The sequence below is a fragment of the Erpetoichthys calabaricus genome, chromosome 18 (genome assembly GCF_900747795.2).
Source record: "Erpetoichthys calabaricus chromosome 18, fErpCal1.3, whole genome shotgun sequence".
Lineage (NCBI taxonomy): Eukaryota > Metazoa > Chordata > Cladistia > Polypteriformes > Polypteridae > Erpetoichthys > Erpetoichthys calabaricus.
The window spans coordinates 28,750,955-29,327,670 of NC_041411.2; the positions used below are offsets into that span (position 1 = coordinate 28,750,955).

At 40.9% G+C, this 576,716-nt stretch overlaps 4 protein-coding genes and 1 long non-coding RNA gene across 7 annotated transcripts; 4 read left to right on the forward strand and 1 right to left on the reverse strand.

Annotated features, from left to right (window-relative positions):
- The first annotated feature begins 26,178 nt into the window (after positions 1–26,178).
- bsna (bassoon presynaptic cytomatrix protein a) lies at positions 26,179–371,086 on the forward strand. 2 transcript variants are annotated; one of them, XR_007933881.1, is made up of 13 exons: positions 26,179–26,511; positions 78,252–78,684; positions 143,250–144,104; positions 295,520–295,918; positions 306,309–313,268; positions 339,285–341,457; positions 341,920–342,860; positions 344,386–344,482; positions 344,836–344,961; positions 345,831–345,886; positions 346,546–346,659; positions 347,093–347,175; positions 370,577–371,086. XR_007933881.1 is itself a non-coding variant. In XM_051921173.1 (11 exons), the coding sequence occupies exons 1-10, from the start codon at positions 26,330–26,332 to the stop codon at positions 345,869–345,871; spliced, it is 12,207 nt and encodes a 4,068-aa protein (XP_051777133.1). In that variant the 5' UTR covers positions 26,179–26,329; the 3' UTR covers positions 345,872–345,886; positions 370,577–371,086. The 2 variants fall into 2 exon arrangements, 1 of the variants encoding a protein (XP_051777133.1); XM_051921173.1 differs by lacking the exons at positions 346,546–346,659; positions 347,093–347,175.
- On the reverse strand, positions 356,491–398,099 carry LOC114668922 (uncharacterized). Its single transcript, XR_003718939.2, has 3 exons — positions 397,959–398,099; positions 392,361–392,431; positions 356,491–357,051 (listed from the first exon to the last, which is right to left on the reverse strand). It is a non-coding gene; the product is annotated as an uncharacterized LOC114668922 (long non-coding RNA).
- apeh (acylaminoacyl-peptide hydrolase) lies at positions 397,960–454,649 on the forward strand. 2 transcript variants are annotated; one of them, XM_028824948.2, is made up of 22 exons: positions 397,960–398,021; positions 408,152–408,281; positions 408,677–408,803; positions 411,175–411,262; positions 412,690–412,765; positions 419,599–419,753; positions 421,643–421,780; positions 421,858–421,949; positions 438,522–438,562; positions 438,666–438,787; positions 439,911–439,971; positions 440,693–440,790; positions 441,039–441,090; positions 441,497–441,585; positions 443,022–443,160; positions 443,635–443,718; positions 448,956–449,036; positions 449,398–449,486; positions 450,709–450,899; positions 451,050–451,152; positions 451,238–451,344; positions 454,019–454,649. In XM_028824948.2, the coding sequence occupies exons 1-22, from the start codon at positions 398,010–398,012 to the stop codon at positions 454,122–454,124; spliced, it is 2,181 nt and encodes a 726-aa protein (XP_028680781.1). In that variant the 5' UTR covers positions 397,960–398,009; the 3' UTR covers positions 454,125–454,649. The 2 variants fall into 2 exon arrangements, with proteins under 2 accessions (XP_028680781.1, XP_028680780.2); XM_028824947.2 differs by lacking the exon at positions 397,960–398,021 and adding an exon at positions 398,037–398,273.
- Positions 454,650–464,342: 9,693 nt separating this feature from the next.
- On the forward strand, positions 464,343–493,138 carry LOC127526274 (cadherin-related family member 4-like). Its single transcript, XM_051921372.1, has 17 exons — positions 464,343–464,660; positions 472,145–472,171; positions 472,383–472,567; positions 472,986–473,139; positions 474,727–474,821; positions 475,954–476,052; positions 476,597–476,694; positions 479,806–479,936; positions 480,196–480,376; positions 483,358–483,511; positions 485,526–485,628; positions 489,345–489,560; positions 491,619–491,758; positions 492,022–492,166; positions 492,435–492,649; positions 492,826–492,965; positions 493,078–493,138. Exons 1-17 carry the CDS (start codon positions 464,618–464,620, stop codon positions 493,136–493,138), a joined length of 2,187 nt encoding a protein of 728 aa, XP_051777332.1. The 5' UTR covers positions 464,343–464,617.
- Positions 493,139–521,699: 28,561 nt separating this feature from the next.
- On the forward strand, positions 521,700–542,611 carry tlr9 (toll-like receptor 9). Its single transcript, XM_028824602.2, has 2 exons — positions 521,700–521,994; positions 539,309–542,611. The coding sequence occupies exons 1-2, from the start codon at positions 521,989–521,991 to the stop codon at positions 542,420–542,422; spliced, it is 3,120 nt and encodes a 1,039-aa protein (XP_028680435.1). The 5' UTR covers positions 521,700–521,988; the 3' UTR covers positions 542,423–542,611.
- Positions 542,612–576,716: the final 34,105 nt, after the last annotated feature.

Sequence of the window (576,716 nt, forward strand, 5' to 3'; positions counted from 1 at the left end):
GTCTCGTATCAAGTAGAAGTGTGTTAGCAAGTGATCAACAATGTGAAACAACAACAAATTAGGGCATTCTGTCGTGTTTATTTGATATCTTAAAGGCCTTTCATGGAGTACCAAATGCGAGGTTAGGGATCGACATACAGGATGTGAGAATTCTAAGAGCAGAGGGTGTGGAAATCGGCTTAAGCACGGGAAGAGGAGAGCTTTGGTGCAAGGAACGGCTTCTGAATTAAGGGATCGGGACTCACTACTAGTTTGAAGCGTCTTTTTAATTTCTGTAAATAAAATGATACAAGCTGATTACGTTTTAAATTGACAGCGAGTTGGGTTCTGCACATTATGTACATTAATGGGCGGAATTCAGACTTGATTTGGTATATGTACATGAAGCTTAGCTACTGTAATTAACGGTAAACGTTTTATGTCCTCTCTCTCTCTCTCTCTCTCTCTCTCTCTCTCTCTATATATATATATATATATATATATATATTCTAAACCTAAAAGTGCAACGATTTTATGTCACGTTTTTTGTCACGCTTTAAATCGGGCTTATTTTAAAACCTACATGTACAGTATATGTTTGGTATCATTCGTTTCAGAATTTATCCAACTTTAATGTAGAGAAAAGCCAAGCAAAATGACACCTTTTATTGGCTAACTAGAAAGATTACAATATGCAAGCTTTCGAGGCAACTCAGGCCCCTTCTTCAGGCAAGATCTGAGTTGCCTCGAAAGCTTGCATATTGTAATCTTTCTAGTTAGCCAATAAAAGGTGTCATTTTGCTTGGCTTTTCTCTACATTCATAATGGCTAACACGGTACAACACCCTAGTACTCCAACTTTAATGTGATGTTGTTAGACTTTCAGATTCTTATTCCGTTTTTAAATGATAAACTAAAAAATATCGAGAAAGTTGTGGTTTTTATTTTTGATCGAGTAAACTTTGTTTCACAGGAACAAACTATTTAAAAAAAATCTGTTCATAACACCAATGTTTGTATTTAGGTGATTTAGTTAGCTGAAGGTCGAGGCGCCAGGGGGGCGTGCACCCCCAACCAGTGTATAAGAAATAAAAGTATTAGATGTGACTACACAATCGGAGGTGTTACAAATTTAAAGTAAACCATACTGGGGTGGGCAGTACGGCCAGTGGGTCACATTGGCTCTGTGACATCGGATGCAAGCAGGCTGCAGAGCTTCTCCTAGAGAACAATAATATTCTGGCATTTTTAAGATGACAGTGCCACAGTTGCCTGGTTATTAGGGCAATAAGCTGCCAGGTGCCATCCAAAAATAATTCAGGACATTTTACCTATGAGTAGAGACCGTCTATAACGCTGACGTTTGTATGTATTTTTAGCTGCATGCTTGCCTTCGTCATTTGTGTGAATTCATGAAGGATGAGAGTCAGTGTGTGGCAACTCCGAGTCTGCGCACACATCAGTAGTAAATGGGAAAAGGAGGCTAGAGAAGGAGGTGTAGGACGGTTTTCCTGTAGCAGATGGACCAAAATGGATTATTCCTGATGTGTGTTGGGCACGACAAGGAGTACCATGCACTCTGTGCTGTTGGGTTGTTTGTGTGTTTGTTTCAAAAGGTTCATCAGCATGTCAGTCAAGAAGAAGTTATTTACAGCTTTCCATGTGAGCGCCTTTCAATTTTGGTATAGTGCTGTTAATTTATCTCTTACTTCGTGTTTTGTGGTGTAAATTTGTCCATGAAATGCATTTTATAACCTCCGAGGTTCTTTTTATTTTGGTGGACAAGTTAATGCTGCAAATGCTGCAAATGCCGAAACCGTTAACCTGGATTTGCCTACCTATGTAACATTCACTCGGCTCAGGTAAACGCAAATACGATACCTTATGTCAGAATCGATCCAACTGAGAGAGCCAGGGACCACTACTCTTGGTGAGCATTTGTGTCCTAAGGGCTACCCACTGCCTCGGACAGTACGTACCCTAAACGGACAAAGTGTGTGTCGTTAACAATCATCAGTCATTGCTGAATGGCAATAAACAACAGGGCGACTTCACTTTTTTCTATCCCCAAATATGACACCCTTGGAAAACTAAATCATGAATATTAAGGACATAACGAACTCGTTTGTAGCTGCTAATCGTCACAATAACTTTTAAAATGTCGTGATTTTTGTTTATTTTACTTACACAAGCACTTGGTACGAGTAGTAATGCAATATTTCAATGCATACTAAAATAATATAAATACGAATATACGGTAAACATTTCGCGCCGTTTTGAATATAAACTCACTTTATTTCTTTTTCATTTAACATTTGGGTACTGATATGTTTGATATAATTTATAACATGTTTAATGTTTCATATAATGCGATAGGATATGTGTAAACAGAATGCAGATACGACCTACCTTGTTAGTCGAAAAGTCCTCATCGGTTTACCACTTCACTTTCAAAACGAATTAGACGCGAGCACGAGCAGCGCGCGACGAGCACGAGCACACACGAGTCAACTCGCATTCTGCTGACAGTTACAAATTTTATTCATAAAAGGTTGTACGCCAGGCTGTCTACTGTACAAAGATTTGGCGAGCACCTTTAACTAGATATGCAATAAAAAAATTTTTTTTCTTACATACAGTTTTTGCTCAGCGTGATTTGTCTGTTGAATTCGGGACAGTCCGGCACTGTGATGGGGTGGGGGGGCTTCTTATCTTGACTGAGCTAACTAATTATTTACAAGATGTATTAGGATGAATAGCTCATCCTCTGCTACAACATGAATTTGAAGGCTGGTGATCAGGTCGTACATCTGGGGAGGAAGCTCTGAGCTCCACCTCGGAGAGAATGGTTAACAGTTTGTGACAACGGCTGTTATGCTAACGAAATGAAAACCGAAATCTTCGGCTTTACAAAGATGGCACGAGCCTTGGTAGCAACAACAGCGTGACTGCCAGCAGGGGGCAGCCAATGTCTGTCGAAAAGCGCCTGAGCGTTTATAAAATCGCTCATCTTGCTGGAGAAGAGTCTGTTATGTAAGTCTTCGGCTTTCAGATGACCAGGGGGCTCCGGCTTCTTACACTTGCTCCTTTCAATCTGGTTATGTTTTCATAAATTTAAATTTAAAAACTTAATACTTGATCTCTGGTAAGTTGACTGTGTATCATATTTTCAATAACCTGCCATCTCTATCACATAGAAAAGTGACATCTCTAGACAGTTCAGATATAGAGTCAAGAAGAAGACATAAAATGCCTTAATAACTGTAATAATAACTTAACTGGATCACCTGCTCCGAGTTGACGGCTACTTGGAAGGTTGGGGTCTGGGGAGGGTTGTAGCAGGAGCCGAGGTGGTCTGCACTTATACGGTTCCCCAAGACGACAGCCAGCTCAGTTTCAGATATGCTGAAAAGTCCCGATGACTACAACTCACCTTCCTAAAGTTTAAGAAGGATGGGCTAACATCACCCCCCTCCTTTACAAATAATCAGCTCTAAACAGTCAAATGAATATATACAGGATATGAAAAAAGCAGTCTTAAGACGATTTCACCAAAGCTGGGAAAAAATACACACTTAGAAAAAATGACACGCAGATGAAAACAGCAATGACCTTTTTTCCCCACTCCAGCACACCCTTGTGAATAAAACTATATACAGCGGAATACACCCTCGGCCCCTTTCGAAGATCACACAATAGTCCAGACTTCAAGCTGTCTGATTATAATGAGTCAATAAATTATAGAAGCCACAGAATCTGAACATCTCAATGTAAAATGTTTTCACAGTCAGTACTGAGCCATTATAAAAAAAAAATGACTTCAATGAGCTCACCGAGTCCGCTAGTTGTAATTAAATGCAAGATTGTCATCCTGGGGACGGTCGCTGACATTCCCCTATCTAGACAGGTCTTCGAAGCCATAGAACTACAGACTCCAAAGGATACAAGCAAGCTGAGGTATCTTATGTTGCACTAATGAAGTAATGGGACACACCGGAGGATTACCAAACTCCTGTGACACCAAACAGTAGGGTGCCCTGAAATGGGGGGACATGTAGAAAAAATGTTGTCATTTCTACACGGTGTGACCAAAATGTATGCAAATCCCCTTAAATGAAAGTCTGCAGTGTGCACTTTAATCCCATTGGAATTGTTTGATTTGTTATTTGAAACTGGGAGCAGAGGTCTAAGTCAAGGAAAAATGTGTCTTTGTCCTTAACATTATGGAGGGCACTGTTTAAGGTATGCAGAGAGGGAACGCCTGGAATGGCAAACACATTAAGTGACATCTTCATGAAACCTCCAAGGTGCCACTGTCCAGTCCACATTAGAGTAGCGAACTGCGTCTAGTTTGCAAATGCCCAGCGTCCACAAAACTTGGATGTGATCTTCTCGATGTACTCACGTGGCCCCTTTTTCTTTGTTTATGCCAGTGTTGTCTCATCGGCGTGTCATTGTCTATGCTGATATACTATGGCGGATGAATCAAAAGTTTGTTTGTCCTCATTGCAGTTGCCCACCTATGCAAAGTAGTAGACAACAAGTCCCCTAACTTTCCTGCCATTTGGACACACAGTTGAGTCACAGGGGCCACCATTCAAACAAAGTAACCTGCTCATGCTTAGATCAGTTTCCACCAACAACACCCCAAGGGGCAAAAGAATAGCAAGAGGGTGGGCTCTGGCAAAGTATGTTATGCAGGATCACCCCTAAAAGTGGAAGACTCCCACCATGCAGGATTAAGCAAGAATGAAGGCTGAAAAACAGTAAGTGGGCCTTGACAGAAAATCGTTTGCAGTGATTTACACTGCCTTTGGAATAGGAGAAATTGTGAAGAAATTGACTGGGGAGGATGGATCTGAAGAGGAAGTGTTCCAAGAAAACCAACTATTTATATGTGAGGGCACAGTGTGGAGGGAACTTGCAGAGGACTTCAGCTAACAGGCATGAGGAAGTGAGGATAATATGGTGGTGGATCTTGCTAAATGTGTAACACTCTGGAGCCACCGACAGTGACGCCTGGATCAGATGTGCCAAACTCAAGGCCCTTTTTAAAATGGCCCACCAATCATAAATATTCAAAACATGTTACATACTCCCCTGGTATTAAAATGCGCCTCCAGCATCCATTTGTGTTTTATCTGCACAACAAAGCGCATCAAACTTTCTAAGCCTGTAGTTAAAATGGAAACTGGTTGCTCACAATAACCCAACACAAAAAAGTGTAAAGAAGAAGGTGACATGCCACACTGCCGCAAAGTACTTCAGTATTTTAACAAGAAGCCAAACATGTGGCAGCTTCATGAAGGAGATGGTAGCTCAACTTCACACATGCCACTGTGTTCACTTTATAAAGCTGCACAGGAGTCAGGAATGGCTGCCCCCTTCATGGCTTACCTGACTGCTGCTACCGTCCTACGTGATGCTTTGAAAATGCATTTGGATTTGTACTCAAGTTAAATGCGATCACTGTGCATTTCCGACCAAATTGGAATGGGGTCTGTATGCTCCAATAACAGGACGTTTACCCCCACCCGGTTCCTGTAATGTTGTGTCATGAGACAAGAAAACAATGGGGATCTGCTCCGAATTCTTGAGAAAATATCGAGAGGTTTCAGCAACAAGCTACGGAACCAGAGTAGTCTTTTGGGACTGAGCCCAACACAAGACTGAGTTGCTACAGAGGGAATGGCGGCTTTATAGATGGCAGGGAGGAAGAGGCATGTCTTGTGAGTTCAGGAGTGGGACTGGACGGGAGGTCCAGTGAGCTGAGTGGAGTCTGTTGAGTTGTAACCAGAGGTGAGGTTAGCACGTTTTCCTTCTGAGGATCTGTAGAGGAAGGAGAAAAGGTGTTAGTGTGCACTGCCAACCCTTGGTCTGGCGTTAAAACACATTTACTGTATATAGTCATGTATAAGTCGGGTCTTGAAACCCAAAAAATTGATAGTAAAATCAGACCCTGACTTGTACGCCTGTTCAAAAATACGACACTTACATTTTATTCCAATCTCGCACCAGTTTCTCAGACGCATCGAATTTTGCTGCAGCAGCGCAGTTACCAATTTCTTTCGCCACTTCAACGATGTTTAATGTAAAACCAGCTTCATATTTTCTTCTGATCGAACGCTCCATCGTAGATAAGGGGTGCTCTTACGATAAAGGTGTATGAGGGTGTGAGATACACAAAATGGTGCAAACGTTGCTTTGGAATAGTTTGGGTATTACCGTGTGGTCACGTAGGCACAATACATAGAAAAAAAAGGCTGTGTGATCCGTGGTTACTCTCTCAGGTGAGTGTTAGCATATAATAATCTCTTGGACCAATAGCGTGAGTTTTCCGCATTCGACTTATACGACCGACATTATGAAATACAAGAAATTATACGGTAAAATCAATCTTATCCACAGGAGAACTTAAAAATCGAGTATATACAGTACGTTAAAATTATAAAAAGCCTTACCACATGCTGGCATTTGAGAACACCACCATCAATGAGCCCCTGGTAAGCCGGAGCCCCACAACCACCGACCTGCTCAGCCCTGGGGTTTTTGAACTGCAGCCATTAATTAATTTTCAGCCCCAAACATCTGCACACATTGATGGCACCAGGAGAAGATGAACACAAAGAAAGAGTGAGATGGTGGCTGCATTCACTCTTTTGAATTCTAAGTGGAGTGTTCCTGGCAGAACTTGACGTGGATTGTACTCTTAATGATCATTTGGCACAAGGAGGAGGGCAAGGTTGGGAGCATGCGGTGATGGTGTGTTTGCTGCGCCCACCATAAGCTAAGCATAAAATTATTTGTGTCGTCATTTTTTTTTTTTGGCCACTAATTTGCTGATGAAGTGGACTGACATTACCACATTGTGAAGCCTGCTGGACACAGAAATGTAACCCAAACCGCTCCCCCAATTTGCAATTATAGTGCCAAACAATTACAAGGTTTAATTTAGTGGCCACAAGTCTCTGAAATATCCATCCATCCATCCATTTTCCAACCCGCTGAATCTGAACACAGGGTCACGGGGGTCTGCTGGAGCCAATCCCAGCCAACACAGGGTACAAGGCAGGAACCAATCCCGGGCAGGGTGCCAACCCACCGCAGTCTCTGAAATATGCTGCAGCAAACCTAGCACTGTTCAAGCGCGTGACTTGACATCGATATCACTCAAGTTAAGTTTATTGTCGTGTGTACTCAGTACAATGAAAATTCTCCTTCTGGGTCTCCTCAGAACAGCTGACAAAAATTCAATCAATCAGTACAATATTTGAAGTCTTACGATTGGCTGTTCAGTAACCTCACAACTTGGGGTTAGAAACCGTCCCTGAATCTACTGGTGTGAGTGCCAATGGGCCAGAAGGGAGGAGGGAGAAAAAGCGCAGTATGGCTGATGTCTTTACTTATCCTAAGACGGTGAGTCTTCTATATGACATGAAGAGAAGGTAGCTGGATGCCAGTAATACTCTGTGCCGTCTTCACCATCCTCTACAGTGCTTTACGTTCTTGAGCCAAGCAGGTCCTGTACCAGGATGGGACTCCACTGTGCACCTCTAGAAATTTCTGAGAACAGACGGAGTGTCATGGTCAGGGCTGAATTTTAAGGTCCTATTGCTTTTTCTGCTGTAGATGACTTTTTGTGTAAAAGTCATTAGGATCACATCCTGTCTTTCTAGGGGTGAGGTCTCTGAGGTTGTGATCTCGAGTTCATTGGCCTGATGGGATAATCAGTCAGAATTTGATCTATGGATAAATCCATTAAATACAGAAAACTCTATTTTTACTAATTGATCTTTGTGTCTTGCCTGGTTTTGACTTCTTGCCAGATTCTTACCTCTCGTTTGGCTTCAGTCACTTTGTTTATATTTTGTTTTGCCTTTTGCACGCATCCCAAAAAAATGAGTCATCTGTTTCCTGCCGATCCTGAACATGGAGAAATGTGAACTGTGCTCGAACGTCTGAGGAAGTAGAAGTGCCAAGAGATAAATTGTGTACACTTCAGTTCATCAGTTGTGGTCGCTCTTAGAAATGTCACACACGGCTGAGGATCACCATCCAAGCTCTTCCCAGGTATGTAGTACCACCCCAGGCCGAGAGGGGGGCACTGCTGTTAACAGCCTTGTCATATTCTTCTGCCACAGCCCCGAGGAAAATGTCCGGTGAGGGCAAGTGATCCTGCCCCTTCCAGTCATGGGGCTGTTAAAGGACAACCACCTGAATGGAGGCATTTTTGACCAAGGAGACGATCCAGAGAGAGAATCTCCTTACGAAATTGTGTGATACTGATAGAAGCCCAAGGATTGAGGCCACTTTGGTACATGGCAACTGCTTTGTTGTTGTTGTCACTCCATTGTGCATTATTTTGTTTAAAAAGAACTGTTACTAAACGGGGAGGGCCGTGTTGGCACCCCAAACTACTCTTGGTTTATCAACCCTTCTTCCCTCAACCACTACGCCAGTCACTCTTTTATTGTTAATCTATAAACAGGACTAATAAAATTTAAATTAACCTGGAAGGTGTTATTAGGTCCTCATGTTGTCTATAATACAGAAAGAGTGAATGGATTAGCCATGTTTGATGAAGATCATAATGTTTATAGTTGTTTTTGGTGATGAACCATGGAAAACAGATGGACGCTAATTATTTCAATGGCCCAATAGGACCTTCAACCATAAATTGGTGATGGGAGCAGTTTCTATAAGAAAGGACTGGAAGGTGGTGTTGTAGTCATCCCATCAGGACTGTTGTTTGAATGTCAGCATTCCCAGTGTGCAATATCATGGAGTGACAACCTAGAACTCTGCTGGTAACCTGGAAGCAGCCAAAATATTAATGTTAAACAAGCCAAAATGCAGGCCATCAAAGAACATTACACGTCTGCACCGAGTATAAATTCAAGTATTAAAGGTCATAATGTGTAGCTGGTGACACCCAAAGAGAAATCTTTCCCATTTAAAACAATGCTCTCGGCAGCCTTTGGCATAGCACATGATGTAATGCTGGCAGTGGAAATGTTAATGCAAACTGGGTCATTACTCATCTGTCGGAGCTGCTGGCTACTGCCTGCCTTCTTGCGTCTTCTGCTTAAATCAAGATCTGCTACACTCGGTACGAGCACGTGAGCGCCACGGAGGCCGATCCTTAAATGTAATGCTGAAGGGGAGACTCGTATTGTGATTGGGATTCACTTCAGCAAGTCAAACCCCATGAGTCCATTCTAGCACAAGGGAGCAGCTTATTCAGAAAGGCACTGATGTTCTTACAACATGATGTCCAGACAGTGGTGGGCTCTAGCTGAGGAGGTGGAGAAACAGACCTCTAGAGCAAAAAAAAAAAAAAAAACCCCAAATCATAAGAAGAGGGAAGATCCTAGCAGATGTGCCTTCATGGGAAAGAGAAAGGCAAGATTTCTGGTTGGGAACATTTTCAAACCCCACCATAATTGATAAGCTTCAGCAAGAGAAGATGAATAATCTGCCACCAGTCTACAAAAGTATTGAAAATCTCTTAATCCAATTCAGGGTCAGACAGAACCAACCTAAAACATGGAGTTGACTGCACAAACCAAATTCAGAAAATGGAAGGCTGGAAGGCCTTGGGTACCGCTGGTTTGACTTTGTGTTGCTCACAGACTCCTGAATGAGGCACATTACCTGCATTGTGAGGGAGCGTCAGTTACAGCACTACGGCCATGTGGCACGATTCCCCAAAGGTAATCTGGCTCACAGGATCCTCACTGTTGAGGACAGGCCAAGGGGACATCCACGTAACACCTGGCTGCGGCAGATAGATGGGTGGGACTTGACTGCGTGTCTGCCTGGAGGGATGCCAACCAGGATCTCGAGCTGTTTTGTCATGTGGTGGGTGCGGCAACATGCTGTATCAAGTGCATGCTCCCTAACCTGGCCTGATGGGGCAAATTTAACATGTTGGACCTTTCAGGATGAAGATACTGCCTATCTTTCTCTTCTATCCTCTCAGCCACTCGTGCTAGTTTGTATTCAGTATTGGTGGTTTGGTGTGTTTGTTACATGAACAATATGGCATTTAGAGTATGATCGAGTAGTGCACAAGGCATAGAAGTGAAAGTGCCCTGGGAGGAATACATGGAATTGAACTGAGGATGGTGCGCTCCTTCGGGAGACGGGGTTAAAAACCCTGTGTGTCGAGGTGTGTGTGAGAATGCCCTGTGTTGGACTGGCTTTGTACCCGATGCCGATAGTCTCCACCTCCCACAACCATGAATAGGACAGAGCGTGGATGGATGAATGAGTTCTGCATAACATCAACTGCATTTACTGTAAATGGCCTCTTCCCAAAGTGCTACATAACACCAAGATATGCAAGGCCAGTGACAAGCCGTGAGTCAGAAGTGTCAGTTCAGTGTGTAAACCTCACGATTTCAAGGTCACCTGATTAGCCACTGGGCCCGTTATTGCCAGTGTTTTCTCTTTTCCGTGTAGTCATTTCACCCTTCATGTAGCTCTTCTGTGTCCCTCTTCTCCTAAACTATTATAATTTTCTGCTAGTATTTCATCTGGTCCTGTTGCCTTTCTATTGTTAATTCCAGTTCCTCCTTTACTTCCTCCCTCCTTATTCATGTCATTAGCCATTCATTTGAGACTCCATCCCCCAATTTTACCCTTGGATTTTCTTCATTCGACAGCTTTGCAAAGTACCTCTCCCATCTATTCTTGATCCTATCATGCTCAATCAAAAACACACCTTGGTTCTTGCCACTGTCCTATCTGCCTCCTTGTTTGTCTGTCTACTCATTTGTCTATCCTTCCCCTTCCCTGATTTGTACAATCTCTTCTTTGCCTCCCTTAGCCTTTGTCACCTCCTACACCCCTCTGTTCCACCACCGTGCCACTTAGTCCACAGCCGGGCTCCTTTCTGTCATCCTACCCAACACCTCTTCACCTGTTCTTAATACAACTTTATTCTTCTCCTACCATTTCTCCACACTCTCAAATAACTGCACTTCATTTAAAACTTTCTTCCTAAGCCCTTCCTAATTTCATCTCCATCATTGTATCCTTGGTGCGGCTTGCTCTGGTTTTATTCTCCTGCTGATTCTGATCCCCTAGTCCCTCACTACCACTGTAAGTAAGGGTGGGAACTCTACAGAAAAGGGTGAAGGAAAAAGAAAATCTCAAAGGAAACTATAATCTTGGCAAAAGCAAATTCATTAATTTTCTACCACTTATCCGAGACCAAGTTGTGGGGACAATGGTTGTAGCAGTAACCCATATGTCCCTTTCCCTAGCCAGATTTGCCAATTCATACTGTGAGATTGGGATCACAAGGTGTTCCCAAGCCATCTTAGATATGTAATCCTCCCAGCAAGCCCTGGGTCTTCGTTGGGATCTTCTCCCAGCTGGTTGTGTCTGTAAAGATCCCGGTGGCATCTTTATGAGATGCCTGAACCCCCACAGTTGGCTCCTCTCAACACAGAGGGTCAGCGGCTCTACTCTGAACCTCTCCTGGATGTCTACACTTCTCAGACTATCTCTAAGGGAATTGCCATCTTATCATGGTGGAGAGGTTTGTGTGCTGCTGTGACCCCGGGAGCCATGTTGTCCAGAGCTGAAGCTCCTGGTAGGGCCTGCCAATGCAATGCAAACTGGTTCCAGGTGAGGGGTCAGACCAAGAGCAATTTATAGCCCTTAATTACACAGAATCATAAATATAAAGTGTTCCCCATCCAATATGAGGTTACTGGGACCTCTGCCTGGAGCTGGGTCTGGGGGGAGTACTCAATGGAGACAGCCTGGTGGCCAGGCCTGCCACAGAGCTGGGTTATGCACAACCAGAAATCACAATGTAGGACTGCCGTTCTGTGGGCTCACCACTTACAGGAGGAATAGGGTAAGGGGCCGGGTAAGATTTGTTCTGGGCAGCAGTCGAAGGCGGAGGTCTTGGCTGACTGGAACCCAGACACATAAACAGACTCTTAGAGTAAGACAATAAAAGGGACAAATCACTAAACGAGGACTGATGCACTAATTGTCAAACCTCTCAGAATAAAAACCACCATTGCCACGGGGGTCGCTCACGACTGAACTTGAGACCACTGCACCGGCTAATCAGCATACAGCACTGTCACGTATGCCAAAGTTAAATTCGCCTCAAAGTACATGAGTCATGGGTTGACCCAGGCCACTGAGTCACAACATTTAGCTGTCACATCTTGGCATCACATGTGACTATTTATGGTTGACCAAAGCAGCTTCATTCTCGCTGGGTGCCCTTATTTCAATATAAGCACAGTGAAGTGCTCCGATCATGTCACAAGAAGTGAACACTGTGGTAGATTGCCTTTTAATGTTACCAGAAACATGTTGAGTTTTATGTTTATGCACCCACACCTTATGAAAACTGGCTTGTTTCCAGCACTGTGGGTGTGACTGAACGAAGCTTGGCTGAGATATTCCTGACCTTTCGGCCATTTTCCTGAGAAGTGACAACAGGTAACCTATATAAACTCATGAAAAACCAAAGTTCTTCAGTTGAAATACATAGCACTGTCACTCTTAAATGGGAACTAAAATAGAGTCTGTACATCAAATTCATCATTTTTGAGAATTGATTTATTTGTCATGTTAACAAAATGCGATGCGGAGTCATGCAGAATTTAGCCTCATCTAGAAAAGTTCCCAAATTGCAAGTATGCTCTGAGTCTCGATATGCAGGATGTTATAGTCATAACTCACGTTGATGTCATGTCAGCCGGTTATCATGTTTTTGTGCATTCATATTCGGACATGTTTATGGCCTACAAATAAAATGTGACTTTCAGTGTTTCGACAGGAAGCGTGAAATTAACGTAGCGGTATCATCATGAAATCTCTTACCGGTTTCCAGGTTCAGAGATGAAAATCTACTTTTCTGGCCTTCCGATTGGAAAAGTCGTTGATGACATCTTCGTAGTCTAATCCGGATACAATGTCTTTTTCTATAGATTGGAGAAGCCAACCCAGCAACTAATGGGCTATACCTATTTTAGGAAGGGATTATACTGGCAACCCTTTTCAGGCGATGAATGTGGACTATGGAATGTTTTCAAAGACATACAGTACATGTCTTGAGCTTGAAGAGGGATTTTTAAAGGGTTCCTCTTGGAAGCATATCATATATATATATATATATATACTGGAGAATATTACCTGACAAATCCGCTCGAACAGGACACGCGGACCTCAAAATTGGGCCCCTCTTAGGCACTGGGCCTGAGGCGGTTGCCCCACTTGTCGCCCCCAAACACCACTGTTGTATACACGTGAGTTGTCATTTAGCTGGTTTGGCTGCTTTTCTCTACTTGATCAAAGGTGTCGTCGTTTTCCACTTTCTCCGAAATTCTGCATACAGATGGGTCAGAGTTGCCGTAAATGTGCACATGTTGTCCTGTCAAGTTTTCTTTTATAAATCCGGATGTCTCCATGGAAAGCTATGTACGCACATTTTGTGTCTCTTTTTGTGCATACACAAGTTTTATAAACCTGACCCCAGGTGAGGAAAAAGCTAAGATAAGAAGAGTAGGGGTAGAGAGGACATATATGTGGGTATGTGTAACAAAGAATCTGAGCATAGGGATAAAGGAATCTGTTTTGGGACACTTATAAAACACACACTGATAAACTTTTAAAACATTGTATAAACTAAGAAAGAAACTAGATAAGTTCAAACGTATTTGATTAATTTTAATCGTAATCTGATATTTAAAATATGGTGCAGGGGACTCTGACCATGGAATTAGTGGGCAATCAGAATTCTGATGATCAGTAAGAACTATGATTCTTTTGCCTTCATTTTTTTTTTGCATTTAAAGCACAAGAGTGTTGTGAATTTTCGTCTGTGCTGTTATGTTTTATTCCGTAGGTCTCAGGACTGCGTTTTCTCAGTCCACTATTGGCCCCCTCATTTGCTAAAACTGCTCATTTGTGATTGACTGCTATTGATTAAAACTCCGCATTGGCATGGCGGTCTGCTCATCCAACTTTCTTGGCTCAGACTACAGATGCCAGGCTCACTTGAACAAAGGAGCCAATCCTGCTGCATGCTGAGACAAAATCCACAAACCCGCACTGCATGTGCGCCAGGTAAGAAAATCCTGCCTCTTCTTTGGTATTTCACAAACTCACCAGGTCAACCTGTGACCACAAATGATCATAATAATCTGTTTTGTTGTTTTCATCAACTGTCGTCAAGTCATGAAATATCATTAGCAATTACAAAGCAATTTGTAAGTGGGGTCTTTTTCTTCTAATGAGCTGCAGGCTGTCAAATATTGATTGGGGTCAGCAGCTAACATCAGGTAACCAACTACTAGCCAACGTCTTTACATTGGGGTTAGAAGGCCTATCCACTGTTCACCCCTGCGATTAGGAATTATTGTTTGAATTGGGTTTGCTTGACATATTGGTCATGAATGAGAAAAATCCCAAACTGTGTTGGAGATGTGCATTAGGCCAGTGAACTGTCCTGGATACGTTTTACAAAGCAAGGGCATGAAGAGAACTAAAAGCAGAATAGAAGCAAAGCTTCAGAACGTGACAGAAAACACAGGAGACATGGAATCCAAGCTCAAGTTGGAGGATGAAGTGAATCAGCAACCTTGATGAAGGAACACCATCTCCAGCTCAACGTGGCAAAACCTATCCTTGTTATTATCCCATCTTGTTTGTCTATTCAGCACCACATCTCTGTTCAACTTGGTTCATTATCAATAAAAAACGCCAAGTCTGTTCAAAACCTTGGGGTTGTGACTGACGACCAGCTGTCCTTCATTGACCATGTTTCTATGGTCTCTCAGCCTTGCAGATTCACTCCATACAACTTCCACAAGATCAGACCATATCTAACAGAGTAGGCAGCACAAACTCCTCGTCCAGGCTTTGGTCTCATCACGTCTGGACTACTGCAGCTCTCGGTCACCAAACTGCTGCAGATGATTCAAAATGTAGCAGCATATCTGGTGATCAAGCAGCCAAGGCAGGCATATGTTACTCCTGGTTTTAGGGCACTCCACCGGCTTCTTGTAGCAGCATTTTCTAAGTTCAAATTCTTGTTGCTTGCCTACAGAGTAGACAACAGGTCAGCACCTAGATACATGGAGACACTCGTGAGGTTCTCTGTTCCTTCTCGACCAGTCAGGCTTGCTGATGAACAGTGTCTTGTGACACCACCAACTGGCAGGAAATCTCATTCCTGACTCTCCTCATGTGTAGCTCCTAGCTTGGGGAACAAACTGCCCACTTCCATTCATACTAAAGGTAGAAAATGAGATTTATCAGAAAATGGAGCGAACCTTAACAAAACTGATAATGCCCTTTCTCCATGTAGTCTCCACCCTTCTCAAGGCACTTGCACCACCTGCCTGGCAGTGCCTGGATTCCAGCAGAATAAAAGGTTTTGTCTTGTTCTTGCAACCTCTTGTGCACCTGAATTCTTGTCGAACACTACATGCCGAGGGGTACTCCAGTCACTAGTGCAAGTTACTCTGACTTGCTGGAGACCAATGTGAAGCCTGCTATTCGATCCAAGCGGCGGGGACTGCTTTCTCAAGGAGTCCATTTACTTCAAGACAATGACACCAAGGTGTGTCTGAAGAAACTGAAGCTTGAGGTATCGCCACATCCTCCTTATTCACCAGATTTGGCATCATGTGATTTCCACCTTTTTGGACTACCAAAAAAACATCTGGGTGGTCATCGATTCAAGACAAATGACGGCGTGAAGAAAGTGGTGCACGAGAGGTGGCAAGAACAAGACAAAACCTTTAATTTTGCTGGAATCCAGGCAAGTGAGAAGGGTGGAGACTACATGGAGAAATGACATTATGAGTTTTGTTAAGGTTCATTCCATTTTCTGATAAATCCCATTTTCTAACTTTAGCTTGACCCTTGTAATTCTGGCTCCCTCAATATATTTAAGAAGCGTTTGAAGACTCTCTTGTTCGGTGAATTCCTACCTAATTGATATTATCTGTTAGGTTTTGTAACCTAGGGACTGTAACTTGTTTATATTTTTGTTCTGAGCTCCTTACTTGTGGTGATCAATTTTGGACGCTCGTCTTGTACCAATCCCTCATTCTGATGTTTACTAGATTATGTTGTCCTCTTTTGTAAGTCGCTTTGGATAAAAGCATCTGCAAAGCAAATAAATGTAAAAGCACATAAATATCTGCCAGAAGCAACTTTTGTGGGGGCGATGATGACATCTGCAAATGGATATGGCTTACCATTCCAAACAGATATGGAAGCCTCCAAAGAACATCTGGTAATGCAAGGCAAAAACAAAAGAAACCCATCAAAGTGGTACCATGGCTGCCGGAGATCTTTTCAAATGTAGGATTATATTGCACACTGAGGGATTGTTTTCCTTAAAACCGATTAAAAAAAAAAATTAAATAAATAACAGAAACGTTAAATTTGAAGGTAATTACCAGCCTGAATGATCACCCTCCACTCCAGACGATAGCTTTGATCATGACTGCAAGATGTAGAATGCAACCTAAAATAAATAAGCTCACAAGTGAGGAAGTAATTGCTCGTTATCACCTTGGTGTCTTAATCAGCACATCATTCTGCTCTATTTAAAGCAACTTTAGAAGCGGTTTTGTTTATTAGAAACACTTTGGTGAAGTATAATCTCTGAGGTTAACACCAATGCTGCATGTCAAGCTTGATTCTTTTTTGTTAATAACCAGCCTCGTGTCCCACTGATGTGAATAAAGTAAAATGATGTAGCTCAACTCTTTAGCTGGTATCTATAACAGGAGGGATTAGCCAGGGCCTCACTGCCCTGAGAGATGAGATCATCGCAGGTCACTCTCCACAAACAGAACACGGCCAGCTTAAAAAGATAAGATCAATGGTGGCTCCCTAGTAAGGAGGTTGACAGAGGTGGCCTCTTCGCATATGAGGATACTGTCAAGCTGTTATCTGACCTGTGACCAGGTGCCAAAAGGTCTGCTGATCTTGTACAACAACAGCAACAACTTATTTTTTGTATTGCACTCTTCACTGAGTGCAGGTGCAGAGGGCTGTGAAATAGATTATATGAATTATAAAATACAGAACTACACAGCTTTGAAATTGCAAAATGTATAAGGTGATAGTTTACTTGAAATGTCTTGAAATTTGACCAAGTTGAACTGAATGCTTTGGGAATGCCGGAACAATCAGGGTTTACACATGGAAATTTCCTAGCAACCGATGTATAAGCTAATCTTCCAATTGTTCATATTTTCCTGGAATGCTGGTGACTGTGATGATGCTTGGCACTCAAAAGTGAAAAATTTCTCACTAAATGGGGAACAAAGCTCATCAGGAATCAGTGATGAAGCAAAGAGATGTGGGGACACAGAGTCGGATTTCCACTGAACGCCACCCTACTCGGAAGAGCAGAGCGCTAAATAAAACACGATAGCAGGTGTTTAACAGCTCCTTCTTTACAGAACGGATTTCTGGTTTTAGTCTCACACTTTCCACAAAGGGGTGGTAGGGAGACACATTTGCTTCTTCGGATCCTTCAGTCACAAGACATAATGCAGCTTCGCTCTTTAGTCTCTTTATGTAAGGGTAAGAGCCATGTTTCGTGTTGTGCACGGCACTACCTCTTGCCCTTGATGTTAATGGAAAGTGCTTTCACTACATATAGGTCAGTAAGAGCGAAGCTGTGATGCAATGCTGACTTAAGCCTAGATAAAATTCTTCACTGTCTTGACTATCTTTTCAGTATTGGTTAGACACGGAATCAAGTCAAAGATCTGCTGTGCAAGTGAATGAGAAGCAGAAACTGCAGCGTTCTGAAGCAGGTGTGAAATGACAGCCATGACGCTACACGGCATTGTCCCATGTGTGCCTGGGCCCAATAACACCCACAAGAAGCTGGTAAATAATTTCAGAAATAGCAATCATCTTATCCTTGGGCTTCATTAATAGTGCCTAAACCTCTAGGATGAATTCCGCCAAGTCTCAGAAAAACTCAAACGAACTGATCTGAAGATAAAGAATTAAACACAGTAAAACCTCGATTATCTGTCAGGGGTCGGGACAGAGGCTGTGATGGATAAGAGAGAAGATGGATAACAGAACAGCTACTCTCAAAAGATATACAGTAGATTAGTTTAGCGAATTGTCATATTTATTTACAAAACAAAAAACTATATTTACAAAATATAATATAGTTTTAACAAAATTAATCAATTCATATAATATTGTAATGAACCAGTATAATAAGCAAATACAGCTCGGAAGTACTGGAGTTTTCTACATTTTACTTGGAGTCTTTGTTCCGTGTCTTTTACCTAGTCTTATACGCCGTTATCTGGGTTACGGAGCACATCTCTAAAACAATATAAAACAAAGCTTTCCCTACCAATCAGTTTTTCTCCTGCCACTTATGTTCTTTATTCTTTATTTTTCTCTATATCGCAAACACTGCCACTTATTGTCTCCTGACTCTCTACTCAAAACTTCCTTCCGCCGCACCTTTCTATTTCTCCTGCCATTCATGTCCACCTCTTACAGAACAGAAGCCCTTCACCCAATCCCATCACTTACAGCTGCCTGCATGTCACAATATATTAACAAATTACAATATAACAGAATTTCAATACAGAAGAACATTAACATTAATACAGAATAACATTACCGTCAGTGCTTTCGATTTTCAACACATTTTTCAATTTTGTCAGCATGATGCTTTATATCATTTGCTGTTCTTCCTACTATGTACATTGAAGCAATACTTGAAACTGTTTTGCCATTTCATAAATGTTTAATAATTTAAATTTCTGTGACAATTCAGACACCACACACATATCTTTATCGGCCATAACAATGTATAGAAAGAAGAGAAAAGTTACGAAATGATATTCAAACTGAAGGTACATGACTGACACTGTGGTGCTCAGAAAGAACACTACACACTAGCACAAGGGAAAGTTGATCCAATGTGTAAAACTCGCAGCATACTGCATGGCAGTAGTGGTACAGTAATAGGTAGGTGCTGATGTGTGCAATTTTTTTTTTTGGCCCTGATGGTTAATGGAGACTGACGATTAATCGAGTGATGGATAATCGCAGTTTTACTGTAATATGAAATCACAAAAGTTGAGGGTTCATTTCTACTTCATTTACTTACTTGTGTAAATGTGTTCATAGTTTAATAACATTGAATTTAAAATTAGAACAAACTTACATGAAACTCCAGTGGTTAACATCCAGACATTTTCAGATTCTGACCCACTAATTCCACCCACATCTTGGCTAACTAACAACTCTAAATTAGCCCTGTGGGTGTGCGTATGTAGGGGCCGTGTGATGGACTATCCTGATTTTCTCAATATGTTTACTCTGATATTCTTGACTTAGGCTCCACCCCAGCAAACCACTGCCCACGACATTGAATTTAAGTAAGCAGGTTTGACAACGTTATGTTATTCAGTTCAGGCTCATGGGGGCCAACAGGTGCTAGTTAAGAAGCAGTCCCGGAGGTATTTTTCGTACGTGGATTACTTGTTTAGCCGGATGTAATTGTTGATGATTTGGCCTGATCCTGGATCTGTCGGTTTTTCGAAACTCTTGCTGGATGTGTTGTCATAGCAACACATCCAAATCCTCAAACGTACTCGGAGCAGGTTTGTTCGATGTAAACAAGGATTAGGTCACACACTCAATCAGTGTCCGTGCATGGAATTCATTCAGTCATGGCTTCACTGTTCATGAATGAGCGACCAATTGATATCGGTACGCAAATTATAAGAAGAGAATTTCATATAGAGAGGGTTTTGTGCGATAAGCAAGATCCTTTATTGCTCCCGGAGGAAATTCTTTTTGAAAGATACTGCTTTAGTCAAGGGGGAATATTGTACCTCAAAAATTTATTAGGACCTTATATTCGAAGTCGGGCTCTCACAACCACACCGACAGTATGCATTGCTTTGAGGTTTTTTGCAAGCGGCACTTTTCTTATATACTGTAGGCGATGTGGAAAATCTATCTAAAAGTGCAGTTTGCCAGGCAATTCGTAAAGTCTGTTTGGCTCTGAAATATTTCCTTCAGGTTTTCATAGTGTTTCCTGGACACCTGCATGTGCAGACAATAAAAGAGGCGTTCATGCCATTGCAGGTAGGTAATACACAGGTAAAAACACCCACAGTTCCATAAAGAATCTCACAATCAGCCTAACATTCTCATTACCCAGGGTTTCCAAATGTGATTGGGGCACATGGGACTGATCAGAGTGGAGTTTGATCAAACATTATTTGGAAAATGTACCTCTCCTCCTGATGAATAATCAGACACAGTGTCTTCATCAAATATTTGACCTTCGTCAATATCTCGTTGGTCAGACACAGGTTCTAGGGATATGACATTCCCTGCAACTGACCCAACAAAAAAAGAAAGCTATATGGAACATACCTATGGCACACATTGAGGACCAATATATGCAATGACCATCCTTTACCTGAAATGAAGTGATCACTGCATCCTGCCACTGGTTCTGAGGAGGAGCATCCCCCTGAAATGCCCTCAGAAACAGGGCAATGGACATTTTGCTGGAGAGCCAACTCTTCTGCAGGGGTTAGGTCTGGACCGCATGGGCCTCCACCTGTTTTTTGCTTGTCTGCCTTCTTATTAGCTTTAAAATTAATGTTCTTTACATTATATATGATTCTTTATGTCAACAATTCTTTAAATAGTTATGTACCAATATTTACCAGTTTGAAGTATATTCTTGTACTTCACTTTAACCTGTTCCCATGTTCTCCTTGTGCTCACGTTTGATCTGGAATTATGACATATTAAATAATAATTAATCTGATACATAGGAAATGAAACGCTGCATTCAGTAAGTACAATGCACACGCGTTTAATTTGTCGGCCACATTTTGCCAGCCGTCTTTTCTGGTTTGGGCTGCTTTGGCAGTGTTACCCCTTGTGCATATTAAATCTTGAAATTCTTCATGTCCTTCGAATAAAAGGTCTTGCTCCGCTTGTGTGAAAAAAAAAATGCACCTGTTCTTTCATCATTTTGTTACAGCCTATCAAAGACTTGCTGATCATGTTTTCTAGACTCAATTTATATGGGCTTATATGGCACAAGATCATGCGTGTCATTGAAGCACATCTCCTTTGTGTTCTGGTGGTCCGGAAAAGGCATAAGGTGCCAACGTCTGAGCGGGTGACCACTATCACCCGGCACATATAATGACGTATTTGCTTTGACAATGAATAGTACAGTCCATATAAAACACTGAGTCACTTACCTTACCAACAAGCCATTCACCACATACAATTCATGTCAAGCCTGTCAAAACCACTTTGCCTCAAAATAATTGAATCACAGGCTGACCCAGGCCATTGAGATGCAACGTTTGCCAGCCACATCATGGCATTACAGATGACCTGTGCATTAATTGAATGTAACTACTTATTGTTAACAAAAGCAGTTTTGTTCTCATTAGGTGGCCTTATTGCAATACGAATGGAGTCAATTGCTCCGATTACATTAGAAACACCAGACGCCGCTGCAGATGTCTTTTTGTAAGTTGGTAAAAGCATGTTATGTGTTATGTATGTGCACCCACAACGTATGAAAGCTGGATGTAGCGCTTCCCAGGTTGGTTAAAGGCTTCCAGCACAGTGGGCATCATAGAGTGAAACTTAGTTAAGATATTGCTGACCTGTTGGACAGCTCCCCAAGAAGTGACAACATGTAGTCGATATAAACTGAAGAATAACCAGAAATAGTTCTTCAGTGCAAATACGCAGTATTGGCCCTCTTGAAAGGGTACTAAAAATGTTAGTATCATATTTATCATTTTTGAGGTGTAATATATTTATCACGTCAATGCACATCATAATAATGGCTTGGTGAAATTAATTATTATAAGTGAGAGTTGTTCTTTAGCTGGTTTGGCTGTATTTCCCTACTTGATCAGGGGTGTCATCATTTCCTAGTTTTCTCCAAAATGTTACATATGCATGGCTCAGAATTGCTGTGAATATATGCACGTTTCCCCGTCCAACATCTGCCTGGAAAGTTGCATGTGCACATTTCAAGCCTGTTTTTTTTTTATGTTCTTTATTTTGCTTTATACAATTTCTTATATTAGGAATTTGTTAGTTTTCAGAGCGCAGGGTCAGCCATTGTACAGCACCCCTGGAGCAATTACAGGTTAAGGGTCTTGCTCAAGGGCCCAGCAGAGTAGGATCTCTTTTGGCAGTGACGGGGATTCAAACCGGCAACCTTCTGGATACCAGCACAGATCCTTAGCCTCAGAGCCACCACTCCGCCCCATTTTTGTGTGTATGCAAGCTTTACTAGTGTGTTAACTTAAGCATAAGTTCCTTTGACTTGTACGCCTACACCTCATGACGTATAACCTAACGGGTTTACGTAAATTTCGCCTCTTACATTTCTCCCCCAGCACTTTTTACCCCCACTACATTTTGCCTCAATGATATTTCCCCCCACCCCAGTAACTTCTAATACCCACACCCAGATATTTTGAGTGTTGGAAGTTTCTAGAAACAAATAAAGTGTATAACTGTTCTCAGCGTTCAAAACTGACTTTCCTAATTTAAACATTTTTGTCGCAAAAATGATAAAAAAGTTAGCAATAGTGCATCACTTAAATGAAATGCTCTGTAAACATATATAAATTTTTATTTCCATTAAGAGAATCCAAACGATTTTACAAAAATTAATATCACATGCCGTTGTGAAAAAACATACGTGAAATACAATTATATACTTAATATCTTCCATCCATCCATCCATTTTCCAACCCGCTGAATCCGAACACAGGGTCACGGGGATATCTTTGTAATTTTAATGTTCACAAAAAAATAATTTCTGCTAGTTACCTGGGGTGAAATGTGGGGGGCAACTTATCCGGACGCTAACCTGACGTGCTATTACTCAGTCATTGTCTGGATGTGGACAGTAATTAGTCCACTTTGGCTTCTAGGATCTTCTCATTAGAAGTACTTTCAAGTTTCAGACCTCCCATTTTGTATTCAAATCTACCATTTTTAGTTACTACATGTAATACTTCACATTCACTTACATTAAATGTAACCTGCTAGAGATTTGCCCAAGCCTGTATGCTGTCCAAGTCCCCCTGATTCTTCATTATCTGACTTCCACCTACTTTAGCAACATCTGCAGATTTTATCCAGATGATTAATTATTCAATTGTCTAGACCATTTATGTGAAAATGAAAAAATAACAGCAGCCCCAGCATGGACCCCTTTTGACATCACCTAATTCTGAAAACGTTCTTCTCACCATTACCTTGCGCTTCCTGTGTTTGAGCCAATTTTATACCCAGCTACAGACGGTGCTCTGAATGGAATGGAATGCTGCATCAAGGTGCTGTCCAAAATAAGGTTTTAATATAAATCCCATTGAGTATTATAATATATGTCTCTCCGGAGAATCCTTGGGTACTGCTGGTTTGACTTTGTGTTGCTCATGGAGTCCCAAATGAGGCACATTACCTGCATTGTGAAGGAGTGTCAGTTATGGCACTACGGCAATGTGGCACGATTCCCTGGCTCACAAGATCCTCACTGTTGAGGACCTGAGCGGCAGGACCAGGCCAAGGGGATGCCCACGTAACACCTGGAGGTGGCAGAGAGATAGTCCTTTCCAAAGGGTGGGATTGGGCTGCGTGTCTGCTTGTGGGGTTGCCAACCAGAAGCCCAGGCTGTTTTGTTGTGCGGTGGGTGTGGCAATTTGCTGTACATGTAAGCATGCTCCCCAACGTGACCCGAGTATAATATAAACTTTACTAGAAATCCAGCTTACTCTTTATGAATATATTATTGGTAATTTTTAAATGAAATCTATTCACAAAAAAATTGATAAAATTCAAATATTTTTATGAAAATGTAACTGCCATTGTGACCACTTCTTCCAGGAGCACATTAAGACTTGCTTCTATACTTAGTGATGCCTACAACTAAATGAGTGTTAGACTGACATGGCAAGCAGTGACCTGCACCTGAGTCTCTACTTTTAAAGCAGGTGGGGTCCCAGCAGAGTATGGAAATTGTAGCTGAATAAACTGGTAGCAGAATTCCTTACCTATAAATAGATGGCAGAAATCTTATTTGATTCTGAAATGTCAGTCATCTGAACCCTTTGCCATTTTACATCAGAGGTGCCCTGCCTGGCTACACGTTACATATCTATTATACCTTAATATCTGGTACTGTATATCAAGGGTAATGCAGCCTAGTAATTGAGTGGTTGGACTGTAAACCACATTGCTGCCACTGACTGACCATGTGTCCTGCAGAAACCCAGCCACCCAACCAGCATGTTGTCTAAATCTGGAAACAATGGCACTAGTGTTTTAAGTTACACCAGCAAAACATACTGATACAATACCTGGAATGCTCACTTATGCATGCATTCCTTCTGCTAATGAAAATCTGGCACTTCTGTTTATTTCTGTCCATTAGCTCTTTCCCTTACAGACCATAACCACATCCCCCTGTGGTCTGTGTGTCCAGTGCAGTGACAGGGCCACTGTGCTGTAAAAACTGGTGCCATCCTTCAGAAAAGACATAAAACTACAGTCCTGACTCCCTGAGGTCGTAAAAGATCCCTGGGCATTTTGAAAAAAGTAGGGTTATTTCCTGGTATCCTGACTAAATTACCCACCATGGCTTTGTCCAATTTTGGCCCCTAATCATCATTATCATTGTCATCTCTCTCATTCCTTCACCATTTAATAGCAAATGTGTGGCGAGTGTCCTGACATAAAAATGGCTGCTGTCACTTCATCCAGGCAGATGGCTTAAGTGGCTGCCTACTGTCTATGTAAAGCATTTTGAGTAGGTTAGAAAAGCTCTATATAAATGTAATTAATTATTATATTTATCCCCAAGTTCAGGGTTCTGTGGCTAGAATATTTGGCTTCTGTTTCTAAATCCCTCAAGACTGAATTGGAACCTCTTTCTTCATAAATGTCCCAATTGAAGGGCCAAGTAGTCAGGCTCTGTGCTTTGTAAGGCAATATGCCAGTATCTTGGCTTTTATTTCTACGACACACCTATCCTGTCCTTACTAATCATCTAATTTTTATGACTGTTTAAGTCGAAGTAGGAAATTATCTAAAGCATACCTAAACTTGTGAATCACTGCAAACTTCACGAAAAGTAATGCATCGTCAGCGCTCTTAATATAAAATTTGAAACACACACACACAACTCGTGCAAAGCAATAGTTTACAGGGTTAATGTGGTGAACGCCTGACTCGCCTTCGGCGCACCTTTGTGCCTCTTTACTTTCACAGCTGCAGCTGTTAATAACAAGCGATTTGCAACCATAACCGATTGGGCACTTGTTCTCAAGCGTCTCCAGGACGTGCATCTCCAGCTGCATTTGCAAAGGCACTATATTCCGCATCGACTAGGTGAATGCAGCGGCAAAAACCGCTCGCTATCGCCAGCCTCAGAATGCCGCGGAGGGAATGATTGGGGCGGTCGATTCTAATCAATGAGGGGTGTAGCTGCGCGCGCTCGTGCACGCTCTGCGCACACGCACACTCACACTCACGTGCTCCCTCTCGCTCAATTCAGTTCAATTCAAACCAAACGTGCTTTATTGTCATTGAGGATGGTGTGCAGTGCAATGCTACGAATACGCTCCAGAAGAGATTGTGACATAAAAAATCAACAGGACGTTGAAATAACAAATGCCAGTTGACAAAAATGTAACACATCACTCGTGCATTTATTGGCAAAAGCATCATTCACATTCAGGTAATTCCTATATTTAGGGAAGTATTTCTTTACATTGACAAATAGCCAGAAGAAACCAGAAAGTAAAGGGGAGCGTTTACTGATTATACTGATAAAAGTACACAGATAAGTGCAACTTTGACAGTAAACTAATAGTCACGTACGTACACTCGTCGCCTTGTTTCCTTTCCTATATACCACCGCTGCCGAGAGGTTAGCATGTAGCAAAAGGCTGATCGTAGAGACGTGCTGCTCGCCGTTTCTCACTACTCCACTTTACTCTACTCTCCCAGGGCATCGCCCCCTCCCTCCTCCTTTCTCGTCAGTGAGGTCCGCCTCCTCGCGCTCGCGAGCCGTTCCCAGTGCGCGCGTGCTCCGTTGCCCCGCCGTCAACGCGCGTGCTCACTCCCAGCCGATCGCTGGTTTGTAGGTGATGATGGCGGAAGAAGAGCTATGTTGAGTTATCCATTCGTTATTCTATACATATATATGTAGTAAATCTGTACATTTTATTACATATCTGTTACGTGTACGCCGACTAGGCCTCTTCTGCTCATCTTCCGCACAGCCGAGAGCATGGGGAACGAAGCCAGCCTGGAGGGAGGAGGGCAACCTGGGGAGCCCGGCTCCGCGGTGTCTGCGGCAGGACTTTCAGCACCAGCGGGCTCTGGACAGCTCCTGAAGCCGAGCAATGGGGCGGCCGCCGGGGGAGGAGCGGCGGCCGGAGCCGGATCTGGAGCTGGAGGCGGGATTAGCAGGTACCCTTTCGTTTGCATAGCCTCTAGTTACTACGAGAGAGCAGCGGCTGTTTTTTATTTTTTGTTTAATGTTATGTGGCTTTTTCAACGTTCTAAATATAAGCTTGGATTAATAACGCTTATTTGAGTTTGTGTATTTTATGTAGTGCATTATGGAGTTCAAGGCAGCGAAGAGTGGTAGTTACTGGGGGGCTTCAGTTGACAGTCATCCAATATAATTATAGACCGAAAGTGCAAGAGTACATAGATCAATATAGGTATTTTATTTTTATTCCATTTAAAGAGTTGTTAATACGGTCTTTTCTACTCGAGTTTTTTTTTTTTTTACATTTGTGATTTATATTTAACATGTATGCACTATTTAATTCCTGTGGCCTTTTTCCTGCAATATTAGTTCCCATACCAGCTAATACTTTATAAACGTGTTCATCTGTCGTTGCCAACACACAGTGGACAGACGTGCAGGTGTCATATGCAGCTGCGAGAGAAGTGAAGAGCTAAGTCGTGCAATGCCCATCTTATTTCACAGACCTGATTTCGTCTTTGGCAGCTAAGGTTTAGGCTTGCCTCACACAAAGAGTGTCCGTTGCACTTGAATGTTTTCTTTTATGAAAAGCTGCAAAACCCGGATTTCGTGTGAAAGGACGCGGAGCTTTTTTTGCATTCCAAGGAAAATACAAACGTAGTTTGCAGATGGACGTGTTACACTGAGCCAATATAAAGCTGTGCTTGGGGAATGATAAATGACGTAGGAAACACTACAATGACCATTGATAAAATAAAACTGTGCTTATGTATGTGCATTGCATGTGCACAGTGCGAGTAAATCGGAATATTTTATATTAATACTGAATACAAGTACTCTATGTGTGCTATATACAGTATATAAAAATATAATCGCTTATATCTGCGTTCGTCAAAATTACGCAGATGTGTCACTTTCCGTGAGATCAACGTATCTGACTGAAGTACTCATAATTCGGGCTGTTGTAGCTCAGGTTGTAAAAGTATGTACAGTAATTCATTGAAAAAAACAGACTTAATACGAAGGTGCAGGCATGCCGTCAGATTCTAGCTGTACTGTAACCACCATCCTGTGCGTATATTTATAGGTAAGTGGATGGCTGTGCAGATGTGTATTTTAATATATGATGCAATAATCTCCAAAGTACCAGCTAGAAATTAAATAAACAACAGTTTATCAGCAGCTATAGGCAAGTTAAAATTCATGGCAAGAGACATGTTAGTACACGACTGGGCAGCACCAGAGACCCCCCCCCCCCAGTTGAGATTGCTCCCTCATGTCTTCAGCAGTGGGTTTACTGGATTTGTATTACAGGTAGAAAAATACTGAGGTTTCTGCATTAAAATATATTCTTGTTATTATACATGTCATTGTATTTTCCATAATTGCCCATATTTGTTATTTTTAATTAGATCTTATACTGCACAATATGCATGATTTCCATCTTGACTTTTAAAAAGCTTTTTTTGTCAGATTTGTGTTTAGTTTTTCTTTTTTTCATTCCAAAGAACTGACATTTTCAATTTGGATACTCACTGCAGATTGTTCCCATTCTTTTATGGCATATTGATATATTTCCGAGTGTGGCTGCCCCTAGATGAGTGGTCAAAGGCTTCACGCAGCAGTTTATTATTCATAAGATGATCCAAAATTCACTACCCATCTTTGAGGCAGTGGCAAACATCTCCTGTCTCTTTATGTTCTGAAAATGATAGAAGTGACAATTCGGGAAAAGTAAACGTTTAAGACGTTGTGATTTATTAGGCTTCCAGCGCATCAGGTTTAGTGTGCAGGAAAACATCAAAGTGATTTTAGTGAAGGCTTGGAGGATTTTACAGCAAGCTCTGTCTGTATCGTTATCGCTGCCAGAGAATGGCTCAGGCAAACACGTTTTTGTTTTTTTCTTTTTTCATTATTTTGCTTCGCTGTACATCAGGCAGTAAGTGGCTTCAACTCAGCTTGTAAAAATTGGGTATCAGTTTGTGCATTCATGAAGGATAGAGAGGGACAAGTCTCATTAATTCATTCCTCTATTTGTTTCCTTAGGCTGTTTATCACATTGATAATCAACTCAAAAGCAAACCAGGCTTTCACATCAGATCACTGATCTCTTTCCTGACTGCAGCAAAACACAAGAGGCATGTAAACAGAAATTTATATATTAGGGATCTGGAGGGGTGTGACACGGTGCGATGCTCCTGTGGTCATCCACTCCTTAAGCCCCATTTTATAAAGTGCCGGACATTTCCTCTTTTTGTTACTGAGACACATCTCAAGTCTCACATTGACATACTTATTGAAATAATAATCTTGTTACTGTATATGTAATGTTGGAGCTTCCAGGGAGATTACATTTGAATGGCCTCTGTTTGGAAAATTCAACTCTTTTAAGTGTGCCATTAGGGAAACAGCTACTCTGCTTCTTGGATCCAGGTGTTCATACAGTGTTTTAGATTTCAGCTGTGTGTGGCAGCCATGGGGCATTTTGTGCATGTGATTCTGCTGGCATCAGTCACACCCCAAACCTCTTACAGTATGTTAGAGTCCCATTCGGCATTTTTTAATAAGAATAAGAATCTGAAGTGTGGTTGGGGTGTACTGAAGGTTGAATTTAGAGTGACAGAGAAAAATAACCCAGAGCAAAGACTAGGACTGCAGGGTGCCAACCGAAGCAATGGTGGTTATGAACGAAATCAGCTGTGATATAATCCACATCATGTAATGACGTGGATGAGAAAAAATCATGATATAGTGCATTTGTGACTCTGAAATGGATTAAGTAGGTTTGAGAATATTGTTATGTGTAATATACTGTAATACAATATGAACAGGCACCTTGGCCAGGAGTTGTTCCTGTCTCACCCCATGATTGCTGGAATAGGCTCCAGCTTCTCATGTGAGTCTGCTCAGGACAGAGCAGGTTTGGAAGATGGAAGAATAAAATAATATAATACATTAATCTCTTTCTTAACCCCCTTATTTCACTTCTAGGATTACAGGAGCTGGGTGGCACAGTGGCGCAGTGGGTAGCACTGCTGCCTCACAGTAAGGAGACCTGGGTTTGCTACCCAGGTCCTCCCTGTGTGGAGTTTGCATGTTCTCCCCGTGTCTGCATGGGTTTCCTCCCACAGTCCAAAGACATGCAGGTTAGGTGGATTGTCCCTAGTGTGTATTTTATTTCTGCGGTGGGCTGGCACCCTGCCCGAGGTTTGTTTCCTGCCTTATGCCCTGTGTTGGCTGGGATTGGCTCCAGCAGACCCCTGTGACCCTGTAGTTAAGATATAGCGGGTTGGATAATGGATGGTTGGATGGATGGATTACAGGAGCTAGTGCTTATCCCTGCAACATCAGGGCCAAAGTGGGATCCATTTCTTAATGGGGTACCAGTACATTGCAGGACACTCATGCTCTAATCCACATTCACTCATACTGGGTCCATTTAAGACCATCAATTAACTTAATCTGTAAGTCTTTTGAATTGGGATGGAGGACTGAAGAACATGGAATACCCAGAAGAACATGCAGTTGACTGTCTATAAATTACAGTATATAACATAGGGTAATATATATATATATATATATATATATATATATATATATATATATACATTATCAATGCCTGCTTTGTCTAATTCAGCATCACAGGCTCCCAAGCCTATTCTAGCTGTTTAAAGCAACAGCCCATCACAGGGCACACTCGTGCTCACACCAACACTCACCTCACCAGGGTAATTAAGAGTCATTATTTTGCCTAATACACATACATATGGGAAGTAATCAGTAGTAATGGCTCCCAGTCACCATCTGTATGTTTATTTTCTGGGTACTCTGGTTTTCCTCCCACATCCCAAAAGTTTGTATAAGTTAGGTTCATCGATAACTCTAAAGTTAGGCCCATGTATGTTTGTGCATTTAATGACATGTGTTAGTGCCCTGTCCAGGGCTGCTTCCTGCTGTGTACCCCATGGTGCCACAAGAGAGGTTGGGAGACCTTTCAACACTGAATTGGATTAAAGAGGTTTGGGGAGGTAATGTTAATAATAATAATAATTCTTTGCATTTAATGTTACTATAATATAATATAATATAAAATCCAACGTCTGTCTGCTTTTCACGAGAGAACTACTTAACGGATTTAGATTGGGTTTTTCTTTCTATCATTTGCTTGAACATTCCGGTTGATTTTGCGACTTCTGTCATCGTGCTAAGAATCACAGTTCGCTTGCAGGAGCGATATATTTGTGCTAATCTGAGAGAGAGGCTGCGGGCCGAGGGGAGGGAGAAGCATGCGGTCAGGAGTGGGGAGCCGGGCAGGGTCCTCCTCACTGTCCTTTTTCACGAATACACGGGCGGAGCCGCTTCGCATGGCTAATATAATATAATATAATAACTAGAAGTGTGAGCCCTTGCTGTAAAAAGCCCGGGGTCCTAGAAACTATTGAAATCATCAGAAAAAAAAATTGAAATGTAGAGATGTCAGGTAATGGAAAGGAACTGCTCTGAGCATCTCTCTCCTAGGAAGATTTGTTTTGCCGACGTGCTCACATCACTTGTGTATTAGCGGTGGGAGGAAAAGTAAAAGGGATACCGTTTTGTTGATGTGCTCATCTCGCTTCTGTAATAGCGGATAAACAAGTGACTCTCTCCTAGGAGGTTTCGTTTGCCGATGTACTTGCATCGCTTGTGAATGAGTCTCTAAGCGACTGTCTTTCTTCTGAGGTTTTGTTTTGCTCACCTCGCTTGTGTATAGGCGGCTATATGACTTTGTATTTCTTGAGAGGTTTCGTTTTGCCGATGTGTTCGCCACGCTTCTGTATTAGATGCTAAGTGAGCGACTCTCTCTTCGGATGTTACGTTTTGCCGATGTGCTGGCCTCGCTTGTGTATCCTCAGAGGTGGAGCCCTTACCCAGACTCCACCTCTCACTACCGGGCTGGACAGACACCGACACACTTCCACGCATAGATGTTTATATGTAAGATGTAATATAATGTGGGCAGAGTGGCACAGTAGTAAACTGGTTGATGCTGCTGTGTTACAGCTCTGGGAACCAGTATTGATTAGCACTGGAATTTGCTTCTGGATGGGCTAACATCCCTGATGCTGACTTGTGCTTTAAGATGCTAGAATAGACTCCATCTCCTGAATGTCCCAAAATTAAATATTAACGCTTGGATTATTGATAAAAGGATGATGTGAGGCAGCATGGTGGTAGAGTGGTAGGTATTGCTGCCCATTGCTGTGTGGACTTAGATTTGAATTTCATCCCGAGTGATGTCTGTGTGGAGTCTGGATGTTCTATCCATGTCTAAGCTGCTTTTCCCCACCTAGTTACTCCATTTTCTCTCTGATATCCCAGAGTCACACTGGTTAAATCAACTGGCAGCTCTTAATTAGTTTAAAGAGAATAACTTGGAGATACTACATGAGCACACACTGCAGTGAACATACATCACATCCAAGGTTGGTACCTGCTGCCAGGACAAGCACTGGTTCTTGTGTTTGAAAGGCTGATGGCTAACGTAGAGTATTATAATGTAATCAGTAGACATTCTCTGGGCAGATGTCTCTGTATGTTTCAGTGGTGATTCTAAATTGTTCCTGTGTGTCTCCTACTTTTTTACCGAGTGCTGTTTGGGTAGCCACCATCCTCCTGGCCTAAGTGAGCTCAGTGTGACAATGGGATGTCCTCTATAATATAATATAGCACAGGGTGGCACAGTAGTGCAGTGGGTAGAGCTGCTGCTGCCGCCACCCATCGTCCTTGGGTGTGCTCGTGGCAGTTTGGAGTTTGAATGTTCTCTCTGTGCCTGCGTTGCTTTTTCTCTCACATCCCTAGAGATGTGCAGGTTAGCTGGACTGGAAATTCGAAAATGTTCAGATGTACAGAACTGGCACCATGTACATAGCTCTTTCCTGCCTTGCACCCAGTTGAGCCCTGAATTTCAGCAAGCAGGTTTGAGTAAGTTATGTAATAATAAAATATAATGAAGCATGCATTTTCAGTACTTGCTGTATACATTTTGGGCTCGATGGAGTTTATCCAATATAATATTTCTTTTATTATTTTTTTTTCTTAACTGAAAAATGTGTTTAGTCTGAGAGCTTACTTTATATTTATTTTTTGCTGACAGATGGAAGTCTTTTGATACCAATCGCCACTTGTCTCCATCCTTTGGTATTGTTTTATGTGTTTGACGTGCTGTAATTGCAAGGCACTGAAATGGTGATTTTTTTGTTTAGGCTGTGGTCATATTATGCAGAGTCTCATTGTGCTGCGCAGAATGTTTATTGATTTTTAATGTTATGGTTCTAAATAAAAAGACAAAAGGGCACGAATGGCAGGGCAAATGCTGGAGATGGGACTGAATGTGGTTATTTGCTTTCTGAGTATTTGTGCTCCTCACGTGTTTTTGTCTCTGGTTATTTTTCATTGTATTTATGAAAGGAAACGCTAAGCATTTTAATTTAAGCTTCTCCCCCAAAACTTCCGTGCAGGACCCCAAGATTTCAAAAGTCAAGCATTTCTTTGCTTTTTCTGCACAGCAGACAGTGTTCTGCGTGGTAAGCCCTCGCCATCGTTCACTCTCCTTTTGGAGCTCACAAGCCAGTATCTCTCTTTTGCTGTTGGGCTACACCTTCAAACACACTGGAAACCAGTAACAGTATAGACATGACTCAGTGTGACGGGATCAATCTCCAAGGTGGTGAAGTTTCAGGTTTGTGAAATATGAGAAGGAGAAAGCTCCCAGATGGCAACGTTTCAGGTTTGTCACATTTCAGAGGATCAGGCTTCAGCGAGTGAAGTGTGGGAAGTCTGAGAGGCTCAGCACACCATGTTTTCCACTTAGTAGATTTGGTGGAGTTAACATCTGAAAAAATCACAGAAGACGACAGGGCCTGAAAATGTTTGGCGATTGAGAGAAAGCCTTGCCCTGACAGCTCTGCTTTGTCTTGTGGCTTAAACAACATGGCAGGCACTGAACTTGACATGACCTGACCAAACCTAACATGACATAACAATTTCATACCTATTGAATCTAATTCTGCATCCTAAGGTTCCCAAGCCTTTCCCGGGATCAGTGGATGCATTGGGTGGACATGACAGCACACCACTACGGGCCCCTCTCATTCCCACACCCTCACAGGGCCAATTTAGAAGCCCTTGAGTATATGGAGCCGCACACGGCCATCACTCGCCCCGTTCACCCAGCATGTGAGTACTGGCTCTTGACCAGGAGTGACACAACATGATATGGCATCGCACACAATTTCTGAACGATGCACCTGACTGATTAAAACGCCGGCTAATGTTTCAAACATTGCATATACTGTACAGTATATTCTATCCACCAGATGCCTTCACCTCCATTTTGTAACAGTCTGCTCTGATTTCTCCTCCATGTGGCATCAAGCTGCCCTGAGGTGTGCAGTTCAAGACGTCACTCCCAGTGGACCCTGGTCAGGAGAACGAGCACATTTCCTGGGGTTGTGCAGATGGGAAAGTCATTGTCAGCTGAGTCCATCTCAGGAGTTAATCATGGTTATTTATTTTAAGGCATTATCCCGTGAGTTAAAGGACTGTTGCAAGCCGTACAGCATGGACAAGAATGAAGGGCATACAACGTCAGCTGGGTGATGGACGCGTCAGCTTTGCTGAAGTGGCTCAGTATTGGCAAATCAGACAACAGCTTATGGAGAAATGTTTCTTTAAAGGAAGCTTCAGTGGTTTCCATACATCTTTACCTTTTCACAATGCTTTAGCTCTCCTTCATTTTACCGAGCAATGTTCTAAGAGCAGTCCCACTGTGTTTTCATATTCCTTCAGAAGTGCATATGCTGTTACCAGAGACACCAAAAAAGAAGAGTGACAGATTAGCAGGATATTTGAATGAAAATAATGGAGGTGATTTAGAGCTTGACGTTGGCTTTGAAACTTCGTTCTTCCAACCACACTATGTAGCTTCCCAGATGCGGAGTCTGGGTGTCTGCAGAGATGATGTGCTGAGCAAACAAACTTAGTGCTCACTGATGTCCTCATGTTGGGTGTCAATCATGGGGCGAATCCACAGTGCCGGAGCGGTGACAATCAATGCCATCACACACGTATGCCGGAAATCAGAACTTGTCAAATGAGAGGAGCCACCTGCACATACAGTCAGGCTCTCCGTCTCCTCCTGGATCTGACTGATGTCGCTTAGCCAAAGTGACTGATCTCAGGTTGCACAATTTGGTCAGGTCACTGAACAGAGTTTTGGGCTTTTATTTTACCAATCAGGTTTTTAGATATGGTTTTGCTAATGTGAGAGCAAAAAAGAATGTTAGCAGGTTAGAAAATTTTTTATTGGGCCAGGCTAAGCTTTCCATTTCTATCACTAGGAAGGAAAAAATGAAGAGTGGCAGGGAGTCTGGGACTTGGTGGGTTTCTTTAAGGCACAATTAAAAATAAGAATTTTGTTAGATTTCAAGTTTTGTAGGATGATCCGCAATTTGCAAACATTTATAGAACAGTGGTGTGGAATGAGTGCAATTTGTAAAATTGTTAATGAGGAGTGTGTTTTTGTTTTGTGAACTAATTATTGTGAAACTACAGTAAAATACTCATTCATAGCTGATTTTTGTAATGATTGTTGAATGTTTAATATTGGTATATTTAAAACTCAAAAAACTTTTTCTTTCTTTCTTTCTTTCTTTCTTTCTTTCTTTCTTTCTTTCTTTCTTTCTTTCTTTCTTTCAATTCAAATCAGTTCATAATTTGTAATGGAGTGAGCCATCCCACATGTGCCTGCTTTGCGTCTCCCATATGATGGTGGTATATTTGTTCTTTGGTTTCTGTGGCATTCCTGTTCATTCTGATGATTTTTATTCTTCTCTTTGCCTGGGGCTCTGCTTTAATGGGTTTATACTACTTGTTCACAGCTTCGGTATGATTATATTTCTCTTTCGGATTGAGCGATTTCCTCTCTATTACATGCTGATTTCTCTTTTAGATTTTGAAATTATTCTGCACAATAGTTACATTTTTTTCATTCAGTTTTTTAGTTTTCTGCCCATTATACAGTGTTTACAACTAAGCAACATTTATTTATTATAGCATATTTTCCTACGTGAACGTAGCTCAAAGTGCTTTACAATAATAATGGCTAAACAGAGTTACAACAGAAAGTACGAACTAATAACTTATTATTTATTAACAGGCATTATATATAACATATTATTTATACCAGGTTCACATAAAACAGTAGAGAATCAGAATATCCAGCTTAATATCAAAACTTATGGTCAGATGGCCAGGGAGGAGAAGAAAATCAAAACTTCAGCCAATGTGAGACGAAAGAAAATAAACCTCTAGAGGATCCTAGTCCAAAAGAGCACCCAGCTACACCCCAGGCCACGAATGGGTCACCATTAACAGGACACTCTTGTGGAGCTTAGACCAGGGGGCAGCGGCGCTCAGCGCCATCACAGAGTAGCGAAAAAAATGAAGAGATGAGTGACCGGACTATAAAACAGCAGAGTATAGTATGAAAAGAACAAATGTCCACCAAAATTATGAATATATCGTCCCCAGGGGAGAAATTGGGCTTTTTACAGAAGCTCTTTAAATTAAAAAACCCTACATAGATAGATGAATAAATATATAATATAATTAAGATATCAAGAAAATGACAAATTAAGTAAGTGTTTTTTTTTATTTTAGTAGTTTTTCAGATTTAGATTCATCTTTATATGTGCAGGATTCCCCTTAATATATTGCAGTTTCTCCCTCATTTTATGGAGCTCTGTCTTGCTATATTTAAATTCATTCTTTTTTAAAATTCTCTTCATTATAGTTCAAATTAATATTAACATTAATTAGCATTTACATTTTGCCTTAAGTCTTTGAGGCTCCCCTTAATTATACTGAGAATTATCCTTTGCTTTTGGAGGTCCTCCTAGAAAGTATTTAGATATCTCCTTTGATTTTTTTGGGTTTCCTTCATTATTTTTAAAATCCTTAATTATTCTGAGGCATTCTAGAATATTATATTGTAATGTATGCTTCAGGTTGAGAGATTCCCCTTCATTAAATGAAAATATCTAGTACAGTATTGTAATATTTGCATTTTACGTTCATTCGTTTTTTTTCTACAGTATTACTTAGATCACTCCCCATTTTGTTGTAGTTATTTTGGTTTATTTGATTGTGTTTAGATTTTAGTTTAATTTTTTACTTCGGTTCCCCTTCATTACATTTCCATTTTGGTTTTAGGATTTTCCATGTCATTTTCTAACCCGCCCAATCCAGAGCAGGGGTGGGGCTGCTGGAACCAGTCCCGGCTAGCATAGGGCACCAGGCAGGAACAAGCCCTGGGTAGGGTGCAAACACACCCACACCTATGCCCATCCACAAGGGTCAATTTAGCTTTGCCAGTTCACCTGTCTTTGAGCAGTGAGAAGCACGGCTGTGGAGATGGTACACAAAAATTTCGACCCCAACTCTGACTTCTTAATTTATAGTACCAACGACTTGGACTCTTATCTGCGCTTCTCTATTTATGGTACCACCGACTCAGACTGAGACCCACACTTCTCTGTTTATGGTACCACCGACTCGGACTGACACTCATACTTCTCTATTTATGGTACCACCGGCTCAGATTGAGACCCACACTTCTCTATTTATGGTACCACCGACTCAGACTGACACTCATACTTCTCTATTTATGGTACCACCGACTCAGATTGAGACCCACACTTCTCTATTTATGGTACCACCGACTCGGACTGACACTCATACTTCTCTATTTATGGTACCACCGGCTCAGATTGACACTCATACTTCTCTATTTATGGTACCACCGACTCGGACTGACACTCATACTTCTCTATTTATGGTACCACCGGCTCAGATTGAGACCCACACTTCTCTATTTATGGTACCACCGACTCAGACTGACACTCATACTTCTCTATTTATGGTACCACCGACTCAGATTAAGACCCACACTTCTCTATTTATGGTACCACCGACTCAGACTGACACTCATACTTCTCTATTTATGGTACCACCGACTTGGACTGAGACCCACACTTCTCTATTTATGGTACCACCGACTCAGACTGAGACCCACACTTTTCGATTTATGGTGCCACCGTCTCGGACTCCAATTCAGACTCCTCTGTTTGTAATTAAACTAATATATTTACTATGACAATCGAAAGACTGGGCGGCAGCAGTGCTGCCACTGGGCTGCCCTGTTTTAGGATTTCCCTAGAATAAATAAATTTTTTTTGTGGATTTCTCTTCATTACATACTCACAGAGCAAGTTTTTACTAACTTTGTACTAATAATGGGTAGGACCTTCAAGGCAGGGATTCCACAAGATGTTGGAAACATTGCATTGAGATTCTGGTCCATGTTCACACGATCACATCACACAATTTCTACAGATTTGACAGCTGCACCTTCATGCTGCCCATCTTCAGGTCTACGACACCCCAAAGGTGTTCTGTTGGATTCAGATCCAGGGACTGAGAAGGCCACTGAAGAACACTATCATATTCTTTAAACCAGTTTGCTTTATGATCGTCATGCTGGATGTAGCCTTAAAAAAAGTCCAGTAAGTTGTGGCCATGAAGAGATGCATGTGGTCAGCAGCAATACTAAGGTAGGCAATGGCATTTGAGCAATGATTGATTGGTGTTAACGACTCCAAAGGGTGTCACGAAAACATCCCAACACTATTACACCACCATCACTGGCCTGGACTTCTGACACAAGGCAGTTTGTGTGCTGTTTCTGCTGTTGACGCCAAGCTCTGACCATACATACCCTTGGTGTGCCTCGAGATTCATCAGACCACGTTACATTTTGCCAGTCTTCAGCTGTCCACTTTTGGTGAGCCTGTGTCCCCTGCAGCCTCAGCTAGATGTGAACATTAACTGAAGCTCCTAAGTTGTATCCGTATGATTTTTTGCACTGTGCTGCCGCCACATGATTGGCTGATTAGATACAGTAATTGTGTAGGTAAGCAGGTGTACAGACATTCCTAATAATTTACTCATTAACATTTTGTTCATCTCCTTTATATGTAGTTTTTCCTCCTCTCTCTTTCTTCGCTTATTTTAGGCTTTTGAAATTATTGGGAAGTAGTGTCAAAAGTGGGTAAACGAGTTGATGGATGTAAATATTCCAGGAGCTCTGGCTTTAATCTTCTAGCACGCCCAGTTTATGGTGCTGCACACAGATTTTATGAGTCCCTGACGTGAGTTGTTTTGTTCAGTTTCTCATTCATACTGCAAGCAAGTGGCATTTTGCTAAGTGCCTGCACAGTTTATGACCAGCCTTCTGCCTCGGTGCCACAGGCAGCCCTGACTTCTTGAACTTTGTGTGTGGTGTCATAGTCTGGCTCCAGCTCGTGTCCAGGATTAAATAAGAATTAAATAAATACAAGCTGCATGCACCAGATGCACACAGGCATTACTTGCTCAGTTCACCCAGCATGTGAGCACTGGCTCTTGACCAGGAGTGACTCTTCAGAGCTCTACAGATGTGTTCTGTGTCACTGCTGTGAAGCTAGGCCGCCCCCTTGCCCTTAACATGACTGATCAGCTGAGTTCTAATCCTCTTCAGCAGCTCACAGATCCAGTCCCTCAGCAGCTCCACTTGTGTCGGGAGGATGAAGTACGTGTTTGGTCATGATGTAAGATCTCAGTAGATGGACAGAGGAGACCAAACTGAGCTGTCGGAATGCAGTAGAAAGAGAAGCCTGGCTGTCTTCCATGCGAAATGATGAAAAGCCTTTATGCTGTAGTAGGTATCACCATTGTCTGCTGCCTCCTGTATCTTTTAATTCTGCTCCTCATTCCCATGCCACTAGGGGATCAGTGCTGTGGCGTCTGGCCGTCCCTAAAGACCTCATTAAGGTTGCTTCCTATGTGCTGACTATTGGAAGAAACCAGATCAGCTGTTTGAACGCTGGCTGTGGCTTTTCTGACTAAAATGCTGGACCAGAATATACATGTCAGTGCAAAGAGGGCAATGTGTGTAGATAAAAAGTGAGAAATTGATAGGTTTGCTGAGAGATAGATCTTTATTTGACCCCACGGGGAAATTTGGCTTTTTATAGAAGCTCTTTCAATAAATAAATTCATAAATAGGTAGATAAGTAAGAAAATAAATAAATATAGACACACACATTGGTCTGAACACATGAATGACGAAGAAACAATAAAATTAAAAAGAAAGGAAGCTTCTGACTTGGCTATCACATACACAGTGAGGCATTATACAAGCGTAGGTAGTGGGTATGACCATTTTGGGAGCCATCCATCCACCTTCTTCTTCTTAACTCCCTTATCCAGGACTGTATTGCAGGGAAGTTGGAGCCTATCCCAACAAGCATAAGGCAAGAATAATGCCTGGGCAGGACGCCACTCCATTATAGGGTGAACACACACACACACACACACACACACACACACACACACTCGAACACAAACTAGGACCAATAGAAATAAGCTTCAGTACTATTGTGAATGGATGGAAAGGATCTTGTTCCACACAAAGAGTTTGACTGGGAAATGAAGCATAAGGGGGATAAAAAAGGGCAGTTAATGAAACTGGGAAGGCAGAAATACTGAATGTCAATGCACAAAATATAAACCAAAAATTCCTGACCGCCAAAATTTCTTTCTTCTGGATAACTCAGAAGTTTTTATCCAGAATCTTGGATGCTCATGTCTCTATTGAGTTATCTTAAATAGTCAAGGCTTAAATGACATCATAAGCCACGCCCACTCCAACAAGTTTTGCGAGAAGACAACAAATACAAACTAGCAGGGGGATGACATCATGAAAGAAACGATAAAAAAAAAAAAATTTGTCTCGGTTGTAAAAATGCGAAATCATGCCCTAAACTTAATCCCTAAAATACAAATCTTGTATTCATAACAAGTACGACACAGATGACACTTGGAGGTGTCAGAGTCTGTACAGTACATATTTCAAGTCAGTTTTACATGTTTGGAATATTTTTTCATGTTATGTTTCCTTGTATTTATTTTTGTTTATGTTTAACATTTTTGTTGCATTTGTATCACTCTGGTGCCACAGCACATGAGCTGATCAATAACACGTGGTTAACATCTAATTGAAAAGTGAAGAGTTGAAGAGGAACCATGTTTGAATTTTGAATTTAATTCTAGAAAAGTCTCATCTTTATTTAAGATATTCACAGTAACTCCTAAGAATTTCAGGTGCACAACTTAACTGTCTCACAATTTTCTTTTTTGCCCCTGTCATGGATGGCTGGGGCTCTTGCCCGGTCGGGATGCCTCTTCCTTGGAAGGACTGGGGGAGCAAGTGCAGCCAGAGCATTACCTACCCTGGAACGTTAGACGACGACCCTCCCCCGGGTGGCAGCCATGCCTGGGACTCCTACAGGGATTCATGGGAGACGGAGTTGGATACCATGGGGCTCTGCAGCTGTTCCTGAGCCCGTGTGGGCGATTCTTCCTCCACAGCCGGAAGTGGGGCAATGAGCACCTGAAGCACTTCCAGGGTGCCTTGTAAAAGATCAGCAGACAGTACTCCGTGAGCCAGAGTCGGGAGGTAGTAGACAATGCTTGCTGGGTGGTGTGCAGGAGATAGAGAGAGAATTGTGTGTGATCATTATTGTATTTACTTGCCTGTGTATAGTGGCTGTGGTGCTTAGGGGCACTTTTTATAAAAGAAAAAAAGAATTAAAATACTTCTTAGTACTTTTACCTGGTGTCCTGAGCGTCTGTCTGTTGGGTTAGAGGAGCGACAGTGCCCTTTAGTGTCACACCCCTTTCAAAAATGACTGCAGCATACCACCATCGATCAACATTTGTCTCTTATGTTTTTTTTTAATTTATTGTAGTGTTTCCACCCTTTTCCATTTGTTCTAAAAAAATAACACCATATATATTTTTATAATGATATGTGCTTGTTCATTATTGTAAGTGATTGGTTAAAAACTGCTCTATTTCCCAGACTGTGTAGTATGTGTGATCGTAATAGTATTATTAATAATACTAATACATTTTATTTGTATAGAACCGTTCCCGTGTTTAAAATGCTTCATCTTGGGTACCAGTGTGATAGAAATTTATTTTATCTTATTTAAAAACAGAAACTTATCCTCTACTAGGACAAGTCTGATAAAGCCTTTTTGAGCCAATAATCAGGCAGGAGAAAAGCTGTTCATTGTGTGCTTTACTCTTCAGTAAATACTGAACAGGGAGCATGCTTCACAGCAGTCTGTTACAGAATAATCAAAGACACAAAGGGTAGAGGTTCACTTTATAAACTGTTGAATTTACATCCAGTGTCGATAAATGCCTAATTTTGTTTTGCTGGTACCGTTGACTTATTGACTTATTAAAAATAAAAATCTTTTTTTATTGCCTTCTTATTTTTCTCCAATTCTTTGGATTTAGTCATCACCCATAAAATCTCTTTATATATAACGACTGTCCAAGCTTATTTTTTACAGTACATCTGCTGATCTCTTAGTCATTTTCCTGGTACATTTAGTGTGTTATATCAACTTTCTTCTGATGCATCCCTTGTTTACTTGATCATCTCAGTAGTTTTCCAAAACCAATTCTTATATACAGTGGAACCTCGGTTCACGACCATAATTCGTTCCAAAACTCTGGTCGTAAACCGATTTGGTCGTGAACCGAAGCAATTTCCCCCATAGGATTGTATGTAAATACAATTAATCCGTTCCAGACCGTACGAACTGTATGTAAATATATATTTTTTTAAATTTTTAAGCACAAATATAGTTAATGATACCATAGAATGTACAGCGTAATAGTAAACTAAATGTAAAAACATTGAATAACACTGAGAAAACCTTGAACAACAGAGAAAACCAACACTGCAATAGTTCATGCTATAGTGCTAGGAACTGCTCGCTAAAAACACTTTTTTTTTTAATGAGTTTTAAGCACAGGGGGAAAAAAAATGAACATTTGAAAAATCCGTAATTTAATAAACCACCAAGAAAAGTAACATTGCAACAATGCAGGCTACGAACCTATCACTGTAAACAGAACTGAAAACAAAAACAAGCCTTCTCTACCTTATGCATCCCTCCCTCTCTCGCTCTCTCTCTTTTGCAAGCCTGGAGTGCCTGTGTGTGTGTCTCTCTACCCAGCTCCTGTGTGTGTGCGCGTCTGTCTCTCTCTGGCGCTGCCTGTGTGTGTGTGTGCGTCTGTCTCTCTCTGGCGCTGCCTGTGTGTGTGCGCGTCTGTCTCTCTCTGGCGCTGCCTGTGTGTATGTGCGGCTCTCTCTCTGGCACTGCCTCTGTGTGTGTGCGGCTCTATCTCTCTCTCTCACTGCCTGTGTGTATGTGCGGCTCTCTCTCGCTGCCTGTGTGTGTGCTGCCTCTGTGTGTGTGCGTGTGTGTGTCGCGCGCTCTCGCTCTCTCTCTCTTGCTCGCTGCACAGGAAATGCACAGGGAGAGACTGAACATGTACAAACCGAAAGGGAACCCGGCTTGTTCGTATACTGAGTGTGTGGTCGTGAACCGAGGCAAATGTTTGGCGAACTTTTTGGTCGTAAACCGATTTGTACGTGTAACGAGACGTTCGTGAACCGAGGTTCCACTGTATTTCAATGTACAACTATTGGTACCTCTAAATTATTCTCTCACACCCGACAGTGTCAGTGCAACTCTGAGAATGCTTGTTGGTATCATGAGTCTAGTTTGAAATGACATTTTTCTTGCAAAGTATATATAATATATCAATGTTTAATATTGTAAGCTGGATGGCTGATCGCACCCTCAGAGGACACAGACGCCCCTTGGAAAACCCCTGAAACAGATGACAGTCTACCTTCACATTGCTCCTTACCCTTCTTACTTGTGCTATAGCGTGCGATAAACTTCTCGCGTGGTACTCCGCTTACTTAAAAGCCTTGTACAGCGCCTGTCAGTTTTGGAATTGATTGTTTTGCTTCTCTTTCTCTTGACATTCTCTGCTCCTGGCAGAACTGTTTAAACTTTTGAAAAGAGACAAATGTGTGTTTGTAGTGCTTTGAATAAAGTTCCCTTTTTTTTCTACAACCTCCTGTGTCTCTGTGCAAATCTGTGACCCAAGCGTGACAATGTGGAGAATTTAATGGTTAATGTCCGTAAGTAGGCTGTGGTTATGTTTACCCCGAAAAAACAAGCTAAAATTTTGAATTTCTTTCAACAAGAAAGAAACTGTTATTGTGTGTAACAGAAAGAAGCAAATAACAAAACATCAACATAAATGCAGTAGGACAGGTGTGTCCACTGCTGTACTGTGGCAGATTTAGTACACGTACTTCTGGTGATAATTTGAGACAGTCACCTACACACAGCACAGTGTCACACTCAGAACAGTAGAAGTTTTTTCTTTGCACACTTTCCTTATAAAACATTTTCTGTTGCTTGCACATGAGAGGGTGAAATGTCAGTGTCTTACCTGCACAAACAACCTGCCTGTTTTATTGTGGGTTACGACAGCACGAAGGCTCAGTTACCCCCATATTTCCCCTGATGTCTGCTGTGTTGTGAACACTGCTAGGGGTTGGGGGTGAGTGGTAATGTTTTTCTTGTCCTCCCTCTTCATCACAAACATTTTACCTTCTTCCCATGCCGAGATTCATGTGACCGAGTTCACCTGGCATATCATGGTAGTTCAGTTTGATTGTCCGTGTCAATCTCTGATGACCGATTCACATTGTCAACAATATGGCTTGGTTCAACTTATCCTCCAGTTTTAGTAAAAATGTCTTTACAGTTTATCATTTACATGCCATTGTATGTTTTGGTTGAAAGTTCTGCCTCACTTATGAATATTAGTGAGTCAATATGAAATGGCAAAACACATTGAAATGCTCATAATGATGTTATTCTGCCCACTAGATGACGGAAGAATACTGTCTTGAGTGCTATTCTGTGTGTGAACAATACAGAGAGACACTCAGGCTTAACCGTTTCTACATAGAATTGCTATCCCAAGAGACACTCAAGGTTTATTGCCAAGAAGGCTAAAAATATTAATATTTTAACATTTTGTTGTATAACCGTGACACCGTTTTGTTTAGCAATGAGCTTCAGCACTTTGTGGCTTTGTTGTTACATGCTATATGGGTTACCATGAACGTGACTCCGGAAGATCTAATTGCCATTTTCATCCTCGTGATGGTATAAAGGATCACCGTTTTGGATATAGCACTGTCCAACCTTGTTGATGTTCTAAAGAAAGTTAGCGTGTATTTCTTTTTGAATTTATCAGCTTTGAATAGTGTTATGACTACAATTCATCTCCTCCATTTGGTTTTGTTGCTTTTGGCTTTCCTGCAGTTTGCTGTGGGTATGCCTTTTGGCTTTACTTCTCGGTCCACTTCTATTCTTCTCTGCACCTCTTTCGGTGCCTTAATTGGATGATATTCCAGTGTCTCCTGACCTCAAGTCAACATCTGGTCCACTATTGTGTAGTCAGGGTATTTGAACTAACGCCATGCAGATACTGTTCTCCTGAAGTTTTGCCATTATTTTTCAAAATAGAATTTCAGTTACATTCATAGGAGTAAATTTGAAATGACCATTTTAACAATGATTACATTTGGTGCATAATAACTGATAATTATGCATCTTATCATAAGCAGTGATCATTTTTGGTGACATACCCAGCAATACTGTCTCATTATAGCTGATCTCGACATTACAGCCGATGTAAGACCTAGAGAGCTGAAGGGTATGTTATGATATTAAGGGTGAATCACGTACTCCAGGATACCAGTGCAAATTAAGGGGGAGAGCATTTAGAACTGAAGCCAAGAAGAACTTCTTTACTCAAAGAGTTCTGGGAATTTAAAAACAAACAACTGAGACATGTAGTTACAGCAGCAACCTTGATGACCTTTAAGAAGTATCAGCATGAGATACTGGGACAGCTTAGCTATTAGCTAAACAAATGAGCTTGATGGTCAGAATCATCTCCTCTTATTTGTCAAATTTCTTATGTTCTGCTGTCCCAACATGTTAAACATTGTTAATTTTTTATAAGCTTAAAGGAATCAAAAAACTGATATTTTCTCATGTTACTTACTCAAACGTCTTTTCAAATTGAAGGTAGAACTCTTGGCCAATGAATGCAGGGGAGAGGCGGATCATCAATCCAGAAAGGCAGTCCCAGGAGGCTCTATTGTTAATTGTTTATGATGTGCGCTGATTATTCTGGAAGTAACAATATTTTAGCAGAATAATTTGCACATTTTGAGCATACGACTGGATTACTGACGTGTTGATTATGCAACACGAGTAACGTGAGAATTATTTACTTTTCATTTGCTGTTGTGTGCCATTGGTCATTATTGGCTTGTATTATATCAAAAAAAAGGATGAGATTATAATTTTTTTTGGTCACCTGTACAAAGAACATGGGGCAAGTAACATCCATCCATCCATTTTCCAACCCACTGAATCCGAACACAGGGTCACGGGGGTCTGCTGGAGCCAATCCCAGCCAACACAGGGCACAAGGCAGGGAACCAATCCTGGGCAGGGTGCCAACCCACCGCAGGGCAAGTAACATATAAAAATATAATTTTTGTGTGGCACATTCTTTTAATAATTTTTTTTCCTGGGATTCAGAAACATTTTTATGGATATTTGGAATGTTAGGAATTTCAAATTTATGACTGCGTTCCTTGTATTTTTTACTGTCTTGTATACGAAGTATAAGGAAAGTATTGTAATCGTCCAAAGATTCGATGTCGAGATTTTGATGAATCTCTGCGTTTTAAACCTCCCTTGACTTTCTCGTATATGAAATATTGGGAAAGTATTGAAATCTTCCAAAAATTCCATTTCAAGGTTTTCGTGAATCTAGACTTTTAGACCCCCCTGAGTCCAAAAATACCATTTCTGGAATTATGTCTGTGTGTGTGTGTGTGTATTGTGGGAACCAGCCCGGACACAAACAGGCAGACACCGGTGGTTTCAAATCACACACACGTTTATTTTACATTACTCAACTATTTACAATTACCACGCACAACCCAGTGCCCCTGCACCAAACACCCTCAGACTAGGCTTCTCACAATGCTTTCCTTCACCGTCTCCACTCCCCTCCTCCGAGCTCTCTCCTCTTCCACCTGACTCCAGCTAACGAATGGAGGGAGGCGGCCTCTTTTATGTGCACCCTGACGTGCTCCAGGTCCCTCCAGATGAGCTTCCTGCGGTACTTCCTGGTGTGGTGGAAGTGCCTCGTGAGCACCTGGAAACACTTCGGGTGTCCCTGGTAATCCTGACGTGTTACCAGTGCTGACGTCCAGGGCTTTTCAGGCATCTGGGCGCCCCCTGGCGGTGACCACGGGCCCCTATAGGGTTGAGCTTCCATGCACTGTTCCCGTGGTCTGGAGGAGGCGTAGTCCCTCTTCTGGTCCTTCCAGGTGTCCCGGCTGGGTATCGCCCCCAGCCGCTCGCCACAGTATGTAAACATGATAACTTGAGTACGCTTTCACTTAGGTCAACCAAATTTTGCATACAAGTGTTCGGTACAAAACGTAGATTTATATCAACTTTTCGTCTAGTTCCGTTAACTGTAAGTGGTACTTTACCTTTTATTCATGCAGCTGCAGAGTCCGATTTATTCAGCTTTACTTTTATAATAATTGTTTAGTATATTATTAATTTGATTTGATTTGTTGTTGATGGTTCTTTAATGTGCATAATATAAAAATATAATCATTGTCTTGCGGTTTGCACCTCAAATATCCATTTCCATATCTGTGTATACGAGAAAGTCTAGGGGAGACCACTCCCAATTTTTTGTTATTTTATTATAGCTATGTTTCTGAAAATTTTCATGTCACCATTTTGTTTTTTGTGGTCTCTGCCATTTTGTGGCACCGTTGCCTCAACGCAACGATCCATTTCTAGGAGTCACAATCCCAGAAGTTGTGCTGCTTGGCGTCATTGGTCCTCACATTTTATCTTGTGTCTAAAGTTGTGGATATTTTCTTAAAAAGTTAAAGTCCATGCCTTCCACGTTCTGAATCCTGACTAAGGGTTTTTGACTTTGTGCTTCTCTTTTTGATGTTGCCTTTTTATATATTTAGGTTTTTGGTACTTTTGATTTGAAGATCTTTTGTTTTTGACACTGTGTGTTTATTGGTGAAGTGATATCACAGTAAGGAGAGCAGGGTTCACGTCCCAGGTTCTCCCTGTGTGGAGTCTGCATATTCTCTCTGTCTGAGAGTGGGTTTCCTCCAGGTGGTTCTGGTTTCCTTCCACAGTCCAAAGACTTGAAGATTAGGTGAATTGGGAATTCTGAATTAGCCCTGGCGTATGTGTGTGTGTGTGTGTGTGTGTACTTACCCTGTAATGGACAGGTTTAGAAAACGGGTGGATGTTTACTGGCTTAAGAACTTATCACCTGGTGTTTTCTACTCGCCCTTGTAGCCTGACACATTCTCCATCTTTTGGCAGAACACTAGGTCAACTCTTGCACAAAGAGTAAAGGAATAATTTGCATCAGGCCTGAGGAGCCTAATGCATGTAGAATGACCAAATGATGCAGGAGAGAAGACAGCTTAGCCGAGACTCTGCACTGACCATACATTGTTGTCGCTTTGCTTGTCAACACAAATTGGACGTACAAAATTTCATACAAGCGTGTTGCGCCTTTCTCTTACGTGTAATATGAAAGGGTTCCAGTCTGCCATGGCCTAACCAGAAGTGGATAGTTTAGCTGGATATATTACACAATGGTAGTGAATGTATATTTCTAAGGACATGCTTTCTTGAATCCCAGTTATGGTAACTATCATACTTCAAACATGGCAGGCATAAGTTTGGAGTTGATTATTGAGCATTTAATACAATTATCACAGTGTTTGCAACCAAAGAGATTTTTAACTTTTAATATTATTATTATCCATATTACTAACCGAGAATAAACCGGATATGGAAGCAGGTACACGGCGATGGGACCATGAGACGTACTGCGCAGGCACGCGTCTCATAAACCGCAAGCGAAGTCTTATCCACCGCGAACGAAGGAGTCACGGCCCAAGAACGAAAGAGCTCAACTAACGTGAATGAGAAATGAAGCAACAACGCGCCCATAGCTAACGACTAACGACACAGCCACACACAAAAGAGGATTCTGCGCTGCACCCCAGAGTCAAACGTGAGAGGCTACGGAGGCCCCACAGGTCCACAAAGATAGTACGGAAGGCGCAGGCGTCACCGCCATAATGTGAGTGGCACTACTGCGGAGTGAAGGCGCAGGCGTCACTGCCATATTGTGAGTGGCACTACTGCGGAGTGAAGTTAATAATAATGTGCTGCTTGGGATTGTACAAACCGCTGAACGCTTTACACCAAATTCAAACACAATACAGCTCAACGATACAAACATGAGCCCACCTGGATAAGATCAATGAACGCAGGCGCCTACAACGCGCGTCTGAAACTGCGGAAGCAAAGCAGGCACGGGTTCAAAACGAACGACCTCAACTGACGGATATACAAACACGAGCCTGCCTGGATAAAATCAATGAACGCAGGTGCCTACAATGCGCGTCTGAAATGCCGCGGGCAAAGCGGGCATGGCTCCAAAATGAACGAGCTCGACTAATGTATTTCAGGATACCCAACGCCGGGGGTAGGCGAGCGAAGCGAGCAGGGGGCGGAGCCCCCTTGTTAAAAGATAACAGAGGTAATGCTAGTTGTCATCATTATCATCAATCACAGGAATACATTTAATGCAATAAGCAAGTGTGGAATGTTCTTTATGATTCATAATGTGATCTACCAAAAATGGCTGACCTAGTTAGACTCATAGAAGCCATATCTGTTAGTAGGCACTGGTCTCACATACACATTTGTACATTTTTCCTAAGTTTTTTATTTTCCGTAACTTGTTTTGTGAGAATTTATCATTCAGCTATTATGGGGAAGAGGGTTTAGGTGATGTTGTAAACATCTACAGGATGTTCACGTATCCCAGTCCAACCTATGCTGAAAAATCTAGAGAGGTAGAACATCTTGCGTCAGCTGAGGAATCTCTGTGATAAAAGTAATAATAATTATCGTGATAATCTGCTACCTTGTGACTAGTAATATTGTAGAAGGTGACTGAAGGAAGGTGGTGTTGAGAAGGGCATCAAGCCCTAAAACCTTCCATTGCAACAAGTGCGACACTTGGAAGGTAATTGGCCAACATTGGTGGTCCCGCTACACGGAAAAGTAAACTGCCCATGGCTTTGAACTGGATAAGTGGAATAGAAAGCGAATAGTAAATCCGAGTGATTATGCTGGTCGTTGGATATGAGACAGCCACTGCTTGTGACTTTTCACCTGACGTCCACTGAGCTTCTCAGATTTGAGATGTCAGAATGATAGCATGTGCAGTGCGCGCGCTGTATGTTATTCAAAGTGTGTGATTTTCTACACATGACTGAGCCTTGTTTGGCAGCTTGCCGAGATATTTTTGGAATTGTGACCTAATTGTGAGGGATACAATGGCTACGCCTGCTGCCTCACATCTCCAGACTCCGGCCCAGGCACTGTGTGTGTGTGTGTGTGTGTGTTTATTTGTGGAGTTTGTATGCTCTTCCATATTGACAAAGACGTGTAAGGAAGGTGGATTAGTGACTTCAAGTGGGCTGAAATGAGTGAGCTTGTCAAGTGTGTGTGTGAGTGAGTGAGTGAGTGAGTGAGTGTGTTTTTGAAGGAGCAGAATGCTTCCAGGAGATGCTTTGGTCCACTGTTACTCTGCATTGAAGTAAGTGGCTTTGGAAGATGAATGAATGATCTAATTGTTCTAGGAGCGCAGAAAACAACCAGAATCTCACTGATCTTTGTGTTCAGCATCTTTAGGTCTTACTAAGGCTTTTGCTGTCCTTATCAGAAACATTCACATCATTTAACAGATTTGTCAGCAGTTATCATTTTTTCCAGCTGACTTCATTTCATCTTAACTGCCCAGTACAAATTGATTACATTCAACCGGTGGGACTTAGCTGGATTTGCCTGACGAGGTACTCAGTATGATCATCTTCAGAGCCTGCTCTAAAATCCAGTGTTAGTTTTACACACAGATTGGCTTTCTTGTTTGATTTACACGTGCAGATCATTTCTCATTTTCTTCTTCTTATGCACATTTTCTCGTTAATCTTTGTTGTAATAATAGCAATGAACCCATCAGTGTGTTAATAGTGCCCTCATAAAAAGCATAGCCTTTAAGCAATGGCAAGAGAAATACTGCATTAGCATCAGCAAAAATAACAATTGTGAATGTCAACAACAAATATTATCACTGTGACTGTAACAGCAGCAATAATAATAACAATAAGAGTGGTCTTAAAAGAATTTATGAGTAAAGGAAGCAGAGGAGCTGGCTTGGGCAGAAGTAATTAATTCTGAGGTGAAGCTATTTTTAGCTTTTGGCATCAATGGATTGCCAGCGCTCGGCGTACAGTTTGCAACGAGCCGCTCATTAATCCCGTTATTAAACCTACCATGAAGTAACTGGTACACTTAAGCTACAGGCTTCACCAAGGAGTTCAAACGGTGCCCTCTTGTGCCATTTTCATTCATTTTACATGGTGGCTGCTTATTAGTGTAACGTTTGATGCATTCTGTCTAAGTTCAGAGGGGAGAGCAGCTAGTTATGGTGCACGGTGTCTATGAGCTGCTTTATTTGTGTGACTGGGGAAGAGCAAATCCCTTTGAGAACACGTAACCCCTGAGCTCTGGGGGGAAATGTCAAACAACACCTTCAAATGTTAATTAGATTGATCTGGTTTGTTGTAGGTCATCGAGAAATCTCAGAAAGGCTACATTTTTTAGGAATGTAATAATACTGACATACCTTACCATGCCATACCATACCATAACCCTCTTACTCTAATTCACGGTTACAGGGAGCTGGAGCCGATTGTGGCAGCCCTGGACAGGACATCTTTCCATCACAGGGTGCACTCATGCGCACAAACACATACGAGGTCTGACTATTAAATAACAAGACTGACACAATAACTCCCTTTTATTTATATAACAATTCTAATGCTTGTCCTCTTCATTATACTCCCCATTCGTAATAACGCACCGATGCAGTCATGGTTTCCACTGGTCACCTGTTTCAAGACATCTGATGTTTCCTTCATTACTTCTTTACTGCATCCATTGACTCAAAACGTGTTCCTTTAAGCACTGGTTGGGTAATTTTTCTCAAATTTCATATCTGTGTGCTTTTTATCATTATAAATATCTATACAAAATTTGAATCTTCTATCTGTAATTATAACCATAATTTACTTGAAAATTCTTAAAAGTATTCAGTATTGCTTAATCTTGTCGAAAGTGGCCCAAAAGTTGATAGGATTCCTTATTTTTCATATAAAGCAGGTGTACAAAATCTCATTGACCAAAGTCGAAGTGTTTTTGAGTTATCGTGTTTACACACAAGCAGACATAATTTCAAAAATGGTATTTTCGGACCGAGGAAGGTCTAAAATGTCAAGATTCATCACAATCTCGAGGTTGAATTTTTTCGCTATTCCTATACTATGTATACGAGAAGCAACTGAGCCAAAAATGTTCTTTTTGAGAGCACCCATGTAAAGACGTCCTAAACTTCAGTGCAAGTGCAGCCCCACACTCAAGTGCTATAACTCTGACCCTTGAAGATGCACACAGAAAAAGATGGCAATGAAAAAGAAACCATGAGTGGTGTTCCTCAACCCCTCCTTTAACCATCACCTTATCGTGGTGGAGGGGTTTGCGTGTCCCAATGATCCTAGGAGCTCTGTTGTCCGGGGCTTTATGCCCCTGGTAGGGCCACCCAAGGCAAACTGATCCTAGGTGAGGGATGAGACAAAGAGCGGTTAAACAAACCTCCTATGACGAAAAACAATTTTGGACGGCGTTTTCCCTTGCCCGGACGCGGGTCACCGGGGCCCCACTCTGGAGCCAGGCCTGGAGGTGGGGCTCGATGGCGAGCGCCTGGTGGCCGGGCCTGTACCCATGGGGCTCGGCCGGGCACAGCCCGAAGAGGCAACGTGGGTCCCCCTTCCCATGGGCTCACCACCTATGGGAGGGGCCAAGGAGGTCGGGTGCAGTGTGAGTTGGGTGGTGGCCGAAGGCGGGGACCTTGGCGGTCCGATCCTCGGCTACAGAAACTGGCTCTTGGGACGTGGAATGTCACCTCTCTGAAGGGGAAGGAGCCTGAGCTAGTGCGCGAAGTTGAGAGGTTCCGGCTAGATATAGTCGGACTCACCTCGACGCACAGCTTGGACTCTGGAACCAATCTCCTTGAGAGGGGCTGGACTCTCTACCACTCTGGAGTTGCCCCCGGTGAGAGGCGCCGAGCAGGTGTGGGTATACTTATTGCCCCCCAACTTGGAGCCTGTACATTGGGGTTTACCCCGGTGGACGAGAGGGTAGCCTCCCTTCGCCTTCGGGTGGGGGGACGGGTCCTAACTGTTGTTTGTGCGTATGCACCGAACAGCAGTTCGGAGTACCCACCCTTTTTGGAGTCCCTGGAGGGGGTGCTAGAGGGCATACCTTCTGGGGACTCCCTCGTTCTGCTGGGAGACTTCAATGCTCACGTGGGCAATGACAGTGAGACCTGGAAGGGCGTGATTGGGAGGAATGGCCCCCCTGATCTGAACCCGAGCGGTGTTTTGTTATTGGACTTCTGTGCTCGTCACGGATTGTCCATAACGAACACCATGTTCAAGCATAGGGGTGTTCATATGTGCACTTGGCACCAGGACACCCTAGGCCTCAGTTCGATGATCGACTTTGTGGTCGTGTCGTCGGACTTGCGGCCACATGTCTTGGACACTCGGGTGAAGAGAGGGGCGGAGCTGTCAACTGATCACCACCTGGTGGTGAGTTGGCTTCGATGGTGGGGGAGGATGCCGGTCAGGCGTGGTAGGCCCAAACGTGTTGTGAGGGTCTGCTGGGAACGTCTGGCAGAGCCCCCTGTCAGAAGTAGCTTCAACTCCCACCTCCGGCAGAACTTCGACCACATCCCGAGGGAGGTGGGGGACATTGAGTCCGAATGGGCCATGTTCCGTGCCTCTATTGTTGAGGCAGCTGACCGGAGCTGTGGCCGTAAGGTGGTCGGTGCCTGTCGTGGCGGCAATCCCCGAACCCGCTGGTGGACACCGGCGGTGAAGGATGCCGTCAAGCTGAAGAAGGAGTCCTACAGGACCCTTTTGTCCTGTGGGACCCCGGAGGCAGCTGATAGGTACCGGCAGGCCAAGCGGAATGCGGCTTTGGTGGTTGCTGAGGCAAAAACTCGGGCGTGGGAGGAGTTTGGGGAGGCCATGGAGAATGACTTTCGGACGGCTTCGAGGAGATTCTGGTCCACCATCCGGCGTCTCAGGAAGGGGAAGCAGTGCAGTGTCAACACTGTATATGGTGGGGATGGTGCGCTGCTGACCTCGACTCGGGACGTTGTGGGTCGGTGGGGGGAATACTTCGAAGACCTCCTCAATCCCATTAACATGCCTTCCAATGAGGAAGCAGAGCCTGGGGACTCAGAGGTGGGCTCCCCCATCTCTGGGACTGAGGTCACCGAGGTGGTCAAAAAACTCCTTGGTGGCAGGGCCCCGGGGGTGGATGAGATACGCCCGGAGTTCCTCAAGGCTCTGGATGTTGTAGGACTGTCTTGGCTGACACGCCTCTGCAACATCGCATGGACATCAGGGACAGTACCTCTGGATTGGCAGACCGGGGTGGTGGTCCCCCTCTTTAAGAAGGGGGATCGGAGGGTGTGTTCCAACTACAGAGGGATCACACTCCTCAGCCTCCCTGGAAAAGTCTATTCAGGGGTCCTGGAGAGGAGGGTCCGTCGGATAGTCGAGCCTCGGATTCAGGAGGAACAGTGTGGTTTTCGTCCTGGTCGCGGAACAGTGGACCAGCTCTATACCCTTAGCAGGGTCCTGGAGGGTGCATGGGAGTTTGCCCAACCAGTCTACATGTGTTTTGTGGACTTGGAAAAGGCATTCGACCGTGTCCCTCGGGGAATCCTGTGGGGGGTACTCCGAGAGTATGGGGTACCGGCCCCCCTGATAAGGGCTGTTCAGTCCCTGTACGATTGGTGCCAGAGCTTGGTCCGCATTGCCGGCAGTAAGTCGAACCCGTTTCCAGTGAGAGTTGGACTCCGCCAGGGCTGCCCTTTGTCACCGATTCTGTTCATAACTTTTATGGACATAATTTCTAGGCGCAGCCAGGGTGTTGAGGGGGTCCGGTTTGGTGGGCTCAGGATTGGGTCACTGCTTTTTGCAGATGATGTTGTCCTGTTTGCTTCATCAGGCCGTGATCTTCAGCTCTCTCTGGATCGGTTCGCAGCCGAGTGTGAAGCGACTGGGATGAGAATCAGCACCTCCAAATCCGAGACCATGGTCCTCAGCCGGAAAAGGGTGGAGTGCCCTCTCAGGGTTGGTAGCGAGATCCTGCCCCAAGTGGAGGAGTTCAAGTATCTCGGGGTCTTGTTCACGAGTGAGGGAAGAATGGAGCGTGAGATCGACAGGCGGATCGGTGCGGCATCCGCAGTAATGCGGGCATTGCATCGGTCTGTCGTGGTGAAAAAGGAGCTGAGCCGCAAGGCGAAGCTCTCAATTTACCAGTCGATCTATGTTCCTACCCTCACCTATGGTCATGAGCTATGGGTAGTGACCGAAAGAACGAGATCGCGAATACAAGCGGCTGAAATGAGTTTCCTCCGCAGGGTGTCTGGGCTTTCCCTTAAAGATAGGGTGAGAAGCTCAGTCATCCGTGAGGGGCTCAGAGTAGAGCCGCTGCTCCTCCGCATCGAGAGGAGTCAGATGAGGTGGCTCGGGCATCTGATCAGGATGCCTCCTGGACGCCTCCCTGGTGAGGTGTTCCGGGCATGTCCAACCGGGAGAAGGCCCCGGGGAAGACCCAGGACACGCTGGAGGGACTATGTCTCTCGACTGGCCTGGGAACGCCTTGGGATTCTCCCGGAAGAGCTAGAAGAAGTGGCCGGGGAGAGGGAAGTCTGGGCATCTCTGCTCAAGCTGCTGCCCCCGCGACCCGACCTCGGATAAGCGGGAGACAATGGATGGATGGATGGATGGTGTTCCTCAAATGTCAGTCTTCTCTCAGTCCAGCAGCATGGGGCCCATGTTGATAATGACTCCAAAGAACAACGGGTTGAGCCATCCTATCATTTAATTTAAGTGAGACCGGTGGCCCTTCATCTTGTAGATGTATTCACCAGTTATGGAGAGGTGTAGCTGGGAGTTGCCTCCTCTCCTCATCTGTCCTTCTTTCAGAATAAAAGATCAGTTCCACGCAGAACATCTGCATTCATTTGTTAGCTGCTGAAGGAGACCACCCTAGGGCCCCATTACAGTGTTTAAATCCAAACTGCTAAATAACTTTGAAGAACATAATTAATTGGAGGCCTTCGAGGCCGAGAGAGCTCCAGTGACGTCAGTTCTCTCATAACAGTCTCTGTACTGCTTTAGAAAATCTCCATCAAGGTAGTTCCTTGTTAGGTTGAGTTTGGAGGGGGGGGGGGGGGGGGGGGCAGAATGGCTGCACGGATGTTAAATGAGCAGAAAACTGCCAACTAACATGAATCCTCATGTTAAGAGAACCGCTTAGCATGCAGGCTTTCAGAGACTCCAGGGTCAAAACCGAATATGCCACTGGAACTGCCTGAGCAACGTGCTGAAGAATTGAGTTGGATCCTGTGGGCATAAGTAAAGCATTTTGTTCTCGCTCAGGAGCCCATCAAGTGCGTGTGAGCTCTGTAGTAAGCAGCAAACACAGGACTACCCTTCTTTCACATCATAGGGACGCACAACACAGATTGATGGGAAAATAGCATTTGTTAAGCAGGAGCTGTTTTCTCAGTCAGTAAGTGCTCTGCTGTTATTTGAAACGAATCAGTGCTGCCCTAAATACTACCCATTGTTTCCACGTCTTTTGTATCTTTTGTTCCGTATTGCACTCATTTTCATTTTTTTTGTTGTTTTTGTAATGCTGCACCTTAATGTTAATGCAAGAACTGAGAAATGCACAGAAATCAAACCATTTGTACCATAATTACTGTTTCTAATTTCCTCTCGTCTATGGCATCTACACTGAGTCATTCACTTTCGCCGTACTCTGTGTTTTAGGCCCTGTGTGTTAATGGAAATTTCAGGATATGGATGACAGAAATTGTTAAAATTTGGAAGCATTAAATAGTAAAGGAAACAAAAATAAAAATGGCATTTGGAGTATTCAATGGAAAAAGTTCATTGTAGTGTTAAAATAAGACAGAATAAGTATTAAAGAAAGGTGTCTCAATTAAACACTAATAAATAAAAGGGGTTCTTTTCTCTCCCATTCCTAAGATGTATGTGTGTGTGTGGAACCTGTGATGCTGTGGCACCCCATCCAGGGCTGGTTGTTGCGTTACGCCTGAGGCTGCTGGGATGAACTTTATCCTGTGACCCTGCAGTGCTGTAGATAGATTTGTTCCAGATTCCCACAAGTCTTGGCATAAGGAAGTGCTTTCTGGCCTCAGTCCTAAATTCACTCCTCCTTATTTTCCACTGATGTCCTCAAGTACGTGAATCACCTTTAAGTTGAAAGAATTCTGCTGGATCTTCTCTATCAGTGCCTTTGAGGATTTTAAATACCTGGATTAGGTCCACATGCAGTCTCCTCAAGCTGACACAGTATGACATGTCCTTAAGTCCTGGGTGCTCTTCCATCCATCCATCCATTATCCAACTCGCTATATCCTAACTACAGGGTCACGGGGGTCTGCTGGAGCCAATCCCAGCCAACACAGGGTGCAAGGCAGGAAACAAATCTTGGGCAGGGCGCCACCCCACTGCAGGGCACACACACACACACACACACACCAAGCACACACTAGGGACAATTTAGAATCGCCAATGCACCTAACCTGCATGTCTTTGGACTGTGGGAGGAAACCGGAGCACCTGGGTGCTCTTGGTTGCTCTAATCTGCCCAACTTCAAGTGCTGATATTTTCTTTCTTGTAGTGTTGTGACCAGAACTGCACATGATACTCCAGATGCGGTCTTACTAGTGCGTTAAACAGTCTAAGCATAACTCCACCGATTTATGTTAAACCAGTAATGGCATTCTTAGTTTTCATCCTCTTTCTCTGTACGTTTACCATTCGTTTGCTCAGAGGTTGATGCGTTTGCTGCTTCCTGAGCAGCTCTTCTTTTCTCCACCCTAGCTGCCCGCTTCTTCTCTTCTTTCATGGGCATCTTTTCGTGTTAAATCTGATTAAGTCAGTGTTTGTGTTGCAATTACTTAGTACGTTTTCTTTAATGTTTCACTTAAGCTGGCACTTAAGTCTTCAATCTGCCTCAAGAATGATTTAAGATATGAAGAGGTAGGAGAAGTGACGGCGAAGGTGGTAGCGATGAGAATGGCACCTGTATGCATGCGCTGCATAGCCGCCCTGCTGCGCGCTGCCGAGAGTTGATTCTACAATAAAATAACATAAAAAGAAGAATAACCTTGGAGGTGAATCATCACCCCAAAAGCGGATAGTAGACGTCACGTAGTATATGCATACCAAATTTCAGGTCAATCGGTCAAATGGTTTGCGAGCTACAGGTGATTTAAAATCCTGGACAGACAAACGGACAGCCACGGTAGCTTATTATGTATAAAGATAACAGGTTTTACAATATAACGTTTTATTTGACTTTTTAATTACTTCTGCACATTGCTTAGACAATGATGATGTTGTGTCAATGTAACCCCATACATTCTTTTCAGATGTTGCTTCCTTTATGACAGTAAAGTATTTATCACTGATGTTTCTTTTGCCCAAATGTAGTACTTTGCACTTTTCGCCCAGTCTTAAAACTTGTCCAGGTCTTCTTGAATTGTTTTCGCTGACTATTTAGTGTCTGCCATTCCTCCAATTTTAGTGTCATCTGTGAATTTCAAAAGTTTATTAACTACACCAAAATTAAGGCAATGGATATGAATCAGAAAAGGTAAGGATCACATGAAAGACCCCTGAGGGACTCTACTGAGGACCTCACTCCATGTGGAGCCTTCACTTCTTATCTGCACCCTTTGTTTCTTGGTTTCCTGCAAGTTAACCAACTTGAAATCTAGTTTTGTATGATAGATAGATAGATAGATAGATAGATAGATAATGAAAGGCACTACACTAGAAAGAAAGAGAAAGAAAGAAAGAACGATTAATCTATTGTAATGAGAGAAGGCGATTCAGCCCAACAAGCTTGTCCATTATTTTCTCCTAGACTGTCCAAATTAACTTCAAGTTGAGATTAGACAATCCCCAAAATCCTTCTCTGTACCACAGTACTTGGTAATTTACTGTATTCCATGTATCCATAGTTCTTTGCATAAAAAAAAGACTATCCAACATTTGTGCGAAACCTGCTCTTAACAAATTTCCACTTGCATATAAGTCGGGTCTTGAAACCCGAAAAATCGATCATAAAAGCAGACCCTGACTTATACGCCCATTCAAAAATGCGACACTTAAATTTTTTTTTTTTTACGTCTTCTTGCCTCCTCGAATCTCGCACCAGTTTCTCAGACACATCGAATTTTGTTGCAGCAGCGCACTTACCAATTTCTTTCGCCACTTTAACGACGTTTAATTTAAAACCACCTTCATATTTTCTTCTGATCTAACGTTCCATCATAAATAAGGGATGCTTTTACAATAAAGGTGTATGAGGGTGTGAGATACAAAAAACATAAATCAGTGTAAACGTTGTTTCGGGAGTAGTTTGGGTATTACCATGTGGTCACATAGGCACAATACATAGAAAAAAAAGGCAGTGTGCTCCATGGTTACTCTTTCAGGTTGGCGTTAGCATATCATAATCTCTTGGACCAATACCGTGACATTTCCACTTTCGACTTATACGACCGACATTATAAAATACTGGAAATTATACAATAAAATCAAACCCTGATTTTTCCACAGGAGAACTTAAACGTGAGTATATGCGGTATGTCTGTGTTCTTGTTGCAGAATTTATTTTAAAGTAACAGCTTGGATCCACTGTACTAATTACTTTCATAATTTTTCAAACTTAAGTCATGTTACATCCTCATTTGCTTAAACTGAAAAGCTTGCACTCCTTCAGTCTCTCCTCATAGTGCATACCACTTATTCCTGGAATCAGCCTAAACATTCGCTCAGGACTTTTTCTTAGCACTGCTATGTACATTTTTTAATATGGAGACTAAAACTGAACACAGTACTCTAGGCAAGGCCTCCCTAGTGCGTTACATAACTTAAAAATAACCCTCCCGTGACTTGTAGATAGATAGATAGAAAATTTAGCGTAGTTGGCAGGATTACTTAGATAGATAGATAGATTGATAGATAGATAGATATATACAGTGGTGTGAAAAACTATTTGCCCCCTTCCTGATTTCTTATTCTTTTGCATGTTTGTCACACAAAATGTTTCTGATCATCAAACACATTTAACCATTAGTCAAATATAACACAAGTAAACACAAAATGCAGTTTTTAAATGATGGTTTTTATTATTTAGGGAGAAAAAAAATCCAAACCTACATGGCCCTGTGTGAAAAAGTAATTGCCCCCTTGTTAAAAAATAACCTAACTGTGGTGTATCACACCTGAGTTCAATTTCCGTAGCCACCCCCAGGCCTGATTACTGCCACACCTGTTTCAATCAAGAAATCACTTAAATAGGAGCTGCCTGACACAGAGAAGTAGACCAAAAGCACCTCAAAAGCTAGACATCATGCCAAGATCCAAAGAAATTCAGGAACAAATGAGAACAGAAGTAATTGAGATCTATCAGTCTGGTAAAGGTTATAAAGCCATTTCTAAAGCTTTGGGACTCCAGCGAACCACAGTGAGAGCCATTATCCACAAATGGCAAAAACATGGAACAGTGGTGAACCTTCCCAGGAGTGGCCGGCCGACCAAAATTACCCCAAGAGCGCAGAGACGACTCATCCGAGAGGTCACAAAAGACCCCAGGACAACGTCTAAAGAACTGCAGGCCTCACTTGCCTCAATTAAGGTCAGTGTTCACGACTCCACCATAAGAAAGAGACTGGGCAAAAATAGCCTGCATGGCAGATTTCCAAGACGCAAACCACTGTTAAGCAAAAAGAACATTAGGGCTCGTCTCAATTTTGCTAAGAAACATCTCAATGATTGCCAAGACTTTTGGGAAAATACCTTGTGGACTGATGAGACAAAAGTTGAACTTTTTGGAAGGCAAATGTCCCGTTACATCTGGCGTAAAAGGAACACAGCATTTCAGAAAAAGAACATCATACCAACAGTAAAATATGGTGGTGGTAGTGTGATGGTCTGGGGTTGTTTTGCTGCTTCAGGACCTGGAAGGCTTGCTGTGATAGATGGAACCATGAATTCTACTGTCTACCAAAAAATCCTGAAGGAGAATGTCCGGCCATCTGTTCGTCAACTCAAGCTGAAGCGATCTTGGGTGCTGCAACAGGACAATGACCCAAAACACACCAGCAAATCCACCTCTGAATGGCTGAAGAAAAACAAAATGAAGACTTTGGAGTGGCCTAGTCAAAGTCCTGACCTGAATCCAATTGAGATGCTATGGCATGACCTTAAAAAGGTGGTTCATGCTAGAAAACCCTCAAATAAAGCTGAATTACAACAATTTTGCAAAGATGAGTGGGCCAAAATTCCTCCAGAGCGCTGTAAAAGACTCATTGCAAGTTATCGCAAACGCTTGATTGCAGTTATTGCTGCTAAGGGTGGCCCAACCAGTTATTAGGTTCAGGGGGCAATTACTTTTTCACACAGGGCCATGTAGGTTTGGATTTTTTTTTCTCCCTAAATAATAAAAACCACCATTTACAAACTGCATTTTGTGTTTACTTGTGTTATATTTGACTAATGGTTAAATGTGTTTGATGATCAGAAACATTTTGTGTGACAAACATGCAAAAGAATAAGAAATCAGGAAGGGGGCAAATAGTTTTTCACACCACTGTAGATAGATTGATAGTAAGTAGTTAATTTTTCCCAAGAGGGAAATTTATCTTTGTGCATGTTATATGTAAATTAGTGCAATCACTTCAATTCATAACCAGATGCAAAATAACATTCCAGGCTTTTCCTTTTCTGATGAAGTTTTTAGAGTCTAGGAACTTCATATTAGACTTTGCATTAAAATACAGTATGTACACATTAGCAACTGTACTTTACTCATGTCATTAGTTTCAGTGCTCTTTGGGCATCTCATCATTTTATTGGGTACCTTCCAATCTGATAGGATCTGATTATTATGCCATGAGAAGGGTGGATGCTGTCCAGCAGGTTTGGTTCATCTACATCCTTAGAATTTCTAGCTTATTATTAAGATCTATCATTACCTCTGGTTGCTAATATGATACAATTAAAAAATACAGTAGTTCTATCCATAACCATATGTAAGGAAAATTATATGCAGATTAACAGAGAGTGAAACATCCCCCACAGGCTTGGGGTCTTTAATTTGTGTTTGATACCACAAGAGGCTTTTTGGATTTTCAAATTAACTACAGTTGCTCCAATGACCTTTATGAGGTTAATGATGTGCTCTGTTCTGAATTGAATAGATACAATATGGTTAAAGCCTGGTTTCCAAATCAATGAATTTTTCATTTCTGTATAAGATTGGTGGGAAGGTTTTCTTAAATTGGGTTGGCTTGATATTCATATACAGTGCCATGAAATAATATTTTCCCCTCCCTGATGTCCTATATTATTGAAAAATGTTCACATTGAATTGTTTCAGGTCTTCAACCTAAATTTATTGTTAGATAAAGTGCACCTTGGTGAACAAATAACACATATTTTTTAAAACTCAATTAGCTCACCTAACCTAACTCAGCTCAATTGAAGGAATAATTCAAGTCTGCTGAATGAACCCAACTAGAGATGACTACAGTCAGCCTTGCTTAATATAAACCTGGCTTATTTTAACACTAACCATCAGCATCAATGTGCCAGCACAAAGACTCATCAAGCACATAATGCCACATAATGCCAAGACAGGCCTGTAAAATTGTGTTGATACCTGTCAGTCTGGAAACGGCTACAAAGCTATTTTTGAGGCTCTGGGAGAGCTATAACCTCCGAATGGAAAGTACTTGGAACAGAAGTGAATCTTCCCAGGAGTGGCTTGGCTGCCAAAACGACTCCAAGGTTACAGTGTAAATCATCTAGAAAGTCACAGAGGATCCTAAAAAGCATCCAAAGAACTGAAGGATTATCATGCCTCTGCAAAAGTAGGTTAACAATAATATGGACCTTTAAAATTTTTATTACTGAATTGACCCAACACATTCTGGTAAGCACTTCTTTGAGTTACTTAACTTTAATATTGTAGAAAAATAAAAACACTAGCTTAAACCTTGTCTTGTCAATTTCAAAGCAGTAACAGAGATAGAAAACCATAACCCACTATTTATTATGATTATATGTCAGCTTCACAGAAGTATTCACTTGCTAAGGGTTTTCATTACAGTCTTTCCTCTGTATTCATCTATTTTCAAGACGCCAGGTAAGGTGGGCTTTAGTGGAGAGTAGTAAGGCAGGAACCACTGCTAACCAAGAACATACAGTAGATGCCTACATGTTCCCTAAGCCTTTTGGGCAACTTTGATGAGACACTTTGGACACAATGGGTGCAGTTATGTTTGGCATTAAACTGACAAATAATTCCATGGCAAGAACATCATACCAGCAGTCAAACATGGTGGTTCTAGTGTGATCGTGTGGGGTTGATTCCCTGAATCAGAACATAAATGACCAGCCGTAATTGAAAGAATTAAAAATTCCAGTTCTGAAAATTCTATAGGAATGAATCCATGAACTGAAGCCGAAGTGCAGTTAAGTAATGAGCAAGACAGCGACCCAAAGCACAAAAGCTACTCCACACCTGATTGGCTGAAAAGAAGCAAAAGTAATTTTTACGGATAAACCAAGCAAAAGTGCAGACGCAAACCCAGAAGAGTCACCGTGGCAAGAGCTGAAATGAGCAGTTACTGTTCAAAGAGCAATTATTTAACGTAAGGGGGGTTCTTCAGAAGTGCCAGTTGGTGTTGGATAACTTTGTTTATTAAATAAATGACATATGTAAAAAAAGGAAATCTTGTTTGTTCAGTCAGGTGCCCTTTAACTAATATTAGCTTCTGAGCTTCCGTTTATTTGGATGAGGTCTACTGGAATGACTTTAGATGTCGACAGCTGGAGTGATTTCACAGGTCTTTAGTGTTTATCATTGTTTGTCTTCATTTAGTAGACACTATTAGTGTTTTTTTTTTACTTGGTTAGTACTGTAACTTTAAATGAAATTTTGGAAATGTGTTTATTATGAGTTAAATGTAATTCAGTTTTATGTCTATGATTCTGTTTATCTGATCCTATACAACACTCTTGTAAATCTGCATGTTGTCACTAATATAATTCTTTTAATATAATTCAATCATTTTTTTTTATTGCAGATTTATAATACTGTTAACATTACTTGGAATTCTGCCATGCAGTTCCAGTTTGTAGTGCCCTGACCATCTATTAACCTTGAAAATCTGTGTAATCTAAAATGTAATTAATAAGAATGCTGATCAGTGACTTAAATTTCGTTTTTTTTCCAATGATGAAAAATTTGTAGCCTTTGAAATTCAAAATAACGACAATAATGTCATTGCTGTGAGAATGAGGAGGACAAATAAGTACTAAAATCCACTGCTCCATGTGCGTCCAGAGAATACAAAACACCAGTTGGGCGTCTTTTAGTTCCCGCGGATGTGTTACGCCGTGAGCCGTCAAATGTATTGTTTAATGAGTTCTGTTTTAGTCCTGGATGACAGGCAATTAAATAATCATGCTCTTATTCTATGACTGATGCATAAGCTGACCTGAATACAGACACAAGACTAGAATAAAAATCCTCAACAAGTAAATATGCCAGCAAGAGAATTACTGGAGATGAAATGTGAGATCATAAGGCATAATGGGTTATTGTTTGCTATCTCTATTATTGTTTTGAAATTGACAGCAGAAAGGATTTAGTCAATGTCTTTAGTCTCATACCTGTAAGAAATTAAATATTAAAATTAAATTAAATAACTCAATGAAGTGCTTACCTACTCATTGTGGAGTCAATTATTATAGAGGTTTGCTAAAGATTTTGAAGGGCCGTGAAAGTTATAAATGTATGTCTAGCTCTGTGTTTCTCAACCTTTAAGTATTTGCGACTCGAGTTTTCATAATAGTTTCAATTAATCCTGCCCCCCCTAACATTTTTTTGAAACCCTAATAAAATTTATTCCTATATTTTTTTGCTGCAGATACACCGCTACACGTTTATAATTTCCCTACGAATAACGAAATCATATGGCAACATTCGTACCCCCGCTGGGCTAGCTCATTCCTGCTAATTTCACTTCTCCTATTAATATAATTGATTACTGATTACTAATAATTCTTAACTACCGTATATACTCGTGTTTAACCTCTCCTACGGATAAGTCGGGGCTTGATTTTACCATATTATTTCCGGTATTTTATAATGTCTGTCGTTTAAGTCTAGTGCGGAAAACTCACGCTATTGGTCCAAGAGATTATGATATGCATACTGCCCACCTGAGAGAGTAACCACGGAGCACACTGCCCTTATCTTCTATGTATTGTGCCTACATGACCACACGGTAATACCCAAACTATTCTGAAGCGACGTTTGCACTGTTTTCTGTTTTTTGTATCTCACACCCTCATACACCTTTATCGTAAAAGCATCCCTTATCTACGATGGAGCATTCAATCAAATAATAAATAAATTAAATAAATGAAAAGTCGTTGAAGTGGAGAAAGAAATTGGTAACTGTGCTGCTGCAATAAAATTCGATGTGTCTGAAGAACTGGTGCAAGATTTTAGGAAGCAAGAAGATGTAAAACAAAAATTTAAGTATCGCAATTTTGAACGGGCGTATAAGTCGGGGTGTGATTTTATGATCGATTTTTTGGGTTTCAAGACCCCGGCTTATATGTGATTATATACAGTATAAGTGTGCTCAGCTGGTTATTTATTGTTTTTGTGAGAAAAAGGCACATATCAAGTGACCTTTGACACGATACAGCTCCTTCACCAATATCAGGTGTATTAACCTCCATAATAAAGGAGCATAAGTGAAATGCTCTTTATATGTTTTAAATAATCTTTAAGTCTCAGAAGTCCAACAAACATTGGGTGCTATAGGTAGATTCATTTTTAAAACACCTTCTACAACAGAAGTAAAATCCTATGATTCTTGTAATATGTTTCATAGAAATCATTTAAACCTCATGTCCTAAACTGAAATAAGGTGATTTGATAATTGATGGGTGGATGAAACAGTAAGATGAAAGCTGATAAAAGCCTTCCTTTTAATAGCCACAAACTGTTTAATGTTAACCAATCAATCAATCAATCAATCAAATTAAGGATCTCAAAAATATTTACCAGTTACAAAAGGATACATTTAAGCAGGGAAAAAAGAAACAAGGAATTAATGACCAAAAAGCAGGAATCATACACTCACTAATGAATATATCAGGGAATGAACAAAATGTTTATAAAAGAACTGTTATCATGACCAAAGGTCAATTCAAAAGCGTTAAGACAAAATCCAAGCCAAAATCCAAATAAAGATCATAATCCTCCACAATACGTCTCATCTGATAAATGGAAGAAAGCACAAAACACAGCAGCTAAGTTTGCTAATTCCTCAGCAAATTGACAAAGCAAATGAGGGTCTTATATGGTCCTCTCGGGTAGTTATGGTCTAAGTATCGGCAGCACCTGAGAATTCTAATCAAAAATGAGGCATAGAACACAATTGAAGGTTAGGATATGAGGGAAAATCAAAAACACCAAATAAGAAACAGAAAAACACAGGTAAAGGAGACAGAGAGGAAAAAAGATAACGTAAATGGGAACAACACTCTGCTGTACTTAGCAATTAATGTGCAGAATTCACTAGGAAAGACGATAACAGGCCCTTCAGATTTCCAGAACTTGAATTAGAAAAACAGAAAGTCTGCGATTCTCAAGGAATAGAAGAACTGACAATCATACACTGCTGTGGGCATCCTTTATATATAAAGTGACAATGGCCCCGCGACAGTACACACAGACCATGTGACTAGGCTATCATGATGTAGCTGCCACCTTGAATGCCTGGAGAAAAGGAAAATGCTCAGGCAAATGATGCAAAATAAAAAATAATAAAAATAAAAAAAGTCAGTGAACTGACTGACATATCATAAAAATGCAAGAGGGTTAATAATACCCCAAAATATTACACAGTTTAATCGCTGTCTCTTAGAGATCAGATGTTTCTCTTGATCATGTTTTATGGAAGTCTCTTCTTTTTTATTTTTGTGATACTTTATATGTTGCTTACCCCGTGTTGTTTGGGGGGATGGCTGTGGAAAAACATTTAATCCCACTCGCCCCATTCGTTGGTTAATTCAAAAAGCTCTGATTCAGCTGAACACACCTCAATTCTGTGCATTAGTCTCGTTTTCAAGTATTTATTTAATAATACCTTAGCAAAAAAATACACATTTTGGATGCTTTGAGAATACGACTGGACAAGTGAATTATGCAACACAAATAACCTGAGATTGTTTCATGGACGTTTTAGTATTGTTTGCTGTTGTTTAGTGTTCTCCCCACTGGGTCCTATTGAAACCCATTATATCGGAAAGTTTGTTATCTCTGAAAAAAAATGCCATTAAAAATTCCTCTGTAATTACTACAAAGAACAGAATGGGTGGAGTATTCCTTTAAAGTGTACTGTCCATGGCAAGTACTCGATCCAGTGAATGAAGACCACCGAGTACCTCTGTCTTGAGATATGCCAATATGGAGTGCTCTGCCTGGGCACACTTCTCGATTCAGGCCTTTAACTGGGGCTCAGCCTTACTTGTCTTGATATTCCTGGCTTCCCCCAGCTAGTTGTCAGCACAGGCTCTGAACACCTTTGCTTTTACTACAGTAAATACATCTAAATACTGTATAATAAACGCATTTAAGTATAATATGAGTTTCAATGAACAAATCATGTCCTAATGCTTAGGCTGTGATTCAGTTCTCCACCTAATGGCAAACTGAAGTGTCAGGGGGGCGGTTGGAATGCAGACTGACTCTTTTACTCGCTGACTGCTACCAAATCACCCCACCGCGCCCACCAGTACGTCAAAGAAACCAAATGGTAGTTGGACTGGTTAAATTAGCAAGTGTACTGTGATCCAACGTCGATACATTTACATGCCCGGTGACTGAGTACTCAGAAGTGATCCCTTTTTCCCCGGACACCCATCCCAGCCTCCCTACCCCCAGCGGGCAAATCTTAATCCCTGGTTTGAACCACACATAAAGGAAAAAGGATCTCAAAAAGAGGAAGATTAAACGTAGTCCATAAAACAACGAAGAATCCTGTAGTACAATTTTTACTGCATGATGGAGGGAAAAAATAAACAGTCCTCAGCCAAATACGGCTTCCTGGCTGGCTATCCCAAAGTCTGACTCACAACGGGAGCACCCGGAGAGAACCTCAAGTCCATATACCACAACCCCTTGCCTCTTCTCGGGGATTTGCCTCACTGTTTGAACTTTGGGGTGCCACATCCCTGGGTGAAGTCTGATCACGAAATATTCTTAAGTATAGATAGCCAAGCTCCTTGCCTTCTGCTTCTCTCTCTCCTTTTGCTTGGTTCGCCATTCCCCATAAAAAGAAAAGTTTCCCGCAGAAACACCCATTTCCCCCTTAGATGTCATAGCAACATGATGCCAGCAACAGGCAGCTGGAATCCTTACCGGCCGGGGTCCTCAAAGGAAACTTGGTCGTCCACAATCACGCCTGAAGGGATCTTTCTTAATAATAATAATAATAATAATTCATTACATTTATATAGCGCTTTTCTCAGTACTCAAAGCGCTATCCACACAGGGAGGAACCAGGAAGCGAACCCACAATCTTCCACAGTCTCCTTACTGCACTACCACTACTCCACCTGTGAGGACAACCTCCAGGCCATATAATACAGTGATGGCCAATCCAGAAAGCCAACCCGCTTGTAGTGTTATGTAGTCTTGCTACAAAGTTGCTCACTAAAAAATCAACATAATATTTTACTTCTTATCTTTGTATTATTCATAATTTGAAATAAGAGTTGGGTTTTGAGTCCTGCCTGCATGGAGTTTGCATGTTCTCCCCATGGGGGTCTCCGGTTTCCTCCCACAGTCCAAAGACTTGCAGGTTAGGTGGACAGGTGACGTTAAATTGGCCCGTGTGTGTGTGTGTTCATCCTGTAATGGGATTGTTTCTGCCTTGCACACCACGCTTGCCCTGATAGGCTTCTGCTTATCAAGATGACGTGGATTATAAAATGGATGGATGGATGATTTGAAATATGCATTTTTTTTTAAAGTGATTTCAAATGTTATGGCTTTTATTGGGTAGCACAGTAGTGCAGTTATTAGTACTTAGGTGCAAATCCTGCCCTGATTGTTGTTCCCATGTCTGTGTTGGTTTCCTTCCAGCTACTCTATTTTTCCTCCAGCATCCCCAAAGACGTCCAAGTTAGGTTACTGGGTAACTCTAAGTTTACCCCTATGAGTGTGGATGTGTGATGGCCCAGGTGTCCCACCCAGGGACTGCGCAAGTTTGAGAAAGTTACTCTAGATAGATAGATAGATAGATACTTTATTAATCCCAAGGGGAAATTCACATACTCCAGCAGCAGCATACTGATAGAAACAATATTAAATTAAAGAGTGATAACAATGCAGGTATACAGACAGTAACTTTGTATAATGTTAACGTTTGCCCCCCCGGGTGGATTTGAACAGTTGTATAGTGTGGGGGAAGAACGATCTCCTCAGTCTGTCAGTGGAGCAGGACAGTGACAGCAGTCTGTCGCTGAAGCTGCTCCTCTGTCTGGAGATGATCCTGTTTAGTGGATGCAGTGGATTCTCCATAATTGATAGGAGCCTGCTGAGCGCCCGTCGCTCTGCGCCGGATGTCAAACTGTCCAGCTCCGTGCCTACAATAGAGCCTGCCTTCCTCACCAGTTTGTCCAGGCGTGAAACGTCCCTCTTCTTTATGGTGCCTCCCCAGTACAGCACTGCGTAGAAGAGGGCACTCGCCACAACCGTCTGATAGAACATCTGCAGCATCTTATTTCAGATGTTGAAGGACGCCAGCCTTCTAAGGAAGTATAGTCGGCTCTGTCCTCTCTTGTACAGAGAATCAGTATTGGCAGTCCAGTCCAGTTTATCATCCAGCTGCACTCCCAGGTATTTATAGGTCTGCACCCTCTGCACACAGTCACCTCTGATGATCACGGGGTCCATGAGGTGCCTGGGGTCCTAAATTCCACCACCAGCTCTTTGGTTTTGCTGGTGTTCAGTTGTAGGTGGTTTGAGTCGCACCATTTAACAAAGTCATTGATTAGGTTCCTATACTCCTCCTCCTGCCCTCTCCTGATGCAGCCCACGATAGCAGTGTCGTCAGCGAACTTTTGCATGTGGCAAGACTCCGAGTTGTATGGGAAATCTGATGTATATAGGCTGAACAGGACTGGAGAAAGCACAATCCCCTGTGGCGCTCCTGTGTTGCTGACCACAATATCAGACCTGCAGTTCCCGAGACGCACATACTGAGGTCTGTCTGTAAGATAGTCCACGATCCATGCCACCAGGTATGAATCTACTCCCATGTCTGTCAGCTTGTCCCTAAGGAGCACAGGTTGGATGGTGTTGAAGGTGCTAGAGAAGTCCAGAAACATAATTCTTACAGCACTACTGCCTCTGTCCAAGTGGGAGAGGGATCGGTGTAACATATAGATGATGGCATCCTCCACTTCCACCTTCTCCTGGTATGTGAACTACAGAGGGTCGAGGGCGTGGCGGACCTGTGGCCTCAGGTGGTGAAGCAGCAACCGCTCCATGGTCTTCATCACATGTGACATCAGAGCGACAGGCCAGAAGTCATTCAGCTCACTAGGACATGATACCTTTGGGACTGGGGTGATGCATGATGTTTTCCAAAGCTTCGGGACTCTCCCCTGTTCCAGGCTCAGGTTGAAGATGCGCTGTAGAGGACTCCCCAGCTCCAGCGCACAGGCCTTCAGCAGTATTGCCGATACTCCATCTGGACCCACTGCTTTGCTGGCATGAAGTCTCCTCAGCTCTTTGCTTACCTGGGCTGCTGTAATTGTGGGTTGGGGTAGACTCTCTCCTATGCTGGTATCAGCAGAAGGATGGGTGGAGGGTGCAGTACTCCATGGTGAGAGTGGGTTAGGGTGGTCAAACCTGTTAAAGAAGTTGTTCATCTGGTTTGCTCTCTCTATGTCTTATTTTACATATACTTATCGTAGTCTTCCTGATCTTCCTGGTATAAGATAAGCCCCTAAAAAGAGAATTAAGCTATACAGTTCTAACACCTGGTGACATTTAGGGTCTAATTTTCATGTAAAGGTTACAAAGGGAGATGTGGACTTGATAAGAAAAGTCATCATTAGCGGACTGTGAGACACACTTTTTTAGCACCTGTGAGGAGCAGAGTGATAATGGAAGTAGAGATCAAGCTGACTTTAAATGTAACAAATGTAAAAACCGCAAAGGGTAAAAGCCTGTAAATTAATGTAGATTGTCAGAATAAAATAGTCCAGACATGCAGCTATCTGTTCGGTGGATTTTCTTACTCTTTGCAATGCAGGAACTGGAATTTTTTTTTTTGCTTCTCTCTAAGGGCTCAAGATTGTGATTCTTCTGACTGAGATGATATTAAGTGGGCCGCAAAATTTACAAAATTAATTAATTGGGAAGACCGATATCACAGTAGATTCAGTAGCACGACATAACATGATGTGACGTTAAGTTTCTCAAACCTGCTTTACAGGGAGCCAGAGCCCATCCTGGCAGGACTGGGTGCAAAGCAGGATAAAGCTGTGTGCCAGTCCATCGCATGGCCTGGCAGATTCATTGTCCTTGGCAATGGGGTACTACTCTAAACTAAACTAAACTTTGAGAAGGGGGCATAATGTTGATAATCCAAATATCACAGAGTGACTTGTGACGGCTGCTTGTTTCTTTCCACATGTAGAGTGCTTTGTATTTTGTGTTGTGTCGTCGTCTTTATCTGCAGGTTTCGTCTGCTCCAGATGTTGGCCTTCTGTGTGCCTGCCATTCCTGCTCTGCATGTCCACCTCAGTTTGCCGTATGAAATGCCACCTCTGTCTTCTCTAAAACCTGTCACCTCTTCTAATGACAGACACTGTTTGGTTTTGGGTCATTGCCAGTGGCCCCCGTTCAGGTGGGCTTCTGTGATGAGGACTGACTTTCTAGGTCAGCATTTCAGACAGAATGGGTGGCCTCTGGCCAGCAGCTAAAAGTGAACTGTTGGTTTGCTTGTCTTTCGAGCCCCACAGTCCACCAAAATATTTTACCCTCAGAGGCATGGAATGTAATTTTTTTTTGTTAGCTGAGATTGGGCATGTTTCCATGGAAACAGAGCATGATTTAATTTAGCAGTGTCCCAAACTGTATGGTCTACCTGCTTAAAAAGGGAGACGTTTATCTGCTGGAAACAGTGACAGAGCATCACAGCTTTCTCTGAGTGAAACGGTAAGCTGCTTGTCTTTTTCAATAAAGTGGGAAAAGGACACGTCTGGAAGTGTGACGTCTGAGCGGTGACTGATTTTATTGTGGTGAAGCAGCTTGTGCACGTTAGGTGCCAGTTCACCCATTATAAAATCGGATGGTTCCTTGTGATTGGAGATTGCTGGCTTACCCAATCTTGGCTACACGTGGTCAGGTGCAGGCTAGTTTCTGTGCCCTCCAATATGGCATATACTGTAATTAAGTGCAGTTTTTATGTCTGTAGGGTGGCATGGTGGCGCAATGGCATCAGAGATCCTGTATTCTGTGTTCAATTCTAAATTGTCTCTGTCTAGTTATGCACATTTTCCCTGTGTCTGTGTGAGGCTTTCGTGGCAGGTTGGGCTGATCGATGATTCCAAGGTTTAGCTGAGTGGGCCCTGCGATGGGCTGGTTACTCCCTTCCACTCAGTGCTACTGTGGTAGGCTCAAGCACCCCACCTCACTTTCTTAGATGAAGCAGGTTTGAGAATTTCACATGTCGACGTTTTTTATCAGACTTATTTCTATGAAGAGAAATCTCGGGTGGACAGGTGGAGTGTAATAGCGATGCCTCACAGGGAATGTCTGGGCTCACAGAGAGAAAGCGAGAGAACATAAGCTAGTATTTTGAGAAAGACACACTGGAAACGGACATGGCAAATCCAAGCTGTATTGAAATGCATGATTTTAACATGACATAGCACCCTCAAGCAAGCTTAATCAAACTAGAGGCAGGAACCAATCCAGAATGGGGTACTACACTAAACTAATCTTTGATCAACAGCATAATGTTGACCATCTAAGAAACGGAAACAAAGTAAACTGGTAATTTGGGAGGCGGGCATGGCTACTATAGATGCTGCTTCCTGTCTCATTGGTGGGTGGCTTGCCCACTTTCTCACCCAGAGGCAACCTTTGAGGTGTGCGGGGCTTAGGGCTGACCAACCCCACGCGGAGCCGGTTACATCAAACGCTGTTACTGATATGTGTGGACTGTATAAAGTTGCGTATGAATTTAATAAAAATAATGTTAACATATACTGGATTTTCTCATTACAGTATTCAGCTACATTTTTGCAAGATAGCACATGGACTTTATCAAAATATAATGATATAATTAAAAAAGTGCAATTCATAATTCATGACAATACCACGACAGTACGAAATGCGATGAGGTGTCATGCGGAAATTAGCAGAGCCTCTTCTAGAAAAGCACCCAAACTGAATCTCGATATGCAGGATGTCATAGTCATAAAAGATGTTGATATCATGTCAGCCGGTTATCATGTTTTTGTGCATTCATATTTGGACATGTTTACAAATAAAATGTGACTTTCAGTGTTTCGACAGGAAGTGTGAAATTAACGTAGCGGTATCATCATGAAATCTCTTACCGGTTTCCAGGTTCAGAGACGAAAATCCACTTTTCTGGCCTTCCGATTGGAAAAGTCGTTGATTACATCTTCGTAGACTAATCTGGATCTGCAATGTCTTTTTCTATAGATTGGAGAAGCCAACCCAGCAACTAATGGGCTCTACCTATTTTAGGAAGGGATTATACTGGTGAACCTTTTTCGGGCGATGAAGGTGGACTATGGAATGTTTTCAAAGACGTACGTGTACGGAATTTGAGCTGGAAGAGGGATTTTAAAAGGGTTCCTCTTAGAAGCATCTCAGATATATACTGTATATACTGGAGAATATAACTTGACAAATCAGCTCGAACAGGACACACGGACCTCTTAAGTGGGGGCAGTCGCCTCACTTGCCACCCCCAAATGCCGCTCTTGTTCTCACCTGTGAGCACCATGCTGCCTTGAGCTCACTGTTATAACACTCTTTCCTTACCTCATATTCCCTCTCTTTTTCCCCCCTTTGTCCTCATTAACACCCTGCATGTCAAGCTTTTTTTCCTAACCTTTGCTGGCAACATTTAGTTGGGCTGGTTTCCCATGCCCTCTCTGCCCTCATTCACTCTGATGTGAGTATTTTTGGGTATAACTCGAGTCCACCATTCAACTTCCCTGTCACCTAGACCAGTTGCTGGCACAGAGCGGCCATTTCGGCTCCAACTAAACGTTACTTATTAGGCCCTTCATGGAATCGTTTAAAATGTCAGGGGCTCCCTGGGAAACCTAAAGACTAACAGCCCAGAGTGCCTTATAGCAACCCATCAAACCATGGAATCCATGCGTTCCCTCTTTTATTTTAATGAACTGGGCACTGCAAGGGGTTTTGGGCCCAACTGCAGTGGAATCTGCTGTCGTCTGTCGACTTTGGGGGACGGTGTCGGCTTTCTCCCTACTCCCTGTTATGCTCTGCTCTGCTCCTGGGACATCATGTACTGAAACAGGGGTCACTGACCAGAGGGTCACACTACATTCTATCCTTAGACAGACCCTCATGCACACTTTCCCTGTGTGGTGCCATGCCAGCATCACTCCTCTTCCTGACACTCCCTTGAAAGCCAGACAACTCATTCCACAGCAAATTAAATGAACTAATCAATGAGTTGGTTAACTGAGATATCTGGAACAGAACGAATTGATTCAATGACAAGAATAAAAATGACCGTCATTATTACTTTTAATGAATTACGCACCTGAGCCAACAAATGAAGAGAACAGATGATCTGGCGGCATTGGACTGTAAAGTTTAAACGTGCAGGTCGTCTCTTTGTGTGTGATGGGATTGAGCCGCTGTGCCAGCCTTTGCTCTGGTCATAAACATTTGCAAATTGGCTTGACTATATGTGTATGATTTGAGCCATTTTAGGTGAACGTCAGCAAATAAATGAATAAGGCTGGCACAGTGGTTGGCACTACTGCCTGACAGCTCCAGAGTTCTGGGTTCAGTAATATCTTAATCATGGCCTGGTACAACCAGTCACTTCACATTTTCTGTTTGGGAGTTCCTTTCACTTCCCAAGGAGGTGCCTGTTGGTTTTAACAGACGACACTACATTAGCCACGAGTGCCCTACTTTTGGCTGATGACTTGTCAAGGGTTGGTTCTTGCCTTATGCCCATTGCTGCTGGGGTACATTGAACTGGAAAACAAAAAATTGATGGGTGACTGTGGGATGCATCTGACCATCTCTTATAGGGTACGGTGACTAGATCCTTGATGTTGTGAGCACTATAAATTACACAAATAATGAGTTTTTGTTCTGCCTTCCCAGAATGCTCTTGGAGAAATAGGAATATTTCCAAGCATGAGACTGTTTATATATTCTCATTTAGTCATCTCCTCAGATGGCAAATCCCACAATGCAATTTATAACTGCCTAGCATGTTTTAGATGGAGACACTTTTAGAATGGCATAAACTTTAGTTTTATTCAATAATAAATTAATGATTGCCCTCTTGAACTATTTAATGTAGTGATGGGTAGTGGAAGAAGGGTGAGGTTTGGCTGAGGGTGGTGTGTTGGGAAGTTCAGAGGCAATGTGAGTCCCTGGATGAAGAGCAGGTTTGTGAGGTTTGGAGTGTTGCCCCCATTCCAGCTTAGTTTCTTTTACCTTCTGTAGTGTCATGGAGGGTTGCAAAGATAGAATATTGCCAGCAGCTGCCCCTCAATCCCGGAGCAATGCTATAGAAAAATTGTGACTGTAAAAAATGAATGGAAAAGTCCAAAATGGCCACATATAAGTTGATATTTTGCTATTAAGACAACATTCAGACTGTAGTTACAAGTGTCTCAATTCCAATTTTTGGCTCATATCCTACTTATTTTGTTTGACTGTTCAAATTAATTTTGCAAGCAATTTAAAATACAGTAAACCCTCCTCCATCGTGGGGGTTGCGTTCCAGAGCCACCCGCGAAATAAGAAAATCCGCGAAGTAGAAACCATATGTTCATGTGGTTATTTTTATATATTTTAAGCCCTTATAAACTCTCCCACACTATTATAAACATTTCACGCACAATTATACAGCATAAACCCTTTGTATTCTCTTAGATATTATGTAAGATTCGTTGAAATTATGTATGTAAACACAGTAAAACCTAAATATTATTTTAAAGATATCACATATGTTACAGCCATTACGACAGACAGGCCACCATCAATAAATACGTACAATGCAAGAAAAATTGTATACAATAAAATGTTTGTACAGTGACACTAAACTATGTACGTGTAATAAGTACTGTACGTAAATAATTAATTATTGTTACTCACCAACAATGACACGACGACTTGTCCGATAACGATGAGTTTAATTTTACTGCACAACAAAGGATAGCGTTACATCTCTTCTAAAGGAGCCTCTTCAGGCGACTGTTTAGCACCGCCGTTGTTCTTCTTCCAGCACTCTTCAATCCAAATCCCTAAAGCAGATTCCATCCAGACTACTGCCTTACAACGTCCACTTGCAACTCATTTTGCGCCCTGGTTAAAGGACACTGCGGCCGTAGATCTTATATGCTTTTCCTCCTTTTTAAATAAAAAGAATCGTGGACTCATTTATGCTGTAATGGTGTCCTGCAGCAGTGTAGCTGTTTCCTTCCTTCAACATATCCAAAACTTTTACCTTTTCTGCAATCATTTGCATCTTCTGTTGGCACTTGTGCACGTTAATTCTGAATGAGTGAGATTAGTACTTCCTGGTTAATGCAGCACTCCGTCGCTGAGCCAATCAGCAGCACACAGGAACTTAACCGCATGCTCTGATTGGGTAGCTTCTCAGCCATCCACCAATAGAGCCCCTTGTTTCAATTCAAATGCGTCCCTTGTTTGAATTCAAATGGGCAAATCAACTGAGGAAGCACACGTACTGTAGACCGCAGACATCCGCGAAGCAGTGAAAAATCCGCGATATATATTCACATATGCTTACATTTAAAATCCGCGATGGAGTGAAGCCGCGAAAGACGATGCGCGATATAGCGAAAGATCACTGTATGATATGACTGTGTACTAGTATCTATCCTGAAATGGCAAATTTCAAATTAATTAATCCAATAGTTGTGACCTGATAGACTACCATGAAAAATAGCTACATGTTGAATGCAGAGTGTACCACATCTGCAAATTCATCAGCTTACACTGGCAAGTTCTTAAAGATGCTTTGAGTGGAATCATCACTGCCTGATCTGCATGTAGAAACCTGTGGACATACGCGTGTTTCAGAAAACACATAGCAGTTGGGCTTTATTGACGGACATTTTTACATTTCACACTTCTCTAAAAAGATTGATTCTTTATCAGTGGAGTGAATAAGCCGTATAAATGAGTATTTTAAAAGGGTAGATTTTAATTTAAACCTGCCAGACTAGCAGGTAGATTACAGTGATGGTGACAACATAATCATTATCTTACCATAAACTAATACGTTACATTTAGGTCCCCTAATTAAACTGACTAGCTTAATAAAATTGCAAAACTCAATTAAATCAAAACACAAATGATTATCCATGAACATTTACCCATGACTCCTGTTTACTGTATCCTGGTCAATGTTTGCAAAGAATGCAATGTCATCATCCAATCAATGTATAATGTCAGATTTTTATCCAGTAACAGTTTGACTATTAGAGAACTTTTTTTACCGTACTAAAGTGAATGTAAAGAGTGGAATCAGTCAAGACTTAAAATAAATGGTGCTGAACAGCGGAGTTTTAATGCAAGTTTTATTGGAAGTTCAGTTTGGTGGTGCTTATATGTCGAATTAAATCATTTTTTAGCAATCCATTCTAATTCTAGATTTGCAGAACACTTGCTGTGTTGATCATTTCATTTTGTGTTTGTGTCTCCTATGCTATGCCAGTTTAAGGATTATTATTATTATTGATGTTGCTTTTGGATTAGTATTTATATTGTAGTCTATACAGTCATTTTTGTCCCTAATGTTTATGACAAGTTGACATTCATGATTGCTAGTCTGATCGACCAAGATTGATGGTGGTCTGCTTGGTGGGTCTGCTCCCTATTATTGCTTATCTTCAGCACTGTTAATAATGATTTTTTTCTCTTACATCTTTTTGCCTTGCTACAGCGTCTCAAGAAAACCAAGCCAGATGGACCACACCACAAGCCCAAAGCCACCCTCCAAATCTGATTATACGGACAGCAGAGTTGGAGGGCCAGGTCGGACTGAACTTCATCGACCGGGTGCCCAAGAGAGCCCGAGAGAACAGCCTAGCCAAGGTCATCAACAGGCACAGAAACCACGGCGGGCACTGCAAGTGGACAGCACCAGTATGAGGTCCGGAAGGTCACCCTCTGCTTCCCCAGACCGTGGCAGCACCCCCACCTCTCCCTACTCTGTTCCCCAAATTGCACCATTACCCAGCAGCAAGCTGTGTCCGGTATGCAACACAACTGACCTGACAGCCTCACATAACCAGCCAAATTTCAACACTTGTACGCAGTGCCGTTCCACAGTGTGCAACCAGTGCGGGTTCAACCCTAATCCCCACCTCACAGAGGTAGGTGCCCATCTTTACCTCATTAAACTTATGTAATGTTTTACATTGGGGTCACTTGGTGGGAGATGTGTACCTTGTGATGTTTCACTGTGACGTGGATTAAATAGTTGGTTGGAAAATGCCGCTCACCCCAGTGTTAATAATGGAGCTCTCACAGGGGTTAAACTTTGAGGCGAGCCTCTGTTGCTGTGGGTTGGTTTACCACTAAAGCCAGGCATGGCTCAGAAACAGAGGGATTGGCTTACTGGGGAGGCCATGTTGGCTTGTGCTTGGATGGGGTGCTCAGAATAGATGGGGTCAGCTAGTGGACTGGGGGCCATGATGGCTTGGATGAGTGGTGAATGTGGCATGGAGATGGGATGCAGAATTGGCTACTTCTTCATAGCAGGCAGAGAATTGTGGTGTCTTGTTTATATTAAGTGGTATGGCTTGCATATCACCTTCAATATTTGATCCTCTTGAAATTCATACTTGTTTTGTCATTGAAGGAACTTGGCAGACTGAAATGCAAGGTAAAAAGATCAGGAGATAAAAACATAAATAGAAAGGTAACAGGAGTCAAAACCAGAAAGGCAAAATAAACTAACATCCAATGCATAAAGCAAGAATCTCAGTCGAAGAAACAAAGCATGTTAACCAGAAAACTAAGTACAGTATATTCACATGCAAGGACTTTCTTTCGTTTTTCAGAGCATTTCCACAACCTCAGATATTGTTCCTTAACTTACATAGCGCCACATTAATGATATCGCAATAAGCTGGAATCAAAGTCATGCCCTGTGCAGTAACCCACTGCGGCATGGCAACAAAACACAAAATTGCGACACCTGCAGGAAAAAAAGGTTGGTGGTGCGGTAAATAAAGAAAAAAACATAATGGATAATTCCAACTTTTTTCCCTAAAGTATAAAATGAGAAGCTAATAACACATTTGAGTTATTCTCAGTAACTCACAAAATAATGCCAGAAAAAAATTTACATAGTGTGGAAAAATTTAACGAATAATGAAAATATCAGGACACTCCATATGCACGCCAATTTAGGGGACACCTCACCTCAAAACATATACCTTCCTGTATAGATTCCTTTGAATGCGGACCCACAGAATAATGTCTAATTTTCCTTTATTCTGACCTCTGACAGCAATATTAACTGAGAGGAGAGGCCTCCAAAATAGCCCACAAAACAAATCTCACCACAAAGCAAGTATGACCCCAGGAAAATAGGAGGCTTCAGGACTAACTAGGCCACAGAAGGGAGGCCAGGCGTTTAAATTCACAACAATAGCAAAAGAGTCGTAAAAACCTTGAAATATTTCTCTCCAGGTGGAGAACTGTATAAAATGTATAAAATTTATTAACAGCACAAAGATCAAAATGCACAAAAGGCTCTAATAAGCAAAAAAAAAAAAAAGCTGCCAAAGTAAACAAAATCCAAAGAAAAACACAAAGAAGTCAAAAAACGCAAAAAAAACATATATCATAAATGGCAAAATTCTTACAATTCCGTCAAACTCGAAATAAAATGCCCTGGACTTGAATTCCCAGCAGCCTTGATAGAGCTGGGGGGGGACGGTCCTTTAATCATGAATGGGGCGGGCCATCTTTTGGAGATCCACCCACAAAATATAATTAATTCTACCTAATATAAATGAAATAGTCCTCTTTGTATTTAAGGTTCTCACGGAAGGACTTGATGATGATGGTCATGCAGACTTCTGGCTTTTAATCCATCAATGTTGGAACATCACGGTGCTTTGAGTAGATGCGCCACCACAAAGAAACCGGAAAAAGAAACAGAAGAGAGAGTAGGGGTTAGTACTGATTTTAGAGCCACCATGAATAGTTATTACAATTAATTGGATATACAGAGTATCAGGATAATGATTAAAACATAACAGGCTTCTGTAGCATAGAAAAGGAAAACGTGTTTGTAAGTCCTTAAGTTGCAGTATAAGTCACACATTTCAACTTTGTAAGAAACATTCTGCTCTGTATATTGGGAGAAGGGTGCTAAGGATAGAGCTGCCAGGGAAGAGAAAAAGAGGAAGGCCTAAGAGAAGGTTTATGGATGTGGTGAGAGAGGACATGCAGGTAATGGGGGTAACAGAGCAAGACAGGAAGATATGGAAGAAGATGATCCGCTGCGGCAACCCTTAACAGGAACAGCCGAAAGAAGAAGAAGAAATGTTCTGCTCTTCTTCTTCCTCCCACACATACACACAGTGAAATACACCACTAGAAAAACATAATCTAACGAGTCTCTACAGGGCACAAGCCGCAGCCTAGGGTTCAGTTGCACCATTCGGCTGTAGGCAGGGAGACAGTTTATTGTATATTTCTGGGATTCTTCTATTCCCACATATGGATGCTATTCTTTTTTTTCTTTTTGCTTTGATTGTGAAAGTAATTCAAGGGGAAATGGCACTATTCACCTGGTCATGCCAACATTAGAGGGCAGTCCACTGAACCTTGCCGTGGTAAAACCGTATGGAGAGAATTAATGAGCCCCTGCTTAGACCTCATTAACATGTGGGAGTAAAGATCACGCTCAAATGTCAGACCACTAGACAAAGCTAATGGGCTGTAAATATGGAAGATAGAAGCGAGGACTATCAGCTCTTCTCAGTCTTCGTGCTCCAAGTCAGTCTGGTCTTTAGATCTACTGTCATTTGTGCCATTAATGGCTCTGCCCGAGTCTCAAGTATTCTTCAGGTCACTTATACTGTATTGGAGGGTCCTAGGTACACAATATCTTCCTTCTTGTCTTAAGCCTTCTATTTTTTCTTTTTCATTTTTTGAGGTGATGGGTTTACAGGCTAAGGGTCATTAGGAGACTCAAGAGGGTTAACAACACTTTATGCCATTGATGTCAATGTAGGTATGGATGGGCTTTTTTGTCGATATGGCATCATTCATGGTGGTCAACTGTCTTTACTTGTGCATTGCAGCTGAGAGGCTTTCTGATTTATGTGTTTTTACAGACATGAAATTTGACCCAAGAAGCTGTACCTTAAAGTTCAATTTTATTAATCATTCACTTAACCATCTATAGATTATTTCCATGTGTAGTATAACTTGTGATATGCATAAATAATCATCATCATCAGCAGCAGTACCATTGTCACTATTTTAATAGTTTTAGCGCCTTTCATCCAGCATGCCTAACATGTATATTATATTCTGTGGGAGTGCAAATTGAATGTGATGTAACACCTTCAGCTGACATGGCTCTCTCATGGTCATGGGGGGCGACTTAACAATGTCATGGGGGCAGAGTCCATCCCATTAGCATCATGCCAGTCAGTCTTATTGGTACTGGGTAAGTCGATTCATAAAATGAATGGATGGATGGACATTAGGAGTCAGTCTTGAGACCTGAACTTGTCAGTAAATATTTTGAGATTGTGAACACCTTCTCTCAGTCACACTCCATGGACTGTGATGCACAGTTATATAATTAGATGCTTGGCATCTTCATCACCAGTACTGTGTCAGTTATGGTCATTACTGCCTCTAAGTGAGTAACATAGCAGGATGTGCTAAAGCGGCGCCAGGTCACATGACTTCCTTAGGATCACACAGGCAGCCATCAGCCCGGCTCTTTAGGCTCTGCACTGCACTACTAGCTGAAAGGCCATGCTTGTGCTTTTGGGCACTGGGGTCACCCTGCCCTGTCTAGCCGTTTCCCTGTCCCTTTTCAGGAGAATGCAGATGTCAAGAGGGTGCAGTGGCAGCAGGCAGCAACAGGACATTTGTAGAGAATGAGTGTAGGGAGCCCTCTTGTATAAGTTTTAAAGCCGACCTTGACAAAGATGAAAAGTTTCAATATATGGAATATCTTGGAGCCTCTAGGATGCTCATCATCTCTATATGTCCCATAAGTTCATTATGAGATTGCTTTGAGGTTTTCTTATTTATTTGTGCTAATCAGACTCTTCGAAGGTAGCATAGTTGCAGATGTATGAATCCCACGTTCAGTTATTGTCCCGGTGGGTTTTGCATGCTCTTCCTGATGTTCAAAATGAAAAACTGACCTTAAAAGCCATGTGTTAGCCACTCTGAGTAGTCTAGTTTTCCTCCCACCTCCTTAAAGATGGGGTTTTCTAAGATTAATTGACAAATTCAAATTGGCCGCTGTCAGGGTGTGTAGGTCCTGTGATGGCTTAGTGTCCCATCCATGGTCAATTCCTGTCTTGCTGAGATAGGCTGCAGCCCTCTGTGGTCCTGAATTTGGTCAAGAAGGTTTGAAAACGTTGTGTTATGTTAATATTCTTTTAGCCTTGAGCTGAAGGGAGAAGAGGCGACAGCTTGAAAATGACTGCCGAGTGAGCAGATCAGAAGCATCCAGTTTGAGTTTGCTAGCAGATGGAGGCGTAGGAGCAAAGAAATTAATTCTGGTAGCCTGAGCTTGGCGTTTCTGTGATCAGTTATCACTCAAAAAAAAAAATGATGGCACATTCTGCATTCTAGCAATGACTGCCACAGGTTCATACCTGCTGGCCATACTGGTTTCTGTTGCAAATGAATTAATCATATTATTTCTTCAGAAAAGTTTTTCAGCGCCTGTCCAGCATCTAACTTGTAACATATGAGGCGCTTACAGGAGACTCAGGAGTGGCACTCAGGTGATGGAATCTGAGAGGCTTTTGGCTCAGGGTGGGATGTGAGGCAAAAACAAAAGTAAAGAAAGAGGCAGGGGGCTCACAGACATGGGGCAGGACTCAGTGTCTACCTGTGGAATAAAAATATCTGTCTTTAAAGGTCTTAAAAGTCAGTTATTGATTTTGAGAATAAAGAGGTGAGGCTTCACAGAGGTTGATGTTCACCTGTTCAACTGAGTAGTAAAATGTGGATCTTTAAAAGTATTTTTCAGTATGCTACTGGTGGAGAATGTGAATTTCCCTTTGGGATTAATAAAGTATCTATCTATCTATCTATCTATCTATCTATCTATCTATCTATCTATCTATCTATCTATCTATCTATCTATCTATCTATCTATCTATCTATCTATCTATCTATCTATCTGTCTGTCTGTCTGTCTGTCTGTCTGTCTGTCTGTCTGTCTGTCTGTCTGTCTGTCTGTCTGTCTGTCTAAAGATAGTTTATGTGCAGCTGAAGAATAAAGGGGTGGGGCTTTGGAAGGTCAAGCTGAGACTTTATTAGTAGCTGAAGTATAAAGGGGTGGGGCTTAGGAGGTGCAAGGCGAGGTCGTTTAATGCAGCTGAAGAGTAAAGGGGTGGGGCTTTGGAGGCTCAACCTGAGACTTTATATACAGCTGAAGAATAAAGGGGTGGGGCTTTGGAGGCTCAACCTGAAACTTTATATACAGCTGAAGAATAAAGGGGTGGGGCTTTGGAGGCTCAACCTGAGACTTTATATACAGCTGAAGAATAAAGAGGTGGTGCTTTGGAAGCTAAAGATGAGACTTTATATGCAGCTGAAGAATAAAGGGGTGGAGCTTAGGAGGTGCAAGGTGAGGTCATTTAATGCAGCTGAAGAATAAAGGGGTGGGGCTTAGGAGGCTCAACCTGAGACTTTATGTGCAGCTGAAGTATAAAGGGGTGGGGCTTTACAGGTAAATAAGAGTTGCTTGTTAATGTGAAAATTTAAGAGGCTTCGATTTTTATGCACTTCACACATATCTAAATAATGAAAGTGTGGAACTTTACAGTAATTTAAAGGCTGCTTGTCACTTATAAAGAAGAAAAAGAGACGCTTTAGAGGTAGGAGGTGAAACTTGACAGGAGTCTGAAGAATAAAAATGAGGATCTTCATAAATATTTAAGTGTTACTTATTCATGAGAATCCTGAAGGAATTGGTTTTTGGAGGTTTAAGTTCCTTGAGCATGGGAAATAAAAAATAGCAAAGGGTGGGGATTTACTAATATAAAACGATGATTGCTAATTTGAAATGAGTTGGACTTTTGAGGCAGGAGGTTAGAGCCTTTGTACAATAAAATAATCTAAAGGTGGGCTTTTACGTTAGGTACAGTATATGTAAAGAAGTAAAATGTTAGTCTTTGCAGGCACACAGTAGCAATAACAATACTGTGACGTTGTATAAAGTAGGTGTGTAAATTTGGAGCATAAAGGGGCGGGCCTCTTAAGCAGGAGGTGTGGCCTTGTGTGCAGATGAGGGACAGAATGGCAGATGGCGAGAGACTTACAGGCGGGCATACTGTATTTGTATCAGAGAAAAAAAAGAGCACTGGGGCCTTAAATGATAGAGGTGAGAGTCAATGTGCAGTTAAATAATGAAGGGGTGGAGCAGCACTCGCACTACATATTATGGGTAATTTCTGTTCTGTGTCTTACCTTTGAAATGTTACAGTTGACTAAATAACATGGTGTTCCCTCCTGGCTGATTAACTGATTGAGGGGCAGCAGTGTTCTGCGATGAGCACCCTGCAATTTGAGATTGGGACAAAGAGGGTTTGTTTTAGGCCACCTGAAGACTTAATGTGTGTTTCCTTGGTGGCATATCAAAGCTTTATTTTAATCTGAAGGACAAAGTGGGTGAGGCTTTAGAGCCAGGATATGAGAGGTTTAAATTGTCAGAGCCTTACGGGCAGAAGAGCAGAGCCTACGTACTACTGAATAATAACAGAGTGGACATTTACAAAGATAATAAAGCCTTTTTTTTAGTTAAAATGAAATAATTGAGACCTTAGGTTTGGCTGAATAATACAACCCCAAATTAAGTTGTGACAGCATGGAAGATGCAAATAATAATTAAAATGCACAGTGATTCTTAAATTTACTTTGACTTTTATTTCATTGCGGACAGTATGAACCCAAGATATTTCATGTTTTGTCTGGTCAGCTTCATTTCATTTGTTAATACACATCTATTCCTGTATTTCACATTACATTACAAAAAAAGTTAGGTTGAGTGCAAATTAGGGCCAGTAATGAAATAATGGTGTGATTTCAAACAGGAGATTGTAATCGTGATTTGGTACAGAAGCAGTGTCCATGAAAGGAGCAAAGAAGGGCAGAGGATCTCCAGTTTGTTCTGAGAAAATGATTGAAATGTTTAAAAAGAACATTGCTAAAGAAAAATTGGGAAGGGATGTGCGTATTTCTCCCTCTACAGTGCAAAATATCATTAAACAATTCAACGAATCTGCATAAAGGGCAAGGCTGCAAGCCTAAACTGAACTCCTGTGATCTCCAATCCCTCAGACGGCACTGCATCAAGAACGTCACTCATCATTAGCTGATATCACCACGTGGGAGCACAAGGGATGACTTTGGCAAACCGTTGTGAAGCACTACAATACGGAGTTACATTCACAATTGGCACTTAATACTTTACTGTGCAAAAAAGAAGCCTCAAGTTAACCATGTCCAGAAGTGGCATTGACTTCTCTGGGCTGTGAGGTATCTGGGATGGACCGTCACACAGTGGAAACGTGTATTTTGGTCAGACAAATCAGTATTCCAGATCTTTGGAAGAAATGGACCCCGTGTGCTTTGGACCAAACACGAAAAGAACCATCCAGACTGTTATCAGCAACAAGTCCAAAAACCAGAGTCTGTCATGGTGTGGGGTTATGTCAGAGCCCTTGGCAAAGGTCATTTATACTTCTGTGATGGCAGCATTAATTCAGAAAAGTACAAAGAGCAACATATGCAGCCTTCAATACGACATCTTGTCCAGGGACGTCTGTGCAATTTTCAACAAGACAATGCAAAAGCATATTCTGCACACATTACAAAGGCACGGCTACTGAAGAAGAGGGTCTGGGTAACTGGACTGGCCTACCTGTCCCCAGTAGAGAATGTAAAATGAAAAATGCGACAATGATGACTCCGTACTATTAAGACTTTAAGACGTATTTGCGGGAAATATGGGACAAAATAACACCAGAAACGCTTCATCGCTTGGTGTCCTCAGTGCCAAAACACCTTTTAAGTGTTGTGAGAAGGGATGGCAACATTACAAAGTGGTGAACGTTTTACCGTGCCAGATTTTTTTGCAATTTGCAATATTTACAAATGAAATGAAGCTGACCAGACAAAACGTGAAATATCTTGGGTTCATACCGTCTGCAATGAAATAAAAGTCAAAGTAAATTTAAGAATCGCCGCAATTTTTATTTGCATTTTCCATCCCATCCCAACTTCTCTGAACATCTAATTTGGGTTTGTAATACATGACAGCAGTCTATTCCTTATTAAGGTTCTTTATTTGAATCGCCTGTTAATTGGGTGGCATTGGGGCGTAATGGTTAGTATTGCTGCCTCAGAGCTTCTGGTGTGAAAGCTTACTGACGACCACCTTGAGGGACTGACAAAAATATAAAAAAAAGATAAGAATGTACAAGCTTATATATATAATGACAGAGTGGACCTTTATAGGTAGGCATTGTGGCCCTATTCAGCCAATGGTACGATTGTGCCAGGTTAAAGGAATAAGGCACCAGGAGATGAAACCTTCTTGATAAGTTCATAACCAGGAAACTTAAACATTGAGATGTCTAAGCCAAAATGAAAAACTTGTAGTCAGAATTCAATTGCAAGAGATCGAGGTCCACTACATAAAGCACATAGAAAGTTTTGAGTTGTTTTCACAATTTCAGACAACCAGAAAGTGAACAGCATTGTCCTTTATTTACTGTAGCTGTAACAATGACATTACAGGCCTTCACTCTTCGGGTCATCTGTGCCTTGCCCACACAAAGGCGTTCTGATAAAAACATGAATTAAATCTAACCATTAAAAAGCAAATCTAAGTTGAATATTACCTACAAATAGATTCCCCAGCCTACAAAACCTCAAACTACACACTAATATTTCCGGTAACATACAAGAGAAAATTGAGAAAAATTAAGAAAAGAAACCAGCTGATAACATGTCCAGTAAGTACAGTTACAAGACAAATTAAGTCAACCCTTTGGAATTCCCTGGGTTTCTGCTTTGATTTTGTGATGGAGGACACGCATGGGCTAGCATCCCAGACAGGAGGCCAGCCCTATCCACCACAAGGAACAGGGCAAAGATTATCCTATCTAACCCAGAAGATAGACAGAAGATGCCAATGCCAGAATGGATACACTGGCATCCCGGCTTGGTTGGACCTAGGAACTATAGCCAGCTGGTAGGACATATAATGGAAGCACAGGGGGAGACAACCCGGCAGGACTATGGGCTCCCCAGATACAATAAGAAACCCCTCCCTTGGGTAGTTGTATCAATGTTACCTCTATGGATACCCGCAAGGCACTCTGGACATTGTACTTTCCTAGAACAGCCTTTTTGGGTTATGTGAGGTGCCACCAGGGGTTGCTGCAGGGATTCCTCCTCCTTGCTTTATGAGATGACCATTTGACCCGGAAGTGCTTCCATCGGGCCACACCCTAGCACCGGAAGTGCTCCCAGGTTCAGGATAAAAGAAGCCGCTCGACCTTATCCAGCTGAGTCAGAGTTGGGGAGAAGTGGACAAAGCTCGCCTGGAATGTGGAGAGGAGGAGAAGGGAACAAGACAGAGTGGAAGGATTTATGTTTATTGCACTTTTAGAACCTCTGTGGAAGGTAGTTGTATCATTAAACAAGTTTTATTTAAACAAGACTTGTGTCTGTGAGGTCGAGTCTGGGGTTGGGCGATCCCTGTCACCCTCTACTGTCCACAATTCCTAATAAATTGTGGTCTGATCTTCATCTGTCACAATTATAGACAAACACAGTGTGACTAATCTAATAACACACCATCAGTTGTTCTTTTCATGTCTTTTTTGAGCACATTGAGTAATCATTCACAGTGCAAATAAAACATAAGTGAACCTCTGTGTTAATGACTTCTCCGAAAGCTAATTGGAGAAAGGTGTTTCAATTAAGGAGATGAGATTGGAAGTGTGGGTTACACAGGTGCCTTGCCATTTAAATAAAGGCACACAAAGCCTGGTTATTAACAAATCTGTCTTCTTCAAGAAATATTTAATCGAGGAAAGAACCCTGCCTTATCCAAACAACTGTCACAGGACCTTAGAATTCACATTATAGGGATACATGCAGGCTACAAAGGCATTGCTAAATACCTGGATATTAAATCCATGGTTCTATAAATTGTCAACAGAGAGAGAAAATTCATGACTGGAATTATTCTCCCTAAGATTGGGCATCCACTCCAAGAGCAGAAAGGACAATCCTGAAAGAGGTGCAAACGAAGCCAAGGGTAACTGCAAAAGACCTTCAGAGCAGTCTGCCAATTCCGAAAGTTCATGTGTCCACTACCAGAAAAAGACTGAACAAGAATGGCATTTGTGGAGGGACACCACAACGGAAACCACTGCTTTCAGAAAAAAAAAAACCAAAAAGGCATTGCAGCATGTCTCAAGTTTACCCAAGACCACCTGGGTCTCTGGGACAGATGAGTGAAAAGTTGGACTTTTTGGGGCAAATCAAGGAAAAGGAGGAAAAAGGGCACTGCAAACCAACACCACAACTTCAATCTAACTGTGGAGCATGGTGGAGAGGGCATCATGGTTTTGGCCTGCTTTGATGCCTCATGCTCTAAAAGCCTTGAAATCGTGGAAAGGACAATGAATTCAAAGGTTTATGAAGACAGCTTACAGGTGAACGTAAGGGCAGTCGTTCATGGCCTCAAGATTTAGGGCTCGTTTATACTTCACTCTCAGAATGCGTACGTGCATGCATCACGGCTGCGACGCGAGTTGCAGTACCAGAAAAAAGTCGGGGGGCACAGTGTGATAAAAGTCTGAATGTCACGTCGGATTCTCTGTTTAATATCTACACGTGACAGAAAGCCACTTTGAGGATCCTCTAGGATCAATGTGCACACTTCGATGTTTGATGAATGGTTCGATGAGGTGAAGCAAAATGCCAACGTAGAAATGCATTATATTATATTCAAGTGTTGCATCTTCCTAAACGTAATGACACAATACATTTTAAAAGTCTCACCATCTTCTGTGCCATCTTTTTATTTTTTTGCACCTGCACAACAACATCAGAATGTACAGCAGCGTATTTGAACTGTAGAGAAAAAAATTAAGGACATGGTGAAAAGGTCTATCCATCCATCCATTTTCCAACCCGCTGAATCTGAACACAGGGTCACGGGGGTCTGCTGGAGCCAATCCCAGCCAACACAGGGCACAAGGCAGGAACCAATCCCGGGCAGGGTGTCAACCCACCGCAGGACACACACAAACACACCCACACACCAAGCACACACTAGGGCCAATTTAGAATCGCCAATCCACCTAACCTGCATGTCTTTGGACTGTGGGAGGAAACCGGAGCGCCCGGAGGAAACCCACGCAGACACGGGGAGAACATGCAAACTCCACACAGGGAGGACCCGGGAAGCGAACCCAGGTCCCCAGGTCTCCCAACTGCGAGGCAGCAGCACTACCCACTGCGCCACCGTGCCTGAAAAGGTCTATTTTGTGATTAAAGTGGAAACTTCGGCTTTAATCTCGAAATTTCCACTTTGACCTTGTAGTTTAGTTTATCCTTAAAGTAGACCGTCGTAAACGTCATCTTAAAACTGACCCAGTTGTTAATCGTTGCATGCTTCTGGGGCTTCCTCCTGACCTGACAGCAGCAATCGCCACACACAGAACACATTACATTTATGAAATTTCAGCTCTCTGCACAGAATCCTTAGATTTATACTTGATATCACTTTTATGATGAAATGCATTAAAGTATGTATATTACATTTTACAGATAAATTGTTAACTTCATTTAAATCATGAATACTGTTACTAATTACGCATTTTGTGTATGCACGGTGGCAGAGCCATAGCGCTAGTAGGGAGTCACGTCGCTGGTGTTCCCTGCCTGGAGTTTGCATGTTTTTCTGGTGGGTTTCCACAGCGTGCTCCGGCTTCCTTCCAAAGACATGACGCTAGTGTATGTGTATGATTGTGTTCACCTTGCGATGAGCTGATGCCCCTTCCAGGGATTTTGTTTCTTTCTCCCACCTGATGCTTGCTGGAATGGACACATCCCCGGACTGATGGATGTAATCATTAAACATCCTTTTCAGAGATATTGTGGCAAGGTGTCCTCAGAATTTAATGGATGTTTCAGGCAATTCACAACACAGCGAAGCTGAACGTTTTCTCACCATGATGATATCTCGCACTGCCACCTGGTAGAATCTTCCAGATTTACATAAAGTATGCACACATGTTACGAGGGCAATCCCAAAAGTAAGGTCTCCTATTTTTTTAGAAATACAAACAACTGTTTATTTTCTATAATGTTTACATCATTTTAAAGGTTAAAGACTTATTTATTTTTCTACATAATCGCCATTTCGGTCGATGCATTTTTGTAGACGCTGTGGTAGTTTTAGAATGCCCATGTCATACCAGATTGCCTCCATGTCCTTCAGGAAGCGTTGAGCCTCATCTTTCACCTCTTCGTCGGAGCAGAATCGCCTTCCAAACAAATGTTCTTTCAACTTAGGGAATAGGTGGTAGTCACTGGGTGCCAAGTCCGGACTATAGGGTGGGTGGGTGATGAAGTTCCAACCGCCGATCTTTACGCTTGTTTTCCTCAACCTTCGCGACTGTCTCGGCAGAAATTGACGGTCTCCTGCGCGAACTTCACACTTGGCGGTAGCGTTCAACGGGAGCTCCATTTTCAAGGGCTGCCAAGCCAAGATTGAGCATCCCAGCGAAGCCGCACATGCTTGTTTGGGAGTGGAGGAAGCATCAATCACAACAGTGTGGCCAACAGCCGTACGAACAGTTTCTCTACGTCCCCACCGCTTTGGAGACCTTACTTTTGGGATTGCCCTCGTATAAACGGTAAAACGCTTGTGTAGGAGTAGTGTCTGCTGGAGCATGCGTTGTGTGAAGTATAAACCTGGCCTAAGAGGTTCTGGCTGACACAACTAGACAATAACCCATGCACACATGGAAGTCAACTAAAGAATGGCTGAAAAAGAAGAAGACTTGTATTTAGGAAGGCCAAGTCAGAGTCCTGACCTTAACCAGATTGAGATACTGTAACGTGAAGGGTGCAATTAAGACAATCGAGAAATACTGAAGAACTGAAGCAGATTTGATTTCATCCAAAATTCGTCCTCGACATTGCGCAAGTGTTATAAGCTTCTACAAGAAGCGTTTGGTGTTGCTGCTAATGGCTGATCTACAAGTTATTAAAAATCAAGGGTTCACTTTGGCCAGCATTCACATCCCTAGTCTCATTGCTCAGATTTGGTTTGACCATCTTGACGGGTCACATTCATAAGTACAAGTGACCTGTGTGTAACTGTAAGATGAACACAGCTGTCCTCCAATACGATTGTTCATGAGTCATCAGTGCCAACAACAAAAAACGTCATTCACGTGGTCTCGGACAGACGGTAAATCCGAGCTGTCGAGCCGGAAATTCCATCTCGGACAGTTCAGACTAATCAAAGCTACCTGAATTGTTAATTTGATTGGCTTGTGCCTTCCCGAGACACATGTGCTTGAGCTCTTTCACTTTCTACACGTTCATCATTTTTATGTGTACTTTTTTTTCACAATTTCTTTAAAATGCGCACTACCGTTGTGAACCCAGGCAGTGACTGCTCTGGCTTGCCTTTACGTGTGGAGGATGTCCTACATACCTCATATGGGTCACCTTTAGAAACGTCTTAAAGAACGTGTAACTTCATTTGCTGCGCAAACCTGGGTGTACAGTAGAAAGTGATGAGGCTGGCTGCAACACTCTGTGATTTGCTAGGAATTGTCCAGAAGATGCAGAGAAGTAGAGATGACGAGTGTAAAGAAGCCTGACATTGTCTTTGATCCGCCACGATGCTCTCGGCGAGGTGTGTGCCAGAAGGGATGCTTTGCTGGCATGTAATTAAAGTTCCTTTCGGACTCCTTTTAACTATCCATGTATGCAGGTCTGAGCTGCTGCCAATGTTCAGAAATCCAGCACACAAAATAGCATAGTTCGGCACTTTCTGAAAAATACACTTGGAGTCAATTGCATCAAGGTGTACTTGTTTACTTCTTTCTTGTGCTTCGTAGCCTCTGAAAGTCATTCACTCATCCATTCTTCATATCTGCTTTAATGTGGCGGAGGTCATGGTGGAGCTGCAGCTTGCTTCTGGAAATAATCCCGGTGTTGTGAAACATGACACTGGCTCATTTTGATGCCCAAGTGCCGGAGAGGCACCTGCTGTATGACGTGAGTGCTGTATGCCATGTCTGACTTCTTAGCTAAATAAGGCCGAGATTTCTAGCTCCAGTCTAGTGGGATCCACTAAGACAGATGCCCTTCTCTTTGTCCACTTTCTTAAAGTTTCTGCTTTCAATTGAGCTCTGTTTTGAGTAAGATGGCTCATTGTGTAGAAGTAGAGACACAGTCCATCTGCAGTGTGGGGTGTGTTGGTGTAAATATTTGGCTGCAATCCAGTCATCACATTATCCACCATTTCAAACTTATTAGATCACGAGGGGTCGGAGCATAGCTGGGTGCAACATTAGAATTGATTCTTGACTTATTTTTGCATTTTTTAAAATACATACCTATTGCAGATATGTTTATCTGCCTATGCTTCAGCGTTATCTTTTGTGTTTATGTGTGCATCTTTCATCTTTTAATTACTGTAAAGACGGGCTGTGAAACACAGTTCCTGATGGGATGCAGGTTTTCATTCCAGCCACTTTTTCCATTAGTAACCAATTATTAATGATAACTTTAATTAACTTGCATTTTCATTTTCATTAATTTTTCTTTTAGCAAGTAGCCAAACAGCAATGAGATGCAAAGTGAGCCAACACTAGGCTGACTTAGATCCCATACTGTATGTGTGTCAAAATAAAAAGAAAAAAGTGATGGTCTGAAAAATATCGATCTGTGCTGTTCTGCAAAGCATCTGAACAGTGACCTCTGCAAAGAGAAATTCATAATTGGTGTGGCAGAGTGAGAACACTATCAAGCCATTGAGTTCATGAATAGATTTCATAAATAGCTAAAGAGGAGATTGATTGGAGTGAAAATGGTGGCACTACAGGGCTGCTTGAGACCTTTTATCTAGCTGGTCACCTGTTGGCTCACTTTGCACTTCTTTATTGCTTGGCTGTCATCTGCTGGTTAAGGAGAAAAAGCAAGTCAGCTATAATTAAGACAAAAAAAATTTTCTGTTAAATTGAGAAGCAGCAATTGGTCAATAATGAAGACCCCGTATGGCCAGCAGCTATGCCACCTGCACTTCAGAACAGGTAATGCACCTGAAGCTGAGAGTGTTTGTCCCTGGACAGTGGGAGACCACCACAGCTAAGCCAGGGCTTCTGCTTCTGTTGGCTGAGACCATCAGGAGATGCTTATCCTGTGGTGTATGTGTGGATCACAATGCTGTCTGTCTGTCTGTCTGTCTGTCTGTCTGTCTGTCTGTCTGTCTGGTATAGTGCCTTTCATTATCTATCTATCTATCTATCTATCTATCTATCTATCTATCTATCTATCTATCTATCTATCTATCTATCTATTGTGGAGAGTGGCTCGGACACAGACAGGCAGACACGCTTATGTCACCCAACACACGTTTATTTACACTATTTACAATTATTGTGCCACAAACCCCAATCTTCCCCAAAGTCCAGGCCAACCACTCTGCCTCTTTGGACCGCCTCCTTCTCTTTTTTCTTGAACCTTGTCCTGCTTCCACCTGACTCCAGCCTCGAATGAAGGGAGGTGGCCCCTTTTTATCCGTACCCGGATGTGCTCCAGGTGTGCACCGGCAATCCCGCGGACACGCCTCAGTGTGGTAGAAATGCTGGCTGTCCTCCCGGAAGCAGTCCGGGTGTTCCCTCTCTTCTTCCCCCCAGCACTTCCTGGTGTGGTGTAAGTACTGGGGTCCAGGGTCCTTCAGGCAGGGGGACGCCCCCTGGCGGTGACCATGGGCCCCTACAGGGTTGGGCTTCCAAGCCCTGTACCCTTGGCCCCCAATACAACCAGGGCGGACGCCCCCTCGCGGTCTGGAGGAGGAATGAGCCCTCCTCCTGTCTTCCTGGGCGTCCCGGCCGGGCATGAGCCCTGTCCGGGTGCCACACTATCTATCTATCTATCTATCTATCTATCTATCTATCTATCTATCTATCTATCTATCTATCTATCTATCTATCTATCTATCTATCTATCTATCTGGTATAGTGCCTTTCATTATCTATCTATCTATCTATCTATCTATCTATCTATCTATCTATCTATCTATCTATCTATCTATCTATCTATCTATCTGGTATAGTGCCTTTCATTATCTATCTATCTATCTATCTATCTATCTATCTATCTATCTATCTATCTATCTATCTGGTATAGTGCCTTTCATTATGTATCTATCTATCTATCTATCTATCTATCTATCTATCTATCTATCTATCTATCTATCTATCTATCTATCTATCTGGTATAGTGCCTTTCATTATCTATCTATCTATCTATCTATCTATCTATCTATCTATCTATCTATCTATCTATCTATCTATCTATCTATCTATCTATCTATCTATCTATCTATCTATCTATCTATCTGGTATAGTGCCTTTCATTATCTATCTATCTATCTATCTATCTATCTATCTATCTATCTATCTATCTATCTATCTATCTATCTATCTATCTATCTATCTATCTATCTATCTATCTATCTATCTATCTATCTATCTATCTATCTATCTATCTGGTATAGTGCCTTTCATTATCTATCTATCTATCTATCTATCTATCTATCTATCTATCTATCTATCTATCTATCTATCTATCTATCTATCTATCTATCTATCTATCTATCTATCTATCTATCTATCTATCTATCTATCAAACTGGCTGGAATGATATCCTGCAATTGATGTGGTCCTCCAGGATCTGAGGTTGCCACCCCAGCTGTATAGTATACTGGATTCATACCTGCAAGTGCATTTCATAAAAATACAATTGAATTGAACTGAAGTGATTTGTTGTGATAGAGAAAGAATGCAGGCTATTAGTGGCTCTTGTGTGGCCTTGTCAGACACATTCATTCATCGACAATCACTATTAAATCACTTTTATAAGCCGGGCTGATAGGTAATGGCAGGGAAGCCCATTATGTTATACATGGCCCTGTGCTACCATTTGTAATGGACAGGTGACCTGTGAGTGTCCTGGGATGGAGCGGTGGAGAATTACCATCACCAGAGCCCTTAAACTGGGACTGTGCACTGCCACTTGTTGTCACTCTTCCCAGGCCTCAACTTGGACTGTGTGCTACCCTACATTGACTAGGACTTACTCCGCCCTCCTTCTGGATTTGTTGGCCTCACCTTTTTTTCAGTTGAGTGTCGGACATCCCTGGTACCTGCTGGGTTGCCTACCTTCTCCTTCTTTGAGGAATGTCCTGTGCTTATTGTCTGTTTGTCTGTCTGTCTCTCATGTCCCTGTTCTTCACCTTCCTCCTGAACCAGCATGACAACATACAACACCGTTGCCAATGATTATTTCCACGCTTCCCAGTGTCCTTGTGGGTTTTCTCTGGGAACTTTTATTTCCTCCTGCATCCCAGAAGTCATCCATGTAACATGTCCCGTGCAGGGCTGATTTTTGGCTTGTACCAGTTCTGCTAAAATAGACTATCAATAACATTTATGTACAGTATATGCATGTATATTTCTATAAAAATGTATACTTATCAGAAAAGTGTCCAGGTGATAAAAATCAAAAACTGTCTTCTGGAAATGTTCTCTGGTTAAACACAACACACGATAAGACCTAATGAGGCAGTGGGTGGCATGTTCCTGTGAAGCTGGTCATATAATGTGAGATGCTCAGTGACTCACGCCAACTAGTCCAAGACTCCCTTTGACAGAATCAAGCAGAGGTGGGCCCTGTGTCCATTAGAGCCGACAACCAAGAAGTACAATGACTATAATCCTGCAAAGAGGAGTAAGGAACTGGGGGCTTTGGACCTGACAAGCTGAACAGAACCTTGTCTGCCTGATGTCTGGTGTTGTACATTACTCGACAGGATATAAGAAATAGAGTAAAACGGCAGAGTTTGCAGCTGAGTTCACCATGGCTGTTAACCCTTTGTACATCATGGGCTCCATCAGGCAGCATGTAAGGGGCAAGTAAAGCTGTGCTGGAAGCTCGGCACCCGGTCGATAAAGTAGACATGCCTAGTGATTATCAGTTGTTTACATTGACAGGGTCCAGCAATGGGGGATCAGCAACTGTAGTTGGCAAATCTGACCTACCCAATGACAAAGAACTCTGTAGTGTGACATTGGCTTAAGACGAAAGCTGTAGTCCATTAAGACAACACAATTATTATCCAGGTTAATTGAGAAGAAAATGCAGTATGACACAGATGAGATGTCACTTTGGCCAGTACAAAACTTGATAACCGTGTCCTACCATCAGCCCCAGCACACTCCTGTAGTCCCTGCGTTGGCAGTGGTTTTATGTTGCCCGCCACCTTTACATCTCCTCTCCCTGATAAGCCATACAGTCTCTACTTTAACGGCAACACACTTGCTTGTAAATTTGTTTAGTTGTTTCTGCGTGATTGGCAAACAAACAGGCAAACAGATCTCGACTTTATTTATATAGATTATTGTCATATGTATTGAGTAAACAGTAAGGCTGAAGCCTACGGCTATTTGTGAATAAGCACTGAACCCTTTGTCACCCTTAATTCACTTTCATGCCGAATATTTTGACTGCAAATGGGAGTAACTGCAATAATTTTGAAGGTGAACAATAACGGCCAACTGAAAGTATGAGTCATTATTACACTTGAGCGCAGCAAGATTCCCAATCTGCTAGTGTGAGGGTCTTCTCAAAAAAAAAAAAGGTGTGGGCTACTCTCTCAGTAACTGCGTCCTTCACCATCTGGAGAAAGAAGAGCACGCTTGGTTTACACTCTAAACGGCTGTGTGGTCATCTCATCAATGAGAGAAAGTGGAGTTTGTGCGAGAGATTATGTTGGAAGAAAAGAAAATGATAGCTGTATTGAAAAGAACATTTAATCAATACGGGAAATTATAACAATGAGGACAATATGACAAATCAACAACCATAATTAAATCATGAAACACAGCTGTTCACATCGTCAAGCACAGCGGTTTACTTGGCTTCCTTGATATTTGCTCAGAAAAGGTTTTTATTTTGTTTATGGCTTTAAAGGGTTTAAAAAGCAAAGCTTGCCTTCATTTCATGGCTCTTGAAACAGCTGCACATTGTTGGCTTGATTTGTGATAACCTTGGCCTTGAGCTCCTTTTGTTGCTATGTTGTGTGACTTGAAGTACAGTAGATGGATGATTGTGTCTGACTTGCAGTCATCTGTCATCTTGGATGTTGCTTGGCCCCTAGCAGAGCCCCTGTTGGTATGTTCTCCCCAAGTTTGTGTGAATGCTTTTAGGTTTGTGGGTGAATGGTATCTCTGGGGTCTCTGCTTTTCTCCCCCCGATATGGATAATTGTCAGTTTTTATTTGGCCTTTTGCGACATAATGCATCTTGTTCAGGGCTGATTTCTGCTTTCTGCCTTTTGTAGCCTGAATAGAATCTGCTTCCATTCCTACATATATAAAATCCAACGGTCGTCTGCCTGTCTGTCTGCTTTTCATGAGAGAACTACTTAACGGATTGAGATCGGGTTTTTTTCTATAATTTGCTTAAACATTCTGGTTGATTTTGTGACCCCTCTCATTGCGCAAAGCATCATAGTTCGCTTGTGGTACCGATTTATTTGCACGAATCCAAAAGAGACTCATCGGGGGGCGGGGCCCTCCTCACTGACGCGTCTGCCTCGGGGCGCAACCTTAACTCTGCTTAGTTAGCGAATGAGAGAACTACTTAATGGATTTAGATCTTTTTTTTCTATAGTTTGCTTGAACATTCAGGTTGATTTTGTGACTTCTCTCATTGCGCTAAGAATCATAGTTCACTTGCAGGAGCAATATATTCGCGCTAATCCGAGACAGAGGCTGCAGGGGAAGCGTTAGGTCAGGAGTGGGGAGCCGGTCTACCTTTGTGTTTTGGAGCATAACTTGCCTAGCAATAACTTTTTGTTTATTGATTTTTAAACTTGTTTAACTACTACCCAGGCGGACTAGCAGGGAATGGCTAGTAATAGAATAAACCACAATACATTGTATAAGAGATAAGTTCAATTTAAAATTTTCTGTCCACTCCAGTAAGTATTCACATAATGCACAGAGTTTGGCACAAATGCCGCCTTGCTGAGTGGGTCAACTCCCGACAAGTGTTAGCACCATTTTCTCCATCGTCCCATTCCTACTCATTATTTGAATTTGAGGATAAGATGGTCAGTGTAAAAAAGAAGTGTAAAAGGCTCTGGTCTAGTAGAAAAAGTGGGCGGAGCTATAAATGGATTTCCCTTCTGAAGAAAAGGCGTCAGTGCACTTCTTCAACTGCTGGCTCTGCATCTTACCCTCAGTCAAACCCTTAGACGGCCTCCCATGCGCTCATATGTAACATCAGTCATCCAAGGAATGCTGGGGATTAAGACAATTTCCAGTGGTAGATGCTGATCATTTTGAGAGGTATAGTGCACTGATGGTTGAATAGGTCAGTAGCCAGTGGTGGTCACTATTTGACTATTTGAGGCATTAATGGAGTCTGAGAGAGTCTTTTTCAAGATAACAGAGCCAGAGGGCCTGGGTGGTTAATTGTTTTTTGGGTTTATATATAGGCTGGGACTCCATTTAAATTTGGTGGTCCTGTTAGAATAGGAGGACTGGCATTTGAAAGAGAGCTCAAGCTGTGGCAACAAGCTACTGGACAACTGGGGGAGCCGAATCACAGCTGTGTGCGTGTTTACCGTTCAGCCTGGTGCTGATGGTAATCTCACTGTGGAGGAAGCCTAGAATGACTTGACCTCCAGGTAATGATTTGGTGCCCCCTACATTTCAGGCAGTATGCCATCTTAAAGATAAAATGAGGGGAGTAGGTGGTCGGGTTATGGCATGGCAGTATTTTAGCCTCCCTGTTGGTGGTTAAAAGGGAAACACATCTGGGGCCTCATGTATAAATGGTGCGTACGCACAAAAATGTTGCGTACTCCCATTTCCACGCTCGCATCGATATGTATAAAACCTAAACTTGGCATAAAGCCACACACATTTTCATGCCAGCTAAATGCTTGGCGTACGCAAGTTCTCCCACCGTATCTGAGTGTGGAATCACAGCTCAACAGCAGCTGGTCGGAAAGAGAATTATCGGTATACAGCATCAAGCACACACTGCCTCAGCCATGCTGTCTATTGAACTGCTCTCATACGACAAAACGCTTCAAAGCCTTTCCTGTACGGACCTCACGGTTCAGAAACAGTTTCATCCCAAGAACTATAAAGGCAATCGATCAGTCCATCAAGTGCTCCTTGTAGAACTGTTTGTACTTATAAGTACAATTACGTCACTGTAAACTTGTGATACAGTTATAATATTGCACAACCTGAGCCGCTTTATAAAGTGCTTATTTAAATATGATGACAATATCATTTTTAAGATGAAATGCAGCAAGATATGTTTATGACATTATACAGTACAGATAAAATGTTAACATCGTTTAAATAATCTATTTTGTTAATAATTAAACATGTGAGGACACAGTGTGGCAGCGCTAGCTAGTTCAGGGATTGTTCCTGCCTCACACGGTATTCTTGCTGGGGCTGGCACGACACTGGAAAGATGGATGAACAGAATGGTTAAACATGTACTATGAAAGTATTTCATTGTTCCTTACAAGTTTTGAAGGATTGGAGTTCTAAGCTTACAGATGGCTTAATGTCTATTACAGAGCTGATTGTGTGGCAATTGGTTACTTGGAGAAAGGAATTGGGGGTTAGTACGTTTGAAAGAGACAGTCCTGCTACAATAAATTATTTCATCGAAGGTCGCGCATGGCGCAGCAAGCGTCTTGCGGAGGGGCAGGAACAATCTCTGGACAGGGCGCCAGCTCATCACTATCACTGTGCTGCCGTGTTCCCATGTTTAATAACATGCTTTAACTCCTATCATCATGAAAATGATATCAAGTATACATCTCAGTATTTTAATTATTCAGAGAGCTGTAATATCATGAATGTAATGGATTCTGTGTCCAGTCAGAGGAAGAGAAAGTCTGTTTAAGAAGCACGTAGTGATTCACACACATAGAGCACATAGAAGAACACATACAAAACAAAGCATTTAACGTGCTACTTTATTTACAATGGGATTTGAAAAGCTAGTAAATTAAACGATTTAAAGATGAAGTTCTGCGGTGGGCTTGTTTCCTGCCTTGCACCCTGTGTTGGCTGCGATTGGCTTCAGCAGAACCCCGTGACCCTGTAGTTAGGATATAGCGGGTTGGATAATGGATGGATGGATGAAGATGAAGTTTATGACGTTCTACTTTAATGACAAAATAAACTACGTGATGAAAGTGGAAATTTCGAGATTAATTTCTCACTGTGTGACTATTTTTTTTCTTTTCTCTCTATCCTAATAAGCCATCATATAACATTCAGACGGTGGGCTACGACTCGCCTTCTCACGGCAACTTTGATATCTGACAACTTTTTTATTTCGGGCACTGTCGACTTTGTAAATTTGAGCTTTCGAGTTTCTCCGACACTCTGTCACTTGATCAACTTCCTTTTGTTGTTTATACCAGTATTTAAACCAACAAATAGTACGTTTTTCTTTGCTTCCACTTGGTATTCGTTGAAATTCTTCTATTTTACCCCCGTGATTTTGCCATTGCCTTGTCACAGAACTCTGAGCTTAAGGGCTTTTTCTGGTAATTCTAGGAGGAGTTGAGGAGTGGCAGCAGGTGCGTGCACGCGCGTTACATTTCAAGCTGACCGGAATTTATGTAGCGGAAGAACGTGGACGTTGGCGAACGCACAAATTTATACATCTAGATTTTTTTGTGCATATGCACATTTCCGCTTTTGTCTGTATGCCATGTTTTAGTGTGAATTCTACGCACGGCATTATGCATGAGGCCCCTGGTGCGGTGATCCCACTACGAGTTAGGAGTCTTCCTCATTAGCAGTTTTATCATTTTAAAATTAAATCTGCAACCAGTTATCAGTAGTGTAGGATTCTCCTTTATCTACCTTGCACAGCCCAGCCACAAAGCACCCTGTAGAGTAGTGATTCTTAACTGTTTTTGAGTCACGGACCCCTTTAAGAATCTGATGAAAGCTATGGACCTCCTTCCCCTAAAATACTCACATAAATGCAACTTTGCATGCAATGAATATAATGTACTTTATTTTTTGAGATTTGATTGTCTCATACATATATGACATACACAAAGTATTATTAAACTTTAAAGTAAGCAATCTAAAAAAAAACGTTCCTTTTATTATGCAAAAAGTAATGGCCACTCATAATTATGAAATGCAATCCTCCTGTGCAAACAGATCTAGTACTACTACTACGTTTTCTACTGAAAACTATCAAGACATTCAAGACCCCATTACCCGTTAAGCCAGTTTGGTAATTCAAGAATGGCTAAGAAACTCTATGGGGGTTCATGTTCTCCCTGACGGTGCTTGCATTTAGGACAAGTAGTCAAACTGACTGGCATCCCATCCTAAGACTGGCACTTGTTTTATAACCATTACTGACGGAAAATGCGTAGATGACTACAAGTCCCGGACTAGACCCCAGTGTAATCCACATTATTATTTCTCTTTCTGAGTGAGCCGGGTATTCTGGGGATTAGAAAAAGATCACTGAAAATGGCTAAAAGAAAATAGGGGCTGGCTAATAAGGGAGCATAGATTTAATGTTCATCTCCTACTGAAATGTAAAGAGATCCAGGAACAGCAAAGCCACTTGGGCCGTACCAGCTTAGCATGATGTTCTAGTTGTGAGTCCAGCATGATGATAGGCAACATGGTTTGAAAAGTCTTAAGTAATTATAAGAGACCATCTTTCTTTCTTTCTTTCTTTCTTTCTTTCTTTCTTTCTTTCTTTCTTTCTTTCTTTCTTTCTTTCTTTCTTTCTTTCTTTCTTTCTTTCTTTCTTTCTTTCTTTCTTTCTTTCTTTCTTTCTTTCCTTCCTCAGCTTGCCCTAGTTTTACACCAGTGCCTTTCTTATGCTTGTCCATTCCAATGAAAGAACTGCATAGACATTCAGAGTCCGACACCGGAGACGCTCACTAAGAGGTGTTGGGTTGCACTTGACAGAAATTAAGACTTGTGGACAATAGAGTGCGAATAAAAGAGCGACTGTTATTTAAGACTAAGAACTCGGCAAGCAGCCCTTCTGAGGTGAAAGCTCCTTTTGGCTGCGATCTTGGGTAGGTGCCATGTGAAAACGGCTGCTGCTGCTGCTGCTGAATACGGAGGGTGGAAGGAAGGCAGCGGGGGAGTAAGGGCTGTCACTTCTGTCTTTTATATCTCTTTTCTTTACCATTTTCATCATGGTTAGAATTTCCAGTCTGGCACACACTGGAAGAAGAACACAAGTTTCGAAATGTACTCAAGCTACAGTGAAATAAAAAAAAAGAGAAAGAACAAAACACAATAAAGCTGAGTTTATTGATGGCTCATTTTCATTCAGAGAAGGATGCCAGGATGATGTGCTTGTGCTGTGGTGCCATTCAGCAGCAGCCTTTGACACTAGAATTTCTCGCTTGTCTTCTTCTTTCCACTGTGATGTCCCCTCCTGTTGGCTCCACTGTCTCAGTCTGCTCTTGTGCACATCCACTGCCCTGGTTGGCCTTGTATGAGTTTGCATTGCAAAGAAATGTGCTTCATAAGGTAAAGATAATAGACACTATGTAGGGTGACACAGTGGCGCAGTGCTTAGCTGGTGCTTTATAAAACATGTTTAAACATGTGAAAAACTAATGATGGCCTTTTAAACCATTTCATATTGAGAAAGGCACTATACATCAATGGGATTCATTTTTATAAATCACTCTGATAGTTGAAAAACCTTACAAAATGTGAAAAAAATATTTTTCCAGAGCACTGGGTATTAAGTTTTCTGATGACTAAGCTACTCTGTAATAAAACACTAAGGGTCTATGTGTGTCCTGCCCCTCAGAGCGTTCTGATTGGTCAGTTTGGCTTTGGTGATGCGATCGAAAGAGGAAATGTGAGTGTTAAACACAGAAGGAGGAGAAATGGCACAGAAGGCACACCGAGAGAGTCGCCATTAAAGACAAAAAGTATCAAACCGGACAGGGGGTGGGAAAGGTGCCTCAAAAACAATGAAGGAGTCTGAGAAGCAGTCTTTACAGAGGTGTGCTCGAGCGAGAGGGAGCGCCGGTACAGAAAGCTTCAGACTCACGCGAATGTAGAGCAAAAGCACTTAAGGTTCATGTAGGACAAGAGGCAGCAAATATTTTTCAATGAATCTGTTATCTGGAGCCAGGCTAGTACTATCTATACTAATAAAAGGCAAAGCCCTCACTGACTGACTGACTGACTGACTGACTCACTCATCACTAATTCTCCAACTTCCCGTGTAGGTAGAAGGCTGAAATTTGGCAGGCTCATTCCTTACAGCTTACTTACAAAAGTTAGGCAGGTTTCATTTCGAAATTCTACGCGTAATGGTCATAACTGGAACCTGTTTTTTGTCCATATACTGTAATGGAGGAGGCGGAGTCACGTATCGCGTCATCACGTATTATGCCTCCTACGTAATCACGTGAAGTGAAAACAAAGAAGAGATTTACAGCACGAGTCAAACGCGGGAACGAAGGTAAATGACATTAATTGTTGAGTGTCTTTTAATACTGTGTAATTGTTGAGTGTCTTTTAATACTTTGTAAGCATACATATTAACAGATGTGCAATTAAACATGTGCATTTACGGGGTGATTTCTCAGGCTTAAAGCTCGAAGTGATCACTCGAGTGAAGGCAGCTTCACAAAAAAACAGATCCTTAACAAACTGTTATTGTTATATTTTCCCTCAATTTTAAAAGGTTTTCTTTTCTTCTTAATAAAAATTTAAAAGCAGAACTTCGCCGGTGCGAACCGCGGGGATTTGAGCGACTGACGCATACAGACATATTCATGACTGCAGGTACTTCGGAAAGAAAGCACTGTGTAAACCTAAAGTTTAAATTAAGTTCATAGACCTACAAAAGGTTGCCATTGATTTCAGGCAAGATTGCTTTTCTCCTGTACAACTATACGTTGCATTCTCAAGAGTGTGCTTGCACGGCTTGGTCATATTACAACCGGAGTGCTGAACTGACAACGTTATATACAAACAGAACAATCGTAAAAACAGGATTAAATAAAAAGGCTGCTTCCATTGGCAAAGCAACGAAAAAGGAAGAACTTATATGACGTTCGTTTATAAAACAGCGGAGAGGCTGTGTGAAGTCAGCTTCACAAAACAACAGATCCTTAATAAATTGTTATTGGTAGATTTTCACTCAATTTAAAAAGGTTTTCTTCTTAATAAAAATTTAAAAGCAGTACTTCGCTGCTGCAAAGCACGGGGATGTATATATATAGATAGATAGATAGACATATATATGTATATATATATATATAGATAGAGATAGATAGATAGATAGAGATATATATATATATATATATATATATATATAGATATAGATAGATAGAGATATATATATAGATAGATAGATAGAGAGATAGATATATATATATATATGTGTGTATGTATGTAGATATGTATATATGTGTATATATATATATATATGTATATATGTATGTATGTAGATATGTATCTATATGTAGATATGTAAATATGTATATGTATATATATGTGTCTGTATGTGTATATATATACTGTGTATATATATATATATATGTATATATATAGATATATATATGTGTGTCTATGTATGTATGTGTGTATATGTATGTGTATATATCTATAATAATAAAAGGCAAAGCCCTCACTGACTGACTGACTGACTCACTGACTCACTCATCACTAATTCTCCAACTTCCCGTGTAGGTGGAAGGCTGAAATTTGGCAGGCTCATTCCTTACAGCTTACTTACAAAAGTTAGGCAGGTTTCATTTCGAAATTCAAAGCGTAATGGTCATAACTGGAACATATTTTTTGTCCATACACTGTAATGGAGGAGGCGGAGTCACGTATCGCGTCATCACGCCTCCTACGTAATCACGTGAACTAAAAACAAGGAAGACATTTACAGCATGAGTCACACGCGGGAATGAAGGTAAATGACGTTAATTTTTGACTGTCTTTTAATACTGTGTAAGCATACATATTAACACATGTGCAATTAAACGTGTGCATTTTACGGGGTGATTTCTCAGGCTTAAAAGCTCACCTTTTATCAAACGCGGGAAGAAAGGTAACTGACGTTGTTCACTGTCTTTTAATACTGTGTAACCATACATATTAACACATGTCCAATTAAACGTGTGCATTTACGGGTGATTTCTCAGGCTTAAAAGCTCGCCTTTTACTAAAAAGGTAAATGCAAAACTATTGTCAATCAGTTTATTGAAACGCTCCCCGTTAAGGATTGCAATAACATATTCGCGAGATAAAAGAACGAAGTAGGGGGAAATGGAGGAACAGCCCGCAAACAGCGAAGAGCAAAAAAATTAATTAAACAATTGAGAACGGAGCGAGTTAAGCATACAAGCATGTTCATAAGGGAAACAAAGCACGTTGTAAAACGTAAGTTTAAATTAAGTTTATAGAAACGCTCCCGCTGCGGATTGCAATAACATATTCGCGAGATAAAAGTTAATGAGAAGACACGAGGTATAAACGAACCACACACCGTGGCGCCACGTTAGGGGCAACAGTTTCAACCATTCTATGATCTGCTTCTCGCAACTGAAAGACGGCACATGGCGGATGTTAGACGACTTGCTGACCGCAACGTTAGGGGCTTCAACTATGGTGCTGACGCCACATCTCAGTGCCAACACTTTGCAGACTGTACTTAAAAGACACGCCCTCCTCACTGGACAGTTAAAAACACCAATCAAACTAACGATGACATCAAGTATTACCCAATCAAAAGTAGGAAAGGAGGCATCTTCATAAATTGCGTGTGGGATGATTTGCATGAGACGCTGCTTTAAAAAAAAAAAATGATACAAAAAAAATACGGGATAAATCCCGTCCAGTATTGATTCAAAACGGGACGCGCAATTTCATTCTCAAACGCGGCACGATTCCGTATTTTAAAGGACGGGTGGCAACCCTACAATGCCAGGTAACCACCCATACAATCAGATTGTGATTCAGACTAGGAATGCAATGAATGTAATTACCCCGATCTACATACAAGGCGAAAGTCTTGCAACATTCAAAGATGATGGTTTGGGATAAGTACACCATAGAACATAAAAGAGCTTATGAAGCCTTGAACCGAAAAAAGCAACATCTCAGAGATCGTAAAAAAAAAAAGGAGGTAATGTCGTTTTACTCGCTGTAGATTTTATTCAAACATTACCAGTTATTCCACGAGGGAGACCAGCAGATGAACTCAACGCGTGTTTAAAATCCATGCTTCTCCCACGCTCGGTTATATGTCGCGTGTTCTCGGGTAGGTGCACCAAAAAATGTATACATTTAAGCATGTAATGGGCAAACAAAAATGAGGTATACCCGAAGGCACTGCAGTAGTACTTAATGTAACTTTACTTCTTAAATGTTAATGTTTTACTGTTTAATAATTTATACGCTTCTTATATGTTGTTCAAATTCTTTTATCAAAATACCACTGACAGCGCAATGCACGATAACATGGAGTGAATACACCATTACGCATCTGCCCACGGCCGCCCTGGTGTGCGCAGATAGGAGTTGATTCTACAATAAAATAAAATAAAGATAAAAAGAGTAAACAATCATCACCCATAAAGCGTGTGTGTGTGTATATATGTGTATATATATATTATGTTGATATGTGGATGTGTATATGTTATATATATATATATATATATATAATATATATTATATATATATATATATATATATATGTAGATATATATATATGTAGATATGTATATATATGTGTATATGTATATGTATATATATGTTTATATGTGTGTGTGTGTATTTTATATATATAAAACACAGCAACACTCATAACAATGACAACACAATTACATTGACAATCATGTTACGTTATTTTTAAAATGTTTCCTTTTTTTTTCATAACCTCTTTAACACACTACTTCTCCGCTGCGAAGCGCGGGTATTTTGCTAGTATGTTGATATATGTATATATATGTGGATGTGTATATGTATATATGTAGATATGTGTATATGTAGATATGTATATATAAGTATATATGTTTATGTATATATATGTTTACATAACCTCTTTAACACACTACTTCTCCGCTGCGAAGCGCGGGTATTTTGCTAGTATGAAATAAAGGTGACTTATTACATGATTTACTAAAAGTGTGCTATCTACCTGTACAGCAAAGGTGAAATGCAGATAGGCCTATTAGTTAAACCCTTGCTTTTCAAAGTTGCAATTATAAAAGTAAAATCAACTCTTTCCTGTTATTGAAAGTGAACTGACGACAGGCCACTTTGTAGAATGAGTGACGTGGTGGATAGCACTGCAGCCCCATGTGTCCAGTGTCCACACCTGTGTGGAGTTTGCATGTTCTTCCTGGGTCTTTGTGAGGTGCTTCCACTTCTTAAAGTGTTTGGTTAATTTTATTTTAGAGAGAAAAAAAGGGGAATAGCATTGACAGGCCTGTTGGGTTGTTGTCACCAAATGTGATGATATTAGTGTGTGTGTGTTGTCTGGTGTCCTGTGCAGGTCTGATTCCTGCCCAGTGTCTGATGTTGTTAGGATAGGCTCAGATTCCCTGTGACCATGAACTGGATTAAGCCTATTTCAGAAGGTTATGGTCTTTGTGTTCACCTCTGGAAAAAAAAATATATAAAATAAAGATGGGGTGATTTGGTACAAAGCTTTATGGCTGTGTGTCCCCTGCTGGGGGTGATTTTAAAGTAACAACGGTTCCGTTTGTTGAAATGCATTATATAATGTCAGGTTTAACAGTACAGCTAGTGAGCGACATACAGAATATAATTAGCTTGCCTTCATTTTTTTTTTTGGGTTTCACACCAAAGGGCAGTTTGTAAATTGGGACTGCTTGGTCTTTTGCGTGTTGTTGATTTCTTTAGACTTACTCAGAATGGCTCATTAAGGGAACTGTAAATCTTCCTGCCTTAAAAGAAGTAAACAGAATCTTGTGAGAAGTTTTTTTTTTTTAAACAAGATGTGCATGTGACCAAAACATGCTTATTTATAACCGATGTATTTTTAAAGCATCTCTGGCACCTCTTGACTTGACGCCCATCTTGTGATGTGCTGACGTCAGCTGGCAGATGATATGCAGATCGGTGGGTCCTGAAAAGCAAACTGCCAGATGCCTCCTTTGAGATTTCACATCGCGCTGTGATCCCTATGGAGGCGTACATTAGCTTATCCTCTGTTTGCCAGGGGGGCAGCACTTTGTTCCATTCCGTTTACTCCAGGACAAACTGCAGGAAGAGCTAAAGAGTGATGGAGACCACTGATTAACGACTACAGTCATCTTACATCTCTCATTGCTGCAGAATGGTAGGTTTGGTGACCTGAGAGCCACTAGGCAGAGTAAACAGACTCGGATATGGCTGTCCTAAAGACACAGCACCTTTAGCTTGTTAATGGGGAGGCTAGCCAGGCCCCCCTAGTTGTCATGCAGTATGTGAGCCTCGTTCACACACCATCACTCATAACGTGTGTCTCACTGCCAAACAGGCCATTTAGAGTTGTGGTGCTCACTTTCAGTCAGGGTGTGGACTTCACCGTCACTCACGATTAAACTCCTGTTACTCAGGGTGTGGACCTCACAGTTCTTTCTGTTAGTAGCCCTCACAGTCACAGCTATTGTGCAGGTTTTGTTTGGGCTTCACTACATTTACATGTGTTTGCTTAGAAGATGCTTCTGTGCAAAGCAACTTATAAAAGAGGCCATCCTAATGAGTAGACATCAGTCTAGGGGACCATTCAGGAAGTTCTACAGGACCATGTTATAAGACTGATGACAAGTGAAGAGCTCAGAACAACACACAAGCAAGTTACAACTCCTAGGTTACAGAAACTAGTTAGACAGAAATTCACCAACCAAGAGAGTCTTCAAATGTTTCTTAAAGAAAGTGAGGGAGAATGTCACATGGAGGTGGGCAGCTTGTTCCACCAGCTAGGAGCTACACATGGAAAAGCCTGTCAAGTGATATTAGAAGCCACCATTCTTCAGCAGAACCGAGTTAGGGGGGCATAAGTGTCTCCATACACATCCACAGACGTACAGGGAACTCATGCTGTGGCCCTCACTGCATCTCAGTCCATTTAGAGTGTGGCCCTCACATTGACTTAGGCTGTGGATCCACTTCTCACTTGAGTGAGATGTTCACCATCAATCAGTGCTCAATTTTCACTTACCAAAGGATGTGGACTTCACTGTCACTTCTGTCATTTATGTCTTGGCCTCTAATATGCCTCTCATTCACATACAAAGCTGTCACGTGGTGGACCTCCAGTAGTATGGGGGCCTCACGGTTGTAACAGACCAGGCTCATCGAGAAAGTTGACCAACATAACGGCCATTGGGACTGCCACATCCATATCACACTGAGAGCTCCAAACCCCATGCAAGGAATGTAGAAGACCATGATACACATTTCAAACATATTTTACAGGAGTCTGTTCTTAATTATTAACAGGTCTATAAAAATAAACAGTTCAGGCATCAGTGTCAAAAGTTCTGTATTAGATTCCATAAAAAGAGATCTTACACAGTTGATCTGACCAAAGCTGTGGGAAATTTAAAAGTGTTGTTTGCTATCTCCCATAATCTGGCAAACAAGAAGCATTAACTTTAGGATTTCCTTCCATGTCCTGGTCAGTAGGGATCTCCTTGACTGTAGCTTACACAAAATGAAGTAGTGCTCCCCTTTAGGGGCATGATCCATTCAAATGGCAGGCTGGGCAGACACCATTAGATGTAGGCATTCCCCTGACCAGTCAAACCAGAATCTTTCCAAACTCTCCCCCATTATACATGAAAATGGCTCTTTATATGCTGCAATCCTTGAATCCCAATTAAACAGCTAGGATTGTCTCATTTTTCCATTAAATGGCAACCTGACCTAATCAATTATACAATCAAGAACTTTCACGCCTTGAAATACTGACAGACTGTCATTCCTATTATTTATGTCTTGGCCCTAATTGTCAGACGGTGTGTGAGCCTCATTCACATACCAGCGCTCACGCTGTGGCCTCACTCTCATCAGGCCACTCAGAGTTATGATGCTCATTTTCAGTCAGGGTGTAGACGTCACTGTCATTCTGGATTCTGACTTGACTGTATTATTCAGGGTATGTTTTTAACTGTCACGGAGTGTATGTACTACATTCACATATACAGTGTGTTCAGGGTGTGTCATGAACTTGGGAGAACTTTAAAGTCCCAACAAGGTGTAGACAAAAGCCTCACAAGTGGAAGAATCCATCATCCTTTGTCTTGTACATGTGAAGGGCAGATAAAGATTCTTAATATTAATAATAATAATAATAATAGGTTATGGGCACTTATGGGCACTGCACACATCCTTAGAAAGGTGTTAGGGTAAATCACTTTGTCTTCTTGTTGAAGCCTGGATTTACCAGCTAAAACCGCAAAGACATCATGAGACAGGAAACAAACACCGAATAATAATAATATGTTTTATTTATATAGGGTGCTGGTGTCACCTGTTGCATGGCTGCACTTGGATCTCAATCTGGGTGGTTCGCCATGTGGTGGGTGCGGCAACGTGCTGTAATCAGCATATACTCCCAACCTCCTCCGTCTCCTTTCCCATGCTCAAAATAATTTATTACAAAAAAATGCTCTTCTTAACAAGAAGCTACAAGGAGCACAAAAGGCACAGCAGGAGATGCTAGAAAGGCAATCCCAAAGCAAAAACAAATTCCAAAAAACACAAATCCAAAAGCAGAGCATGAAGGTCACAAATCAAGGAAATCACAAATAAGCACAATAAATCAATCGAACTCAACAAAATCCCCAAGCGCATTCAATGAACTGAAGCTGACCAGTGGTTCTCCTCAGCCTGGGTGGTCCCACACACAGACGGACAGGTGGCCCCCATACACAAAACACAGGGAGCATAACAGAACACATGACCACAAATAGAAACTAAACCGCACAATAAGGAAATATAAACAATACACAAATATAAGCATGACAACTACAGTTAGGTCCATAAATATTTGGACAGAGACAACTTTTTTCTAATTTTGGTTCTGTACATCACCACAATGAATTTTAAATGAAACAACTCCGATGCAGTTGAAGTGCAGACTTTCAGCTTTAATTCAGTGGGGTGAACAAAACGATTGCATAAAAATGTGAGGCAACTAAAGCATTTTTTTAACACAATCCCTTCATTTCAGGGGCTCAAAAGTAATTGGACAATTGACTCAAAGGCTATTTCATGGGCAGGTGTGGGCAAGTCCATCGTTATGTCATTATCAATTAAGCAGATAAAAGGCCTGGAGTTGATTTGAGGTGTGGTACTTGCATGTGGAAGATTTTGCTGTGAACAGACAACATGCGGTCAAAGGAACTCTCCATGCAGGTGAAAGAAGCCATCCTTAAGCTGCAAAAACAGAAAAAACCCATCCGAGAAATTGCTACAATATTACGAGTGGCAAAATCTACAGTTTGGTACATCCTGAGAAAGAAAGCAAGCACTGGTGAACTCAGCAACGCAAAAAGACCTGGATGTCCACGGAAGACAACAGTGGTGGATGATCGCAGAATCATTTCCATGGTGAAGAGAAACCCCTTCACAACAGCCAACCAAGTGAACAACACTCTCCAGGGGGTAGGCGTATCGATATCCAAGTCTACCATAAAGCGAAGACTGCATGAAAGTAAATCCAGAGGGTGCACTGCAAGGTGCAAGCCACTCATAAGCCTCAAGAATAGAAAGGCTAGATTGGACTTTGCTAAAGAACATCTAAAAAAGCCAGCACAGTTCTGGAAAAACATTCTTTGGACAGATGAAACCAAGATCAACCTCTACCAGAATGATGGCAAGAAAAAAGTATGGAGAAGGCGTGGAACAGCTCATTATCCAAAGCATACCACATCATCTGTAAAACACAGTGGAGGCAGTGTGATGGCTTGGGCGTGCATGGCTGCCAGTGGCACGGGGACACTAGTGTTTATTGATGATGTGACACAGGACAGAAGCAGCCGAATGAATTCTGAGGTGTTCAGAGACATACTGTCTGCTCAAATCCAGCTAAATGCAGTCAAATTGATTGGGCGCCATTTCATGATACAGATGGACAATGACCCAGAACATACAGCCAAAGCAACCCAGGAGTTTATTAAAGCAAAGAAGTGGAAAATTCTTGAATGGCCAAGTCAGTCACCTGATCTTAACCTAATTGAGCAGGCATTTCACTTGTTGAAGACTAAACTTCAGACAGAAAGGCCCACAAACAAACAGCAACTGAAAGCCGCTGCAGTAAAGGCCTGGCAGAGCATTAAAAAGGAGGAAACCCAGCATCTGGTGATGTCCGTGAGTTCAAGACTTCAGGCTGTCATTGCCAGCAAAGGGTTTTCAACCAAGTATTAGAAATGAACATTTCATTTCCAGTTATTTAATTTGTCCAATTACTTTTGAGTCCCTGAAATGAAGGGATTGTGTTAAAAATGCTTTAGTTGCCTCACATTTTTATGCAATCGTTTTGTTCACCCCACTGAATTAAAGCTGAAAGCCTGCACTTCAACTGCATCTGAGTTGTTTCATTTAAAATTCATTGTGGTAATGTACAGAACCAAAATGAGAAAAAAGTTGTCTCTGTCCAAATATTTATGGACCTAACTGTATATGAAGCATTCTTTAAGTTACACAAATGAGACATAAAAAAGTTATTTAGCCATCAGACAGACCATGGCAGGGTTGGGTCATTCCTGTTAGTGACTCTCATGGTCACACCTATTATGGAGGTCTTGTGTGGGCTTCAGTGATGTGGACAGGGCTTCGCTGTCACTCAATCCATCTAGAGTATGGTGCTCAGTTTAACCTGAGCTATGGGCCTTCTTCTTACTCGAGCATGGTGTTCACCGACAATCAGTGTAATTCACCTTCACTGTCACTCTTGTAAATTATGTCTCGGCTCTAATTGTCACTGAGTGTGAGAGTCTCATTCGTATACAAGGTGCTCATATTGTGAGCCTCTGTGTCATTCAGTGTGAGGACTTTATGTCATTTAGCACGTTGGCCTTGTGCTCATTCCTGTTACACAGATCTTATTTCGAAATGTTGTTCAGCATGTAGTCTTCACGGACATACAAGGCGCTTGGGTTGTTGGCCTTTTACTGTCGGTCATTCACTTAGAGTGTGATACTCATTTTCAGTCGTGCCACTTAGGCAATGTCCACACTACTACGTTTTCATTTACAAACTGTGTTTTGTAAAGTTAAATGTACTCTGTCCACACTAGTGCTTTCTCATCATTTACAAAAGTATCTCCATCCACACTAAAATGACTGAAAAAGCAAATGATGTGGCCGTTTGCCTGTGCGCATTGGGAAAAAAATCTTGAAGGAATGGTAACGCCACCAGCCACAGGATTTATTAGAAAACCAGTAACAGCGTACTGCACGATAACGTGCAGTGAATACACTTGACTTGAGCATTCTTAGTTTTCATCCTCTTTCTTTCTCTGTACGTTTAGCATTCGTTTGCTCAGAGGTTGATGTGCTTGCTGATTTCTGAGCGGCTCTTCTGTTCTCCACCCTAGCGGCCCGCTTCTTCTCTTCTTTCATCAGCATCTTTTCGCATTAAAACTGATTAAGTCAGTGTTTGTGTTACAATTACTTAGTACATTTTCTTTAATTTTTCACTTAAGCTGGCACTTAAGTCTTCAATCTGCCTCAAGAATGATTTAAGATATGAAGAGGTAGAGGAAGTGATGGCGAAGGTGGTAGGGAATGAGAATGGCGCCTGTACGCATGTGCGCTGCACTGCCGCCCTGCTGGCCACTGCAGAGAGTTGATTCTACAATAAAATAAAGTAAAATAAAAAGAGGAATAACCTTGGAGGTCAATCATCACCCCGAAAGTGGATAGTAGACGTCACGTAGTACATGTGTGCCAAATTTCAGGTCAATAGTTCAAACTGTTTGCGAGGTACAGGTGATTTAAAATCCTGGACAGACAAATGGACAGCCGCGGTAGCGTATAATATAAGAAGACTTTTTATGCATGTAGGTAACATTCAAACTGTACAAAACACAGTTTCGATGCATTCAGATAAACAACACAACAAGCGCCATGGAAAACAACTCCTCTAGGTCTGCTAGGTTGGAATACGGGTGACCAATCAGGTAATGAGATGGGTCCAGTCAGGGAAGGCGCGGACAAATCACAGCCCAATTAGTGTCTGCATTTTCAAAAGTCTGTGTGCTCAGCCATCCACCTTGCAACTCTGAGCCAACATTTTCAGAAGTATCCAGCTCTGGAGAACATTTTCAAATGGGGGTTTGGGGGTTTAAAAATGCTGGGATAGTGTGAACAAAAAGCAAAAACGCTGACTAATGTCTGCATACGTAAAACGATAATGTAGTAGTGTGGGTGAAGCCTCAGACAAATGGCTGTCTTTGTGATCTCCCTGTTTGTGTTTTTTCTTTTTTGTACATTTGCTTGGTTTTAAGGATTTTCTACTGATTTCTGTTTTTGTGATTTATTGTATTAGTCTTATTTTTCTGTTGTATTCGTTTGACACATATCTTTATGAGGTTTTGAAATACCGGAGAATTTTTGAGGTTTGTGAATCTACGTGATTTCATTTAATAAATTAAGCTAAATCAAAGCTTTGTTATTTTGGGCCAGAGATTAGCAGCTCCCCTCTCCCCTTTTGTGTGTTTTAAATGAAAACAGTAATGTATACCTAGCCTTACTATGGTGGGGTCACCTTAACTCCTGGCGCTAATTTTGTGCAGTGTGCAGGCCATACCAGGGCTCAGAATGCAGTGCTTGCTTTGATTTGGGCTGTGGATTTTGTTGCCACTTTCACTCCTAAATATCATTCAATACCTGAGGGTTACTGGCACTCAAGCCACTGTCCGATATTGGGCTTCATGGCCATTTAGGTAATTCAAGGTGTCATTTTCAATATCGCTCAGGGTGTGGGCTTCACGGTCACTCAGGTCACTTTGAGTTGTTGTTGCATAGTCACTTGAGTCCCTTAGCATGTCAGCATACTAAATTACGCAAAGGATTGAACTGGGCTGATAATCAATTCTTGCTAAAGTCCTAGATGTTAGATGAGGGTGAATAAAGCCATCCTCTGATGAGACATTCCTGTTTAAGCGTGAGATGCCAACGTTTCCACTACTCCTTCACCTCTGCCCTGACTGTTTATTTTTTTATGAGTCCTACCAGCATGTCTAGATCTAAAGTGAAACTGTTGCTGCCCCCCTGCTGATATTCCCTGTTGGAAGTTGACCAGACATAAAGGCCTGAAATTGTAGCCCAGACTGTTGTCCTAATTAGGGATGCAGAGGAGTAAGAGGAACACCTTGAATTGCTAAGGCTCTCCCCAGTTTTATGGGGAGTGAGGAGGAAATCAGCATCCCTTGCAGGACTCGCCCTCTCCCGTGTACAGCCATCACTGGCTGAAGGAAGCTATGGTGTCTTCTCTCGCACCCGCCTCATCATTTCAATGCGTTTGCTTTCTTTTTATCCTCCTTCACCCCTGAAGAGCAGAGGTGACCTTAGCAAATCAAAGGGCTATTTTAGACTGCCTGAAAAAAGGGAAAAGAGGCAAATATTATAAAAAGCACAGAGGTGCTTAGCCAGCATTCTCTCCAGATATATTGCGTTACCCCCACGGAGGCAGCAGCCATGAGGAGAGAGAGGCTCGAATGGTTCTTGATTGATCATGGGACTGACAACACTTTCCCAAGCTTTCAGGTGACCTTCAAGCCACGTCTTGCTGGGTACAGGTTTAATGGAAATGTAACAAAATATCCTACAGCCCCTGTAACGCTCACACAGAAGAAAAATCTATAGTGAATTTTCATGGCAGCGTCAGACTTTGATCTGCTTTCGCTGTGCTTGGTCAGCTTTATGTCTTCGGATTCTGTCGGGCAACTGCAGCAGCATTTTGTAGATGCGGAAAATATTAGGAGGGAAGAAAGAATAGAAGCGTATGAGAATTGTATAGATGTCTTTAACCAGATGGATAGAATTATGGGCCGTCTCTGTTTAGCTTTCGTGATCACAGATGGATTCCTTAGTGTCAATGTGACTTGAAATGCAAGCTTCGGCTGATGGATTTTGATCTGTAACAGGCTCTGGTGGCTGTGATGATAGATTCCCTGTGGCGTCCTCATCAGCTTATTCCTGTACAGCACATACAGTATGTACCTCTTATTCCAATAACCTTGGCTTGAGTGCCTTTTATGTGGATCATGTATGTTCCCCCTGTGTTCACCCGTTAAACCCCACAGACTTTCATTTGGGAGACTGTGTATGAGGTCACAGACTTTGGCAGGGCAGGTTACTGCCATTCAGTCACAATTATGGCACCCAGAAACAATTATAGATCACCTCTTTAGTCAGGATGCGTGTTTATAAAATGGACTTGTAGTCTCTTTCAAGGTTGGACCAACGAGGAACTTGCATCCGTCACTATCAAAAATGTGAGTTCCTGGCTTGAGTACTTTAACAGCAGTGCCACACAAGCCATCCATCCATCCATCCATTTTCCAACCCGCTGAATCCGAACACAGGGTCACGGGGGTGTGCTGGAGCCAATCCCAGCCAACACAGGGCAGGAACCAATCCTGGGCAGGGTGCCAACCCACCGCAGGACACACAAGCTATGGCCAGTTTAAAATTGATTGAACTTATTTCTGAAGCCATCTCTTAAAGAACTTCATATTCTTTTGGACAAGATGAACGTAAAGACAACGCAGAAAAATGAAGATGGATGGAATCGATGGACGAATTAGTCACTAACAGGCTAAGCATTCGTATGTCTTCCCAATATGTTCTCTTTGACTGCAGCTCTTTTCTAAAGCCGATAGATGGACACACAGACAGACGCACGTGAACAGACACAGATGAGCAGGTGGATTTCTGCGGTGGTCTTTATTCATCACTGGATTCCTGCAATCACTACTGATAAGCACTTGTAGCCCCACCCTAAACAGTTTGGCGGCACTGCAGTGGGTATGCATCGCTACGAATCCTGTTTGACTTGAGCCGAGTCCTCATGGTCACATGATCAAGGACACTTAGGAACACGTAAACAGACTCAAAGTGGACTCCCTATGGCAAGGTCTGATGGGTGCATTTGTGGGTCTTGTTTAAATACTTTGGCAGCCCATCAAAGTAATCCATTTGATTTGACTGTATGTAGGAAGTGGCATTATGGATCTTTGGATGAATGGGGATAGAGCCATGAATGGATATGGAGATTCTCTAACAAGCTGTCTCTGCATTTGTGGATCTTATTTGTCAAAGTAAGCAGTTTGAATGGACCAGACTGTCACAGTCGTCTAAAAGGCAGTAGGACAGACAAGTGAGATGAGCAGTGGACGGTTGGTCGGATTCTTTTCACTGTCTTTAACGGGCTGTAGCTTTATTTATCTGGACCCTTTAGCAGCACTACTTAGCACGACTTAGCCATAGAAATGATGTGAGTTTGTATTGAACTGATGCCTTCAGCTTTTTCTGAGAAGATCCGTCAGATGGTTATATACAGATGGACAGACAGATTGCGACTCATAAACAGAGATTAATGGCCAATTAGGTTCCAGTAGCAGTCTCTAAAGATCTGATGCCACATTTGCAGTTCTTATTTGAATAGTCTGCTTAGCCATGGCAACACGCTCAGTTATAACTGAACTGATTCTTAATGTCGATGGTGTGGTGGAACAGCTTCAAGATCCTGGGTGCGACTCCAGGTTGGATGTACCAACATGAAGGGCTTGCATATTTTCCTATTCTTGTTACATCCCAAAAATGTATCATTTATTTCAAAAGGTAACTGGAGTCTGGTCCAGTCCAATCATGTGTGTGTGTGCCCAGTGATAAGCAGGCCTCCTGTTCAGAGCTGGTTGGATTCTCGTCTTGCAGCTGATGCTACTGATGTGGACTTCATCCAAAAATGGATTAAGTAGATTCAATAATGGATGGATGGTTGGCCCACTGGGGTTGTGTGTGTGAATTTGCTCCATGTGATGGACAGTCTCGGACTAATTCTTGACTTCATCGTTTTATGATCCTGTAATAGAATTAAGTGGGTACAGTGAATGGCTGGACGAATGCCTTTTCATGCTGAATGAGTTTTCTATTGATAGACCGAGTGGCACATACAGTAAGTAGAGGCCTTTATATTCTTGCAGTGGATTCTAACTAGCTTCTTTAATACATGAACACTGTGTTGAGGTTTTCTACAGAGGCCCAGAGTCCTTGTAGCCCATTTTCCCTTGTCCTGTGTGTTGCCCGGCAGGTTCATTCTGGCATGCTGTTTTTCTTTGAGTTGGTCTCCAGTGCTGAGGATGTTGGGACAGATAATGCTTGGCTGACTCTCTCTAGAGTGCTGCTCATTCCCTGCCTGGTCACAAAACATCACATCAAAACGAATGCTGTTGTTCGGCCATATCTACTCAAAGGGAGCTATAATGCACAATAATGAGAAATTTGAACAGAGATTGTGCCACAAAGTGCACACCTGCGGGGCTCCTGGGCTTTTCCTGCTGATTCCACCTGCTGCTGTCATTCTTCACCCTTCTTCTCGATTCAGGAGGCACCCCCTATCTCACCTGCACACTGACTGACAACGATTGCAGTCAGTTACATCATGTCTGCACACCACAGGACACTCCTCACTCCTCCCGAATGGTCTGTGAGTGTGAGAGTAGAAGAGGTCAATCCAGTATGCCAATATAAAGCATGGCTAGGTGTTGTCTCCTCTCTGGTATTTACCTCAGCTCCTGTGAGCTGCATTCTGCTCTTATTCAAATTGACAAATTCAAGATGACACTGCCTGGGGGGCCTCATTACAATGATGAGCCCAGACGGCCAGATATGTCACTCTCTTAGACTCCTCCTCGACATAAGACCCCAGTGGATGCGAGGCTGCACTACGCAATGCCTCATTGACACCCTGACCCTCCAAAACGTTGTGCCTCAATTGCCCATTATGTCTTTTTTTCATTAAATGCTCAATTATTTTTCTTTAGACTGAGAATACCAGTGTGCTATAAACCTTGAGGGGTCTGTGGAACTGATGAACAAGTTCTTCCACTTGTCTGGGGTGACTAAGCTCCCACTGCTTGTTCATTGGCATGAAAAACACACAACACCGATTAAGACAGGCTGGGAGAAGGTGGTGCAGTGAAATGTATTGAAGCCACCAAACCCCTGGGCTGATCTTGATTGTTCCAGTGTGCTTTTCCTCCTTCTCCAATCTTGTGCATTGGGAGACTACCCAATGGCATTAAGTTTTGTCTGGGGGACTTGTCTGCTGCAGATGCAAGGTGAGGTTTGGGGCATCTGGAGCTATGCTTGTGTCTTCAGGGCTGCTTAAGCAAAGTCCTTCAAGAAAGCACTACACAGAATTAAGAGTGAAGGACTGACGGACCCTGAAGAGTGGAGGAGTAGGTGACCTTAAAGAGAAGCCTAAAAAGTGAAGGGCTAGCTTGTGTAATCCCACCAGCTCATAAGAAAATTGTGGAGGCTCAGTTGATACTACTGGAGGCCTCAAGCAGATTAGCACTAATTCTTGAACTGCCCCATCATTGGAGGGCACCTCCATTTTCCAATACATTGATACAGGAAGGACACACCTTTCTCAGTCTGAACCATTCCTGGATAGCAAGAAAGCCTAGCACTGGATAAATTCCCATAAACCCACATACTCACAACCCTTTATGGGACAGCGGTTTGTCATCAGTTGTCTACTTTGCACAAGTCTGGGATATGAGAGGAAGCAGCAATGCATGGGGAAAGCCAGATTGAATAAGCAGGGATGCATTGTTTTGCCTTTAATTGGGGGGGCACATCTGTTATAGAGGGGCATGCTGTCTTACCTGTTACCTCAACTCGGCAGCACATTGCTTTTTGTCTTAACCAAGTTCAAGAGTTATTTGTAGTTTTCCAGTCCACTGCCCATATTTGTCATGTGCCTTGGAATTAATCCTAGGAATCACAATAAAGTCTGACGAGGATAAGAATTTGTTCTGCCCAAGAGTAAGATATGAGACAAAGTTATAAATAATAATAATAATAATACATAAATTAATATATGAACAAGGAAAAGGGAACATAATAAAGTAAGATATTGCGCTAAGCTGCACGTAATTGTTCTCATTTCGCAACAGCATCAAGAGTAATACTACAACGAGCACTGAGATGGAAAAACAGAGTCAGCCAAAACACCAAATGAGAGCAAAGCCCGATAACAGCCATGTTTAATTAACGATGAATGATCGACAGTTGTATATTCAGAAGAATCGCCTTTCCGGCTGTTATGGCCACAGGAAACACCTTGTAACGTAACAGCTGCTTAAACTAAGACTATTCTGAATGTGTTCCTGATCTTTCAGAATCGTGTGTCGTGCTGTGATCCCCCCTTTATTTATCCAGTGCCCCAGGAGTCTCCACCAACCTTCTTAAACCTTCCTTGGCTCGTAAATTGAGGTGCGAATGTTCCAGGGGTATGTGGAATGCAGAGCTCAGTGTACCCACGTGGCATCTCGCTGTCAATCACCCATCCAGCCCCACCTACCCTCAGGGTCACATCCTGGCTACTATAACACAGTTTGCATCAACGACCACATGTGTGATGACATTGCTTGTGATTCACATAACTGTGCTCATCCACACTGATGATCTTTATGTGTGTGCCATCAATCACACCAACAACTCCAGGAACACCACTGAGTTTCATCAATGCAACTTGCTTTAACAATGCCTCACGTGGAGTGGAGTGTACTGCAAAATTTGAGAAATTGTTCGATCATCGCTATTGCAAATCTACGTTTTCCTTGTGGCCAAAAATCGTAACTTTGCCAACACTTTATTTTTTGTCTGACAGTGCATTCCTGGTGAAGTTAGGAATAGTTTACTAAATTAGAAAAATTAATAAAATCCTATTACTCCTTTTCCAATGAGTAGGACCAGATTTGCATCACTCTGAGATTTTTGAGCTCATTAGGATTGTTTTTCTACTCTGAGACACTTGATAAATATGGGCACTGGTTTTGCGTTTAGAAGGTGATGGGTAACAAAACAGGAACCAGTCCTGGATGTGATGTCAGTACTTGAAGAACACTCACACTCTTACCCACACTCTCTCATACAACCATCATGTATTTGGTGTTTGTAGAAAAGGCAGAGGAAGAAGAAAGGTATAAATTCCACCCAGATGGGGACCAAGCCTGCATATGAATTCACGTGTGAGGACCTGAATAACATTAACAAAAAGTAATATGGCTATAATCAATAAAAATGAAATATATGTTGTTTAATTAAATCATATTCAATGCATCATACAATACTAAATATCTTCTAATATACGCTACCGTGGCTGTCTGTTTGTCTTTCCAGGATTTTAAATCACCTGTAGTTTGCAAACCATTTGAACTATTGACCTGCAATTTGGTACACATATACTACGTGACGTCTACTATCCACTTTCGGGGTGATGATTGACCTCCAAGGTTATTCCTCTTTTTATTTTTATTTTATTGTAGAATCAACTCTTGGCAGCGGCCAGCAGGGTGGCTGTCGCATGCGCCGTTCTCATCCCTACCACCTTCGCAATCACTTCCCCTACCTCTTCATATCTTAAATCATTCTTCAGGCAGATTGAAGATTTAAGTTCCAGCTTAAGTGAAAAATATAGAAAAATGTACTAAGTAGTTACAACACAAATACTGACTTAATCAGTTTTAATGCGAAAAGATGCGGACAGAAGAAGAGAAGAAGCGGGCCGCTAAGGTGGAGAACAGAAGAGCTGCTCAGGAAGCAGCAAGCACATCAACCTCTGAGCAAACGAATGGTAAACGTACAGAGAAAGAAAGAGGATAAGAACTAGGAATGTAGTACGCTGTTACTGGTAGAAAATAACATGCAGCATGTTGCCTCCCACAACCTTAGAATTGTATTCAGTGAGTTTGGAAAATCAATGGATGGATGAATGGATGGAGAGATGAGTGGATGGAATGATAGATAGATAGATAGATAGATAGATACTTTATTAATCCCGATGGGAAATTCACATTCTTCAGCAGCAGCATACTGATACAATAAATAATATTAAATTAAAGAATGATAATAATACAGGTGAAAAAAAAAAAAACAGACAATAACTATGTATAATGTTAAATATTAACGTTTACCCCCCCTGGTGGAATTAAAGAGTCGCATAGTTTGGGGGAGGAACGATCTCCTCAATCTGTCTGTGGAGCAGGACAGTGACAGCAGTCTGTCGCTGAAGCTGCTCTTCTGTCTGGAGATGACATTATTTAGTGGATGCAGTGGATTCTCCATAATTGATAGGAGCCTGCTGAGCGCCCTTCGCTCTGTCACAGATGTGAAACTGTCCAGCTCCATGCCAACAATAGAGCCTGCCTTCCTCACCAGTTTGTCCAGGCGTGAGGCGTCTTTCCTCTTAATGCTGCCTCCCCAGCACACCACTGCGTAGAAGAGGGCGCTCGCCACAACTGTTTGATAGAACATCTGCAGCATCTTATTGCAGATGTTGAAGGAAGCCAGCCTTCTAAGGAAGTATAACCATACCATACACACTGCAAAAGCACAGCAGTTAGAAGTTATCTAATGGAGAGCTGTCAGATATACCGTGAGCCTCAGGTAAACGCTGGAGCTCTTGGTTTTGTGGACCACAGACCATAGATGTGATGGCACTTTGTTTCTTTGGTAGTTGTAGTGCTGTATTACGGCATTTCATTTTTTATAGCTGCATTTGGTACACCTGAAGGAAACACAGATCCCGTGGGTTTTTGAGCAGATATCACTGCCCCAGGATGTTCTTTCTGGTTATGCCTGCATACAACATGCCCCTGCCATCAGTCCAGCCACTTGTTTGTCCCAATTTCCTTGGGCTTCATCTGTTCTCTGCCACCATCTCCCAGTTGAGTTCCAACAGGTCTGTGCCAATGAGGTGCCACAGTGCAATGTAAGCTGGGGTCCAGCCAGGTCTGAAGGTTATGATGATGGAGTGCAGCTTGGCCAGTGTCAATGGGCTTCAATGACTGACTTGCCATATTCTTGGTTACACCTGTTAGAATCGGTGAGCTGCATTCGCTTTTGCATCTTTGGGGTGTAGAGGCTGATGTAGTAGTTGTGTACCACCTCTTTCACAGCCTCTTTCTCCGTCCTGATGTCTCTTGTTCTCTCAGGGGCATGAGGCCAGAGTGAAATTTCCTGAAAAAGAAGTTGTTACAATTCTTATCCTTCTCCAGGTTCTCTACTTTAGAGAATAAGACCACTTCACGCTTGGATTCCTCCTCAAGGTAAAGAGGACTGAGGATTGGATGAATGTTGGGTAGGTCTTCATCTATGCTTGCATGGCTCTGAATGAGGGTGTTCTTACTCTTTATTCTTTCATTACAGTGTATTATTTATAATTACAGCACATGCAAGTGGCTCACTCAGAGTCACATAGGAGATCAGAGATGCTAATTGGTACCAGTTAAGGCTACTTGAAGGATTCACATGGGTCTTTGGGAATCTGGGAATTGCATCCATGGGTCCTTACATATGAATAAGTGCTGGTATGAAGCCTGAAAGCATTGGCCCTTCTTGTCAGGCTCGGATCTCTTCTCAACAACTTGCCCTCTGTGAGTCACTCTTATTGGCGCCCAAGTGCCTTGAAGCTTACCGGTCACTGCCTTGCCCCTTAGCCTTCTAGAATATTCTTCCAGCACTACGCGCCTATGCCCCTTTCTAATAAATAACAGGCCTCTACCACAAGTTAGTGTGTCTCTCATCCAGGGCTGTGTGAGGTTTACCTGGAAGGCGTCCCTTTGTGTTCCCGACACTGCTGAGCTGCTTTGCCTTACTGACGTGTTACTGAAAGGTGCTTCTTGTTTTCAGCAGTGTGAAGACACTTGTCAACGCTGTGGTGTTGCTGTGAGGCAGTTCGTCACCCAAGTCACTCTAGAACTGTTAAGAAAGCCTTTGTTCTGACACCTGTACTTGTTGTGTTGTCCCTGTGGTTTCTCTGTGACAGTGTAAACTAGTGAAGCTCTGTAGATGGACTTCTAATGATCTGGAAAGGGTTTTGTGTAATGTACAAAAATGTAAAAAAAAAGGAACAGACATGAGTCTACTTTGTACAAAATGTTTTTAAGGTGCTTCATCCAGGGACAACAATTTCTTAGCCTAGGTAGCATGATAAGAATCATATTTCCCAAGATGTACTGGCTGCTGCTGATTGATTCCATAATTTGTTTCCACACACCTAAGTTGTCTCTTTCTTGAACATTGGTGTCCCCCTCAGGACACAATACAGTGCAATATAATTTATTGTTGTGTAGCCCAAAATCACACAAGAAGTGCTGCAATGGGCTTTAACAGGCCCTGCCTCTTGACAGCCCCCCCGCCTTGACTCTCTAAGAAGACCAGGAAAAACTCCCAAATGCCCCAAATGGAAGAAACCTTGGGAAAGACAGTTCAAAGAGAGACCCCTTTCCAGGTAGGTTGGACGTGCAGTGGGTGTCAAAAGTGAAAGGGGTCAATACAATACACAGAACAAAACACAAGTAATCTTCAATACAGTATAATAGTGCAATAGAAATATCACAAGTACAGAGCAGAATCCAACAGTAGATGATATCCCATAATACTATTTGGATTTGTTCAGCGTCCTGGAGACCTTGGCCATCAAGCTGCCTCCCCCTATTGGCCAATCCAAAGCTGAGTCAGCGCTGGGTCAGCCAATCCAATGAAAGGACCCCTCTACCCGATGATTCCTGTGATCCTCCTTCAGAGATGATCACAGTGGTCTCAGAGAGTTTGAATCCAGAGACAAAACCAGTGCAGGGGATATAAAAGTCTACTTCTGGCTCATTTCCTTGCCCATTGTGAGTACATGACAGCCAATGAGTTGTATGCAGCTGGTTGGATTATTTGGATGGTGTATCCTCTTGAGAATGAGTGTCTCAGAGCTTGTATTGTGGCAAGAGGGACTTGTCATGGAAGTGGTGACATGTGAATTAGTGTTAACGTATACGGTTGTCTCTGTGTCTTAAGCTGGAGATTTTCTGCTTTCCACTGTGGATTGGGGTTTTGAAGGAGAAAAGTGTTTACGATCATTTGCTTCCTGGTGCGTTTCATTCAATTCTCTTGTCATTGACTAATGTCATTAAGGATCTGTGGTAATCAACTTATTGTAAAACCCAGAGTCCTTGAGCAGCTGTTACAGCAGTGGGGTGCCTGTTGTCACCAATTCTTGTCCTCTGCTTGTTGCTGATTTTTTTGGAGGAGACAGCCAAGCCTCCTGATGCTCCGGTCCAAAGTCCGGCACATTCAGAATTTGTATTGTCGCTCATCCACCTGCTAGTCTAAGCCGTCAGATTAATTGGACGTTTTGCCCGATTCGAGGTCTGGTTTTAGTGGTCCTTCTTTTATAATCTTGTGATTCTAACTTTGAGACTTCAGTCCATACTCTTTTCTTTCTTGGTATCCTAGTACTGTATCTTTTAAGTGCAGATACCTACGTTTTTATTGAACATGACTCTTCTGGATGTTTTCATAACGCCAGAGCCTGAACTTGTCAGCCTCTGGGTACTTGTCTTTTATTTCACAACTGACAACGGCTGATGCTGTTACACTTCAGAGGTCTGATGTCATTTAAAATGCATGGCATTGATCTCTTTAGACTCCCCATATCTGAGTTTTATTTTATCATCTGAGATTCTGATCCCGTTTGAACTGTCTTTAATAACATATAGCTGTGATGCCATTAGATTCCAAAGTCTACGTTCATGATCCTGTTGGACTTCAGAAGTTTGAACATGGCTTTGCAACCTAAAAAGCACCTATCGCCATTAGGCTTGGATTTTATTTTATACAGTAGGATACCTGGCATGAGTAAAGCTTGAGGGTGCCCTGCAGTGGTCCGGCAGGCCATATTTAAATAATTCTTGCTTTATATCTAGGGCAGCTGGTTAGACTCCCATTCCCAAGTACAGTGTCATGCAAAAAGTGTGCTTAGAAAATGAATTGAATCTGAGGATCTGATCTTGTATGTGTTATCTCTATATTTATATAACATCCAATGTCTGTCTGTCTGCTTTTCATGAGAGAACTACTTAACGGATTTAGATTGGGTTTTTTTCTATAATTTGTTTGAACATTCCAATAGATTTTGCAGCTTCTCTCATTGCGCTAAGTATCATAGTTTGCTTGCGAATCCGAGAGAGATACGGCGGGCAGTTACAGTATTATTCTTGACGTTGTTGTGAAGAGGCCCAGTTCAATGCATGATTGCAGAGCACTTCATGAGAGTGGCCCAAACCTTCTTTTTGAGCATAATCACATGTCTATTATTATTATTATTATTATTATTTTTATTATTATCTAAGTGATGAAGCATTAAATTATAAAATTCTATTTTGCAACTTGGTGTGCCATTCAATTGTGACGTCATTCATTTTTAAATGTGATCTCCCACTCCTCACTACTTCTCATGTCCTACTCTGGGTTAAGAGAAATTCTTAGCAAGTCAGACTTTAGTGCAACCCCTAGGAGTAATTCTGTGTCACTTGAGAAATGCGGACAGTGGTTTCCTTCTGTTTGATACAGGTGAATTTCATGAAGTGGTCCAGGGCAAGATCTTATTATACTTAAGAAGCTTGCATCCTTTCTCATAATTTTTGCTGTTGACCCTGTCAGGCTCTCCTTTTCCTGGACAGATTTTCTAATATAGACCTGTGTAGAGCGTGCCAGAAATCAACCCAGTATGGTTTGCCAGACCATTACCACACACACTCGCATAGAGGCCAACATTCACACTCACGCTGACTAATTCATGCCATATTGATGGAAACTAGACTAGTGCTGCTGCTTTGCAGTAAGGAGACTGTGGAAGATTGTGGGTTCACTTCCCGGTTCCTCCCTTGTGTGGATAGCGCTTTGAGTACTGAGAAAAGCGCTATATAAATGTAATGAATTATTATTATTATTATTATTAATGGGGAATGAGCTGTGTGTGCAGGCACAGGGAGAAGACTCCGACTCCACAGAGATGGCGACCAGTTTGGAAGCTGAGCGCTGATGAGTGGAGCTACTCTGCCAGTGGGTTTTCTCTGCTTTCAGACACGTCAGTTTTATTTGTTGTAATCCAGTGAGCTGATTGTGTTACATTGTATGGGACTGATTTTTATATTCACAATCTCAAGATCTTACCCAGTTAAACTTAAGAAGCCTGCAAAGCATTTTTATGTTTGTTTCTGATACTATTAGAATTCAAGTACCTCAAGTTTGCATTATTATAAAGTGGCTTGATTTTATTATATAAGGACCTCATTGTCTAAGCCTTCACTTTAGGGGGCTGATTCTTTTAGATTTTATTGTATAATCTAGTGGCATTGATCCATTAAACTCAAACATGACATCAAATTCTCATACTGGCCCCATCTAATTCATGGTCATGGGGGCAAGTGCCTGTACTGGTAGCACTGGGTGCAAGGCATGAATCAGCCCTGGATGAGGTGTAGGTCTACTGCTGGACACATCTGGTGTTAGTTTAGAATTGATAAGTAGCTTAACCTGCATGTCTTTAGGATATGGGAGGTAAACTAGATGGACATGGGAGGAATGTGTGAATTCCATATAGATGGTGACCAAGTATGGGATTCAAACCTGGGACCCTGACCACTAACCACCAGAACTTCAGATTGTTTTTCTCTTATGGCTCCATCAGACTTCAGGCGCCTAATGTTGCAAAGGCTTCAGTGCTGCATATGATGAAGACATAGAAAGACAACCCTGTTGAACGTGCAGGATATGGTGGGCCTCCATCATCTAATCAACAGAGGCATACATCAGAGTACTTTAATTTTACAAAAGAGAGAGTTTGCTAATGGCAGTGACTAAGCTTCAATCTGTTAAAAGTATCTGCGAGCCGAAGCCTGTGAAGCCTCTCACCAGGCAGCTCCTCCAGTGGTTGTAAATGAGTGTGTGTCACGCGGCACAATAGCAAAGTGGAATTGCATTATTGAGTTTGCAATTTTAATGCCATTTACAAGGAGAATTATGTGAAAAGAAGAGAATTTTCTGCGGTTGAGTGGCTTGGGCAGGCTAAGGAAAAGAAAATTGAAACACTTTTGTTTTAGAGACTAGATGGAGAGAAGGAGAAGTTTAGTCGTCAGATGTGTGGGCCATGTGTGGCTTAAAACTCCCATCGGTGAGAGAAAAAGTCATCGAAAAGAAAAGAGCTGCTAGCTGGATGTCTTTCCCTGGACTTTTTGATCCAGGCTGCCATTTTGTTTTGGGGGTACCCACCCAGATTCATACCTGACTGTGAAGAATTCTTATAGCTTGTCTGGTGTCTGCCAAATTTTTATCACGGCTCAGCTGTGTTGTAGGTTTTGTGAATTTATTTACAATGATTTATATTTGTTATTATTTTATAGTGATGAGGTCATAACTCATTGTATTCTTATTCATGTCTTGACATAACGCCTGTTTGTGGTTTTCATGGAGGGGATATCAAGGTGCAGCATCTTTGCTTTATGCAGATGATGTTGTCTACTTTGCCACACCTGAATTTGACCCTTGACACACACTCGAGTGATTCGCGGCAAAGTATGAAGCGACTGGAATGAAGATCAGCATCTTCAAATCTTTTTCAGAAAAGTGCGTATTGCATTTCCAAGTGTGGGGAGAACAGCTGCCCTTAGTGGAGGGGTTCGAGTATCTTAGGGTCTTGTTCACGAGTGACAGAAAAAGGGAACATGTGATCGACAAGTGGATTGGAGCAGCGGAAGCTGTTCTGTGGGCTCTGTAGTGGTGAAGTCAGAGCTGAGTCTGAAGACAAAGCTCAGTGTACTGGTCAATCTACATCCCTGTCCTCACCTATGGTCATGATCTATGGGTAGTATGTGAAAGAAGGAGATTGTGAAGCAGAAATGTGGTCTCTTTGCAGTGCGGCTTGGTGATAGAGTGAGAAGATCAGCGATTTGGAAGAACCTCAGAGTAGAGTTGTTGCTGCTCCGAATCGAAAGTAGCCAGTAGAGGTGGTGTGGGCTCATGAGGATGGCCCTCAAGAGCCCAAGGATGGAGATTATGTGACAGGCCCAGGATGCACTACAGAGACTATGTCTCTAGGCTGGCTAGGGTATTCCCTGGGAAGGGCTGTAATGTGTAGCTTGGATAAGGGAAGTAAGTCTATTGTGACCTGCCTTCGCCATGAAATATAGTTTTGAAAAGTAAGATGAGATAATTTGTTTACCCAAAGTGAGTTACAGATCACAAATATACAGTACTAGCTGTGTAAATCCATCCTGTAAAAAGCCCGGGCTCCTAGAAACCATGGATTCTGGCACTTTAATCAATCAATCGCATCGGTTGTGTATTAGCGGCTCCTCGTCGATTTCATTTTGACGACGTGCTCACCTCCGTTGTCTATCAGCAGCTAAGAGGGTTTCTCTCTCCTCGTCGATTTCGTTTTGCCGACGTGCTCACCTCGCTTGTGTATTAGCAGCGGTGACGGTTTGACTTTGGCAACAGAGTCGCTCTCTTTGAGCTTCAAGCTGAGGCCTCACACTTCCAGACCGGACAGACAGACACACACACTTTCACATGTAGACGTTTATATATAAGATAATGGTCCACATATCTTTAGTGGTTAATGACTTGCTCAGGCACCCAGTAAATAAGACCATGCTCGGGACTGAACTGTCAGCCCTGTGGTTTACAGGCTAATGCCTTGCACACTAGGCCACTCTAACGTCCAACAGGGATTTGAAGCATTCTTTGAGCTGTAGAATATTCAACAGAGACAGTGGGTAGCATCCATCCAGCTGCAGGGACACCAAGAGTCCTCATGGGAGGCAGGTGTAATGGCCGTACTCGTGGCTGTGCCAGTGTGTAATTAGGCTGGAGTGACAGGACTTAGTTAAGAGCTCCCTGGAGAGCTTCGCCGAGTAAGGCTCTTGCTTCTCCTGCTGCTGTGTGCTGAAGGGCCTTTTAATTAGTTTTCTGAGTGCAGCCTCCTTTAAAAGGAAGTGTAATGCCTTGAGTGCTCTCCCACGGGACCGCACCCCACGTGTGGGCCATGCTCTGCCATGGGACCGCATACCCCATGTGGTTGACCATGCTGTGCCATGTGACTGTGCCCCACCTGTAGTTTGTGTTCACCACTTTGATAGTCTTCACCTGGACTGCCAAATGAAAACTTATGTTTTTTGACTAGAGATCACATTGATTATGGATGGACAAAGTAATGTGAGTTTAGCAAGTGGAAACATACAGGTTAATGTCTTAAAAATGTACGTGAAAGGATTCAAGTAATGAAAGCAACTCTTTAGACGAAAGAAGAAGAGATAAAAGGTGAAGATATTTTAAAATGGAGAGGCTGCTGCTTCACCACCTTAGGCCACAGGTTCAACACGCCCTCGACCCTCTGCAGTTTGCATATCAGGAGAAGGTGAGAGCGGAGGATGCCATCATCTATATGCTACACCGATCCCTCTCTCACTTGGACAGAGGCAGTGGTGCTGTAAGAATTATGTTTCTAGACTTCTCTAGCGCCTTCAACACAATCCAACCTCTGCTCCTTAGGGACAAGCTGACAGAGATGGGAGTAGATTCATACCTAGTGGCATGGATCGTGGACTATCTTAAAGACAGACTTCAGTATGTGCGTCTTGGGAACTGCACGTCTGACATTGTGGTCAGCAACACAGGAGCGCCACAGGGGACTGTACTTTCTCCGGTCCTGTTCAGCCTATATACATCGGACTTCCAATACAACTCGGAGTCCTGCCATGTGCAAAAGTTCGCTGATGACACTGCTATCGTGGGCTGTATCAGGAATGGGCTGGAGGAGGAGTATAGGGACCTAATCAACGACTTTGTTAAATGGTGCGACTCAAACCACCTACACCTGAACACCAGCAAAACCAAGGAGCTGGTGGTGGATTTTAGGAGGCCCAGACCCCTCATAGACCCAGTGATCATCAAAGGTGACTGTGTGCAGATGGTGCAGACCTATAAATATCTGGGAGTGCAGCTGGATGATAAATTAGACTGGACTGCCAATACTGATGCGCTGTGCAAGAAAGGACAGAGCCGGTTATACTGCCTTAGAAGGCTGGCGTCCTTCAACATCTGCAATAAGATGCTGCAGATGTTCTATCAGACAGTTGTGGCGAGCGCCCTCTTCTACGCAGTGGTGTGCTGGGGAGGCAGCATTAAGAGGAAAGATGCCTCACGCCTGGACAAACTGGTGAGGAAGGCAGGCTCTATTGTTGGCATGGAGCTGGACAGTTTAACATAAGTGGCAGAGCGACGGGCACTCAGCAGACTCCTATCAATCATGGAGAATCCACTGCATCCACTTAATAGTATCATCTCCAGACAGAAGAGCAGCTTCAGCGACAGACTGCTGTCACTGTCCTGCTCCACTGTCAGATTGAGGAGATCGTTCCTCCCCCAAACTATGCGACTCTTTAATTCCACCCGGGGGGGTAAACGTTAATATTTAACATTATACATAGTTATTGTCTGTTTTTCACCTGCATTATTATCATTCTTTAATTTAATATTATTTATTGTATCAGTATGCTGCTGCTGAAGAATGTGAATTTCCCATTGGGATTAATAAAGTATCTATCTATCTATCTATCTATCTATCTATCTATCTATCTATCTATCTATCTATCTATCTATCTATCTATCTATCTATCTATCTATCTATCTATCTATCTATCTATCTATCTATCTATCTATCTATCTATCTATCTATCTATCTATCTATCTAAAATATGTTGACCCCAGGAATGGATTCAGGTGTTGGTCAAGCATTGTCTTTTATTTTCCAGATAAGTGCATTTAGTGTTCCCAAATCAGAAACAACTTATTTAAAATAAAGACAAAACTATAAATGAGAAAATGAAAAACTGCTCCTGTACTGCTCCTTAAATGTGTATAAAGCAGGGTGGCACAGTGGTTTGTGCTGTAGCCACACAGCTCCAGGTTGGGTTCCTTCGGTTAACGTAGTTGTCCTCCCACATCTCAGAGACGTGCAGATTATGAAAGCTTGAGACTTTAAGTTGGCCCCTTATTGGTGAGCATGGTTTGTGAATGTGTGAGTGTTGTCTACTATGGGGTGCTGTCCCATCTGGAGTTTGGTACCCAACCCCTCATTGACTCTGACCTCCCAGCAACCCTAAATTTAATTGGGTGGGGTCAACACCAGGCCGATGGATAGCTTTGGAAGTAGACAATTGGATGTGAGTTACCTAAAGCCGGGTTTTATTCTACCTGAACACACCACTCCTGTTGCTTATGGAAGACTTCATGTTAATTGTAGCCGGTGCTGTCCAGGCTTAACCGTTTCCTGGTTCCAGGCATTCTTCAAATAGCTGATCTTTCAAACTAAACAGACTTCTTCCTCACTTGTGTCTAAAAATACTCAAGCTATTCTCAGAACTAAGGCATCATTGCCATAGGCTAATGATTGCTTCACTCACATGAATGGCGGTGTCTTACATGAGACCCTCATGATTTGTGTGCTTTTGCAGGCAATTAATTTGATGGCTTTGTTTACACATATCATGTGATATTAGTTTCTCAGCAATCCTGGTAAACTGTCAAGTCTGTATACTTATTATATCTAGGATATTCAGACATTGTTCTGTTTTCTGAGACAGCCAGGTCAAATTTTGGTGTCCTAACACTCATAAAATAATGCTAAATGGCCTCATATTTTTGAATGCAGTAACCCACAAGGTGTATTTTGATTTTCTTCTTGGAGCAGTGCACTCCATTTTAATGACCAATCATATTACTTTTCTTCATATCTGACCAATTAGATGTCCACTGCCTCTTGTAAATGGTCAGCACATGCTCTATTCAAATACAGTGCTTCGGCAGACAACGAGCAACCCAGCACCTCCATTTAAGAAAGATTAAGTCTTTAAATTGAAGGTGGCATAACTCAAAACCTCATAATTCAGTTCAGGGTTTCAGGGGGCTGGAGGCTATCCTAAAAGTGCTGGGTATAAGGCAGGAGTCAAACTTGGATGGGATGCCTAGCCATTGCAGGCCCCATTCACACACACGTTTTCACAGCGTTATGTGTTTTCTCTGTGGTGGGCTGGCGCTCTGCCCGGGGTTTGTTTCCTGCCTTGCACCTTGTCTTGCCTGGGATTGGCTCCAGCAGACCCCCGTGACCCTGTAGTTAGGATATAGCGGGTTGGATAATGGATGGATGTGTTTTGTGGTCTCTGATTTTCAGAAAGTTATTCAACAAATTTTAACAGGGTTTCTGGCCAATTATATATTGAATATAGTGTTGCCTATTATTTTTCCCTGTTCATTATTCCTGGCTTCACTTTTGACTTTGAATTTTTGATTGGGTTTTGTTTTGACAAAAAAAACTTTTTCTTCTTTCTAGTTTCTGATCTCTTACTCTCAGTCCAGTTTGTTTAAAAAATAGGAATGACTTTTATTTCCAACCGCAGTTTGCTTTTGGATTTTGCGTTTCTCCCAAATATTACATTTAAATTTTTACTGTCTCCCTGTGGGGCAGTACAGTTATGATTCCGCTGATGACTTCTCTCTACAAAACTCCCAACTCAGGCTTTCTTCTAAACCACAGGTTGCAAGGCTCTAGTTGTGTCCGAGTCAACAAAAAGCAGCCTGGCCCCAAACTCAAGAAGGAGGCTTCTGGCCTGCGCACAAAACAATGGACCAGCCAGAGAAAGTATACCGTAGATTTAGAAAGTAGTCAGACCCCTTTGCTTTTTACATATTTTATTGTTTTGCAGCCTTGTCCTAAAAATCATTTAAATTAATTTTCCCTGCATCAAGCAACTCTCAATAATGCGGAATGTTAAAGTGAAAACAAGATTTTAGAAATATTTGCAACTTTATTAAAAGTAAAAAAATGAAATGTCACATTGGTACAAGTATTCAGACCCTTTATTTAGTCCTTAGTTGATGCACTTTTGACACCTTTGGTGGTATATCTAAAGGGAGAAGTGAACTGTGAAAACCCAAAACCAATGTTCCTTTTTATTTTAAATGTTTTCTTAACAAAAATAAGATCAAAAGAGAAAGCAGAACTAAATCTGAAAGAATATTCCTAAAAGGCATGCCTGTTATGAAGAGAGTTCCCGAGCACTTAAGCCCCAAAAACTTACAAAAGTGCCCACAAGAGGGGATATCTCTGTCAAAATCTGGCAAGTAATTAGAGCACAAACAGGATAAAATCAAAGATCTGTTTTTAAAAACACTCCGTTAGACAGTGAAACTCCATGCAGCTCAAAAAGGCAAAAAAGGAGTTGCCAGCAAATACAATCCAAGGTGAACAAGGTCCCAATACAGAATCCAAAGAATAGTTGAAATACAGAGCATAGAGGTTAAAAATCCCATAAATTATAAAACACAAGTACATCACAAGCACAAGAAGTGCATCGCCGCAAAGAACTCTGGGTTACCCCTGCCTTTATAGGTCTCTTGCTGTGATGGGCAGATGGCCTAAAAATAAATACAAAATAAACCAAAAATGTACAACAAAAACATAAAACAAGAATTATGACTGGAATATAACAAAATACAAGCAAACAAAAGAAGTCCATAATCCTGAAAGTTTACATAAACCATAAAAGCTGTGATGTTGGGAGGCCTGTCCCCCTTGGTTCAACACATAAAGGCCAAGAAACATAAAATGATTTTATAAACAAAACATAATAATCTGAAAGTAACAAACATGATGGAACTCACTAATAAACATAATTCATCCCAAACTGGGAGCTCCGACCCCTGCTCACTTCACTCGCCAGTCCCTGGGGGCAGACGCTGGGTGCCCACTATCTCACGGCTGAGCTGCTTGTAGGGCGTCGGGGTGCCCCTCCATTAGAGAAAGCGATTGTATTTAAAGAGTTGGTATATCGAAGAGTATGAGGGGTACGGGAGGAAGATGGTTTAGTCCTTAGTTATTATTAATAATTCTTTGCATTTATATAGCGCTTTTTCTCACTACTCAAAGCGCTCAGCGATTGCAGGTTTAAGGTCCTTGCTCAAGGGCCCAACAGAGCAGAGTCTCTTTTGGCATTTACGGGATTCAAACTGGCAACCTTCTGATTGCCAGTGCAGATCCCTAGCCTCAGAGCCACCACTCCACCCTGATTATTGATAAAAAAACAGTTACTTGAGTATTTCACTACAGCTGTCTATTTTAAATGCCAGTTAATAATGAAACGTAGTAACAAGTAAAGGCAAAAAAGTATAACGTAATAAAAATTAAACTACATTAACGCCTCGTCAAAAACAATATTATGAATTACTTCATCTTCTAACTTACATTCTATAAACGTTTGCATTTCTGTTCACATATTTTTCTCTTTCTCATTTATTGGACGATTCTCTTTGTTCCTGATTTTTATTATTTGCAGCTCTTTTTTTGTTCATTTTCTTTTTTGCAACATTCATTATCAATACTTGTCAATGTTTTTCTATCGCGATCGAAAATTTGACATTCCTGAATCGATAAGTTGATTTTCTGCCATGCCGTTATAACCGACTGTTCTGAAGGGTGAGTTAGCACTGAGTGGGTCACAGGGTGGTACGGAGAGAGGATGTGTGCAGTAGGTGTAAGGATAATTTACAAAAATAATGCTTTAAAGGCAACAAAGTGACTAAACAAAAAGAAAAGGCGATGAAAAAGAAGGAGAAACCCCAGCTATACCAAAACACACAGGGATAAATTCACGTGTAATAGTAGTACCATACCAGACCAGCGGGTGGCGAGCTGCACTGACTTTCTCTCTCGATCCTTTGCAGACCATCCACGGGATATCCCGCTAGGTTCCGGCGCCATTGATGACAGTCCCCAATGACATTACTTCCAGTTCTAGTCCCGATGATGTCACTTCCTGTCCCGGCCTTTAAAGCCACCATATTCTCACCCTCAAATCAGTTCTGTTTTGGACTGAAATCTGTGAACAACTCATTCCCAATATAAGTAGCCTGCACATCTTTAATACTGGAGTATCAAGTGATCGAAGGAAGAGCTCCACACAGAGAACAACCAAGCAAAGAACTTCACCTCAGGACACTAAATCAACGAGACAACAGAGCTACGCACCAAGCCACTGTGCTGCCCAAGTTTGGATTCTGGTTTTATAAATTATAGCGCAGCGCTCAGTAATTGCCAGTTTTCTGGTTTGCATTCTGTGCGGAAGTCTCGGTGATTTGATGTGCATAATGTTTTGTGAGGAGTGAATTACTGTGATCTTAATGGCTGTTCTGAGCCTTCTTATAGTTGTGCGCGCTTGTCATTTGTGTGAGCAGCATTAATGTGAAAGAAATGTATGAGTGTATGTTATATTACTGGCATTAAAGCATACATTTTGTAAAAGTGAAAAAAATGTAATTACACATATGAATCATTATAAGCCACCCAGTCACCCACAACTAAATGTTCTGATTAAAGGACATAATTCATTCGACTCCTGGATTTCTTTTTTCTTACATATGTACGCTACTTACCGACTCACATCCATTTTAGTTATCCAGAGAGAATGTCCAAACTCGGCCGGGGCTTCTGGAGATAAGAGGCAGAACTGCTGACCACCATTAAGCTCTTTATTTTCTTATATACATATATGCAACAGACCTTTCACTGCATACTTACCCAGCCTCCTGCACATTTTTATTTTCTCTTTATTTGACATTTCCTCAGGCTTCTGCATGTGTACACTCGGTGTGTAAATGCGTATATTATGCTAGCACAAGCCCATTTCGTATTATACTTTCAGTTAAAAATAGCTGTTACCACATAATGCTAAATTACATTTCTATTTCAAATCTGTACTTTCAGAGCACTTTGCTGACTGAGAAAGAAGTATCTCACAGAAATATGCTACCCTACCACCCCCCTCAACTGTGATCATTAGCAAAAAAGGAAAGTCGCCTGATTGAAAATACAGCGTGAACGAAACGATCCTGAAGTGTACAAAGCTGTGCAGCTTCTCGCCCCCCCCTGCAATTGTGGCAGCATCATGAAAAATTGCACCAACACCCCCACACAGCCCACCTGCCACAAATGCTTGTGTAAAAATAATATCGGGTGTGCTCGGAAAATACAAGTTCAAATTTAAGCAAATGTGTGCAGAATACAGTGAAATTCAAACTGCATTTATGATTTATGCTACATTCCAGGCTTACTAGAATTTAAGGTTCAGGGCCCAGTTGTGGCACGGTGGCGCAAGGGGTGCCTCGCAGTTATGGGACCCGGGTTCGCTTCCCGGGTCCTCCCTGCGTGGAGTGTGCATGTTCTCCCCGTGTCTGCGTGGGTTTCCTCCCACAGTCCAAAGACATGCGGGTTAGGTGGATTGGTGATCATAAATTGTCCCTGGTGTGTGCTTGGTGTGTGTGGCGCCCTGCCTGGGGTTTGTTTCCTGCCTTGTGCCCTGTGTTGGCTCCAGCAGACCCCTGTGACCCTGTTAGGATATAACGGGTTGGATAATGGATGGATGGATGAGCCCGGTTGTGATGAAATAGAAGATGGGCTGATAATCAAAGTCGTTGCTGGAAACGCATGAAAAATGTGTTTTTTGGATCAACATTTCAGTTTTCAGCCGATCACTAGAGATGGTCAATCAGTCCGGAATAAATATGAGACACAGCATGTTACTTCCTATTATAGTTGATGAAACAATGAGGACTATTACATGTTTTAGATCAGTGTTTTTCAACCTTTTTGGTGTTGTGACCCACTCTTTCCCATGTAAGTGTCTTCGTAACCCACCAAAAGGGGTCTGCGTTGGTGTGTCGAGCGGATTCCCCCTTGCTGAATTAAGTGCAATCTTCAGTGTGATCGAGTACAATCGATGGTGTGCCAACCCACTGTGCGACCCATTTCCCAACCCACTACCATTACAAACAACAGGAACTCGTGACCCACCAACATCAACCTGCGATCCACCCTGTGCTTGAGAAACACTATTTTAGATCATATGTATAGCTTGGACTCGCCATAACTGTTACAGCAAAAAGCACAACAGTGTTCTCCTTTTGTGAAGAAATGAAGAACGAGGAAGCTGAAACCCTTCTGTCTTTTCACCAGACCATCGAAGGTGCCCTAACTGGTGTGCTTATCACTGGTAACGCTCTGGTCAGAAAAGGCCTCAATGAGACTTTGAAATATGCTCAGAGGGTCACAGTCCCTGTGTCGTGAAATGTAGGAGTCCCAGAAGCATGGGTGCCAAAACACTTTCTAAAGTTGTCCACTAGTGGGGGAAAACTCCGTTAAAAAGCTCAACTAGGTACCCATACGGCTAAGACATATCTTTATAAAATGAAAGGCTCTGAAATGCTTAAAGCTCCATAGAGAGCATAAGGATTTGCCTGAAAAGGCAAGTCAAAACATGACAAACAAAATCCCAATACAGTAGCCAAAAATCATCGTCATAAGACAGAGCAGAGGTTTACAAATACCAATAAACACAGTCCCAATACAAAATCCAGAGATGACGTCAAAAACAGAGCCCGGGTTCAAAAATCCAGAAAATCAAAAGGAATAACAAAAGCACAGATACTCATAAAAATTGCTTCAATGATCCGCCAGGAACCATGGGAAGCCCTCCCTTAAACAGTGTGGTGGGCTGTTCCTAGCGGTGATTGGCGGGTGGCCACGCCCCTTGGGGAGCCACCCGCAAAACACAATGCACATAATCAAGGCCACATTCATTTACAAACAAACACAAAGAAAACTGTACATATTAAATTAAATAAACACTAATACAAATGAATTGCATAAAATAACAAAAAACAAACAAGAAACACCACCTTGAACCCCAGCCAAGGGAGACATGCTTTCTGAAACATGACACCCAGGAATTGGGGTGATCTACACCAACCACTGCCTTATTATAGGATAAAAAAGGTACGTATGGAAACTGTTCTGAAACCCACCCAGGGATCTGACAAAAAGTACCACAGCATGAAAGCATCACACCAGCGGACATCTTAGCTTTAGCATGAAGTGATTTGAATAACTGGAGCAAACTGAGCAGCCAATGGCTGCCTGTTAATAACGTGTTCAGCTTTTGTGCTACATGTTGTACATTGTGGTTTGTTGATGTGTGTTTATTTGTACATTGTTTGATTGTGTTTCCCTTTTTTACTTATTTGCCTTTTTTGAAGACATTCAAAAACAAATTGAAATTTATTAGTTACAAAAGGCAAAGAGACAGATTGCCAGCAAAGTCATGATAGATAGATAGATAGATAGATAGATAGATAGATATGGCCGGCCATTCATCCCGGCCAATACCCCCAGGCCGCTAGTTGGAGCCCTCCTTGCAACGAGGAGATGACCTGAATTCCAGCAGGGCATCATGGACTATTGAGTTTTAAAGCACAGCCCTGCTGGATAACGTCGGGGTCACCAGGGGACGCTGCAGGGAGACACAAAGACGTTTATTTTCCATACAGTCCGGAAGTAAATCCCAGTCACATGGTTGGAAGAAATAAAGTGCTTCTGGGCTGATGAAGAAAAGGAGAAGTTTTTACCTGACCCAGAAGTGATAGAAAGTCACATGGACTGAGGGACAAAAACACTTCCGGGTCACGGACTATAAAGGACTCTGGGAAATCCCAGACAGACGAGCTGAGTTGGGAGGCAGGGTGGCTAAGCGTCTGGGAGTGGAGGATTGAGTATTGTGTATTGTTTATTGGTTATTGTGGATTTATTGTGTATTGTAGAGAGGAGGGTGCTTTGTGCACTTATTTATAATAATAAATATTATTATTGGACTTTTATCTGGTGTCTGACATATGGTCTGAGGGTTCAAGGGGTCGACAGTGCCTCTATTTGTCACAATAGATAGATAGATATGAAAGGCACTATATGATAGAGATACTGTATATATATATATATATATATATATATATATATATATATATATATATATATATATATATATATATACCTGTATATATAGATAGATATGAAAGGCACTATATGGTAGAGATGTATATATACATAAATATGAAAGGCACGATAGATATATAGATAGACATGAAAGGCACAATATGATAGAGATACTGTATATATATATATATATATATATATATAGATATATATATATATATAGATAGATATGAGATGGCACAATAGATAGATATGAAAGGCAGTATATGATAGAGATGTATATAAAAGGCACTATATGATAGATATATAGATAGATATGAAAGGCACGATAGATAGATAGATAGATAGATAGATAGATAGTGCCTTTCATATCTATCTATCTATCTATGATAGATATATATATATATATATATATATATATATATATATATATATATATATAGATATATAGGTAGATATGAAAGTCACTATATGATAGATATATAGATAGATATGAAAGGCACGATAGATAGATAGATAGATGTGAAAGGCACTATATAATAGATAGATAGATTGATAGATAGATTGATATGAAAGGCACGATACATAGATATGAAAGGCACTATATGATAGATAGATAGATATGAAAGGCACTATATGATAGATAGATAGATAGATAGATAGATAGATAGATAGATAGATAGATAGATAGATATGAAAGGCACGATAGATAGATATGAAAGGCACTATATGATAGATAGATAGATAAATATGAAAGGCACTATATGATAGATAGATAGATAGGCAAGGTTTTACAAATTGGACAACAGAAGGAACAGCTGAATGTGATGTACTGCGATGGCACTAAATAACAGAAGTAAGGAGATTTTTTATTGCACTTTATGTTGTAAAGGAAACAGCGGAAGCACTTTAGCAATAGCTCTGGGATAAGCAATCAAGTCATTCTAAAGGGTACAGTAGAAGGTACGCATGGGCAGGCCTGGCACTGGCAGTGTCTTCCAGCTGCTCCTGCTGTCCCCATAAGTAAGTATGAGGGGGTCTGGCCGAATCACATAAGTAGCTGTTAATGCAAACCAGGTCTTAATTGCAACGGCAGAAGCACAGGGGAACAGCTGTGTCCACAAACAACCCAAATTTTTTTGCAGATTAGCGTTTATTTGTCAACACTCGAGCCACAAGATCCTTTAATAAGCACATATAAGTGTGTTAATTATGGTGATGATGATTACCAGCAGCGGCATATATCAGTTCATTACAATGTAGATTTAATAGTACGCTGCACGTGTTATAAAGTAATAACAAGGCTCAGACGGCACAGGCGGTGCCCTTTTATGGCGCCATTTCTCTGGTGCCTTGGCCGGGCCGTATGCAGATGGAGTTCTGGGCTGTGAGAGGGCACATGTGTTGAAGCAGAGGATGGGAGTATCTTACTCTTCTTCCTCAAGACGCAATATTTGTGTTGTTTGCATGTTCACTGAGTGCTCAAAGTGAGATAAGCCACTTGGTGCCCAGCTATGGCTCTGCCAGGCCTCCCTCTTCTACAACTGTATTGCAGTTGATCTTACTTTATAATGTAAAGTCTAAGTTTCTAATGTGTGCTGTGATGCCAGATAGCATGGTGGCACAGTTCTTCCTGCTGTTGCCTCATGGATGCTGGAATGAGATCTGGCTGCTGGTTGCTGTCTTGGCTTAAGTTTACGTGATTTTCGTGTTTGCATAGGTGCTGCTCAGGCAAATCTAAGTTAGCTCCGTGTGAGTGTATATTCTTCCACTTGCAAGCACTGCAATGAACTGATAGCTCATTCATTGCCCCCTGGATAGGCGTCAGCTTCAGAAGACCTGTGGATGGATGGAACAATGAATGAAACTGAGGAATGTATTATCAGTAGACTGATAGTTCAATGGAGATACTATATGGAGACACAGTATAGAGGCAATGATGCCACAGCCAAGCTGTTCTTTTGTGACTGCCTACTTGATGCTGTCATTCTTTGTAGTGATACTGCACTTCTCTGTTATTTTCCTACAGAAGATTTTTCTAGAACATTGATTGGAGGACCTTTGAGTCTCAATGCTAGACCTGAGTAATCAGAAAGCAGATTAAAATGTGGCTATCAGAGCTGCCTGGGAATTGTAGAAATGGCCGCCAGTGTGCAGTGGCCAGGATTTGTAAGTCCTATGAGATCTTTTCATCTTGAGCAAATGGTCTTCAAGTTAAAGAAATACCCATAATGACATTTCGTGTTTGTCAGTGTTCCTTCTTGTCTTCTCATTGTGCATTTTGCTTGTTTCTCAAGGCGTCCTGCAGGACTGTGTGGTCCTTTCAGGTAGTGCAGAATGGCAGTCATTTTTACTTATCCAGTCCATGCGAGTTGCATTGAAACTTCCTTCTGCTTTATTTTCCAGATCCAGGAGTGGCTGTGTCTCAACTGCCAGATGCAGCGAGCCTTAGGGATGGACATGACCACACCTCCCCGCTCCAAGAGTCAGCAGCAGATCCACTCACCATCCCACCATGCCAAACCAGAGCCCCAGCTGCAGTCCCACACCCTGCCTAAGCCGTCTCCCCAGCGCGCCCAGAAGCAGGAGGGTGCTCAACCAGCTCCTGGGACTCACATGACAAAGCCCGAGCATCCCACTCAACAAGTGCCACCAAGCCCATCTCAAAGCAGGCAAGACCTCTCTGGCAGGAGGGAACCGTCAGTGGCAGCTAGCACCCAGGGCATTCCCCGATCGAGCTCTCAAGTGCAGCAACAGCCGAAAGCTACAGAACAAAGCAGAGGAGTTAACGGCTCTCCTGCACGAGCGCCCAGTGGAGCCCAGGAACCACCGCAAGATGGGATAACTGGAAAGCTGTTTGGTTTTGGGGCATCCTTGCTAAATCAAGCAAGCACTCTTATTTCAGTAGACCCACAGCCCACCACACAGCCCCAGCAATCCCCAGCCAAGGTAGCACCAAAGGTAGTGTTCACTGATGCCAGCTCGGCCGCAGCACCCAAAACCCAGGTGCCTGCACCTGGCGCCACCCAGGGCAGACCTGGCAGCCAGCCACCCCATACACAGCAGCAGCAACGGCAACCAGCCAAGATGGAACCAGCAGCCAAGCCGAAGGAACCTGAGAAGCCTAAAGTGACATGCCCTCTGTGCAAGACGGAGCTGAATGTGGGCTCTGGACAGCCTGCCAACTACAACTCATGTACGCAGTGTCACAGCCAGGTGTGCAACCTGTGTGGCTTCAACCCAACGCCTCATCTGCTAGAGGTAGGTTTGTTTTGGAGCGCCGTCAATGTGGGAGCATGTTACATAGCAATGGCTTTAGAGATGGATGATTGGTTGGCAACAGATTAGCAGCAGAGATCTAAAAATAAAAGATGTCAGGCCTGTTAAGGATGCATGAAAGACCGCCAGCAGAAAATGACACAGGAATATACAGTATATTGTTTATTTATTGTGTATATTTATGTGCCTTTCAGATTATGGTGTCTTTTTGTTCTGTTTTTGGTGTTGCACTGCTGTCATTAGTCTACAAGTAAGAATTTCGTTTAACTGGGTACACAACAATAAATGTGAACTTGAATATCTCAAGGGGGTCTGGTGGACATGGGGTTGGAGAACACTGGAGTGAAATGGGATTGTGTTCAGTGCCTGGCACTTATTAGGGCGACTTTATGTGGAGAGCTGGCGGACCTTAGTATTGTTACTATAACCTCAATGGAGCGGCCATTTTTACATTTAATGTATTACTATTAAACAGAAATGGTGGAACTTGCAGTCAGTGTTGGGTTTATTTAGAGCAGAGAACAAAATATGGTTTATAAATGAGAAGAAACCACTGAGTCCAGCTATCTCGTTAGGTTTCCTAATAGTTTTTCAAATATAAAACTGGCAGGGGATCCACTTTAATTACATGACCTGGTAGATGGTTTTATATTCCCGAGATTCTTTCTGTGAAGAAGTGCTTCCTGATTTCTATTGTGCATGTAATTCCCTTAGTCTCCACTAGGTGTCACAACGTACACTATTTAGCTCAGTGAAGTTTGTCAAGGCAAGACTGTGATTATGTTATTAATTTTTGTTTGTTTTCTTAACACTCTTTTGGAAAGATTTATGTTGCTATTATCATTTTAAGAGAAGCTGAATTCAATTTTGACATTAGTTCTCTTATAATTTCATGTTCTTTCTAATTTTAATTTCATTTTCTTGTGGTATTCCTTCACTTTAGGCTATGCCTGTTATAGTTTGTGGGGTTGCTGAATTCATTTCCACCATTATTTTCTGGATTTGGTTTCATTTTTAAGTAGATTAAATATATTTGAGTATTCTTACCACCCCATCTTGGTTTTCATGAGAGCCGCCATTTTGTGGTGCACTTGGCGCTGTTATGTTACAGCCAGGTTTTTTTTTTGGCTTCTATTTATTTATAGTCTTATTCTCGTTTTTTCATTTTTGATTTAATACTTTTTATGTTGTGATGCTGTTTTTTATATATGTTTATTTGTTATTTTTATTTTGATATGAGTCCATTTCATCCAGGGAATCTTCTGAAAAGTCTTAGCTCTGTATGAAGATATTTTTTGTTTGTAAGTAGTGTGTTCTATTGTGTAATGGAGTCCGAGATGTGATGGAAGTTGGTTGAGGCCTCCAGACTAATCCAAAAGCAGGACCTTCACTGACCAGCTCAGAAGAGTGTCACCTGATCTCCCCAACTGCTACCTGTAGGCCTCAGCCTAAGCAGGTCTACATTGGGAAAACTGGCATTAAAAAAATCAAAAATACACTCAATGTCCCAAAATATATCAGTTTGTCTTATAAGGGAGAGAAACCATGAAATACTCTGGCTTGAAGAGACCGTCTGAAATGAAGAATCTTTCTTTATTAAAGAGGATATTAATTCACACAAACAGAAAATATAACAGAAATGCTCAAAAGAGCATAATGTACTTGTCTGAATGGTAATCCAAAATAACAAAGTGCCAATTCACAACCTAAAGTCAAAGATCCAAAAACAGATCAAGGAATCGGCGTGAAACACGATACTCACAACTGACACCTTCACACTTCAAGGTACAACTACTGCGATCCTCTTCTCTGATTTAATACGTAGCCAGAGGGAGGTCTCAGGAAGGGTGACGTCAGCGTGATAAACACAAGGAATCAACTTACATATAAAGATACAGATTACAAATAATAAACACATCTAATAGAGATAACAGCACAACAGGAAAAATAATCATTCAAAAACGACAATCAAACAACAGATAATTACAAGTCAATGAAAACGTCACAACAGCATAAATGCTCGGTTGGTTTTGGATCATTTGAGATTGGATAACGTCAGTCCAAGCTTCTCGGTATAACAATGACCCTGTTCTGAATTATCAACTATGATTTAAGGTTTTGTTTTGTTATATTTGTTTGTTATATGGTTTCAAACTTGGCTTGTTTTTTGACTCACATTTACTCTCCTGATCCCTTTGCTTTCCCTTTCTTTTGGTTTTGTTTTCTTCTTTATTTTCACATCTTTTCCTGATGCCATTTTGTTCATTATGGGTGCTGCCATTTTGTGCTGTGGTTGCTTCTAAGTTGCTATAGAAAGTGCATAGCTTGAGACCTCACCGTCATGATGGGATTAAAGGTCAGTGTCCTACACTTCCTGATCATCTCAGATAAGATTATTATTATGAGATTTAGTGTATGCATTTGACTTACTACTTATGGGTTAATGAATTATTGGCAGGGAAATATCAACCATGAATCTAAGGTAGTATTTATGGTTAGACGAAAGATCTTTTTGACGGTGAAGTAAGGCTACATCCACACTACGTTGTGTTTGTTAAAAATACTGCATTTTTAATTGAAAATGATCTCTGTCCACACTAACCTTTTCATATTACTTATGAAAGTATCTTCACCCACACTAAAATGGCCAAATGTGCTTATGGCGTAGATCTTTGCCTTCTGCAGGAAAATCTTTCAAGGGATGGTAACACCACTAAACCACAGAATTAATTGCAACAAAAAATGTGTAAAAATGCAATTTAGATGCACACAGGTAAACAAAATAATAAGCGCCATGGATAGAAACTTTATGTCGCCATTGGAATAATTAGAGCGCAATCAGTGTCTGCATTTTCAAAACTCTGCGTTTTCACCCAACAACCCTGCAATGCCGGGCCAGTGTTTCCAGAAGCAAAAGTTTCTGTTTTCAATGATTAAAATAATAATAATAATAATAATAATAATAATATATTTAAATAGAGAATATTTATTTATATAAGGTATATCACTTTGCAAACTCTAGCTACTTTTTGTGGTCTTTTGATCTTTTTTTTGTACTTTATAATGATTTTTAATTTGGCTGATGCTTTTCCTATGTGACATAAAGTATTAGGATACATGGCAATTATGCACATACTGTACATTTTTTAACAGTTGGTTCACAGTCAGTTAGATGCCTTGCTCAGGGTCACAATGATTCAGCAATGAGAATTAAACAAGTGACCAGCGCCATATCCACTACATTGCACTTTCTAAACGCACTTCTTCTACAGGTTCTTTGTGCTTTCTCAACACTGTCGTGCACCATGCGATGTCCTTTTAGCGTTTAAAATGTTGCACTGTCAGTGGACTCGCAGAGTCAAGTTTATAAGATATACGTCTGGAGACAACCATTAGTTAATTGTGCTTAAAAGTGGGTGGGAACAATTAGACACTTCAATCAGTTTGAAATTTCTAAACCAATCCAAAGCCTCGTGAAGGCGGAGCTAAGAGTAGGGGCGGTGATTTAAACAGCAAAGAGTAACAGTCCGCTTATTAACCTGGTCTGACAGACAGGAAGCCTGTGGTTGTGATGGACAAACCTTCTATAGCTGGAAAGTCTCCTAAAAGATTTTATAATTGTGTGTTGTGCGTACAGAGAACACTTTACATGTGTTTAAAATAAACATAACCTGTCGCAAAAGAAAAAACTTTTTGTAAATCCAGATTATACTGTGGCATTCAAAGACTTCACAGGACTAGTAATAAAAGTGATTGATATGTTGCCGTCAGCGGTATACGCGGTCAGTCGCACTCAGCTATGACGATATTTCTGCTGTCAATATGAGGTTGAAAGAAATAACAGATATATCTGTGAAAAGCTGAACTGTAAAATATACATTTGAACTAAACAGTGTAACGTACTCCCTGTCCGGTGATTGTTCCTGCCTTGTTGTGGATAAGCGGGTTATGATAATGTATAGCTGGATGGATGGATGGACTAAACGGTGTGGCATCACACTGAGCTAAATGGGAGAGAAAATAACTGTCATTGATTGAGTTGTTAAAGAAGTGCCACTGGAGATGTCATTTCAGAACACCTGAAACAGTATATATGCCTGACGACATTAAAACGATGCTAAGAGAACCTCTGAAAAGGCTGCCCAGCATTCAGTGTCTCTCTGCACCACGTGTAAATGAGTAACTAAAGAAAGTTAACAGTCTGTCTGGTTGGAAATGCCAAACATGTGTGGATGATGACCTGGACACAGACAGGTGGACACATTCAACTCACCCAACACACGTTTTATTATAGTACTCCATATTTACAGATGTGACACACAACCCCAAAGTCCCCAAAGTCCTGGCCAACAAACAATGCCTCACTTTCTTCAGGCCGCCTCCTTGCCTCTCCTCCCAGACCTTGTCCTTCCTTCGCTCCCGACTCCAGCCCCTGAGTGGAGGGAGGTGGCCCCTTTTATATCCACCCGGATGTGCTCCAGGTGCTTCCTGACAATCTTCTGCCGGCACTCCCCAGTGTGGCAGAAGTGCCGGCTGCGCACCCGGAAACACCCCGGGTGTCCCCGATCCTCTTCCCCCCAGCACTTCCAGGTGTGGCGGAAGTGCTGAGGTCCAGGGATCCAAAGGCATTGGGTCCCCCCCTGGGTAGTCTGGAGGTCCCCATAACTACCAGGGTGGCCACCCCAACGTGGTCTGGGGGAGGCATAAGCTCTCCTCCGGTCCTCTGGGGCGTCCCGGCCGGGTCGCCCCCCCCCCCCCAAGCCACCTGTGACACATGCCATATCTGAATATGGTCAAATACACAGACCAGAATGCTTCTCTGAGATATATAAATGAATCATTCAGCGTCAGGTACTGAGCTCTTGAATTGATAACAGCAACTTCAGCTTGCTATTTTCTCCCAGCGTCAAGTCTTTTGTTCATTTTCTTCAAATTTATTTAACTTATCCATCTAATACGTCAGTTGAAATGCAGCACCAAATGTTTAAAGTCAACAGACTGGCGTTTTTTAGGAAGAATCTCTTCAACTGGAGACTTTTCAGTGGTGGATCTCAACACTTTTCAGTTACAGTCTTTTTAGAGAGTCGTCCCCCAGACGTGTGCGCTCATTTGAGAATCTCGTCTGGCCCTGAGAGACTACACTATCAGTGAGGAGTGCAACTCCGCTCCTAGACTGCCATCATCATGAGCCATTCTGAGGCATCAGAGCTCCATTAGAGCAGTTACGGTTTCAAGACAAGTTAGTTAAGTTGGAGGCCATTCTTGTCATTAAACCACCAGCCCCACAAAAGGTCTGCATGTTAGTTAGTAGACAAATGCAGTTTAGCTGATTTACTCCATGCTCCTGCTTCTATACGTCCATTACCTGAGACCTTGTGGGGAAAAAAACAAAAAAAAACAGTGAAAAACTTCAAAAGTCGTTGCCTGTTTTCAAGAATACATTTAAAAATGAGTACTCTGTTGGGTCCTTGTGTAAAACTCTTAACTTGTATTTGCTGCAGGGGTGCTGTACAAATAGCTGACCCTGCACTCTGACCCCAAAACTCCCTGGAGAGTAAGTTGGGGTATTTGAAAAAAACGACACAGTCCTAATACAGGAAATTGTATATACGGCGATTAAAGGATTAAAAATCACCTCACAGTTTAGGGGCAAGTGATGTTATAAAATCTAGTCTTCACAAGCTTGAGCCATGGAGTGGCGACATTGTTTCGTGGTCAGACACGCAAGTAAGAATATCAGTTTACACTGCACATATGAGAGTCCTACTTCTACTAGTATTATTACTACTACCAGAGCAGAACAAATGGCCTTTCTAAAATAATTTTAGTATTCCGACAAGAAGACAGCAACCCTTAGCATCACAATTATGTTAAACTCTATTGATGGAGGCATTCGTTGTGCGTTAAGTAGCCAGTGGTGGGTAATTATCATGTAATAACGAGATTTAGGGTTCATTTTCCAAAGCTCCCTTCAACAGCTGCCTTATTTATTTAAGCTTGAAGCAGGCTGGACTCAGCAATAGAACAGACACAAGCACAGAAGACAAAAACAGCACAACAGGAGCTGCCAGCCTTATGCCAACAGTGCCTTTGGCAAATTCTCTGCTCACTGGGAAGTGATGCTGCCAAGGCAGCAAGGAGAGTGGGTTGTAGTGTGTGCAACGTGACATTCTGTCAGCTCTACAGTGTGAAATCACAAGAGCGAAGGCCTGTAAAGAGAATATTGTGTGACAAAAAGGCGTCAGGAAAGAGTGTATCTGCTGATGGCCAGGCTGAGTCCTTTGAGAGATGCTTCAGTCCTCAGCCCCAGTTCTACAGATTATTGTCTCTCCTGCCCAGCTCCTTGAGGACCTTCACGTTTTCCAGTCCAGATACCAAGGAGACTAGTGAAATGTTTTGCTTCAGTCCTTAATGAAGTCACGGCTTCAGGTCCCAGTTGTCAAGGGTCTCAAGGTTTTCAGTACCTCAGCACCATGTTGGATCTTAAGTTTGAGTCAATGGCATGACAGGTTCTCAGCTCCAGGTGTGAAGGACATCAGGGCTCTAAATCCTCAAGTTAAAAACCCAGAGGGATCTCCTCAGCAAGCAACGTAAACACCTTGGGGCCTTTGGTGTTAGTTCAGGAGTAGCCAAGGATCTCTGAAATCGTATTCACAAATTAAGGACCTGGAATATCTCCAGTCCTAGTAGTTGAAGACCCTAATGTCTCCAGATCTTGTTCTGTCTGATGTTTTATGTCTCAGTCAGCTCCATTCTAAACACTCTTTTTAAATACGGAGGCCACTCGATCTGTTACCTTAAGGTTTTCAGTTATACTCAATTGACATCGTTGCGGTCATCGTTCCTAGATCTTAAGGATGTCAATCGTCCAGTTCAATGAGTCAAGAGCTTTTCCTCAATATGAAGTATTGTAGTAACTTTATTCAGCAGTGGAGCTGCACGAGCCCATTCTGGAGATGAAGGAGTTACAGGTTTCCTGCCTGTTTGTCAGTGATTCTCCTGTTATGCGACTTTAGAAGATGAACTCTCCAGTTCACTACCTGAATATTACTGCCTGGGTGTAATCAGGCTTATTATGGTTTATTGTGCCCCTTTCTTATGTAATCACAACGTGTTAAGATTTTTTTTAATTGGAATGAATGTTCCTTCTTGTGTGAAATGCAAAACCTCAGCCTACGCAGCTCTTCTCAGCCTGATTCAGTGTTATGGTTATACATTTTTTAAAAGTCCAATTTACCAGCTTGCCAGAATATTCTTTTTTCATATAGAAAGCATCTTGTTAAGTTTTCAAAGTTTGTTTTTATCATCCGTCTATCAATACTGTAAATAAAAGAATAGGACTGTCTTGAATGTGGCTCCCTCTCCCAGCAATGCATTGCGCCACCTGTCTTCCTGCCACCAGAGCTGGCCCAGGGCTGACATGACCGTTTCTTTAGTGACAGCCAATCTTGGTGTGGGAGCTGTGAGATAATCAGGACACCTTCGGAGAGTCTGGAGGCAGCCCACGCTGAGCTTTTACTGTTTTCAAATGATAATGCTATAGGACTGTTGGAACAACGGGGAAGACTGTTATTTTTTCACTATTTTTTAACAATTTCTTAACATCCTCCAAAACCCCACTTATCAGCATATGCAATTTAAATTTGTATGTTGCCTGTACCTCACCCCTTGCATCTTTTAGGCCTCTTCTCATTGGATGTGCAGACCTGTAGGCACTCGCATTAGAAAAAACTACTTTTTCAAGAACAGGCTATTCATAGAACCTAATTTCCTATAAATTATTGCCGACTAGAGATTTAAATGTCACATTACGCCGTTACCGATCTCCTTTCTGGACCATGTCAAATTTATCACCTGCATGATGACTTAGCAGTACAGTCCTACTCACCCCTTGTTTTGACAGCCAATAATGTGCTGTCTGACGGAACTGGCCCTGTACAAAGGGTTAACAGGTACAGCAAGTTCAGCCGCAGTTTCTACCATTTTTTCTTTTTCCATTCTCTTGGGTATGCTAAACATGAGACATCAGACAGACGAGCTTCTCTTTTGTTTGTGAGGTCCAAAACACCCGCATTCCTTATTCTTTTGTCGATGCGTCATATGCGTTGTACTCCTGGATGAGCATTCATTGGTTGTCAGCCGTCTCACACACAAAGTCCACCCATACGACACGGAATGAGTCATGGGCTAGTATTATTTTGACTGAGTCAGACTAGTTAACTGGCCTTCACAACTGCCTCCAACTCACTAATATTATGTTAACAAAGGCTATAACTGAAATTAGCTGGAGAGGCTGTCTAATGTAATGTGGTCTTAAGATGCCTCTCTGAATTACTCTACTGGTTAACTTGTTCCACATATTGGCAGTCTTTTGTATACAGAAACTTTGTCTGACATGTGTTTGAATCTTATCCTTATCCATATCCCATTTTTGCTGTACAACTTGTGCAAGATGACGGCAGTTAGGAGAGAACATGGAATCAGGAGATAGTAATGAGAAGTCAGAATTCATGCCAGGGTCATAAACAGTGTAAGCACTAAGGTGGATGCACTGCAATCCCGAATGGGTTGGAAGGTGGATCCTTGCCCAGCTGGTAAGACATAACACAAGGACAACATGAGAGGAGGTATAACCTGGCCAGGATGGGGCTGGATTATTATTCCAGTCAAGATGGTAAGATTAATGGATGGACTTGGGAAGGTTGTCACCCCCCAAGTACAATAGATAGCAGTGCTCCACTGGCATGGACAAAGTATTGACACCAACAGGGATCCATGGGATTTGTAGTCCTGAGGGACTACCCTGTCGGGGTCCTTTGGTGCCACCAGAGGGCACTGGAAGGAGAAGGATTACCTGTTTCGGGGGGGCTTCCGCTTGAGTCAGAAGTGCTGCCATTGGGCTATGCCCCGGCACTGGAAGTACTCCCAGGTCCAACATAAAAGGAAGCCCTCCAGCCCCCTCCAGTTGAGTGAGAGTCAGGAGGCAGAGGGCAAAGCTCACCTGGAGGAGTAGAAGAACTATTGTGAATTATAGAGTGTGGTGTGGACTTTGAAAAAAGTACTTGTAAATAAAAAACGTTTATTTGCTTCCAAGACTGTCTTGGTGTGGTTGTGTCTGGGCTGTGGGGGCTCGGTGGAGCTCTCTTGTGGTCACACTAGGAAGGCAGTAATTAAGTAACAAAGCTGAGGCTGCAAAGGCAGAATCGTGGTCAGAAGACAGAGTATAAAGTTATAAGCCATAAGAGGTACACAGAACCAAAGCCAGGAAGCACAAGACATAAATCCCAATCAGAGGGAAGAAAATATTGTCATAACCTGTAAATTCAAAAACTAACAATATGAAATGACACAAAGGTTTTTCTTACACAGTTTTAATGTTTAGGTATGTGTGATGACAGATTTTTAAAATGTCATGCTAGTGATGTCATAATGTTTGACCTTTAGGAACCACGTCCCAGCAACAGGGCCTTGTGTACTAGCAACCAGTTTCCAATATGGTGGTTTCCATCTGAAAACAAGATGGCACCATGGGAGAATGTGAATCATTTTTAACAATATTGAAAACACAAGGAAGCAGAATATGAATACTGTATAACTATTAGATTCCTTCGCCTCAGAAATCCTGAAAACCAAACTCAAATCATTTTTAGAGGCCTAGGCCGTTTGCTCTCTTGTTCTTGCTGAAGGTCCGCCCTCCATTTACCCTGTTAATAATTTAAAGTTCATTATTATGTCACTTCTTCATCTCGCATCCACCAGTCCATTTATAATCTTCTATTCCAGTTCAGGATCACTTATGCCTGTATGGGCAGCTTTGTCTGCAAGGTGGGAACCAAACCTGGATGAGGAACCAAAAAACATCTAATTGTTGTTTACTTATACCCAGAAGACTCTTCAGCCATTCTTTACAGTTTATACCACATCTTATAAAATCATAATAGTGGGTATCATTGAGAGTCTGAGGAGTTTGAATGTCTATGGACACACTGTAATGAGGCCTCACCAGTATAAAGGCCATTTCTGGACTGAACTCTCCGAGGCCTGAAGAGCAGCTATGCACATAAACCTGCCCAGAAAACACTAAGAGCCCCCAAACTCTACCGCAATCTCTACCGTTTTTGTACTTTTTCCATTCTCTTGTGTATGTAAAACATGAGACATCAGACCAAAGAGCTTCTCGTTTGTTTGTGAGGTCCAAAACACCTGCACTCCTTATTATGACTAGAGATTTAAATGTCACATTAGGCAGTTACTGATCTCATTTCCAGACCATGTCAAATTTATCACCTGCATGATGACTTTCCAGTGCAGTCCTACTCACCACTTTTTCTGACAGCCAATAATGTGCTGTCTGACGGAACTGGCCCTGTACAAAGGGTTAACAGGTACTGCAAGTTCAGCCGTGGTTTCTACCATTTTTTCTTTTTCCATTCTCTTGGGTATGCTAAACACGAGACATCAGACAGACGAGCTTCTCTTTTGTTTGTGAGGTCCAAAACACCCGCATTCCTTATTCTTTTGTTGATGTGTCATATGCGTTGTACTCCTGGATGAGCATTCATTGGTTGTCAGCCCTCTCACACACAAAGTCCACCCATACGACACGGAATGAGTCATGGGCTAGTATTGTTTTGACTGAGTCGCTTTGGATGTCAGACTAGTTAACTGGCCTTCACAACTGCCTCCAACTCACTAATATTATGTTAACAAAGGCTATAACTGAAATTAGCTGGAGAGGCTGTCTAATGTAATGTGGTCTTAAGATGCCTCTCTGAATTACTCTACTGGTTAACTTGTTCCACATATTGGCAGTCTGTTGTATACAGAAACTTTGTCTGACATGTGTTTGAATCTTATCCTTACTCATATCCCGTTTTTGCTGTACAACTTGTGCAAGATGACAGCAGTTAGGAGAGAACATGGAATCAGGAGATAGTAATGAGAAGTCAGAATTCATGCCAGGGTCGTAAACAGTGTAAGCACTACTGATCTCATTTCCAGACCATGTCAAATTTATCACCTGCATGATGACTTTCCAGTACAGTCCTACTCACTCCTTTTTCTAACAGCCAATAATGTGCTGTCTGACGGAGCTGGCCCTGTACGAAGGGTTAACAGGTACAGCAAGTTCAGCCACAATTTCTACCGTTTTTTTTCTCTTTCAATTCTCTTAGGTATGTAAAACACGAGACATCAGACAGACAAGCATTATTATTTCTCATATGCATTGCACTTCTGGATGAGGATTCATTGATTGTCAGCCCTCTCTCACACAAACTCTACCCCTACGACACAGAACAAGTCAAGGGCAAGTTTGACTGAGTCACTTCAGATGACTGGCCTTCACAAGAGCCCCCACGCTCCTGACTTCGCCACCCCCACCTGTTTTAGAGGTTCTAAACGCCCCTGCGTCCAAAGAGATTCTTTCCTTCCATAGACTGAACATAGAACATGAGGTAAATCTGAATGTCCTTTAAATGAGAGCAAGCAAAATAGTTTTTAAGGGGAAAGTTTAAGAAGAGGGAAGGAATGAAAAGTTGGGGATTTTCAAGAGAACAGAGTAGAGAGAAACAGAGAGACATTTCTGGGTTTCCAAACATAATGAAACAGCAGCATCCTTTCAGAACAATCTGGTGAGCTTCAAAAAATCCTGTTGTCATAGCAGTGAAAGTTAGGGTCAGAAACAAGAGACAGGAAGCCTAATTGTGGTGCTTCCCACACTCGTTGAACTTTGCTACACTTGTTATTATCCTCAAGGTTATCTAGAAATAGCAAGCTACTCTTGATGGCAGCACTGCACAGCACACCGATCGGATATCATGCACTTTTTAATAATGGGAAAATTGCAATGATTCAATTACTAATTACTGGAGAACGTAGAAAACAAGTGCCTCGAGCAGCAAAGGGCCAATTGGCCTTCAACTTCATGTTTACTGAATGTTTCCTGCTCCTTGTTAATCTTATGTTTTTTTTTTCCATGCTTTAAATGCTTAATATTAGCAGGGAGAGAATGACAATTAGATAACTAGAATGTCGCAAACAATTTTGGCTGAGAATATGTGCAGTAGCTGGACAAAACTTGAATCGATGACTACCATTAGAGTGCCACTCATGAGATTACAAAATGTACAATTCTTCTTCTTTTTTCGGCTGCTCCCGTTAGGGGTTGCCACAGCGGATCATCCAAAATTGTTGTCCACATATTGATTTTGGCAACAAATAATAATGTGGTAGTATTTTTAAACTTGCTGCTGCACCACCTGACAGTGTGTATCATTTGTGCCATAATCAATTTTAGAGGAATGTTCTGTGATGCACTTTGGTGAAAGTTCTGTTCAGTCCACACTACTTTGTTGCGGTGTTTTTAAATGAAAAAGATCTCCGTGCACACTAGCGTTTTCATGAGATCAATGGATGGACAGGGGGAGGTTGTTTGTCAAGCCCAGTTCCTCCCCGAGTACAACAGATGGCAGCGCACCACTAGGCATGGACCCAGTATGGACACCCTCAGGGATCCATGGGACGTGTATTCCTGAATGACAACCCTGTCGGGGTCCTTGGGTGTCACCAGAGGGCTCTGGAAAGAGAAGGATTTCCTTTTTCAGGGGGACTTCTGCTTGACCCAGAAGTTGTTCTATTGGGCTGTGCCCTGGCACTGGAAATACTCCCAGGTCCAACAAAAAAGGAAGCCCTCTAGCCTCCTCCAGCTCTCCTGGAGGAGTAGGACTATATAGGCCAAGAAATGGCTACAAAAAAATAAAATAAATCAAATTATGATAACAACCAATAAACAGAATGCAAATTTGCGTCACCAGAATAACAAAAATATAAACTACTATAACAAATGTAAATAGTCTAGAAATGGAAGCGACTGCATCCCAGGATGCCAAACCTGGATTCATGAAAGCAGTGTAAGGATGTACACAGCAGCATCTACTGGTATTCAGTGAAACTGCACACTTTCTGTGGTTCAGATTACATGACACTTGTGAAGGGGAGTCTACTATTTGCTTGGACTTTTTAATGAGTTTTAGGGCTGTAGCTTCAAGGGCCATAATCAAATTACAGTTTTTAAACATGGCTAAAGAAATAATGATAAAGAAAATGAAAACTATTACAAAGATGAAAGAGGAGCAACACTCTCATGAATTATTCCCTAAAGAAATGTAAAAAGAGAGTACAGTTCTATGGTTGAGTTCAATGATAGTCTCTACAAAATAGTTCATTCATGTTCTTATTGGCACTAAATATCTGCCATTCTAGAACTATGAATGCAAAGCCAGTTAGAATGTAGAATCCTCTTCAAATATTTTGTTGTAAAGGGGCAAGCAAATAGCAAAATGTCCTGTCAGTTTGGTGGTGAATTAAATCAATGTGTGGTAAAGAATGCCTTTCAGTAGACACTTACTGCCTGGCGGTCAGCAGAAAAGAAACTCGGTAACACTTTACATTAATTGTCCATAATTACATTGTAATTACTATGTAATTACCTGTATAAGTACAGTGTAACTATGAGTTATTACTCCGTACTTACTGTGTAATACAAAGTAACACTATAGTTAATTACTCAGTTGTCATTCCACACTTAATATAATTACAATGCAACAATTTATCACTGATCCAAAAACAAGTGTACTTACATAGTTACATCGTATCTGTACTTTCAAAATGTAATAAAAACATTAGGGTATGTAATTACAATAATGTAACAGATGTTCCATGGTCCGGGCAATTGTAATGGAGAATTGCACTGATAACTGCATAGGTTTTCGATGATATTTCAAGATCTGTTTTAAATGGTGAAAACGCCTTTGCAAAATGGTTAACACTTTTCCCCCAAAATCTAGAGGGGCACCTCCTTGGCATGTTTTGCTTAAGTCACATTCTTGTAGTTGTGTTACACTATTTATTGTTTAATTTTTTTGGGCTATTATTATACCCATTCCTAACATAATACTGCCAAACGTGCATCATTCAATCAAGGTACACAGGGCCACAGAGCCATTCCAAGCATCACCGGGCACAAGGCAGGAAACAGCCCAGGATGGGGAGCCATCCCATTGCAGGGCCCACTGACAAACATACCAGCAGTCACGCTCTCATACATATGGCCACGTAACCCAACCTACATGTCCCTGGGATGTGGCAGTAAAACCCATGAAGGAGACATAGGGAGACATGGGTAGAACGTACAAATTTTACACGCACATCTCTAGACAGAATTCCATTTCAGGATAATGGATCTGTGAGGCAAAAGCGCTAACCATTTTGCAAAGGCATTTTCACCATTTAAAACATCGAAAACCTATGCAGTTATTACTGCAATTCTCCATTAAAATTGCCCAGACCATGGAACATCTGTTACATAGTTGTAGTTACATACCCTGATGTTTTTATTACATTTTGAAAGTACAGATACAATGTAACTATGTAAGTGCACTTGTTTTTGGGTCAGTGATAAATTGTTACATTGTAATTATATAAACTGTGGAATGACAATGACAACAGAGTAATTAACTATAGCGTTACTTTGTATTACACAGTAAGTACGGAGTAATAACTCATAGCTACACTGTACTTATACAGGTAATTACATAGTAGTTACAGTGTAATTATAGACACAATGTAAAGTGTTACCAGAAACTCTATTATGAGGGCCCAGATCAACCAACATGACTAGGGAAAAATTCATGACAGCATTTGTACAAAGACCATATGCAGCTAATTTTTCTATTGCGCATTTAGACCTCAAATCAGAGGCACTGATGATCACTTTATTGGTAAATCATATTCATCCCTAGCCCTAGTGTGGTTGTTTTGAGCCTTTTATTATTGAAGCAGTGATTTTACAAAGTGGTTTTAGTTGTTTCACTTTGTGCTTAAGAATAGGTGATTCAAATGTTAAAATCACAGACTGGGCAATAACATAAGCAAAAAAGGTTAAAAAATCCTCATCAGGTAGTGTGATCTTAAAGCACAGGAGCAAAACTCCAAGCAAAGCCTAAGAAACTAAAGAATTAAGTCAGTGATCGAGTGTCAGCACTCTGCCGAAAACAACATTCACATGAGCATAAGTGGCGACTGAAAAGCTAATGTCACCTGGAAATAACAAATTGCAATCCTAAGAATGGCCATGTTTGAAGACGAGCCATAACATTATCAACAGTATCCTTTTTCTGTTGATGTTCACAGCCATTTCCTCCTTTCTTTACCCCTAGAAATCAATAGTTAGTTATTTAAACTCCTCTAAAAAGAAGAGTTGTGTCCAAGAACAGTAGCCATATTACATAAAATAGTTAATCTGATTTTTTTTTAATAAACATTACATTCTCCCTGTTACAGATAGTAAAGCACTTTGCTTCATTCTAATGGGCTCCCCATGTCAGGTGGGTACTCTGGTTTTGTAAAGATTTGCAGATTTTGCCACTTGGTGACATTAAATTGGCCTTGTGTGAGAGACTGGTGCCCAGTCCATAACCGGCTTGTTTTTTACACCTGATGTTGCTCTTGTCACTCTTAGCAGGATCATGCAGTATGACTGATTGTAGACACCCAAAGAGACAAAAAGAGAAATTATTTGGCAAAATAAATGTGATCAGTCATCAATGTAGTGTATGTTTTAGGGTGTCCACAGACTGCAGATTTCAGTTGTACTCCCAACCAAAGACACATTGTACTCCTGCATGAATACCCCATAGCATCACCTACTTTGATTTCTTCCAATTCGGAATCAACCATTTAAGATTCATACTGAAAACCGGAACCAAACAGAAATATTAGAAGAACACGCAACCCGGATTTTCTGAGGTAAAGATTTAGCTTTACCGTGAAGCATGACAAGCAACGGCCCTTATTGTTTTATATGCGGTGTGGCACTAACGAACAAAATCATGAAGCCTTGAGCTATACTGACATTTGGAATCAAAGCCTGCGACGTACAGAAGTAAATAGTTTAAATGAAAAAATGAAAAACATCCTAGTGTGTTTTTACAATAAGTCACCAGGCTCTTGGGGCATCGTCTCATTGCACATCCAACTGGCAAATATAAGAAAGCTCGCACTATTGCAGAACAGCTCGACTTGCCTTCTGAAATAGATACATGCACTGAAATTCTAGACGAGCCAGTTGTCTGCAAATTAAAATATATTCCTGTCTGCATTCTCGTCACTTACCGCTGACTTTGATAAACTTGTCAAAATCAGACAAGCCCAGGTAACCTATTAAAGAGACAAAAGGATACTAAATATGAACCAGAATTAAAATGTCGGTGTGTAAAGTTATTTTAGGATGCTTACTGTGTGTACTTCATCTATTATATATGCTACTCAAATATTAAATCTGTATTTACTGTTATTTGTTAATGTGTGTGTTTTGTTGTGTTAAGGTCCTAAGGTGACCCTGTTCTCCACTTTATACTCATTATTCTGTAGATCTTAAGAAAATGTCTCAAATCCCATGCTGTTACAACACTGACAGGTTCTGTAGCTCAGCATTTCCCCCTTCTCTTTTATATCTGTAAGACTAAGAAATTAGATAGAGACAAAGAACAGGCAGGAGAACGTATTCATGTATTATAGATAATATGCTTTATTTGAACTTGTGCCATATAAAAGCAAATAAAATGTGGCTTTGTAAAACCATACAACCAGATAGTGCTAGATGTGTAGTTTCTGGTGGCGCATAAACTTATACCGTATATACTCACATATAAGTCGGGTCTTGAAACCCAAAAAATCGATTATAAAATTGGACCCCGACTTATACGCACTTTCAAAAATGCGACACTTACATTTTTTTTTCTTGCTTCCTCCAGTCTCACATCAGTTTCACAGACGCATCGAATTTTGTTGCAGCAGCGCAGTTACCAATTTCTTTCGCCTCTTCAACGACGTTTAATTTAAAACCAGCTTCCTATCTTCATCTGATCGAACGCTTCATCGTAGATAAGGGATGCTCTTACAATAAAGGTGTATGAGGGTGTGAGATACAAAAAACATAAATCAGTGCAAACGTTGCTTCGGAATAGTTTGGGTATTCAGGAACAATAGAGAGAGAGGTTAGGAGCACACGCTGATATAGCTCATTGCCGCACCCACTCTCTGTCCGTCTGTTTGTCCGTCCGCTTTTCATGAGAGAACTACTTAATGGATTTAGATTGGGCTTTTTTCTATAATTTGCTTGAACATTCCGGTTGATTTTTCCGACTTCTCTCATTGCACAAGAATCATAGTTCGCTTGCAGGAGTGATATATTTGCGCTATTCTGAGACAGAGGCTGCGAGCCAAGGGGAGGAGGAAGAGTGACTTCAGGAGTGGGGAGCCGGGCGGGACCCTCCTCACTTTACTGGCAGCCTCCGTTCGAGTCAGTCTAACCTCTATGTTTTGGAGTGTTCTTTGCCTCCGCTTAGCTAGCGATACCCGTTTGTTTATAGGTTTTTAAAGTTTATCCTGTTTCACTACGGCTAGTGTATGTATAAAAATTGTCGGGTTATGTGCATGTCACAAATAGTTTAGCAGTCTTATTGCCTGTGGAAAGAAGCTATTGCACATTTTGGCTATTCTTGGTTTTATGGAGCGACATCTCCTACCAGGTGGCAAGAGATCAAACAATTCATGAGAGGGGTGTGAAGAATCTCTCACTATGCAGAGGGCTTTCTTCTTGCATCTGTCCTAAAAAATGTCCTCAATAGAGGGGAGTGAGACCCCAATAACCCCCTCAGCCATCGTTACCACACATTGTATAGTCTTCCTGTCATACACACTGCAGTTTCCGAACCAAGATGGGGATGCAGCTGGTCAGGACACTCTCAATAGTGCCCCAGTAGAAGGTGGTGAGAATGAGAGGAGGGATTCTAACTGACTTCAGCCTCCTAAGGAAGTACAACCTCTGCTGAGCTTTCTTGACCTGATGTGTGGTATTGAGAGTCCAGGAGAGATCCTCAGTGACATAGACACTGTTGACCCTCTCCACAGGAGAGCCAGTGATATGCAGTGGGGATTGTTCAGCCTTTGTTTTTAAGTCCACAATCACAAAAGGGACAGATTGTTGTTCCCACACATTAGCTCACTTACTGCTCCACCTCTGCTCTGTAAGATGTTTCATCTTCATTACTGGTGAGTCCTGCTACTGTTGTATCATCAGCAAACTTAATGAGTTGATGTCTGCTGGATTTGGAAGTACAGTCGAGTGTTAGCACAGTAAAGAGCAATGGACTGAGCACTCAGCCCTGAGGGGCCCCCATGTGCATGTTGTCTTAGTGCCAACACGTAGTGCCTGTTGCTTTCTGACAAGATCTAGTTACCAAGCGAGGTGTTTAATCCGAGTATAGAAAGTTTCACTATTAGCTGCTGTGAAATGATTGTATTAAAGGCTTAACTGAAGTCAATAAACAAAATCCTGGTACAGCTGTTCTTTTTCTCCAGGTGGGATAGTATGGTGTGTAGGACAAGTGGGATTGCGTCATCTGCGGACCGATTGGAATGATACACAAACTGTAAGGGTTCCAGTGAAGGTGGAAAGCTAGCTTTAATGTGACCCATGACTAGCTGTTTGAAGCATTTCATTATGTCAGAGGTCAGTGGCACAGGCTAGTAGTCATTGAGGCAGGTTGTTTTCTTGGGCACAAGAACAATAGTGGCAGTCTTAAACTGTGTAGGTATGATGGACTGCTGGAGAGAGATATTAAAGATGTCTGTAAAAACACCTGCTAACTCAGCTTCACAGTCTTTTAACACCCAACCAGGTATGTTATTGGGGCCTGCAGCTTTATGTGGATTGACACTGCTCAGTGTCCTCCTCATTAAATGACAATTTACAAGCAACTATCAAAATAGCAAATATTAATCTGCATTACTGTGTGCCATTCAGGTTTAAAATGTTGGCTACTTCACATTAAAACTGCTGCAAATAAAGGGAGAACACTGAACAAAATAGATAAAATTGGGTCCTAAGGTCAATAAGGTTGAGAACCACTGATGTATATATTTAAAATGTTCATCCCTAGTCAGCATATATAAATATTCAGCTCAAAGCAGCCTCTCTGGTAGCATTTCTGCCCCTGCAGTGACCATATGCACCCTGTTCCCTGTTCTCCTCCCATTTTCACTCTCCTGTGGGGACCATATGACAAAAACAGGCAGGCCATTAACCTTCTCCTCCTCTAGGTTCCTGGGCTGAGCTGCTCCCTGAAGGTATCAGAAATCTTCTCTGAGGCGAAGGACAACAAATGAGATTTTTTTAGTTGGCCTATGAACTTTCCTATGACCCGATTTTGGATTCCCTCTTGACCAACTAATGTGAAATTAGTTATAATAATATTGGCGTGCTGGTGCTGTGTACAATAACATGTATTGCTGCAGAATCAAAATACAAATTTTCCATGAGTAGGAAGGCCAAGGCAGTCATAGTAACAGGGCTGGCTCTTGATATCTTATTGCTGTGGATTATGATGGCAGACTTAACCAAAGGAGCAAGTGTGTGCTGTCCTTAGACTGTCATACAGTTGCCTCGTCACAGAAATGTTCCTACCTTTATAGACGTGGTGGTGATATTGGTGAGTAGGCCCTTACAGACTGGTGGGGAACTTAGCCTTTTGACCTTAATGGAACAACATCTTTCAGCAGAACTGTCATCTGCTGATTTTCCTTTTTTTATCCCAGCAGGAGACCACCCTAAGCTTCCTGAAGTTAATTGCGTTAACCTTTCGACTGCTGAGATCATATTGGGAGAAGATGGCTTTCCTTTAAAGGTTTAGTCAGCAGCCAAATATTTTGGTGACCTTCTGTAAATGCACAGAAACAGAGACATGAAGAAGACTGTGTGTACTGCATGACGCATAAAGAACTTAAATGCCTGATTTGTTTTTTCTTCTTTATTTCCCAAATTTGGCCTTTTTTATTGCATTTGGGTGTCCTGCAGACCCAGTGATTGATAGAATTCTTCATCACTGTCAACCCATTCTGGTAGGAACTTGCAATGGATTGAGAAAGGATTCAGACCTCTTCACTTTTTTTAAAATTATTTTGCAGTGTTGCAGACTTGTGCTAAAATCGTTTAAATTAATTTTATTCCCTCATCAAGTAACACTCAGTATCCCAGAATGAGCAAAGCAAAAACAAGATTTAAGAAATGTTTGCAATTTATTAAAAATAAAAAATGAAATATCACATTGACCCAAGTATTCTGACCCTTTCCTATGGTTCAGGTGTGCCCCATTGTATTGATCATGATTTAGATATTTCTACACCTTGTTTGGAGTTCAGTTGCAGTCACTTCAGTTGTATGGATATGATTAGGAAAGGCACACACCTGCCCTATAGAAGATCCCACAGTTGCTAATGTGTTTCAGAGCAAAAACCAAGCCACGAGGTCAAAGGAGTTGCCTTCAGAGATTAGAGATAGGATTGTGTCGAGGCATTGATCTGGGAAAGGCTACAAAAAATTCCTGCAGCATAGACAATCCCCAAGAGCATGATTGTCTTCATAATTCTTCCAAGAGCTGACTTCCAGACCATACTGAGTAATCGTGGGACATAACCTAAAGGTCACACTGGCTGAGCTTCAGAGAACCTGTGTGAAGATGGGAGAAGGTTTGGGAGAATAAGTATCACTGCAACACTTCACCAATCTGGGCTTTATGTCACAGTGGCCTGACAGAACCCTGTCCTCAGTAAATGACACATGGATACCAGCTAGGACATTGCAAAAAGCCACTTAAAGGACTCAGATTGAGAGAAACAAGATTTTTTGGTCTGATGAAAACAAGATTAGCATCATGTCTGGAGGAAACCAGGAGCCGCTTATCATCTGTGCAATAGCATTCCAATACTGAAGCATGGTGGTGGCAACATAAGTGACTGGGAGACTATTCAGGGTTGTGGAAAAGCTGAAAAAAGTAAAGTACAGTAATCCCTCCTCCATCGCGGGGGTTGCGTTCCACAGCCACCCGTGAAATAAGAAAATACGCGAAGTAGAAACCATATGTTTATATGGTTATTTTTATATGTTTTAAGTCCTTATAAACTCTCCCACATGGTTTATAAATATTCCCCGTACAGTTATACAGCATAAACCCTTTATATTCTCTTAGTTATTAGGTAAGATTCGTTGAAATTATGTACAGTATGTAAACACAGTTTATATACTACTCACAAACATACGTATCGTATATCATTGAGGAGTTTTATTTAATATGTAATACAGTTTTAAACATATTGTAATTGAGTAGGTAATATAAAAATACGTGAAAAATCTATAACATGTAAATGCTGTACATAAAACCAAAATGGTATTTTAAAGATACTGTAGAGCGTCTCCGATATCACATTTGTTACAGCCATTACGATAGACAGGCCACCGGCAATAAATACCAACAATGCAAGGAAAAAATTGTATAAAATGTGTGCACAGTTACAATAAACGTACATACATGTACTAAGTACGTAGAAAAATAGTTTTGGGTACTCACCAACTTGTCAGATAACGATGACATTTACTGCACTGTCACAGCTGTTCTAAATACACCGTAGCACCGCCGTCGTCTTCTTCCACTGAAGGCGTACTAGGCAGTGTTTTGCGTGTAAGGAACATCGTGATGGGCAGTTGCTGGCGCTGCTTTTTTATTTGTGTAAAGAGGTTCCTATACACTTCCGTGGTGCCGTCAAGAGCATTTTTAAATTGCAAAGAACGAATCATTTGCAGGTCCCATTCTTCAACTGATGTCTGGAGATCTTTTGCCATTCGTAGAATGGTCGCGAGACGCTCGAAAGTTAGCACAGCACCCAGGAGCTTAACCGCGTGCTCTGATTGGGTAGCTTCTCAGCCATCCGCCAATAGCGTCCCTTGTTTGAATTCAAATGCGTCCCTTGTTTGAATTCAAATGGGCAAATCAACTGAGGAAACACACGTACTGTAGACCGCAGACGTCTGCGAAGCAGTGAAAAATCCGCAATATATATTCACATATGCTTACATTTAAAATCCGCGATGGAGTGAAGCCGCGAAAGACGAAGCACGATATAGCGAGGGATCACTGTATAGAGATATCCTTTGAAAACCTGCTCCAGTACACTCTGGACTTTGGACTGGGTTGAAGGTTCACTTACCAATAGGACAATGACTCTAAGTGCATAGCAAAAGCCAACATAGGAGTGGCTTCAGTTCAACTCTGGGAATGTCCTTCTGTTGCCCAGCCAGATCCTACTCCCCTGGAGAGACCTGAAAACAGCTGTCCATTGATGGTCTTCATCCAACCTGACAGAACTTAAGAGGATCTGCAGAGATGAATCACAGAAAATCCCCAAATCCAGGTGTGCGAAGCTTGTTGTGTCACTGGCAAGAAGACTCCAGGCTGCCAAAGGGGCTTCAACTAAGTACTGCATAAAGGGTCTGAATACTTGTGTCCGTGTGATATTTCAGTTTTGTATTTTTCATAAATTTGCAGACATTTCTAAAATCATGTTTTTTGCTTTTGTGATAAATAATGGAGCCTTGACACAAAACAAGAGGTTTGGGACAGCTTCCCGTATACTTGAGAATGGCTGCTAAATTGAAAAAGTTTGTAGTAAAAATACAAAACAGAACTGAGGTGTGGTACAGACATGGTGAGTTTTAAAGATGGAGGGAGGAAGTGACGTCTTCAGGGGTGGAACCAGAAAGTAACACGTACACAGGTGGAACTGGAAGTGAAGTCTACAGGGCCCAGGTGGAAGTACCTACATTTGGTCTGCCAGGAAAAAGAGAAAGGGTCAGTGCACTCTGCCACCCTCTGGTCTGACCGAGAATTACCTTCTCTCGAGCTCTTTAGCTGCCTCCCATGCACACGTGTGTGACACTTTCTTATCCAAAACAATTATTCAATAATTGTTCACTTTAGCAACTGGATGATTACCAGCAATAGCTGAGGGCATGTTCATGGGCTGGCCTGATCCTTACTCAATGACTTGGCCATTATGATATTTGATTATGAATACTAGTAAACAAAAAGCTGGACTGGCGAAACGACTTCACACCAACGTTCACTATGGCAGGAGTAAATCTAAATTGTTGATCTATTAGCGCAGTGAATCCCCAACAGTGACTAATTTAATTCAATTTATTTTATTCATATCTAGCACACTCAGAATCAGAACTTTACTTGGTTGCTTTGGAGCTGCTTACAACATAAAACAACATTACAAATAACAAAAAGTTAAATAATAATGTATTATAAACAGTTGCAGAATAGCTCAGCTCTAAAGAAGAAGTACAAATGAATGTGCAAGTGAAGGAGTGAGTGTATAGCGTGTACGCACTTTGTAATGAAAACTAAGAGACACTTAAAAAGGTTTGGGGCACAACGGTGAACCCTGCATTTTTGTGAATGCAACAAAAAGGCTTTCAAAAAGAAAGTAATAATCATACGGGAGCCTTCTTCAGACTGATACAAGATGCCGGTGCGGCACAGAAGGGGCGGGCTCAGGAGGCCGGAGACTGGACGTGACATCAGAAGTGGAAGGACCGTTAATCATCCACTCTGCAGAAAGAAGAAGAGGAAAGGCACTAGGCAACAGCGCCACCCTCTGGTTCGGAGTGCAACAACAATTAGGTGAACCCTGAGGTTATCTCCCAAACATGTATACAAACATACATGTACATATAACTTCATATTGTTTATTGGAGGACACGTGCGGAAGATGGGCTTAATTACTGGTTTGAGAGGGCTATTGCTAAACTGTTTAGGTGTCTGTTAGTTTTAGTTTTAGTTGACCTAAAGTGTTTACCTGAGATGAGGTTTTGGAACAATTGATGACTTGGGTGAGATGAGCTGATGGTGATCCTTTTGACATGGTTAGTGATGCTAAATGGTAACAGGCCTGCAACAGCAGTAAGAGCACGGCTAATTATTTTCTCTGCACACCTCACAACATGCTGTGATTTATTTCTGGAGTGGACTGTGGTTGAACCAAAACAGACAACAATGGAGAATGTGTATGGCTTTGCAGAAATGTACCGAGATTGGCTGGGAAATGTTTAATTTCTTTAGTTGGTGTAAAACGTATAAGCACTGCTGACCCTTGTTAGTGCTGGAAGTGGTGTGAATGTGCCATCTGAGAGTGTCTGTGATAGTAGTGCCCAGAAATGTGAAGAATTCCACCATGTTGACTGTAGAATCATTCATTTCTCGTGGGTAAGGTTGTAGCTGCTGTTTATGAAAGTCAATTACCATTTCTACTGCCTTGGTGGTTTTGAACACCAGGTTACTGGTAGCACACTGAGACATAAGACGTGTCATCTCCTTTCTGTAAGCTGCTTCATTACCATTAGTAATAAGTCCAATAATGGTTTTGTCATCAGCCAACTTAGTGATTTTTAGTCAAGAATCAGAGGACCGACAGTTCTTGTCGTACAGTGAACAGAGTAGGGGGGACGTAAACAGCCTTGAAAGGGTACCTGTGCTAAAATAGAGACAGTCTGGGAGGTGGAAGCCCATATGAACCTACTGCTTCTGGTTTGTCAGAAAGTCCATCTACTGGGGGAGGCGTTTGGTCAGTTTGTAGAAGTTTAGTTAACAACACTTCAGGCCCAATGGTGTTAAATGCTGAACTGAAGTCTGTGAACTTCCTTTCCAGTCCAGATGCTCCAAGCGCAAAGTGAAGGCCCATGTTAATGGTATCGTCCATGGATCTGTTTGCTGTGTGTTCTAACTGAAGAGGCTCAAGTTGAGCAGCAGTAACAGACCTAAAATGGGTAAGAAGAAGTGCAGCCTGCTATACAACCTATAAGAGAACTGAATCAGTGCCATTAATAGCTTATATGAAGTGGGAGAGTAAGTGGGCACTGCTGTTTGGGGTAACTGGCACTCCACCGCCAATACCTTTTTTTGGTGTCGGTGGCACTGATTAAGTCGGTTATTTCTCTTCTGATCATTCACTTTATGTCTGTAGGTATAAAAGCAGTGCTGTTTTTTAGTATTTTGATTTAGTCATCTATTAGATACACTGGTCCAGTGTCCCAAGAGGAAAAGCCAGGCTGTCAATTTCAAGACTGGCTTTGGTTTATGCACCTCAGTGAGCTTTAGGAGGGTTCATCATGTTGAGCATGCAGTATATTGGCAGGGATGAGAAGAGCAGATGAAAAGCTGAGAACACAGACGACTGAAGTCTGTTAAGTTGCAGTCATAATTAGCAAACAGAGCCACATGCGGACTCTTCCAGATAAGCAGGGGGAGTGTAGCGTGGAGACCTGAAGATACCATTGGCACACAAGCGGAGCAGAGCTTCTCTGCTAATTAACTGATGCAGTATGTCCATCTGTACATTCATTTGGTATGACCTAGGGGGGCCAGACTATTTGTATTTTTCAGTGATAGACCTTTAATGGGAGCAGCCCGATATAGTAAGTCATGATTATTAGTCCAGAGGGAGTGGACAAGGCCCACTATCTCACAAGACTGCATACGACTAGCGGAATCAGCCCCCTGCATGAAAGGAAAAGGCCTCAACAAGAATGGAAATGTCTCCCATTGGACTGGAAAAGGCCTGATGTTGTGTGAAAGTGTGCAGCCTCAAATTGTTTTTTAATGGGTAGGTCAGCCAAGGAGCAATCAATGTGACCTTTATGCATTTTTCAAGGCGGTGAGCAGTTTAATTCTGGGAAAAAAAATGAATTTAGTAATTACTGGAATAGCGGCTAGATGCTCGAGTCACCAATGCTGTCGGTCAGTGACTCAAAATCGTGTGTGTTTTTTACTCTCCTTTCCTCATTAGTTACTCAAAGTGATGTCCTCTGTAAATGTCTCACTGTTATCGGTGGCCATTTCACTTCTTCATTTTCTTTTACTTGACTTGGATTAGAGAACTTTTACAAATGATATGCTGCTTTTTCTAGTTTCCTTCTTTGAAGAACCAATGAGCTGAGACACCCTGAAAGAAATTGTTTTGCATCACGACTCATTGATTCTGCTTTTAAAGGCTGTAGACTGTTTATACGGTAGAAATGATCCCTGCGACAGAGCCTGCGGAGAGCTCGTTTGAGCCGGAAGGGAAGGGGTTTAGTGTGCTGGGAATTCAATGCAATTAAGGAGAAACGCACAGCTTATTAGAGATGGCAAGATACTTGCATGTCACTCAGATATATAACAGTTTGGGGCAATCTGTAAGAAAAGGGTTTGATGTTAATAGCAATTTACACACACAGTACTCCTGGGGGAATTCTGTGCCTTGAGGCTTATGTTGTAGTATACAAAAGAAGATGGAGTTAGGAAGCAGTGGTTGTTTGGGAGGAAAATCTACTAAATGAGGAGATGTGGTACAATCTGCCATGCGGGAAAAAGAACTAACACTCGATAAGTTTTGACTCCATGTGCAAGATATTGACATTTGTAGTTTTATGCAGGGTCAGACTTTGTGGTACTAAGGTTCAGGATTCTGAAATTGGACTGGTCCAGGCTCCATGGGCCCTGTTGTCTAACAGGATTAAGCTCCATGGGCTGAAAGCACATGATATGGGTGTCCTACAGGATCAGGCTTCATGGTACAGATATGCAGGCCCTGAGATCTGACACGATCAAACTCCATGGTGTGAAGTAGTAAGGAAATGGGCTTGGTGTTGTGATTGGATAAAATCAGACTCCTTGGAGTAAAGGCGGAGAATACCAACGTCTGACAGAGTTAGCATTCATATCTATATATATAAAATCCCTATGTGCGTCCAGGTGTCCGTGTGTGTGTGTCTTCCGGTGAAGTGCGAATGCGTGGGGCACGGTGCGATGCGCGATATTACTGTCAGAGAAAGTTAGAGGCGTTTTACGGAAATACAAACCAGTATTACTGCAAGAGGAAATTAAAGGTACACAATACAGTGATGCATATTACAGCCACATACAAGCCAGTATTACTGTCAGAGGAGATTAAAGGCATATTACCGATGCGCACGCCTGTACTACCGCCAGAGAAAATTAAAGGTATATTACGGACGTATATTACGGACGTACAAGACGGTATCCTTCAATAAGGGCGCGCACAAAAAGGTGATCCTCAAAAGGACGACCTCAATTGGGCGCAGCGAATAAAGGCGCGCGTAAATAAAGATCTGCACCTGTTGCTCTTCACATATTCCAGAGCCATTTGAACTAAATTATCTACGAGCCCTTATTGAATAGAGCCGTACAAGACAGTATTACTGTCACAGAAAATTAAAGACACACAATACACGGCGGCAGCCCATGAAGAACGGTCAGCTCAGCAAGTAAACATCAACAAAAGAAAGGCTGAAAGAAAGAAAAATACGACCAAAGAAAAGAATGAGGTCAAAGTACCTTGCCATTTAATATAGACTGTTCCTACTAATGTTTATGCACTACTGTTCTAGCGCCCATTATTGTAACGGGCTAAATGACTAGTTCTATATAAAAGTCTACGTGTGGAAGTGTGTGTGTCTGTCCGGCCCAGAAGTGAGAGGTGGAGTCTGGGTAAGGGGTCCACTTCTGAGGATACACAAACGAGGCCAGCACAAATCGGCAAAACAAAACCCACGAAGAAAGAGTCACTCAGTTAGCCGCTAATACACAAATGATGCAAGCACATCGGCAAAACGAATCCTCCTAGGAGAGAGATGCCCAGAGCAGTTCCTTTCAATTACCTGACATCTCTACATTTTAATTCTTTTTCTGACGATTTCAATAGTTTCTAGGACCCTGTGCTCTTTACAGCACGGGCTTACACAGCTAGTTTTGTGTAAATATGCAGGCCCTGAGCTCTGACAGAATCAGACTTCTTGATGGAAAGTGAAGGATACTGGGATCTGATAGGATTACAGATCTGACAAGATCAGACTCCATGGTCGTCCTAAGAGTTGACAGGATTATATTGGGTCATAATGCCCACAAGGTACACTGTGATTTTGATTTTTTTTGTCTTGTTCAGTAAATGTTTTCTGTCATTTTAGTGTAGTGGAATTTTAATGTTGTTTGAAAGTAATTTTTACTGTTTATTAATTATTGTGTTTATCACAATTTGCTACCATTTTGTGGATTAGTTTTGGTACTGGTGACCGTTTGTTCCTAGTAACTTGCTGTTGCTACGTTGTGATGCCAGGAGGTTGCACGTTGTGATATCACGATCTGGAAGACATTTAATCCAGCAAAGCACACCTCCTCGCATCCATGATTCTGGATTTTCAGACAAATATTTTGTGCTACTAGCCAGGATTTTAGGAATTATAACTAACTTTGCTAAGAATTTGAACTTCGGTTTTGGTCAATGTTTTGGGCCTTGGCATTCTGGTTCATTTATTTTTTTTTCCTGGTTTCTGACCTTTGCCTGTTTAAAGGTTTCTGATTAAGTCCTTCCGTCTGAAGGTGTACAGTTGCCAAAAATCCTTTTTGGTTTGTCAGAATCATGATACAGACGGGCATCCCACTCCTTCTTTGTGCTTCACGCTTGTCCAACCATTTTTGAACTTCTCAATCCATTCTTAAACGCTCTGGCATCGCAAAACACCTTTCTTTATATTGTGCAGAGAGTCTACAATGGATTTCGGCCCCTGGTACACCTTCAGCCCTGTGGAGATGGATCAATGCACTGCTCTTCTTTGGTGCAAACTGAGAGCAAAGCAGCTATGAAAACAATAAGAGAAACTGACTGATCAATCAAGGTTGAAAGTTTAGCACTGGGAAAACAGACATACCATATTTTCACATGTGCTCGACAGTCTACCCAAACACAATGATGACAAAAGTGCAAATAGTTAATGACTTAACTATGTATATATATATATATATATAGGTAATACTTACATATACTGTATATATAGTAGCTGCCCCCCGCATCTCCACCCGCGTAGTAGTGAAACAGGACAGTGAGGAGGGCCCTGTCCGGCTCTCTACTCCTGACGTCACGCTTCCCCCTCCCCTCGGCCCGCAGTCTCTCTCTTGGATTAGCGTGAATATATCACTCCTGCAAGCAAACTATGATTCTTAGCTAGGGTTGCCAGATGTCCCTTATATACGGGACATGTCTCATATTTGATAATTTTGTCCCCTGTCCCGTACTGACCTTTCAGGGACACCCAAATGTCCTGTATTTAGTTCTTTTTCAAATTTCGTAATAAAAACATATTTTTACTACCTTCTTACGGTACTTAGTTGTAACTTTATAAGTAATTATACTTTCTTTTCTCAGATTCTTTTGATGAAAATAACCCAAATGTAACGAGGAAGCTAGTGTTTGCTGCTTGTTTGCAGCTTGTTCAGTTGCTATGGTTGGCTGAGACGACACTCTGACCGTTTTGCTCTCCAGCCGCGCTGCTGTGCTGTTCTGTATCAGCATTGCAACATACAGTGACTGTCAACCAAGGTGTTGTTACTACTTGCCACGGCCCACTTTTTTCTAACTGCCTGTATTAAATAATAATAATATTTCCCTGTTGTCTGTATTAAATAAATATTTTCAAGTGATTTCACTTTTACAGAATTTTTTTTAGCTTGTATTAAATAATTTTCAAATGATTTTACTTTGTTTTCCTCATAACCCATTAAAATCCTTGCTTTACGTTTTTAACTTATGTCTCTACTTTTATATAATATATTGGTCTGGGTGTGTAGGGGGTATATATAAATGTATATATAGTAATACAGAGAGAGATTTTAAGAGTGTCTCGTATTATTAATTTTCTAATCTGGCAACCCTATTCTTAGCGCAATGAGAGAAGTCGCAAAATCAACCAGAATGTTGAAGCAAATTCTAGAAAAAAGCTTGATCTAAATCCGTTAAGTAGTTCTCTCGTTCCCTAGCTAAGCAGATGTAAGACACATCCCGAGGCTGGCAGGTGAGTAAGGAGAGCCCCGCCCCCCGTCCCCACGACCCGCGGCATGTCTCTCAGATTTGTGCAAATAAATCGGTTCCGCAAGCAAACTATGATACTTAGCACAATGAGAAAAGCTGCAAAATCAACCGGAATGCCAAAGCAAATTATACAAAAAACCCGATCTAAATTCTCTCATGAAAAGCAGGCAGACAGACGTTGGATTTTATATACACAGAGATATGCATAGGTCTGATCACATTTGGGTGGCTACCTACCAGGTAACACTTGTGGTTCGTCAGCCAGTCGGCAAACATCCACCACGTCGTCTCAGTTGCGAGAAGCAGATCATAGACCTGACAAATAATACAAAGCGTACACAACACGTGTTCCGTCCTAATTGGGGCTCATCAGGTGTACGCACTTTGGATTCCCCTTGCAGGGTTGAACCCGGACGTCAGCGCCTGGGGCGGAGCACACCCCTCTTATTTGCTATGTATTGCCTTTGATTCCTGTATGTCTAATCACTTTCCTCTGATGATGACACCTGATAGGTGTCGAAAGCTCAGGAATTAAAGACTATTTTAAGATCCATGATTCATTTCCTCCCTTTGTGGATTTCCAGCTATAAATATGCAAACCGTATCACAGAACTGTAATTATATATATATATATATATATATATATATATATATATAGTGCCTTTCCTTAAGAGTAGTACAGCATGATATTGACATAGGCACAAATACTGAGATGTGGCAGAACTCAGACCCATATTTTTGGGGTATACAGATCTGAAGACATCTATGATTGTACATTTAAGTGATGATGCCCAGGAGGACCGGAGGAGGGCTTGTGCCTCCTCCAGAACACAAAGAGGCGTCCGCCCTGGTTGCCTTGGGGGCCACGGGTACAGAGCATGGAAGCTCTACCCTGTAGGGGCCCGTGGTCACCGCCAGGGGGCACCCCGATGCCTTGGGACCCTTGGACCTCAGCACTTCTGCCACACCCGGAAGTGCTGGGGGGAAGAGGATTGGGGACGCCCGGAGGACTTCCGGATACACCGCCAGAGCTTCCGCCACACAGGGGTGTGGCTACAGAAGCTCCTCAGGATGCACCTTTGGTCCATCTGGGGTGTATAAAAGGGGCCTCCTCCCTCCAGTCAATGGCAAGGAGGAGAGGAGTGGAGGTGGACCTGAGAGACTGAAGGCATTGTGTTGTGTGGCCAAGGACTGAAGGGGAGATTGGTGCCGAGGCACTGGGTTGTGCTCATGATAAGTGTAAATAGTAGTGTATAATAAACGTGTGGTGGACTTTAAAATGCTCTCCGTCTATCTGTGTCTGGGTCATATTCCACAGTGACTTGTACCAAAGTGCAGGAAACATGAAATCTGATAAGAATAGAATTCATGGTATAAATGGATAAGGTCCACTGATCTGTCAGAATTAGACTTTATGGCAAAGGGCAATGAGATTGTAGGTATGCGGTCTCAATGGGGCAAAGCTGCAGGGTGGTTGATACTGAGATCTACGTCTACTTTAAAATAATTTCAGCAGAAAGATTAAATGGCATTATGGGACTCCCAAGTAATTGTGCTTGCTATTTACAGGAAAGTGGAGAAGGAAGTGACTAAATGCGTGACGGTGAGTGTGACCAAGGATATAGGTTAGGTTAGGTTAGGTTTAGGTTAGGTTTCTTTATTTAGTCATGTTTACACAGTATAGTATGATATTGAACCCTGACGTATGCAGACTCCATGCTGTAAAAGTACAGGATATTAAGAACTGACAGGATCAGACTATATGATATAATGGTGCAAGGTGATGAGATCTAACAGATTGAGATGCCAGGCCTCAAAGGCTCACTAGGTACTGAGATCGGACAGAATTAGAATCCAAGGCAGCAAGACCTGACAGGTGCAAATGCCGTGTTGTAAAGATGCAGAATACTGAGATTTGACAGAATCTGATTTCATGGTGTAATGTCCACGATATTGAAAACTGACATATGCAGACTTCAGAGCTGCTCACATATCCATGTTTCATGATGTAGTTTAGAAGAGCCACAGTATGAGTTAAACAAAATGAATAATGCAGACAAGCAGGAAAAATGTTCAGTCCCCTGACACACAGAAGCTGGCCAGATATTATGAAGAAGTGGGGGCTCCACTTTCACAGGTAGTGTGTTCCTGAGGTTTGTTGTAGTCTAGGCTGGTATATAATGAGCGGGTTTGGCAGAGTCAGTAAACATGGCAAGAAATTAGCAGGAATTTAAGTCCGGGCATCTTCCTTGAACAGTGGCCAGCCATGCCGGGCATGAGAAGAGCTTGTTTCCTTTACATTAACACTGCATCTTTTATCTGGAATACTGGAAGTTGATGGTGACACACCACACCCTCAAGTTCTTCTTTCACCATGCACTGGCAAAGCTGCCCGGCCCACCCTCAGAACATCCTTCCAGCCATTCCGCCCATTTGCTGACATTTTCTGCCTGGACCCCCCAATACGTGGGGCATACGCAGTTATCATGTGCAAAAATAAGCCCAATCTTAAATTTGGTGTTTACCATAATGAGATGAAATGTGGAGGCTAATTCTTAAATGTTCAATTGGCATTCCATCTTTCCAGTAAACCAGCACATGGTATTGTGATTTGAGTTCCAGGCTTAAACAAAACCACCCCTATGGCCGCAAAATGCTGCAGACTCCTTCATTTGTCTTGTTTTATATAGTGCCTTTCACAGTGAACTGCCTTACAAAGCACCACCAAACAATTTGGGGCCACTGTCTTGTAAACTGGGGTGGTAGAGAAAATAATTTACTTTGAAGAAATCATGAAAGATGAACTGGCAATCAGTTTCTTTTCTAAAAAGAGCAGACATTGTGCTTGAGGCATGGAGAGCAAATGTGTTTCTGCACTGCAGAAGTGCCACTCAGCATTCAAATGAAGCCCTGTCCTATCAGCAAAATACCTACAAAATGGACACCTGCTCCTTGTCGACTGTAGTTTGTGTGGCATATTCCTTCCTATTTTGTCCTTTAGCTCTCTCTCTCCCTTTTTGCAAGATGTAGATCCTTCTGGTCACTTCACCCCCAGAAGCACACACCCTAATCCTGCCCAGTAAGCTTCATTTTGAGGAAGAGGTCCGGTAATCTGGACCTGCACTAAGGGTGCAGCAAGCAGGAGTGAGCAGCTCACAATCAATGGCTTGCCCTGCATGTGCCCCTCCTGGGGGTGCTGGGTGATCTTATACTGAGATCACTTTACGGGCAAGCGGTTCATCTTTCGCTTGACATCTGCTCGCTTCGCATAGATTGTTAAGTAATAAATGGCCCACTGCAGCATTTGTGCTGATGTTTTGAGACAACAAGGAGAGCGCAGCTTCATTTAATCTGTCCATCTCTGAATCTCTTAATACAAGTTGGTCACAGACAACAAAATTCCTTAACAGTCTCTCGCTCTGGTCCCTCCAGGATCCTAACATAGCAGCTGCTCAAAAACACCTCAAGGGTGGCGAGGTATCATTTGAGGGAGCTTTAAGAATCATCTGGCCATGCTGGATGGATCAGTCTGATCACTCTGTCCTAATGTCCCAGGACCTCCAATTTGGAAAAAAAGATTTGTCCACTTTCTAAACATTCAAGAGCAAGTGTATGTATGCATCACCAGGGAGTGTAAAGAGCATATGTGAACACATTAACTCGATCCAGCCGGTACACCAGACAAGAGCAACCTGATTTCTGAATCCTGATTACTCCATGGGCACACACAGCTCTCTACTGAGGTTCACCTTTGCAATCAGGTTCTTTGATTTGTGTGATTCCACTTGTCGGGCCTGGGCTGGGATTCATGGTTGTGGAGTTGAAGAGGAGCCTCTGCTCTGTGGCATACAGTGCTTCTGAGGCTGGAATAGATGTAGTAGTCAACAGGAGAACGGACATGGTGGCTTAGCAATGACGAAAAATTCACATTTATGACTTGGATTACATAATTGCAGCGGAGTATGGCCTGTGTACAATTACAATTTATTTTTTGTATAGCGCTCTTCACTACATGCAGTTTCAGAGCATTGAGAATAATTCTGTTAAAATACAAGTATAGATTTTGCTAAATACACTAAATACAGAACTAGTGCACACCAAAATACAGGTCTGTGAAAGCCCACGGAGAACAAGGTAGACACTTTCAGTCAGTCAGTCATTTTCTAACCTGCTTAGTCCTGAACAGGGTTGCAGGGGTCTGCTAGAGCCCAACCCAGCTAGCATAGGGTGCAAGGCAGGAACAAACCCTGGACAGGGCACCAGTCCATTGCAGGGTGAACACACACAACCACACACTAGGGACAATTTAGTATTGCCAGTCCACCTCACCTGCATGTCTTTGGACTATGGGAGAAAACCAGAGCACCTGGAGGAAACCCACGCAGACATGGTGAGAACACGTAAACTCCATGCAGGGAGGACCAGGGACATGAACCCTGGCCTCTGTACTGTGAGGCAGTGGTGCTATCACTGCGCCACCATGCTGCCCTTAGGTGGAAACTGATCAAACACAAATGGAAACCAACCGTATCTGTCCATTAGCTAACCAATGCACAATAGCTAGTTGACAACAGAGGATATTAAAATGGTAAAAGAGCAAAGTCAAAAACAAAGCCACAGTCCTGGAGACCTCGTCTAATCCTCCTGGATTTTCTCTAGTGAAGTCTATGCTGGCCGTCCAGTCAGATGAAAGATTCTTCCTTTATCTGAAATGACGTTTCCATATGAGGAGAGCAGCCTGGAACCAAATGCCACATACAGATAACGAGAAGACAGAATGGAATAAGGGTTAGTAACTGTTTATAAATAATGTAATGCTTATACTGTATTTCTGTACAACTGATTATGCATAGAAATAGAAATGCAGTATGCAGAGCTACTCAGCAGCTCTAGTCAGGGTATGCTAAACTGAAGTAGTGAGTCTTCAGCTTGGATTTAAAAGCTGAGGCTGAATGGGGCATATCTTATATTAGCAGGCAGATCATTCCACAGCTTTGGCCCCCTGTAACGAAAATCTCAACCTCCTACTGTTATTTTATTAATCCTTGGAACATTAGGTAGACCGGCATCTCATGTACCCTCTGATTTGTAAGTAATGATAAGTTTGGATATGTAAGAAAGGCCTGTTTACAGTTTGCACGTTCCCCCAATGTCAGTGTGGATTTTCCACCGGGTATTTGACTCTTCCTCCCACATCCAAATGGTTAGGTTAGCTAACGACTCTGAATAGACAAGCTCTTGTAGTTGTGTGCATTAATGTGCCCTATTATGGATGCACAGGATTGGTTCCTGCCTTATGCCTTATCGTACTGGAATAGGTTTTGGCTCCTGTGGCCCTGAAATAGGAATAAGGGGGTTTAATGACGGACACACTCCCATGACCTCGCTTGCTTGCACACATTGCATCTCCAACATTTTCAGCTGCACCTACCTCAAGCCATCCTGTTCCAGATATTAGGATCTCTCATGTGGCAGTGAAGTGGCTGGAAGGCTGTGTGCTGACCTTCATTAGATTGCCCTTTGGTCTGCTCAGTGGACAGTGGATTTTCAAGCACATCTGACTTACAAGTGTAAGTTACAGGAAGTTCTCAAAAACTCCCAGAATGGCCCACTGGCTCCTGGGATTTGAGTGAGAGCAGCAGGTCCGGTTCAACATTAATGTTGCTTAAGCTTACAGTTTGGAGAAGCTGGTCACAAGAAAGAAGTTAGGAGTTGAACAGCTAAAAGCACTTCTTCTGGCCTCAGCTGATTTCAGAAGGCAGAATGTCTCTGCTTATTTATTTAAACTGTGATCTAAAGAGCCATGAAATATTTAGGGAGTGGCTGCTTCCCTCGCCTGGAAAGAAGTAGCTTACTGCTGCAAGGCAGAAAATGATTCCCGTGCCTGTCTCAAGACTCAGACTGTGTCGTTCTTGTTGCCATTTGCATTCAGCTCATGGAGGGTCTTCAAAGCTCCGTCTCTCAATCTAACGAGTGGCCTTTTTAAAGAACCTTCAGAGCTTCCCCTTATCGTACTTGGGAACTCTTTTAAGGGTCATTCTATCTTGTTTAAGAACCCAACCTACTTAATCTATTTCTTTGTCACCAGGGATCACGGCCCATCCCAAGAGCACTTAGTGGAAGTCAGGACACAGTCCTGAACAAGAACCCTCAGTTCTGCTTGTGTTAGCTTCAGGTCTACCTGTCACGATGAGTCTTCAGGATTTTCAGTGCCTTTAGCGCTGCCTCCTTCCTGCTCATTTGGAGCCTCCTTGTTAATCTCAGGAAATGTTACAGCCGTGTTTATTCTGCTCATGATGAGTCTTTAAGGAATGCTCCATCTTGGTCATGATTCATTTTTAGAGGTCCACGATTCTTCACAGCCGCATTCATATCTACTGAATGAAACATGACAGCGGGGATTCCAGACGTTCTTCTGTATCTTCACAGGCATATCAGACCTGTTGACAGCAGGAATGAGAGAATCTTAGCCTCAGTAAATGACTTTGGGGATGGTTTGTGTTGTAGCTACAGAGCCGGAGACATAACAAAGCTGTTTAATAAATCATCTTAGAATGGTGCCGTATAATATTTACTCACGACAGGCTGTGGAGATGTGCATTGCTGGCCCCACAGCAGTAACATAAGTGCCCTTATCTTTGACAGCTCTCAGTAAAAACCTTCTGTAATTGAATAACAATGATCCTCGTGGACTTCACAAAATGATAATCTTCTAATTGCGATGACAAGTTACAGATAAAGGAAAATGAATTGCATCCTGAGTTGAAACACTGGGAAAGGGAAACACCAGCCCAGTCGACCATGTCCAGTGGACTGAGGGGACAGGCCTATAGGACATTCTTGACCTGATGTTTCAAATGAAGAAAGAAATGGCTTCCAGGCCAGTCTGCTTTGTCAGTCAAGCAAGTCAGGCTATAGTAGGGGCGGCGGGAGGAAAGAATTGCTCACAACATTTCAAGCATTTGTAGGCTTCTGGTTGACACAAGAATGAATCTTCAGAGCTTTGCAGCCTTGCCCGGCCATTTTGTCTCAAGTATAAACCTTAATTTACTGGGTGCTTTTGGTTGGTCTCAGCAGTGATTCTCTGCTGCAGCAATCATTTCCATTTCCATATCAATCTGTGAAATGATTCATTTGTGCGTCACAATAATCCACAATTAGCATATATTACAATAAGACTCATATCTTGCTTTGCTTGTGATTGCAACCAAATACAGGGACTGCTGAAAGCCTGGAAAGGGCAGCTTTGAAATCTGCGTTGAGAACGGATGCCTGAAAGGCGAGGCCGATCTTAGGATCTGTCTGTCTGTTTCTCCTAATGCTGTTGCGCCATCCTTATTCTCGGTACACTCTGCGTCCTTCCCCTTTCAGTCATTTTTCACCCTTACTTCTCTGTAAATGGCAGTAAAGCCCCATGTCTCATTCTACCTGAGACTGTAGCTGCATGTCTTCTCTGTCTCTCCAATCGTGAGCCTGTCCTAAAGTACAACACCCAAAAGATGTCAACAACACACAATAATGGGATGAGCACAGTTTGCAATCACAAGGGAATAAAAAGAAATTGAACAAAACTTTTCTGCTCCCCATGGACAACCTATTTTAAGTTTTGATCTTTCTTGTGAACTAGCTCACCACAAATCATTTTTAAACTATTTTTCTCCTCCTATTCTCTCCTTTTTTGACTCAGACAACATCACAGATCTGTCAGTGAGTCGTCTTATCCTGCTTCTGCCTCCCTGGCCGTGTCCAACACTGGCAGATACCAAGCATTTATATCCAATTCTGTGGTTATCTACTAGAACATCAGGGACACGTCCATTGACCATTAGACTCTTGAGTAGATTTGTAAGTTCATAGGGTCATTATTGTCACATGCACAGAGCCCTGGGAAATTCTTAGTTACATGCGCTAATCAATATTTATCACGTCAGATGCATTTAAAGGGCCAGGCACTGCACATTTCCTTCAGGCTGCCAGCTTATTTATATCACAAGAGCGGCCTTTTGACAGATTCCCAGGATTCTGACAGGCCTAACTCAGACCTGTATAGAGTTTGTCATTAACCTGGTGCCAGCTGCAGAGCGCCATGCCACCTTCACTTCAGAACAGGTCATGTTTGGGTCCAGTCACTACTTGGATGGAAGACCAACTGAAGAAAAGCATGGGCTGCTGCTAAAAGAGTTGTTGGTGAGGTCATCAGGGGGCACTTACCCTGTGGTCTGTTTGTGAATACCAATGGATACTGTGCTGTCTCTCTGATGAGATGTAAAACCGAGATCCTGACTCTCTGTGGTCATTAAAGATTACTGGGTATCAATTGAAAAGACTCGGGTGTGTCTTGATCTCCTGGCTAAATTGCCCACCACGGCCTGGTCATTCTGTCCCCCTAATTGTCCTCTGTTCCTTACTGCCTCACTATCTCTCTCACCACTTCACCATCTAATAGTTAATGTGTGGTAGGCATACTGGCACAGGAAAGTCTGCCATTGCATCATCCAGGTGGATGCTACACATTTGTGGTGGTTGAAGTAGCTCCTCACTGTTTGTGTAAAACGCTTTGAGTAGGTTAGAAATGTAATGAATTAATTATGATTATTATTGTATGGAAGGGGCTGCATGCACCAGTAGTCCACGATAGCGTATACCCTCATATACACTCCCTTGGTGTGTGCTTTTCCTGGCCTGTGCCAGCATTCTGATGATTGTTTCTTGACAGACCTCTGCCAACTGTTCTCGCTCTCTCTCTCTCTCTCTGTCTCCTGTTTCTTCTGTTCTTCCAGTCTTCATACTTCTATGCTTAAATTCAAATTAGTAACGGCTTTATTGGCATGACAGCAAGTGTTGTGTTGTCAAAGCATTAATAATAAAAATGGTAAAGATGAAGAAGAAGGCAAATTAATAAAGACAAGCCCTGCTCCCCTGAAATAATATATAATCCTTACGGTTCTAAGGACATTTTCCCTCTTTGGAGGATGAACTGTTTATACATAATCCCTGTCTCCCTCTCTCATATTTGGTATATCCTGTCTTTTTATACTTTTATTTCTATGTGTTCCGATTTAGTTCTGTCCCATTGGTCCTAACGCTAAAGTTCTCCTCAGTGTTTTTCTGTCCCTACTTCTCACACTTCTGTATTTTCCTCCTCGTGCCATCTCTGTGTCTTGTTTGCCATCAGTCTTCATACTTTCATCACCATTCTGTCTCGTTCACACTTTTTTTGCTACTGCTGTGTTTCATCTCCCCAATCTCTTCTTTAGATGTATTCTCTTACCCTTACCGTTTTCATTTGTTCTTTCCTTTATATATCTACGTCCTCGTCCTTTATAATTTTATAATGAACCTCTGCAGTACCTCCGTTCCCTACTGTCACCTCTCTGTATTGAATCTCCCTTTCCTTCTTTCCTTTTTACTTCTATGTCCTCAGCTGTTGTGAATCAGCACTCTTGTCTGTTTACGGCCTTTTCTTCCCAGTACAGTAATCCCTCGCTACTTCGCGGTTCACTTTTCGCGGATTTTATATGTAAGCATATCTAAATATATAACGCGGATTTTTCGCTGCTTCGCAGGTTTCTGCGGACAATGGGTCTTTTTACTTCTGGTACTTGCTTCCTCAGTTGGTTTGCCCAGTTGATTTCATACAAGAGATGCTATTGGCAGATGGCTGAGAAGCTACCCAATCAGAGCACGCAGTTAAGTTCCTGTGTGCTGCTGATTGGCTCAGTGACGGAGTGGTGCATTAACCAGGTAGTCTCATCTCACTCATTCAGCATTAACATGCTCCTGCTTCAGGGGCCGTGTCCAAGCGCCAACAGAAGATGCAAATGATTGCAGAAAAGGTAAACGTTTTGGATATGTTAAAGGAAGGGAACAGCTACACCGCTGCAGGACACCATTACAGCATCAATGAGACCATGATTATTTTTATTTAAAAAGGAGGAAAAGCATAAAAGATCTACAGCCGCAGTGTCCTTTAACCAGGGCGCAAAACGAGTTGCAAGTGGACGTGATAAGGCAGTAGTCTGGATGGAATCTGCTTTAGGAATCTTTGCAACAAGGTCGACGACGTCATGACCGCCTACAAGCTGCTACGTGTACTTCGCTATACAGTAAGTGTAAACTTATCTACCGATTTCATATTGCTTAGCAGTTGTCCCTGTGATTAATAGAGTAAATGGTGGGTTGTAAACAATACAGGAAGGGTTTAAAAACGTCCAAATACACGTTAAATAATTAAATAAATATAGTGTCCCTACTTCGCGGAAATTCAGTTATCGCGGTCGGCCTTGGAACCTATCTCAGTGAGGGATTACTGTATGTTTTATTCTCCACTCCCACAATGTTTTTAACATGTTGTTATCCTCCACCCTTGCACTTATATATGCATCTGGTCTCCCGTTTCCTTGTTTCTACACATTTTATTTTTCCATACTCCATCTTTCTCTCCCTCTCTCCTGTAGAATTTTGTGTCAAGTCTCCCTTTCTTCTTGTTAGTTCTACCCCATGACATTTTATGCTCCTTCTCTCTCTTTCTCCTTTTCTGTCTTCTTCATACTTCTGCTCCCACTTTTTATACCCTTGGACAGCACATGCCATCCATATTGTTTACCGGCACCCCCTCATAGTCCCAGCCTTCTTCATTTGTTGCTGTGCTGGGGGTAATAAAAAGGCAGACTAAATGGAGATATTTCTTCTACATTTTGTTTCAGCAAAAGTCTTTAGCTAAGTTATTCTAGCGTTTGGTGTTTTGTGGCCTTGCTTCTCCCCCAAGTCTTTATGATTTCTCTCTCCTCATCATACTTTTTTGTACTTTCATATTCTCGCTTTTTCCATCCCAGTCACATTACATTGCAGTTGCATTGTCTTATCTCTGTCCTTGCTCCATATTTTATTACCTTACAGTATAAACTCCCTTTCTTTTGTTGTTAAAAACATTGCTGAGGTCCTCCAGGTTTAGCTGTGACACTCATTCTGAAGGTATTCTTTTCTTTCATCATGTACAGTAAATGGTTTATTGGATATATTTCTGTTAATAAAGTACATCAGGTCTCACTGTATGCATTACCTGGAGTATCTGACCACATCTCTCTTGAACTGATCATTCCATTCCTTTCTTTTAAATGCTGCACAGCGTGGGAGCTGAGAAACTCTTCACAATTAATTCTGGCATAGAACGACACTTCCTACTCAGAATCCCTCAAAGGTGCTGCACAGGAAACAAGCACCAGTGTCCCCTCCCTGCCCCCACTTGTTCAGACACCACTTTATGGGAGAGTGGAGCAGCAGTGCAGAGGCCCCCATCTCTCACAGCAGACAGCAATTGAACCTCAACTGATTTACGGACTGCCTGTCGAGCGATGCTCTGAGCTCTTGCTATCTTGTTGATGCATCAATCTGGAAGTATGCGCATTCTGTTCCGGTTGGCCCCATGCCGGTCATTACTCAAGGAAGAGGAAAGACAGCCAGCCATTTGAGCAAAAATAGTTTTTGTTGCTTAGTTTATCAATGCTAATGACACATTGCAGAGACACTTGCTGTGCCTGATGATGCTAGTTGTCACACTTGCACACTTCCAAAGAGGCAGGCGCAGATCCATTAAGATCACCTAGGGTAATGCTGGATCATGCTTTCAAAATGTGTCTGTAGAATAATAAAAAAAAACAGATGACTAATAAAGCAGAACTTCCATCCATAAGTAAAGTGCAAGAGTTGTGCAGATAAGCAGCAGGTTAATGACCCACCTCCTACTGTTCCCTAAATCCTTTTTTATTCTTTTGAAAACGTGAGAAGTACCCAGACATACTCCTGATGTGCCCTTGCCATGGAGCTTGTGTTTCCACCATTCACTCTGCCTCATTTTGATGACCAGGATCACATGGATATGGGCTGTGGTTTTAACAGTTTACATACACCCAACTAAGAAAGTATCCCAACATTCAGGATGGGCTGCTAAAACAAACTAAAGACCCTCCACACTTCTCTCTCTCTTTCTCTCTCTCTCTATGTGTATATATATATATATATATATATATATATATATATATATATATATATATATATATATATATATATATATATTTCTCTATTATATAAAAAAAACTTGGGACACGATGAGACCTGTCCAGAGAGATGAGACGTAACCTTCTCAGAAAGATACTTTCACATCCCGCGAAACGAGACTTTGTGGCAAAAGATTTAACCACACCCAGGGCCGGAAGTAAAAGACAAAGAGTAGATGACAAAGTAGAACATCATAAAGAATTCAAAAACGTTGGCGCGATATACATGCAGAGCAGGTTAGAGATAATGGAAGTAGGAACATTCGAAAGTCTCACAAAAATGATTGTAAAGATCGCATTACCACAAATAAGCGGATAATATTACTCTGTGAAATAAAGGAACAGCAAAAAGATATTGAATAGTGTTTGAGGATGTCTGGGGGAGAAGAGAGACAAGGCAGTGAGATAAAAGGACAGCTGCCGTACAGGCTTTTAAATGTTCGAAGTGCTGCACGAGATGCAGATCACGTGGCCCAGCAGCAGCAGCAAGCCAACAGCTGATCTAGCAAAGAGGAGGTAAGTATATATATATATATATATATATATATATATATATATATATATATATATATATATATATATATAATGTATCTGTTATAATAAAAAAATCTTGGGTTGACACGTGATCTTCTCAGAAGACACTTTGACGTCCTGCGAGAGACACTTTGACATCCCATGAGACAAGGCAGTGAGACAAAAGGACAGCTGCTGTAGAGGCTTTTAAATGATTGCCGTGCAGCTCGCCAGCAGTAGCACAAAGCCACCAGCTGATCTGTCCACATCTCCTTAGTGTGCGTTAAGCCCTAACCCCCCCTATATATATACAGTATATATATATATATATACAGTGATCCCATATATAAAATATAAAAATAACCATATAAACATATGGTTTCTACTTTGCGGATTTTCTTATTTCGCGGGTGGCTCTGGAACGCAACCCCAGCGTTTGAAGGAGGGATTACTGTATATATATATATATATATATATATATATATATATATATATATATATATATATATATGTGTATATATATACAGTAATCCCTCCTCTATCGCAGGGGTTGTGTTCCAGACCCCCCCGCGAAAGGTGAAAATCCGCGAAGTAGAAACCATATGTTTATATGGTTGTTTTTATATTGTCATGCTTGGGTCACAGATTTGCACAGAAACACAGGAGGTTGTAGAGAGACAGGAACGTTATTCAAACACTGCAAACAAACATTTGTCTCTTTTTCAAAAGTTTAAACTGTGCTCCATGACAAGACAGAGATGACAGTTCAGTCTCACAATTAAAAGAATGCAAACATATCTTCCTCTTCAAAGGAGTGTGCGTCAGGAGCAGAGACTGTCAGAGATAGAGAGAGAAAAAAGCAAACAATCAAAAACCAATAGGGCTGTTTGGCTTTTAAGTATGCGAAGCACCGCCGGACAAAGCAGCTGTAAGGATGCACAATGTGAAGGTAGTCTTTCAGCATTTTTTAGAGGAGCGTCCGTATCCTCTAGGCCAGTGTGCGAACAGCCCCTCTGCTCACACCCCCTCCGTCAGGAGCAGAGAATGTCAGAGAGAGTGAGAGAGAGACAGAGAAAAACAAACATGCAAAAATCAATACGTGCCCTTCGAGCTTTTAAGTATGCGAAGCACCGTGCAGCATGTCGTTTCACTAAGCAGCTACACAGAAGGTAGCAACGTGAAGATAATCTTTCAGCATTTTTTAGACGAGCGTCCGTATCGTCTAGGTGTGCGAACAGCCCCCCTGCTCACACCCCCTACGTCAGGATCAGAGAAAGCGCAAGAGAGAGAAAGAGAAAAGTAAGTTGGGTAGCTTCTCAGCCATCTGCCAATAGCATCCCTTGTATGAAATCACCTGGGCAAACCAACTGAGGAAGCATGTACCAGAAATTAAAAGACCCATTGTCCTCAGAAATCCGCGAACCAGCAAAAAGTCTGCGATATATATTTAAATATGCTTACATATAAAATCCGCAATAGAGTGAAGCCGCGAAAGGCGAAGCGCGATATAGCGAGGGATCACTGTATACAGTATATACATGGGGATCCACCTTGTATATTGTAATAGATAAATGCACTCAAACCAAAGTCACCCAAGTAGACACATAGGACTGAGTCCAAACAGAACTGAACTGGAGAGGAGAGGTGTTCTGCTTTTATAGGTGGTGTGCAGGAAGAGGCGGGTCTGTGAGGGAAGTGGTGGAAGTGAGGTCACAAGGAGGGTGTGGTCTGGACAGGAATGCGGAAGTGGTTGCTGGTTTAGCTGGGTATCCCTTCTGATGATCTGTAGAAGAGGGACAAAAGGTGTTTGTGCTCTTAATCAGCCCCTGACCCAACATCTTACCCTCAGTTAAGCCCTCTGACTGCCTGCTATGCACACGTGTGTGATGATATATATTATACTGTATATGTGTGTGCACATCTGAAGGTATGTGCGCCTGCCTTTCATTTTTAAAAAGACTTTATCGCTCAGCACGCTTATCACTCTTCTCTTCTGGCTGCTATTGCAAACTGCTTGACAGGATAAAATAAAATATAGCAGAGCATACATTTAAATCTAATTATAGCACCGCCAGATGGATAGCAGAAATGGAGCAAGCTGTGTGAGTGCTTACAGAGAAAGTTAAGAAATCAGAATGAGGCGTTCTTCTGAATAGTTTTGACAAGCAATAACTAGCCTCTTTTGGATGCACATCAGAGCAACTGGTGAAAAGCCCCTTCTGCTCATAACAATCTAGCGTTTGGATGAATGACCCCCACCTTCAACTGAGAGACTTTCCATTTACCCAATGTGCTTTAATGCTTAGCTCCTTGGTATCAGCTTGAAAGCTGTCCTTGTATACAGTACAAAGCAATGCTACCTTAATATCTATACGTTGGAATCAATTTCCACAATGGCAGTAAAACAGGATGGAGACAGACCAGCATGAGGAGGAGTAGGAGGAGGTTGAGAAGGCGAAACAGAAATGGAGCTGGGAATGGAGAATGAGCGGCAGGAGACACTCAGTTGAAGTGGAAGTGATGAAGGAGACAATCTGGAGAGATTAAGTCGGTCAAAGAGAATATCTGGAGAGCTGGAGCTTGAAGTGATGGAGCAGGAATGTAATGAAGTTGATGAAGAAGCTCAGGAGAGATGCAGTCATGGAGTCTTAGGTCTGGGGGAATGGAGATCATAGAGAAAAATATCAGCAAAATTGAATTAACAGAGATGAAAATTGTGATGGAGATGGATAATAGAGGAGAGAGAGGAACCAGCGAGACAAAAATAAGGAGGGGAAATTAGAAAGTTGCCAACAGGTGTGATCAGCAATCTGAGATTACTTAAATAATTAACTTTTTTGTGACAAATAAATCTAAAGGAAAACAATGCTTTGAAAAACTGTGTTACGAGCCCTTACCTCAGACTACAGATTTTGGGCTCGAGTCAATAACTCAAATACTTCAATTATATTTACGTCCTGCGGCCCATTTTCCCTACTTTGACCCACACACAAACAAATTAAGCCTTAACACTTAGGGTGTACTCACACTAGCAATTTGTTCTGTGCCCAATCATGTAACCCCCCCCCAATGTGATCGTTCTGTGCCAGGCCAACCATACCATGCCCTGGCCTGCTTGAAAGAGGTGGCCCTGAACACGCTTCAGTAGGATTCAGGAACAGCGTGATCGCTAAACGTGCTCAAGCACCGAATACAGGCGTGGCATCAATGATGTGCCAAGTTGGTTAACAAACATTTCCCATTTCATTCAATACCATTTGAGTTAAAAGCAGGTTTTTACTCCCACCTTACAGATGAACGTGAATTGTAGTTAGCAAGAAAAGTTACAAATTCCCCGTTTTCACATCATTTGTTTCTGTAAAAATCTTCTTGTACGTGCAGCACAATTAGCAGCAAAACACTGCGCCGCATACTCAATAAATCTGTAAGAGGGGAGAGCGTTATCCTGCCCTACACAACTCCAAAAAAAAAACAAAAAATGAAGAAAATCATTTTGCCATGCATGCTGTCACTACGCATTCGGATCTTGTTTTGGCTTTACATAAAGTCGCACGGTGGTAACAAAAGTGTGCCCGGGCCCAGAACATTAAAATGCAATGTGAGTGCAGGCAGGCCGGGGGACAATTGTGCTCAGACAACGTGCCTAGTGTGAGTACACCCTTAGTCAAAGTGATACGTCTTATATAGAGAAATTTATAATGATACTTGCAAGCTCCTCACCGCAGTGTATCCTCCAAACACTCCTACACTTTCACCATATAACTGCATACAATACCATAAGGATACTAAACAATTATAATGGATGTAAATATGTACATAAAAAAAACCCTAATTAATGTTTCAACTGTCTCACTTGAATGATTAAATGCATAGATTAGTAGAAAAGGACACCTAAGTAAGTAAAAGTAAACCTGTAACTGTCCTGAATTCTGTGACTACGTTGTTCTTCAGCCTGGCCAGGCTTCTGTTGCTCCTGCTGATAAGAGATGAATTATAAGAACTGGATGATGCTGTCATGAAGATAGAAAATAACAGAAACACCAAATAGGAGAATCTCGCATCAAACTGCTGTGGCTGCAGGTGCCCCACTGCTTTCTTTTCTCCAAAAATCTTATTTAAGTCTTGCTTCCTGGACTGACTAAGAAGTCCTTCCTCTGCTGAAATCCTGATTGGTCAAGAACCCAGTCCATAAAATCCCTCAAAGAGGTAATTTTTAAAGCAAATTCCAACACAAAAGGGTGCAGGTTGTTAAGCTAGCGAACTAGCATGATGGATTGTAATAAGAAACCAGGAAAAAAGGTAAAGTTGAAAACAAAATAAAGGTCAAAATCATGAGAGCAACTGAACTGGACTTTCAGAAAGCATTCGATAAGGTGCCACATGAGTAGTTTGAGTATCAAACTAAAAGAAGAGGGAGTTCAGGGTGATGTGTGTAGATGGGTGCAGAATTGGCTCAGAGACCGGAAGCAGAGGGTGATGGTGTGAGGAACCTCATCAGAATTAGGTGACGTTAAGAGTGGTGGTCCACAGGGGTCAGTGTTAGGGCCGCTGCTATTTTTAAAATATATAAATGATTTGGATAGGAACATAAGTAACAAGCTGGTTAAGTTTGCAGATGAGATACCAAGCTAGGTGGATTGGCAAATAATTTGGAATCCGTTATATCATCACAGAAGGACTTAGACAGCATACAGGCTTGGGAAGATTTGTGGGTGATGAAATATAATGTCAGTAAATGTAAAGTATTACACATAGGAAGCAAAAATGTTAGGTTTGAATACACAATGGCTGGTCGGAAAATCAAGAGTACAGCTTATGAGAAGGATTTAGGAGTTGTAATGGACTCTAAGGTATCGACTTCCAGACAGTGTTCAGAAGCCATTAAGAAGGCAAACAATGTGAGGTTATATAACACCCTAATGTGTGGAGTACAAGTCCAAGAAGGTTCTGCTCAAGCTTTATATGTTAGGTTTGAATACACAAAAGTAGGTCTAGAACTTGAGAGTGCACCTTATGAGAAGGACTTAGGAGTCGTAGTGGACTTGACACTATCAACTTTCAGGCAGTGTTCAGAAGCCATTAAGAAGGCTAGCACAGTATGAGGTTATATAGCGTCCTGACGTGTAGAGAGTACAAGTCTAAGGATTTTATACTTAAGCTTTACAATGCACTTGTGAGGCCACACCTGAAGTATTACGTGCAGTTTTGGTCTCCAGGCTACAAAAAAGACATTAAATAAATAGAAAAAGTCCAGAGGAAAGCGACAAAGCTCATACCAGAGCTACAAGGGATGATTTATGAGGAAAGATTAAAACAGCTGAGCTTTTTCAGTTTTAACAAAAGGAGATTAAGAGGTTTCATGATTGAAGTGTTTGAAATTCTGAAGCGAATTAGTCCAGCGGATCGAGACTGTTACCTTAAAATGAGTTCAGCAAGAACACGGGGAATCAGTTGGAAACTTAAGGGTAAATTTCGCACAAAAGTTTTTCTTTACACAGAGAACTGGAATAAGTTACCTGGTAGTGTGGTAAACAGTAGGACTTTAGGGAGATTCAAAGCTCGACTTGATATTATTTTGGAGGAATTAAGTGGATAGGGCTGGTGACCTTTGTTTGGCAAAGTGGCCTGTTTTCGTCACAGTTTTTCTAAAGTTCTAATTTTCGAAGAAAATAACAAGGCACTGCACACAGCTTCATAAACTGAAAAATGATTTGAGCCGTTGGGAAGAAGGGCGATGAGTATCAATAAATCCTGTAAGTGATATCACCTCACGTTGGCGGCCAGAGAACCTAAATAGATAAACGTTCAATAGATGTTACATTTACCCAGCAAAGGCTTTGATTTTCAGGTGAGCACAACATGTTACAGCTAACCCCCTCACCGGAAATCAGTTTGTCAACATAAACATAAACTGTAAGAGTAGGCCAATAGAGAGACAGATGCCATGTTTATGTTAAATATAATAAACCTTCTGCTAAGTGAGGCAAAATCATATACTAATGAGTTTTTTTTTTATGGAAAGAACAGGTGTTAAATGGTATAAAACAGTCAGCTTATATTTAGTATAAATGAAAAAAAGTGTTAAAGTAGAAACCTAATTTGGGAAGTTGTTGCATATTGTTAGCAGTGCAGGATTCATCGATATGATGTATAATTTTGGGAGGCAGTTTCGAAGTCATTAGACAAAGGATCTTTAATATTAGGTACATGTCAAGAACTTGACGAGGCGTGGAGTGAATATAGTTTAGTTTGCTTAAAGGGTACCTCAGACATTCCATATGATGAGCCCACCAAGTGATGCTGTAAACACAGGGAATCCCAGTTGTGTGTCAGCTACAATCACCATAGCCAATACAAATCTGACCAAACATACCAAATCCAAAAAATGAATGTCGACACGGCAGTTGCTTAGTGGTCTCAATATTTAAAATCTAACAAACTGCAGGAAAACAAGATTCACAATTGGACTGCACAGTAGTATAAGTGGTTAGTGCGGCTCTCAGAACTCAAGACGCCTGAATTCAGTTCTTGTGAGTGTTCGTATGAAGTCTGCGCATGCTTCCCATTTCCATCTTCCCAGCTTCTCCCACACGTCAGTGACTTGTAAGTAAACAGTCTACTCCACATTTGTGAAACTGGGCCAGTGATTCACAAACTGTGAGCTATTGTATCTGATGACGAGCTTGAGTCCCATCCACAGTTGGTTACTGCCTTGTATCCAACGCTTTCGGAGTAGGCCGCAGCCTTCAGCTTAGCATTTGAACAAGCAGGTTTGTGAGATGGGGAGCTGGAAGCTTCTGAGGAAGATGTGGAAGGGGGTCTTTTAGTGATCCTCAAATCATAAAATGATAAACACTACTGAAGGCAACGACAAGTTTTAAATTGGGTGTAGAGCTTTCGTTTATTCCAGAATACCCGTCGATCTCCATTTTCACATGCATGTACAATACATCCTCAGTTTAATTGGATTTCAAATTTAAAAGAAAAATTCTAGGGTTCATATATTGGTACGTTTACAGTAATCCCTCACTATATCGCGCTTCACCTTTCGCGGCTTCACTCCATCGCGGATTTTATATGTAAGCAAATTTAAATATATATCGCAGATTTTTTGCTGGTTCGTGGATTTCTGCTGACAATGGGTCTTTTAATTTCTGGTACATGCTTCCTCATTTGGTTTGCCCAGTTGATTTCATACAAGGGACGCTATTGGTAGTTGGCTGATAAGCTACCCAACTTACTTTTCTCTCTCTCTTTCTCTGATCCTGACGTAGGGGGATTGAGCAGGGGGGCTGTTCGCACACCTAGACGATACGGACGCTTGTCTAAAATGGCTGAAAGATTATCTTCACGTTGCTATCTTTTGTGCAGCTGCTTCCTGAAGCGACATGCTGCACAGTGCTTCGCATACTTAAAAGCTCGAAGGGCACGTATTGATTTTTGCTTGCTTGTTTTTCTCTGTCTCTCTCTTTCTGTGCTCTTGACGGAGGGGGTGTGAGCTGCCGCCTTCAACAGCTTTGTGCCGCGGTGCTTCGCATACTTAAAAGCCAAACAGCCCTATTGATTTGTTTGCTTTCGTCTGTCTCTATGACAGTCTCTGCTCCTGACGCGCACTCCTTTGAAGAGGAAGATATGTTTGCATTCTTTTAATTGTGAGACGGAACTGTCATCTCTGTCTTGTCATGGAGCACAGTTTAAACTTTTGAAAAAGAGACAAATGTTTGTTTGCAGTGTTTGAATAACGTTCCTGTCTCTCTACAACCTCCTGTGTTTCTGCGCAAATCTGTGACCCAAGCATGACAATATATAAATAACCATATAAACATATGGTTTCTACTTCGCAGATTTTCTTATTTCGCGGGTGGCTCTGGAACGCAACCCCCGCGATGGAGGAGGGATTACTGTATTTTATTTTCCGGCATAAATACCAGAACATTGATACTTTGTCTTATTTGTATGTCTGTAGGTAGGTACTTCATCAGTTGTGATATGAACGGAAAGTATATCTGGTACAGAGATTGTTCTAATGCAAAATTAAAAAGAAAAAGGACAGAAACGATTGTTAAATAAAAGTATATCTGATTGAAAAATTAGAATCAGGTGCATCCATCGAAAGGATTTGTAACGAATACTGTGTGAAGAAACAAACAGTCAGATATTCCCAAAGTAAAAGATAAATTCCAAATGTATTTTAATGTCCGGCGCTCTTAGATGAGGCGATACAACATCAATCTTACACAAGAATTTTCAGCAGAGGATGCTGTGTTGGCATGGGATGTACATGTGCATTGGTGATGGACAGTGTTCATGTACAAGAGGTAAGAATTGAAACCTTCCAGAAAACCATGTGAACATCGACTGACAGTAAACTTAGAAGAGCATCAAAGGGGTTCCCCTCCTGAGCAGACCACATAATGTTTATTTTACTCCTTGTTGAAAAGAATGTATTATTCTTACAGTATTCATATTTTCTAGTGCACTATATGTAATATATATGGTGAAATTGGTTGTTTTCATCTAAATACGGATGGGAGAGTGCTTCAAAATATATTATTACTGAATGCCCTTTTGGTTTCAAATACCTGCTGATTTTTTGGACATTCAGATTCAACAGACATTAGCAATATTGAACACCCCTCCTTCTAATTTTTACATTAAACTGAAGATATACTCTCAAGTATAAATTTCTCATGTTGAACAGAGGATTATTTTGGACCTTCCTAAAGAATTTTGAAAGCATTTCATAGGAGATGATAGATGCTGTAACAGCCCAGCTCAGTGAGCTTTGTGCATACCATGGAACTACTCCAAAGAATACACATTTGAATTTAGAACAGAAAGTGAATGTGAAGACTGAGTAAGATGTTTTAGAAGGTTAGTCGAGTATAAAGGATAAAGATGGAAACGTAATCACAAGCGAGGAGAGTGTGTTGAGCAGATGGAAAGAGTACTTTGAGAGGCTGATGAATGAAGAGAACGAGAGAGAGAAGAGGTTGGATGATGTGGAGATAGCGAATCAGGAAGTGCTACGGATTAGCAAGGAGGAAGTATATAGGACAGCTATGAAGAGGATGAAAAATGGAAAGGCCATTGGTCCAGATGACATACCTATGGAAGCATGGAGGTGTTTAGGAGAGATGGCAGTGGAGTTTTTAACCAGATTGTTTAATGGAATCATGGAATGTGAGAGGATGCCTGAGGAGTGGAGAAGAAGTGTACTGGTGCTGATATTTAAGAATAAGGTGGATGTGCAGGACTGTAATAACTACAGGGGGATAAAATTGATGAGCCACAGCATAAGGTTATGGGAAGGAGTAGTGGAAGCTAGGTTAAGAAGTGAGGTGATGATTAGTGAGCAGCAGTATGGTTTCATGCCAAGAAAGAGCACCACAGATGCAATGTTTGCTCTGAGGATGTTGATGGAGAAGTTGAGAGAAGGCCAGAAGGAGTTGCATTGCGTCTTTGTGGACCTGGAGAAAGCATATGACAGGGTGCCACGAGAGGAGCTGTGGTATTGTATGAGGAAATTGGGAGTGGCAGAGAAGTACGTAAGAGTGGTAAAGGATATGTATGAGGGAAGTATGACAGTGGTGAGGTCTGCGGTAGGAGCGATGGATACATTAAACGTGAAGGTAGGATTACATCAGGGATCAGCTCTGAGCCCTTTCTTATTTGCAGTGATGATGAACAGGTTGACAGACGAGATTAGACAGGAGTCCCCGTGGACTGTGATGTTTGCTGATGACATTGTGATCTGTAGCGAGAGTAGGGAGCAGGTTGAGGAGAGCCTGGAGAAGTGGAGATAAGCTCTAGAGAGGAGAGAAATGAAGGTCAATAGGAACAAGATAGAGTGTGTAAATGAGAGGGAGGTCAGTGGAATGGTGAGGATGCAGGGAGTAGATTTGGCGAAGGTGGATGAGTTTAAATATTTGGGATCAACAGAACAGAGTAATGGAGATTGTGGAGGAGAGGTGAAAAAGAGAGTGCAGGCAGAGAGGAATGGGTGGAGAAGAGTGTCAGGAGTAATTTGTGACAGACGGGTATCAGCAAGAGTGAAAGGGAAGGTCTACAGGACGGTAGTGAGACCAGCTATGTTATATGGGTTGGAGACGGTGGCACTGACCAGAAAGCAGGAGACAGAGCTGGAGGTAGCTGAGTTAAAGATGCTAAGATTTGCACTGGGTGTGCCGAGAATAGATTTGATTAGAAATGAGGACATTAGAGGGTCAGCTCAAGTTGGACAATTGGGAGACAAAGTCAGAGAGGCGAGATTGGATTGGTTTGGACATGTGCAGAGGAGAGATGCTGGGTATATTGGGAGAAGGATGCTAAGGATAGAGCTGCCAGGTAAGAGGAAAAGAGGAAGGCCTAAACGAAGGTTTATGGATGTGGTGAGAGAGGACGTGCAGGTGATGGGTGTAACAGAGCAAGATGACGAGGACAGAAAGATATAGAAGAAGATGATCTGCTGTAGCAACCCCTAATGAGAGCAGCCGAAAGAAGAAGAAGAAGTCAAGTTTCACTGGCTCTAATTAACTGACTAGCTGGAAGCACTGAGAGCATTATGGTTTGGATTTCTTGTTAAACTTAGAGATATGCAGGTGGATGAGCCTATGCGGTCCTGAGTAATGAACCATCTGTCTTGCAGACTGCAGTTTGTGAGACTCGAGGACTGTGTCTCTGATGTGGATGTGAGCAACACTGGAGCACAACAAGGATCAGGCCTGTCTGCTGTTCTCTTCACTCTGTATCCCTCAGACTATAAATATAACAGCAGGCCATGTCACTTCAAGAACTTCTCAGATGATTCTACACTTGTGGGGTGTATTGATAGGACACCAACATTGGTGTGATCCACTTTAAAAAAGGTCAATCAGAAATGTGTTGAAATCTGAAATGGTACCTGCACCTTTGGTGGCTGGTCCTGTCCTGCTTGGACTGCTGGCCTCATAGCCATGTAGTCCACGCCATCCTAATACATAACAATGAGTAAATCAGGCCCCAGTTTAGCTTATTTTCCATTGTTGGTGGGCAGTTTTAAGGTGCTATAAAAGCATAAGGTGATAATCACTATGTTTGTAAAAAGAGGAATGGAGAAAGTGAACGATGAACAACAGAGAAAGTGTGTTTTGAGAACCTCTGTGCGTGGGTTACCACCCTGTCCTATCAGAGGCTCCTTTATAAATATCCTTTTATGATTGCACTCAACAGCTAATATTGACAAGTCATAAATGAGCAACACAGGTATTTCCATAGTTCTACAGTCAGAGTACTGGCCCAGGTTCATAAAATAGGTCAATGATGGGGACCAAACAGGTTTTATGGCCCAAATCCTTACCCACTAGACCACAGTGCTTGACAGTTTTACTCACAGCTCCAGGGACGACTCAGCCTGATGACAGTACATGACTCGACAATAGCCTGCTATTAAAGTTGCTGATGGGATTTACTCTTTTACAGTTCAATAGTGTCCAGCAAGTTGGAACTGTAATTACTGTATCTATTGTTTAAAAGTCTTAATCTTCACTAAAATTACATGTTTTTCACACAAGAATGCTTAAGCACACGGCAGTGGAGTCTGCTAAACTGACATAAAGCTGCAAAAATGTGAAGGCGAGAGCATCTGCCTGCCCGCCTCCAAAGTGTGGGGGCTATTGGCACATAAGAGGTGGACGTCCATGCTCTTCTACTTCAGGGGCCTTCACTTTATTTGGGGGACTGTCCACATTTATTTTGTCAACATCGTCGTCCTGATTGGTTCACAGTTCCTGCATAATCACTTCTTTCTTTGTGTGAACACGGAGAGCGCTTTCAGCCATTAACCTGCATATGAAATGAAGCTTTCAGAAAGTGAAACCGCAATGCTTTTTTATTATTGCAAAGTGAAAGAGGTGGCCATAAATAATGGATTCTTGTGCTCTAAAAGTAAATCAGTTTTGTCATATTTAGTCTCTTGTTCATTTTTTTTTATTTTAAGCACACCTGCCAAGTAGCTGATTTCTGCCTTTGTCTTTCTGTTCCTTTAATGGTGTATGGCTCTCAGTGAAGTTTGGACTTAGGGGTTCCCAGACAGATTTTATGGTTAGGGGCGACAGTTAGGCTTTGAGTTTCAAATGTGTCTCTCTACAGGTGAGGACAGCAAAAGGAGGGCAAGTCTGTTTACTTTAGCTGTTTATAATGGGTGCAATATGTGAAGCAGCACTGGACAGCTTCATGTTCACCATCTCACATTTCTTATGTGTACTCAAATGAGAATACACGTCTGGAGATAACTCACTAAAAAATGTATAATAAATAGTGCTGCAATCCTATGCTACAAACACCACACCCACAAGGCTTCTTTGAAAAACACTTACTCCCAATTTCTTCAGTCTGTGCATTTTAAACCACCAACGGGGTTTCAGGGAGAGAGCAAAAGATAGTGAGACTTTACTTGAGTTGACGCTGAGAGAAAACATAAAACTGAAGTTGCTGTTATAATCCATCCATTTTCCAACCTGCTGAATCCGAACACAGGGTCACGGGGGTCTGCTAGAGCCAATCCCATCCAACACAGGGCACAAGGCAGGAACCAATCCCGGGCAGGGTGCCAACCCACCGCAAGACACACACAAACACACCCACACACTAGAGCTAATTTAGAATCGTCAATCCACCTAACCTGCATGTCTTTGGACTGTGGGAGGAAACCGGAACGCTGTAATAATAATTCATTACATTTATATAGCGCTTTTCTCAGTACTCAAAGCGCTATCCACACAGTGGAACCGGGAAGCGAACCCACAATCTTTCACAGTCTCCTTTCTGCAAAGCAGCAGCACTACCACTGCGCCACCTGCCGCCTATCCATTCAGGAGCTCAGTAGCATGAGGTAACAGACGCTTAGTGATGAATTTGTATGTTGTAATGAGTGCTGCGACAGTGGAGACGGATAGACACACTCGTAGACCACTCCAGCTACTGGGCTCCATGTTTTAGAGAAATGTCTCTGTCTGCTAGGATATCTTTCTGTCATTTTAACTACTACATCACAATATCACATAACAAAAGCAAATAGAGTTTAGATAACCATTGAGGTCTCTAGATATACAACGTGTTAAAACGCTGCGGCTATTTTGTCATGACATGTTTGCATTTCCAATTCGACAGTAATGTTAAATTTCTTTAGATATTCATTTAGATGTGCAGTCAGAAGGTGGATGTGGTGCAGCCTTCTCCCTGGTTTTACTGGTGTCGTTAGGCAGATTTGTTGATTCGGGTGATTTGAGTACTGAAATCTGTATGTCCTGTGGCTCTTCATGATCAGCTATGTGAATGGCAGACCTTTTGCAGAGTGTGACACACCGTTTACTTCAAATGCATATTTTACAGTTCGTATTTTCATGAATATACAGTAGCTGGTAATTCTTTTAAGCAAACCTCCACTCCTACACTATTGTAATGCAGAACTACAGAAAGCACACATGGCACCTGTGGAAATGTATCGTTCACGTTTATCATTCATCTATTGATGTCATCGAATGCAAATGTACACTCACCGGCCACTTTATTAGGTACACCTTGCTAGTACCGGGTTGGACCTTCTGTTGCCTTCAGAACTGTCATAATTCTTTGTGGCATAGAATCAACAAGGTACTGGAAATATTCCTCATGGATTTTGGTCCATATTGGCATGATAGTATCACGCAGTTGCTGCAGATTTGTTGGCTGAACATCCACAATACGAATCTTCTGTTCCACCACATCCCACAGGTGCTCTACTGGATTGAGATCTGGTGACTGTGTAGGCCATTTGAGTCCAGTGAACTCACTGTAATGTTCAAGAAGCCAGTTTGAGATGATTAGAGCTTTATGACATGGCGTGCTATCCTGCTGGAAGTAGCCATCAGAAGATGGGATGGACATGCTCAGCAACAATACTTAGGTAGGCCATGGAATTTTAACAAAACAAGGCAGGATGGATCCATGCTTTCATGTTGTTGATGCCAAATTACCGTACCATCCGAATGTGGCAGCAGAAATCAAGATTCGTCAGTTCAGGCAACGTTTTTTCCAGTCTTTATTTGTCCAATTTTGGTGAGTCCATGTGAATTGTAGCCTCAGTTGCCTGTTCTTAGCTGACAGGAGTGGCACCCAGTGCTGCTGTAGCCCGTCTGCTTCAAGGTCCGACATGCTGTGCATTCATTGATGCTCTTCTGCATACCTCGGTTGTAACAAGTGCTTATTTGAGTTACTGTTTTCTTTCTCTCAGCTTGAACCAGTCTAGCCGTACTTCTCTGACTTCTGACATCAACAAGGCATTTTCACCAAAAGAACTGCGGCTCACTGGACATTTTCCATTTTTTTGGACCCTTTTCTATAAACTCTAGAGATGGTTGTGCGTGAAAATCCCAGTAGATCAGCAGTTTGTGACATTCTCAGATACAGCCCGTCTGGCTCCAACAACCGTCTCACATTCAAAGTCACTTAGGTCACCTTTCTTCCTCATTGTGATGCTCAGTTTGAACTTCAGCAGGTTGTCTTGACAGTGTCTACATGCCTAAATGCATTGAGTAGCTGCCATGTGATTACGTTAACAAGTAGTTGTACCTAATAAAGTGGCCGGTGCATGTATAATCCGATGCTACAGGAAAGTTTTTCCCTTGCATCATGCAATGTACTCTCTGCACACACAACACACATTTATATGTCTAATAGGGTTTATTTTGGAGACTTTTCGACTGGAGACGGTTCATCATAAACTGAAATTTGCTGTCTGTCAGATGATATTAACGAGAGCACCTCTGATCTTTGCAGTTCGAAATCACTGCCCCTACTTTGAGCGCCACCTTCGTGAGACATTGATTTGGTTTAGATATGTGTGTCTAATTGTTCTCACCCTGTTTTACGCACAATTCACTCATGGTTGCCTCCAGACATATATACAGTACATATTATACATCTGGGTTCAGCGAGACTACTTATGCCCAGACTCCAGGATGACTCTCTCCCCTACATCACGGACCTGTCCTTGAGTGTGCCCCAAGTCAAAGTCAGACCATGGGCCTGCCACAGCTCTCATATACATTACTTGACACATTATTAGACATTTAGGAAATTACTGGTGCAAATAAGAATTGTTATATTGAGGGGGCACATTTTAAAAGTTCTATATGAAATTAAAATTGATTAGGAAAAGATGGATTGGTGGAATTAAGTCCCAAGGCTAGCTTTCCTCACAGGTGGCGCAGTGGTAGTGCTGCTGCTTTGCAGTAAGGAGACTGTGGAAGATTGTGGGTTCGCTTCCCGGTTCCTCCCTGTGTGGAGAGCGCTTTGAGTACTGAGAAAAGCGCTATATAAATGTAATGAATTATTTATTATTATTACTGCTCTGCTGCAGTTTATTGTGTAGGCATGCTAACACCTGTGGATGGTCTCTTCTTAGGTCAGAATTCATACATTGAGACTTTATTTTTGCTTTTCATGCAAACACTTGCTAGCTGACAGTGGAGCATAAATTACAACCCTGAAGGTGCTCAGTAGGATTTTTCCTAAATGCTGGGAGTGAAGTTACAAACTGAAGAGTTGAGGCCTTTAAGTGTGTTAAGAAGAACCTTTCTGTTGCCTTGGTAATGCATTAGACAGTGTGGTTGTGACGCAGATGGACGTAAAGAAGAGGAACTGAATCAGTGGCATGCGTGATCGGGAAAGTCAGATGGTGCTGCTACTGATTACGCAGGAACTGAAAAGTCAGAAGATAACAGTCACCCACAGCTCTCCATGCCCATCCCAGCCCTTACCATCTGTAAATTATGGCCCTAAAGCCATTCCTGACTGGCATGCTGCTATTCCTTTCTCCATTGTACTTTTACTGCACTCTCCTCAATTTCAGAAAGTTGTTGGAGCAGCTGGGTTGGATGACGGAGACCTTGTGTGAGAGCTGTGCAGCTGAGGTACACGACAAAGGTTTAAAGCCAGCCCTTTGTGAGTCCGAACTGGCATTTCAGAGTGGTCACTGGCGAGAAGATTGCTCCTTTTCTTCAAGTGTCATTTAACAAAAGGAAATTCTCACTGTTCTGTTGGTTTATATGTGTTATGCACTTGGATTCAATTTCTGGAGTAATCCTGTAACAAACCAGGGTATAAAGAAGCAAGAACAGAAATCTCTCGCTTTCCTTTCATTGTCCTTATCTGAAGCGTGATTAGTACTCGGCAGGGAAGTGACAGCACAAGCCACACCATATGTACACTCTGCAGTGGCCTTTGACATAATGTGTGAGCGTGAATGCATGTACAGTACGATGGCGTGTGGGCTCAGTGTGTGTTTAGTGAGGAGTAGGGATGAGCAAACCCTGCTGAATTCACTTCACCTCAAGTCCAGCAAAAATGCAGAAAATTTTGAGAATTTCGGTAAAATGCATCAAAGTCAATTAAAAAGGAGAAAATTAGCTAGTGTTGAGTGCTTTACAATACTGCAAAGGTCTTTTTAAGTGTCCTTTAGGACTAGGGAAGCATCTGCTAACTAAGCTGGAGTGATTATTGTGACCAGAAATGTGACCTGAGATGTAAGGCAGCAGTGCTAACCACTGAGCCATTGTGCCTCCCTCATATAAAAATTAAAATTAACTCTTTCAGGGCTGATGTTGACTTTTGTCAAAATTCAGGAGTAGAGGACAATAATCAGCTATAAACTGCAACAAAACTCACCCTTATGTTTTAGTTTGACTCTCTTTGCTAGAAGGAAAGTTACATAGCTTTGTTGATTGAATCTCGATTCCCTACACGTGCATGAGTAGCGAAGAGTATACAACCTCTAAAATGCCACCGACATCTGACACGAGACCAAAATGATTGTGCAAAGCAAAATACTCCATGGACGTTTTACATAATTTTGTTGAATAGGACTCTGGCCTGTCAGACTCCGAGTTTGATGCAAATGATCTGGAGATGGATATCAAAAATGAAAGTGAGGTACCAGCATCATCTCGATCGGTCCCCAGCTGATCGTGGTGCTGAACTCTTTAGTGTAGCTGATGCACCTACAGCAGCATTTGCCTGGGAGGACCACCACTTATGATGACAAGAGGTACAAACCATATTGCATCACACTGCAACCGTCACCACCACCCACCTGCTGTGCAAAGACAGTCAAGCAGCTGGCCCACCGTGCATTCCTGTTGACCAACGAGGTGCCCCCACGCAGCCACTACCACCAAAGATGCTGAACATGCACCAACAGCAGCCACAGCACATAGCAACTGACGTTTTATGTTGACTTATGTGTGAGACCATTGCTTTGTGTGCTTTCCAGAAAACTTGGTTGTTTGAAAAAAATATTCAGCCCTCAAAGAGTTAAAGTCTGTTATCTCTCTCTGCATCTTTTGAGCTCACCCACAGAGCCTGTGCTACAAAGGATCAGCCTTATATACTTGGGGGGGTTGCTGTCCCTGTCACTACCCAATCTGCACTACGCAGCGAGGAGCATAACGCCCTTAATCCAACAGTGAAGACACAACGTACAAAGAATCCATGCAGACCAACAAAGTATTTTCATAACATTCTAATTTTGGTCAGCTAATGTACCCATCAAATGAAAAAAACTATAATATTTTAAACATGTGCAGGGTGTAAATCTGGCTGACGTTTTCATTGGATATGTCATGTCTTATGTCTGATGCGTGTATGTGCTATCAGCTATTCACACATGCACAAAGCCGATTGGGTGGCAGTGCAAAGTGTGAGGCGGAGAGTTCTTACAGTATGCATACGTTAAACTTGTCACACAAAACGGGCAGGTAGTGCAGATCGGGTAGTGACATCCCCATCCAGCATGGCTGCTACAGCTCTGTGATGTCATACTGGCCTTACAAATCATCATGTGGCGCAGAGAAAAAAAAAAGTTTTCCTGAGCCAGCAACATGGTGGATTGTCAGAAGAAAAATTTGGCAAACAAGGTCACCGATGAACGCAGAAAGTTTGCTGTTAAAAATGCTTTGGCAAGTTATGACAGTCAGACCTGGTCAGGAGCCATTAAGTGAGTGTGGATGCAAGTATTAGATGTGGATTCTACGTGTATGTGTGGATGATAGCAGACACATACGCATGTTGGTGTCATTGTTGTGGACACTTCTACATCTCCATGTTTGTATCTGCATGTACTTATGGCCTGATTAGTGTCATTTTTTTAAATAAAAAATATGAATGTCAGTGAGTTAAGTGCATACTTATGCTTGAGTCGGAGCGATTGCCCATGTAGCAAATCCATATGGGCACCTAAAGTGTCCCATCTGGGTCAGAATATGGGTCCTGTATGAGTGGCCTATATGGGACCCATCAAATTGTGCACCCAAGGATTGTATGGGGCCTATATGGGTTAGTACAATGTTACTGACTGCCAGTTTTGGGATCCTTGAGGTCTAGATAACATCTACCTACGCTTGAAGCATTTATTAACTTACTTGACTGGTACCTTTATACCAGATAAGAGCTGTTTGTGCACATAGCTTACAACATTGTGATGGAAAACCTCACCCGCCAGAACGCCCTTATGATGGAAGGACCAGGGGAGAGAATTTGCACGGGGAGAACTTGTAACCTCCCCCGGAGCTCTAGATGGTAGCACCCCTGGGTTGCAGAGGTGCCCTGGATTCCCACAGAGCTCCATGGGAGTTGGAGTTCAGCACAGCCCTGGGTGCTGCAGGGACTGTGGAGCCCTACTTTATTGGGTTTCCGCCTCACCCAGAAGTGTAGACCATACTAACAGGCCACCAGAAGTACTCCCGGGTTCAGGATAAAAGGAGCCAGCTGCCAGTGCTTTTACTGTACTTTATTGTGGGAAATGATTGGGAAGAGTTTCCCACAGCTAAATAAAAAGCCTTTGTGTGTGTTGGACTTGTGCCTTGCACCTGTTTGTGTTGGGTTTGGCCACAATTTCTTTTGTTTTTCCAGTTGGAGTACAGGCAGGTGAAGTAATTTATGGTCGCACAATGTTTGAACTTACAAACTCAGGGTTTGAAGTCTAAAGCCTTATCTACTCTGTCAGCTTTAAACCAAGAATTTATTAAAACAACATCAAAACATTTTTTTTTTCCAATGAACTCGAAGGATATGGAACATTAACTTGAGTGATATAAAGGTTGGTGCAATTTCAATTACATTGTGAGTCTGACTAAAGATAAATGTGAAAAAACGTCTTGACGTTCTTTTAATAAATTGGTTGGCTTAAGGCTGGTAATGTGGTGTAGTAGTTAAGGCTTAGACCTCAAACTCTGAGGCTGTGGGTTCAAATCCCACTTATGACAATGTGTGACGATGAGCAAGTCACTTCACCTGCCTGTGCTACAGTTGGAAAAACAAAAGAAATGCAACCAATTGTATCTCAGCAGCCAAATACGTACATGTAAGTATCTTTCATTATTTTAAACGATTGCTTCAAGCGTAGGTCCATGTTTGAGGTACCCAAGCCAATCCTCAGGAACCCTGCAACAGCGCAGCTTTCTGCTCTCTCCCAGCACACCTGTAACAGTGCACTTAACCCATATGGTCCGCATATGATCCTTGGCTGCACCATTTAATGAGTCCCATATGGGCCACCCATATGGAACCCATATTTTGTGCCCACAGGGGCTTGCTACCTTGGTGTGTGAGTGTGGTTTTATATATGTGTGTGAGTCCATGTCTTTGTGTTTAAGAGTAGATTGATGTGTATGCTTATGTGAGTTAGAACTGTGGCCTCCTCTAGGCACATGTACATGTTTGTGTGTGTGTGTTTTTACTTCAGGAGACTCGCTTGTGCTTGTGAGTATCGTCTTACACTGGGGTCTGAGTCATTATGTTCAGATGTAACATGAAATACACCTAAGACCAGTGAGGGTCTGCGTATACTTGTGCTCGTCTAGGCTCAAATGTGCGCACACGTCCAAGTCGAGGGATGTGTGCACTTGTGCTTTGGTTAGTGTCTTTTGGTTTATTCCGAAGACATGTAGGTGTGTACGTGTACTTGATAGATAGATAGATAGATAGATAGATAGATAGATACTTTATTAATCCCAATGGGAAATTCACATTCTTCAGCAGCAGCATACTGATACAATAAATAATATTAAATTAAAGAATGATAATAATGCAGGTGAAAAACAGACAATAACTTTGTATAATGTTAAATGTTAACGTTTACCCCCCTGGATGGAATTAAAGAGTCGTATAGTTTGGGGGAGGAACGATCTCCTCAATCTGTCAGTGGAGCAGGACAGTGACAGCAGTCTGTCGCTGAAGCTGCTCTTCTGTCTGGAGATGATACTATTAAGTGGATGCAGTGGATTCTCCATAATTGATAGGAGCCTGCTGAGCGCCCTTCGCTCTGCCACAGATGTTAAACTGTCCAGCTCCATGCCAACAATAGAGCTTGCCTTCCTCACCAGTTTGTCCAGACGTGAGGCGTCTTTCCTCTTAATGCTGCCTCCCCAGCACACCACCGCGTAGAAGAGGGCGCTCGCCACAACTGTCTGATAGAACATCTGCAGCATCTTATTGCAGATGTTGAAGGACGCCAGCCTTCTAAGGTAGTATAACCGGCTCTGTCCTTTCTTACACAGCGCATCAGTATTGGCAGTCCAGTCTAATTTATCATCCAGCTGCACTCCCAGGTATTTATAGGTCTGCACCATCTGCACACAGTCACCTTTGATGATCACTGGGTCTATGAGAGGTCTGGGCCTCCTAAAATCCACCACCAGCTCTTTGGTTTTGCTGGTGTTCTGGTGTAGGTGGTTTGAGTCGCACCATTTAACAAAGTCATTGATTAGGTCCCTATACTCCTCCTCCAGCCCATTCCTGATACAGCCCACGATAGCAGTGTCATCAGCAAACTTTTGCACATGGCAGGACTCCGAGTTGTATTTTATGTATTGTACTTGTACGTTTAGATCTAATTACGCTTTTTCACTATGTGATTATGTGTGTGCACTTACAGTACGTACGAATCGGCTTCATTGTGTGTGGATGTAGGTGTGTGTTTTCCTTTTGGTATCTTTGTAGGGTGAGTGTTTGTGAGAGAACATGCCGGTGCTCATGTCTGAATCATTCTGTTTATGTGTCAGAGTGCGTGTGCCGCTCAGGAGCAGATTCTTGTTCTTTGACAGACGTACTTCTGTACTCTCCTAAGTGCAGCCCTCTCCTGTATCTGTGACGCAAGCTCTTTTTCTTCTTCTTGCTCCACAATTATTTTGTGCTTTTACTGCCCCCAGGGACAGTCATCATTTTAAGAATGCCTTATTTGTTTCGTTTTGTTACTTGAAGCGTAATAATAGTATGAAAAACATTTTACTGGCTTTCTTCTTAAAGTACAGACATGTATCGATGCTGTTGAACAATAGAAGCTGCAGAATCAGGAAAGCTGTGTGTGCCCGTCTTCTCATCATGATTAGTTGGGCTGCAGAGAGGTGGGGAAAGGCAGATGGGGAGGGGGGGGGGTGTTTGTGAAGAGGAGAGGGGGGTTTCCTGCCGTGATACACACACACACACACACACACACAACACACACATAAGTCATGATACGGCATGGACTGGTGCACAAGCAGACACTCGCATTCATCAAAAGCGAAGAAGAGACTTCAGAAAAATGGCGGCATTGACCAGCGATTAGCGGCAGGCCTTGTAGTCGCTGTTAATTTAACTCGAAATCAAAGATGGATTCATCATCTACCTTCCAGTGCAAAATATCCATGTTAGGATCTAATTCTGGTTCAATACCAAAAAAAAAAAGCATTTATCCTGACTGCCATCCCTTAGCTCTGCAGTGAACTGGGAAGAGAAATGAGAAATTCATTGTGGTGAATTCAGATTTATCAAGGTCACGGCGGGTCATGGGGAGAGTAAATCTCCTCCTTATGGCTTTGTAAGCAGTGCGGTTTGCGGAATGGTAAACACATCATGACTGAATGATTGAAGTCTGCAGGAGGAAAGCACACTAAGGGTTATAAAGCAGCGGGGCTGAGAATGGACGCTTGTAGCCTCTGTGGCCACTAGAGGGCACTGGGCAGTGGAATAACCCCCTGCTAATGCTGACCCCGATTTCAACCCGCCACCATTTTTAAGAAGCATTCCATTCCATTCACAGCCTAACCTGGTAGGACCAGGCCTACTTCTGCGGCCATGGTGGAGAGAAAATACCCCAGCGTGGACTGAACCTGAGCTTCCGTTCTTTTTGAGACGCGCCATCCCATACTGCTGCCTTTGCCCTTGTTTCCAGCCAATGCAAGATTTCAGTACTTGACTGATTCACTGATATAACTTTGGTGTGTGTGTGCAGGGGTTATTCTCAGGCTGGGACAGCACCTCTTGTGCTCTGGTACGATGGGGTAGCTGGTTGATCTCCAGATTTCAGAGTTGTACAGACATGGTTGGAAAATATTGTTACCCTTGCGTTATTCTTCCTGAAAGGTTTTGAAATTAATTACGGACCCCGGGGTGCTAATGAGGAAATTGGCTAGACCGTGCGTGCCTGCACGTGAACTCAAGCATGGAAATTCCCCCATCAGCAGTCCTGGGGCTGCTCCACCGCACTACCAAACACCTGCATCCCAACTCCGAGCTAAACCACAATGTTTTTTTTTTTAAAAACCAGACCCACCCAGGGTCTCACTTTATGACAGGGACACAGTCAAACATGTCCCCTGCCCTAAGAAAGGGAAGGGCTCAGTCCCATATGTCCCCTGCTGTACCAGAGGCTTGGGCTCAGTCCCATATATCCCTTGTCCTCTTTTGGCCAGGAGGTGTTGCCACCTGCTTCATTCTCTCCTTGTCTAATCACTGAGTCGCCTACCCCACAATGCCTTGCTTCAGTTCAGGTCCAGTTCTGGTTCCCCTGTTTGACTGCATACTGCACATCTACAATGTCTTGTGCTTTACTCCGTTTTGCAGGACCCTTCCCTTGCCGTGCACCACCTAGTCGGGTCTGTTTATCCCCCTACTTGCCAGGTTCTTTACCACATTCTGTGTAATCAGCAGTGCTTGATATATGCGCTGTTATATAATAAATGCATGGTTCGATTTGCTGTGCTGTGCAGTGTTTTCAATTGCCCTTATAATGCTCGGAGTGAAAGGCTGGACATATCCAGTGATTTATATTACTCTTCAGCCACCGCAATTCAGCCCTCCGCTAAAGCTAAAGTTCTCTATAGAGAATCACGTTTAATGGCGGAGAGAGATGTGCCCCCTACCGCCAGATTTTCTTTTCCCATTGGGCCAAGACACATTCTGTAAATAGTCAGCTGTATTGACTTACCAGGAGCAGAAGGATTCCATTATGGAGTTGAGAGCTCAATTACCTTTGTTGATGAAGATATACTTTTTCATTAGCAATACATCCTTCTTCTGGATTCCTCTGTATGAAATTCCATTTTCGTAGTTGGAGCCCTTTTTGGGGGCTAACATCTCAATCTCATACCTTCTTAATTTAAGTCACGGTCATGGAGTTGGTCAGAGTTTATCCCAGCAGCATCCACGGAGTTACCAGTTCACCTGACTTGCACATCATGGGGGGATGTGGGGGGAAAAATCTGAGTATCCCGGAGGAAAAGCAGAATGTGCAAACTGCACATGGGTATAATCTGGGCAGGGGAATCCAACGTAGGCTGCTGGATCCGAGGCGGCAGCACAGCCCGTTATACCACCAAGTCTTTTGTAGAACCTCACTCTCTCTTCCTTATATCGTGGGTTGCGTTCACTCCCAGGATGTCATGCCCTACTACTTTGTTGCACCCTGTTGCCTAGCAACCACCATTTTCCTGTGACTGAGGCTCCTGATGGAGTTACTACTGTACTTAAGGGTAGCAGCCCTGATGGTTCTCTTTATTTTTTTGTGAACTCTCTGTGTAGCGTCCATTTTCTTTTCTAATTTGTTCCACCAATCTAACTTCCCTTCCTTATTCCGACCTCATCTTCATCTTCTCCATTTTTCAGTCTCTTTCGGCAGTATGCAAACATTGGTGTAGCACGTTCCTATAAACTGTAAGTACCAACCCAGGGTGCTTTGCAGATGCACAGTCCGACTGTTTACAGTTGGCAGACTGAGAGGACAAGCAAGTGTAAGAGGGTCAGCAGAGTACTAACTGAATTGGCTGCCCTGGAGATCCAGAATCCAATTTTTAACTTGCTATGCCACATCCCCTGCCTAGCCAACAGTTTCCATCCAAGAGGAGTAGTTCACCCTTGTGTTCCATGTACAGCATGGTGGTGCCCTTGCACTGTACGCTCCACTGAATGTGTAGGCTGAGTCTCTGGAGGAGGTCAATGGCTTGTGTCTCTGAAGCCACATGCAGGTTCGTTTCTATTCCACTGCTGTGGGTTGGGGCTCAGGATGTCGCCTGATTAGGAAACGGTGTTTCATTACTGAGGGGATTGCAGGAGTTGGATTCTCACATGCTTAACATCGATGTTCCCTTCATATGCTTTGTGCTGAAATGCGACATAATTATCATCACTGCTTTGATTTGGAGCCACTTCTTACTGAAAGAATAAAAAGGTTAAACATGAGGGCATCCTGCGTTACAGGCAGACTCCCTGGGGGAGTATTTCAGGTCAGAGCGAAAGGCAAGCGGCTGCTTGATGTCCAGGCGTGGATTGTTTCTAAATTACAGAGGGAACTGCCTTGTCCCCGCATGGAATAAAATGTGTTGCGATTCCCGAGTCGGGTGTCACATTCCGACAGGCACAGCGAGAGCTGTTACTATTTTGGTCTCCAGTCAGGTGCTGAGGCCTTCACTTGGGGGCAGCAGCACACCAGGGGATTACTGACTTTCTTCCTTCTCATTGTTAATCTTTTTATTTAGAGCAGCAGGGCTTTGCTAAATAGGGGGTCAAGCTCGGTGCTTTCCCTCCTCATAGACGTACTGTATACCCAGCATGCAGTGGGACACCAAAAGCCCTAAAGTGGCCTGAGGGCAAAGACTCATGTGGTTTCAGAAATGAGGAGGCGGTTTTGCTAATTGGAAGTTCTCAGAGGAGCAGTGCCGCTTCACAGGCTTTTTTTCTTGCATTCAAAAGTGGCACTATCAAGAAGTATAATGGAGGGGAAGGAAGTTACACGAATTAAGGGTTTAATACTTGAAGGTGAGCACCCAACATGGCTGACATGACGTGGCAGTCTCTCAAAGAGGTGAAGGTGCCACATCCTCACTTGATCTTCTGGCAGATCGGTGTTGGTGCTGAAAACCACACAGCTCATTTCTCTTGCTGGTAATGATAAAAAACAAATGAATGAATGAATGAATGAATCCAAGCACTGGTTTACAATGAAGTCTAAAGAAATTTTTATATAAATAAACAAATCTGAGGTATGATTTCCAAACAATGCAGGAAATATTTCATAAAAACAAAAAAATGTAAAATCTGGTGCTAACTTAGAATGTGGCTATATTTTGTACACATCAAACAATTCAGTATCTGATACCTTACACTAGTTATACAGTACACATTGTATGTATATATGTGTATATATATATATATGTTGCATAGTTTACTGTCAAATAATGCAAAGAGTATGCGACACATGTTAATTAATGAATGTAATTACTCCGGACCTACAGACTGTCAAATAAACGAACCAAACTCCGTGGCGCAGCGTAAAGGGGCTTCATCTCTGACGCTGATGTCCGAGGTTCAATCCCCGAGCAGTAGAGTGTGTACGCCTAATGAGCCCAAATGAGGGCGAAACACGTCTCGCGTACTCTTTGCATTATTTGACAGTAAACTATGTAACATTCCATGATCTGCTTCTCGTAACTGAAGAGGGCTCCGTGGCAGATGTTTGCCGAGGGCAGACCAACCACATGCGTTACCTGGTAGGTAACCACCCACACAGGTCGAGACTACGAATGCAATGAATAAATATATATATATATATATATATACTAGCTGTGTAAGCCCGGGCTTTTTCTAGAATCGTCACAAAAACAATTGAAATGTAGAGATGTCAGGTAATTGAAGGGAACTACTCTGGGTATCTCTCTCCTAGCAGGATTTGTTTTGCCGACATGCTGGCCTCACATGCGTATCCTGTAGCCCTTACCCCGACTCTACCTCTCACTTCCTGACCGGACAGACACACACACTTCCATGCGTAGACGTTTATATATAAGATATATATATACTGTATATACATACAGTATATTGTGAGTGCCGTGTGGGATGGACGGCTATCACGGTTGGGTTGAGGGTTGATTTCTGGCCAGATAGGGAAGCCATAACAGAAGGACAAGTGGAAGTTATATCCTCCCCCTGTACACATGGTGGCAGCATCCCACTGCTGGGACACCCATAGGAAAATCCACAGGGAAGTCTGGGAATTTTAGTCCTATGGGACAGCCCTGTTGGGGTTCTTGGGTGCCACCAGCGGGAGCTGCAAGAATTTCTATGACTTCTAAAATAAACTTCCACCTGTCCCAGAAGTCCTTCCAGTGTGCATTGATCTGTCATCCGGATCTGGCAAAAAAGAAACAGAGTTTCCTTCAAGAGCAGTTAGAGTTGGGAGGAATGTGGACAAGGCTTCAACAGGGGTGTAGAAGGAGGGGAGAGGTCTGTTGTCATTATTGTGTATTTGCAGAAGAGAATTTGGAGAACAGCAGAGTTAAAAGAAGATTTTGTGTTTGAACCCAGGACTGTGTTGTGTAGTTGTGTCTAAGGGGTTTGGGGCACTTTTACACCCTCTGGTGGTCAGAATATTTATATATATATATATATATATATATATATATATATATATATATATATATATATTTGCAGTTGGAGATCCACAAAGGGAGAAAAAACGAATCACGTATCATAAAATAGTTTTATTCCTGAGCTTTCAACCCCTGTCAGGGGTCATCATCAGAGGATAATGCTTAGACTTACAAGAATCAAAGGCAATATATAGCAACACATTCAGTGGGGGGGGGCGGGGGGGGCTAAGTCAGTATGATCAAGGGGGGGGGGGGGTTGTATAGTTTAATTAATGTGTACATGTCCTTCTTAAGTTGGCATATGCTGGGTTTATGTCCAAGTGTCTGTTGATGGCGTTTTCATCTGATAGCCAAGACTCGGCCAGATGATGAAAACACCATCAACAGACACTTGGACATAAACCCAGCATATGCCAACTTAAGAAGGACATGTACACATTAATTAAACTATACAACCCCCCCCCCCGGATCTCCAACTGCAAATATGCAAACCGTATCACAGACCTTCTCTTCCATATATATATATATATATATATATATATATATATATATATATATATATATATATATATGGAAGAGAATATATAAGGAGGGACCCAACAACAATGAGAATTGTTTTCTGGAGGCGTGAGGGGTGTTAGTTCCAACGTTTGCCAACAAGGTGAGTGTACCAGACTGCCCTCTACATCATTTGGCCAAGCAGAATCCTTGGAGAAAGGTCTGTAAGGTCAGTGTAATTTTTTTCCTTTAGCCTCTGTTACCATCTTGATCGATTTTGTGATGGCAGACTTGAAAGAATAATGTTTTTGCATCAAGTTCTCTTTCCTTGTGGGGAAACAGCAGCAGAAGCTGTCACGATGCTTCGAGAGGCTTTCAAAGAAGAAGCTTTGAGCCAGGCAAGGGTTCTCAAGCGACTGCGTGATGCAGTGCGGACAAAATGACCCAAATTGCAGCGATCAGGCGAGTGGCTTCTGCATCACGACAACACTCCCGTCCACGCAGCACGGAGTGTGTGGCAGTTTCTCATGAAAAACTGGATGACAATGGTCATCCCTCCACTCCCCAGACCTTGCAACTGATTTTGTCTTATTTGCAAAAATGAAAAGGGACCTTAAAGGAAAGCGTTTTCAAGATGTAGTGCAGGTCAAGAAGCAAACGACGGAGACACTGAAGGCTATCACTTTGCAAGAGTTTCAGAGTTTGAACAGTGGAAAAAGTGGAGGGACAAGTGTATAGCATCTCAGGGAGAGTATTATGAGTGGTGTTAAATTTTGGAAACGTTCAGAGAAATATACGATTTAAAAAAAAATTCTCATTATTTTTGGGTTGTCCCCCCTCATATATTCAAGGAAAAGTCAATAAATATCCTCACTTCTGTGACTATTTTGTTTGGGTTGACTGTACAGCTTTGCCCGCGCACACATAGAAATAGGATGTGTCTGTCATCAAAATGGTAAAGTTTCGACCATAAATTAGTTAGTTTCTTCTGTTGTTTTCTAGGAGTAAAATATTTGAATTTGAAATATTAAAATAGTTTTCAATTTAAATATTTAAAGTCTGCATTTTCTCGATTCTAATAGCACTAGGGTGTTGTACTGTGTTAGCCATTATGGATGTAGTGAAAAGTCGAGCAAAATGACACCTTTTATTGGCTCACTAAAAAGATTACAATATGCAAGCTTTCGAGGCAACTCAGACCCCTTTGTCAGGCAAAGTTGTAGAAGAGGGCCTCGAGTTGCCTCGAAAGCTTGCATATTGTAATCTTTTTAGTGAGCCAATAAAAGGTGTCATTTTGCTCGACTTCTCGACTCTAATAGAAATGTATCATTTTCCACTCTCTGATAGAGATCCATAATGGGCTAGATCTTTAGTAAAGTGAAACAAAAATAAAAATAACATCATATTTGTAATCATTGACCTTGAAATAGTCTTAAATGATACCCCATTTGACTATATTTCAAATCAGTCACTTTCAATCTTTTGGAAGAGGGCTAGGAATTTATTATTATTATTATGTGAATTTCCCATTGGGATTAATAAAGTATCTATCTATCTATCTATCTATCTATCTATCTATCTATCTATCTATCTATCTATCTATCTATCTATCTATCTATCTATCTATCTATCTATCTAGGACCACTGGTGAAGAATATGACAATATTCCAGATCAGCACTGAACTTCACTCCATATGGTTATATTATGATCCCCATTATTTTAAGTTTGGCAAAAAGGAGTAAGTTTGACCCCTCGATTCTTAATAGGGGTGAACCCTTGGGGTCTGCTGATGTGGCATGCACAGCGTCAAGTCCTTCTGATCATTGTTGCCGAAGACACCTAGTGATTTACTTCTTATCATAAGGGTGTTATTTCTTGTAAAAAGTATGGTCCAGAATGGAGTAAAACTGAGGGGTTTTTGGATCTTGAGGGACGAAAAAAGGGGGAACCCCAAAGAGTTTGAGGGGGTTGCATAACTAGACATCAAGATGAGTTGAACGGTATACCATATGTGGGGGGTTTTCTCGTAAAGGTGGGTCAGCAGACAAAAAAAAAACCAAAAACCTGAAGCGATTTCAGAGCGTTCATAAGTTATTAAGTTAACATCAAATCAATAACTTAAAAGTCTCATTTTTGTCTAATATGGAGATCTAATCATATAAAGAGTAGGAAAATAATAAGTGGTATGTAAAAGCTTGCTTCTTTAAACTAACAATTCAATATGTGAAATCTCAATTTATAACTAGAAATAGGTTTATATGAATAAATGAATTCAAACATTAAGCATTTAAGCGGTTTTCTCATTTGATACTTGGTTTGTTGTTGTGGAATACTTGCAGATGAATGAAGGCAATTAATTAGGCGTACGTTTGAGCTAATCTGGAACTCTATTGGTATGAAAAGATGAATTCACAATATTGTTGCCAAATTGCTATAAAAAGTGTTCTTATGTGACTTAATTACTTCAGGGCCTGATTTACCTTGTATGGAAATATTTGTAACAGTTAATGTAACTTTTGGCTTCCTTATATGCACAACGAGTAAGTGATATCATTTGGGATTTAACGGGTTAAACGTAAAAACATTCAGTTTGAATATCTCAATTAGCTTCATAATTAATAATTTACGAATGAGTTATTAAACCACGTGACCTCATGATATGAATATGTTGCATAAAAATGAACTCATTGGCAGCAGTGAAAGCGAGATGTTGGGTCGCACCGCTGTCTCCAAGGTCCATGGATGCTGGTTCACTTGCTGGTTGCGGTTCCTCCTTGTACTGTCTGCATGTTCTTACTGTTTTGTGTGGAGGACATCCTCACGCCATTAGAGTGACTGGCCCAGGGTCTGGGGTGTGTGGTTGGTCCCTGTTATGTTCTGGTATCCCATCCAAAGCTGGTTTCTTACATGTCTTCATTGGTATTAGCCATGACCCCAGTTCCGCTATGAGACTAACACAGATATGGATGGATAAAGTAAATCTGTGACTATAAATTGTGACCTTCGGCATAATCCTGAAGTCTACCACTGTGAGTAAGTGAGCGAGTAAGTAAATGTCTGATTCTCTCTTTCAGCTGGATATGGAAATTGCACTTCATGTAAATAAGCAAATCCAAGCTCTGGCGATTGACTGCTGACTCAGATTTGTTTTTCTTCTGCTGATGAACTTCTCGCTGTGTTTCTGCCCGCCCAGCTGGTCTCAGACCACAGGCTGCGAAACGTTTTTTTTTTTTTTTTATGTTTAGTGTTACTCGTTTCTATAGGAACCACTGGAGGAGAAAGAAAAGCGCCTTGTTCATTGAGTTGCAGCTTGGAGGATGGCTGGCTGGCTATTTTCCCTGGTTTGTTGAATCGGTCTCCTACAAAGTCATTTCTTGAGTGAAACGACACAAGCTGTAATGTGGCATTTGTTGGGTCCGAGCAAACAGTGTGAAGATCAGTGGGCCTTTTCTTCTGTCAGAACATACTCTAGAAATGACCGGGGGATCTCAACTAGGATGGTCTTTTGCATCTTCAGGAATTCATTGTGGTCATTTAATGAGAGATACAAGGACCATGTTGTCTACGACAGCTGGCGCCCCCCATATCTTGTGTCACATGAGAGCATCTGCCGTGCATTTGGACCTGGCGTTCTTTTAAGCATTGGGAATCCTAATTCATGAGGTGTTTTGTGAGAGGTTTGCACCATAAAGCAGCTCCAGTCCAATTTAGCCTCAGTGAACTGGTCTCCCTTCTCCAATCAGATTCCCGGCCTCTCTCTGTCTATCGTCTCGCTCTCCTTTTCAGGAGAGGCAGATGTTTCATACACACTGCAGCTACTTTTGTCTGAACTTGTCATTTCTGAAAGCAAATGCTGGCCTAATCCTATTAAAGAAGTCATAATGCTGAACATGTGTGCCTGGAAGATACAGCTGCCTGCATTTTATTGCACCCACTAAGGGGCAGACCAGTGTAGCTCTTATCTGGCGTGTTCATCGGTTCATCAGCCTCGGCAGGACACATCTGGAGATTATCGGAGAACAGCCCACTTAAGTTGGGGTGGGGAGGGGGGTGCTGAGCACAGCTTGGGGGAGCCGTGGCACCAGGAGGCTGTAGCTGAGCCTCATTTCACTTCATAACTCATATGCCCAGTACGAATCCCGTGGCGGCAGCATGCTTGGCTTTTATAATTCTGATGTTTTATGTGTGGAGAATGGCAAGCAAGTAAACAAAGCGTTCAAAACCGGCACTCATTTGTGTGCTTCTCCCTGCTGCTTTGCTAATCAATTTTTATTTGAATGCTTCATTTTGTGAAAAGACAAGAGAGGAGAAGTGGGCCGTCTTCCGTGCCAGCATTCTTTGTATTCCTGTTAAGATTTGCTCCACAATTTGCTTGCTGCTATTTTGCCGCACCTCAGCATAATTCTGTTTTTGTCAACTCCACTCCACTGTGCAGTCTGGTTGATGGCATGTCTCAGATAACTTCTCACTAGAGGGGCCATACACAAAATCTAAGCACCACAGTAGGTTCTGTAGGGTATTTTTTATTTTTATGTGCTTCTAATTCAAACTTCAAATAACGCCTTTCATGTCAGTTAATCAAAGCCGGTGGTAGGCTACTAAAATCCTACATTGACTTTGAATCCTGTTTCTTTTGTTATATTCAGAACCATTGTCCACCACCAGACACTATGTGATGGGGGATTTGCGAACAATTCATTCTTTCCGAACGACTCCTTTCAGAGAGTCAAATAAACCGATTAGGGAGCACAAGTGACTCGATTCAGTGAAGCTCAATGGGAGATTTGTGGCGCATGCGTGATGTTGTCTGCATCTTTTCTTTTCACAGGTAGATATTTAAAGAGTTTGAGCAAAGGTGCACCTGACTGATTCATGATTCTCATTCACTTCACTTATGACTCGTTTTGAGTTTAAACCGAATCATTACCAGCAAATGAGAACTCTCACTGATGATTACGTTTACGTTTATTTATTTGGCCAATGCCTTTATAAAAAGCGACACGACATTTGACATTCGATTGCTTACATTGTTTTTCTTTTTCCAATTGGACCTACTCAGGGTCACACAGTGTCAGTGGATGGGTTTGAACCCACAACCTCAGCGTTTGAGGATCAAAGTCTTAACCACTGTGCCAATCTGTCACTGCAATTGTTTTAAGCAGAATAGATCTCTCTATTATATAAATAAATCCTGGGACGAGACGAGACTTTTTCAGGGAGATACTTTCAAGTCCCGCGAGACGAGACTTTGTGCTGTGATACATGGCCGGCAGTTTGTCCCGGCCAATATCTCCAGGCCGCCAGATGCAACCCTCCCTGCAACATGGAGGTTCCCCGAATTCCAGCAGGGCCTCATGGACATTGGAGTTTTAATGCACAGCCCTGCTGGATACCATGGGGGCTGCAAGGGGCTGCTGCAGGGAGGCCCAGGGACTTCTATTTGCCTTATAACCCGGAAGTACTTCCCAGTCAAGGGAACAGAATTGTGATTGTGAATTGTGAATTTCCCCTTGTGATTACATCTTGCCTGAAGAAGGGGCCTGAGTTGCCTCGAAAGCTTGCATATTGTAATCTTTCTAGTTAGCCAATAAAAGGTGTCATTTTGCTTGGCTTTTCCCTTGGGATTAATAAAGTATCTATCTATCTATCTATCTATCTATCTATCTATCTATCTATCTATCTATCTATCTATCTATCTATCTATCTATCTATCTATCTATCTATCTATCTATCTATCTATCTATCTATCTATCTATCTATCTATCTATCTATCTATCAGAGACAATGACGTACTTCCGGGCTGAAGAAAAGGAGTTTTTCCCGACCCGGAAGTGTTATAAAGTCACATGGTCTAAGGGACAGAAACACTTCCGGGTCAAGAAGTATAAAAGGACTATGGGTAACCCCAGCAGATCGAGCCGAGTTGGGAGGAAGGGTGACTGAGCTGCTGGGAGGTGTGGAGGATTATTGATTTTTTTTTTTTTTGTTCTTTATTTCGCCTTATACAATTTCTTGTATTAGGAATTTGTTAGTTTTCGCATACCCCATGGGGTCAGAGCGCAGGGTCAGCCATTGTACAGCGCCCCTGGAGCAATTACAGGTTAAGGGTCTTGCTCAAGGGCCCAGCAGAGTAGGATCTCTTTTGGCAGTGACGGCGATTCGAACCGGCAACCTTCGGGATACCAGCGCAGATCCTTAGCCTCAGAGCCACCACTCCGCCCCTTGTGATTGTATTGAGTATTATTGTGACTTATTTAAGTATAGTGGAGTGGAGGTGCTTTGTGCACATTATTATTATAATAAAACCATTATTTGGACTTTTATCTGGTGTCTGACGTGGTGTCTGAGGGTTCAAGGGGACAACAGCGCCCCCTATCTATCACAGTGTAAAGAGATTTAACCATGCCCGGGGCCGGAAATAAAAGATAAAGAGTAGATGATCAAGTAGAACGTCGTAAAGAATTCAAAAACGTTGGCGCGGTACATATGCAGAGCAGGTTAGAGATAATGAAAGTACTAAAATTTGAAAGTCTCAAAAAAATGATAGTAAAGATCACATTAGCGCAAACAAATAGAAATTATTACTCGGTGAAATAATGGAACAGCGAACAGAGATCGAATATATTGTTCGGATTTAAACTATAAGTCTGAGACTTGTAGATCGTCTAATTCCTGTTGCCACCAGAGAAAGTAGTGTTTCTTCCCAATGAAGAGGCCTATCTGCGAGAATTAAAACATTTGTTGTTTGGTGAAAGTGAAATCCACATTCGTGAGCGGCAGAGATATGAAGTGGCTGACACATAGCACAGGCCGGGGGGTTGTTGAACGAAGTGAGCAGGGGGCGAAGCACCCCAGTAAAGATAATTTTAAACTAATAGTTTTATGTTGTGTTGTACATTCAAGCAATTTGTCAGAAAACTGAACATATAAAAACATTATTCTAATTTCTAACAATCATTTTCTTTCAACTTTACTGTAGTGCACACTTTTTAACAATTCACTGACAGCATCGGGCCTGCTGTATAGCAGTCTTTACATTTTTCGATTTTGAGTTGAATCGTTACCTGAGAATGAGTCACCGATTCTCATCCATTTGAGGTGCAACATGAACCATTACCTGCAAACAAGTCACACAGTTCTTTTCAATTATTATTCTCGTACATATTGTCTTAATTTAATTATGTGTTTTCAATTGTTTGAGTCTTTGGGCTTTCAAACAGGACAATGTTATTCGATATTAATTACTGTGGAATGCAAAACATTTTTTCATTTCAATCAAAAATTGTAGGCGTTCTTTAAAGATTTGAAGGTGCGAAACCCAAATCTGGCAACAGAATGGCTCCATCCCAACTAATTTTTCAGAAATTAAGAGTTAAGATAAAAAAACACAATTTTAGAGAAAAAAAACAATACAATTAATTATTCAGACTGTAAAATATTATAAATTACACATCTTCTTAAATACTACACCACCGTGTAGTTCGTTTGTCTGTCCAGGATTTTAAATCACTTGTAGCTCGCAAACCGTTTGACTGATTGACCTGAAATTTGGTACGCATATTCTACATGATGTCTACTATCTGCTTTCGGGGTGATGATTGACCTCCAAGGTTATTCCTCTTTATATTTTTATTTTATTTTACTGTAGAATCAACTCTTGGCAGCGGCCAGCAGGGTGGCTGTTCAGCGCATGCGTACAGGTGCTGTTCTCATCCCTACCACCTTTGCCGTCACTTCCCCTAGCTCTTCATATCTTAAATCATTCTTGGGGCAGATTGAAGACTTAAGTGCCACTTTAGTGAAAAATTAAGAAAAACATACTAAATAATTGCAACACAAACACTGACTTAATCAGTTTTAACGCGAAAAGATGCTGACGGAAGAAGAGAAGAAGCGGGCCACTAGGGTGGAGAAAAGAAGAGCTGCTCATGAAGCAGCAAGCGCATCTACCTCTGAGCAAACGAATGGTAAACGTACAGAGAAAGAAAGGATGAAAACTAATAATGCTCAAGTCAAGTGTATTCACAGCACGATAATGTTACTGTCTAGTATCCATATAATTACTGTTTACAAAACGTAGTCACTTGGTAGTTTTGTTCTTCTTATAATCCTTGAAGGTGTTTTATAGTGGAATGACCAACAAAAGTCTGCTAACATAGACACACTCCTCTTTCCATTGTAACGTCTCTCTATTTGAGCAATGTCCTGTGTGAAAGACGATAAGACAAAGATAAAGAGTTGGGCCGACACCGCAACCCTGATATTATAAGGCAAAATAAATGTATCTTTTCAGCAAAAAGAAATGTCACTGAGTATGCAAGTGATAGATTAGATTATCAAAGATGGTGACACATTCGGTTAAATGCAAAGATGTGGGTTCAGGGGGACGGAGACCGGAAGTGATGTCAGAGGTGTGGTGTGGTTGTCAATCATCTGGCCTGTAGAGGCAGGAAGAGAAGCGGCGTTAGAATACAGCACCACCCTGTGGACTGGTGAGGAATTACCACCACCCAAGCTTTTAAGCTGTCCCAAGGTGCACTTGTGTGACACCTCGCCATGTTCATCAGACTCCTCTCCCATGTTCTTGGGGAAAAAAAATCCAAATGAGAGTGTATTAAATGGATTTTAAAGATGGACTGCACCCATGTGCTAGTTAGGAACACAGTAGCTCTTCAGTTAGTTCCTCGTAGTTTTACGCCTTTTGTTTTCCCAAGAAAATTGTAGCACACCCTTTTCTTTTCAATAAAGGAAATATTCTTTTACTATTTGCTTCCCTGCTAACTGACCAAGACAATGGATGGATCAACCCAATGTTGCATATTATACTGTATGTAAAACACATTTCAACAACAACTTTCTCCTTTCTAGACAATAAAAAGGCATATTTGTAACTTTTAAATATAAATTCCTTGGTATTTGGAAGAAATGAGAAAAGAGAAAACAAAAATGTTGATAGAGAGCAAAGAATGTGTGGCAGATACTTGATTTTATAGATAGATAGATAGATAGATAGATAGATAGATAGATAGATAGATAGATAGATAGATAGATAGATAGATAGATAGATAGATAGATACTTTATTAATCCCAAGGGGAAATTCACATACTCCAGCAGCAGCATACTAATAAAAAAACAATATTAAATTAAAGAGTGATAACAATGCAGGTATACTGATAGACAATAACTTTTTATAATGTTAACGTTTACCCCCCCGGGTGGAATTAAAGAGTCGCATAGTTTGGGGGAGGAACGATCTCAGTCTGTCAGTGGAGCAGGACAGTGACAGCAGTCTGTCGCTGAAGCTGCTCTTCTGTCTGGAGATGATACTATTTAGTGGATGCAGTGGATTCTCCATAATTGATAGGAGCCTGCTGAGCGCCCGTCGCTCTGCCACAGATGTCAAACTGTCCAGCTCCATGCCAACAATAGAGCCTGCCTTCCTCACCAGTTTGTCCAGGCGTGAAGCGTCTTTTTTCTTAATGCTGCCTCCCCAGCACACCACCGTGTAGAAGAGCATCTTATTGCAGATGTTGAAGGACGCCAGCCTTCTAAGGAAGTATAAACGGCTCTGTCCTCTCTTGCACAGAGCATCAGTATTGACAGTCCAGTCTAATTTATCGTCCAGCTGCACTCCCAGGTATTTATAGGTCTGTACCCTCTGCACACAGTCACCTCTGATGATCACGGGGTCCATGAGGGGTCTGGTCCTCCGAAAATCCACCACCAGCTCGTTGGTTTTGCTGGTGTTCAGGTGTAGGTGGTTTGAGTTGCACCATTTAACAAAGTCCTTGATTAGGTCCCTATACTCCTCCTCCTGCCCACTCCTGATGCAGCCCACCATAGCAGTGTCATCAGCGAACTTTTGCTCGTGGTAGGACTCCGAGTGGCATTGGAAGTCCGATGTATATAAGCTGAACAGGACCGGAGAAAGAGAGTAATTTTGAGTAGTTTCCACCTTGACTAACGTTAAGAATGAGGAAGACTGTCGTGTTTCAGTTGAAAATATATTTCAGATAATATCCCAAGTATGAAAAACACTTTTTGCCATAAAATAAATGTGATTTATTTTTTCAAAAATATGTATTTTTTTCAGAATGGTATTTGTCACTGTCTTTTCAGGTGTCCACAAATTTTTGTCCATTTCTCGACTGAGTTCAGAGTCCTACAGCTTTGGCTCTAATTGGCTGAGGACCTCAGCAGTTGTGTCTTTAGGAGTCTGATGCTTTCAGATTTTCAGAACATGAAACTGTACACAAAAGCAGTCCAGTCTTGGTAGTTGTCATTGCCCTCTGCCTTTACCTGAGGAGGAAGAGGAGGAGGCTGAGGCTGCTGCTTCTTCATATGTGTCACATTTACTTTAGCGAGGCAGACCCTGTCAGACAGTATGTTCCTCCAGTATATTTTTTCCAGTTGTTCATATTGGTTTTCTCTCGGCCCCAGACACGCCAGCCTGATTTGTTATAAGATTGAGTGTGCCCCCATAACAGATTAATGCTCTCTCAAGTCCTAACAGGCTCCTGATGAAGAATTACTCTGTTACTGGAATGGAAGGAAAGGAGTAAAGACAGATCAAGTAAGATGTTTCAGCGACCTGCTCCTTAATTCTTAGGTGTCCAGTGCTGTTATATCTGATTGCTGTGCAGCTTTGCCTCTAAGCACTGCGTCCTGTCAATTTTCAGCGTTCTTCAGTTTATTATATCAATGTCCCCAAAGGTGTCTGATGTTTGGCGATTCGTAGCTTGATTCCAAAGAGTCTGATCCTGCGAGACAGCCTGCAGTTCCACCGTACAACCGATGCAAGGCCTTATGTCGCAGCCTTTTTTAGTGTATCTGTCTCTGTAGCTTGAGTATTTCTTGTCAGCTCTGTGGTGGGCTTACATAATTAAACTAGTGAACAAGCATTGATGCAAACAGTTCTCCAGATTTATCACAGCTTTGGACAGTCTGGATGAATAAAATCAGTATAATGAAAAGTGTTGCTGCTGTAATTTCTCTCTAATGTCGTTATTAGATTGATAAAGAAAAGCTGAGAGAATCAGGGCGGTGCTGTTTCCTGCCTCGACCTAAGCACTCACTCAATATAAAATAATCGTGTGCTTGGGTCTTCAAATCTTCCCAAGTGGTATACTATTAAATCATAGAAATGCACTCTGGAGCAGTGCTCAGCAGTGGTAACGAGGCCGTGAATGAGTTTCTGGAGAGGAAAACGCGGCCTGCACCTCGATAGGGGACCTTTTAATATTATTCTGTTTTTATTATTTAGCTATAACATCTCAAGCAAATGGCTCTTTCATCACCAGCTTGCCATAGAGACCTGGCTAGGAAGCATCCCGTTGAAAGAATATATCTCTGACTTTAACCTAACACTAAATGGAGGAAGATGCTGGGAAATCCAAGAAATTGTGAAGCATGCCTCCTTTCTGGACTATTTTTAGCGGTCGTCAGCTTGTCAGTAGGCACGTGCCTTCACGACTTCATTACCCACACTGTCAGCGTTTTTAAAGAGACAGGCGCCTCTGAAGCACAAGACCTGCCCGTGCTGACGTTTTGGCACTGCAGTGAAGAGCTTTTGACTTCAGGACCAGTGCTTCCAGTTCTCCGTATTTAGTTATCACTCACCTCGTCTTGATATGATCTTTATTTTCATTATTACCCACAAGCACCCGGGCCGATGCACTTCCATCAGCAATTTTTAGACCAGTGCAAATTATTCATTGAGTAGAAGCCCATCTTATTTTAAAAATCCACTGGCACCCTGCCCGGGGTTTGTTTCCTGCCTTGCGCCCTTTGTTGGCTGGGATTGGCTCCAGCAGACCCCCATGACCCTGTAGTTAGGATATAGCGGGCTGGATAATGGATGGATGGCACTGCAGTCCCAGCAGCACTGAACTTGAGGTTTAGAGAGGGGAAGCATAAGGTGCAACATAAAACTAGGATGCACTGACGTTTTGCAATAGCAATCGCTTCTTCTAATCAGTGCGCCAACTGCTTCAACAAAGCGGGTGTGAGGTGTGAGCGCTGATCGGGGCAAAACTTTCCACCATTCTGAGCTTTCCCATTGGGATTAATAAAGTATCTATCTATCTATCTATCTATCTATCTATCTATCTATCTATCTATCTATCTATCTATCTATCTATCTATCTGTCTGTCTGTCTGTCTGTCTGTCTGTCTGTCTGTCTGTCTGTCTGTCTGTCTGTCTATAGTGGTGTGAAAAACTATTTGCCCCCTTCCTGATTTCTTATTCTTTTGCATGTTTGTCACACAAAATGTTTCTGATCATCAAACACATTTAACCATTAGTCAAATATAACACAAGTAAACACAAAATGCAGTTTGTAAATGGTGGTTTTTATTATTTAGGGAGAAAAAAAAATCCAAACCTACATGACCCTGTGTGAAAAAGTAATTGCCCCCCTGAACCTAATAACTGGTTGGGCCACCCTTAGCAGCAATAACTGCAATCAAGCATTTGCGATAACTTGCAATGAGTCTATTACAGCGCTCTGGAGGAATTTTGGCCCACTCATCTTTGCAAAATTGTTGTAATTCAGCTTTATTTGAGGGTTTTCTAGCATGAACCGCCTTTTTAAGGTCATGCCATAGCATCTCAATTGGATTCAGGTCAGGACTTTGACTAGGCCACTCCAAAGTCTTCATTTTGTTTTTCTTCAGCCATTCAGAGGTGGATTTGCTGGTGTGTTTTGGGTCATTGTCCTGTTGCAGCACCCAAGATCGCTTCAGCTTGAGTTGACGAACAGATGGCCGGACATTCTCCATCAGGATTTTTTGGTAGACAGTAGAATTCATGGTTCCATCTATCACAGCAAGCCTTCCAGGTCCTGAAGCAGCAAAACAACCCCAGACCATCACACTACCACCACCATATTTTACTGTTGGTATGATGTTCTTTTTCTGAAATGCTGTGTTCCTTTTACGCCAGATGTAACAGGACATTTGCCTTCCAAAAAGTTCAACTTTTGACTCATCAGTCCACAAGGTATTTTCCCAAAAGTCTTGGCAATCATTGAGATGTTTCTTAGCAAAATTGAGACGAGCCCTAATGTTCTTTTTGCTTAACAGTGGTTTGCGTTTTGGAAATCTGCCATGCAGGCCGTTTTTGCCCAGTCTCTTTCTTATGGTGGAGTCGTGAACACTGACCTTAATTGAGGCAAGTGAGGCCTGTAGTTCTTTAGATGTTGTCCTGGGGTCTTTTGTGACCTCTCGGATGAGTCGTCTCTGCGCTCTTGGGGTAATTTTGGTCGGCCGGCCACTCCTGGGAAGGTTCACCACTGTTCCATGTTTTTGCCATTTGTGGATAATGGCTCTCACTGTGGTTCGCTGGAGTCCCAAAGCTTTAGAAATGGCTTTATAACCTTTACCAGACTAATAGATCTCAATTACTTCTGTTCTCATTTGTTCCTGAATTTCTTTGGATCTTGGCATGATGTCTAGCTTTTGAGGTGCTTTTGGTCTACTTCTCTGTGTCAGGCAGCTCCTATTTAAGTGATTTCTTGATTGAAACAGGTGTGGCAGTAATCAGGCCTGGGGGTGGCTACGGAAATTGAACTCAGGTGTGATACACCACAGTTAGGTTATTTTTTAACAAGGGGGCAATTACTTTTTCACACAGGGCCATGTAGGTTTGGATTTTTTTTCTCCCTAAATAATAAAAACCATCATTTAAAAACTGCATTTTGTGTTTACTTGTGTTATATTTGACTAATGGTTAAATGTGTTTGATGATCAGAAACATTTTGTGTGACAAACATGCAAAAGAATAAGAAATCAGGAAGGGGGCAAATAGTTTTTCACACCACTCTATCTATCTATCTATCTATCTATCTATCTATCTATCTATCTATCTATCTATCTATCTATCTATCTATCTATCTATCTATCTATCTATCTATCTATCTATCTATCTATCTATCCTTCATTTCGAGACCTAACACTCTCAGATCTGCTTGATTCATGTTGGGTTCACAGGGGTCTGTGACCTAGCTTGGCAGCGCTGGGTGCCAGAACTAGACGTGGAAGGGGTGCCAGTCCATCACAGGACACGCTGACAGATAATGAGAAGCACCAATCTAACAGGCTTATGTATAGAATTTGGGAGGAAAACACGCAGAATGCACTCGGCCTGCCCAGCCTAGTGGATCTGTGAGGCAGCGGCGCTAACCACTGTACCGCCATGACACCCCACTTGCAGACTTATCTGTTCTAAATAGCCAGATTTAGCAGCCGTACTTCATATTTATATGCTTGCAGAGGCTGTGTGGGTGATATTAATCAGCTGGGAGGACAGAACCAATCTTTCCACAGCACAATGGCTTAACGCACAGTCGCAGCACTCTGCAGCTTTACACAATAAGACACAGTCATATTTAGATAGCAGCTCAAGATTCCTTACATTTTTGAAAGATAATACACATCTCTCTTATTCCTTTGCTACGTTTTAGCTGCTTATATCAGTTGAATGTGTTATTCTGTTTTGTATTGCGAGGCTTGGGCAATTTAATTGACATTTTCTGCATGGAAAAATGCGCTCCATTGTTCCTCCTTGTCAATTCATAATGTCGTGCATTCCAGTTTTAATTGTACTTTATTAAAAAGAATAAAAAAAAAAAAACAGGAAAATATGCTATATTTTAACATGTAAAATGTATTACCATACTAATCTGAGAAGTTAATAATTGGCTATTTTAGCAATGTGAACTTTTTCTTTTTAAATCGTGATGCTGTGCCTATTAAATTCAGCCATGCGTGGAAAGCATTAATCCTCTCAGTTCAGTAGATTGCGCTGGTCTGGGGAGAGATCTTGTCTCGATTCTAAAAAATAAAGTATGGCGGAGTGCTTTAGAGTCTTTGAAATGAGCTTTAAGCAGTCCAACGCTGCCGGACAGTATCTATGCCGTTCATAGGATAATATTCAGATTAAATCTATCCATCCATCCATTTTCTATCCTGCTTATCCATATCAGGGTCATGGAGAGCCGGTATTCTAACAGCACACTGGCCATAAGTTGAAACCAATACTGAAGGGGCACAAATCCCCACACCTGTTCTTACTCCCATTAGGCCAATTTCGAGTGCCCTACTAACCTGATATGCCTATTTTAGGACGTGGGAGGAAAAATAGAGCAGCACAGAAGAAAAAGCAAATAGACGAGGGGAAAAGTGTGCAAACTGCTAGTGTCTGGGCCGGGATTCTGCCATCTTCTTAGTCCCAGTCAGGGTTCTGTAGGTGTGTTGTGACTGCAGTTTCCTTATCTGTATATTTGGTTAAAGAGTGAGAAGTGTGTTTGTCCCATTGGCAGCAATACTTCAGATAATTACTGCGCCTATCAGTTTCAGTTTATTCTTCCGAAGTATACTTCCACATACTGTATAAGCCCTTCACACTTTATACTATTACAAATGTAGTGTAGTTACAATGAAACAGAGCGGCAGCGCAAATTCAAGGGACTGGGCTCAGCCACCGGCTGTATGGAGCGCACACATTTTCCACACGTACTGCATTATTCCAAAGACTCGTGAGTTATGGTTACAGTATTAGCATATGGGGGGTTGCCCTGCAGTAGACTGGCGCACAGGGCAAAAACAAACTAAGTTTTGAAAGCATCCAAATCTCAATAGTTGAATGGTGACAGGAAAGAGAAAAGCCAAATTCTTGTTCCAGAACCCAGCTTCTCCATATGTAAGCTGAAACGTACCGTGGGATAGCTCGAGCAAACATCAGTGATTAGTGTGGAACCACTACTATGATCTGATACAGGGCCCATCCATCCATCCATTTTCCAACCCGCTGAATCCGAACACAGGGTCACGGGGGTCTGCTGGAGCCAATCCCAGCCAACACAGGGCACAAGGCAGGAACCAATCCCGGGCAGGGTGATACAGGGCCCATCTACTCTAAAAACCAATACGGGTTCAGATAGATAGATTGATAGATACTTTATTAATCCCAAGGGAAATTCACTAATTTATAATAATAAATTATAATAATTTATAATACTAGGATGGTAGTGACACTGTGTGCGACAGCAGGCCACCACCAAGAGAAAGACAATGAGATCAACATCACAATAGTCAATAAAAAGTGATGATTCTGAGGAGGTTGGATGTGCTCACCACTGTTTATGGCACATCTCCAGTCTACCTGGACAGCCTCCGATTATTTGCACTGTCATTGGCCACTGGAGTTTACACTCCGAGGTTAGAACACTGCACAGTTACTCTCGTGAGTCATCTAACTTCATAATGAATCCACTGGTTATTTGCAAACCTGGATAAAGTGTGGTTGCTTAGAGGCCGCCTCATCCCCAAGCAGTTCATTTATGCCTTTTACGTGATTTCCTTTGTAATGATGTATTTAAATACTTCTAGAAATGTTGACTGTTATACAGCGCTCACGATGACTCCTAAACAAACACTGAAACTGAAGAGAGGAAAAATTCAGTGTGGCCAGTCAGATAGAGCAGATGACGAGGCTGGCCAACAGCTTTAGCCAATCGGTGATCTCCGTTAATAGCTGAGCTTCATCCTTACACTGTTCAAAAACAATCCACTTATCATCATCATCATCATCATCGCTGACTCCAATATTCCTCTAAAGCATAATGGAAAAGTGGGAGAAAGTTGTATTTGACAACCTTCGAAAGTTTAGAAAGGAGATTAGGCAAGAAGAAACCTGTGTTCAGTTGGAAGATGTAAACAGCACATTAACGTCTCACCCTGAAAAAAACTATCGTCATGTCGCTGTGTTAGAAAATGGAAACCTGCGAATGTGGTGATAAACTAAAATTTTAAAGAGAATGTTATCAAAAAAAAAGAACCTGAAAACTATGTGTCTGCTTATGGGAACAGAAGATAGAAAACCCTCTAAATTCTTGATGGGATTCTTAACCCGAAATCCAAAAAGTGCTATTCAGGGAAAAAAACAAAATTTAAAAGAGCACACTTTATTAAATTCCTAAAAGGTTATAATAAGGAAGATATGCTCTATTTTGTCAGAATGAAGGTATGCTCTTGCACAAAGGCAGGCAGCTCAATATATTTTCTCATTTCAACAATGAATTCACTAAAAAAGATCATCTTATAATAGCATTAAGCAGCAGCTACATGCAGTAACTCCGAGATGTTGAGTCGTTTTGTATTCGGCTCGACTGGAAGTGACGACTGGAGATCAGATGTATAGGTTTTGCACAGCAGAGTGTAAAGCCGAGGAAGCTTAGAAGACTTTGAAAACTCATCTTGCGGACTGAGTAAACGTTCTTGGCCATACGGAGATAGATAAGCTCTGGACATTCTTTTCAAGGCAGAAAGAGAAAAGATTTTTTGGTAAGGAGTGACACCATTTCGGTCAGCTCCACATACGCTATTATACTACTAAGACTACAATATTAATGAGTGAGTGACACTATGTACAATAATCATAATTATCACTGTATACTTTAGTAATATTATAGTTAATAATCCAGCTTTCTTTTACTTTTTAAAGCAGTTTTTTTACATTGGCTCCAAACTCAATAGTTTTACTGCTTATTTGTAGTGTTTATATATGGATAAAAGTATTAATAATATGAACAGGTTTGAATTGTTAGTATATTCTAGAATTTTAGCTGTACCAACACCTTAATTCATTGGTAACTTTACTATTACTTTTTCACTACTTTTTTATCTCTCTCACTCTAGCTGATTATTAACAGATATTATTATGGATATTTAAAAAAGATTCCTTTACTTTTCTAAATGAGGGAGGTTATATAATCTTAACTAGTGCTTTAGATTTGACTATCAGTATAAGTAATCGCTTGACCGACATCATTTACAATGTTATTATTAATACATAGTTCCCATTTTCTTAGTTTTAGACATATTTTATACCAATGCTTTAGTGTCACTTTATACAGCTGATAGTCTTAGCTAGATTGAACTGATCGTATTGTTTTGTATTTTATCTGCTCCGTGTTGTGACCCTACTATCTCTTTTGCACTAGTTATTTTTATTTTTACACTAACCACGGTACCTGTCAAAGACAGGTAATACACGATCTCTTACCCTACGTGTACTGTCAACGCCTTTCCTCTTCTGTATTTACGTGTATTCGTTTCACCGGCACTCCATCCCAAGTGTGTTCCTGTGAAGCCTGCTTACCAGACTTTCTTATTTTTGAGGTGCCTTTCTTGCCTCCTGTCTGGTTTTATACCTTCTGTATTTGAAGGCGACTCTCTTAGCATGCACCTTTACTCCTCCTCGTGCATTTCACACTCACACTTCCTCTGTTATCACTAAAGTCAAACTGACCAATCACACCAAAGCCAAACTGACCAATCAGATTGCTCTGAGGGACATGGAGCTAAGTGTTTTATTATATAACTGGCCATGTGCGCCCAACTACGTTGCGCGTGTTAAAGTTGTCTGTGAAGGGCTCCCTGTTTAAACGCAGCTGCCAGTCGTGAACTCGGCCCTTCATCGCACAGCATTATGATTTTTTATAAGGGAAACAAAATTACAAAACAAAACCCTTGGACATTGATTCGATAGGAACGGCCTACTCGGAATCACTGTCCGAATAGTAATTATGTGGTGGTGGAGGAGCATTTCTGCTTCTCTCCGTTCACAGTCTGTCTCGTTTTCATGACGCTGTCGTTTCCTGTCACGATCTCTTCTCAACCTTTCTCCAATCTCGCAGGTTGCTTTGTGGCAATCCAAAGAGTAAGGAACAACCAATGTTTCTTTCTTGAACTCCAAATGCCGACTGATGGAAAATCACAGAAGTGTGTCTGACTTATATACTCTGACTGCCGACTCCAAGAAGCGGGTGAACACTCGATTTGGATGAAGTGCTGCCAACGACGGTGGATAGAAACAGAAAAAACCACAGTCTCGACAACGAAGCAGGTGTCGACGCCAGATCTAAACACAAAGAGTGGTATCGACAGTGTTTGTAAAGAAAAGTAACAACCAAGGCAGTGTCAGGGGAACATGAATTCGCGGACAAACAAAGATCAAGATCCAAATGAAGATTATATATAAAGATTAGTAAATTTAAAGCACAACAATTTGTTTAGTTTGAATGTCTGTGTTTTGAGGTGTGACTGGAGTACTACAGTCTTCAGTAGTATAAGCCTGGAGGAGATTCTTAATGCAATGCCTATGTTTTAGCTGTCTCTCTACTGCCATCTAGTGCTTCTTCTTCTAATTCATTTGCGGACAAACAAAGATTAAGCTCCAAATGAAGATTATATATAGAGATAGATTGTCAGGCAGGTAACCGGTTTGCTTCTGGTGTGCCTTGTTGTGTAGCATGTCAGAGGATTGTGATTCTGAGGTGTTGGATCTTAGTCACTGTTGGGGTTGCAGGATGGGCTGCAGTGGGAAGAAAATGGAGTCAAGCATTTCTCTTATTTGTTATCCACTTTATTATTGAGAGATGTTACTCACTGCAGAATTCAGCATGTGGAATTTAACAGCAGCTAAATACAAGCAAGACAAAAATGTAACTTTCTGACAGAAAAACCTACAATGAAAAAAAAAAGATACCAAACATCAATTTTGCAAAAAAATATGAACTGTAAAGAAAACATAATAAGATTTTATTTGGAATGTCATAGATTTCAGTTATGAAATGACAAAAGTGTAATCACATCTTCAGCCACTGAAGGGAGATATAGCCTTCTTACAGGAGACACATTTCAATATCAACCAAAGCTGAAGATCAGATGGGTGGGAAAGTTACAGTATATCATTCCAGTTATAGCAAAGAAACAAGACAAGTAAGAATATTGATTTTTAAAGCAGTTCATTTTGTTGTCTTCGACAGATGTCATAAAGAAGTAGTGGGAGAAATGAATGAATTTAAGCTAATTCTAATTAACACACACAGTATGCACATGGAATGACACAGATTTTGCAGTTACCGTTTCTTCTTCAATCCCAGTATTCACAATCGCAAACTTATTTTAACGGTGTATTAAACCTTACTTTATATCACTCATCTTCAACAACCATAGCATTACCTAAACCTACCTCAACAGTTTTACAAAATGTCAACTATAAAACCCCTGGAGGATTCTCTACCTATATTCAAGACATTGTTTTTTCTCTTCAATATATTATCATTACTCACAAATGCTTATTGTCTGATAATAATTTTCTCTCTCTAGTGACATCATTATAAAAGTTGTTTTTTCTGATTATTCTATCCTAGTTCTGGAACTTCGAATCCTACACTTTACTAATTCTCTCCCAATTGGTGATCTATTCTATTAGCATTAGGTTTCATTAAATTAATCTCTACAGAAATTGACCTCACTTTGTGAACAGAATTTAGTTGACTGACCACAAGATAATTTCATTGTGATTATGAACATGAAGAAAGGTTTAGCAAAACGCTAGAATAACAAAAAACATAGTACATAAATTTGGACGACTTTCATAGAAATAAACTATTCAAGCCTTATTTGTGCGTACGCAGCTTTCCACGCAAACGTCGTATTTTCTAAAAGGAATCTTGTCAGGAGAACTTGCCTATATTTACGGTAACTCTGACTCATCCATAAACAAATGACAGCGCCCTTGATCAAGTGTAAGAATGCAGCCAAACCAGCTAACTCATGCATAATAAATCATTTCTGTCAGCTGTTATTAGAATGTGCATTAACGTGACAAACATATTAAACCTCAAAAGTGATGAACGTGATGTACAGACTATTTTAGTTCCCTTTTAAGAGGGTTAATTCTTCATATTCGCAATGAAGATCATTTTTTTGTTTTTTCATTAGTTTATATTGGCTAACTGTTGTCACTTCACAGGAATATCTCAGTCAAGCTGCACTCCATCATGCCTGCTGTACTGGAAGCCATATATTTGACTCACAAGGCGCTACATTCAGCTTTCATTTGGCATGGGTGTACATACATATAACATGTTTTTACCAACAAAAAAGGCAATTTGCGGCAGTCCTGGTTCTCCTAACGTAATCGGATCAATTTACTGCACTCATATTGCACTAAGGGCGTCTAGCGAGAATGAAGCTGCTTTTGTTAACCATAAGCAGTGATATTCCATTAACACACACATCATCTGCGATGCTTAGATGAGACTGGCAAACGTTGTGGCTTGGTGGTCTGGGTCAACTCATGGTTCGTTTGTTTTGAGGCAAAGTAGCTTTGGCAGACAACTTGCTGATGATGCTATATGTGGGCCATGGCTTGTTGGGGAGATAACTGACTGAACCCTCGGTTTTTCATATGGCCTGTGCTACTCATCTTAACAGCAATAATGCCATTACATGTGTCAAGTGATAATGCGTACCTGCTCAGATGCTTGCACGTTACGCCTTTGTGACCCCCGGAGCACAGCTAGACTACAATACCACACGTGCTCTTGGCACACTCAGTTTCAGAGTGGAGCATGAAGTATCAGGTGGTAGGCTGCTCTACCAGCCAATGAAAGTCTGCATCATTGGGATTGCATATGGACGAGGTTGATTAGCATAATCCATGTATGGTTGTTTCAAGGTGTCAGCCAGTCAGAATTAAATGCATGTTCATGTATGCACATTTACAAGATGATTGTGATTTATAAAGGTAAATTGTGCAGAAATGGGCATATGTCACGTTTTATAAATCTGAGTTTTTTGATGTATGCATTTTCATGTTTTTTGGCATAAGCATATTTTCACAGTTTTTTTTTAAATGAGACCCCTGTTTTTTATATTTTATGATCTTTTTGAAGTCATCGGATATTGATTTTGCACTAGTTGCTATGGATGGCTCCTGAGAGTGCAGATGGGAGAGGAGTGCATGCATCAGTTTGGTAATGTACCAGATGCCATTTAAACTTAAGAGAAAAGAGCTGCAGTAGCTTTGTTTGAAACTTTAACTACAAAAAAACAATGTATCACAAAAGAATTAAAAATGTTTTTTAAGGATTTCAGATGGTTGGTTATAATAATTTATTAGCTATAGTTTCTGTTTTGTCGCATCATCCAATTGATCAACCCCCGCCACTGGTGTTAAATCTTATTTTTTAATATGTGTGTTAAATCTCTGCTACTTTAAAAATAAACCAAAGATACACTATTTTTAAGAAAGAGGTTTGTTTTGTCAGAGCACCTACCTGTAACACGTTTGCAGTCATCAATTTCCAATTTCTTTACTAAACACTGATTTTAAGTTTTCTAGCCAAAGTTTTCACAAACAGAATAGAGAACGTGTTCTCTTGTATTATTTCACATGTTTAAACTGAATTTTGTATAGGCAGACAATCATATTCAATGTAAGATAAACTTCAATAGCAACAGACCTTCTTGAGGTCTTGCTATCTATGAATGCAGAAGAAGTCAATCATAATAATAAAAGGGATTACTTACTCACTGCATTACAAGAAATTGTCTTTGGCCTCAATATACAGTATCTGCATGGATTAAACTATTATAGTCCAACCCAGAAGGTTCAGTTTGTGTAAAATGATACAAATGGTCATTTGTTTATTTTCAAACCTTAAACCAGAGAGGGTTTCCCTTTATCACAGTTTATTGAGAATTTCCATTGAACCTTTAGTCACTCTACTTGTTTTAACAATCAACGATTCTTGAATTATAAGGAAAGGACTTATATAAAAATATATACTTTTATGCAGATGACATGGTTCTTTACATTACTGAGGTTTGGTCGGTGCTTCAATATGTACTAAATGTATTGGAGGAGTTCTACAAACTTCATGTATTTATTTGAATAAGAGCATATTGTTTCCTTTTTAATCAGCTAAAGTTTGAGCAGTGGTATTTAATTGTCCTCCAGTAGTTCACCTAGGAATTAGGAGTGGATGATTTTGAATGTGATCTGGTATATTAGATAAATTTATGTTTCCAGTACAGATTTCGCAAAAATGTTTTACTGGTATGCTGCAAAACAGTGGAAAACTTGAAAACACATCTAAAAGTATAACACTAAATGTGCATGCAAGTGGAAAAGAGAAACATAAATTGTATGCAGTAAGTGAACTGACAAATGTATGAAAAATACCCAGAATGCTGTGCAATACAGCCTGATCAGTGGACCGATTGAAAGAGGAAGGCAGGACAAGGAGATGCCACGCAGTGCAAACGAATTAGTGAGTGAGTGAGAAAATAAGTGAACTTTTTGCCATTCTGAGAGAAGCGTATGCCTGCTATTAAATTTATTTGAGTGGAATGTAAAAGGCACACCGGTGTGCATGGTTAATAAGTAGGACATTTGTTATTTGTTAAAAAATATGTTTCAGTTATAAAATTATATACACATCTTTTAGACCTATATCGACTGAAACTGTCAGAATTGTTATTTATACCTTGATATGGATTTTTGGCCACACTACCCACTCGTACTAGGAATTATAAACAGATGTTTTAATGACCAATCTGAATTTAATTTTACCAGCATGATAGAATGTGTTATATGAGACCTTCTCAGCTTGTCATGTCATCGTCTTACATTAGCTAGCTGAATTAATATTGTTAAAAAATATTGCATTATTGCTAAATGTATTATATTTCTAAATTTTTATAAAACCTTATCGTCATTAGCGTTTGATCATGAGAAGGAAGATTGAGACACGAGTGAAGAGCGAAGAGAGGGTTAAAGTATTAAAAAGTTAATATCAGCGAGCTTACTCAAGGGGCAAAACTAAACTCAAAGTTGAAGAGAATTGCTTGGACAAAAACAGAAGTAATTCCCTAAAGACTACCGTGCTTTTACAATTTGATTTTGAGACAGGATCATTCTTTTATTAGAAACAAAGTCTGAAACCTTTAAGTCGGCCCTGGGAAAAATAGCTGACCGCCATGATGAAGATCCGGTGTCTAGCAGCACATGAAGTTATAACAACTAGCTCACAAAATGGCAGTGATTGTAACTAAAATTCCTAAAATAAACAAAAGTCAACTCTGCATCACAGTTATTATTTAATTTTTGGCAGCTAAGTTGAAATGCAGTGGTTCAACACTCACTTATGGAGCCAATGCAGAAGAAGCCAGGGATCTTCTTCTTCTTCTTTCGACTGCTCCTATTAGGGGTTGCCACAGAGGATCATCTTCTTCCATATCTTTCTGTCCTCTCCATCTTGCTCTGTTACACCCATCACCTGCATGTCCTCTCTCATCACATCCATAAACCTTCTCTTAGGCCTTCCTCTTCTCCTCTTACCTGGCAGCTCTATCCTTAGCACCCTTCTCCCAATACACCCAGCATCTCTCCTCTGCACCAAACCAACGCAATCTCGCCTCTCTGACTTTGTCTCCCAACCTTCCAACTTGAGCTGACCCTCTAATGTCCTCATTTCTAATCCTGTCCATCCTCGTCACACCCAGTGCAAATCTTAACATCTGTGACTCTGCCACCTCCAGCTCTGTCTCCTGCTTTCTGGTCAGTGCCACCGTCTCCAACCCATATAACATAGCTGGTCTCACTACTGTCCTGTAGACCTTCCGTAGGAGGAAGGAGCCAGAAATACTTCTGACATATACTTTCACCATTTTTAAAATAGATTAAATAAGCTCAATATTTAGACCTTTACTGATTTGTATACTTCAGTATAGCTTCACCCTGTAAACAAATGTGCCTTAAATATAATCCTCCAACAAAACATTTATTTATACTGAATGCAGACTGCTTACAGACCCCCAGCCAATTTCCTTAATCTTTCCTCACCATCTGCTGTTGAAATTATACTTTTTAGCTGTGATAAGGATATCGATTGCACCCTCAGACTATGCCAATGTTTTCAAAATACTGAATCAGTAGATAATTTCAGACATTGTTTGGAACAAGACATTTTCAACTGATTTTCTGATAATGAACGTTGGGTGTAAGTTAAATAGATTCCTTCTCCATGTATGAAAAACATGGTGTCACACACGTGCGCTTGGGAGGCAGCTAAAGGGCTTGAGTGAAGGCAGTTCTGAGGCATGCTGGGATGTGGCAGAGTGCACTGACTCTTTTTTTCCCTTGCCTGTAGACCAGTCTCGGGAGATTTCACCTGGCTCTCTTGACGTCACTTCGGGACCGAGCCAATGGAAGAAGAACATGAGCCAGATCCGTATGACCTCACCTCCTGTCTTCCCCTTTAAAAGTCTACACCTTTTCCCTATTTGCCAGTCTTGTTTTGGACTCCGTTGTATGCACATCAGTGCTCTGTATTGATAAAAAACAGCTTTGCAGCCAGGATACCAGATTATACGAGTGGCTGCCCCAAACCTTTATCTGTTTATGTCTCATTTTTGTGACAATGATCTAATAAGTCAACTTTAAATTGTACAGAACATCACACACACATTTCTGTCAGCTCTGTTGTGATTGGGACAGAAAGAAGATGACGATTCAAGAAATGGTCCAGGAAAGGAAACACAAGGGGGCTAAACCAAAGAGTGGTCGCAGAAACAGGCAAAAGTCAAACTGGGAAGGCAGAAAGACTGAACCTCAAAGCACAAAACGTCATCTAAAAATTGTATTATTAAAAAAATGGGGATGCAAAAGTTTCAGACTACCTAAAATTCGTATTCTTATATTTTGTGTTAGGTGCCAACATCTCTTTGCAGATGTGGGGAACAGCCTGGACACAGACAGGTAGACATGATGTTTCTTCACCACACACGTTTATTGACAACTATTATATACAATAGAAGTGCACAATCCCAGTGCCTCAGCACCAATCACCCCTTTAAGTCCTTGGCCACACTCACAATGCCTTTTGGTCTCTGGTCCGACATTAACGTTAATTATCATTAACGTTCAGTCGAACAGTGTGTGGGGAGGAGATCCCTCATAAAGATTCACGAGAAGGTGCCGGTATGCCGGCCTACTTCAACCATTGATCCAAAGTGATGTTAATTTAGAGGATTCCCAAAACATGGTCTAGTGATGCTTGAGCCAAATTGCAGCGCTTGCACACTGGATCTTATCTTGGCATATTCTAGACAATTTTAAAGAAGATAAATGTGATTGTTGAAAGAGCTTCATTTGAATTATGCAATGCTTGGCGCATGTAGAACTAATGTGTATTCTATGTATGGCTGAGTACCACTGCTGTTCTAAGATGCTGTTTGAAAGGCCCCTTTCTCACCTGTCCCTAGTATCATTGAAGTATATCTTATTTGACATATTTTTATATATTGTTAAAATGTTGTCTGAGTCTTCATCAAGACTAACCAGTATATCCTCTGGGTTATACAGTATATCCATCCATCCATTATCCAACCCGCTATATCCTAACTACAGGGTCATGGGGGGGGTCTGCTGGAGCCAATCCTAGCCAACACAGGGTGCAAGACAGGAAACAAACCCCGGGCAGGGCACCAGCCCACCGCAGGACACACACACACACACACACCAAGCACATATTAGGGACAATTTTAGGATCGCCAATGCACCGAACCTGCATGTCTTTGGACTGTGGGAGGAAACCGGAGCACCCGGAGGAAGCACACGCAGACATGGGGAGAACATGGGTTATATATGGGTTTGAAATTTGAAAACTTAGGTAGGTTTCTTTTAATAAAATTTTTAATTTGTACATAGGAGAAAAGGTGTGTAGCTGGAAAGTTACATCTGGAGTGTAACTGTTCATAAGATGCAAATACATTTTCTATATAAAGATTTCTTAAGTGACTTAATCCCACGCGTTTTCTATAAATGAGATATCTAGTAGGTTGGGGAAGGTGGAAATAATGTCATTATCATGTATAGAGGCAACATTTGCCTTGAAATGTGTGCTGCATTAGCTCCATATTTTAAGTTGGCGGACAAGTGGATTAGCTAGTAAACTGACGATAGTTAGTGTTGGTTTAGGAACAGATGTGGGAAAACAAAGAAGGTCGAGAACAGCATTTATTTTACATTCCATGCCAAGCCAGTGTGAATTCCTGAAACTCTGCTGATTTTCAAGACTTTATTATTCTTATATTTGCTGCCCAAAGTAAAATTAAAGTTTAGGTAGTGCCATGCCAACTTCTACTTTAGAGTTTTGTTGAATTTTGAATATGTGGTCCTTTTGAATACCAGATGAATGTTATGATTGAGTCTAATTTCTTAAAGAATGCTTTGTTGAAGTACATAGGGATACTAAGAAATAGATACTGCAACTTGGAGAGAATGTTCATTTTGACAGAGGTTAATTCTCCCTGATGAGGTGAGATGGAGAGTGGACCATCTGTCAACATCTTGTTTGATTTCTTTTTGCATAGAACTTCAAAAATTTATTGAAAAAGATCTTTATATTAACTTGTAATGGTTATTCCCAGCTATTTGAACTATTTTGATATTACGAATGAGTGGTTATAAAATCTGGCATGAAGTACTAGAGAACGCACTAGTCAAAACACACTTTTATTGAAATTAATTTTGAATCCAGAGATATTTTAGAATTCTCCTAACACGCTAAAGACTAATAGCAGAGGTAATTGTGGGTCTGATATATAAAGAACCATATCATCTGCATGTAGTGATATTTTCTGTTCGAATCCTTCTCTGATAATCCCCCTCATCTTTGGTTTTTTTTGGAGATGAATAGCCAATGGCTCAATGGCTAATGCGAAAAGCTTTGGTGATAGTGGGCACCTTTGTTGCGTATTGCAGTCTAATTGAAAGTAATCTGAGTTTGTACTATTAATACAAGTGGAGCCTCCTTGGCCGTTATAAAGTAGTTTAATCCATGTTGTGTAGTAAAAAGATAGTCCTGTTTGACTCTATCACGGGCTTTTTTGCATCCAAAGATAGTAAAACTTCTGGTAAGTCAACATTTGTGGGTGAGTCTATTTTATTAAACAGCAATGCCTTTAATAAATCTGAAATCAGGGACGCACTTTCTCAATCCTTCTAGGTAAGACATTCGCTAGTATCTTAACATTGATATTCAAGAGTGAAATTGGTCTATATGATGCACATTGTAGTAAATCTTTAAAAGTTATTGCATTGTGAATTTTAGTGGAGCAACACAGCGTCATTTGGTATATCCCCCAGTATAAGCACAAGCTGCCGGTAAAGATTGGATTTGTTATTTTGATCAAGATTTGTTTATTGATTCGCCTACAATAGGTGCACGAAGTGGTCCTCTATGAAATAAGATATCAGAGTAACTGAAAACCTTTGGATTCAAGCATTTCTGACAAGGCACAAGAACTTCTTAATTTGCTCCGCTTGATAAAGTTGTGGGTTTCAAATTTCAAACCAAGCTGCCCTAAATTTGTTTATTATAAATAATACCCTGAACACTATCCAAAGTTTTATTATCTATTAGGATTTTTTTTACTTTCCTCCATTGGCCATATTTCATGAATCAGCTTAATGCAGTTCAGGGTTGTGCTCAGAAACTTTCCCAGCATCATTAGGCACAAGGAAGCTATCAGTTCTGGATGGGTGGTTGCCAGTAACTTGACATGCTTGTATTTGGGTTGAAAAGCAGAGTGCCAGATCCGCGTTAACAGTGCCCAGGGTAGCATTCAAAGCCAGGAACAGCACTAACTACTGTGTCACTATGTCACCCTTACATTAGCATTTGTCACTATAAAAACTAATTAGGCTGATTTGTGTCCAGTAACCGCAGCCTGTACCAACAAACCATCACATCAAACTTTGGTGAGTGCTACAGAACCACAAAAACCATGCATTGACTGGCACCCTTATTTTTAAGAACGTGAATCTGCCATGAGAAGTGAGCAGAGCAGAACAAGTTGGCAAAGCCCTATTGATGAGAATTCCTTCTGTGATTAAACAGCAGATGAATCTCCTTGTGGCTGCAGCCTGACAGAAAGGCCCAAAGGGAGCAGCAGGATTCTTTAATCTCCTCCTTGTGTGTTCTTTACTTGGCCCACCTGAGAGCGAGTCGCACATTTCCACTTTTATTTTCATTGCCTGATAACAACAGAACAAAGCGCAGGATAAAAAAGAAGCAGCCATGGAAATCAACTCACATAAAGCAGCTGCCAGCAGTCCTATAAGATGGAAACTTCCAGATTTTATAGTTTATACTTACATGTTGACAATGGGAGTCAGTGTCTCTGCTGGGATTCGGTTCAGTTCATTTCATTTTTTATAAAGCACAGCTCTTGCTAGTTGAGCTCAGTGTAAAACACAAGCTGGCAATTCAAAAATAATAACAACAATAATGAAGTAATGATAACAGTCAAATGTGTATCTAACAGATGTGAGATATCTGATAAGACTGCCATGCCATCCGTTATAAACCCTGCTTAATCCTGTTCAAAGGACTGCAAGACAGAATCCCACCCTGGGTGTGGGGGGCAGCTTATCACTATCATTTCATTTTTGGCTGACATCTTTATCCAAAGCGACTTACAAGATAAGGACACATTACAATTTTTTTTTTGTAATTAGAGCATGGATGGATGAAGTGATTTTTTTTGAGAGTTACAGATACACTGTATCAGATAAACCTTTGTGTTAAAACTTTAGTGGCTTACGCGTTACACCACAAAGCCCATATAAAAAATGACTGTTTTTAATAATGTTGACACTCTTCATGTCCTTAAGGCAAAGTAACAACATCAACAATGGAATTAATATCTTCAGAAAAATCTCTTTGCATCTATAATCTTTGGAAAATGTGAATGTAAATGTGTGGTGAACAGAGGCCAGCATGCTGACCGGCCTCTCTCTAAGCAGGTGTGGACGAAGACTTAGACAAAACAGCAGGTGTGGTCGTATAGCAGCTTTATTTTTCATCGTCACAGTGAGCAGAGTTTCAGAAAAACAGGCAATCAATATTACATGACAGCGTCAGGGCTCTTCTGAACCCTGTCTGTTGGGTGGGGCAAAGTTTTTATACCCCTAGAATGCGTAATTTAATATCATTATGAAATGCAACAGTCGGCACTTTTATTATACACAATCCTTGAGCCCCTTCAACGCCCCCTGTGCAACTTGAGTTCTTGGCCCCTTTGTTATGGCGTTCAGATGTAAACGTGATAAGGCAGATTCATGTGTGGAATGCTTAGACCTTGAGTCCTTTGGACAAATATTTTTCTGTATGCTCAGCAAAGCATGCTTTTACAAAATGTAAAGCTTCCTTCTGCTTAACTTCTCAGACATGGATTAGTACAAGGGAACGAATGGAAGATGAATGTTCTCTTCGTTCCCTTGTACTAATCCATGTCTGAGAAGTTAAGCAGAAGGAAGCTTTACATTTTGTAAAAGCATGCTTTGCTTAACTTCTCAGACATGGATTAGTACAAGGGAACGAAGGGAGCATTCATCTTCCACACAGGTTATGTGGCACTGTGTGACCACGGGATAACGGGGTCCGTCACTGCTGGTGAGGTCCCATTCCAAGGTCCTCAGGCACATTAATAAGCCACAGCTTCAACCAATAACAGAATTAAGATAAAATAACAATACTTCATCGAAGGTTTAAAACTGGCAGGATGGGAAAAACACAATTTTTATGGGCTTTTCTCACATCATCTGAGCTGAGCCCATTTTATAAAAGGACAGGAGCCTGCACAGACATTAGGGGCTGTGGAGCTCAACTAATTCAGATATCACAAGGAAATGGCACTATGTGAATTTGATAAAGTTTTTCAAATTGCTAAACTGCTTGCCAAGCTTTTCAGAACTTGTTCCAGTCAAAGCTCAGGTTTTAAAGTTACCTTGCGTTTTCAACAAAATGTCTTTCCCTCCCTCATGTACATAATTTGCCCGTAACCATTTCTGCATGTGTCCGTTGTACTTCTCTCCAGCCCTATTAATTGTGACCAAATCATTCCAATGACAAGTAGCTCGTCCACTGGGCTCTGACTTGCCTTTCTGTCCATGTTGAAGCAGGTGCTGGTGGAGACTGTGTTTTCAGAAATGACAAACCTTAGATGTGATCAGTCTCTCTACTTCCCTCTTCTCCGAACTGGTCATTTCCAAGAGACTCATAGGCTGCTTGTTATAAATGTCAGTTGGGACATGACTAAGAAGCTGGCTACTGATTTAAATCAAAGGGAAGGATCATGGAACACACCCACCCACTTTCCTAAGCACTGTATGCGTGACGGAGGAATCTTTACAGTCTTCTTTCACTACTTCATTAAATCTGCTTACGTTCATTATGAAGGATCAGCTAATGTTTGCTCATAAAACATTTCATGGTTGTTGAGAGAAAGTTCTAGAATGATCACAACATCTGAATGTGTGCTATAGCTCTTAAAGGACCTGTTCATAATGGTGTAAATGGCTAGACATTGGTCTTTCCATTGTTTATTGACATCATGCACTGGACAAAAATACAATATTTACCTGATCTCAGTGGACATCTGAAGATCTCTGCAGTCATCCAGATATGAAAATAGCTTTGATTGGTTCTTTATAACTGTGCCTTTCAGGGTTTATGTGGCATCACAGGGTGGCATTCTACTAAGGTATTCCTTTCTAGTTGTTGAGATCTTCATGGACTAAGACCAATTATCGAAATCCCAATTCTGAAAGTTCAGTGGAAGCTCCTCTTCTGTTTCTGAGGAGCTACAAACTGCTCTTCTCCAGTTCCTAGGACAACACACTGCCTTACTCCATGTCTTCACCAGCAGCACCAATCACACTTATATGTGGAAAAGTCCAGTTGTAACCTTTTGCATTCTTAAGCTGTCAAAATTCAACCTTTGAAGGCCATTATCTTGTCATTTAAATCCCTCCAGTTCCAGAATGCTTCAGGTGCCTCACTGTTACAACTGTTGATTGTAGGTTACCTTCTCAAGTTGATACAAGATCAGCCCAAGTGATGAGAAACTTGATGGCACCAGGGAGAGTGTGACTGGAAAATCACATATTGCAACCAAGAAGAAGAACAAAAAAAGTCAGGAGTGCACGCCCCTCGACTTTCTCGTATACTGAGATAGAGGAAAAGGTCATCAGAACGACTTCCAGTTATAAAATAGTTCTCAAATATCATATCTCATTGTTTCTCATCATAACTAATTGATAATATCGATACACAATCATTTATCTCTATTTATAATCAAACTTTATGTTAAAATGATATTTTCACACTTGGGGAGGTCGAAAACGGTGGTGGAATTTTTTCTTGATTGCATACGCATTACCTCGATTACGTGCAAAGTAAAAAGAGTTATAGTCATCTAAAAACATAGAAAAAGTGTTCGTATTCTACAATATTTTTTGCAATATACTGATATAGGTAAAACTGCATTTAGTTACATTTAATTATGATAATGATGGCAGAAATAAAAAACAATCATGAAATTAAATATATTACCAGGAACATGACGGGGATGTAGTAGCTTATTATTCCCATTACATCTTTATATTTACATGGCATGTTCAATGTTTACATGTTATTGTTAAACTGATGATGTACAAATTAAAATAAAATTAATAACAGTTATTTAAAGAATATGTGTTATATTGAATATAGTTTTTAATATCATGTACACATTTATATTTCCTTGATACAAAAAAATTTGGATGGTTGTTTAAATAAAATGCTACTTTTGATTAAGTAATTTTTCTCAAATTTCATATCTGTTTGCTTTTTATCATTATAAATATCTATACAAAATTTGAATCATCTATCTGTAATTATAAGCATAGTTTACTTGAAAATTCACGAAAGTATTCAGTTAAAGTACCACGTCCAGTTGTCGAAAGTGGCCCAAAAGTTGATAGAAGTCCTTATTTTTGATATAAAGCAGGTGTACAAAATCTCATTGACCAGGTCAAAGCGTTTTCGAGTTATCGTGTTTACACACAGACAGACATAATTTCGTTAATGGTATTTTCGAAGGTCTAAAACGTCAAGATTCATCAAAATCTCGAGATCGAATTTTTTCATGATTCCTGTACTTTCTCTTTACTATGTATATGAGAAGGAAATAATGTCAAAGCTGAATTTTGAAAAATGCAGATCAAAGGGATACGAGAAATATCAGACTGGGTTTCCTTAGGACAGTCAAAGAGGGCCACTGGCCATGCAGCTTCAAGTCCTCACGCCAGAGAGCTTTTCCAACCAACCGTCCACGTTAAATGCATCAGTCCAAGATGTTGTCAAGCCTCCAAAACCTGAAGCCTACATACTGCTGTTTCCATTCCAGATGGTTTTCAGGGTTGTCAAGTTTCAGCTGTCACAATTTGCAACATGTATTTGTCTGTGGTCTTCCCTGCCACCAGTCATCCAGGACTTTTATCCCTTCCACCTTCAGTGGCTAGCTAGGTATCCCACTGTAACTCTTCCTCACTGTAAGATCTTCTTGATTTTGTAGTTGTGTACTTCAGCTACTGCACTTGATGGAAGCTAACATTCTTTTCATCTCTGCTTTGCTTAAGAAGTACCTGTGAGGGCTACAGAGATTTGCAAATGTCCCGTGAAGCACATAGACTTAACCTTTAAGGAAGGCTGGGGTTCTTTTCCTTCTAAATTCAAAATTCATCACAAATTCAAGTTCCATGAATACCCTTACCCCTTGCCCTCCCAACCAGCTCTTCACAGAGTCTTTGTGGAGAACAATTACCAGTCTCTGTTTAGCCTGCCATTTAACAATCTGAAGATAATTGCACCTAATGAGATGCAATTATGAGGCTGGATCCTTTGTGCAGATCTGTAGGTAGACCTGTCATTTCCAGCAGGAGACGTAAACGTTGCTCCTTTGACAGATATGTCATTGCCAGCTTGAACGAATAAAGTTGAGTTATCATATCACCAGCTGCTGCAGTGCAGTGTAGCTCGTAACTTCCAACAGGCTGCTTAACAGAGACAATAGCCAATTTGTAAAGCATTAAAAATGACATTAATTGATACTAAGCACTGCTCTGTTTACTGAGTGCTGGAGGCGGCCGTCTTCTCTTGCTCTTTCTCTAGTACTCTGGCATAAGTGCAGGTGGAAGAGTGTGCTGTCCACACCTAGCCAACTAGTTTAAAGAGCTGAAAACTCTTTGAGGACCCATGGGACGTGATGTAAGGCTTGTAGTACGGATATTCAAAATTTGCAAGAGGCCTGTGAAAGGATTGTTCACAGGCTAAGGAGAGGAAGGCTGTTATAGTCAGTCCCGTATGCGGTGGCCAATCTGGGCAACGCTGAGCATAAGACAATCCAACACTGGGCAGGATGGTAAGTCCACTTTATTCACACTCATCCAATTTAGAGTCCTCATTCAATCAAACCTACCTGTGTTAGGAACATGTGAATGAATTTATTACGTTTGCTTTTCTTTCTAAAGTGTTAATTTTTTTAATCTCTATTTATTCTTATTGCTATTATTTTTATGGTGAATTCTATTAGGCAGCGGTGCCATGTCCTTGTAAACATTTTCCTTTAGATTTTTCATTTTGCCCTGTTCCATTACCTTTGTTTTGTTTGCTGCGTCTTTGGTACTTGTAGTTTCTCCCCAAACTCTTTTATCCAGTTTTATTCTAGTTTTACAGATTTTGGACTACTGCCTGGGTTTGCCCTGAGAGGACTATAAAAGACTGCAGTTACCACCACCTTGTTGCTGTGGCATTAGTTAGCTTTGGTTGCTGTGTGTTTCAGCCACTTTTTTGTACATATTTGGCGCTGCTCTGGTCTCTTTTGAGAAACTTTGTAGTTTTATTCTGCGTGTCTCTTTGGAAATTTTAGGTTTGGATATCTAGTTTGTGAGGACTTAGGTTTTAGTTTTTGGTTTGTTTCTTGGACAATATAAACCTTTGGTTAATTTTTCTAATTTGACTCCAATGTAGAATGAGACTACATATTATTATGTAATTTCAGTTTCTTATTGTTTGATTTATTTCCTCTTCTTTATTATTTAATGTTAAAGTTTTTTTTTATTTTAGATTATTTAATTTCTCTGTTGATTAATTTTGTATTATACAGGGTGGCTCAGGGAAACAGGAAATTTTGAAATTAGGTGTTGGCGACCCTGAGGCGTCGGCAGTTGTTTGGGACCAACGCGACCTCATTTAGAACCCCTTGCCATTAGTTATAATGGAGCAGTGGAGTGGTGTGCAACGAGCGTTCTCTGTGAAAGCCTTTTATATGAATGGTGATAGTGTAACTGCTGCGCAAAGGGAATTTCGGCATCATTACCAGTTAGGATGTCATGATCATGTCCCATCTGCTCATGTGATTGCAACATGGGTGCATAATTTCGAAGAAACGGGTTCAGCCTTAAAAAAGGAGTTCCCAGGTGGAGCCACTTCGCATACTGCCCGACAATCGATGGCAGCTATTCGACAATTGTTTAGAAGGCGCGTCATTTCACACAATGGTGACATTCCATGGCCTCCGAGATCCCCAGATCTCACTGTTTGTGATTTTTTTCTGTGGGGACATCTTAAAAGACAAGTGTACTACACATGTCCTGCAACCATTGCTGAACTAGAAAGGAGAGTTGAAGAGGAAATCGCTGGCATTCCTCTTGACACGTTACGCCGAGCAATGCAGAATTTCCACAACAGGCCTTCAGAATGTATACGGAGAAATGGAAAACACTTTCATGACGTTTTCTTCCAAACATAAAATGAATATTGAAAGAATATTGATTACCATCATTAATTGTATATCCAGTACAATGCATCTTATCATTAAATTTATTTTGTAATGTGTTTATTTGTGCATTAAACGTCAATTGAAAATTTTCCATTTCCATTTTCCTGAGCCACCCTGTATTTAATAAGTGAAATATAAATTTAAATAACTGGTAAAAGTTAATATGTTGGTTTATTTGAATTTTGAGAAGGCTTCTTTTTATTTTTTGGCCTTTCTTTTCTTGGGGAAATAATAACTTTGTCATTATGTTACCATTTTCTTTATTTGTTTTCTTATGGGTGCTGCCATTTTGTGTGTTTGTTTCTTTGGGTGCCACTATTTTAGAGCTCTTGTGATGTTATCTGCTTGCATGGTTCCCATGATATAAAAGGTGGCAGCACGCATCTCACGATACCCAAACTTTCCTTGCTATCATAGTAGACTAACAGTCAAGTACTACACATAAATATATTTAGGGAAAAAGTCTAGTTTTGAGTATAGATTTGTTTTATTCCATGAAAGGTTTTGATGCAAGATTTAACAAATTTCTGTGTAACATCCTTAGCTCTTAACACCAATTATTTTGTTTTGATTTTTATAAAAAAAGTTCATTAGATCTTTAGGACACTTTATTAATAAATCTGTCTCAGTGGACAAACTTGTCATCCTGCTGAACACAATAACTCGAGAAAACCCATGTGACTTTGGGGTGAATGGGAAAACTCCACATTTTAAGTACTGTTTTTATTTGTTACAAAGGATCGATATTGTAAAAGGAGTCAATCAGCAGAGAGATTTATAGGCAAATTGAAAAGAGTATTCAGAAAATAGCAGGGCTTAAACAAAAAATTGCAGAGACTGATGAACTGAATCAACGGGCAAAACTAACCTGGAAATTGCTAAATAATCAGTGGATGAAAATATGATTTTTTTCAATTTAATTGCTCAAGAAACTAGGTTTCTTTTGCTAGGCGTTTCCTTAATTTATAACAGATTTCAGATGTTTGCCGACATGTGGCATCACATGCCATCCTGCACGTAGCAGATGTGCCCTAGGAGAATACAATGTCTAAGTAAACATTTCACAGCATGGCAGTATACCATATGTGACGTCACCAATCATTTGCTCAAGACAGTAAAAAGAAATAAACAAAACACTTCAGCTAAATCTTGACGTACACAGACAATGCACAGGCTGATGTTTCAATTCAGGACCCTAGAGCAGTAGTGGTGTTAAAAACTTCACTAACATGCCAGTCTACCAACCACTATTATATCACCTTATTGATCTCTAAATCATTTTTATTACTTTTAGCTTCCATTCCACACATGATTAGTCTATATATATTTTTATCAATGTGAAAGAACCAAAATTGCGTTCAGCCTTACTCCATGCTGTGACTGGTCCCTTCCTGGCATGCATGCCCAAATCTTCAGCACTGAATGGGCACATGTATGGCTTGAGCAGGTGAGTATGACTAAGTAGGCCCTTATGTTGAACACGACTGCAATATTATACCTTGGGATTGGCAGATGGTGTGCCTCCTGAGCTCTGCAGGTACCAGGCATTGTTAGCCAAAGCTCCACAGGAATTGGTGGGTGCAGAACGATACCTTGCAAGAACAGACACTTGTGTTGGCCTATGTCAGTGAAAAGGAAGGAAAGTGGGCTTGAAATGTGAATTTCCCCTTGGGATTAATAAAGTATCTATCTATCTATCTATCTATCTATCTATCTCTCTCTCTCTCTCTCTCTCTCTCTCTCTCTCTCTCTCTCTCTCTCTCTCTCTCTCTCTCTCTCTCTGTCTGTCTGTCTGTCTGTCTGTCTGTCTGTCTGTCTGTCTGTTGATATTAAATCCTTAGCTTCTGTTTGACTTATCTTTTGTTTTTCGAAGTCCGCTTCTGCCATTTCTTGGCCTTTAAATACTCACAATTTTTCGTCTGTCTGTCTGTCTGTCTGTCTGTCTGTCTGTCTGTCTATCTATATCTGTCTGTCTGTCTGTCTGTCTGTCTGTCTGTCTGTCTGTTGATATTAAATCCTTAGCTTCTGTTTGACTTATCTTTTGTTTTTCGAAGTCCACTTCTGCCATTTCTTGGCCTTTAAATACTCACAATTTTTCGTCCGTCTGTCTGTCTGTCTGTCTGTCTGTCTGTCTGTCTATCTATCTATCTATCTATCTATCTATCTATCTATCTATCTACCTCTGCACTTCACTACAGGAGCAAAAAATAATTCCACCCATGTTATGCAAACATGCTGAAATGAATTGGGGATACCCGTCTATCATGAGGCATGTCCACCAAAACATTGTGCCCTTGAACAGTGGAAAACAATCAGAGCCCCCAGACAGACAACGGCGGAAATGTAAGAGGTGCTGCAGTTCAGTAATGAAAACAGGATGGACATTTATTAATATCATTAGGCAAAAGATATTCTTCTGGAGGAGCCCTAGACGCATTAGTCATACTCTTCCGGTTGATTTAAAGAAGTTCGGCTTTTCTGTCAATAGGTACATCTGTTGCTTTCAGCATAGTGATGTGTAGCTTTGTTCTGGGCCTAATGGAAACTGTATGCTGAAAGAAAAATTGTGAGCATTTAAAGGCCAAGAAATGGCAGAAGTGGACTTCGAAAAACAAAAGATAAGTCAAACAGAAGCTAAGGATTTAATATCAAAAGAAGAAGAAGGAAAAACAGTCATCAGAAGTTCAAACCATTGAGCTGTCACAGTACGCATTAATTTCTGTGGGTTTTAGCATTTGAAACTCGTTTGGGAATGATTTGTAATTATTTTTTTTTCCCAGTTATTATTTACAGGGTCGCATTATGGGTCACGTGACCACGGTCGTTGCATCTGTAATGTAAATATATATGGCTATGGTGTGAGTCGACATTATGCTTCAGTTAGATAACAAATAAACAACAATCTCTAGTGGTAGTTTCAAATCTAAGTAGGCCAAGTGCTAGGTTTGTTTTGGTTTTGATCTGTTCTTTGCCTTTTCCTTTGATTTTTGGTTGTTTGATATATTTTTGATCTTCTGTTTTGACCTTACCTGGCACTGACCATGATTCTCGTTTTTGCTATTATCTCCTGGTCCTTTCATCACTCACAATAAATTCTGAAACTCTGTTTCATCTTCTACTAAAGGATCACGAGTGACGCCTAGGTAATTAACACAGCTATTTAAAATAATTAAAAACAAATCCAAAGTACTAAATTCAATAAAAAAACAGATTTTTTTTCTGTATTAATTTCTTATTTTTGTATGGGATGTATGGGAATTTATTAGTATTCTTTTCTTGTTAGTATTATTTCACGGTTTATAATTTTTGGTCATCATTTTGTTTATTTCAGTTGCTGACATCTTGTAGTTTGGTTTCGGTTTCGGCTGCCATTTTGTGGATATCCTTGCATCTCAGTTACCATTATAAGAGGCTGTGTGCTCCACTTAGTGCTGGTGATTTTACATTCCCAAAACAATCAATTACTGTATTTGTGATGTTAAAGGTTAGCTTTGTAAACAAGTAATTGGGGAAAAATATTTTTTTCTTCTTCCTTTCTACTTTGATTTTTGGCTTACACATCGGGCTGTAACCTCAGCTATTCCTCTGACTACACTTTTGGCCATACCATCTCTCAATCCTTCCTAAAAAAAACATTTTTTTTACTGCTTTTCTACTAAGCAGAACAAACAGTAAATCCAAAATAAAAACAATTTCAAAAATTCAAAATACAAAAACTCTAGGATGGAATCAATCACGACACCTGAGCTCCAAGCCAGAATTAAAGATATAGATAGATAGTGTGATGGATGAGCGGCTAAATATTCCGGCCCACACCTTCAGGCCGCCAGGTGGAGCCCTCCCAACAGCATGGAGGTTTCCTGAATTCCAGTAGGGCTTTATGGACCTTGTGGTTTGTATACACAGCCCTGTTGGATACCTTGGGGACCACCGGGAGTCGCTGTAGGGAGGCTGTCAGACTCTTACGTGCCCTATAACCCGGAAGTGCGTCAGGATCACATGACCAGAGGGAATGACGTGCTTCTGGATTGAAGAAAAGGACTTTTAGTCTGACCCGGAAGTAATGAGGACTTGTGGATTGTTGGACAGGAACCACATCTGGGTCAGGGGGTATAAAAGGACTCTGGGAAAGCCCAGACATTGAGCTGAGCTGGGAGGAAGGGTGGCGAAGTGTCTGGGAGAGGAGGAGTGGTTATTGTGCTTTATTATTGGTATTTGTATGTGTAGTGTGGAGTGGAGGGTGCTTAGTGCACACTATTATTATAAAAATAAAAAGTCTTGAACTTTTACCTGGTGTTTGGCGTGGTACCTGAGGGTTCGAGAGGTCGATAACAACCTCAACTGTTACAATAGATAGATAGATAGATAGATAGATAGATAGATAGATAGATAGATAGATAGATAGATAGATAGATAGATAGATAGATAGATACTTTATTAATCCCAGGGGGAAATTCACATTAAATTTCATAGATAAAAGCAAAATCCTAATATTAAAAGCCTCAAAATTCAAAACAGAAGGGGTGGCAGTTACAAGACTTTATCAAAATGAAATAAAAAGGTCCAGAATAACAGAAATCGCTTGAATGGCTAGAAGACACTTACAATATAAAGTTTGGAGGTGCTGTAGTAATGCCAATGAATGTGCCCGGGACCCTTACAGCTCCAATTGGGACCAGCCATTTGGCCGCGTGTCGGTCACAAAGTGTGCAGGTTATTGCAGTCGAGGCTCTGTGGGTCTGGCGTGATGCTTGACCTGCCGGCACAAACCATTCTCCAAGTCTTCATGTAACTTTTAAGGACCCTACAAGAGTCAGAAAACTTATGAGCCCCTGTTTAATAATAATAATAATAATGAGAGGTTGATTACCATTGGCAATGCATTCCTATCTCCATGATGGAAGAAAAATAACACGAATCATCTGCACGGATTGGAAACAATAAAGACATGCCAGCTGTGTGAAGCGCAACTTAAAAAAAATGAAGATTGGAATTCTGTGACAACAATGATATTTATTTTTTTTAACTTATTGCTAGTTTATGGCCATGTTGTGCCCCTCACTAATCTACACTCTATGGGTGACAGGGCCTTCAGCTGTATAGCGCCCAGACTCTGGAATGACCTACCAAAATTAATCAGGTCAGCTGACTCCATGAATTCTTTTAAAAAACAACTCAAAACTCATCTGCTCAGGAAGGCTTTTAGCTCTACTTGACTTTATTACCTTTCTCTCAGTTTACTTCTCTGTCAAGATGCCAACGTAACCTGTATGTGTGTGCGAGAACATCAATTATGTTGTCTGTTTTTTTTTCAGAATTTACTGTCTTAATCTTCTTTATTTATTTATCTGGTTTGTACAATGCTATATACTGTATATTCTGCCGTTCTTTATTATATTCTGTAAGTGCCTTGAGCATGGGAAAGGCGCTATATAAATAAAATGTATTATTATTATGTGTTGGTTGCAGCAGACAGAGGAGAGACCACTACCTCTGCTGCTCCACCACTACCTCTGCTGCTCCACCATTGCTTCTCTCAGAAGCATATCATTGTATGGCTGGCAGTGTTGCCACAAGTATGCAATAAACAAAAGGTGTACAGAATTTTCAGCCTCTAGTTATAGCAATTTGTGAAAGATTACCATCCTATTGTTTTCCTGTAGCGCTCGGCCTCAAGTATGAATATCCTCAACTTGGTTAGCTGTAAATCAGCAGTAATCTAATTATGTGGCTTTTCCTCCACTTTCTTCAAATACAATAAGACAGTAAACAAGAAACAGAGTGTACATAATTAAACTAACTACAAAACGTAAAAGAAGATCATTAACAGTGATGGAACCAATTAGCAGAAACAAAATTGAAACCGAATTCACAAAAAGAAAAAGAAACACCGAAAACAAAGAAGGCAAGACCCACATGAACCCATAACACTCCTTTCAATGAATGTTCTTTCAGCTTTATACTACCCATCTTCTCCTCGTCTGTTTTAGGCGCTTCTGCCAATCAACTATTACACCCCTTCCTGAAGCTACTCTTTGAACCTGGCAGTACTAAAGATTTTTTTGATGTTTTTTTTGGAAGAATTAAGTGGATAGGACTGGCGAGCTATGTTGGGCCGAATGGCCTGTTCTCGTCTAGAGGGTTCCAATGTTCTAATCATCAAGTTCTTCCATGAGAACCCTGAATACAATGAGGACTGATTGAGGTCATTGATGTTAGGTAGAACGCCTAGAGGGGGCTGGGTGGTCTCGTGGCCTCGGAACCCCTGCAGATTTTATTTTTTTTCTCCTGCCGTCTGGAGTTTTTCTTTGTTTTTTCTGTCCTCCCTGGCCATCGGACCTTACTTTTATGTTAGTTAGTGTTCCCTTATTTTAATTCTTATTTATTTTGTCTTTTTTCTCTTTCTTCATCATGTAAAGCACTTTGAGCTCAATCATTTGTATGTTAATGTGCTACAGACATAAATGTTGTTGTTGTTATAATTAACTGTGTCCTCTCACTGCGTTATGCAGTGCTTGTTTGCTGTATACTGTAATGTCAATCACTTTCACTCCATCCACCCAGAACTGCATTATACGGGCTTACAAATAGATGGGTGTGAATTGCTTTTTGTTAAAACATTCACATTTGAACTCTACAGAGTGACAACCACCGTACTAAGTCAACCGAGGGACACAGGCCCCCAGAAGATTTGCTTTATACTGGACTCAATTTAATTCAGTGTCATGGGAGTCGAGAGCCTGTCCTGGCAGCACTGAGTGCAAGGAAGGAACCAACCGTAAACAGGGCATCAGTCCACCAAAGTTCTCACTCGTACACAGGACTCAATCCCATTGTAGTAGAACCATGAGACTGAAGTATTAATTGCTGTACTACCCTCTATAAACCATGTCACAGGTTGTTACTACCATAAAAATGGTGCTTCTTCCTTGGATATGTATATTTGTTCAGGGTATTGTATGCATTTTGCTTAATTCCTGTGGGTACCTTTTATAAGTGGTGGCGGAGTGGTGGCTCTAAGGCAAGGGATCTGCACTGGCAATCAGAAGGTTGTCGGTTTGAATCCTGTAAAGGCCAAAAGTGACTCTACTTCATTGGGCCCTTTAACCTGCGATTGCTCCGTCCTGGGTATGACGTTAATCTGCACCCAGCCCTGCATGTAGGCCCTCCAACCTGCAGGGAAACACCTGGGGACCTCACGTTGGTTCTGTTCCATTTGACCTAGTGTGGTGCTGAGATGTCACCCGTTGCATGGCTACACTTGGGTCCTAATCTGGGATCCTGAGTTGGTTTGTCATGTGGTGGGTATTGTCAATGTGCGGTATCAGTGCCTGCTCCTAACCTCACCTCTTTTATAACCAACTAAAGATTTTATGTTCTACAAGCCTCTACACTTCGTTTGTTTTAGCTGCTTCTTATAACTCATTTTTGGACTAGAATGATGTGTGTGGTTTACTAGGAATCGTGACCTTCAGGGTTTGGTTTTTTTTTTATATAACCAGTATATGGCAGGCTTGCCTGCTGTCTTCAGTCACACATAAATAAAATTAGCTAATAAAAAGATGAGACCTTCTGGTTATGGCAGGTAAACTCCACAATGCCAGAATGATTGTATTTCTGTCACGGGTGATGCATGCCATAAAGTAAAATGAAATGCCAGGGCCTTCTATGCAGCCCAATATTCTGCACATGAGACACTGGCTGATGTGGCAGGAGGAAAACTGGGTGAGCTCACTCATCATCATTTAGCAAAATGCACAACTACAGTAGCTTTACACTACAGCCGATTGATTTGTGACAGATGTCAGTCTGTGACTAGAGATCATTTACTGAGGATATTCTACACACTGCCTTGCACTGAAAAACAAATAAAAAGGGGAATTAAATATTTAGACAAGGGACTGTTTGACCAGAAGTAAGAGTGATGACCGATGATACTTTTTCTGCAGATATGCCAAGAATAGCATACAGTATACATGAAATCCAAACAGTGACCGGCTGGGTCAAGTATGTTTAACTTTTTGGTGTGTGCTCATCCTTCTGTGAAGATCAGTTCATCCGTCTGTTTTGTTTGGGTACAGTTCTGACATTGCTATGCTGTGATTCTTTACAGCACAGGTGTCGAACTCCAGGCCTGGAGGGCCGCAGTGGCTGCAGGTTTTCATTCTAACCATCTTCTTCTTCATTAATGACCAGTTTATGCTGCTAATTAACTTCTTTTGCCTCGGTTTTAATTAACTTGACTCAGACCCCTTAGTTGTTTCTTTTTCCTTAATTAGCAGCCAAACAATAATGAGACGCAAAACAAGTCGCCTCATGACCATCTTACCTGTGCCCATCACATAGTATCTAAAAATAAAGAAAGGTGATGGTCTCGGTAAGGTTGATTGCTCCGGTCACCAAAACATTTTGATGATGTTCATTTTGGAAATGTCTGCTGTGGCAAAATGAGAGCAGCAACAAGCCGTTGAATTAAATAACGGGTTTAATTAACGGCAAGAATCATCTTCTCATTAAAAGATTAGTTGGAGTGAAATTGGTTTAGCTGGTCATCTGTTAGCTCGTTTCACATTTCATTTCATTTCATTCCGGCTACCATTGAATGAAGAAAGGAATAAATTCAGGGGACTGAATCCTTAAAATCAGGGATATTAAAATGAAGGAAAAAGAAGTTAATTAGCAGTAAAAACTGGTCATTGATTAGGAAAAGAGTCAGAATGAAAACCTGCAGCTACTGCGGTCCTCCAGGCCTGGAGTTCGACACCCCTGCTTTACGGGCTTGGCTCTCGGTCTATTTGATGTCACATTGTAACACTGGATATCACCGTCCTCTCATCTTTTTCATAACCTATTTAAACGTCAAAGTGGGTTGTGAGGCCCATGTTTGGAAATATGCAGTTATTCTCTGCTATCAAGAGTGATTTAATAACAGTAATAAAATGGGACTCTGGATTTCTGGTTTGGGTTTGTACCTGCCTTATGCCTGATGCTGCTGGGATAGCGTCCAGCCCCACGTGACCTTAAATTAGATTTGGTTGGTTTGAGAATTTGATAGACAAATGTTAGGTTAAAAAATGTAACTCCCATTTAGAACAAACTAATCTTCATAACTTTAGTGTTCACGGTTGGGGAAATGCATTGCCCAGTTAATAAATGGAGACACATTTGTTGGAGAACATGCCTTAATGCAACTTGTCTGAAGTGTTTATATTATATATTAAAGTAAAAAATAATCCACATACCAGTAATGACTCAACATGAGAACTCCCCGTTAACACAGTAGACATACCGTACCTTTGAATTTAAACCTTTTCCAAACCGTGTTAAGTAAAAAACAGAAATGACAAGAATGCTGTGACCACAAGATTCATGACCTAATGAGACGTCTGGTGAGATATGCCAGTAGCGAGTGACATGGTGGTTCAGTTGTTAGGTTGTCTACTTCGCAGCTCCATGAGTTTGGCTTGGTTTTGGTCTGTGTGGAGTTTGCACCTTCTCCAATGCCTGACTAGATTTGTCTTCAGGTACTCTGCCTTTTCCTCCCATATCCCAAAGATGTTCAGGTTGGGCTAATTGACAAATCTGAATGGGTCGAGGAGGTGTGAGTGGGTGGTGTACGTATTGATGTGCCCTGTGATGAACTGGTGCATTAGATGGGGACACTCTGCAGTTGATGCCTGATGTCTCCAAGAATATTCTTCACCTTTCCTCCATCTTGAATTGAACTAACTGTGTTCAGGGATTGAATGGATGAATGGGTGTTGGCAAAGCTAATTTAATAAAAGCTAATTGATGTGAAGAGACAAGATTTGTTTCATGCACAGCAGCCAATGTTGCTTATCTGCGCTCCACCTACTACAATGTACATACTTCATGGCTTACCCCAATTACTCCTAAACTGAAGGATTTAGCATTTTTTGTCATTTCTAAGTTTTTTGAAATCTAATCTAATAATTCTGTTACCCATTCATTTCCCATTGTCTTCATCTGCTTATTTAGTGCAGCGTCATAGGGCATGGCACCTAACCCTTCAGCATCAGAGGGAAGGTGGGAAAGAACCCTGGACACAAGACCGGCGTTTGGGGGTGGCAAGTGGGGCGACTTGCCCAGGCCCCGTGCCTAAGGGGGCCCCGTTTTTGAGGTCCACATGTCCCGTTCGAGCTGATTGGTCAAGTTATATTCTCCAATTATATTTTGATAACGTTCACGTGTTATCATGCAGAAATTTAGCTGAATTGAAAATCCGGTGTATGTTAACATTATTTTTATTAAATTCACTCAAGTTTATACAGTCCACACATACCGGTAACAGCATTTGACGTAACCGGCACCACGTGGGGTTGGTCAGCCCTAGGCCCCGTACACGGCTAAGGCCGCCTGTGCCTGGACAACATGTCACTGGACACACTTATGGCTGCAGGGTTAGTTCACAGTTACTGAATAACCTAACATGCATGACATTAGGGAGAAAACCATGGATAAAAAAAATAACGCCCATGCGGAAATGGAGAGAACTCCACACAGAAAGCCTCTGGCCTTGCCCTTTTAAAAGCAATTTCTGATTTTATTTGCCTTGTCCTTTGTGTTTTTGAACCTGTACTTGCATAACTGAAGTAAAAAACATTTGCTCTTTTTGAATTGAATTCTATTACACTTAAAGATAAATAATAAGTAAAGCACAATTCAATTAGTAGTACAAAAGCAAAATGTATTATAATATAAAAAAGAAAGTTGCATTCTTATTAGTTGAAGTGTTTTATAATAATTAACTGAATTAATTAAGTTATTCCTGGCTTAAAGGAAAACATCAAACCGCAGCTGCATCCACCGACATCACCCTCGACGTGCCCACTGAGATCCTGATGTACCAGCTGATGTCACTCATTAAATGACAGAGTTAGTAGCAGAGTAAGAGTTAGAAATAAAAATGATGGTGTGTTTGATTTAACTTTCATTAACATTAGATATCAAAACATTTTAATATTAAGGTTTGTTGTGATTCTAGCATCATACAAGTGCAAAACAGATGGGCATGGGCCGTCAAAGATATCCACAAAAATCAGGCCAGAATCCTAACTGGCCTGCCCAAAAACAGGTCTCACTCGCTTGGAGCCGGACCCAAGGAAACTGGGAGGCTGTGGCCTAGTGGGTCCCAAACAAAGAGAACTGGCAAAAAAACTGAATAATGTTGCATAATATATCAAGAAAATCCCAAATTATCCATAAATAGTCCTCACAAGAGGGAGAATGTAAAACTCTGGCTTGATGGGACAGTGCTACAGTTTCATCTTCACTCAATGGCACAAAACTGAAATGATTTCCAAACCTGAAGACGATCCTTTCTGAGAAAACATTAGTAGATGACAGAAATTGTCTCAAAAATAAACTTTCAATGGAGACTCTTCACTTACATACATAAAATGATATCCAGCTACATTTAGTGCTGCACAGCGATGTTGCTGACTACATGACGAGTCGCAAATTAAACATGTGTTCGTGGTTAAAGGAGATTAAAATAATTTACATAATGATGTGATTAAACCTGCCATTAATGCAAATAACACTAGAGACATCAGCACAAAGAAATAATGTCATTGCGCAGTGGCAGTGTTGTTTTCAATCTGCTATATCATAAAAGAGCTGTAAATCCATACTGAAAGCTTTTAAAGAAGACAATTAATGCAAAAGAACTGATTTAAATAAACTGTAGTGGTGCAAACAGCACAACGAAAACCGTAAAATAAGAAATGTAAAATGCTCATTTTGTTACTTCCAGAACTCTTTTCTGCTGTGTGTTATCTCTCTATTATATAAAAAAACCTGCAACGAGACGAGACTTTTTGGAAGATTTTTTCAAGTCCTGCGACTTGAGACTTTGGCCATGAGATTTTTTCAAGTCACGCCCTCCTCTCAAACCATAGAAAATCACGCACACGGTCCTCTCACCTCTCATTCATGTGAATGCTTTTGACAGACACAGTTCTTGCTCTCTCAGCTCTTATAAATTGTAATGTTTTCCTCACTTTTAAGATCCTAATTAAAGAAGACATATTATGTCCAAATCTTATTGAAGAATTTCATTCCGAAGGGTTATCAACAGAAGAAATGAGTACATGGGCAATCCTAGCACAGAGAAACAACAAAGGCAAACGAATTAACACCAAAAATGTTGATTGGTTACACAGCAAATTGGTTAAAAGCATATCAATACACTATGCTGAAATAGTTGGTGGTGATTGTGCGGAAGATGAAAACATCAACTTACAATATCACAAAGAATATTTACAAACGTTAACACCGTCCGGTCTTCCTCTGCATGAATTACTGTAGAAAGAAGGAGGTATCCAAGAAAGGTAATGTAGTACGTCTTCAGGGGATAACATTAGACACCAAAGGAGATCTTGATATACCATTTGTATTAAAATGTTTACAGTTTTCCCGTTAGAATAGCTTTTGCAAAGACAATTTACAAATATCAGAGCCAAACATTCAAACAACTAATTTTATTTAATAGAGAGAAAGAAACAAAATTCAATCACAGGCAGTTATACGTTGTGTTGTCACGATGAAAGTCCAAACACAGAATCAAGATTCAATGCGATATTGATGAAAATGTAATTCAAAAATAGTTTTTACTGAAGTTTTATAGTAAAAAGTGTAAGTTTAAAAAGTTTTTGCGTGTTAATTTCAAAGCCAAACAGAATAAAATCGTATTACGCAACGAATAACTCTAACGCAACATGAAACATAATTTACTTTCAAATTATTATGTTATACTGTTTTTAATATGGTTAATTACTCACTGTAATGTTAAATAGTTAGTAAATTGTACATCCACATCCCCATATGCGAGCGGCAGAACCGCAAAGACGCTAGAGTGTAGCGCAGGCACGGGGGTTGGCTAGCAAAGCGAGCAGGGGGCAAAGCCCCCTAGTTATCTTAAATTATTACGATATTTGTTTCATAGGTATGTTTGAACTAAACGAATCGGCAAAAAGAGAAAAAAAAATGAACACATTATGTGAATTGCCTTTTTAAATATTGAAGGAACAGAATAACAGTTGAATTATTGCGCAGTTACTATCAAGTACACCTGTAAGCTCCAAGCGTGTCGCACAGTAAGATATACCTGACAGTGGGATAATAACAAGTTTCATTACAGTCATATATAATCCCCTGAGGCAAATGGTCACCTTTCACATACCCATGAGGCACGTGAGCTCCCAAATCAAAGTGCCCACTTTGGAGGTGTAGAATGTAGGAGTTTCTAAACCCAATAGGAATTACTTCACCTGTTTATGTGGTCACGTGCCAGCCCAAAGAGTCCAGCAGGTAACATCTCCAGCTAACACAGCAAAAGCCATCCCATCGTATTGAGCAGAAGCAACATGGAGCTGAGTGGTGACATCAGGAAGATTACAGAAAGCCAGCACTTTACAACAGCCAGTAAACAGACAGATTAGCAAATATTCTAAATTTGGTTTAATTTTAAAAAGGGAAGAAAAAAAAAATCAGCATAGGTATTGACCATTCAATATAAAACATGACCAGTGCTGCTCTGTCCCACTCACAGTTAAGAGCAGCGAGCTGAAACTAAGACAGGCATGCTAGCCAGGGCTATAAAACAAATGTTGATATTTTCCTCTTCATTTCTTTTCTGTGGTGGTTAGGCACAAGTCTGAAGAATCACAGTAATGTTGAGTCAGCGATTTACCTAAATCTTAGTTATGTGCTACTGTATTTCTCAGCATCCTAATAGTCACATGAAGTATTTTACGCTCTTCCTGTACCTGGATGCAGTACACGTGTAACTGCTTTGTTCCTTCACGTTGTGGGCCATAACAAATGGACCCTGTGTTTATTTCTTGTTGACCTACAGTGGTGGGTCTGCTTGCTCATTAACAGAAATTACGATTTCAAGAGGTTAGTGCTGCTGCCTCACTGCTCTAGGAAGCTGGGTTCACACCTTAGCCTGGTCATTGTCAAAGTTGACTTTGCATGTTCTCCTTGTGTGGGCTGGAATTCTTCTCCAGATGATTTTCCTCCAAGAAAATATGAGATGAAAAATTTTTCATGGCCACATAGGATAAGTAACGTATAAAAAAATACCATTTTTGGGTGGAGGGTTGTTTAATAAGTATTGGAATTAACTTAAGAAGCCTGTGTGGATTTGTGACCTGGAGGTATTTTTTTACACTCATTTCAAGAAATCGCATCATTTAATTCACAACAAGGTAGGGTCTCATATCATTTGTTAAAATTTGGTTGTCAGGATTCAAGAAAAACTAAACTTTACACTTTCTCGTATACATAGTATAGAGAAAGTATAGGAATCATGAAAAAAATTCAACCTCGAGATTGTGATGAATCTTGACGTTTTAGACCTTCCTGAGTCCGAAAATACCATTTTTAAAATTATGTGTGTCTGTCGTTGTGTGAACACGCTAACTCGAAAACACTTTGACCTGGTCAATGAGATTTTGTACACCTGCTTTATATCAAAAATAAGGACTTCTATCAATGTTTGGGCCACTTCAGACAACCAGAAGTGGAACTTTAACTGAATATTTTCGTGAATTCTCAAGTGAACTATGGTTATAATTACAGATTGATGATTCAAATTATGTATACTTATTAATAATTATAAAAAGCAAACAGATATGAAATTTGAGAAAAATTACTGAACCGGAAGTAGTATTTTATTTAAACAACCATCCGAATTTTTTGTATCATGGAAATATAAATGTGTACACGATATTACAAACTATATTCGATATAACGCATATTCTTTCAATAACTATTATTGATTTGATTTTAATTTATACATAAATATAAAAATGTACTGGGAACAGTGAGCTGCTACGTCCCCGTTGTGTTCCTGGCAGTACATTTTTTTTTATTTCCGCCATCATTATCATAATTATATGTAGCTAAATGCAGTTATACCTAAAGGAATTTATTGCAACAAATTTTATATAATGCTAACACTTTTTCTATGTTTTTAGGTGACTATAACTCTTTTTACTTTGCACATAATCGAGGTAATGCTTCATGAAAAAATTTCACCACGGTTTTTGACCTCCCTAAGTGCGAAAATATCATTGTGATATAAAGTTTGATTATAAATAGAGATAAATGATTGTGTATCGATATTGTCAGTTGGTTATGATGAGAAACAAAGAGATATTTGAGAAATATTGCGCAACTGGAAGTTGTTCTGATGACCTTTTCCTCTTTCTCAGTATACGAGAAAGTCGAGGGGAGCCCACTACTGATTTTTTGATTTATTTTTCTGTAAATACAGTATCTGTCATCACACTCACCATTACGAGTCCAATTTTTTAGCTAAATAATTCTTGGGATTTCTAAGTTTCAACCCATTATTCATTTAATAACCTTGTGGTTTGTGTTTTCCTGTGAACTTGTTTAGCAATCTCGGACTTTTGGTGTTCTTTTTAATCCTTACTTATGCCTGACTGTCTCCGATTGTCATTTTTATCTCAGTCTTTGGACGGAAAGAACAAAATGGTCAGTCCAGTCATTTGACTTGTGAGGGGATAGAGTCTCTCCACTCATTTCAGTCAAGATTGCCTTTCATCTAAGCTCATCTCAATTTATTAATGTACGATGAGATGAGACAAAGACAAACGAGACAGAGTCTCTGATTTGAGGGGTATGAGTTGACAATTTGGATTGACAGTAAGGTGGAGTCTCTTATTTCACTGAGGATGCAGAATCAACATTCAAGTCTAGAATCTCCTCTCTCTCATCGACGTGTCAATATGTGGGCATGCGTGAGTTGTGGGACTTGGGGTCTCATTGTGGAGCTGTGATGAGGTTACTTAACTCATAAGAACAGGTTCTTACTGCTGACGTATTTAACTTGATTGTGACAGCAGTGAAAGTCTTAATGAAAGTCACCAACATTTATTTTTATAGGGAAAACATAGACTGACTTTTCTTTTCCTGTCTTCTCCTATTGTGTCAAACAGTAAATTACAAAATATTTTAGTCACATTTCCAGTGTGTTTCTCCTGGCTGAGGAAATGGCACTCACTGAGCCAGTGTGCTTTCATACCAGCATACATTCTTACTGTCCCACAGAGCTGGCAGCTTAACATTGTCTTCCTTTCAGCTCATACACGTGTGCTCACTGGGAGCTGAGAAACAAGGCATACGTATTGTGAGAATATAAAAGCTGCCTCCCTTCCCAATGCAAATTATCTTGTGCATCAAAAACAGAGTTTACTATTGGATCAATAAGAAGTGTTCAAAAATGCAAATACTGTTTCTTTAAAAATATAAGAAGCTGGTTGAGGAGTGAATTATAAAACCTCCACTTCTTACTTCATGGAGAAAAGTCTGCAGCTAATATCCCCTTTTACTAATTTTATTGCAGTCCTGAGCTCAGCAGGCTTTAAATTGGAAGAATAAAATCTCATTTATTTCTCTATTTTGAGCATTTCAGGCATACAGGAACGCACAACTTCTAGCAGCCTGTCAAACAACACTATGATGTGTCCATTACTGGATTCCAGTAAAGACGTCAAAGGTAGAGTGGCAGCCGATCTCAACTGCTAATGCACTCTGCGACAATAGCAAGTCAGATAAAAATAGGACTTTTCTTGGCTTCACAGGGGTAAATGTGTTTGCTGGCAAAGCGTCACGCTACATTAGTTCCCATCTTAAGAGAGTCCTCAAGCGAAATCATCACAGTCTGCATGAACACAGAAGAGCTTCACTAAAACATGGCAACTGGCTCACTCTTTCGCTCCCCCTCAGTAATTGTTTGCATTAAGGATGAACCCCACCCGGACATGGCCCTCTCAGGTTTATGGACTGTAACTTGCTATTTTAATGGACAGTTGTAGCAGAAGACAACACTACTCTGGCCTAAACTCCAGGCTATCTATCTAATCTAGGGTTGGAGGATATCTGAACAGCCCTGGGTCAAGGCCACCACACACACACACACACACACTAAGGACATCTTAGTTTAACAAAGTAACCTAAAATACTGGAAAGGGGGAATGTGCAGACTCTACAGAGACAACAGTCAGGCATGCAATTTGAACCCAGATCCATGAGGCACTATAATGCCACCACATTACAGGACACTTTTTTAAATTTAAACATCCAGAGAGAACAAAATTACAGCTGCAAGCCTATGAATTGCCAGAGTATTCTGAGCACTGTGATAAAGATTGAGCAGAGGAGCACATATGAAGTTATAGCAAGTTGTTTATTTGGCAAATGTTGTTAATGTATACATTCTTGTTATGTGTTGTATGTTGGTCAGACATGCAAGTAACATTTTCACTGTGACCATATCTGTAACTATAGGCACCATCTATGCCAGGTCAATTGGGCCAACTGCCCAACAATTCTACTGTTGGTGGGGGGCAATGCCCTCTCAATCCTAGAACAATGCTGGAAATGAGCTGCAATAGTAAAACTGTGTTGAAACCTGGGAGTGCGCTCCCCTCGGCTTTGTCGTATACTGAGATAGAGGAAAATGTCATCAGAACCGCAATATTTCTCAAATATCATATCTCTTTGTTTTTCATCATAACTAATTGATAATATTGATACATAATCATTTATCTCTATTTATAATTAAACTTTATATTAAAATTATATTTTCGCACTTAGCGAGGTCAAAAACGGTGGTGGAATTTTTTCATGATTATATATGCATTACCTCGATTATGTGCAAAGTAAGAAGAGTTATAGTCATCTAAAGACATAGAGAAAGCGTTAGTATTATGTAATATTTTGACATCCGGCGCCGCCGTGAGTGGCAGCCTTTTCAGCAGCTCCGTGTATGACTGTATATGTATGTGTACTTTTCTACTTTTATTTTTCTATTTTTATTTAATGTGAATTTCCCATTGGGATTAATAAAGTATCTATCTATCTATCTATCTATCTATCTATCTATCTATCTATCTATCTATCTATCTATCTATTTGTTGCAATAAATTGCTAAAACTAGAACAAATGCATTTAGCTACATTTAATTATGGTAAGGAAATAAAAAAAAACATAAAATTAAATGTAGTACCAGGAACACGACAGGGACTAGGCAGCTTATTGTTCCCATTACATCTTTATATTTGCATGGCATGTTCAATATTTACATGTTATTGTTAAACTGATGATGTATAAATTAAAGTAAAATCAATAATAGTTATTGAAAGAATATGAGTTATATTGAATACAGTTTTTAATATCATGTACACATTTATATTTCCATGATACCAAAGTTTGCATGGTTGTTTAAATAAAATACTACTTACAGTTGAGTAATTTTTCTCAAATTTCATTTGTTTGCTTCTTATCATTATAAATATCTATACAAAATTTGAATCATCTATCTTTAATTATAACCATAGTTTACATGAAAACTTGCGAAAGTATTCAGTTAGAGTACCACTTCCTGTTGGCCCCAAACTTGATAGGATTCCTTATTTTTGATATAAAGCAGGTGTACAAAGCAGAAGAGAGATGACAGAGTCACAGAGAAATAGAGTTGTGGTTGTGGTGTGGGAAACACTTCTTTGTAAGAGTTTTACACAATTAAACCTTTTGTTTATAACAAACTTGTGTCGGTAGTTTGGGGAACTGCAGCTCCCCCTGGGGACCATAGTGTCCAATCTCTCAAAGCAATCTGATTGGTCAGTTTGGCTTTGGTGACGTGACAAAAGCGAAAGTGCAAGTGTGAGATGCACAAGGAGGAGTAAAGGCACACGCCGAGAGAATCGGCAAGTATGAAACCAGACAGGAGGCGAGAAAGGCACCTCAAAAATAATGACGGAGTGTGAGAAGCAGGCTTTACAGGATCACGCTCGAGAGAGGAAGCACCAGGGAAGAGAACTTTAGACACACGCGAATACAGAGTAAAGGAGCTGGAAGTACATGTAGAGCAAGAGACAGGAAATGTTTTTAATTTATTCTATTACCTGTCTTCAACAAATACTGTGGCTTGTATAATTTACTACCAGCAAATAAGCACAAACTTAGGTACACATTGTTTCTAAGACAAACACAAAATAAATGATGACTGTGAAAGAAAATCACTTTTCTAAAGATGAGCTCATTCTTCTTTTAGGTGACAACAGAGTGTCATTGTTTACTAAGGCATGTGGTGGCCTTTTTAAAAGCAAGAAAAAGAAAAGTGGGATGAGGCAATGAAAAGAGTAAGCCTCCATATTAAAACCTAATTTTATTCTCTTGTTAAAAAACCCTTGCACCACCTGAGTGGCATGCTGACAAATTATAAATTGGTTGTGTGTATTTTTAATTTATATATATCATTTTTCCATAATAATTAATATATGAATTTCTCCTTGGGATAAATAATCTATCTATCTATCTATCTATCTATCTATCTATCTATCTATCTATCTATCTATCTATCTATCTATCTATCTATCTATCTATCTATCTATCTATTAAATTAAGTAAATTAAGTAAATAAAAGTAACCTTATTTCTCAAATATGTCAGGAATAACTAAAATGTAATGAAGAGCAAACAAAACGTCAACCAAAACAAAATAATTGTGCATAAATGGTAATAATGATCTTGCATTTCCAGTGTACATCCCTCCTTCCTCGTCTTCTTTGTCAGCTTATACCTGCTGTAAAAGCCACGATTTGCAGCATTTCAGATACAGCTACTACAATGGGAGTGAAGAATGAGATGGCACAAAGAGGCAGTGCATCTTTCATATAGCTACACCTATACCGTGTGTTTAATTATAAATTTAAACAGGTATATATGCAGGGAATACCAGTTATCACCACGCAGTGATCTACCAACCAACTCGCCATGTCCTTCCTAATTGGCCCACAGATGAAAACATTGTGAGTATTCCCAGGACAATTCGGCACAGTATCTGTGAAATGTCCTTAGTGACTGCAGCTTACCTGCACATTCAATGCAGAGAGCCTTTGCAGCAGGTGTGAGCGGACTATTAGAGGCTGAGAGTGTGCAAAGGTATCCACTATGGCCCAATGATTGAACTGAAATAATGCAAGTGTTGTGATTGCGAGGCAGTGATCGAAACTCAATGGATATTCTTCTTTGGAGGTTTTATTTATTATAGCCATACAAGCTGTTCAAAAACATCCCAATCACTAAGTCTTGTGTTTCCCTTTTTTCTCCACCTTCTTCCCTTACAACTTAATACATAATTTGCCTGGCTCCTCACTCACTCAGGTCCGTCCGAAGCCGAATGCGCAGTCGCCTTCTACGCTCTGCCCAAAAAACCTTACGAGACCGACATCCAACCCCAACATCGCGGCAGGCGGCGGATTTACGGCTGCAAAAATTCAAAGAGAAAGGCGACTTCGATTAAAGCTCTAGAGGCCTGAAAGGCGATTTTGACTACAGCTCGAGGCCTAATCACGCATTCTGATTCAATTACGTATTCATTCAATACACCTATATCAGGTTTGCGGTGCTTATACTTATTACTATTCCATATTGTACTGGAACATTCATCATTCAATATTATACTATAGGCCTGGAAAATTCATCAACTAACAGTACAAGCCTGTACAGTAATGAGTAAAGTGGACTGCAATCATTACAAAACAACTTCTTCGTTACTTATCATTGTTCTTCATACACTGCTGACACAAACTCGTGCCCGTTTCATCTTACGTTGTCGAAACGGGCTCTTTGTCTAGTAACTAAATAAAATGCAGAAAATGTCTACCTGAAAGTAAAGTTAGCCGAAAAAACCCTAGAATGTAACTTCCTAAAAACTTCTATTAGAACACTGAAATATTATCAACTTATGAATTTGTACTTCATAAGAGTACAATTAATTTGTATTTTCTTTACAATTTATCTATATAATATAATTATACAAATTCTCTATGAAAATATATCAGCTATTAATTTTAGCCTTCTTAATGTTCAGAGAACTGTCATAACACAATTTTAATGTGGATTTATATGAAAAATGAAACACTATAAATAGAAGTTAAACAAACAATTTAGGGCGGCACGGTGGCGCAGTGGGTAGCGGTGCTGCCTCGCAGTTGGGAGACCTGGGGACCTGGGTTCGATTCCCGGGTCCTCCCTGCGTGGAGTTTGCATGTTCTCCCCGTGTCTGCGTGGGTTTCCTCCGGGTGCTCCGGTTTCCTCCCACAGTCCAAAGACATGCAGGTTAGGTGGATTGGCGATTCTAAATTGGCCCTAGCGTATGCTTGGTGTGTTTGTGTGTGTCCTGCGGTGGGTTGGCACCCTGCCCGGGATTGGTCCCTGCCTTGCGCCCTGTGTTGGCTGGGATTGGCTCCAGCAGACCCCCGTGACCCTGTGTACGGATTCAGCGGGTTGGAAAATGGATGGATGGATGGACAAACAATTTATAGATATTGTTTGCTTGTCCCTAATTAAAAATGCAAAAAATGTTAAAAAAAAACAAAACTCCAAAAGTAGCCTGCAATACCTTTCAGTGAGTACGCCGTACTTCTGCTCTGTTTCGTATTGAAGAGCACACTCCTCATATGCATCAGAGTTCTTAATGCTTCATTTCAGTAAAAGCATGTGATCCTCCACTGCTGAATCTTCGCTTTGAACCCAGCAATATATTTTGTCAGTGGTAGACCAGTGGTTTAATACTCAGGCTTTGTCCACGCCATAGCGTTTTCAATTAAAAATGCAGACATTTGTCTATGTTTCCACTTTTCATTAACACTACCCCCTGAAGTCCTCACAAGCTTCCACTGGGTTGAGTCCTTTCAAACTACTATTTGCCCACTGACCACGTGTGGTGTTAGACATTTTTCGAGAAGAGTGGATGGAGACTCGTGAGGCCCCTCGTGGGGGGAGGTTTGTCGACCGAGTTGTTTTGCTGCTAGAATAAATTTCCAGATTGTTCTCTATTGTGATGGAACATCTGAAGCACGAGCATGATTATGACAAGATGAGTAAACGCCGCGGGTTTAAGAAGGGGGATTGCGTACTAGTGTTGATCCAGTTGGATCCGCATGAATTTCAGGCTGAATAGCCAGGTTCAGCAGTGATTGAAGAGCGTATGTCCCCAGTGAATTATAAAATCAAAATTCCCGGTTGACAGAAACCTGTACAAATTTTGCATATTAATCTTTTAAACGAGTAGTGCGACTCTCAGCAGGTCCTGATCATGTCCGCAATTAGGGAAAGTCACTATTGGGGATGAGTTAACTGACACTCAGAAGGCAGAATTGCTATCACTGATCGAGAGGAACTCAGACGTCTTTTTGGCCTCGCCTGGCCATACAGAAATTGAGGACCACAAGACCCTGGAGCAGATGATTGACCAGATCCTGCATCCCCATTCCGCATATCAAGACAATGTAGTCATTTTCAGTAATGACTGGTGATCTCATCTCATCTGCCTGCATTTGGTGCTCAGCAGTTTGAGGCTGGCGGGGTTGATGGCTATCCCTATGAAAATCAGACTGGGTATGTTGGAAACCCATTATTTGGGATATTCCATGGCGAAGAGTTTGCTCAAGCGTCGAATGGATAAGGTGGGAGAGCTGCTTGCAAATCCGCTTCCTGAAACACAAAGGTATGTTTGTGCCTTCCTCGGCCCTCGGGATACTACAGGCAGATCATTCCCGATTTTGTGGATCGAGCCGCCACCCCCTCACTGACTTGACAAAGGGCAAGAAGAACTGTAATGTTGTTTTGGACCCATGCTTGTGACAGAGCCTTCTCAGATCTAAAAGCCGCTTTATCTTCATTCCCAGTTCTGTGAAATCCACACTTTTCGAGGAAATTTATTCTGCAGACAGATGCAAGTGCTTTCGGTTTAGCTGCAGTGCTTTCACAATGTTTTGAGGGGTAAGAACACCCGTTTCTCAGTAGGAAACTGCTTCCCAGGGAGTGCAATTACTCGACTATTAACGAAGAGCGTTTAGCGATTAAATGGGCTATGGAAGCCCTCCGGTACTACTTGTGGGGATGATGGTTTACCCTAGTAAGTGACCATGCCCCACTCCAGTGGCTTTACAGACAGAAGGATACGAATGCCCAACTCACTCGGTGGTTTATTATTTTTACGCAGAAGCGTGATTGCCGCATCTATTAAGGGATGCTTGTCCGTCACAGAGGCAACCACATATTTGCAGCACCACAGAAACAAATACAAGCTGACTGCTGCCACAAGCAAAGCATTATAACTTGGCCACTGACCTAACCCCGACCCTACCCGTTTGCTGTGTCTGTGTACAGTAGAATGGTAGATCCTGATGCAAGAAATAACCTTGCTGTTCCTGTTTGGAATGGAATAAAGATGGTTTTGCATAAAGTACTGAGACTTAGCCTCATCTTTGGGGTGCAAGACACCGACTCATGCATCACAACTCAACTACATTTAACAAATGTAACCAATGGTAAACATTTAAATAAAGAGAGAAAGAGATAGGAATGTCTTGAGGTAATACTGGTTTCTTCGTTTTATTAGTGCTCTCATTACAATAAAATTCGGGTAGAGACAAGAACGCCAGCAGGTTTCTTTATTTGGATTGGCTGCAACGAGGATTAGAAGAGAGAATTGTGAAGAGCTGGATTATAACTTGATTTTTTAGTGGAGATACTTTTTTTTTTCTCCTCTTCATTTTTGCTTATTTTATATAAGCAAAGAGACATTGTTAAATGATTTTTGCCACACCGCTCGCAAGTGTCATTTCAGGCCTGCAACAGTGGAACGTAAACTGTTTTAATCATAAAGTGGGCCCACTCCAAGAAAGAAAAGTAAATACATTCTTTGATTGTGTTTTCTAAGTGTAATAATTGTTCAGATAATTTCAAAAGAACCATTGAAATTTTTGTATTATTGTTTCATATTAAGATTTAAGAATGTTACCTTTTTTTGTCTAGTAAAATTTGGAAAATAGTTTTAAATTGCGTTATTAGTTTTTTGCATTTAATTGAATGCTTAATGTTTTTTCTTAGGATTCTGGAATTAGTTACTAACACAAAAATATAATTTCAGATACATTATTAATATTTTAAGGGAACTCAGGAAACCCCTTTCAAAGAAATTATTGAAAGGGTGCTACATAAATAAAGAAAGAAATGTTGTTATTTTTCACTCGGAGGCATGCAATGCCAAAGAAACAGAGAAAGCATAAGTGACTCCATACATTATTAAGGTATGTAGCAATGCACTAACAGGGGGATGCCTAGAGGCATTTGAAGATTTTTCCACAAGCAAGAAAGAAAATAAATTAATTTCTGAATAGTGAGCCATTATTGAATATTGCCCAGAGATTTGAGGCATATAAAAGTTTTAAACTACCTTACCTTAAGGGAGGACTAAATTTGGGTAGAAGTTTAGAGGGAATCTGAGCAGATAGTTGAATAAACGGTTAACCAGTGGGGGCGCTCTCATTCAAATTCCACAGTTCCCATCTGGCTATTCTATTCATGGGATGTCTGAAATTTCCAACGTCTATGAGAAAGAAAAGTCAAGTTTGGCAGTATTTTGAAGCAGAAATCAACAGCATTGTTACGTGCAAGATCTGCAGTGCTAAATTTTTATTCCACAATTCAACCAGTACAATGCTCAATCATATTAGACTACTAGGGGGTTTCGCCCTCTGCTCGCTTCGCTCGCTAACCCCCATGTTTGGTTTTCCGGATACATACTTTTAATATTCGACATTAATATGACAGTCGAATCTTTTTAGCAAATACAGGGTATATGGTACAATCATTGAATTATCGATCATCACAATTTTTCCATCTTTCTTTCCACGATAAGTGCATTGTTCGTGACGATTATCTCTTAAGCCAACCTTAGTCATATCTGTTGTTTGAAGAAAGCTTTTGGAAATTGTTTTAAACACTTTCTTTCTTTCGAGTCCCAACATGCTGAACCTTTTAAATGAGGTCCGTGAGACATGTGTTTAATGACTTTGTACCATAATTCAGGATAGGTTTCTCTGTTTGGAATTTTAGCACAGACAAAACGATTGACATCATCAGCAGTTAATAATTTTTTTTGCAAAGTAACCAATAAATGCATGTGCGGTAAACCCTATTTTTGAAATTCGATCGTGTAAATGTATGCTCAGATTTGACCGAACACCATTTCGAGTTCTTTCAATAAAATTAAGACTTTCTGATAAAACAATTTACTTACGAAAGTCGTAATATCCTGAGCCGATGTAGCTACGTTTTGCTTGATTCGATTTAATAAAGAAGAGATGATTAGCTTCGACTTTTAGATACGCATTAATAATGTAATGTTGCGTTAGACGTTGAGATGACAGAAGTGGGTTAAATACATTGGAGCGTATCGCTAATTGTGCCCCAAAATATTATGTTGGTGTTATTCGTTTTTCTGAATTTGTGTGTTTCATATTGTATGTCCATCCTGTTTATCCATCTGGGAAAAGCAAAGGAAAGAGTAATGGATCGGAATGTAGTGAATTATATTAGACAGAAATGTCGATTCATGTTTTGCTTTTGGATAGACATGAATATCTACTCTGTTTTTGATATCTCCGTCTTTCGTAATTATTATCGCTGATAATTCGTCACATGTTGGTTTCTTTTATATGCATGCGTGGTCTTTCTGATTCATATAGAAATCCAAGTAAACTTCTTTGTCCGTGTTTTGCAGATAAATTTCGTGTAAAGTGCAATACTTTTGGAAGTCTGGATTTGTATCCAGTATTGGCTGTATAATTTCTAATATGTCCGATCATTTAACTCTTTCGATTCTATGTTGCATCGCTTCTCCGTGATCATAAATATACACCTGACCGAATTGTGGTTTCTTCAGAATTAAGCTTGTCGTTGCTTTAATTGTTGCTGGACTACAGATTCTCATAGCATATGGTCCATTCTTGTGTAAATCTACGTTTTGAGCATTGAATGATGCGAATGTGAAAAGAATATTGTAGACTCGGATATTTTGCATGTAGTGTTTGTGGATTTCACTTTCCCCAAATCAAATCTTTTAATTCTCTTGGATACGCCTCCTCGTTGTGTATAAACACTACTTTTCCCTGATGGCAACACAAATTAGACGATCTACAAGTCTCGGACTTAAACTTCAAAGCCTTACAATATTTTCATACTTCTGACATATCACCTATTTCCATATATTCGATCTCTATTCGCCTTTCCGTTATTTCTCCGAGTAATAATTTCTCTTTGCGCTAATTCGATCTTTACTTTTGCTTTCATAATCTCTAACCTGCTCTGCATGTGTATCGCGCCAACGTTTTTACTCTGTGTCTTTTATTTCTGAGCCCGACTGGACCTATTTTTTTTCAATTCCACTTGTTCCGGGCTGATTATTACTTTCCTTATTTTCTGAATTTGCACCTAGATTATTCTATTTCTTTTTTGCATTTTTTTCTCTCCAACACTTTTGGGTCTCTTTTCTCCATGCTGCTCTTTCTTCTTCGATTATTCGTTGATGTTTAATCTGTAACATATTGTTCTTAAATGCTTTCTATGTGCTGAGAGCCCTGGATTACACGACTGAGTGTTTTGCTGCCCGTGGTCTTATTTGATATTGGTTGTAAGCAGGGAGTGTCTTGCAAGAATCTCATGTTCTACGCCCCACCGAGACGGTCCTGGGTCAATCTCTTGGCACCAAGTCTCATGTTTAAGGTCCCCGCGAGATGCTCCATGGCCAATCTCTTTCGTCTCACGGGTCTTTTAAGTGTCTTCCGTGAAGATCACGTCTCATCTCCCTAGTCTCTCCCTCCCAGGATTTTTTTTTATAATAGAGAGACAGCATCCTTCAACAACGCTTGAACCAACAGACGAGCACAAGCAACTGGCTATAACCGCATTTACTAATGCACCTCGAAAATGTGATTCAATCTGAGCAGAAAAAAATATCTCAACTGATCGCAAAAACATGACAGCAAAGGACATGCTGCCCATCAGCTTTGTTGAGCACTTTAGCGAGCTACTGAATTATGAGTATAGCCAGAGTATATTGAACCCTCCCAAAAAATCACAACTAGTTTGCAGAACTAGCAACACTTACAAAAAATGAGCTCCAAACAACAAAGTATGTGTCGATTACAACAGACCTTTGGACTGCATTAACAATGGAGTCCTTCATGACAATCACCTGTCATTACATATAAGCTGCCTGGAAATTGAAATGAGTCACCTTGCAAATGCACAAACTAGAAGAGCTTAAATGTGCTCCCACTGGTTTGTGTAGCGAGTCCAGTGTCTGCATATCAATGCACCATCCTGTGACCAGCACGCTAATATAGGTATCGCACACTTAAGGGTGGAGATCTGCCAAAGTATGTGACCTGAAAAACATCGGCAGAACCCCTTAACAGGCAGATGGCACCTGATGCTGAGAGAGCAGTAAGACTTGTGCTGCTGATCACAGACACAAACATTTGAGCTTCCTTGATTCAGTGGTAAAAAGCTGGAAGAAAAATTCCACACACTCCCTGAACAAATAGAAGACACAGCTTAATGTGAGACACTCACTCATACACTGGAACCTGCAAGCAAAACCTTAATGACTGAAGATGCAGTCATGACTCTGTTCGTCAGTGATTACGGTGCTGAAGGTGCAACAGCATGGAATGGGATGGAACTTTTCTCAGCAGAGCCCTGCATTCCACCAAACAAAGACCTGCTTTTGGGGTGAAAAAACAATAGAATTAGATTTCTGTAGCTCAGTTAACTGGCCCAGCACTATTTCAGGGATCCATAACGTTAGTACCCTCTAAAAGGGTATTTTTCAGTGTTGGCACAACTGTTAACAAGCTCAGAAGTAGACTTTTCCCAGAACATGTGGACATGCTGGTTTTCTCAAATAAAAAACATGTGATGATGACACGTTATTGCACACCCAGTAGTAAATCGAATTTACATGTTGTGTTCATTTCATAAACTTGGTCCACAGTTCATTGAAACACAACGTCTTTATTTAGCCTGAATGTTGCCTTAGCCCATGCTGCTATTAAGTACTCTGTTTAAGTACAGTACATGTTTACGTTCTGATGTTACTTTGCTTTATTTGTGGGTTTGGCATCCATGGTTTTGAGAATATTAATAAAAAAAAAATCCAAAATATTCTCAAAAATGATCATTTGAATTTGCTACCTGCCAGATAGGCACAAAGAAAACAAAATGCACAGACTGATGCTGCCGAGTCACAGTGTACACAAGGCCCACTGTATCAGCCCTTATGTTCACTTCGTGTCTTGTGGACGCAAGAGGTATGAAAACTGATCCCAAAAAATGTTGTAGTGCCTGTCGAGCCACCCTGTTTAATTAAATGCAAACGGTGCATATAAGGTAAAGTGCATTAAAGCTAAACCTCACTGTAGTGATCAGGGGCCTCATGTATAAACGGTGCGTACGCACAAAAATGTTGTGTACGCCCATTTCTATGCTCAAATCGGGATGTATAAAATCTAAACTTGGGGTAAAGCCACACACATTTTCACGGTAGCTCCAACCCTGGTGAACACAAGTTCTCCACTCGGTTTTACAGACTGGCGGCACCCAGCGTCAAAGCAGTGCTGCTGTTCCCGGGTGGTTTCCCTTTCTTTTTTACATCCACAACGCCGGCTTTATCAAATACACTGAAATTAACTGCCCATTGCTCATTAGTTTAAGGCATCTGATTGTAATTAACCTGTAACAATACAATGGTCAACGGAATGGCCAAACTATTCTAAATACCATAGCTGCTTTAACGTTGTTACTCTCACTGCACCTTCTTCTTCTACTTTCAGCTGCTCCTGTTAGGGGTTGCCACAGCGGATCATCTTTTTCCATATTACTCTCACTGCACCACTCGGAGCAGTTGAGCGGAAAGAGAATTACCGGTATACAGAATCAAGCACACGCTGCCTCAGCCACTCGCTATTTGAACTGCTCTAATGCGACAAATGCTTCAGAGCCTTTCCTGTACAGACCTCGCGGTTCAGAAACAGTTTCATCCCAAGAACTATAAACGCACTCAATCAGTCCATCAAGTGCTCCTTATAGAACTGTTTGTACTTACAAGTACAATTACCTCACTGTAAACTTGCGATACAATTATAATATTGCACAACCTGCCCCACTTTATAAAGCGTGTATTTACATATGATGACGATATCATTTTTAAGATGAAATGCAGTAAAATATGTTTATTACATTATACAGATAAAATGTTAACATCATTTAAATAATGTATATTGTTAATAAATTAAACATGTGAGGACACAGTGGTGCAGCACTAGCTAATTCAGGGATTGTTCCTGCCTCACGCTGTATAATTGCTGGGGCTGTCGCGACACTGGAAGGATAGATGGATAGAATAATTAAACATGTACTACGAAGATATTTCAATGTTCCTTAAAAGTTTTGAAGAATCAGAGTTCTAAGCTTACAGATGGCTTAACATCTATTACAGAGCTGATTGTGTGGCTATTGGATACTTGGAGAAAGAAAAGGAAGGACAGGAATTGGGGGTTAGTATGTTCAAAAGAGACAGTACTGCTGCAATAAATTATTTCATCGAAGGTCGTGCACGGCGCAGCAAGCATCTTGTGTGAGGCAGGAACAATCTGTGCATGAGGCGCCTGCTCGTCACTATCACTGCGCCACTGTTTTCCCATGTTTAATAATATGCTTTAATTCCTATCATCATGAAAATGATATCAAGTATACATCTCAGTATTTTAATTATTCAGTAAGCTGTAATATCACGAATGTAATGGATTCTGTGTCCTGTCGAAGGAAGAGAAAGTCCGTTTAAGAAGCACGTAGTGATTCACACACATAGAGCACATAGAAGAACACATACAAAGCAAAGCATTTAACATGCTACTTTATTTGCGATGGGATTTGAGAAACTAGTAAATTAAACAATTTTGAAATGAAGTTTATGATGTTCTACTTTAATGACAAAATAAACTACGTGATTGAAGTGGAAATTTTGAGATTAAAGTTGGCATTTGTAGTTTTTTTCTCACTGTGTCCCTATTTTTTTTTTCTCTGTACCCTAATAAGCTTTCATATGACACTCAGATGGTGGGCTACGACTCGCCTTTTCATGACGACTTTGATATCTGACAACTTTTTTATTTCGGGCACTGTGCGACTTTGTGAACTTGAGCTTTCGAGCTTCTCCGACACTCTGTCACTTGATCAACTTCCTTTTGTTGTTTATACCACTGTTTAAACCAAAAAATAGTAAGTTTTTCCTTGCTTCCACTTGGTATTCGCTGAAATTTTTCTGTTTTCCCCCGTGCTTTTGCCATTGTCTTTTCACAGAAGGCTGAGCTTAAGGGCTATTTATATTGATTTGCATATTCAAAGAGGCGTAATTCTGGGAGGAGTCGGGTGGCGGGACAGCAGGCGCGTGCACGTGAGTTACTTTTTACACTGACCGGGATTTATGTAGCGGAAGAACATGGAAGTTGGCATTCGCACAGATTTATGCATCTGGATTTTTTTGTGCGTACGAACATTTCCGCTTTTGTCCATACAGCCATGTTATAGTGTTAATTTTATGCACGGCGTTATACATGAGGCCCCAGGTTTGGTTCAGAGCTCCGTCTGTCTTGAGCATCAGTGTTGAATGACACGGCACAATCTGTGAGCACCTCGAATATATAGTTCACTGACTGGAAGGAGCGGAGTGAGTTGCTCTCACTGGGCGCCTTCTCCTGGCTGTGGGAATAGAAAGAAATGATATCATTAGCAACATCCTGGAAAATGACACACATGTGTAACAGCGTGCAGTCGTCTCTATGCTTTCATATAAGTCCTGAGCATCCACGGTTTTTGCACGTCTGTGGGTGGTCCTGGAACCATATATCCGCAGATAAGTGAGGCCGACTTGTATTTGTTTAAATTGTCAACTAAACACTTTCCATCAACATCATGTTAAGTATACCTTTCTATGTCTCAGATAATATGTTCTCAGACTAATGATGAAACATATTTATAATGTGTCTGGCAGGCAGTGTGGCGCAGTGGTTAAGCCTTTGGACTTTGTGGGTTCAAACCCCACCACTGACACTGTGTGACCCCAAGCAAGTCACTTGACCTGCCAGGGCTCCAATTGGAGAAAGAAAAGAAATGTAACCAATTGTATCTCAAATGTTGTAAGTTGCTTTGCATAAAGGTGTTGGCCAAATATGTAAATGGTGAAACACTGGTTTGTTGGTATTTGTGGTTATTTTCCATTGCACATCCCTACTACAGACAGCTATTTTCTGCTTCTCTGTCACATTTTGTTGCCTTAGGTGTAAAAAACAAAAAAAAAGCAAGCAAGTGACAGATATGGCCGACTTATCATGCTTCCTATCAGATTTTGTTGCTTTTACAGGCAGTAATGAGGAACATAATGGGCAAGAAATCAAAATAAAAAAGGAAATATTTACTTGAAGGTTATGTTTGGAATTAAAACCGATTATTGGGAGCTGTAATTTAAATCATTTCTCCTTAAAGTGTGTCAACACCAAAAATGCTATAAATACAAACAGTATCCAATGATTGCAACAAAGATAAAATCAAATATTTACAAAATGACAGTTAAATAATAAACATTCTATAAGACCCAAAAGTAAAAACAGAATAATAGTATAATGAATAATGGTTCAACCAAATGCAAAATGTTTTCCAAACAGCGCAGATGTGACATACAAAACTGTAAATGCTGAATGTAGAAAATCACTTTGCACAATAGAAACTTTGTATTCCAATGCAATGAAAGACCAGATTTTGTGACGGGTAGAGAGATGTGACAGAATCCCAGCCTAACAGATGATCACTTGACTGACTGTATCAGTCCCGCTGTGTCAAACTGCACCAAGGCCTACAAAGCACCTGCTGATATGGCGCAGCTGCAGGCATCTCACTGACTGCTAATGCCACGAGTGCTGCCACTTTGCAGCACCTTGATAAAGTATATAAACAGAGATATTTTATGTAAGTCTGCCTATAAATTTTTTGTGAATTTCCCATTGGGATTAATAAAGTATCTATCTATCTATCTATCTATCTATCTATCTATCTATCTATCTATCTATCTATCTATCTATCTATCTATCTATCTATCTATCTATCTATCTATCTATCTATCTATCTATCTATAGTAAAATGGATTCCTATTCCAGATAGTCTGGTATGTATGGATGATCTGGTGTACTGTAAATGACAGCAGCTCAGATCTTTAATTTGTTTTGATTCCACAAGGTGATCTTATGGTTACAGAGGTTGGTGGACACTAATCTAAAAATCAATGCATACTAGAGAAGTATGCAAACTAGTAAATACTTCATTTTATAAATAAAAGGTGATTGAGCTGACTCCAATAATTAAAACAAGTTAGTGTAATGGAGGAGGAGGTTGCAGCGCTTTGCTGCACCCACCACACGGTGAACCACCCAGACTGAGATCCAAGTGCAGCTGTGCAACGGGTGACACCTCAGCACCACACTAAACAGCGTGAGGTGCTTTATGGTGGCTGGTGTGCCAATTCTGCCACCAACCCCCAAGTTTTCCCTGCAAGTTGGAGGACCTGCTTGCAGGACTGTACGCAGATTAAGGTCATACCCAGGATGGAACAATTGAAGGTTAAGAAGCCTTGCTCAGGGGCCCAACGGAGTAGAGCTTCTTCTGGGATTTAGGGGATTTGAACCAGCAACCTTCTGATTCTTCAGAGCCACCACTCTGCCCAAAGTGTAATGGGTTAGTATCAAAAGCAGATCATTGTAAGTAATTACAAAAGATAATAAAAAGAGTTAGGGCTTTCATAAAAGAAACGGGTTTAGTTGAGGGAGATCATATTTCAGTAATATGCTGACGTTTGGCAGCCACCATACAGGCGAGCAACCAATATGTCTAGCATTATTTACCTTGACTTTTAAAAGATGGAACTCTATAAGACGCTCTTGATAAGATGCCTCATGAGAGGTACGTAATCAAACTACATTAGACACGGTTGCAGAACGCTGTAAAATCAAATGAGTGCAGAGAACTCAACTTTCCATTAATTTCGAAAAATTAAATAAATAGGAAATGCCAAGCTTTCTTGGCCCTGAGTACCCTGCTCTCAACAAAACAAATTCTATGCGTTTACCCAAGAGCTGGCAAGATGTACGACATACTGTAGGTTCTAAGTGCCCACGGACATTTACTGTCATGAGACTGCTTGGAGCCCTATGGCCATTGAAGGTTGCCAATGCAGAAGGAGAAGAGATTGAAGGGGGACGGGAACCCCAAAATGAGTATAGGAGCACCTCAATTAACGAATTCTCTGAGTATGAAGCTCCTTTATAATGAAGTCTATCTTAAACTTGCTAAGGCACCTGCACAAATTCCAGTACCAGTGTGTGGAGGATGCTGTTCAATTTGTACTGTAGTTATATCAACATTTTTTTAAAGAAGAAATTTAGAAGATATGATTGGACCAGTACATCACGAAAAGTTAAAGCAATGTCTTTAGAAACTAAAACACAGATAATAAAGGAGAGAGATGCTGGGGAAAAGAGATGGCACATAGTAGAATCATTGAGATTAGCACCCTGTAAAGGGTTTAATAAGTGGAGGAATCCCAAACAGCAGTTGAGGTGCTACCCTGTTAAATGCAATGCACCAAAAAACAGTTCTCGGTGATGCAACAGAAATTAGGCTCCTTAACTGCCTCAGTAGCCAAGCTGGATGTTTATTTAAAACGTCTCTCACAAGCGAATCTGCTTTAGGAAGCTTAAGTCCATAATGAGACGCCACCTTCCAGGGACTTCTGGCTTTGTAGGGTCTCGACTAGGAGGGGCAAGATTTCTCAGGACGTCATGGGATAGACTTAGTTGCTTCCATTGGGTGTCTTCTAGACTTTGTGGAGGGAAGAAGAGGCAATGCTGTTAAGAGACAGCGCCCCAGTTCATCCCGGAGTGGTATAACATCTTATATATAAACGTCTACGCGTGGAAGTGTGTGTGTGTCTGTCAGTCCGGCCCGGAAGTGCGAGGCTACAGCAAGAAGCTGAAAGAAAGCAACTCCGTCACCAAAGTGAAACCGCCGATGAAAGACAAACTCGCTTAGCCGCTAATACGCAAGCAAGGTGACCACATCGGCAAAATGAGACCTCAGAGGAGAGAGAAACTTGCTTAGTCGCTGATACACAAGGGGGCGACTCTGCATTTCAATTTTTTTCTGACGATCTCAATAGTTTCTAGGAGCCCGGGCTTTCTACAGCATGCGCTTACACAGCTAGTACCTTATATGAGCCCAGAAGACACCCATGCATGACAACCCGTTCAGGTGCAGAGCTTGGAAGAGAGGCATGAATAGATAGCACACACCTGCAGGCACTTCAGTGACGCTTCTCTGCTGCTTAAGTCCGTTCATCTGGGTGTGTGGCCACTGTTTGAAATGGTTGAGGAAAGTGAGATAGATGGTAGAAACAAACGTGAGGTGTAATTTGGAACCAGTGGAATGAACATTGAGGCCCTGAGCAAGGCAGATCAAAGGGTGTGGAGCCACATACATGGCAGCGGTGTTGTAGGGCGGCCAAGGAAGGAGACGGCATGAGCCACATGATACCTTCCCAAACCACCATCATTGGATTGTTACAATATGTATCTGTATTCATCCTTTATTAAATCTACCTCTGATAACAAAGTTTCTCATACCCAATTAAAATCCAGGAACACATCTACTTTGTTAACTGTGGCAAGAGCGGCATTTGGGGGTGGCAAGTGGGCCAACTGCCCCAGGCCCCGCGCCTAAGGGGGCCCTGCTTTTGAGGTCTGTGTGTCCCGTTCGTGCGGATTTCTCAAGTTATATTCTCCAGTATATATATATATTTGAGATGCTTCTAAGAGGAACCCTTATCGCATATCGAGACTCAGAGTATACTTGCAATTCAATTTGGGTGCTTTTCTAGAAGAGGCCCTGCTAAGTTCCAAATGACACCACATCGCATTTCGCACTGTCGTGATATTGTCATGAATTATGAATTGCTCTTTTTGGCTAACACGGTACAACACCCTAGTACTACTATTATATTTTGATAAAGTCTGCGTGTTATCTTGCTAAAATTTAGAAGACTACTTTAATGAGAAAATCCGGTGTATGTTAACATTATTTTGATTAAATTCGTGCGCAAGTTTATACAGTCCAAAGATACCGGTAACAGCGTTTGACGTAACTGGTCCTGCGTGGGGTTGGTCAGAACCTAGGCCCCGTACACCCCTAAGGCCGCCTTGGAACTGAGGTATTGATGTATGTCACTTGGGATCCTAATAAAGGCAAGTCCTATGTATATTTGTTTCTCTCTGCATCTATCTATATATTCTAATCTAATATATATATTTTAATATTTTCTTTATCAGTATGCTGCTGCTGGAGTATGTGAATTTCCCATTGGAATTAATAAAGTATCTATCTATCTATCTATCTATCTATCTATCTATCTATCTATCTATCTATCTATCTATCTATCTATCTATCTATCTATCTATCTATCTATCTATCTATCTATCTATCTATCTATCTAATACATCCATTTTCCCATTTATTCTTTTTTCTCCATCCATTTTAATTTGATGACCCTGTCTCTCTCCCTCTGTCTGAATGCCTAAAAGAGACCTGCTGGCTCAGGTACATGCATATTGTGCACAACAGTGTAATCCTAATGGGCAACGATACAGTGGCCTACCTATTTTTACTTTTTATTTTCACCTATACCCAGAATTCCTTTCAAGGGAACGTGCAATGCAAGTCAATTCCTATGTCTAAAAGGGAAAGCAATGATTTGCCCTCTAAGTGATTTTGTCAATCAAAAATTATTCATAAGTGTCTCTGCTTGTATTGTTTGCTGCTACTAACTAATCGCCAACTAAAAGCTGTATTTGTGTCATCACTGCCTTCAGATCATTTAAGAGCCTTCATCTGTCACATTTAAAGAAGTGAATGAGTACACTCGACCGCCCTCTGTTGGCTAGGACAAGTCATGAGGAATCAGCTGTTTATGTTTTGCCAGGAGAAGGCACTGGAAGCTGCAACATAATGTCCTAGGGTTGCCTTGTTTTCAAAAAAGTGATTAAACCTCATCAACTTTGCAACATGACAGAGATCATCACCATGATGTAAAGCTGAAGCTTTTACAGAAGCTGGCTAACTTTCATCTGTCTGCTCTTTATGTTTATTAATGTATTTTTCACAGTGGCCTCCGCACCTACATATAATATCTCTTACAGTGACAGACACAATAGGATTGTCTCCACCAGATAGAAAAATGAAAATGTAATTAATAAGCACAAACTGGGGTGCTAAGCATTCAGTGCGTAGGAAGGCTTGCACTTGGTGATATGTATACTGTTAACACACAGGGGAAGGCACGGTAAGAGGTGGGGCACATATTGGGAGACACGAGCGAAAAGTTTATGTGCCGCTATCAGATACCAGACTGGACAAACAGAGTGAGGCCACACAACTGGAACAACAGCGAGAAACTGAGAACACAATGACAAACTGAGCTGAAGGTTTTTGTAAATACTTTGTAATATTTTCCTGATAGAATGGTTAGGGTTGACTTAGGCCTGACCCACAATAATACATTTTCATTTAAAAACTCACACATTTGTCTACGTTTTCGCCTTTATGGGCGGTTTTCTTAAAGCAGTACTCTGATCACCCTTTGATTGGTTCATGCTTGTTTTGTGGCTGTTCCGTGATTGGCCCCTGATCATTTCAACAGCCTGTTCCCTGACTGGTCATCCTTCACAGAAAAAAAATGTTTTCCAACATAGCGGGCATTAAAGAGGTGCTTTTCATGACATTTGTTGTGCTGCTTACCTTTATGTATCTAAATTGTGTTCTGTAAAGTTTCAATGGTGCATGCATGAATAAAAAGCCAATTACCGTTTACTATAGTTTTACAATAAATCACGTGGCTGGCGGCGTTACCGTTGTAGTGAAATAATCAGAGCCAAGTAAATAAATCAGTTGACAGTGTCTAATCACTGTTTATTACTTAATCTGATTTTCAGTAAAAAGGAGCGCGTAGCACAGAAAAATGAATAACAAGGCACTTAACAAAGTGGACTGGTGTAGACTGCAGCTGAGCTCACAAATATTAGAGGACAGAAAGAGATCCAAAAGCACAATGCACTTAAGTGAAAATATAGACATGCAAGCAGGCAGGTTTATTTCCTCCATTGAGTTAGTTTTACAAATGTTATTTTTTGCCAGATGCACTCTGATTGCCGTGGACTGTTTATAACCAATCATTTGCGAATGATTGCAGATAAACAGTTTTTTTTTTAAAGTGCCGCTTTAATATTTGCTTTTGTTTTTATTTAATGACTAGACAACTGTCGTCAATTCTGAAGACTGTTATTTTCAACTGTAATCAGAGCATTAATGTGATACAGGGGCAATTTGCTGTAGCTCCATAAAGATTTATATATAATGAGCAGAAAAACACAAAGATAAAGAGTTGGAGCTATCACCTTGATAATCCCGTATACTTGAACAAATGTTGGAAAATGGTTTGGTCTTTACAGACAGTAGTTCAAAATGGGACTGCGTACAGTTGGAAAAGATGGCAGTTATATAGTCTGTAGCCAGGAGGGGTGCGTCCAGAGGCACAGGAACCAGAAGTGACGTCACAGGCACAGAGGTCAGTCTGCTGGTCTGTGGGCAGTGGACAGGGCCAAGCCTGACTCGGCAGGTAATTACAGTTATTTGAGCCCTTACACTGTCTCCCATGCACACGTGTTTGACTAAATTTTATATATATACAGTTTATATATATATATATACTGTATATATATATATTTACACACACACACAAATTAGGGGGCTCTGCCCCCTGCTTGCTTCGCTTGCCAACTCCTGGCAGGCGCTACAAACTAGCCACTTTGTGGCTCTGTCGCTCGCGTATGGGAAAGCGGATGTACAATTTAAACAGATTGTTATTTTCATAAGAATTGTTACATATGCATAACAAGAACCTCCCAGAATCCTCCCAGAACTATTTTACATTAGCGCGAGTAATTAACCATAGTAAAAAATAGTAAAAACTTAATAAATTGAAAGAACATGTTGCGTTAGAGGTATTCATTGCGTTATACGTTTTTGTTCTGTTTGGCTTTGAAATTAACACGCAAATACTTTTTAAACTTACACTTTTACTGTAAAGCTTCAGTAAAAACAATATTTGGAATTAACTTTTTATCAATATCGCATGGAGTTCTGATTCCGTGTTTGGACTTACATCGTGACAACTCAACGTATATCTGCCCGTGAGTGAATATCGTTTCTTTCTCTCTAATAAATAAACCGACTTTTTCGAACGTTTGTCCCTGTGATTTGTTAATTGTCATAGCAAAAGCTATTCTAACGGGAAACTGTGAACGGTTTAATACGAATGGCATATCAAGATCTCCTTTGGTGTCTAATGTTATGCATGGAAATCTACTACATTACCTTTTTTGTCGCCTGTTAAAATTTTACACGTCAGAATTGTTCATCCAATTTTGAATGCAACTAATCTTGTCCTATTGCATAGCCCATCACTCAGACATAAATTATGCAATAACATTACGATACATCCTTCTTTCAACAGTAATTCGGCGGGAGGAAGACCGGACGGTGTTAACAGTTGTAGATATTCTATGAGATATTGTAAGTTGATGTTTTCATCTTCCGCAACATCACCACCTACTGTTTCAGCATAGTCTATTGATACACTTTTAACCAATTTGCCGTGTAACCGATCGACTGCATTCACACGAATGAGAGTTGAGAGGACCGTGGGCATGGGCTGTTAACCATAAATGGTTGAGAGGAGGGTGGGACTTCAAAAAATCTCTTGCCAATGGTCTCATCTCGTCTCAAGATTTTCTTTTATAATAGAGAGATACATATGCCCCAAACATGAACACATAAGACAGTCTAGGTTCAGATAAAGGGTATACATAAGCACAAAATACAGGTATCTCTCCTCCAGTTCATTTCTCCTTTCTCTCCTCCGCACTGCTCTCCTCCAGTTGACTGTTGCCTTCCTTCCTACCAGCTCTGACTCGCCTGGACAAGGCAGTGCAGTCTCTTTTATCGAGGACCTGGGAGTACTTCTGGTCCCAGGTCTGTTGCCCATTGGAAGTACTTCTAGGTCACAAGGACGTCCCATGTAACAGGGAGTACATCTCCCTGCAGCCCCATCTTGTGGCACCCACAGACCCAAGCAGGGATGCGCTGCCGGACTACAATTCCCAGCATTCCCTGCTGGTTCCTGAATGGGCACTGATATCTAGGGCTGCTGCCATTTAGTGACTGAGTGGAATAAACATCCCTCAGAGACAGTCTTTCTCTGTCCTCCTCTTCTATCCTAGCCAGAGAAGGTGTCACATACATGTTCAATTGGGACACCTATCCATTTGATTGAGGGTTCCTGCCTGTGTACCTGCTAGGAGCCTCCTGTCTGGGTAAGGGACCATCCCCTTTCCTGTTAAGGATGCTGTCCAACCCATGTGACACTTGCATATCCCCACCCTCGACTGAACCTTATAAGGTGTAGTGTCCAGTCCCACAAGGGGGAAACTGCAGTGCAGAGGCAGACATTCAGAGTCCAGTCCTATGGTCAAACCTCTTTAGAAAGAGCACATACTGTTATAGGGAGCACTCGATGGCTGCAGTCGCCACCTGAGTGTCTCTGATCCACAGGAATGATGCGAGGTACCATGTTTCCATTGGTGTCCCCGCTTTTGACATAGGAAACACTGAATTTCCCCAGCAAATTAGGCCCACTGGCAACACATACCTCAGAGTACAGGCACTCACTGTATCCACTGCAGAGGGGGTCTTTAACATCGTCCTTGTGGCGGCGTTCCTGTCGCTGTTTCAGACATGTTGCTGCAGACATTGCTAAAGCCTTCTCCTCCCTGCCCCCTACCAGATATCTCCAGAGACAGACAGCATCATCCAATGCTGGGCTTCCTAAAGTTTTCCAATTCTTTTTCCCAGATTTCTTGCCTATTTTAACAGTTGCAATAGTCACAGAAAAAAGTGTAAAAAATACTGTATAGGGTTTCCTTTCACAATACATTTATTTAACCCCTTAACCGCCCTCTGCCGGATATATCCGGCACCGTTGTTTTATTGCTAACGCCATACTGCCGGAATTATCCGGCACATTTGCCTGTGGTTATATGAATGCCTGGCAAGTAGTATAACTGACGGTTTGGCGTGGGTATTATTACTACGTTGTATTTCGACAAGTCTGTGGTTGTTTTGGCCGGACATGTGACGTGATTCGCATGTAACAGCTGTGAATATGGCGAAACGTAAACTGACTTCAAGTGAGGCTTTGCAGGCGATTTTGGACAGTTCTGATCATGATTGTAGCAGTTCTGAAGAAGATTTTAGCGACAATGATGAGTAGCAACGTGCGCTGCATGATACTGTGAATGAAGACGCATCGGATGACGGCGCTGAGTGGGTGTATCCCCAGCATCTCAGCTGGGCTGCTGCCCGTGGTGAACTACCTTTTCTGCATTCGTTTGAGGGAACGTGTGGCTTTATTGTTGATGTAAACAATTACACTGCTGAGCAGTTTTATGAGCTGTTTGTGTCACCTGATTTGATCAGACATTTTGTTCATCAGACAAATCTGTATGCAGCACAGTTTATTGAGAAAAATCCCAATTTACCTCCACATTCCCGTGTTCGTGCTTGGTTTGACACTGATGAAAACGAAATGAAAAAATTCATTGGGATTTTGATGTTGATGGGAATAATCAGAAAACCAGATATTGAGATGTACTGGTCTACAGATCCTATGTATGCAACACCTATTTTTGCAGCTGTCATGACACGTAACCGATTCTCTTTGCTGCTGAAATTCTTTCATTTGAATGACAACAGAAACGAGCCAGATAAGAAAGATCCAAACAGCGACCACTTGTTCAAGCTACGTCCTTTGATTGATGATTTATTTGAAGCATTTCAGTTGCCCTACATGCCAGGACCGTCAGTTGCAGTTGATGAAAGTTTATTGTCGTGGAAGGGCCGCTTACAGTTTCGACAGTATCTACCATTGAAAAGGGCACGGTTTGGTATCAAGATGTTTTGCTTAGCTGAGAATTCAGGTTACATTTATAGATTTCGTGTATACACTGGCAACTTGCACAACATTTAGTGGTCAATACTGCTTGAATAAATGTAAAAAATGTAAAAAAAATGTAAAAAAGTAAATAAACGAAAATTGATCAGATTTCGCCTGGCGTGGGGAATATTTAGGGAGTTGGCGGTTAAAGGGTTAATACAGGTTTCTGCCCACCAGAAAATCCTGCCGACTATGCCAATGTGTATATATATTTTCTAGGCTGCGAACGCTCCATCAGAGTCCTGCATGCGCTGATAGTTTTGAAAGCACATAAAACACATGGGAATTTTCATGTTGCTCTGAATTTTTTAATACACCGTTCCTTCACAGAGTTTACTGCCGATGTGTGTTTGCATCCTTTGCGTTTTCAGGTGTTTCATTATGGACAAAGATCCTTTAGTAAACAATGTGAAAACTCCAGTGTGGACAGAGAGAGTTTTCATTTAAAAACGCTATTGGTGTTCTGCTTGCTTTAAAAGATAATGCAGGTCAAGTCTTTATACATTATATATTATATATTAAATATTATATATATATATTATATATATTTTATACATTCAATTTCTATTTTCCAAGAATTAAAGCATTCATGTGTTGGTATGGTTTCTTTTTTTCCCCACATTACTCCCAATGCTGTTTTCATGTCAGTAAAGCTAGAATTTTGTTCATTCATGGCAATAAAAATGTTTTTGAATGGGAGGGGGAGAGAGAGAGAGGTGGGGGTGGATAAGAATTGAGTGCAATAAGAGAGCGACAGAGATGGAGGGAGCGCCATCCAGTGGACAACATAAACAGAGGAGATTCATTTGAATATTCCTTTATTATCATCATGCTATCTGTTCGCAGCCCACTCACTTTGCTTTTGACTTCCCAGATGAATCCCAGCTTTGTGCACCCTTCCGGTTGATAGCTAATGGACCCCCAGGAGGCTTTATCAGCCTCTGCCAGCACTGACTTGCAGCTTCAATGAGTGCAGGTTCAGCTGAGCTAAAGATAGCTGCCCAGCTAGTGAAAGGCTGAGATTTTCCTGGTTTTGTCTTTCAAACCACTGTCATGGACAACATGGTACTGATTCATTACCAAGAAGTAGGGGGTCACCAGGGAAAGCCCTGAACCATACTAATGAGAAATCCAAAAATCATTCAGGCAGCAGGCCTCTAAATAAAACATAGAAATATGAGCAGTACATGCAGAAGCTTTACCATAAGCAAATCCACTGATACATCCAGTCAGGAGAAGTGAAGATGTCATGGGTTTATTAGTGATTAATGCCTGACCAATGAAACATATTATTATGCCAATTTGAAGTTTACAGTACTTCCACAATATACTGTATCATTTCCTATGTTATGGAGATATGTTCAGGGTTTACTTGAACAAGCACACCTAATGTTAAGTCGTCTTCCCTGAGTCTTTCAGATATAATGTAACAAGTAAGCTCGCGATTCGCTAGCGAATCGGAAATCCTAGAATGGCAATCAGTTTCTGTTCCGTCCGATATGTGGATGGATGACATATCATGGAGGGCGGGTGCGTCTGGGGAACTGTCATTTAATCCAATAAGCATATCTGTACTAAAGCGGTTTTGTTTTGTGGAGACGTGAGTCTGTTGCCTTCGCTGACACCGACTGCTTGAACAGGTTGTGTTGTTTGGGGGCCACCTACTGACTCTGGGAAGCCGCTGCGTCTGACTGTGGGGCGAGCGCCACAGCGCAATATGTGCCTCGGTGGGAAGCGGCTGCGTGAAGACATATCATGGAGGGTATGTGCGGTGGTGAGGGAGGTCGCGTCCGGGCGGCCGTACAACCTGGCGTGCACGCTTTATCTCAGGTGAAGTTCACAGGTCGTAGTCTCGTTTCTGTGTTTTCTTTGGTTTGAGCCGCGACTCCTTTCGCAAGCGCGTTGTCACAGTTGGTTTGAGCCGTGACTCCTTCCGCAAGCGCGTTGTAGGCGCGTGCGTTGTCACAGTTGGTTTGAGCCGTGACTCCTTTTGCAAGTGTGTTGTAGGCGCGCGCGTTGTCACAGCGTGGACCTTTGGTTTGAGCCGTGACTCCTTTCGCAAGCACGTTGTAGGCGCGCGCGTTGTCACAGTTGGTTTGAGCCGTGACTCCTTCCGCAAGCGCGTTGTAGGTGCGCGCGTTGTCACAGTTGGTTTGAGCCGTGACTCCTTTCGCAAGCGCGTTGTAGGCGCGCGCGTTGTCACAGTTGGTTGGAGCCGTGACTCCTTCCGCAAGCGCGTTGTAGGCGCGCGCGTTATCACAGCATGGACCTTTGGTTTGAGCCGTGACTCCTTTCGCAAGCGCGTTGTAGGCGCGCGCGTTGTCACAGTTGGTGTGTGCCATGACTCCTTTCACAAGCACGTTGTAGGTGCGCGCGTTGTCACAGCATGGACCTTTGGGGTTTCCGTACATCCGGTGAGCCCTGCGCCCATCTGGTTTACAACCTTCGGTTAGTAATATGGATTTGACAGGGCATGACCAACATATGCAGCTACTTAAAATGTGGGAAAGTCTAAAAAAGATCGAAATGGGTAAGGCTATGCAGTGTATAAAAGATATGTTATCATGTCCTGGGGGACTGTGCCCAAAGTATGTATCTGATCGGTGATAGGGGTGCATGATAAAGGGGCATTTGCAGACACTGAAGGGTGTCTAGGAGGGCATACCCATTCTTATTGTCAGGACTGTATACTTCACCTGTGGGGACACGTCTAAAAAGCCAGTTTCATGAGGGATGTCTCAAAGAGGCCACTTTATGAAAAGAGTAGAAGTACTGACACAATATCTATCTATCTATCTATCTATCTATCTATCTATCTATCTATCTATCTATCTATCTATCTATCTATCTATCTATCTATCTATCTATCTATCTCTTTCTCTTTTTCACTCTCTGTCTTCAATATTTTCATTACTGTATGTATGATGCAATGAACCATGCAGTGCACATTGTTTCATTATTCCTCAAAGTATTTGAGTAGCTAGGTCATGTTTATCAGATTCTTATCCATGGCATACTTTAAATGCTGATTTTCTAGAGTTTCCTCATTTGCTGATACCCCAAGCAATGAGAAACAAGAGAATGCGATACAGTTTATGATTAGTTATTGGCTTATGCATATGTTTCAAGAATGCATTTTATTCAGTCATTTAATCACTGAGTTAAACAGTGTACTCCATTCTATTGTTTTAGCAGATACGTATTAAGCATTTGGGACCTGTCATTATCTCATAAAAGTCCGATGGCAGCTCCTGAAAACCTTGACAGTCATTCTGTGGTGTCTGCTGATTTATTACCTTTAACTTCATTCATTTGCTTTCCTAACTCAGTTATTCCAATAAAATATCAATGGTGGCCTGAATGTATCCCATCAGCTTGCACAGCCCTGGAAGTGGTGCAAGTTTCTAACAGAGGACACTGAGCACATACCAGACGGAGAGTCATTAGTCAAGCTGACATGTGCTGCTTTCGGATATGGAAGGGAAACTGGAGTACCCCGAGAAAGCGTGCAGTTCAATCCAGGGGGAGCATGCACACTCCACACAGACAGTGGCTGGGATGGGACTTGAACCAAATCTCCAAGAACTGTGAGGTAGTGTTGCCAACCACTGTGTTACCACACTGCCCACCTCTTATTTTAGTCGTGTAGTTCAGTGCATCTTTATTTTATATAACATCTTTTACAGAATGCATAATTACAATGCTTTAAATAAAATAAAAAGTAAATAAGAGAGGAATTCTGAGATATTAAGAGCAGTTTGGCTGTCTGTTAGTGTTGACGTAACTTTTACATTTTGCCCCCAAGGGTGGAGGTTCATCAGAAATTATTATCTGTAGATCTGATACAATAAGGTCTATTAGAATGGAAGAAAGAAAGAATGAAAGAAACCAAAGCAATACACTTAAAAAACAACATATGTGTTCAATTCTTTACTTCAGTACGCATATATAATATTAAAAAAAATTAGACCAGAGGCAGAAGAAAAGCACAGGCAGATCAGGACCTTTCCAAAGATCGCATTATGTGCTTGGCAAGCTGGAAGCAACTCATTTATTAATTTGAGCTCTGCAAAGTAGTGCCTAGAATTGGGTGTAAATCTGTCTCTGCTCTGCTGTTCTGTTGCCATGACTGGTAACAGGGTCATGTAAGTGTGCATCGCCCTGTAGATGTTTCTTCAGTGGAAAGACTGCAGATGGATGAGAGTAAAGACATCACTAGAAAACCGCACCAATTGTAAGACTGAACCATGCAGTTAAATGTCTGCAGAGACTTCAGTCTAAGAATATTGTTTTAAACCATCCTTTTGGCAAAAGTGTATCAGGTCCACATTCAGGCTGTAATTTCTATCAGACTGATTAAGGATCACAAGGTGGCACATTTGTTAGTTCGGCTATTTCGAATCTCCCGAGTCCTAGCTTGATGTGTCCTTTCAACTTGCACATTCTCGTCTGTGGGTATGGGTTTTCTCTGGTCATCTTCCCACATCCCAAAGATGTTCAGGTTAGGCAACTCTAAATTGGCCTAGGGTGGGCCTGAGCTTGAGTGTGCTGTGCTGTCCAGGTTTGGCTGTTGTCTCGTGTCCAAAACTACTCAGAAAAAGGTCCTGGCTCTTCGTAACCAAGAACTGGTTAAGCAGGTTAATAAATGAATGGATTTCAATGATTACTGGACTGGATTAACAGCCTGGTCACGGTCTGTGTGGAGTCCGAATATTCCTTCTACACTTGACTCTGCCCCCCAACCCAAATACTCTGGTTTCCATCACCATTCTAAAGATGTCGAGGTCATACAATTACCGTATATATACACGTCAGAATTCCCTGTGACAGACTGGCACATTAACCCCAAACTAGCAGGTTTAGGGAATTAATAAATAGATTTTTTGTTCACATTTTCCTAAATAAATAAACGTCTGTTATTGTCATGTTTGCCAATGAATCTTGAATGTTTACCCAACTGAAAAAAAACAATACTTATAGAGTCTGTTGCAGATTTTTGCTTCAAATTGAATGTTTGTGCCAGGATGCATGTAAGAGTGCATATACTGTATATGTAACAAAGATGGTGCCTTATAGTATACATCCACAACAAAGCACATACTAGCCTTGAGAATGGAAACACTGTACCCTACTCACCTTGGCATGTTTGTTCTGTTTTGCAGAAGAAAGAATGGTTGTGTCTCAACTGTCAAACCCAACGACTGCTCTCAGGAAGCCTGGGAGATGCCCCCCTACCAGTGCCTCAGCCTTCTCCGAAACATCAAGCGATGGGCTCACCACGACACCAACCGGCAACTCAAGTGCAGCAGGGGAAAGCAGCAGGTCACCCACAAGTGTCAGCAGTGTCCTCCACCCCGGCTCTTCCCTCTCAAACTCCAGCTGGCAAGCCTAGTGAACTACCTGAGAAAGATCAGAAGCAGGTGAGGCCAAGCAAGGATGCACAGATTACAGCCATCTCCAAAGAAACCAAACCGGCACCAAAGAAAGAGGTTCCAGAGATGACATCCACAACAAAGGAGGCCAAGAGGATAGCAGATGCTACAAAAGTACGACACCAGGAGGTGAGAGTTTTTGGAGCATTTTGGTATTATTTTTGTATGGCACCCTTCACTGAGTAAACACAAACCCACAACTACAGTGAACCATACGACATGACATAAACACACAGATCACGTTCAATGCAGAGTAAAAGAACAGGTTCAGTTTGAACAATATAAACAGGTTATGACAATAAACTCCATTGCAACTGGGATAAAAACAGTTCATAATGGAGAAGAAGAAAATAACAACCATAATTAACAGCACTACAGGGGAGAATAAAAGTCTTGAGTTCTATGGTCAGGTATGTCAGACAAAAGTCTCAGTCAAAGTATTGATGACCTAGGCTAGTTGGCTGCACTTTGCCTCTTGGATAATCAATGATATCATTAATAAATGGTGGAAAGTGTAGAGGAAGATTAAATTGTTTGGATCCCAATATCTCGGAGGTTACTTCTCTTGGGCAGGAAAAGTGGTGTGCAATGAATTAGTGGTACTATAGCAGGATACAGAGAAGAGAATCAGAACAGAAGACAATCAGTAACAGTTCATAGTGATTGTCAGGTCAGGTAAAGTTGGGGAGCGTGCACTGGTACAGCGAGTTGCCGTACCCACCACACAGAGAAAGAGCTTGGGTTCCAGGTTGGTATCACCCCAGGCAGACACGTGGTCCAGTTCCACCCTCCAATAATGACCACCTATCTGCCACAGCCAGGTGTTACGTGGGCGTCCCCTTGGCCTGGTCCAGCCACCCGGGTCCTCAACAATGAGGATCCTGCGAGCCAGGTCACCCTCAGGGAATCGCACCACATGGCCATATTGCCGTAACAGACGCTCCCTCACAATGCAGGTAATGTGCCTCATTCGGGACTCCATGAGCAAATGCTCATTCAACACAAAGACAAACCAACAGTATCCAAGAATTCTTCTGGATAGCGTCCATGTCTCGCAACCATATAGCAAGACAGGAAGCACCAGGACTCTAAAGACTTGGATCTTCATCCTTTTGCATAGATATCGGGAGCGCCACACACCCCTTTCCAGCAACCTCATGACCCCCAATGCTCTCCCAGTTCGTCTATTGACTTCATAGGAAGAGTCACCAGAGTCATGAATGTCACTGCCAACGTTAAGTAAACCTTGCGATGCGGTCAACACTCTCTCCACAGGCAGACAGTCTGTTGATTGCTGTGCCTAAAAGGTCATTAAAGACCTGGATCTTGGTTTTAATTCAGAGCACTCACAAGCCCAGACACTCAGACTCCTCGCTCAGTCTCTCAAGAGCCCCAATCAGAGCATCTATTGACTCCATGAAGATCACAGCAAAGTCAAGATCAGTGAATCTATCCTCGCCAACAGATGCCACATTGTCGCTGGTCACCACGACCCTGCCCAACACCCAGTCCATTCAAGCATTGAATAGAGTAAGAGCAAGAACACACCCCTGGTAAACCCCAGAATCAACTGGGAAAAACGCAGAGGTTCTGCCTCCACTCTACATAGCACTCACAGTACCAGTATACAGGCTGGCCATGATGTCCAGCAACCTTGAGGGGATCCCGCAAAGTCTCAGAATGTCCCACAGGGCAGCTCGATCAACTGAGTTGAACGCTATGAAAATTGACCAAGGCTGCAAAGAAATTGCCAGTATTCACATTTATGCTCCATGAGAACCCTCAGTGCCAGGATGCAGTCGATGGTAGACTTCGTAGGTGTAAAACCAGACTGCTCTGGTCGCTGGTAGGTGAGCAAATAATTGCAAATCTTATTGAGGAGGGACCTTACCCAGCACCGAGAGTAGTGTTATCCCTCTGTAGTTGCTGCAATCCAGGCAATCACTCTTCCATTTCCAGATAGGGACAACAATTCCCCTTTTTCCAGTCATGCTTGTATTTTATGCAAATCCCTAACACACGAATGAGCAACTAATCAACAGTTCTAATCAGAGTATTTTGGGCTACAGTATTTAGTTTTTGGCCTGGAGTAAAACCACTAGGCCCTGTAGCTATAAACATGTGACCTTATATTATTGTTTTATTAATCCTTGGAGTTTTTTTATTGACTGGCATGTTATTATATGATCTGGCATGTATGTTTTCATGGCCAGGAAGACTCTAGAAGCCCACAGTAAGAGGTGGGGTGCCAGCCGGGCAACCCCATTTAATGACAAAAATAGAAAAGTATTGTGACTCACCACTGAAAATCGACCAATTCAGCCTTTCGTAATAAGAAAAATCAGCCACAGTAATGGGTATAAGTTTAAACAAAATTGAATTTGTCTGCTTCGGGTTGCTCAGGAGCTCATTTCCACTCTCAGGTATAAGCTCGGAGTGTGACGCAGAGCTTCAGACATTATTGGATTCGTCACTGAGCCCTGGGGGTGAGGTCAGGCACTGAAGTTCTTCTCTGTGCTGGGAATGGAAGAGAGAAAAAATGTTAGTGACAGTGCTCGCTCCTTATCTGGAGTAGAATCGCTTACTTTAGTCAAGAACTGAAGGTGATCCCCGGGTGCACATGCATGGCAATGTATTGATCATTTCAGATAAGTAGGTAAGGCTTTGGTCATTTAAAAGTTTAAACGTAAGAAGAAATATTTTGAAAGTTGCCCTAAAGTTAACTGGAAGTTAGTGTCAAGACTTAGGAACTGGAGTTATGTGACTGTACTTCTTAGCTTCAGAAATGATTCTTGTGACAGCCATTTTAAATTACCTGAAAGCTACAAATACAGTACTTTGAGCAGCCTGTAAATAACACATATTACAGTTGTCAGATCTAAAAGATATTCTCTGTATCCTGCATATATGTTTACAGTAGCTGAGAAAAGCAGGTTTCATATAGCATTTTAATATGTGTTGTATATGATGTACTGATGTCAAAAGTAATACTTAGACCATTTACATGTCAATTCTCTCTCCAATGCTATTCTACAGATGGTAAGAGGAGGATTCGAACCCACTGCTTGTTTTATCTTGGCCAGTGGGTCTGAACGGGCTTATCACAAAGAGCTACTCTTTGAGTCCTTTTCGCTGCGGAGTTTCAGCACTTTTAACATCTCATCTCTCCGTCCACACGTCAAATAAAAGAGTTTTTCTGATCGTCATTCTTGAGGGACCTACTCGGCTCGGGGCGCCCTGTTGGTCTCGATCGCGGGGCCGACTCAGTTTTGGCACATGGAGTCGCTTGCTCGTTTCGCTGAGCCACCACGGGGGTCCCCTTTAGACGAAAGGTATAGAAATCTTTTATATCGTTAATTCGTCGGTGGCCACAGCAAATAAAGAGGCCGTTTTCTTTTTTAGTTGCTGCTATGATCTGGGGGTAGACTCGAACTCGCACTCTTCCACCTTACACGAGTGGTCTAACCGGTTGAGCTACCGAGTCTGCCTGATTAGTACGCCGACCAGACGCATTTAATGTTAGTGACAAGTCGGCGGACCCCTTAAATAAATGGGTTGGCCCCATATTGGAGAGGACCGGGCTCGAAACCTGAGCCTTTTCTTTTTACCGGGAGAACTCGGTGAGCTAATCCTCCTGTTGTACGTACGCAAGAAATCTTCAATATCATTGACAGAATGGAGGGCGCTACAAATAAACGGATACTTGGCACTTTCGGCAGCTGATCCCTCCGTTGAGGCTTTGGGTTATGCAGCGGCTGGGCTCGATCGCGGAGCCGAATCGCTCTTGGCTGATGAAGTCGCCCATTTGTTTCGCTGTGCCACCACGGGGTCATCGTTAGACGAATGATATAGGAGTCATTTATACCGTTAACCGTTAACAGCAAATAAAGAGTTGGGAGCAGACTCGAACTCGCATTCTTCCGCCTTGCATGCGTGGTCTAACAGGTTGAGCTACCGAGTCTGCCTGACTAGCATGCCGACCAGACGCATTTAATGTTAGCGACAGGTCTACGGACCCCTTAAATAAATAGCCTACCCCTTATCACTGCTGGAGAGGACGGAGCTCGAACCCTGCACCTCCGCTTTTTAACGGGAGAGCTGAATCGGCTCGTTTATCTCGGTGAGCTAATCCTCCTGTTGTCCTATATAAGAAATCTTCCATATCATTGACAGAATGGAGGGCGCTGCAAACAAATGGACACTTTACATGTTATGTGAGATGAATCCTGTGGGCTTGAGCTCAGGGCCAAATTCGGTCTGTTTGAACCGCGTGGCCGGTGCGGGTCGCTCTCTTTTCTCTATAAACCCCTTGTAATAAAGAGAGTATCTCCTATATGAATACCCCTCTGCTCGGGTTGGGATTCGAACTCGCGCTCTAGGGAGTTCTATCAGTGGTCTACCCGGTTGAGCTACCGCAACCGACTCATTACCCTGCCGGTCAGTCGTGCTTTATACCAGCCACAGGTCAGTGAACCCCTTAAATAAAGTGGTCCTTTACTACATACACCTGGACTGGCTGGTATTGAAGCGGGTGGGATGAATTAGCCCGTTTAATAGTATTGGAAGATGGAGTGCACTGCATGTAAACCGTCAATTTGTAAATGATTTGAAGTACATGGTGGGTAAGGGGGCTTGAACGCGGGGCTTCCCTTTCGGAACGGGACGCTTATCCTCCGGAGCTACTCACCCACCCTTTGGTAACCTCAACGTCTCCCAAGTGATGCGCGACACCGGGCGACTCAACGGGCGCTCAGAAGGCAACACGGGGACGAAATCCGCTCGTTACTATCTGTTCATGTAAACCGAATAGCAACAACAGACCGAGGTAAACATTTCTCAAATCCTAGCGTTTTGCTTTTTAAAGGGGTCTGTGCACGTCGCCTTGGGTAAAGGGGTCAGTCAAATAATAACTAATAATGCGCCCGTTGTGGTGTTGTGCTTACCGAATCCCAGTTTGATATTCCATCCATCCCGGTGGTTGTATAAGCGCAACCCCCATTTTATATACAGTATTTCCTGTTGTTTATTTTGTAAAGCATGCTGAGCACGGGAAAGGCACTATATAAATAACATGTATTATTATTCAAGTCAAGTTGGGGAGCATGCACTGGTACAGCGTGTTGCCGCACTCACCACACGACGAAGCAACTCGGGATCCCGGTTTGCAACCCCTCCTCCCAGGCAGACACGCAGTCCGGTCCCACCCTCCGGAAAGGACCCTCTATCTGCCGCAGCCAGCTGTTACGTGTGTGTCCCCTTGGCCTGGTCCAGCCACTCGGGTCCCCAACAATTAGAATCATGAGAGCCTGATCACCCTCAGGGAGTCGTGCCCCATGGCCGTAGTGCCGTAACTGACGCTCCCTCACAATGCCAGGTAATGTGCTTCATGCGGGACTCCATGAGCAACACAAAGTCAACCCAGCGGTACCCACGGATTCTCTGAAGAGACACAGTACACCCAAGGAGTTCAGTCTTCAGCTCAGGTCACTGGATAGCGTCCATGTCTCACAACCATATAGCAAAACAGGAAGCACCAGGACTCAAAAGACTTGGACCTTCGTCCTTTTGCAGTGATATCGGGTTAGGGTTATTATTACATTTGTGTAATTGTTAGCATTTGCTTCCCTTTAGAAATGCAAAATAGTCAGTTTTCTTTATTATTAGTAGTAAAAGAAAACAATTGTTGCCTGTTCTTTCTTCCAATAAAGGACACAAAGCAGCTTTTCTTTTCATGAGGCGAAGAGGTGAGATTTGAGCCCACCGCTTCTTCCGTCCTGACTGGCGGTCTGGTGCAGAGCTGCTCCTTGGACCCCCGTTGCACTTGAGCCGCAACACGTTTAAGAACCACTCGCTCTGTTGACGCTGCAAAGAAAAGAAAGGGCAATGCTTACCATCATTCTTCTGAAACCCCTTCGACTCGAGCTCGATTGCAGGTCGGGGGTCGTTCTGTCAAAGCCTTAACCCCTACGCCAGCATACCCGAACTAAACCCGCTTAAAGACTCCGCGCGCATGACAGTTGGCTGAATTCGGATCTCCTTTTAGAGGATGCACTCTGGGCCGGCTAGCAGGGGGTGTCACTTCACGATACCCCCGACCATCTTTTTTTAACCAGCCCATTAAGGGTTCCGACAAAAGCGTTGTCACTCCTTGTGACGTGTTATTGTTGATTTATTATTTTAGTATTGCGAGTATATCACGTGCTGTACAGCGGGGTCCTACATCCTAATAGGGTACTTTCACAGATTTAAATATTTTTCCTTTTAGGTCCCCCATCCTAACCTGTGATGGTTCTGTTCCCTATGTTTGCTGTAATCGGCATCAGCTCCTCTGGCCAGGATAAAGCAGGTGTAGACAATGGTCTGCGGATGGTCCCTTTCTTCTCTTAGGTTCCATCTTTCTCTCTGTGTCTTTTATCGCAGTACTTTGAACTGGCAAAGATGTTATGGCTGGAGACACCAGCGAGGATGGAGCCAGCCAGAATTTTTTTTTTAGCTACCCTTTGGAAGAAGTAAGATCACCGCACACATAAACTCCTGTTTTAGATTTATTTTTGATATCTCCCGATGTAGACTGTACTTAATCTATCCATTCTGAAACTTTAAAAGTGTATTTTTTTCAGGGACGTCTTGTTTTGCTTATTTTTCAAAAATACGCCGTTGAAGTCCCGAATTGAACTGTGTTAATAACAATAATAGCAGAAATAAATATGACGGTTTTATACATTACATTTATACAACCATTCCATGTACATAAAGTACTGAACATCTCCTACAGGAACGCCTAGTCAATGAGAGAGACGAACAGTAGGCTTTGACCACAGGCGCATCTTCAACACAGTATTTATGTACTGCGATGTTGTATATCTGCCACAAGAGGGCGACAAGATGGCAATTTTGCCTTTTGTCGTTTATCATCATCATTTACCCTTACTCTCGTTTCTTTCTTAGTTTCTGTCTTTTTTATTTCATACAACACCTTTCACAGAGGGCGGCGCAGTGGTAGCGCTGCTGCCTCGCAGTAAGGAGACCCGGGTTTGCTTCCCAGGTCCTCCCTGCGTGGCGTTTGCATGTTCTCCCCGTGTCTGTGTGGGTTTCCTCCCACCGTCCTAAGACATGCAGGTTCGGTGTATTGCCGATCCTAAATTGTCCCTAGTGTGTGCTTGGTGTGTGCGCCCTGTGGTGGGCTGGTGCCCTGCCCGGGGTTTGTTCCTGCCTTGTGCTGGTTGGGATTGGCTCCAGCAGATCCCTGTGACCCTGTAGTTAGGATATAGCGGGTTGGATAATCGATGGATGAATTTCTTTCCTTCATCTAGTATCTTTTGTACTGGATGCTATTATATAGCACTAAATGACCTATCATTCTTTTTTACTTTTGTTCTTTTTGATATAGTGCCTTTCAAAGCGGACATTAATGTATAGCAGTTGTCGCACACAATATGTTGAGTATTTGAGTGATCTTTTTTTAACGATAAGTACATCTTTTTACAGTAGTTATGAACTGCATCTTTGTATTTCAACCACAAGAAAGCGACAATATGTGAATTTTGCCTTCTATTTTTGTCAACACCACTTCCCGTTACTCTCATTTCTTTCTGAATTTTTTTTCTTTCATATGGCACCTTTCATACAGGACAGGCTGTGTTGTTGATGAGGCACGTCCCAGTTCAAATATGCCACTTAAGAGCATTGAATTTTCACTACTCACCTCATTTCCTTCTTCGCTCCCACTTTCGCTGTCAGTTGTAATAGATAATGTGTCGTAAGTTCCGGTGTGATCCATTCCTTCGCCCGTCTCCAAACCTTTGTTTAGAATGTCCAATATGATGCACGGTTGTCCCCCATATAATATTTCAAAAGGTGAGAAAACCTGGGGGACTTCCCGATGGGCAAATAATACAAGGGGAAGCAACTGGTCCCAGTTCCTTCCATCCTCACTGACCACCTTGCATAGCATTTGTTTTAGTGTCTGGTTAAACCTCTCTATAACACCTTCGCTTTGAGGATGGCATACCAAGTTTTTTAAATGCTTCGTCTGGAGTAACAGCCTTTTCCCTGAATGTCTCCGTGGTGAAAGGCATCCCTTGGTCTGTTAGGACTTCTTTAGGGATGACGGCTCTCACGAAGACCCCTACCAATTCCTGTGTGATTGCTTTTGTAGCAGCTGTATGCAGAGGGACAGCTTCAGGATAGCGGGGAGCATAATCAACAAGGACTAAAATATATTTATGTCCTCTAGCCGAGGGCTCTTGGGGTTCTACTAGGTCAACCCCAATTCACTCAAAGGGAATATGAATAAGGGGAATGGGGACTAGCCTATTTCGGTCCGTTTTAGGAGTTTGATTCAATTGACAATCCGGACAGGTAGTGCAAAAGCGTCAAACCTCCTCATTAATCACCGAATCAGAGCTTAATGTGCTCTCGAGTCTTTTCAGTTCCCAAATGTGCTCATAGAAGATGGGTGTGTGCTCGTTCACAGTCTTGCCACCAGTACGACTGCGGCACTAACAACAATGAGCGTACCTCCCCCTCACACTTGACTCCTTAATAGTGAAGACTATTATTTAGGGCAAAGTTTGAGCCCTATGGAATAGGCTGCTGAGTGTGTTGGAAATTAACCAGAACGACTGCATGTTTTGCAAACTTAATGGAATCATCATTCCATTCCTCCTCTTTTAAGGAGGCCAGAGTCAGTGGCGTAACGTAGTGCCCTGGGCGGCACTTTTAGGGGGCGGCAAAATTTCACAATAAATAATAATAATATCTTGTAAAAATTTGAACCATACCTAAATAAGGGGGCGGCGGAATTTTCCTCCACCCTGGGCGGCTGTCACCCATGCTACGCTACTGGCCAGAGTTTACCTGTATTGAAATTTTAATGTAGTGAGAGGATCAGAGTCGACCTCCATCAACGTGGTTTCATCCTGAGCCTTGTCTTGCGACGTTCCAGGCGTCACCACATCACACTGAATGGGCCACATGACTCCTCAAGGCTGGTTGTAAACACGGCATAGATGCAGCTAGTAATGAAATATTCTCATCTGTTACTAGGCCCAAAACTTTCTTAAGAGTGGGTTGTGTAAAACCACTTTTAATGTCGGACAAGTCTCGCCACACTAGCACCGGATAAGGAGGATTCCGGAGGACTGCTACTGTGAGTGTTCTAAGTGAGCCCTCGTATTTGATGAATCCTGAACCACTGTTGCTGTAACACAAAACGGCAAGCAAAATTGGAAATGTTACTGCCGGAATTTATTAAAGCTGTCACCTTATGCACATTAACTAGTACCAGTCCTGTGCAGGTTAGAGACAGAGGGTTAGCAAGTGCACAATACCCTTTTCCCTTCATCCAGCCACATTCCATGGACTCGCTGAATTGAGGGCAGTGGGGGTATAGTGTACCAAATGTCCCCACATTTGAAACAGCACAGGGGTGTGTGTGCTTGTACTTCGGCTTCCACATGGTCTTGATGCTGTGCCCGGCGGGCTCTTCATTCAGAACACGTCCTGTCCTGGTTTGGCATTTAGACCATTGTGCCTTCTCGGATAGCTGCCCAATGATGTTCTGTGGTAACGATGGAAGCCTCTATATTTTTAACAGACTGCCGCTGGACCGGCTTGGCAAGGTAATCAGGAAGGGCATTCATTAGGAGATCTTTGCTCAAGGACTTGTCGCAAGTCATTTACGACTGGCCGTAGCCAGTGTCCTGCCTTGCTTCCCAAATCAAAGTCCTCTGAGCATGTTGGCTTCTCTGGGTCAAATTGCCATTCATGACAAATCCTTGCCTACTGGTCTGGGGAAACTCTGTACCTTTTGAGGACCTCAGTCTTCAGAGCATCATAATAAGCATCTGTCTCCCCTGAGAGGTCATAGTAAGTAAAGAACGGAATTATTATGTTAGCCCATTCTGCACACTCCCAGTGATTCCTGTTAGCTGTATGTTCAAATATTAAAAATTAAGATTCAATATTGTCGTTACTGTGGAGGAACAGAGCCCACACCTTGTTGGGCAGTGACATGTGCTTGTGCTCGCACCTCAGACTCTGCGTCCTGCAGTCATTATTCTCCAATACCTGGAGTTTCAGGGTCAGGAGCTTTGAGGCCATATTAACCAGAATTGTGTTGAGTTCCTGCTCCTGGCTCATCTTCGGAGCAAATCCTGCTGAATAAGCCATCTGTGGAAATAAAGAGCAGAAGAAACAGAATGAAGTTCGGGGTAGCCAGCCCGTATACTTGGCAACAAGTAGCTTGAGTAAAAAAAAAAAAAACAGTCTTTACAGATTATATTATTTACATTCTCACATACAGTAGGGCACCTCCAGTCCTATCACAGCCATCTAAACCAGCGGTCCAAGCTGAGATCTCTATTTTAGCACAAACAGAGCTTCTCCTCACAGAACATACAGTATCACTAAGCCACCCCACAGCTTCTTCATATTGTGACTGCCAAACATTTGGAAAACATGCTAAAGTAGTCCGTTTTCTTTGGATCTAACTATTTTCCCTTTCTTTCCTTTGCAGGACGTTACCAAGTCAAGTACTCAGGACTTATCCCGAAGCCCTCAGAGTCTCAGTGACACTGGCTACTCATCTGATGGCATTTCCAGCTCACAGAGTGAAATAACCGGGCTGATTCAGGAGGAGGAGATGAAACTAAATGAAAGGGGTGTCAGTGAACACAGCCCCACCAGTCCCTCGGAACTCACCAAGCTGGAAAGCAGCATGCGTCCTCTCCTTGAGTCAAAGTCAGCTTCACATCAGGATGCCACTGCACGAGGTAGGCAGCAGCAACATCAGGATCAGCGAGAAGATCAGAAACAGAAACAGAGGCCCCATTCACTGTCCATTACGCCAGAAGCCTTTGATTCAGATGAAGAGCTTGAGGACATTTTGGAGGAAGATGAGGACTCCTTGGAGTGGGAGAACCAGCGAGAACAGAGGGACAGTCTGGTAGAGTCTTCGGATGATTTCAGCAGCAGGCTACGGCATGACTATGTGGAGGACAGCAGTGAGAGTGGCTTCTCACCGCTTCCTGGCCGACACAGGAAAACTGACTCCGAGATGACCGATGAAGAATTCATGAGAAGGCAGATAATGGAAATGAGTGCTGAAGAAGATAATTTAGAGGAAGATGAGGGCTATGGGTATCCAAAGCCAAAGAAGAGCCATAAGCATGGTACTGAATCAGCAAAGGAGTCCAAGCGCCGCACCTCGCACAGTTCTGGCAGCTTTTATGAAGAAGATGGAAAAGGCCATGTAGACATTTATGAGGGTAGCCAAGAAGTCGATGCAGATGACCTAATGTCTTCCCAAGGAGGACTGCGGCGCTTCAAGACAATTGAGCTGAACAACACTAACAGTTACACACGTGACATAGAGCTTAATCATGAAAATGACATGAGTCTGGACCGGGAGCCAGAATTAGAGATGGAGAGTTTGACTGGTTCTCCTGATGAGAGGTCTAGAGGGGAATATTCATCAACTTTGCCAGCCACCACCCCTAGTTACACCTCTGGTACTTCCCCAACCTCATTATCCTCCATGGAGGAAGACAGCGACAGCAGTCCTAGCCGCAGACAGAGACTGGAGGAAGTAAAGCAGCAGAGAAAGGCCCGGCATCGTTCCCACGGTCCCCTTCTTCCCACCATTGAGGATTCTTCTGAAGAAGAGGAGTTGAGGGAAGAGGAAGAACTTCTGAGGGAGCAAGAAAAGATGCGGGAGGTGGAGCAGCAAAGAATCCGGAGCACAGTAAGGAAAACTAAAAGGGATAAAGAAGAGTTGCGGGCTCAGAGGAGACGAGAGCGCTCCAAAACTCCCCCCAGCAACCTCTCCCCAATAGAAGATGCTTCACCAACAGAAGAACTGAGACAGGCAGCAGAAATGGAGGAGTTGCACAGATCATCCTGCTCTGAATATTCTCCTTCCATTGATTCTGAAGCAGAGGGGTTTGAGATGATCACCTCCAAGCTGTACAAGTCTGGCAGTGAATACAACTTACCCACCTTCATGTCACTGTACTCTCCAACTGAAAAGCCCACAACTACCTCAGCTTCTTCCACCAGCAAGCCCCTGAAGAGTGCAGAGGAGGTCTATGAAGAAATGATGAGGAAAGCAGAGCTGCTGCAAAAACAGCAGAAGCAACAGACACAGCAGCTTAAACAAGGTTCAACATACGGCAGTGCCTATCAACAAGAGGAGTTCAGGAGTCCCAGCCACCAGTATCAATATGAAGAAGACTACAGCTATGACAAACACGTCGCACCTTCTCAGCCTAGCTATCAAAACAACCTTCCAAAAGCTGAGGATATCTATGAAGAGATCCTACAGACATCCCAGAACATATCCAAAATGCACCAGTCCTCATCTCTTGATTTGTGTCTACAGCAGGAAAGCACTGCCACAACTGTTGGCGGTTCTTTCCAAGACAAGCAGCTTCTGGACACAGGATCTGCCTTTGCCAAGTTGCTAGAACAGAACAGTGCCCTCCTCACGCCAGGCACAAGCCCCACACAGCTTGCTGCACCCGTTTCATTTTCACCAAGTGAAACTACAGGAATGGGAAGCAGGGGAGTACCAGATGTGCGAGTGACACAGCACTTTTCAAAGGAGTCCCTCAAGGAACGGGTGGCAAGCCATGGCTCTAGAACAAGCACGACTCCTGTGACAACGGTAGCCACGTACAGCATGTATAGTAGGGAATCAAAATCCAGCCCTCAGACCACAACTTCAAGCAGTCAGTCAGTGGGCTACGGGCGGCAAACGTCTGCAGCATCCAGCTCCACTTCAAGTAAGACCTCAGCATATAGTCAAAGTTATGGTCAAAGGGATAGCAGTAGCAGGAGAATTCAAGATAACAAGACTGTCCAAAGTAGAGAAGGACCTCAAAGTTCAGCTGAGACCAGCAGCATCAGCCTCACATCAAAAGTATATTCCTTCTTTAAAAGTTCTAGTCCCCCACTTTCTCCATCATCATCACCTACTCAGAGCCCCACTCATACCCCTTCACGAATGCACACAGCAGAGTTTTCTTCCCAAACTTACAGCCCAAGTATGTCAGTTCCTAGTTCCAGCAGCAGCTCTTCATCTCCAGTCATGGCCCAAGGGACACAGACTCCACACCGCTCCAGTTCACCACGACTGGCACGGCAGCAGTCTTCCCAGGAAGCACCCTTTATGGTCATCACTCTGGGATCAGATGTGACTAGCCCCAACAAACCTCTGACAGTAAACTCATCCACTTCCCCCATTTCGTCTCCAACTCGGCTGAGCCGTCAGCAAACTATTCATGGCTACACTCAGCCAACAGCATCACCACCAGCACCACAGCCACTGCCCTCCTCACAACAGCCCCTATACAAAACACAGTTGCAGATGGATCGAGCATCTGCAGCTAGTAGCATGACTCATGTGACAACGGGGAAAGTTCATGTTGGCACCAGCACTGTAACTACAGCCGGTACTTACAGTCGAGACTCTTTGTCTATGGAAAACATCTCCTTATGCAGGATCTCCACTGTTCCTGGGACTTCCAGAGTAGAGCAAGGCCCACGTCTGCCCAGCAGCAGTGTTGTGGATTTACGCACTGCCATTAAACCAGCTCCAGTTATTATGACAGACCAAGGCATGGACCTAACTTCAGTGGCCACAGAAAGTCGTCGATATTCATTGGGATCTGAGGGTAGCCCCAGCCGACACTCTACTGCAGTCCAGCCACTCATTATGAACCTCAATGCACAGGAACAGCCACACGTGGCTCTGTCTACTGCAGCTACTGTAAGCATCACGGTGGCTGCCTCCATGTTCATGTCTCAACCAAAGCAGCCGGTGATTTACGGTGATCCATTCCAGAATCGAGTTGATTTGGGACATGGATCAGGATCAGCCATTTGCCTGACTTCAAGCAAGTCAGCTGAGTCTATTGCCCAGCAGTCTATTCCAATGATAGATGCTAAGCTAGAGGACCTTGGGATCCAACATCAGCAACTGCAGCAACAAATACAACTCCATCAGCAACAGCTTCAGCAACAACAAGCTGCTTTTGCTCGGTATAATCTGGCTAACCAAGTTCATCCCTTGGCCAAGAAAGACCTTTTGGTCAGTCAGAGTAGCAGTGCCCAAACAATAGTAAGTGTAAGCGCAATTCCCAGAGTACCACCTGCTCCTAGCCACTCAGTGGCAGCTCCTATTCCTCCTGCCCCTCCACTTGATCTCTTCAGTAATGCTGCCTTAGAATTAAAAGGTCAGTCAGCTGCTGTTAACCTTTCAGGGGTAAAACCTCATGCCATGATGGTGCAGCTGGACAGCACATCTCAGGGAGCAACTGTCACACAGCTTGTCAAATCAGAAGAGCCTCCAGATGCCCTGGACCTTACTGGGATTAAGGCTGAAAATCAAGTGGCCTGTTGTGATGTAGTTTACAAGTTCCCCTTCGGAGGAAGCTGCACTGGTGCCTTTACTCAGCACCCAAAGATGGCAGAAAAAGGCCCTGGGCCAGTAGTTGACTCACAAGGCCCCCGGATGCCACCCACTCCACAGTTTTATGGAAGCAGAACTCAAGAACCCAGGCAAGACAGTTATCAGTACAGGGAACAGTCAGTGAGCAACCAAGGCTTCGTCGATGATCGAAAGACTTTCCTTCCTCCAATATCTGGCCGTCTCCATCCATCCATGTCTGACACCAATCTTGCTGAAGTTGGGCTACATTTTTACCCGACTAAAAATGATCCTACTTACCAGGGACCAAGTGGCGACCTTGCTGTTGATCTGAGCACAATGAAGCATTCTTATAGTGTGAGTTTTACAGAAGGTGGCTATTTAGGTGTGGGAATGCAGTATGGCTCCTACACAGACCTACGACACCAAGGTGATATGATGAACCAGCCTTTACCAATGCGCAGATACAACTCAATGTCAAACATCAACACCGACTATGGCTACTCCTCCCACGACCTGGCCACTTTCCAAGAGTCGAACCTGGCCCAGTACAGTGCAACAACAGCCAGAGAGATCAGCAGAATGTGTGCTGCTCTCAATTCAATGGATCAATTTGGGGGCAGGTATGCCAACAGTTCAGATGTGATGCAATATGGAGCGCCTGGTGGTGGAGGGCCTGGTGGCAGACTCAATCTTCTGCCTGGCCAGCAAAACCTGTCCTCCATGAAAGCCAACCTGATGTATGGCCAAGGCATTCAAGAAGGAAGACAGCCAGCACATGGCCAAGGCTACCTTGGCCAGTACAACATTTTGGGTGCCAGACAGGGGTTAGTAAGGCCCATGTACCCTTCAGCAGTGAGAGCAGCAGATGGAATGATTTATTCCACGATTAACACACCGATAGCTTCTACACTGCCAATCACTACTCAGCCAGCCTCCATCCTAAGACCTATGCTGAGAGGTCTTTACAGACCCTTTCCTCCTGGAAATGTCACAGCTATTCCTTTGGCCAGCCTCTCAAGATTACCTGTGGTTACACCACGAATGCCTCTCTCCTCCCAGGGGCCCTACCGCTACCCACCACCCAGTCGTTTCATACCACCTCCAGTTGTTTCCAGCACCACGGTCACTGCCACGGTTGCAGACACACCTGTGTATCTGGGCAAGCCCTCTGTGAATCTGGCCACCACTATGTCAACAGCCCAGCCTACTGGTCACATTGGGGCCTCCAGCTTGCCCATGGGTGGGGCTTCTACAGCAGCGCCACCAGTGGTACAGCCAATATCAGTGCCTACCAGCCAGCAGCAGCCTCTTCCCCAAACTCAGAGTCAGATCCCCCTCCACACTCAAGCACAGCCTCACCCTCTACCTCAGACACAGCCTCAGTCTGCTCCCCAGCTTCCACCCCCAATTATAAGTGACGTGACCACGAGCAGCACCATCAGTAGCAGTACCTTAGGGAGTAATGCCGAGAAAGAGAAAGAAGAGGAACGCTTACGTCGGCAGCAGGAGCAACTCCTGCAACTGGAAAGGGAGCGGGTGGAGCTGGAGAAGCTGCGGCAGCTTCGTCTTCAGGAGGAACTAGAGAGGGAACGGCTGGAGTTGCAACGGCATCGTGAGAAGGAGCAGATGCTGGTCCAACGCGAGATCCAGGAGCTGCAGACCATCAAACAGCAAGTGCTCCAGCAGCAACAGGTTGAGCGTGAGACTCAGCTTGCCCTGCAGAGAGAACAGCTGGCCCAGCAGAAGATGCAACTAGACCAGATACAAACACTGCAGCAACAATTGCAGCATCAGCTAGAAGAGCAGAAGAGGCAAAAGGTAGCTGTGGCTACCGCTGTGGCAGCAGGGCCAGCTGTGGTAGGACCTGGGACAACACAGGCATTCCCTATTGTCTGTGATCAAACAGGTCGCCTGATTCAGCAAGATATGTCCCAAGAGCTGCAGAGGACTATGGGTCAGAATGGGCAGTACTGGCAGCCCTATGTGGAAGGGGCAGTCATGCAAGGTGCAGTGCCACCACGACCTTTGCCCAGTTCTGTTTCTGAAATGTCATTGCGGAATGAAGACCAGGTTGAAGCTCGAAGTATCAAAAAACGGAATTCTATGCCACGTTTAAAGGATGGTGTGGACTTTGAAGACTCTCAGCATAATGTCAAGAGAATAGCGGACAGCTGTGTGCAGACAGACGATGAGGATGGTGAAGAGAGGTACATCATGTCCCGGAGGAGGCGTTCACGTCGCAGTGTTGACTGCAGCGTGCAGACTGATGATGAAGACAATGGGGAGTGGGAACAGCCTGTACGAAGAAGAAGGTCCCGCTTTTCTAAGCACTCAGACTCAGAGACCAAATCAGACTCTTCTAAGGGTACCTCAAGCATTGCCATTCAGACCATTAGTGATGGTTCATGCCAAACTGAGCCTGATCAACTTGGCCGAATGTCACCTGCTATCCGTATCACTACCCATGACCCCAAAGTAGAAATTGTTCGCTACATATCTGCTCCTGAGAGGACCCAAAAAGGGGAAAGTCTGGCTTGCCAGACGGAACCAGAATCTCAATCTCAAGGTGTGGTGGTGCCTCAGTTGACTGTACCTACCACTATTACCCCTTATTCCACAAACATTCAGCTTGTGACTTCAGGACCATTAGAGACCCATTCTTCACGTCTGTCCAAGTTTGAGAAGAAAAAGCCAGACCCCCTGGATATCAGCTACCAGTCTCACCATCTGCACAATGAGTCCCTCTCACAGCTAGTTCGCCAGCCACCCAAATCTCCTCAGGTCCTTTATTCTCCTGTGTCCCCGATTTCCCCCCATCGCCTCCTAGAGAGTTCATTTTCATCTAGTGAACGTCTCAACAAGGCTCATGTGACACCACAAAAACACTTCACAGCTGACTCCCCCCAACGCCAGCAGACTCTTCCTCGGCCTATCAGAACTATGCAGAGATCCATGTCTGACCCCAAACCAGTCAGTCCGACGTCAGAGGATCCCACCAAGGCCAAATTCTCCCTGTATCAACAGCAGGCTCTGCACAGCAGTCAGGTATGTACTGTGGGGTAGTTTGGGTCTGTTTACCTGTGAATGAACAACAATTGACATTAGAAGCAAAGCCCGACTTGTAAGGTAGAAAGCCTGAAAGGTTGTCCATGATTTCCTAAAGTCATTCATGTCCCTCGGCTAGTGGCATTATGTTAAGCAAGTCACCTTTCACACAATTCAGGAGGCTGCTGAAGCAGTTGTCAAAACTGAGAAGACAGAGGCAGAGTTTCAGACTAAGGCCTACTATTGTGGTGGATTTTTAAGGGAGATGGTTAATCTCCAGAAAACAGGGGATTCATAGAGAGCAGAGCATCCATAAATTAAGTAAACAATTGAATTATAGAGTATGCCAGACATACTTTCAGATTTGTCAATTTTCAATTTGTCACAACTTCACATGTGCTTATGTCTTGAAGTAAAGATACCATGTCAGTAAGCTTCAGACTATTCATTTGTGTTAAAGGAGCACTCCTCCTGCCTAGGCTTCTCAGTTCTAAACTACAATGGTGAGAGTCTCATACTACACTTCTGCAGGCTGTCACCTTCTTTTAGATTCACTGCTCCACCACCAAAACCAATCCCCCCCTACCCCACTCATCAAGTAATGGCCACATCCTCAACAAGCTGAGAAAAAAGAGCTACACTTCCGTTTGCCAGAAAAACTAACCAGGCCATATTTTATCATTCTAGCATGCCCCAGTGATCCATACCCAGGGCCGGCACCACCATTAAGGTGAATTAGGCATTCGCCAAGGGCACAGATCATAAGGTGGGGGGAAACACATCCACAAAGGGTAGCTACCAAACAATGAGTTGGCACACTAATAAGCTTTGCCTAGGGGGCAAAATAACCTAGCACCAGTATTGCCCATACCATGTACACATCTGGCAAAGGGAGCCCAAAAAACATCTTCATCAGTTGTAAATCATGTATTCACGATACAGCAACCCTTCACCCAATAGCAAAACTGCTCACAACTCTCATTGATTGCACCCATGCTCTTCATCTTTCTGTTACTTCTAACAGTTCCAAACCAAACCTGAGAATGGGGACAAACTGTAGGTAGACCTGGTACAGCAAATGCAGTGCTGAATCCATTGACTATCTTCTAGGACCAGTCTCAAAATACCCCACTCCCTCTGACTTGCTAATGATCTTGCAATATTCTATCCCTCATATTCAGTTCAAGGACTCGGGCAGCAGGTGCCTGTCCTGGGTACAGTGGGTGCAAGGAAGTAGCCAATCCTGGACTGGTCATGAGTCCATCAGCACCCACCTTCACACACAGACCCCTTTCAGTTACACTGCATCAGTTTAGAGTTGCTAGCCAAGCTAAGCTGCATGTGATTTTTGTTAATTTGTTCCTTTCATGGTGCATGTTTAAAACACAAATCAAATATTTAGTTTTGATTAAGCCTTGTATACCACTCAGTTTTATGGCTAGAATGCTTTTGGAGATGAATACAATTATGTGTAGGATTTAATTTTTGTGAATAAAAGTTGCAAAATATATATGAAATCGGTAACATGCAACTTTGATAGAGCTCATGTATTTTTTACCCAGTTTGATGAACTTACTCATATGCATGCTGTGTTTGTAATTTGCCCCTTTAAATGACTAATGTATGGCTAAAGTGGAAGTTAAAGCAATGCTTCATCTATTTATAAATCCATCCATTCTTCTATTTTTTTTAAATTATATCATTTCAATATAAAGGCCATGCGAAGAGAGAAGCATCCGGTAAAAGACAGGGACAAACTCTGAACACGAGGCCCATGTATTAGGGCACATTCATGAAAACACCCATGCTCACTCATGCCAGGCCAAATTAGCTTTACCAGTCTGTCTAACCTGTGTGCCTTCAGGAGAAGACAGGAAACCAAAATGTTTGTATGAACCCGGGTGGGAAATGTAAGCCCAACCTAGAGAGTGGCCAGGGCTTGAAATAAAAAATGGGCCTCTAGAGATGTGAGGTGACATTTTGAAATTAAAAATATTCCTAGATATTAGTTATATTTGAATTAGTACTTACATATACCAAACAAAACATGCCAACAGGATCGGCTGTCCTTTGCTATGACACTGTAAATGTGTACGTAGATGTAACTATGACACAATGTCCTCTTTAGGTCAGGTTGGGGAGCACGCACTGGTACAATGCGTTGTCACACCCACCACACAACGAAACAGCTTGGGATCCTGGTTGGCAACCTCCCAAGGCAGACATGCAGTCCAGTCCAACACTCCGGAAATGACCCTCTATCTACTGCAGCCAGGAGTTACATGGGTGTTCCCTTGGCCTGGTCCAGCCACTTGGGTCCTCAACAATGAAGATCCTGTAAGCTGGATCACCCTCGGGGAATTGTGCCACATGGCCGTAGTGTCATAACTGACACTCCCTCACAATGCAGGTAATGTGCCACATTTGGGACTCCATGAGCAATACAAAGTCAAACCAGCGGTACCCAAGGATACAGAATGTGAAGTGTTTATCTCTGAAAAACAAACAGGGTGTAAGGATGGAGACTAATTTTTGTAGTTTATATAGTTTTGTGCACCGACATCTGTGATCTATAATTGGAGGCTGAGAGTAACTGGTGCTAAAGTACAGTAGCTCTTGTGTACCAAGGTTTGTGAATTTTCCTTTGAAATATTACAGCTATTTGCTCGAAAGGCAGTTGTTGATTCATTTGCACATATTTTCTCATTGATCATAATATAAGCCTTGATTCTGTGCTATACTGATTACCTAATTAGATTTATGTGCAGTTGACATCTTCATTTAAATGAAATCTCCTCTAAAAAGGAGAAAATCGTGCCTACTAAAGAACAAACTATGTAAATCTAAAACACAGGTGTTCAAAAAAAGTCCCAGGGGGCAAGTAAGTACTGTATGACAGAAATTAGTAACGCACCTCATGACTAACACATAATTGAATGATAGTTGTATATAAGTGTGAAATTCCTCACATTATACATAACCAGCATAAAAGATGAATTAGTCAGAGTAGAAAAAAAAATGATAGCATAATAATATTCCAGCCACACAGTAATGTCAACATTTAATCAGGTCAGGTTGGGCACCACATGGCCATAGTGCCGTAATTGACCCTCCCTCACAATGCAGGTAATGTGCCTCATTCGGGACTCCATGAGCAACACAAAGTCCTTTAGCAAAGATATCGGGAGCTCCACACACCCCTTCCGAGAAAGCTCATGACCCCCCAATCCGTCTACTGACTTCATTGGAAGAGTCACCAGAGCCATGAATGTCACTACCGAGTTAAGTAAACCTCTCAATAAGGTTGACACTTTTTTGGTGGTCACAAGAACGTAATCCCTGTTTTCTAGCAGTGCTACCCTCGTGAAAGCTGAAGACCAACTATAAGTTGTAAGAATGAGATATACGTTTTTTTTTTTTCCCACACTTGTTTTGGCATGATCATCCAAGAAATGGAGTTATCCGTTCGTAATTGTGTTTGCCTTCGTATAGAGTTGTCAGAACTGCCATTGTTAAGTTTCATAACTATTTAACCACCCATTTATTCGTTATCATACTGGCTTAATCTAGTTTAAACTTCATTCAGGAGTTTTGGAGTGACATTTAAAAATACCCACACAGAGCACTAAGCCATTTTGACACTTTTTACCTGTGGTTGCATGACTTACTTGATGATCACCTATGGAAAAAGAGTTTCACTATACAGATATACATATACTGTATCATATACAGATATATATATATAAAAAAAACTCACCAGCCACTTTATTAAGTACACCTTGCTAGTACCGGATTGGACTCCCTTTTGCCTTCAGAGCTGCCATAATTCTTCGTGGCATTGATTCAACAAGGTGCTGGAAACATTCCTCAGGGATTTTGGTCCATATTGACATGATAGCATCATGCAGTTGCTGCAGATTTGTCAGCTGCACGTCCATGATCTAAATTTCCCATTCTACCACATCTTAAAGGTAATCTATTGGATTGAGATCTGGTGACTGTGCAGGCCATTTCAGCACAGTGAACTCATTGTCATGTTCAAGAAACCAGTTTGAGATGATTTGAGCTTTGTGACATGGCGCGTTATCCTACTGGAAGTAGCCATCAGAAGATGGGTACACTGTGGTCATAAAGGGGTGGACATGATCAGCAACAATACTCAGGGGCTCAAAGTGTGCCAAGAAAATATCCCAAACACCATTACAACACCAGTACCAGCCTGAACTGTTGATACAAGGCAGGATGGATTCATGCTTTCATGTTGTTGACACCAAATTCTAATCTTACCATTCGAATGTCGCAGCAGAAATCGAGACTCATCAGACCAGGCAATGTTTTTGCAATCTTCAGTTGTTCAATTCTGGTGAGCCTCAGTTGCCTGTTCTTAGCTGACAGGAATTACTCCCGGTGTGGTCTCCTGCTGCTGTCTCCTGCTTAAAGGTCCGTCAGGTTGTGCATTCAGATATGCTCTCCTGCACACCTTGGTTGTAACGAGTGCTTATTTGAGTTACTGTTGCCTTTCTATCAGCTTGAACCAGTCTGGCCATTCTCCTCCGACCTCTGGCATCAACAAGGCATTTTCACCAAGAGAACTGCCAATCACTGGATGTTTTTCCCTTTTTTGGAGACCATTCTCTGTAAACTCTAGAGATGTTTGTGGGTGAAAATCCCAGTAGGTCAGCAGTTTCTGAAATACTCTGACCAGTCACCTGGCACCACAAACCATGCCACGTCCAAAGTCACTTCAATCACTTTTCTTCCCCATTCTGATGCTCAGTTTGAATTTCAGCAGGTTGTCTTGACAATGTCTACATGCCAAATGCATTGAGTTGCTGCCATGTGATTGGCCGATTAGATATTTGCCTTAACAAGCAGTTGAATGGGCGTGTTGGTGGATATAACCATTTATCTACCAATTATCTACGTAACTTTATCCATTTCTTTGTTTCATTTCATCATCAGCAGCAGCACAAGACAAGCACTCTCACTCTTATATAGCCACTTTAAAGTTACGAATTAACTGTACATGTAAATCTTTGAGATTTGGGAGGAAAATAGAAGTACCCAGAGAAAATACATGTAAACTCCGCACTGACAGGGGCTGGGCCAGGCAACTACATAATATCTCATTCATTTCACTTACTTTCTCATTGCAGAAACTAACTGTACTGCACTTGTATTCCCTGTCTTATTATTTCAACTTCATGGATAGTCAATGTGCAGTTCTAACCTGAATTTCTGTGTTACTTATACATCTTCTCATCTAATTTCACTCACTGCTACCTCTCACTGTCTTGTTTCTGTCACTCGATATAGTATCCAGAGTTCATTTTGTATAATCAAATTTGTGCCTCATTTTTGGCTTACTATTTTATTCTCATGGCTTATTATCTCAATCCACTGATATCTCTCATTGTTGTCATGTCTTATTATTTGGTCCTTCCAATTTTGCCATCTCTTTAGCACATCTTACTACATTGTTCCCGAACCTTGCAAATTCACCAGTTATTATTCCGCGATGACAAGTTATTATTCCTTTTCCACCACATGTTTTCTACTAATGATATAGCAAGATATTCTCACAATTCATTGTCTCACTGCTGTCACTGTAGCTCACTGTATTACAACAAAAACAACAAAACAGAATTAAACATCTAAAGCTACAGAGGTTGGCAGCATGCACTGCTAGTGTGTTGCTGCACCCACCACACGACAAACCACCTGCAGCGTTTTTTTTTGTTTTTTTTTTTTAATACAGTGGCTGCAGTGCCAATCCTGCCACCAATCTCCAAGTTTTCCCTGTAAATTGGAGGACCTGCTTGCAGGGCTGGATGCAGATTAACGTCATACCCTGGACATCCCAGGATTTATATAAAGTTACAGCAAAAATATATGTCTAGACGTCTCGTAAATGTAAAAATCACACAGCTTTGCTTTTCTGAATAAAGAAAATGCCCGCTAATCAAATGAGATCAGTTAGAGGTGAAATGACACCCTGTTTGTGAAACTGGTGGGAGTGAAAACCTGCAGCTGCATGGTGTCCCCAGGGAGAGTTTGAAAACTTCTGTCTTAGAGTAAGCATGCAGATTCTATTTGAGCCTCCTAACGCAGTGGCTTAGCAATGGATTGTGCAGATTGTGCCTAAGAGCTTGGGGGTCCCACTTGGGGCCGTATAGATTAAAAAATAAATAAATAACTTAAATCACTTGCACAGTTCATAATATTTCACCATTTCAGTGACATGTTTACACCATCACCAGGCAAGTCCAATCCAATCCATGATGATATTACGTATTCGGCAGGCCTACAGTTTACACGAATTTCGAACTTCGGGAGTTCGGAGGCTCAGAGCCTAATCGGAGGCACAACACGTCCTAGACTGCCTTACAGAGAACTGCACATTCCCAAATCTGGCGACCTTTGGCGTGCTATACTGGATGTGAATGGAAGACGTTTTGAAGGACGTCACACGAATAGTGTAAAAATACATTATTATCGTAAATAATTGTTACTTTTGTACTTTGATTTGATGTCAACAGCTTTCGAAATTCAAACTTATAAACGGTAAATCATTGCAATTATGTTAAGTTATGGTCCCAGTTAGTCAGCAAACGCCGAATATTTGAACAATTTGAAGCTTTTTATACTCGCCATACGATGCCATATTGGCCAGAAGCAACGGACCCGTCAAACATTAGAAGAGTGGTGCTGCTAAATGTAAGCGCCATGCCTGCAACAGGAATTGAAAAACGCTAAGCTTAGCAAGATTTCTATCCTTCTCAAAACTGAGCAAGGACCAGCGGTAGTAACTGAGAATGCTGATGCTGATGAATCGTAGGAACGGTCGCAAGCAGGTTATGCAGACAGTGCAGTGAGGGAAATGGTTGCAACTACCGAGTCTGGAAGTAGCGATACGATAGCTTCAGATCAGGTGCTATCTGCTAAAACCGTTAAAAATGGAGAAACTACTAAAGACAAACAACCCATATAAATGACCAAGCAATTTCCTACCGACAAGGCAAATTTCTTGGAACCACTGACACCTCAATTTATGATGTCCATTTTCTCAGAACTGGTGTAAAACAGGCCGATTTTGTGTAGTAGTATCCTGTCAGCCGGTGTTGCCATTTTAATTTTTTACAAGATGAAATTGCTTCATTTTATGGCCCAGAACAGTTTCTACTTTCTAGCTTACGCTACATTTTAATCATCTTCCTTCACAAAGTTGTCTTGGAAAAGCAAGCAGGTCCACATCTTACAGATATTTATGTACTAGTACTACTACCCACACCTCCCACATTCCATTCCCACAATTTATTTTATTTTTGATTACTTACAGCTGCTCTAATAAGGCGATAAAGTTATTACAAATTTCATTTAGAGAGCCGGTTTGTTTGTCACCAGCGTGTGATCTGATAGTGTCCCGGTCATGGACACCACTGCCCAGCCGCCCCCTAGGAACTAGTTGCAAATAAATTACTAACAGTTATACTAGACAGGAGGGGCCCACCTCAGGGGGCTGCACGGGGGCCTTCAGCAAGCTAGCTACGCCACTGGCGGGGCCAATTTGAAATAGCCAGTTATCCTAAAATTACAAGCCTTTAAAGATATGGGAAGAAAACTGGAATACCAAGGAGCAAAACATCTGCAAGAATCTGCAAACTCCATAATGACAATAAGCAGAAGTGAGATCTATGAGGCAATAGCGCTGACCACTGCAACACTCTGCACTGTCTTTCTTCACAAATCTGAAATACAAAGGGGGTGTTTTAAAACTTTGCCCATTTTTTGTTTTTATACCCTTAACTGACATCTTTATCTGGAATGAGTCACAGGAGAACAATTGCTACCCAGCGATGTATAATGTTAAATCACAAGGCACACTGTGAGCATTTTCACAGGATCAAACATTAAATTACAATGTGCAGAATGAGGAGAGGCTGAATACAGAATGAAGGCTGATGGAAGGTGTTTCAAAGTATGTTCTGCATTAGTCTGTAATGAACAGGCAAATTGGTGAGTTAGGGCTCAGGAGTGCTCTGGTGCAGCGGTGTCTCTGAGTGTTTTCAAAATGATAAGCTGTCAAAAGGCAACCAAGCAGAAACGACTGTGTGCCATCATTCGGAGGAAGACACTTCCACTGCAGTAGTATCGGGAAAAAGAAATCTTGAACTTGTGTCAAAATGAGCTGAAGCTGTGGTCAAAATTAGAGGATAGCAGAAGAGGATTTCACGTCACCATAGGCTGACCTTGTCTAGTTTAAAACCGCTTGTCATCCTGATTGGTCACTGCTGAAGAGTGCGCTTCCACCCCAGAGCTGAAAAGAGAGGCGTCATTTTCCTAGGAATTAGTATGAAGTGGGGGAGTTAAAACAGATGTAATAGCTTTGGTCAGATCAGCAGAGTAGCTTGAGGAAAGAACACACAGCTGGGGCTGTGAAAAAAAAAAAAAAAAAACAATGGATGTAATTGTGTTAAGAAGAACTAAATAAAACATACGATAGGCCGGTGAAAGGAGGCCAACCAGACTTGTGCAACACCCTCCACAGATGTTTCTACTGTGGCAATGGCACAATTCTCTTTACATTTTCATATGTGCAGTGTTAAACATTTGACTTTATGACTCGTCACTGTTGATGAACATTGCAGCATGAGCAAAGACTAGTAAAAGAGGCAGATTGAAAAAAAAAACGTAACACATAATGACTAAAGAAGGCAGTTTGGGCTGAAGCACGGCCATAAAGACTCTCTCAGTTCGGATGTGGTCAGGCTCAGTTAGCTTGTCTGTTACAGTATGGCCACCATGGAACTTAGGAAAGATGGACACAATCGTGTCATAAGAAACTATGACTAGTATCACCTGCCTTCACGGTTTCAAATGAACCACACATTCTAGTTTTTCTTAGATTAGTCCAGCTTGTCCATCCCATAACATGTGTAGGTTGATAAGTTCTGTCATTTTTCAGTCTTCAGATTCATCCTGTTGCTTTGTATATGGCTCTATGCTTCCTGAAAGTTCAACTGTTTTTATACTTCCCAAATTTGAACTGTCCTAGCAGGTCTCCTCTATGTGGTCAGACCACGTCGTGGGGCTAGAACAGATCTGAGGAGAATGTGAATGGGTGTTGGTTTACCCCTCTTGTACTTACCTTGACGGAAAGAGGAGGTATGGTGCAGTGTAGAATGCTGGCAAAGGAGGCTGGACGGCTGCACAAGTGCGGTATGGGGTGCCAGCGTGAGAGGTGGTCCACTGCACAGGAATGCTCAGTGGGTGGAGGCAATGGACAAGCGTGCGTGAGTGCGAGAGGTTTATGGGGTGCAAAGTCATCCATGGAAGGGGCTAACACTGTGGTGGTGCTCAGTTGTCTGTTTAAAGAGAGTTCAGGAGAGGAGCCTGGCCCATGTATATGTTACACGTGAGTGCGTGCATGCATGCATGGGAGGATTTGTGACCCTATGGATATAGGAGCAGGGATTGGGAGACTGACTGCAGCTGTGTGAAGCTGGTGGTGCACAGGCCTTTGGGTGAGGTTGGAGAGTTGTGTGACTGAGATTGGCTGTAGACATCCCCAGTGGATATTTAAAACACTGCAAGGGAGGGCTAGTGAGGGGCAGCTGCTGTTGGTGTGGTGCATATAGTGAGTGAGGTATAGCAGCTTTCTGCAAGCTCCATGAAAGGGGAAGAAGGAAATTCAGTGTTCTGGGGTTAAGCCCTCTGATTACATAACAGCCTGGAAAGGACAGACGTTGCAATTGCTATTGGGAATTGCTTGGATTTGCTCGTATACTTCTGACTGTTCCTGGAAGGGACAGAACGTATGGCAGTGTCTGCAAAGCAACGTCCTTTAAATGTCATGACAATGGAGGCATTATTGTGAACTGATGGTGAGAGTTAGTCTGGACCTTGGAGGAGCTCAGTGAAGTCTCTTTGTCTTGAATAATGTTGGGTAGGGTAAAGAGAGCAAGAAGTTTTATTTTCTTCCTCTTTAACTGGACTTTACTTTTTCACTGTATCAGTGCACAAGGAGTGGTTGTATTATTGCGTGGCTCAAGGCACATACAGAATAAGCAAATTTTATATTTTTTCTAAAAGAAGGTTGCACTTCTGTCTGTCTCTCTTGTCTATGATTACAGGTGCCCTGATCTGAGCTATGTGCAAGGTACCATTACACAGGGCATCACACTTCACTGTTTTTACAGGCTGTAATTCTGGAGTGAATGAAATTCCTATTTTGATCTGCCTTTAATGTTTTTCCTTTGATGAAAGCAAGCAAACAGCAACTTAGTGGACTTCATGTTAACCCATATTGGGAAATGAGCTAACTCCATCCTATGCTTATCCTCTTCTGTCCATCACACTACTTGAAGCATTCAACCCAGGCTGAAATGTGTACAGTAATCCCTCGCTATATCGCGCTTCGCCTTTCGCGGCTTCACTCCATTGCGGATTTTATATGTAAGCATATTTAAATATATATCGCGGATTTTTCGCTGCTTCGCGGGTTTCTGCGGACAATGGGTCTTTTAATTTCTGGTACATGCTTCCTCAGTTGGTTTGCCCAGTTGATTTCATACAAGGGACGCTATTGGCAGATGGCTGAGAAGCTACCCAGCTTACTTTTCTCTGTCTCTCTTGCACTGACTTTCTCTGATCCTGACATAGGGGGTGTGAGCAGGGGGCTGTTCACACACCTAGACGATACGGACGCTCGTCTAAAAATGCTGAAAGATTATCTTCACGTTGCTATCTTTTGTGCAGCTGCTTCATGAAACGACATGCTGCCCGGTACTTCGCATACTTAAAAGCTCGAAGGGCACGTATTGATTTTTGATTGAAAAACAAACTCTGTCTCTCTCTCTCTCTTTGTCTGCTCCTGACGGAGGGGGTGTGAGCTGCCGCCTTCAACAGCTTTGTGCCGCGATGCTTCGCATACTTAAAAGCAGCCCTATTGATTTGTTTGCTTTTCTCTATCTCTGTGACAGCCTGTGCTCCTGACACGCACTCCTTTGAAGAGGAAGATATGTTTGCATTCTTTTAATTGTGAGACGGAACTGTCATCTCTGTCTTGTCATGGAGCACAGTTTAAACTTTTGAAAAAGACACAAATGTTTGTTTGCAGTGTTTGAATAACGTTCCTGTCTCTCTACAACCTCCTGTGTTTCTGCGCAAATCTGTGACCAAAGCATGACAATATAAAAATAACTATATAAACATATGGTTTCTACTTTGCGGATTTTCTTATTTCGCGGGTAGCTCTGGAACGCAACCCCCGCGATGGAGGAGGGATTACTGTAATTGTAAAAATAGCTATAAATGAAGACAGTAAGTATGAGATAAAAAAATGTGTTAGGAGATCTGGGACGAGGAAAGTATATGTTAGGTAAAGCCATCAGAAGAGTGGAGTTTGGGACTCATCAGGAAGTGGTCAGCAGAGTGAAACAGGAGTCATGCAGTGCAACCTTTAGGCATAAGTAGGTATCTAAGAACACGAGGCTGAGGCAGAAGAAGCAGAAGAAAAAGAAGGGAGGCATACTGCCAGTCAGGTGTTCTCAGCAAGAGTCAGTTTAGAATAAAAGCAGAGGTAAGATTTAGCATGAAGAGAAAAGACTAGAATAATATATGAGGGAGGATAGTTGTAACAACAGTCATAAAGGAAAACTTCACCCAAAAGCGATATTTTTTTTCTATGTCATTTACCCCATTGTAGATTGTAAGTGATGGCCAAGAAAAAAATTTAATCTCATGTTTCAGCACAGAACAAGGAAAACCCACATGTGGGATCAGAGAGTGGGAGACTGATGTACTGATGTGCTCACATCATCTTGTAAATGAAACAGAAGCGGCAGAGAGTTTTTGTGTTCTATGGTGCGAGTTAATTAAAATATACGGTTTGCTCCTAAAAACTTTGTGTTTTAGAAGGGTTTTTTGCTTTCCATTCGCCTGCACAGGAGCAAAAGAAGCCGAGTGTGAGCATTTGGAAAAGTTCAATGTATGTAAATGTAAAGCATTACATGAAGGAAGTAAAAATGTTAGGTTTAAATGGACAATGGGAGGGCTTAAAATTGAAAATACTCTGAATGAGAAGGATTTAACTCTTTTCAGAGCGGGTGTCAACTTACATCAGCAACATAGGGTTGAAGCGGATGTCAGCACCAGTAGACTTCCAGGGGTAGAGGGCAGTAAACAGCTATAAACATTCGACAAAGCCCTGTGTTACATTATATAGGGTGGCCCATATTTACGTTTATGACGTTGCACAGGCTGTAGCATTTAAACTACTGCGCGAAAAGTACTGAAAATGGCATCACTATGTAGCCTGAGAATGGGAGCAACAATAACCGGACATTGATGATCTGGGGTGGCAGCAAGATGGGGCACCACCACACTATGCTGTACCAGTGCGACAGTGGTTGAACAAAACATTCCCACAACACTGGATCGGCTGACACAGGCCTGTGGAATGGCCGGCTCGGTCTCCCGATTTGACCATACCAGACTTTTTCCTATGGGGTTACCTAAAAGACAAGGTATTTCGACATTGCATCCACAATGTGGCTGAGCTACGTTGCAGTTATCACAGAAGAATTTCAGAGGATACCGGTACAGATGTGCCAAGCTGCCTGTGACAACGTTGTTCTTCGTCTTTAGGCGTGTATCGATCTGGATGGCACATTGGTGAGCCATGCCATGGTGAACAAGGGATGAAAAAATATTTAAGGTTCTTAATGTTCATGTTCCATTATGTTACTTGATAATAACATTGGTAGTTTCCTGATAATAACCCCTTTTCAATCATATACATAAATATGGGCCCCCCTGTAGTTCAGCTCTGTTGGCTAGCAGTATGCTACTTGCATTATGTGTTACTCTGGTGCTGCTGGTAGATCAATGTAAGCTTCCCTCATTAACTGAAACTACAATCTAAGTATTCTTTTTTTAGAAAATACTTTGAGTGGTGAGAAGCATGAAGGAAGAGTCCATCTTGAGAAGCGACAAGAGATTAGTATGTAATTCTATAGATGGCTGATGTAGAGCAGGAGCCCAGCGACAGAGTGGACAAGAGATGAGCAACATTAGAGAAGACACAGGGAGCAGTCTATGTGGAAATGGAATATGAAAGAAATGTGCCGTTCATTTACAAAACGAACAAGTAAAAGCAGGAAAGAGAAATTCATGTTTCATTAAACAGATTCTCCTCAGGCCTGCTGAAAAAAGCAAGAGAAGATTGTAATTTTAATTGCTGTGGTTTCAAGAGACTCTTGTATACACAGAGACAAACGCTGTGGGAAATGTGCAGGTTATGCAAATAACCAAAACAGAGTGGAAAGATATTTTGTTATAGAAATATTTGTTTTTCTCAAAAAGGTTAAGAGTACATTTCAGCTTTCTTAACACTTTAGAGATTATCTTACATGTGCACATACACAGAGCATTAAAGGGGAGGTGGGGGCAGGCGGCAATCAACGACTAACATAGCCCTGTGGATTTCACGTCAAGAAGCCCATCACTGGGATCGACTCTGGAAATCTACAGCGGCCTACTCCCGTGCCAGCTTGGGGGTCACTTGGCTCCGTCACATTTTTTTTTTCCTGCAGTCTCTGAGATTCATGGAATTGGAGTAGCACTGTTGCTCTGGGAAAGAATAAGTAGTTTTTTTTATGTAATTGAATTCACCTTTCTGTAAAATATACATCCCTCGTTATGTGTTACAAATGACCCGAGACTTAAAACTGCTTAGACAAAAAAGTCGAGGTGTGCAATGTGGGAGGATGGTAGCTTGCACCAGAGATCACTAATTAGCAAGTCATAGATTTTATATAACATAAGCTTTAGTTCTGAAATTCTAATAGAAGTAGTAATGTTTTTATGTAAAGAGACTTACAAGTCCCTGCTCTGTGTAATAGTCTCCATATTTCTTCTGCTGTAATGACTTGATCAGGGTCTCACAGGCACTCAGTGTTGACAACAGAACCAGCAGCCTAGAGTTTTTCAGTCCAAACCTTTTGTTGCTAGACCACAAGGCATGGGATGGGGCTGTTAAGTTACAGCAAGGAGTGAACAAATATCACTCCATTGACTATGAAAACCTGAAAATGTTGCATTTTACTGTTAGGACACACAGCTCGGTGGATGGTGTTCTCTTTAAGATATTCTACATAAATGATAATTGATTAATAGGATGATGTTTATATCATTACCAGTAAACAGCAGAAGCACATATTCTCTCCCCTAACAGTACTCTTGGAGTGGCTTGTCATTGTGTGATGGAGTGACCAAGATGCCTGAGAAATGTCCACTCAATATTCATCATTTCAATTTATCACTTTTTTTTTTTTTTTTTTTTTTTTTTTTTTTAATACCTTTGCATCTATAATCGTGTTTATCCGCAAATGCAAACTGCTATCTTTCACTTGGGTAGATGTCAAAAAAAAACAAAACAACTTGCACATGAAATACAGAGACAGTCAATTTCTAATAATTTATGTGTTTCACTGGCCAAGAAACAATTTAAAAATGTGAAACAAGCTCATTTATTTGAATCTCCGGAAAGGCTGGGATATAACCGAGCTTCTTTAAATCAAATGCCAAAACCTATGAAGCAGAACCAAACCTAGAGTCAGTAAACAATGCTATTCTTATGTGTAAATATTTTTTAATGCATGCAATTTCTGTCTTCTCTCTGGCACAATTTCACCATCCCCTTATGGAAACGAAACTCACACACGTCAGCACAGGCACAGATGTGTGAGGCAACAACACACACGAGAAATGACGCTTCCTTGTTACTTCAATGCATACATACTGTACATGCTTTCTCAAACCTGCTTAATCCAGTTAATGCTAATTCAGATTAACATAAGGTTTTCAGTCGTATACATCAAGAGAGTTGTTGCCTAGCAACAAGAGACCACACACATTAGGCAGAACACAAACTTCATAATCAAAAGTGGTAGCGGGCTTTAAATATTCTCAATACCCATCGAGTAAGTCAGCAACACCGCAGAGTAGTCATCGCCACTGAGCTGAGAGAGTGACCGCCTGGAATCAGAACTGTCCCCAAATCCATAGGCACGCTCGTCAAACAATCAGCCAAAAATAATAATAATACATTTTATTCATGTAGCGCCTTTCCCATGCTCAAGGCACTTACACAAATAATAAAAAAGGGCAGTACACTCTAACTCTATTCCAAGGAGCCTCAAAGGTGCAGGGCAACTGCTTGCGTATTTTTGCCATGAGAACGCTGACAGGTGACATGGTTTTCCATCGGTCATAAAGCGACAGGACTGCACAAACTAGTCTCCGCTATACAGCTGATCTTCTCAAACAGCGGCAAGAACTTCTCTTCTGAAAAGGAAGCACATCAGAGAATCTGTAGGACATCGACTCGGTCAGCGAATTCTGATGACGGGACTTTAAGTCTGCATAGCCACTTCTATTAGTAATCTTGCAGGCAGTGACATGTGGAGCTTTGTGAGTTAAAGTCCCAAGTCTGGGCGCGCAGTGCCTAAGTGACTCATAGCTTTCTGACAGAAGTGGAGCCCCATGCTCTGCTATCACAGAGGTAAACATACTCAATTGGTGGAGATTTTTCTGAATGTGGTATTAAGGGGGTGTCTTCAGAAAAAAACTTTTTACTTTTTTTCAAATATGCCTTATGAGTGACGGCCGGCAGCTCAGCCAAACCAGGACGCCCCCGAAATGGAAGGATGGGGGAAGGCAGCTACTTGTGGACACTGCCTAACCCAAAACGCTTGATGGCAAATCCCCTGGAATGTAGCGGTGCCCCGGATTCCTGCATGGCATACTGGGACTTGGAGTTCAGTTTCTCAGCCCTGATGGGTGCCACCAGGGGATGCTGTGAAAGTACCTAGGGAGTCATGCTTCCCTTATAGCACGGAAGTACTTAGGAAATACTTCCAGGCTGATTGAAGAATTTTAATTCTCCATCTGACCCGGAAGTGCAGGCAAGTCACTTGGATGGAAGAGCAGATGCACTTCCAGGTCAAGAACTATATAAAAGGACTGATGAACAACCAGCAAGCGAGCGAGAGTCAGGTGGAGGTGGACAAAGCTTGCTGGGAGGTGTCAAGGAGAAAATAGAGCAAGAGAGAATCTATATATATAATTCACTAAGGCAGCCGACCATGGCAGGCAAGACGCAAGACAGAGCCACATCCGCCAACTCACAAAGCCTCACCCACCAACAATTCATTAAGCAGCCGACCATGGCACGCAAGACAGAGACCATGGGATACGCACGACAGAGCCCCGCCCACCAACTCACCCTCCTCCCGTGTCCACCCTCGCTCTCGAGGCATGCACACTGCCTGCTCATGTGCCAGCACGCAAGACCTCACCAAACACCGCCTCAGTCGCTTTCGTCTCTGCTACAGTCCACATGCACCTCTGAGCCACGTTGACTTTTCATTATTCTTTTCGGTTCCGGCTGCTTTTCTATATATAATCCATCAAGTCACCCGACCATGGGATATGCACGCACGCACGACAGACCCCCGCCAGCCAACTCTAACCCTCCTCCCGCATCATGGGATACACACGACCGCGTCCACCCTCGCAAACTGTTTTACACGCTGCATACAGTGATTCCCATCCGCGACAAACATTTGTCTACAAAAACCTGATTCATACCATACTAAGAGCATAGTGTTTTTGTTGGCTTGCCCGCCTGCCTGACTGTTACCAGCATTCACCGCAATGTACTGGAGTGTAAAACTATCGCAGCTGCTACCTCACAAACTGTCTTATTCCTCGGATTTCCCTATATAATTCACTAAGCAGCCGACCATGGCACGCAAGACAGAGACCATGGGATACGCTAAAAGCAGCCGGAACCGAAAAGAACAATGAAAAGTCAACGTGGCTCAGAGGTGCATGTGGACTGTAGCAGATAAGAACAATCAAAAGTCAACGTGGCTCAGAGGTGCATGTGGACTGTAGCAGAGATGAAAGCGACTGAGACGGTGTTTGTTGAGGTGTTGCATGCGGGCACATGAGCATGACGCGGGAGGAGAGTTAGAGTTGGCGGGCGGGGCTCTGTCGTGCATATCCCGTTTTCAGTCACAGACAGTTGTATGTTGCTCTCTCCAGAGTTCCATCTTTTCATTCACTCACAGTCATATCCTCAAACCCACCCCATTTGGACAACTGTGTCTTTCAGGAAGTGCTCACCCATCAATAAATAATCATGCGGCGTAGCGGGTTGGCTATTGTGTTTATTGTATGTAATTCTTGCCTGTGTTATTGTGGCTGTGGTGCTTAGGGCACTAAAATACTTCTTAGTGTTTTGCCCTGTGTCCTGTGCGTCTGTCTGTTGGGTTTAAAGGGGAAACAGTGACCCCTAGCGTCCACAGCCTATTTAGCCCAAATGGCAAATCTCAAAAAGATGGTTTATGCCACCAAGACTTTCTATGTCTGGTCACTATTCAAGGAGTGGATGTAGCAGTGGCCCACTCCTATAAATACTTGGGGGTCCACATTAATGACAGGTTGGACTGGTCTCAGAATACCGAGGAACTATGTAAGAAAGGCAAGAGCAGGCTCTTTTTCCTTAGGAGACTGCATTCCTTTAATGTGGGAGTGACATCCTTCACATCTTCTACAACTCTGTGATGGCCAGTGCAGATTTCTATGCCGTAGTGTGCTGGGCTGGCAACAATCACTGCAAGAGAGGCCCACTAAATCAACAAGCTAATTAAAAGGGCAATCTCAGTTATGGCATGCATTCTGGACCCCCTGGAGGTAGTAGCGAAAGAGAATTAAAACAAAACTGAGCGCCATTATGAACAATGCTGCACATCCTCTCTCTGACACAACACTGAGGACTTCCAGCAAACAATTTTACAGAAGTGTGTGAAGAAACGCTATGGTTTATACCAACAGAAATATGTCTGCATAATGCCACAATGGGATTGAACTTTTCTTTCTTTATAATGTTCTTGCTTTATAGTCATTCTGGTGTGTGTTCAGACCAAAGTGTGTGTCAATTTATTTATTTATCAGCCTATTTATTATATATTTATTTAAATAGGGCCTGTAAAATGCCAGATATCTCCTTGGGGACAAATAAACCATGGGTGGGGTACAGTTGCACATATCTAATCTTACATGCGGCCAGTCGATATCACCAAATAACCTAACATACACATGCTTAGGATGTGGGAGGAAATCTGAATTGCCTGTTAAAATAAATAAATAAAATAAACTGCATGGACATGGGGAAACTTGCAACTGTTCAAAGAATTTGAACCCAGTCATCTGTAGTCTTGAGGCAGCAATTCCAACCACTGTGCCACCAAGTTATCAAAAACCTGATGTACAGTATATATTTGTGATATGGTTAAGATATGAATTTACTTTGCAACAATTTTTTCATTATAAATTTGAGAATATTCTTAGAAGTGTACTGACAAATGACAGTATATTCAGAGTGAAAAAAACCGTCAAGGTGAAAAGATCTCATCTTGTTGAAAGAATACGTAGGATGAAATTGTTCAGTCACTGTCAGTATGTAAAAGAAATAGACATGCAATTTCCAGCACAGTTACAAAAACATGAGAAACAGTAAATGAGAAGAGCTGGATCCCTTGTTAATAAGACAAACACATGAGGATGGATTAATAGAGCTAACCTGAAGAAAACACTTGGCACTTCAATCAAATTCTAAAGTATGACTATAAGACCCCAGAGGGACAGAGACACCAAATATAACTGATGAGTAATTGAGGCTGAATTATGTGATTCCTCACTAAGTTTAATGTTTTAGAAGTGAACCTCTTAGTCACAGATTACTGTATATACAACAGAGACCCCACACTTTCAGCTAAAATAAAGCCTGAAATTAAAATGAATTAGATAGGAATACTCCCGTGTCACTATGTAGGCAAGCAAAGAAATCTTTTGAATGTCCGATTGCTGCCTTGTCCTGCACATTTGATGATCACAATCAGACTCATATTTCATCATGGCTGTGTATCACAGTTGCCATTGTTAAGTGTATTTCGAATATACAAAACTGTGAACACAACTTCAGTGCTCATCTTATTGTGTCATGTCATTATGGATAAAATGTGAATCCTCACAATATTACAAGCTGTCTACATTCACGTGTAAGATATACTAAATAAAAAATGATCAACTATGAATCTGATAATCAAAATGTCCTGGTAATGAAACAACATTGCTTCATTTAGTAATTAAAGAGTATTAATCAAAATAAGGAAAACAATCTAAATTAGCATAATTCACGCTAATCCTGGGTGTTCATAAGAAATGTAATGATTTACTTTATGAAGTAGAGGTACATAATATACAAGAAGAGTTGTGTCACATATTTGAAATATTAAAATGTGTGCTTCCATTCAAATGGTTTAAGTCTAAATATTTTCAATTGTAATACGCATTTGTTATTTTTCACCTTCTGATTGAGGTCCTGTGACCTCCAGGGGGCATAGCAGCACGCCAAACCTTCGACAGAAATGACACGACAACAGTCATGGGTTCAAATACAATCATTTAGATTTTTTCCAGTACCTTTACAGGCCCTTCTAGATTCATCTCGCACAGCACACCATAACAATACGAATAAAGATATTCCTACTTCTCCATCCCCTCCAAGCAAGTGCTGTCATTTGCCTCCCAACTCAAACTCCCTGTGGTGAAGCAGACCAACTCCTTTTATCCAGGACCCAAGCAGAAGGCCCAAAAAAATACAGGCGGAAAATCTCTGCGGCACCCATGGAACCCAACTGGGCTATCCCACGGGACTACTAATTCCAGCATGCCCTGTGGATGTCCGAATGGGTAACAAAGCCCTGGGATGCTGCCACCTATTGTGTTGGGGGAGAAAATAGTCCAGGCAAATTGCCTCTCCTTCTCTCTCCGTTATACTGACCTCCCAGCTGGGTATAGAGTCCCTCCGGGATGTCAGCATCTCCGTTGTTTCATAGGCAACTTCTGCCCATCTTGTTCCTGTTCCAGTATTGGTTTGGGTTCCTGGCTGAACAAAGGTCCTTGAAAGTCCATGCTTGCCATCATTTACAGTCCATAGAGAGGGCTAGATCCCAAGTAAAGGACGAAAAATCAAACATCATAGTCGTAATCACTGACCATAAAATAGTCTAAAATGATACTCCACATGCTTCTGTTTGAAATTTGTCATTTTCTAGCCTCTGAGTGTGGCTTTTAGAGGGGCAGGACCACAAGCAAAGAATATAATATCAAAATTATTATCATTATTAGGAACAGCAATCTTGAAATAACTTAAAAAAACGGCACTCCACATACCTATATTATCAGTCCACATTGTTTCGAAAATTTGTGAAAAGGAATATATTTGACCCCTCATATCCCATGAGATGTAACATGCACAACATCAAGTCCTTCTGATAATTTTTGCTGTAGACACCTGTTGCTTTTCTCTTTATCATAAGAATGTAATTTCTTGCACAAAATATAGTCCAGAAATGGCCTACAAATGTGTTTTTGGGGACTTTAGGACCACAAAGCTGCATAACTAGACGTCAAGACAACTTGAATGGTGTTTGGGGGAGGTTTCTCATACCAGTGAGTCAGGAAGCACTGGACAAGAAAAAAGAAAAAAATGATTTCAAAGTGTTCATAAGTAATTCTTATGAACACAAAATATAATCATATAGAAATAAGCAATACAGAAAATGTACTCCTTTGTATTTATCTGGAGCTTCCTCTAGTGGAGCACTTCCGTCAGTCAGTCAGGCCATCTTTAATACAGTAGCAGGGGCGCAACATGGTGGTATAGTGGTTAGAAATGCTGCCTGAACATCCAGCATCTCCGTTTGAATATTGTACCAGGCGTTGCGGTCGGTTTAGAGTTTGCACATTCTCTCCACATTTGTGTAGTTTTGTCTCTGGGTACTCTGGTTTACCATCCAAAATCCCGTAGATGTGTCTGTTAGGTTAGTTAGTGATTCAGAAATGAGCTCCTTGTGAGTGTAGGACTGTGTCCTGCAGTGGTGCCCTCTCCTGGATTGGTTCTCACATTGCAGCAGTTGGTACTGGGATCGGCTGCGCCCCTAGCAACTGTGAATTTGATTATGTGGGTTAGAGAATGTTATGTTATGAACAGCATGCAGATTCATAATGTGTTTGTGCGGCAAATAAGATTACAGAACAAAGATGAATACACATACTGATTAGCACAATAAAAATCTAAACATCATGCACACATTAAAACAGATACTGGGTACCTTGTGGAAATGTAACTGAAATATTTTAACAGCATATACCACTAAAGCACAATAGAGCATTGCCCAGAGGAACATTCATGATGGATGTGGCACCAGTGACATAATGAGGGGAATGCCCACTCTGCCTTGCAACAACCAATCAGCTCTCTGAAACAATCACCTTTACGAATCTTGGACATGTCCTTGAATACCTTGTGCAATGTGGTGCACTTGCAAATCAATGCAATAGTCTTCTGTAGCAGCCCCATAATGCTTGCTGACTTTTGCATTCATGTCTCGGAGCGATTCCTGGACATGCGGTAACTGGTAGCTGAGGGATTCATTTACTGTCGATTCTAAAATTCGGGTTCCAGTAGCAGTCAGTGAAGTCTTTGAGAGCAAGCTGTCTTACAATACAACATAATCTCACCACTCAATTTTCCTCACCTTGTTCAAGGTAAATTAAATGTACAACAATCAGGGGAAACAATATTGAAAGGGTAAAAAGTCCATTTTGAAACATACAGTTTGGTATGATTCACTTCAGGTTGCCTAGGCATATGCAAAAATTCATGTGTTTTCTCTATTGGTAATTTATTTAAGTCAAAAAGGAATTCATTTTGATGTTGTCCTTTTCTGATTATGTAGCATTTCCAGATGACAGGTATCTGAGTTTTCCACAACTCAAATGACTGCAAGCATAAACGGATAACTCACTATCATTGTATCTGCAATGGTTGATAAAAAGTGCTGTGTGAAGGGGTCGCTGTGCAAACTTTAAATTGCCTAATTTCAGAAACATTTGTTAACACAGTATATCCCAACATGATTTAGAATAGGGATGTCCAACTCCAGTCCTGGTGGGCTGCAGTGGCTGCAGTTTTTTATTCTAACCATCTTCTTAATTAGAGAGCTGTTTTTGCTGCTGATTAACTTAGTTTCATTTGACGTGACTTAGTTTTCCTTAATGAGCAGCCAAACAATAATGTGACACAAAACAAGCTGCCACATGACCAGCTAACCTGAAAATAAAGAAAGGTGAAGGTCTTGGTCATGTTGGTCTGTTCAGGTCACCAAAACATCTTGACGGTGGTCTTAGAAAAAACAGAAAATCAACAGTCTACTGTGGTAGAATGAAAGCAGCAACAAGTCATGATATTCAGTAACGGCTTTAATTAACAGCAAGAATTGGCTTCTCAGTAACAAACCGGTTGGAGTGAAATTGTCTGGAGTTTGACGTTCCCATTTAGCTGGTCAACTGTTGGCTCGTTTCACATCTTATTTATGTTTGGCTGCCAATTAATGAAGAAACGAATCAATTCAGAGGACTGAATCCTTAAAAACAGGGCTATTAAAATGAATGTAAAAGGAGTTAATTAGCAGTGAAAACTGCTCGCTGATTAGGAAAAGGGTTAGAATGAAAACCTGCAGCCACTGGGGCCCACCAGGACTGGAGTTGGACACCCCCTGATTTAGATAATATTGATGGCAGCATTGCCCCTCTGTTTTCAAGACAAATTTACTGGCCAGGAGCCTGGAGTTGGTACATGGATGATGAGAAATAAATACACAAGAATAAGGCAAAACATTATTGTTCAATTAGGGGAAAAGTAAAGAAAATGAGAAATTTATGAGCAAGTGAAATGCCAAACCTGAGAAACAAATAAACTTCAGAAATAAGTAGTGATGTGTCAAAGATAGCTTCGTTAAATGATTAGTTAATCCCCGTCACATTTGATGACTCTTCCAGAGATTTTCTGTCTTGCATTCATTTACATAATCCTAGTGAGTCAGTGGCAGTCCGCAGTTTGATCCTCTGAGCTGCCCATGTAATGTGATGTGTCCAGCAACTCAATCCAACTAGTCTGTGATTTGCTCTGACAAAATAAAACGGGTCCAATTCAGTCTTTAGTCGTGGGGAGGGGCTTTGTGTGCCTAAGAGCTGGCAACCAATGAATGCTCATCCAGAACCACAATGCATAGAATGCAGTGATGGGGGAATTAGGTGTGCGGGTGTTGTGGACCTCAACAACAGAAGAGAAGCTTGTCAGTCAGATGTCTCATATTTTACGCACCATGTCAAAATGGAAAAATACAAAAAAAAAAATGAGTGGAGGCTGCAGATGAACTCACCATAGCTGTCAATCTTTTATACAGCACTGACTCCGCCAGAAAGCGCATTGTTGGCCATCACAAAATAGGGTGCTGGGATGTGGGCACATAGTTACCAACTGCGACATGCCCAGCAATTGTCTGTCTCGTAAATTGACAAATTGGTTCGGCGACAAGATCAGCAACTACAGTCGGCAAGTCTGACATAATCAATGACTAGAACCTAGCATGATGTGATGTTGTGATGTCAGCTTAAGTGAAACGTTTGAGGATTCTGTGCTACTCTGTTCTTTCCTAGCAACTGAAGATACTGCTATCAAATAAGGGGATGTGTGTGTGAGGAATACACAGCGCCTCTGAATTAAACGTGGTGCAGTACATCACAGGGTGTTTCCCACAAATACTCGTACAATCTGGCTAGTAAATGTAAACATTGAAGAAATGTTAATATAAGGCATATGTCAGCCAAAAAGTCTCCTTTTTAAATTATCCTGTTCTGATACTGATCTTCTTTTCTTATTGCTTTTTTCCACAATTTGCCCTGTACAGTGCTCCTGCTATAGCAACAGTAGAAAATGAAAACGTCACAAAAAGCATGCGCTCAAGCACAGCAAATGAGCATTGCTGAAGCTAACATCCTAACTGTTCCAACTAGGGGTGTCCTACTTTGGATTAGTGGGGTAATGCAACAAGCCACTATGGTGGTACATCCAGAATCAATAAAAGAGGAAAGTCAGTGGCTTAAGTAAGTAAAACCTGAATGTGTCCTGACCAAAGCTATTCTGATGGCCACAAATGAAAATAGTGGTAGGCCAGCACTGATATAGTGCCTCAGCTGGCACTTTGCTATGGTGGGCTGGATTCACCACCTGAATTTGTTTAGCAGGATACATCTTTAGTTAGTATTCTAGATAGAAATAATATCAGAATGCTGAGCACTGCATATATTTAGTCCTGAAGAGAATTAAGTCCACCATCCTTCAGTTCTATGGCTGTACATATCAAGATACAACTATCCTGTTCTCTTCAAGTCATAAAATTAGATCGATCTAACCTCAAGTGACAAACAACACGTAAGAGACTGTACTTGGTTCAGTTATGAAGCTGTTTTCTTTCACCCCTTAATGTTTCCTAATAAATGCCGCAAGCTAGTGTAAAAAAAAGTGACTGAACTGTTACAACTCTATTATGGGATTATCTATTTGCTGAGAAGGATCATCACTGCTCTGCATATCACTTGCCCCAAATGAGCTAGGGAAAATGTGTTTATTAAAATCCTTGAAATAAATCCCCAGCATTTTCTGCCACTGATTAGCCATTCTTTTCATTGAGCAGTCCCTCATTTCACATATGCAGCATTTCATCCCATCAATGAGATGCAGCTCCAGGGCTTTGGACACCTGCTGACCTCCACTATCACAGGAGAAAAATGCTCGGTGCCACTGCACACTACAAGCTGGAGACATCTAGAAGGAGTGCTGTAGTAGAGGGTGGGTTTGGGGACAACATTCGGGGCCTAAAGATACAGTATCTTGGAAGAGACAGAGAAGAAGGTCAAAGACAACAACAGTGGGGAGACCTACAAACAAGTGCATACGCCAGAAATCTGCCATTGACATTCTCGCTGGTTCGTTTTTTTTTTTTTTAGGTTAAGGAAAAAATAAACACATATTTGCTTTGAAACAGCTAATTGTTTTTTGCATAAATAATGCAAGCATAATTATATCATTTTAATTGCATCTTGAAAACATTAAATTATGAAAGAACGCAGCTTAGTAATTTTCACATCTACCACGCTAAAACAAAGGACACAAGAAGAGCAGACTCTCCTCGGCACTTGGCCTAATTAGGCGGCATCTGAGGGATTTCGCACTTTTATTCTTGTGGCAGCCTGCTGTGGCCAGACGACTCAGGGGTCCAGTGAGAGTTTGCTTACACTTCTCAGGTCTTTATGGCTTTGTACTACACCAACATAGAGGCCTGTCCAGATTTCCTCCTTGAAATCCCAGCTGATGTGTACTGCACTGTACGAGACATAAGGCTTAAATTTGCATGTGTAATCTTGTCTCAACCAACAGAGTGTGAATCCAGATAGTTAGGCATTAAAATATGGCCATCAGATGAAGGTAGGAGTCCACTCCTTTGTGAATCATACCCACCCTTACCTACCCTACAATTCTGGCCTTGATTCCCTATGGCAAAGCTGTCCAGTTTGGAAGGTATGTCTCTCGCTTTAGCCGAGTGTGGCAATCAATGAGGTGTGTAATGCAACTGCATCAAGTCTTGCACCCTTTGCATATACCTGAGCCTGGCACTATGTTGGTTTTTTTTAGCACAAACAAAACCATTGAAGCCAAATCAGGAGCAGCTACCCTACATCTTAAATTCAGCCTCAAAGCTTTCACTCTGTTCATCACACTGTAGGCGGTAAATAAATACACACTCAGTGTTACTGTCTTGACATGATACAGAAGCACAGGAAGACATGATTCAGGAAGTAATCAGATATTTCTAAAAATATAAGACCAATACAGTCTAATTATGGAAAAAATAATGAAAGTATTCTTCAGCCTAATGCATAGTGTGGCTGAGACTAAGTGCAACAGTACAGCAGCAGCATCAAGATTTCACCGCTCCCATTTTGAGTTAATCTAACTGCTTTGTTCTCATTTTGCAGTTGTCTGCTTTGCAGCAGAGCAGTCTGATCCGCAAAGTGAAGAGGACACTGCCCAGTCCACCTCCAGAAGAGTCCCACCTTCCCATAATCACCCCGACTCTGCCCCAAATGTATGTGCCTACTTTGCCACAAAAAGTGGGGCCAAGGCCGGCTCAAATCACCAAGGCCAGCCTTCTGAAGGACATCACTCATGAGCTGAAGGTGGTGGAGCAGGAGTCCACCAAACTGCGCAAGCAGCAGGCAGAGCTGGAGGAAGAAGAAAAAGAGATTGACGCTAAGCTGCGGTACCTAGAGTTGGGCATCACTCAGAGGAAGGAGACCCTACTGAAGGAGAGGGAGCGGAGGGAACTGGCCTTCAACCGATGCATAGGAGACACACGGGACTACATGTCTGACAGTGAGCTCAATAACCTCCGCATTGCTACTACCTACGAAGGAAATGGACTACTGGCAAGGCCCAGTACTGCTCCCATGAGCCAGTTCTCGGAATTTACCACTACCCAGTACCCTTCCACCTCTTCCTATGCAACCTATCAGTATCAGACAGCTGCTCAGGGGACGGCCACCTACCAGCAAACAGGGTTCCAGCCACCCCAGTACCCCACTGTCACCAACACCCCACTCCAGCAAACCACTTTTCAGGCCCCTCAGCCTGCCCCAGTTTACCACCCTCAGAACACTTTCCAGCAACACAACTTTACCCCAAGTCAGCCCTACCAGTCTGATCTGGGAGCGCAGAGCCATCCAGGCTTTCAGCCTCCAGTTCCCTACCAAACGCAAACGTCCTTCCCTACCCAACCACCCTTCCAGCCTGGCCAAAGTATACCTTTCCAACCGCAGGCTGACATCCACAGCGTTCATCAGAAACCCCGTCAGACATCATTGGCAGACCTAGAGCAGAAGATTCCTACAAATTATGAAGTCATCAGCACCCCTGCTGTTGTGATCACCTCCACTGCCCCTGAAGTGACCTACTCATCCACTACGGTGGCCAACAGTTATGGACAGTACAAGCCCCCCGAGACCAGTCTAGCTGAACGGGTCAATGCTGTAGAAAGTCCTTCCTCCGCTTATTCTTCAGAATCGCTCTACACCAATTTGGAACAGAACATTCCCCGCAATTATGTTATGATTGAAGACATAAGTGAGTTAACCAAAGAGAGTTCAGGAACAACATCTGACCTGCAAAAGCCAGAGTCTCAGATGCCTCCAGCTAATGGGCGATATGGGAAGGATCGTTCTGAAGTGAGTGAGAATGTTAACACCACGAGGGGGAGCTCCTACTCAAAAGTTGAAGAAGAGTCTGAGGAAGACATGTATGACCACCATGGCAGGGTTAAGAGTAGCAGTAGCAACTACCACCAGCGTGGTGTTGACAGTCATGGAAGAATGAGCAGCAGTAGTGCTAGTGGAAGTGGGGGATCCTCCTACTATTACGATGACTACAAGCATTCCTCATCTCGGTTAGACAAGCACGGATCCAGCATGGGTGTCCAGAAGCATTCATCTAAAAACTTGGCCCCAGCTGTAGTATCCGCCAAACGCAGCAAGCACAGGAAGCAAAGCATGGAACAAAAGATCTCCAAGTTTTCCCCAATTGAAGAAGCCAAGGATGTGGAATCTGATTTGGCTAGCTACTCCATCACAACATCCTCAGAGGGCAATTGCAATGTGATGACCAGGGCAAAGAAGCTTCAAGATGAAATCACCTATGGCCTGAAGAAGAATGTTTATGACCAGCAAAAGTATTATGGCGTGTCCAGTCGAGATGCCTTAGAAGAAGATGACCGGTTGTACAGCAGTGGCAGGTCGAGGTCAACAGGCTACGGAATAGACAAGATCTCATCTCGGGACTCTGGCAACCACAGAAGCAAGTCCTATGACCGGGACACCATGGACCGATCCCAAAGGGGCAGCCACAGCCGGGGCCGGCCCACACTGCGCTCCCAGAACTCTGAGGAAGAGAGCCCGCTCAGCCCCATGGGGAAGCCGATGGGTGTTGGGCGAGGTTCTGGTACCTCAGAGCCGTCTAACAGCCACAGTCAGTTCGGCTCCAGCCACTCCCTGCCTGATGTGCAGGACCACATGAAGGACTTGCCCCGAAGCCATGTCTACAAGCCCGATGATGCTTACATTCTGGACGATATGCACTGTGCTGTGTCAGACAGTGAAGGTAAAGATAATGGGTGGTGAATGCCAAACCCTTACCCAGCGTACTCCCCTCACCCTGAAAATACAAGTGCATGCCAAGGCTGTGTCTTCAGGAGGGCCTGCTCTGTCTCCACTGACTGTTCCGTCCTGGCTGCAGCAACGCATGTCATTCTGCACCAGTGCTCACTTTGCATCATTGATTATTTATTTATTGATTTATTCTTTTTTTTTTTTTTTTTTACTTGTTTAGCATGTCCACAAGCTGCGTCTCCTGTTGTGTGTTCAGTGATGTTTGTCTGGTGATGTGCTGTGTTGTGTTTTTTATTTTATTTTTGGGATTTCTGTAATATGTTTACCCAAAGGAGTTGCTTTCTGCATGTTGTAAAGTTCGCCCCATTTTATTTTCCTTGCATGGCTTCAGTCTGCTTGCCGTTCACCTCGAAGGACTTGGAGATTGACTGTGACCTGTGTTTGGTTTCCAAAGCCTATCATTTGGGGCAGGAGGAGACAGACTGGTTTGAGAAGCCTAGAGAGCCACGCTCAGAGAGGTCCCGGCACTACAGTGGTGGTGGAAGCGGCTCACACTCTTCCTCGCAGAAGCGCGGCTATGTCAAGCACACATACCATGACTACGATGAGCCTCCAGATGAAGACCTCTGGCAGCAGGAAGACTATAACCAGCCTCGGCACTCATCCTCATCTTCATCCCGTGAGCACAGGCACCATGGAAGTAACACTGGCAGGCATTCTTCATCATCCCGCCATTCATCAGAAGAGCCTCGCTCATCACGATCATCTAAGCAGCATGTGAAGGATCCTTCCTTGCGCCATGACTCTCGGCAGCAGCCCACCTCATCCTCTTCATCCTCAACGAAGAGGAGTCAGCCCCCCGAGTCCCGGTCCTCTCAGGGCTATCACTCCTCTGATTACTCCCATCAGCCTTCTAGCCACCACCACCATGGCTCTTCAGAGGGCCAGAGGATGTCAAGGCAACAGCAGCCACCCTCAAGCCATCAGCAGCACCAACAATCACATCAGCAGCCATTGCAGTCATCCAGGAAGCAGGACATGCAGTCGTCTCAGCAGCAGTCATCTTCACGGCAAACATCAGCCTCTCAGCAGCAACAGTCCACAAGGCAGCAGCAGCAAGGGCAACAGCAGCAACCTGGCCGGCAGCAGCAACCGCAAGGACAGCAGCAACAGCAGCAGCAAGGGCAGCAGCAGCGCACTCAACAGCAGCCACCACAGGCATCCACGACAAGGCAGCCACAGATTCAGCCGACAACAGCAGGACCGCAGCAACAGCAACAGCAGCAGCAACAACAACCAGTTCAAGCACAGCAACAGCCGCAGCAGCAGCAGCAGGCTAAAGTGGGTCAGGCTCCGACCCGGCAGCCCCAAACAAGTGTCCAGCAGCCTGCAGCGGTGAGTCCATCCATCTTACTGTGGTTTTCATTCATGTTATCTTTCTCTGCCATTATCACTTTTTTTTTTGAATTTTGAAATGTAGCCCACTAGTAATTCAGAGTCCCGAAGCTTCAAGTGAAGTGCAATGAAATAAGCCACTCCCGATATATACCATGACATAAGGGTCTTTGATTGCCTCCTTACTAACCCACCATGTACATTTCTCTAAAGAGCTCTCTGACAACTTTAGGTTACAGAAGCATTTTGTGTCACATCCCAGAATGCATTGTTTGAAAATTGCTTTGTTCAGTAGAACAAGGCAGCCATCAGCATGCTGTTGTGGCATACTTCGGCAATCAACAAAGTAGTGTCCTAAATGTGTGATGCATTAAATAAACCGTCAATAAATAATAAGATAAAACCAATAAATAGATCCCATGAATAAACAGCTAAACCCAGGAATAAAACTAAAGTCAGGATCAACATTCATCCATCTTATTTCTAGTGTTCACTCCCCTGCTCACCCACACAGGTGTCCTGAGTAGGGCTGAGGCACTGGAAACACAGTCCACCATCTGATACGTGTCCCAACCACCTCCACCGGTACCCCTGGGACATTCTGATCCAGGCTCTCTAATCATGCCAACTCCATATGTCTAGAAGGACCCCTGGAGCCCACGGTTGCCCGTACTCAAAGTTGCTCAGCAGGCAGTGTGGTACAGTTGTTAAGGCTTTGGACCTCAAACCCCGAGCTTGTGGGTTCAAATCCAAATACAGACACTGTGTGACCCTGAGTGAGTCACTTGACCTGCCTGTGCTCCAACTGGAAAAACCAAAAAGAAATGTAACCAATTGTATTATAAATGTTGTAAGTCGTCTTGGATAAAGACGTTAGCCAAATAAGTAAATGTAAATGCCCCTGGAATGCTGTTCCTCTTCTTCCACTTTGGGACATCCCCAACTGTTTGTCTCCTCTGCATGGCACTGGCCCAAATGCCCAGTTTCTCTTCCTCCGTGTTTTTCTGTTCCTTTGATTGTTTTTTTCTCCCACCTTCTGATCTACTCAGATTTTTTTAGAACCCTTTTAGTGCAGGTGCACTGCGCCATTTGCACTCCTGCACGTAAATGAGTAATCAGTCACCTCCCATATTTAGTACTCCGTGTCCACACGGCCTTCCTCACGCGCACCTACATTCACGGGGACCGAGCCGTACAATTCTTTTAAAACACCTGTACCTGCTCTGGTTTTTCGATCATGTCATGGACCCCAGACACACTTCACCACATAGTTCTATTTGGTATCCATAGTCTTGTTATAATGTATAATCTGAACTCGCTGTGCTCTCACTTTTTTGGTGTCAGTAGAGCAGGGGAAGGAATGATTCTGCTCTCACATCGGTGGCCATGTAAATATCATGCCTACTGTAAATGTTACTCTAATTTCTCAAGGTATTGACTTAAAGACATGCTTTGTGAAGCTGTTTTGATTGTTGATATAATTTGAAAGGACCTTCATCACCTCACTTTATCTCTTTGTTTGCAGGCAAAAACTGACACGATGGATGCCTCCAAAGTGGGTGCCAAAGCAGTGACACAGCCAGCCAAGACCCCTCTGCCACAAACTCCAGCGACTGGAATAGGTAAGTGAATGGGAGTCCATCAAACAACCTTTGCTTCTACTCAGGTCTTATTAGTATGTTGCTTTTTCTCCTTCAATTGTCTGCAACTACTGCAGTTTTGCTACTTCTTTTAACCAGTGACCACCCTTACTTTCAAGAGCCTTTAACACTATAGTTCCCACGTAAACAAAACTGCTAGCCACAACGCAGTAGCCTCCCAACTGTCAGAAGTAATGAAACAAAGTCACTCAAAACCATAATTCAGAAATTTCAAATAACAGAAAAACTTGATCTAAGTCTCTGTGGAGCTTTATGGGTCTGTACATCTCGTACAACAATGACAGGACTGCTCTCTCTTTTTGTCTCTGTTCTAGGCTCTAAAGCAGCACCAAGACCTGGAGGCCCAGCTGGTGCAGGACAGCCTGCTGGAGAAGGAGAAAGCATGTTCTCGAAAATTCTACCAGGGGGTGCCGCTGAGCAGGCCGGAAAGCTTGGGGAAGGTGCTGCTTCATTTTAGAAGGGTCCCTTCTAGGATTTATGTTTTGAGCTTTTCCCTTCTTAAAATACTGTCTTTATTTGTGTGGCTTTTACTACATTAACCTCTGGGGACATTTGAAGATGTTTTCTAGGAGACAAACACTAGTTATCTATCTGTCAGTGAGCTTGTCTTAGACATTCACAGGATTTCTGCAATGAGCTAGTTAGATACACACTCAGGTTATCTATAAATCAATCTATTATAGTGCCTATCATTATCAATCCATCTATCTATTACAGTGCCTATCATCATGTATCTATCTGTCTACTATAGTGCCTATCATAATCTGTCTAACTATCTATCTATCATAGTGCCTAACATTATCTATTTATTACAGTGCCTATTATTATCTACAGTATCTATCTATCTAATAGATAGATAGATAGATAGACAAGGCACTATTGTCTATTATATAGCGCTTATTATCTAACTGTCTATTTTCTGATAAGTGTGGCCATGTACTGAAGGAATTACAGTGTAATCTATACGGTTGCAGGTTCAGTTTACTACTGTATAGCATGGTGAGTGAGTGTCAGAGCTCCACTTGTAGAAATATGGTATCACCTGCTTTATTCAGTACCTATAATTGCTTCATTATTGTGTTCACAATGAAAGGGTATAAAACAGTATGGGCTGTTTCTATTTGTTCAGGTCCTCTTTTAGTCCGACTGTGAATTGCTCTTGTCTCTTCTCCTATGTAAAATTCCTTCCACAAGGTTAACTACCTCCGTTTAATCCTGAGGAAACTTGATTTCCTGCACTAACTGTATTCTCCTTTTCCATTGTTCCTGCCTCACACCTGTCTCTCTTTTCTCCTCTTTATTTCCACAGCTGTGTCTGCTTTTGGAAAGAAATTTACTTCATTTTGGTGAGCTGCTGAATAGAGGGTAAGTTGCTTTCACTACTTCTGCCAATGTATGTACCTGAGACTCCCTTTGGGGCAGCCGGAGCCTTCATCTGAAAAAACAAGGAGTGCTGCCTGGCTATGGAGGGCAAAGCGCTCTCTACTGGTTTCATATTTCAAAAGGCTGCCACTTGGACAGAGAGTGTGTGCCCCCTAAGCAGGTTATGTAGAAGAATAGCCAAAGAGCCAAAAGCACACTAGTGCCCGTTAGTGTCACTGCACCGCTGTATTCGGGTCTCAAAGGAGAGAAGTACTGGTGAGAATCTTGAAGAGAACGTTTATTCAAAATGAATTATTGTTGAGACGGTCAGAGGTTTGTTTCTTGATTTGAAATACACGTCATGTTTGAAATTTTTTTTCCCCCCCAAAACAAATTGCAGCATTGCATGTATGACAAAACAAATGGAGTAAAATGGGCACAACTTGGCAGTGTCAGCACTAATAGTGCACGTTAGGAAGGCTGGAGTTGAGTTGTTTTTGCATTTTTTTGTTTTTGTACAGGTAGTAGAAATGATATTTCTTTTCCTTGGCATAAATTTTGTGAATTCAAAGAAGAGGTAACAACATATTTTTGTTGGCATTGGATAGAATTTCAAACCTTAACAAAAGTCAATGACCTGGTGTTGCCTTTCTGCACTCTAGAATGTTCTGGAGTGGTTAAGAAGAAGGAACTGGCCCCTGTACTGGAAAAACCTATGAACACATGGCTCCTGATTTTCATATTAGAGGGTGAAGTGTGGGACTCAGGGGGTCACAGTAAGTACCTGCACATGAACACAAGGTTGTATTTCAGATTGTCAAATTCAGAGCAGCAGCCACCAATATAAGACTTGAGAAATACAGCCATATATACACATACTGGGCTAGCCCTCAGGAAGCAGTCCTGTGCTCCTCAATACAAGTACAGTCTGTTCTGCATGTTCCCTAGCCAGACACATTCTGTAAGCCATGAGGGCAAAAGAAAATGGGTCACTATTTTCACCAAAAAGCAACAATCTAGGGATACTAAACACTAATCATTGGATGTCTTATTCACATGCCTATCATGGTTATGTAAAGTCCACCCCATTTCTCTTCTTACCATGTAATAAGTTAGAAAGAGCTGAAGTGACCATCTGGCTTAGGCTATTCTGTATCATGCTCTTTCTGTTTAATAACCGCAGACTCTCTGTTGCTTTCTTAAATGCAGCCATTTGGCGGGTTGGAATCACTGATGTCCAGGCACCACTGAAGATTCCAAACATACATATCGCCATTTTCCTTGGACAGGAGGTAGGATGTGGGTGAAGGTGCATCCAATAACCTGGCTGAGAAGGGAAGCATGCAATTCTAGGGTTTATTATTATTTTCCTTTGAGTTAGTAGGAGATTAGCATACATTGGGAAGCACATGTCCAGTAGCAGACTAAAATATGCCTAGGTTTCTGAGCACAGGATTAGGTGGTCCTTTAAGTATGCAGATGGTGTGTTTAAGGGGCAGTCCGGCTGTGGTTGCTTTTATGTAACACAGTCAAAGTTAGGTGGCATATACAATGTGTGTTCATTCTAAACCTTTTGTGCAATCTTAATGCACAAAACTGCACAGAAATTACTGTGTTCTCACCCCTGTGAAACTCTGATGTGGTATATCAACACAAATGTTAAAAAAGGAAAGATGCCATTCCCACAATGTTGTGTTGTGTTCTTCACCAATGAATGAGGAGGACAGGCAGATCTTCAGTTCTGAACCTATCAAAAGTATTTATCTCTTTGAAAGTTTTCACATTTTCTTATTATCGTATATACTCACGTATAAGTCGGGTCTTGAAACCTGAAAAATCGATCATAACCTATACGCCCATTCAAAAATGCAGCATTTATTTATTTTTTTACATCTTCTTGCCTCCTCCAATCTCGCATCAGTTTCTCAGATGCATCGAATTTTGTTGCAGCAGTGCAGTTACCAATTTGTTTTGCTACTTCAACGACGTTTAATTTAAAACCAGCTTCATATTTTCTTCTGATCAAATGCTCCATCATAGATAAGGGATGCTCTTTCGATAAAGGTGTATGAGGGTGTGACATACAAAAAACACAAAACAGTGCAGACGTCACTTCAGAATAGTTCTTTAGGTTAGGAGCACGTGCTGATACAGCGCATTGCCGCACCCACATAGACAAAAAAGGCAGTGTGCTCCGTGGTTTCTCTCTCAGGCGGGCATTAGCATATTATAATCCCTTGTATCAATAGCATGAGTTTTCCGCATTCAACTTATACGACCAACATTATAAAATACCAGAAATTATACTGTAAAATCAAATTCCGACTTATCTGTGGGAGAACTTATCCACGAGTATACAGTGGACCCTTGACTTACGAACTCAATTCGTTCGCAAGGGCTGGTTGCAACTCAAGTTGGTTGTAAGTCAAGACTATTTTTCCCATAAGTAATAATGGAAATACCCATAATGCGTTCAGAACCTCCACAGCAACACTTACTTAACCTTTTCATAATAAAAAAGGGTTGTATAATGTGCATAATTTACCAAAACACCAATAATGTTTCTAATGTACTAACCAAAAAGTTATAAAAAGTGCCTAGCCTACCAGAAACAACAATTTCATACTGTACTCACCATTTAAGTTGACATTTTTGGCTTGCAGGAAGGGAGGAGGAGAAGAATGAAATGGAAGGTGGTTATTGTTTGGAAGGAGCCTCCTTATACAAATCTTTTCTTTGTAAAATTGTCGAGATGGTGGATTTCGACATGCTGTACATATTAGCGAGATCGGTCACACGAACACCACTGTCATATTTCGGCACAATTTCCTTCTTCGTTTCGATTGTGATAGCTTTCTTTATCTTCGTTACCTTCTCTTCCTTCACCTTCATTACCTTCTCTTCCAAACTTAGCAATTATCGAAAAAAATGATATAAATCACTGCACTGACCGAAATTACGTCCACAAACACATGTATCTGGGCTCCGACTGACGCTTACAAATGCTCTTGGCTGTTTGTTTACAATCGCGCAAGTGGATACACATGACCGCATTCAGGTCGTAATGCAAGATGCTGGTCGTAAATCAAAACAAAAATCTTGGTCGTAAATCAAGTTGTTCGCATGTCAGGCCAGTCGTATATCAAGGGTCGACTGTATATGGTACATAACATTGAATTACAGTGGATTAAATTTGGCTTTTTGACATTGAAAGTAAAGCAAAAACAGATATCTGCAAAATGGTCTAAATTCTTTACAAATACGCTGTCAATTATTTTGTGTTTTAGAAGTATTGACCCCATTTAAGATGACATCCCTACATCCGGGCACATCATTAATTCAATTGTGAAAAGCAGTCTGTTTCAGTTGATCTCTATATATAAAAGCCAAATACCACTGGCTCACTCATCACGAAATCCCCCGAACCATGAGGACTTGGGACTTGAAATTTGGAATGTAGGTTACCCTTGGCCCATAGGTGCTTGCTAAGAAACGGTTTTAAAAATTTCGCAGACGAAGCATGAAATTTCTTATAGTTTTTTAGACCCATTCACTCCATTTCTTTCTAAAATAAATTTCCTTAAAGTAAATTAAAAATACTTTTATTTTTCTGAAGAGTACAAGTTTTGTTTTGATATTTTCGAGTTTCCACAAAGTGTCTATAATTTGCCATTTATTTATCTTTTTAAAATGATTTAGTTAGACTATTCCAAGGTATATTAAAGCAAAATGTTTTGTTTTTTTTGAGGATTTTGATTTTCATACTTTATTTTATTCTTTTTCATACTTTCTTCACAAAGTCTTCTATTAAGTTTATACCTCTTTAAATAAACCCATAAAACTATGACCGAGAAAAGAAAGGATTTATATTGACGAAGTAATGGTCCCTCACCGCGTGGTGCAGATGAGCGGTGACCTTGCGTGCCTGTTCTCCTCACTGGCCTACGTTGTGCATGGCACCGCTTCTCTGGCTGCTCAGATGTGGGCTGACATTGTTAGTCATGTCGCAAATAACTGGCGGAGGTTCAAGCCATACATCATGATGCAGACTGGCAACCCCTACTGCACCAAGCCTCAGTACCTCGGCAAAATGTCCAGACCCACAACCTATGACTGTTTTAAGTCTTCTATACTTAAAACAGCTTATATTTGAGTAAACCATTTCAAGAAATAATTAGTAACCTATTTTGTTTCGTTTATGTGCTAAATCTAGCCTTATGACCTTTACAGGACGTATACTGTCACTCTGTATATTTTAGAACATATTTTTCCTAGCGAAGAACAGGCATTCGGCTAGTTGTAGTATAAATGAACGTTACCTATAAGGTCCAGTCTGGGGGGAGTATGGGGGTCTGACCTCCACAATGAAGACAAGACAGCACTCCAAGCACACCCCTACTTTAGAGAACCTTGAAAGATTGACTAACTAGCATAGCACAGAAGAGGTAGGTGAACCATGCTTACTGCGATGCTCTTCCAGGAACAACAATCAGGACTTGGCTTTTATCTGTTGATAAATTTTTAAAAGGTCTACTGCTTCAAAGAAACCTTCAACATTTTTGCCAAAGGCAGTCGCCACAAAGTGACTGTATGTCTTGTACTACATTACTTATTTTTTACTCAAAACTTTGGTAAGGTTGCTTTGTCTTTCATTTCTCATCAATAAGCCTCATCTCAATACTGAATTTCTCATAATTCTGCAACATGGTTTCTGGAACATATGAGGGGGGACCCAAAAATAAAAGGAATTTAAAACAAAATTTGTATATTTTTCAGAACATTTCCAAAATTTAATCACCCTTAAAATACTCTCCCTGAGAAGCAATGCACTTGTCCCACTACTTTTTCCACTGTTCAAAACTGTTCTGAAACTCTTGGCAAAGTGATAGCCTTTAGTGCCTGCGTCGTTTGCTTTTTGACCTCCTCTACATCCTGAAAATGCTTTCCTTTAAGGTCCCTCTTTGCACGGTGTAAGGTCCACGTAGCATGGGAATTGGTTGGAGTAGGGGGGCGGTTGCTTTGGTCATCCGTTGTCATCCCGTTTTTCGTGAGAAACTGCTGCACACTCAATGCTGTGTGGGCGGGAGTGTCGTCGTGATGCACAAATCACTCGCCTGATCGCCACAATTTGGGTTGTTTTCTCTGCACTGCATCATGTGATCGTTTGAGCACTTCATGGATGCCACCTAGCCAAATGATGCAGAGGGCAGTCTAGTACTTGCACCTAATGGCAAACGTCAGAACTAACGCCTCTCCAGCCTCCAGAAAAAATTTCTCGTTATTTTTGGGTCCCCCCCTTGTACACAGTTACAAGAACAAGCTTACTTTTTTACCCTTTGATACAGTAAGGTTGGAGTCTTCATTTATTGCATGCATTTGCTTTTTATAGTCTGAAAATGACGCAGTACTTCTTTATAATTTTGTAACAAATAGTTCAAAAAGGTGTGCATTATAATTTAATATTCTTACTGTTGAAGAATGTGGTTTCTTTGCAATTATTTGTCCCCTTGACTAACTACATTTAATTCCTTGTCCCAAACTTGAAATGCGTTTAACTTACTATTACAGAAATACTTTAGGTCCTGTGCTAGAGGTACTTGCTTCATGCACATAATTTATATACCAACAGTAAGTTACATAAAGGAAATACATTAACGCATACTGTTTCTTCTATAAAACAGTTATGCATGCTTTATTTCTGACATACTTTTTTAAAATGTACAACCTCATAAACCTATTTTGGGCTGCTATTTCCACTACAGAATTCTAAGGAGTCAGTACTTAACCCTGCCATATCAGGTGCACACAGCTATGGATGGGACACCAGTCCAATGTAGGGTACACTCATGTAAATGCCCAATCTCAGTCATACTCATACAATTATGAGGCACTAGTCTAACATGAAAGTATTTTGAATGTGAGAAGAAACGTGAACACACACAGTAAATCAATGCATAAACCAATAACAAGGGCAAACTCCACATTGTACAATCCATTAACCAAACTCAAGTCCTTGAAACGGTGTGGAGACCCCACTGACCATTAGGCCATCATGCTGCCTGTTTATCTTATAATACATTTTAATTAATTTGATTGACAATGGTGCAAAATTCTGTAAAACCTAACATTAGGCAGCCTGCAGTTCTTTTCTGATCATATTAAGTCACATTCAGCAGAAGGAAACATATGATGTGATTTGTTAGGACTGTATGGTATGTTTAAAAATATCTCAGAGACTGGGTGGTAGTGGGTGGGGGAAGCATGCCAATTTTTCCGATCATCATAATAAGTCTGGGTATCTAAACTCTGAATTACACGTTAAAAATGGAATATGATGAAGCAGTGCTGCAAGTGTTAAACAGCTTAAGAGGTTAACATTTTTTACTACAATATTATATAGGTGGCTGTTATCTTTTGAATATTGTGCTACAATATTTCTCAGGAGAATTAGCTCTCTCTCATCCGATCCTCTGTGTAAACCAGGCTCCCCTGGTGTGATCATCACGTTTCATTGTGAGAACTACTGATTGCAGATGATCCAATACACAAAAAAACTGTTGTCGGGAGGCACTTGGTTCTGCAATAATTAACCTTCTTCAGAGAATGCAGTTACTTTACAGAAGCTCATCAAAATGCAAATGGAAAATAAAACATTTTGGATTACATAAGGTCATAAACATGTTTGCTTCGGCTGCCCTTGAGCTTAATAAATTTATCAGTAGTGTCATATAATCAGGCCACAGTTTGACAGGTAGGGGGACTGCACTGTCGTTTCTCATCTTGGCGGCTCCCACTCTTTTGAATTTCGTGCTTCCTTGTACAGATTAAGACCACCATGACTATCAAATAAGGTGATGTTATCCGTTCCTGATGGGAATTACAATATCAGATATCAGTCTCCTTTACGCTGTGCACAGTGTTAAAACCACATCTTCTATCTTTATTTACCTGTGTGATCAAATTAATAAAATACTGAAAACATATTGGCCATCTGATTCGTAATTCATTACATTTGTTTTAGTGAAGGGTCTGTCAAACAAAGTAATTCTTATTAAAGAAATCAACTTTACTGGATGAAGTTGAAGATGTCAGCTCTGCAGTCTTGTCACACATGACACAATCAGACTTCCTTGTTATAATCAGTACTGTTAAACCATACCTGAAGAGAATTTGAAAAAGAAGTGGAGTACTCTTCTCAGGAGTTACAGGATCAGCCACTAACCCGACTAGAAATTAAACTGACTGATCTTCTATATGAGAAACGGATAACTAACAGAGCAGAAGAAATTGAGAAGGGACCACAGTAACAAACATGAGTAAATAACAAGCTAAGTCTATAACTTTAAATTTAAATTGTTCTTTTGGCAAACCAAAACACAAATCCCTAAATCAGAGTCAAGTTCAAGTCAGAAAAGTCGTAATACAGATTGACATTCAAAAATCCGGTTCCTTCAGAATTCCGGCATGGATTTCAGAGCACATTTTCAAATGTACCACGTTATCGCACCACTGTTTTCTGGAGGCGCTGTTTATGTTTTGATGGCACTAGTGTCGATAATCAGTTGTTGGGTCTTGCTTGCACCTGCTAACAGGCATTCCTGCTCATTCCTTCTCATTTTATCATTTATTTGCTGCTGTATGGATTCAGCAAAGAAAAGAGTTGGTGTAAAACGTAAACATTGTGTGTTGTCGATCGCAGAGAAAATGGAAGTGCTAAAAAAACTTGATAGCGGCGTGTCTGTGCGAACCATTTGCTTTTCATTTAGTGTTTAATTTTCTTTCTTTAAAAGACTGTACAGGTAGTCATTTTCTGTTAAATATATACAGCATATATAACCATCCAAAATCCGGCATTTTTGAAAATCTGGCACTCCTCAGGTCCGGAGGTTGCCGGATTTTTGAATGTGAACCTGTACAAGAAAATGTAAAACAAAACATACTTGCTAGGTACATTGTCGTTATCCAATACCAGCTAATGTGGAAATGCCCAAGGCTGACTTTGTATGCCATTGTTACGGTGACACCACATGTCATACATTCTTTAGTGTTTTGGTGGCAACCATGTCACAAAATGGTGGCACCTGTGAAATCTAATATAGCATTGGATAAAAGGCACAAATATTTTTTAACTACTAGAAAATTAAACCAGGTCAAGAAAATAATACTGGAAATGGATTCAAACTTAAAAAAGCATAATAGCCATAAATTTCATTCAAGAAAGCTCTTTTTGATAATGAGGAAAAAATGGAACATAATCAAGCAGCATGACAGTGAAGTTTTTCTGAATGTTACAAGATATAACTAAAACAAGACATGAATAAAGTAAGTCATTCTCATTTTTATTATCACTGTTTTTATTTTTTGATGCTGCAATTGCTATTTTGTCTACTGTCTGATGGTCACTGCCACACTGTTGTCATTTGCTAGGCTGGTTACCCTCATGTGACTGGGCTCCAGTGGCGTGAGTGATGCCACTGCCTTGTGACTATAAAAGATGGATGTATGAATGGTGGGGTTTCAAATCATTGATCAAAGAAAAGCCAAAAATATCCTCAAAACCTAAGCTTTTTAAAGATCAGTTGCTTAGTTTTGCTAGTGACCTCCTTTTCTAACTATTTTGACCAGGGGTTGCCAAGTCCGGTCCTGGAGGACCACTGTGGCTGCAGGTTTTCATTCTAACCCTTTTTAATTGAGTGCCTTGTTTGTGTTGCTATTTAACTTCTTGTGAATTAATTTAATTGAATTGCTTTTTTAAGATTTTTTTCTCCTGCATTTATTCATCGTTCCTCTGAATTGCTTCATTTCTTTACTTAAATGGCACCCAAACAGAAATGAAATGTGAGGTGAGTGAGCCAACAGAAGACCAACCAAGTCAGGGCCTCAAACTCCAACCAGATGCTTAATGAGGTGCCAATTCCTGTCGTTAATTAAACCAGTTCTTTAATTTCATGGCTTGTTGCTGCTCTCATGGTGCATTAGCAGACATTTCTGAAATTGCTGATTTTCTCTTTTCTAAGAGCGTTGCTCAAATGTTTTGGGGTCCTGAGCAGATTGACATTCCCAAGACCGTCACCTTTCTTTATTTTCAGATATTGTATGATGGACACCAGTTGTTTTGGCTCATTTTGCATCTCATTATTGTTTGACTGCTAATTAAGGAAAAAAGAAACAATTAAGGGGTCTGAGTCTTCAAGAACAAGTCAATTAAAATTAATTCAAAAGAAGTTAATTAGCAGCAAAAACAGGTCAATCATTCAGAAAAGGGTTAAAATGAAAACTTGCAGCCATGGCGGTCCTCCAGGACTGGACTTGGCGACCCCTGATTTTGACATCAACTTTCTAATACACCATTTGTTTTGATAAACAATCTTTTGATTCACAGATCTGACCCCTAGCTGCCTTCTGACAACATCTTCCACCTTGCCCTTACATCTCCACCTCATTTCCTCATCCTAAAATTCTTTCTTCCAGTGGACATGCTACACGTTCACAACAAAAATCTCACAGGCTCAGAGTTCTAAAAGTTTATAAAACATACCACAGAACAACTGTAAAGCTTGCAGGTCTATCACGATAAAAGCGTAGAAGATTTGTGAAAAATCAGGCACATAAACAGAAACCATCAGTATAAAAAGGTAAAATAAGCAGACAGCATAATGTTACAGCTGCTGTTAAATCCAACAAGTGATCCTGGGTGCTAGCAGAGTCAAAAACTAAGGGGCAGTTGAAGTAAAAATATAGAATAGTGAAATTTTAGCAGCTCAGATACCAATAACATAAAGCTGCAATGGATAGCGCAATCAGATTTCTACCGGTATAGCCGTGCAATTTCAGGATCTGGCCGAAAACAAATTCTTTGATATTATCACGATAAATTTATAGTTTGGGATTTTGAGATTTGGTGTCCTGAATTTTTTCCCAAAGATGCATTTTAAGAATGGTGAAACCTGGAAGGACCAAAACGTTGGAATGCAGATATCAGGTAGAACCAGTCTCGGATATTTAAATAATAAGTCTAAATGACACGGATTTGTGACAGGCAGAGACGTATAGAGAGTTACAGCTTTAGAATACTGGGATTTGGCACAATATGGCTTATTGTAAAAAAAAGAAGGGTTAAAGAGATATATTTGACATTATCAGACTCTTGAAGGGACAACTACAAGATACAGAGATCGAATAGAATCAGTCACAAAAGGTCAACGAGACCGAGGTCTGGATGTTTTGATTTGCTCCAAAGGGATGGCCAAAACCACAAAAATCCTTCCCAAAACTCAGTGCTAACATAAATTATATTAAAGGATTAAACAACAAAAGGAATCTGAAATACTATAATCATGAAACAATAACTTACTATAGACGAATGAGCCAAAAATATTTATGAAAAAACTAAAACTACAATAATAATAATGATAATACAAAAATTAGCAAGAAGATAAATAGTAAAATGATTTAAATAAAAATGCAATAAAAATAAACAAATAAACCTAGAAGGCTGAAAAGGAGAAAAACAAAAAAAGAAATGAATGAAATAATTTAGCAAACAAAAAACAAAGAAAAGAATACATTTCCTAAATCAAAAATCTAAAGTCCTGCAAAGTGAAAGTAATAATTTGAAAAGTCAATTGTTCCAAAACTAAAGGTCTAAAAGGCCACTAATCATTTACTAACAGAAAAAGTACAAAATGAATCTAAGAGCACAGCTTGTAGTAGTCAATGCCACAGCAAGGTGCATATGGCAGGCAGAGTCTTAAATGAAGATCTGAGGTTACCATGGTTCTAATTACTGCAGCAGCTGATACCAATAATTGACACTAAAGAGGGTAAAGGACAGGGATAAATACAAAACACAAAATAAAATGAGGGCAAAGCAAAATCAAGGAGATATTTTGGACAGTCTAGGTAAATAGGATAGATGAGCTTGTTGGGATGAATGGCCTGTTCTTGTCAGAATTTTTCCAATTTCCGATGGGGACATTTGACCAAAAAGTGGTAGTCAAGACAGTACAAAACTGAAACTGGAAAGAGTTGCACTATAGTGAAACCCGACTGTCACTATGAATTTACCAGAAGCTTTGGAGAGTGGAGGAGTCCTGCTCCAGACTTTCTCACCAACCAAGAACTGAGCAGGCCTATGTCTCAGGTCGAGCCTTTCTCCGACTCACACCCTGAAACAAGAAATTACATAAATAAATAAATAAAGTTCTGTATCAAACAAAACAAAAATATAAGCAACAAATAAACAGATACCTCCCTTTACCCCATGATGATATCAAACACCAACACAACAATAGACATTTGTGACAAAGTCCTTAACCCAGTCCAATGCGGTGTTAGTGAATGAAATGGAGGAAAAAATGACAGTCCAGGAACACCTTTCTGTAAGTAATATATCAGACAGTCCTACTGGCAGTCCTGATGCGGTGAGGGGTGGTGAGATTTGGGAGCGCGCCCTCCGATAAAGCATGATGACCAATCCAACACTATTCACAGGACAGGCAGGCACACAACAGTCCAAACATCCTTGCAGGTACAACGATCCAGGATGGAAACGATATTCCACAGGTGATATTGAGGACAAGAGAGACGGGTGAACACAAACAAAAAAGAACTGATATGTCTCGGGTTGTACGAACAAGACATAATTAAGTTCCAAAAAAGTTCAAAGAGAACTCCTCCAACCAAACAGAATGCGAGTGAACCACATTTGACCAGTGGATTTTCTCAGTTTTGACAGGGCTATCAGCAGATCAACATGAATACAGACAGGTGGTCCTGCCTCTTGGGGAAACGCCCAGAAAGCCCAATGCATATATGAAAAAATAATTACACAATAATGAAAAATCGTACAATTAGTTAAATAAATACAGTATAATAAACATAGAAAATACAAATCAGAAATAAAGAAGGAACTGAAAGAGCAAATACAGTACATAAACAAGCAGAACCATGACAACGGGATAGCAAATGGTGATATGAGCAGACCCCTAAAGTTAAAGCAGAAGGATTCTGAAAATTCAATGTTTTGTTCCCCAATAGATATCATTTTAGGATGCTCAAATTTGTCAGGAGTAAATTCCAGCATGTAATCCTCCTTAATATAGAATGCTGATCAGATCGGACACCAACAAACTACAGATGTAATCAATAAAACTATATGATAATGAGATCTATCAAAACTTGAATTATAAGCATTGAGAAAATAAAAATGTTAAAAACGGGAAATTTGGTTGGAGAAGAGAGATGCAGCATACAGAGATAGTAAATGATCAGACACTAAGTTGAGTCTGCTGGATGGGAAGCTGCAGGAGGTCTGGCAGAATCAAACTCCCAGAAATTAATTTAAGTGACAGTGGGGACTAACGCAGCCACACTGTCAAAGATTTTGACAACATAGTGCAGAATAGTATAAGCTGACAGAACTGAATTCCAAAACTAAATCAACAGAATACTAATTAACATTTTAAAATGAAACCATTTCTGAATAAGGAAACCATCAGGACTAGACTCATAGATGTACACCTGTGTGGTACCTAATCCAGAAAGAACTGGGCACCCAGGAAGTAATGTTAGTAAAAACTGAAGAGATAATGGTACAGGATAGTAAAATTTGACACAGGTAGACACCTAAATAAAAAGCAAAAGGAAACTGAAATATCAGCATGTCGGTCTCCAAACGCATATTGCTTCTGAATGCTGAGATCTGGTTGTATCAGTTGTCAGGTTGGTAGAGATGCAAGACAGTGACATCTGACAGCATCGGACTCTGACAGGTGCTTCTGGCTGTGTTGCAGTGGCATTGCCAGTGATTTCTTTGGTGTCTTGGTCCTGCCTTCCGTGGTTACAGAGCTCAGAGTGGCTCGCAGATGGGGATGCACATTCCTGCTGTGATTTAAATAGATGGAGCTTAAAAGAAACAGCGGGGAGTTTAATTATGTGATTATTCTGCTATAATTGGGCTTGTATGGAAAAAGCTTCCACTTCATTGCTCTGCTGTGAAGTGTGCTTTGGAAAGCATGGAAAGAGGCATCTTTCACCTGAAGAGGTTACCTAGGGCAAGACACCCCAGGATGCAGAGAAAAAAAACATTTGCAGAAGGGTGAGGCAAAAGGAAAAAGAGGTTAATCATTAAGGCTTTCATGACTCACGCTGATGCTTACACAACCCACAGGGAGTTTGAAATTCCTGGTGGGATGTGAGAACCCCAGTGGCCACCCTAAACTGGCGTTGCTGCATTCATCCCTTCTCTAGAATAACATAAAGGGAAGATCCTTGGAGGCAGAGTAGTGAATTTTGTAGAGGGTAAGAGTGCACATCTTCTAGCAAGAGTTTTCAGAGTGTGTCTGCTAAGGGTTCATGATATACAGCATCTACTAAATGTTCACCTACATTATAGGTTTATGGCGCCATTGTTGTTACGTGTATAGAGTATAATAAAATGTTTACTTTCATGTACCATGCTAATCAGCAAGTAGCATGCTGTTGTGTGTTTGAGCCTTGCCTCTCCTTGCAAACTAGTAACATTTGATCAGCATTGACTTACAGTATAAGCATTTAAGATGGACAGGTACAGAGTCTTTGCTTGCGCATCTTGTCAGATTTATGAAAAAAATATATAAATGCAAAACAGGCAAAGGCAATAAATCATTGAGAAAGAAGGTAAGAAGTGTTTTTGGTGGGAGGCAACTGCAGCACATCAGGCCCGCATCAGTCTGTCATAGACGTTGAAGCTCGCCGCCTCTACCCCCTCACATCTCCTGCTTTGCTAAGCACTTCTCCTTTGATCGATTATTTTGATTGCTCTCATGTTCAAAGTGCGTAATTGAATTTACCAAGCTTCAGATTCCACCTGCTGCACCGCATCTTCAGAACACGGTACAGGCAGGTCCTTATGTAGCAGTCCTTTTGGAATGTCTTGGAGACGGATGAACGTAACCAAAACATCTTTTGATTAGACACATCCTTTCAAAAGAGGAATGTTACTATGGTTGCAAGAATTTTGGAAGAAAACCTAGACAGAAAATAAAACCAGTGATGCAAGAGACAAGGAGTCATGACCTGTTCATTCAAAGGAGTCCTGACCAATCCAGCATCTAATGGGTCATATCAAGTGTGCCTGATATGAATTAGAAAAAGACTTCCAGCTTTAAGGCCTGTGTTCATAAAGCAAGCCTGACAGTCATCTTACTGATATGTCTACGGCCAAGAGCAGCACATACTGTAAATAGACATCAGGAGTTATGACTGCCATTGGAAGTAGAGACTACACCTAATGTTCTTTAAGTACCATAGATCATTCACTTGTATCATTGCTAGGGTGTTATGGTCTGTTTATTTCCATCTCCTGGTGATATTTTATCATTCTCTAGATACATTAGTAGCAAGATACCCATACTAGCTCCTTATCTACAGTACATTACAGACAAGTACATGCTTTATTAACTTGCACTGTTTAACACCCAGAAATGGCACAAGGGAGTCCCAACATACGCCCTCATCCTAGTCCTTGGATTGCTTTGTGGTGCTTTTTAATAATTACCTGTCAAGTCTGATGCCCTCTTCCCAACAGTGTAGCACAGTGGGCAGCACAAGACTTAACAGGTGAAACCTCACGTACCGCAGAGGTCATTATAAGATCTGGAGTAAGCAACTTAACCTGCCTGAGTACATACATAGTAAAATGTAAATGTAAACAATGGTACTATTGTTGGGTCCCTGTTAGGCACTTTGGGATGATGGTCACTCTAGAAAGGTGCTATACAGTACTCTGCATGCTTATTTGTCAGATCTTTGTGACACATTAAACATCCTAAGTACTACATGTTATATATTATTTTCTGTGTCTTTTACCAGAACTTCAGCTGAGCAGCCGACATAAGGAGCATTGAGGAGAACTTCAAGGTAGAGCTACCACACCAAGACAAATATAGTGTACATGCATATATGCGTCAAATTTTTTGTCTTTTGTAAAACCAGATTTGTGTACACGAAATGTTCAATTACTGTACAAGGTATCCATGACATTCACTGAGACATGTAGGTTAGAAGATTAATGGATGTCTGTGCAAGGTAAAAATTCTCATATGTTTTGTATGCCATCACCTTCCTTCAAATTGTTGGAGCTGAGGAACAACTTGTTAAGCCCTGTTCCTTGGATGTTATATGATAGTAATAGATTAAATTGGGAGTAGGCTGTGAGTTTCCATTTAGAAGCGTGAGCGTCCATAGGGCTACATTTAGAGCGGAGTTGGGAAGTTGAGCTTTTAGCTACAGGACTTCAGAGCTTTGGAATGACCTGCCTGTTGTATAAGGAGAAGCCCGGTCAGTCTCCACTTTTAAATCCAGGCTTAAAACCTGGCATACCCTGATTTGTGTGGCTGATTAGCTGCTCATATGAAATGTTGTATTTTTGAACAAATGTTTAAAAAGTAAGACAATCATTATGAGTGGTTACTGACCCACCTTGATTCTGTTTCCTTACATGTATGCTGATGATGGCATAGCTGTATTGCCGAGCTTCCCTTTTGAAGTGACACCAGAGACAGAGGGAGCCTTTGAATATAAGGCTGATAGGATTTCATGTTTTTATTAGACTTCTCAGAACATACTTATAATATTGTAGAATGTCCAGCAAGGTGTGGATGGCCAGATAGTTAAGGTCAGGGTTCTCAAACTCTGCTCCTGGAGGGCCACAGTGGCTGCAGGTTTTCATTCTAACCCTTTTCTTAATTAGTGACCTGTTTTTGCTGCTAATTAACTTCTTTTGAATCAATTTTATTTGACTCAGACCCCGGTTTCTTTTTCCTTAATTAGCTGCCAAACAATAGTGAGATACAAAATGAGCCAAAACATGACCAACAAATTTTGTCCATCATACAGTACAGTAATTAGACAAGTGATTGGAGTGAAACTGGTTGGTGTTTGAGGCCCTGACTTAGTTGGTCTTCTGTTGGCTCACTCACTTCACATTTCATTTCTGTTTGGGTGCCATTTAAGGAAAGAAGTGAAGCAATTCAGAGGAAGTCAATTAAAATGAATTCACAAGAAGTTAATTAGGAGCAAAAGCAGGTCACTAATTAAGGAAAGAGTTAGAATGAAAAACTGAAGCCACTGCAGCCCTCCAGGACTGGAATTTGAGAACCCTGGTCTAGGTCACCAGAACTTTGATTTTCTGAACCCATAGAAGATTTATTTTCTACATGAAAGTTGCCAAGTAGAATTTTTGTTTTCCCCTACTATGCTGCCATCTGGCCAGTATAGAGTCTATGAATTTACAGTATATTATGTTTTTATGTTACTCAATTGAAATGTTCTTCTTTTGACTGTATGATCTACACAATTTGTGTTTTTAAGTATGTAAATGACATGTAATGTACATGACATTATTGCATGAAACTTGTGCAAGTGCTCTGAGCCCATGGTTGGGGGTAAGTGCTATACATAAGTAAACTGAATTGGTGGATTCCAAGAATTTGGAGGGTTTGAGTGGTGGGAACAAGCCAAGAGAATTACAAAGGAGCATACACATATAAAAGCATCTGATCTGAGGATTAAAGATAAGGAGTCCACTGTAGAGGGGATAAAAAAAATTCCATGCACGAAAAAGGAGGGCGGAAATGAAAAGAGATTATGTAAGAGGGAGAGAGATAAAGCGGATAGAAAAAATGAGGAAGTGGACAGTGACAGAGGAACAAAGAGGAAAAGAAAGAATTAAGGAAAGAAAGGGGTATGTTTAGAAGAGAGTTACGAAAAGGGACAACCAAGGAGGGAAATAAGACAATTGTGAAAGAGGACATGAGTAGAAAGAAAAAAGGAGTAAAGGAATGAAGGTTGATCAATGTTCATAGAGTGTCTTTTACAAAAGGTAACAAGTGGATAGAAAGTGACAGAAGTGGTAGGGAGAAAAATAATAACAGAAAAAGGGAGTGAGAAAAAAACAAAAGATGAAGAGGAGAGAAAAGGAACAAAGACAAGATAAGGAAGAGAAAGAGCGAGCATGTCGATAGTATGGAGGAAGCAAAATCAGTGTGTGGAGAAATTGAAGTCAAAGAAAAATGGAGAAGGGAAGTGCTAAGACTGAGAGCAGAAACTACAAAGTTATCACTCACTCACTCTCACGCAAACACACACAAACATATTTTCACAGTATTTTCAGGATAATGGAAATGAATAATGAGAAGATGCCTCGGCAGCCCAAGGCCTGTGGTGGTGACAGGCAGGTATTATTCTATCAGCAGTGATCTGCTACACAGGGCATGACGTGATGTGCACAGATGGAGCAGGAGCATAGTAAGTATTAGGATGTCTTGTGCAGGAATTAAGATGGACGAGTGGTCTGCAGGTAGACTTTATCAGAGCTGAGCTGCTCTGCCAATTGGCAGATTTGGGTGTGAACCTTCAGGTTTTGTACTGAGACGATCACATGCAAGCAGAAAACTGGTGACAGGACTAGAACACTTGAGAATGTGAAGTTACCCTCAAAGAATAGGTTGACTGTAGAGGATATCCCACTTGGAAATGTGCTGGACTAGTTCATTTCAGAAATAGAGGAGAAGAATGGCATCTCAGGGTATACAACAGTTATTTGTATTCTGGTTACATTGCAAGTTGCTTTGAAATCAGGAAAAAGCACACTACATCATACTGCTGATGTATAAGCTTTTTTTGTACACCATCTGCATTTTGGCATCAGGTTTAAATATCACTTAAATTAGAGTGATGGCCAGACAGAGAGATATAGTACTATAGTAGGAAACAAGCCAAGGGAAAGTGAAAACAGAAGAACAGAGCAGATATACAAACAACATGAGAACTGGAGGAATCAGAAGGGTAGGCTTAAAGGGAGTGCAGAAATAAAAACTGACAGATGAGACAAGAACCGCGGGAGAGACAGACAGAAAATGTAAAGGTGGGAAGGGAACGAGAGAGTTACAAATTGGTGGATGCAAAACAGTCAGGTGGACAGGAAGAGAGTGAGAGTAAATAGATAAAAAGAAAAGTCGGACAGAAATGTGGAGAATGGGACACAGAATAAACACAGAAAGTCAGATATAAGACAGACAGACAAGAGTGTGATATGAAAGGCAACTCTAAAGGAAACACAGAAGGGAATAGGGAGTCAGACCGGACAGAAGTGTGACAAAAGCCAAGAAAAAGGCAGACACACACAGAAATGGCAGGCGAAGACAGAGGAGACAGAAAAGAAACTAAAGCAAACCGACAAGGAATATGAGGCAGAAGGTATAGAAAGAAGGTGTAAGGTCAGAGAAGAGAAAGACAGACTAATAGGGAAATGAGAGGGGCAGATAGAAAGTGGAAACCGAAAAATGAGAAAGACTGAGAAACAAGGCTGCATGATGAAAAACAGAAAGCAAAGTGAGAAGCACAGAGGTGACATACTAAATGGCAAGGGAACAGAAGAAGGCAGGCAGAGCTTCTTTACAGGAACACAGACAGACTAGCAATGACAGGGTACAAAGAGGCAGAAACGCAGCTAAGTGAGACTAAATGGATGGACAGACAGACAAAATGACGAGAGAAAACAGAGGGGGTGGTCAAGGAAGGATTGTGAGAAAAACAGGGAGAGAAGAGGAGAAAACAACAGATTGATACACTAGGGAGCCACGGGAGGCAGTTAAATTGAAAAGTAAGACAGAGAAAACAGACAGTAGAAATGCAGGGGAAGACAGGTGGGCAGACAGGCTTGAAAAGAAGATGGACAGAAATACAGACAGACAACAAGAAAGCAGGAGGAAACACGAAAAGATATGTGCAACAAGAGGGCAGAGATGGACAATTAGAGTATAGGAGGAGACAGAGAGACAGAAAGGCTTAAAGGGAACACAAAAGGGACAGATAGGGTAAGACAAAAGCTCAGGGAGGGAGGCAGAAAAGTAGAACACAAAGACAGAATGGCACCAATCTACTCATACTTAATTTCTTATTTAGGGCTCAGATATACTTGTGAGACAGAAGCATGGACATAGATAAGAGAACAGGAGGGCATAGACAGGCACACCTACTGCACAGAGACTGGCATGAAGATATTCAAACGAGATCTTTTAGTGTAGGTGGCCTTGTCCACTGTGAACTGTAGATCAAGAATTCTTTGGGATGATTGAGAGAGGTTGCATTTGGACATACATTGACCCCGCTGGACACTTTCTATTCTTTCCCTTTGAAGGCATGTTGCAGAACCACCGAGAATAAGATATCAACTAAAATGGCTAAATGACAGTACAAATGTGCATAGAAGGAATGAGGGGAACAAGAGAATGTATTTTATTTATTTAAAACCTCCTCGCTCTTTTTTTAGCCATTTGTTAAGTTGAATGAATAATTGAAATTAGTTGTGAGTTTGGGCGTTTCATCTAATGCTATTTTAAAATGAAAATTGCCCTGTCAAATTTCCATATTTAAGTACATCTTTAAAAAATGCATGTGAAGAGTCACACTTTCTCTGTGGATGAGTGGAAAAAAAAGAAGCTTTTCAGAGATTTCTTTGGGGAATTTTAGCTTTTAAACTGCATGGATAATTTTACAGCTAAGCTCTTGTGAAAATGCATTTGCCCCTCTTTATTCTGCCTTCTAATTTTCCGTAATGATTGAACAGCTTATGGATTGTGTGGTAATTTATTTAACTCTGCTGCCACCTAGCAGGTCTTTCCACTACTACACTCAGGAGAATTGGAGGAGCCCGAGACCTGGCCAGGCTCTGTCTGTGCTGGAAAATGGTCCAAGTGACCCCAGTGCCGGGCAGCCCTAATTACCCCTCTGATTCTCTCCTTATTTTCATTGGATTGAGGGTCATTAGTAAGAGATTTAGCAATATTGCTCCAAAACTAAAACTGAGTCATAATGACTGCACATTTAAAGAAGGAAAATGCTCTTAAATCACTACTGTACGTTAAATTAGACAAATTTCTCATTAACTAAAAATGCATTGGTCTGATAGAAAAGATGTTTCTAAAACCCACTAGAGAGGGAAGACCAGTTAAAATCAAAGAAATATTTATTGATTTAATGGGTAGCACTGAATTGGTTTTTTTTTTTTTTTTTTTTTTTTTTTTTGGGAGTAAAAATCCACAAAAATGAAGACATGATATAGGAGACTAAATTATATTTACTAAGTAACATTCAGTGTTTGAGCGGTCAGGGGAGTCTGTTGACAGTGCAATTCAATGCAGAGTCCGATTTCCATTTTGACAAGTCGCTTGTTTGTACTTTATGAAAGGCAAATGTGAATTGTCATGCCCTGAAAATTCTCAGTTTGCACTCAGCTCATTCATAGTCTTGGTAAGAATGTCCATTAAATGTGTCAACTGTGATGCAAAGAGACAAGCGAGGATAATAAGCAGTGAGCAGTTGTGCTCATTGTGTAACTTCCCAGTAAGCTGAAGTTTTCTGCTCAGATCGTGCTAAGTTACCTTGAATACGTATAGCAACAGAGAAATGTATAGACTTCTTATGAGTAGTCTCAGTGGAACCAGACTTATAAAACGCAGCTCAAAAAATTAAGGGAATACTTAAATCACACATCGGATGTTGAACAACGAAATATTCAACTGGAAAATCTTTACTGAGTAATACTGGGTAATTAATTGAGAACAAAATGATGTAACAACGGTCAATGGAAACCAAAATCACCAACCCATTGAAGGCTGATTCAACAACACACCGGAAATCAAAGTCAAAAGCTGATCCAACGTACGTGAATTTCATCACGGCAATTCCTAATGGGACTCAGTAGTGTGTATGGCCCCCACGTGCCTGAGTGCACTCCTGACAATATCTGAGCATGATGGTGTCCTGGGGAGATCTCCTCCTAGACCTGGACCAGGGCATCAGTGAGCTCCTGTACAATGCTGTGTGGTGCTACTTGCACCGATACATAAAGTTCCAGAAGTTCTCAATTGGATTCAGCCGCAGCATTTTAAGACATCGCGTATCCATAGACCACAATGCTTATCTAAGCTCTATATGCTGTTTTTATTGACACAATAGTTAAAATGGCACAGAAATATCAAAGCAGACAGAGGCAAATCTCAAACGTGTGCATCTCAGTCAGTCAGTGATGTGCGGTGAGGTTCATGGATGGTGACTTCTTCAGAGTGACATTTACAAATATATGAACCCCAAAGAGTAGCTTATTCACTGTTCAATTGTCAGCCAGCATGCACATTGACTACTGGTTATGTTTCATATCTCATCAGCATTCTTTACACACACATAAGTAAGGTACATACTATGACTAAGAAAGAACGTTACATTTATAGCGGCGAGAGAGAGAGCGGAGAGAACGCATTTGCTCTGCACCCTCCATGTGTTCAAAATTTGCCGTTGCAATTTCACAATTTATACTCATTCAATACAAATGAAAGTTTTGACCTTGATTGAAATATTTAGTGTTTTTTAAAAGCTCTTAATTCTGATGATTTAATCAATTTTAATACAGACTGTTATAAATAAAAGGATAACAAGAAACACAAAAGTATATTTTATTTAAGGTAAAAATGTAGTTTTAAAATATTGGATTGGATTTTATCTTAGTCTGATCCCATTTCTTACAAAATTGAAAACCGTTTATGGTCTTACCTTTATTTGTAAATGAAGTCCATGCGCCAACCTTCTCCATGAAAATCTTCGTCACTTTCTTGTAAAAGTCTTAATCTTTTATTTTGATTGTCAGTTGGAACAAAAAAAAGGCCCACTGCAGTGCACTTGACTTTCTGATATTGCTAACTTATTGGCTTCCAGGGCCTCTGAGTAGCAGCAACAAGCACCTGTGCACCCTTCAGTACGGCACGGTACTGTCTGCCTCAACTTGCGCCTTTTCACTGCAGTTTTATGTCCTATCAGCAAGACTAAATATATTAAAGATATTAGCCAGACAGTGGAAAGTCAGGGTGTATAATAAACGTGTCTGCAAACATTATACTGGCGACATACATAAAGACAGCAACAGGCACGCGCCAAGTGCATGCATCAACCCAGTGTGTGAGGGAGAGCACAGTCTGAGGTGAGACTCGTCCTGTTTTGTCGATGCCGCACCTTGCGTTTCTCCCCAGTATTTGAACAGGAAATGCACAAACTCAGCGATTTTGACTATAACAATGATAACAATTACTGGAATCATACAGAAAACAAATTTATGGCACAGACCAGTGGACAAATTTATTTTATGTTGTCATTATTAGTTTTTTTTTTTTTTTTTAGTTTTCATAATGACTCGCCTGCCTCCACTGACCACCCGTCCCTGATCTCAGTAGCTGTGGAAGTGTACACGTGTGTGTGTCTGTCTGTGTCCACAGTTGCAGCGCTCATTACAACATACAAGTGTATTCATTAAGCTTTAGTTGCCTTGGGCTACTGAGCTCCTGAATGGATAACAGCAGTTTGAGCACTTGATTTTCTCTCAACGTCTCAAGTCTTTTGTTCAGTATTTTTTGCTCTCCCTGAAACCCTGGCGGCAGTTTAAAAACGCACAAACTGGAGGAATTGGGAGTGGATGTTTTAGGAAGAAGCCCCTGTGGGCGTAGCCTTCAACGTGCAGGATTTTGCTATTCACTACACACTTTTTAAAAGGATGTTCCCAGATTTGTATTCTCATTTGAGAATCATGTCTGGCCTCACAACACTACTAAAGGACATTCTAATGAGCTGGAGTGATCATTTTAAACTCCCTGCGATCATACTAGATCTGTAGCTGTTATTTATATAGATGGTATGATGTCCTGTTGGGTTTAACTTGTCTGTATGCTTTACCTAAAAAATCTCAACACATTTCGAGGTAAGGTAGTTCTACTCACTAATCATGGTACCTGGAGAGTGGTGATGTGTTGCATGAACATTAGCGCATACAAGTAAGAAGTTAACTGTGTTTTCTACACACAACAGTAATGATCTTAGATTTTGGGGAAAAATAGCTAAATATACAGGTAATATGTACCTCCTGTTAGAAAGCTAATTCATTTTACCCCTTTCCAATAAAATAAAGGTATAAAGGATAATTGTCTAAACAAGCATATAGGGAAGCAAACATAACTTAATATTGTCATGCGAAACAAGCCTATAAAGAAGAAAAAGAAATCTTAGTGAAATGCATGTGTATTTAATATCTGTCCACACTATTCATTGGTAGAAAATGAAATAGAGGCAAAGCATAGTGATGATACATGAAAGTAAAAAATTAAAAAAATAACCCGATCTCTGTTTGTCATGTATTCTTACATACTCTCCTTTTTACTTTAAATGATAAAACAAGTTCTTTTGGCTACAGAAGACTTTTAAAATGAATAGTTTTCTTCTCTATTTCTTAACAAATCCTTCAGCGGGCACACAGGACATCCTTTTATGATATTTCCAGAGCTTTTTCTAACTTGGCAGGCACAGTGGAGCATTGGTTAGCACCGTTCTGATATTGATCCATCATCTTGGATTTGAACTCCAGGCCTGGCTGTTGTCTTTGCGGAGTCTGTTCTCCTCGTGTTTTTCTCAAATACTCAGATTTCCTTGACACACCCCAAAGGCGCACAGGTTAGGTAGATGAGAGACACTGTAGGATGTCAATGATTGCATTCTGTCAAGAAAATGAAGCACCCTGGCTGACTAGCAAAAGTTTGAACTAAAAACCAATTTGGGTTAAAAATGGACTGGAGTGGCTCAAATATTTAAAAAGCCAGAAGTGACATGTGAAACCTTAACTATTAAGATGAATGATTTAGGAACTAAGCAACAGGTAAAGATTGGGAGGTTCTTCTGGAACAATAAGTATGGTCACAACACAACAAAGAAGTAGTTTCTTTTTTTGAGCTGCAGTTTAAGTGTACGTTTGACAAGATATAACCTATCCATGATATTAATATCCTGCTCTTGACTGTCCAACATGCTCTAGATTCTAATATTTTTCTCATCTGTAAGGTTATGGTGTGGTGTGAACCCAGGGGCTTAACTGAAGGGTAGAGCTGGGTTAGGGATGTGAAATACAGGTTGACAGGAGCTTCAGGCCTACAACAGATAAACCAAACCTGTTAAAGCCCCATTACCAGATCCTAGGCCCAGAGGTCTGGAACTTCATGACCCTAAGTTCAACACTGCCTAGAGACTTCTCTGAGAAATGGATGACCTAGGCGCCTATGTGGCCCCCAAAGACTTAGCTGTAGACAGTGATGGTACAAAGTCCAGGGCTGGTCCTTGACTAAGATAGACTCCAGACCTCCACAACCCTGAGGTGGGTTTGAGAGTAGTATGTGTTATATTATGCTTCTGATTAAGCTCAGCAAAGTTATTGGATAGTATACTTTGGAAAGTAAATACCCTTTTGAACTGTGAAAGACAATACTGATTAAATGAGCAAATTGTGCAGGTCCCACTAGAGGCTTTAATCTGTTTCATTCTTGAAATGTTGCCCATTTTGAGCCGAGACAGGTGTTAAGTGTTATCTGTACTTTTGACTTAAAGATGAACCTGTCCTTTTTGAGCTTTCAGTGTCCATATACTGCAGAAAACAGGCTTTGCTTTTATTTATGCATATATTTGAATATACATACTGTATACCTACTGTATGCGTATATACAATTGTACATGTATGCCAATGCACTTTCCGTTTTAATGCTTTGCTTACAGTATATATAGCTAAATGGATTAAGTAGCAGGTGATGCCGTGTGTGTTGACTACTGTACTTTGTTTTTCAGAGGCTGCACACAGATGCCCTCAGGGAGCAATCAGAGCTACAATGGAAAGATGCCAAGCACTTCAGCCTTACCCAGACCCAAAGCATCAGGGCTATCAGCTACTAGGTGTACAGACAGACAGGTGGCCCATTCCAGAAGAGACAGTGTAGAGGACACCAGAGCCACTGAGTCATCAACCAGCCCGGGATGAGGCCTGTGTTTGTGCAATACAGGCATGCAGCTGAGCATCTCCTGTATTCTGAGGAAGATTTTTTTCATTTTTATTTGTTTGTGCATTTGCTCAAATAGATATATATTCTGCATTGGGAATATTTCAAGCACTTTTGGAATTCAGAGTGTCTGGAGCTTCTTTGATTGCTGTCTGCCAAACAGATGCTGGCCATGTCCTGGGGGCTATAATCCCCTCTTATTATCCGAGGAGGAAAGCAAAGCAAAAAGAACTCTTCATAGGTTTTTCTTGTACATAAAGACCTTTTCTAATTAAAATTGGGGCAATGAAAAACAAAGAAATTATGTATACCTATACAGTATGTGCATATATATATATATATATATATATATATATATATATATATATATATATATATATACACATACATACATATACACACACACACAGTATATATACACATTTAAAAATATGCATATACACACACAGTACAGCATATATGTGTATATTATATATATATATATATATATATATATATATATATATATATATATATATATATATATATATATATATATATATAGACACACATATACACACACAGTGTACATATGTGTGTGTGTGAATATTGTATTATATATATATTACACACATACATTCACACACACACACAATAATATATATTATACACACACACACACATATACAAATTACCATTTCTGTTTTTTCTTAACATTCCAGTGCAGTGGCGACCCTGTCGAAAGCAGACTAATTTTATTTTTTTGTGATTTGTCAAAAAAAGTGCAAAGTTGATATGATAATGGACAAACTGCATGTGGAATAGCAGAATTATTTTATATCAAGGACCTAACACTGTTCATTACCCAAAATATGGAGGCCATAGGACATTGCAGAGTATAAAACTAATTGCATTAAGTAGAATAAAAGTTTTTTTTTTATGAAAATGTATAAATAAGCAGCAGTAAACCTGGCCACGCCGTTAAAGGACTTCCTTGGACAAATAGCGAATAGAAAGCCATCTCTTTGCAGGGTGGCCGGGTTTATATCTGAAGCCATCGCAAAGCCATCAAAAAAAAAAAAAAAAAAACAAAAACAAAAAAAAGGAAAAAAAAAATGCCCATCCCAAAGCATTTCGCTTTTTGTGTTCATTTTATATGATTATTTTGCTTTGCCGTATTTATTTATTCTTTTGGATTTTTGCCTGATTTTCTTATCACAAAAGAAAATAACAGCCTTAATCACCTGGTTTTATTTTTTACTTGTATACCTCAAGAGTTTATTTATTTTTTTTAGTCCCTAAACCCTAAATTGTTTTGTTTGCACATTATTGTATAGTCTCTGTGTGTAAAAATCAATGGGCTGTAATATTATTATTAGTATTATTATTATATTATTTTATTTTATTTTTTTTTTGATTTATGGTTGTATTTTTTAAAGCAATAGAGCGCAACTGGCTGTCAAGAGCACAATACCTTGTGTAAGAAAAGGGTCAGGCATTTTTGCCTTTGCCATTCAGTTTACCTGTGCAATGAAATATACTTATTTTTTTTTTTTTTTTTTGTATCTGATGAACATGTGTGATGTGATATCTTTAGGTCACTCTGTCAATTCTGTAACAGAATAGAAAAGCAGTTGGCTTTAAGCAGACTGATGGAAGGCAAATAAAAATCAGGATTGTGATCACCTCTTCTCACCACCATGCAATGACAGCCTGTTGTTTATCCATTCCAGGTCAAGAAAGGCAAGACCAAATAGTGAACAAAAATGAGAACAAATTGTCTATGAAATATAGAACAAACTAAGGGGAAAAAACACAGAAAAACAGAGGAAAATGTGACCCTAATACCATAGAACAGTACACATTTATTAAGTAATTCCTAATTTACTTAAGAATTAAGTAATTCCTACTAAGAAACATATCATCCTGTGCTTAGCAGGCACTCCTTGCAATGCTGGCTGTCATGGCCTGGTGTGGGAGAGTTCTGAAGGTGACTCTCCTGCTCCCCAGCTGTGTAAAAGCACGTGCCACAGCTCTGGCAGAGGCCAAGTCTGAGGTCACCATCAGACCGCCAGGCAGTTTGAATTGGACATGCCACATGACAAAAGATTAAAAAGGTGGAAATAAGAGCACAAGAGAGACAGATTATTAGTGATAAATGAGATGCTGCTGTCCCCAGCGGAATACATGCAGAAGTGAGAGTGTGCATGCTTGCAGACAGAGGTGGAACTACGACACACCGACTGATGAACACCTTCTCTCCTTTTAGAGTATAATGGCGGCCCCTTCGGAACTATGATGTTACAGCATTGAGAGAAAAATACATAAAAATGTACCCTGTGATTGCCTGCCCTGTAGGGTGGGCTGTTTATAATGCATGGACACCTCATCACAATTTTTTTTGTTTGTTTTTTTAATCTTGTGTGAGCTTCCTTTCATTGAAAAATAAAAAAAAATACAAAAAACAGCAACAAAAAGGGAGGTTGGAAGTAATTTCCAAGTCAAAAGTTCTATGCAATGATACATATTTGAAAAAAAAACAAAAAAAAACTGTTAATATTTATTACCACTCTCAATGTTATGTTGAAAAATATAATGACATTGTGATGAAGAGCAAAACATCTGGATAGATTTGTTTGTATTTAGCTTGTACTATATGTATGAGATTTATTTCTGGAATTATTTTCATTCTTTTATTTTAGTGGCATGTTTGGTCCCCTTGCTTCGTGCCGTGGGAACTGTTGCCAAAGGGGTAATCCTTTTTGTGATCTTCATCTTGTAGCTTTCAGCATGGGTTTCTAGTTAGACTATGTTGCACGCTCCCATTCGGTTTTCTGGTGCCTGCAGGTAAACTAGTGCTTTACTGTTCACGGCCTTCCCGGTTGTGCACTTGTTATTTGGAAGTGGAAAGTCTCCACATGATAGCCAAATGACTTCCCTGTTCCCTCTCTCTTGTGTTAGGGCCTCCAGCTCCCAAACTCATATTACTTACTAGGTGACAGGAAAATAAAGCACCCTGAACGACAGAGTTCATTCAATTCCAGTGAGTCCGAGAGGGAGAGTGACAGTGAACCTGCAGAACAGCTATTGTTGTTGGTTTGTTTTTTGTTTCTTTTTTTCGCTGTGCCAATGTTAAACCAAACACTCTCCGGGTGTGGGCTGAAAAGTCAAATCCCTACCATTGCTCTCCACAGACCCAGTAGGACACTACCGAAACAACACAGGACGGTAGGCACCATTAGTTCCAGTTCCAAAAATAGTTTCTTTGTATCGTTTTCTGGAGACAGATCCTCAACCTCTCCCGGAGGACGAAGCGGCCGAGTCCACAATCCCTCCTGGTGCAGCTTTAGCACAACGCAGGGGCTAATTCTATTACAGAAAAACAGCTGCTGCTGTTAAATGTTTACAAAACGCTTGATTTTCAGATTTTATACATCTTTTTTTGTATAAAAGCAAACATTATTTAACATATCGCACTGATTCCTGAAGTGCACTTAGCTACACAGGGAAGAAACAGGAGTTGCAGACCGCCGTTAAAGAATGAAAAAATAATCAAATGGGCGTTGTGATTTTTTGCACATCTTTATAAAACTTGGATTCTGGAGCTCCAGTATTACAGAAACTGCACAAGATATTTCTAGGTAGCTTTGGATGATGGAATGGCTGTAGCACTTGGCTTACACACACAGCCACTCCTGAAGACTAGGCGAGACTGTTGTTGCCACCATTTCCTCATACTCATTTGTATTTCGGATCCTAAGAGGCGATACACTGCAATGCAAGCACTCTTTTGATATCATGTTTTTTTTTTCTTTTGTCCTAGTAAGCTTCTAGGACAATTGAGCAATGCTGATCACACTTGTTAGCAACGTTTACAGTTTCATGGTGATGTCTGCTTGTTTTATTATGCAATGGTAGGTGATCTACTCAGTGTGTGATATTTCTAGAAATAAATAAATAAAAATGAAGGAGAAATGGCAACACTGTTCTCCCAGGCAGCACTTTTTGCTTTGTGCTTCTCCTGGCTGGAAAGGCAATATTATGTTCAGCAATTTATGATGCATAGAAAAGGTGGAACTAATACTCTGCTTTAAAGAAATCCTCCACCCAAAAATTGGTTTTTATTTTATTCATTACTTACCTTGCGTTGTTTGTAGTGATGGCCGAGAAAAAAAAATCATCTCATGTTGTTATGGAGAACAAACTTAAAGTTCCTAACTCAACAAGCTTCTAGAGGGACCGACATTGAACAGACCAGCAAGCAATATTAAAACCTCCATGAGAAAAATCGCAAAAAACTCGCAAAATCCATGTCAGTTATCCAGCAATTAGCTTACAACATCTCAAACACGAGCATTTTTGCTAAAAGACTGTTAAATAAAACACAATTTTCATAAGAGCAGTTGGGGAGCACGTTCAAACGGGATCAAGATTCTGACATGAAGACCCACCTCTCCCCTCATTTATTGGCTGTAAGCCACGACGCTGTTTTTATTTCACTTTTTTAATACCAATTTGTGAAATTTCACCAGTGGATTGACCCTTCTGCATGTTGAAGCACCTCCGACATGCACTGCACAAACATGAGACATACCTGATGTTTTCATTTTCTTAATTGTTTATCAATCTCAGACCATGTTCTGCCACAATGAGATGACGTGAAGCGCCATGATAGTCAATGAATGAGCTTTATACTGGGCAGGACACCTGACCAAAGAATGAAGATGGTGGGGCAGGTCTTCAGTTTCGAAGCCGAATCCCATTTGAATGATCTCCCTCGTCATTCATGAGATGATTTTTTTGGAAGTGGTTTACTTAACAATATTTTAGCTAAAATGCATGTGTTTTGGACGTTGAGAGTATACGACTGGTTATCTAACGCAACCGCTCTGAATGGAGATTTTTTTCAGGGATGTTTTAGTATTGTTTGCTGTTTGTTTAGCGTTGGTTCCCAATAGGTGTACTGCGTGGAGAATTTTGCTATGTCTTTTCCCCATGATTACAAATTTTTCTCGGCCATTACTACAAACAGGTACGTAACAATTAAGAATTCATTTTTGGATGGATTCTTTTAATGCTGGCTTTCTAGAAAAGGGACTTGGGCAGCAACTTACGTTTCAGTCTGCCAATGTGGAAAAAAATTACAAAGCACCCCATACCAAAGCGTTTGACAAATCAAACATCATTCTGACTCTCTAAAAGAAGTAATGCCAGATGCCAGTGAAGTGATTGTGTTGTCACTGTGAAAAAGGTGACAACAGTTCTCTCCCTACTATCTTGCACTTCATGCTGGCGCTGCAGGAATAGTAACACTACCTGTACAAGGTTCGATTCAGGTTGGCACTCGAGAAGAGGTAATGCTGACCTCATAATTCATGCTTCATGTTGGTGCCGTAAGAAGGGTAGCACTAGAACTGTTTTGGTTTATGCTTTATGTTGGCGACACTAATCTCCTCTCTAGCAATTCATACTTTATATTGGTGCCTTTGGATAAGGGACATTAGGCGACTGCATGGCAATTCAAGCATTACGTTAGAGCTCTCGGATAGGTGACATGAGTCCTCTACCCGACAATTTTTATTTATTAATGTCACATTTCAGATGTTACAGGCACAATGAACTTATTTGTTTTGTGCACCTATTAGTCTCCATAATGTTTCTGCAAGCTGCATGGCTCCCACTCAAACTTGCTTGTTACTGTTTGCTTTTTTTTTTTTTATATTTATATTTATTATTTACTGCAATGTCATCATTGTTACTGTCATGGCATGGCTTTACAATTTTTTTAGATGTTGTTTTTCAAACAAAACAGAACAGAATGATCATCAGCTCCATGTTTGACTGAAATCAGTCCGATATTTTGAGATGCCCAAGTGCATGCCTGTTTTTGGGGGAGGGGGTCATTTCCCTTGTTGCCAATCTCAACACTCCAGATGCGAGTGTCTGCGATCTGATCAATTCCTATTGGTCTGTACCATAGTAGTAGCAGTAGTCGATTCCTCTTGTTTTCGAGTTATCTCCTCACAGAGAAGTTACACAAAAGCAAATGCTGAGAATTACTATTGTCATTCCATGTCCAGGGATGAGTGCTGAGCCTATGGTGGTAACCTTATTCAAAACTCAGGTGTGATTCCTGCTTTGTAACAGATGAATGACTATGTTTACTGCAGAGAAGCAGCCTTCATCTAAACTATGCATTTTTCATATCATAAGCAGAGGAATAACAATGTTATTGACTTGTAAGACCTCTACTGCAATGCATGATTTACTTGGCTTGGCCTTTGAACTGAAAAACTGAAATTACTGTGGACATCATACAGCCATATCACTTCTTGGTAGACATAAATCACAATCAGAGTGAGGAACGATTTTTTTTTTTTTTTTTTTTTTTTTAAACTTCCTGCTGTGGCCAAAAATTTGATCTCCTAAAATTGCCTTTCAAATTCAGATGCAAAAGCCACATCGATATTCCACAAGGCTACATGTAATATAAAGACGGCCCTTGCAGTTATTTATAAATGATTTGTGAATGTCCCGGCAATTAAGCTCATGGACGTTCCAGAATACCTGCTTGTTCATTTTAGTGCCTTTCGTTGACAGTTTTAAGACAACTAGCTGATTATAAAATCTTGATGGCCTCTGGGCTCAGTTTGCCCATCACGAAATTACAACTGGAAGCCATTTCTTTATTTCATGTCATAAATGCACACTAAAGCAATTCAACAACTTCCACCTTAAATTGTGTACGTGTAATGTATTCACTGTCACAAAAAGGAATTTTGCAGATGCATTTAATAATTTTTGATAATTCTGTTTTGCAGAATTGATTAGAGCCGAGTCTGCTGAATTAAGGGTCAGCTTAGATAATATGACTGGGGAATACCAAGCTCCTAGTGAGACCCAGTTCAACTGACAACGTAGTCAATGACTTCCAGGTTAACCCTGAGCCCCAACACCTCCATCCATACAATAAGAGATGAAACATCAGGTGCCATTGAAAGAATGTTTGCATCTGCTTGCACTTCACCCCTGCGGGACTGAGTGCTTTGTTATCGCAGATGGAGTGAAATCATTTCTGTTCATTCTTCCTTCCCTTACCAAAGGGAGTGTTGTTGAAATCCAATAACAAGTGCAATACTGGCATGGCCGCTAGCTATCGCTACAGCTGATACCTGGCAACATTTTCACTGTAAATACTAAACTGTACAGTGTGTAAATCTCACATGTAAAATGTTAACTGGCGCTGGGGCAAACCCTTGCATCCTTCGCCAGCCAACCTGCCAACTTGTGCTTTTGTGTATAAAAGACATGAACAAATCAACAAAAAAGCATTGTGTGTGTGCGTGTGGCTGGCTCGTATAGACTGTTGAAAACAAAACAAAAAAAAGACATCATCTTATTCTGAAACATTGGTCTGTGAAGAGAAACTCTACAGTATGTGTTGTGATAGTAAATTGACAAAACTTACTTAACAAAGTAAACCTGGCTTCCATTGTAAGATTACTCTCTGAGAGCGGGAGGGTTGCGGGTGGATGTGGATCTGTAAAAATTCATAATAAATAAATAAATAAATAAAAAGTACATTCACAGTTTTAAGTGCAATGAGCTATCAACGTATATCCATTGTAAAACTGTGTGTATGTTTCAATGTTATTCTGTAAACAGTTGTAGTAATTTGGTGCATCCTGTCATGTAATGTGATTAATGAGATAATGACCCTGCAATTCAGTTCCATCTGGAAAGAATAAAGAAACATTACAAATAAGGAATGCATCAGGAATGCTTATTCTTAAATGTCAGGAGAGCCACTAGAGAATTAGAAAGGAGTTAATGCTTTTGCAGATTATGTTGCTCAGCTCTCACTCAACACCAAGATGTCGATGGAAGGATTTCTGTAAACACATCCAAACGCATAGGGTGACACTGACTGGTATGTTTTTGTTTAAGAAACAGAGACTTGTCAAACAAAGGTCAGTACACAAATAAGGACACAAGCTGCAGAATATTAACCTAAAAGACGGAAGAACACAAAGCCGTAAAGCTTCAAAGCATAAATGAGGTGTAGGCTGCTAAAAAGTCACGTGACAATAAGACACAGGCTGCTAGCATTTCACGTATTTGAGTGGGACTCACAGGCTGGTGAGATCTGATTAGAAACATGGAAAGTTTCGGACTCCTAATAAGACGACACCGGCAACTATGTTTTAACTAAATGCGCACAGAGACAGAGGATGTGAAGACTTTACTAAATGTACAGGCTTTCCTGGAGACTGGCAAACGGTCAATTATGGGAGTCATAAAGACTCGGGAAGCCCACAATAAACTCTGGAGAGCCAGCTGAGCAATCCCATTTAATGAAAGAAACACAAAATATTGTAGCTTGCTGTCGAAAGAAAAGTGGGCCAATCTTGCCTCTACATAAAGAAGGAAAGGAACTGAGATATTTTTTCAACTCTTAGGTATTTTGAAAAGCTATCTTCTGCTCCAAGGCACTAATAAAGAAGATCCAGCAATATTGTTTCGGTTTAAGGTTGAATCTCGTACTCGAGGAGATGAGTGGAAATTAAGGGGAAGTGCATTTAAAACTGAAGCTAGGAAGCACTTCTTTACACAAAGAGTTGTGGGACTCTGGAATAAACAACCGAGACAAGGAGTTGAAGCCGAAACCTGACAACCTTTAAGAAGAATTTGGACGAGATATCAGGACAGCTTTGCTATTAGCTAAACAAAAAGACTTGATGGACTGAATGGACTCCTCTCGTTTTTCAAATTTCTTATGTATATTCCACATTTCTAGTTCAGGGTCCAAAAGAGACATGGTACTCTAGGCACACCCCCTTTTTACTGGTCTCAAACAGATGGGGCAGAGCCTTTTCTGGGCTCTGAGAGCGATGCCAGTTGCCGAGGCTCTTCTCAGTACTGTGAGAGAATGGTTTAGTGACAGCACCTCCTCCTGGCTTGGGAAGGAATCGCTGACCTTGCTTATGCCCTGAAGATGCATGACAACAGCCTGCTAAAATCTTACTAGCAATCTGGCAATCGGAAGGTTGCCGGTTCGAATCCCGTAAATGCCAATATGGACTCTGCTCTGTTGGGCCCTTAAGCAAGGCCCTTAACCTGCAATTGCTAAGTGCTTTAAGTAGTGAGAAAAGCGCTATATAAATGCAAAAAATTATTAAAAAAAATTATTCATTATTACTACAAGTACAGAAAAACATGGGCTTGTAAGAGATTACTAAATGCAAAAAACAGATGTAAGCTTCTAAGCTTTTATTAAAACATAAAGTTACTCGCAGGCTGACACAATTTAAATAGATAAATGAGACTTTCCAGACTTAACTAAAGGTTGGTATGTGGTTGGTAAGTGGCAGACCGTGTGGTTAAGGCATTAAACTTTAAACCACAAGGATGTTGGTCCAGCTTTCACTCACTGTATGACTCCTTCCTAGCAAGTCACCTAACCTGCCTATAATAAAAAAAAAAAACAAACACAAAAAATGTAAAGTACTGTAACATGAACAAATCATGCAAATTACCAGACATGAAGATAACCACTAATAAAAGATATGCACTTTCTGCTAACAGTCCAAGAGTTTATAACTTAATAGCCAATAAGATTTTACTAAAGTAACATGAATACATAAAATGTACAGAGAAAAGAGAGAAAGATTCTGCTAAGAGAAAAGGACATAGGGTGGTAAGTAAAGGGTAATGGTAGGTGCAGGCTGCTGAAATCTCCGCAAATAGCAATGGAAGATACCGTCTAGTGAACGTTTACAAGGCACAAAGAGACACTGACTAGCATCTACGTTCTTACTAAATACAGAATGCTGCTAACATCTTAACAGAAGAAAAGGGATTGGAAGACACAGGAAGGAAAGTGATCAGTAAGTGGAAATCAAATACAAGCTACCAAGATATTACTAAAAGAAAAGCAAAACACAAAGACAGCCACAGGCTGCTACCATTTAACCACATGAAAAGATTATGATCTTACTGAAAATATAGGATAATGCCAGCTGCTAAAAATGTAATAACTGAAATAAGTAACTTTAGGCTATGATTTTTAAAAAAATGCAGTAATTTACATTTTCTAAATACACGAGTGGCATCACAAGGGAGAAGTAACCGAGTCAAGATTAAGATCCCCTCAGTGACTAGATGAATAGAGCTCCTTAGTAGAGAGTTGATCATACTTGAAACAGTGCAGTGCGGACACTCAGTCATTCCCTCCAGAAGGAAAGGGTGGTCCCCCATGAAAATATCAGTCCGCGAATATTTGATTGTTTCATATAGCAGGAGGGCAGGGGGTGGCGATTATGAACTGAAGTCGCTCAATTGTTTCATTGCACAAAAATTTATGGAGAGTCATTTGGGTATCTCACCAGTGCAGTGCACAATCCCCTAGTGATACCACTGAAATACATACCGCTAATATCTGACAAAAGCTGCTAAGTTGATTCCCATAGAGAGGCCTAATATTCAGATTTTACTACAAGCACATTGCGAAGTCTTTGCTAAATTAGCAGAAAAATTACTAATAGCAAGATTTCCTTAAATGCATGAGAGACATAGGTAACTAGGTTGGGAGCATGCGCCGATTACAACAAACCACCCGGATTGGGGCACAAGTACAGTCGTGCGATGGATGGCACCTCAGCTGGAACAGTGCGAGTTTTTTTTTTTTTTTTTACTGTAACTGGAGTGCCAATCCTGCCACCAACCCCCAAGTTGGAGGACCTGCTTGCAGGGCTGGATGCAGATTAGTGTCATACCCAGGACGGAGCAATTGGAGTTAAGGGCCTTGCTCAGGGGCCCAATGGAGTGGAATCACTTCTGGCATTTTACGTCCCGGCAACCTTCCTATTGCTGATGCAAATCCCAAGCCTCAGAGCCACCACTCTGACCATACGCAGCTAACACTTGACTAAATGCACAGTGAGAGGCAAGCTGCTCACATTTTACTAAATGCATAGGCTGTTATGCTTTCACTAAATGCACAAAGAGACACACAGGATGCTAAGAATTTGATAAGTTAATAAAACATTAGGTGTAAAAAGTGCTTAACACAAAGTAATAAGCTTGCTGAATGCCCAACAGTGACGCAGGCTGCTAATCAATTACTGAATTAACATAAAGATGCAAGATGCTAAGACAAAACGATGCATGATATTAAGATTTTTATAGACAAAGAATATGAAAGTTGCTAAGTGTAAAGGGAATCCTAGAAAAGTAAGATTCCATTGCATTAACAGAAAAATGTATGCAGTTAAGAGAGACAGGGGTTGCTTAGATTTTACTAAATGTACAGGGAGGCACACACTGGTAAGATTTCACTGAATGCATGAAACACTCAGTTGAATGGCTGACGGCCCTTGATTTCTGATTGTCCTCTTCCTAATATCCATGCTCTTACTTATATCTGCGAGGGGACTGCCATGTGTGTTGCACCAGTCCCACCAGATTGCTGAAGCAACTCGAACACTGAAACATCCTAGAATCTTCTTTACACGCTTGGTTTGCATTAAGGTATCATGGGTGGGGAGAGGGCATCGGAAGGGGTTTTTTGACTTTTCAATTTTCAGTAACGGATTGCTTGTTCTTTGTTCTTATCCGAGTGCTTGATTTCAATTAAAATATAATTTTAAACAAAGGGCTATGCAGGCTGGCATTGTGTTTGTGATGTCTGTATAAAAGTAAGAACACACCTCACATCTGCTGTACTTTGCTTTGCATTTACTGTAATGTCTCATATTTTCTTTAAACAAGAGCCATCCCATTGTTGTCAAGTAGGTACACAAAAGACAATAATCTGCTGCACTTAAACCCGTACTCTTTTGGAGGCTTTAAACCAATTATCATCATTGTGTTAATGGATTCTTCTGTGATTACGTACTTTATAAAGATTGTAGTGAACAGCTAAATAAGCACACCAAAGACAAAGTGAAGCATGTCAGCTTTTCTAAAAATTGTTCCTGTGAATTTAAAATGTGCTACAACATAGCGTAGATGGGGTAAATTGTACCATAACTAGTAGGGGAGAAAATAGAAATCAATATGTCAAAAAATCACACACCTGTTTCTAAAAGGGGTTTCCTTTCCATGTTTTGGCATGTGAAGTCCAATGTAGGATTGCTAATGTAGCCATGGCCCTTGCAATGTTAACTTTGTGGCTTAATCTTGACACTTATGGACATAAACCCAGAGAAAAGGTAGATGTTATATCTGTCTGCTGTAAAGTCCACTCACCTTGGAAGGGAAGTTGCTGGGCACAAAAGGAGTCATGCTGTGTGCCTCAGATCTGGTCCTTATGGGCTATGGAGTCTGTTAACTTTTTTCCAGCAAGGCAAAACGGGACTTTATGAATGGTCTGTACATCTCTTTATCTTCATAGGGTTGTAGCCTGGCAGAATAGCTTCCTTCTCCTTCTGGCTGCTACCGTTAGGGGTCGCCACAACGGATCATCTTCTTCCATATCTTTCTGTCCTCCGTATTTTGTTCTGTTACACCCATCACCTGCATGTCATCTCTCACCAAATCCATAAACCTTCTCTTAGGCCTTCCTCTTCTCCTCTTGCCTGGTAGCTCTATCCTTAACATCCTTCTCTCATTATACTCGGCATCTCTCCTCTTCACATGTCCAAACCAACGCAATCTCACCTCTCTGGCTTTGTCTCCCAACTGTCTTGCCTGAGCCAACTGTCTAAAGTTCTCATTTCTAATCCTGTCCATCCATCACACCCAATGCAAATCTTAGCATCTTTAACTCTGCCACCTCCAGCTCGGTCTCCTGTTTTTTTGGTCAGTGCCACCATCTCCAGCCCATATAACAAAGTTGGTCTCACTATCATCCTGTAGACCTTGCCGATATCCATCTGTCACAAATCACTCCTGACACTCTTTTCCACCCATTCCACTCTGCCTGCACTCCCTTTTACATGTCTCTTCCATAATCCCCGTTACTCTGTACTGTTGATCCAAAGTATTTAAACTCATCCACCTTCACCAGCTCCCTGCATTCTCACCATTCCACTGACCTCCCTCTCATTCACACACATGCATTCTGTCTTGGTGGTCCTACTGACCTTCATTCCTCTCCTTTCTAAAGCATATCTCCACCTCCATAGGGCAGGAGAGCTTTATTGAACTAATTATTTAAAATTGTACCATAAGAAAATAATCACCTTTGCAGAATGAATAAAATATTGGTAGAGGTGATGGTAATAAATCAGTGTGTGAGTACTAGTGTGGATGGACTAGCATCACGAATGGAACTGTGGATGAAACCCTACCACAGTCAGGAGGCTGTACTGGAAGGACCACAGGAGTAGAGGTGTAACCTGGGGGGGGGGGGGTATCCTCAATTCCTGTCCTAATGAATGAATGAATGAATGGAGGATGGACTGGGGTTGGTTAGATAGATAGATATAGATATTCAGATTCAATGAAAGGACTAGGTGTTACAATCCCTGATATTTGCATTACTTCTAATGGGGGAAATCTTGACAGATGGTTTCTATGAAGAATGGCAACCAATAGGCTTTACCAGCAGGACACATCGTCAGTTGTGTGCCTCAACTTCACCGGGTGTTTTGGCCTTTTATCACAAGACACCCTCTGTTGAGGCAGACCCACCACAGGTTGATCAAGCCTGGGTGTGTGTCTAGCAGTTAGCTAATCGCCTTAGCTTCCCAAGTGATGTCATTCCTCTTCAGCCATAGCCAATGACTGGTCCTCTCAGCAGTGTTAGCCAGATCTCTGATAGCCTGTCCCCTAACTCCAACCTCTCTAAGTAGCTTCGCTGTTGTACTGGCAACAAAGCCCCTACACCCTACCTCCACCGGGCGCACCTTGATCTTCCAGCCTCTGTCCTCCGCCTCAGCTGCTAAGTTGGCATACCGCAGCTTCTTAAGTTCAAAGGCTTTCTCAATGGCATCCTCCCATGGTACCGTCAGCTCAATGACGTAACCAAGTTTTCGGAAGTTAGACCAAAGGACAAGGTCTGGTCGCAGAGTAGTTGTTAACGATATCTGCGGAGAAGATGAGCCTCTGATCCAAGTCAACTTGCATCTGCCAATCCCTGGCTACCTTCAGCGGTCCCAGATCCGGGGCTGAATGGGTAGTCCTCTGCTTGTCCCCCTCCCGGACAAATGCTGGTGGGTACTGGCGCACCTCCTGGTTGGTGAAAGGTTGGGCATTGATGGATTCCATGTTGCACTCAACTTTCTCAGCTAGACACCCGAGGACTTGGTTGGTTGGTTGGTAGGTAGATAGATAGATAGATAGATACTTTATTAATCCCAAGAGGAAATTCACATACTCCAGCAGCAGCATACCGATACAAAAAAACAATATTAAAAAAGTAATAAAAATGTAGGTAAAAACAGGCAATAACTTTGAATAATGTTAACGTTTATCCCCCCACCCCGGGTGGAATTGAAGAGTCACATAGTTTGGGGGAGGAAAGATCTCCTCAGTCTGTCAGTGGAGCAGGACAGTGACAGCAGTCTGACGCTGAAGCTGCTCCTCTGTCTGGAGATGACACTGTTTAGTGGATGCAGTGGATTCTCCACAACTGATAGGAGCCTGCTGAGTGCCCGTCACTCTGCCACGGATGTCAAACTGTCCGGCTCCATGCCTACAATAGAGCCTGCCTTCCTCAACAGTTTGTCCAAGCGTGAGGCGTCCTTCTTCTTTATGCTGCCTCCCCAGCACACCACTACATAGATGAGGGCGCTCACCACAGCCGTCTGATAGAACATCTGCAGCATCTTATTGCAGATGTTGAAGGATGCCAGTCTTCTAAGGAAGTATATCTAAGGAAGGCTCTGTCCTCTCTTGCACAGAGCATCAGTATTGGCAGTCCAGTCCAATTTATCATCCAGCTGCACTCCCAGGTATTTATAGGTCTGCACCCTCTGCACACAGTCACCTCTGATGATCACGGGGTCCAGGAAGGGCCTGGGCCTCCTAAAATCCACCACCAGCTCCTTGGTTTTGCTGGTGTTCAGGTGTAGGTGGTTTGAGTTGCACCATCTAACAAAGTCCTTGATGAGGTTCCTATACTCCTCCTCCTGCCCACTCCTGATGCAGCCCACGACAGCAGTGTCATCAGCGAACTTTTGCACGTGGCAGGACTCCGAGTTGTATTGGAAGTCTGATGTATATAGGCTGAACAGGACCAGAGAAAGTACAGTCCCTTGTGGCGCTCCTGTGTTGCTGACCACAATGTCAGACCTGCAGTTCCCGAGACGCACATACTGAAGTCTGTTTGTAAGATAGTCCATGATCCATGCCACTAGGTATAAATCTACTCCCATCTCTGTCAGCTTGTCCCTAAGGAGCAGAGGCTGGATGGTGTTGAAGGCGCTAGAGAAGTCTAGAAACATAAATTCTTACAGCACCACTGCCTCTGTCCAAGTGGGAGAGTGATCGGTGTAGCATATAGATGATGGCATCCTCCGCTCTCACCTTCTCCTGGTACGCGAACTGCAGAGGGTCGAGGGCGTGGCGTACCTGTGGCCTCAGGTGGTGAAGCAGCAGCTGCTCCATGGTCTTCATCACATGTGATGTCAGAGCGACAGGCCGGAAGTCATTCAGCTCACTAGGATGTGATACCTTTGGGACTGGGGTGATACAAGATGTTTTCCAAAGCCTCGGGACTCTCCCCTGTTCCAGGCTCAGGTTGAAGATGCACCGTAGAGGACTTCCCAGCTCCAGCGCGCAGACGTTCAGCAGTCAGGACGATACTCCATCTGGACCCGCTGCTTTGCTGGCACAAAGTCTCCTCAGCTCTTTGCTCACCTGCGCGGCTGTAATTGTGGGTGGGGATGTCTCGCCTATGCTGGTATCAGCAGAAGGATGGGTGGAGGGTGTAGTATTCCAAGGTGAGAGTGGGTTAGGGTGGTCAAACCTGTTTAAAGAAGTTGTTCATTTGGTTTGCTCTCTTCACGTCTCTCTCGATGGTGGCACCCCGCTTCGAGCTGCAGCCAGTGATGATCTTCATCCCATCCCACACTTCCTTCATGCTGTTATTCTGCAACTTCTGCTCCGGCTTTCTCCTGGTACTGCTCCTTCGCCGCCCTGAGCTGGACTCTGAGTTCCTTCTGCACGCGCTTGAGCTCATGCTGATCACCGCCTTTAAAAGCCCTTTTCTTCTGGTTCAAAAGGCCCTTGATGTCACTTGTAATCCATGGCTTGTTGTTAGCATAGCAGTGTACTGTTCTTACTGGAACTACAATGTCCATACAGAAGTTGATGTAGTCAGTAAAGCAGTCAACAACCTCCTCAATGTTTTCACTATGTGATCCCTGCAGGATATCCCAGTCCATAGTTCCAAAGCAGTCCCTCAGAGCCTGCACTGCCTCAGGGGACCACTTCCTAAATGAGCATGTGGATATTATGATAGGTTGGATATTATGAACAATTCAAACCCCAGCGAAGTAGCAGTATTCCTCTGGCTCACTCCCAATTTGATTACCCACAGGACTTCTTGGTAATTGTAGTGCATAAGGGCAACCCTGTCGGGGTCCTTGGGTGCTGCCAGGGAGCGCTGGAGGAGGAGAACCTTCCTACTTCAAGGAGCTTCTGTGTGGCATGCACACTGAAGCCACAGTACGGAGGGAGTGGGTGATGCTTGGGAAGAAGATGGAAGCTGTCAGTTTACTATTTGGCCCATTGTTTAGTTGATTTTAAACCCTACAAAGATACTGTTCATAATAAAGCATTAGTGAGCTGGAACCTGTCTGTGGGTGAGTTGTGTTTGGTGACAGGGCACTGAGTGACCCCTGGTGGTCACATCTGTATGGTAGAAAACAGTTGTGGACTGTTTACCAGATCATCGCATGGCGCACTCACTGACAGCAAGCCAATTCAGAGTCATGTCAGAGATAGCCGGAGCATCAATGAATGATTGGTCTCTGGAGCTGTTAAGACAGCAGCAGCATTAAAAGTTGTGCTATCACATCTTCCAAAGGCCAAAAATTCATACCCATATAAACAAAAAGGAGTTTTGGCAGCACAGAACAGCCAAGAGAAGGTTTCATGCTCCTACACTAAGGCATTCATGAGAAATAAAGGAAATGCAAGTATACACCATCTTTAGTCAGGTTGCGTTGTGGAAAGCTACATGCAAACAACCACAAGCCATTCCAGTTTAAAAGCACATTAAAGATAAACACACGCTTAGTAGAGTTTAGCCTGACAAACAGTTAGTTAGAAAGTTCTCAGAACAAATTTGTAAAATTTACACTTTTCCTCATTTCTGTACTCTTAAGCAAGGCTTCCCCGTAATAAAGTTTGCTTCTTGAAAACCAATGAATGCTAATAATTAAGCTCATTGCCAGCTAGGCACATCCACAGGCTTTAACGATTTGTTAATTATATTGTATCTGCTTCATTTCTTGAAAACTGCAGGGGTGTTGCAGATCAAATGACTTCAGAGGCTCCTTTTTCTGTTTTTCCGGGATTTTTCTTATATAACAGACAGTGGGGAGTGGACCCGTGGGCACATTTTAAATATTTCTGCAAATGAATGCAGATAATCAAGAAACAATTTGTACTGTACTTCAGTCAATGACTGGAAAGAATTTTCTTGGAGTGATTGTCTCCCAAATATTCATAGAGCTTTACAGTAATTTTAGATTATTGCACTGCAAGGAATACAAGTATTATTCTATATAATGCCCATGAGAAAGAAGAAAAAAAAATTTTTTACAAGTGGAAATGGAGACAACGCAGAGTACTGACAAATCACGGCTAAGACCTGGAAATTGACACAAATTGATGAAATTATGCAAGCCTTGTCTGCAATGGAAATTAAATCTTGATCTACTTCTTTATATGCCCTGCTTTGTGCCCCAGTAAATATAAATTATCATCAATATGCCAATAATCCAAATTGTCCATCAGTCACTCAGAATATGGAACCAATGCAGGACGCTGTTCAAGGCAGAGAAGCTTTTATCTGTGACGCCACACATGATAATCACTTTTTTTTTTTAACCCTTTCAGACTTACACAATATTTAATCTTTGGAAGACAGGCAAGATTAAAATAAAGAATCATATATAGATAATTTGCATCTTATAAACAATTACACTTTAAATTTAACTTCCCATCAAAATGATTTTTCCACTACATTCATATCAGAAATTCTGCTCAAAGACACCTACCAAATTTTCCACAGTGCCCATCCATTTCTATTCCAGAAGAAATTTTGATCAGTCTCAGACAGCATCTCAATAATATAAAAAGACATCTCAAAGTCTCTTCCTTTCAAAGATGCTAGAGTATGGAACGTTAGGGAAAGGATCTTTCAATGAATATCACAGAAAAGGAGTGGAAGGCAGCCGTATATAGAACACACTCTAGCTCCATATGCACAAAGTATTCAATAATTCAACTTAAAATCTTTCAATGATCACATTTATCTCTTTTAAAAATTTTCAAAGTGTATCCAGGGCAAGATCCAACCTGCAAGCATTACACCAGCCTCACTGAGCCACATGTTCTGCGAGTGCACCCAATTAACATTATTTTGGACAAATACCTTTGAATGCTTATCAGACACAGCCTTGGTGTCACATTCACTCGTAACCTATAAAGAGCTGTGTTTGGTGGACTCCTGGATGGGCTTAAAGTGGAGAAGGACACATGGATTATAACGGCCTACACCACACTACTAGCAGGTAGACTTATCTTGCTTAACTGGAAGAATCCAAACCCACCTTTCATAAGGCAGTGGGCAACTGATGTTCCATACTACTTGAAACTAGAAAATAATTAAATTTGCACTTAAATGATCTGTTGAAAACATTTTTAAAATATGGCAAAATTTAATTTAAAAAAATTTAGAGTAAGCATTTATGTTGGGTGGGAAAGCACATTTTCCCATCTTTTTTTCTATTCTATTTTTGCCCATGTTCTCCTCTCTTTCGCTCAGGTCGGGGTTGAATTCTACTTTGTAAGGTGTTGTCTTTATTTTATTCCTTCTTTCTTTTTTAGACTTTGATTTTTTTTTCTTTTTTATTGTAGTTTGACTATGAAGTCATTTGTTGTATAAGTTCATCTTGATTGCATGCAAGGCTATTTTCTTCAAATAAAAATTAAAAAAAAAAAAAAAAAAAAAAAAAAAAAAAAAAAACACAAAAAGAAGACTGTCAGAGCCATCCTGAAAAATATTCATCTTTAACCAAAGAAGAAGTTCACACAACAGCAGTAAGCAGGTAGAAGATGGAGGCCAACAGGGTCACTAAGGTTCCCAAGCTAAAATTCTTCGCATACAACATAAGGAGGATGCATGCCCAGTGTAGGGGAGACAATCAAGAAATAGAGTTAGTAATTTGGGGTGTTTGAAAGACCTTGTTTAATAAGTGACAGAATTTAGCCCCAAACAGGTACTAAACAAAACAAAAAGAAGGGACTGACAGCTCAATCATGCAATTGTCAGTAGTCTTGCTTCTTGTAGGTAGCATCCTCCACAAGAACTGGAACAGGAATGACAACGGCCTTTCGGTCACGTCATCTCTTAAATCGTTCCTGGGGCAGAAGGCCTGCCTGGTGCCAGGTCGCAAAGATGGAATTGGTGTCACTGTTAAGTGCATATTCCCTGAAGGATAACCAGGATATCACATAATAGAGAGTCATAAAGGAAATGTGAACGTGAAGGCAACTCTGCATTTAGACCACCAGCCATGTGTCTTAGAATCCCCTCCAACCATGTTCACAGTGCACTGCTGGCAATTCTAAGAAGCCACACATAAGAATTAGATGAACGTAGAAGGTAGGAGCATTGCGGCAAGGAGATGTAAAGAATATGTTTTCAGGGGAAGTGAATGGCAATACAAGCTAGCTTTGTAGATAATGTACATAAATTTAATTATAAGACGGCTCAGGGACTAAAGTTCTTTTTATTGTACTTTTCACTTTACACCTTCTGTTATGCACATCTCAAAAAAAGATTCTGCACCAGGTTCCTAAACCAAGCAATTACTCTAGTCCTCCATTGTTGAGAATAAGTAGGTGTTCATGAGTCTGTGTGCTGCACAGCCTTCCAAGGTGATCCTTTATTGTATTATTAGATTCACCTAACATGAAAGGTACCACCTAACCACTGTGATAAAAGCGCTATATAGCACCCGACCCGACACAGACTGACATGGAGGAATGGGTAAAATAAAACAACTATTTATTTTTCTTCACCTGTGGGGCACGTCTTCCCCGTGAACCCCACAGTCCCAATCACAGCACCAACATCAAACAAACACTCTTTCTCTTCTCCACCACTCCTCCCTGGCAACCTCGTCCTCCTCCCAATTCTGGCTCCTCGAGTGGTGGCTGCTGGCCCGTTTTATAGTTCACCCGGAAGTGCTCCAGGTGCTTGATTGCCGTGTTCCAGCTGCACTTCTGGGTGTGGTGAATACGTTGCCCACTGGGGCTCAGGAGTACCAGCTGCAGCACACCCTGGTGGTGCCTGAGGGACCCAACAGGGCTGCACCCAACTCTAACTCCCGTGGAGCCCTGCGGGAACCTGAGGCACCTCTCCAACCCAGGGGGGCAGCCATCTAACGTCCAGGGGGAGGTATTGCACTGTCCAGGGCTGCTCCCCCTGAAGATACAGTGCAGGGGTGTCCCAGCTGGGCATGAACCCCGGCCGCCTGCTACATCACTTAAGTTCTTTTTTAATGGGGGAAGAACCAGACAAATCAATACCAGCTATGCAGCTGTTACCTGTAACCTCTTACACGTCTCACCGCTAATGCTGTACCCTGTGTGCTTCAATGACTGGGACTGCTTACTCTCGCTTTCTCCTTTACTTCAACTCAGTTTACCACTAATAGTGGGCTTCTCAAAGGCTCCCCCTTGAGCCCTTAAAGGACCACAGTTAGACAAGGAATGATCAGTTATTTAAGAATCAATTCAGACAGAAACATGGAGTTTAAGCTTTTACTTAAAAATTGTATTTATTTGTATCAAAACCATTAGCAGCAATTAAAAGCAATACAAAGAATTATACGATCTGGGTGGGTTCATACAGTCTTCATTCAGTTCCAGGTGACAGTTCCCAGATGGCCCAGTTCCTGAGTTACAGATTATACAGCCTTAATCAAAAAATGATTAGAAAGATTTCTTGCCAGAGACAGGGCTCCTTGGAAAGTACCCGGCAGCAACAAACAGAAGGCTTTTGAATGTCTGAGGCTCCTCTCAAAGTGTTAATTTTAGCCGAGAGGCTCTTTGTAAATGCTCATTTTTTCACAACTGATATGAGCGGTTTATAAAAGTGTTATAAAAAAATGAAGTAAATGCCCCATTGTTTCAACAAAGTGGCAACTGAACCGTGAACTCTTTCACACATCTGGCTTTCTTTCTGCTAACAGTGCAGACTGTTTCTCAAAACACAGAAAATTATCAAACATCCCATGGAAATTAAAAGCTGCTTGAATCTGCAGACAGATGGCTATACTAAACACTGTAAGGTCCTGCTTCACTTTCTGGTTGTGTAAAAATACTCAGAATCCTGCTTTGCCTACTAGCTTTGACAGAATACATTGTATTTCTGTTTTGCATAACAAGACTTTCAGGCTAAGGTGACTTACCTGAAATCTGTCAGTTGAAAAGGTTAAAGTATCTCCTATGCAGGTCTCGTACTTGACGTCTTCCACCCCACCTGTGAAATAAATTATAATAATTCTACATGATGGACAAATCACAGAGTTGTGACTAAGAATGACAGCCAACCAGCAGTACTACATAACATTTAAATATGCTTTACAATGCAATTAAATAACTCTGCCAGAACAATTCATTGAAAATGCTGTACATAGAATAAGAAAATATTTTTAAGTGTGGTAAATACATCAGCCAACACACTAATCTAAATAGCATTACAAAAAAGAGGACTCTACTGGAATAAATCTTACGACTGACTCCTGCAAGAGTTTCTTTGCAAAATGTTTGGTTAGAAGCCAAAAAAAGCCCCTCGAGCTGTATTGTAGAAGCAGAGCATCTATCCTCTTTCTACAAATGAATAGAGAAATTACTTCTGTCTCTATAAGCAAATGTAAAAAAATGCCTAAAGAGCATTTTTGTGAATCCTTATCCTTGATGTGTGCAATGCCACTGTAATCAGGCTTTGTGGCAAAACTGTGCCACTTCCTGGGGACCAAAGTTGCTTTCTGTCTTATACCAAGAGAAGCCATGATAAGCTCTGACTTCCAAAATGCTTAAACTTGGAAAAAATTAATGGATCGACAGGGCCCTTTTTATTTAACACAATGAATAATAATGGGCTAAAACAGAAGGTTTTAATGAGAGGGCTTGGAAAAGTACAAGTACAAGGTAATTAGCAAAACAGCTCTCAGGACAGCTGCTACAGGAGAGGAAATGTGGACATGAAAATGAAAAAGACATTCTTACTTTCTTAACATCATGAAAGGGGAATCTCACTCCCTGATCAGGAGGCTACACAATATCTAAACTTCTACAAAGAAGAGCTGAATTGAGAAAAACATTCATTTAAAGGGGAAGTAGAATTCAAGTTTGTGATAGTGAGATACATTGGAATTTATCTCCAACTCACTTATTATTATTCTTCCTAATGGTGCTATGATAAATGAAAAATCAACAAAACAGTTACAACAAAAAGTCCCAGGAAGTGATTCTCCAACACTGCATCTCTCTTTGTGTCTTGGTTCAATATACACACAGACTTGTGTGTGGCAGTGTATGTATCTTATATATAAACATCTACGCATGGTAGTGTATGTGTCCGTCTTTATGGCCTGGAAGTGCGAGGCTAAAGCATGAAGCTCAAAGAGCCAGCAAGGCAGCCCCAGGAAACAAGTCTGAAGAAGAAAGAAGTATGAGGCTACAGCACGAAGCTGAAAGAAAGCGACTCCGTTGCTAAAGTGAAACCACCAACGAAAGACAAACTCACTTAGCCACTAACATACAAGCAAACCGAAACCTCTGAGGAGAGAGAAACTCAATTAGCCGCCGATAGACAAGGGGGATAAGCATGTCCACAAAACAAAACTGCCGACTTTGCATTTAGATTTTTTTCTGACAATTTCAATAGTTTCTAGGAGTTCAGGCTTTTTACAGCACATGCTTACACAGCTAGTATATCTATATATATTTTTTTTCTCTGTACCCTAATAAGCTTTCATATGACACTCAGACGGTCCGGTACGAGTCGCATTTTCACGCCGACTTTGATATGTGACAACTTTTTTCTATTTCGGGCACTGTGCGACTTTGTGAACTTGAGCTTTGGAGTTTCTCCGACGCTATGTCACTCAATTAACTTTCTTTTGTTGATTATACCACTGTTTAAACAAACAATAGTACATTTTTCCTTTGCCTCCACTTGGTATTCGCTGAAATTCATATATTTTCCCCCGTGCTTTTCCCATTGTCTTTTCACAGAAGGCTATTTATATCGATTTGCATATTCAAAGAGGCATAATTCTGGGAGGAGTTGGGGCGGGACAGAAGGCGCGTGCACATGCATTACTTTTCACGCTGATCGGGATTTATGTAGTGGAAGAACGTGAAAGTTTGCGTACGCACAGATTCCTGCATCTGGATTTTTCTGTGCATATGCACATTCCCACTTTTGTGCTTACGCCATGTTATAGTGCGAGTTCTATGCACGGCGTTATACATGAGGCCCCAGGTCTCAATGTACAAGTCTGGCAGTGATGATTCTTTTCAAAGCAAATGGGGCAAAGCAAAAATCCTAGAACCGATTCTCATAATGATAATCTCAAAACAGCATAAAATGACACACCAGATGCCTATATTACCGATCCCCAATTTTTTGAAGTTTTGTGAAAAGGGTAATTTTGGTCCCTCATATACCATTAAAGGGGTGAAACCCTGGGGTCAGATGATGTGGCATGCATAACATCAAGTCTTTCTGATCATTTTTGCTTAAGACATCTATTGGTTTACTTATTATCATAAGGGTGTACAGTAATTTTGTGCACAAAATATAGTCTGACAATTGTTTAAAACTGAAGGTCTGTCGAGCCTAAAGGATGAAAAATTGACAAGGGTGGTGGAACCACCCAGTAGTGTAACTAGCTTGCTGAAGGCCCCTGTGCAGCCCCCTGAGGTGGGCCCCTCCTGTCTAGCATAAGTCTTAGTAATTTCTTCACAACTAGATCCTAGGGGCAGCTGGGAAGTGGTGCCCACAACAGCGACACTATCAGATCACACACTGGTGACAAACAAACCGGCTCTCTAAAAGAAATTTGTAATAACATTTTAAATCGTTGTGGGTAGTAGTACTAGTACATACATTTATGTAAAATGTGGACCTGCTTACTTTTCCATGACAACTTTGTGAATGAAGATGATTAAAATAAAAGGTAATCTACAAAGTAGAAACTGTTCTGTGCTATAAAATGAAGCAATTTCAATTTGTAACCAATTAAAACACCACCACCACCTGACAGGATACTACTACACAATCGGCCCGTTTTCCACAAATTCTGAGAAAATTTTCATCATAAAGTGGTCACGCTCACAAATCCTTACAAGAGTGACACTAATGCACTTAAGCCATAATAAGGTACACATTAAAACAGATTACAGATTTGTTAAACTGTTAAAGCTTACAAAATGGAACTGACAAGTCACTAATCATATTACTTCTAATATCACTAGTATCTTAAAATACTCGCTTGTGTGTCTTCTTTTGCACAAAAGCTTCAACAATATTTGACACGTCAAATTGCCTGGCACACTCGTTTTTGATTGAGAGTACGGCCAAGCCAGAGAGTCTGTCTTGACAAACACTGTGCTTCTGGCGTAATTTTTGATGTGTTTTAACTTTGAGAACGATCGTTCATATGCAGCAACAGTCACTGGTATAGTCAGCAGTTAACACGTAAGCTGTGCAAACGTCACTGAAAGTAGACCATGGTGCACAGTGACCTATCTGCAACAGTTCAGCTGCTTCGAAAACAGTTGACTTGGTTGACAGGATGGTTTGAAAACATGCACGAAATGACAACAATTGAGTGTAAAATGTCTGTGCTACAGTGTTCAACGAGAAGATCGGCAGCAGCATACAATTCATCGTCAGCCATCTAGGTCAGAGCTGATGGTAACAAGACATTGAAGCCACTGCATCGAGACTGTGAAACTACTGTTTTAGTTAAGATATTAAATTTTTTTTTAAATCTATACAGCCCCGAGTGGGCCCTCTTAGCTCGTAGGCCCTTGTGCTTTGCACAATCTATGGCTACACCAGTGGAACCAACCCAAAACGCCAGACGTCTGGTATAACTCGACATCAAGATGAATGAGAACTGTCCAGCTGCACTCAGGACAGTTTTAGGCCTCAGACAGATCCAAGCACTTCTGAAGCTATGGGGTCCATAAATTGACACCCCCTTCTAGAGCCCCGTGCTGACACCTATATTACACACCCCTCATGATGATTTAAATTCCTTTTAGTTCCTGCACTCAAATGTGGATTTAGCATTTACTAAACTTCTAAACTATACCGAGGTCTCTCAGTTCTGCATCCAAAACAGTTATTTTGGTGTCATATATTAGAAACAAACTGAACAAAAAATCTTCACATTTTGTATTTTATAGTATGTTTTAGATCTGCGTTTGCTATGTCTCATTCATGAGACTACACATTTTAATATGTTAGTTATACAGTATGCTGCACTCAACGGAGTAGTGGATTTGCCAAGGATCTACGTTGGTAATCAGAAGGTTAATTCCATATAAAAATGGGAAATGCTAAGGAAGAAGACGAAGAAGAATAAAGCTGCACTCAGCTACGATTAACACTACGTATTATTATAGACTCTGAATTAAATAAATCATATAATTTGTGTAAACAGTCAAAATATGCAGTACTATGCGCCTGACGTTTAGGATCTCTTTAGAGTAGTGTCGGTGTGGACCTCTCTGTATTTCATTAGTACTGTATTATTACTGGTGTACAAAATGTTAATATTTATATTAACGCTGCATTAATTCTGGAGGAGTTTATGCTCCAGAGGAATGACGCACTCGCCCGCAGAGGTGTTAAGTAGTCGTTGGAGTCGTCCAGCTAGGACCTTCTCTGTATGCCGAGCAGCTTTATGTACCCATTATGGATGGCTCGCGACCTCGCAGCAAGTACGAAGAGACGCTTATTACATTAGCACGACAGTGAATCTTTTTTTATTTATAATAAATATTTTCCGCACGCACGTTCAGTTTGTCACAATTACTATAATAATATAGTTAGCACAAAAATGTACGGCTAACACAGGGTGGGGCGTGGAAAGTAGGTGGAGTCAAGAGACGCAACTGACAGGGGCGTCATCTTACGGTCGCTGAATGTGTCCGAGGCCTAAAACTGTCCTGACTGCAGCTGGGCTCTATTGAGAGAAACTGAAACATTTGTGTGGGGGTTTCTCGTACAGGCGAGTCAGGATGCGTCCGGCAAATTAAAAAAAAAAAACCACATTGTAAGACGCTTCCTTTTAAACATATTATGGTACAACGAGGAAATCACTCAGTTGCTTCACCTACCTTTGCCTACACGCGAGGCGTAATGTACCACATAACATAATATTGTAGTACTGTGGCGAGACGAAACCAAAGTTTCCAGCAAAACCCCACCATGATGCCGATAATAAAGGTATAACGTATTGGAATGCCACGGTTTCCAGCTGCCATTTGACACCCAAAACAACTTTTTATATGCAGTTTATTAAAAAAAAGAACACCTACTTCTTAGCACAACAGTATAAAGTACTGGGGCGATGCCTTTAAACGTAATGCTTCCGCTCAAGCGCTAATTTGGAACAACAATACTACATTCTGAAAAGAGCGGTCCTCTCAGGTAATTTATTCCACTGTCCCACCTAAGTCAATTTATTCTCAGACACTGTGAAGAACCGCTCGCCTACCCGACATCTTGGTACAAACCAGTTTATATATTTTTTTTTAACTCCGTCGCTTCCTCCTGCACGCGCATAACTAGACTATACCATATGGCCATACGACGGAAACATTTTGTTTGATTAGAAAATCGTATTTGAATTCAATGCACTAAGTTATACATCGTCATACGTTAACAATTATTCTGCATATTTATCTTGTGAAAGATAAGTAATAAAAGTGACATTTTTTTTTACAATGACATATGCTAGTAAATATTCTATGAATCAACTGACCTCCATTATGGACATGCTTTGGTTCATTCCACGGTTGGACTCCGCAGCACTATGGATTTGCAGGTAAAACGAACGGCGGCTTTTTGTACACAGCGTATATTCTTCATTCCGGCAAGACTTGGAGTTTTCCGTCTCTACGGACGTATTCCTTTCGGCCTTGTTGCTGTGCATTCCGTTTTATTTTCTACGAGAAGTGTCAGAAACCAGCGGGCCCGTAACTTTTCCGGGTTTGATTACTCTGGATTGAGGTGCTGTATGAAGTCACGTGAAGTCCCCTCTGACAAGGCCGGCTTGTTACGTTCTCCTTCAGTTCCAGTGAGTTTGCGCAGGATTCACGCACCTGTGTTGTGCTCGTTAAGTATGGCAGAGTGGTTAACCTTTTGTAAAGTTGTAAAGGGGTCATAAATATCAGATGTTCACAAAACAGCCGGCAAAAAAAGAAAATGAAAGTCGTTAAGGGGATCGTGCGGATGTGCGCTAGGTGGTAGTGTGACACAGGAGCACTTGTTTTCACAAAGGTGTTAGCATTGGCAATCCCTTAGGTGTGACAGTTTTAGTTTAACTCGCTCTTTCTTATAAAGCACTATTGCTGATTCTGCCGTTGTGAGAATACACAATTATATGGCGGCGATAAGGATCGCGCTGTCCAGTGATGGATTCAGCGTCCTGGGTTCCAAAAATCACACATGTAGAGTTTTCCTGTTTTTCTGCCGCATCCGTGAAGACAAGCTGCATGTTTTATTTGCCGATTTCAAACGAGTAGACTTTGTGATGCAGAGCTTATTTCCTGCCTTGTATCCAGCGGTGACCTTAATTTATAGTGAGAAAGTCAAACATATGTATGTAGGTGTGGTCCGATGTTAAAACCCCGGACATAAACAGGCACCAGTCACACTAAGTACATTTACAAAAGAGAAGAAAAAATACATTTTAGTGTTGTAGAGACGGTTCCATTATGGCAGCAGTTTTATAGAGATTGGGAATACCTTAAAAATAAAATTGTAATTCTAATCAAGTGTGCGTGCATTTGATTTTTTTTCACGCTCATTTCCGCCACATACCCAAACTACAAACCCCGTTTCTTCGTTTGTTGCCTCATTAGTGATGCCTGGCACCCTGATTGACTGATGTACTTTAAAAATGAGTCCATCAGTATCATACATCTCATATTCTCATTGGGAATATCCAAGCATTCTCAGTCATCTGAGAGAGATGGAATCCTCCAGCAGGTCTGGGTCTGCTGCAATACCTAATTTAGAGGCAATTGCTGACCAAACCACTTCAACTGGCATCTTTCTATCAAGAGATGCAGGGACTCCACTCTGAGGCTCTCCCAAATTACTGAAATTCACATCCTATCACGGAGTGTCAGTTTAGCCACTCTGAATAAATTTTATTTCTGCAAGTTGCACTTGTGATCATATTCAGGTGAAAACAGGGATGTGGTTCGACCAGTAAACCATGAGTTTTGTCTTTAGACTCTGCCACTACAGACTAGTACACCATCAGCAGAATAGCTGCCACTCCAGTCCACTTGTTGATTTCACGCTTCCTTTTTCCAGCACTCCTGAACAAGATATCTCTCCCACTTGAACTTCCCCACCTCACTTGGTAAAGAACAATCCATTCTTGAGAGTGAGAACTGTTGAACAGTAAACCAGCGCTTATCCCTGGCACAGTTGGTGGAGGGTTCATGGGAGTATGATAATCCAGTCTACATGTGTTTTGTGGATTTTGAAAAAGCACGTGTTGGACTGTGTTGTGGGAGATGATACAGGAATAGGAGATAACAAAGCTGCTGTTGCAGGATATTCATTTTCTAAATGAATAAGGTGAGAGCTGTATCCACATACTTGGTGTTAAGTCAAATTTGTTCACTGTCTGTTTCAAACTTCAAAAGCTGTGTCTTGTCCACTCCTGTTAGTGGATTTCATGAACCATTTGGACTGGCTGGGGGTAGCATCATTGTTTTTTGTCTCATTTGACTATGACCTTCGGCATGCAATCATGCAATGTGTTGCTGAGTGTGAAGCGGGTCGGATGAGGATCAGCACTTCCAAGTCTGAAGTCATAGTTCAATATCATACTTTCACATTGATTGTGAATGTGAAATTGGCACATAATGTGTGAGTAGGTCAGTCTTTAAAGTTGATGAGGTCCTGATAGCCTATGGCCCCTTGCAACTCTCTTAGTGAAATCAATAAGTAAGTAGTTGTGCAAGGTGCACTTTGCTGTGTCTTCTATTGCTTTTCAGATATTCTTTGCTTACATTCATTATTACATCTCAGTGGCAGACCGGGTGGTGGGAGTTAAATAGTTTGATTACTGTGAGAGCAGAAGAAGGCTATGGCAGTACGGTACTTCTGTTTGAAGTGGCTCCTTATTTCACAGGATCAAATAGACTAAAGACCATGTCAGATTAGATTACGTTTCCAGTGATTTTCAGTCGTAAATTTCATTTACATAATCTTAGCGAGTTGGAGGCAGTAGGCAGCACACTCCTGTGAAGGGCACTTACTAAATATGACCTACCCAGTGACGCACAAAAAAACAAAATCAAACAGGTTTGGTCATGACTTTAGTTGTAAGGGTGGGCTCTGTGCACTTGAGAGCTGACAGCTGATGAATGCTCATGTGGAAATACATGTACTGAATGTGATTCAACATGTGAGTTTTGGACCTCACATACAAAAGAGATGCTCATCTGTTTCATGTCTCGTGTTTTATGTACCACAAGAAAATGGAGAAAGGAAAAAGGGGTCCAGGTTGCAGTTGAACTCGATGAACCCGTTAACCCTTTAAATAGCGTTATTGGCTGTAACAAAAATGGGCAAGTATGACTGTTTTGGAAGGTCAGCACACAGTCACTAAATTTGACAGGCCCAGCGATAATCAGTTTTTTAAAATTACATGGTCCAGAAAGATTATCAGCAGCTGCACTCGGTAAATCTGATATACTCAATGACTAGAAGTCATGTGATATGACATCGGATTTACCTGTTAAGAACGTGTGTTTTTTCTGCCACCCGAATTCTCCACAATAAAAGTGTTTGTGTTCAGGTTTCTATCAAGCTCTCCATCCACACCCCTAAATTCATATAACAATGTAGCAGAGACAGAGGAGAGTGTGCTGTGAATCTGAAGGCCTCACGTCATTAATATGTGCATAGGCTGTGATCTTTGAATGGGTGTGTGGCAGTTAGACTAGGACAGGAATGCAGTTTGGTTGTAAAACATGCCACAAGTATACTGAACAAAAATCCACGCCATGTGAGATCACTATGCTGCGGACAAAACTGCAAACTCTAACTTATACATTTAGTTGGAACGTTCTTACCTTTATGGCAAATAATCTGCATTAAGGGAAAGACAAAAACACCAAGAAAAGTAGTTTTTTTTTTTGTTCAGAATTGTATTTTTACTCCATGGAATTTTTTTTTATTTAAAAAATTGCAGCTATTTAATTTTTTTAAAATGCTGGCTTCCTTTTTTGACTGCCTTTTTTTTGTGATTTTGCTGTTATTTTCATGCTTTATCCCCTTAAGCTGTGCATAGTTATGACTTATTCCTGTATCCCATTAACTTCTTCCAGTTGGCAGCACAATTTATCTTCAATGCAATATGTCATTTCATCTTTACTGAATGTAATGTCTCACTATTAATGACAGTGTGCTCGAGAGGCATTTCCTTTAAATACATTACAATGCAGCATGAACCTACCCTAGATTAAAATGTTTATAATCATGGATAGATGGAAATTTAAATGATGTTATAGTCATTAAACAAAGAAAATGGAATAGTACTGAAACAGTGAATCACAGTTGGCATCTGTATTGGAAAATAGATACACATTATGTTCATGTTTTGACAGAATAAAGGAAGCAATATGGAATTCAGCTAGTTGAATTTTTTTCCAGCTGCAGTTATTAATCATGTGAACCTCCATCACTGTCTAATAAAATCCATTAATGTAAAAATTAAGAACAGACATCTTGTTTTTCCAGGAACATGTCCTTTCAAAACATAGCTGAGGCACAAAATGAATTACTCACTTGTGATGGTCCTGGAAGTCACATACAGGGGGCGGTCACAAGTTCATAAAACAATTAGAATTTTGGTGTGCAACAGAAACCCAACAGAAAAAGCAGTAGGAAAAAAAAGTAAGGCCTCATAATGAAATTAGCAAATTATTTAGACTGAAACCACTCCTGTTTATACTGTATCTTTGAAGAAACAATATAGCAGGAATAGTATTGTCTCCTTGAGGCCACTAAAGAATTTTTGTCTTTAAAGTTATAAACATGTGGTGGCTTCAACTTTAATTAACTGGGAATGTCCTATGTCCAGTCTGCTTATGGTTAACTTCTGCACTTTCTCCTCCATCGTGGCTACTTATAGAGAAAAACTTTGTCTCTCCTCATTTTTTATGGTAGTTACAAGTAGTTACAGTTTATTGGGTTAACAAAAAGGAGAGCAGATGAATTTAACTCTCTTATAAATTCTGCTTTGCGTGTCAGGCATAGGGTAGAAAAGTACTTTGGCACTATTCTGAACTGGCACTCACTTACGCCACTATTTCACAATATCTGTCTAAACATTGCTGGACACCCCATCTTCTGTCCAACTTGGGCCTCATGAGGTATCAGCACATTTTGTGATTTGTTTGGTAGAAATTGTCTCGCCTCTTTCCAGTTTATTAAAAACATTACACCTACCTCTTTCTCTTTCTTTTTCTATTTATAGATTAGATCTGTTTTTGGGATGTGTGGAATAAGTTTTTGTTCCCCCATTCCCAATCATCCATTAAATGACTAATCCATCTCTTCTTCCCTCTCCATCAATCACATTTCCTCTTTGTAAGCACACCTTTGTGATTCCATTATTTCATCTATCCCAGTTACTAAGAGATGGATCACTGACCAATTCCTGTCAAATCCATTGTTCTGAAATACAATTATCAGAAACATCAAAAATTCTATTTTCTCATTATCAACACATCTAATATGAAATTATTCATAGAGTTTGTCATTATCCTATTAAGTGTTTACTGATGGGTTTAGATCCTGACCCGATCTGTCATCAGTGTTCCCTTAATGTATTGGGCACTTTTTTCCACAAATTCTGGGTATATCCCATTATTTCAGGTTTCTGGGCCTCAATTACTTTCTCTGTCTCTCACTTCTCCAAAATCCAACAAAGATAAAAAAACAAATCAAAAAAAATTTGGACGTGAGTGACAGTAGGCTTTGCACCCTAGGAACGAAGTTACCTGAACTATTCAATAGCATTTCAGTAATTATTTACCACTCTGATGCTGATCTTTCTAATCATAAAATAGGTAATTACAATAGCAATTGACAAGAAGAATTCATAATTAATTGCAAACTTTTGAGGGTTCCTCTAGGGTGCCTCTTTCTCTTGCATAATTTGGCTCAAAAAACTAATCGGCACATCATCATCTAATAACAGGCTTAAGTTTTGAGTTTGATATTTTTCCGACCAACCGTTGTAGCTCTAGACCGTTCTCAAGAAACTGTGACCCACAGACACATTCACACCCATCATCGAGATATCAATGTTTTTATTATCAGGGTACCTTAAAATGTCGCGATCCATCAAAAACTGGAGATTGAAATTTTTGATGAATTTAAAGCTTCTGCTCCTCCCTAATAGGTGATAGGTTATGGTGGGGCGGGCGCAAAGCAAAAAATTAATTACAAGTGGAGTGTACATCTTATCAGTGGTTTTGGCGATTTTTAAAGTGTGTGTAACCATTGAATTTTTTTAATGGTGGACACAGGCAAAATAATTAATTATACTAATTGTCTAATGACAATAAATTTTGATTTTCTGTGTGGCACACTGACTATGTATGTCTTATTTTAATTCATGGTTAGTTGAACTTTAAATGCTGAAAATCTAATTGGCTCTGTGCATTACACCCCAGGGAGTGAGAAATGGTATTTTAGGGGGTGCAACAAAGAGGAAGGCTGCTTAAGGATTCATCAAAAATCAGAGAAATGCACTGTTTAACTCTATTGTGGTGTAATCATTGTATTGCAGTGTATAATCATTTGTAGGTCATTTATTAGTTAGTTTTCCTGTTCTAAAATATTAGAAGAGTCCAGCTTTGCACATGCAATTGTCACTTGTGAATGAGCCACAGAAATGCACATTCTCATGGATTCCTTGCTGCGGGTAGAGCGTTCATAAAAGCAAATAACTTTGTTTAAGATAATGGAATTTGGGCCTTGCAATGATCTGTAGAGAAAAGTGAGGTCTAGTATTGATTTTTATGCAAGTCCTGATCATGAAAAGCCACTGATTTGGAGGTTTGATTGACATTTTTCCTGGGGTGGGGGACAATGAGGACTGATTTGGATGCAACACTTGCTGCTTACACTCGACCCTTCTTTCCTGCTGATAGTTCTGGCAGTAGCACAGCAATTGTAACTGTGTGGTGCATCTGTTTTTGAACTGCAGTGCAGGTGTTACCGGGGGACAAAGCTCATTGAGTGTTTAATTGCTTGATGGTGTGCTGGCACCCGTGGCATCAAGGGGGATCTCCAGTCCCCCAAACCCCTGGATTGTTCATTGTATGTCATTTCAACAGCACTTGATGCTACTCAGAATACCCCATCTCCCAGATTGTCAGTTTTCAGTATCCAAGATTCATGGGGGATACATTTAGAAGATTATTGAAATTTAAAAAGTTAAATTACTCAAGTTATATTAAAATTTTACACACTTAGTTAAAAGCTTATTTTTTTAACCGGCAGTACTGTATGCAGTTGAATTTGTGATTCAAAAATTTTAGCTTCAAATGTGATATTACTTTTAAAGGGGGTCTGAACATAATTCAAACATTTTCTAGGGGTGCATGGCATAGAAAAGGTTGGGAACCACTGACCTAAACAGATGGCCAGAACAGATTTGAGCTGGCCTTTCTGTTTCAAGTGTTATCAAGAACACATTTTTTTTTATTAAGTTTAAGTATTTCCGAAAACATCTAGAAGATTAAAAAAGCTCTAGGTATAATTTTCAACCTCCTAGGCACTGTCATTTGTCTTGTGATGGTAGTGCATCCATTTTTAAAAAAGAGTTGGAAGCCTGAGTTGCTTTTTTTTCTATAACAATAACAATTACTTTTGGAAAATTACCAAAGTACAGTATAAAAAAGCAGAAACAATGCATCCATGAAGCTACTAAATGATTTAATAGTGAGATTGTTAAATCTTGGACTTGAAGCAAATGAGAAAGGATTTGCCAAGTAATTTATATAAGACCATTTTTAATTAAAACATCTCTACATTATCCATACTCAACTGTTAAATCTCGCAACACAATATTCCGTAATTTGTTTAATATACACTGTATTTACTGTGTAAATCTAACATCACATTGCAATATTAATTCAGACTATAAACATACTTCTTAAGCATGTTTTCTGTCCTTAACTTTACTCATATGCCTAATGCTTTTCAGACACTAAAATATAACCTATATACATACATTTAATCTTTCATATTATTGCGTTTGCAAAGGAATGTCCATGGAATTAGGGAGACAGCTCTGCACCCAAGTAGGGGGAGATGTGCTGCTCTCTTGTTTTTAATATACTGCTTTGCTCTCGTTCAGGATAAATTTACTCTTGGTCATCTCATCCTAATGGTTCTGGATGACCTGTAGTGTGGAGCTTTCCTGCTACTGAATCAAGAAAATAAGTCTGAAAATGTGGTTGTTCTACCATCAATTATCTATTTGAAGACATAGGGATATACAACTAAAAATAAAGAAAATAACTAAAAAGACCAAATATGGAGATGAACATTTAGTATTAAAATTATGTGTACAACAGCAAAAAAAAAAAAGCTGTCTTAGTTACTCATTTATAAAGTTGTAAAATATACCATGTAAGAATACCTGCTAGTAAACACTTTATATTCATCAAAAAGAAAGTAAGAAAGTTATTGTGCCTGTTATAAACCATTCAGAGAAGGCTGATGATAAATCACACTTGATAACCATAACCATTCGTTTTTAAATTTCCTTTTCAGTATTGCATTCTACCAGAAATACTTTGTGAGGAGGCTTTCTTTTTAAATGTTATCAATGTTTTAAATAGCCAGTGTAGCTGGTTAGCTTTATTCAAACAGATTAAGTACAAATTGTCATAATTAATATTTCATTTCTTTTCAAATTCTGTTTGTTCCTGCTTTGATGAAGGGATAATATTAATCAAATCATTTAGGCAACTGGGCTTGATCTATCTTAATAAAAAAACCAAAAAATTTCAGTGAATTTTTTACGTGGAATGCCAGAAATTTCTTTTGGATTTTGTGTGCCTGGCCAGGTGTTTAAAGCTTGTTTTTTTTAAATGTAACATTTTTCATAAGTGATGCAGTGCAGAACATTCACTAAATTGTTACAAGTTTATAGATGCACTAGGGGAATCTGCCCCCTGCTCGCTTCACTCGCCAACCCCCGTGCGGGCCCTACACGCCAGACATTTCCCGGATCTGCTGCTTGTGATGAATCATGCTGTGCTTTTGGATAAACATGAATATCAACTCTGTCTTTGATATCTCCGTCTTTCGAAACTATTATCGCTGACAATTCATCACATGTTGGTTTATTATATATACGAGCATGGTCTTTCGAATTTATATAGAAATCCAAGAAAACTTCTTTGTCCGTGTTTTCAGATAAATTTCGTGTAAAGTGCAATAAATTCGGATGTATGGATTTGTATCCATTGTTGGCTGTAGAATTTCTAATACGTCCAGTCGTTTAACTCTTTCAATTCTATGTTGCATCGCTTCTCTGTGATCATAAATATAAACCTGACCGAATTGTGGTTTCTTTGAAATTAAACTTGTAGTAGCTCTGTCATATCACCTATGTCCATATATTCAATCTCTTTTCACTGTTCCGTTATTTCACTGAGTAATAATTTCCATTTCTTAGCGCTAATGCTAAGTAATGCTTTACTATCAGTTTTTTTGAGACTTTCGAATTTTAGTACTTTCATAATCTCTAACCTGCTCTGCATGTGTATCGCGCCAATGTTTTTGAACCACTTTACGATGTTCTACGTTGTCATCTACTCTTTGTCTTTTCTTCTTCTACTGTTTGTCTTTTCTTTCCACCCCGCTTGGACCTGTTAGGTTTTCAATTCATCTCTTGGCACAAAGTCTCGTCTCATGGGGCATGAAATTATCTTTCTGAAAAAGTCTCATCTTGTACCAAGATTTCTTATATAATAGAGAGATATATAGTAGCATATACAAGTATAGCTCCAATTCTACGTTGGGTCTTTTCTTTGTGTCTACATGTTTTTTTCAACTCTAGTTTCCACCCATATCCCATTTTAGTGATCATGCAGTATTAGAAAACAGCAATTTATTATTATTGCAGTACTGTTCATGAAACTGTAAGATATGCAATATAAATAGAACATTAATAAATTCTTAATTATTTCCAGTCTTTCAAGAGCTTTATTTATGTAATTTTGTCATACTGTTCTGATTTAGACACTTATGGAAATATTCATTTTAAATAATATACTTACATTATATATACTATATTTGTTTTCAGTGTAGGTTAAATAGTGCAGTTGTTGGAACTTAGAAATCAAATATGCCGTTTAAGCATCATTTTCACTCATAGACACTGGCAGGGTTCACATGCCATCATTTCAACAATACCAAAAAAGCGTGAGTGTACACAAAAATTGCCCAGCACTTGTAGAAACATCTCTTTCTGTGCCAAAGTTGCATATGGTTTTCTGTTTTTGTTTTATAGCTTAATTTATTATTTGTAGTACTACTGCCAACATGTTTATATATGCATATAAGCTGTAGTATTATAAATTAGTTTTGTAAAGTACCTAGTTATTGAGTATGCAGTAAAAATTGCTTAATGCTGTAAAGATTTATTGACTATCAGACTTGAGATTTGTTTTTATGATTGCAAGACTTTCCAGTCAGTTGATGTTGTTTGTGTTGTTTATTTTAATTTACTGCCATGTTCAACAAGTATATTAGAAGTCTAAGTCACATCTCTCTTAGTTGCAAAAGCAGCAGCATTAAATAGAAAGGGGAGGTAGTATTCGAGGTACAGAAGCTCTATGGCCTCTCTTGACAGGAATGCCTATTTTTTTTCGAACTGTTCTCTTTTCTATCTTTTGGTAGATGAAGACAGACCCAGAAGAGATAGCAGCTCTCTACAGGGAGTACAGTCGTTTTCCTTCTCTGTCCAAAGCTAGTATCGGACCACTAATCACTTCCCAGTATGGAGGCAAATACTGCAACATTTACACAGGTATGTATTTAGCTTAAACGTTTAGGGGAAGACCTTATTTTATTCAGGTTGCATATTCAGGCATTAGAGCTGTGTCCCAGTATTTTCTGTAAAGAATATTTCATATTATAGAGAAATTGCAAACAAGTATGCATTATTTTGTTGGTTCGCTCTTCTACCTTGTGGATTCAGCCGGGATTGAAGTAGATCCTGTGTGTTGCTTTTCTGATAATTTGACTTTTGGTTTATGCAAAATTAATAAAGACCTCATTTTATGTTCAAATAAAACCAGAAAAAAATGTGTTCATTGTTAGGAAAAGCAGAAGCCTTTCTAAATTTCATGTTTAGACTCTGAAGAATTTATTTACAGCTGCTCTTTCAGATTACTGATTTGCTCTCTATATATTTGCTCTTAGAGTGGAGTCAGCGGGACCTGGAACGCAATGAGAATGTGAAATTCTGCAGACAGTACATTGTGTTTCATGATGACAAGTCTATTGTCTATACCGCCCCATCTGGAAACTGTACTGAGATTAAGGGAGAGTAAGTTTTACTTACCCAAATTTCTTGGATTGTTTTTTTGTTGGCTTTCATTTTTTATTATGTGGTTCATAAGTTCAATTCTTTGATCTTGGAAGGTACAGAATTTCCATGGATTAAATCCAGACTCATCCATTTCAAACTAGCTCCTTCATTCATGTAGGCAATCTGGGTTGCAAGTTAAAACTTGTATAATACATTATTCAGATGTAATCCAGAATGTTGTGTTTAGGTCTGGTTGATGCAGTTTTAAAAGAAGTAGTTGCAGCTTTTAATCCAAAAATTGTCCATATTGGGTAAACTGAAACATTTAGAGCTCTTCAGTCTTGAGCTAATACAGCATTCCAAGAATGTATATATTTCTCTAATTTTTGGGACAGTAGTATGTAAATTGAAAAGTGAATGCCCTCCTTTATACAGCAAATGGAATGACTGATCCATTTACAGTGCCCTCCATAATGTTTGGGACAAGGACACATTTTTCCTTGACTTACCCCTCTGCTCCAAAGTTTAAAATTACAACTCAAACAGTTCAGATGTGATTAAAGTGCACATTGCAGACATTAATTTAATGGCATTTGCATACATTTTGATCACACTGTGTAGAAATTCTGTTTTTATAAATGGTCTGTAGCTGCCGAAGTATAAGGTGAGTTCAAGCACGGGTACAACGAGTGCTAAAAGAAATCTCTCAGTCCAAAAGTTTGTTTTAAAAATATTTAGTGAAAATTAAAAGCAAATAATCCACACAAGAATAAAGAAAAAAAGTAGTTACACACATAGAATAAAAGGCAAAAAAAAAGGAAAAATTTATCTTCTCTAAACTTAGCTTTTCTTGAGAAACTTTAGTTCTTTAGTCTTCTGTACGCTTTAAATGTATGGCGCTGCACTTAGATAAGTACTGGTTTCTTACATGTTACTTCACACACTCAGAAGGCATGTAAGCACGGTTTAAAACCGTGTGCCCTCTACACCTTACACATTGCAAGGCTTGTCACTAACTGAGAATATTTAGTCAGAGCTGTTAGAAATGGCTAGAATATACCAATTCAATTCAACTGATGGGGGTTATAGGAACCTCCCATAGATTATGCACTATCATCTAGTAAAATATTTATGAATATTATGTAACTAGGAAATGGGTCTTACATGGTCCCCCTGTTTGCCCTGGTCCACCATAATGTTTGGGACAATTGGCATCACATGTGTTAAATATTCATTTTTATTAACAAAATGAAAATTCTGGAGGCTTATTGTTCAGTGACCATAAAATCCTAAAATGATTAAAATTTCCTTAAAATACAGTACATACTTTTAACAAATAAAATTTTTGCAAAAATATTTATCCATAATGCATCTGGCATGAAAGAAGTATCATATTGTTTCATTTTCTCTGTAATGTACCTATGTGAAACGAGGTTTATTTCAAGTAAAGTAGTTTTCACCATTTCTCTAACATATATATATATTCTCACACAATTGATATTGGCAATTAAACACTGCTCAGATGTAATCATAAATGCACTTATATATTTTAAACATTTAAAATCATTAATTGCACACATTTTTTTTTTAAATATGCATTTACTATATCTAAACAGGTCTTCTTTTCTGTGTATCAGCTAGACAGTCGTAATTCTTCAGGTGTAATTAAAAATATGGATTACCGTTTTAATTATGTAGTAGTTGTTTCTTACCAAAACTTACACTGTATGACACACAGCAACAAATAATAAACACAGAACAAATCTTCAAAAAAAAGCATATTGTTTACTATGCAACAATTTCAAATTCATGTAGCTTGCACAGGACAACTTCACCAATTAGTTTTTTTTTAGTTTACATGGTGTGAATCTACAATGTTTACTTTAATCACATCTAAATTGTTTGATTGGTAGGTTTAATCTGTGGAGCAGAGTGGTAGATCAAGGAAAAATGTGTATTTGTCCCAAACATTATGGGAGAGCACTGTACATGTTCTAGTTGCTAACAGGTGATTAATGCTGAAATCCTCATTTTATTATTTGTTTTTCTTATGTTGTCATGATATGAAAACTCATCACAATGCACTTGGTATGTTTGCATTAACACACACACATACAAATAAGTTGGTACAAATCTGGGTGAACATTCTTCCAGTTTATCTACATATTTTCTTGTTATATGGGTGCACAGGTTTATAGAAATAACAAGACAGCATCATTTTATTTGCTGGTGTGGATTGGTTAATAGTTGTTATACCTTTTTGTGATGAGATATGGAAAATTGTTACCCCCGGAGTCTGTATACAAGTGTTCCATTAAAGTTTTTTTTTATAATATTTTTTTATGATTCTTATCTTTGAAATTATTTGGTTGTCTGATGCTTCGTTTAGGCTGATAAGCAGAGAATCTCCTTCCGGTGCAATGAAAGCAGTCATCCGAGATTGTACAGTGAAAGGAGAGGAAAAGCAGTTTCTTGAGGTACGTCCCCAGGCTTGAGTTTCAAATTTGTTCTGTCATTTTATACTACATTTTAGTGTAGCAATATGTACCGTAAGTTGTACTCAAATAAAGAGATCTCAGTTAACACTAGAATTATCAGAGCCTACGAAAAAACTCATAGATCCGGTCCACCTTAAATCCCATAGCACTTCTCCATCAGCGTCTTTTGTCCTGTAAATGTGCTGAAAAAGACAAGCAGAAGCTGCCTGCTATTCCATCCCCCCACCACCGCAGAACATTCACAGAGTTCTCCCAGCTCATGCCTTGATTATCTGGGAGTGAAGTGCTGGAGTTTTAGAGTGGAAATAATAGATCGTTATTTGGAACACATGCATTTCATGTGTGTTCCGTTTCTACAATAATCTGTCTAAACACATTGTTAAAACAGAAACGTTTTTTATATTTTAGTAGTAAATGACAAAATGTTGGCATAAACTATATAATGTGTGAAGCCTGAAGTCCAAAGATCAAATAAACACTTTCACAAAAAGTTCAAAGACGATACACGCTTCCGTGGCGTAGCGGTAAGATTTGCTGACTTGAAATCAACAGTCCCCGGTTCGATCCCAACTGACTCCTATATTTGCCGTATTCAGTAGTGAGCTGCGCTTATTGTTAATATTATACAGTACACACATACATTTGGTTTGCGTCAAGATTTTTTGGTCACCCATGTAGGGATAGTTGACCTGAAAAAGCATGTTTCAGGTGTTTCCTATGTTCGAACAGCTGAAGAACAGATGATACAGACTGGAATCGCTCAATTCCTAATACCTCATTTACACATCCTTCAAAACAGATGTGGTATGTTGTTCTTGTTTAATTAATCGTACGTTACCTTCTGTAGCCTACCTTAGCCTATATTATACTCTAACCAATACAACTAGGCAGTAATCTGTACAAATTGATAATGCCAATATTTCCATCCATCTTGGCTGAAGGTTTAAGATACTGTAGTTACATTTATTTTATAATTCATAAATGATGTATTCTGTGACAATGTGTGATTTAAAACTTCTGAATAACTTGCCATATCAAATATATATTTAGAGATTTTTTTCAGTATTATCCTTTATGTTTGTAAATCTTAGAAATAGACTATAAAAATTCATAATTTTTATAAAGTACTTTTGTTAAAGTAGTGATGAAAATAATATTATTGCTTAAGTGATTTTCTGTATAATCATTTTTGAGATATACTGTAATGATAATCTGTTTTTGAGGTTCTCTCAAACTGCATTGCACCCAGTTAAAAGTTTCTTGAATGTTTCTAGATGTTATTGAAATAGGTCTAACCTTGCCATTTTTAATTCAATTTTAATTAATAGAATACTATATTTTTAACATTTTTCTTTATTTGTGTAATTTTAAAGCCATGTAAGTAACAATAAACATCTGTTTAACAGATCTGGAACAATAATTGCAAAGAGAAGAGCATCTGTCTGTCAGCTCTGAAGAAACATGGCAAAGTTTATGAAGATGGTGAGAGTTAATTTGTTCAGTACAGTCTTATCACATAAAGAAGTTAACTATCTAACAGCCATTGATGACTTAGCTTAGTGATAGCATAACAAAAAATTAGAAACCTGCATCTTATTTTATTATTAGTTGATAATTTTGCCTTAGCGCTCAAAGTTTCTGTCACAGAGTAACAGTGACATGCTCACAAAAGCTTCAGTCAGACTATAGCAACAAATTTAATTAGAATATATTGAGGTATTCTTGAAATAATTCAAGTATAGTACCACATAGAGATACCAGTCACTTATCGTGTTTTTGTGGTGGGTGGTAATGTACAATTTGTAAAGAAAGGTTAATGATGAATAGTCTCATCATTATAGATGTCACAGGGCAGTGACATTTTTCTCTCATAGGTGTCATATAATACTGGAATCATTCCACTTTTTAAATCTTTTCAATATGCCGTAACTGTGTATTTGTTTTGTAATTTGCTACCTTTGTTATATTTACAAATATTTTACCCAGTGAATCTCATAACTTTGTTGGCATCATATCAGTGCTCCGTCAACATCAGTGCTGAAAATGGATAGGGTATCATCAACTGGACAGATATTCTCAGCAGTCATTTGGTGAATTATTCCATTGCTGAAAAAACAGCTAAGTATGTAAAAAAAATATTTCAACCAATATTTGATCAGTATTATATAAAAAATACAGTACATGTTTTCATTACCAAGCACTTCCAAAAGAAACTGTCTCTCTATTATAAAAAAAAATCCTGTTCTTTGGGAGGGAATGACTTGGAGACGATACGTGATTTTCACGTTAAGATCACTGAAGACACTTAAAAGACCCGTGAGACGAAAGAGAATGGCCATGGAGCGTCTCGCAGGGACATAGAACATGAGATTCTTGCAAGACACGCCCTACTTACAAGCAATATCAAAGAGCACGGCCAGCAAAACAATCAGTAGTGTAAAGGCACGCAGCACACACAGATCCAGGGCTCTCAGTGCATATAAAGCGTATAAGGACAGTACGTTATCAATGAAACGTCGACGACTAAAAAAGAAGAAAGAGCAGCACGGAGAAAAGAGACCCAAAAGCGTTGGAGAGAAAAAAATGCTAAAAAGAATAATCTAGGTGCAAATTCAGAAAATAAGGAAAGTAATAATCAGCCCGGAACAAGTGGAATTGAAAAAAAAGAACGTCCAAAAAAGACAAAGAATAAAGACGTTCAAAAACGTTGGCACAATGCACATGCAGAGCAGGTTAGAGATTATGAAAGTAGTGGAATTCGAAAGGCTCAAAAAAAACGGCGCGATACAAATGCAGAGAAAATTAACAAATATGAAAGCAGAAAAATTAGAAAGTATCTCAAAAAAGAAAGTAAAGATCGCAGTAGTGCAAACAAACAGAAATTATTACTTGAGAAAAGGGAAAATAAACAACAAGGACCAGATGTCATTGAAAAAAAAAGCAGGACAAAGTAAGGTCAGAAATAAAAAACAGAGTACAAAAAAAAGTAAAACATCATCAAGAGGTTAAAAAACAAGGTGGCCAAACACATGCAGAGCAGGTGAGAGATGATGAAAACAGTGGAATTCAAAAGACGCAAAAAAACGTAGGCGCAAAACACATGCAGAGCAAGATACAGAATATGAAAACAGAAAAAAAATAAAGTGTCAAAAAAAAGAAACTAAAGATCGCATTAGCGCAAACAAAGACAAATTATTACTCGGAGAAATAACGGAAAGGCGAATAGAGATCGAATATATTGACATAGGTGATATGTCAGAAGTATGTAAATATTGTAAGGCTTTGAAGTGCAAGTCAGAGACCTGTAGATCGTCTAATTCATGTTGCCATCAGGGAAAAGTAGTGTTTATAAACAATGAGGAGGCGTATCCAAGAGAATTAAAAGATTTGATGTGTTTGGGGAAGGTGAAATCCACAAACACTACAGGCAAAATATTCGAGTCTACAATAATCTTTTCGCATTTGCATTATTCAGTTCGCAAAACGTAGATTTACACAAGAATGGACCATACGCTATGAGAATCTGGGGTCCAGCAACCATTAAAGCAGTGACAAGTTTAATTTCGAAGAAACCACGATTTAGGCAGGTGTATATTTATGATCACAGAGAAGCGATGCAACATAGATTCGAAAGAGTTAAACGATTGGACGTATTAGAAATTATACAGCCAATAATGGATACAAATCCATACGTCCAAAAGTATCGCACTTTACATGAAATCTATCTGCAAAACACGGACAAAGAAGTTTTCTTGGATTTCTATAATGAATCAGAAAGATCACGCACGCATATATAATAAACCAACATATGACGAGTTATCAGAGATTATAGTTTCGAAAGACGGAAATATCAAAAACAGAGTAGAAATTTGTGTTTATCCGAAAGCAGAACATGAATCGACATTTCTGTCTAATTCACCACATTCCGATCCATTACGCTTTCCCTTGCTTTTCCCAGATGGAGAAACAGGATGGACATACAATATGCAACACACGAATTCAGAAAAATGAGTAACACCAACACAATATTTCAGGGCAAAATTAGCGATACATTCCAATGTGTTTAACCCACTTCTGTTATCTCAACGTCTAACGCAACATTACATTATTAATGTGTATCTAAATGTCGAAGCTAATCGTCTTTTCTTTATTAAATCAAATCAAGAAAAACTTAGAACGGAACATATGCAAGGTCTCATTGATCACGTTCAAAATTCAAATATCAATAGTTCAGACAAATTCAAAATTGGTAAAGCAGTAATATTACCATCATCATATCAAGGTGGTCCAAGAGCATTCCAACAGTTATATCATGATGCAGTGGCAATATCCAGAACTATCGGTTGGCCAGATTTATTTATTACAATGACGTGCAATCCACAATGGCCAGAAATCCGGAGATTCTTGAAAACAATGCCACCAGCTACATTGGTTCTAGATATTCCGACTTTCGTAAGTAGATTGTTTTATCAGAAAGCCTTAATTTTATTGAAAGAACACGAAACGGTGTTCGGTCAAATCCGAGCATACATTTACACAATTGAATTTCAAAAATGGGGTTACCTCACATGCATTTATTGGTTACTTTACAAAAAAAATTATTAACTACTGATGATGTAAACCGTTTTGTCTGTGCTGAAATTCCAAACAGAGAAACCAATCCTGAACTATGGTACAAAGTCATTAAACACATGTCCCATGGACCTCATTTAAAATATTCAGCATGTTGGGACTCAAAAGAAAAAAGTGTTTAAAAAAATTTCCAAAAGCTTTCGTTCAAACAACAGATATGACTAAGGCTGGCTTTCCAGATTATCGCCGAAGAGATAATCGTCACAAACAACACACTTATCACGGAAAGAAAAATGGAAAAATTGTGATGATCGATAATTCAATGATTGTACCATATAACCCGTATTTGCTAAAAAGATTTGATTGTCATATTAATGTCAAGTATTGTGCATCAGTGATGAGTATTAAGTACATCTACAAGTACATTCATAAAGGGCACGATAGAGTACACGTAACTTTATCAAAAGAACAAGCACAGGACAAAGTTCAAGCATATTTAGATACTCGATACGTTAGTGCAATGGAAAGCGGGTGGCATTTAATGGTATTACCAATGCACAGACGAAGTCATTGTGTAGAATTATTACTGATGTATTTACCAGGACAGAATATGATTCAATTTAAAGAAGGCGAAGAAACAGAAGCTTTACAAGTAGCAAAAACAAAAAATAAAAAGTTATTGGCTTGTTATTGAACTAAATAGAGAATCGAAAGTAGCAACGTCGTATAGAGATGTTCTAACTATAGATGGAAATATGTACGGTATCTTTCAAGAAGTGGCTCGAGCAGCTGGATTATGTAAATCGGACGACTATATGTATGAAATGATGTCTGCTGCCAGGTCTGTAATGATGCCTGACAAATTAAGACACCTCTTCGTATACTTAATTTTGACAGGTGAAGTTGATGCTTTACAATTATGGGAAGCATTCAAAGGAGCTTTATCTGAAAAATCAAATGAACAAACGGCTCTTTCAATCATCAAAGAATTGTTAGAAGCAGAAGATTTAACAATGCAACAATTTGGACTTCCAAAAGTAATTAATGAATCAGAGTTAAAGAAAGAGATAAAAGCAGACGAAGATGTAACAGTGGAAGACCATAGAATAATATATCAGGAAATGTACTCACAATTAAACGATAATCAAAGATCCATTTTTGACACAATTCAAAAAAGTGTCCTCGGAGAAATTAAACAGCAATTGTTCTTCATAGATGGACCAGGCGGAACAGGGAAAACATTTTTGTATAAATGTTTACTCCATTATTGCAAACATCTATTCAAAAACATTACATCGATAGCATGGACAGGGATAGCAACAATTCTTCTTCCATACAGTTAAACAGCTCACAAAACGTTTAACTTACTATTAAATATCACAGACAAAAATGTTACATTGAACTGGAAAAAGAAGATGAAACAAAAAATGCAACAGAATGAAATATTTCTTTAGGACGAAGCATCAATGATCCCACAAACAATATTAAATGTAATTGACAAAACATTTAGGGACGTTTTTGGATCTGAAAAACCATTTGCAGGAAAAACCGTTATACTGGGAGGCGACTTTAGACAAGTTCTACCAGTAGTCAAGAAAGGAGGCCAAAAGCAGATTTATGATGCATGCCTAAAGAGTGGACCTTTATGGTCTTTATTCCAACAATTAAAATTATATAAAAATATGCGAGCAAATAAAAATTTGAATGATTTTGCAAACTAGCTATTAGACATTGGCAACTTTAAAATTCAAAATCTCCAAATAAAAGAAGACTTATTATGTAAAAATCTTATTGAAGAATTTAATCCCTTAGGATTATCAACAGAAGAAATGAGTACACGTGCAATCCTAGCAGCAAGAAACGATGAAGTCAAACGAATTAACGCAAAAATCGTCGATCGGTTACAAGGAAAATTGATTAAGTACATATCAATAGACTCTGCTGAAGCAGTTGGTGGTGATGGTGCAGAAGATGAAAACATCAACCTACAATATCCCATAGAATATCTACAAGCGTTAACACCGTCTGGTCTCCCACCAGCTTGAATTACTGTTAAAAGAAGGATGTATCGTAATGTTATTGCATAATTTATGTATGAGTGATGGACTATGCAATGGAACAAGATTAATTGTATTAAAAATTGGTTGAACGATTCTATCATGTAAAATTTTAACAGGTGACAAAAAAGATAATATAGTATATATTCCACTAATAACATTAGACACAAAGGAGACCTTGATATGCCATTCGTATTAAAACGTTTACAATTCCCCATCAGACTAGCATTTGCTATGACAGTTAACAAATCACAGGGACAAACATTAGAAAAAGTTGGTTTTTTATAAGAGACAAAGAAACGATATTTACTCATGGACAGTTATATGTTGCGTTATCACGATGTAAGTCCAAAAACGGAATCATAATTCAATGCGATCTTGAAGAAAAAATAATTCAAAATATTGTTTTTACCGAGGTTCTAAAATAAAAGGGAAACTCATGAAACAGAAACAATTCCAAGAAAAAAACATATCATAAAAGTGTGTATCTGGAAAACCACACACAGGAGTTGGCGAGCGAAGTGAGCAGGGGGCATAGCCCCCTAGTTTTCTACAAAATAAACTTTTAGTGCCATAGAAAGCAGAATGTTTGTTCATGGTACACCATAATATGATGAAATACTGTAAATGACTGTAGTACTAGGGTGTTGTACTATGTTAGTCATTATGAATGTAGTGAAAACTCAAGCAAAATGACACCTTTTATTGACTAACTAAAAAGATTACAATATGCAAGCTTTCGAGACAACTTAGGCCCCTTCCTACATCTTATCTAAAGAAGGGGCCTGAGTTGTCTCGAAAGCTTACATATTGTAAATTACTGGAAACTCTGAAAAATCCTTTGAATAAAATTTGTGAACTTTATAATGCTGGCCAACTTTTACTTGAAACATTCTTATAATGAGAAGGCAAACAAAATGACTCATTTTATTGATTAATTAAGCAAGCTTTCGAGGCACCTCAATCCCCTTCTTCAGACAAGATGTAGGAAGGGGCCATGAATGGCCTCAAAAGCTTGCATATTGTAATCTTTGTAATCTCTAATTGTAATCTTCATTACATTCATAATGGCTAACACGGTACAACACCCTAGTACTTCTTGCAACATTCTTGAAAAGTGAACCTGTTGATTAAGTTTGTAGTGTTTCAAGAGGGACAAACAGTACCATTAAAATTTGATTATTTGATCCATTTTCTAGTTTTGCAGGCCACAAAACATAACACACACATATCATGCCAGAAATAGTCAAAACGTTTTCCAAGATGTGTACAACATTTTATTTAGTCAAGGTCCCTTGTTTTCCTCTTTGTTCCTACCCAGTCCCTCCGTCTTTCTAATATTTTTTCATTTTCCTTTTTACCCTTATGACTGTTGCGTAGTTACTCTGCTTTTGACTTTTTAGTCATGGAAACTGGCAAGAGTTTATACAAAAATATATGTATATATTTTTTTTTTTTAGTTTGCAGGTACATAAGATTCCATTTAGCTTTGTCGGCCTCTTTCCTACTGCTCCCAGTTAGTAGGGCTAACCCCAGAGTATGTTGCTTAAGTTAAAATTCTTCAAGGTTTACATGAATAATAAATTGTATTGAAACACATTTTAAAACTTGTTGATCCAATTCTGGTATTTTTCTTACATTTCTTATTCTGATTATGCAAACTAATTGTAATGTCCTGTTTCTCAGATCAGTTTGGTTGTCTGGTATGGTCTCATTCTGAGACACACCTGTTGTATGTGGCAGAGAAAAAGCGCCCAAAGACAGAATCCTTCTTTCAGACTGAGCCCCCCGAACTTAGTTCTACTGGTGATGAGTATGACAGCCCTAAAACAGGCATTAAGGTAAGAATATGCATGTTAATCAGGATCATGACTATTTTTGCTACTTGCATCTGAGTTAGCTTTAGTGTTTATATCAAATAAGTGAAAAAAAAAAATAAAGCAAATAGTTTATTGACATGTTAGTCATAACATTATCTCTCTCGGTCACATTTAATTGTAACTTTACTCACTTAAATGTGAATTTTAAATGAAGAAAATTATTGGTTAATCAGAAATAAAGAGGGCTTGTGTGGTGATTGCGGTTAATGCATCTAGTTAACACCTTCTGGGACTGGAATTCAGTTTCAGCCTGGGAATCGTCTGCAACAGTGTGATTTACTTCCTGGCTGTCTGGTTTTCTCTAGCCGTCACAATTGTCCATACTTTGTAGCAGCACCTAATTCAGGTAAAGTTAAAGAAATATTAACTGACTAAATGAAGCTAAACAACTGTATTGTCATTCATTACAAACATACAGTGTGATAAATATAAATGTATTTTAGATTTAAATATAATGTTTATTCAATTCATAAAGCTAGACAAACATTGATGTGATCAATGATGATGTATCTTACATTATTACCAGCTACAGCTATAACAATAATAATGACAAATGGCTTAGTCGATGGCATTTGTTATATCCTATGTCCTGACTCCTACAGCTCTTCAGTTGGAGCATGTTCAGGTTATATCTGTTAAGCTGCAACTAAATGTTACCACCCACAGCAGGACAAAGTGATACAGAAAATGACTGGAAATTTTTCATTGCATATACTGTATATTGAAATGGTTACTCTTAATTTGCCAGCTCAGATAGGTGCATTCACCTTGTCATACTAGGTCAAATGGTCTTTAATAATTCTTGCTTATTTCTTTATGTTTGGTGGTGTGGTGGTAGTTGACCAAACTGAAATAATGCATAGCACATGCGGGTTGTAGTTTGCCAATGTGTTCTTTAAGGGACATGGAAGTTTTTCGTTGATTTACCGATTTTTCCACGTCTGTTGAGGGCCATGCTGAAGTGGCCTTATTTACAGTATTTTGGAAGTTAAATCCTAATTAGTCAGTTACATTTACATAAGAAAAGTTAATAATAAGATTTTCCAACCAAAAACACTGTTTTAAAAGGTCCTCAAGTAAAAACACGTCACATTTTAGTCAGGTGGATATGCTGAATGGTTAATCTTCATTGTTGTCCACTTCCTAGATTTTTATCAAATTCCTCTTAGCTTCTTCATTGTTTTGGTAAAGAATATCATCAAACAACATTCTGTAACATTTTAGAATGTGCCTAATACAATTTAGTGTTGTGGAAGGCTAGTAGTCTGTCCTGGCAGCACTGGACTTCATTGTTTTTGTCAAATAAAACAACACTATTCTCATTCATTCTTTTTTGGAATCTGTGAGTTCCACTAAAGACTGTGTAACATTACACGATTTCTGTTCAGATACTTGATGACTGCAGCTGCTGATTTCGTCACTTGAATACATTAATTTACATCACTGAAAATTGCTAAAGATGTCAAATTAGATGACTACATGATGACTTTCTAGCACAGTATTGTGAGCTCACTTCTTTTTCTGACTGCCAATAACATTCTGCATGATGGAGCTGGTGCCCATGCAAAGGGTTTACAAGTACAGTGAGTTCAGACTCGAGATCAGTTCTTTTTTTGCCATTGTGTCAAGGTACGTAAAACGAGAAACATCAGACAGATGAGCTTCTCACTGTTGTACTTCTAGACCCACTCTCACATGCAAACAAGCTTGCCTGTACAACTTAAGAGAACTTAACTTAGAAAATCAAATACTTTGTCAGGGCAAGTTGCAAACTAGTTGGACTGTGTCACTGGACTCGATGAATATTGTATTTCTTATATTTTTGTTTTGCTTTTACCAACTTTTGGCAGGGTGACCAGTTTGTATTTTATGAAGACTGGGGAGAGGCCTTAGTACATAAAAGCAATCCTGTCCTGTGTGTCTTGGATATCGAGAGCAGCAACATATCTGTTCTGGAGGGCATCCCAGATAACATCTCTCCTGGACAGGTCAGCTCAGCAAAGGATATGGTAGTTGTTATATGTAGATGCTAGTGTTTATTTAACACCCACTTTCAATATTTTAGGCATTCTGGGCTCCAAGCGACACAGGTGTGGTTTTTGTAGGCTGGTGGCATGAACCTTTCAGACTTGGACTCAAGCATTGTCCAAACCGACGGTAAGTTTCAGGCATTGAGGCTGAGCACTGGTTACAGTTAGTAATTGATACACATTTAAAAATTTAAGGTGACCAAATCTTTTTATATTTAAAAGTACTAGGGGGCTCTGCCCCCTGCTCGCTTCACTCGCCAACCCCCGGGTTTGGTCCTGTGGAAATACAATTTAAAGTGTTTTTTTTTTCAAGGGAATTGCTACATATTCATTATGTTCACTTTTGATAATGCAATGTATAACTGGCTGTGAGTGAATATCGTTTCAATAAAAATAAGACTTTTCTGATAAAACAATTTACTTATGAAAGTGGGAATATCCAGAGCCGATGTAGTAGGTGGCATTGTTCTCAAGAAGCTGCGGATTTCTGGCCATTGTGGATTGCAAGTCATTGTAAGAAATAAATCTGGCCGACCAATAGTTCTGGATATTGCCATTGCATCCTGATGTAACTGTTGCAATTCTCTTGGACCACCTTGATATGATGATGGTAATATTACTGCTGTACCTGTTTTGAATTTGTCTGAACTATTGATATTTGAATTTTGAATGTGATCAATGAGACCTTGCATATGTTCCGTTCTAAGTTTAGCTTGATTCGATTTAATACAGAAGAGACGATTAGGTGCGACTTTTACATACGCATTAATAATGTAATGTTGCGATAGACATTGAGATGAAAGAAGTGGGTTAAATTCATGGCAACGTATCGCTAATTTTGACCCAAAATATTGTGTAGATGTTATTCGTTTTGCTGAATGCATTTGTTTCATATTGTATGACCATCCTGTTTCGCCATCTGGGAAAAGAAAGGGCAAAGGGTCGGTATGTGGCGATGTATTTGACATAAATGATGAAGCATGCTTTGCCTTTGGATATACACAAATATCTACTCTGTCTTTGATATCTCCGTCTTTTGAAAGTATTATTGCTGACAATTCGTCACATGTGGGTTTATTGTAAATGCAACTGTGATCTTTCGGATTCATATAGACATCCAAGAAAATGTCTTTGTTCGTGTGTTGCTGGTAAATCTCGTGCAAAGTGCAATACGTTTGGACGTATGGATTTGTATCCATTATTGGCTGTATAATATCTATTACGTTGGATTGTTTAACTGTTTCGATGCTCTGCTGATTCACTTCTCCATGATCATAAAGATGCACCCGACCAAATTGTGTTTTTTTTTTTCAAAATGAAACTTGTCATAGCTGTAATTGTTGCGGGAACACAGATTCTCATAGCGTATGGTCCATTTTTGTGTAAATCAACATTTGTGCATTGAATAATGCTAACGCAAAACGATTGTTGTAGATGCGTATATTTTGCCTGTAGTGTTTGTTGATTTCACTTTCACCAAACAACAAATCTTTTAATTCTTGTGGAAACTCCTCTTCATTTGGAAGCAGCAGTACTTTTCCCTGTTGGCAACATGAAGTAGGCGATCTACAAGTCTCCGAGTAAAAGTTTAAAGCCTTACAATATCTACATACTTCTGACATGTCACCTATGTCCATATATCCGATCTTTTTGCTGTTCCGTTATTTTACCTAGTAATAATTTCCGTTTGTTTGCGTGAATGCGATCTGTACTGTCTTGTTGTCACTTTTGAATTTTAGTTCTGTCACATTTTTGGACTTTCTCTGTATGTGTATTGCGCCAAGGTTTTTTGTGAGCCTTTTGAATTCCACTGCTGTCATAATCTGTAACCTGCTCTGCATGTGTATGGTGCCAACATTTTTGAATGTCTTTATGAGGTTCTACTGTGTTTTTTACTCTGTCTTTTATTTCTGACCCTGTTTTGACCTGCAAGGTATTCAATTCCACTTGTTCCGAGCTGATTATTACTTTCCTTGTTGTTTCCAATGGATGTCAGTATGACGTGACTTGACCATGTCGTGGGAAGTGAAAGTGTTTCTGCCTCTCTGAAGTGTCTCTCTGTCTCCCTTCAGAACATCACGTCTCGTCACAAGATTTTTTTTTATAATAGAGAGATATAAAAACAGTGTACCAAGTAAAAACATATCTACAAAACCCGAGTATACCCTTTGTTTGAAGAATACCAAAGAGATCAAGAATCCTTTGCTTGTAATCATTAAATACATAAGCTAATTAGGTGACTGATAAAGTAGAACAAAGAAAACAATCTTGGTATAGGGAATTTTAGAGTTAGTGTTGTTCCATAGTTCTTTAAGCAGTTAAGAAGAGCTATCAGCTTGCAAAGTTGTAGGAATGCAACTGAATGTACTAAATGCCAACAGATAAAATACTATCATAATATGAAAAGAATATGACAGTGAACAGTCTTAATTATAATATTAATTGGAGCTATCAGCTCTGAACAGGGGCCATACCGAGAGTATTGTTCACACAACTAAAAGCAATACTTCTATTAGTGTTTCATTTTAAGTTAATTGTATTTCTTACAGTTAAAGAACTAGATAGATCGAATCAATGAACAAACATACTTTTTTTGTCCCAGGGGAAAATTTGGCTTTTTACAGAAGCTATTTAAATAAATAATTACATAAAGAGGTCGATAGGTAAGTAAATAAATGAATATACACACACATTTTGGTCTGAACATGCACTGGAATGACTATAAAGCAAGAAAATTCAAAACAAAGAAAAGTTCTGACTTGGCCGTCACAGTCTTAGTGAAGCATTATGCAGACGTATTGCTGCTGGCATTAAGGAGCGCCAGTAACTTTTCTTGACACACTTCTGCTGAATAGTTTGTTGCCTGAAAGTCCTTAGTGTTATTGTATCACAGAGAGGATATGCAGTATTGTTCATAATGGTACTCAGTTTTGTTTTAATTCTCTTCTTCACTACTATCTCCAGGGCTCCAGAGTGTGTCCTGTAACTAAGTATACTTTGTGATTCTAATATACAGTTAAAATAGGTAAGGAGAGTTGGACTGTATTCTGAAAAAAACCTGTATTAAGCATAAGCATTTAAGGAAAGAGGCTTTATTTTAGGAGTGTGTTATAGACCACCCAATGCAGACAGTAACTTCAATGCACATCTTTTTAGTAATATTAAAAAGTCAAGTTTATAGGGGAGTATTATGTCATGGGGGACTTTACCGAAATATTAACTGGGATAACCCTGCAAATAGCAGAGCACTAAAGCAGGAGTTTTTAGAAGTAATCAGTGACTTTTTAATACAGTATGTTAAAGCACAAAAATGGGGGGGCTGTCTAGATTTAGTATTTTGTAATAATCAGGATATAATTGAGGGTGTAGAGGTGATTGAATTATCCAAAGAGATAGAATCAATCTTTCCACATCAGGCAGACTCCTATCCAAATGGCATCATTTATACAAAAATTGTGTTGGTGGCGCAAATGTCGCAGTCAAAATGTAACTTACCCTACGATACAGAAATGAACTGAAACAGGCAACATTGTTAAAAAACAAAGTTGATAAAAAGCAGTAACAAACCTCAAGAAGTGTGCACTGTAAACTAAAAATGTCCCCAGCTGACTCTAAAACCTGGCAAAATACAGCCCTTATCTCTTTGGATAATTTTTTTAAATAATTTTTACACATCCAGTTTGAGTTCTGATTTTTTTTAACAATTTTTGAACAATATGCATGTTTTTCAGGCTGCATTTATTTTTTCCCTGTTTGGTGGTAATAGTTTTCAGTAGGTTCCTAAGGCTTGTTAGGTGACAAAATCACTTGCAGATTCAATATTAGGGATTCATTCTAGTTTTTTAATCATAAGACTGATTTTTGCATCTTCTCTGTCTCTCCCTCACACTAAAAAAAATCTTATACCTCCTGCTGTTGAGTCACAGCACTTTACATACTGAATACAAAATGTACTTTTCTTGTTTTCTGTGGTGTACATCTTTGGACACTTTATACTTTTTCAAGAAAAAAATATTTGTAGCTATGGTAATTTTTTTTGTTTCAACAAAATGTGGAATGTGTTTTACTGTTAATAGAGCCTTATTTTTGGTTTCATTTTCTGCCACAACTACAATTCAGATTTTAGGCATTCTTTTATTTCTAAACCTAGCTAAAGTAAATCAGTTTTGGCCATTCTTGACCCAAACATAATCTCATCAGAAGTGTTAACAGGCTGACACCTTCATAGAGATGCAGTAACTTAAATAAATGGAAGAGGTAGGGAATGATGACCTTTGGTTTTCAGCATTAAGTACTTTAATGACTGGGCATTTGTTCCTCCATACAGAGGTTGTAGGTGTTTGCTTATTTAATATTTGATATGTTTCTCCATTATTTTCCATGTATATCTTCTAGACCATAAAGCCATGATTTTGCTATTTTGCAGCTGTATTTTCTGGGAGACATGGGCTTTTTGGAAAAAAAACTTTTTTGATCTCCAGCTTTGAACTTGCAAACATAAACTTCAAAGCTGATAAAATACCTTACAATTATAGAATAATAGTCTTTAGCATGACCTTTAATGCTGCTTTAACTTTTCACATACAGTATAGATAGCTGTAGATACAAGATGTCATTATCAGAGCAAGAACCTCTAGTCCAAAAGGAAAACACATCCAAAGGCTAAATTTGAAGTAGCAGCCCAGTATTAAAATATAGATGCCCTTCTTATAATCCTACTCAAATGTTGTTGATTGCAAAAATTGTCTAGTAAAGAATGTGGTTGATCTGAATCTCCATTCTGATCCATTAAATTCTAACTGGTTCCTAATTATGTTAGAAGTCTTTCTTTCGCTTGGCCCTTTAACATTACGTTTTCTTGTTTAACAGTTTGTATCTGATATCTTCTCTTGAAAGGGATATGGATTTTGTGTCATTCTCATATACATTACTTGTCAAAAGTTTTAGAACACCTCATTTTTATGGAAAAGCATGCAGTTTACTGTTTTAGTGTTTCATGAAATCAAAGCATAGGACAAATAAACAATGGCAAATAAAAAAATAAGTCAAGGATTCATTACGCTTACAAAATTTTTTTCACATTTTTGATTCCTCAAAGTAGCCAACTTTTACTGATATAACAGCCAAACTGTGGTGACCCTTTTGATACAACATGCCTGTCACTCTGCCTTGGAATTCCACTCTGGCTTTCTTACTACCACTCGCCCTATCAAACCTGCAGCACACAGTCTTTTCTTCACAGTACAGTCTGAGACTTGCACTGTTATGTTGTTGTGCTGTGAGGCGCCTATCATGCAAGCCGGTGACCCTCAGATACTTGTCTTCTGAGTGGGTTGTGACTTTGGGTCTGTCAGATCTCTTATTATCAGAGTTTCTGCCAGTTTCCAAATGCTTTTGGATTGTGTAGGACACCACTGTACTCAGTGTCACTTTGAATTTTTTTTTTTTTGCCATTTCTCTAAATGAAAGGCCTACCCTTCTAAGGGTAACAATGCTCTGTCTCGTTTCATTTGTTAATTGCCGTTTTCTTGCCATTAGTACTTCAGAGGGTGTAATAACACAGTCTGTTCCAACTCTGCTTGACAGACAGACAGGGTTTTTAAGTAATCAACAGAATTTGTAAATACTTGCCAATTGCTAAAGGCAGAACCCCTTAGAAATTATGAGCAAAACAAACTAAAGTAAAATATACAGATCTTATCTTTTTAATTGATGAATCTATCTTTGTAAAATACTTAGCTGTGCTTGTGTTACACCATCCTGTTTAGTTGTTTGACTGCTGTTCTGTAACTTGCAGATCTGACTTTGCCAATCCCTTTAATGGTAAGCCTTTCAGACTCTCCCAGGTAACATGTAACACTTATTTCTCATTAAAGTCAGTTTGCAAATGGTTTACAATGTAGGCTCTGTGAAAAGGAGAGATCTGATAACATCTTTTCGGTCTTTACTTATCTGAAGGTGCAATAAGGTACTCCTTTGACATCAGTGTTACTGCATTGTTTCATTTGTACTTCTTAGTTCTCTTTATGAAAATGTTTTCACTTTTATCATTAAGTGACACTTTCAGTCTGAAATAAGGACTAGATAACCGAGGTGTAACTCGACAGAATTTTATATATATTGATAGCAAAAATTTAACAAAACATGGTGTTTAAAGCAGTGTGTCACATGGATTCATTGATTATTTGTATCTACTTAATTCAAAGATATTTCCTAATTTTGTTTTCTTGTGTCTGGCAAATGCTAAAGTTATTAAATATACATACCTATAGAAGAATACTGAAGGTAATGAGCCTAAGCTGGTCTGCGGTTTACTGTCAGCTGCAGAGGTTGTGACTTGTGTTTATTTAACCTTGGTTTCCTTAAAAATGTATCTGATTTTATTTAAACAAAATATGCCTCTTTTTTTTGAAAGGTTTGGTTTTGTGAGCCTTGTTTTCATGACATACAACCAGACATGTCATAAAGAAAGTTAAACTGCTGCCATGTTTTATTCGGTGTAGAAGATCATTTAGACGAAGCTTGACAGTCAGCAGCTTTACAGATCTTTGTCTATAAATAGATTTACAGATTGCCTCTGTAAAATGAGAATGCAGATAGATCATTTTATTTTACTATTGAATTCCATCTTAATATAGAGGGGTGCTAATTCTGCCATTATTATTCATCTTCATTCAGAAAACATTTTCTGTCCATGAAGAATGCTTTTTTAATGATGGTGTTTTGTGCTAAACCTAAACGTGTGGTGAACTGAAATACACAGCAGAGGGCAGCAGTATATTTCTTAGCTTTCACATTGTGCCAGGGTTTGGATGTCATTAGTTAATGAACTTCCTGCCTTTCCTCCTAAACTTTAACCAAGGTCACTGTCTCCTGTTTAAGTTTCCCAGGTGGATATATAGGCTTTTACTTACATATCTGAGGGACTAGAGCTAGTGTTTTGAGTTTTCAGGATTTTTGTTATCTGTGATTATCTGGACACACCATGTCAACATCGGCAGATTGGCAGAGTAGTTGGATGGACTTGGGGGAGGTAACACATCATGACTGCAAGTACCTCTGGTGCACTGGAAGGTAATGTACTGGGTGACACAGTCCTGTGGGGCAGCCCTATAGAGTTCAGTGGATGCTTCTCCATAGTGTGAGTTCAGCTCCCCAAACCACCCCATCCCTTCACAACATGAGCAGCATTATATTTCCCGCAAGAAAGAGATATAACCACGCCCGGGGCCGGAAATAAAGGACAAAGAGTAGATGACAAAATAGAACTTCGTAAAGAATTAAAAAATGTTGGCGTGGTCCACATGCACAGCAGGTTAGAGATAATGGAAGTACGAAAATTCCAAAGTCACAAAAAAAGAATAGGAAAGATTGCATTAGCGCAATCAAACAGAAATTATTACTCTGTGAAATAACTGAACAGCGAAAAGAGATCAAATATATTGTTCAGATTTAAACTTTAAGTCGGAGACTTGTAGATCATCTAATTCGTGTTGCCAGCGAGAATTAAAAGATTCCAAAAACGTTGTTGTGGTATGAAGGCCCAACTTACAGCTATTTTCAAACAAGACCACGGTCATGCTTTTGTCAGACACACTTCTTGCGGTCTTGGCTCTTACAAATTTTATCAGGACAATAATTTTATACGTTCTAGATGACACATCAATGACAAAGCGTAGAAGAAAGAGCATGGACAAACATTCGAGAAAGTCATTTTATTTATTTTATTTATTTTTTTTTTTATATTTTTATTTTATTAATTTTCATTGTAATCATTCCATACAAACAGATCCATTTATAACCCAACAAATTTGAAAACAAATCAAACCCCATCTTCTTTTTAGAGAGAAAGAAATGATATTCACTCACAGGCAGTTGCGTTGTCACAATGCAAGTCCAAACACGGAATCAAAATTCAATGCGATCTTGAAGAAAAGTTAATTCCAAATATTGTTTTTACATAACTTTTAAAGTAAAAGTGAAAATAATGCATATGTAAGAATTCCCATGAAAATAACAATCTCTTTAAATTGTATTTCCGGTAAACCAAACCCAGGGGTGGGCGAGCAGAGCCCCCTAGTACAAACATAAAAAGTAATTTTATTAATCGGTACTACATATTGAAATCTTATTGAATTTATTCGTCATTGGTATCTTGTAATTGACATATGTATATCCCGATACTTGCCAGGCACTTTTTGAATTATCAGAATCAAGAGATTTGAAATATTATTATTTATATCTGAGTCAACACATACCAACTAATGGAATGATAAAGATAGTGACTTTTTTCTTGTTCCCTTTAAAAATAGTACCTGATCATTTACCTTCCAGGTAGCACTAAATATAGACATCAAATATTTTTTTTACAAGTAAGTCAGAATGGTCATCTTATTTCAATGCTGCTGATATTTGAAAGTGAAATGCTAACTTTTAGTACAGCCTAAAGACTGATACAACTAAGAAAAATGTGGCAGCCTCAAAGCCTTTTCGGTACTGCAGTACGACACTGGTCGTGTAATTAATCACATGGCCCTGTAGGCTGACTGGAAAAGGAATATGGCACAAATGTTATGTAATTCTAAAGTTGTAAATGATAGAATCGAAATTTTTGTTTGCTTAAAGGTTGTATCTATATTTAGGTAGAGCCAGTGTATTGCATTACTTCTAGGAGCAGCCTCGTTTGGTAAATCTTCAGAAAATGTAATTTAAGTTTTCTTAAGATTATAACTGTTATTTTGTTCACTTTAAAGTGATCTTTTGTTGAAAACAGTCTTGTGTAATGTTTTGGGTATGCAAAACTGATTTATGCTTTTGAATAAAGGGGGTTAAAACTCTCTCCACAAAGCAACATTAATTGGAGTATATTGTTGATTCACATTCTATGTTCAAGCCTAGCATCAAGGTTTGGTAGCAGAATTTATACCTGTGCAATCTATAAAATGTATTATATGTAGGAATCTGGTGGGACTTTTTTGAACACCAGTTGCATTTACTTTTTTACTGGGTTTTATATTGCTCTTACACAGAAACAACCTCTGCCTAATCCTTACAATAAAATTATAATCTTGCTCCAGCACCTGTCCATTCTTGAACATGATATTAAAGGGTAACAGTGGACTGATGTAAACCAGCCTTACATGCAGTACTAAAGTTAAATTATGCACAGTGTTTTTTTTGGCAGAATATTCTGGTGGGTAGCGTACCAGAATTTTCCTATATATGTGCAGACTTCACTGATGTTTACAAGTCAAGTCAAGTCGGGGAGCATGCAATGGTACAGTGCTTTGCTGCACCCACCACACGACGAAACAACTCAGGATCCCGGTTGGCAACCCCCCAGGCAGACACATGGTCCAGTCCCACCCTCCGGAAATGACCATCTATCTGCCGCAGCCAACTGTTATGTGGGTGTGCCCTTGGCCTAGTTCAGTCGCTCGGGTCCTCAACAGTGAGGATCACCCTTGTGGAATCACACCACATGGCCGTAGTGCTGTAACTGATGCTCCCTCACAAGGCAAATAATGTACCTCAATCAGGACTCAAAGTCAAACTAGTGGTACTCAAGGATTCTCAGAAGAGTCACAGTACCGAAGGAGTCCAGTCTTCATCTCAGGTCACTGGAGAGCGTCCATGTCTCACAACCATATAGCAAAACAGGAAGCACCAGGACAACTATGCTGACAAGTGTGGGCTGACATGGGCAGCCAGGCATTATAAGATATCAGGAGCGCCACCCATCCCTTTCCAGCGACATCCCAACCAATCTGCTGACTTCATAAGAAGAGTCACCAGAGACATGAATGTCTCTTCTGAGGTAAGTAAACCTCTCAACAAGGTGGACACTCTCTCTGCAGACAGACACTCTGCTGATGGCTGTGCCCAAGAGGTTATTAACGGCCTGGATCTTGGTTTTTATCGAGGACACTCACAAGCCCAGACATTCAAACTCCTTGCTTAGTCTCTTGAGAGCTGCGATCAGAGCCTCAAGTGACTCTGCAAGCATTACAGCAATTTTATTAGAGCCTCCAGGGTCTGCCCACTAGGATGTGATCAATCTCCTTCACCGCACCACCAGTATTGGAGTACCATGTCCAATGATGCAGCTCAGAGCTCTGGAACCAGGATCTAGAGAGTGCCTTAATCTGAGTCTCATAATGCTCTTGGTAAAAGGAGTGACATCAGACACCACCAGAAGAAACCAATCTGCTACAGCAACAGGTACTCCCTGAGTATGACAGCCATCAGAGCGACCAGACTAATAAAAGGTGTACCCACTTACAGAGATCTGGTCTTTGCCAGGTCTGCGCACCTCAGAGAGTGCCACCACTGAAATGCAAAGTTTACAGCAGAGGAAGATGATGATCATACAGGAGAAACAAAACGTTCCACATGCCTACCCGGATCGGCCATCTCAAATTGGGACCCGAGAACTGCAGAGCAGCGGGAAATGTCTTCGCACCACACCAGTTCTGATCACCAACATGCCTGACCCCACTGGCTTTCCAATGGTTTTGAATCTTCCGAGGATAACGTTCCTGAGGGCTTTCCTCATTCCCTTCATAATGCAAGCAGTCTTCCTATGGGCGGCTGCAACAGAGCTACCCCCACGGAGATCAGAAAGGAGTCCTGTCCGTCATCTCAGAGCTGCATGAAGTTTTATTTTTTTGGCTGGAGTGCCAATCCTGCCACCAACCCCTATGATTTCCTTGGATGGTTGGATGCAGTTTAATATCATACCCAAGACTTGCACTGCCTTGGTGTCTAAAGATTTTGAGTGTGGAAATGCTGAGGTCTGCAAATAGCTGGGAGCCTGATTTAGTTCTTACATCCAGTCTCAAAGTATCTCTCTGTTAACAGGAACACACTAAATGTCAAATGATTTTAGCAAATGTTGCCTTTTGCTGATATCAGAATTGCAAATTATGAGGTTGTCTGCTCTTAATTTGGTATTATCATTTTAAAATCTACTCATATATATATATATATATATAAAATCGTAAGCCTAAAAGTGCAACGATTTTATGTCACGTTTTTTGTCATGCTTTAAATCAGGTTTATATTAAAACCTACATATATATGTTTCGTATCATTCTTTTCAGGATTTATCGAATTTTAATGTGATGTTGTTAGATTTTCTGATAGTTATTCTATTTTTAAATTATAAACTAAAAAATATCAAGAACTCGTGTCCTGTGAGACGAGACATAACCAAGAGTGCCAAGTGATTTAACCTGGCCCGGGGCCAGAAATAAAAGACAAAGAGTAGGACAGCTGCTGTACAGGGTTTTACATGTTTGAAGCACTGCGCGAGATTCAGATCATGTGGCATGGTGGCAGCAGCTATCCAGCAACTTTTCGAGCAAAGAGGAGGTAAAAAAAAACCTATTTGTTTCCCATTGTATCACCGTTTAAGAGGGAGTTTTGGAGGAGCGACCGCGTCTCCTTGGGGTGCGTTCAGCCACCCTCTTCACAAAGCGAGCGGCAGACTAGCCACATCTGAGAGTTAGGCGCCATGGGGCTTGCCCCCCTAGTCTATACTAATAAAAGGCAAAGCCCTCACTGACTCACTCACTCACTCACTGACTGACTGACTCACTCATCACTAATTCTCCAACTTCCCGTGTAGGTGGAAGGCTGAAATTTGGCAGGCTCATTCCTTACAGCTTACTTACAAAAGTTAGGCAGGTTTCATTTCGAAATTCTACGCGTAATGGTCATAACTGGAACCTCTTTTTTGTCCATATACTGTAATAGAGTGCACCTCGATGGCCGTGGGAGGCGGACTTGCGTATCGCGTCATCACGCCACCCACGTAATCACGTGAACTGACTGTGAACAAAGTACGTACAAAACAAGGAAGAGCCCCAAAGAGCGCTGAAGAAAACATTCATTACACAATTGAAAAGGCAGCGAAACAATAAGAAGCGAGCGAGTGACGCATACAAGCATATTCATAAGTGCAGCTACTGCGGAAACAAAGCATGGTGTAAACCGTAAGTTTAAATTAAGTTTATAGAAACGCTACCGCTACCGTTTGCAATACCATATTCGCGACATACAAGTTTAATGAGAAGACACGAGGTATAAATGAGACTCTGGATCACTTTGTAACGGAGTTAAAATTGCTGTAGCAAGAAACTTTTAAGTGCCGGGTCTTAGCTAACATTAAATTAAGCCGTGGACATCGCAACATCACACAAGAGAGCGGATCACGTGAACTGACTGAACTTTGAGGCAAGATTGCTTTTCTCCTGTACAACTATACGTTGCATTCTCAACAGTAAGCTTGCACGGCTTGGTCATATTACAACCGGAGTGCTGAACTGACAACGTGGTATACAAACAGAACTATAACAATCGTAATAAACGAACAAAAAAACAGCGGAGAACCCGTGGATTAAATAAAAAGGCTGCTTCCTTGGCGAAGCAAGGAAAAAGGAAGACCTTATATGGCGTTCGTTTATAAAACAGCGGAAAAGCTGTGTAAAGGCTGCTTCACAAAAAAACAGCAGAGCGCCTTATATGAGCAGGCAGTCAGCTAAAGAAGGGAATCAATAAATAACTATAATCGTAATAAACGAACAAAAAATAGCAGAGAATCCGCGGACTACATAAAGGAAATGGGTACCTGAACAGAACATCCATCCATCCATCCATTTTCCAACCCGCTGAATCCAAACACAGGGTCACGGGGGTCTGCTGGAGCCAATCCCAGCCAACACAGGGCACAAGGCAGGAAACAATCCTGGGCAGGGTGCCAACCCACCGCAGGACACACACAAACACACCCACACACCAAGCACACACTAGGGCCAATGTAGAATCACCAATCCACCTAACCTGCATGTCTTTGGACTGTGGGAGGAAACCGGAGCGCCCGGAGGAAACCCACGCAGACACGGGGAGAACATGCAAACTCCACGCAGGGAGGACCCGGGAAGCGAACCCGGGTCCCCAGATCACCCAACTGCGAGGCAGCAGCGCTACCCACTGCGCCACCGTGCCGCCCCCTGAACAGAACAGTGAGTCTCAAATAGCTACACAATAATTATAACAATCGTAATAAACGAACAATAAAAGAATACAGAACCGCTAAGCTAGGAGAAAGGATGGCTTTATATGGCGTTCGTTTATAAAACAGCGGACAGGCTGTGTAAAGGCAGCTTCACAAAAAACAGATCAAATAACACAAAACTGTTATTGGTATATTTTCCCTCAATTTAAAAAGGTTTTCTTTTCTTCTTAATAAAAATTTAAAAGCAGTACTTCGCTGCTGCGAAGCGCAGGGATTTGGATATTATATATATATATATATATATATATATATATATATATATATATATATATATATATATATATATATATATATATATATATATATGTATGTATATATGTATGTATATATGTAGATATGTATATATATATATGTAGATATGTAAATATGTATATGTATATATGTGTCTATGTGTGTATATATATATGTGTGTGTGTGTGTGTGTATGTATGTGTGTATATGTATGTGTGTATATGTATGTGTGTGTATATGTTTATATATGTATATATATGTGGATGTGTATATGTATATATATATATGTATATATGTAGATATGTGTAGATGTGTATATGTAGATATGTATATATATGAATATGTATATATATGTTTACATAACCTCTTTAACACACTACTTCTCCGCTGCGAAGCGTGGGTATTTTGCTAGTTTAATATAAAATTTTAAGTTATGATAGCTGGATTTCAAGCTTTAGTATTCAGAAAATACATGCATAAATAAAAATATTTTAATTTTTCAAGAAACAAATAATGAATTAGTTCAGATATTACAAAGGATACAATTTGATTTTGTTTGTGTATAGAAATGGGAAAGGGATCTGTAATTAGTTTATATAATGCAACATCTAATTTTATGTTGTTTAGAGACAGACTAATTTTGGGCTTTAAGGGAAATTAAAAAGGTGTGATAACATGATGAAATTGTTGCTGTAACTTGTACTAAAATTGCTAACAAAGTGTATTTTTGTGCAATATGATATGTATTTCGTACTTTAAATGAAAATTTTGATGACTGAAATGTGTATTAATCATACAATCCACCCATTTATTCTAAAAAAGAAAGATTTCCCCATATTTTCCAAAGCTTAGTCTAGGGCTATTAATATCCTTAATTATAATAATAATAATCAACCCTAGAGTTTTTTGTGGGAAAATTAAAAATTTCATTTTCCTGTACAGATTAAGGATATTGATTACAGTACATAATAAATTTGAATCATCATAAATGGTCAGTGAGGTATATAGTATTCATAATTTCAATTGTACATTTTTTTTAGAAATAGGAGCATAAACATTGCATTTTTTGTCATTTTTGTTTTACCTAATGGAAAATATTTGCCACAAATGCAAAGTACAAAAATATACTGTTGTATCTTGCATCCAAAATGTGTATCCCTGTATTATTATACAGGTAAGTCAGTATGTATCTGTGGAGTAATGGACAAATATTTCAGTCCATGCAATTTTTAAAGAGCTCGGTTTTATCTATATGTAGAACTCATTAATTTTTTCATATTTGAGTGTTATGGGGTGTAAAATTGTGTCTGTATATGGTTTTTCCATTGCAATAGAACTTGTTGATAAAAAGCTGCTGACTTAATAAAAAGCTTAAAAGCTGAATAATATCAATTTTACAGAAGCCATCATATATTTTATAAGCTTGCTTTACTGAAGGCAAGTACAGAAAGGGATTTCCATTATTGTGACATAAGGCAATAAATTAAAAAATAAAAAATGATATTGAATGAATCTTTTCTCTTTGTATAAAGAGCCATAGGGAATTAATATTATTTAAGAAAAGAGAAAAATAAAGTAAATTCAAGGTGCTATTGACTACCTTAATGTCTCTTTCCTTTAACCATTTTTTAACAATGTATCACCTTACAATTTTTCATATTATGGACAAATGTAACCTTTCTTCAATAACCCATTAGGCACTAACTTAGAACATGCTGGATTATTAAGCCTAGTTGTGCATTCTGTTCTAGCTAGTTTTATTTATTTTTGTGATGGGTATACCTCAATATTTAATGTCTGAATTCACTGGACTATAACACCAAGAAATTAGTTCTTGTAAGAAGAGAGCATGTTATCACCTGACTGACAATAACTAAATAATAATAGCAGTGCTTAATATATTGTTCTACTGACGCACAAGCAGAAAACCTTTGTATGGTATATTGTAAAGTATGTGTTGTTTTTTTTTTTTTACTTTTTATTTTTTGTTACATTTTGGACTGGTTTGTATTTGTTCCAAAAAAAAACAAAAACAATAATAATTCATCATAGTTAAGCTTAAGAAATAAATAAAAAATAAGTAAATGTTTTGTTTTAGTGAGTATGACATACTTAGCTGTTGTCCTTTGGGATGTTTAATATTTGGTGTGTGTATTTTCTTAGTGTTAAACCCCACCTTACCATTCCAACATCACTCTAGAAAGGGAATGATGGTCGATGTAAAAGTAACTTTATTTTATAACCTGCGAAAAGAAGGAAATGCCATTGGACATGAAATTGGCAAACCAGTTTACAGCTTGGGACAGGAAAGCTCTTAAAACATCAGAAACTTTATTGTTAGGGAAACAGACGTACTCAAACAGATTAAAGAGTTTGAGCAGATTGATCCATCATATTGACAGCCAGACAATCAGGTGTATGTAACAGATCATATGTCGTGAAACTCCCGTGGAATTTTAAAACAAATATGATGGACAAAACAACAAGAAGAGAGCGACATCAATGACAGGGCGAGAGCAATGACAGAGTGATGTCAAGAGACGGCGCCAGCTTTGAGCAACTGTTTTCCTCTCATCGTCAGCTAAAACGTTCCATGAATATTGATTGCTAAATTAATCCCAGCCTGGGACATTCTTCTTTGACTTCTTTACTTTTCGTAAGCTTTTTCTAAAGATATATCCAGACTTTGTTGCCCACTTTTTCTTTTATGCTTTTCTCTACAGGTATTATTGTTCTTTAATAAATACTACAGCTTTTAACTTTATATACCTTATCTTTATATCATGAGTGACTAAAGTAATAAAGTACATATTAAGAGCACCTGGTGCAGTGGGAAGTTGGCCATATGCTCCGATCTGCAATGTTTACAGTATAATGTATAACCAAGGTGCCTTGCAGCTTATGGTAGCTGTGATATGCTCAATCTGCTCCATGACCCTACTCCGAATAAACAGATTTGGAATATAGATTCACAGAGCATTGTCTCCCACTTTTCTCTGTTAGTAATATTCACGTGAGAGAATATACTTGAAAGGAAACAAAAACATGTACTTCTTTTTATTATATGGTCATTGTTATTTGTCTCTTTATGACTTTATTGCCACTATTACAATAATCCTCTTCTTGGGTCGCAGTTAGGTACCAATTTTCTAATTTGTGCCCTCAGATTAAAAAGTTTAAGAACCCCTGTTGTAGAATGTTGCACAGGCTGTTATTGTTGAAAAAGAAATCTGGACTAGTTTCCATTCTTTTTGAAGTCTCATCATAAAAGCAGAGCTGTTGGTTGTAGTTTGGAGATTTTGTGGGAACACTTTTTCCCATAGCCACAAAGATTTTTTGTCTGCTGATAGGTTTTTGATCCTTGTTATATTTTGTCTTCTCTTCTTTTAGGTCTTCACTGTTTTATGTGGATTTGAGGGGAGGCAAATGTGGTAAGGGGATTTCCTCTGTTTCACAAACTTTTGAAAAAAAAACAGCATTTTGAAATCCTTCTGATTTTCATCTTTTTATTTGCATGTGGATTATTCTGTACAGAGCAGCTTTCCACAAATTCAGATGCTGTATTCTCTCCACGCCTTAGTCCAGATCAGTGCAGAATTGTCTACCTGCAATGTGGAGTTTTTGGGCCACATCAGCAGTGCAACCAATTAATTATGGTAAGTATATCTGAGGGAAACTGGTTACGTTTAAGAAATATAGTTGGAGGATGTGTAGATAATGCTTAAGTATTGTGTTTAACTTTTTGGTAAAGCATTGGGCTCATAGTATTCCACATTGTTGACATAGGAGAAAGGTATATGTATTAGAAACCTCTGTATTATGGCATTCTGCTCAAATTGCATACATTGTATTGAAATCCCACCAATGTGCCACATATGTCTTGACTATTTTTTTTTTGTACAGCCTTGCGCAGTATGCAGGGTACACAAAGATGGGTTTTAAGTAACTAATTCCAAGACAACTAAATACTTATTTTCAGTAAGACTTTGCTGAGTGGATTGAATGTGGTGCTTGGATGGAGAAACATCAGGATTCACTGCATCATTGCTACATTCCAAATGTATGCTCCAGAACCGCACCCCACTCCAACCATGAAACAGATTGTGGGTCTAAGATTGTTGTTATGTTGTATTTTCTTATGTCATTTTTATTTGATCTAACTTTCAACCCTTCTTTGGTAGTGCTGTATGTCTTGAAATTGTGTATTGGAGGTTGTTAAATGAGTAAGTAATTGTAAACGGTCAACTTAGAGAACACTGTGCATACAGCTTTCAGTGATTTTTTTACACAGAAATGTTGATGATGTATCTTTCTGTAGATAAAACTTAACAGGAAGTTAATTTCCAGAAGCCTGACATGAAAAAAATACATTTTAAAGTGTAAGCAAAATATAATTCCTACATTGAGCCAAAGGGCAAATTTAGAATGAGTTTCTTCAGGAATACCTTGAGTATACAAATTAAATGCTAATAATTTCTTATTCTTTTCTGTACACTTCACTGATAAAAAAAAGAACATTTGTGCTTTGCTGCTTTGAAATAATGAAGTCCATTATCAGTTCAAGCTCTGCTCTTGTTGTCTTATCTAGCTGTCTCCGTGGCAAATATATATATAAGTGAGCAGGTGGACAAAAAGGCTCTTTGCTTCCTAACATTTAAATGCAACTAATGAGTCATTGTATGTTAAAATGTGTGTATATGCAGAATTAGTTAAAGGCAGCTGAAGACATTCTTTAAAATTTCCTTGTTTAAATGTTTACACCCTCTCCCCACATTTCAGTATGACTGGTACACAAAGAAGACTTCAACAGTAGTGGACATCATCAACAGACCTAGACCAGGTAATTCACCCAACTGTTTTCACCTTTATTTATCTTGCGTCTTTAGTTGCCTTATCATTGTTGAGCTATGTAACGTGTAAGGACAGATAAACGTTTGGGAACACTTGTCTGAATATCTCACTCTATACTACTGGTATATGGATATTGCATACATTTTTAGTTACTATAAAGCAGTTTTTATATTATGTTATGCTTACACACTTCATTACATATTGAAATACAAATATCATAAAGCAGTGTTTCTCTCTCCAATGAGTGAAAAAATGTAAATTTAATCATTAAAATAAAAATGAGCTTACTCTACAAGCTGGACTTTATCTTAATTCACTCATGTGGATGTAGACATGAGTAAAAATGAAATATATCCCTTTTATTTCTGCCTCAGCAAACTTAACAAAGGTCTTTAGAATTAGTAGTGTGATGGTATTCAGACCATTGCTGCGTGAATGAGCTTTGGTTATTGTAGGAAGCTAGGTTTAGCTCAAAACAGCCATCTATTGCTCATACAGAAAATAAGTATGTGTTTGTCACGTGTATTAAAGTAATATAGATCTTTGCCAGATCGGTACACAATAGTGAAATGTTCACCTTATTTTTGTTTTTATTTGAATGCATCATTGAAGAATCTCTGTTATGTTTGGCACTTGCTAGAGCACTTTTCAGTTTCTTTAATTCTAATCCTTTGCTGTTTTTTCCTCTACTTTCCGCCAAATCCTCCAAGATGGTTTTACAGGGATCTATACTTCATCTCTTCCATCATTCTGCTGGTCAGCTGATAGTCAGTGTGTCCTCTTGGATTCTCCACAAAAAAGCAGAAAGGTCTGGAGTCTTTTTTATCATATCTGTTATTATAAAGATTACAAAGGAATGAGACAATTACAAATTTCTCTGCTTGTATTTCTTTTAAGACAAGTTCACTGTTTAGGTAAATGGGGTGGTCATGGTATTATTTTGACTTAACAGTAGTATTTTTTTCTTAATTTAAGATAGAAAAAATATTTTAAACACTGTAGTGATGCGGATGTTTCAGAGCAAAAGTGGGAGCTGAAAATTCTGATTATTTTTAGGAGCTATTAGCTGTGGATATAAATACTGGAAATGTGATATCACTTACATCTGGTGAGTATAACTAAAATCTTTAAGTTATTTCTTTATTTTATTTGCAGTATTGCTGGGTTTATAGTAGTTATTCATATCAATCAATTACTTAATATATTTTTATGAAGCATTTTTAATACTGAGTATTCAATTTCTATGTTAGTTTACAGTAAAATGTATAGTTTTCATATCTGGTTTTTATTTTTTTTTTCATTCACTCTGACTTTTATCTTAAATTTTCCTTTGTGAGTTTGTGAAAGAAATAAAAAATACTTTGACATCCTTAGTTGTTTTTTGTTCAGTACAACAAAAATGAAGCAATTTAACTTACTGTCACATATGACTAAACTGAGCCTACTTCATCCCATCCAAAGTTATAAATCTTTCCATTTTCATATAGCCTTATTACCATCCCCTTGCCCTTTAGGTTCAGATCTTGGGAGTTGGACACTGCTGACAATTAGCCGAGACCTTATGGTTGCCAGCTGCTCATCACCAAACTGCCCTCCAAGTCTGGTAAGAACATAGCTCTTGTTAATGGACAGTATTCTGTCAAGGATCTTAGGTTGGAATGCTCATAGCATGATTAATGACATATGCTATATTTTGCATTCTAAAAATATAGCCTATGACATCTCTGCATACTAGGAATAATACAAAAGATGGACAAAATATAAACATTTTGATAGGTCGTCAGAAATCCTCACCTTTGGTCCTGTGGTCTAAATAGTGAATGTAAAAGTTAACCAGCAGCTGTTGTGGGAGTTGTGGTTTCTTCAGGCTCTTCAGAAAGTGAAGTCTCTGAAGACCTTTTTTGGCCATTGCTGTCATGTTTGTTGCCCATGTCATGTCCTAGCTGATGTGGGCTCCCAAGAATCTGAAACTCTCGACTGTCTCCACCCTCTCATCATTAATGCTTATGGGATAGTGACCACAGTAGTTCCCATGCACACAGTTTTTGGTCTGTTAGTGAGAAAATCTAGAATCCAGTTACACAGATATGAGTTGAGACCCAGGTTATTTAGTTTGATAACCAGTTTGTTGGGGTGGTGGTTTTGAAGGCAGAGCTGTAATCGATGAACATCATCTGTGCATAGTTGTCCCTCTGCTCTAGGTGTGGAAGGGTAGTGTGAAGGGCAAGTGAGACAGCATTCTCAGTTCATCTGTTTGCCCTGTAAGTGAACTGGTTTTGGTTCAGGGAGGTGGGGATGTTGCTCTTAATGTGTCTGAGGACAATTTGTTCAAAGCACTTCATGACAATAGGATCAGGGTCACCAATCAATAATCACTCAGGGACCTCACCACTACTGTTTTGGAATGAGGACAATTGTAGCGGACTTGAGGCAAGTGGGGACAGTGGCCTGTTCTAAAGAGATATTAAACAGACTGGTGAACACTGCTGTCAGCTGTTCTGCACAGTGCTTCAGAAGCCATCCAGGAACCCCATCAGGGCCAGCTGCCTTATTAGGGTTAATGTGGCTTAGAGCCTGTCTCACCTCATATGCATTCAGTGCCAGAGTGCACAATTGGGCCTCTTGTTGGGTTAGTTTGGTAATAGGTTGGTTGCTGTCCTTGTTAACCATGTAAAAAAGTGATTGAGGTCATTAGGAAGAAATAAGTTTCCAGTGTTGGTTGAGAAGGTGTTACCTTTGTAGTCTGTGGTGGACCTAATGTCCTGCCACATGTGTTGGGAGTCAGCTCTTAAAATGCTCCTGTATTTTTGCTAATTAGCAATGCTTGCTACAGTTCTATTTCTTCTCTCATGCAAGATTTTCAGTGTTAGAAGTGAACTCATTTTACTTACAGATACATCACAATCCAGATACTCACTAAATTGTAGTAAAGATGTCTGAGAACATTTTGAATTATTATTTGTGTTTGCCCTGCTTTGAGTGCTGTTGCACTGCAGACAATCTTGGAACTCTTTTCTCTACTTGTTTTTTTTTCTTTAGAAACTTGGTTTCCTCCCACCAATTGGATCAGAGGAAAGGGTAAACTGGGTGTCGCTGGAGGAGCTGAGACCCATTCCCGATATAGAGTGGCGCATATTAAACTTTCAGCCTCCTCCAGAGCAGGAAAACCAACACTACCGTAAATCCAATCTTTTTTATATTCATTGTCATTTTTATCTTCAGTGATAAATGGAAGCAAGATGGCTTGCGCAAACATGCTTAGATTGCTCTGATCTGTCATTTATAACCTTTTTGATAGAACTATTCCTTTGCCAACAGTAAGATAACTGAATTTTACTTGCAAAACTAATGTAAAAGAAACTAATTTCAAATGTCTGTGATCAAGAAGGGGAGTCAATTTGCAGTTACAGACAAGCTGGAAAGTGAATAACAGTATTTGAATTTTCAGCTTAAATTTTTACCTAGCTTTCTGATATTGAAATATAGATAGGTCTGTGTTTTTCTTAAATTGTTTCATTATTTGCGCTATGAATCAGGCTCAAATGGATTCACTTTGGTGTGTGTGTTATAATGTTTTTCCATTTTGTTTTAGATAGAAGCTTTGATTTAAACCAATTATAAGCATTTCTTATCTTTTATTTATTCTTTATAGGTGATCTGGAATATGAGGGTTTGTTTCTTAAACCAAAAAACTCAAATCCTAACCAAAAATTGCCTTTAATTGTCATTCCGCATGGTAAGTAGTTAAACAGTAGATCAAGTATTACATTGTAGCGGTCAGGAGCCGCTAAGATTCACACCGCCAACGAAGACGGTGATTTATTTATTTTAAAAGCAGAGATCCCAGGAACGTCCCCAGCCTTGGATCGACCCACACACTCTCACCACAGAGACAAATAAACACACTGGGAATGACAAACAATTATAAATATAATGACATGAATTGAGAAATGAAAAACAGTAATACCACCCCTGACCCCTTCGGCGATATTACACATACACAAAATAAACACAAACACCACACAGCCAAGTCCATATATAAGAAACAGGTTGAAAGATGAATAGTGACCAAGTTATGTCCAGCGAATCTGTAAGTTGCAATGGAGAAGGGAAAATATAGTCCTACCGGTATTTACTGATGAGGTTGAGGGTTGATGGTTGATTCGGGAGCGCTCCACTGTTCCGAAAAATCCAATAATCCAATACAGCTCTCAGTGAACAAGTAGACAGACAATCCAGTCCCCAACAAACGAATACAGTCCAAGACAAAAATGATCACAGTTCAAATAACAGCAGGAGAGACAACAAATAATAGCAACAATACAAACCAAAAACAAACTTTTTTCATCTTTGCCCTCTGCCCTCCTTTTATCTGCCTGTGGCTACCTTTGACCCCAGCAGCCCCAGCAGGGACTGCTGGGAGATGCAGTTTTTAAGTAGCACTGCTACAACATGTCATAGTAAACATAAACAGATTTGCAGTTGTGCTTTGCGTTCGTTTAAAATGAGTCGATAAGCCTCACGCATGGGTTTGTTTTTGTTTGACCCTACACCTTTTTTTCAAATTAACATTATTTTACCAATGTTTGTTGACTGTATTACTTTTGTAATCCTTCAAAGATTCCTACTTGCCTTCAATTGATTTGATCCCTTAGCTCTGAAAAAACCTGGTAAATTTTCTTTTGTTAGACTTCTCCATTTGGTAGCCTTTCAACATCTTTATAGTTGCTTCAATCTTTGAGATCTCCAAATGTTTCTTCTTTTATATTGTTAACTTATTAAATGACCATTTTATTTCAGATCATCTGATCTTCTAACTTAGCTATTTGAGAAAAATTTTTTTTTTTAATAGTAGAGCAAGATTAAAGTTCAAAATGTTGTTAACACTGATGTTATGGTTGTATACTGAAGAATTCATAAAGGAGTTATATATATGTACGTAATGCACATGACAACATAATAGCCTCTTCATTGATAATAAAAAGATGGAGTTGTCCTTTTCAATAGCAAGTGAGACTAGATTATGCAATGCTACTCTTGAAGTCTCTTTTTTTTTGCACTAGGGGGCTCTGCCCCATGCTCGCTTCACTTACCAACCCCTACCCCCCCGTTCCCCTCCAGTGCTGTGTGCTGCTGAGAAGAGGGGGGCTGAACACACCCCAAGGAGACTGGAAACAATTATTCCTCTAGAAGTAAAACTTTACATTTGGTTTGGTTTGGTTTAGGTTTATTTCCATTTCAATCCATCTGCATAATTAAAATTCTATGTATAGTTTTTTTTTATATATCTAATAAAATACCACATATAACATTAATTAGGTTTTTATTTTAATGTCTGAGTAACTGCTTAGTTAGATGCATACACACACACACACACACACACACACACACACATACATACACATACTGCACATATACACACCTATACTGTATACACATATACAAATACACACATATACATACATATACACACATAGACATATATATATATATATATATATATATACACACACACACACATACATACATACATACATATATGCACACTCCTTTTTGTTTCTGCCTTGTGTAATGTTGAGGGATTTGTGCATACATATATGCTTTTGCATTTATGTTGTTTTATTAAGTTCAAAATAAGCCATTAATTTTGTATTTCTATTTTTTGCTACCTTTAAAGCTTCTGCTTCTTCATCCTCTTTAAATTGAATCATATTCTGACCCTGTAAATGAATCGTTAATAATTTAATAGAATGACTTCGACCATGCATTGGCAATTCCATTAAATGCCACCCGCTTTCCATTGCACTGACGTACCGAGTATCTAAATATGTTTGAACTTTGTCCTGAGACTGTTCTTTGGATAAAGTTCTGCGTACTCTATCGTGCCCTTTATGAATGTACTTGTAGATGTACTTAATACTCATTTCCGATGCACAATATTCAACATTAATATGACAATCGAATCATTTGAGCAAATACAGGTTATATGGTACAATCATTGAATTATCTATCATCACAATTTTACCATCTTTCTTTCTGTGGTAAGAGTATTGTTTGTGACGATTATCTCTTCTGCAATAATCAGGAAAACCAGTCTTAGTCATATCTGTTGATTGAACGAACGCTTTAGAAAATTTCTTTTAACACTTTTTCTCTTTTGAGTCCCAATACTGAATCTTTTAAATGTAGTCCGTGAGACATATGTTTAATGACTTTGTACCGTAATTCAGGATAGGTTTCTCTGTTTGGACTTTCAGCACAGACAAACCGATCTACATCAACAGCAGTTAATAATTTATTTTGCAAAGTAACCAATAATGTGCATGTGAGGTAAACCCTGTTTTTGAAATTCGATCGTGTAAATGTATGCTCTGATTTGACCGAACCCCGTTTCGTTTCTATGTTGCATCGCTTCTCCGTAATCATAAATATACATTGACCGAATTGTGGTTTCTTCGAAAATAAACTTGTCGTAGCTTTAATTGTTGCGGGACCACAGATTCTCATAGCGTATGGTCCATAATTCTTTTAACAGTAGTTCAGCTGGTGGGAGTCCAGATTGTGTTAACGCTTGTAGATATTCGACGGGATATTGTAAGTTGATGTTTTCAACTTCCGCATTATCAGCACCAACTGCTTCAGCATAACCTATTGATACGCATTTAACCAATTTGCCGTGTAATCATTCTGCAATTATTGTTTTAATTCTTTTGACTTCATCGTTTCTCATATGGTCCTGAATCGTGTAAATCTACGTTTTGAGCATTGAATGGTGCGAATGCAAAAAGATGATTGTAGACTCTGATATTTTGCCTGTAGTGTCTGTGGATTTCACTTTCACCAAACAACAAATCTTTTCATTCTCGTGGATACGCCTCTTCATTGGGAGGCAACACTCCTTTTCCCTGATGGCAACAGGAATTAGCCGATCTACAAGTCTCCAACTTAAACTTTAAATCCGAACAATATCTACATACTTCTGACATATCACCCATGTCCATATATTTTGGAGATGGACTGACCATCTTCCGAGCGGACAGAGACGCATCTTTGCCCGGTAAGATCCGGGGTTTTGGGACTGTGTGTTTATGTGAACAGAGAGTTGTGTACAAACGCTGCCTCAGCCGCACAACACTGTTTCCCGTTGATAGAGGTTTTATCAGTAAGGTGCCGGCCTTTCTACTTGCCAAGGGAATACAGTTGTGTGCTGGTGGTTGCCGTCTGCCTCCCGCTTAGTGCAAATGCTAACCAGGCACTACCGGAACTCTACGCGATCATCAGCAGACTGCAAACGATGCACCCTGAGGCATTTTTCATTATTGCTGGAGACTTCAATCATGCCAACTTGAAGTCATTTCTTCCAGAATGTGAACTTTGCTACTAAAGGGGGAAGCTGTCTGGGCAATGTTTACACGAGCGTTCCTGATGGCTGCAAGGCTCTACCCCGCCCCCACCTCGGCTACTCAGACCATATCACCTTGTTTATGGTTCCTGCATACAAGTCCCTGCTGAAGCACACTAAACCAGCCCGCAAGAATATCAGAGTGTGGCAGGTTGGTGCTGTTTCAGCTCTCCAAGACTGCTTCGAATTGACAAACTGGGATATTTTCAGGGATGCTGCTATGGATGGTGGCTCCATCAGTCTACAGGAGTACACAGACTCTATGACTGGTCACATCTCCAAATGTATAAAGAATGTTACTGTTACCAAGGATGTTACCACAAGAGCCAACCAAAAGCCCTGGATGATGAGAGAAATGTACAAGCTGCTCAAGATCAGAAATGCAGTCTTCAGATCTGGAGACAAGGCCACCCTCAGGGTGGCCAGAGCCAACCTGTCTTGCGCTATAAGGAGACCTAAGTGGGCATACGCGCAGATGATTAAAAAACACTTCAGCAGCACCAGAGACACATGTTGTATGTGGCAGGGCGTTCAGACAATTACAAACTACAAGCCCAACCCACAGAGCAGCGATGGTGATTCCTCCCTACCGGATGAGATGAACAACTTCTTTGCACAGTTCGAGGCGCTGAACAAAGGGCCTGTGAGAAAAGCAACACCTCCCTCCACTGACCAGGTACTCTGTCTCTCCATAACTGACGTGAAGAGGACTCTATCCAGAGTCAATCTACGCAAGGCTGCAGGACCTGACAACATACCTGGTCGTGTGCTCAAAGAACGTGCCAGTCAACTGGCTGGTGTCCTCACAGACATGTTCATCACATCTCTGAGCCAGTCGTCAGTCCCAGCATGCTTCAAGTCGACCACCATCATATCAGTGCCGAAGAAGTCGTAAGTGACATGCTTGAATGACTACCAACCAGTTACACTCACGCCAATCATCATGAAGTGCTTCGAAAGGTTAGTCATGTCACACATAAAGACTAATCTCCCTTCCTCCCTTGATCCTCTTCAGTGTGCATACCGCTCAAACAGGTCAACTGAGGATGCCATATGCTCTGCCCTTCACCTCTCCCTGACACATCTGGATAAAAAGGACACATATGTCAGGATGCTATTCATAGACTTTAGCTCTGCCTTTAACACAATCATCCCTCAAAAGGAAGCACTGGAGCGCCACAGGGCTGCATGCTTAGTCCACTGCTCTTCACCCTGCTGACTCATGACTGTACAGCAACGCACAACACCAACCACATCATCAAGTTTGCAAATAATACGACGGTGCTGGGACTGATAAGCAGGGATGATGAAACAGCATACAACGTATAACATTTTTAAGAGCTGGGAGCACATGAAGTGTGTCTGCCAAAAGCATTCCAACAACTGCAAGGTTAGATGTCCATGAACTTGTGTCTCTCCGAGATGGTCACATATCGACCCAAGATTTTTTAATATAATAGATGGATAGATTTATCCTGTAGGAGAAGTGATCAGTGATAGTAAAACTAGGCTTTCTGTCCTCAAGTTCCTCTGTTGAGTTTTTTTGTAACTGCCCTTCCTGTCTTTTACAGGTGGGCCACACTCTGTGTTCGTAACTGAGTGGCAGTTATCCCCTGCAGTCCTTTGTAGGATGGGCTTTGCTCTTCTCTTGGGTAAGTCAGTGTTTAGCTGGTACTATTTTTCAGAGTTGTCACAAGACAAATTCTCTTCCGTTAAGGGTGCGCACTTAAGGTTTTATATCTCAGGATTTGCTTTGTGCACATCATTATCTTACTGATCTTCTCTTTTCTAAGCTGGAAAAGATTATCTTGTCTTACTCTCATCTTCCCATTATCTTCATAACTATTGTGTCTGCTGTAGTCTCTTGTGGCCTTAATCTGCTATAACTTTGTATCGATGAAACCATAGTGAAAGAAATAAAATCTTCTGTCATTGCTTCTCCTGTACTTTTAGTGCATTACTCTAAACGTGTGAATTGAGGTCTATGATTTCTGTACATTTATTTCTACTCAGTGAATTACAGAGGATCTATAGGATTTGGACAAGACAACATTCTTTCACTACCTGGGAATATTGGAGACCAGGATGTCAAGGATGTACAGGTAAAGCAATCCCCTTCAGTACAGAATTTAATTTTTATCAGCTATCAATATTTAGATTGTAATGTTTTTCTGCATACATTTTTTCTCAATTCAGTGTTATAGCTGAATACTCTTCAGATATAAAGCGTGTTAGCCTTTTAGTTCTATCTTGATTGTACATGGTGTAAGTGGCTGGATAGATCTGTACCTATGCCAGTCCATTTTAAGTGTGATCAGGTTTTCTGTATCTTGTTGCTTAAAAAAAAAAACTGCTTGAAATGTCAAAACTGAAATAAATGCTAGGGTTTTACTGTATGTAAATTCAGTTCCTCATAAATGCTACATTGTACACAAAAGAAAAATATGTGTTATAGGCCGAGTGTGAGAGTGCATAAGAAAAAAGTTGACTATGCTGCAGAGTGTCTTCATATGATCTTGTAGTAGTATGGTAACATAGGATATAAATGTCTGATCTGGCCAGTGTAATTTGGATTCCAACATGTGCATAGTGCAGTCTGGAGGTTGCTCAAAAAGTGAAGCCATTCTGTGGTTATGCAGGTTTTCCCATGTTCTTTGAGGTCAGGCTTGGAATGAATAGTCAACCAAATAAAATAGTTGACTGAAAAAAGAATAAAGTAATCAAATAAGGTGCTAATTGCATAGTTTTCAGTGTTCATATTCCTCAAATACACTGGTACAACACTCAGATATTTGGGTACTGTCTGGCTAAAGGCTGTGCTGCCTGTGGTTAATGCGCTTATCCTCAAAATTATAACATAACCTATGCCTCTTATTGCTGAGTGCACTGAATGTATTGGCAACATAATATACACATTCTGACCTAACTCTGAGTCCAGATGCTGTGCACCAAAGCTAACCTTTTAAACTATTAAATGATGACAACAACATAATTAATTTTAAAGCCTCCAGATCAACCAGTACTCCCTTAATATTAAGGACCAATCTGGAAAGTTTTATCAGTGCAGTAAAAATGAAAGAGGCTCCCCTTTTTCACAGATAGAGCACAAGCAAAAGAAGTGATTGGCTGGTAGATTCAAAAGAAAAAGTGCCATCTGAAACTGCAGTCTTTTGTTTTTCAGTTTGTTTTCTGTGTCTTTAGATGTGCTTCATCACTTCATTATTGTCATTCTTAATTTGCAGCTTCCATTTGGTTCAGGCTGTGCATAAAGATGAAACTATTGGCCATTTAATGCGTGGTGTCCTTTTTTTTCCTCTTTTACAGCACTCAGTGGAAAGTACCTTGAAAATGGAGTCACTTGATGAGCAGAAAGTGGCAGTGAGTGGTGGCTCTCATGGTGGTTTCCTGGCTTGCCATCTGATTGGCCAGTACCCTTCATTTTACAAAGCCTGTGTATCCAGAAACCCAGTGACCAATCTGGCTTCCATGGTTGGAAGCACAGATATTCCTGACTGGTAAACATGATTGTAGTTTTATGTTGTAGCTATAGTTTATAAACCGAATAACTGCTTTAGGAGAAGATGCTAATAGATTTCAGATCAGGTCAACCATTGCAACGGTAGCCTCGTGACAACATAATAAACCATAGCTTTCTGCTTCAATAGGTGTATAGTAGAAACAGGATTTAACTACAGCCCTAACTGCCTGCCCGACCCAGCTGTATGGAAACAAATGCTAGACAAGTCACCAATGAAGTACATTTCTCAGGTGAGCCTTGCACTGTCTGGATTCCTTTACCAATAAATATGTAATAGATGCACAAAGCTGTTAACCTAATATTACTGTTTGGCAGGTAAAGACTCCAGTTTTGTTAACACTAGGCGAGGACGATAAAAGAGTTCCAAACAAACAGGGAATTGAGTACTATCGAGCTCTGAAAGCACGGGAGATTTCAGTCCGGTGAGTAATGTAGCTAACACAACAAAAGTTGTCAAAACAATCCAATTTTTTTACTACTTGAAAAAAAATAAAAATAGACATGTTAGCTGTTGACATTTCATAGCCATTTTAAAATTATTGCTGCTACATTGTCCGTCCTTTTGTGGTGCTTGGAAGGGTATTTTAACATTTATGCTAATAAGAATAACATTCAGAGTGCAGTTTTTGATACAAACAATGTGAATAGCTTTTGAAGAATTCTCAACAATTTCTTCTCCAAATGTAAATATTCTGAAAAAGAAATGTCCGCACATAATTTTGATGTATCGAACACATATATTGAGTTAAGTATGAAGTATTTATGGCCAGTTTAATCAAAGTAACAGAAAATGGCCAAAATTGAGGCTAAGTTGAAAGGGTTAAACTGAGGACTATTTATCCATGTACATCAAAGAGATCTCGTTTCTGTTACAAAGCAGAGATGCTTTATTTTTACATATAGTTGTAATGGAAAGCACATATTTTTGTCAGAGTCTTGGCATATTATGTGTTATAAACCTGAAGAAAAAGAGATCTGTCAAACCAGTTATGTGACTTCCTTGCCTGCATGACATGAGAGGTGACAACTGTAAAAGTAACTTGTTGTTCCTTCCTTTTTCAAGCTGAGCTTTATTGTAACCAGAAAAAATAGTACCGTAAATAAAGTTGTGTGGTGCATAGTAGCGCTGTTTCACAGATACAAGACTTGCAGGCTGCAATTTCTCCGTTTGCTTTGTATATTTTGTTCCAGGTGTTCCTATGTAATTCCCACATTCCCATAAGACACACAGGTTTGGATGAGTAGATTCCAGTTGCGTGTGAGATGTGGATGTATACTGTGAACGTTTGGGGGCACTATTGCCCCGTGAAACCCAACAGGCAGATGCTCTGGACACAATTGTAAAAGCACTAAGAAAATTTTTAAAATTTTCTTTCATCAAAAGTGCCCTCACAACACCACATCCACCAAATACACAATAAACAATACTATAAATTAAACAATTCTCTCCTCCCAGCAGCTCCGTCACACTCCCTCCCAACTCTGGCTCTCCTGCTGGGTTTCCACTAGTCCTTAATATAGTCCTTGACCTGGAAGTGTTTCTGTCCTTCCGTCTATGTGATTCACCAGCACTTCCAGGTCACATGGAGACTTGTTTTTTCTTCAGCCCGGAAGTACTTCTGTCCTTCCGTTCCCATGACTTGGGAGTACTTCCGTGCTATATGGGAAACAAAACTCCTTGTGTCTCCCTACAGCGTCACCTTGCGGTACCCACGGTACCCAGCAGGGCTGTCAAGCCGATCTCCATCTCCCATAGTGTCCCTGCGGGAATCCAGGGCACCTCTAACCTGCAGGGAAGTCGCCATCTAGCATCCTGGGTGTGTTGGCCGATTTGCGCTGCCAGCCGTCCATCACAGTACGTGAGTGGGCCCAGTAATGGTATAGCGCTATGTGCATGGCTGCTCCCTGCCTTGTACTCAGTGCTTTGATAAAGTACGCAGATTGTTTGGTTTTTCCTACATTTCAGTGACTTTTATTCTATATTAGAATTAAAATTCTACTTGATTTTAAGAGTTGGTTACATTATGGTTTCATTTTTCAACAATCGGAGCAACTTTAATGTTCAAACTGTTACTGGTTTAGAGTGTTTTTAAAAATTTTAACGTTTTCTGTTTAATATACCAGCAGTTTATACATTTTCAACGCATAAAACAATTTGTCAGTCTTTCAAATAGTCTGCTTCATCCACTACAATCTGCCATTGGTGGACTAGAAATATTGAGACTAAACAAGTGGTGTCTTCCCTTTTAGAAAGAGGAAGATAGAGAAAGAGAGAGTTAGATTGAAGGTGGTTTAACAAATGTAAGCTGCAAGTTATTATTAGTGCTTTGAAACTGATTTCTAAAGACCATTACAATTTTTACAAAGGGTATTAAAATTAGCAGTTACTGTTTAACCTTTTTGAAGTGCTATACTTGTTCATATCAGAACATAATGTTCTTAATGTATTTCTTTTCATTCATGTTTTCCTAGGAAAACTAAAACCTAAACACACCTCTAATATTGGTAGATTATTTACTGTATCTGTAATTTTATTGGTCAACTTTCAACATATCATGATCATTATTTGTGTAAAAAATCCATGGTGGTTGGGCACTACTTGTAATGTCTGTGTTCAGAACAGCATGCGATGGTGAGGGTTGTGAGAAAATTGCATTTTGAAGAGTTCAAAGACACCGGAATAAAGATTGATGCACATTATAGACTTTTAATAACAAGCTTGCTGCTAAATTCCCTCAGAGCCAAATAGGCTTGTAGTTTTTTTTACACAAAAATAAGTAATAGTGATATTAAATCTGCTCCAAGTAAGCAAAATAGTGCCTGTTGGCAGCACATTATTCACACTTTAGTATTCACAGTCATGCTTCCATTTTATTGAACACAGGATAATGCTGCTTTTACCCACAAACTGTAGAAGCAACTGCTTTTCTGCTTGCAGTAGAAATGTTGGATATGAAATACATTGTGAATATACTTGGGAAACGTTTTAGTATAAATGAGTTTAGTGTCATCTTTACATGGATTGTGAACACTTCTTTCAGTTAGATGTTTTATATCTGTATGAATTCATTTATTTTGGTTTTCCTGCTCTTCTAGGTTGCTGTGGTACCCAGAAAATAACCATTCACTTTCAAAGGTGGATGCCGAGTCTGATGGATTCATGAACATAGCACTTTGGATTATTCAGCATCTTCAGCTTTGATATCAAGGACACTGCACATAAAAAATATAAAATGTTCCTCAGTAGTAACACTAACGTCTACAATTTGCTTATCAAAGAGGTAGCGTATCTCTCAGTGCCAGTCCAGAAGGGTGCATATGCCTCCTTTATTTGAGTTTTACAACTTGGAGATTCTTTTACTCACTTGAACTTTAGTTTCAATCTTGCTTCAGTTATTCTCAGTGGCACTTTTACTGTTAACTATTTGTGATTTTGTAAGATTTGAAAGATGCAACGCTATTAAAAAAAGTTTGGCTAATTCAGAGCAGATAGCCTTCCAATCAAGGTGCACCTCAACCAATGAATTCTTTACCTTCTGTTTGTAGCAGGTTTCAGTAATAGTGCAACTTTTCAAAGACGGTATAACCCAGGAAAAGAAAACTTAATAAAAACCTCAAAAGACATGCCAATAGAGGATACCTCTGCAGTGCCTGTACACTGTTTGGAAATTGCTGGTATCTAAAGAGTTAATAAAAATGCTAACTAATGATGACATGTTCACGTCAAGTCTTGCTGCATGAACTCTTTTATTCCTCTTGGGTACAGATAACTGTCTTGTTTTATTAGGAGCTCTTCTGAAAAAGATCTACTCAAGTGTGAAATCGAAGACAGACTTAACCCTTGCTTTCCAGGTCCCTTCATGTTTTTCTCCTGACTCATGTCTTTATATATGATAGGTGAGGCATATCTCCAGTAATCTTTGCTTTGGCAGAGCTTTATTGACTAACCCAAAAATGACATCTGATGGCTGTATAGATTCAAGTCCCGTTATAAGTTTCTTACCTCAAGGTGATTAAAAGTGACAGTCACAGAAACTGCAGTCTGTCAATATTTCGTACTCTTGATGAGCCGAGAAGGAGACAGAGCAGAGATTGTAGGTAATGGCCTGTAGTATTTAAACATGTAGCTAATCAAGCAGTGCAGAGGACTTAAATACCTTGGGAAACACCGTGTGGCCCTGAATTCATCTAAGGCCTGTCTTATATTTTAAAGAGAAATGCATATCACAGTCTTGCATGTATTGTCTAGCATTACTAATGTATCTTAATATTTTATTTTCTCATACAGATATGCTAATAGTTGAAGCATGATGTCATACGTTACTGGTGAGGTAAGTCAGAGCTTATATCTGGTTCTGACAATAGTAATAAGAGCTATATACAGTGGAACCTCAAGTCACGAACGGCTCTGAACACGTACAAATCAGGTTACGACCAAAAAGTTCGCCAAACTTTTGCATCTGTTCACGACCACACACTCGGGTAACGAACAAGCCAGTTTCCCTTCCGGTTCATACGCGCTGATGATTTCCGCACGTGTTCAGTCTCTCCCTGTGCATTCGCTGTGAACTCTTTGTGCTCTATTTCGTTTCCCTTCCGGTTCGTACGCGCCGGTGATTTACGCATGTGTTCAGTCTCTCTCAGTACAGTATAGGGTGGTCCAGATCTAATTATGCAATTTTCATTATGCTATAACTTATTAACTTAAAATCCCGGATCATCGAGAAGTGTGCGAACCGATGACATGAAGAATTGTCTTCGTGCCAAACTGGAATCGTCCCCGCATAAATCAAAGTCATCCAGACTATCTGGATCTGCATAATTAGATCTGAACTGCATCGCGCAGTGGGACTTTGTGGTATAGCGGGTCCACAGCTCACATCAAGAGGCCAGTTTTAAATAAATAATCACTGCGCTACAGCTGCCACGTCCTCTTCATAAATAGAAGCGCGAGGCAGCTAAAGGGAGGAAAATTAGGGAAAGATGGAGGTTGCGGAGTGAGGAAGTAAGCAGGAAGCAGTGTGGAAAAAAACGGTGTGAGTGAGCGAGTGCGTGCTCGCAGGCAGACAGCTGGACAGTGAGCCCAAGCAGGGGTGTTTGGTCGACACTCGGTGGGGCAGATGGAAGGGGTCACTCCAGCTGAGCGATCAAGGAGCTGGAGTGACCAGATGAAGGACGTCTGGCCACATAAGGCCAAGAAGGCAGCAGGGGTCACCAGTTAAAGAATGCACCAGGCTTGTTTTTAAAGAGACTGCTTCCAGCACTGTTTTAACCTCGTCGTATTTAATGAAGACATTTTTCTATTGGATTTTAACCTCCACTTCACTTCTGTTTTTATGGGATTATTTATTTATTGAAGGATTCTGAAAGCACTGCACCTTATTTAATTTGGACTTTGTTTTTGATTGTTGTTTTTTTTGATTTTAATAAAAGCACTTGGCACTTTTTGCACCATCCCCTTGCTCCATTGTAGCGCCTCACTGTTGTGCTCATCGGTAACATTACCGACGGTGACGGGTTTAAGGGCTCCCGGAAGAGAGATGGGAGCATGCCACGAACCCGTATCATCACAGACTTTACCTCAAAACTGTAATCTCCTCTCCACCCAGTTCCACCTCACTTCCTTCATGCCAGAACTCGACTCATGCACGGTTAGTTTTCTTGGTTGTTTATGGTTAGTTTTTGTATAAATTGTATCAAATGTTCGTTTTTTTTCCCTGTGCTTAAAACTCATTAAAAAAAAGTGTTTACAGCAAGCGGTTTGTAAGGCGTGAACGCCTACACTGTTACTTTTCTTGGTTGTTTATGGTTAGTTTTTGTATAAATTATGGATTTTTCAAATGTTCATTTTTTCCCTGTGCTTAAAACTCAAAAAAAAAGTGTTTACAGCGAGCAGTTTGTAAGGCTATAGCGTGAACTCTTGCAATGTTAGTTTTCTCTGTTCAAGGTTTTTTCAGTGTTATTCACTGTTTTTACATTTAGTTTACTATACCATTCTATGGTATAATGAACTATTTTTGTGCTTAAAAATCTTTAAAAATATATATATATTTACATACAGTTCGTACGGTCCGAAACGGATTAATTGTATTTACATACAATCCTATGGGGGAAATTACTTCGGGTCGCGACCAAATCAGGTTGCGACCAGAGTTTTGGAACGAATTACGGTCGTGACACGAGGTTCCACTGTATATAATAATAATAATATATTTTATTTATATAGCGCCTTTCCCATGCTCAAGGCACTTACAGAATATAATAAAGAACGGCAGCGTATACAGTATATAGCATTGTACAAACCAGATAAATAAATAAAGAAGATTAAGACAGTGAATTCTGAAAAAAAAAAAAACAAAACAGACAACATAATTGATGTTCTCGCACACACACACACAGGTTACATTAGCATCTTGACAGAGAAGTAAACTGAGAGAAGGGTAATAAAGTCAGGTAGAGCTAAAAGCCTTCCTGAACAGATGAGTTTTGAGTTGTTTTTTAAAACAATTCATGGAGTCAGCTGACCTGATTAATTTCGGTAGGTCATTCCAAGTACAGGAGTGTAGAGTGGGATATAACTAGTGTGACGTGCATCATCATCCACCCACATGAAGCAGCTGCCTCACTTCTGTGCCTTGAAGAGGGTAACAAAATATTGTTTATGAGATTGGTAATTTACTTAAAAATTGGTGCAACTGTAAACCTGAGTTTTCTACAGATTATTAAAAAAGGAGAAAGCAAGATAGCTTGTGGGTTTGACAGGATTACAAAAGAAAGGAAGCATGCAGTGAGAAAAATGGCAGGCTTCTGGAAAGGCTTGAGCACTCCTCAGTGCTCATCTTGGTCTGAAACAGTCTGTAATCTTTGACAGGAATCGGGGCAAATAAAAGGGCCAACTGTCTTATCGGTATGGAGTACTGCATGTGTCATGAACACAAGAATACTAAAAATACCTCTGGGTGATGGGCATGACAGCAACCGAGGAAAGAAAAACACAATGTGAACCTGCAATGGTAATGAATATAATTAATGAATGATAATAATATAATATAAATAATGAGTTAATGAATATAAAGAAAAAACACTAGCAGATGCTGTGAGGATTTAAACTTTCACCAAAGAAGGATACATGCAGGTAGTTATTAAGTTCATGCAGATATCAGAGAAACAAAAAAAAATGTTGATGATCAAATGAGGTAAAGTGGGGTTCTTCAGTATTTGCACTAGGGATATGGAGAAAACTTTGAAGCATGTTTGAGATGGAGAGTTCATCGAGTAAACTCAGATAAGTCTACAAGTTAGCGATCAATCCAGAACAGAATGGAAGGTTTGCCACCTTGCTGTCCTGATTTCATTATCACTCATGAGTGGTATATATTTAGTAGAGTCTAGAGTTACTCGACGCAGGTCTAATATGGTGGCACGCAATGACTCCACTGGCTGATGCTGGTTTACGATGTCCCATTGACCATCACTGAGGGCTTTGAGAAGAGGATTAGCCACTTGTTACATAGGTGGTTTGGCCTTCCTTGTAGTCTAAGCATTATTGCCTTAAACAAAGAATAAGGTACATCTCCCCTTCAGTAGCCTGTCAGAAGAATTTATGGCTACCTGACAAGACAGGTGCTGATGTACAGGGAATCTAGTAAACACCAAAGTCTCCTTGGCTGGCATAAAAGGCTGGGTAGGTAGTGGGAGGGCTCCGGAGGCAGTTGACCAGGCTGAAACGTGGCTGTGGCACAGAGTGCTGGTGGGGGCAGGACTTGGTAGCATCCCAAGACTTCAGTACAACAAGCCCCAGGGGAAGGAAAGACACCAGGAAGTAATCCATGCAGGGCTGTAGGAAATCTACACCTGTGGAATTGTTCGGATGCAACAGCAAAGGGCATGGGCTCGATGGGAGCAGGTAAAGGACCGGAAGATCTTGTGGTCAGGGTTGTGGAAAACTGTACCACACTGGATTAAATTCCTTATCCAGTCAGTCTACAGTGTTCTCTCCATCACAACTAATCTCTTCTCCTGGGAACTGACAGAAACCCTGCATGCGTGCTGTGCCTGGGAAGAGGATTCCAGGAATATATTCCAAGTTTTTGCCCAAAGCCCTAGCAGAGGGGCATTATCAGTGATGCCATAACCAAATGCTGAGGGTTACAGCAGAAGCCATCAGTGCAGGAATCTCTCTTAGTAGGCACCAACAACCAGTAAAGATTTGGGAATTGCTCAGTTTGAGATTGCAAAGCCCTGCAGAGACTGTTGCGTTCAACAGAGTGCACCTTAAGGTCAGCACAGGCTTCTCTGCAGGACATCTAGACCAAGCACTGCAGAAGCAGGTCAATTAAAGTAATTATGGACTCTACCCACCCCAACAACAGACTGTTGAGCCTGCTCAACTCAGGTAAGCAGCTACACGGCCAAATGGCAAAGACCGAGAGACATGAGGAGCTTTTACCCTCAGGCCATCAGAACCCTGAACTCTGACATGCCAACATATATTCAGGCCTAGAACGCACTTTAATTTACTGCACAGCCACTTTATACTTTTTACCATTTTCACTGTTTCGGATTTTAGATTTAACTTAATTTTAATCTAGTTTAATTTAATTTAATCATTTAAGTATCTTTTTCTTAATTAAACTATTTATTCTGTTGTGTATTTGCTTCTGTTTTGCACAGTCTTAGAGTAGGCCAGCAATTTCATTTCACTGGACGTTGTACCCGTATAACTGTGTGTGTGACAAATAACACTTTTGAATGTGGAATCCCTCTGTTTGCTTGTACTCGCACTCTAACAGCGCCAGGGTTGATTGTACTGATGAAGATGCGTATTTTATGCACCAAGATGGAGTAGGTTCAGCCTTTTATTTCAATCATTACAGATTAAACACCTATAAGCGATCTAAACATCCCAAAAGCAAGTTAAGAATTGGCGTGACCCCCATATGATTTGGCGAATAGCGGCCTGGCTCCCCACGTGCCCAAATATCAGGTGGCTCCTTCAGTCTTGCGTTGACCATCTGAGCTAGGACGTCCTTGGTGCGATGTGGCCACTGGATGAATGGTGATGGAAGGACAGAGACAAGCAACTGCTAAGTCAGTCAGGGAGGGAGGGAGGGCCACGGTAAGAGAGGTGACCAAGAACCTGGTGGTCACTCTGACTGAGCTTTCAAAAACCTATGTGGAGATGGGAGAAACTTCCAGAAGGACAGACATCACTGCCACACTCTTCCAATCTGGGCTTTATGAAGAGTCATCAAACAGAAGCCTCTCCTAAGTAAAAAGACACATGAAAGCCTGCTTGGAGTTTGTAAAAAGGCAGTGTAGTACTAAGGTGTTGTATCGTGTTAGCCATCATGGATGTAGTGAGAAGTCAAGCAAAATGACACCTTTTATTGGCTAACTAGAAAGATTACGGTATGCAAGCTTTCGAGGCAACTTGGGCCCCTTCTTCAGGCAAGATGTAAAGGTTCTCTGGTTTGATGTAGGAAAGGAAAATTAATTTTAACTTGCCCACTAGGGACAGTCATAATATTGAGGGAAGGAGGAGAAATTTCACTTGGTTAATCAACTATTGGTTTTGCCTTCAGCAATGCCAGTAATTGATTAAATAATTCAGCAAGGCTCCTGTTTTATTTAGCTTACCTTTCTCTATTGTAGGAGGCAGGTCTCTGGTCTTTAGATTTATATGAAGGTAACTGAAGCACACTCATTTTATGAAACAGAAAAATACAATCTATTAATAAACATAAAAATGATAGAAATTTGGTAAGTTCATATATATGTTGACATATAAGATTGGATGCAGACACACTAGAAAGATGATCGTATACAGTCAGGTCCGTAAGTATTTGGACAGCGATACATTTTTCATAATTTTGGCTCTGTGCCCCAGCACAATGGATTTGAAACAAAGCAATCATTCTGTGATTGGAGTATAGACTGTCAGCTTTAATTTAAGGGGTTTACCAAAAATATTGTATGAGCCATTTAGAAAAGACTGACATTTTTATACATGTTCCCCCCCATTTCCAGGGGCTCTAAAGTTTAGGACAAACTAACATAATTATAAATATAATGATCATTTTCAATATTTGCTTGAAAATCTTTTAGAGTCGATGACTGCCTGAAGTCTGAATCCACAACACTGTCTTCAGGTGCTGCTTGTTTGATGGACTTTCTGCCATCAGTTTTGTCTTCAGTAAGTGAAATGCAAGTCCAGTTGGGTTGAGGTCAGTTGATTGACTTGGCCTTTGAAGAATCTTCCACTACTTTGCCATGTAAACCATTTGCTTTGTTGTCCCAGTATGTTTTGGCTCATTGTCCATCTGTACTATGAAGTGTCGTCCTATCAGTTTTACAGCATTTGTCTGAATCTGAGCAGATACTATAGCCCTGTACACTTCAGAAATCATCTTGCTACTTCAGCCAGCAGTCATATCATCAATAAACACCAGCAACCGACTTACATTGGCAGTCAGGCATGCTCCTGCCATAACACTGCCTCCACCATGTTTCACAGATCATGTGGTATTCGTCGCATCATGAGCTGTTTCTCCTCTTCTCCATATTCTTCTCTTTTCAACATTTTTGTATATATTAATCTTAATTTCATTTGTCCAATGAATATTGTTCCAGAACTGGATTGTTTTTTTTAATGTTTTCTGGCAAATTCTAATCTGTCCTTCTGTGCTTGAGGTTTACCGGTGGTTCGCACCTTGTAGTAAACTCTCTTTCTCTCTTCTCTTAATTGTAGACTTTGGCAATGATAGGCCTGCCTCCCAGAGAGTGTTCTTGGGTTGGCTAAATGTCATAAATGTTGTGTTTTTTCTCCACCAAGAAGAAAACTGGATCTGAGCTTTCTGGTCCACGAATAGAGAAGATATTGTTAGTCTTGGCTCCCCAAAGAGAAAGAGAGAGCGGCTCATCAGCCTTTAGTGTCAGAGATTTTAGAAGGTCATTTTAGAGCGCGAGAGAGCAGAGTGCTCTCTGGAGAGCTAACTTAGATAGATAGATAGATAGATAGATAGATAGATAGATAGATAGATAGATAGATAGATAGATAGATAGATAGATAGATAGATAGATAGATAGATAGATAGATAGATAGATAGATAGATAGATAGATACTTTATTAATCCCAAGGGGAAATTCACAAGAGTGCCCTCATGAGAGATCAGTGAGCGTGTCCAGAGAGTATACTCAGGTGGGATCTGTTGATGTGGAACCTCTCATAATTGGATTAAAGTCACTTCCAGTTGCAAAAAATCAGGGTCTTCTCTTAATTAAGTTATTCTGTACATCTCAGTTGTCATTTTTTAAATTATAGGCTGTGGCGGATGGCCGAGACCTTTACCCGGTTGGGACGCCCTGATTATCGAAGGACTGGGGGAGAGAGTATTTTCAGAACAGTTACTCCCCCACGCTTGGCAGAGGACAAGCAACTTGAATTCCAGCAGGGCCACGGGTTAAGAGCATGGAAGCCCAACCCTGTTGGGGCCCGTGGCCACCTGAATGTTTTGCAGGGTCCTATTTCACAGGAAGAAGCTTGTTGGACACTTGGAGTCTGCCTGGGTGCTCTGAATGCACCAGCATTCAATGGCCTGAGTCAAGAGGAAGCCTGTGTGGAGGGAAAATTAAAGGTGTGCGATGTGTGGTGAAACTTGTGTCCTGCCTGTCTGTGTCAGGATTAAGGTGGCTGTACGGGCCCGGGCATCACAAGGTCTTTGTTCTTGTCTGAGTTCTATTTGCAACTTTTGGCTCAAGAAGTTTGCACAGGGGCCTCTTGAAAGGTGTTAGAGCATTTCTGAGGTTCACCGTTGTTATCAGATGAAGTACAGATAGATCCCTATACAAGCTGGAGTTCACTTACTTAGTTGTATGTGTGTGTAAGTGTAAGTGGGAGAAGCCACAGCTGGTATTCTCCTAATTCTGTTGCCTTAACATTGCTGGTGTGCCACTAAAGCCTATCAGAATGAGCAATGCCTGCTTTGTCTTGCACTCATGAAACCAAGATTAGTGTCATATCTGGAGAAAACCAGGCCCCGCTCAGCTCCTGTGCAAAACATTTCCAATGGTTCCAAGAATGATGGTGGCAGCATCATGCTATGGGACTGCTTTCCAATGGGAGGGCCTGGAAGATTAGTCAGGATTGAGGGAAAGCTAAATGGAACAAAGTTCAGAGATTCCCCTAATGAAAACCTGCACCAGGCACTGCAGACCTCAAGACTGGGTTGAGGGTTCACCTACCAATTGGACAATGGCACAAGTGTGGCTGAGGAACAATTCTGGGAATGTTCTTGGTGTTTTTGGAACGTCTGTGAAGAGACTTGATAAGGGCTGTCCACCAAAGTTCTCCATCCAACCTGACAGATCTTGAAAGGATCTGCAGAAATGAATAGCAGAAAATCACCAAACCCAGGAGTGCTAAGCTTGTCACCTAAGACCCAAGAAGACTCCAGGCTGGAATCACTGCCCAAGGGGCTTCAACTAAATCTGAAAAAACGTGTCAATGGGATGTTTAAAGGCTGCAACATAGCAAAATGTGAAAAAGGTGAAGGGGTCTCAGTACTTTAGTCTTGAGTTGGGCAAAACGTTTCTCTTCAGCTCGTGACCCCCAAACTGTAGTCGTTATGTCATCTCAGATCCAACTTCCTCTTTCAGTTGGTTCTGACCTGTAATGCAACGAGCAAAGCAAGCAGGCAAGTTGTGTTTCATATTAACTCAAACAGATCACAGTGCAAAGTCTTCTATTTAAACCTCTCCGCTTTTCTAGCTCCATACACTACCACACACAAGAATGCCAGTAACAGAGCCTATTATCAAATACAGAAGCAGACACACCAATCAAATCTCCTTATCAAATACAGGGGAGTATTTGAACCCATGGCCTCTGAAGAACTGGTGCCATCCAACAGAGATTGGTTTTGATTGCCAAGGCACTGACTGCTTTCAAAATTCTTGTACTCACTCTATGCATGTACGTGCCTGCCTTTGAGTCAACATGTTCCTCAGTATGCACAATTAATGTAAATATTTAATACGTTTATTCTCTTTTGACTGTCTGGGTGCTGGAAGCTGAACAGTAAAATTCACTGTAATCTGCTCAAGAGGCCATTGCTTTGTATGTGACTCAGAGTTGGACTCTCCAAAGTAAACAAAGCAAGAGTGAACAGTAAACCTTCTCTAGGAGCCTTAGCCACTGTGTAGTGACTCTTTTCTTGGAACTACTTAGCTGGTCATTTATACAGATCCTTCTCTTTGACGTTAAATACATAGCAACCATTCATATGAGTTTATTCTGTTTGTCAGCAGTTGTCAAAAAGGGCCTCATATCAGGTCTGAATAATACATTAATGTAAACCAAAGCACGCAGGTCTCCACTGCTTTACACTGACTTCTTGATGTCCAGTTGGCAGTAGATGTGTGTTGCTGTTAAGGACAACGGTTGATCTCTACAGTTCTAAAGAAGGGAGTGGATATTACGGTGAACTAACTATTACGATACTGAAGAAGGTGTACTAACTGTTTTTATTGTTCAATCGAAGCAGGTCACCAGGAGGATGGGCTAACTTTTATAGCCCTGAAGACGCAGATTCTTACTAAGGAAGACTGACGTGCAGAGGTCCACGGCAGAGCAGCCTCTTCAAGGTCCAAGGAAAGCGCTTTAAATCTGTGAGTCCAGATCTAAGAAGATCAAAGATGGATTCAACAGCTCTGACGCTCCTCGTTTTCGTCCTTCAAGGTATGTTTTTCCGAATGATCTGATCAACGCTCTTATATTGTCAGGCAGCAGAAACCAATCTGCTTCTTTAAAGTGGGTAAGTGGATTAGAAAATGGATGGGCACATCGTGCACATCGTTTACGTTGTGATGTACTTTATGATTAGAAAAAATTTGAAATGAACTGATGGGTGTCAAAAGCCAAGCTAAATCACAAGTTTGTTCTGCGATGCACCTTTTATGGTGGGCTTCAGAATTTGATCTTTACATTTTAATTAAATGATAAAACAAGCTGCCAAATTTGTAGATGCGTTCGTCCACAATTTCTAAGGTTCTGCAGCTTTAGGTTACTTCATAGGACAGTTCAGGCAAGTGTGACGCCTGTTCAAAAAAAATTCCACAATCCAAATAACTTCATTTTAAAAGTTTTTAGTAAATGTGCAATCTTGTGCAATAGTGTTTCATGTGCAATTAAGGTCTTATGTTGAATGTTTGCGTTCTACCTTATTTCTTCTTATCCTTTCCTATCCTTTTGTAATTATATTTATTTATATTTTCACATCTCAGGGACTGCACCTGATTTCGTTGTATTTGTTACAATGACAATAAAGATATTCGGATTCTAATTCTAAAATTCAAAGCACAACAGTTAACAGAAAAATAAAGAAAAAAATTATATCCTAACGAAAAGAAGAAAGTTCTGTTTAAGGCTTGCTGATCTTGTTTCGTTTCTCTCTTTATTTGGCCATACAGTTGTAACGGCCGACTCACTCTCAAAAATCGGAAACTACACCACCAAGACCCATGACCTGGCAAGTTGAGGATGTTAGACCCAACAAGCCATACTTCTTCCAAATAAACTTCCCTCAATCGACGATCAAAAATAAGCCAAAAAACAAACCATATCTTCTTTTATAATACACTACCGTGGTTGTCCATTATCTGTCCAGGATTTTATATCACCTGTAGCTCAAAAACCGTTTAACCTATTGACCTGAAAATTAGTACACATACACTACATAATGTCTACTATCTGCTTTTGGGATGACGATTGACCTCCAAGGTTATTCTTCTTTATTTTTATTTTATTTTATTGTAAAATCAACTCTCAGCAGTGGCCAGCAAGGCAGTTGTGTAGTGCATGTGTACGGGTGCCGTTCTCATTCCCTGCCACCTTCACCGTCACTTTCTCTACCTCTTCATATCTTAAATCATTCCTGAGGAAGATTGAAGACTTAAGTGCCAACTTAAGTGCAAATTAAATAAAACGTACTAAGTAATTGCAACAAAAACACCGACTTAATTAGTTTTAATGCGGTAAAAGATGCCAACGAAAGAAAAGAAGAAGTGGGCCGCTAGGGTGGAGAAAAGAAGAGCTGCTCAGGAAGGAACAAGCGCATCAACCTCTGAGCAAACGAATGCTAAACGTACAGAGAAAGAAAGAGGATGAAAACTAGGAATGCTCACGTCAAGTGTATTCACAGCATGTTACTGTGCAGGGCACCGTTACTGGTGTAAAATAATATAGTGAGTATATATTGATAAAAAAGAAATGAACAAACTCAAAACAATATATATTTATATCATACAGTATATATATATATCATACCCTAACCAACCCCAACATAACATTCAACCCCAAAAGTGTCCAGCAGAAGGTAATATACAATACAAACCCTCCCTCGACCCCACATTGAACACGAACTCAATAAGACACACAGAAAGCATGAAACGCACATCAAAGTCCAGAACATTTAACGGAAAATGGATAAGGTCTGTGAACATAGTTCAGCTGGAAAAATTGTCCTACAGAAATTACACTGATGATAAAATGATATGCTTGCTCCTCTCCCCAAACAACAAGAAACAGTCTCACCGTGCTTACCCTTGGTACGTGGTGTAGTCCAGAACCCCGGGGTTTTGCGGTGCAAAGATGTTGTTGTCGGGCATTGAAAGTGGCAGGTAGACAAAGGTGTGAGTGACTTGGATTGGTGCTTTCTTCTGTCTCTGTAGTGAACTGGCAGTCTAATAGAATGGGCTGTTTTTTCTTTTTTTCTTTCTGTCCTTCCGTTTGAATAGCGAATGACCGGATGCGGGTGATGAGATTGACAGGACTAATTATCATGAGGGACCACAGATCCACAGTGTTATCCTTCCCCATTTGTTTCCAGGGGAGCATATTTACAGACCATGTAAACAGGACAATAGGACGAATGACGGGACTCAACACAAAAATACATTTACGACGACATTAATCGTGTAGCACTGCTACACAGTCATACTTTCAAATGCTCATATACAATACAATTTACAATTTATTTTTGTATTGCCCAAAATCACACAAGAAGTGCCACAATAGGCTTTAACAGGCCCTGCCTTTTGGCAGCCCCCCAGCCTTGACTCTCTAAGAAGACAAGGAAAAACTAGTAGGGAAAAAATGGAAGAAACTTTAGGAAAGGTTGTTCAAAGAGAGACCCCTTTCCAGGTAGGCTGGGCGTGCCGTGGGTGTCAAAAATAAGGGGGTCAATACAATACACAGAACAGAACAAATCCTCAATACAGTATAATAGTGCAATAGAAATATTACAAGTACAGAGCAGAATCCGACAGTAGATGATATCTTTAAAGGTTGTGGAAAGATCAGGATGTTGCACTGCAATAAATGGGTTTTAGAGATGAATGAACACTAGCAGATGAATTTCAAATGTTATGTGCAGAAAAGCAATTTAAAACACAAAATCTCTTGGTTCGGGGAACCAATGAGGCTGCCAGACCGTGGCTCCCGGGCCTTTCCTGTTTCCAGTACTTCTGCCATTTCTGCTGTTCACAGTTACAAAGAAAAATCTTAGCAGTGGCAACACCAAGTGACAGTCGGGGCTGCTCTGTTCTAATGGCTCCTTCCTCTCGCTCACAGATCCGTTATTACCCATGACTGGAGGAGCTTATTGATTCGGTTTATTACATCGAGGAAGTCTCCTGACATAAATCAGGCTGCAATGTATTAGGCCTTAGTGGTACTGCGCTCTCCGCCAGAGTTTCATCATGATGACACCTAATCCATGGGGTTTCCTAGAGCTGCGGTTAGTCCGCCCTCGTGCATCCATGTCTGTGAGAGACTTGATAACAACTCCTGTAAAGCTTGTCTCTTAGTCACAGTGCTCCTTTTACTGGAAAATGTTTTATTCTTGCTTGTAAAACTACCAACACTATAAAAGAGATGCTTTAAATGCAAAGTTAGTTATTAACACGTACAGTGGCAAGAAGAACTAAGTCAACCCTTTGCGAATAATCGTGTTTAAATCTGTCTGAAAATGTGGTCTGATCTTCTTCTAAGAATCAATAATGAATGCACACAATCTGTTTAGCTAATAACCCACAAGTTATTGTGCTGCTCTCATGCATACTGAATCGATCATTCAAATCTTCACAGTGCAGGTTGGAAAAAGAATGAGAATCCCAGCGCTGATGACTTCAACTAAAGCTAACTGGAGTCCGGAGTGAGCGAACCGGGAGTTCAGCCAATGAAATGAGATTGGAGGTGGGCTTTAGAGATACTCTGACCTATAAAAACAACTTAAACGCTTAAAAGTATCTGTGGATGTGAAGCGTGCCTTACAAAATAGTGATCTCAGAGGATCTACCATCACGAATCGCTGGCTACGGTTACAAAGTCATTTCAAACAGTTTAGATGTTTATAAGTCCGCAGTTATACACACTGTATATAGCCTAAATGGAGATGTGGTACTGTAGTTTTTAGTTTTTTTTAATATCTGATCTTACTTCAGTTTAGTGTTAGTTTTCCTTAATCGTGTATTTTTAGTTTTAATTTATTTCAAAAACATTTCTATTTTAATTTCTATTAGTTGGAGATAAATTCATAAATATAGAATAAATACAAAATCACATTAGTATGTTTAGTTATTCACCAGTTGAAGACACTTTTCTCATACCTTCCTGTAGTACAGTAGAGACATTGCCAACTTTGTAAAATTGATTTGATTGACTTTGTAAAATTGCCAGTTTTACAAGGTTCGTATCTCTTCGTTGTTAAACGACCTTTTTTTTTTAAAGCAAACGTGATTGGTCAGCAACAATATGGTGATCTTGTAATGTTGACCATCAGCCTCTCGATCAGTGCCGTTTTATTTTCAAAAAAGATTTCTCCTGTGCGAAGTGACAGGTGAATTGTCAAAAAAAAAAACAGGCACCTGAAAAATAAACTGAAACGTTAATCTCTGGTGATGTTTCTGTCCATACGGTAAATATTTTGTTTACCAGCACATTCCGATTTCAGTCGTTTGAATTACATCTTGATATACAAGTAAATCGCTTTCTATTTCACCTGCTTTACGTGGCCGTCTTCAGCTCGCTCTGTCACCGCAAATGTTGTCTCAACAGCCGCCCTCCGTCACCAGCCGCCGATCACTGGATAAATATGTGCGGGCGGCTCGTGGGGGACGACTTTCTGTTTTAGAGTTAAAAGTTACGAGGGTTAAGGACTAACGGCAAGAATACTCATTGAAAAATAAAAAATAAAAATATTTTAGTAAATTATTTCTTTATTTCAGTTAGTCTTTTCCAGCTGCTTTAATAGTTTCGTTTACTTTTAGTTTTTCATTTCGGTTTTGTTAATTATTTTATTTCAGTTTACGAAAATGTTTTTTTAATAATAGTTTCAGTTTTGATTTTAGTTGCCGTTAACTGTAATAACCTTGGCACGCACGCACACACACAGGAGATCCCCGTTAGCATCACCGATCCGCCAAACCTGCATGTCTTCGTATTGTGGGAGGACGGGGAGAACATGGCAACTCCGCAAAGGGAGGACCCTGAACGTGAAGCCTGGCCTCCTTGTTCATTGGCCCCCTCATTGTATCCAAATACTAACAAATGTTGACAAGCCGTGCAAAGAATAGTGAAGGCTAAAGAAGGGCTGCTGTTTCAATGTCGTGTTCACGTGTGTGTTAATTAAATCAGTGCTCGTCCGGGTCAGAAAAAGAAAAAGATGAACCGCTGTGGTAACCCCAACTGAAAGAGGAAGAAGTCATCAGGGTCAGTCCTGTGGACCACCACACTTGCAACTGTTCTTCTCAAATCTTCAACTTTTAACTGGACTCCTACCTTCATTAAACAAGCAGTTATTTCTCTGTTTCTGCCTTTTCTTGTCAATCCAGAAATTGCTACATTTTGTTAGCATGTAACAAGCATTGTGTGTTAGTCATTTTTCATGCTTTTTGAGAGTTTTTTTATTTATACCTTTTCTTTGTGATTAACACTCAACTGAATGACAGTGAATTATCTGCTGCCCTTTAGTGTTCAGTGTCATTGCACTGCTTGTCACTAACAGTCAGTGTGTGAATGCAATTTCCGGACCAAATCTTATTTAAAAAGGTGATTTAGAAATAATATGACAAAAGTATGTTAACTATTTGAAACTAAGGATGAAAATACAAATTAATGAATTTCTCCAAAATGTACTGTGAATATCACACTGGCACATCATTTTGAATACAAAATGGGAATAGAACAAGTGTAGCTGTTAAAAAAATTAGATCAATTGCCTTGAGCATGCGAAAGGCGCTACATAAATAAAATGTTTTTTTTTATTATTATTTGTAGTAGTAGTAGTAGTTAGAATAAAGTCTGACTCACTGATTTGTCAAAATGGTTGAAATAAAAAACCTTCAGTCACAGTGGCACCCCAGAACTTCCTGGCTTAGAGTATGGAACAGCAGCCAGCCCACAAAAAAGCAATGGCCGATGCACAAGTCATGGTAAACAGCATGCCAGAGTCTTTGTTTTCCGACTTAGTGAAAAATAAAGTATTTTAGTCTCAAAAGAAGACAGAACTGCCAGTCCAGCTCACATACAGTAACCACTGGACCACACTGGCCTCCAGAAGGTAGCAGGGAGCTGGTAGCCTTCTCAGAGTACAGACGCCGAGACTGTCAAATGGAGAACAACTGATAGAGGCCAAGGATGGGATTTTAGTCATGGATGGGGAAATGAAGCACCAGCACCAAATGTAGAAAGACAAAGAATGGTCAGAAAATGGGCAGAGGTCTGAATCAGGAAATGAGCCAAAAATCAAAACACAGAACATGAAACAGAACTCGCGAGTCCAAAAACCAACAGCGGTCCTTACCCTTGTGGAAGATAGAGGGATAGAGGAACATTCACAGGTTTTTATTTTATTCAAGTACCTTATGCAGCCACAGGGACAGTGAATACTTTATCTTTCTACTCTTCCTTCCAACTCATCTTCCTCTTCCACTGCCTCCTCACTCCAGCTCCCCATGGTGAGATAGAGGGGTCCTTTAAAGCCAGACCCTGAAAGTACTTCTGGTGTTTGGGCAAAGTCAGGAAAAGGTACTTCCAGATATGTTGGAACTATCATAAAGTAGGGATAGTCAATCTTTGTAGCTCCCTGTAGTGGCATCCACGACACCCAACAGGTCTGTCCCACGAGACTCTGAATCCCATCCTGCCCTGTGGTCTTGGAATACGGGAGCAGCAACACGTGGATGCTGCCCTCTAGGTTGTTGGGGGAGCATATACTCTGAACATTCTTTCATCATTCTGACCTTCCTTCCTGGCAAGAGATCAATGGTCAGGAGACCAGTCCAAGGGGCCACCATTATTCTTGGACATCATACCAGACAATCCCATATGGCACTTACAACCCTAAATAGATAAACAAAACATGAATCAGCATTCCTTTGATTAATCCAAAAAACTGGAAGCCAGCATTATTGTACCTCCATCTTAAATAGCCTCTGCCACTAATGAACATGTAACCAGAAGCAAGCTTTGCTGTCAACAACAAAATGGATCGTGGCAGCTCATAATGGTGCTATGATGACATTGCCAACAAAATGATAAAGTAATAACACTAATAAAAAGAGAAATAACCTGCACACTAAATACCTGTGGATTAAAGTCTGAGATTTGCTACAGAGGCTATTGTTCTGAGAGCGTCTTATTCATAGCACAAACAAAAAGGGAAGTTCAGCTAAGATTAGAAAAACGATATCATGAATAACAGGAAATGCCAAGTGATGGTTACGATTATTTTCAGACTGCCAAGCTGCCTTTTAGCTCCTAGTAGAATCTCAAAGCTGCAATAAAGAAAAGCAGGCACTAAGCCCAACAAGAAGAGACTTGAGGCATGAACCCCCTCGAGCTGCATAACAAGTCAACTGCATTGTGCCCACCAGTTATGTAAAGCCACGCAGGGATGTCATACCCTCACCCTGGCACAAGTGCAGACCCGCTGGACTTGACTGAGCAATGTGAGAGCCCACCAGCGGCTCACCTGCCTCAGACACCCTGCTTTGTAAAGGATCATTTGCAGCCCCCATTTGTTCTCTTGTTGTTACTGTTACTTTCTTCTAACTGGTTGTTCGTATTTTTTTTTTTTGCTTACAAGTAAATCTTTTATAGATTTAGACTCCATTGTAGAGATGGCCAAATTTGTGATCTTGCATTTCTCATTTTGTTTTTAGTGTTTGATTCAGCTGCTCAACCTCCAGGTAAGAGAGAAGAGACCCTTTCACTCTCAGTAACTTTTTTCATGTTTTCTGAGGTGGGCTGCAACTTGTTCTGCTAACTCTGCAATGTGCCCTGCGGCCTAATCAGAATTTTCTGTGATTTCAAAATGTAACTGTGATTCATTTAGTAATTCTGAAATGGTCTGAATGTTGAAAGTGTTGCCTCTTAATTGTTCTTCACGTTTTTTAGCAGGTTTTGGTAATTTACCTACAGTCATTTCCATCCCTGAAGACAAAGCGCCAGGTTCTGTAATCTACACCATAATTCTGTACTACTGGAATGCAGGCTCTTCAACTCTGACCATGTCCGCAAACCCATCAACCACATTTTTCAACCCACCTTCTATATATGTAGCTGGAGGAAATTATAATTCCCAGGTTAGTAAAGTATGACTGAAAATCAACACCAAGTATCTCCATGGCATATTTTTGAATTCCTCTGACGTCATTCAAATGCATAGGCATACTGCATGATGACATGAGAGGTGGACACCCTGTTGAGTTGTATTACAAAAATAAAAAATAGCTGCAGTCCATTTCCTCAGCATCAGAGTGGGTGTCAGTGTGAAATGATAGCCTTGTTACTGTCACTCAAAGCTCCAAACATCAAGGGGAGCGAGGAGCCTTCTGGTGTTAGTCCCTTCACACAATGGATTGCTAATATGGGGCAGGCCTGCTGGTGAACTGCACCTCAGTACCCAAGCTGACAATGTGAACTTATTTTGTTTTGCTGATTGCTTTTGTTTCCACAGGTGGTCTCCGTGCAGATCTTTGATTCTCGGTTTTTGTTCCCCAGGTCTCACTTAGCAGCTCTGCTGTACTGAACTCTCAGGTTGTGAACTTCTACACCCTCACGTTTACCTTTACTAATAATTATGGAAGTGTAACTGATAACCTCTATGTGAGCATATCGTCATCTCCGAAATGTAGCCCACTGTTTACAAGTCCAAGTAAGACTATTTACGATCTTTTTCACTTTTTGTGCTTGGTGATTAAGTAGCTGATGTCATACGTGCTGATAATCTGAGCATCAGCTCCTTTCTCTTCACATTTCTTTAACTTGCCATTCTTGTTCCCTTTTTATTTCTTATCACCCTTTTTTTTCTTATTCTGAGAAATGCAGTACAGTAATCAGCAACCATAAGAGTGGGCAAGCGTGCAGCTCAGGTCTTTACAAGGCTGTCCTGAAGTGCAAAGATAAGCCACGCAGTAAAGAAAGGGAATGAGAGTGAAGCAGAAGTGTGTAGACATTGGTGGTCCTAAACTTAGAAGTGCGCTCACAGGTCCTTAATCAGAGGGTTGCCGATGCTCGCAAACCCCACCATTTTTTCCAGTGTAGACATTTTCATAATCCTGCCTGTAGTTGCAGTTTCTGGTGGCTTATAGTCACTTAGCCTTATTAAACAATGGCTATCACACCTTCCATTGAAAATCCTTTAAGTCTCTCTCAGTAGTTTCCAAAGAATTGGTATTTTACTGTTTTTCAGAAGTGGGACTGTTAATATTTTTTATCTCTCAGATGTATTCTGAGGTTAAGACTTTATTGTCTTCCAGCCCAGTTTCCTGATTCTGTATGAGGAACCTCAAGGACGCAACCCAGTGTACAGGGCAGATGAGTATGGTGAAGGCTGCGGTTATCAATTAAGCCTTTCTCTTGTTTGTGATATTTGAACAACAGACAGAAAGCAGCAAGTTACCTTTATAACATCTTAGAGCTGGTAGGACACCTGGCCTTAGGTGGGTGAACAATGAGAGACTATATCTTTTATCAAGCACATCTGTCTGGTTTGAAATTGTCCAAAATGTTTCCAGGGCAAGATCTAACTTGCGAACATTGCAATTGAGCTCCAGCCTCACTAGGCCACATGTTTTGGGCCTACACCACATTAACATCATTCTGGATGAAAGTTTTTTAAACACCTATCAGACAGCCTTGGTGTCACAGTCCCTCCTAATCCATTAATAGCGGTGTTTGGTGGACTTTCAGGTGGGCTTAAAGTGGAGAAGGACAAACAAACTGTAATTGCCTTTACTTCACTATCAGCACGTAGACTTATCTTGCTCAAATGGAAGAATCCTAACTTACCTCTTTAAAGTCAGTGAGTAACTGATGTTATAAACTATTTGAAATTAGAAAAAAAATCAAATTCTCACTTAGAGGATCTGTTCAAAACTTTTTAAAAACCTGGCAGGACCTAATCAATAACATTTTAGAATAAGCACCTTTATTGGGGGAAAAGCCTCCTTTCTCTCTTTACTACTCTTTAACAGTTTTACTATGGCTGCTGGTCTTCCTCTCTTTCTCATGGGTGGGAGCTGATTTGATTTTAGTTTTGTTAAGTTTGACTTGATTGTGTAAAATGTTATATGCTTTTAATAAATTCAATAGAAATTAAAAAAAAAAGAGCTGAGAGACTAGAGATGGGCTATTTAATCATCCGCTGATTACTGTTACCCCGAAGACCATCTCATATATGGTAGACCAGACGCAAGTATGAAACTCCCTTTTCTCTTTTTGTTCCTGTTATTGCCTGCAGTTGGAGACACAGTGGAAGTGCTGGAGACTATCGCTGGATCCGCAGTAATCTACACAGTGACAACAATCAACCCTGGCACAACTGCTGTCCTCAGTGTAAGCAAAGCCTTTGTTCATGGAATGGGGTCTGCAGCTGAGGCCAAACCCCAATCTGCAAAAGTCTTCAGTCTCCTGCTATTGTCTGTAACAAGCATGCATTCATTTATCCTGTGATGCAATTTATTGGCTCATTCTTAGACTGAGCGTTAAGGCATCACTCATGACTGACTGAGTGATGTGTCTAAAGAAATTACATGCAAAGCAGTGGAGTGGCTGAAGACAGTTGTAGTGTGGGTTTATTTAAGCAGTTCATTCATAAATAAATACATCGATGGTTTCAGAGTAATGATAGAGAGATAGATGGATTATCTAACAGGTTTACATAAATAAATAGCTAGTAAAAGAATAAAACCATAGATTCTGTGAATGACTTCTAACCAACTTACTCACAGACTAATCGATGATTTCAGAGTAATGATCGAGAGATAGATGGATTATCTAACAGGTTGACATAAATAAATAGCTAGTGAAAGAATAAAACCATAGATTCTGTGAATGACTTCTAACCAACTTACTCACAGACTAGTTGTGCTACCTGACTAAGATAGGTTGAAATCTAAGTGATTAAGGCAGACCATTTATTGTTATATGCCATTTGATATAGAATTTGTAAAAGCAGTGTTAATGCTTCTGGTCCACCATCTGTTGAAATGACAAATGAAATGCATTTTACTACCAAAAAATGTTTGGGTGCGGCAAGTGTTGAAATGACAAGGACATAGCAACCAGACTGACATGCAGACAGAAACACAAACTGTGCCTTTCTCTAACAAACTTAAGTAGACATTGAGTGAATGAACATCTCTACCAAACGGAGGCACAGGCCCTATATGGCTAGGTCTAGTCACAACTGACTTCAGCAGCCATTCTCTGCTCTTGTATACACTAAGATGTTTTGCACAGTCACCTACACTAATGCAAAATAATCAACTACAATTAAACACAAAATTAGCAAATGATAAGCATCATAATCAGACGTGGCTGGTTTTGCATTCGGCAATTCCTAACAAAAGTTTCAAAAGTCACACTTAGTCTCTACATGCTACTTGAGGTATTCATACTGTATGTAATAAATGTTTCATGTGCTTCATTTCGTAATGACCACTTGTGTCATGTTGTCTTCTTCCAGTATTCATTTACTACACCGCCTGTCCTTACATTTCAACTCTCCAATTCTGGGAATGTTTTGGTACCAGCCGCCGGATTTGTCCGTCAGAATGCTGTGCGGGTAAGAGGAGCTCTTGCGATTTTGATACGTCTGTCATCTCTGTTTCACTGCTAATAATGCATTACATCAAAAACCTGAGAGTTAGGCGTATGCACCCCCTTTTCTTCTTATTCTTCTCTCCTTTTGTGCTAAAATGTGTAAGTCAAAGAGTGATGGGGTGGTAACACAGAGATGACCACAACAAAAGAAGAAACAATAATAAACCTAGCAGCCATTCATGAGCCTAATTATTACAGCGGGCTCCCTGGTTGACAGTAATCCTCAGTGATTCATTCAGCGCAGGTATTTGATGCCTTGACGAGGGAGGAAGGTGATTGAGTTTGCACATTTTATAATGGAGTTAACAGCTCTCCAGGAGCACTGCTAGGCAGGTATGACCTCCAAGTGCATAGACTTGTCACCCGTGCTTCCTTACCACATCCTCTCCCATGTGTTTCATTTCTTCTTCTTCTTCTTTGTATGCTTTAAGGATAGAACAATCCATTCATGCTTAAATGAATAGGTTAATTTCTGTCTCCTGGCTTCCCTCCTTTTCTTATTACAGACTTATGTCCTGCTCATCACTGTCCAGAACCAGGGCAACCTGCTATGCAATGGGATCCTTAATGTGAAGGTGCTGCCAGTGGCCATCATTACATTTGCGTAAGTATCTTGAGTTTCTATCAGTCCACGGGCAGCTAAGCTTGACCATTTGGGTCAATGCGTCCAGGCACCTTGTGATAAAACCAAATGAAACAAAAGAAGGCCAGAGGGCATATGTACCTGATTCACTAGTGGATGTTAATTGACAATTAGGCATGGTGACTGTCGGACACACATTTTTTCACAGGTTTTGAGGCCCAGCAGTTAAGCAACATTCAAGTTTACACTCACCGTCTTTCTTTCATGCTAGTAATGACCTTTACATAAGTTCATGAAGCCAAGTTCATGTGGTATGCTGGTCTGCATGTACACTGTGGCCTTCACCTGCCATGTCTCTTAAGTGGACCGATCAGTCAGCTGTTACAGTGTCTTTAGAAAGTATTCCAGCCCTTTCACTTTTTGCACATTTTTTGCTTTGCGCCCTCCACCACCATAACCTATTGTCTATGGGGGAGGAGCGAAAGCTTTAGATTCATCAAAAGTTTCAATTTCCAGTTTTGGACAGATCTCTGATACCCTGATACCGAAAACATTGATATCTTAATGATGGGTGTGCGTCTGTGTGTCACAGTTTCTTGAGGATGTTCTCGAGCTAAAACAGCTGGACGAAATAGTACCAAACTGGAAACTTAAGCCTGTTATGAGATGACGATGTGCTGATTAGTTTATGAGCCAAATCGTGCAAAAGACAGAGGCACTCTAGAGGAACCCTCAAATACCGTAATTCTGCAATTAATTATGAATTCTTTTCATCAATTGCTATCGTAATGACCTACTTTATGATCAGAAAGATCAGCATCAGAGCTCTATATAATTACTGAAATGTTAGAGAATAGTTTGGGTAACTTGGTTCTTAGGGCGCTGACGCACACGTACGAATTTTTTATGTTGCAGCTTTGTGCTACAATCATTTAAGTTCATTTCTTCCCTCTTCAAACAGTGAAAACAGGATGTTAGGAATGTTTGCAAATTTATTAAAAAATAAAAAATTGAAACATCACATTCACACAAATATTGAGACCCTTTCCTCAGTACTTCATTGAAGCAACTTCAGCAACGGTTGTAGCCCGGAGTCTTTCTGGGTCTGACGTGACAAGCTTTGCATACCTGGATTCACTTGGGGATTCTCTGCCATTCTTCTCTGCAGATCCTTTCAAGTCCTCTCAGGTTGAATGGAGCCTGTCAGTGGACAGTTCTTTTCAGGTCTCTCCAGAGATGTCTGATTGGTCCTGACTCAGGAAAGACGATTCACGGAGTTGACCATAAGCTTCTCTTGTGTTGTCTTTTCATTCTGTTTTTGAAAGGTGAACTTTCAGGCCAGTCTGACTTCTAGAGCTGTCCGGAGCAGGTTTTTATGAAGGATCTACACAATCCTGTCTCTAAGCTCTGCAGATAATTCCTTTGACCTCATGGCTTAGTTTTTGCTGTGATGCATATTGTCAGATCTGGGACCTTCTATAGACAGATATGTAACTTTCCTAATCGCATTCAATCAACTGAATTGACCATTGGTGGACTCGTGGTACAGCAGGTCCATGGCTCAGAAAGAATGGCTGTTTTATTAAATAATCCTTTAGCCGTGTCAATCACTCACACAGCTGGAAGTAAGGAACACAGGAACGCACAGGAAGTAAGGAGAGAGGAAGACAAACGAGAGAAACAGAGGCAGAGCAAGAGTGCAGCATTGAGATGGAAAGAGAATGAGCTAGCCACTAATGTGGGAAAAGGCAGCGCGGTCAGTGGTCCCATGAAGGATCAGCGCTCTAGGGTCAGATCGTCCCTACTGATTGTGCAGTGGAGTGGGAGCAATCAAGGTGGCGGCCTCTGTAGGGATCCGAAGAACGACTGCGTGAGTGAGAAGGATAACGAGAGGACAACCGACCCCGAGCGGTCTGGCAGCCAAGACAAGGGTCGGGATGGAGAGGACTGTGGCTGCAGCTGAGCGAGTGATGGGTGAGCTGGGAAGACTAGGAAGGAGTTGTGCTTGGCTCATTTGACTCAATGACTTTTTAATTCTCATTTTTAGCCTTGTTTTTTAATCACTTGGGTTGTTGCTCTTTTAATTGGACTTACTGGAAGCACTGCACTTTAATGGACATTGTTTCAATTTTTTTTTTGTTTAATAAAAGCACTTGGTCACTTTACACTATCCTGTTGCCTAGAGCATTTTGTCACCATCTGCCACGCTCGTCCGGTTACGTTATTGATAAGTGTCGGGTTCAAGAGGCTCCCAAATATGGAAGAAGAGGAATGGAGCTTGACTGGCACCATCACAGGACTCCAAACAAGGTGTAGAAACATCTCCATGGTGGCCAATAGAATGGAATAAGTCACAGTTCAAAGATTATAGTAACACCTTCGAATACTTGGGTCAATGGGATACGTCAATTATTAATAAATGTGCAAAAAATCCTATCCTGTTTGTTGCCTTTTCCTTTTGTCATTCTGGGATATTAAGTGCCGCTTGATATGACGGGGGGTTTTAAACGATTTTAGCACAAGGCTGCAACATAACAAAATATGTAAAAACTGAAGGAGTCTGAGTACTTTGTGAAGGCACTGCATGTCTGAGTGTGATACCATAGGCTCCAGATGATGATAATAATGAAGTGACCTGGCATCATTGTTCAAAATGATCTTCTCACATGATAAATACCATCCAGGAAAGTGACAACAATTCTAAAATGTTTATTACCCTTTAAAAACCGTAACATGCTAAGGTGTTGCTGCAATGCGTTCCCCACCCCACATAAGACACTGAATAAAATTGAAATAATATGAAAGGGTTGTGAAAGGGAAAAACTAAGCAGCAGTACAAACATACCGTTATGTATGTAACACTTTAATAAATTTTTAAACGGATTTAAAAATGAGAATAGTGTTGCTTTCTGCTTTCTGAACACCCCGCTGTTTGCACCAACCTTTTGGATAATCATATCATACTGCACAGCAAGGAATCATCATTTATTTTCCTCTAGCATATACACACAAGCCAGGCAGTTCATTAAATTTTGTGGTTCACACAGGAGTGAATGACCAGAAGTCTAATGGCTTATGCCAACACTCCTAAACTTTACAATAATCAGAGCCTTCTGTTTCTTTTCCCTCCAGGCAGAATGTGCTTAATGCCGCTATTGTAGAGAACACTGGACCTGCCACTTCTGTGATCACAGTCCAGGCTCAACAGACCAGTGTCTTCTATCAGCTAATCAAAGCCAACAGCGCCTTCCAACTCAATGAGAGTAGGTAGCAGGAGGCCTATGGGAACAGGGCTCTCAATGCCGCTGTTTAGTAGATCAGCAGTCTGAGCTGTGATGATGTAACATCAAGACCTGCAGTGTGGGACTGAGTAGGAGCAGCTCAGGTTTTTGTTGGCTTAATAATGCACTTATTGAAGGATTTGTTTTTTTAATTAATAAAAAATCTCTGCCCTAAATTTCACACCATTCGCTTTGACACCTTCAGCCTAATAAGCAGATATTTTTCTTTCTATTCCTGCAGGGACTGGAGAAATCCGAACCACCTACAACTTGAATTTGGACACAAACCCATTGCTAGCAAATACTCAACTTTTGATTCGGGCCTACAACGGGAATCGTACAGCAAGTGCCACAGTGACAGTTAACATTAAAGTGACCAATGCCAATGACGTTCCCCCAGAGTGCACCCCTGCTGTGGTTGCGTAAGTGATGATGCTGACACTTGACTGTCTGTCCTTCTGGTACAGGGGTACTCAACACCAGCCCTGGAGGTCTGCAGTGGCTGCTGGCTTTTAATTTAGCCAGATTTGAATTAGAACTTATTATTTATTATTAAAGCAATATCTTTTTTGGGCTTAGTTTGGGATAACTTGTGTGTTACGATTCAGAATGCTTAATTGTCTATTTTTGTTTTAAACTGCAGCTAATAATGGTGTGACAAAGACAATGGAAGCACCAGCTCACCAGATAACGTGCTTCCAGTTAAACCTGTGTATATGCATCCTAAAGTATGTGTGTTAATAATGACAGAGAAGGGAAGGACCAACAAAACATTGGTGCAAAATATATGGATGATGTTCTCAGAAAATGAAAAATCTACAATGTGATAAAGTTTTGCCTTGGAAGAATGAAAGTTCTAACAAACCATTTAATTAAATACCATGTTTTGTTTTCTGCTAGCCCTGGCTTCTAATTACAAAGCTGGTAAGAATGAAAACCTGCACCCACTGTGGACCACCAGAACTGGAGTTGGGTACCCATGTCCTTGTAGTTTTTACATGTTTTGTGTACAGTTAGAGGCAATGATTTTCTCAGCCTGTAGTTCACCAAATGACTTTGGTTCACCACAGAAATTCAGATACACTCGATGCTGCCTCACCAATGTGGACTTACTTTAACCACGGGGTCATGGGGGGTGAAGTGATACACTTCAGGAGGGATAGGAGTTCTCACCGTTACCATTTCCTTTTTTTGGTCTTTAGAAGAAATATGAGGTCACTGCCGACTTGATGCCTGATCTGTACCAATAGCAATAAAAACCTTTTACTTTTTTTTCTCTGACAAAGGAAGTATCAGTTGACTATTACATTAATTCAAATAAAACACGACTGAAAATTTTTTATATTTGGTATAATTCAATAAATTATAAGGTCAGCACATGCTGGTTAAAGCCCATTTGGAGCCCAAGGCCGGGCCTCTTGTTGTCCATAGCGGGTAGTCAGTACTATTAGATTTTGACGACCTGTGGGGGGGTTTGATCCCCTCAATGTCTGGAACACCCACCCATAACTATTATAGATGGAGCCCCTCAGACCACTATGTGTCTTGGTTAGCTGCCAATGTCACTTAATGGATAGTATAATCCTTAAACATATTTAGTCCCAATTTAGCTCTAACCAGGATGAGTGCTCACATGAAATTTGCATCCATCCATCATCCAACCCGCTATATCCTAACACAGGGTCACGGGGGTCTGCTGGAGCCAATCCCAGCCAACACAGGGCACAAGGCAGGAACCAATCCTGGGCAGGGTGCCAACCCACCTCAGGACACACACAAACACACCCAGCACACACTAGGGCCAATTCAGAATCGCCAATCCACCTAACCTGAATGTTTTTTGGACTGTGGGAGGAAACCCACACAGACACGGGGAGAACATGCAAACTCCACGCAGGGAGGACCCGGGAAGCGAACCCCGGTCTCCTAACTGCGAGGCAGCAGCAGCGCTACCCACTGTGTCACCGTGCCACCACATGAAATTTCCAAATGGGAAATTCACATTTCTGACATGAATAGAAATTTTAGAGTGGATTGAAACTGGAGGGCAGGCAAGGACAAGTGGAGGGAACAAAAAGGCACAGCACAAAGTTTAGAAATGAAAGGTGAAAGCTGAGAGTACAAAAAGACAGAAAACCAAGAAAGCTCCATGACGAGATAACACTGAACAAATGAGAAACTCATTTAAATATAAAGATAGAATAGAAAAACACTACAGACATGTGTAAACACCTCCATATCTTTAGAGAATGAAAAGAATGCAACCCCGGGAAGTTCAAACTGTGCTTTTCTCTTCTGATTAAAGGGCTGATGACAGCACACTTCACTGTACGGATTTGTCTTCTCACCAATTCAGCTCAGTTCAACTTCTTGGCACCGTACCCTAGCATATTATAAAAATATCTGTTGCTAGTTCCGCTGGTGTAACAATAAATGGTTCCAAAACATAGAAGAAACATGTCACTGAACAAAGCGATGGTAATGTGAGAACAATAAATATCAATAAGTCTGCATCAATATCAGGTTGCAATGTTACCAACCAGTCCAGTGAGCTTCACAATGAATCACTAGTGCAAACACAATGGCAGCGTTGGTGCTTGTCTAACAGAATCTTGGTCACAGGTCAAGCAGCTGACTGTATCAGAATGAACAAATTAACAGGAACTTAGTGGCTCCTGGTTAAAAATTGTTTGCTTCAGACACCACAACGTCACAGACGGTAGAGGGATGTATGAAGTTAGAGGAGACAGAAAGTGTTATCTTCAGACGTGGCACTAGTGATGAACCGGGCTCTTTAACCACCCACCGCAGAGCCCTGCACTTGGACACATCCAGTCTCTGATACAGGCAGTCGGTTTGCTCTCCGCTGTGCATCTGTACATATGAATGAGAAAAGGAGTGAAATCACTGTTAATCAGTCTTCACAAAATGGTGCTGTAGGGCCACAAGAGATGTTTGGGTAATGTGGAGCCCTAGAAGCTTAATGCGTTTAACTCTTTCCACTGCAATCTTAGGTGCACGACTCCCTCAAAGTCCCCTGAAGTCAACAAAGAGCTCATTTGTTTGACTGACGTTGATTGTGGATATTAAGCACCACTTAATAGAGTAGAAAAAAAAAACAAGTTCAGAAATGAAGGCTTCAGCAATAAATGTTGTGGAAGAGGAAGAAAACTGCCAAGGCATTTTTGATGTTCAGAGATACTGTAAGAAAGAAAAGTACAGCGTCGAGACGAGCAGCAGTTTTGGACTCTTTTTGGTTATCATGTGGTAACTTCAATGATTTTCAGTACAAAGAGAATCTTATCTATCCATGTAGGTATTCACGGTTTCTTTGTTGAATGAAGCAAAATTGTATTGGTTTGCAAACGAGTCACTTACTGTGTTCTTTTTTTGAAATGTACAGAACTCAAATTCCGGAGACCACTAGCATTGGAACAACTCTGTTCACGTTGAGATGTCAGGACAAAGATGGCAACAGCATCAAAGTGCCATACACGCTGAGTGAAAATAATATTTCAAAGGGAAAGTTTCAGATCAACAATGCAGGGCAGTTTCAGGTAAGAGGTTCTGGTTTGACACGTCTGCTTTTATCGTTCCTTATTGCTGTAGGATATGTGGCTTCCTTCGTTTGACAACATGTTTTAGTTCATTCTCTCAGTTTTCTAGTTTCTACACTATCTGGTGCTGGTAGAGCCAGCTAGTACAAATATTTTCCTGGAGACTTCTGGTTTTTACTTTCTCGTATACAAAGTATATTAAAAAATTCAAACTTGAGATTTTGATGAATCTTGACGTTTCAAACTTCTCTGAGTCCGAAAATACAATTTTTAGAATTATGTCTGTGTGCGTGTGTGCGTGCGTGCGCATGTGTGTGTGTAAATACGCTTTCAGTTAAGTCAACTAAATTTTGCATACAAGTATTAGATAGATAGATAGATAGATAGATAGATAGATAGATAGATAGATAGATACTTTATTAATCCCAAGGGGATTTCTAACAACTTTTCGGCTATTATTGCTAACCGGAAGTGGTACTTTTTTATTCATGCAGCTGTAGAGTCCAATTTATTCAACTTTACTTTTATAATAATTGTTCAATATATTATTCATTTGATTTGATTGTTGTTGATGGTTCCTTAATGTACATAATAAAAATAATATAATCATTGTCTTGCGGATTACTCCTCAAATATCCATCCCCATATCTGAGTATACGAGATAGTCTAGTGGAGACCACTCCCGATTTTTTGGTTTTAAGCAAGTAGGTCACAAGGGAAGAAGGGAGGCTAAGCCATTGGCTTTGAGGACTAGCAGGTAGTGAGTATGCGTAAAGAGATCAGAATTCAGGGCATCCTGGTTTCCAGTCAGCTCCACACTCCCCAGTTGCTTTTGGGTGCCTCTTGAACCCAACCCGGTATTAAAATAAATAACTTCATGTTATTTAATAAAAAAGAACAAATTGGCTTACCTGTTTTACTCCTTATGTCTTGCTAAACTACTTTTCTGAAACCTTGTGGAGAAAAACCCTGTCAAAAATTCCAGTACAGTTACCATTTATGTGTATTAACATATAGCTTTGTTATCTGATTTAATAGGATGAAACAACAGGGTGGCTCTAAATTGTCATTAAAGCAAGAAGCGGGTTTAAAGTTAAGAATTTGCCTTTGTCGGAAAATCAAAAAATTCACTTACCTCGGCAGCAACATTCACGTCTCTGGCGACTCCTCCTATAAAGTCAGTAGACAGATTGAGAGAGCATGGGGGGTCATGAGATCGCTGGAAAGGGGTGTGTGGTGCTCTTGATATCTTTGTAAAATGACAAAGGTCCAAGTCTTTAGAGTCCTGGTGCTTCCTTTTTTGCTCTATGGTTGTGAGACATGGACGCTATCCAGTGACCAGAGATGAAGACTGGACTCCTTTGGTACTGTCTCTCTTCAAAAAAATCCTTGGGTACCACTGGTTTGATTTTGTGTCTAATGAGCAGTTGCTCACGGATTTCCAAATGAAGCACATTACCTGCTTTGTGAGGGAGCGTCAGCGGCCATGTGGCGTGATTCCCAGAGGGTGATCTGGCTTGACCAGGCCAAGGGGTCGCCCACGTAACACCTGGCTGCAGCAGATATAAGGTCATATACGGAGGGTGAGACTGGACCGCGTGTCTGCCTTGGGGACTGCCAACCAGAGCCCTGAGTTGTTTCATTGTGTGGTGAGTGCGGCAACACGCTGTACCAGTGCATGTTCCCCAACCTGACCTGACCTGACTGGAAAATCAAGACAGCTATGAGTTTGGGAAGCTGCCTTCTGGTACACAAGGAAGCCATTTCTAAGAGGACTTTTCAACTCCTGTGTACAGAAAGGTTTCTTTCCTCTGTGGGGTTTCATAACTTGACTGTGCTTGCTCTATAAAACTATTGCGGTAGTTACACTGGACTGAGAAGCAGCCATTCATCGTCAGTTAATTGCTGAGCTTCAACGCTCATTCTGTGCCTGTAAACCAAACTGCTCTAACAAGAAGCTGAGACATGTTGTAGATGCATGCTGGATTGCTCATTAGTCTTTGTCTTCCATCAGGTAAATAGTGTGCTGGATTACGACTCTTCTCTAATGGCAAGTGTCAACTTTCAATATTCTGTCATAATCATTGTGTCGGACAATGGAACACCTTCATTAACAAGTAAGTCTTGGTTTGCTGGTGTGAACAACAGGTAGTGAGTACATCAAGTTGACCCCATCTCCGTGTTTCATTCATATATCTATGTTGTGACTGTCATGGTGGGCCTTTGTATTTTAATAAAGCATACAGAGGGCCATGATCCTTATGATTGTGTGAGGAGATGTATCCCACTCAGGGGCACACACAGTTCCGGGAATACAGCAGGCAAATTGAAACGTGCCACCTTTTTGCTTTCTATTCCTGCCTGCCTTATGCCCTTTTTTTAAGGTATTAGCTCAACAGGAGTTTTCTTGTCCAGCTTCTGCCCACAAAGTCTACACAAGATGGCATAAACGAGGGAGACCCAAAATTTCCCAAAATTGTTAGAAAAAAAAAAAACTTCATTATATAACTTACTGCACTTTCCTTTTAGTCACTGTCAAAGTCTTCTTCTTGAGATGCAATACACCTGTCCCAGAGCTTCTTCCATTCCTGTTTTCAATACAATGTCTAGTGTTTCCTGTAATTCTTTCCTGAATTTATTCCGTGGTAGCAATCTGTCTTCCCTTCAGTCTCAGTTTTAATTTTGAGAACAAAAAATAGTCAGAGGGAGTGAGATCTGGAGAATCCGGGGGATACAAAAGCAACAAGCCCATCGTTTTTGGTCCAAAACTCTTTGACTGACAAGGCAGTGTTTGCAGATGTGCTATCATAGTGCAAAATGCTTTATCCGGATGCTTTCCCACAGTTCAGTGTAATGTTCAAGGGGAACAAATGTTTTATTAACAAGTCCATCAATCTGCAGAAACACCATCAATTGTTGTTATGATGTGTGATATAACCAGACATGCTTTTTTTGTCTTGGTAGCACAGTGCCATTTGGCAGTCTGATCAACAAAATCTAGCTGCGTAGTTGATAACTTCTCCCTACCCCTGTGCTACTGACCAATTTTTGGGGCCCCCCTCGTAGTCAATTAAGATGAGGGTACTGGTGAGACAAGTAGCCAATTCCTGCATTGGACCACCTCATGGCACCACCACAGTTGTGGACATTTGCTTTAACAGTTGCTTGCTGTGCGTTTTAGACCTTCCAAATAAGGACTTGGGGCCGCACACTTTAAGTTTTCTCAAGGACTGCAGATGCCCAATTGTGCTTTTAATGTAATCTTCGCATCACCTGGAGTTTTTGTTTCTATTTCCTCCATTACCACCTGGACTTACGAACGTTAGCAAGTGAAAATAAAAAAGAAAGAAAAACTTGCTGAATGCTTTTTATTACATACAAGATTGCAAGGCTGGATTAAGACCTCCACAGGCCCTTGGCTGACTTAGCACATTAACAGGGAGTTGATGATACTTTTAAAAGTACAGCATGTGAGTATCAAGTCATTTAATACAGCGGAGTATTTCTCACTCAGTCACTTCATGGCTCCCAGGGGGTTTTGGTCTCTCTTGATTATTTTGGCCAGCGGATAAAATGTTGTTTCATTGAGTGATTAAGGAGAGCAGGCCCTGATGGTAGATCTGCCCCTGCAAGTTAGTCTTTTTTAATTAGATTATTACCAGGTGATTAACTGGTGCCCCACCTGAGACTGGTTCCTGCCTTGCGACTGATCCATCCATCCTTCTTCTATTCCCCTTTTCCAGATCAGGGTTGTGGGACAGCAATGGGAGCAGTTGAAACCAATAATGGACAGGATGACATTTCATCACAAGCACATGTACTCAAACTCACTCTCACCCATAAGGGGCCATAGCAGAGTCACTAATAAACCCCACATACAGGTTTTTGGGATGTTTTAGATAAATCTTTTAAGTTCTTTAAGGAAAATCAATGCACATGATGGGATTCAAATCCAGGATTCTGGCACTGCACCAACCCTTATGTCACTGATAATTAGATTTTAGTATTTCTAGAATTTGTATACTGCTTCTAAATTTAATAACCTGTGCAATTCCCAGAGTTTTGAATGGAGAAATGTCCAGCCATCAATTAATTTTCTGATACACTTGTCCAGTTCATGGAGCATTAAGGGTACTCTGCCTGTCTCCAGATGATTGAGTGTTGAGAAAGGTGCGTATACATAAATAAAAATCGGCTTGAAATTGAGTTGCACACCAAAACTCAAGGCTTAGGCTTCAAATCCCTTTCCTGGTTCCCTGTATAATCCTGCTAGTATCATATATGCAGGCATTCACATTATCAATACATTAATGGGCACAATGAAAGGCACTATATCACCGACTGAGAATCTGAAAGAGGAAAAAAGCTCTTCAGACATTCTACCGCACATAACTACATATCTTCCCCAACTCTATCACTCTTCTTCTCATGTGTATTCTTTAGCTTCTTCCCAGAGCCTGTGTTTAAATGATCTTGAAATCTCGAGGTGATGATGTAAATGATTCTGCAAACCTAAAATATTAACAGACAATTACTTGGCAAGGAGAAAATTCATGACCCGTAACCGTATGGCCACCTTGGTAGAGGTTACAGCCCTCAAACTCCACACAAGGCCACCCATGCTACTCCTTCTGGCCTTGGACATCCAGGATATCCAGGACCACCACTTTGCAACATCAAACTCCACTTCTCTTGTTTTATAGCATTTACATTTTTTACCTAAACAGATGCTATATACCATATAGAGCTAAAGCTCATTTTCAGATATGGTGATCAGGTTGGATCAGTGCTATCAAGTGCAATGTGGCACTTTCTTCCTCTGTGCACGATTAGTACTAAATCAAATTACACAGCACTGGGAACAGCACAAAGCACAGGGTTTTGTTGGAATTATCAAGTGAAAGCAGAAATGAGATTTCAGCCCCAGAACCTATCTGCTGCAGCACTTGAATGCACTTTAAAGGCTACCAAGATTAAAAGTCCATTGTATTGAAAATGAATCTGAGAAAAAATGTTAGGCAATGAAAGCTGCTGAGTAATATATTCTTGGGTATTGTCATAGACAACTTGTTGACAAGGCATTTCAAATGTGTACTTACATAGCAGATCTACCAGACTGTAAATAAACTGTAAACTGGGAGTCTACATAGCAACAATCTGCTGTTGGAGAACAGGCTGGTGAATTAATTTCCAATAGCCTCTTAGCTAGGCGTCTCCTACTCAAGATTTGATCAGTCGGGGCAATCTGCAATAAGATATTGGAGCTACTTCTCTGGAATTGTATCAGAACTAATATGATAGCATATTGTCTAGAAAGGATAAGCCTGATGGGTACGAGTGCAGCAACAAGAATCAGCCAATCATTAGTTTATATAGCACCTTTCACGGGCAAGTTCATTACATGAGTAGCCTTTGGTAGGACTACATGGGAATCAGTGATAGCTTCCAACTGCACTCTTAAGCAGTAGGCAATGTTAGATAGGGTTAAACTGATTGTCACATAGCCAGAATCTAGAGGAAGACCCCAAGGGCCAAATACAGAAGATCAAAGGCTAATTCTGGTGTCTACAAAAGCCATGCATTACCTCTAAACACATGTCAAATCATCCAGCCATCCATTTTCTAACCTGAGTATTCAATTCAGAATATTGAAAGCCCATAGAGTATCTAATATTTATTTCTGTAATATGGCACCTTTCACAGTCTGCATAAAGAATTTGTATTGCGGTCTAAATGTACACAGCAACGCAATAAGAGGAGTTGCTTTCTACCATTGAAAGGAAGTGCTGGCCTCTCACTTTTTTGCTCAACACATCAATATGACCTTTTACAGCCAGCGTTTCTGTGTTTGTGACGATCACTCCAGTGAATGAGTTCCCCCCCTTCTTCACGCCACCAACAACTTACACTGTGAATGAGAGGGCAGTGATGGGGACGGTCATTGGAACAGTCAACGCCACCGATGTTGATTGGCCCTTCAACAATGTCCAGTACAGCATAGAAGGGGGTCAAGGCAGCCCACCCAGGTTCTACATCGATCCTCCTACAGGTGGGTATTTCCCCTTCTGTGACTGAGGTGAGCAGATCCTTCACATTTACATATATTAATATGTGGTGATAGATAGATAGATAGATAGATAGATAGATAGATAGATAGATAGATAGATAGATAGATAGATAGATAGATAGATAGATAGATAGATAGATAGATAGATAGATAGATAGATACTTTATTAATCCCAAGGGGAAATTCACATACTCCAGAAGCAGCATACTGATACAAAAAAAAAATATTAAATTAAAGAGTAATAAAAATGCAGGTAAAAACAGACAATAACTTTGAATAATGTTAACGTTTACCCCCTCGGGTGGAATTGAAGAGTCGCTTAGTTTGGGGGAGGAACGATCTTCTCAGTCTGTCAGTGGAGCAGGACGGTGACAGCAGTCTGTCGCTGAAGCTGCTCCCCTGTCTGGAGATGACACTGTTTAGTGGATGCAGTAGATTCTCCATAATTGACAGGAGCCTGCTGAGCGCCCGTCGCTCTGCCACAGATGTCAAGTCTTCCAGCTCCTTGCCTACAATAGAGCCTGCCTTCCTCACCAGTTTATCCAGGCGTGAGGCGTCCCTCTTCTTTATGCTGCCTCCCCAGCACACTACTGTGTAGAAGAGGGCGCTCGCCACAACCGTCTGATAGAACATCTGCAGCATCTTATTGCAGATGTTGAAGGACGCCAGTCTTCTAAGGAAGTATAGCCGGCTCTGTCCTCTCTTGCACAGAGAATCAGTATTGGCAGTCCAGTCCAATTTATCATCCAGCTGCACTCCCAGGTGTTTATAGGTCTGTACCCTCTGCACACAGTCACAGTCAATTACTAGTGTGTGGGGGTGTGTGAGTGGACTGTTAGCACCAAAATCATACCATAAAGGTCTGTGCATTTGCTACAGTGAGGTGGACAGTACAATTTGAGAAGTGTAGGCAGGACAGGAGGGTCAATTCACAATCAGCAACCAAAGCAAATGGACTTGACAGGCTCAAAGTAGTAAGCAAAACTACGACAAACCCAATTGTCAAATACAACCTTAGAAACAAATTACCAGTGAAGCTTGTTTTCTCAAGTTAACAAAAGATTCTGTTGTTGAAACAAATATGAGCAGTCTTAAGTGAGGCGGCCATCATGAAATGCATATATGCCCACATTCACTGGCAGAAGCACACACAGTAACGATGCATGGTAGTAGAGTGTAATGACCAAAATGTATCCAGATGATATTTGTTTTCATGACAATCATCACAAGGACTGCAGGGACAGGCTCAGGGTCCTAATAACCTGCATTGCGTGATGCCCATTTGACAATGTTGTTAAAATCACAAATGCACACTACAAGCTGTTTTCATATTTCTACAACTAGAGCAAAGGCAGATGAAAGGACTTGCAAAAGATCACATTACGCATCCTTGGCTTCATACCTCCACTAGATGGCCATACTGCTCTTTATTATTAGCATACTCGTCCCTGGAGAGCTCTGCATGACTGGAGTGTACCATGAAAAGGCCAAAGTGAAATCACATGCTGCTCTTACATATTTGTATCTGATGCTGTTTTTGAGGTTGAAATCTGTCAATCAAAGGCAGCCCTGTGGAGCACCATGGTCAGCATTTGGTGATACCATTGATCTCTCAGGCTTCCACACCAAGACTAAACTGGTTTCTCCCAAGAACTGATTTCCCTTCTAGTGATGCCCATACAGAACTTGTGGTCGAGCTGCTGGTTTGAATTGGCAACATGGACTTTCTGTGAATGTGATAGCATGTAGCATTGAGATGTTGTGTGATTGAGGAGTCAGATTTTAAAAGACAGTTGGCCACATGGACATCCAGGGATAGAAAGAATGATAAAGTAAAGCAAAGTAAAATTAGAGGAAACATGAGAAACTAGAAATAACAGGTGATAAATAGAGCCTACATACAGACAATAATAAGAAAGAGTGTCGACTGTGAGGGCCAGAAGCTTCATAACATGACTACAGGAGGAACTTTGTGTCAAAGAGGGCACAGAAAAGGAAGTGTCGTAACTCGTGTGACTACTACTCTTTTCACTTTTAAAGGCCAAATTATACTTCTCCTACCCTTGGACTTTGAGACACAGAGCACCTACCAGCTCCAAATTAAAGCTGTGGATTTGAACCAAGATCTGAATACAGCCAATCGCCTGACTACCTTCCAGACGATCACTGTCGTAGTGACGGTAAGCACACAAGCACATCAAACAGGTTAAACTTGGTTTTGGGGGTCATCCAAGACTGCCATTCATGAGGCTGGTTTTCAGTCAAGGAAAAGGAAAAACCCATCGGAGTGGCACGAATTAAGGATTAAGAAATCTCCATTAAGTAGCCTTAGTCAAGGAGTATTGCAAAGTTATGATGACCAGGAAAGAAGGTTCATGATATCTTGCATAGGTGTCCTTACAATGGACAAAATTACAATTTGACTGTTTTTTGTCTCATCCAGGACTACAATGACAATCCACCAGTGTGTAACCCTTCCTACAATGAGGTCACCATCTACTCCACTCTAAAGGCAGGAGTGTCCATAGTGGCCTTGCAGTGTACAGACAGGGATGTCACATCAGTGCTCTCCTATTCCATTGTGGGAGGTGAGTCTTTTGGTGAAGCATTGTCGAATCGCTTGGCTGTTCACCGGGATCCAGTTCTGTTAAGAAAGCTGGTCCATGGAGCTATTTGCAGATAGGGAGGGTCTTCATTTTGCCCCGATGCCAGCTGGAGCTACAGGTTGTGTCAGGTATAATTTCATTGTAGTCAAGAGAACATACTTGACTTCCATCATGTGATGGTTGAACTCTCTGCACAAGTTCCCCATGAATGGCATGAAATGTAATGTTAACCTTTTATTCTTTATTTTAGGTAATATCCACAACCGCTTTGTGCTAAATGGTAACAACCTCCAGTCCAAAAACACCTTCTCCTATGCATCTCCTGGTGTGTTTGACCCTACAAATTATGAGCTCCTGATTCAGGTGACAGATGGAGGCCCACCAACCTTCTCCACCACAGCCACTGTGATTGTTCATGTAGTGCCATGGTTCACCACGGCTCCAACCACAACTGTGACAACCACGGTAGGTATTTACACAAAAATCCTTATGAACTACAGGCTTTTGTCACCTCAAAGAAAGGGCACCAGTGAAACCAGTTTTGTAATTAAAGTGTTGGATACAGGTGACCCCAACCCCAAGAAGACAGCTTTCTGAAAGAACACCAATGACTCAATATGCTGCTTTTTTTAATGTTGCAGAAAGCAACCCGGCATACTCAAATAGTCACACTCACAGAATATGAGTGGATCCCAGACCCTTGGTTTGTTGCCGTCCTTACCATCACTGGAGCTCTGTTGCTGTTGGGTCTGTTTTTATTGTTGAAGACACTCTTGAGCTCGTAAGTATTATTGTGCATTGCATTACTAAATGATACTTTGTGAGAACTCCCTCTACTCATGCTGTGTCTATTGGATGGTCACTGCAACTCCAACATCTATTTCTCACTATAGGACTGGCCTCTGTGGCCGAAATACGAACAAGATGTCTGAGCCACTTCTGGAGAATGGGTGAGTAAGGTAACTGCAAATGCAGCAGTAGATAGCTGTTCAGGGTGATCTGGAAAAAGAGGACAACATAGTCAAAGAACTTTTCTCTATAAGTGGAAAACTCCACAAAACAGTCAAAGCCTTCCAAAATGGTGCTGAGATGGCATCGCCATTAAAATGATTAAATAAACGATGTGAAGGACAGGCACAAAAATTCCAAAAACAAACTAAATTGATCCCAGACATGTCAAATCTCAGCTTTATTTGAATTGTTACGTGCAGATACATAGTAAGGTAAAATCTTCTTCTGATTCGCTGCTTCATGTTTTCTGTTTCACACAGGGAGTTTGACAAAGTCTTGCAGCCCAAGTCCAATGGGACAGAGCAGCCTAACAGGGTACAGATCACGCCACCATCTCCAAGAGAGGTACTAAGATTTTTCAGAGCTTCTTTCTATTGTCTGGGCTGGATGATCATTGTGCTTGACTGCTTGTTGCATGTTATAGACATCACTAAGCTACTCTTAGATGCCAATCAGGATACATTTCTATTGTCTCTACTCAGGAATTTGCTCAGAGAGTTGCCCCCTTTCTAGACTCAGGCTGTTAAGGCTCTGTCACATTACTCAGTGTTTCCAAAAGACTTCCATTTCCATAATCTTAAAGAGCCAGAGACAGTCACAGTGTCCTTATGTGACCACCTTTCATGCAGTCAGACATACCAAGAGACCCCAACCAGTCTGTGACTCGCCCCATTGATTTTATTTTAAATGAATACTACACCCAACAATTACATTTTTTATATGTTACTTACTCCATGTAGTTTGTAATGGTGACTAAGAAAAAAAATGGAATCACATATTTGAACTCAAAGTTGGCCAATATTGTACAACAGTAAATATTGCGAAAAACATCCATGAAAAAGGACAAAATCTCACGTTACACACAACTATGTAATTTTTTAATTGAAGACAGGACTGTTGACCAACAAAAGGATGGGGGTGGGCCATAAATTCAAAAAGTCAATCTCATGAGGCTTTAGTTTCACGTTAATGATGTGCCCTGATCATTCTGGAAGTAAGTACAGTATTTACCAATATTTTAGCAAAAAAGCATGTATATTGCATGTTTTTTGCATACAGCTGGGTAACTGATATACAGTATGGATTTATACGACACAAATAGTGATAATCGGCGAAATTTGTCAGTGTTTTTAGCAGCGAATATGCTGTGAGCTTGTTCACCAAATATTTTGCTAGAAATTTGCCCTGGTGCTAGCTTAGGTGAACACTTCATTCCACAAGGACCCATGGTTCTCTGTGAGGCCAGTGTGACATCATAGAGTTTCTGCAGCCATGCGCAGAGCTTTCATGCATACATACCGTAAGATCATTCTTGAGCTACTTTGGGCATGCATGATGTCACCACCCAATCAGCACTCTAGCCTTCCACCTTGCATGTGTTTAAAAAGAAAAAAGTAATATTTTCATTTGAGGGATAATCTATGCCCTAATCAGCGGACTATAATGAGAACATTATGAGTAATGCCACTGGACATGTAACACATACTGTATAATAGTGCTCTGCAATGCCGTGTTGGCTAATTTGCATGCATAGTTAGCCATGTGCCCAGCTCTCATCTCAAAATAAGCCTTAAAAGAGTCCCCGTGGACAAAAACACATGCAACCCTGGAAAATAACAATAATGAGCAATTTATTGCTGTTTACATTTTCAATGTTCTTCATGGAAGAAAAAAGTGCAAAGCATCTGCATAGAAGATCGGAAACAAATAAAGACATTCGAGTGACATCCAGTGACATATATTTTTATTGCTGGCTTGTGTCCATTTGTTGTCTTTTGTTTGTGGTTATCCTTTACAGAAGCTCTTTAAATAAATAAGTAACAAAAAGGGAAACAAATGATTCAATAAATAAATAAATAAATATATACACACACACACACTGTGGTCTAAACACACACCAGAATAACTATAAATCAAGAAAATTAAAAAAGAAAGAAAAGAAAACATCTGACTTGGCGGTCACAGTCCCAGTGAGGTGTAATGCAGTTGTATTGTTGTTGGTATAAAGGAGCCCCAGTGGCGTTTCTCGACACATTTCTGCTGAATAATTTGTTGACTGAAAGTCCTCTGTGTTGTTGTGTCAGAGAGGGGATGTGCAGCATTGCTCATGATGGCACTCAGTTTTGTTTGAATTCTGTCCTTTGCTGTTATCTCTAAAGGGGGTTCAGAGTGTGTCCTATAACTGAGCCTGCCCTTTTAAATAGCTTGGTGATTCTGGGGGCTTCTCTTGAAGTGATTGTTAGCAGCCCAGCACACCACAGCATAGAAGATCGCAGTGGCCATCACAGAGTTGTAGAAGATGTGAAGGATGTGACTTCTTACTTTAAAAGAGTGCAGTCTCCTAAGGAAAAGGAGCCTGTCTTGCCCTTTCTTTTATAGTTCCTCTGTTTTGCAAGTCTAGCCCAACCTATCATTAATGTGGACCCCCAAGTACTTGTAGGAGTGGACCACCTCTACATCCACTTCTTGAATAGTGACCGGACATAGAAGCTCTTTTGTGCGGTGAAAGTCAATAATCAGTTCTTTGGTTTTGCTGATGTTAAGAAGCAGACAATTCTTTTTGTACCTGACTCCTATACCCCCTCTCACCCCCTTATCAATATGCCCCATAAGTGCAGAATCATCTGAGAATTTCTGCCAGTGACATGACCCCATGTTATATTTATAGTTTGAGGTGTACAGTGTGAAGAGAACAACAGACTGGACTGATCCTTGTGGTGCTCCAGTGTTACTCACATTCACATCAGAGGGACAGTCCTTGAGCTTCACAAACTGTGGTCTGTTGGTCAGATGGTCCATTATCCAGGACCCCATAGGCTCATCTGGCTGCATATCTCTGAGTTTACCCCTTAACAAAGATGGCTAAATGGTATTGAAGATGCTGGAGAAATCAAAAAACATAATCCTCACAAGTGCTGCCAGCTTTGTCCAGATCAGCATCGGCATTTGTCCAGTTTGACACCCGGGGGGTGGGAAGGCGAGAAGGGCCTGCCGAGAAGGCGGTTGGCTTCTAGAAGTCATGTAATGCCCCTCTGGTTTATGATTGCATATTGTAGCTGCCTTTTGGTCCACTGTGTGAAATGAGAACTCTGTTGGCTAACAGGCTGCTCGAGCTGCTAACTATGAAGGGGCCTCTTGTGTAACAGCAGGCTCCTTCTCATGGACACAGACTTCCACCCCTCCTATAACTCTCAGATTTTAAATACAGCGCCTCTGTGTAAAAGGTGCAACATAAAACATATTTAACTGTAAAATCATTTAATATTTGCTTTATCTGCTTCTTCCTTGGTGGAATATGTTGACATGTACTCCATAAACTTTTAAGACTTCTCTAAAATGGTTTGTGTTCAGTAATTTGACTTTAAACATACAGTGAGCCCTGCCTTGTGTCCAGTAGCCAAGACAACTTGATTGTGTTCCTGTAAGTAGGGAGCGACTCTTCCAGCCTGGGATCATCTTGAGACCCAGTGGGCTCCCTAATGAGTCCTTCCCATTTATCACCATGCGGAGGGACACTGAGAGGAGCCGCCACAGTGATGTCTCATTTCTTTCCATTGTTCTGCACTGCTGTTTGGCTTCCACATGAGTTTTTGGTGTTAAAGCACCCACAGCAAACCATCAGGATAAGTGCCTTCTAAAATCAAAGTGGGCTTCTTGAACAGTGTCATTGTGAATTCTCTCCACATCTTTGATAGGTTTTGACCTGTAAGTCTCACAAGGTCTCACCTCTACCTCACCCATTTCATGTCTGCTTCTTTTTACCTTTCAGCAATATGATGGTAGAGTTCAGGACCCTGGTAAGTGAACTTTCATTATGATTACTGTATATTTGACTGACACCTTTATCTAGCAGAACGTACAAGATCAGTATTCATGGCATATTCTGCATACTTTATTACATGTGAAGCATTGGCGTGTTAAGTGCTTTGCCAAGGTCACACAGTGAGTTAAAAGTGGAGACTGAACAAGCATCCTTGGGGTTTTAGGTCCAGTGTTTCAGCCACTGTTTCACACTACCTGCGTAGGTATTCTATGTACACCAAACAAAATGTAAACATTGATCTTGAAGCAGTTTCATAGTATGAGGGGGGAGTCAAACTAAAGTGAGAAAATGGGATTTATTTGGAAAGGAGCGAACCTTAACAAAACTCATAATGTCATTTCTCCATGTAGTCTCCACCCTTCTCAATCCACTCATCCCACCTGCTTGGAAGTGCCAGTAGAATAAAAGGTTTTATCTTGTCCTCGCCACCACTCGTTCACCGAATGGACACACAACTAGAAGCACCCACGAGATATCATAAAATGTTCTAATAAACTGATTTGACAGGCACACACAAATTGTGACAGGTTTACGAGCCTTTACGTAAAGTGTCGTGTTAAATATCCATTAAATATAAAAGCGAGGAGGAATTAACAATGTAAATAATTTGTGATTGCGTGTCAGTAACAGAGGGAGCTTGATTGGGTGGCATGTTCAAGTGAGACAAGCTGCAGGTTGAGAACCCCTGACCTAAAGTAAGCTCAAGTCAGGCTTCAGGGACCACTGAGACCTCTTATCATCTCAGTTGATAAGGAGACGTAAAGTTACCTTTTCATGTGGTTTACAAGGTCGCCTTCTCAAGTGCTTTGGGGTCCTAATATCAATTTTGTTATGATAAAAGAGTTTCACAGAGCTCTCGTGAGGATTTTACGCCCTTGATAGTTTGCAGACTGTTATCTTCAACCCACAAGTGTTCCTACATGAAGGGCTTACCGTATTTTTTGCTCCATAAGATGCACCTGACCATTAGACGCACCTAGGTTTAGAGGTGGAAAACAAGAAAAAAAATATTCTGAACCAAATGGTGTTCTAATATGTTTAATAAAATATAGCAGAATAATATTTCAACCATGTAAAGTCAACAGCGGTATTAAGAAACATCATCACTGTCATTAACAAATAAGGAGAGACTTTAAGGTTCAAGCAGTCTTCTAGTTTTAAGGAAACCCCAAGAACTCCTCATCGCTAGTGTCAGAATTTATGAAGCTCAGTTGCTCACAATCACTTTGCAGGAGCACGTACCTATCATAACCTGTCCAAAGCCACCAGGGGACAAAGCACGTTTGGACCAATGCTCCCTGAAGTTATATCGCCAGTCTAGTCCCATCTATATTTGTAATGCCACAAAGCCCTTCATCTCGTGTTTTGTTGTGGGTTTCCAGTTTGAAAAATGAGAATGCAGTGCAAGCACAGCCCTCAATTCAAAACATTGCTCTGCATACCTGTTTGTCTCGTCTGACAGCAGCTGAAAGGCAGCTTCAGGAAAGAACAGCCTGAAGTAGTCCAGCGGCTGGTAATCTGTCGAGTCCAACAGCAAGCCATACTGTCTTGTGAAGTCCGGTAGCCAATTTGGCTCCCACGGATCAATGTCTAGGTATTCCTCCCACACGAACCTTGCCATAGGTGCATCGGCTGCACGAAATGCACTCAGCTGGGGCGGCATCGGCTGGTGTCCTGATCAGCTGATGCCAGTTCCTCACTCTCTTGTTCGATCTCCTGATCACTCTCAACAAAATCAGATTCTGAAAAATCAGAGTCCGACTCAGTGATAATGCGCAAAACATCGTCTGCTGAGTATTTTGTTTTCTGCACTCGCTTCGCTCCCTCGTGAGATGTCGATGCCATCTTGCCTTTGTTTACATTTGTTTACATTTCGCAACTCACGCAAAGATTAGATGCGAGTCAATGAGTCTAACATTCCTCCAAGCACAGAGGGAATGCCTGTAACGTAACAGTGAGTTTTGTCACCCCCTACCCCTGGATGTCGACTATTGTCAGGTAATACACATCATGGTCTGTGACGCAATATTCGCTCCATAAGACGCACAGACATTTCCAACCTTCTTTTGGGGAAAAAAAATTGCGTCTTATGGTGCGAAAAATACGGTAAGTGTTGCAGGGTTTTTGTTTTCACTTAGAAATGAAGTTTCTACCAAAGTGCGTGGATTGTAACGTCCTCAATGGCTGACAATGATAGACAATATTTTTTTTACTTAGAGAGCAAAAATCATTTTCTTTGAGAGATGAGAGGTGGGGGTCGCAAAGTTAATATTTTGAGTGCTCAGGTGGGCGGGATTTTTTTCTTAAATATCCCCACCATTGTACACCACACATGATGACTTTCTTAGTCCTTAAAACAGAGAAGGTTTGGCTCAATTCCTGGGTGTTCAGAGGACACACACTCACTCAATGAGGGCTCTGTGGTGACAAAAACCACACTTTGAGGATATAAATATCTCGCCCCTCACGGTGTTGTATAGTTATGCTCTTAAATTAAAGTGCAGCAGGTGTGGAGTTATTTTTAATATTACCTCTCCTTTTTCTCATTTTGCCTCAGTTTCCGGGCGGGACTACCTTTTCAACAGTGTCACAGGGCAGCGCCGCTGGCTGTGAAGAGAGAGCAGAGCACATGCTGACATCTTTGGCTCACGCCGTCTCTCTGTGCTGCCGCTGTGCCTTCTTCCTGAATGTCTGCCTGCTGGTGTCCGCCGCCACTGATGTTTGAGTGCTTTCACAATCTGCACATTTCTCCTTCGCTTTTCTTGAACAATTATCAGTGATGCTGTTGGAGGAGGAGTAGAGGTCTTTGTGACTTATTCATAGAAGTGTAATGTGGCCTGCTCAGCACATTCAACCCTGAGTGTTTTCTGGGTCATATTATATTCACTGTCATTTTTAACAAAATCCTGTTTATGTGCACGCTCAGCAGTAATTTGAAATTCTCTCTGAGAATGAGGATGCCTCTTATGTTGGGCTTAGCGTCTGCTGAATCTTACCTAACTCTGTTGATAATTTGCACTATTGCTAAGTGCATCATGGGAAGTCCAGGAGCCTTGTTTATAAAACTTAACATGGATTTGAATCTGAAAATATGGGCTTGCCAAAAAAAGAAGAAAATGAGTACAACAAAAAAGAAATCAGATTTATAAAACCTGCATACACACATTTCTACGCAATCGCCTTATACATATGCGTACGTGAACGCCTCTCTGAAGCATCCATATGTTGAGTATGCTAATCAACCTCATACATATGCAATAACGGTGCTACAGAACTTCACTGGCTGGTAGAGCATCTCCCACCTGACACACTGAGACCCCACCACCTACATTCAAGAGTATCTGGCAGTGCTCCATAACTGAAAGTGCAAGATCATGCACGATATTATAGCAGGTCTCCTCTGTGTTCTGGGGGACATGGAGAGGTATAAGGTGCCATCATCTGAGCAGGTAAGGCCATGATTGCTGTTACAATGAATAGTGTAGGCCATATGATAAACTGCGGGTTCAGCCAGTTACCTCACCAACAAGCCAGCCACCACGTACTTTGTCTCACACTACCATATATACTCGCATATAAGTCAGGTCTTGAAACCAGAAAAATCGATCATAAAATCAGACCCCGACTTATATGCCAGTTCAAAAATTGTTTTACATCCGTTTTTTTTTTTACATCTTCTTGCTTCCTCCGATCTCACACCAGTTTCTCAGACACATCAAATTTTGTTGCAGCAGCGCAGTTACCAATTTTTTTCGCCACTTCAACAACTTTTAATTTAACACCAGCTTCATATTTTCTTCTTATCGAACGCTCCATCGTAGATAAGGGATGCTCTTACGATAAAGATGTATGAGAGTGTGAGATACAAAAAAACACAAATCAGTGGAAACATCGCTTCAGAATAGTCTGGGTATTACCGTGTGGTCACATAGGCACAATAAATAGAAGAAAATGGCTGTGGGCTCTGTGATTACGCTCTCAGGTGGGCGTTAGCATATCATAATCTTTTGTACCACATTTGACTTATACAACCGACATTATAAAATACTAAAATTATAGGGTAAATCAAACGCTGACTTATCCACGGGATAACTTACGGTAAACACATCATATTTTGAGTAAGGCCACTTTGACACAATGTTTGCCAGTCACATCTTGTATGACTTACGGTTGAGCTTACGGTTAATAAAAGCAGCTTACTGATCATTAGGTGTCCGTATTGCAATATGAGAGCAATAAAGAGATCTAATTGTTTTAGAAGAACCAAACGCTGCTGCAAATCGACTTTTAATGTTGGCAAAAACTTTTTTTTTTTGTATATACGCCCCCACACCATACAAAGACTGAATGTACGCCGTTGCTGGTCAGTTAATGGCTTCCAGCAAGACAGGCATGATGGAGTGAAGCTTAGCTGAGATACTCCTGAACTGTCAGCCAGTTCCCTATAGTCGATATAAACACAACAAAAAAACAAAGTCCCTTGAACCAAAATACATCATATTCTTTATTTTTGCAGTTTGATATGTTTGTTATGTCATGTCAATGCGTGATAATCCATGTGATATGAATTATTTTATGTGCAAGCTGTCATTTAGCTTGTTTCCCTACTCGGTCCAAGGGTGTTGTCATTTCCCATTTTCTCCAAAATGTTGAGTACACATGAGTCAGAGCTGCCGTAAATACAGACACATTCAAGTTTTCTTTTATAAATCCTGATGTTTGTGTGGGAAGTTGCGAAACACTCATTCTGAGCCCCTTTTTATCCATATACAAGATTTATAAATGAGGCCTCCTGGTCTCTGCTTTATCTGTGACATTTTGGACCTGGGGACGCTGTTTCTGTCCTCCAGAAATGACACAATGTCCTACAGCTGGGAATAGCTTTAGAGGTGAGACACTAAAAAATGACAATGTCTGTTCAGTCAATAGCTGCCATTTACTCCTAATACAAATCCGGCCAGCTAATGCAAGAAGACGTGAAGAGAAAATCTCCCTTCTTCTCTTTTTCAAGCTCATGTTTCTCAGTGGAAAGTTTAACAACACCTACAGGCTGGAATGCAAGTGCGATGGGCAGCCCCCTATAGGCCCATCTTTCTAGCTGTGGGCTGATAAACTCCCACCGCCTGTCACGTTCAGAGGCTCAGTTGTTGTCACATGCTGTAGTCAGGCAAGCATGAAACCTGAAGCAACGGCCAGCTGTCTCTCATATAAAGCACACTGATAGCTACAGTCTGGTCTTCATTAAATAAACCTGCCTTAATTTGCCAACAGAAATGTTTTATGGGTGAATTTTGTAAATAAGTTACTTTGCCTAGTGCAAAATTCAGTTCTTCCACTGGTTCATGTCTGAGTAGTGAGATTCTGCAAAAATTGAAATATTTAAATGTGGTGTGTGTGCAATGGTCAGCATGAAATACAAGCACTGCCCTTTTCTACTGCTCGGTCAAGACGACAGTATGCTTAAACATGTCCTGGGTCTCTGAGATTCTCATATTTAAAACAGCTTTTGCCACTACAGTATATCCTTATCTCTCTCTCACCCTCCTTCATGATGTTAAATCTCTCAGTGGTTAGTGGTTAGCCATATGGGTTCTCCTTCTCCATTCACTACTGTCTGCCAAGGTGTCTGTTGTGTAATGGAGCTCCTTCAGATCTTGATTTACTGTATCGATCCATCTTTTCTACTAGTTTCCCTGACTCTGATGTCCATATATTTTTACCTTCATAATCATTTTGACATTGTCGTTTTTCTCTTTGTGCCGTACATGACCAAACCACTTCATACATAGCAATACAGGCAAACCCAGTGGCGCTGTGAATCTCCCCATTCCTCTTCTTTTCTTTCAATAGAGACTCCTAGAATCTGTCTTGGCATTGTCACTTTGGTTCTTTCCAGAAGTGCCTCCTCTTTTCTTCTCCGTGTCCATGTTTCTACCCTGTAAGTCTAATCATTGTTTTGTATACCTGCCCTTTAACTCCAACTGGCAGCTTTAACCCTGCATCTCATGTCCACCTCATATCCTCCTTAAACACTAAATACTGATCCTAGATATTTTGCTGTTTCCACTTCTTTCAGCTGTGTAGCCTGGGCGCATACAGCCACACTATCCCTGACACAGACAGGCAGGACACGATTTTGCCACATGGCACTTGATTTATTTACAGTCCAGCACACAATGCTCATAGGGCAAAGCACAACACAGTCCTTTTGCCGCCAGTCCTTCCACCTCCACTCCTGCTCAAGAGCTTCACCAACTTCCTCCCAACTCAGGCAATTGAGTTGTGGTGATTGGCTCCTTTTTTAGGGCACCCGGAAGGAGTTTAGGTGCCCAACAAGCTTTTTCCAGCAGCACTTTCGGGTGTGGCGGAAGTGCTGCTAAACAGGGCCCTGCAAAAGTCCAGGCGCCTCCTGCTGGTGGTGGCCACGGGCCCCAGCAGCGTTGAGCTTCCAAGCTCACGAACACCGTGGCCCTGCTGTAAACCAAGGGAGCATTCCCTCTGTCGGTCCAGGGGAGAAAGGGTCTTGAAAATATTCTCTCCCCCAGTCTTTCCATACTCATGGCATATTTTCTCTGCAGTGATTGTAAGGGCCATGTCTATTTTTGATTACACCATTCTTTTCGAGTTGCAGGCATTTATCTTAAGTCCTTTACTTTCTAATACCCTTTGCCATTGGTTGAACCCTTATTGCAATTTAGTGGAGGAGTCTTCCACTAGCGAAAATCTAGCATATAAGTTGCCAAATATTTTGTATGTCTTTATTTGTAAGCTAGATAAACTAAATGCAATATTAAATAGTGGATCAGGAGGTATATTTTACTTTATTGATAAGAACAGTGGTGCTTTCTTGTTTATCCTTCCAACATCTATAAAGTCTTTAGGTCTGAGTCAGGATGTGACTTACAGTGGTACTGAAGCATGTATCAAACCGGTTTGGCAAGGGTGACACAGCAAGGCGATGAACTTTCATTGGTAAATGGCCCAGAAAGGGACAGGTAAGCTAATTCTATTGGTCTGAAGTATGGCTGTATATGATCTGGTTTAAAATCAGAGGCCATTCTTTATCATAACACCCCGTTGGTTTGTGGTTTGTGAAGAGAATAGTATAAAATTGGTCGCCGTGCTTTTCCCTCTCTCTCTCTCTCTCTGTCTCTCTCTCTCACCATCTCGCCATGAAGAGAACACCATGATGAAGACAACTCTGTCTCAGCAGCCATATTGAGACAGGCGTTTGGCCTGTTTCAATACTCCATTCAAAGGCCATGCGGTAGCAAAGCAAGCTAGACTGAAGATAAGCTGTGAGCTGCTTAAGACGCAAGATGCACTGCTGCTTAGGCTGTAATGGTATGGTTTCCCAATATTCACATTATACTCTGCTTCCATAATATTTTTGGGCATATTATCAATAATGTGTAATTCTTTTACTTTGTCTGATTTCATGAGGTTACAGTGGAAGGGAAGGGGGAGGAAGTGCTAAAATACCTGACCGCACAGTGATAAAGTGTATGGGATTTCAGACATTTTATTAAGGTCTACACAATAAACAGTATAAAATTGGAAAATAGAGTCACCATAGTAGCCTACAAGACAATACACATGTCTTCACAGTTTGTGAGACCTTCCAGGTATGTTTATTAGGTTGATCTACTCTCACCTTTGAAGATTACCACACACTGATACACACAGTCTTGAGTGGTGCCAATTGCCAGTCACTCTGCAATACTCCACATAGGAATCTCTATACAGGGACTCACTATCGCCATCCCTAACAAACATGCAGGTGACACACAAAAAGTGCAACTCTTTTGGTTATGTGCTACTTACTAACTAAGCTATGTCTTACTTTTACTGAAGTTGTTCTAATTATTGAGGCAAGAACTCAATAGCTTTGATAAACCTTGTGGGCAAAAAAGCAGCGATCTTCCCCACACTAGGTGCCCTCTTATTATTTCAATCACAGATTATAGAAAGTATAAAAGCAATGTGGTATTTAATAATGTATAACAATACCAAACAGAAGAGAATAAAATAGATAGCAAAGTCTTTGAAAACCTTACTGAAAGTCAGAAAATGTCAAGGGGTGGATGTTGTCCTGGGTGGCTTTTGATTTAGTGATTGGTGTTATTCATAGATTGCATTCTCTGACGTAGAGATGACATGGTAACATTACATTGCTTCCTCCATTGCCTTCTGTCATTTTTTCGGTCCCTCGGACGAGTCACATTTATAGTAAAATGCACACATGGGGTTTTAGGACTTGTGACATTGCACTCATTTGATTGGCTCTCTTGTCCTGATGACAAATGACTCTAATCAAAATGTTTGATCTTTTAAGTACCTCCTAACTTCTTCCTTTCTCAAGCTGTAACCGAATTCTATAATTCCTAGTCCTATGGTGTTCCCAAGATATAAATGAATTAAAACAGGTTCTGTACTTATTTCACATTCCCAGGTCAGAAACCCATTGAAAAAGAAACCGACTGAAACAGAAGCATAAATTACTGGTACAATACAAAAGGATGCTTGAAATGCCTGTGATTAAAGTCCTGTAATTTCAATTCATTTGAGGAAAATAATGAAAATTTAATATAATAAGTCTGCATTTCAAAAATTGAAAATATTCCACTTCAGGACAAATCAAAATATTTCATGTCCCATGGAACTTCTCTAACGACACATTTACTCACTGCATCCATGGCAATGATGAAAAGCAATGGACTGAGACAAGACCCCCGATTACACCAACTCAGATTTCAAAGAATGTTGTGTTTCCATTTCCACTATTTTCATTTCAGTTCCTTTTTACATAAATACATAACAACCCAAATTATTTTTTGTAAAATCTTTTTCCTGCTAAGACTCCAGTAGTGATACAGTATACCCTTTCATTCTACATACTAAAAAAATATCACAGTGTCATGAAAAGGAGCTGCATTGTACACTTCACATGGGTCAGCTTCCAACCACACACTCAGACTGCAGCACTGCATGCTGGTCAAATTACCTTCCTGAGACTCTCCACAGCCTGTCTGTAGAAATGTTTGTATCTCACCTCAGACGCACCCAGATGAACAAACAAAACTTGTTGGCCTGAATACACAGACGTATGGGTCAGTGCACCACATGTCCACTGAAGCAAACTGTTTATAATGCTGCATTCTTCCTCCTTCCTTCTAAAGCTCCACCTTACCAGTACAGTAAGCACTGCCTTACTTTCAAATCATTCTTCTGCTATGGTGGACCTTTTAAGACAAATGTGATGGGATAGTGTTGCAGGTTACACTGTATGGTAATAACTTACGAAAGGGGTTGCCTTAAAAGACCTGAGCCCAACTGTTCTGCCTCAGAGGGACCCAAACCTCCTCTACACTTTCAAATATAAAGTTAACTGAAACATCCCAGGGTCCAATTGTCCCTTTCTTTCTATCTGCCTTAACATATCTTCTTCAATTTTTGAGTGTATGCTCCCCCACCAGGTGACTCTTCTTAAACCAATTAAAAAAACAGACTGTCTTCATGCCAGTTCCTCTGTGTTCTTCCCCAATATTCACTTCATCACACTGAAATGAACCCACTCCTCAGACATTTGGCATAACAACATAATACATTTGACAAACGAGAGGAAATCGTTCAGTCCATCACGCTTGCTTATTTAATTAATAGCTAAGATGTCCAAATATCTAATTTAGATACTTCTTAAAGGTTATCAGGGTTTGTGCGTCAACTGCTTGGTAGTTTGTTCAAGATTCACACAAATCTTTGTTAAAAGAAGTGTTTTGTGCTTTCAGTCCCTTGCACACCGAGTCATTGAGAACCACGCTGGTATTTTGTAAATTCTTCTCTCTGCACCGCTAATATCTGTATAATAGAAGCAGTTTTTGGGCTGTCTCACTTCTAGAAACCCATCAGTATAGTGTCAACTATGCAATCTGAAACTGTGTGTGTGCAGACCGAAGCTGAAAATCACACATATACAATGTGCAGCTTTACTTGAATTGTAAAAGAAAGTGCAGAATATATTGTGTAAGCCTTGGTGCAATGATTAAAAAAAGAATTAATCACCTCCTTTAATCTTTTCATATTTTATTGTGTAACTGGGCATCCTATTATATTGTATTCAATTGGGACTTCTTACAATTAATTAATATTATATGGCATGAAAAGTAAAGAAAAAAAACATTATACTACAGATGCATTCAAACCTCAGATACTGTAGTATAAATGAGTTCACTTGTATTCCATGAAAGTGTTTCCCATGAGTTCAGATTAAATACATAAATTGCTAAGAAGCTGCACCAGCTCTAAGCAAAACTGAAAACTAACAATCATTTAAAGCTAACATGGGGTAAGATTATTGTTAACTGCCAAATAGAAGAAAAGAATAAGAAAATACGCAACAGGTTTTAAATTCCCCAAAACATTTTGAATTGTCATTATAAAGGCATAGTAAAGATATAGAACACAACTGACAAGGCCACTAGTCAGGGAGCTGTTACTTGCGACCAGGGCTCTCCGAGACAGATGCAAAAAAACAATCAGGTGAGTAACAGGGAAACTTGTGACTGCTACACTTCACGTGGCTGGATATCACCCGGTACATCACATCACGCAGTGACAGGCTCTCTGTCTTAGCCTAGGTGCCAATGACAGCTGTAAAGGATTCAGTGTCCTTCCATGGTGGGCTTGGGACAGCGTCTGCACATTAAAATTTGACAGCAACGCCTACAAGATAATGATATCAAGTGGGGGGATTCAGTATTCTGGTGAGACAATAATTAACATTTCTGGTCTCAATGTTAATCATGCACAGCAAATGCATAAATGTGTCAGATCTCCACTTCCTCTGATCTCCCTTAAAACCACCATCTTTGCCTCCTTAAGTCAGTTCTGTTTTGGACTTGTATCTGTACACAATTTTTATTTAACTCTTTCGCAGCCAGGAAAAAGTATACGGATGGCTTCCCAAAACCTTTGTGTGACTCTATAATATATATATACAGTATATGAGGGGCCGTTCAGGAAAAACAGATTGCTTCATAAATATATACATTGGTTCAGATATATACAGTATATATCGGTTTGGATACATTGGTTTGAATATATACATTGGTTTTAATACATCCGTTCAAATATATATATATCGGTTCAGATATATACATTGGTTTGAATACATCTGTTCAGATATATACATTGGTTTAGATACATTGGTTGAGATATATATAAATTGGTTTGCATATGTATATGTTTTTTTATGTATATATGTATATATATATGTATGTATATATGTATATATATGTATATATACAGTCTATATATAGTGTGTATATATATATATATATATATATATATATATATATATATATATATATATATACAGTGGAACCTCGAGATACGATCACCTCTGTATACGAGAAATTCAAAATACGAGGAAAGTATGAGCGAAAAATTCAGATCTAAATGTGAGCATTGGCTCACGTAACGAGCCACGAGCCAGGCTGTGGGTATAGCTCGCGGCTTAGCGAGGGGGCGTGGTAGCAGTTGCGAGCCGCGATCTGCGGTGTCTGCGTTTCTCACTTAAGTGCACAGGTGGGAAACTGCCCACATCCATGATTGTTCCTGTGGCTGATGGGCTGCAGCTGCCATGTCCTCCCCGCATATATAGAGAAGCGCAAGCCGGTTAAGGGGGAGAAGAAGTAAAAGAAAAGAGAGGAGAGAGAACGGAGGTTGCGGCAGGCAGGCAGGCAGGCAGGCAGCAGTAGTAGGAAGTCGGTGCGGGAGAGCGAGTGTGTGCAGGCTCGCGTGTAGCTGAACAGTGAGCTGAACAGGCGAGCCAAACAGCTGAAGCAGGACGGTGTAGAGAAGGTCAGCTGCATTAAGAATGTCTTGCCTGTTGCAGAGCCTGCAGGTGAGACGCTAACAGAGAAGAAGCACCGGGGATTGTCATCTGTTTTTTAAAGACTGCATCCTTTTGACGTTTTAACCTCGTGTTAAAGGATTGTTATTCTTGTGTATTTTAAACCTCCACTTCACAACTGTTTTAAGGATTATTTATTTAAAGATTTATTGAATGCTCTACTGCACTTTGGACACCTGTTTTGATTCTTTTAATAATCAGTTATATTATTTACCAGTGTTATTTATTAAAGGTACACTACAGTATATATAATTTATCAGTGTTATTTGTTAGGAAAATTGATTTTTATGTTAATATATTTGGGGTGCAGAACGGATTTACTGGATTTCCATTATTTTCAATGGGGAAGTTTGTTCTAGATACGAGAAATTCGCTATACGAGCTCAGTGCTGGAACGAATTAAACTCGTATCTAGAGGTTCCACTGTATATATATACACATACAGTATATATATATAAACAATTAAGTTTAGTAAGCCAGATGATGATGGTAGGAAAATTGGAGGTGGTACAGATCTCACAATCTAGTTAAAATCCATTTAAGACTTCCAAGGACAATGTTTTATTCAATTAAAATAATTGAATTCTTTAGGGAACGTGTTGTTTCAAATTATTCATTCTCGTCTGTTCTGTATCCTCCTAAAGCATTCAGTATTTCGATTCCTATGGAGAACCCCTTGAAATATCATCACAATGCAATTATGATTCTGTGACTGATGTTCTTTTATCAGCTTCACTGCTTAAAGGTCTATTATGTACTCATTCAATACCAAAATGATGTATTTGAAGTTTTTGATAAGTAAAATAAATTAATTAAAGCACCTGGCAGCTCTGTAGGTGCTGATTTTTAGTTCTTTGTCAACAAAAAAGATGCACATTTTTGCTCGTTCGTTGATTATAGTGAATTGAAACTATAGCTGTAAAAATAATAATCTACCTCTGTTAATTTCAACAGTTAAGCAAAAACCAATTTACTGTAATTTGGTGGCCAATCCCCTTAGTGGACACCAGAACAGATTTTTAATTCTTGATTAACATTCAAACAAAACCAACGCACAGCATTCAGGCGTTTTTAGCTTATTTATATTGTGAAAAGCATTTCTATCAACATTCTTTTCACTTTCCAAGCACTGTTACAGTGCCTAGAACAAGCAGTACACCCCCCTTTAGCTGTTATCACATGTTTTTATTATACAACATTGAGTCACAGTGGAGTTAATTTGGCTTTTATTACACTAATTCACAGAACAAGACTCTTTAATGCCAATGTGAAAATATATTTCTGCAAAGTAGTCTAAATTAATTATAAATACAAAACACAAAATAATCACCCCTTTAATATGACACCCCTAACTCAGCACTGGGGCAGCCCATTGGCTTTAAAAATCACAAAATTAGTTCAACGTTTGATCACCTATCTGCCGTTTGAATTGATTGTCATCTATACGCACAACTTGTGGTCAGTCAGTATGGTGGTCTAACCTACAACATGAGGACAAAAGAACAATCCAAGGAGATGGAGGCAAAAAAAATCCCCAATTCACTGAATATTCCTTGGAGTCCAGTTAAAATGAATCATTAAGAAATGGAAAGAGTCTGGCACGGCCGTAAATCTGCAGGATGTGCACAAAAACTGAGTGATCATACAAGAAGAAGACGAGTGAAGGAGGCCACCAAAAGGCCTCTGAGATATTCTGATGAAGTCACAAGCTACAGTGACCAAGACTGGAGAAACCTTGCAGACAGTGAGTGTGCCCGGGTGCTTCAGCAGTACGACTTTATAGGAAAGTGGCAAAGAGTAAGCTTCTGTTCATAGAAATGCACATGACATCTCAGCTAGAATTTGCCAAAAGGCACATGTGATATTGTGAAGTCAACTGGAAGAAGGTATTATGGTCTTATGATAACCAAATAATTGGCCAAAATTGAGCTTGTTGGCCATTTCACTAAATGTTATATTTGAACACTGTTCCTTGTCAAAAACACACTATCCAAAGTCACAAGCCAATCAGAAGTCAAGTTTCTGAGGGTCACCAGCTTGTGTGATCACAGGAACCTCACAGCTCAACAGCTTCAAGCACAGCATAGCAGCGCAGGTCAAAAAAGTAAGTCTCAGTTTCAACTGTGAAGAGGAGACTTTGTGCTGCAGGTTGGACAGGGCATGTGGCAGTAAGAAAGCCAAAATTTGGTCTTGAAATACTGGCCCTCGACTGCTGCATGCTGGACAAAGTCTTAAAGACTGATGAATCAAAATTTGAAATCTTCGGTTCATCACGCAGGGTGTTTGTTGGTGAAAGGATGGTTCCTCAGTGTGTGACACCAACTGTGAAACATGGAGGAGGAAGTGTGATGATCTGGGGTTCTTTTGTTGTGGGCAGAGTTGGTGACTGGCATTCTGAATTAAAAGGATTACCACAGTTTGGCTGTTATATCAGCAAATGTTGGCTACTTTGATGAATCAAAATTTTTAATACAATTTGGTAAATGTAATGATTCCTTCACTTATTTCTTCATTTCCCATTGTTTATTTGTCCTATGCCTTGATTTCATTAAATAATAAGGCACTAAACATTTATTTCAGATTTCCACAACTCTCTGAGTAACAAAGAGCCATCTTGCGTCAGTCCTAAATGCACTTCCCCGTAGTTTGAGTCTGTCGTAGCTCGAGGAGGACAAATCCACAGCAGTGCAGTCTGCTGGAGCTGAGTCTGTATGGTTGTGTCTGTCGCTGCCCAGAATACACTCTGCCTCGAACATCTTTTCAGAATTATTTTAAATTACAGCTACCAGTAAGTCTTTCTCACTTGATTTCCTTTCTGATTTCACAGAAGTAGTTTTCTGAGTGTTGCCAAGGCAACTGTTTTTTGGCAGCTTTTAAGCATTCATGTGAAAAGGTTATCTCACTTACCAATTACAGTTTGCCTGGAATAAGAAGACAGCTGATACACAGTTTCTCAAAATATTTGATTTGGATTAGCACAGTTTCATACCTTTTTACATCACCATAAATACAAAGGCATTTTGATTGTTAATGTATGCCATTTATGTCATATAACATAGCATTATCGGCCAGATCAGCTCCAGCTTCGTGTTGTGGGTGGCAGGAGCACAGGGCAGCAGCCCATCACTAAACTCAAGTTTCCCAATGGTGCCAATGTGGAACTACAGATTAACATAAAACTGCATGTCTTTGGGAATGGAGGTAGGAAGACTGCAGTAGCCTGCAGAATACCAGACACAGGCAAACTCCACATGGACAATGTCCAGGCACCGCTTTTAAACCAGGACACTTGCATTCATGAGGATGCAGCACCACTGTGCCACAATAACATGCATAAAACATTATTGAATTTAACTGATTCAGCTGCACCCATCTTTAACAGGTCCATAAATTCAAGCACATAGCCATGCAAACTCCATTGACGAACACTGAGTCGCCTACTGAAGAGCTCAGTGCCTTTAAACGTGGCACTGTCATAGGATGTCCCCTATCCTGCAAGTCAGTATGGACATGTATACTTTGTTAGATCCACCCTGGTCAAGTGTAAATTCTATTATTGTGAGGTAAAAGTATCTGGGAGCAACAACAGCTCAGAAATGAAATGATCAACCACGAGGCCACTGAGAGCTGAAGCACATAGAACATAAAAATCACCTGCCCCACTGTGGCATCACTCATAGCAGAGTTCTGAACTGCCTTTTGAAGCACCATCAGGATTTTCATGAAATATGTTTCCATAACCGAGCAGCTGCATGTAAGCCTAACATCACTATGTGTAATGTCAAGCGTTGGCTGGAGTGTTGTAATGCACACTGCCCTTGGACTCTGGAGCAGTGGAAACGTGTTCTCTTGAGTGATGAATCACACTTCACTATCTGGCAGTCTGATGAATGAGTCTGGATCTGGTGGATGCCACAACAACGCTTCCTTCTGATCTCCTTAGTGCATACTGAAGTTTAGTGGAGGACTGATAAAGGTCTGGGGGCTGTTTATCAGTGCTTGGGCTAGACCCCTTGGTTCGGCTAAAGGGTACCACTAATGCCACAGCAGACAAAGACATTTAGGACAATTGTGTGCTTCAAACTTGGTGCCAAAATTTTGGGGGTAGTCCCTTTTCTGTGCCAGCATGACTGTACCCCTGTGCTCAAAACCATAAAGACATTGTGAGACTTGAGTGGTCTGCACAGAGCCCTAACCTCAATCTTACTGAATACCTTTGGGATGAATCAGAATACTGAATGTGAGCCAGATCTTCTTGTCCAACATCTGTACCCAACCACACAAATGCTCTTTTGGATGAAAGGGCACAAATTTCCCCAGACGTCCAGGAGAATGGCTGCTGTTATAACCAAAATTACGGAAGAGAACGCCGTATTAATGTCCATGGTTTTGGAATGGGATGCCCAACAAGCTCATGAAGGTGTGATGCTCAGGTGTTCACAAAGTTCTGGCCACAAAGTTTATCTCATTAACAAAACCTTCTGATGCGAGAATAGGATTCTTAATAACCTAAGTGGTTATGCAGTAATTATGTTTCTCAAACACTTTAAAAAAGAAGCAACAACACAGAACACGTTTACCTCTCTAATCCTACCAGGGCTGGGTCATAATATGTCTTTACCACTTCAGGCTACTTTCCTGTACTTTCTTAGATATCGCTCCCACTTTTGTCGTACCTCTGATTTCTTATTTTGTTCCTTTTATTAACTCCACACATCCACTGAACATTCTCATTTCTGCCACATCTAACTTCTTCTCCTGTGCTTCCTTTACTGCACATGTCTCAGCTCCATACATCTTTGCTGGTCTTACCACTGTCTTAAAAACCTTACCTTTAAACTTTGACTTAATTCTTTGATCACACAATACACCTAATACCTTCTTCCAATTGTTCCATCCACAATGCACTCCACGAGTTATCTCTGCATCTAATTCTCCATCCTGAGCACCCACTGATCCTAAATATTTAAATTTCTCCACCCTCAGGCTAACTTCTGAATCCTGATCCTCATCAAACCTCAAACATTCTTTCTTCTTACTATTTATCTTCAACCCTCTCCACTTCTGCACAACACAATGTCATTAGCTTGACACCTGCACCAGGAGGATTTATCTTTTATCCCAAGGCTCAACTCATCCATGACCGGATCAAAGAGATAAGGACTTAAAGGAGATTCCTGGTGCACACCTGCTCTAACTGCAATCTTGTCTGTTACCCCAACATTGCTTTTAAACTGAGTCCTCACTTCAACACTTCTCTGATAACACTTTCTTTCTCTTGTACCTCCAAGATCTTTCTCCAAATCGATAAACTCCATATGCAAACCTTTCTGTTTTTCTCGATGCTTCTCTATAAGCTATCTCAATGCAAAGACTGCATCAGTTGTTCATCTCCCAAACTGTTCCACCCCTATGGTGGTCTATTCCCTAACCCTTCTCTTCATAACCCTTTCCCAGATTTTGATTGTGTGTGACTATAGCTCCATCATCTATCCCTCTACAGTTTCCACAATCCTGAATAGCAGCCTTCTCCTTGTAAACGGTACAATCACACTGTCCCTCCACTACTCTGGTATTCTCTCCTGTTCATAGATCTTCTGCATTAATCATGGAATCAGTCCTTACCTAACTTAGGAGCTATTTGAAGATCAGCCTTTGGCAAATCTTCACATCATGTCTGGGGCATGTTGCATCCCATAGATCATTTAAGTATGGCTAATATTTCAGTGATGTGCTCTAGGAAGAGAAAGTATCCCCAGCCTTTCATTAAATACATTCAACCTCAGGATTAATCTTGAATAGGTGCTGACGGTCTTTGGAGATGCAGTATTTTGCTAAGGACTTCAGACTTTTTTACACTTTATTTGCGAACTAAAGACGAGTTGTTTTCATACAGCACTTTGGTCTTCTTCAGTCATCAGGAACCGTTGGGGATCTTCAGTGTCAGTCATTTCCCGTTTTTTATGCATGTCTTTAGCACAGAGATGGACTCCTAGCTGAGGCTGCAAGCTGACTGCAAAGGGAATATGCTGGGCACAGTTTTGGTGATCCACCATAAAAAGGAAGCAAAGCACCACCCTGATCCTAGAAACCAAGTTTGAATAAAATGGGATTTATGTTCTTAAAAGATTTCAGTCTAAACCTTGTTTACTTTTTGCAATTGATGCCTTTATTTCAACAACAAAAGAAAATCAGAGACATGAAGAAACTAATCTTTTTTAGCAACTTCAATAGTCAGCTTGACAAATACAATAAAACAAGAAAGTAAAAGCCAGAACAGTCAGTTCATTCCACAGAAATGTTCCCTCAGGTTAGAGAAACAGTCTGATTATTTCTTTTTACTAAGAGAACATATTGCAAACTGAAAAAGGCACATTTCAGACAAAATACAATCAATACAATATTATAAACATTATGTTCCAAAAAAAAAAAAATCCATCAAACTGAACACTTGACCCTCTACATTACCTCATTGTGATTGGAAATTACAAACATGAAGAAATGAGTGTAAGACCTTCAGAAAGCTCCACTAGCATGTCCAGAACTTCTTAAACATGGTCAAAAAAGACTCTACTCCAGGGTGCGAGCCCCCAGTTAATTACTACCTAGGCACAAAATGGAAAGCTGGCTTTAAAAGTTCCAAAATACAGTAAATGTCCCAAAAATATGCAAAATACCTTTCAAGGGAGAGGTAACTGTAAACCTCTGACTTGTTGAGACAACCCAAAACACAATACAGTAAATCCTGAATCCATGTTCCTATGAATTTTCTTATCTCATATAGTAAAAGCGTAACCCATCATGCGATACCCACAGTTTGCTTGCATCAATTCACAACCAAGCGGCGAAAAAAAAAATCAAAGAATACTATAGTGCATGAACAACGCATGAGATTGGCCAATAGCTGTGACACCCTTAGATGTCCAAAGCTTCATACACTACACTGAATAGATCAACACATGTCTACATGGTTTTAAGCTGTTGAACCCCATCCATGATAGTGAGCAGGCCTTGCAATTGTTCAGAATGAACTAGAAATTCCCTGTAAGTGCAGGTCATGAGCTCACACTGGTTAACTCCCTGTCCTTTGTACACACAGCCTGTTGCGACTACCAATTAGATGGTTTAGTGAGGTTCTCCGATCAGCCCCACTACAGTCATTCACGGCCTCTGGTTGAGCGCCTAGAAGTTAATTGCACTTGACTATAGAGGAAGTAAAAGTCATAACAAGGTTTCCAAAGGTGACCCTGTGGAAGGATCATTATCAAGTCAGTGCATCTGTCCAACCCCGTCTCCCCATGCCAGTCCTCGCATTGAGCCAGTATCCAGTTTGGAACCTAACCTCATTTCTCTCAAAGGATTAATACTTTGGTGTCTACAGTATCTGTTTCCATGGGGTTTTTTTTTAGAAGTGTAACCTTCGCAGATAATAAGAATTGACTGTATCTTTATAAAATGAGAGTTTAATTAAATCTCTATATATGTAAAATCTGTCCGATTTTCACGAGAGAACTACTTAACAGATTTAGATCAGGTTTTTTTCTATAATTTGCTTGAACTTTGCAGTTGATTTTGCAACTTCTCTCATCGCACTAAGTATCATAGTTTGCTTGCAGTACCGATTTATTTGCGTGAATCTGAGAGAGACGCAGCGGGCTGAGAGGAGGAGTGCGAGACTCTCCTCACTCACGTTCCAGCCTAGGGGCGTTTACCTTACCTCCGCTTAGCTAGTGAACGAGAGAACTACTTAACGGATTTAGATCGGGGTTTTTTCTATAATTTGTTCGAACATTCCAGTTGATTTTGCGACTTCTCTCATCCATCACACTAAGAATCATAGTTCACCTGCAGGAGCGATATATTTGCACTAATCCAAGGGAAGCGTGACGTCAGGAGTGGGGAGCTGGGCAAGGCCCTCCTCACTGTCCTTTATCACTAATACGCGGGTGGAGCCGCGGGGCATGGCTAATAAATCATGAAAATAACAACAACCTTTTCTCTTCGCACAATTTGTTTGGTCTTAAATTGTTTGGTACTGAACACTTGCTCTCCACTGAGTCACTGCCTTAACGTGGTGGAGTGGTTTGCATGATTATTGATGCTGTCAGCAGTTGTGTACTCCTGGCAGGGCCGCAAATAGCCTCAAGGTCAGAGGTGAGGTCATGACTAAGAGTGACTGAAACACCCCGCCATCCTATTAAGGGTCCATCCAAACTGGTTCAACTTCTTGTCATCTCTCATTGTTCTGCACATGGCTTGCATGGAGTCCCAACAGAAAGTGAAACAGTGATTGAAGATTGTGCACCCTCTCTACCATGGATATCAACAATTCCTTTGTGTAGGCTCTTCCTTCCATATATCTACTGTATCTACTGTACCTCATCTGTTTTTCTGTATCAAAGTCCTAGGGGATAGACGAACAGAACTACCATTAGGTGATGGTGCATGCTCTTAGTATCAAACCCACATATATGGCAGCTTTGATGTGATGCCCATTCAGAGGCACACGCAGGACAAGTGCCTTGTCGGTGTCCTAGGAAGCCTTTATTCAAGGATAGCGCTGTCTACCCCTGACAGAAATGGAACAATAAAAAGCTTCCTAAGCAAAGTTTGCCCTATCAGTACTTGTTCAGGCAACTAATGCTGACCACTCACCCTCTACATGGATTTGAAAAACCTCAAAATCTTTCATACATAATTTTGGAATGTTGGCACAATCATGGATTTGGATACTACCGACCAACCAACTTGGAGAACAGCGCTTGTAGCCTCAGAGCACTAAAATGTCTTTCCTGGATGGGGCTGCTCACCTACCAGCATATGGAGAGTGACAGAAATGGACAAATGGATGGACGGCATTGTTGTCGGAGAGCAACGACTGAACAATTATTAGGCACAAATAACTAAATGTGATGTGTCTTCTGTCCCTCATCCCTTATATTGCATTTTCAGATTTTAATAAGTGATAGTTTATTGTGTGCCTGTGTGTCTTTTAATTTTTCTTATGTAAGACAAGTATTTTATTTCTGTGGTGGGCTGGCGCCCTGCCCGGGGTTTGTTTCCTGCCTTGTGCCCTGTGTTGGCTGGGATTGGCTCCAGCAGACCCCCCGTGACCCTGTAGTTAGAATATAGCGGGTTGGTTAATGGATGGATGGAAGTAATTCATTTATGATTTTTTGTTTTAATTTAAGAATAATAGTGTGGGTTGCCGTGGAATAAAAGTAGAAAGTGTAACATTTCCATAATTTTAATATATACGAAAATGAAACAGTTTCATATAAATTCAGACCAAAAGAAGTATTTATAAGTTACATACCACTTCAGGTCCATAAAAAACACAATTCTGCTTCTGCGTTCTCCCTGTTCCTGAATTTCTTTTTTAGGGAATGTGAAATGTTCCTTAAAATATACAGCTCTGTTCAAAACAAAAGCTTTCTAACGTTGATTAATATTAGCATACACTAAAATTAATGTTTATATATTATTAATAACTAGCCATGTGCGCACAACTACGTTGTGCGTGTTAAAGTTGTCTGTGAAGGGCTCCCTGTTTAAACGCGGCTGCCAGTCGTGAACTGGGCCTTCGTCGCACAGTATTATGATTTTTTATAAGGGAAACAAAATTACAAAAGAAAACCCTTGGACATTGATTCGATAGGAACGGCCTACTCGGAATCACTGTCCGGATAGTAATTATGTGGTGGTGGAGGAGCATTTCTGCTTCTCTCCATTCAGTGTCTGTCTCGTTTTCACGACGCTGTTGTTTCCTCTCACGATCTCTTCTCAACCTTTTTCCAATCTCGCAGGTTGCTTTGTGGCAATCCAAAAAGTAAGGAAGAACCAATGCTTCTTTCTTGAACTCCAAATGCCGACTGATGGAAAATCACAGAAGTGTGTCCGACTTATATACTCTGACTGCCGATTCCAAGAAGCGGGTGAACGTTTGATTTGGTGTGTGCCAATGACGGTGGATAGAAACAGAAAAAAACCACAGTCTCGACAACAAAGCAGGTGTCGACGCCAGATCTAAACACAAAGCACGGTGTCAACGCCAGATCTAAACACAAAGAGTGGTATCGACAGTGTTTGTAAAGAAAAGTAACAACCAAGGCAGTGTCAGGGGAACATGAATTCGCGGACAAACAAAGATCAAGATCCAAATGAAGATTATATATAAAGATTAGTTAATTTAAAACACAACAATTTGTTTAGTTTGAATGTCTGTGTTTTGAGGTGTGACTGGAGTACTACAGTCTTCAGTAGTGTAAGCCTGGAGGAGATTCTTAATGCAATGCCTATGTTTTAGCTGTCTCTCTACTGCCATCTAGTGCTTCTTCTTCTAATTCATTCGCGGACAAACAAAGATCAAGATCCAAATGAAGATTATATATAGAGATTGTTAACCTTCCTCTTTGTTCCACGTTGCATACTCTTCTGCATTAGTCTGACAATTTCTACATCTGTTATACAAATGATATTACAGAAAGGTCACAAAACAGAGCAGAAGGTTAAAAATCCAGACATTGAATTGAAGCAAAGAATAATAATAAACAAAAGTAAAATCATCGACTTCCTAGCACATTCACAATGAACTGTCAAGAACTGTGCGAGATCCTCCGGACTTGTAAGGTGGAGGACAGTTTCATCACATGCACAATATATGAGGGAGCAGCATGCAGTATGCGTCGTATGAGCTTTTTAATAAACCTTAACAAACAAACAGAGTATTAGTTAGGGCAGTGGTTCCCAAACTCGGTCCTGGGGACCCCCTGTGGCTGCAGGTTTTAATTCCAACCAGATTCACAATAAGTGATAATAATTGATAATAACTGATCTCATTTACTTAACTGGTCTTTTTTTTCTCGTCTCTTATTCTGCATTCAGAAAAGCACAGCAGTATCATTTTTATATTATAAGACATTTGGAAATATTTCTATTTTGTGCTATAGCTTTGAAAGCTTAAGTCTTTTTTTTTTTATACTTTTCTTAATATATTTCCCTTATTCTGTGTAGTCTGCTCCCTTCATTGTATCCTGATTGTGACAAGTAGAAACAATCAAAGCAGAGAGCTGAGTGAGCAACAAAAAATGATAAATGGCTGCAACTGCTTCGGCGTCAGAGCCAGTAATTAGTCAATAATGGAAAGGCAGATTGGAAATAAGGAGGAACATCAATAAAAAGCAAAAACAAAATTCCACGTATATCTACTTCATTTTTGTTAAAATGTATTAACACACTTACTGTGCTTTTGTAACTTCTTCATTGACCCCAAAACACAGAAACTGGGAAATAACAGCTAACTTTATTAGGCTAGCAGTCCATTTAAAACAGAAGTTGACTAGGAGAAAAACCAGCAGCCCCAGGGGGTTCTCTGGGAACCACTGACTTAGCGGAATGGATCTTTAATTACGAATAGGACCTCTGCTAACTCATATCTGTCATTTGAGTTTTGCTTTTGGTCGCTGACTCATTTTAATTTTTTGACTCACATCTCTTTACTTACCTTATAATTTTTCTTTTGTTTTAACTCTATTGTCTCCCCTTCCTGGCAAGTAATTTTGTCCACACTTTTGGACAGGTCTTTTTTTAGGGTTACTAGACGTCCGGCAAAAGTAGGGCATGTCCTCCTCTTCGGCGTTGTGTCCTCCGTCCGGCAGGCACTGACTTGACCGTGTTATTGGCTGAAATCGCACACTATCATCTATTGCTGGGCACGATGCCAGCGTTGAAAGAACATTTTCCTTGATCAACGCACAGTGGACAATCGAAAGAGTGTCTGTTGACTCTGTCAGAGGAATTCTTCTTACAAAGTACAATTTTAAGAACGTTTCTTGTCCGGAGTTCCACACCATTGTTGCCGGGAACGATGAACTGCTGCAAAAAGTCGACTCGTCTGAAAAAATATGGAATTGTATAGTTATATTATAGCTTTGAATTCTGATGACTTGTTTTGTAACCTATCAAGTTAGTTATTGTTAAAGTTTTTATTGTAACACACTATTTCTTGAATAGAACGGGACGCATTCTCCTTTGTCCTCCTTTATCAGGACTTTGTCCTCCTTTATGACCCTTGGTGTCCTCCTTTGGGTTCGCAGGTATCTGGCAAACCCTAGTCTTTTTTGACCACTGGCCACAGTAGTGGGATGGCGGTTGAGCAGGATTGTTCATAGCACTCCTTTTCAGTCTCAGAGGGTACTGTCCATTCCATGTAAAGGTAACACTTCAGTGCTCCGAGATGTTTATATGTCATTGCAGATCTTCAAGTGCTGTGTATTAGTCTCACATTTATTTTAGTCGGTAATGTGCAGGGTGGTACATATTTCATGAACACTTTCATAGCTAATTCCCACACATTGAAATCAAAATAACAGCAGTGTGAACAACTTCAGTAGATTTTTTTTAGTCTCAATAGCTTGTTTCATGACTTTTGAATGCCATCACTAAAACACGGAGAGAAACCTCTTGTACCTCTAAGCACGTTTTTATTGTCTGAAGAGAATTCACTGAGGTCGGATTTTACCTGTTCCTGTATGTCCAGATGAGTATGAGGATCCTAGCAAAGCCAGACAATGCCTGCCATTGAAATTGTACTGCAAGTGCGGTCTGTTAAAATCATAGACCAAGGTAAGCAGAGTCTGCTTGTCTACTTGAGATGCAAATGCTGGCCATCTCATTTCCTGATATAGCAGCTTACAAAAGGAATTGAAAGAACTCACCAGAAATACAGAGCATTTTACTTCTGCAAATGTAATAACTGTGACCATTAAATGTGCCAGGAGCAGCTGATGAATCATGTGCTGCATGAGCTCCTTGACCAAAATTATTCCTGTCGGATGGGGACTGTTGACAGAGAATCACCAGTGCCCCCCCCCCACCACCTCCAACACAGTCAAAGGGGATACAGCTGGAGTGGAGTGGAGTCTCGTATTGCTGCAGTGCCTCTTAAAGTGGGAGTCTCTAGCTTTCCTGGACAAGCATTGGGAGATTTGTGAAGAAATGCTCAAAGACTGAAAACTGGATATTCGCTGGTCTTTTTTCTACTGCAGGCTCCAGGAAATGCAAGTAGGTGGATCACGCATGGGTTTTGTGATTTAGAAATGGGGCTAGGTGTAGAAGTAATTTTTATTACATTTTTTTAAAGCTGTCGAATGACTTTATATTTAAAGCAAAAGTATTTTTCAACCCCTTTGGCAGATGGATAGTGAAGCTAAAACTCTTTCCGACAAATCAATTTGAAAGTGAATTATGACTCTTTAAGAATGTTTCATGTGGAAGTTGATTTTAAGATCTGTGTTTGAAATGGGAGGGACAGACTGATCAGCTAATGTGTGAGTAGAACCTCTAAGGCCAGTGGCACACAGCCAGTCCCCTAACCGTTCTGTTACTGCTGTTGTGTCTGCCACCGATTTTACCAATTGTCTGGATGGCAGATCTCTCAAGTGGACCAGAGCTGATGTGTCTGTCCTGCTATTTCTGTGGCCATTCAAGGGCGAAACACATCTTGGACAGGCATCTGTCCTTCTGGTATCGTGAAAGCATTCCTGCTGTCAGGGCATAATCCACAGTGCCTGGCAACATGGACACTTGACATAACTGTCCGCAGTCACACAAGGCATTATGGAATACCCAGAAAATGAACTGAAGCCTTTGCCTTGCTGTGATCTGAACATCTGAATGAAGGCCTTTTTTAATAGGTGGCCTGATCAGGAATGGTTACATCTCCATCATGTGGGCTAAAAGTTTCAAAGCCTCCTTGAACAAGCTGTATTACTGGTGACAGGGATAAAAAAATTAATAACTTTTTGTGGAAATATAGAAGTTTTCTATTCCAGAAGATGTTGTCTTTCTTTTTACCATCTGTCTCTCTCTTTCACTCTCTCTCTACATTTATACAGTGTACAGTATGTAATCATATATACTGTATCTGTGTATTGTGTATAGGAACGTTCAAAAAGTTTTCGCACTTTTTTTTAACTCTATTTATTACGAATTTCAAACACAAATAACATCACTTTTCTACATAGTCACCTTCCTTTTACGATTCAATTTTCCCAGCATCGTACCAACTTTTTAATGCCATCAGGAAAAAATGTTTTTGGTTGAGTGCGTAGCCACTGATGCACCGCTGCTTTCACATCAGGGTTCTTTCTTCATTCCTCGTGGTCGTGGCTGTAGCTGGACGTCCAGAGCTCTCTGCTTCCGTCTCACTAGTACGGCCATTTTCGAACACTTCAATCCACTTATAGACAGCTCTACAGGAGAGAACTTTATCCCCATACCGAGCACACATGCGGAGATGAATTTGTGCTCCTGGCACACCTTCTGCCCCCAAAACCGTATAACAGAAAGCTGTTCCTCTTTGGTGCAATTTATAAATTTCGCAGCCATCTTCACCACAGAGTAAAAACTCTTATACTAAACTGTGAGGGCAGCCGGCTTGCCAGACAGAACTAGTCACATGACACTCTCAGACTCGACCAATCATCGTTTCCAACAAAAGTATATAAATACGTGGAAACTTTTTGAACGTTCCTTGTAATAATATACTGTATATATATATATATATATGTGTGTGTGTGTGTTGTTTATATATAATATATATATATATATATATATATATATATATATATATATATATATATATGTGTGTGTGTGTGTGTGTTTACACATGATAGTAATAGACCTATAAACCTATATAAATATACAGTACTGTGCAAAAGTTTTAGGCACTTGTGAAAAAATGCTGAAAAGCAGGAATATTTCCAGAAATAATGCCATGAATAATTTTTATGAATTAATAAACATTCCTAGCAAGTGTAGTAAACAGAAAAAAAGAAACAAATGAAATCAGTATTTCGGGAGATCACCTTTTGCTTTAAAGACAGCAGTAATTCTCTTAGCACGCAGTTTGTGAAGGTCCTCACATGGTTGTTTGCTTGCCACTCTACCACTGCAGACTTTGCCATTCTTCTTGTAAGCCCAGATTTGCTTCATGAAGTTGACATTAGGACTCCATTTAGGCCAGACCAGCTGCTCCAGGATTTCCTGTTCCTCTTTTCACTCCAGGTAGTTTTCTTAAGATCTTGTCTCTGTGTTTGAGGACATTGCCATAGAGCCAAATCAATTTGGGTCCAATCAGACACCTCCCTGTTGGTATTGTATGCTGGGTAAGAATCTGATTGTGCTTCTCAGCAGTGAAGGGTGCATCACTTTTGATCAAATCAGCATCTCTGTTTGCAGTAATGTATCCCCCAACCAGGAGGGCACCTCCCATGTGCTTCACTGTTGCCTGCTGCCATTTGTCAGCACCCAGTCGTTGTGTTGTCTTGCGTAGGTGAGTCGTATGGCTTTATTTCCACCATTGAGGAATGGCTTCTGATCAGACTTTTCTGGACCGTAGATGAGCGTACCAGGGTCCCAGTGGTTTTTGTCAGCTCTGAGCTTGTAGTGGTATTGGACATCTTCCGATTTTAAAGAGAGGTATGCCTGACGTATTTCTCGTTTGCTCAGCCTTGCTCATCTGTTTATGTCCGCTTTGGAAAGGCCTTGTACGATGCAAAGTGACCACCTTGTTTCTTGTAGCTGTGCTCACTTTTGCCAAGTTGTAAGATCTATTGCAATATCCACTTTTCAGTATGGCGGTCTCTTGCCCAGTTTTATTCTCAGTTTCTGTATCAATTAGTCACTTCGGTTGAACCTACAACATGATGTCATTGATCATTAGCACTGCCTGTACACCTAAACAGATTTCAGGCATTTTAACAGGAAAGGTTTCTGATTACTTCCTTAGTTTCTTTCTTTAAAGATATTAAGATATCTTAATGTATTTCTTCATTTTTTGCCAAAGGATTGTTTGGCACTCTAAAATACCTTCTTTTCTATTGACCCACCGATCCAGAAGTCATAAAATAACCATCGAAGACGACAGTGCTGAAGGGCTGCAGTGGCTACAGGTTTTCATTCCAACCGGTCTTCTAATTAGAAGACAGTCCCTGCTGGTAATGAAACTTGGTATTTAACTATATGACTTGTTAGTGCTTTCATCCATCCAAGACAAATTGCAATTAGATTGTAGAGTTTCTTTTTCTGAGAATATTATCCATATGTTTTATTAACCATAAATGATTTGCACTGCAGTATACTATATATCTGCAGTCACAGAAAAAAGTAAGTGTACCGCCTTTGTTGTGGCAGAAACACGCTGCTCAAAGACGGCGCTCGGAGACCTCAGGATGTGCAGGAAGAATGAAGCTTTATTGCGTGAACACACGGTCTCAATTTAAATGAAATGAGCAATTAGCAACTCGGCTACTTTACTTTTATTACAATCAAAAGTTTATCTCACTCACTATCTGACTCCAACTTCCCGTTATTCTGGTCTTGCCTCTAATTAGTTTACCCAATATTTCCCAGCATAATGAGTGTAGCACTCTATCTTATCCATCATGGGCACCTGGCAGGCCCTCTTCCCACCTTGAACCCGTCCAGTTTATGCCACCATTATCTCTAGTTGTCAGCTCACGGGAAGTGGAGTCTGCCTGTCAGCCCCTCTCTCCACATGCCTGACCTTCACTCATGAAATATTGGTGGTTTCCAGCTTGCTAAGAAAAATAAAAATATACAGGGCTGGGCCTTTTTGTGATTTAACCCTTGGTATATTAACATGCACTATAATATAATACTTATTTTCATGTATGCTCACAATTCTCTTTGAATGTGTGCAAATCATCAACTTTAAGAATATACTTTTCTATACTTTATGTTTTTAAATATCAGGATATAATTAACAATTGTCTAGTCTGTACCAAGAACTAGAATTAGATAAATCTAACTTCAAGTGACAAACACATATAACAGATTTTACTTTGCCTTTATTTATTCATTAAAATATAAGCCATTGGGTGTCAGTCATTTGTGAAAAGTCCACCCTTAGTGCTTCCACATTATTGAAGAAGGTGATTGGAGCCAAGTGCTGCTAATCCAATACTTTGACGACCTGAAGTTAAAGACGTTACTCCCTCCACCTTCATTTAAAACAGAACCTTGACCAGTTTGGTCTTTTGCATGCAGGTTTTTGGTAACACGGTGCACATCTACAAAGATCTCAGGAAGCAATAGCTACTGTTTATCAATGTTGACAGGGTTGTCTGAGCAAGGATTATTAGCAAATGGGGAACTTTCAAGGCAGCTGACAATCGTTCCAGGAGTGGGCGTCTCAGCAAATTCACCCAATAAGCAGACTGTTTTACACTCTGAAAAAATTGCAAAGAACCCAAAATCCCCCACCAGATACCTCAAGGCATCTGTCGGCATGATTTGAGTTATAGTTTATGGCTCAACCTCGGGGTGGTCCTAGAGGATCATAGTGGCTGCAGGCTTTTGCTTCAACCAGTTTAATTATAAATTAAATAATAAATATAAATTAATAACATAAATTATTATATGCCAACTGCTGTGTTTTGGTTTGTGTATTGTGACGCGTGAGTCGGTGTCTTGTACCCCAAAGACGAGGCGGAGTCTCAGTACTTTAGCAAAACCAGCTTTATTCAAGTCGAAACAGGAACAGCATAGTTATTTATTGTAGCGGGATCTACTACTCTATTATACATGGACGCAGCAAGTAGACAGGGTCAGGGCCGGGTCAGTGGCCAAGTTATAATGCTTCCTGCATCATCTATTGGGCAATCGGCTCTTTGTGTGTGGCTGCGGTCAGCTTGTAGATGTTTCGGTAATGGACAAGCAACCCTCAACAGACACAGCAGTCCCATTGGGGAGGGTCTCAAAAGAGTTCAAAAGTCTCACCCTATAATGGGATGTTCTGCTCCTTATGCGTTGCAATATTAACAGACCTGGAGCCAAGAGCAGTGTTGGGGAACCAGTGGGCCCCAATTTAATCCAAAGGAAAGGTGGGAAAAGGATCTAAAATAAATAGCAAGGGTGCTTAAACAAGAAAAGAAAGCTGTGCATCTGAGTGTTCTGCTTCAGTTGTTGGTGGTTAACAAACTGACTGCCTCCATGTGGTCCCCGTTGGTTTTGTAGCACTGATTCCCATCCTAATGACATGAACCCAGAAGTGACTTCACTCACCTTCTGTTCAAGGTTTCCCTGAGCTATAGATGGAAAGAGAGACTGTGTTAACATGAGTGCCACTTCTCGGCCCAGGTGGTTGTGCTTACCTGCGTAGAGCGTTAAGGATGCTTCCTAATCTCACGTGCCTGAAAATGTGTTCCGATTCTGAAATTTCTTCCCACTTATACTTTATTGCTATTGTAAAAAATCAATCAAATTGACTGGGAGAGATAAGAACCCTTAAGTTCTGCAGCTTTTTCCATTTTATTTTTCTACTTTCTTGTAAAAAGAAGCTAGTTAGTGCAAAAATGACACCAATTATTGCTTGAAGCTCACAATGAATTACCTTTAAATAAAAAGAAACAAGTAAAATCTGAACATTCTTCATAAGCAAGTGAATGAAAACGAAGTAAATATAAATATATATACAGTACACTATATTTATAAAAAATCTTGGGTCGAGACGTGATTATCTTGGAAAGACACTTTGAAGTCCCGCCAGACTAGTTGCACGTCACGCCCTAATTACAAACAATTTCTCGGAGACACTTTAACGTCCCGTGAGACAAGGAAGTGAGACAAAAGGACAGACAGCTGCTGTACAGGCTTTTAAATGATTGTCGTGCAGCACGACATGCAGATCACGCAGCTCGGTAGCAGCTAGCAGCAAGCCAGCAGCTAATCCGTCCGCATCTCCTTAGCGTGCGTTCAGCACCCCCATTCACAATGGTGAGTGGCAGAGACGCAAAGTGGCTAGCGTGAAGCGTGCCCCCCAGGGCGGGGGTTGTGGGGTGGGCGAGCGAAGCGAGTAGGGGGCACAGCTCCCTAGTATATATATGTATATATATATATATATACAAAAAAAGATGTAAGCAGAAAGTCCCTGTCTAAATTACCAAAAGAAGAGAAAGTCACATTACTACTAATTTCTAAAATTGCAGACAAACAGCTAGAGTGATCCATTTGAGTAAATGAGAAGATCAATTTACAAGATTGCCATTAAGTTAAGAAATTAGTTGGAGTGAAAACTTGCATTCGCTGCTCTCCGACTCCAGCACTTGAGAATCACATTCTTTAATCAGCAGAATGACATCAGCAGCTTGACATCTGTCACTTTTTCAGTGGCTAATACATTAATAAAATCACACTCCGATACACCAGCTGTGAGGTTTAAACTATGCAGGGGATTGGATTAGATAAACTTTATTAATCCAAGAAGAAATTTAGATACATAAAGGAGCAGAAACTAAAAAACAAGGATTCAGAATCACTGGATAAATAATACAATCAATAATTAACAAACAATTATTGTACACCAATTGTAAAATTAACTTTAAAGAGTGTCAGCATTTAGTTTGGGATGTCAGGAGGAAGTATTGAATTGCCTGATAACATCAAGAAAAAAAGATCCCCTGGAATGAGTCTGTAGCTTAAAGTTCTTCATGAGGGCGCCACCTGGAGAGGAAGGAGAGGATTTTTCATGATGACATCCAATTTTACCACCATCTTCTTTTCCATAGCAGTTTCCAGTGTGTCCAGGATTTGTCCTGTGATGAAGCAGACTATCCTGATAAGTTTATTTAGGCATCATCCATCTTTTAAGCTCAAGTTGCTTTCCCAATAAACCACAGCATAGAACAGCACACTGACTACTATGGACTGTTAGAATATTTCCAGCAGCTTGCTGCAAACATCAAAAGACCTGACTCTCCTTAGCAAGTACAGTTTGCTATGGCCCTTCTCATACAGCGCTACTGTATTGTTAGTCCAGTTTGTTGTTTGTGTGGACCCCCAGGTACTTGGAGCTCTGCACCACTCCCACCTCCTCCCCCTGATGGCGACTGGTCTCAGAGGCTCCTTGGCATGCCAGAAGTCCACCACCAGCTCTTTTGTCTTACTGATTTTGAGTTGCAGATGGTTCTACTGCACCACAAGACAAAGTCCTCTGCAGACCTCTTGTACTCTGACTTAATACAGTCTATAATGGACGAGTCATCTGAAAAGTTCTGTAGGTGGCAAGTACTGGTATTGTACTGGAAGTCTTTTGTTTAGAGGGTAAACAGGAAGGGGGGCAGGACAGTCCTCTTTGGTGCTCTAGTATTACACACCAACATTTCTGATAAATAGTCAGCCTCACAAACTACTATCTTTTGCTTATGTGTAGTCCATGATAAAGGATATTGTGGGGGCATCAAGATGCAAAGCCCTGAGCTTTTTTCCCAAGTTGTTGAGGCAGAATGGTATTAAAGGCACAAGAAAAATCAAAGAACATTATCTTGACTGTGGTGCCAGCTTTGTCCAGGTGGGAATAGGCTCTGTGAAACATGTTGATCAGAGCATCCTCCATACCTATGTGCCTGATAGGCAAACTGCAGAGGATGCAGATCTTCTAAAATCAGGGATTGTAGCTGTTTTAGGACCAGCCTCTCAAAGGGCTTCATGATGTATGAAGTAAAAGTAACTGGTCTGAAGTCATTAGAATCACTGAAATGCCCTTTCTTTGGCACTGGAACCACCCAGGATGTTTTCCACAGCTGGGGAATCTTCAGCAACCCAGGGAAAGGGAGACCACAGAGCTGGCTGGCCCATGATTTCAGCACCCTGGGGCTGATTCCATCCAGCCCTGAAGTCTTGTTTACAGTATATAGATTTATTTACAGCTCTGTCCTTACTTGATCAGCGGACATACAAAGTCCAGGAAGTGAAGGGGTGCCGGTGAGCAAAAGTGTAATGTTTGGCATTTGGATTAAGTGTTATAAAATACACACTGATAATGTTGTTAGTTACAGTGTTGTAAAAAGGCTATTATGTTGTGAGGCTGAGGTGAGGCCCATTACTACAGTTCTTTTTTGAGCCCTGACATCTACTACGGCACCCCTAATCCAAATAGCTCAGCTGCTTTCTTTCTGAATTTCAAACCAGTGAATGTCCACTCCAAATGTCTGACTTCCTTTGCTTTTGTACTGCGTAAAACTGGTCAGTTTTGATCACCCTTTCCAATCTCTCAATACCCCTTGAAAATTGCCCAAAACATTTCACTGTACTCTGTATAAGGGTGTAAAGGCCATATCACATGACATGACTTTTACAGCAATTTTCAGTCAACACCTTTATTTACATAATCTTAGTGAGTCGGAGGCAGTTGGTGGCAGGCTCTCATGTAGACAGTCGCATAATTTGACATACCCCGCAACTCTGTCCAACTAATCCTGTTTGATTCTGTCTTTATTTGTGTGCATGACCTGAAAATGTTCCTCTAGAATTCTAATTCTAATTTATAATGTTGCATATTATACAACAACAAGGAAAATGGAATATGTAGGCTTTGGACCTCACAAAACAGAAGAGAAGCTTGTCTGTCTGATGTCTCATGTTTCATGCACCATGGCAAAATGGAAAAGAAAAAAAAGAAAGGACTGAGATTGCGGTTGAAGTTCTTGTACTTGTTAACCGTTCATACATTGCCACCAGGCAGCGCGTTATTGGCAATAAGGTAAAGGAGTAATCATTAATGTGCTGGAAAGTCATCATGTGATCGGTAAATGTGACATGGCCAGCAAATAACTCTCGTTTTATGGATATTGTCTAGTGACAAGATCAGCCACTGTGACCAGTAAATCTGACATACTCCATAACTAGAAGTTGGGTAATGTGAAATTGGCTTAAGCTGATATTTCTATCGTACTCAAGATAGTAGCAGGATAAGTGTTCCTTATGTTAAAACCTCTCAACAGGGGCCTCATTTATAAAACTTTCCATGGATTTGAGCATGAAAATGTGCTTATGCCAACAAAAACAGGAAAATGCATACACCAAAAAATTATAAAACCTGACAGGCACACATTTCTACACAATTTACCCTTGTCAGGAGCATGTTATGTTTTATGTAAATGCATCCACACAATACGAAAACTGGATGTAGTGCCTCGCCAGTCCGTTAGTGGGTTTCAGCATAGTGGGCATGGTGGAGTAAAGCTTGGCTGTGATATTTCTGACCTGTCAGCCAGTTCCCTGAGAAGTGACAAAACGTAGCCGATATAAACTGAAGGAAAAACCAAAAACGTTATACAGTGCAAATACGCAGCATTGGCCCAGTATGGTACACTGCAGAGTAACAACAAATTGAACCAGCAAAGAGTAACTAGAAAATACAGGAAAGTGACGTTTTTTTGTTTTTGTGGAGAACAGAAAATGACATCCCCATTAAGGAAATCATGCAATAAAAGTAAATCAGTACAACAAAATCATTAGTAAAAGTGATGAGAACGTAAGAGGAAACTGTCTTTGAGCCGTCTCTAGATTTTGTCCTAATTCTAGGGCTGTCAGCGTTACCTGATGTCCCTGTATGCATTGTGGAATGGAAATTTTCAGTTTACAGATAACTGTCCTTTTTATATTATAAGAAAATGTGTACTTGACAGTTTTCAGAAACTGTATATGTGACCTTTAACATATATTACTGATGCTGACCTGTGTGAGCAGTTCAAAAGAATCTGACTTTACCAGAAAGCTGCCTTTACCAGTACTGTATTTTTATAAACTGTTCTTCCTGTTTTACGAATAAGCTAAGCTATGAACTCATCTGTAACTGCCGTCTATTTTAAGCCCTAAAAGGCTCATGCATTAATCTGCCTTTATACGAACTTGTAAAGTTTGCACACAATCAGCTGATATAAAAGAGCTGAACTCTTTCCTGTCAGCGCGCATGCTACTGACACTCCAGTCTAGGTATGCAACAATAAAAGAAAGCTTATGAACATTTCTTCTGGTGTGAGACTCTGACTCCTTCCATTTTACGGGTCAACAATTCTTTCTTCCACAGCATGGTAGCTGATGGAGCTACTGGGACCGAACTGAACTTAAGGCTGCTGGCTATGGCCTCTGAGTGCCTGGGGAAGATAAAGGTAGAAATCCAGACGAGGATGGGGAGCCTTCAGCAAGTGTGGGTGTTTTTATGAGTGTTAATGGCGTGGGCACTGCTGAAACCACTGGATTTGGAAGGTGCCATAATAATGCGGTGAGTGGCAGTGGTCCCCTATTTTTAACAAGTGGGCTGCAGTGAATTGAAGAAGTTTACTAAAACCAAAGCTTTTGGATGAGTCACAGGGCAAACTACCACATATGGACGAACCCAACAAGGAGTCAGTTTGTTCCAGCCGTGGGAAGAGTCTTCAATTAAGACTTAATCTCCTAGTTTGTAATGCATAAACCTCATGTGATGGTCATGAAACTGCTTTTGCCGGTGTTGTGCTCTGTCTCAAAACACAGATGCTACCTGAAAAGCTTGATTTAGCGTTCAAGAGGAATTTACCAGTGATCAGCTGTCAGGTTCTGTAGTATTAAAGATACAAATACCAGATCATCTATTCAAGTGGAAGTGAGTCTTTAATTGTTACCATATTGAGATGTCGATAATCTACAGAAAAGCAGTATGTGCCATCTTTGTTACATAATAAGACCACAGGAGCTGACCAAGAACTGTGGGACTCTTTAGCAATGTTATTTTTAGAGAGTTTTGTAATCTCCTGCTGTAGCAAAGCTTGTATTAGACATGATGCACGATAAAATAGAAGTTCAACATGCACATCATTACCTGCTCTGATGTGATGTTTGACTAATTTAGTTTTGCCAGAGTTATGTCAGTTAGGACTGAAAATGTTGTGAAAGTTACATAATAGATACTCCAGTTGAGTTTTCTCTGTTACAGATAAACTATCATCCAGTTGTACATCAGTAAGTGTTGCATCTGAAGTAAACAGAGAGGTGACAGCTGACAGCTATCCTTCGTGAAGGTGGCCCATGATAGAAAACAAAAGGCCCAAATGGCAACCTACCTCAAAGGATACAGGCTGCTCTGAGGGGTTGACACGTGTCAAACATCTGGAATTAGAGCTTTAAGAGAGGGTTTTAGCTACTTCAGGTTCTTCAGAGAAGGCCAGATGTGGTTCTAGAATACCAAGATATTGACTGTGATAGTAGATACCAGGTCCATTACCTTGTAGGGCAACAGCAATTGTGATTTTTGACATTGGTGAGAACATTATAACTGAGGCCACTACTGGTATGTTGAGAAAACGGGTAAGATATTGTCATAAAGCACCATACAACAGTCAGTTAGATCAATTGTCACATGATGTATAGTGAGAACGTCCCATCCTAAAAGAGCAGGGTGGCTTGCTGTGTATGTGACATGGAATATTTGCCTAGGCGGTCTCGTGGCCTGGGACCCTTGCAGATTTTGTTTTTTTCTCCAGCCGTCTGGAGTTTTTCTTTTGTTTTTTCTGTCCTGGCTACATCGGACCTTACTTTATTCTTTGTTAATTAGTATTGCCTAATTTTTCTATTTTTTCTATTTTTCTTTCTTCAAATTGTAAAGCACTTTGAGCTACATCATTTGTATGAAAACGTGCTATATACATAAATGTTGTTGTTGTTGTATTTGAGATAGAGAGTAATGCGCAACATCTAAAGGAGCCATAATGGCACTGTACATGTCTAGAAAATGTCAGGTCACAGATGAAGCAAGAGTGAAAGATTTAACAAGAGGCCGAGACTGTAACAAAGGAACTGACCTATGCCATTCATCCGTAATTATAGAAATACTAGACCAAGTATCAAAAAGTATTCGTCCAAAATAATTTGATTAAAAGGTGTAGGACTTGATGCACCATTCAAGTTGTCGGTACACACGGGTATTTGGTCCTCAATATCAGTGGCTAGTAGTTTCCATGAAAGTCTCTTTGAGACGAGGTGTTGTCATCAGCCGCTGAAGCAAACAGCACATATCGTCATTGTGAGGCTGGCGATAATGTGGATTCTGTTCATTGGTTCGTGTTGGAGAAGGGCTACAAGGATGTCCAGTTTGTTGGTGGTGGTGTTAAATGAGACAAGTATTCTTCCTCAAAGTTTTTTTTTAGCGGGTAGCCCTAGGATAAAGTCTGATGAGTGAAATGATGTTGATAGCATGATGGGAAGAACAGTTATCCCTTTCATGATAATAAAGCAGGAGAACTAGAGTGGTAACGTGGTGAAGAATGGTCCTCATGGATTTTGTGAACCACTAATAAGGCCTCACCTTTTTTGCCACTTCTGTGCGCAGCGGCAATCATAACACTTCACTGTGATTTTTCTTATGCACATTGAGCCTTGGCTGTTTGTGTTCTGACTTTCTGGTTCTGACTCTCTGCTTGTTACCTTGGTTACGACTCATTTTCCAATTTGTTTTCTAACTAAATTCTGCCGCTGTCCCATGCGGTCACCACAACTGCCCGATTTTCAGAATAGTATTTACAGCTATAAAACATTAATATATGTTAAAGCAAAACCAGAATTAAGGTAAAGGGTGCAATCTTCTATTTAAAAACACAGCAGTTATTGCCTGATGAGCCTGAGTCATTGTGTAACACATAGAAATTAGGTGAACATGATGAAAAATGAAAGCTACCAGATCAAGTCAAGCCATAGTTCTTTTAAAAGCACAATGATCATTAACACATAAACTTAAGAAACAGAAAAGAACATAAATATGATAGAAACATGAGCTAAAGCACCATCAAAGCATAGGAAATAATGCTTCCTTAAATTATTTAAGAACAAGATGATAGCTGTGTGCATTCTACATTAAGCACCCCCTAGCAAATTAAAGTTGCTGCATGTTGTAACACTACTGCCTTGAAAAAGGCAATAAAAACGGTACATCTCATGACTCCCACAGAGTTAAATGGCCGGTAATTTCTCTTTATGTTACACTGTCAGCTTGGCGCAGTGAGACTTTTGAGATCGACCTCTTTAATACGGTAGCTTAGACGGGCAGTGGGTGCCATTTGCTTTACAAGTTCATGTTGAGGGTGTGTTTGTATGATAACATGGCAGATGGTCATCACACTAATAGATGATTTCACCTTCTTAATTTCTGCCATGTGAATCCAACACAACATAAACACTCATCTGTCCAGTGCATTCTAACTCAGTTTTGTATTTCACCACTGCAGGAAGGAATAAAAACAGCAGGTTTGGTAGTTGGCATTTATTTCTCAGCATATCAGTGCTTACTGGTTACATTATTTTTGTTTCGAGTCACAATTGTTTGTGTATTATAAATGATATTCCTCCTAATGCTTGTTTATGTTGAATTAACATTTATAAATATTTTTGTAACTCTGAGCTGTATGGTGTGATGCAAATGGAATGGAAGGACCGGGAAAGAGAGGATCACTGAGCAATATCTCTCCTGGGACACTAAAGGGCAGCCCTCCTGGGTGGCTGCGGCACCACAGATTCCTGCAGGGCACACTGGGAGCTGGAGTTGGAAAGAGTGAGGTGGGAGAGGAGTGGAGGTGCCAGAGAAAGAGAGAAAGAAGAAAGGAAAAGGAACTGAGCATTACTTTTGTACTGTGCTCTGTAGTGGGGAGCGGGGAAAAGCACTGCCCCATGAGAAATAAACGTGTGTTGCCTTGGACTTGTGTCTCTGTGCCACTTGTAGAATACCGGGGGCATACAGCTCCCTAAACCTGCACACAGACAGGCTCCTTTTACTCAGCACCTGGGAGTGCTCCAGGTGGTTCATTGGTGTTACCTAGAATTACTCCCAGGTGTGGTGGAAGTCCATGATAGGCCTCTGGAGCTCCATGTGGTGGTCCCCAAGGAGTTCAACAGGGCTGCACAAACTCCAGCTCCCAGCGTGCCCTGCAGGAATTTGTGGTGCCACAGCTGCCTAGGTGAACTGCCCTCTAGCATCCCAGGGGTGGTATTGCCCCAGGGATCCTCTTTCCCCTGGTCCTTTCATTCCATTGAAGTCCCGGCCAGGTAATGGCCCTGGCCACCTGTCACAATGGAAATAAACAGTTGAAAATCTGCAGGGAAGCAAACCACAGAGGCTGGATTTGTGTATAAGGTGCCACATGGTAGGTTGGGATTGCAAAAAAAAATGAGAACATGGACAGCACTGTTAGGAAAGCTCACAAAGACAGCGATAACTTTGAGGAGCTTGAGGTAATTCACTGTGTGTCTGTTGAGGGCAATAGAGAGAGACAGTCCGGTCCTCATTAGAAAAGATTTAATTAAATGATCTTTCCAAGGGCCAATACTGTTGTTTGTGTCGGTGTGTCAGTCCTTCAACCACAGCACTAATACATTTTATCTGTTAATGAAGATGAATGTTGGAGCAAGTCAAAGATGTAATTGTATTAAGTTGTGTTTTATTAATAGTATAATGAAATATTCGGTCAATGAAATAAAGAATCACAATGGTTTAAAATGCTATATTTTAGTACAGAGTGTTCATAGTTACTGCACTGTTTATTGAGATTGAACGTGAAGGTAACATGACATTTGGTTAGAGGCACTGGCTCTGTTTCAACTGAAATTTCACCACCCCCTCACAATTTCATATGCCCCCAGTAGGTTTTTCCCCTACAACTAGCCCTGCCTCAAGCCATCTTACAAAACATTTCGTCAGTCTATAAATGTCTGTTATCTATAAAGTCAGGTATGTGCAGATAGTTTGAAAACAGCAGGTACTGACTGCCTGAAATAAAACAATCAGTCCGTATTTGCTGCTTTGATCATAAAGTTAGCTTCTATAAGGGGGCTATGCAGAAATTCAGATTCAACAACAAAGTACAAATGGCCCAAAAGTACCACTTAGATTAAAAGGGGCCGGTGCTCAGGTACCCTCATGTCCACTAACATCCCTGCTGTTCCTTTCTAAATTCTGCTCCATTAAAGAACTGTTGACATAAATGCACAGTAACACCCTGTCTGCGTTGTCTATCGATTCATCAATGGCTACAGATATATGATATACAGTATATCAACCTGACTGACACCTTCTGTTACTTAGTTATGAGACAATGTCTTCAGGGATAATTAAGAGAGACAAGAAAAGACCAGGAGATAGTAAAGCAAAATGAGAATCGTAGTTAGGGCCAGGCCAGGTCAAAACCAGAAATCAAAAAGAAACACCAGCGAACATAGAACATGGACAAACAAGGAATCAAAGTCAAAGTCGGAAAGGAGAACAAAAAATTAAATGAAACCTATCCCTTAGTGTTGTGGTGTGCAAAGTCTGTAAATTTTGGTTTATATTTTCATTACATTTTGCTCAAGATAAAACAACAGATGAACTTCAATACAGGTCACTTGCATGGACGGTTAACATTAAAGGTAATCTGTTTTCCTGAATTGTATTAGTAATCAAAGCACAGTGACATCTGTTGCACCAGGACTAAATTGGTTTACAGCTTGGGAAATGAAGACATTCCATGAAGCTGTATCTGATTACTTTACAGCCTGCTAACAGAAGGAGATGCTGTGGGACTAGAAATTGTCAAACCAGTTTACAGCTTGAGACAGGAGATTGGTAAAACATCAGAAACTGTATTGCTTGGGAAAAAAGACACACTTGAACTGATGAAAGAGTTTGAGTGAATTCATTCATCATATTGCCAGCCAGCCAATCAGGTGCATGTGGCAATAAAATCTTGCGAAACTCCTGTAGCATTTTAAAATAAATATGATGGACTAAACGAAGAGAACAGAGTGACAGAAGAAGAGAACAAAGAAACATCAGAAGAGGGCGAGAGCGACGTCAGAAGAAGGCACTGGCAACTTGCGGTCGTTTCCATTTGATCGTTGGCAAAACATCTCATGAACAACTTCGAGTGCTAGATCAATGTCACCCTGGGACATTCATCCTTGACATCTTTACTTTTTCATAAGCTTTTTCTAAAGACTATATATGTATCCAGACTTTACTATCAATCTTATTTTCTATTATTTTTTGTTCTATTTGGTATTACAGTAATCCCTCACTTATCGCGGGAGATAGGTTCCAAGGCCGACCGCGATAACTGAATTTCCGCGAAGTAGGGACACTATATTTATTTAATTATTTAACGTGTATTTGGACGTTTTTAAACCCTCCCTGTATTGTTTACAACCCACCATTTATTTACTCTATTAAAAACAGGGACAACTGCTAAGCAATATGAAATCGGTAGATAAGTTTACACTTACTGTATAACGAAGTACACGTAGCAGCTTGTAGGCGGTCATGACGTCGTCGACCTTGTTGCAAAGATTCCTAAAGCAGATTCCATCCAGACTACTGCCTTATCACGTCCACTTGCAACTCGTTTTGCACCCTGGTTAAAGGACACTGCCGCCGTAGATCTTATATGCTTTTCCTCCTTTTTAAATAAAGAGAATCGATGTCCTGCAGCGGTGTAGCTGTTCCCTTCCTTCAACATATCCAAAACTTTGACCTTTTCTGCAATCATTTGCATCTTCTGTTGGTGCTTGGACACGGCCCCTGAAGCATTAGCACGTTAATGATGAATGAGTGAGATGAGACTTCCTGGTTAATGCAACACTCCGTCGCTGAGCCAATCAGCAGCACACAGGAACTTAACTGCGTGCTCTGATTGGGTAGCTTCTCAGCCATCCGCCAATAGCATCTCTTGTATGAAATCAACTGGGCAAACCAACTGAGGAAGCAAGTAAAAAGACCCATTGTCCGCAGAAACCCGTGAAGCAGCGAAAAATCCGCGTTATGTATTTAGATATGCTTACATATAAAATCCGCGAAGTCGTGAATCCGCGAAAAGTGAACCGTGAAGTAGCGAGGGATTACTGTATTCATGTAATAAATACCATACTGCTTTTAACTTTCTTTGCTTTGGCTTCATGTCTAGAGTAATTGAAGTAATAAAGTAGATATTTTTAAAGCACCTGGAGCAGCAGGAAGTTTGCTATACGCTCCGTGCTGAGAGGTTTTTTTAAGGGCTGAGGGTATGAGCTCCACCCAATAGTAGGGAACAGGACGTAAAGTAAGGCATTCTTGGTTGATAAATGGCCTATAGCCAAGGATGTTGAGCCTTTGTATGTTTGAATATATTCCTAGAGAATAAAGTAATATTTACTTCTTAGATATATTTAAACATCGTATGTTGATATTTAAACATCTTATGTTGTTCGTGCCGATAATAAGTATGCCTCTTGAAATGCTAAGAGAATGACGAGTTGTGTTATTCATACGCCACTTTTGTGGTTAAAAGTGCTAGAGATTAACCAGCTGTGTGTGTGTCATTCATAGGGCATTGTTGAGTTTTTGTGTGTATGTGTATATTTACAAAACAGATTTGTCTTTAATTTGCCTCTTTCTATCGATGTTGACACAACATTTTCATACAAGTAAGATAAAAGTTAGAATCTTTAATGAAGTTTAACCTTGATTAATAAATATTGTTTTTATGGATTAAAATTTATTTTGTTGCATTCTCTAAAACTTTTCTGCTCTTGTTTTTAGGCTAAAATGAGGCATCTGCCTTCATCCACTTGGTTTCTTGTCAGTATTTTTCTGCCTCTTCACCACACCATTGTTCCTCAGTTCTACCCCTGTGATGACAGTCTAAATTCCACCGTCGTTGACTGCAGTGAAAGGCACTTAAGAAAAGTCCCTACGATAAATTCAAACAATGTGATCTCCTTGAACCTGGACGGTAATGATATCCATCTGGTAAAGAACAATGACTTCTGGGATCTTCCAAGCCTCTCCGATGTTAGCATTGCAGGGAACTGCCTTCCCCAGGCACTAAGGTCTTTAAAGATACCAAACTGCAAAATGGTGATTGAGCGGAATGCCTTTGTTAAGCTGAAACGTCTGATGAACCTTAACCTGTCTGGTAACAGTCTTACATCACTCCCAAAATTCCCAGAAAGTCTGGTCTCATTATACTTGGAGCGCAACCACATTTTCCATCTTCAATATTCTAACTTTTCTGGCCTCAGCAGACTTGAACTCCTCTATCTAGGACAGAACTGCTACTATGCCAATCCTTGTCAAACAAGTTTCTTCATGGAGGAGGACACAATGAGGGATCTGAAGAATCTACATAATCTGTCTCTTATCTTTAACAATATTACTGCAGTTCCTCAAAATCTTCCGAACAATCTGGAGATGCTGGACCTTCGAGAGAACAAGATTGAACGAATCACCTTTGAAGATTTTGCAAACCTCACCAACCTCAGGTACTTGAATCTTGAGTGGAACTGTCAAAGGTGTGACCATGCAGCACAACCTTGCTTCCCTTGCCCCAACAATGCTTCCATGAAGATTGATTCCAATACATTTCAAAACCAGGAAAATCTGCATTACCTCAGTCTGCGGGGAAACTCTCTGCGAACTGTGCCCAATGGCCTTTTTGATCCTCTAGTCAAACTTTCTCGTCTAGAACTCTCTGACAACCTTCTAGCTTATGCCATAAGCAATGGAACATTTTTTGAATCCCTGAAGACAGTTAAAATCCTTAGCTTGCTTTACAATTATGAGCCCCTCACAATGTTCCCAACCCTTAATCTTTCTACTTCTTTCAAGTTTATGAGATCTCTGGAAGTGCTGCTTCTCAGTGGTTACTTCTTCCAAACCTTGGAGACTAAAAGTCTGGAACCCATTGCAAACCTGAAAAACCTTGAGAAAATGGAGTTGCGGATGAACTTTATTAACAGAGTGAACCTGAGTGTCTTCAAACAGTTTCCTAAAATGAAAAAAGTGGGTCTTTCCCAGAACATTGTGGCTTTCCCACCATTGTGCTCTCCAGTGACTCATCAGCCTGAACATATGTCCCCAAAGGCCAGGGTTGGCTTGTCTAATGTTGAGCTGCTCCCAAATCAAAATAAACAAGACACTGAACTAAACTGGAACGATGATCAGTTCACAGTCCTATCACCATATCAGTATGAGTATTGTAAGCAAAACCTGACATTTGACTTGTCTCAGAATAACATCATGTCCCTGGAGCCAGGCCTTTTTCAGGGCATGGAGGAAGCCATCTGTGTGGACTTGTCATCTAACTACATCAGCCAGGCTCCAAATGGAAATCAATTTTCTCCACTAAAGAAAGTTCAGTACCTTAACCTTGCATACAATCGGATTGACTTGTATTATGACAATGCATTTCAGGAGCTGAATAACTCTTTGAAAGTGCTTGACCTTACTCACAATGAGTATCACTTTCTAATGCGAGGAATGGGTCATTGTTTTAATTTCATCTTCAATCTTGGTGCTCTTGAACGTTTAAGTTTGGCTGACAACAACATCGGTGTTCGGATTTCCACCATGATATATAGTAACTCTCTCAAGTACCTTTATTTTGGGGGTAACCGTCTAGATCTTATGTGGGATGGCAGTAGTAACCGCTATCTCCATTTTTTTTCCAAGTTATCCCAACTCATCTTCCTGGACCTCAGCAACAATCAAATGAGGTCCTTTCCTCCAGAAGCTCTGACCAATCTCCCTAAGACATTACAGGTTCTTCAAGTCAATAGTAACCATCTGGAATATTTTCCCTGGATAAATCTCAGTAGTCTGGTGAACCTCAACCACCTGAATATCAGCTACAATTTTCTGTCAGTGCTGCCTGATTTATTCACAAGTCTGGGAGAACAACTTTCAGTCCTGGACCTTAGTTACAATAAGATTCAAAACCTCTCTGGAGCTTTTTTTTATAGTACTCCCCAACTTCGTTGGCTGAACCTAAGCCACAACTTCCTCAAGATCCTTGATCCTCAGAACTTTCCCTCTAAGCTTCAAGACAACCTCATTGAATTAGTCATAAATGCCAACCCAATTACCTGCACCTGTGACTCTTCTTGGTTTATTGACTTTCTCAAGAAAACTCATATCAGTCTGCCCCACCTCACCAAAGATATGAAATGTGGATTTCCTCAGTCAAAGTTAGACCAGGATGTTCTGTCCATAGACCCCCGATCTTGTCAGGATGTCTATGGCAATTGTGCATTCATGTCTAGCTTTCTTTTGACCCTTACGTTCATTTGTCTACCACTTATAAAAAAGATTTTTGGTTGGGATTTCTGGTATGTTTTCCATGTGATATGGGCAGGGCTGAAGGGCTACTCCTCACTCCCCACATTCAATAGTGAGTACGATGCATTTGTAACCTTTGACTCAAACAAAAAAGCAGTTGCAGACTGGGTTTACAATGAATTGAGGGTAAACTTGGAAGAGAAAGGAAGGAAGAGGTTCAAGTTGTGCCTGGAAGAACGGGATTGGATTGTGGGTTCATCCTACATACAGAACTTGTGTGATGCTGTCTATAAGAGTAAGAAAACTGTCTTTGTGTTGACCAATGGACAATCAGTGAGTGGAGTGGCACGGCAAGCCTTCTTCATGGCACAGCAGCGACTCCTGGATGAGAAGCTAGATGTTGTTGTATTGGTCCTTCTGAATGAGGCCATTCATAAATCCAAATATTTACAAATGAGGAAAATGCTCTGCAGAAAGACAGTACTTCGCTGGCCAAAAAATCCCCATGCACAGCCATTTTTCTGGGACCAGATGAAAAATGTACTCTCTTCAGAAAATCACCACTACTATGACCATAACTTCAGTGAGGTTATGTGAAAGAGCGATAGAAAGTTATTTAAGTCCCACCCTCTTGTTAGTAAGACATTATCCCACTGTAGGTGCATGCCCTCATTTAGGCTTTTGAACTCTCACTTTCCAGATACATCGTAATGAATTTTCTGTTTGTTTTAAATTTTGTAAAATGTCAAGGTGGCAAAGCAATAAAGAAAGAGCTCTTTGTATTTACTGATGTTTTATGAACAAAGCAGTTCTTTAGGCTGAGGGTGGTCACTATTGTGCTGGAGAAGTTATAAATGCTTCCTTACCTCTATAGGGACCTCCGTTTGATTGCCAGATGTGAATCCTGTGTGAGGAATTTACATGATCTTCCATTGTCAAGGTGAGTTTTCCTTTGCTACATTCTAAAGAAGTATGTTTATGCCAATATGTTACTCTAAAATGTTCCAGGTTGTATATGAGTATGCCATGCAACGGCTCAGATAGACTGTAGCCTATATATGCAAAATGGTGGTTCATAAAATAGATAAGTTGTTTGGTTCAGATATTAGCTCAAGGGCTTTTTTCAAGAGTTTTAATACTACAGTTATATACCGTGTATTAGATAGATAGATAATTTAGCGTAGTTGGAAGGAATAGATAGATAGATAGATAGATAGATAGATAGATAGATAGATAGATAGATAGATAGATAGATAGATAGATAGATAGATAGATAGATAGATAGATAGATAGATAGATAGATAGATAATTTAGCGTAGTTGGCAGGATTAGACAACCTTCCTCACCAACAAAGCAAATAAGAATAATATTGACTGATTATATAAGCCTTTTAGGGAATGTAATCAATATGAACTTTTGCGAGTACACCATCAACGTCATGCGCCAACTCTGGCTCTCTGAGTAGTGGTGGCCAGCTCCTTTTATACAACACCTGGAAGGAAGGGTTTAGGGGCTTTTTGAGATGGGTAAGTGAGGGAGCCACACTACAAAACACTGTTAATTGAGCTAAAATAGGATGTAAGTGCTTTGTACTGAAAGGTTGCTTTCACCTCTCTGTTCATTCCTCTGTTGTTTAGTTAAATAATATTCTTCTCGTATTTTAGCCCCTACCATTGGACTTTTATTTTGAGTTAATTGAAGTGATGGATGTATTTTTTTTCCAGATTCTTCATTACCAAATAGGCTATGATAAGGTATTCCATGATGGACTAATTATTAAATTGAATGCAGTGGATTCAGAAAATTTTCAGACCCCTTCACTTTCTTCACATGTTGTTCTGTTGCAGCCTTGTGCTAAAATCATTCAGATTTATTTTACATGAGTATCAAGCAACACTCAATACCCTAGAATGAGTTTTTTTGCACATTAATTTAAAATAAAAAATTGAAATATCAATTTACACAAGTATTTAAACAATCTGTGCATTCTGTTCTGTTAATCATCGTTGAGATGTTTCTACACCTTGTTATTTATTTCAATTGATTGGGCCTCGATTAGGAAAGGCACACACCTGTCTATAGTAGGTCCCATAATTGGCAATGTCTATCAGAGCAAAATGATGAGGTCAAAGGAATTGCCTACCAAGCTTATAGACAGGATTGTGTCAAGGAGCAGATCAGGAGAAGACAAAAAAATAATTCCTGCAGCACTGAAGGTTTCCAAGAGCACAGCTGTCTTCATAGTTCTTAAATGGAAGAAGTCTGGAATAACCACATCTCTTCCTAATGCTGGACACCAATCATGGGAGAAAGGTTATTGTAAGAGAGATGGACTAGAGCCACAGAGAGCCTATGTGGAAATAGGAGACACTTCCAGAAGGACAACCATCCCTGAAACACTTCACCAATCTGCGTTTTATAACTAAGTGGCCAGAAAGAAGCATATCCTCAATAAAAGAACATTGGAAGCCTGCTTGGAGTTTGCAAAAAAGTACCTTAAAGTACATGTGCCATAACACTCCAACAGTGAACAAAGTTGGTGGGAACATCAAGCTGTAAAGTTGTTTTTTAGAGGCAAGGGACTGAATGACTAGATAGGTTTGAGGGAAAGCTGAACAAAGCAAAGAACAGAGAGTTCCTTAATGAAAACCTTCCTCCAGAGCACTCTGGACCTCAGACTGGGCCAAAGGTTCACCTTCCAACGGCACAATGAACCAAAGCACAAAGGAGAGACAACATAGGAGGTGCTATGGGGCAACTCTGGAAAGATCCAAAGTCTTGACTTGAAGCCAATCAAACATCTCTTGAGAGACCTGACAATAGCTGACCACCATCGGTTTCAATCCAAGCTGATAGAGATTGAGGGAATGGCAGAAAATCTCCAAATCCTGGAGTGTGAAGCTTGTCACATCATTTGTCACATCAGTCAAGAAGACTCCAGGCTGTAGTTGCTGCCAAAGGGGCTTCAATAAAGTACAGAGTAAAGGGTCTAATTACTCGTGTCATGTGATATTTCAGTTTTTCATTTTTAATAACTTTGCAAAAATTTCTAAAACACAGTTTTCATTTTGTCATTTTGGGGTATTGAGTGTTGCGTGATGTGGAGAAAAATGAATTGGAATGATTTTAGCCACAAGGATGTAACACAGCAATAAGTCAGGAGTATTTTCTTAATCCGATGTATAGTTGACATTCAGTGTGCAGTGTGCAAACTTATAATGAAGATGTAGATTTCAGTGAAGAAATCCTGTCTTAGGCTTTAAGAGGCAGGATCTTACAGTTATTCAGAGTTGGACTTTGACTGTTTTTAATTTATATATATTTCATAAAAATATTTGCACAGCAATTTTGTTAAATGCAAATGGTGTCAGCACCAATTTAAAGCTACAATATAAATAAATAAGGAGTCTGTATACAAGGGTGTTGCCTAGAAGTGCCTAGCACTTTGAGCTACATTATTTGTATGAAAATGTGCTATATAAATTAATGTTGTTGTTGTTGTTGAAGATGTCACCGTGATAGTGTAGGTGGTGTAGAGGATAGTCACCATCACTCCACAGAAGTGCCTGACTCTCTTTGACTCCTTTTTTATAATTTGGTGCTCCTGGATCTCTTTGTGCAGAGGATTAGCAGGTCTAATGCTCAGAAGTGGAGCTCATATATTAAACTAGAAGGTACTGTAACTAGATTTCTGGGGTCTTTAATCTTCTCATTCTCTCTTTAGCAACTGGACATGCTGTAATTAACTTTTTTATTTTCCAAATTTCTTACAAGGTGGATTTTGGTAGCTGTGGTGGTGGTGGTGGGGGGGCATTTCTGACTTTTTACATATACAGTGATCCCTCGCTATATCGCGCTTCGCCTTTCGCGGCTTCACTCCATCGCGGATTTTATATGTAAGCATATTTAAATATATATCGCGGATTTTTTGCTGGTTCGCGGATTTCAGCGGACAATGGGTCTTTTAATTTCTGGTACATGCTTCCTCAGTTGGTTTGCCCAGTTGATTTCATACAAGGGACGCTATTGGCAGATGGCTGAGAAGCTAGATTGCTTACTCTTCTCTCTCTCTCTTGCGCTGACTTTCTGTGATCCTGACGTAGAGGGTGTGAGCAGGGGGGCTGTTCGCACACCTAGACGATACGGACGCTCGTCTAAAAATGCTGAAAGATTATCTTCACGTTGCTACCTTCTGTGCAGCTGCTTCCTGAAGCGACATGCTGCACGGTGCTTCGCATACTTAAAAGCTCAAAGGGCACGTATTGATTTTTGATTGAAAAACAAATTCTGTCTCTCTATCTCTCTCTCTCTCTCTTTCTTTCTCTGCTCCTGACGGAGGGGGTGTGAGCTGCCGCCTTCAACAGCTTTGTGCTGCGGTGCTTCGCATACTTAAAAGCCAAAAAGCCCTATTGATTTGTTTGCTTTTCTCTATCTATGTGACATTATCTGCTCCTGACGCGCACTCCTTTGAAGAGGAAGATATGTTTGCATTCTTTTAATTGTGAGACGGAACTGTCATCTCTGTCTTGTCATGGAGCACAGTTTAAACTTTTGAAAAAGAGACAAATGTTTGTCTGCATTGTTTGAATAACGTTCCTGTGTCTCTACAACCTCCTGTGTTTCTGCGCAAATCTGTGACCCAAGCATGACAATATAAAAATAACCATATAAACATATGGTTTCTACTTCGCGGATTTTCTTATTTCGCGGGTGGCTCTGGAGGAGGGATTACTGTATATATTCCTGAAAATATTTAAAATTGTCACAAGAAGGACAACAGGTGAGACGGAAAAGAAACTCCTCATTAACAATTATTCATAAGTTCTGCATGCCAAAGTGGGTTTACAAGAATTCCATAGGGAGTGATGGGCCCACCTCTGTAGTCAGTGCTCCTTAATGTGTTTTCTTCAAGGACACCAAAGTCTGAGATGAGTCCTAGGCTTCAAGGCCTGCGCAGGCTTTTAAAGAACTTCTGAGTTTAAAGGTTTCAAACACACGTTTAATTCACAAAAATACCATTCAATTGAGAGAGAATAACTCTAAACTTCTGTCTTTAATAGAAAAAAAAAAATGTTCCTGTGATTTAAAAAATGTATTAGTTAATCAAAAGCGACGATGAATAAACAAGCAAAGCAGGAAAAAAGAATAAAAAAGAGGCGTATGCTGTAAAAATGCAACCCAAGAAAAACAAATCCATATACAATATCCAAAGGTAAATTTAAAAAGGCAGAAGGAAAAATGAATAACCGGAAATTCCAATACTGAGCCAACTCAATGCTGAGTCTAATGCTGAGACGGCTCCTCAGCAGTGATGTCATGGTGGCCCCGCCTCCTTGGGTTGTGCCAACAGAACACAAGGAACATATTTAAACAACTTAAGTACACAATACCTAAAAATAATGAATAAGTATACTGATATTAACAAAAATACATCCATCCATCCATCCATTTTCCAACCCGCTGAATCTGAACACAGGGTCACGGGGGTCTGCTGGAGCCAATCCCAGCCAACACAGAGCGTGAGGCAGGGAACCAATCCCGGGCAGGGCGCCAACCCACCGCAGACAAAAATACATTAAAACAAAAAAACACATGAAAAATAGTTCCAAATTAACAAAAAGAACAACAAAACAAAACAGAGACATAAGCCTTGGCTGTAATATAACAGTAGCCTTTTGAACACTCTGCTCACCATAAATATATTTACAGCAAGGGTGCACATTTTTGTCTTTATTAAGGCATCTCATAGGTTATCATGAGAATAAGTACAAGTGTAAGGTGAATTTTAGCAAAGCCAGGCTGAGACTATTGGTAATGGCTGAATGAAATCAAATAGAAGTATGCAATGATCCCAGAGAAAACAAATGAAAACAACTGAAGAAAGTGTGCCAGATATGTCAAGAAACAGAAGTGCTCTGGAGCCAACAACCTTTCAAAGAGACATCAATCAGCAAATTTGAAACAACATTCTCAACATGTTCAGAATGCTATGTGTGGACCAATAAATCATAACTGACCAGAATTTGGCAACTATCTGGATGCCCCAGTAAAACGATTTAAACAAACAGCTTAAATGCAAATCCTTTGGCTCCAAGTGAAGCACATTGCTCGAAAAGCAAACAGCAAAACCAGCCAAGATGAGTCACTCAGTCTTTATTTTCTGTGACACCATTAACACTGGGCACAAACAGGACTGCGAATTAAAACTGTAGTACAAAAAGAAATAAGATTGTAGTATTGACATACATTAGGAGGGCCTTGGACATCAAAAACAGAGAACAATTTATTGTGACTGCAAAGCAATCAACTGAAAGTAAAGGAGCTCTAGTTCAGTAAAGTAGCGTAGACTCATTTGGAGAGTGTTCATTTTGGAAGAGCAATATGAAGAAGAAGAATACGAGAAAGCAAAAGTGAAGACACTGGGTTTCAGCCCAGGATTAAACTTTAGTAATTCAAACAATAGGAGCCACCAAAAGTTGTGTAACAAGACCCTGTAAGCAACAATGATGTTTTCTCTGACAACTAGACTGCTGGAAGTCAGAATATATTCACTGAAAGCATTATTTTGTTTCTTTGCTTCTATTTTTAAAGAATCACTTCTGTTTCTCATATCAAAGGAAAAAAGATATTCAGTTAACAAGGAGAATTGAAACCAATGTTATAATCTGTGGCTTTCCAAGAGGAAGTGAAACACATGCCATGCAAAACATTTACTAATAGCCTTAAACTCAATTAGCTTTGAATTCTTACTTTTCAATTAATAAAAAAACAGAAATAAATGTGGACGCTTTTTGAGAATGTGCATTGAAAACTTATGTCTATAAATCAACAATTGTTTTGTCCTGGTAGAGTCCTAAATTACTCTACTTTACCTTTTCGTACTCTTTATTGTGTAACCTTTGTCAGAATGCCTCTAATCCCATAGACGTACCACAGTTTATAAGGTATTGTACTTTATAACTTCTCCCCACCTTCCCTTCTAAATCTATAACCTCAGGCAATTACGTAGAGTAAAATAACAAGCAGGAGTTAAGTTATAACTTTAAATAATGTATTATTATTCATAAAATACTAACAATAAGTAAAGTATGTTGGCAACCACATAACCTGATAAATGCTAGATGTATCAGATAGTTTCAGGCGGCACACACACTTGTAGTTACTCAAACATCTCTGGTCAAGTCATCATTTCTATCCACTTTTCTTCAGGACAAGGCCGCATGCCTGTCTCAGTATTGCTGCTCCTCATTTTGTCCAGATTGTGTTCTCTTCAAGGACATGATATGAGAGAGAGAGAGAGAGAGAAGGAGGGGTAAAGCAACCAACTTCATACATTCCTGTCCAAATCTTTAGGCCAATAGGGTGTGTGGCACCCGGCTGGGATTCCTACCCGGCCGGGATCCCCGGGGAGACAGGAGGAGGGTTCATACCTCCTCCAGAACGCAAGAGGGTGTCCGCCCTGGTTGTATTGGGGGCCACGGGTACAGGGCTTGGAAGCCTAAACCTGTAGGGGCCCATGATCACCGCCAGGGGGCATACCCCTGCCTGAAGGACCCTGGACCCCAGTACTTCCGCCACACCAGGAAGTGTTGGGGGGAAGAAGAGAGGGAACACCCGGAGTGCTTCGGGGGAGACAGCTGGCACTTCCGCCACACACAAGGTTCTCTCATGGTGACCACGGTCTGCTGATGATCCGTGGGGTGAGACTGTCTCGCGAGGTTGTGGGCACGCCGCCCCTGTGGCACGTGGGTGGGCTCCCCTGCTGCACCGGGCCGTCCACAACATTTTTGAAAACAGGTCCCCACCTTGTATCAGGCGGAGCATCCTGCTGGCTACGCCAGTGTGGAACGAGCCCCGGACACAGACAGGCAGACATGTTATTTTTGCACCACCACACGTTTATTTATACTACTACTATTTACAATGTCTCTAAGTGCACCACAAACCCCAATCTTCCCCAAAGTCCAGGCCAACCACTCTGCCTCTTCGGACCGTATCCTTCTCTCTTTTCTTGAACCTTGTCCTGCTTCCACCCGACTCCAGCCTCGAATGAAGGGAGGTGGCCCCTTTTATCCGTACCCGGATGTGCTCCAGGTGTGCACCAGCAATCCCACGGACATGTCCCAGTGTGGCGGAAATGCCGGCTGTCCTCCCGGAAGCACTCCGGGTGTTCCCTCTCTTCTTCCCCCTAGCACTTCCTGGTGTGGCGGAAGTACTGGGGTCCAGGGTCCTTCAGGCAGGGGGGCGCCCCCTGGCGGTGACCACGGGCCCCTACAGGGTTGGGCTTCCAAACCCTGTACCCATGGCCCCCAATACAACCAGGGCGGATGCCCCCTCATGTTCTGGAGGAGGTATGAACCCTCCTCCTGTCTCCCTGGGCATCCCGGCGGGGTAGGAATCCCAGCCCGGTGCCACAGTTGTCAGGATACAGAATAGCCTCTGATTCAAAACCAATCCCAAACAACCATACCTCAGACCAATGGGTGCACACACTGCCTTTTCACACCTGCCCTCAAGTAGTGGAAACCATTTATTTACCTGGAACTTGCCAGCTTTATGGCTTCCTACAGGGATTGTCTTCTAAAAATGTCCAGCAGAAAATTCTTTGCCAAACTAGCACCCCTCAAACCCTGCAATAAATTTCACATCCTGAGTCAGTCATGAAGACCTGGGGGTTGGTTAGTTAGACATCAAAGCATTGCTGTTCTCATCAGTGAAATAAAATGAGCCTTTTGAAATACTAATATTACATTTGCTTTGAATGACTTCCAAATTAAGACATATAAAATATTTATCAACTTATATGCAAAATCTCACTCCACAACAACAATACATAATAGTTTCTGGAAAAGTCACTGTACACATTACCCAGGCCAGTGTAACATATTTATTAAAAATTGTTAATTACAAAATGTTCATCACATATTGTACCAAGAGAGCACCTTGTGATCATATGCTCTTTGAAATATCCATCCACTCATACATTCATTTTCAGATCTGCTTAGATCAAATCCAAGTCCCAGGGAGGCATCTACCAGTCATCTGAGATGACCAGAACACGTCACATATCTGTGGCAGTGCAAGCAGCCCTTCAATCTCTTGGATGAGCACCTCAAAGTTTTCCTTACGCTTTGACAGAGTTACTGTTATTAATAATACTGTTGCTTTCTTATACTTTTTTTTTACATTTTTACGGATTTTGATAGAGTTCATTATTTATTATAAATGCATAGACCTACACTACAGTATGCTGTTAATAAATGGTTGAGCAGTCAATGTGATAAACAGGAGGAGGCCTGTACACCTCTTCTATTGGCACTCTCTACTAAGAATTAAGACAAACCCATTAAGACTACTTCAAGTTACAGTTACGTGTCTCATATTTTAGTGATGGTAATACAACTCAAACGAAAAAATAGGGTAGTCTGAATTATTTTAAGGTTTTAAGAGGTTTGTTGACTTTATAACAGGTATAGGTGCAGAAGAAATCTGCATGTTTTGTTGCTTTCTAACGGAGAATAATTTCATTGTAATGAATTTTGTACATAAAATTTGTTAATACAAGAATTTTATTTGAACACAGTTTGTTCTAATGGAATTTAATCTATACTTATAAATATAAGTTACCCTATGTATAGACCAGGGGTAGGCAATGTCGGTCCTGGTGAGCCACAGTGGCTACAGGTTTTCATTCCAACCCAATTGCTTAATTAGAAACCAATCATTGCCAATCTCAGACCTTATTTAATTTTATGGCTTGTTAGTCTGTGCAATGTAAGGCTCTTATATCGTAGATTTTTTTCCTTTCCAAGGATGTCATCCAAATGATTTGAAGCCTAAAACAGATCACTTTCAGTCTGTCACATTTTTCTATTACGTGTTTTATTAAATCAAACAGTGCATGATGCACACACACAGATGTAATTGGAAAAAAGCTAGCTGGAGAACTGCTGGCTGCTTTGTCTTTTACATCTTATTGCTAATAAGGAGCAATTAAAACACTGAATGCAGCAGTTTAAGATTGAAATAAGCAATTAAGGTTGGAGAATCTTAACAAGCGAGACCACTAAAATGAAGCATCAAAATGTCACTTAAGCAATATGTGCTTCATCAGCAATAATTGAGTTCTCGTTAAGGAACTGGGTTGGAACAAAAACCTGCACATACTGTGGCACTCCAGGACCGACATTGCCCACTCCTGGTATAGACTAAAGAAAAGCATAAAACAAGGAGCTCCATAAAAGGTAATTGGACCGAATCAACTTTCTGAAATTCCAATTCAATTCCAATTCATTTTAATTTCAATTCCAATTCCATTTCTATGGTTGCTTTAGAATGAATATGTTTATTCATAAATTGACCCAAACTCTGCCGTGAATTTGCAAAGCTCTCTGCTTGCCAGTTGCATTTCACAAAATGAGCGTTGTCACACATGTTTGTCCAGGAGACAACTTCAGGGTTCATTTAATAACTGTTACACTCCAAGCCAGAGGGTGGTGCTGTTGTCCAATGTCTTTTCTGTTTCCCTCTCTGAGGAAAGAATGACTGACAGCTCTTCCATCTCTGACATCATTTCCGGTTTCTGCCCTCTTGAACCCGCCCCTTCTGGCTTGCAGACGTCATAACCGACTCTAACGCCATTCTGGGGCAGTCTGAAGAAGGCTCGCTTGTGAACAAGACAACTTTGAATATCGCAATCTTTTTTCTGTTTCTGTTTTGCCCATTTCAGTATACAGTAGAACGTCTGGTCACGAACATTTCCGAACACGTACAAATTGGGTTACGATCAAAAATTTTCCCAAAATTTTGTATCTTTTCACGACCACACGCTCTGGTGGCGAACATAAACGCTGGCGGCCAGTTTCCCTACGCGTGTTCGTACGCGCCAATGATTTCTCATTCTCCGTTTCCCGTTTTCTTTTGTGTTTACTATTACACTGTGCATTCTATGGTATAATTAAATATTTTTGTGCTTAAAAAAAAATATATTTACATACAGTTTGTACGGACTGGAACGGATTAATTGTATTTACATACAATCTTTAGGGGAAATTACGTTCGGGTCACAACCAAATCGGGTCGCATCCAGAGCTTTGGAACGAATTACGGTCTTGACCAGAGGTACCACTGTATGGGGATCACTACAGTGTCCCAACTCTTTTTGATGTTTCTTGTGTCTTCTTATGGTGTATAGTAAGCTGCCATGAAGAATATACAAAGAAAATCAGCTTAGGTTATTGAAGCAGTGTGGCCTGTCAAAGAGGCAAGGATATGACAAAGATAAGAGGGCCACACCTGAGAGCCGCTCAAACTCGACAAGTAACGCAGAAAAAAGCCGCTGTTAGAATTTGTTGTTATGTTCACATGTACAATATTGTGTTGCTTTCTTTGCCCATTACTGATTACATTCAAGAAGCAAATTAAGATGGCATCAGTGTGTGCCTGTGAGCCCCAAGCGAAGAAGGTGAGTCAACCAACCTGAAAATCTTCTCTGTCCCTCCAGCCTGAAACAGCATCAGTTTTAATTTAGCAGGAGCAGAATGCTCTGCCCTTTCTACTTTAATATTATTATGAAGGATTTTTATTCTTAATTGCTTTTTGCTACTACATTGTACTTTTTTGAGTCAAGAGAAAGTTTGACCTGGTTTACGGTGTGCAACTGGGTTATTTATAATGTAAATATAGGTACTTATTGGATTATTCTGTTACCCAAAATAAGAGAAGATATGGTCCTGGAGCCCCTATGGATATTGACCCTCTGCTAACAAACACATTTCATCTACGCATGCACATCAAATTAAAGTGGCAATCAGAAAGACTCACGGGCCAACACAAACAATTACTGGCACCTTTAGAAAATCGAACATCTGGCACCTTTGTAAACACACTTGGAGCTAAGCATGCACTCAGAATTGCTAGGGCCATTTAAGCAGCAATGTGCAGTAGAGTTATGCCTTTCCTTCATTGATTTGTCAAACACCTCATGTTGCCCTCCTTAATGCATAGAGAACACAAGTGAGTTTATTCATGTAAAACTTGAGTTTCCTATTGCTTGGTTATCGTACATTGGTTTTCGCAATCTGGAGGCCTTGTATTCGGTTTATTGTTAATCAGCTCAATTATTCAAGTTTCTGCTGCAAATGATATTTCAGTCAATGGCGTTGATTGCTACTTAATGGAGGCAGCAAGTTTCTCAATTGAGGAGTAAATTTTCTTTATCAGAGAGACATCTTCATTCTTGTGTACCCAGGTCACAGTTTAGTGACACTTGCCATGTAATGCCAAAAACAAGTAGGCAGCAGCTGCAGCTGGCAGGGCACGTGGACTACCTGTTTTGGTACTGAGGCGCCTGTGATCATGACTTCTTTTTGTGACGTGCTCTCGAGAGCAATGTTTAATAAAATAAAATTCAAAGTGCATTTTTTTTCTGTTCGACCTTCGAATGTTGGTTTTCAAGGTGCTGTATCAGACTAAGTTGTTTGCTATTTCTTGCATTGCAGGCCGTCGACATTTTTTTTTACTCAAAATATGTCAACTGTCAATTTTCAGTAAAAGCTTCTGGGGCCTAAACTCTGAGGAGGCAGCCATCAGTCAAGGTGCTACATTAGATCACTAGGGGAGTGAAGCCTAATGGCCTCATTCCTGATGTATTCATTAATCTTGACGTACAATTAAGCAAAAAGCCAATTAAATAGAGTAATTCAGAAAGTGCCCCCCCATCCAAGAAAAAAAGGCTGTTTGTTATTTTTAGTGTTTGCCATGGCAAGCCTCCACTTTGATCCCATTAATGTTCTCTTACTTTCCACGTTTGCTGAATGTAAAAAAAAATTTGGCTTACGCACATCCTTTATTGTTTTTAATTTACCGTTCAGTCTGTATCTGCCTTGATGGCCTTCTTCATATACAGCTTTGTAAAATTATACTCTGTCAACACTTTGAATATTAGAAATTAGATAACTAGTGAGAGGAGAAACTTATAAAGGCTAAAAGAAGAAGACCGCAATCCTGCACAAACACTTTGGCATCTGTGGAATAAAACACTTTAGTGTAGAGGAAAGGAGACTGAATGATGAATCTTATTAGGGAAGCCTACAAATCGCTCTTCTTCTTACAGGTCCACACAATGATATTAAATGCAGTCTTAGAGAAGAAAGCAAAAGTATAACTCCATGGAAAGATAATGAAAAGATCAGAGACATGACGTGAGAACAGCTGGGGTTCCAGCTTGAAGACTCCATTTAATTAGAATTAGTAGAAGTGAGTGCCAACTTCCTGCGCTGAGGTCTTTGGGATACCAGGAAGGGTCGGGCCTTGGATTGCCCAGAAGTGACATCAAGGCTCAGAGGCAGGAAGTGGAGAATGCATGAATACCTGTGTCATTCCTCTGATGACCACGCAGGCAAGAGACACCATGCTATGCTTATGAGGTTGACAACATGTATTTACGAGAAATGAAGAAATACTGAAATCGCAATGTAAGAAGAAAGAAACATTTGTATTATAAAAATAAATGGACTCATTTCTGGACCATATTCATTCCTTTTCAAAATAAATATGTTCCAAATAGAAACAAAATGAAAACAAGAAAAATCCAAAATGGACGAACAAAGATGTTATTAAACCTGTAACGCATTCCTAGAAATTGAAAAAGAGCAAGAAATTCGAAACCATAAAAATGATAATATACAGTTAGGTTCATAAATATTTGGACAGAGACGACTTTTTTCTAATTTTGGTTCTGTACATTACCACAATGAATTTTAAATGAAACAACTCCGATGCAGTTGAAGTGCAGACTTTCAGCTTTAATTCAGTGAGGTGAACAAAACGATTGCATAAAAATGTGAAGCAACTAAAGCATTTTTTTAATCATAATCATCAATCATTTTCATCAATCATAAAATCAGACCCTGACCTATACGCCCGTTCAAAAATGCGACACTTAATTTTTTTTTTTTTACATCTTCTTGCCTCCTCCAGTCTCACACCAGTTTCTCAGACGCATCAAATTTTGTTGCAGCAGCGCAGTTACCAATTTCTTTCGCTACTTCATCGACGTTTAATTTAAAACCAGCTTCATATTTTTTTCTGATCGAATGCTCCATCGTAGATAAGGGATGCTCTTACGATAAAGGTGTATGAGGGTGTGAGATCCAAAAAACATAAAACAGTGCAAACGTCTATTCGTAATAGTTTGGGTATTACTGTGTGGTCACGTAGACACAATACATAGAAATGTCTCGATGCATGCTCAATAATCCAGGTAAGGAAATCCTAGAAATTTGATTCTGTTCATCTGGACAAAGTTTTTAAGTGGGAGAAATATTTCGAGACTTATCCAAGTCTCTTCCTCAGTCTCAATTGACTGCAGGTTTCCCCAACCTTATAAACAGTACCTTTGCTTAATCACAGAGACTAGCACCATTGACAAAGGGCCAGTTGATCAGTGATATGCAAATTGTCCACTGATTAGTAGACGTGTGAACCATTCATAGAGGGTTGAGGAATGGCTGCAATCACAGCATTGTAAGATGGCGACAGATGTACCCTTAGGCCCCCTCCTCTGTTCAGAGATGGTCGTTCCTTTTTCACGTAAATGGCCTCCTTGATTCCTCTCTCAAACCAGCGCTCCTCCCTGTCCAGGATGTGCACCTCTTCATCTTTAAAGGAGTGACCACTATCCTGTAGATGTAAATAGACTGCGGAGTCCTGGCCTGACGAGGAAGCTCTTCTGTGTTGTGACATGCACTTAGCCAGTGGCTGCTTGGTTTCCCCGATGTACAATTCACGGCACTCCTCCTGGCACTTAACTGCGTAAACTATGTTACTCTGTTTGTGCCGTGGGACCCGATCCTTGGGATGGACCAATCTTTGGCGTAGCGTGTTTTGGGTTTTGAAAGCCACTGAGACCCGGTGTTTCGAGAAAATGCGCCTCAGCTGTTCCAATACTCCTGACACATACGGGATCACTAAGGGTTTTCGCTTAGGCAGTGGATGTCCTTCCTCTCTCATGAATCGCTTGGAGCGTTCTTTAGGTGTCCTCCCTGCTTTGATAAAGGACCAGCTGGGATATCCACATTTACTCAGGGCCTTTTTAACGTGGTGTTCTTCTGCTTCCCTGGCCTCTGAGTCTGTGGGAATGGTGTTAGCTCTGTTTATAAGGTTGGGGAAACCTGCAGTCAATTGAGACTGAGGAAGAGACTTGGATAAGTCTCGAAATATTTCTCCCACTTAAAAACTTTGTCCAGATGAACAGAATCAAATTTCTAGGAATACATAGAAATAAAAAGGCTGTGCGCTCTGTGGTTACTCTCTCAGGTGGGCGTTAGCATTTCATAATCTCTTGGATCAATAGCGTGAGTTTTCCGCATTCGACTTACATTATAAAATACCAGAAATTATACAATAAAATCAAGCCTCGACATATCCACGGGAGAACTTATCCACGAGTATATACGGTAATTTGCCATTTTATTTGATTTTTTTGTAACATTTTTTGATCACTATTCACAATATATGCGGCTAACTAGTTCAATTTTTACAATTTTTATTTGTTTATTATTATTCCGGCGACACCATTTTGTTTTCTTGGAAAAATCACATTCGCTATTACCAAGGCACTCTATCCCAGAAGCAGCTGTATACACTCAAAATGTGATGGCAACAGATCGATAGTATTAAGGTCGGCACATGCAATCATGGCATGTCTGAGATTTGAATAAAAATTGTGTTGGTGAGTGGTTCTTGCAATAAAAAATGTTTCTGGTTAAAAACTATCATTTAGTATTAAAGTCTTTGGCTGGCATTCAGAACTTGACAGCACATAGCATAGTCTTTTGGTGAGATAAGCGGCCTGATTTTTGCAGTACATTTCATCTCCTGACCCTCTTCAATAACCAAACTGTCTCCTTTTGAGTCAGAACACTGGGTCACAAGGTGATTCCGCACACATGGAGTACAAATGGAAACGTCTCACCATGCACACCCTAGTCTTGTGCTCCCGGTGCTGGAGAGCCTTTAAAGGCCTCTTTGTCTCCAGCCCCAGGTAACCCTCCCGTTGTATGTAAAGTAAGACTTTTTCCTTCTCTTTAAATATTCAACTGTATTTTTTTTAACAGAGCAGTCACTTTTCAGTATTCAGACATTGTGACTGGCAACAAAGCATGTGTTGCTTTGCCAACTGCTTCTGTTTCTGCTCTTCCTGCCCAAGCAGGCTGTCTTGTTTAGTAAGATGTTGCAATTCATTTTTCAATCCACAAGCAATAAGATGAGTTTGTCAAATTTGGACAGAAGTTACATGGCTGTGAGACCCTCTATCTGCCTTATATGGTGCTGCCACCTGCTGACCCCAACATAAATTACAATTCTTTATAAATGCTCAGGCCCCTGATTTCACACGGGGCAGTTATGGGACCCCACAGTCCTAGGTGGGGATTTTCATTGCAGGCATTCTCTTTAATAATTATTCAGCTTGTATTTGTAAATTTAACTGTTTTTTTATTTTATTTTAATTTAACTGTTTTAATCTATACATCTCTTTGCACTCGACATGGCAGGCTACTTTAGAGCTGCCAATCCTCTTGAAATCCTCTAATCACTATTCTCATCCTCCTTGATCTGAGTGCGGCCTTTGATACTATTTGTCATACCACTCTCCTTAATAGATTATCTTTGATTGGCATTACTCACACTCCACTTGATTGGTTTAGATCCTACCTCTCAGGCCACACTCAGTTCATACAGCTTAAAACCTTCACATCCCAACCCACCGCTGTTACTTCTGGTGTGCCCCAGGGCTCTGTCCTGGGGCCTCTTCTTTTTATTATTTACCTTCTTCCCTTTGGCAATATTTCTCGCAAATATAACATTAATTTTCACTGTTAATGTGATGACACCCAGCTCTACCTTGCTGGTAACCCCACCTCCTCTTTTCCACCACCCTCGCTTATTGACTGCATTGCTGAAATTAAATCCTGGTTTTCTTCGAATTTTCTTAAATTAAATGGTGACAAAACTGAGGTTCTCCTCATCAATATCCAAAACCAATAATCCTTCTCTTATTATTGATAACTCTGTTGTTTCCCCATCATCTCAGGTCAAGAGTCTGGGTGTCATCCACGACAGTACTCTATCTTTCCAATGTCACATTAATAACATCACCCGGTCTGCTTACTTCCACCTACGTAATATTAATCGCATTCGCCCCTCCCTCACTCCTCATACCATTGCCATTCTTGTTCATAGTCTTGTCACTTCTCGGCTGGACTATTGAAATTCACTCCTCTTTGGTCTCCCTAATAAATCTCTTCATAAGCTTCAGTTAGTCCAGAATTCTGCAGCACGTATCATCACTCGAACCTCATCTATTCACCATATTACTCTGGTCTTGCAGCAGCTTCCTTGGCTCCCAATCAAGTTTCGTACTGATTTTAAGATTCTGCTATTAACATTTAAGGCCATTCATAACCTCGCCCCTCCATATCTGTCTGACCTTCTTCATGTTGCCATTCCATCCCGTAACCTTAGATCCTCTTCCTCCACCCATCTGACAGTCCCTCCTGCCCATCTAACCACTATGGGAAGCAGAGCTTTCAGCCGTTTTGCTCCCAAGATCTGGAATTCATTACCTGCAGATCTCCGAAATATCAAATCATATTCATCCTTCAAATGTAAACTTAAAACACATCTGTTTAAAATGGCTTTTTCTTTTTCCTCCTGATTATAATGGTTTTGTTTGGTTTTAATTTTTACATTTTCTGATGTTTTAAGTTGTTTATAATTGTGTCTTTTATTTATTTATTTATTTATTGCTCCACCATGCTGTCTTCAGATGAACTTGTAAGAATATTAAAGTAGCTCAGCTTACATGACAAGAAGATTAAATGGTGTATACTTTAAATGGCAATGACAAAGCAGCTACAGGGATCTTTTCTTTTTTCATGCTACCCCCTGCAGGAAATAACTGTATTCAATATGAATCAACATATAACCAATATTTTCTGTTTTCTTTTTGCATAAACTCTTGAAGGTTAAGACATATTGTTACGCAGGCACACCTGGGGGTCACCTTTGGGGCTTAACTAAGGTAACCAATTGCACCCCAGACCAGGTGGAGATGCAGTCGCTCACCATTCTCTCTCTACTGAGAAGAACCCCAGACCACTCCTCCAGAGCCCAGAAGAAGCTCCACCCCTTCCACCTGGGATGCAATAAAAAGGGGCGTGCCTGGAGCACCGTGTCTCATTTGGATTTTCTCTTGGATGTGGAAGGAGCTCCTGAAGCTACCTGAAGCCTAATCTTTTACTTGTTTGTAAAATATAAGCAGCTATGCCCATTCTTTTTGTTAGAAAAGCTGGACTGGCCGATTGTTCTTTCTACTGTGGTAAGCCACAATACCTTTTGATTTCTTTTCATTTAAACAGTGTTGCCTGGCTGGCCGTGACAATATGGATATACAAGGTACGCAAATTTAAAGGAGTGCCTTTACAAATTAGGTACCATGCCCATGTGACAAAACTTCTTCTTCTTCTTTCGGCTGCTCCCGTTAGGGGTTGCCACAGTGGATCATCTTCTTCCATAAGCCATGTGACAACAGTAACAAACCATAATTAACTCAGTCTGACCTCCACCGCACTGACCACAGTACCTTCCTGCCAGCAAACTGTTGCCACATCTGCCTACCACTAGCCTTATTAACTTTGAAAAGGTTCACCACCAGGTGCATCCTGGAATCACTTTCAAAGTTAAAATCTCAGTGAGGGGCCCCCTTGTGGAAACTGGTTCCATTGTACACTCAAGCGTCTGATGTGTTGTTAAAGAAGTAAGCATCCATTAACACTTAAGGCCTGATGGGCCCACAATGTAGCCAGTAAATGGAGAGGAGGTCCTCAAATCTCAGCTCAGGTGATAAAGACTGGAAATATTCATTGGTCCAAAATTCATAGTTCATGGTTCCTCACCAGTCTAGGGTAAAAAGATAAACAAGGAGACATTAAAGAGTTGGGGTCCTACGCAGGAAAAACTTGTTTAAATACTGTTAGCAATTGTGACAGATTAGGGTCTCCGTGACCTCTTGAACCCTCAGACCAGACGTCAGACACCAGATAAAAGTCCAAATAATATTTATTTTATAATAATAATGTGCACCAAGCACCCTCCTCTCCACAATACTCAATAAATAATCAATAATCAAATAATAATAAACACAATCCTCCACTCCCAGACGCATTGCCCTCCTTCCACCCAGCTCAGCTCGACGTCTGGGATTTCCCATCGTCCTTTTATATCCCCTGACCCGGAAGTGGTTCCTGGCCAAACCCACAAGTCCATTTCCTTCCGGGTCAGGGTAAACAGTCCTTTTATTCATCCCGGGAGCACGTCGCTCCTTCAGGTCACGTGATGCTGACGCACTCCCGGGTTATAGAGCACACAAGAGCCCACTAGCCCCCTTACAGCGACTCCCGGTGACCCCCAAGGTATCCAGCAGGGCTGTGTATATAAACTACAAAGTCCATGAGGCCCTGCTGGAACTCGGGGCACCATCATGCTGTCTGGAGGGCTCCTCCTAGCGGCCTGGGTGTGGCAACCGGAGTCTGTAGCCGGTCGTCCATCACACAATGTTGGTGTTGGGAAAACAAAAGGTAAAGTTGCACTTGAATGAGAGCACAGCCTGTTCTCCAAGATAAAAGTACATGTGGCCATTGCCCTGCTTTGGCATTCTTTTATATGTCCGATGGAGCTCTAGTGAGACTGGCCATGACTTCACTGGTCTTTAGGGATATTCTCCTCCATACTAGGGATGTAAACTGAAAATATGTCAGTAACCACACATACCCCATTCCCCTTCCCTGTGCACCCAGGAGATCTGCCATTGTAAGAGACTCAGCAGTCTGTCATGATCATGTGACCTCTTCCAGGGATAATTTTTATAAAACCTGTGTACACGCAAAAAGAGAGCAAAATATATGTACGCAACTTTCCATGCAAATGTCAAGAATTATAAAAGAAAACTCAATAGGAGAATTTGGGTTTATCTGCAGCAGCTCTGACCCATCTGTACACAACATTTTAGAGAAAGTGAAAAACGAATCCAAACTCACCTTTCATAAGTCAGTGGGTAACTGATGCTCTATACTATTGGAAGCTGGAAAAATTCAGATTCTCACTGTTCAAAACTTTTTTTATAACATGGCAAGATTTAATTAATAAAACTTTGGAATAAGCATTTATATTGAGGTAAAAGAACATTTTCCCTTTTTTTTTTGCTATTTTTGCCCATGCTTTTGGGTAGGGGTTGAATTTTGTTTTGTTAGGTTTTGTCGTTTTTTTCTTCCTGTGTTCTTTTTTTTATCTTTTTTCTAGTTTGATTATGAAGTTATCCAAAAGGTGACTCTACAAAGACCTAAGGAAGAAGGTGGCATGGCTCTACCTAACTTTCAATTTTATTACTGGGCGGCGAATATACAAACTATAAAAACCTGAACATTGACACAAACAGGCTTGGTCCGCAATAGAAATAAAGTCCTGTAGTATTTCTTTATATTCCTTGCTTTGTACCCCAATACAAGTCATCGTCAATATACTAACAACCCAGCTGTGCTTCATTAACTCAGAATATGGAACCAATGTAGGAAGCACTTCAAGACAGAGAAGCTTTTATCTGCGGCACCTCTGCATGATAACCACCTTTTCCACCCTCTCAAATGTATGCAGTTTTTAATGTCTGGAACACATACGGGATTAAATCACTTAGAGATCTGTACATAGACAACGTCTTCACATCCTATGAACAACTACACTCCAAATTTAACTTTCCATTAACACATTTCTTTCAATGCCTTCAAATTATAAACTGTGTTAAATAAAACCTATCCAATTTCCCTCACCTCCCAGCTACCTCTATACCAGCAGAAATTTTGATCAGTCTTGAGGACTCAAACAGCATTTCTGTAATATATAAAAACATTTTACTGTCCCTCCCTTTCAAAGATCCCAGAGTACAGTGGGAAAAGGATCTCTCACTCAACATCTCAGGAAAGGAATGGAAGGTAGCAATGCACAGAATTCACTCGAGCTTCATATGTGCAAAGCATACAATTATTCAATTTAAAATTATATATTGAGCAAATCTCTCTCTTTTAAAATTTTCCAAAATGTTTCCTGGGCAGGATCCAACGCTGCAATCGAGCTCCGGCCTCACTGGGCCACATGTTTTGGGCCTGCACCAAATTAACATCATTTTGGACGAAATTTTTTAAATGCCTCTCAGACAGCCTTGGTGTCACATTACCTCCTAATCTTCTAACAGCTGTGTTTGGTGGGCTCCCAGGTGGGCTTAAAGTGGAGAAGGACAAACAAACTGTGATTGCCTTTATTTCACTACTAGTCATTTAGCCCGTTACAATAACGGGCGCTAGAACAGTAGTGCATAAACATTAGTAGGAACAGTCTATATTAAATGGCAAGGGACTTTGACCTCATTCTTTTTGTTGGTCGTATTTTTCTTTCTTTCAGCCTTTCTTTTGTTGATGTTTACTTGCTGAGCTGACCGTTCTTCGTGGGCTGCCGCCATGTATTGTGTGTCCTTAATTTTCTGTGACAGTAATACTGTCTTGTACGGCTCTATTCAATAAGGGCGTGCACAAAAAGGCGAGCTTCAAAAGGGCGACCTCAATTGAGCGCGGCGAATAAAGGCGTTCGTAGATAATTTAGTTCAAATGGCTCTGGAATATGTGAAGAGCAACAAAGGTGCAGATCTTTATTTACGCGCGCCTTTATTCGCTGCGCCCAATTGAGGTCACCCTTTTGAGGCTCGCCTTTTTGTGCGCGCCCTTATTGAAGGATGCCGTCTTGCACGTCCGCTGGCTTGTACGTCTGTAATATATCTTTAATTTTCTCTGTCGGTAATACAGGCGTGCGCATTGGTAATATGCCTTTAATCTCCTCTGACAGTAGTACTGGCTTGTATGTGGCTGTAATATGCGTCACTGTATTGTGTACCTTTAATTTCCTCGCGCAGTAATACTGGTTTGTATTTCCGTAAAACGCCTGTAACTTTCTCTGACAGTAATATCGCGCATAGCACCGTGCCCCACGCATGCACACTTCACCAGAAGACACACACACACGGACACCTGGACGCACACAGGGATTTTATATATATAGATTAGCACATAGACTTATCTTGCTCAGCTAGAAGAATCCTATCTCTCCTCTTTTAAGTCAGTGGTAGCTGATGTTATATTTTATCTAAAATTGGAAAAAAAAATCAAATTCTCACTTAGAGGATCTGTGCAAATCTTTTTCAAAACCTGGCAGGATCTGATAAATAACATTTTAGAATAAGAATTAAATTGAGGAAGTGGATTCTCTCCTGTCTTTTTCTATTGTTTTTTATTTATTTATTTACATATTTTTACTATTATTAAAGTGCTATTCTGCTGACCTAGCTCTCTTTCTCATGGGTCAGGGTCAATTTGTTTCTAACCAGTTTCGTTAAACTTGACTTGCATGTATGGAATGTTTTTTGATTTTAATGAAATAAAATATAAAAAAAAATGATTATGAAGTTTTTTGTTGTAAAAGTAAGGCTTGATTATATGCAGTGTTACTTCCAAAGCCGAGATTTACTTCTCATCTTCACTTTCCACTTGTTATCTTTCTCCTCCGATCAGGCACAACTTTAGATAATAACCTATAAACCCGTTGCTGATATGGCCACATATTGCCGCATTGGTGAAGGAAATGAACTCTAGAGCTGTCAAAGCTTCACATTTCAGTTCAAGATTCCCCATCTATACAGTAAGTGTGTTTACTCAATTTCTTTTCTGGGTTGCCCTAATATGCCCTCTGATGGCCCCCCTGTACGCTAGGACGTATTCCTCAGTAGACACATCAAAAGTTTTGCATTCCAAATCAAACAGATCATGCGATTACAAAAAGTGGGCTTGGATTGGTTCCAGTTGTCACAACTGGTTTCAAAATGCTTGTCTGATTACATTAACTTCTACACACGCCCCTTGAGCAAGTAGCGGTATTATTATAACGGATGAATTCAAGTCTAACAAAAGAACTCACATCAGTGAAGCAAAGTTGATCATTTTTCCAGTGAAATTTCGAGCTGTATTGTATTTACTTTTATGTGCAATTGAAAAAGAGATTTATTAATTTGCAAAATATTAAAGTTTCTACAATTAAATCCACTGTTTAATACATATATTAAAATGTTAATCCGCAAGTTAACTTTGGGTTATACCTTGCGTGACCATAACTAGCTAGGAGGAAACAAACAATGGACATGTATTTGAATGATAATCCCATTTTCCCAGAAGGTGAGCACTATTTGGAGAGCGCTTTGAGTAGTGAGAAAAACGCTATATAAATGTAAAGAATTATTAGTTATCAATTATTATGTTATATTATTAGAATTATTATTATTAATTATTTTTATTCATTATTAATTATTATTTCCATTCCTGCAGTACAGCAGATCCAGAGAGCAGCAGATTACCTGGAATTAAGGCCTCCACGGACCCAACCTCAGGGCTTCAGGTAAAGATACAGCACATTCGCCTCGCTACTGCCCTCTAGTGGCCCATTACTGTCTGCGTTGCCTTCCTATTGGATGACCTGTAAGATTTCTTTTTTATTTATGGCGGATTTCTTTCTCCAGGGTAATTATACAGGTGAGTTGCTGTTTGCCTATATTGGTAATGGATCAGATTTGTGGAGCTTGAGTGTTTTTCAAGCTCTTGCAACCTCATTGAGCTGCTTTTTTCTTGGCAAATGCTTAAGACTACTGCCTCCAGATTTACAACAGCTATAAAACGACGACTCATCTCTGGAGAGAACTAATTAATTAGAAATAGCAGATGAACTGGCTCCAAAATATTACTCAGTCAACATGCAAGTTGATGTCAGTTTTGCCCCCAGCACAGCTTTATTCAAAATTCTTCTGCCAGCTCGAGCAGCATGAGCCATGGATGCTATCCTCTCTCTGAGTCTTATTGAACTGTACTTTGCTTATGTTGCACTTTCTGCTTTACTAAGGAAGAGCCTAAAGCTAGGGGAATTACAAACCAAAGAAACAGCAAAATAAATAACATTCTAGTTATGGAATCAGTGGTCAAGAAAGATGTTTGCTCAATCTCAGTGTGGTGGGGCAGACCAACTCAGGGGATTTCCAGCTTCATTGCTTCCTTACCCAGAAAATAAGGAGAAACGTGAAGAAAAAAATAGATCAAATATTCACCATGAATAGCAAAAGCAAATGAGCGAGTTGTAAAAAGAGGAAAGTTGTCATTTGCTTTGATTAATTGCCAAACCTCTTGCCCTTGCTCTGACCTTGCAAAATCAATGTGCCTGTTCATATTCTGCTTGAGCTGAAGTGGTCAAGCTGTGTCCTTCTGCTGCCTGCAGGTATGTGATGGGAAGCTACAGTAGATTGTGTTTGTATGAGCCCCTTTCCCTTACAAAAATCCTCTGCATTGTTGGTTTCATTGTTGTTCTCTTACAACAAATTCGTTTACTCATTTGCCATCTTATTTAGATGACTTGTCTACTTTTAGTCTTTTTGGTTTGAATCACACCACTTCTGTCAAATAAAGCAGTGAATTTAAGATGTACAGACAGTGCTAAGCAGGCTTACCATGTGATATCCAGATTTTGCGACATGTGGCACTCACTGTCATAATAGTTTATACGTTGTTGTTACATGTGTTCAGAATGTCCAGAAAATCTTTCACAATAACTAGAACTTTTGTGTGTTTCTTGACGATGACTTGGTTTATATATTGGGCTTAGATACCTTAGCTATTTTTCCATCCTAGACAGTACAGTATTTTTGTTTATTATTTTTATCATTCTCTTGGTGACATAGTTTCACTTTCATTTCCAAATCATTCTTCATCATGGATGCTGCCATTCTGCATCCATCTTTGGATGACCATGTTGTTAGTGATTGCCATGCATATTTTAGGTCACCCGACAGAGAGATCATTTGAAAAGAGCTAAAATCAAAACCCTCCTATATAAGATGGTGGCATTAATCTGAGTGCAGATCGAAGATGCATACATGTCTATTCACAGTATGTCTTGAGTTTGAAAGAAAGAAATACAAGTCTGTGTTAGATATTTTGAGACATTTCCTTGTTTACAATTTTGATTTGGTGTTGGCGTATGACTTTAATGATTCTTTTGGATCTGATACCAACAAGAATTTTGACTGTGATTCTGACACACTCTTTGCCATTATCCTGTTCTTGTTTTTTATTATGCTCTTAAAAATGACCAGATGGCACCAACTACCAGCGTGATATTCTTAGCAATATCATGCCTCTCGCTGTCCCAGCATTCATTCAGAAACAGTCAATGTGCTCTCTGACCACATGACTTCCTTTTGAACAACAAATAGGTCTGGCACAAATACTTTAAAAAGCTTTAAATTGTGACTGGCAATAAGCTTGACTCTATAAAGCAGCTGTCCAGCTCATAAGGGAAAGCTCCAGGATTTGAATTGGCAGCAGGAGAAGGTTAGCATTCTTTGCTCCTAAACTCCACAGAAAAGTCTTTCTCAAGTGAATACCATATTTGAGCTGCTGGTCTGCTCAGTGGAGATAACTGTGGACACGTTTATTTTGTCTTGGTTTCTCCACCCAGTTTGCACCATCTTTACTACAGTAGAGGACTGGATGGAATTGTTTTTCCCTCATCTTTTCCTTCTTCTTGGTTTCATTTTAACAGACCTTCTGTTGTTGTCTTAATATGCAACACTGTGGGTTAGCTGCACTTTGTAAAAGAGCCATTGGTTTTTCAAGTGGCTGTGACTCATTATCATCTCGTCTTTGTAATTACAGCCAGAGTTAACCAATATAGCAACATCTTGTGGTCTGCTTGTTTTCAGTAAGATAGTTTGGGCAGTTGGCTGGAAGGACTGGCAGCATTAGCCTTATTTGCTGCCCAGTAGGCATAACTTCCTTACTCTGTGTTGAGAAGGGGCACATAGTTCATGCTGCTTTTCAATTAACAAGCCAGTCTATGTTATATTACAGTATTTCTTGTGAAAAGAATAGGGAGAAAAACTCATAAGGCCTACAAATCCTCCCTGGCTGTACTTGTGGGATAAAGGCACCCAACCAGCAGGGGAAAACTTGGAGCCATAAGAAACTTCTCTGCCTACAGCCTGATACTGAAGAGATTCCTGTAACCAATTCTGTGGATAGAGAAACAAAGACATTTGTCCTTTGCTTAATGTCTATTGCAGAATGCCTTTTTGTATGTTTGGTTATTCAGAGGAGCCATCCTCCTTGATACTAACTATTGCGATGGGGTGAACAGCTGGCATATCTTTTGCCAAGTCAAGTAAGGGTCCCTTATTTAAAGGGCCAGTAAATCCCTTCCAAAACAGAACTGACTAACTGAGAGCAAGATGGTGGCTTTAAAGGCCAGTGGAGGAAGCAATGTCATCAGGACCGGAACCGGAAATGACGTCGTTGGCTGCCCCTGAGCCGGGCGGGATTTCTCTAGAATGGTCTGTAAAAGATCGAGAGGGAGAATTAGTGCACTTCGCCACCCCCTGGTCCGGTGTGGAATTACATGTACTCAAGCCCTTTAGTTGTCTGCTAAACACGCGCGTGTGACAATGTGTATTTGTTATGTTATTAGTGATTTGTAACTGAGTAGTTTCACTTCTCTCTCAGAGGCATCAGGATTCCAGCTCTCAATGAGAAGCCTATCAAGAGTCTACGGAAGACCTTTGGTACTCTCAGAGATGCTGCATCCATCAAGGCCTCATGCCAGGTGTTGGAGGCATGGCTGGCAGAAATGCCAAGTCTCAGCTCCTAGGAGAATTCATGGCCTGTATTCGCTAACACAGTATCCTATGCAGGATTTTGTGACATTTACTTGTCTATGAGTTTACTCTGTCAGCCATGGAGATCTTTGAGAAGAGTATCAATCACCACCTCCACTGGTGGCTGGGCTTGGCACAGAGCTTGAGTAGCATTGTTCTCTGTATGAAAACAATAACTGGCTGAAGCTCCCTTTGAGTAGTACAGTACAGGAAGTCAGATGACCCAAAAGTCTCTAACACCAGCATCGAGGTGCAGACAGGAAAAAAATGGAAGGCACAGGAAGCAGTGACTTCAGCACGATTGTGGTACAGAGGCCTGTAAGGGACAGTGGCATCTGATCAAGCTGGTCTCATAAGCTGTACAATGGCTCACTTCGACCGAGCTCAGAGCAACAATAGGTGGCAACAGGTTCAAGAAGAGGTGAGAGCAGCAATTGAAGAGCTGTGAGCAAGCCAGATGATGGGGAAGAGCCAGCAAGGCACACGGACAAAACAGGAACAGGCACTAGGCTGAAATATCTCTTGGTCTGAGTCGTGGCAGACTCAGCCTTACTGCATCAGATGTCTTGTCCAGTTAGTGTATGACAGGCTCCCATGTCTATCTAACCTGTTCTGTAGGGACAAGATTGAATCACTAGCATGCCTCTTATGCTACAGTAGAGAAACTTGGGAGCTCATACTCAGCTGTGGCCGTGAAGCTCTGTGGTAAGGTGGCTATCGTTGGTGCCATGATCAGATTCTGAGGATAAAAATCACCAAAGATAAGTCAAAGTGCCCTCAACCAGCAAAACAGTTGATCTTATTTATCTAGGCGGGGAAGAAGCCAGCACAGAGAAGAAGCAAGCTAAGTATGGAGAGATGGTGGAGGAGTGTTGCTGACCGAGGTGGAGAACACACTGCAACCCAGTAGAGGAGGGCTACAGAGGCTTTCCATTTTGATCCTTGTGCATGGTCTACTTTCTGCTAGGCATTACAGGTGTGCAGAATAAGAAAGTCATTAGGACCACCAAAGAGGCAGTAGAGAAGTTATCCAGGTAAACTGTCGATCAAGAGGTGCAAACTGTAGACACAAGCTACTTGAGCACAACCTGGTAGCTGCTAATTTCTGATTGGAAGAGGGTGTATGATGTTTGAAAGCCCCAAAACTCCTGTCGTCCCCAGGTAACATCATTGTATGTATCAGAAACCTATAAAGTTTGTATTTGCATTTTACCTGAGAGATTGTCACAGCACTTTGAGCCTGCACTCAATGTAGAGTGCTATATAGAAAAAGACTGAACTGAATAACTATGGCATTGGAGAGTGGTGAGGCATTGCTTGTTGATTAGCACATGCAAGTAAGAATTTCACTGTATGCTGTACATATGACAATAATAACCCTAGGCCTAATCTTAAATTATAAGTAAAGATGATTGTCATCAGCATATGAGTGCAAGTTAATTATATATTTTCTAAAAAAAATTTGACTGATAAGAGCAAATAGAATTGACCCCAGCCCTGACAGAGAGAAATGAGGTAGTGCTGACTTCAAACTTACACACTGTGAAAGGAAATGTCTTGACACGGGAAAAGGTTTGGGACAGCCACCCATATACTTGAATAAGGCTACAAAGAATTGAAAACTGGTAGTACAGTTGTGTACGAGTTGAGTCCAAAACAGAACTGAGTTCACAAGCGGAAGCTGACTGGCATTTAAGGCAGGTTAGCGGAAATGACGTCATCGAGGCCGGAACCAGAAACAACGTCATCAGGGCCAGAACCGGAAGCGACGTCATCAGGGCCAGGTAGAATTTCCTGTGTTTGGTCTGCAGGATTAAAAGAGAGAGGTTTACTACACCCTGCCACCCCCTGGCTTGGCGTGGAATTACCATCTTTTGGTCCTTTTAGCTGTCTCCCATGCGCACATGCGTGACAAAACTTGTCAAAAATGATTTGAAAAGTATTACGTAAACATGTTAAGAACAGTGCCTGAGACTTCAACTAAACATGTACACGAAGATCTCAAAGCATAAAATTAAGCAGAGTAAACTAAAGCACCAATTGATCTTACTGTATCTTTCACACGGTAGATAGTTGCTTGTTTAACCTCTACCACTTTATTCACAGTTTGACTGGAGCAAGTCAGTTAACATGCTAGGGCACCTACCTTAAAGATATGGAAAGAGTTGTACTATACATGTGTTATTTATTCGTCTTTTGAAAAGATGTATTAGAGAGCCACAATCCTGAGCAGAGAAAAATTGAAATGTAACTTGGACGAATGGTTCCCACTCTCCACTACAGACTGACATGATTTTGGCTATTTTATGAAACTCTGCTAAAACTGCCTTTTATTGGGTGCTAAAAAAAGCTTGAGTGATTATCAATAAGATTGCCTACTTAGTCCCTAGAGTTATTATAATTTGCTAATTATTAAAATGCAGCATCTGCTGACAAAGCAGCAGTCGGCAATGTTTATCCTGCTCAGTGTTATGGAGAATGTATTTAAAAATATCAGCAGGAGGAAATGACAGATCATCACTGTATAAAACTATCAAGACTGTCTTTCATGTCCTTCACAAAGATGACTTTCTTTATCTACTAGGCTTGGGCAAACAAATTACCTTATGAATAAAGAACTTTTCAATGTCTATTTAGATGCGAGTCCAATGCAGAACTGAAAAAAGATCGCTGCATTTCATTTGGGTTTCAGGCAGGAGGGGAGTGTCCAGGCAGGCAGGCAACAGACATCAGCGGTGGAATGGCAGTCTTCCATTTTGCAGATGGAGGAAGAGAGAAAGGATTAAAACACAATGCCAGCTCCTGGTTCGGTGGGTAACTACCATCACCAGAGCCTTTATGGTGTCTTCCAAGAGCACATGCGCGACATAGTGTATATATACAGTCACTTTTGTCACATGTGCAGCCCAGGTCTCCCTCTCTCTCATTCAGGGTCTGATGTGAAACATAAAATCCACTTCTGCCAACAGAGAAGAAGTCCTTGATACAACATCATTCATGATGAAGCTCAGGAGGAAACATCACGTGTCCATTGATGCTCTGCTATTTTTCCAAAGTATTACAAACTTTAATAACCACATTTAATAACCAGTATGGGATGTCTGTAATTAATGACCAAGTGAGGAGGCTACATACATGAAAAGCCATGAGACCTTTCTTAAGGCCTGCGCCAACAGCCTTCTGTTATCCTCTGTCATCTGTTCAGTATGTCACTAAGGCTCTAGAAAGTGCCACTGCTGTAGAAAACAGAATACAGACGCCTTTTCACCTTATGACTACAGGGCAGTGGCCCTTGCATCAAACATCACGAAGATCTTCAAGAGATTGATTCAGCACTCTAGGAGTCCTCCTGTGAAAAACCACTTGGACCCACAGAGGTCTACCTATCGGAGAAAGATTTGTATCAAAGATGCAACTATCTATCTGCTCCGCAGAAGCGACCCACTTCTTCTCTTCTTTCGTTGGCATCTTTTTACATTAAAACTGATTAAGTCAGTGTTTGTGTTGCAATGACTACGTTTTCTTTAATTTTTCACTTAAGCTGCCACTTAAGTCTTCAATCTGCCTCAAGAATGATTTAAGATATGGAGAGGTAGGGGAAGTGATGGCGAAGGTGGTAGAGAATAAGAACGGCATACGTACGCATGCGCCGCATGACCGCCCTGCTTGCCGCTGCTGAGAGTTGATTCTACAATAAAATAAAATAAAAATAAAAAGTGGAATAACCTTGGAGGTCAATCATCACTCTGGAAACGGATAGTAGACGTGACGTAGTATATGTGTACCAAATTTCATGTCAATAGTTCAAATGGTTTGAGAGCGACAGGTGATTTAAAATCCTGGACAGATAAACGGACAGCCACGGTAGCATATTATATAATCTATCTATCTATCTATCTATCTATCTATCTATCTATCTATCTATCTATCTATCTATCTATCTATCTATCTATCTATCTATTGTAACAGTAGGAGGCGCTATCGCTCCCTTGAACCGTCAGGTACCACGCCAAACACCAGGTAAAAGTCCAATAATTATTATTTTTATTATAATAATAACGTGCACCAAGCACCCTCCACTCCACACTACTCATACAATAACCAATACTATCAATAATCAATACACAATCCTCCACTCACTGACGCGTTGCTACCCTTCCTCCCAGCTCAGCTCACTCGTCTGGGGTTTGTCATAGTCTTTTATAGTCCATGACCCGGAAGTGCTCCCGAACCCCTGTCCACGTGACTTCTTAGCACTTCCGGGTCAGATAAAACTCTCCTCTTCATCCCGGAAGCACGTCATTTCCTCTGTCGCTGTGACTAAGACGTACTTCCGGGTTATAGTGCACATGCAAGTCGTTGAGCCGCCCTGCAGCGTCCTCTGGTGGGCCCCACGGTGTCCAGCAGGGTTGGGAATAGAAACTCCATTGTCCAGGATTCCCTGCTGGTCTTTGGGGCACTTCCATGCTACAGGGAGGGCTCCATTTGGCGGTCTGGGGTTATTGGCCGGGATGAACAGCCGGCCATCTCCCACACTATCTATCTATCTATCTATCTATCTATCTATCTATCTATCTATCTATCTATCTATCTATCTATCTGTCTGTCTGTCTGTCTGTCTGTCTGTCTGTCTGTCTGTCTGTCTGTCTGTCTGTCTGTCTGTCTGTCTGTCTATCTATCTATCTATCTATCTATCTATCTATCTATCTATCTATCTATCTATCTATCTATCTATCTATCTCTCTTCTGATGTTTTCCACTTGAACAATTTCTCTTAATTATGTTGCAGCTGGATGTATATTACTGAATACATCCTTAAATATATTGTCAGTTGCTGTAGACTGTTCTTGTTCAATCAAGATCTCCATTCTCCTTGATAGCCCAGATCCTAAAGTGGAGCTAAATGTGCTGTCGAAGAGAAGGTTAAGACACAGAGTGATCAGGGCTATGACACAATCTAAAGACCCTGCCTTGTGCCAGTTCCTGACAACTTACGTTTTGAAAGCAGGGACAAAAATGAATGGATGAATAACTTCATGGGAAAATGAAAATGAAGGGCGGAATAAAACAAAGTCTCGACATTTTTTTACAGTTCATTTACCAGTATAGCATTAATCTAAAGATTCAAAGAGTGGCATGTATTTTTATGGAGGAGAATTGGTATAGAGATTCAAACTTATTTAATTATTTTAATATCCAAGAAAATGTAAGTTAATAAGTACATGATGTAAATGTGAAGACGGATTTTCCTCTGTGCCATTATTGCCACACTTTTCATGCGGCTTTAGGAAACCTCCTAATGAACGACTCTTTTGCATTGTCAGAAGTGATGACTGTACAATTCAAGCTCTGTGGATGAGTCAGGATAGAAGCAGCGCTGGCTCTTTACTTTAATAGAATCAGAGTGCTTTTCTGATTTGCAGTACTGTGTGTGGGGGATTTCTGCTTCATTCCCTCGAGGGAGGCACTCTCTGGAGATTAATTGTCTTTTGCAGGTTTATTAGGATTGCTTGATGCGCTAACTAGTCCACTTACTGTAGTGATGTTTTAAAGGGGAAAAAGTTGGAAACTTTGACCATAAGCATGATGCCTCTGAGCTGTTTTGATATGGTTTCGTAAGGATCCTCCTCAAGTTGATAAAGAAAGAAATCGCAAAAGTCTAATGTTTAAAAAAATGTATTAAAAAAATTGAAAAACATTCCTGCTGCCAATAAACTAATGATATATGCGGTCATTAAAATAATACTTATTCTAGTCACAGAAGGAAATAAATTGCAAGAAATACTAGCGAGAATAACTACAAATGACCAGTGGAAGTAAACTTAAATTTAAGAAGTTAGTTTGTTGGCATTGACTACACGAAAATGGTTTGTGATGATATATTTAATTAAACCTGCATTGAGAGAGGATGACACAATGCTGTAGCATTTAGCACTGCTGTCTGATTTGACTCGTTGCCTTGTGTGTATTTTGCACATTCACCCCATGCTTGTGTCACTTCTGTCCAGGTACTCTGATCTCCTCCCACATACCACAGTTATGCCCATTAGATTCATTGGTATGAGGCTATACAGAATGTGTCTGTGTGTCCTGTCATTATGGTTGGGTTTTGCTATGAGCCTGTAGCTGCTAAATACTGAAAAATGAAATCCTGCACTGAGTGAAGTGACCTGAGATAATAGATAAATGTATCAAGAAAGTCTGCCACTCATTATTTTATAACCAATGATTAATGTCTAATGCAAAGTGATATGAGTTGTTGCAGAGAATGCAGTGGAGTTGAGATTATAACTTCAGTTTATACAATATATAATGTAACAGCTTGAACCAGCTGGGGATGACTAAAGGGTTGTGAGAGATAGGGGGCGCTGTCGTCCCTTTGAACCCTCAGACCACACATCAGACACCAGGTAAAAGCCCAAATATTTAAATTTATTATAATAATAATGTGCACAAAGCACCCACACTCCACAATACTCAAGAATAATCAATAATCAATAACACAATTCCTAATCCTTCAACTCCCAGCAGCTCCGTCACCCTTCCTCCCAACTCGGCTCACTTCTGGGATCTCCCACAGTCCTTTTAAACCCCTTGACCCGGAAGTGCCTCTGTCCCTCAGTCCATGTGACTTCCTAGCACTTCCGGGTCAGATCAAAACTCTTCTTTTTCTTCAGCCCCCACCTCCATCCTCGTGATGAGGTAGTACTTCCGGGCTATAGTGAAAATATAAATCCTTGTGCCTCCCTGCAGCGTCCCCTGGCAGCCCCCACGTTGTGAAGGAAAACTCCAATGACCATGATGCCCTGTGGGAATTCGGGGCACCTCCATGTTACAGGGAGGACTCCACCTAGCGGTGTGGGGGTATTGGTCGGGATACACTGCCGGACATCTCTCACAGGGTATAAAAAGGGTGAGCCTGTCACAGTCGCATGATCACCATTCTAGAGCTGCTAAAGCGCACAATCCTTCTAAGGACAGCAAGTCATCGAAATGAGAATGAAATGATCACAAATCCATTGGGTCAGCTCTGCCAAGCCCTAAACAACGGTACATTCGCGTCAGAAGCAGACTATTAGGAGACCTCAAAACACTTGCTGGGATGTTCTCAATTGCCGATGGAGAGTCTTGAAGCTGAGATCCAAGAACTGAAATGCTGGTTGCAACATCATTTGGAGAAGGAAAAGAGTCAAGAGACTGCTGCCGCTGCAACTCCATGCAACGGGGTTTACCTGCCCATATATCAGATGACTAGCCGGAAGTGCAGTGTCAAAGACCACTGCTGCACTGCATGACATCACAGTGCTCAGCATCCTTGCTGATGTGCTGTTGCCACTAGCCACATGACCACAGCAGAAGTAAAGACCACCCTCTGTGTCAACAGTCTTTGCACCATTGCGGAAGTAGTTATTGGGGCAACTGACCACTCAAGGTATGGTTATGTAAGTGAAGGTTGGTGTATGTTGGTCTCACACCCTCATACACCTTTATCGTAAGAGCATCCCTTATGTACGATGCAGCGTTCGATTAGAAGAAAATACGAAGCTGGTTTTAAATTAAACATCATTGAAGTAGCGAAAGAAATTGGTAACTGCGCTGCTGTAACAAAATTCGATGTGTCTGAGAAACTGGTGCGAGATTGGAGGAGGCAAGAAGATGTAAAAAAACAAAATGTAAGTGTCGCATTTTTGAACAGGCGTATAAGTCGGGATCTGATTTTATGATCAATTGTTTGGGTTCCAAGACCCGTTTTATATATGAGTATATATGGTAATTGATTTCCAGGAGTAATTTATAGCGAGTTTTCTGACAAGAATCTGTGAAACTCCTAAGGAATTTTTTGAGTTATTGATTGGCCCTCTCTGTCTATCCAATACTCTGAGGATGATAGAACAGTTTTTGGCTTATTTGACGTTCTGGTTTCAACAATTATTTTGGGTTTTGACTACGTTTCGTCTTCCGGTCACCATCGTAAAATATTCCTTGCTAGTTTGCCCAGCCTAACACCTGGCAATTCCCCAATCTCCCAAATAATTTGTGTTT

Bases quoted from the DNA above. Each gene is read 5' to 3' on its own strand.
- LOC127526274 (XM_051921372.1), top strand. From the start codon at position 464,618: ATGGATTCAACAGCTCTGACGCTCCTCGTTTTCGTCCTTCAAG. The intron at 464,661-472,144 runs GTATGTTTTTCC...TTTTGTTTTTAG, and splicing joins CCTCGTTTTCGTCCTTCAAG to TGTTTGATTCAGCTGCTCAA. The intron at 485,629-489,344 runs GTAAGTCTTGGT...GACCTTTTACAG, and splicing joins TGGAACACCTTCATTAACAA to CCAGCGTTTCTGTGTTTGTG.
- apeh (XM_028824947.2), top strand. From the start codon at position 398,214: ATGAAGTCACGTGAAGTCCCCTCTGACAAGGCCGGCTTGTTACGTTCT. The intron at 408,282-408,676 runs GTATGTATTTAG...ATTTGCTCTTAG, and splicing joins ATACTGCAACATTTACACAG to AGTGGAGTCAGCGGGACCTG. The intron at 441,091-441,496 runs GTGAGTATAACT...CTTGCCCTTTAG, and splicing joins TGTGATATCACTTACATCTG to GTTCAGATCTTGGGAGTTGG.
- bsna (XM_051921173.1), top strand. From the start codon at position 26,330: ATGGGGAACGAAGCCAGCCTGGAGGGAGGAGGGCAACCTGGGGAGCCC. The intron at 144,105-295,519 runs GTAGGTTTGTTT...TCTGTTTTGCAG, and splicing joins CAACGCCTCATCTGCTAGAG to AAGAAAGAATGGTTGTGTCT. The intron at 342,861-344,385 runs GTGAGTCCATCC...CTTTGTTTGCAG, and splicing joins GTGTCCAGCAGCCTGCAGCG to GCAAAAACTGACACGATGGA.